General features: G+C 41.0%; 4 protein-coding genes and 1 non-coding gene across 9 annotated transcripts; 3 read left to right on the top strand and 2 right to left on the bottom strand.

The window, feature by feature from the left end:
- Nucleotides 1–17,994: 17,994 nt before the first annotated feature.
- Nucleotides 17,995–67,936, bottom strand: FNDC1 (fibronectin type III domain containing 1). The gene is made up of 20 exons (XM_054162510.1): nucleotides 67,882–67,936; nucleotides 67,188–67,397; nucleotides 65,279–65,377; nucleotides 61,341–61,455; nucleotides 59,953–60,140; nucleotides 59,529–59,636; nucleotides 54,781–54,969; nucleotides 51,643–53,988; nucleotides 49,769–49,890; nucleotides 47,915–48,026; nucleotides 46,629–47,003; nucleotides 42,019–42,084; nucleotides 40,089–40,265; nucleotides 37,942–38,172; nucleotides 35,901–36,009; nucleotides 28,144–28,223; nucleotides 25,957–25,986; nucleotides 21,455–21,616; nucleotides 20,246–20,368; nucleotides 17,995–18,885 (listed from the first exon to the last, which is right to left on the bottom strand). The coding sequence occupies exons 1-20, from the start codon at nucleotides 67,934–67,936 to the stop codon at nucleotides 18,770–18,772; spliced, it is 5,013 nt and encodes a 1,670-aa protein (XP_054018485.1). The 3' UTR covers nucleotides 17,995–18,769.
- Nucleotides 67,937–122,859: 54,923 nt separating this feature from the next.
- Nucleotides 122,860–123,585, bottom strand: SF3B5 (splicing factor 3b subunit 5). The gene has a single exon (XM_009908810.2). It carries the CDS (start codon nucleotides 123,510–123,512, stop codon nucleotides 123,252–123,254), a length of 261 nt encoding a protein of 86 aa, XP_009907112.1. The 5' UTR covers nucleotides 123,513–123,585; the 3' UTR covers nucleotides 122,860–123,251.
- Nucleotides 123,586–151,694: 28,109 nt separating this feature from the next.
- STX11 (syntaxin 11) lies at nucleotides 151,695–152,815 on the top strand. The gene has a single exon (XM_009908811.2). It carries the CDS (start codon nucleotides 151,695–151,697, stop codon nucleotides 152,559–152,561), a length of 867 nt encoding a protein of 288 aa, XP_009907113.1. The 3' UTR covers nucleotides 152,562–152,815.
- A 5,107-nt stretch (nucleotides 152,816–157,922) lies between these two features.
- Nucleotides 157,923–158,005, top strand: TRNAL-UAA (transfer RNA leucine (anticodon UAA)). The gene has a single exon. It is a non-coding gene; the product is annotated as a tRNA-Leu (tRNA).
- Nucleotides 158,006–184,509: 26,504 nt separating this feature from the next.
- Nucleotides 184,510–572,370, top strand: UTRN (utrophin). 5 transcript variants are annotated; one of them, XM_054162750.1, is made up of 76 exons: nucleotides 184,510–184,675; nucleotides 185,613–185,777; nucleotides 248,699–248,760; nucleotides 262,530–262,622; nucleotides 264,008–264,085; nucleotides 267,544–267,636; nucleotides 268,444–268,616; nucleotides 272,594–272,709; nucleotides 273,786–273,949; nucleotides 274,503–274,706; nucleotides 275,752–275,933; nucleotides 276,922–277,072; nucleotides 278,542–278,661; nucleotides 279,346–279,447; nucleotides 282,773–282,880; nucleotides 283,271–283,450; nucleotides 285,064–285,230; nucleotides 286,261–286,384; nucleotides 291,462–291,549; nucleotides 294,863–295,098; nucleotides 295,363–295,543; nucleotides 298,599–298,744; nucleotides 301,907–302,119; nucleotides 305,861–305,974; nucleotides 306,796–306,951; nucleotides 307,880–308,050; nucleotides 310,459–310,638; nucleotides 311,248–311,382; nucleotides 311,881–312,030; nucleotides 313,367–313,528; nucleotides 313,858–313,986; nucleotides 314,423–314,596; nucleotides 315,245–315,400; nucleotides 318,342–318,512; nucleotides 320,045–320,224; nucleotides 322,689–322,817; nucleotides 323,006–323,176; nucleotides 324,297–324,446; nucleotides 327,275–327,412; nucleotides 328,019–328,171; nucleotides 334,456–334,644; nucleotides 336,263–336,435; nucleotides 344,546–344,696; nucleotides 346,037–346,212; nucleotides 347,343–347,478; nucleotides 350,109–350,258; nucleotides 351,417–351,501; nucleotides 352,982–353,181; nucleotides 354,157–354,274; nucleotides 357,708–357,913; nucleotides 359,310–359,464; nucleotides 364,667–364,856; nucleotides 444,442–444,614; nucleotides 450,276–450,432; nucleotides 479,233–479,362; nucleotides 489,630–489,898; nucleotides 492,127–492,273; nucleotides 493,962–494,040; nucleotides 499,974–500,034; nucleotides 506,879–506,940; nucleotides 508,469–508,543; nucleotides 515,389–515,590; nucleotides 526,000–526,085; nucleotides 534,006–534,163; nucleotides 536,412–536,578; nucleotides 539,524–539,635; nucleotides 548,069–548,205; nucleotides 549,839–549,877; nucleotides 550,122–550,187; nucleotides 552,781–552,846; nucleotides 556,755–556,913; nucleotides 557,266–557,509; nucleotides 565,085–565,193; nucleotides 566,647–566,733; nucleotides 569,505–569,527; nucleotides 570,206–572,370. In XM_054162750.1, the coding sequence occupies exons 2-76, from the start codon at nucleotides 185,699–185,701 to the stop codon at nucleotides 570,212–570,214; spliced, it is 10,425 nt and encodes a 3,474-aa protein (XP_054018725.1). In that variant the 5' UTR covers nucleotides 184,510–184,675; nucleotides 185,613–185,698; the 3' UTR covers nucleotides 570,215–572,370. The 5 variants fall into 5 exon arrangements, 4 of the variants coding, with proteins under 4 accessions (XP_054018725.1, XP_054018721.1, XP_054018722.1 ...); XM_054162746.1 differs by lacking the exons at nucleotides 184,510–184,675; nucleotides 185,613–185,777; nucleotides 248,699–248,760; ... (41 more) ...; nucleotides 347,343–347,478; nucleotides 350,109–350,258 and adding an exon at nucleotides 453,450–453,494 and having other exon boundaries at nucleotides 351,421–351,501; XR_008462314.1 differs by lacking the exons at nucleotides 184,510–184,675; nucleotides 185,613–185,777; nucleotides 248,699–248,760; ... (42 more) ...; nucleotides 350,109–350,258; nucleotides 351,417–351,501 and adding exons at nucleotides 453,450–453,494; nucleotides 568,334–568,367 and having other exon boundaries at nucleotides 352,990–353,181.
- The last annotated feature ends 4,346 nt before the right edge of the window (nucleotides 572,371–576,716 follow it).

The raw sequence follows: 576,716 nt of genomic DNA, 5'->3' as shown, positions 1-576,716 counted from the left end.
TATAGAAATACTTTGACCCTGTCACTCCTCAAAAGGTACTCATCTCACAGAATCACAGAAACATTCAGGTTGGAAAAGATCCTCAGGATCACCAAGTCCAACTGATAACCCTACTCTACAAGATTCACCCTTAAACCATATTCCCAAGCACCATATCCAAATAACTTTTAAACACATCCAGGGTTGGTGACTCAACCACCTCCATGGGCAGCCCATTCCAATGCTTGGCCACTCTTTCCATGAAAAAACTTTCCTAATGGCCAGTCTAAACCTACCCAGTTGCAGCTTGAGGCTGCAATCTCATGTAACTTGAACCATCTGCTACACTGCTGCCTGAAAGTAATTATGCACAACATAACCTCCCTGAACAGGGCAATAAAAAACAGCAGAAAATGTTAAGAGTCTTCTGACCAATTTGGTCATCTGCAGTGGGATTTACCTCGAGATATGGGTGCCTAAATCTCATATATCCCTATATCCCATATATCCCTATATCCCATAGCTGGCAGCTACAACTGAAGACCTGTGGGTGACCCTTAGCCTGCCAGGGTCATGTCTATTGCACCTCAGGGAGATTGTATCTCAGGGAGATTTCATGATTGCACCTCAGGGAAAGACCTGTGTTTAGGGAACCAAGTCACACCTCTAGAAAGCACATAGGCACCAAAAGTCAGGTGTTTGTCTAGAGCTAGATATCTCCTCTTCTTCAGGATGAGCTGAGTCATTCCATGAAAATGCCTAATTGTCTTCTTTGGCTGTACAGAGAATCTGTTCAGCTGGGCAGGTGTTAGCAGCTGTGCATGCAGATGCTGAAGACCCTCTGTCTAGGGGCATGCCATGACCACCACCACAACAGGTAAGCATTGAGTGGCTTTTCATGTTTGTGTGAAAAAATCCTTTGGAAGTATTGACTTTTTTCCAATGAAATGTGTTAACCATTTGGGGTGGGGGGAATGGAGGAGCGAAATGGTTTTATTTGTTCTAAAATAAATATCAATTGGAGGGATTTCTTCAACACTGACTAACATGCATTTCTTGCCCATTTCAGGTTTGAAATCTACTGAAAACTTTGTGGCTGCGCATTGATCCCTCACGGTGATGCTGAAGGCAAGCAGCACTCTGGAATGAAATTTTGCCAGGCCAAAAATGATGGAAAGGCTCCTGTCAGCTTCTGTAAGGATTTTACCCTTACATTTTGTGGTCAAAGTACTTCCATGGGCTTTAGTTCTTCTTCAGCATATGATGCCTAGCTGGGGCAGATCAGACCACCGCAGGGAAAATTCAGACAAGTAAATCTGAGGTCTCAAAGTGGGGCAGAAATGCCACACAGTTGCATTGGAATGCTACAAGAGGATTTGTAAGCAGCAAAGCAATAAAAAGCCAGAGGAGGAAGCGGTTCCCAAGGAGGTTGGAAGAAGGTAAGGTGAAGGCTTTTCTCTGACTGCATGAAAGTACAGCTTGTAACTGGGTGAAAGTTCAGGGCTGTGCTGCCTTTATCCAAACCAGATTTCCTAGCTTCACTCTCTGTGTGCAGGATTATTTTTTAGTTATTATTTCCTACTTTTTCTGTTGCTGTATGTAATCACTCTGAGGAATGCTCAGATATTTTCAAAACTGTGCTTCATAACCAAGGTGGATTTTGGAAGAGACCATGGATTTGCCTGGGCCAACAAGCAGTGCAGCATAGTAGAAGCAGATCTGTGGAGTGGGAAAATGCTGAGGACGTGCTTCAAACTACTCAGTGCCTTGGGGTTTGCTTCAGCCCAAATCTAGCCTGAACTGGGTGCCCATGAGGAGGTGGCACACACAACAAGAACTCCCAGGCAGCTGCAATGTAGGAACAGGAGGATAGCTCCCTCCTTTGCCCCCATAGAGCAGATTGAACCAAAATGCTCCTAGCTATAACAATGTCATTCAGGCAGTGCCAATGTGTCACCAGATGGGAAATGAGCCTGCAAGGCTAGACATGGCTGCTAGCAGGACATTGACTGTAGACATCTGCAACTATTTTTCCCACAACCCAAAGCAAACCATGTTGACCCAACTCATCCACAGCACGTGGGAGATGAGTGTGTAGGAAGCGGTTAACAAGGAGTTAACTGACATTATTAAGAAAGGAAGATGGAGAAAGCTCCTTTCAGTCACTTCTCCCTAACTGGTGCTAACAAGCTGGGCTAAAATGCACCAGCTCAGCTTGTTCTCAGGTGCTGACAGCTGCCTGTTGGGATGTGAGTAACACCTGCTGGACTGCTCACAGCCTGTAAAAACAGCAAGCACATAATCTCTAGACTACACATGAAGTGAGTCACTAGTTCAGGCTCATTTTAACTGTTGTTTTTACAACTATTTCTGCTGGGATGAGCAGGAAGGAAAGAGGGAAAGCGCTGAAGGCCACTCCTGTATGTGACCACTGACCTACCTCTAGCCCTGCAAGGGTGACAAATGCTGTCAGCACAGCATAACACTGAGCTCTCTGCAAAAGCACAGTGTTGCCCAGGTGCAAATTTGCCCTTCAAGGACAGTTCTTGCAGCACTTGGTTTCCATTTGCCCTATAACTTCTCAAATCAGGGTAGCAAAAGTATACCAGGAATATTCTGTCTTGAGCTCAGCTTTTGCAACCTCAGAGAAAGCCCTGTGAGAGCAAAATGCTCCAGCTCAAGCATGGAAATAAAGTCCAAATTTGCTGTTTTAAAGAATACTTAATTGATGCAACGATCTTGGGAATGAGAAGTTGTGGTGGGCTGAAATTAACCCCAACATATAATTGCCAGACCAGCTCAGTCTCACACTTGGTGATCTTGTGTGAGCTGTGATAATTAAACAGCACCCTGTATGGCTAAGGGTTAGCTAAACTCTCCTCTCTTTCCAGCTTCTCTTCTAAATTAAGACAATATCTTCTATGTGATTGTTGCTTCCTTGTCCAGGAATGGATTCTCATCCCTGACAAGAGTTCAAAATAATCTTGAATGGCCTCGAACTTTTCCTGGACACATGGAAACATAACTCCTGGGTTTAAGTGAGAAATTTCTTGAATGTATACCAAACGTTTCACGATCTGATCCTGCAACTGCACAAAAATCAATACATCCATGGAAGCTGCTCATGCACATAAGTGACTACAGAACTGGATTCCCAAAAAGGATCTTTTTAGCAATGATCAGCAAAATCCCTAATGATTAGAGGTCCAGTGCTGAGATTTGGATGCTTATTATACTTACATCAACCTTCTGGATCAGCAACACTTGGCTGCAAATACAAGGAGTAAGACAGTGGAAAGATTCGGAACACTTCCACTATTAGTCAGACCCCCAAAGGGCAGAGACTATCACGGGGAGTTAAAAACACTGAAAATTAAATTAACCAGAATTTGCTGAAATGGCAATAAAAGCTTATTGCAGATGGAAAGAACATGATACATTGACAGAAACAGCTAACCTTTCCAGGTCCATTCCAATCAACCCTTCAGCAAATTTTTAACTTGAATCTTGTTTTCTGAAGAAGATGTCACCACTCTGGACCTCTGATCACAGTGATGCTGCAGTCAGTGCCCTGCTCACTGGTGGCATATGTCTTCCCAGGCTTCTGGGATGCTGTGGGCAGCTGACCTCAAGCCAGTACAGATGGTTCACAGGCAGTACCAGGACCATAACTGCAAAGTACATGAAGAAGGAATCACAGATCTAAACAGGCAGCTGAGCTTGATGAAGAGATGCACTTTCCTTTGGATGTCACTGACTTTGTATAGCCAGCATTTCACCACACCTCTGTACTTTCATGTCAGGTCATGTAGTAGATACAGCTCCAATACAACCAGAGAGTCTGTATAGTCATGTGTCTGGGTACATGACCCACTCATAACAGAGCACAGGGGCCCTGCTAGGCAGCGCTTTTGAGGAAAGCTAGGAGGTGGTGCAGGTCCCTTAAGCCTCAGCAAACTCATGGCTGGTGTTGTGTGCATTAGTCATATGGGTGTAGGAAAATGGATGAGCAATTAAAGATTCAGACCGAGAGCACTGTGGACTTTGGTCTGGTGTTAGGCAGGAAGAGGTGCCTGCCCAGCAACATCTCAGTGTGTGGCTAGGAATTTGGTTTAGCTTTGTGGATCAGATAAGCAGCAGCTTCTGCTTTCATCCCCTGAAATTTTAGTAGTTAACAGTTTCAATACTCATTGGGTTTTGTGGTTCAGTGTATTTTAGCTCTTTTTAAAATTGGTTTCTGCATCCCGCTGTTGCTCTCCTCCTCAGCTCAGGATGGGAGACAAAGATCAGTTACTGAGGCTATTTAGACTGGCCCAAATGCTGCTCTCAGGTCCACTAGGATAAAGTGTGAGCAGCGCTGTGACTGTTCTCTCTGCCCCTGCTGTCTAAAGGTAGTAGAGAAGGCTTGCAGCTACTTGGGCTGCATGAGCAGCATAGCCAACAGAACAAGGCAAGTGACTGCTCCTTCTACTCAGTGCTCAGTAGACCACGTCCAGAAGACTGTGTCCATTTTTGGGTGCCTCAGTACTAGGAATATAACAATAAACTGGAGGAATTTCATCAGAGGGTCACTAGTATAGTCAGGATACAAGCACTTGTCCTGTGAGGAGAGTCTGAGGCAGCTGGGCCTGCCCAGCCTGAGGAATAGAGAGTTTCAGCAAAACCTGGTACTTACAGGGATGGCACCATCAAGAGTGGAGCCAGGTTCTTCACAGTGGTTCACAGTGGGAGGTTGAGAGGCAGCATGAGTGAGTTGAAATAAAAAGCTCAGGAGAAACTTTTTCACAGAGGACAGTCTGGGAGGCAAACAGATAGATTGCCCAGAGATTCTGTGCAGCCCAAAATAGTCTGAGGGTAATGTTCCTTCAACTGACTGACATACCCACAGGCTGAAAGATCTGTATGGCAAAAGGCTTGCATGTGGGTGGAGTCCTTCAAACTATGCCTGTGCAGTGCCTGTACACTGAGGCAATGCCCATGTCAGGTAGAGCAGCAAAACCTTCATCACCACTGCTTTTGCTATTGCTGGGTTTTGGGGAGAGTAATTCTGAATTAGGGTGCATAATTAATTCATGATTATGGAAAGTCAGTTCCTTCATTGTTCCTCTAGTGAGCTGGGGACATGAGCAAACATTATTCAGTTCTTTCTACACCAATTTCATGTCTGTGCAACTTCACTAACTTCAGTGGAAGGGGAGAGTTTCATGAGCCATTTGCATCTGCCTGGCACATACATACATCCATCCCATGCATCAGTGGTTTTGTTGTTCCTTTTGCAGAGCAACACCCCTGCTCTGAGGGAAACATCACAAAGTTTTTCAGATAGCTCAGCATTTACCTTTCAGATGTAGATAGAATAGAATAGAATAGAATAGAATAGAATAGAATAGAATAGACCAGGTTGGAAGAGACCTTCAAGATCATCACATCCAACCCATCAACCAATCCAACCCACCTAAACAACTAAACCATGGCACCAAGTACCCCATCAAGTCTCCTCCTGAACACCTCCAATGATGGTGACTCCACCACCTCCCATTCCAATGGGCAATCACTCTCTCTGTATAGAACTTCTTCCTCACATCCAATCTAAATCTCCCCTGGCGCAGCCTGAGACCGTGTCCTCTTGTTCTGGTGCTGGCTGCCTGGGAGAAGAGACCATCATCCATCTGTCTACAACCTCCCTTCAGGTAGTTGTAGACAGCAATAAGGTCACCCCTGAGTCTCCTTCTCTCCAGGCTAAGCAACCCCAGCTCCCTCAGCCTCTCCTCATAGGGCTTGTGTTCCAAACCCCTCACCAACTTCATTGCCCTTCTCTGGACTCGTTCCAGCAAGTCAACCTCCTTCCTAAACTGAGGGGCCCAGAACTGGACACAGTACTCAAGGTGTGGCCTAACCAGTGCAGTGTGCAGGGGCAAAATGATCTCCCTGCTCCAGAAGTGGATTCATAGTGAGACTTAACAGAGACGGAGGTGCTGGGTTGTGCTGGCAATTACAGCTCTAAAGGACTTGTAATAGTACCTCACAGTATCAAACAGGATAGTTAATGTGGGTCTGTGTTTCAATGGCTTTCCATTTTTCTGTGCAAAATTCTATACTGTTGCAGAAATCACTGAGTCCAGAGAACATACCTGTGGCTTCCAGAAAGCAAGGGAGATGTGGACCTGGAATGGGATGTCTCAGTCAGAAAGAAAAATGATGGACTTGAAAAGCATAAGGTTAAAGCCAACCCATACCAGTCTGTATTGTATGGGCAGTACAGACCCAAATTCATCCTGGTCAGCCACGGACTGGATGCAACATGTGGGTGTCCACCTCAGAAATGTTCTACCTGTTAGGTCTTTGAGTTTTCCACCCTTGGCTCTTTCATAATTCTATTTCAAGCATTTGAGAAGACTCTTTAAAATATGGATGGGGGAGCAGTGTCCTGGCAGAGGCGTTAGCAGGAGGTATGTCTTTTGTAATGTCATGTCAGCACAGGCCAAACAGTGAAACCACTGAAACTCCAAACCAAGCTGATGACTTCTAGTTTCTTGAGAGATTTCTGTCACTGTCCCCAACATGCCAGGGCTTAGGGTTTTTTCCAGTTTAAGATTGCACTGGTCTTTAACAACAATAAAAAAATTGTTCTGACATTTCATTTCATTGCTTTGAAAGCTTTACTGGGGGGATGGTAGCCAATGTTGGCATATGAATAATGTATGGATTACAAAAAGGCTAAATCTAAATGGGGGTTAAGTATTTTTTTCTTATCTCCAGCTCACTGTATTTTTGTCTTCTTTCCAGCTCAGCAAAACTCATGTTTCCTCAGAGACACATAAAAGCTCTAAAGCCCAGAGCAAGCCCCATAAAATAAGTAAAACCTCCCAGTGTGAAGTTTTGCCTCCCTCCCACTCAGCAATTAACTCTTCTTCCTCCACTTACATACAAATTGGCTTCCCATGCACCGAGTGCCAAGTTTTCTGCTACTCTTCTTTCACACCAACCTTAAGAGGAGTGGAAGGTATTTTCAGTCATCCTGTCCTCAGGCTCTGCTGGGTTCTTCTCATTTCCAGGTGTCTCCTGCAGTCTGCTATGGACCTTTCTCAATTTTATTTGCCATCAAAGGACATTGCAATCTCCTTGCTTTCTGCCATTTCTCATATGCAAATGTGTCTTACCCATTCCTATACGTTTACATCCCTCTCATAACCATCTATGCTACTGACTTTGAAAGAAACACTGGCTCCTGAAAGCAAAGTTCTAGTGAGGATCTTGGTATTTAACATCTCTTTTACCTCATGCCAGGAGCATAGAGAGGATAACAGTAAAACAAAGCCCCATGGTCTCAGGTAACTCCCACATCTCTTTGTACACAACCCCAGCACTGTCCTAGCTCACATCCCTCCTCCTTTTTTGATGGCAGACCCACAGAAGGTTTCTTTGAACACATTAGCCTTCTTAATTATATTTTTCCCCCCTCTTTTATTTTCTCGAGGATGAGAAATAATTTCTACCCTTCATTTCCTTCTCCTGCAACTCTAGATTATAACTACCATCTCAGCCTGTTTACTCAGGAGCTCTGCAGTCTGTTTTAAAGACCATTTGGAGGAGTGAAATATCAAACGATAATGGTGCCAACATTTACTATATGGAGTTTCCCCTGTAGCTATTTTATATGAAGTATTCATCATATGACATTGCAAAAACCCCTTGTGACTGACTGTTTTCAGAAACAGCAATGTCTCCTCTATAGCTGGCTTCCAACCCCTCTACAGCTGGTTAGCTTCTGATAGTTTCACAGGGACAAATGGGATAAGCAAATACATGTGTCTGAACGTGGCTTATTTAAGCTCTCTATAAAAACTTGAAAGCTCTGGAAGACAGGTCTAAGCAAGCAAGACATGTTCAGATGTGGATGTGCCATTCCTTTAGATGCTTTCCAGACTTCAAGAGTTGGTTAAGCTCTCCATGTGGACGCAGCCAATAACTGGAGCAGCCGTACAGCAAGGGAGCCAAATGTAAATCTGGCACCACTCTGTTGGCTTCCTTATGGTTATTCCAGACATTAGGATCCTCATTTCCTACCTAAGTGGGAAAATTGCAATTCATCTGGCATTTGACTCCCTGTGTTGTACCATGTCAGACAGTTCTGCTGTGCATTATTTCCTGTCAGATCTACTTGGATCTTGGAGGCCAATCACTCCTAGTTCAGCATTATAAAACACAAAGCAAAATAGCAGTAGCCAAATAAACATCCACCATAAAACAGAGACACACAACAATAATTTGCATGTAAAGAAAGCTGCAGCTGCTGTGTGGCTAGAACAGACTTGCAGAATCAGTCAGAAATGTGGGAAATGGCAAACAAGCCCTTACAAGGCACTGATCATTCTTTCTAAAATACGGCATTAAAAGTAATGAGCCTAATAGGTGATGCACAAGAGACATCTCTGCTGACACAGCGTGGGTGTATTGTCACAGCTGCTATGCCCTCCTGGCAGCTCACAAAGGGAGAAACTGCACCATGAACCTAAGCACATCTACTTTACTGCAGTTAATTGTGCATTTTTACATACCAATTCAAATTCAGTATCACTAAATTCTCTTCTCCTGAGGCTGACAACTGAATTTCAATCATAATTTGTCCCAAAACCTGTAGTGAGTCAACCAATTACTGCTAATTAATACCTTTTTCAAAAAATAGGAAATCTGAACTTTCAGAAGGCAAAGTTTGCATTTTCAGTAAGTGAAAAGGTTTTATACTGCAGCCTAGGGAAGGCGGTGGGGATGAATCACTTGGTCTGGAGTTTCCATCTCCATGCTGTATCCTTGCATCTCTTAGCAGCTGACAAACCCACACCCTGGCTATTGAACTGGCTATTGAACTGGCTATTTAATTAGAATCCTGTGGTTCTGGCTGTTGGCTGAGGCCCTGAAAGAGGACTACAGACCCATGTGTGTGAATTGCATGGATCTTGTACCAATGTGACTTTTTAACAAAGTTTTTCAGGCTCACTGACAACAGAAACAAAAAGTGGCAGAAAAGACACAAAATGGAAAACAAGGCCCTATACTGAGCAGCCTTTCCTGTAATTGGGCTTCTCAAACAATGCTCAAGTCTCCCGGGAACAGTGAAACCTGAAGAAACCCATGGCCAGACTCTGACCCATGCTGAAACATCAGGAGTCAGCTGGGATTCCAAAATATGCTTTTTACACTTCTGTAATTGCATAAAGCAACATTAAGGCAAGGAGAGTATTTATCAGGGAAACCTCAGAGATGGCTCCGGTGGCACTCTTGCTATCTCCTTTCCCATTATTCTTTTATCAAGAAGACCAAAGCAGCCATCATTTGGTGTACTGCTACTGAATGAAATGCCAGGTGTTGAATGTAAGCTTCAGGTTTAGTTGCACATCAAAGATATATCACCATAAAAGGGGTGAAGTCAGTGGCAACATCAGCAAAATGCAGAAGACAGTTTGCTATCATATGCATTCTTGGGTTTGGGGGTTTTTTTTGGAGGGGGGGGATGTTTTGTGTGTGGTTTTTTCTCTGTATGGAAAATGAATCTGTTGTGTTTGATGTGGCTGACAGCAGGTGATAGCAATAAACACATGAACACATACGAAGCAGAAGCACACCCCCCTCCACAGTAACAGAACCTTGAATGCAGGTGAATTAAGCAGTCTTCTTGTTTTACACAACAGTTACAAAACCACAACAACCAAGAACAGAAAACTTCACCAGGATGATAAGAATGCCCCTCAGCACGGGGAAACTAGGCACTTGACTTCAGCGTATTGCTTCTGTTGATTACAGAGGAAAGATCCTTGAACTGAACGTGCTTGCATTTGCAGGCCATGCTCCGGCCTCCCTTTTTGCAACGGCGGCCAAGGCGTGGGAATCTCAGAAGTCTGAAGGACCACAAGAAGTGCATTACATTTTGATCACTCAGCTGAACAGACCCCAAGCTGTTTGGGATCACTGGCAGTAGCAAGGGACACTGTGCAGCCACTTGAGAGTGCCACAGCAGATGAATCGGTGAAGGATTTCAAAATGTTCTCAGAGTTTTCCAAGTTCTCACAAATTGCATGCAGGTTCCATGGGCACTAAGCCACGCTCCCACTGTTCAAACTAGCTTATCTTTCTCTTGTCTAAAGAGCATATTTCTCTTCCTGTTGCTGGGATTCTAAAGTAGGTCCAATAACCTTACAAAGTCTGCAGAAGTCCAGAGGAAGGCCATGAAGATGATCAGAGGGCTGGAGAACCTCCCTTAAGGGAACAGGCTGAGAGACTTGACATGGAGCAAACAAGGCTTCAGGGAGACATTATAGCAGCCTTCCAGTACCTGAAGGGGGCCTACAAGAAAGCTGGGGAGGGACGTTTTACAAGGGCTTGTAGTGATAGGATGAGGGGCAATGGCTTTAAGCTTGAGCAAGGCAGATTTAGACTAGATAGTAGGAAGAAATTCTTTACAGTGAGGGTGATGAGACACTGGAACAATGCCCAGGGAGGTTGTGAATGCCCCCTCCCTCAAGATGTTCAAGGCCAGGCTGGATGAGACCTTGAGCAACCTGGTCTAGTGGAAGGTGTCTCTACCTATGGTGAGGTGGTTGCAGCTATATGATTTTCAAGATCCCTTCCAACCTAAACCATTCTATGAATCTATAACATAAACCATTACTTTGCAAAAAGCAGCCACCATAGTTATATTTCCTATAACCTTGAAAGTCATGCCACTTCTGTGGTAAGATCAGATTCAAGCTTTTGCAGGCTGAGGACTAGTAGCGTACCCCTCAGCAGAGCCAATGGGCTGGAGCATGACCATGGATGCTCCGTGCAGGAGCCCAGGCTGATGCAATACAGTGGACAAGCTTATCAGTGTGCAGTTTTGAAAGGTAAATGTTCAGAGTAAGACAGTATTGCTGTCAAGTGCTACTTGAAACTAATGGCTGAGCCCTCATTCTGGTCAGTTACCTCTCAGTTTTGTTTAGGGTAGGCTGCCTAAAGCCCATGCTGACAATACTATTCATTTTGTAGGTCTTGTTTTTTTCTCACATTTGGGGAAAGGAAATGATAACATATTCACAGCTTTGAACCATTTTCTCTTGTTTATTCACTGCTGATTAGCAGCATAAACTAAACAGACCTCAGCTGACTTCTATTTAGATACTCCGTGGCTCTGGTAGAGAATACAAAACCACCTGGTGCCTCTGCTCCTGGCAGCCTCTCGGCTGTATGCTTACGCCATTAGGCAGCTCTGCCTGTACAAGTTGCCGTGGCACTCAGATTTGGGCTCTCACCCTGCCCTTCCCTGGGGGATGGGATTTCCAGCACCTGCCCAAGGAGGTCAGGATGGGGGCTGAAGCTCTCCAGATGGTCTTTTCCTTTGTCAAGGCTGTACCAGCCAAAAAGTAGGGCAGTTAGGCTGCTGAGGAAGTATTTATAGTAATCCCTTCCCTCCTTTCCATAGTGGATCTATGAACATAGACCTTCCAAGGCTGGCAAAAATGATCACCAAGGACTGTGACGTCACGTGTAGTCTGGGGGAATAAGGTGACTCACTAGTGCCTGAATCCAGCCCATGAGTCTGACATGAGCAAGAGACTTGATGTCAGCACGCCCACTTGGTAGAGATACTCACGGGCAGCATAAGAAGGGCTTATACAGGAGATTCGCAGGGGGCTACTCACAACAGGTGCCAACATGAAGACAGATGTTGAGTGAACCTGAGGGGTGGAGAAGATTAGATCTCAGGTCCTCTCCTGTCCTTTATTGTTTCCATTTCATTCCCTCATGAATAGAATAGAATAGAAAAGAATAGAATAAAATAAACCAGGTTGAAAGAAACCTTCAAGATCATCACGTCCAACCCATCAGCCCATCAAATCAAGCTATAAGGAAGTGGGAAACACTGCTACTGGGTGTTTTGGGGGAACTTACAGAGCTGTGACATTAACATCTCCCCTCTTTATGCAGGAGAGAAATGTGTGGGCAAGGCAGGTTACATGTGCTACAAGTCATCAAGCAGGACAAGACAGATCACGCCATGGGGTTCCAGGAAGGAACATCAACATCTGAGTGCTCCATTGGGAAACATTTTTTGACATACTTTAGACCATACTTTGAGGAAACAGTAAGTGCTTCTCTCAGCTCCTGGAAGGAATTTCCAGTTACAGAAGGGAGGTCAATGAAAGGAAAAAAAGGAAGTTAATGACAGAGAATCAGCGAAATTTGATGAGGATTTCAGCAGCAGCTTAAGTAAACACAGCCATATTTTTATGGATGAAGAGGATCTACAGGTCACAGAACAAAGACCTCCAGAAGGAGGAAGTGTTGAAAGCAAGTAGGTGGCCAGGAACACTATTGCAATTACATTCAAGAAAAGTTTGAAAACCTCCTAGAAAAAGTCTGTAATGCTCTTACTCCTGCTGCAAGATAAACTGGTTCTTGCTGCCCACAGTACTCTGGGGAAAATCACAGTGCTTGCAATTTTAGAAGTATCTCCTGAGAAAGCACAGCAGGAGCACATTGTGTATTTGCACTTTGTCTGTTTCCACTTATAACCTCCCAAAGCTTTAGACATTACAGATCGCAAGTTTTGCTTTGTGATGGATGGACTACTCCTTAGAAATTTTCTCTAAGACCCAGGAATGGATTTTACTGCTGCTGAAACAAAACTGTGCTCTCATTAAAACAATTTTCTCGCTATGTATGCACAATGCTGAATGTACATGCCATCTGCTCTCCTCTCACTCATCCCTTGCTATAAGGGCCGGCTGCAAGGCCTGGCCAAATAGCATCTCCTGCCATCTAGAGGCTTTTTGCATGAACAAGAGGGTGTCATCTACACTCACATGTGTCCTGATCCCAGGACACAGCTGAGAGCTTGCACAAGTCACATTTGGAAGGCATGTGCTGTACTCACAGCAAGAAATCAAGGTCACAAATTCTTCACAGGAGTCTAGGATATGCTGCTTTCCTCTTGGCCTCAGCCTCCCTCAGTTCCTCACAAATAGTCATGCTTTCATCTGGGAGCCAGCTTGAAACTTCCATTTGGGGGGCAGGGGGCAGAGGAAAGGGGTGTGTGGAAAGCAGCTGCTTTTTTGTTTTTAAATGAAAAAAAGTGATCCTTCCCTTTATTCAGGGCTGTTGAAGCCACACCTGGAGTATTCTATGTTCAGTTCTGGGCTCTCCAGTACAAGAGAGATACAGACATTATGAACACGGTCAAACAAAGCGGGACAAAGATAATGAAGTAACAGGAGCATCTTTGATACAAGGAAAGGCTGAGAGAGCTGGGACTTCTCAGCCTGAAGAAGAGAAAGCTCAGTGAGATCTTATCCCTGATGCAGGGAGTAAAGAAGATGGAGCCAGGCTCTTCTTGTTGATGTTCAGTCACAGGATAGAAGTCAATGGGAACAAACTGAAACAAAGGAAATTTCATTTAAATGACAGAAAAATATTTTTTATTATGGGATGTGGCCCAGGTTGTTGGGAAACACTGTGTAGTTGCCACCCTCAGAGATATTTAAAATGCAAGAGGACAGAGTAACTGCTGTACCTGACCCTGATTTCAGCAGAAGGGACTGGATTAGATGGTCCTCAGAGATCTCTTTCCACCTCAGCCATTCTGTGAGTCTATAATATTTTTTTGTCCAATAAATAAATACGCTGTGAAAATTTCCTGGAGTTTGGTCTTTCCTTCTGTGAGAGTTTCATTCTGCTTTTGTCTGGCTGAATGATGCAATGGTTGATGTTATTCATAGACTTGTACACTTTCCCATGCTGCAGTTTGGGTCCATTGCCCTTCGTCCTTTCACCGTGTGTCTCTCTGTGTCTCTCAGAATAGTGTGGTTCCATCTTCCTTACCATTCCCTTAGACCATTGAAGGTATCAGATCCACCATTGACAGCCAAACCTTTTCTCCCCAAGGTTCAACAAACCCAGGACTTGGAACTTCCTTGTAGGTTTTATGCACCAGTCCCCTAATCACTGTGGTCACCCTATCCTTGATCTACTCCAGTTTGCCTTGTACTGGAGGACCAACGTTATACCACATGCAGGCTCACCTATGCTGAAGAGAGAAGTATGTCACCGGGCCCACTACTGTGTCCTTGCTAACACAGATTGGTCTGTGGCTTACCTTCATTTCTAGCAACTCTGTGCTTTCTTGGCTTGTGTACTGTGGAGATTTCTCCAGCTATTCTTCTGCTGCTCAGGTTGTGTTTGGAGCTCTGTGACATGACTGGCATTGAGGAACAATACAGTTGGCAGAGACAAGTAATAGTAACTGTTAGCACCCAAGGATCTGGCCCCCAGACTGCTGCCTTTTTCACTTGACCTCCTGGTTGACACCATGACTATCACTCAGCTACAATTCTGAGTTATTCCATTCCAGGTGCTCATTCCCAGCAGGTCTGTACTTTACAGTCTGCTGTGGTGCAGCTGGCACAGCAATGTGGCAAAAGTCCTGCAGAAGTGCTTCCTGCTTTATGAGGCACAGAAACACAATGAAAAGGGGACTAGCAGTATAAGGCATGGCTTTGTTTTCAAATGTTACCAGCTAAGGGCCCTCAGGCAGACTGGCAGCTCTCCAGGGGTGGGATTTTTTAGACATCCATGGATGCTAGCTTTGCCTTGTGAAGTAGATTTGGGCTGCTGCAGTGCTGACCTCATTCACTTCTGCATTTACCTCATTCTCTTCTGCCAGAGGAAGGCAGCTCTTCACATACAAAACATCTATCTGCCTGGTGAGAAAAAAGGACATGAATTTGGGACAGAAAACTGTATAGTTTGTTGTAGGGAGGAACCACAAGGAACATTTTACATTGTTCCATGGGTTGGGTTACCCCCTGCAAAGGCCTTCAATTATCTTTCCAAGCAACACCCAATGCTTCCTTCATCACCAAAGAGCTCTTCTGTTCTCATCCTAGGTCTGCATGCTGGGCTTTGGCCCCTGAAAGCCCTTGGCATTCCTCACATGCTGGTGATTGTTCCTGCTGTCTTTGAGGCAGAAATCCCAGTTCTCACAAAAATATGGTACAGTGATCAGAGATTAGCATCTGGAATTGAACAGGGCTAGACAATGCAGTGACTTCTTCGTCTGTCTTTTCTCCCCCACCCCTTATCCCTTGTGTTTTTTCTTTTCTTTTCCTGCTCTGTATAGTTTCCCACAGGGCAGGGCCCTGGTGTCCCTCCACCCTAAAGAGACTTCAACTCGAGGCACAGTTGTGATGTAGGCACAAGCTGTGTGGATTTTCTTTGTGGGGATCCTCCCTCTCCTCCATCATGTTCTCTCAAGGATTACTCAGACAAGAAGACAGGGTTGGTGCAACGCCCCTCAGAGCCCCTGAAGGGACACAGCATTCTCCAAGCTGGTGCCAAGGGCTTGGAGACCAGATGCAGATGTGGCTTTGCTAGCAAGGGCAAGGGGGACATAAGAAGAGAGCTGGCTGCGGGAAGGAGCCATCTCTCTCCCATTAGCACCATCTGGAGCCATACGATGTCTCCTGGTATGCAGCACAGCTACAAAGTTGTACAGTGAACTTGATGGAGAAGAGGGCTACCTCCGAGCAGGCATGCTGGTTTTCCTGTGGTGGAACAGCAGGACCAGTGTGTCATGGGCACAGCAGAAAAGTTGGAGAGGAAAGTTGAGGGTGGCCCATTGATCGGGGAACTGCCAAGGCCTTGGAGGGAGGACTTGGATAGGAAGTGGCTGTCTCTTTAAATCCCAGCAGCTCTTAGATAAACAAAGCGCAAAAATATTATCATCTATTCAGGAAACTACCTACTGCCATTACAACCTCTTTATGCATGGGGCAAAGGATGCAAATGTGCCAATCAGATCACCTCATACAGCACAGAGGACCTACCCAGATCACAAAGTGAATAGACTGCTCACTATTGCATTTCATGTGTTTCCCTGTTGTATTCTACTGCCGGTTCTGCTCTGGCTAGTGCAGCTTCAGAGATTTAGACTGGAGGAGAACAATATGCAGTGCCATCCCACATGTGGGACTTCTCACTTCTCTGTGCTAAACTGCATGAGGTTCCTGATAACTCATAAAATCCCTCCATTTCCCCAGACCATAAAAATCTCTCTGATTAGCAGCTCTGACCTCTGGCACACCAGCCACTCCCCAGTCCCAGTTCTGTATCAGCTGCAAGCTTGCTGATGGTGCACTCCATCCATGCACTCCATTCCATCATCCAGGTCATTAGACAATACTGGCCTCAGTACCAGCCCCTGGCAGTGGCACTCGCAACCAGCTGTCATTTGGACTTTGAACTAGTTTTATCATGACCTTTTCAGTCTCACAATGCAGCTAATTTTACATTCACCTTAAAAGTCCAACTATCCAAGTCATATCCCACCATTCTGGATACAAGCACACAATGGGAGACCACGTCAATCACCTTACAAAAAACAAACTAAATGACATTCTCTTTTCTTCTCTTCCTACACAGAGCCAGTCATCTCAACAAAGAATATGATCAGGCAGGTCAGGCATGATTTGCCCTTGGTAACTCAAAACTAGCTGCTAACCACCTTCAAAAGGGAGCAAACCCACTCACGTTTCTAGCCCCTTAGAAAAAGTTGATAGCTACTTCTCTTCCAAGGAATCCTTTTTTAAAGCTAATGACTTGTCACTATTTCAGATTACTTGATGCAGATGACCAGAAAGGATGAAATAGAAATGAAACCACATATCTATCATAGGTTTATTAGGGGGAAAAAAAAGTTATACCTCATGACCATATATTTAGCACTGTACTGAAGCACAAATATGTGAGAACAATTAAAACATTAAAACCTAAATCCCCATTAAAAAAAAATAAAGTTCTTTTAATCACTTTAGCTCCTTCTTTGTCCCCATACAATTTGTAACTACAGGAAGCAACTGAAGAAGTGTTAGATCTACACTACATGTGAGCTGGCATGAGAGTTAAAGACAGAACAGATACTGGATGCATCCCCCAGGTACACACCGGTATACTGCTGCTCTCCCAGGCTGTCAGAATAGGGTAGTCTTACTAAAATGGGCAAGGACTACTGAGATGCTATCATAAACCAGTCAGACCATGGAATTTATAGAGAAAACCATTAATGTTAGGTTGCCCAGAAGAACTACTAAAATGCCATGCTATTGCAAGCTTCCAAATACCTGCAAAAAAGAAATAATTTTTTTAAAAAGAGTTAATCTACCTTTCATCCATGTCAGATCTTGCTTTCTGCTATGGATGGAAGAGGAATCCAGGAATTGTATCCCAATTTGTCCCCAGGATGGAGCAAAGTCAAATAGGTTTCCTGCTAGTTGACCCTTTTGATGGTGATTGGGCTTCGTTTTGGGGGGCGAGTAACTTAAAAGCAGTTTCTAATTTTATTCATCCCATGCCACTGCACAGTGAAGAGTAGAATAGAATAGAATAGAATAGAATAGAATAGAATAGACCAGACCAGGCTGGAAAAGACCTTCAAAATCATCACGTCCAACCTATCAACCAATCCAACCCACCTAATCAATTAAACCATGGCACCGAGCACTCCATCAAGTCTCCTCCTGAACATCTCCAATGATGGTGACTCCACCACCTCCCTGGGCAGCACATTCCAGCAGACAATCACTCTCTCTGTATAGAACTTTATCCTAACATCCAGCCTAAACCTCCCCTGGCGCAGCCTGAGACTGTGTCCTCTTGTTCTGGTACTGGCTGTCTGGGAGAAGAGACCAACATCCGCCCGTCTACAACCTCCCTTCAGGCAGTTGTAGAGAGCAATAAGGTCACCCCTGAGTCTCCTCTTCTCCAGGCTAAGCAACCCCAGCTCCCTCACAACAGCATGTAAGATGAGAAAGAGTTGAAGAAAACTGGCACTGAAACTTCAAAATAGTAAAGGGTGGAATGTTTAACTGATGCTGACAAACTGATGAATATGTGGTTTTGCTTGACTTGAGTGCCCCTCTAAACATGGAAAGCGGGCTAGAATCCCACTGAACATTCAGTACAAATGCTGCCAAGGAAGAGGGACACAGGACTTTAATCGGTAATTCAAATGTGAAACCAACAGTACTCGCAGGAAGAATACAGCTCTTTCCTTGGTTAATATACTGTGCATAGCAGTATCTCAAAGAATTAACAGCACCTTTTACATAAAAATTCCAAACATTTACCTAGTGAACAAGAAAATCTCAGCATCTCTAAGCAGTACTTCTGCAGATGTACAGTACTGTATTTATATAGATATAGATATACATACATCTCAAAGTGAATTTACACTGTGACCTAGTGATTAGTCCAGCTGTGGGTGAACCCACAGGGAAGTCTTCAGAAGAATATACTGCCTTTGGTGCATGGCCAGTTACATGGCACAATTGTATAGGAGAGCCCCAGCCGGCAGCAAAGGAGTTTTGCATCCCACTGAGCAAGCACAGCATGCTTAGGTCATTCCTGTAAAATATAAGAAAATTCCACATTTTCAAGGCTAAGGCAGTTTTAGTTTTGACAGGCTGCACACATTGCAACCACCTCTCTGTGCCCTAAAGACCCAGAGGAGGAAGGTAGGATGCCAAACTTAATTCCTTTCCTGCTTCCAAGCAGAAATTAAGCAGCACCACAGATTTAGGCTGGTAAAGGCAGGGAGCATACTTGGCTTCATGAGGGTTTCTTGAGCAGCTGATCTTCACTGGCTTGCCTCAATTCTCCCCCTTTTGTGTTTTTGTGTGTGTGTTTTCTAAATCTGTTGCTCACAGTCCACTGGTAGAAGTTATTTCAAAGCATGGTCTGCCTAAACCAGGAGAGCACACTGCTACCATTTCCCTGGGATGGGGACGCCACACTCGTACCAGCCCACATAGTAGTAGGGCGTTGTGTGTCCAATGCGTCCAAATGACACAGGCTCCTGGCGGTACTGCCGGTAATACCCTGTTGGGAGAAAATCAAAGACACAGTACCTTAACAAAAGGAACAGATGCAGTGAGAGTCAATCCCACACTCAAATGAAAACTTAGAAGCTGTCTGGTAGGGAGTTTTGTCACAAGGGTATTTGCTAGCTCTTTCTTGGTCCTTTATACTTCTTGTAGTTTTGTTTGGGTTTACTCTGCAAAATCTCTTGAACTATTGTGCAATGCTGTGGTCTGCCAAAGAGCTGCTGCTTTTGACTCCAAAAGGTGGCTATATTTCAGTTATGTTTATGAAATTTCTAAGTCAGTTTAAATATACAAAGAACTCTGGGGCAAAAAAATACCATCGGATTGTATTATCTCATAGGGCTCCAGAGACCTCCAGCAAACATCAGCTTTGCACAAAACAAAAAGGTATAATTTAATGCAGTAAATACGGAGTTAAGCCCTTTCTCCCCCTTTTTCTTCATCTGCAGAAAGAATGTGACTGCTTAAAGCATTAGGAAAGGTGCAGCATTCTTCTCCACATAGCTCGTGTGCTGGAACATCTGAAACACTCGTATCCTGTGCCAATAATACAATTTCTGTTTGTTCTCTATCTCCTAGACCTAGCAACACACATCTGGATTAATCATCCCTCTTTTTAACTGAGAAATGCAGTACTTCCCAGTGATATATAAGTATCAGAGACTGTTTCAGTTTCTTCCTGGTAATACCACCATGAAAATAATATCAACAACTAATTTAATATGTAAACCACTGAAGTTAACTGAATAATTTGAATAATTTGAATAATAGACTGGCTGACTTTCATGACTGGGTTAATTTTGTGAAGCAAGCCATCACAATCTTAGCTACATAAGCTGAGCAGTTTACTCAGGAACTTCTTCAATGTGGGAATTTTCACTCAGAGGAGGGTATCTGCAGTCCAGCCTGCAGTCACCAGACACACTCCTATGTGTTCTGCATTGAATGGACTGGTCAGAAACCATTTGCAGAAGCCATATTTGCAAAGATGTAGCTGGTCCTTTGTGATACTCAATGAGGCAGGTCTTATAGTTAGGAAAAGGGTTTCATAGACCTATACAAAACTTTTCTTTCTGGTATTACATTTTGTTCATGTAAATAATTTGCATTACAGGCCATTCTCTTTCTGTCTCTCTCAGCATCCACAAGTCCTTCTGGGACTTTGATAACCTGCTTAACTAGGTCTTCAATAACCTTTTAAGCACAGTATCACCTCCTGCATACCATACCAGCTGGACTCCTCAGAGAGCTGCCAGTACCCATGGCCAAGGACTTTGTGTTGTCCTCTCTACCCCTTTATCCTATGGATGGGACGACAGGCACCCAGCCAGCATCCCACTCACCCATTGCCATACCTTGGATGGTGGGCAGGGCTTCAACGTATGACTGAGGTCCCGTTCTTCCATCTAAGTGTGAATCCACAAACTGGCAGTGGTCCTCGCCCCTTCCCCAGCTATCCCCAATGCTGTAGAAGGTGTCTGAAGGATGATACAGATTATTTGACTCAGCATTACTTTCATTTGGGATGCTCTTTATCAACAGGAAAATAGATGTGGGAGAAAGCAGGAGATACAGTATTGCAGTGACAAATACCAATGAACAGAGGCTGGAAAGAGGGAGAATATTACCTTCACAGTATGGAAGGAGAAATTACAGAAAAGAGAAACGGGTTAAAGCTCAGTAAGGAATAGTCCCCATTTGGAAGTCCATAGACACTGCACCACAGGTGACAGGTGGACAGAATTTCAATACATCATGAGAAAGTAAAAAAATGTTTTATATGTCAATACCATTAGTCTAATTACAGTCTCAAATGAAAACTAAAAACCAGGGAGCTCTGCTTCTCTGACAGATGGGGTGGGCCACTTTGTTTCTTATTGATCATTTAAACACAGCCTTCATACTACACAAATACATTGCAATTAGAATAATACAGTAGCATAATCTCAAAAATCACTGAGTACCCCAGATCAATAGTTAGGAAAATTTTCTTCATCTCTCAGCAATTACAGCTCTGTAAGAGCTACTGTTAACTCAGGAATACTGCTCATCCAGTCACTGTAACACCAGCCTTTTCTTCACTATTTCCCACTTCGATTTGCCTTGAGGATCTCTAGGGTTTATTGCTCCCTCACAGTGTGCAGCTGGGACTCACTTACCCATGAAGCAAGCATGAGTCTTCCTGGGAGATGTGTAGGGAGTGGCACTTCACTTTCACAATACAAAACACATTGCTTTCTCAGGTACAAACATACATGGGCTTTTCAAGGGAAACTTCTGTGTGAAGAGGTTTGAACCCTAACACCTAGGACATGAGCATAACTCAAAACCAGGGCCAGGTCAGCTATCACAATCAGACCTTACTAAAACAACCTGAATGCGTTATTGCGTGGCCTGCCCTAGGTGATCCTGTTTTGGCAAGGAAGTTGGACTAGACAATCTCCAGAGGTCCCTTCCCATCTCTACCATTCCCTGATTCTACAGAAAAGGACTCCCAGATTAAGAAAGTGAGGCGATGGAAATGACAAGTAATGAAACATCAAGAAATTAATCCTGATGCCTACCTTTCAGGTCATCACTCAGGTAAATCTTGTACCTTAAAGAGTTGCAAAGAACCACTCCTACAAACTTGCGGTACCAAGTTCGTTTCACATACTGCTTGCCACTGCAGTCTGAGTAAGAGGAGTCATATTTAAAAGTGAAAGGGATCCAGATAGGCTCACCACCTTGGAGAAAGAAAGAAAGAATAAATCAAGATTAAGGATTAACATTTGCATTTCAGTCTGAGTTTTGCCAAGGTTAACATCTGAAAGTATGTTTTACAAGAGATGCTGCAGCAGTGTAATGAATGACTTTTCCACATACAGAAATAGTACTTCAAGAACAATAATTTTAAAAATTAAAATACAAGGGACTTGATTAAATTCCTTTGAGGCAACAGACAACTGTTAATGTTAATTGTACTGAATCACAGTTCTAAGTAAACAGCCTCACTGTTTTTTAGTAAAACATCTCTATCTACAGATAGTTTCTTTTCTCAAGAGAATTTGATCTTAGGTCTGGCAGTGACACTGTCTAAATACAGTAAATACACTAAGTACAAAACTTAACCTGCCTGCTAAAGAACAAATGTTAAGAATTCTGCAGTGAGTAACAGCCTCTGACAAGAAGTCTATTTTTGCTATTTGTTTAAACAGATGAAATCAGAAATGTACTTTTCTGTTTTGGTTTCCCACATTATAGCAAAACAGATGAGTTTCCAGTAACAGATGAGACCTTTCCTGCGGAACTCTGTTCAGAGCACTGCTTAATTGTATATCAAAAGACTAAATACTCCTACTGGATTACCAAATGTTTGCTTTATACTAACCAAGACAATACCATTTCTTTTGGAACTGCTGTTGTAGTAATGCATATAGAATTACCGAAAAAGCTTCCCATGTGTTAACTAGTATTTTATTTCCAGCTATAGCACAAAGCCCTGATTTTACTGTGCATTTTTGAGGTGGTTTGCAAATGAGATCAAAAGTTTGTTCTGTTAGTTACTCTTCCTTCCTCTCACTAGGCACATAGACCAAATCCTGCAAACTTTGCATGTGAATACAGGAGTCCTCAAAACTCCACTGGTATGGACACAAACACAACTGTATAGACTGTGTCCTCTTGTTCTGGTGCTGGTTGCCTGGGAGAAGAGACCAACATCTGCCTGTCTACAACCTCCCTTCAGGCAGTTGCATATAGCAATAAGGTCACCCCTGAGTCTCCTCTCCAGGCTAAGCAACCCCAGCTCCCTCAGCCTCTCCTCATAGGGCTTGTGTTCCAAACCCCTCACCAACTTCGTTGCCCTTCTCTGGACTCGTTCCAGCAAGTCAACATCCTTCCTAAACTGAGGGGGCCAGAACTGGACACAGTACTCGAGGTGTGGCCTAACCAGTGCAGTGTATAGGGGCAGAATGACCTCCCTGCTCCTGCTGGCCACACTGTTCCTGATGCAGGCCAGGATGCCATTGGCCCTCTTGGCTGCCTGGGCACACTGCATTTGTCCAGCTGAAGCAGAAACTACAAGTGCAAAAGCCATCACCTTCCAACACCTCCCTTCCACAGCAAGACCCACAAAAATAACTGACAGCAAAAAACCTGAAGGCAACTGAGGACACAGGAAGGCCACTGCTCTCAGAGGCCTCTCACACTGACTGCCAGAGACATAGGGTGTTCTGCTATATCTGTGCATCATCAAAGACATCTGAGAGGACACCGGAAAACCAGACTAACGAGCGTAATGAAACACAGAAGGGATGGAGACACTGGACATTGTTTTCATGAACAATACAGTAAAAAAAATAAAAAAATAAATCCACCAAACCCCAGAACTAGCCATTTGAAGTGCTTAGGAAAGCTGACAGAGAATAATAACCATGAGGTCTTTTGTGGCTTTTTTTTTTTTGCATCTCTTCCGATAGCACCAGGAAATCAGCTCTTCTGGTTAGCAGCTGAAATGGCTTAGTGCAAGTTTGGAAATAAATGCAAGCTTGTAAAGTATACATAGAGGACATATCTTCACAAGATTTCTTTTCAAAGACTAGAATAAGAGGTCCTAAGACAGAATCATAGAATCATAGGATTGTTAGGGTTGGAAGGGACCCCATGGATCATCTAGTTCCAACCCCCCTGCCATGGGCAGGGACTCCTCGCTAGATCAGGGTTGTCCCAACCCAGATGCAGGACCTTGAACTTGGTCTTGTTGAACCTCATGAGGTTGTCATGGGTCCCACCTCTCCAATCTGTCAAGGTCCCTTTGGATGGACTCCCTTCCCTCCAGAGTGTCTGCTGCACCACACAGCTTGGTGTCATCAGAAAACCTGCTGAGGGTGCACTCAATGCCACTGTCCATGTCACCGACAAAGACGTTAAGCAAGACTGGTCCCAGGACTGATCCCTGAGGGACTCCGCTTGTCACTGGCCTCCACTTGGACATGGACCCATTGACAGCCACTCTTTGGGTGCAGCCATCAAGCCAGTTCTTTATCCACTAAATGGTCCATCCCTCAAACCCATACTGCACCAGCTTGGAGACCAGGATGTGGTGCAGGACAGTGTTGAAGGCTTTGCTCAGGTCCAGGTAAATGACGTCAGTTGCTCAGCCTTCATCTGTTAATGTTGTGACCTTGTCATAGAGGGCCACCACGTTTGTCAGGCAGGATTTGCCCTTGGTGAAGCTGTGCTTCTGCCTCAGCAGTGCCTCCAGGAGGACCTGCTCCATGATATGACTGGGCACAGAGGTGAGACTGACTGGCCTGTAGTTCCCTCTTTCACTTCTTGAAAATGGGATTTATGTTTCCCCTTTTCCAGTCAGTGGGGACCTCCCTGGACTGCCATGACTTTTGCCATGGACTTGAACACTGATCTTGAACCTGATCTTCACTCACAACGGGCAGTTCCTTCTTCCAGTCCCTACCATTATCTTCCATTATTCTGGGAGTGTGGCTGCAACCCTTGCCAGTGAAGACTGAGGTGAAGAAGTCATTGCCAATCTCATCCACTCATCACCAGTTCACCTGTTTCCTTTCTGAGGGGGGCCACACCTTCCCTAGTCTTCTTTTTACCATTAATATACCTATAGAAATGTTTACTGTTCCCTTTGATCTCCCTGGCTAGATTTAATTCTAACTGAGCTTTAGCTTTTCTAACCAGGTCTCTTGCTGCTCAGGCAGCTTCCTTATATGCCCTTCATTCCAGCTGTCCTTTCTTCCACTCCTTGTAGAGTTTCTTTTTGTGTGCCAGTGTGTCCAGGAGCTCCTTGTTCATCCAGGCAGGTCTCCTAGCATTCTCTCCTGCTTTCCTCTTTGTGGGTATACTTTGTTCCTGGGCACGAAGAAGGTGATCCTTGGACACTGAGCAGCTGTCCTGGGCCCCTCTTTGCTCTAGGGCTTTGTTCCACCATACTTTGGCCAGCAGATCCCTGAAGCGATCAAAGTCTGCATGCCTAAAATCCAGGGTTGCAGGCTTGGGATACATCCTCCTAGTTGCCCTGAGGATCTTAAATTCTATTGCTTCATGGTCACTGAAGCCCAGGTTATCCCTGAACTTCACATTGGTCACCAGCCCTTCCCTATTGGTGAGAACAAAGTCCAGCATAGTACCTTTTCTTGTTGGTTCCTCTGCCATTTGGAGGAGGAAATTGTCATCTATGCATTCCAGGAACATCCTGGATTGCTGGTACCTAGCTGTGCTGTCTCTCCAGCAGATGTCAGGACCAGGGCTTGTGAATGTGAAGCCAATTCTCTTTGCCTGCGGAGTGCCTCATCTGCATGGGTCTGCTGGTCAGGTGGCCTGTAGCAGACCCCTACAGTAACATCACCTTCCCCTGTCTTCCCTTTAATCTTCACCTATATGGTCTCAACCAGCTCATCATCCTTGCCCAGGTGGAGCTCCACTGATTCCAGCTGGTCACTGATATAGAAAGCAACACCTCCTCCCCTTCCACCCTGCCTGTCCTTCCTACAGAGCTTGTACCCATCTATCCCTACATTCCAGTTGTGGGAATCATCCCACCAAGTTCCAGTAATAGCCACTATGTCATAGCATTCCAGCAGCACAGTGGCCATTAATTCATCCTGTTTGTTGCCCAAGATGTGTGCATTTGCATAGAGGCACTTCAGCTGGGCTGGCCGTGCCACCCTCTTAGGTGAATCCCCCTTGATTCCCTTGGGGTGCCCCTGTGCTTCAGCCTTGGCTTGCCTCAGGGCAAGAAGTTGAGAGCCCTTCCTAGCACTCCATCCCTCTGCCTCTGGTGAGCTGCCCCAATGTTTGTCACAGGTAAACATGAGATTAACAACCCCTTCTCCCTTCAAATCCAGTTTAAAGCCCTATCAATGAGCTCTGCCAACTTCTGCCCTAGAATCCTTTTGCCCCTTTGGGACAGGTGCATCCCATTGGTTGCCTGCACTTAGTATCTGTTCCTGCTTAAAACGGTAAGCTAAACTGTATATATATATAACATGCTTCTAACACCTATATTGCACAGGTTTTATGCACTTCATGTAAGAAACAGCAGAATAAGACTTACCAGGTGGTCTGACAACAAGGAGAGGATTGTCTAGAAGAATGAAAATAAAAATGAAAGTCAGTATTTAGTTCCAAACCTTGTTTTATAATATGAAACACGCCATGTCACCCAAGAGAATGTCAGTTGCAGAGTAACTGCTTTTAGCTACATTATGATTGCGGGATTTACATGTCTTACCAATTTCCAGAGTTAATAAGCATGTGTTATTCCACTGTTTTTCTCAGCTGATGAAATTTATGACAGGATTGTAAAAAAAGCTACTGATATTAGAACCAAAGTTCAAAACCATCTTTGAAACATTTTTATTTCTCAGAGGGTCCTCAAAGCAGAACAGTTTCACCATACTTCTGAATATACAGTGCAAGTGTCCTGGTTTGAGTCACAACAGAACTAATTCTGTTCAGTTATTTTACTTTTCAGCTCAGCCTCTTCTAAGTAATAGCACTTTCTGAAGTTAATGACATATTTTGCAGACAGTGCCTGCTTCTAGGAGTGATAATGCTTGGCTTTCCTAGCTAACACCAAGGATTGGTATGCAGACTAAGGTCCATTGCTAAATCTTGTGCACCACATTGAGGATGCAAGTAAAAAAGGCTGCATCTGCAGGGAGGAGTAGACAGAACAGGTGACCCTACACTGACCAGCAAGGTATTTCATTACATATATGTCACATTTAGTACAAAGCTGAGGGTTAAGCTCTCTTCTTCAATGACCACCATCTGAGAAGAACTCTGTCCATTCTGTCGGCAGTGTGCAGTAATAAGAAAAGGAGCAATGGATACAAAGTTGACCATAGAAGGTTTCACCTCAACATGAGGAGAAACTTCTTTGCAGTAAGGGTGGCAGAACACTTAAATGGGTTGTGGAGTCTCCTTCTCTGGAGACTTTCAAATCCCACCTGGATGCACTCCTGAGTGGATTACCCTAGGAGATCCTGATTTTGACAGAGAGGTTCGACTTGATGATCTCTGGAGGCCCCTTCCAACCTCTAACATTCTGTGATTCTGCCTTCAATCCCAACCCATGTGGTCCTGAATCCAGTTCTCATCTGCTGCTGAGTCCAGCCTGGGACTTCCCCAGTGCCTGCCACAGCATCAGTGGTGATGGTGACATAACTGCCATCAAGGTGGTTGGGTTCTATATTGGTTTTGTATATATTTGTATTTATTTTTCATTTTATTGTTATTATTAAAGCTGCTTTACTTTCCTTTTCCCATTCAAATGTCTCTCCCTTATTCTTTTTCTCTTCCCCTTCTGGGATCGAAGAGGGGTTAACAGAGAGTTTGTGTCAATCATTCCGTGGCCAGGCCAGCCCTAACCCTTGACAGTGAGTTACATCTATAGGCCTACCTTTCAAAGGGAAATGCAACTTACCACTTATACGCAAATCTCAGTCTCAAACATCCATCATGATTAGCACACGTTTTAGTGCTATTCATAAACACATGTATCATTTTAATTCTGTCACTGAATGCCAAATCTATAGATCTTTTAAATACCTCCAGGGATGGTAACTCTGCCACTTGAGCGCTACAGGGTGAAGTCAAAGAGCAAATCCTGTATCATCAAATCATCAGACCTTTCACTCAAGAATGAAAAATTTGTCCTTTATTATTCAGTGGAGTCATCTGACTCTGGCTCAGTGGAAGAAGAAAAAGAAATGGGCAAATATAGCTAATTTAACTGACTCTTTGTAGAAGGGGGTGTTGCTCTCGAATGCACTATTAGCCCTGTGAAAAAGCAGCATGTCTTGTCAAAAAAAGAACAGAGAGCTTTGCCAGTCTGATGGAACAATTTTTTCCTATATGTTTTCCAGAAGCAACCACTTCCAGCTGTTCAGCTGTTCACAATTAGAAAGCTAATTTCCAAATGTTTGGTCAATCTATCAAAGACATTAAACTTCCTATGGATTCTGTATGGTTGAACATTAGTATTCTTGTATTTTAAATTCAACTTCCTGCTCCCATGAAGTTCACTTTAATGTCACTTATATTTTCATTGTGGCATTAGAAATGGATATTGTTTTCCTAGCTTTACTGAAAACAAATAATTTAGCTAAAAAAATAATAAATCTCAAATTAGCAAGTTCAGGATAATCACCATTATTACTGCCCTGGTTTGTCATTGTCCTGCCACATCTGTTATTAGGAATTCAGGTTTTAGATGAAAATATAAAGCAAAACATACCAGATTCTGTGATAAATGAGACTGATGAGCTAACAGGTCCATAACCAAAGGGATTTTTTGCTTGGACTTTAAAATAATACCTGAAACAAAAAGAGAGGGAAAAATAAGAGATTCCACTGGAATGGCTCAGTTCTGAATAATATTAAAACAGACAGACTTAAACCAGTAGAATTCCACTGAGTTCAGGTGTCTTTGGCATTAAATGGAGTTTGACATTGAACCAGGATATGAGCTGGCTGTTACAGACAAATTTCTCATTCCTTTTTTCAATTGCTCTTCTGCATATTTTGGTATAATTTATTTATATCATACCCCTTTCAAAAACCACACACAACTACATCCACTTTACCTGAAACAACCAGTAGCAATAGACTAAAAGTTGCAAGGAAGCAAAATTCTGATCTCAGAAACAGTTCTAAACCAGACTAACTTCTACAAAAACAGTGGTGTAAACTGCAAACTAAAGCTGTATCAGATTTATATGAGATCAGAAGCTAAGCTTTTGACCTTTCTGTAAAAACTCTAGCAGCATTAAAATCATAATACTTGAGTAATATGAGAAAGCTTCACATGTTGCCTTATTGATTCCCCCAAAGTATTTAAATCATGAATCACATTCTTAATTCAAAGCACATGACTTACCACTAGAACTCCTCACTCTTAGAGGAGAGTATGTGTGAGCATATTTTAAATTCATTTCCAAAGACAATGATTTTTAGTTGATACCTATCCTGGCATTTTTTTCCTCAGATTAGTATTTTCTTCTTTCCCTTTTATCTTTGTATCCAACCCACCAGAAACCAATTAGAATGGACGATTATTGGAAAATTTTCCAGTGCATTTTTTAAATGCCCGAGTTTAGGTTTTCTTTTCTTGTCTGTTTGCTCAGTTTTATTCTTGTAATACCCACACAGCATTTAGATCTTGATTTAACTACTCACCCAAAAGCAGACATTTCCAAAAGTTCTCTACAAGACTCACATAACAGGGCAAGTGCTTACACATGGGGATAGTTGGGCAATGTCCTATCCAAGTTGCAGGCCTGATGCCCCTCTGCTGGTAAAAGTGAGCCTGCCCCATGAAAAGCTCCAGGCTGCTCTTGCTGTCAAAGCTCTCCCCATCCTGCACTACAACTTGCTGGTGCTGCTCCACCTGCATGGCCAATGCTGGGCTGAGGCAGAACTGTTTCACAGCAAAGGAGGTTCCTGGAATCTATTTGCCACCTGGCGCAGTTCATGCACTAAGTATGAACACCATCCACAATAAAAACTTTAAATCCCTTTCTTTGCTTTTGTCAATGAGAGGTGACACTAGCCACTGAAACACAAGAGTGTAATGTGGTTTAATGACATGTAAGATGCTCAGCCTACCAGACAGCAGGAAAATTCAACACAATCCTGCTGCAGGAACTTTGTTGTTTTCAGTCTGCCACTGAATGTTCATCACGTGCACTTTCCTCTACCATCAGATGTATGTGTTCCTCAAGGACTTAAATCACAGAGCTGGAGGTTGCTCCTGAAAGGACCCTCTCTGGCCTAAGCACCAGCTAAGCATGCACAAACTATTCACAAGATTGTGAAACAGACCTTTGGCAAAGATTAGCATCTTTTTTTCAAAGTGAACTGCTTTGCCTCAAAATCAAAGCAATATCGATGAAAAGGCTGAGAAGATGTGTAAATAACATCCAGTTCTTCAGCAAAAGGGTGGCAGTCACAGGAACAATGAATCCCGCCATGAAGTGAGCTGGTTATCTCCAGGGTGCCAGTCAGGGCATATTCCTGCTCTGTAAAAATTACAGGCAGGTCTCTCTAGGTAAGATCAGTGTGCAAGATACAGGAATTGAAAAACTCTGGGCTTCATCTGTGGCATGATCCTCACCTCATGTCTGTGCCAGACCTGGAGTACATGCATGGTCAGACCCTGCGCAGTACATGTTCACACCCCTGCATGGGGGACATACCCCATGTGAGCTGGGTCCCACAGCTCACACCAGAATCATAGAATCATAGAAACTGTCTCAGCTTCTACCTATAATTAATTAATTAATGACTATGTGACTCATAACTTTCTTTTAAAAGCCACACACACTGCAGCAAAAAGAAACCACGTTAAACAGTGAAATTTAGCAAGGCTGTGTGTTTTGCTTATGCCTAGCACAATCCTCTTGCTAGAAGAAATATTTGCCTGTGGTTGTAACTGTTGACCTTGATTTCTTGGACACAGCAATTGAGCATTTAGCATGGCTGGAGAAAGATGAGAAGGCAGGCAAAAAGCCTTCCGTGTGCCACTCTACCACTGACCACCTGAGAAGAGCTTTGGTTTAAGCCCCTGAGGTGCAAATGCTCTCAGGGGACAGTTGCATCCATCCACACCCCTTTCACCCACTCATACCTTCTTGATCCAGATTGGGGCAGGGATTGACAGCATCAAGTTGACCACAGGGACACATGGGACATAATTCCTCATGCTGGCTCCCAAAACAGATGCAGCACAGCACCAAGCTGTATTGGCTTAGCCCAGCACTTGGTGTAACTATTTCAGAAGAGCATGAGAAAAATGTTTTCCAGATCATGCCTTTTCTGTAATGCTTCAAAGCATAGTGAAAACATCTGTATGGATGCTTGACTTACCACTGCTTCCACAGAGGTATAATTAGATACCACCTTTACAACACAGTGGAACCTTCTGAGCAACCCTTTCAATGCACTCTTAATATGTGTGTATTAATAATGGTTTCAAAATGTTCCCCTGAGATACATGTGAGATGATTCACATATGAAATAGGAAGAAGCAGTCCAAGTACCTCATGTACACATTTAAGTGGGGAAAAACGTGCAGTCTTCTAACTAACACATTACACAGGAACTGATTATCTATGCAATCAGGGCAACCGTGCCCTCAGGTGTTCTGTTAAATACTTAGATGCCTGTCTGGGACATGTGATTGTTCAAGCTGCTTGCCTGTTTGGAAAATACAGCAATGAAGTTATGAGTACATTTCCCTTTGCTAAACTGGAAAATCAGTTTCTAAGCTTTTATATACACAAGAAGCCTCTAGTCATACCAGAAAGAGAGCCAGGTCTCATGACTTACTGACCTGTGATTTAAACATAGATGATGCTATGATTGCTGTATTAAGAATGTCAATAAAATAATGCAGTCAGGATTTCTTTCTTTCCCAAACATGACAAACAAAGAAATTGCCAAAGCCTTTCTAGTTCCAGGCATCTGATGTTTTCATTAGTTTGAATTCTTCAGCGGCTGAATTTGCCAGGAAGTCTCAGACCAGTATAATTTGACCGTTCTTCATCGTATAAATATATGAACAGAATTGGCAAAATAGAAATTGACTGTGCTTTCAATACACTTTGCTTAGGCAGCATTGCAATGAATTGCTACCCATGGGCACAGAAGAATCACAACTGTAAAGGGCGGAATGCGGCTTGTTGTTCACTTTCAGTACAGACAAGAAAGAAGATTTTCCTCCTAAGACTAAACCTCCTTTGAGATCTTATATACCAATTCTACTAACATGTCATGAAAGGACATAGTGAACTGCAATGGGGCAGTGGTTATGCAATGCTTTTATTCATTTAGACTAATCCTATCACCATACCTGTCACTTGGAGCAAAATGATTTTATGACTTAATTCAAGGTGTTTCTCTTTGGTTGAAATTAAATAGTTGGCACTCAAAGCCACAAAGTGAGATAATCACTCACCATGATAATTAGGAAAGCAGCTGTTTTACAAGAAACAACTGTAAAATCCTTTTTTCAGCCTCTCCAAAGGCATGACTGCATGGAACCCCAGCCCAGCACCCCACCCAGGGACAGGCTGAGATGGTGGGATGCCAGCCAGCCATAGAACGCACAGTGACTGTCCACAAGTGCTGCAGACGGCAGTGTGGAAGCCATAGCACCACGACAGTGTGCCAGCCACAGGGACAGTGGGATGGCTGCCACTGGCTGCCAACACTGGGTGAAAGCTAGGGTGGATGTCCAGAGGGCTTTGTTTTAACAAAGATACAGCAAGGAAACAGAAATTTTTGGTGCACTTGGCCTCCAGAAGATTCAGGCTCCATTTGCAGTTGTGAGCCCTTGAATAAATGTTCAAGAGCCTCCTGTGAAATGCTCTATACAACACTGGAATTGGTAGCATGCAAACGTTCCAGGAGGGAACAAAAAGCAAGTGAGTAGGTAAGAAGAGTTGATGAGATGTGGAGATATGGTGGTGAAGGATGGCGGTTTATATCATGAAGCTATCTAGCCACTCCCATCAGGCACTGACACAGCTTTCCTGCAAAAAGGCAGGAAAAAGCCTAACCATGCTCAAAAAGGAGACTTAAATGTTTGTGATGAGGATTATGTTTGTGACTGCAGGAGACTGGATTTAGTGGTTGAGGAGATGCTGTCCAGCCCTTTGCATTAGTCTTCCGCGATGGCTACGGATTAAGGTTAGGGAAGGGGTATTGTCAAGACTGCTGCTTTTAAGATTTACTAAGTTTTAAAATAATTTTAGCATTTATATTCATGTCACAAAGAAGCATCTCCTGTGCCCACTGAGGGTGACCAGAGTTTTGCCAACAGAAAAACTTTCACTTCTAAAATGGAGGTTAGGCCAGGCCTCGGAAGAACATTTATGACATAGACTTCCGTTTCGTTTGTAAAACCTGAACACCATGCAGATGTTTTCCAGAGTATGTTGACAGCTTCAAACCTTCTCTGGGGCTGACTTCTGCCAAGATGCCAACCTGTTTTTGATATGCTTGCACATGCTGCAAGACTGCACCAGCAACAGCCCCTCATTGGATGCTCGGCAGTCATCTGCATACAGTAAATCCAACTTAATCAGAGATTTCTCACAGAATGCACTAAGAATGCAAACACAACATTTTCAGACTAATTTCACACTGTATTTTCTTAGTTAGGCATGGAGTCTTTTCTCGGTGGTTAGGCAGTTATTTTTAGGACCAAAAATATGCAATCAATTCAGTCTGTGGGTCTGGAGAATCTGAATTAGATTGGCCAATACACACTTCTCTGTGGTAAAGAAGCTGTCTTCTCCACCCTAGACCCCACATGAAGCCATTAGTGCTTCCACAGAGTGTACAATAGATGCCAATGGATTATACCATTCTTCAGTAAGATGCCGAGGAAATAAGCTTGAAACAAATAGTACTGGCTTGAGCCTCCCTATTTTGAAATAGAATTTTAATATTTAACATAAGAGTTACCTAGGTTCATGGTGATGTGTGAACTTAAAACTTTACTCTTCCATTCAAATAAAGACAAATTGTGACCTTCTGAAGCCTGGAGTTAATGTACATCTCAGCAGATCTCAGTATCACAGGTTGGCAGCTCAGCTCCCACCAGTTCCTTTGCACTGAGTACGGCCAGAACACCAGCCACAGCATTCCTAGGTGCCTTCACTGCAACAGCTTTTTCTGATGACATAGAGTCCTTGAGGTGACAGGCATGAGAAGCAAAGAGCTACCACTGTATTTGAACACTGTCCTTGGAGCAGCGGGAAAAGGAGACTTGACTGAAAGACAGTGAAGAGGTGAGGAGCTGCAGCTGGAAGGTGGAAACAACAGAGGAGCAAGAGACAAGAGAGCCTGGTTAGGGGAGAGCAGGACATTCAAGCAGTGCCTCCTGGCCAGTGGGGGTGCAGTGTGAGGAGTGGAGGAGCGAAAACTGGTGAAAAGGAAAAGGGCAGGGGATGTACTGGAGTCTGGGATGCTAAAGCAGGAACTGCAACTAGCAACAGGAAGAGAGAGGTTTACGGAAAGAGCATCCACAAGTCACAAGGACATGGACGTACAAAGGCAGAAGGGTATGCATCCATTTTCCTCACTATCTGAGAGTTCAGGAGATCTCAGACCTCTGCCTTCTTGTTATAACAGCTAAAACCCACAGAAAAAAATGCCACACACCTCCCTCCATACAGTTGTAACAATGATGTTTTATAAGAAGGATACCAGCAGATGCAGAGCATACAATTATAGCTCTCTACTGTGCAAGCAATATTGCTTTAATGCATCATGAAATTGCATTAAAGAACTCACCTTGGGGTCTAAATTATTAACCTTCAGAATTGTTTGTCTTTTTTAAAACTCTTGATTATGTAAGGAAAAGCCTCATGAAGTGTGTGACTTACAGCACTGCAGACAGAACTGGTAAGGATAAGATGGCAAAATTTTTTTCCTGTGACATCTTATTTCTGCTTTTTTGTCTCTTTGGGTGTCCTGTGTGTGCTGCTTCTGCCTTTCCACACACCTTGTTAATCCCACGGCTCTTTAACACTGCATCTGACGGATGTACTCCTGGTGCAACTGCCTGAGGAACTGCTGCTGAAGTTGCTCTGGTGTTGGCTCTCCCAAAGAGCTGTCATGTTGTCAGAGCTCTTTGGTTGGAGACAAATCTCTGGGGACAAGGCAGGGGAGCAACACCTGCATCTTAGCACATACTGTGATTTCGTTCCGCTTGGATGTTTCAGGATCAGCTGCAGGCACAAGGACTTTGTGAGTCTACGCTAAAGTCAGTCCTGTGTGGCAAAGCACGGTAATGTGGTCAGAAAAAATATTCTGGGTCATATTAAAGACCCAAATGCTGCACTGCACTGATTTTTCCCACCCAATTTCCATAAATTATTCAAATACCACACAAGGCACGTGTTCTTGTTCTGCCATTTCAGTGAGAATTTTTGCAAGACCCTAAAGCTCCTGCAAAACCAACTTTTGAACAACTGCCACAGCAACATTATGTATGACAAAGCCTTCTCTTCCAGTATGATTTGTGTGAACAGACAGTGAAAACATACCAGAAAGTGGCACTTCTCCCCTCCACCCCTTAGGTATAAAATCTTGGCCATGCAAGTATGTGGGAAAGGCCACATCATATCACGGCAAGGATATATAGAATAGAATAGAACAGAGTAGAGTAGAGTAGAATAGAATAGAATAGAATAGAATAGAATAGAATAGAATAGAATAGAATAGACCAGGTTGGAAGAGACCTTCGAGATCAACCCATTCAACCCATCATCCAACACCATCTAATCAACTAAACCACAGCACCAAGCACCCCATCAAGTCTCCTCCTAAACACCTCCAGTGATTGCGACTCCACCACCTCCCTGGGCAGCCCACTCCAATGGGCAAACACTCTCTCTATGAAGAATTTCTTCCTAACATCCAGTCTAAACCTCCCCTGGCACAGCTTGAGACTGTGTCCTCTTGTTCTGCTGTTTGCCTGGGAGAAGAGACCAGCCCCCACCTGTCTACAGCCTCCCTTCAGGTAGTTGTAGAGAGCAATAAGGTCTCCCCTGATCCTCATCTTCTCCAGATTAAGTAACCCCAGCTCCCTCAGCCTCTCCTCATAGGGCTTGTGCTCCAAACCCCTCCCCAGCTTTGTTGCCCTTAATATCTTAGTATACTCTTCCTCTCAATATTTGATTCAATCATGCATAAGACTAAAAACCACATGTTAAAAATAAGACTTTCTCTGTTACCCAAATGCGTTTTTGTATGCATAATCATATATGCATGTACACACAGTCATCTGCTCCATGATTAATACTGTGAAGATATCATGTGAGTAGCTGTTCAGTTTTTAAAACAATTTACTGTCAAACAGGATGAGTAAAAATCTAGAAGAGAGGTAAACATTTATACAAAGGCCAAGAAAACTGATTGACAATTCTCAACATTTGTTTTATGCCCCTCGCAGAACAGAAAAAGCATGGATAAAATCCTTACCTTGTGTTTGGCTTCAGGTTCTCAACTGGCAGATGAGTAGTCCCTGCAGTTCTGGTTGACCACTTATTCTTTAAGAAGTCATCATAGGATGCACTGTAAACCAAATAGCCTGTACAAAGAAAAGACAAAGAGCTGTGAGGATTCTACATTAGTTTCAAATAACTGATATCCCTGAAGGTTGTGGTACATCTTGCAGGTCAAAAGGAGTGGAAGTATTTCTGAATGTGAAAGTGATTGAATACCTAACTCTCCTGCAAAACACCAGGCTACAAGAATTTTCTGTCATTAATAATGGTGGAACATGACATCAGAGGATGGTACCCAGACATGAATTGTTATTCAAAACACATCAAAGGCAAGAAGACAGAGTCAACCCATTCACTGTTTTAAATGATACACTGACTGTGCAGAAACTGATATAGATAGAAATACCAGAGTTTATTTTGGGGAAAAAAGGAAAATATAATGTAAACTGCACTCAGTAAGCTACTGTATTAACAGCCTTGAAGGGTGAAATACATACACAGAATACATAGAGTACATAGAACAAACCAGGTTGGAAGAGACCTTCAAGATCATCGCATCCAACCCATCAACCAATCCAACACCACCCAAACAACTAACCCATGGCACCAAGCACCCCATCAAGTCTTCTCCTGAAAACCTCCAATGACGGTGACTCTAACACCTCCCCAGGCAGCCCATTCCAATGGGCAATCACTCCCTCTGTATAGAACTTTTTCCTAACATCCAACCTGAACCTCCCCTGGTGCAGCCTGAGACTGTGTCCTCTTGTTCTGGTGCTGGCTGCCTGGGAGAAGAGACCAACCCCCACCTGGCTACAACCTCCCTTCAGGTAGTTGTAGAGAGCAATAAGGTCACCCCTGAGTCTCCTCTTCTCCAGGCTAAGCAACCCCAGCTCCCTCAGCCTCTCCTCATAGGCTTGTGTTCCAAACCCTTTACCAACTTTGTTGCCCTTCTCTGGACTCGTTCCAGCAAGTCAACATCCTTCCTAAACTGAGGGGCCCAGAACTGGACACAGTACTCAAGGTGCGGCCTAACCAGTGCAGTGTACAGGGGCAGAATGACCTCCCTGCTCCTGCTGGCCACACTGTTCCTGATGCAGGCTGTGGGACAGGCACCACATAGCCTGTGCAAGTTGTCACTGTCTACCTTTGCAACCCCACTGCTTCAGCTCCCACCTCTCTGCCATGGCTGTCACCCACACTTACTTCAGATCTTTGGGGTCCACTGACAAACAGGGGTTTATTAATTCCTGAAATATTTTGATTATTTACTTGTTTTGCCAATAATTTTTGAGATTCATTCTTGAAGTGAGTTAGGCTTCTCTCTGGCTCTCAAAAAGTCTAAAGACATTAAAGGATGCTAACATGTTTGTTTAACATATTCTCCATTTCTGAACCTCACTTATCAGACTGATAGTTGAGCAAAATTTCAGTTAAAGAAGATAAGCATAGCCTGGGCCACAGACTCCACCTGAGATAATTAACTCTGAAAGCCTTCCTACAAGAAGTGCAGAGTTGAGAGCTGCCAAATGAGAAGCCCCTCTACAGGCATACAGACTGCTCCAGTACCCACACTGACAGCCAAGCAGGACTCAGATTGGCTCCAGTCATGCAGTCACCTTTGCTCAGAGTGGACTAAAGCCAAGTGTGAAATGCACCAAAGGTAGGCTTGGGAGGTGCCTGTAGTGGAGTTGAGGGCACTACCTGGGGGTAGAAGGGCTCAGTCGAGCAAAGTGCTATCATAGCTACCATCCAGGCAAGTAGCCATGCCTTCTGAACCACTGGCATATTCAGTGCCAAAATCATAAGACAGCTGGACCAATATGGGCAGGTTAGTCTGGCACTGAGAGATAACAGAGCAAGCTTCTCACTCCTCAGAAAGTAGCTCACCTCCTTCAGAAAATTGCAGTGAGAACTTCACAGGCTGTTGGCTCAGTTTAAGATAAAAATGGCCATTTAAGAAAACCTTCCCTCTCCCCACTACCCAATCAGAACAGCAGCTCTCAGGTGTGTACCTGTTACCATGTCTCCTCGAGAAGGTTTGGCCCAGTCCACAATGACAAAGGAGTGACAGCCTTCAACAGCCACAATAGTGATGTTGTGAGGGGCTTTCAGTGGACGCATTTCTTTTTCTCTGAGGTCATTAGGGATGATTTCATCAAGGCTCTCCACTTGGAAGTGCTCCAGGGCCTCTGTCAAGGAGCAGGGGGCTGCTGGATCTTTATTGAGATAGGTCACATAAGGAGCTGGAAGAGACAGGGGAGGAGGGGCATTTAGTTAGCAGTTTTGTAGGTACCACAGGTACAGACGTTTGTAGGTAGCACACAGACTGTAAAATTCTGGAAAAGAAGAGAGTCAAGTTTTGTGAAGCATTTTAAAAGTTCTCCCCTTCCAGCCCAGAGACAGTTCACTGCTGCCAATAAAGTCTGGCTCACACTCAATTCGCCTGATGAGCCAGGGGAATGGGATCCCATTTATGCAAAGACAGAATGATCATCTTTGCTATGAGAGGCATAAGAGAGTGGTCTGACTGCAGGACTTCCAGCTGCTCTGGAAGGTGGAATGAAGAAGTCACCCAAACTTTCTGCCTTTCCACACATGGGAACAGATCTCTGCCAGGGCCTTAGGTCATCTTAAGACTTTACAAGTCAAAGCACTTTGTTTTTAAATAAACATCCTGAAGCTGAACTGAAACAACAGAGGGAATGAGAAGACTAATTCCAAGGTGAAGTCTGACCAGGTTAAATGAAGGGATTATTGCTGTGGTCCCCAGGGTACTAAGGGGCCAGGAGTCATAAGACCTTACCTTCCAGGCATGAGTTCCCAACCTGTAACTTCTATTTTTAAAAGCTTTACACTGACTGGAATTGCACTTCAGTTCAGGAAAAGATTAAACAGTCTTTTTATTGCCTTAAAAGTCACTGTAACATTCAAAGTAAGTACTATAAAACTTGCTTTGGAAATGTTTATTCAGTTGCAATAATACAATTCATTGAAATGGTAATATTATTTCCCTAGTGCCTTCAAATGTTCATAAACCAACAGTTCTTGGTTTATCTTATTGGATTTCATGCCCTAAAGGGATTTTTTCCAGATCTTGCAATGAAGTTAATTTTAGCCTCTCCAGCTAAATGAATCAAGAAGCACTGTCAGTGAGAGAGTTGAATAGAAACCTCATGGAATTGTTTGAACGGGGAAACTGAAGATGCACTGAAAAAAGTCTTGGTATATAGAAAAACAAATCATATATTCCAGCAGCAAAGCCCCATTATAAGCCATGTGAAGCTTGGGGATATTTCAAGAGAAGGTAAAACATGAGTAAAAACTGACTGTCCATCCCCTGAACTCCCATCTGAAATGCCAGGTGAGCCAGCAGCTCATGTTCAAATGCCAGAGACTCATAAAGGGCTGGGGTGAAGGCTGGATTACAGTGTTCTACCACCTCCAAAACCCTCCAGTCTGGCCCCCAGCTGCTTCTCTGACAAAGAAGCAGAGTTGCTCTTAAGTCAGATCTGCAACATCTACCTACACACTTGAGTGACTCACATACAGAAGCCAGTCTCATGGCTCATGGCAATGTACTGGGGGCTTCTTCAGTAAGTTTCTTCTACTCAGCAATGATATAAACAGCAAAGTGAAATTTATCTCTATTGCTTTTACTTTTTGTAAAGTTTCTATCCAAAATTACATTAATTCCGTGACTTTGAAGCACACCATTGACACGTGCCTGTGCAAGGTTGGCGAAGTCACTGGGGTTGCATGGGTCAGTGGAAAAAAATCAGGTTTCCCAGAAGATACTTGCACTAATTACTAATGTGAACTTAAAATGATGCAGTTGAGCCAAACTGAGCACCAGAACCAATGCTCTTGCTCTCAATTTCAGCTAAACCAAAAGCAATGCAGAGTATCAAGCAGAGCGCTTACTCTGAAAGAATACAAAGAGGCTTGCACTGCTTCAGCAAAATCAGCATAGGTCCACATGTAAACACAGAAGCATCAAAGCACTACTGTTTGGGTTTCCCAAATGGCAGTTCTTACAAGGATCACACAGTAGTCTGTTGGAGGTGTTTGCACATGGTCTCAGATTAAGGGATGACCTTGCTAAAACAAAAATTCTTCACAGCACAAGTAGTAAGCTACACAAACCAAAGCACATCCTTACCAGTGAATCGTTTCTTCCCAGCAATATCATATTCTGACAAAGGGCCAGTGCCAACAACACTAGTCTCTGGATAGACAACTTCAGATTCTGTCATTGTAGAAGCAGTGGTGGTGGTGACAGTGGTGCTGGTCACAGTGGTGGTGGTTGGTGGCAAAGTGCTCTCAAAAAACTCATAGTCTTCAGAGGAAACATAAAACAAAAGTGTTAGCTTTCTTCATGTTATTTTGGTTTAACATTTCTGTAACCAGCCACGGCCCCAGGGGAGCGGCATGCACCCTGTCCTAGCCGCCACAAATTCCTTATAAGCTTCTAAGTCAGGATTCATCACACCTCAGCTTTGCAAGTGTTTCTATCAAGCACAGGAATAGTGAGCACAAAGTCTTTGACTTAGAATACTACTGTCATTACTGATTTAGACCCCACTCACACAGGTAAAAGGATGACAATAAACTAATGCATTCATACCACAATATCCTGAATGTGCTTAGTCTTCCACCTCCTCTCACAAGCCCCAAGAGAAGATGGAACAGTAATTGAATACCTGGCCACAGCCCTCAGATGCCAAAGGAATGAAAAAAAAAAAAGGGGGTTAACACAACTCTGTTATTATCCTAATGTACTAGAGCTGGTTCATACTGCTCTTAAACTTTCCTGCAACTTAAGAGGTGTAGAGTCTTGTACTTGCCATTTGTAGTCCCATTATGGCCACAAGGGAAAGAAAACTGGCCTACACAAATCTGCTGATATTTAATCCTCCCTGACACTCAATCCTGTTAAAACCAGAGCCCTTTGAAATACAGATGATCTGCACCTAAGGGGAGGCCTGGGAAAAGACCTGAGTTTTAATGATATCCCATTTTCACAGGGATGTAAGGAACATGTGAAGTAGGACTTGTACAATTTTAGTCCATACTGTACTCCCTAAACTGTAAGTGTTGGCATCAGTATGAAGTGATATGAATAAAAAGCACAAAAGTCTATGATATCTTCCTCTCAGATCTGCACTCTCTTTCTAAAATCCTTGTCTGCTTTTGTTGATGGTACTTTGGCTTAAGATGTCAGCACTGCATTCACAAAGAGGAAATTTTTATTATTCTGGAGCCATAAATTCTAACAAAAAAGCTTTAACTTTGAGTGTGTTTATCCATTTTAATATGCAAGAGCAGGAGCAAGACTCTGAGGATTAAAAGAAGTAGAACATCAGAAGTGAATGCTAGTTCCAGTAATTGGGAATTTGCATTCCCTATGCAATCTTATAATTAAATGCTGAAAGTTGAGGCTTCCTCTTCAGCTAAGTTTTGTGTCTTGGATTATAATACCAAGACAGCATTCATACAATGACACAAAAATCTTTCTCTTGCCTCCTTTTATCTGATTTCAAATCTCTTTCATTTAAATTCCACACAAATTCATCAGAATAATGATTTTATATGTAGATGATCTCATTCTGTATGTTTTATACTCTAAACACAGACTACACATTTAAAAATTAAAAAATCACAGCGCTGTAGAGTGCTAACAACTCACTAAGGTATTTCAAGTTTCCATGGCTCAGATGTTATTTGCATTTTCTGTTTTAGAAGAGTTCACTGACTTTGACTGGGCTGGAGTCAGAAGTTGTACTGGAGAAAGTGTACGTAGGGTTGAAGCAGTGATGGTATGACCCAGCTCTGAATGCAACTTATTTCCACAATAGGTTCCTGTTACATTGTAGGACTGACAGAAAGGGACTTTCTCATCCTGAAAGTGCTTTTGCACTTTTGCTCTTCACATATGATGCAGGACTCTGGAAAGCTTTTTCAGCTCACCACCACTTGATTAAGCTGCCATTCACCAGCGTGCCCCCTCAAACCCAATTCTGAAGAAAGAAGACAGAGGAAAAACCAGCCCCAAACATGCCACTTGCAATAGACTTTCAGTTAATGAGTACCATCATCATATATCACGTATGCCTCCGTAGTTGCTGTCACATCTGAATCCAGTCCTGAGAATATATCTATTGAAGGAGAAGGGAAAAAAAGTGTTATAAGATTGAATGGTCTCACCCCTACCCTCCCAGTAAAATAAAAAATCTTTAGCAAGTTGATATGTAAAGAAATAAGGTAACTGCCTAGTTTCTGTATAAGAGCCAGAGACAGTTAATTCTGCATACTGCAGTAACAAATGACCAGCTAACAGATGTGTGTGAGGTGCACATAAAAAACAGCCTCCCAACCCACCCCAATACCACTGGAAATGTAGCCACAACTTCTCAGATACTTATCCCTAAATATTATCTCAATATCTTTGCAGATCATGTATCCAGCACCAGATATACCAACCATCAAGTGCCTTATCTTGTGAACCCAGAAGGCTTCCCTGCAGTCTTGGAGAAATTAATTTCTCCACATCATGCAGAGAATCCATAGAGTATACAGGGGTAGTATTAGCCATGAAAAGCAATGCAAACAAAGGAACAGTATTGTGCTGGAACCCACTTCAGGTACAATCAGAAGTCTTCAACGAAATGCTAGGGCTGAGGAGATGCCAGTTCATGAGCAAAGACATGAGAGACAGCTTTGACCTCTGGATACTACACAGAAACTATGTTCCTTTAACACTTTATATGAAAGCAATGATGTTATTTTTACCAAGCCAGAAATACAAACAAAGTAAAATCTCATATGCTAAGGTCAAACAGTTCATAAATATTCATTTTGCAGGTTTTTTTTCACTTAGAACCAACAGTTACTGTACAAGACTTACTTGCTTTTTTTCCTAATACAATAAGCAAGTGGTGTTGATACCAACATAAGCTTCAAAAACACAGGAAATAGATTAATTCTTGTCAGAGTTTGTGGTGGTTTGAAAGGAAAGGCTCTGCTTTCCCTCCCCCACTGAGAAAGAGACCACGGCTAAACCCAGTCGGAGAAATGAGATTATATTTTACAAGGAAACAGATTATATGTAACACAACAAATACAGGTATTTTACAGTATATACAGGAATATACAGCAAATGAACTCAACCAGAAACCAGACCCCCCACAGAGGGGGCTTCCCCCTGTGCCCCCTTCAACCCCCTACCTCCCTTCTCCCCCAAAGGAGGTAGAAGAAGAGACGAGGACGGTTAACAGGGCAGGAAAGGAATAAAGGCCTTGCACAGGGAGTTAGTATCTTATCTTTTGGCAAGAAGCCCAGAAGCAGATCCAGCCGAGAGGGACAGTGAAGGAAGGAAGACTGAGAGAAAGTTCCCAACTCCCCTGGGTCCAATCTCTCCTCCCACAATCCTACCAATGAAATTCGTTTAGAATACCAAAATATTTTACAAACATTTAGCCAGTGTGCCCCTTCCTTAAAGGCACAGCGTCAAACGGCCACAGAGTTTCATACAGCAAAACCTGACATTTTCTCATGGTAGATTTCTGCAGCCACTGTTCAGGAGATGATCTACTTGGAAGTCACTTGACTTCCCTTGGGGTAGGCAGTGACAAGTAGATCCTTTGCTGAATTCTGCAGATGCTCTTACCATAACCAACATCTATAATATATGCACTTAACCTTTGACTACACCAAATTAAACAAAAGGCTCAGATATGCAGAAATTTGAAGTCCTTCATGAGCACATTTCAACTCATTCACATCTATTTGCTAGTCAGGCTTTGGCCTATGTACAACCCAGGAAAACAAATATTATTCTCTATTTTTGTACTTGTTCTGTCTCTTCTACCTCACTGTCTGTGCTTCTTTAGTTATCTGTGGCATGGTCATGATAGGGGTAAAATATCTCTCATTGTATAATTTTCTGTACATGCACCAACTTGTTCTCCAGCAGTTCTCCAGCTTGCTTCATTACCCTTTGGTGCAGCTCTTCAGTGAACCCTGCCTGCACCAAACGAGACTAAATCATGTTATGACCGTTTGCCAGTCTTTGGCATCTGTGAGAACAGCAGACTGAACACCCACCACTTGATTTTATCACACATGTATAAGACTCCAACATTGATTTCCTTGCCAGTTCATGAAAAAATTTTACCTGATTTCATTGACAAATCATGTGTGTATGGTGAAACTCCTTCTTGAAAGATAAAGACTGCCGAATCTAGTAAAATGCTGACAATAAATTCTACTGGATCAAGCAAAAATCCTGGCAGAAAGCAAGTGAATTTGTGAAAGATTAAGTAGAACATTTGGCAGTGGGTTTTGGCACTTGCAGCCCCCAGATGTTTGTTAGTAAAGGACTTAGCAACAAATACCAAGCTTTGGCAGAAAAACTATTTCATTAAATGGCTGAGAGTAATTTCCAGACTCAGAAGAAAGGGAAAGGCAGCATAGAAACATGATTTGGAAATGGTCTAGGAAAACCTGCATTAAATGTTTTGATAGTGCAAATAGTAGTTGCTTATCCCTCTTGAAATAGACACTGCACTAGTTAAACAAATACAGCCATCAATGAATAAATATCACAAAGATGCTTTCTTAAGCAAGTTCTTCCATGGAGGAGGTAATTTTGCAGGTCATTTTGCTCTATTTATCCAATGCTGAGGCAGGTTAACAGGATGAAAAGGAAAAATAAAGGAAAAAAAAAGAAGATAAAAAAAATCCTAATAATTGTTCTTCTGATAAACTTTCCTAATTGTCAGGTAGGTACAAATATAGCTCAAGCTACACAACAGATAAGAAATCTGGCACTATCTTGTCCTTTCAGTCTGTGATTCATTTGCACACTGTCAAAATGCCAGGCAGTTCAGGAGTGACTTCAGGGCAATTCTCATTCAAGACAGCCTGTGTAAAACACTAGTTTTCATTCACACCTCTAACAAAGTTCCAGTTTGCTGAAACCCATGTGGTAGAAAGCAAAGTAAAATTCAAGGAGAACATAAAAATCACATGAAAATTCCCCAACCACAACTCAGCTAAGAATAATACTGCAAAGCTTTTTATTGTTCAGCTTCTGGAGTTTATGGTCAGCCATATTTAATAAACTATTACTGTTGTTATCTACGCTCAGAAGAGGTCCTTCAGGTATCAAATGGCACAGTCCAAAGAGCGGAAATATTACATGATATAAGCAACATTTAAGACAAGTGAAAGGAGCTGGTGGGAATGGCAGGGACTCTACCAAAAATCATGGTCCCCTTTACGCAACTTTTAACATACCACAGTGACCATATATAATAATATTTGCAACACTTTAATAGATACAATTAAGAACTATGAAAACACCAAGGGGAAAACCTAAAATCTTCAAAGAAATATCTAACAATGATGGTCACATCTATTTGTGTGTGTACACATCCACGCATGTGTACATACGCAAGCATACTTCTATAAATAATCCTCTGTCAAATATGGGGCTGCTAGGTAAATGTTAACACTATCAGTCACTGTAATTCCACTTGTACAAAGCACTAACATCTTTGACTCATTACTTGCCCAGAGGAGATGGCAAGGGAGTTTTCAGTCTTAGGCTTCTGAGATCCTTTCCAAAGATGCCATCCTGAGATTCACTGAGAGTTGCTGAGGATACGTCTGTGCATATCTCTACACTCCTCAAAGCACTAGTTCAGCTTCCTAGACCATTTACTCAACCACTAGTAAATCTACTTTGGCTTCAAAGATACAGATGTATGGGGGAAATGTGAGGAGAGTTTCATTTACCCACTAAAACTGTCTATGCAGCTGGCAGATGCCAACCTGATGTTTGGGTTATGGCCATGCGCTGCTGCCCATTTGTAGACTGAATTGGGGATTACCTACAAGAGGAAAGGATAAGGACTGCTATGGTGCCCCCTGATCTGGTTTTGCAAAGTCACCAGCTAACTGGTTTGCAATGCAACATTCAGGTGATGAAAGGGTAAAGCATGGTAGGAACAGGCTCAATGCCCAATGTCTCCAGTATGTTTGTATTTGTTCACTTTGGATTTCAGTTTGGCACCATCTCCTAAGCTTGTGTAACTGCAACAGGTAAATCATGACACACACCATTTTATTTTTTCTAATGAGAAGAAATTAATGTATAACCCTTTGCCTTATTTGTGCAGAGCCAGGGCTGTCTTTCCTCAGCTTCATCTGTGTTGTGCTACATTTCTGCCAATCTCTATTGCAAGAGAACAAGAATCTCATTTCACAAAAGCTGATTCCACCATGGCTCAAAAGAGACTTTTCAGAATTTATCATGGGAAATGAATATGAAATAAAATGTTCAATGCATTCAGATGTTTCCCTGGCCTCAACTGGAGTGACAACTTCCTTATATGTGAGTGCTCATGTGTGTGAGCCTACATGATAGGACAGGATCCAATACAAGGCAACATTTTTACTGGAATCAACATATTTCTATGAAAACCTTCAGATTTGGGGAAAGTCAACATTTCCCAGTCAAAAACCCCAAAACATTTAACACCCAAACCCTTGTTCAGCTGCGCTAGTCTCATCTCCTTATCACATGGACCAAAGTCTTCAGAGGCAGATTCCTTCCCACTTCACATTTGTGTAACTGCACTGTACAAACAAGAAACAAGACAACCAAAGAATTTCAAAAAGCACAAAAGGAAGTTACCTTCTGCACTGCACTCTGGTAGGCCATCAACTCCCAACAGCAAGTTGCCCTCATCATCATACTGCCCATAGGTGCCTGGGGGACAGGTTGGGGGTGGTTTCTCAGTTGGTGGTTCAGTGGTGGTTGGTTCAGGAGTGGTGGTGGTAGTTGTAGCAACAGTTGTAGTGGTTGTAGTAGTTGTTGTGGTAGTTGTTGGGGGTATTGTAGTAGTAGTTGGGGGAGTGGTTGTTTTCTTAATCATTTCAAGGCCAATCAGAGGTTTCCCTCCAAGGCTTATTACTGGTTTATCTTGTGCACTTGCTACAGGTTTACTAAATCTGCCATGTCCAAACAGAGGTAATCCATCAGGACTCACCATTGGGGCACCCATTTCATCTAGAAGAGGGGAAAAAATCAAACAAATAACCCACATTTTATCTGTCTCAAGCTCAAAGCTGTATTGTCATTACATCTTCCTGTAACTAAGCTGACAGAGGAGAAGGTTGCTATCTAGGAAACAGCCATGGCTAAGGAAGCTGGAAAATGGTTCTAAAGAACATCAGATAAACCACAGTAGGTTTCACTTTTATCAGCTGTTTGATAAACACTTCCTGGGAAAAACAGGGAGGTTTCATTCCAGAATCTCAACATGACAATAGTGTCTGCATTTAGCCTAAGTCAGTCTTGTGACCGTTGACAAAAAGTATGATGAATCCATATTCTGCTCCCTAATGTCAACTACCAACAATATGTGCTGAGATGCTGTCACTAGAGACAAACGGTTACACCAAATTCTAGATACAGAAAATATTCATGGTAACAACTTTATCAGCAGGCACTGAATTTAAATTCAAAAGATCTATACAAGTGGACCAATATGCAAACAGCAGTGTTTTTACAGATGTTACTATTTGTGGTTAGTTCTAGTAGAAAAAGCAAATTAATCTCATAAATATGGCTGGTACAGTGCCAGTGGCGGGCAATAATCATCTCTATGTATACAAAGATACAAACAAGCATCAATCCTTATTCTGGCTAAGTTCTGCAGTCTTTTCTAATGCTGACCTAAGTCAGATGGACTCAGATGATTCTTGCTGCCGTGTACTCTACTGCCCCACAGGATGCCCCAAAACTTCCCCAAATCCTGCAGTGTGCTGACTGCTCAATGGAGACCTGAGGTCCAAGCAGCTCTGAATAGCTTCTGTGGGACCTGGGGATGCCTGAAGCACTCAATATATCAAAGACTTGCACCACATGCACAAAAACTGTAGCTTTTTGTTTTCTGTAAGAAGGAAGCTGTCACTTACCAACAATTGTACGTCCATCCCCTCCTAATTTAACTCGGAGAGGGTTTCCTTGGGAATCTTGGAGGTATTTTCCTTCAACATTTAACACCAGCCCTCGGTCAAGATCTACAATCTAAAAGCAACAGATGAACTGAAGTTTAGCTCACACAAGATGAGGTAAAAAGAAATTTCACAACAGGAATCTTGGAGAAATTCAGATGCCAAGCCTAATTATTGAGGAATAGCTACAACACCCAGAGACTTTTAAAAGTGAGTCACTAATTATACAGTAATCACTAAAAAATCACTGCTGGAGAAAGCAAACCACCAGGAGCTGGGCTCCAGAGCTGTACAACTATACTGATACCACCTACTCTAGATCCCATGTGCAAAGGAGCAACTCCTTTGATTTTCTTGGGCTACACAACTCCCAAGGAGGATTCCTGTAATATTGGAGTATGACCCTGAGTTCTTTTGAAGACAGAATTTAAAACTATGTCTCCTGATCAAGGAATAAGGAAAAGCTAAACTATTTAGATTGAAATGGCAGTGAAAACAAAGTAGCTAAGATTTTAATTGCAGTAGGAGACTGAAGAAAAGTCTGTGTCTCATAAAACAAATCTGTCTGAGAGCTTGGATTGAATTAAAGAGAGAATTTCAGACAAAATCCAGTCCACACTGCTGTTTCAGCCCAAAATAGCTGAATGTCATGCAGTTCAACCTAGGTAACAGACACTGAGCCACAGAACACAAAAATGCAAAAGGTGTTAAATGCTGGGAGGAAACTGGGAAGAGGACATGAGTAGCAGTTCTGGGTTAACATGACAAACTTACAACTGATGCTGTGGAAAAGACTGTAGCAGGAGGGACTGAAGATCAAGAGATCAGTCCCTGAAGTTCTGCTTACAGCAATGCTTTCCTCTCATAGACTAGGGAGGGATGTCCCATGCCCTCTCAAGGACCTTTGTATCCCACTTTCTGGTGCTTTTGGCATGTTTTTCAAAATCCTCCCCCAAATGACATACCTGGTACACTTTTTCATGTACCTCTAATGCAGGACTGAAAAGGCCACAAAACTAATGTCTTTATTTGTCATACGGTGTGCAAGCAGCAGGACTGAAGAGGTCACAAAACTAATGTCTTTATTTGTCATATGGTGTGCAAGCAGCAGTACTGATGCCAGGGAAGCTGGTCACAGTCTCATCCTGCTCACTATTTGTGCAAATACAAAGGAAACACCAGTTCCTTCCCTGTGCCAATTTGTTATAAACTCATCAGAAAGGATTTTAGAAGACAAGGTCTGGGCATGTGGGCAGATAGTGAGGCTTTCCTATCAATGGCACCTGAGCTCTTTTAAACACCACTGGAAACAGTCATCTGTACAAATGGCAAAATGCTTGAAGATGCCTATGCATGTATATTTAAAACACTGCAGCACTTACAGAGTAACTTTACATTTTGATAGTCCTGCTCATGAGCTTCTCCCTGGAGTGTGCATTTGCAAGAAGCATTGCTAAACACACCCTTCAAAGCAGCTGTCCTGGTCAGTCCCCACTCACACTGCATGGGAGACAAGCCATGCATCACTAGGGACTGTTAAGTCCCACTGACTTAGAGGAAAAAAAGTCTCACTAAATTTATGGGAGTAATGCTGCAGTTAAAAATTCAAGCCACTAGGCTTTAAATCAGACATTTAAAATTTAAAATGCTCAAATAGCAAAATGCAGGATGTGTTACTAGATTTTGATGGAACAGCGTATAGCCTCACTTTACAGACTCACTGACTGAAGGCACTGCAGTCCTTTCTTTTCATGTTGAAAATGTAAGTACATAAAAGGTAAAAGCATCTTGAATTTGGCGAGAAGGTCACCCTACCCACTTTGTTCCTTGAGGGCCATTGATTACTCTCTGCCCACTTGGTTTTCCACTATTACCAGGTATTATTTTTCCATTTCCATTTTCACTTTTTGTTGTAAGATTAGGTCTGCCATTGTAACCTGAAACAGAGAAGAAAACATAAGATTCTGAAGAAAGTTGTGCAATCTACAAAAACACATTTTAGAATGCACAGAAATGCATTTTCTGACTGACCTGGATGTAAACAAGTGCAGAAAAAGCTCTCACCACACACAGCCAACCAGGCTCATTTCTGCTCGGAGCAACTGCTGTGACACTGTCAAATCCCTGCAGCTGACACAAACATCTGAAATGGTTTCTTCTGAAGAGGTTAAACACTCATGGTTTGTTTCTACCATGTTTAATTGGTCTCTTTATTCCCTCAAGTCTTTTGAAGAAATCAGGGCAACACTAGACAGCACTAGAGTCATTAAAATGTTTGTGATCTTCATAAACATTTGAGGAGTGGGTTGAGTGGTTGTGTTTAGTAACACTTGTTCAGTCCCATCCTTATACAAAGCTGTGGTAATGAATTGACAGGAGAGGATATGGGAAATGCCTCCATTCAAATATTTTTCAACTTGAAAAAAGTTTCCCCTCCAGCTGAAAAAAACACTGCTACAGAGGCAGATAGACATAGCTCAGAAGTGGAGAAGTAGTGGCACGGGCTGCAGGCCCTCCAGCTCAGACAAGGCAGCAATTACCACATTGTAGCTCGGAGACTTGGCTCCAGAAAAAAAAAAAAGAAAGAAAATATATACATGTATTAACTGAAGAAAAAATGTATTAACTGAACACTCCTCAGCTATTAACTTCCCAATGGCATGGCTACCTGTAAGCTGGTATACAACCTGCATAGAAAAATCTGTTATTCTTTCCTTCCACACATCTCATCATCTATGGTAATATTTAAGGTCCACTCCCATCTTAAGGCTATGCAAGCTGGTGGATCTCTGCACAGCACTGAGTCTGACTACAGCCCAGAAATACAAGAGCCCAGCTGCACAGTCCTCACTGTGAGGCTACATCAGAAAAAGCATTGTTATCTACATATAGCATAAGGTATTTACTAAAACCACTCAGGTAACTTAATACCATTTGGATGTCGGTGTTGGAGGCAGAAAAATATTTCCACTTGGCAAAGTCACTGAGATGATCTGGAATTCTCCATAGGTGACATGGGGAATCAGTAGGTGACACACCTTGGTGTATAATGGACGTCTGTTCCACTACTTAGCATCAGAACATACTCTGCCAGAAGGCAACCCTCTAACATTTGGGGTAAACCACAGCCATACAGTATTAAAGGGCCTGACTGTTATGTGAGCAGTCCCCAACAGGGATGTGCAGCCCTGAGCTGTCACTTAGAAAAAAAGAGGAAAATGTCTTAACAAATAATTAAAGAAAGCATAGAATGCCAGGACAGCATGAGGAAACACCTTACTGCCTAGGCACAGGCAAGGTAGCACTATACAACTGACAAAAGCCTTTTAGTAATCCATAGGATGAAGAGCAAGCAATATACCTGAGAGGTTATTATATTCTGAGTACAAATGTGCTTTCAGTGAGCACCCAGTGAAGTCACTGCTCAATAGCAGCATAGCCCTTTTCCCAATTTTTCACCTCCCCTGTGGATCATGGGATCCTGTGCAGAATAGACTGCAGAACCATAGGTCTGGGGCACCAATTAGGCAGCATCCTCAAAAACTAGGCTGCCAGAGAACCACAAAAAATAAAAAGTAATATATTATACTAAAGAAATGAACCTGCATTCTGATGGAGAACTTTTCATCTAACTGCTAATCTTAGGGAAAACACAATTCAGCAAGATTACTACAACAGAAACAAGATACCTTGTCTATAAGCAGGTCTAGTAAACTGTCGTTGGGAAGAGCTCCGTAGCCTGGAGTTCAGCAGTCGCTGGCGAGGGGACAAAGTGGTAGAAGAAACTGTTGGAGAAACAGTGTGTGTGGTGGTAGATGTAGAAGAACGTGGCCAGACAAAGCTTGGTTTAGATGGGATGTGCTTGTTAGAGGACTGAATAATCCGTGATGCTATGGCAGAGCTTTCTGGTGATTCAGAAGAATGTATTTTTAATGGAGTTTTTTCTTTCTCTTCTTCTTCAGACCCTACTTGGTGAAGTAGAACAGTGTCAAAAGATTTCCTTTTATTAGTACTGTCACCGTGTAAGTTTTTGTTACCTCTAGAAACAGAAGGGGACCATTTTGCTGCCAAAGACGTAGGTTTCTCTTCCACTTCTTTCTCATCATTTTCACTGTAATAATCATCCTCATTGTTAGAAACTGACTGATGAGATTTAGATAAAGAGGAGGAAGGCACATTTCGAGGAAGTTCAGCTTGGGATGTTTTTGAGGGCAACAGGCCGTACCTTTTATCTGTTTGGGACACTGTTCTTGTAGCAGCCTTTGAGCGAGTAGGTAATGAAGGGTGAGATTGTCTTGAAGAAGTGGATGACAACCTTGGATTGTTCTGATTATTTTTTGCTGCATCACTGGCAGAACTGGAGTCTGGATGAGGAATTTTTGGTACCTGAGAAGCTGGCTGCTGTCGCTTTGATAGAGATGAACTTGAGCTTCCCTGAGAGAAAGATGCAGGTAATCCCCTAGAAGGGGACACCTCTTTTGGAAAGACAGTGCGGCTGCTTGCTCTGTCACTGCTTTCTATTACATCCTCATCATCATATTCCTGCAATTCTTCATTACTCTGGGATGAGACATGAGATGGGAGGCGCCGGCCCCTTGAATGCAGTAAGGACGGACTGGTTTGTGCCCTCTGTGGAGCCTCTGAGTGAGAGGTCTTCTCCAACGGAAGATGAGAGTGGAATATCTTTTTAGGCAAAGATAAACCTGGTTTTGATCGAGCAAGCATTTCTTTTACCTCTTGTATGTCCTGCTCTTCAGGCTTATGTTTAGAAAGAGAAGACTGCAAAAGAGAATGCTTCTCCAGAGCAGCTGCTCTACTCTGTTGTTCTGAGGCAGTGTGGGGTGACTTTTCACTGTGTGTCTCTCTGAGATGAGAATCAGTATCAACCTGAGGATTTCTTGTCTTGGGATAGATTGCTGAAGAAGACTGCCTGGAAGAGGGTGGAGAAGAAAATAAGGAGCTTGAATCTTGTGAGTTCTCCATATAATTCTTATCAACATTCTTTCCATCAGATTTGGCACTGGTGGAAGAGCGAGAGTGAGGTAAAACATGACTAGAAACAGCAGATCTTGATGACACTGCCACTGCAGCTAATTTTGAATCCTTCCACGTGCGAGAACTGGAGCCTGAGGGAAGCCTTGTTTGCTGTGATCTAGAACTGGGCTGTCCTGCTCTGTCCTCTGTTTCTTCACTGTCAAACTCATTACGGCTATCACGAGCATAGGAATCTGCTGATTTGGAAGAGTGCTGATGTGAATGACTTAGAGAGCCAGACCCTCTGGGATGGCTTGGGACAACATCACGAGAGACGGCAGACTGTCGATTTGATGGCAAAGCCAAGTGGCCAGGATCTGAAGTTTTAGATGACACTTTCACCACCATGGGTTCTGTCTTTCCTTCCACATTAGCTGCAACATCATTTTTTTTGGCAGGCAGACCATGGGAAGCAGTTTTCAAAGGTACATTACTTTGCCTCAGTTGCTTTGTTTCATTGTCTGTGTATTTAGGAACAGACGAGGCAGAAGAGTGTTGTGCTGATGATGGTACCAGTGCTGGTGGCTCACGTTTCTCTGTTTTTGTCTGCTGTGACACCTCTGATGTGTGGGTTTGAACAGAGGTCCTCCCTGAGGCAAGGACAGGATGGACTGGCCGACTAGGAGATAGGGGTCTAACATTTCTCCTCTGATCCTGGGCTTTTGGCAGTGTCGTTGGAGCTTCTTGAGAGGAATCACGATCATCTGTCACCTCAGTGGACTGGAGATCAGGTTCCAGTTCTCCTGCTTTCCTAGAGGGTAACTGAGATTTACTTAGGACTCCTCGAGTCAAGATTTTATTCTTATACTCAGAAAGAGGATTCTTTTTATCGCTAACACTAGGTGAACGAACAGATGACTGCTTAGAGGAAAGTAATGGCTGGACTTTTGAAGAACCTGAAGAAGTTTGAGAAGAAGATGAGCCAGTATGCCCAATTTTTTTAGCCCCTGAATTATCTCCAGTATTTGTTTGTTGCTGAGCAACTGAATCCTCATGAGCAGCTGGGGGGGGAAAAAAGTGTTTATTTAGAACAACAGAAGAGGCATAAATAGCTGAGCAAGAGAAGAAACCAGCCAGGTAACAAAATCAAAACAACTTCTGGGAATAGGAGACAATAATTACTTCCACATTAATCAGCCTGTGGAGTTGGGCTGAGTAAGTCTTGGGTTTTAGGAAGGTAGTTACATGGAACTATTGTGGCTTAGGTAAAACTTAGAGGAATTAAAATGCAATTAAAATCAAGTATCTAAAAGCAGCAACAAAAACATCAGTGGAACCAAATCTTCAGCAGAGCTTAGTCATATTGACGGCATGGTGCTGCATTATCCCATCTGAATCTGTGGCCCACATTTTTAGTTAACTCGGAATATCTTCTGCCCCCACAACAGCATCTGTTTGTCAAGAAGCCAGCACGAGTGGTATTTGAGTAAGTCACTAAATGGATGTCAAGTGGAGGAGTTGTCAGGAATAGTGCAAACAAAGACGCAAAGTATTGGTATTCTTTGGTCTTTGAATAACAGAAGCACACATTGTTTTCATTCAGGAAAGGGGGTATTTCTTTATGATATTAAAAGGTCCAGAAAATATCCTTTTACATAGTGCAGAGTGACAAATGTTTACCCACCTCTTTGGGTAATATAGTGATGAAAAGAGCTACCAGAAACAATATTAAGGAAGTAAAATCCCACAGGTTAAATGGAGTGCAGAGGAAGCTAAGTTAGTAAGAATTAACATAACTGGCACCAAGGTAAGAACGGGCAGACCATGAAACTGGTGCACAGCTTAGTGCTTACCTGCTGGGATGGCAACAGTGAAGGCTTTAGACTGAGGACCTGGTCCCCTCCTGTTTGCTGCACGAATTTTGAAAATGTAGCGCTCGCCAGCCTGCAGACCGTCTATTATGGCTGATGTTGTAGCTCCAGAGTAGGTGATGGACTTGGCTCCAAAGGGCTTGAGAGCCGGGGCGTATGAAAGAATGTATTCTGAAATGATTTGGCAGACGGTTGGAAGGAGGAAACTGAAAACAGTCCTGTTTCCAGCGGACAGACTGTATGGGTAGGATGAATTAGAACGTGCATTACTAAAATTAATACACTAGCAATGCACACTGAGTCAACAGCTGGAGTATAAAGACATGAGAGAGAGAGAGAGAGATACTTATACACCGTAGGTTAAGTTGAACATGTTCATCTTAAACAAAACTAAATCACATCAATGAGCCAATGATAGAAGATGTTAGCTATATCTTTGTAAAAATACATAAGCAACGATGCCCATCAGAGTGAAGTGTCATCAAGAGCAGCTGGACAACAGTCATGCACATGTCCAGGGAAGGTGGGGGGAACATGAGAAAGCTACAGCAACAATTACTGTACGGTTTAGTGTGCTGCACCAGGACACTCTTCTAGTTTCTGGATATCAGCTAATAAGAGGGGAAAAATGAGTCCTCTGAAAAAATTAACTGCCCTTAATTAGAAATAACAGAGGAAAGTAAAAACCTACAAAGTAAAAATGTACTGGAGGCAGAAAGCATGCACAAACATTTAGAGTAAAATATGCATTGTCCTACTGGTTGTGAAAATCTAGTCTGAAAGACTGTGCAAATGTTTTGTAGTACATAGCCATATTGTCATAGTTGATGAACCACAAGTGGCTTTTAGACTTCCTAAGAAAAAGAAATTTTGAATTTCTTGCTCAGCTAACATGGTATTTGCCATTGACAACACATGATCCAGAGAATATTCTTCCAAAACATAAGTTGCTGGCAATGCTGGACAACACACAGCTGTGTTGCTGATTGGAGATACATCCACAGCACATAAGAATGTTAAAGTTTTTTCTCTCCCACTGAAAGTACTTGGAAGGTGAACAAAATGGTCTATTCACATAATTATCACTCAAGAGATCAGTATTAACATCAAGTGATATTATTAATTGCTATTTATTACTTTCTTGTCCTACGTTTCCAACAGTCTTTATACAGCTATCACTGCACTGTACTTAAGAGCCTAGTGGTGTAAAAGCAGCTCTGCCAGCTCCAAAGACCTTAACAGTGCAGAAGTCTGAGGTAGGGGATCATCATGAAAACACCAAAGCCCTTGGAAACAATATTACTGCAAGTGTTTCCAGATGAGTTTTTGCTTAGAGGGGTTTTTGCTGTAAGGCCAGAAGGTAAAAATTCATGCCTGGATGACTGAGGTTCGTATTCACAAAAGATACTTCTACCAGGCTATTATTATATTATATTATATTATATTATATTATATTATATTATATTATATTATATTATATTATATTATATTATATTATATTATATTATATTATATTATATTATAGAATCATAGAATTGTTTCTGTTGGAAAAGAACTTTAAGATCAACCAATCCAATCATTATCTAACTCTACCTCAGTACCACATCTATGTGTCTTTTAAATCTCCAGGGATGGGGATTCAGCTCCTGGGGAGCCTATTCCAGGGTTTGATAATCATTTCAGTGAAAAAGTTTCTTCTAACATCCAATCAAAACCTCCCCTGGTGCAGCCTAAGGCCATTTCTTCTCATCCTATCACTTGTTACTAGGGAAACAAGACCAGCACCCAACTTGCTACAACCTTCTTTTAGGTAGCTGTAGAGAACAACAAGGTCTCCCCTCATCCTCCTTTTCCCCAGACTAAATAACCCCACTTCCCTCAGCCACTCCTCACAAGGCCTGTTCTCCAGACCATTCACCACCTTCACCGCCCTTCTCTGGACATGCTCCAGCAACTCAATGTCTTTCTTGTTGCAAGGGCGTCAAAACTGAATGCAGTACTCAAGGTGCAGCCTCATCAGTGCTGAGTAAAGGGTGCAAAATCACTTTCCTGGTCCTGCTAGTTGCACTGTTCCTGGTACAGGACAAGATGTTGTTGGCCTCTTTGGATGCCTGAGCACACTGCTGGCTCACATTCAGCCAGATGTTGATCAGCACACCCAGGTCACTTTTCCCCAAGCCTGCATGGGGTTGCTGTGACCCAAGTGCATGACCTGGTACTTGGTCTTGTAAAAACTCATACAACTGACCTCAGCCCATTGATCCAGCCCAACCAGATCCTTCTGCAGAGCCTTCCTACTGTCAAGCAGATCAACACTTCCTCCCACCTTAGTGTCATCCACAAACTTACTGGGGAAGCATTCTACTGCCTCATCCAGATCATTGATAAAGATATTAAAGAGAACTGGCCCCAAAGCTGAGCCCTGGGGAACACTACTTCTGACTGGCTACCAACTGGATTTAATGTCATTCACCACCACTTTGGGCTTGGCCATCTACCCAGTTTTTAACCCAGAGAAGTATCCACCCATCCAAGCCATGAGCAGCCAGTTCCTCAAAGTGGATGTTGTGGGAGACAGTGTCCAATGCTTTACTAAAGTCCAGGTAAACAACATCCACAGACTTTCCCTCATCCACTGAGCAGGTCACCCTGTCATAGAAGGAGATCGGGTTTGTTGAGCAGAACCTGCCCTTCATGAACCCATGACAGCTGGACCCGATCACCTGGTTGTCCCACACATGCTGCATAATGGCACTCATTTGCTACCATTCACATATTGCCAAATGGCAACAACAGCACATTTGTCCAACAAAATCAAAATCCAACACTCAGTGCTTAACTATAGCCAGGGCCAGGCAACACTGCAGAGAGCAAAGCAAGGCCTTGTTGCCACTTCAGAAACCCTACTCCTGCTCTCACAGTTCAGTTTAGGATTAGTGTTGTAATTGAATGTACTAGAAGACATGGTAAACTTTGGATTGGTTTTTGATATGAGTTGCTTTAATTGCAGAGACACTGGTGTAACTTCTGGTAATTCTCAAATTGCTACTGGAGGGCATTTTCTCCAATTACTTTAATATGTGGTATACACATATAAAAAGACAAGGTTGAAAACCAGAAAGACCAAAAGACAAAGTTTGGTGATTTCATTTAGCTGGTATAAATACCACTTTGGTAATTAATTTAGTTTTAAATTAAGACCTCGCCTTGTAATATTTCATACTCAAGAAAAACAATTATATATTTGACACATATAAGTGTTCAGCTCTTGAATATGGGCTATCTTTAAAATTATTAACTTGGACCAATTATCTAGGAAACAGCAGATAAAAATGGACATAGAGCTACAGACTACTCAAAGTTTGGAGATCTGAAATTTTATCTAATGTCCCTGCATGACCCTACTTTAAGAAACAATTCTTTAGAATAGAATAGAATAAACCAGGTTGGAAGAGACCTTCGAGATCATCGTGTCCAACCTATCATCCAACACTACCCAATCAACTAAACTAAACCATGCAACCAAGTATCCTGTCAAGCCTCGCCCTGAACACCCCCAGCGACGGCGACCCCACCACCTCCTCAGGCAGCCCATTCCAGTGGGCAATCACTCTCTCTGTGTAAAACTTCCTCCTCACATCCAGCCTAAACCTCCCCTGATGCAGTCTGAGACTGTGCCCTCTTGTTCTGGTACTGGTTGCCTGGGAGAAGAGACCAACCTCCACCTCACTACAACTCCCCTTCAGGTAGTTGTAGAGAGCAATAAGGTCACCCCTGAGTCTCCTCCTCTCCAGACTAAGCAACCCCAGCTCCCTCAATCTCTCCTCATAGGGCTTGTGCTCCAAGCCCCTCACCAACCTTGTTGCCCTTTTCTGGACACGCTCCAGTAAGTCAACATCCTTTGACACAACTGCAGCTCCACTGAAGCAATTGGCAAGACTTTTACTGACTTCAAAGAGGAAAGAATTCCACCACTGCCCTGAAGAACACATGAAGTAGACCTTGTATATTGACACAGTATATTTCCCTCAAGGCCAAATGTTTCTTTAAATCCTGAGATACTACAGTGCTGATAAGGGTCCTCCAAAAACTTGTGTAACTTGAGAATACAATCCCATCAACTACTGGAGAACAGAAGAGGTCAAAAAAATCAGCCTTTCATTTTTGAAGGAGGGGGGGAGGGGCAGAAATCCAGCAAAGCTTTATTTTAAAAATCTTAAGCAAGTAAATAGCCACTGACAGATGAGCTTCATGATCATGCACAATAACACTACAGTATAGAAAGTTTGTGTGTGAGATCTGTTGAAATCACTATTTGCACTTGCTTCTTAAGCTGAGGCTTTCCTTCCATGATGAACTAGAAACAGAAAGCAACATAAACCCACTCACTTTCTTGGCAAATATTCAAACTTTCTTTACCTAACTGTTACAAATCCTTTGGGAAACATCTTTCTCAAGTTTCATTTTGACCTGCTTATCAAAAGAAGAGGTAGGCATGCATGTGTGACACCCCAGGAAGCTCTGACATCCCAGGCACATGTTGATGATGGATTCCCAGTGGCAGTGCAGAGACATTGGACTGGAAACAAGAAAATCTTGCTCAGATATAAGCTGTTAGTAAGTGAAAAAATCCTAGGCCAGTCAGCAGTTCCAGTTTGCTGCAGAGTGGCAGCCTGGCTTTAAGACAACCAGCTCCTTGAGGAGGTTAAAAAACAAGACTGATAACTTACCTTTGACCTTTCCTTCACTCTCTGGGAGAACATCCCAGGATGCTGCTACAGAGGTTGGTTTCCCCTTTAGTGGCCAGACATCCAAATTTTCAGGTGCGCTGGCAGGAGCTGTGAAACAACCACACACAGAAGATGCGAGTAGGTGACCTACATTGCATACACCTGCCTGGAGAGCAAAAATTTTGCCTTAGGAAGAAAAAGGCGATTTTAAAATTTGATTTCATTTTGTGGGGCAATAAAACCACAAGAGCAGCCCAACGTCCTTGCCAGGGCACTGCTGCAGGAATGCAGGCAGCAGCCCCAAGGCTTTTCCTATGTTCCCAAGACTGCGCTGTTGCAGGCAATCACTTATTCTGGCTTTCCCTCAAGCCAGCCCTATTTCACGGCTCAAACCCTATTACCCCAAGGGTCTTTGAATACACACCTGCTTCTGGGGTCCGCTGGTAAACAGATGCGCTCCATTTGCCTTCCTTATATCCCTCCACGATTTGGACAGCAAACTCATACATGGTGTCTGGCACCAGATTCTCCACCAGTGCCCGCCGGTTGGAGACCTGCTTGTAATCCCACCGTGCCGATTCCCCCTTTTCCCGATAGCGAACACTGTATTGCCTGGTGTCAAAAACACAGGAAAATAAAAATTCACACGTCGAAGCCTAGCGTTAGCAGCAGCAGAGAGGGACGGGGATGCTTCCCCTTCAGCCAGCCAGCTGGGGCTTACTGGGAAATCTACCAAAATGCAAACAACAAAGTGCCACCACCACCGAGAGTCAGTATCCTTTAAGGAAACATTTGCTTGCTCTAGTGGTGTCTGTTTGCCTTCACCCTAAGGGATGGACTGCTCTTTCCAGCCTCTTAATCAAAACACCATTTGCCCCTGAGGGTAGTCACAAGACTTTTCAAACCAAGTTTGGCATTCCAGAGGGCTCTACACCACCATCTTGCTTTTCCATGGCCATAAGCATGGCCAGATGGCTGGGACCTCCTTGCTCCCAGAACAGTGTCAACAGCTTGATTCCCACGTGTCTACCCAGATAACCACTTCCACAAAGAAAATGAGAATATCTAAAATTACAGCTTCTCCTGCTGTGCCACTCAGTGTGTTTCAGTGCTGGGCTGCACAGCCTTTTGGTGTTCCCAGACTGAGAAACACAATTGAGCACTTTCAGACTTTCGGTCATTTCCAGCCCATTTCTCTGTTTATTTTGGTCACAGACTGCTGCAGCATGTGCTGCAAGCCAAGCAGTTGCACTCATAGGAGCCTCTGACCTGTTCAGCCTCGGTTGCACAGGGCTTCTGGAGGATCAGTGGATGCAGAGAGCACTGACAGGCATCTTTCCTATTGCAGCGATGTTTCCTTCACCTGCTGTATGGCTGCCTTGAAGCTGCAGCCTGTTATGACAATCCAACTTAACCCCTCAGCTCTGTGGCCTACACACGTGAGAATTTGCTGACTGTGGTGACACACCAGCACTGGAATACCAAAATGTCCCTATTTGGTGATGATAACATTTCAGAAGACTGACAGCTACTCCTATAGTCCAGAATTTACACCAACCTCTAAATACTAGAGAGAAGGGCACAGGGAGGCCAGGAAGCTACATCACTTCATATTCACTCACACAGATTTCTAATAGCTCCTCTGAAGCATCACCTACCAGCCAATGCCACAGTTAGAGATATGCAAATTCTTATGCTTTAAGAGAAATTATGCTCATAACCAGTTGTAACTCAATAAATGCAAACGCAATCATCAGCGCACTGGCCGCTGTTCACCTTTAATATGCATTCAGAACACACAGGGCTAACTACCTGTTTGCTGCAGCTTTCTGTTTTTCATACAGAGGGTCTGTCCAAACAACGAGTACAGAGTGAGAGGACATAACTCGAACAGTTATGTCTTGTGCCACCTCCACCTCTTCCTCCTCTGAAACAGCAAAACAAAATAGCGTATCAATAGCAACACCGGAGCTGCAGTAACTGCCTTCAGCTGACATGATAATACATACACAGGACAGATGAATAACAAATACAGTGGCAGTGGAAAATTAAGTGAATTGGTACCCCATGGAAATATAATTTCTTCTGTTACTTGTATGCTCACATGACCAGAGTCTTTTATACTTTACAGCCCTTCAATATTCTAGGAGTCTGCAAACTGTTACTTGCAGCAAATGTCTTATTAAGATATTGACACTTGTTATCTCTAGCAAATTCACTACTAGAGCTGCCTGGAGAGCAGAAATTTTGCCTTGCCAAAAAAAGTTATTTTAAAACCTGATTTAATTTTGTAGGGCAATAAAACCAAGGACTGTCAAAAAGTCTTCATGAAGGAGAATTATTTTTATTTTTGAGTGATTCAAAGAGGTTGTCTGAATTCTGTTTTTCATTTTTAATGGTATACAAGGCATATCGGACTACCTTTGGCAAATCACAGAATCACAGAATGTTAATGGTTGGAAGGGACCTTGAAAGATCATCTAGTCCAATCCCCTGCCGGAGCAGGATCACCTAGAGCAGATTACACTGGAATGCATCCAGGCATGATTTGAGTATCTCCAGAAAGGGAAATTCCACAACCCCGCTGGGCAGCTTGTTTCAGTGTTCTGTCACTCTCACAGTGAACAAATTTTTCTTCATATTTACATGGAACTTCCCATGCCTAAACTTCCACCCACTGCCCCTTGTCCTGTCATTGGGCATCATCCAGAAGAGCCTGACTCCATCCTCTTGGCACTCACCCTTTACATATTTATAAACATTAATGAGGTCACCTCTCAGTCTCCTCTTCTGCAAGCTAAAGAACCCTAGCTCACTCAGTCTCTCCCCATAAGGAAGATATTCCACTGTCTTAATCATTTTTGTGGCTCTGTGCTGGACCCCCTCAAGCAGTTCCCTGTCCTTCTTGATCTGAGGAGCCCAGAACTGGACACAACATTCCAGATGTGGCCTCATCAGGGCAGAACAGAGCAGGATGATAGGTTGGACACGATGATTTTGAGGGTCTCTTCCAACCTGGTTTATTCTATTCTATTCTATTCCATTCTATTCTCTCTCAACCTACTAACCCCAGCCCTTCTAATACACCCCAGAATGGCATTGTCCTTCTTGGCGACAGGAGCACACTACTGGCTCATGGTCAACCTCCTATCCACTAGGACCCTCAGGTCATTTTCCCCTTTACTGCTCTCCAACAGGTCAGTCTGCAACCTATACTGATCCATGGGGTTGTTCTTTCCCAGGTGCAGGACTTCCCACTTGCCCTTTTGGAACTTCTTTAAATTTCTTCCTGCCCAGCTCTCCAGCCTAAGTCTCACTGAAAGGCAGCACAACCCTCTGGTATGTCAGCCACTCCACCCAGTTTGGTGTCATCAGCAAACTTGCTGACAGTGCTCTGTGCCCTCATCCAGGTCATTGATGAATTTATTGAACAGCACTGGTTCCAGTACTGACCCCTGAGGGACTCCACTAAATATAGGCCTCCAACTAGACTTTGCCTCATTCATCACAACTCTCTGACTTCTTTTCTTCAACCAGTTCTCAATCCACCTCACTACCTGATCATCCAGACCACACTGCTTCAGTTTAGCTGCAAGGATGCTGTGGGAGACAGTGTCAAATGCTTTACTGAAATCGAGACAAACCACATCCACTGCTCTGCCATCATCTATCTACCTGGTTATGTCCTCATACAAGACTATCAGGTTGGTCAGACATGACTTCTTGGTAAAACCATGCTGACTGCTCCTAATGACCCTCTTGTCCTCGGCATGTGTAAGGACAGTGCTCCATTACCTTTCCAGAGATGGAGGTGAGGCTGATAGATCAATAGTTACCTGGATCCTCCTTCTTACCCTTTTTGAAGTCTAGAGTGACATTTGCCTTCCTCCAGTCCCCAGGCACCTATCCTGTCCACCATGACTTACCAAAGATGGTGGAGAGTGGTCTGGCAATGACCTCCACCAGCTCCCTCAGCACCCACAGGTGCATGCCATCAGGACCCATGGATTTATGGATGTCCAGATTGCTTAACTGTCCCCTAACCCAGTCCTCATCAACCAAGGAAAACTCCTTTGTCATGTCTTCCTCTGGTGCCTCAGGATACTGGGGCTCCTGAGGACAGTCTCTAGCAGTATAGATGGAGACAAAGAAGGCATTTAGTAACTCTGCCCTCTTTGTATCCTCTGTCACAAAGGCACCCACCTCATTCGGCAGGGGGCTTACATTGCCTCTAGTGTTACTTTTTCCAGCAATGTATTTGAAGAAGCCCTTTCTGTTGTCCTTGACCTGCCTTGCAAGGTTGAATTCCAAGGAGGTCTTAGCTTTCCTAGATGCCTCCCTACATCCTCTGACAACAGCCTTATAATCCTCCCAATTAGAAAATTTATTAAAGTCTAAAATTAAGTGAAGCTAATTTGATTTTTTGGGGAGATTTTCAATGTTTATGAGGCTTCTTTTTCTATCTATCCATCAGTTTTCCCAGTTTAGTCTAACTACTACCCCATGAAAATGTATACATTTTCCTACTAGTGTCACAGCATTTATTCCCAAGTCTCCCAGAGACACAAAAGAATAATACTTGTTTCAGAGCACTGGAACAGGCTACCCAGAAAGCTCTTTGGAGTTTCCTTCCTGTGCAGACTGCCCTAGGTCTTTGGAAGGGAGGGTGGACTTGATGATCTCCTAAGGTTCCTTCCAACCCCTACCATTCTGCAATTCTATAACTGGAAAAAAATATTGATGTCTCAAGAAAGAAAAAGGGCCAGTAAAGTCTAGAGTACAATGACATTCTCTAGCTAACATACTCATGCACAAACGAAATCCAGGGAACATTTGCTCTTCTCTTCAGTGGGTGACATGTTATCCTGAAACTCAGCACTACCCCCACAGAAGGCCAGAAGCAGGGAAGCACATTTCACTTCTTCCAGTCAAATTTTTAATGCAGAGGGTTCTCAAACAATTCCACATTTTCCAAACGAAATGGGTAATACACAGAAGTGGTCTAGGAGACCCTGCCTACAACACACAGGGGCTTAGGAGATCTATTCACAAAGTTTTCCAATAGAAACACCTGAAGAGAGAAAGTGAGCATAAGTGGATGGCATCACCTGCCCAGAAAAAGTGAGAGGCAGAGTTTCAATACACCATGGGTTTCAATTCTGACAAAGGTGTTCTCAATCACCATCAAAACACTTCAACACTCTGCCAACCCCACAGCATTCTCATTCCATTGGAAGAGTAGGACTCAGTATCTCGCTCTGCCTTTTTAACGCTGGTAGCAGTATGCAATGTCTTCTTTCCAAAAGAAAGTAAAAACTTTTGCTGAACAGCTTTAGGCTTCTGGAAGTCAACCTTTCAGAAAAGGGGGCAGAGATCTGATGAGAGGGTATGCCATCAGGAGCATTCTGGCTTTGATTTAATGAAGCCTTCTCATGAGATCACTGCAGTGCATAACATTTGTGAACTGCTACAGAAGAGACGATTTTAAAGAATAAATAAATGACAAGAACAAAAAAAAATCAAAAAATATCAAACAACAGAGACCAAACCAATCATGTTGCAAAGTTCTATGATTTTATTAATCCTGCTTGAATTAGAGAAGCATTTGGAGACATTCATCAAGGTCTTTAATGCACAGAGAAAAGCTTAGCAGCTCCAGCACCAAAAGACTTGCAGTCTAAAAATCACAAGACTATTTCATGGCATTCAAACATTTTCATGAATTGACAGTAAACATGAAAAAAACATACCTGTGACTTTTCTTTTCGTTAAAGATGACCTATAGACAGGTTGGCTTCGCCTTTGGGAGCTCCTTGATGGCAGTGAAACCACATGAACTGACTCAGAGGCTGTACATGTAGGGAAAAAATTGGAGCTTTCCTGTAAACTTTTTCATTAAAAAAATGTTGTAGTTTTTTCAGGCAGAACTCTGTTTTATTCCTTAATGAGATACAGATGATTCCTTAATGAGATGACAGAAGCAGCTTACTTGAAAGTTACTTTATTTAGAATCACAGCATTTATATTGGAGGGTTCAAAATACATACAGTAAGAACAGTAAAGTTGGTACTTTAGAAGCAGGAAAGCAAATTATTAACATGAAAATATCATCACAAGTCCTCTATCCTAGGATTGTGCTCTTCTCCCGATAATTTGATTATTTAAACAACACTGATTCTCTGTCTTTAAAAAAGCACAGTATAAAAGTAATGAAAACAAGAAGTTATACAGTATTTCTCATCAAGAGTAAGTGAACTCCCACTAAATCTGTGACAAGATTTTTCATTGTTTTCTATACAGCCTGGACAGGCTCTCAACCTGTACAGCTGTGGTATGTGCGTGCATCAAACAGGAGAGTGTCTGCCACAACTATGTGTCTCAGCCCTTTCACCTCAAGAGAGATGCCGGCATGCTCCCTCCACAAGTAATGCATAAAATTAATCACAGAATCACATAAAACATCCAGTTGGAAAAGACCTCAAAGATCATCCATTCCAACATTCAACCCAGCACTGAAAGGCCAACACTAAAGAACGTCCCCAAGCACCAGGTCCACACACTGCTTAAACACCTTCAGGGCCAGTGATTCCATCACTGCCCTGGGCAGATCATTCCCATGTTTGATAACCCTCTCTGTGAAGGAGTATTTCCTAACACCCAGCCTAAACCTGCCCTGGTGCAGGTTGTAATCATTTCCTCTAGTCCTGTCACTTGCCACTAAGGAGAAGAGGCAGGCCCCCTCCTCACTTCAACATCCTTTCAGGTAGTTGCAGAGAGTGATGAGGTGTGATGAGAGTGATCCATTTTGTAACCCAAGGCAAGACTATCTGTGGGATGGGCTTCCACCCTACTGGAGAGATTTTGAGAGAAAGAAGCCCAAACTTGAACAAACATACCTGGACAGCACAGGACCAAAGTAAGACTTGTGAGTACAGACCTAGTGCCCACTCTGGAGAGAGGTACTCATGCAGCAGCACAGAGATAGGTCAGCCACAACACTGTCAAGTCTCACAAACGGTGCAAACGGATTTGCAAATCCCATTGATACTGTTAGATGGGAAATCCTTTAAATGAAGGACAGGTGATCCAGAGCACAAATGTAAACCCCCACTGCACATCAGGGAGCACAGAAGAGGCCAACCTGAGTGTCTCAAGAGCTCTTAGTGACCAGGACTTGTGAAAGAACTGTAGAGAACATACACACATGCATGCAACACCCTAGTACAGAGCCTATGAAACAGTTTTAATACTAAGAGTGGATACATTTAACTAAAGCATTAAGTTTTCTCTCCACTTGCATGAAATTATATCAGGATACAAAGTGTAAGAAGAGGACAAGTAAGTACAGATTTAAGAGTGGTCCCACCACATTTAAGGAGAGTCTGGGCTATAGCTCTTCTCCCCAGCCCTTCCCTCTGCTATTAATAGTGGTAACTCACATACAGCATCTCTTTAACACAGAATCAAGCTTTGCTACACTTTCTACCCTGGTCATTGTATTTTTGTGTTAACAGTATGCTACAGAATGCAAATATAGTGAGCATTTTCATTTAAAGGAAGAAGTTATTTTGATGGCTACAACTACATGTGATCTGCGAACACAGGGGATTACAGAAATCTGCTAGCTCAGCTAGATGCTATCAGGGAAATCCCACTCACCTAGTTTTCTCACTTCCTGGTTTTGTCGCTCTTGTGGCAGTGGCGCATAACTCATCCTTCGGCTGCTCTCTCCGTACCCACGGAGGTACCCTTGGGATCTGCTGCGCGGACCTCTGAAGCCTGCTCCATAAGGTGGCTTCCAACGAAGAGGTAGCTTGCCATCTGGAGACTGGTCACGCACTCTCAGAGGTCTACTTGGCACGTCCTTCTCTTAAAAAATAAGCACACACACAAAATTCATCACAGTCATTACGAAGCGCACGAGGCGTATAGCAGCCCGCTTCTGTGGCGAGCACTTCTATTAAACACTGTAAGAACCAAAGGCACAATTTTGCAGTTTTTAGATTTTGCTATAAAATCCAACTGCAGTAACAAGAAGTTTTCCAAGAGGGATGTACAATACTCGGCTACACCTGTTCTCAGGCTCTGCAGACAGAGTGGTGCAAGACATCAGAAATGAAAACATATCCTCATACAAGGACTCCACCAGAAACTGGGGATGCCATGCAGCTTTTCTCTTTAATATTTGCCTTTTTTTTTTTTAATTCCCTTTCCCTAGTTCAGGCACAATAATATTTTTTTGGGGGGGTGAGCTAAAGATCAGAGTAAAATGTACAGAACCATTTCACTATTTTTAAACTTTCTGTTAGAAAGCAATCCACATTAAAAGCAGGTTCTTGTCTCCTAAACCTACCAATAATGGGTCTGTCCTCTGAATGCCTCATACTTAACAGGTCTATTTTGCACATGCTTCAACTCTTGACTTCCCAAATTCCCATTATACAATCCCTTGAGCACCCAGTACTGTAACAGGTACCTTATGCAAGATGTTTATGTTTACATTTGCTGTCCAGTTGGCATCATTCTTTTAAGAAGTGCCAACCAGTTTGATTGCTCCAAGTGTCATCTCCAGTTTTTGTGGCACTCTCCACTGCACATGACCTGCACCGTGCTACTGTGTAGGTTACCAGCTGAGCAACCAGAAGGAAAAAAAGTGTTGGCAGCACCATCCAGGACTGAGATCCCCACATGTGTTTTGTCTCATATCTTTTACATTTTGCATTTAAAGCAGGTCTCTCTCAATCTCTTCTAGCAATGCTATTCCAGCAAGCACTAGGTTAAGCAATTCTGACAGCACAGAGGTTACATGGTATATTCAAACCCTTTTACTCACTAGCGAAGCCTGACACAGCAATCACAGCAGTGTCAAGAGAACAAGAGACTGGGACAGAAAAAACTGCCAGAGACCTGGACAAACAAGGGGCAATGTACCAAAGTCCTCTCCATCAGAGCAATAGTGAGATTCTCTTTCCAGCACCAGTTCAGGAGCTCATATTTATTCATGATATCACTTAAACACATTAAGTATGTATGCATTGATGTCTGCATGTCCCTATATACATCAAAAGCATATCTTTTTCCATTATTTCTTTGCAGACTCCAATTAAGAACCAGTTGCCTGCCATAGGATGTCATCCTATCTTCTTGTTTGTCAGGCTGGTCCAGCTCTGCTCCAGCAGCCCCTCCTTGTAGTCCCTTTGTGGTAGGTAGTCATTACTACACAACTCTCCACAACTATCTTGAGCAGTGCAGCCCCGGCATGAGAGGGGTAACACCTCCCTTCAACCAGACACACTTTCCCAGACCCCTACAGCTTGCCTAGTTGTGGTGCAAGCACACCATTCAGGTTTCCTCTTGGTGGTCTCAAAGCACCAAAAGCCCACTGGCCTAGCCAGGCTGTGAGGATGCTGCAGTCCATCAGCTCTGCTGCCCTAGTCAAAGCCACAGCTTCCAACTGGAATTAAAATAGAGAGTTGTAAGGGACAAAGGATACAAAAGGAACTACCCCAGCCAGAGAACCATATGGAAAGTATTCAATTTAGAACAGATGTGGCTTTACACAAAGAGAAGTTTATGGACCCTAATGCTGAATGCGAGGAATCAGCTGAGATTTCAAAACCAGGGCTTTCTAAGGCTTAGATTACTTTCCTTATGGTAGCATCACACTTTACTGGCCATTGTATTTCACTAGTTATCTCCAATTTCTATTTACCCTTCCTTGTCACAGTTCAACTAGCAGAAATCTGAAGGCATCCAGGGTACAGCTATCAGAGAATGGTTCAAATTCCTCTGCTGGTAACTTCTGATCCATCAAACCCAGTATTTTTGTGTGAGGTCTGTGCCAAGCTTGAAAGGGATTTCCTGTTAAAACCAAAAAGCAGAAGGAAATTCACCACCTCACTGCTGCCCACATCCTGTGAGCCATTAGCCAGAAACAAGGTAAGGCTGAATGCCCTAACTTCAGCCACAAAGAAGAAAGTGATGTTGGAGTCACACCACCCTGTAGGAGCACCTGCAGGACTGCTGTCCCACCAAGCTCAGCAGCACTGTAAAGTCATCACTCCCAGTCAGGAAATTTCCCACTCCTTTAGTCTCCCATAGGACAGCAAGTAACTTCCTCCTGCTGTCACAGCCTCTGCACCTGAGCACTCTCCTACCCTGGTCTCCTCCTCTAGTCTTGGGTTGAGGAAACATCCTAAATTTCGACAGGAAGGATAACCCTGGGAGTATGAAGGCTGAGCAAAAAGAAAAGCTCACCGTGCCCTTAGGAACTAGAGTTTGGTCCTGCTGTCCAGGATCATTCATCATAAAAAAATGCAAAATAAGAATAATAATTAAGATTTTTTAAAATAATAACAAAACCATTGTCCTAAACAAGCTACATTCATCAGGGAAGGGGTGGGAGGAAGAAGAAACAAATCTCATACATCATCTAAGTAATTCAGTTCCCAAAGTAGTCCCTTGCTGTGGGGACACTGAACTCCCAAGGAACAAGAGTCTTGAACAGCTCACAGATAATGAAAAAAGAATGAGGTGATGTTGTCACAGATTAAGCAGTATGAAGACACATCCCATCACCCTCCTGCATCACTAGGATCCCATTCATTGCACATCTAGGTGCTGGAAGTGAACCTGGAGATGACAAGATTTGAACCTGCTCAAGAGACCACAGACTCAATTTTTTTGCCACGCTGGGCTAAAGAAAGAATAACTTCTTAAAAAATCAAGGCATCATTTCAATCCTAGACCAAGGCAGACAAGAACAGGTCCAAGAAAAGGGGCATGGAAAGGAGGAGTTGAAACAGAAGATCAAAATCAGTGGAAGAACTACTAAAATAATATTAAAGGTGACATGAAAATAGGAACACACATGGAAACCTGATAAAAACAAGGAATAAACATAGTGCTGAGACTGAGAAAAGGCTGAGAACAAAGTAGCATGGGTGGAAATGAGAGAAGCACTAGGCAGAGCTGTGGCCACTGGGTGATGGGTTTCATGCATCTTTTTTCATCCATCTTTAACAGAACCTTGCACAAATCCTCCAGGCTCCTCCAAACAGATTAATGTGATACTAAAAAATGCCTCATTTAAGCACAAATAACCACCACATACAGAGACTCAGAGATCAGTAAATAAAACTTCATTCTCCCAGAGGAAAGAAAGTCACCTCATATTACATATGGCAGTTTGCACTCTCAGTGAAGCAGGCTGGGGTATATTTACTAACAGAAGAACCAACTGAAAACAGAAGCCACAGTATTTTGCTCACTACCAGGCATAACATATCCCCACATCACACAATGGGAACATTGCACTGCTGTTTGTTCAATACCACAGCTCCTTCTAAGCCAGCTGAGTCCATTCCGGAAAAATGGGCATTCAGAAAAGGCCAAAGACATTAATCACTTTTAGGGGGAATGTTTCCACCACTTCTCTGGGCTTCAGTCTAATCCTCCTGAACTTGGGAAGGTTGCCTGAATCCTTAGCAGAAGTCTCAAGACAAGATTTTGGATCAACATGAAGGCTTCACAGCTGTCAGCTATTACAGTGCCTGTGATTTCTCCTATCAGAGGCAGTGGATACGACCTTTATGAAAGCATACAGGATTGCAGCTCTCTGTTCCTCATCTAACGTATACTCTGGCACACCAGGAACTCAGATGGATTTCAGTGAACTCTGGAGGATGTTCTAAATCTGTAGCAATGAAAAAGATACATCTTCAGATGCATTCACTCCTAACCTTTTTTTTTTCCCCCTAACCAATTTTGGGGACAGCTACCAAGCACTTGACTGAACGGAAGGCTGATTCTTCCCCATCTCCCCACTATTTGACCCTGTAAATATCACTAAGTATTTTTTTCAATTTTGATTCCAAAACTGACTTAAAGAGTTTTCTGGACCTCTGCTCTGGCCAAACTGAACCAACTAGCAAACAACTTCAGACTTCATTTAAAGAGCTACCTACATTTGAAATAAAATCAAATCTTTTTCTGTGTTGTGGAAATTGAAAAAGAGTCAATCCTTTGCATCCTCTTCAGTGTAGACATACACATTTCCTACAGCTGCAGGAATTTGTTTATAGTCTCTTGGCTCCAAAAATGCAGGGCTGATTAAAGCTTCAATATTGACTTTTAGCAGTATAGCCAAAGTTTCTCTGTGTGTCAGGACTGTGAGAGAACTTTTTACAAATGATGTAAGCCCAGACCATGATGTCTAAGCTGAAAGTAAAACATCCAAACATCCTCTAAACAACCACACAAGGAGGCAGCTTGCCCTTGCCAAATCACACAGATTCTTCAGAGAGTCTCATCAGTCATCTAGCAAAGGAAAATAAAAGATAGCTCAAGAAAAAAAGGAAAGTACTGACCCTTAGTAGTCACCCTATTACTGTGGGGACAAATATACCAAACTCAAACCTATTAAGATACAAGTGCAAAGAAGTTGAAATACAAGGTCACAAAAAATCAGGCACTTCTATTTACCACCACAAATCTAGGTTAAAAAAGTTTGGTTTTGCCTTCCCTAGTCAGCATTTTCTTTCTATGTGGCATTGCTTCAAGACTGGAAAACTATACCTGTACAATGTGTTCTGCTGCAGAGAGGACACATATTTGGCACAGACATAAACAGCACTGTCTCTAAACATCTACTAACCTCTTTCTTTTTTCACTTCAAGCAGAAGTTTGGGAAGCTAAGCACAATAACCCAGCCATGAGCAAAGTAACAGCTTGAAGAGAGAAGCTGTAGCTGATTAGAGATAAAGAACTCATGAGAAAGTGATCACCTGCCTTTATGAAAAAAGGCCAAAAATACTAGCTGGCACATAATGGGCAATCTGACCAAAAATCCTCACACCGCAACAGCAAAGTGGTCCAATTTTTTGCTTATTTTATTCTGGTTTGTTGATGGGGCTTGAGCAGGACGTTGGGTGTTTTTTTTTTTGGTTTTGTTTTAATTATAAATGTTATTTTAAAATTTGTTCTAAGCATCAAATGAGACTGAATGACTCTGTACCCTGGACTTAACACTATTGCTTTAACAGACAAAACAGTATGGAAGACTGACTAAAATGTGCCAAACTTCCTAGCTCAGTCATCCTCCTCAAAGAGCAGATCCCTGTCTTAAAGAGTCCTTAACTGCACCGTAAGTACAATCAGTCGTCCTTTGGAGTAATAACCTTGCACTACTGCAAACTGCAAGAGCAAGCAGCCTATGAATACCCAGAAGTATCCTTCCCAAAACTCACTACCAGGGCTAGAAAAATACCTCAGCATGCTATGGTTCCCAGATGTCTGAGCTACTTCTTTGGGATACAACACACTCCGTTCACTCTCATAAGTGACGCATGCACTCTCTTAAGTGTCCAAGCCCTACTACCATGAGAATATCAACTGTATTAGTGGCAAAACATGACAGTGAGTAAATTAACAGAAAAAAAGAAGCAGTACATTTTGATTCTTCAGCTGGCAACCATAAAATTAATTCTATTTGTGAAGTAAGACCCTTTATAAAATACTACACTCCTGAAAGGTATTGTATTGCCTCAGTCTCTCCTAAATGCATTGCTTGAGTGGTGATGCTCAAGCTCATACCTGAGCATGTAAGTGGCAAACACATGCCAGTGCACCTCTGTAACTGCCTTTGTTTGGCAACTTATGAAACCAAGACAAACATCTGTCCAGAAGATGCAAAAAGACTGAGGGATGCAAGCCCTGCAGGAGGGACCAGGAAAGCCAGGACAGGGTGGAAAACCCTGCACTCAGGTGGCAGTGTTCATGTACCAAGGGCTGTCCCCTTTGTCATGAAAAGATACTTTGCAATATGATCCCATATCCCTTCCTCATGCCCACAATGGGCATCATTTTCCATAGGTGCTTTACCATCTCCAAGCAGGTAGATCACTTTATGCATTGGCTTTAAGAGTTAGGACAATTCCAATATACCATTTCATTTTTTCACCTCATTTGAAATAGATATGAAACAGAGTGTGTCTGAATAAGGGAATAGCAGAACTTTAACAGCAGACGCAGCTGTCTGTCCTTTGTGCAACTCAAGGTTTTCATGTTTGTTATTCATGAGCAGGAAAAGAAAAGGGAGCATTTTACCATGACTGAGAGGTAAAAGAGAAAGAAAACTTCACCTTTCTCATCCAGCAGTCCACACAGGTGCAGCTGCTTTGCTCCTCACCTCCACATACTCTCTCTGTTACTTAACTCCATGCAGCTATTCCAAAGCCACATCAGAAGAAAAGTAAAGAAGAAAGAGAACAGACAAAATAACAAAAGAAGATACTCGTTTTCCACCCAAAAATGAATGCACTGTGTCACTTTGGCAAAGTATTACTGGATTTTTTTTTTTTTTTTCCTAAAATTGACAGTTTGATCCAAGTGCTGTTGAGAAAATGGGAGCAATTCCACCAGCTTCTATAAGGGCTGGATGGGGGCCATTCCAAGAAGAGCTCACTCTCCAAAGATATTTCCTGCAGTTGGTAAGCCAGCTCAAACAGTGCTGATGTGGCCCTCTGAACTGAGATATGCCAACTACTCTCTCTCTAGAAGACTTTGGGCTCAGTTATTTACTTCAGATCAGCTATGGCACAGAGCATAGCACCAGGGCTAGTGGGGATATTCATGGCATTGCAGCAGTTAACATACGTAAAAGTCTAAGTTTAGTATTAGAGAGAGTAAGACTGAAATGGGAGAACAAACACAGCCTCAGGCTCCAGGGTTGGTACATCTCCTAGCTTTTAAAAGCACACTGTCAAACGTGCCCCTGTGGGGGCCGATCAACTTTTTTAATGCCACTAATTTATATGCTCAGCATCAGATCTCCTGCTGGAAATAAGTCTCTCACTTAGAGAGGTAGAGGCAAGCAACACATAAATCCTTTGTTTCTCACAGACAAAAAATAATCACTCAGCACATTTCCACACACTGCTGATTGGCACAGAAAGCAAGCACTGGAAGCTTTAGTTCCTGTAAAGCACAACAGAAAGTGTGCCATAATTCACCAGGCTACAGCCAGAAGCTTTGGGCAGAGGACCAATGGACCATTGGATACTTCCAGTGGTAATGTCTGTTTTAAGCAAAGTGATTCATTACACATCTGTAAAGGAGTTGCCTGGCATCCGGAGGACATTCTTTAAATTGACAGCATCACAGAAGTTTCCAGTGATGCCTTTGTAGAGCACTCTGAATGCTAAGCACAGTAGGACCAGTGCATTTTCCAAACTCAACAACATATTTCTATGTGATTAATACATATTGTGAATCAAGAGCAACCAACAGTGAGTTACTGAAGGTTTCATTTTCTCAGGATGACATCCACACACAGGTTTCCTTCTGCACCCTTTGAAGATCAGACATCAAGCCTGAGCTACCCTCCTGTCTCAGCACCCTCTGCCTTTGAATGCCATCCATCCAGGCTTCCCCAGTGACCAAACCACTGTGGTGTTAAAAACGCCCCAGCAACACTGAAGGGGATGTGAGAGCACAGTGCGGCCACTGCCACAGTCTGCCAGCATCTACCCAGAGCACTGTCCAACAGCTGTCCCTTCACTGAGTTAGAGGAAAGATAGTATTGGAGTGATATCACTTTTGGGGACACCTTGCAGATGAAAACAAGTAGCAAAGGTGCAGGGATACCCTGACTGTGGCCAAACTGGGGCATTAAGAAGCACTTCAGCTATAGGAGCAGGAGGGAAAAGGGGGTGAAACCAGGTGATTGCCAGTGAAAGCTCACTACTGGAAGAGCTGTGTCCTGCAGACAATCACCATGTTTTCAGAAAGATAAAGGCCCACTAGGTAAGTCAAGAGCAGAGTTATAAATAGAGGAAGAGATCTAGAAAACATGATCTCAGAGCTAGAAGAAAGAAGAAACATCACAACACCCACAACTGAGGACTGTGGTCTGCCTCTGAAAACATGCCGAATGGGTACCAGAGTTTCCATGAGGAGCACTGGCAAAATCTTTGCAAAGAGTACTTCCTACTGAATTCATATACTTTCTGAGGAGTTTCAGCAGGATTCTACACACCCTATCCCTTAGATCCCCCAGGCAATGCAAAATATTCAGAAAGTTACAAATTTATCTTTGCTTTTCAACTGTTCATGTTTTGATTCCATATTATCTACCAACAATAACTTCCACAGATACCTTATACGTTGTAAGAAAATCCTAAATCTTCTTACAGGTTCCAAAAGTTTTCCACTTCAAAGAATTGGTCCTCTCCTTCATATTGTACAGCAGTACTAGTAACTCTAGACTCTTTGGGTTTTTTTCTCCCTTGATTTTTGGGGAGATTTATGCTTTTTCTTCTAGAAATTCTCTGCTTAAATACTGTAACTTTCCAGGTTCATCAAAATGAACATGTTTATCCCATGATTAACAATTAGAGCCTGTATGAGCTAGCAGAACCAAGCTAGATTTCAAAGGACAAGCACAGAAAGTGCTTGCTTGCTAACAGATTGCTTTTCCATACTCTTCCCTGCAAGGACCTGGAACTCTTCTGTGGTGACAGACATGTTACTCCTTTCTATTGATTTATTTGGTTTTAATTGTCTGTCTGTTCTTCCTGAAGACTGTGCCCTTAGTATCTTGCTCTCACTCATTACGTTGCCCAGGGAGGTGGTGGAGTCACCATCACTGGAAGTGTTTAAGAAGAGACTGGATGAGGCACTTGGTGCCATGGTTTAGTTGATTAGATGGTATTGGGTGATAAGTTGGACTTGATGATCTCAAAGGTCTTTTCCAACCTGGTCTATTCTATTCTATTCTATTCTATTCTATTCTATTCTATTCTATTCTATTCTATTCTATTCTATTCTATGCCAGTGTATTTATAAGAAAAAAAAAATAAACTGCAAGAAAAATCAGTGACAGTGTTGCTTATCAGGCAGGTACAAGCACTATAAAGAATGCCAGCATCAAAACAACAGAGTGCCCAGTTACTGCAACCTCACCTGAGGGAGAGATGGGAGGTATCTATCTGGTTTGCACATTGTGGTAATTTTGGGGGGAATTTTCAACCCACCACATACATTCCATGGTAGGATGTCCTTCTCTTGTCAGTGGTCATGAGGACATAGCTGCCCTCTAAATCTGCTGCCTTGAAAGTATGACTGGTTGGTTCAAACTGTCATCGGAGGAGATAAGAAGGCTTCATTTTTATCAGTGTGGCCATCTGGAGCATATCCGCTGGGAAGGGCTTGTCAGCCAAGACCCCCAGACAAAAACAATGATGTACAAAGCCCACCTCCAGTTATCTGCAGAATGACAACTTCAGAAGGCCTTGATAATGACCCACAGACAGTGTGACAGAAAGATAAAGACATGACAGTTGGCAGGGGAGAACTGAGACAGTAACTTGTATTTTGCTGCATGCATAAACTGAACAACAAACAATCCATGGAAACTGCTCCTCCAGCTAGGCCCAGACCAGTACCAGCAAAAGCTGTCTGTTCCAAGCCACACAGTTCCCAGATTCACCATTGTTACAATGTTTAAAACTTGTATTTTTCACATTTTCCTTTCCACACTCTTACGAAGAGATGCTGTGGAGAGCTATGCCTTCAGAAAAGCTTTTTTGCTTTATTTTATGTAATTGTGTCACTACAACATGTATTTTTCACTTATGATCATCACTCAGAGATTGCCATTTGTGTCATAAGCACTTAAAAATATCCCTCACAACATGCAGTTGAGTTCTTTGATTCAAGACTTCATTCAAAGCTCTTTGGCACACTCCCAGCTGAAATCTCAGCAGTGTCCTCGGTCTCCAACTCATTTTGAAATCTGCTCTCACTCCAGAGACAAAGGCATCAAGTTGTTGTTTCCTAAGGTCCATCAAGACAACAAAAAAACATACCCCAAACAATCTAGAAGAAACAAGCAGGAGGGTTGTGAGCTCTCTTGGCTGCATGGCTCCAGCCCCTGAGGCTCCCTGCTGCCACCCACACAAAGCGCATGGCCCAAGCTCCAAAATACATAGTTTACATCAGGCCACTGTTTCAGTACCTGGAAAATTACAGCCCACTGTTCAACTCAGCAGCCACTTCTGGGAGAACAAGACATGAAACCTATTCCATCACCAGGCCTCCAGAAAAATGTCAAGCTTAAGGCAGTGAGATGGATGGATATACCACAGACAGTAAAATCAAGTACAGTACATAGAGCTGTAACCCTTCTACAATAAAACTGAGCACATTTAGTGAAGAATGCGTTTTCTACATCAGAAAAATTTTAACCATTCTTCAATTCTTCACTTCCCAGTAAATAAAAAAATAGGAAAAAATGAACATTTGGCAGACACACTTCAAAAGTGTTTTTAAAATCAGTTATTCCAAAAGCATATTTGAAAGTGGCTTTTAGACCTGCCACTCAAGCTATGCCTTTGTATAATATGTCCTCTACATGGCTATCTAATACTAACTCAAGCTGGTATTACTCTTTTTCTTGCTAGAATGTCTCTAATTTCCTTTGGAATTCTCTTTGATGCATCTTTCCAGGTCTATTGATATTACTAGCTTGCTTCCATTTGACATAAAGTTCACCTGGAGAATTTTCTTTCTGGTGTATTGCTCTCTTTAACATAACTCAGTCCTATAGGCCAGAGGTACTGCCAAAACAAATGACAACTTAAGGATTTGTATTTCCATGCAGAACCGAGCCAGAACTCCGATTCCAACTATATCCTGAGCTCCCAGCAGTCACAGCATGAGAGCACAGCTGCATTAGGTAGCACCATTAGTAGAATCAGTTCTACAGATTTCAAGCTTTTGATAACTGTCGTGGTTTGGCAAAGAAAGACTCAGACAAACAGATTGCAAAAAATGGTGGAAGGTTTAAATGGAAAAACAAAAAAACCAACAATGAAAGTTTTACAGAGAACCACAAACACCGTGACAAAAGAGAGAGATCCCAGAACATACCCAACAAACATCCCATCCCCACCTGAGGGTACACCCAAGACCCCCAGGGCTCCTTCTCCCTGCCCCCCACTGCTAGGCTCGTCTCAACTGGCCAGATCTGAGACTGCCCATCCCCCTGTGGCCTTGGGCCTAGCCAGGCCCATGGCCGGGAGACATCTCCCCCAGTTACCGGGTGACAGCGAGAGAAGAAAGAGAAAGTGCCAGACCCAGCGCTGGATCTTACAGTGGCGCAGAGAATTATGGTATGAAATACCTAGCTTCCTGTGTCCACCCCTCTGGGCTGCACTTCTGGACACAGGAAGCACCCCCTGCAGCAGAGGGCACCCAGCCCAAACTACTGCAATAACAAAGAAATGTTTAACCTATAGTATTTAAGTGAGTTTCATCTGTATATGCAGGTATCCTTTTAATCTTTGCTTACTAACTGTAAGTTGAACCTTTTCTAGGCTTAAAAATGGAAGGGCATAAGGAGGTATTAGACCTCTGTAGTATTCCAGGTTTGACCCAAATCTCCCTGGCTTCAGGGCCTTTCTCATACCTGCCAATGAAAAGTTATTTTCAAAGAATGGGGAACTCACTGATATAACAGAAAAACAAGTTTATAGCAAAGCTAACTTATTTCTGTTATACATTTGACACACCAAAGAATAGCATGAAGCCATTGATTCCAACCAATTGCTTCATGCACATCCCTCCAGTCCCTCCTCCTTGGGATGAAGGGAATATTAGTGCTTCTCCCTCAAAAAGCACCCGAGGTTTCCCAGTGCTGACACTTGCACCACCCCACAAGACTCCTGGCTGTCTCAGAGGGCGGCTTCCATTATACTCCATTCCTTCCTAGTGGGCAAAAGCCTCACATTCCTTGGCTTCAGTGGATGCTCAATTGCATAAATAGCACAAATATCAACTTACAACATCTTGAGCTCTGGTTTTGTGATAATCCAGAGCCTAAGGGTACTTTAAGGGGTGCAGTACGAATTTAATATGACTGCAATCACAGACATGACAAAAACCCAGGACAAGGTTAACTGAGCTTCTTTTCCTCTAGAAAATCTTTGTATAGGCTGTTCTCTAGCCCTAGTCAGAAGTTCAGTGATGAGAAGGAAACCTCCATGAGAAAATCAGAATGTGAATCTACACCAAGCAACTCATGCCAGGGCAAGACATTGTCTAGAGCGAAATCACAGAATAATAAAACCATAGAATGCATTGGGTTGGAAGAGACCTTTAAAGGTCATCTAGTCCAAAGTAAGCAGCAATATCCCTAACTAGAGCAGGTTGCTCATAGTCCTATCAAGCATGACCTTGAATATCTCCAGGGATGGGACTTCCACCATTGCCCTGGACAATCTATTCCAGTGTTCCACCACCCTCATAGCAAAGAACTTCTTCCAAATGTCCAATAAAAGTCTACCCTTCACAGAAAGGGACCTCTGGAGATCATCGAGTCCAACCCCCCTGCCAGAGCCGGACCATAGAATCTAGCACAGGTCATACAGGAATACACCCAGATGGGTCTTGAACATCTCCAGAGAAGGACACTCCACAACCTCTCTGTGGAGCCTCTTCCAGTGCTCTGTGACTCTTACAGTAAAGAAGCTCTTCCTCATGTTGAGGTGGAAATTCCTGTGCTGTAGTTTACATCCATTGTCCCTTGTCCTATCACAGAGCACAAGTAAGAAGAGGCTGTCCCTTCCTTCCTGACATCCATACCCTTCTCTAGTTTAAAAACACAGTCCCTTGTCCTATCACCCCAGGCTCTTATAAATAGTCACTTCTCCAGCTTTTGGGTACTGGAAAGCTGCTATAAGGTCTCCCCAGAGCCTTCTCTTTTCCAGGTTGAACAACTCTCTCAGCCTGTCTACATAGGAGAGGTGCTCCAACCCTCTGATCATTTTTGTGGCCCGATGCACCCTTTCAAAGCTTGTGTCTTTTAATACCGTGTTCATGACTGCAGTTTCCACATTATTTTCACCTCCAGTTTGTTCTTGTTTTGACATTCCTTATTTATTTAAGCTAAAGATGAAGCTGGTACTTCTCCACTGCCACCTGATGCTCATACAGATATAGCTAAATGGGAAGGGTGACACAACTGCACAGGATCACAAGCCTACATATGTCCTCCTCTTCAGCACTGACACCAACATGGAAAGAACGATGGAGCTCTGTCCAATCCAGATACGGGACCTGAGTCTGAAGTCACTGCACTGCAGTCTACTCACATTTATTCTCACCTTCATATGGGTAGAATGCAGACGAACCAAGTCTACTCCCCTCCAGGCAGGCCTCAAAGCGTGCCCACAGGTGAGGTAGTTGAAAGAGAGGGAGTATTGTTTCTAGGCTGTCATGCGTCCCCTCTACCACTGCTCCCCTCTCTGCATCCCTGAGGTCTGAGCTAGCTTTGAAGTGGGTTGGCAGCGGATACAAGTCAGAGCCTGAGCATGCACTCCTGTGAGCTAATCTCTGTCCTGCTTCCTCCAGGTATGGTTGTTTATCTCCAGGGAGGAAAATACATCTACCAAAATTGCATGCTCATTAAGAGGCTAACTAAACCATGACAGCATCTTTATGCTATGCATGTGGATTACTTCTAAACATAAATCTTCATTGCTCTGCTTTCATGTTACTTCAATGTCATTAAAACTGATGGCATGTTACACAGGTAGTCAAGTAAGGCCCTTTTCATTAAAGACTGAAGAAAATACTGTACATAAGTATCCTGATGGGAGATACTGTCTAGGCTTATGGAAAGTCACAGCAAGCAGAACAGTTCTCTTCCTGCACCAGCTTTCACTTCAAACTCATCAGGTCTTGGTTACCCACATCCTTAAAGCACAAAGCCTTACATGACTAAGTGATACTATTCACTTTATATGTGAATTGCATTTTAAATTAAATCACAGTATCACAGTGTCACCAAGGTTGGAAGAGACCTCGAGGATCATCAAGTCCAACCTGTCACCACAAACCTCATGACTAGACCATGGCACCAAGTGCCACGTCCAATCTCCTCTTGAAGACCTCGAGGGATGGTGACTCCACCACCTCCCCGGGCAGCCCATTCCAATGGCTAATGACTCTCTTGGTGAAGAACTTTCTCCTCACCTCGAGCCTAAACTTCCCCTGGCGCAGCTTGAGACTGTGTCCCCTAAATACTCCAACTCAAACATCCAATTTTTGTTCCAAACCTCACTCAGCTCCTGGCTGCAAGAGATAAATGCTAACCTTCCCTATATTGGTATGGGGTGTTGGGTTGTGGAGGCAGAACTGACAGTTCTCAGCCACTTGAACCATTACACCCCCACTCTAAAGAGTCTCTGAAAAAACAGCAAATGGATTATATCAGCAAATGGATTATATTAGTCATTTGTAGAAACTGCATCAAGCATTAACGAAGGCACAATTAGCCAAAAATTCATAGCTTCAACTGTTCTTTAGATACCTATGTTTCTGGAAATCCAAGAAAACTGTGATTTTTCACACAGAATCACAGAATGTCAATGTCAATGGTTGGAAGGGGCCGAGAAAGATCATCTAGTCCAATCCCCTGCCAGAGTAGGATCACCTAGAGCAGATCACACAGGAATGCATCCAGACAGGTCTTGAATATCTCCAGAGAGGGACACTCCACAACCCCCCTGGGCAGCTTGTTTCAGCGTTCTGTAACTCTCAGACTGAAAAAAAATTCCTAATGTTTACATGGAACTTCCCATGCCTCAATTTCCACCCATTGCCCCTTGTCCTGTCATTGGGCATCATCCAGAAGAGCCTGACTCCATCCTCTTGGCTCTCACCCTTCACATATTTATAAACATTAATGAGGTCACCTCTCAGTCTCCTTCAAGCTAAAGAGCCCCAGCTCCCTCAGTCTGTCCTCGTAAGGAAGATGTTCCACTCTGTTAATCATTTTTGTGGCTCTGTGCTGGATTCTTTCAAGCAGCTCCCTGTCCTTCTTGACCTGAGGGGCCCAGAACTGGACACAATATTCCAAATGAGGCCTCACCAGGGCAGAGTAGAGGGGGAGGAGGATCTCTCTCAACCTACTAACCACAGCCCTTCCAATACACCCCAGGATGCCACTGGCCTTCATGAGCACACAGCTGACTCATGGTCAACCTCCCATCCACTAGGACCCCCAGGTCCTTTTCCCCTTCACTGCTCTCCAACAGGTCAGTCCCCAACCTATACTGGTACATGGGGTTGTTCTTTCCCAGGTGCAAGACTCCCCACTTCCCCTTGTTGAATTTCATTAAATTTCTCCCTGCCAAACTCTCCAGCCAGTCCAAAGCAGGGGGGAGGGGTGGGGGGGTGGGGAAAGAGGGTCTGTGAGACATTTCCAAAGGAAAGATTAGCTTTGAATCAAAAGTGCTGGCGATCTGAATGGTGTGTGGTGTGGTCCTGCTTTCAGCTCGTTCCGCTATGCATATCACAGACTTCACCAAATCTTCCTCCCTAAGGGCTCTGGATTACTTGCACGTGGGGGAGTTGGTTCACACCTCTCTCCAAAACCACCACAATGTATCTATACTTGATCCCTTACCCTTTAAAGTAGCACAGATTTTTTAATCTACTGGATATTCAAATGTTTATGTAAAGTCTCTCCATTCCATCTCCAGTTGAAGTGCACGTTCAACTTTCCACTAGGAACTGCCAAAAATGCCTCAGACTCTCAGAGAGTAGGAATTCCAAGTTTCACTAGGCATTGAAGAAATTTTTTTTTTTTTTAATTTTAAAGCTATTTTTTATTTCACATTGCAAACCTTTCATAAATAAGCAAATTTTGAGAGTTTCCCAAAGTACAGGTTTGCTAAGAACAAAACACTGGCTCAATCTTAGTCTTTGCTCTTTCATTAGTAGCTCTCAGAGACTAGAAAAAGTCCATCCTAAAATAACAGTCTTTGCTTCTTCCTCTTCATGAAAATTGCAAACAAAAAACCACTAAAACTGTAATATTAAACTTTTTGCAATTACTGTCTTCAAATAACACCATCCCTGATTCTCCTCAATAACTCTATTCCACATTATTTATTGTTAAAAGATGTTTTGAAATGTGCATACATAGCTTTGTACCCTGGAAAGAGAAGCTGGCAGCACACTCCCCAAATCCCCTGAGGTGCACAACTCAGATACCAGATAAAACACATGCCAAGGAAATGGCCAGAGCAGTATTATCACTGTTCCTATTATGAGCTCCATACGAGGCTGGGCTCAGATAAGAAATTGATAGGCATTGGTCTTTATTACTAAAAAAACTTTCTTCTTCTCTAATTTCACATTCAAAAAGCAAACTTTTGCAGTCAAATTCAAAGCAATGTCTTCAGGCAAAGCCCTGGGATGTATTACACATTATAACTAATCCTATCACAGCTGAGCAGACATGACTGAGGCAAATGATGGTATCCACCTGCAGTCTCCACATGAATTTACATATTATGGTCTGACAGCTACTAGCTGGAATGATCAGCAAAGATTTTACCCAATACTATAGAAAGGCAGGTAAACATATCAAAAAGAATCACTCATAGTTCCACATGTTTGTAGAAGAAAGTCTGTGCCACCTTCCTTGGCTTTGCCCAGGGATATCTCGAACTGAAAATACAAATATCTGCAAAGCAACTGGTTTTACTCCAATGATGAGATGCAAAAGGACTTCTCCTCAGGCAGCACAGAGCATACCTAACCAGCAGGATATAGCAAGAAGGACCATGGTAAACTTAAGAGAGAAAATGCCATAGCTAGCAGCCTGCCAGAGCCACACCAATGTGCATAAGCTACCAATGTGCATGGACTCCTGTTTTGTGTTATGTATCATTGTTTGAACACCCAAAGTGGGAGATTTGGGAGGAGTAGTGAAGTGAAAGGGTGCACGTATAGAGTACACTCCAACACTGGGCTGGCACTGGTATGATTCAGAGGAATGAAGCTTTCAAACACCAAAAATGTTATGTTTCCCCTTTTCAAGTCCCCACTGACTGGAAATGGGGAAACATAACTCCCATTTTCTAAAGGGGAAAGAAGGAAGAAATGGGGAACTATAGGCCAGTCAGCCCCCATCCCTGGAAGTTTTCAAGGCCAGGCTGGATGGGGCTCTGAGTGACCTGATCTAGTGTGAGGTGTCCCTGCCCACGGCAGAGGCAGCGGGGTTGGAACTAGATGATCCTTGACGTCCCTTCCAACCCTGACAATTCTAAAAACACCCATTCATCACTGCCCACTGTCCTTTAGCTCTGAGCATCCTGTCACCAATGTTGGCCAGTCCCTACAATGAGCTCCGGCTGAAAAATCAATCCTTACTTCTATGACAGTAACATCTACTGTCACAGAGCTGCTGTCCTGAAGGGTCAAACCCCCAAACATGCCCTAGCCCAGACAACAGGCTATGCACCTGCAAATGTCCTAACCTGGGCAGTTCCTGGGGTCCAGATGGCCACGGTAAATGTATAGCATGTGTGATTAACATTGTAAGCACCTGTGAATGTGCAAATCCGACACTTCCTGGGGTCCAGAGAAACGTGTGGCATGTGTAATTAACTTTGTGACACATCTGTGAACTGAGTGTCCCCCTCGCCACGTTTGGATATGCCCCACACCATAGGTCCAGTTATCAGGTTTGTGTTACCAAAGGGCATTAATTGTCTTTAAACCAGCCAAGAAGTCAGGCAACTTGCCTTGTTCTCACCCAGCAAGCAACTAGAGCCAAATGCTGCCAGAGTAGCAGCTGAGGGCCTCCTTACCGCAGAGACAAGAGCCAAGCACTACCCAAGCAGCAGCTGAAGAACTTGTTCTAGCAGAACAACAACATCACCCAGGCCTTGCACCTGGACCGAGGCATAAAGGGGAAAAGCTCCAAGGGAACTGAACCCCAGAGGAGGGTACGGCCTGGAAACAGAGCACACACAAGAGAGGCCCCCTAGCCCTCTCTGCTCCAAGGACTGCTCGAGTTATAGCCACAGCATCTGGGAAGATACCAGACAGAGAAGCAAGTTGTGAGTACCTGGCTAATCTGCCACAGAATCCCATTTGTGGGAAAACCACAGATCATAGCACCTGTACATCCAATTTGAATTGCTGTATTGGAAATGTTAGAGCTGTGCTTAAATAATTTAACTGTCTTTATATGTGGAGTGTAAAACCCACAACCGAATAAATGAACCTGTGAATACATTTTGTAAATAAGTTATGGCAGTGATGGATGATACCACTGCCCAAGTTATTAAATTATAAAATATATTAAAATACACATTTTTGTTACAGCTACACAACAGAATTATGGACAGCCTGGGTATAGGTGTTCTGCATGGCCAGTTCTGGGGAAGCAGCTTTGCAGTGACAGCAGAAACAAAGTCCTAGCTTTGATCCTTCAAACCAAGGTTGGTTGCTCCTAGTAAGGCAAAGGCATTTGCACCACTTTACAACTAGCTTTAGCAACTTGCTACTGTCTTCTGGGTTGGCCACCTGCTACTGTTCAGTAGCACATTTTGTTGAAGCAACAAAGCTTCCTGAAACAGTGATTTCCTTCCATAAAGAGGGGCCCCAGGTTATTCAAAAGTTCTTAAAGACATTTCAAAGTTTTTAAAGGGTTGCTTGTAACCATAACAAAAGGAGGGGTTATTTTAAAAATGTGTATTTATACAGCACAAGCAGCTTAAAAATATAGATTTGCCAGAGGCCACTCTTGCTGAAAAAACACTGCCAAAAATGATGCGAAGTCTATGGCTAATTTTACAGAGGCTCTTATGTTTGGGTCTGTTTCTGTCACCCTAACTGTAATTATTAGTAGCTTGTTCTAAAGATCTTTGATCTGAAGTAAAAAACTTGCTTCTTCCCAAGGAAAGCAACAAGCAGAATGGGGGGAACATGCTAAAATTAATCTCCCCTCTATTCAGGCACACCAACTTCTTTCAGAAACATCCATACCAACTCATGAGCTGCTCTGATGCTTACCCCAATCAGCTGCTGAGGTCCATCATTTATCAGAGCTCGCTTCAGCTCTTTCCACTGGGCTGACAACTTTTCCCTCTCCCTCCTGGTGCTAGAAAAAAACAACTTGTTTTATCTTGTACTTCTTTCTTTTGTATTCTCCCTCGCCTCTGCCATGGATGGTTCCTTCCCTCCATTCCCAACAGCAAGTATGGAAACCAATCCTCTCCCTGACATGTTCCCACTCTACTGCTGGGCAAGTACAGCTGTGCGCATGCCAGCCTTCTTGTACAGCTTCAACTGCCCTGTGTTAGCACAAAGTGGGACAGCTGATTTGTCACCACCACAAGGAAAGACTTAAGGAAATATAAAGCCATTTCTCTTTTAACTTCACTGAAGTGGTGGTCTGAAATCTATGTCAAGGTTTCACATTCATTTCAATGTCACATTATCAGCTGCAGGTTTCCATCCTGCCCTGAACGGTGCCGTACCAAGCACAACCATAACCCCACAATGTCTCATATCACTCATCATCCCTCCCTGAGGGTAATCTAAACAGCTGTTTTTGCAGAGGAAAGGGAATGTGTCTGCAAAGGTGTCAGACCCTCAGCAATCACTGCTTCCAAGGTCATGGCACATCCTACACTGGGGACTGAACTGCTGGGCAGGCAGCTGAGGAGTACATATGGTCTGAGACATCTCGTGGCAATAAACAGGTATTACCTTGCACTCAGCAACTGAAACTCAGCAGTTTTGATCCTGACTGAGAAGGACTCTCATGAAGATTGCACATGGTGCCCACTGAGTAGTTGGGCCCCTGACAGAAAATTTTAGCATGCACTCACATTTTCAGAGGAACAGCTTGACTTTCAGTAGCCATGAAAAGTGAGGAACAGGAACTCATCACTCTGGCACAGCAATCATCACATTGAAACCAAAAAGTGTATTACTATGCACACCTAACAAGAAAATTTGGCTTGCTAATATTGCTGTTTAAGGTTTACACTTTCTATGTTTTCGTTACTGTTGCTGTGCCTTCACAGAGCTTATTCTTCTGTTGAATTTAATTTTTCTGTTGGATTTGTTCCTTTGGGAAGAGAGCAATTTCTTCTGTCTTGCAAGTACCAGACATTTAAAGGGACAGATACCATTCAGAACATTCTTGATAAATCGTCATGGTAGGGAAAGATATTCAAGTCTTCACAGCCACAGAGTTTGAGTGCAGCTCTTCTCCTCTCCTCTGCTGTATGTATACAGCTTTGACCTGAGGCTCAGAAGTAGGGCTCCAGCATCACCAAAGCTGCCCTAAGATTCTACAACATAGCAAGTATCAAGACTGATAGCAATCACCTGAATCACAAAACAAGCAAGTTAAGGAACACAGAAGAATTAAAAATCATTTTCAATCCAAAGTAGACTCATAAATGAGATAGATACACTACATTTTCAGACTCTCCAAGCCTGAGCGTACAGTCTCTTTCACCAGAGAAATGTAATCTGATCACCAAAGTGAATTTATCCTCAAGCACCTCTCTGTGGTGCAGCTGCATTATCACTCCCAGACTGGAGAGGGAGACACCAAGCCACATCAGTTTGTGAGTTCAATCCAGCAAATTACACAAGTACTTCCTTCAGCCATGTCCACTGATTTCCAGGAGTGCCACCACACACAACAGATAAGCATCTGAATTAAGGGTATCACAAATCACAGCCTGATGTACAATAGATGAGAGGGAGTATACAGCAGAGGGAGTATACAGCAGGGACAACATCAAAACCTGCATCCCAAGTCATGGAGACAGTCAACTGACTGCTTTGCAGGGATACTATGCCCAACAGCAGTACAAAACCAGCACTCCCTTCCTGATGTTTGATAAAATCCTGAGGAGGTACTACTGAACACCTCACAAAATATTTCAGTCATTACTCCTTGTTCAGAAAAGTTTCAAGTAGAAGAGAACAATGGCTACAGTTGGACAGTTCTCCAGCACCACAGCACGGGAAAAACATTCAACTCATTTTTAAAACAGGACCAGTGGAGATGTGGAAAAACAAGATATCACTCTCAAAATTTGTTTCAGACCTATGAATGAAACCAGGTCTTGTGATCTCCGGCTCACCTCCTCAGTAATAGGACCTCAGACATTTACCAAATCTGTATATTAAAAATTAATGCAACCTGGAATCAGACTTAAGTCTCAGCCCAGCCAACCCATATGGAACCTTTCCACCACTACCACTCACTCTTAGATTGTTTATTATTAATTTAGTTTGGAAGAGCAGGAATGTCAAACTGGTAACACAGAGAGGAGAGAAGACAAAGTGAAGCAAAGCTGACACAGATGGTAAGGCTGGAAAGACATAACCCAGAGCACCCACTACTGCAAGGTGCAGCAAGCCTTCTGGCAAGTCCCCAGACTGCTGTCAGCTTCGTATTGCTACAGCCTCTCCATGCATGAGCTGTGGGGCTATCTACAAAGCATCTGATGCTAAACACCTTGCAATTATGTCATCAAACTTGGCATGACTTCGAAAGCTAATGTAAAGGAAAGGCATTCAGACTATGTGAAAGTGCAGCTCAAGTGTTCAAGCAGGGCCAGATTCTGACACTATTGGATATTTCAGCAGGGCTACCACATGAAGCAAGACACTACCCTGTAGGAATAACATCTAAATTCAGTACTCCACCTATCTGGCCATAGCCTGCATCATGTGATGCGCTGGCCCAAGGACCTCAGCAGCGTAAGCAAAACTAGATGCTGGCCTCCTGAAGCTGAAAACACAAGACCCAACTATTTCTGTTGCAGGAGAGCTGGGACCAGAGGGCAAACCCTCAGGGCCCACTATTTCTGATGCTGTGGGAGTCACGGCACAGGTTGGCACAGTGTGCTGCTCCCACGCTCACCTCCCTTGACAGCAGGTGCATCTAGGGGCTCTGTGAGGGCTGCCCAGGTGCATGACAGGGCTCAGGCTGTGTGGTGGGCATTGAGAGCCACCAGACATGGCAGCATGTTTTGCCCGTCACATCTACTTTCTCTCGCAGGTATTTTAAGGTAAACTGAGTTGTTGATGCCTGTTACCAACTAAACTCATCTCATGTAACTAATATTCCCTTTCTTTAGGAAAAACTCTTTGTTTAGAGCACACAATTTCTACATTACTTCACTCTTTATTCCACATTTCCTTATGTCTCCACTCTTGGGGGCCAAATGCAAGCACCTTCACCAAAATGGAGCCACACACAGAGAGACTTCAGAGGCACTGAAGCGTGGTCAGTTCTGCATGTCTTAGGAGGGCAGGACATAGGATGAGAGGTCTGGAGAGAGGTGGATACTGAGATGCCCTCCAGGACAAAGGAGGCAGAGTGAGCTCAGCAACCTGCACAGATCTTGCTGGGGACCAGAGGAACATGAACTGACAGCACAACCTCCTGTCTCCCCAGGCAAGACAAGACTACGTGATGCAGGAGCCACCATGTAAATGCTGTTTGGTGTCACTCTTGTTAACTCTGCTGCCAGTATAGTAGTTAAGTGATCAACCATGTGGTGTGCTGTAGAAAAATTTCTTTTTCATTACAAGCTTGTCTAAAGTTTAAAGAGGAATCAGGGAAACCTGACACTTTCCAGGTGCTCGTATGTCCCCAAAGGAAATGAATCCAACTAAGGAGGTGCTGCAGGCAAGTGCTACTGGTGTCTGCAGGTAAGAATAAATGTGAGAGCTGGATCAGAGCATCAGGAGCCCACCCAGCCAAGTACAGTGTCATTGCAAAATCCCCTTGCTGGTATAAATGCCTCTTTGATAAGAGGCAGGTAGTGGAGATGCAGACTAAACCCTACTACCCCTCTAAATCCCTAGACATCCAGGGTGTGAAGGAAAACTTAGAAACATGTGTCCCGAGATTCAGAAAACACACAGCAAAGTGAAAGATCTCAGCAGTTCTTGTTACTTAAAACTTGTGCTTTTTAAGCCACTGTCTTGATCTTGGCAGTGCTTATTTTGGCACTGCAGCTTGTGAACATTCAACACAGACTGCAGGTTTTGCAGCCAGCAACAGAGTGGAATAAGCAGCAGTATAGCAAACACACATAAGAAAATGGAAATGTAACTTCAAAGCCTTGATACTAGTGAAGACTCCTCCAGACAACCTCTCATTTCTTCAAGAGACCTACCACTCCTTTATCGCCCTGAAAATGCAAGCTGTACTCACAGCCTACAGTGTCAGTGCAAATGTAAGCAAAATAAAAGTTCCCAGCCCACATGGAAACAAAACATTTTGGCTCCTCATGAGGCAGAGGGAAAGAATTGCCCCAGCTTCAAGATCTGCTGCTTCCCTCTGGATTTCACCGACTCACAACCTCTCTGCTGTGCTGGGCAGGGGCACGGGCTGAAGAGGTGAAGCTATCTCTCATCATGAGTAATAATGAAAACATTCAGAATTCCAAACAAGTGAAATTTCAGCTGCACTCAAAGGGGTGAAAGTAATCCTGTAGTGAAACCATTGCTGCTCTACAGGGCTGGGCTGTAAAACAGAAAAGACAACTGACAATTTGGAGAGGTGAAAAGCACAACAGGGAGCACTGATATTTGCCTGAGGGACCAGTGCAGTGTCTGCAGGGCTGCACAAGGATACACAAGAGCACAATACAGCTGGAGATTCGGGGGGTAAAGAACAGCACTTCATGGTGGCACGTCATGGGTTAAGGAATTCTAATTTATGAAGACAGACAACTCAATTAAATAAGTGAATCTTGGCATTTCAAAACTTTAAAAAAAGTGGTGGTTTGGCTGCAAGTTTCTCAGTATTTGGGATCACACTCAGACTACTAAACACAGGCTCACTCCAGAAGACTTTAGTCAGGAGAAGGTTCCAGTACTAGTTATAGATGAGCTGGAGCGCTGTAAATTTTAGAGATGCAATGCCTGATGCCAGCACATCCCAATGCCAACTTAGCCACACTCCTGGACACTTCCTGCAAAAGCTCTGTGACACAGCTGACAGCTGGAGAAACCACGGGTCCTAGACATGCACCAGAAATGGAGTCTGGTGAAAACACTGCTTTGCTTCATCGATCTGAAGCCAACAAACCTCCTGCAGACTGCCACACACAACTTGCAGTAGACATGAAGTCCAACCTCAGTTATCTTGACTCAGAAGCCACATTTAGCACTTCAGTGTCCTGCATGACATATATCAATGCCAGTTGAGCACTGAATGTGTCTGAGGAAAGCGTTACGTACTAATGCTTACTTAATGCACTGGATTACAGACAAGATCCCATTCCCTCTACAAACATGCTTTGCTTCGCTGCACGATCTACTCAGTCCCCCTCTACTTTCTTTCTGTATAATTCAGCTTCTGAAAGCACATGTCCAGCCAACCTCAGTTCATGTGCAGTCTGAAGAGCTGGAATTACAGTCTTGGATAGCACCAGGGCTTTCATACCTCTGACACAAACAGAGCTATACAGTTCAGACCATTACAGCATTGTCCTAAATAACTGAGAAGATACATTCCTTAGAGCTAAATGAAGTGGAAAATTCCCTTGGACACCCTTCTGCTTTCCCAATTTATGTCACACAGTCTAGACAAGGAAGGAAAATCAGTTAGTGCTGCTGTCAGAAAGCCTCATGCTCTATGCAGACTTTTCTTAACGTTCCTCCAAATTTCTTGCACTGGCCACAGGTGGTACTTGAATATTGTTTATATGAAAGCAACTGAGAAGGGTTTATATTGAAAGACTGCTTTTCACCACTAGTATCCAACCTTCCACACAAGGGATGTGGCAGCAAGCAACAGAAGTCTCTCTTGGCAACACACGAATGGGATCTGCCCCCTAAGCTGGCTCCAGCACAACACTCCTCTCTTACGCTTCCTTGGCCTGACAGACTGCCCACAGCAATTCCAAGCATAGGCTCCACGTCAACTTTCCATTTTGATAAATGGAAGCATAGTCAATGACAGCACCAGCCTGATGCCAGACCCTCACTGGGGAAAAATCTTTTCTTTCTTTCCACATACAAAATGAAGGGCTCTTTCATTTCCTTTGTCAGTGCCCCTCCACTGAGCCAAGGCAGCCTCCGCATTTCACAGACACAGCACTTGAGCAAAGGCTCCAAAGTGCAGGGTGAGTTTGTGACAGTTCACCTAGACAGAGCACATGCTGGAAAGGCAAAGAAAGGAGGACAAGAGGGACAGTTTCAAACACAGCTGGAAGATAAGAAAGCAGAGCCGAGGGCAGCAAAGGCACTCAGCAATAGTTTTTATTTGAAAAAAAAAGAACTCCAGCCACTCACCAGCCCTCCTGCCTGAGATTGCACTTGTCCAGGGCACAATCTGGATTTAGTGGGCTTATAAACTACACTCTAGACAAGAGAAGGAAAGTGGTACCCAGTCAGCATGGCCAGCACACCACTGGGACAAGGAGCATATGTGCAGGTCACACATAGTCCTGCACAGCTGCTCTGAGGTTAACAGCACAGTGCTCCCACTCCAGCAGGTTCTGCTGTGCTCCAGAGGTCCATTGCTGGGAAGCACGCAGAGCTCTGTGCAGTGCTACGCCAGGACATTTGGGTTTGTTCAGAAATTGGCTTGGTTTTATAACGCATTGGTGTAGGACTGCAAACAAAGACTGCACGGATGTTACAACCAAAATTTTCAGTGAAGTTTCAGAGTCCACTAAAATCACTTCAAACATTACACTGTCACAGACGCAAAAGTCTGCCTGTGCTCAACAGTTAACACTTTCCCTCAGAGCTCCAATTCCCATGGATCTGCTATCAGCACACAAACTCCCCTGCTTCCTTCCCTCCTCTCTCATCTTGCTTGCCAGAAGGCAGTCCCAGGAACAGGACATCCAGCTCTCCCTCCATTTCCCACTGCCATAGTGCAGTGACTCCACAAACCCACTTCCAGGAGAGTGATTCCAGACTTTACTTGGATAGGCACAGCAAGTCTTGGAAAGAGAGACAGTAGTAGATACATGGTACCTGCCAACAAAGCTGTGCTGCACTCAGCCTCCTGCAAATGCACTCTGCTGGACCCTGGGATCCACACACTTTCATCAGCCCATGATGCAAAGGGTCTATAAACTGGGCTTAAAGATCTTTCCCTTCTTCCAGGTTAAGTACATCTTTCCAGTTTGTTTAGTTGCACACTAACACCCACCAGGAGCTGTGGGTAACATTAGGTCCAAGTTCTCCTTTCCAGCCCAGAAATGCTAGATCATCGGATGCTTTAGTCGTTGGCTGCCTCCTCTGCAACTACAGCACAGGGATGGCGATGAGACAGTCACCACATCCAGAGTCAGCGAGCAGGTGTCTCCCTATAGCCCTGGTTACTGTAACCCCAGCAGTCAAAAGCTGGTGCTGAAATGTCTCCCTCTATACCGTGCCTCTAGCCCGTGCTCTGGCACAAGCTGAGGCAGCTACGGGGCTCTGTATTGCCTGCAGTGCAAAAAGTGCCTCGGGGCTGCAGCTGACGCACACTACTGCCACGCGGGTCAGGACGGGGTAGATCTACCATCGCACCCCACCACCCCATCTACAAACCAGTTTAAACTAGAGAGGCAGTAGAGTCCCTTACAGCAGCAGCCGCCTCGCCCGGACTGACTCAGGGCTCCGGCGGCGGGAGTGAAAAGGGAAAGAAAAAAAGAGGGATCTCGCCTGAGCAGCCAGAGAGCTGTTCGCGGGGCTCCAGCTGTCAACGCCGTTAACCGGCGAGTGGAACTCTTGCGCAGAGACGGATGGGACGAAGGGATCATGGAAATAAGGCATCCACAGACTAAAGGCAAGAGGGAGTGAGCCCTTCGTTGCTCTCAGCTCAGGTTTAGCCGGGAGCGTCCCTGCGGGCTGTAGCCCCGCGCCCGGCTGCTGACCCCAGCGGGGCCGAGCCAAAGAAGCTGACCCGTGGAGGATCCCTACCTCCAAGAACCGCAGAGGTCCCCTAGACCGGCAGTGCTGGGGCTCGCCCGCCTTTGCACAGACCCCTCCGCGCTCGGTCTCCCACCCCAGCCTGCGAGAGACCGGCGCTGCAGCGCTCGGGCCGCCGGCCCCGGCAGCAGCGGAGGAACCAGCAGAAACACGGGGGGCGGCAGGTGTTCCTGCCGCGGCGCCGGAACACGAGAGGTGTCCCGGCCCGGCTCGGGAAGAGTGTCCCCCGCGGTGCCGCCGTGCTGCCTGGCTTAGGTCGGGAGAGGACAAGGAGCGGTGCTACCCCACCCCACGGCGTCCCAGAAGACCCAGACGGTCCCCCGTCACCGCAGCGCCCCGACACAGCCCCTGAGCCTCGCGGCACACCTCTACGCCACGCAGCCCACGGAGGCAAGCCGGGCACGCCGGGCGTAGGGGCCAAGAGACGCTCACCACGGACAGCGGAGTCATCCCCGGGCGGGCGCCCGGGGCGGCTGCCTACCTGGTGCGGCGGCGGGCAGCAAGGCGGCGAGAAGCAGCAGGGTGGCCCAGGGCCGTGGTGGGACTCGGGGGGTGGCGGGCGCCGACATGGGGCCGGAGGTCACGGGGCGCGAACGGAGGGGCGCGGAGCTGCCGCCCGCCTGACGTCCGTCTCCGCGGGGCTACCCCGCTGCTGCCTGCGCGCCCCGCCGTCTCCTCCTCCCGGGCTGCCGGGAGACTGCAGCGGGGCGGCCCCGCGGAGGCGTGAGCCGGCCCTCCGCCCCTCGCGGCGCCCCACCGCCCCGACCCTGGCCCCCGCTGCCCGCCCAGGCCCTGCCCGCACCCCTGCACGCCCGCTCGGCTCCGCTCCGTCCCCGCCCCGCCGCAGCTCGGCCGTCGGTCCTCGCAGCATCCTCTGCCCCCGTGTGCGGTCACCTGGCTCCTGCTGAAAAACTTCTCCCTCAGAAGATCGTGAGAGATGTGCCAGACCCTCGGCACCCAAGAGAATTTCAGCAGGCTCCCCACCTGCTTCTGCCCAGACACTTGTCCTGATGTGCTGCTGCACAGCCCCATGGCCGAGCACGTGAGAGGATGGCACAGAGCTGGGTCCAAAATCTCAGGCTACACCTCTGCTGCTTGAACATACCTGTTCTCAGGACTCTGGTCCTGTCTACTGTTCCATCCCTCCTGGCCAAGTTGATCAGTTCCCAGGAGCACACTGTGGTGTCGTTACTGTAGGCACACTGTCTTCTTTGAGCTCTGGGTGTTACATATGTGTGTTTTGATCAGTTTACAAGGTCCAAAGTGAGGTAAAGACAGTATTAACTGTTGAGCTGAGTGCTTCCATAGCAAAATGCTGTAGGCTGCACACCTCTGAGATGTTACAGTGTGGATGGTGTTGGAAAGCTCTGTGAGGCGTGGTGAGCCAAACCTGGCACCCAATCATCCATACTAGGTATGGAGCAGCTCCCTGCAGAACTGCACCTGGGTTTTGTTTCAGGGCAAGGTAATCACTGCAGCCAGTCAGGAGCCTGGGAGTGGGTTGAGATTTAAACAGCCATGGGCAAGTTGTGGACCATAGCTCAATTGAAGCAAAAAGCCAAACTGCGATGGCATAGGCATGTCATGATAAGTCAGTGGAGATGGTCCCAGCCATTAGCTGTGGGGGTCTCCAGAAAACTATCTTTCAGTTCCCCTAGAGCAGTTTCTCCTAGAACCTAACTGCTACAGCCTGGAAGAGACTTTTCAAAGCAAAGCAGCATATTAAAAGAAGTACCCTCAAAATGACAGGGTTTCAGAAAGCTCAAGACAAGGTACACATAGAATACCACACCTTCAATATATTGCTGTCTGTTGCAGCCTGCAGGCTCTGCACTGAAATGTGCAAAGCTGGCAACCTTCTCTCTTTTCACCATTCCCTTCATCACTGAATGCTGCTTCTGCATCACCATTTTGTTACCCTCCTTTGCCTTTGGTCCTCCCCTTCCTGTGGCAGCCATGAAGTGAGGCAGCCTCGTACATTAAACACCATTTGCACCCTCAGTGAAAATGTGAAAGGCCTTTTCTGGTTTATGAGTCAAGGATTGACTTGAACACTTAACTAGTTAGTGACACAGGAAATTCTCATGTGGGGCGCCAACTATTCCTGAGCAAAGGTAAACTCCACTAGCAAGGCATGGCAACGGGGCGGGGGGGGGGGGGGGGGGAACCAAAACAAAGCAAAACAAAAAGCAATCAAACTGAGAGAACTCAATATTTGGATCAAAACTTTTAGCATAAATGAATAAATTTTTAAAAATAAAGTAAATATCTATTAGAGTGAGGGATTTCAGCATCGCAGAAATCCAAATCCTACCTAACATCTGTAGCAAGAGCCTTTCTGTATAAGGAAGGCACCACTGGATGTGGTGTCATTGGGGAATTCCCATGGGTGTGGGCACTGGACAATGTGGTTGTGCCATTACTCCCTGACAGGGATGTCTGAGCCTGTCTTCAGAAACAAATAGTACCTGACAAGACAAGAGGCACAGAGTCAGGATGCCCCTCGAACATCCAGATGCTCCCCCTCACTCTCCAGCTGATCATGGGTGTGACCGTTTGATGCTGTGCCTTTAAGGAAGGGACACACTGGCTAAATGTTTATAAAATATTTTGGTATTCTAAATGAATTTCATTGGCCAAGTAAGGTGGGAGGTGAGATTGTTAGACCCAGGGGAGCTGGGACTTTCTCTCAGTTTCTCTTCCTTCGCTGTTCCTTTCGGCTGGATCTGCTTCTGGGCTTCTGGCCAACTAAGATAAGAAACTAACTCCCTGTGCATAGGCCTCTGTCTGCTGTGCTAACCCCTCTTTTTTCTCTTCTTCTACCTCCTTGGGGGAGAAGGGAGGTAGGGGGGTGAAGGGGGCACAGGGGGAAGCCCCTCTGTGGGGGGTCTGGTTTCTGACTGTGCTTATTTGCTGTATATTCCTGTATATATTGTAAGATACCTGTATTTGTTGTTCTACATATAATCTGTTTCCTTGTAAAATATACTCTCATTTCTCTGACTGAGTTTTAGCCGCGGTTTCTTTCTTAGTGGGGGAGGGAAAGCAGAGCCTTTCCTCTCAACCCACCACAATGGGTAGCAGAGGCAAGGCAGGGGACCTTCTGAGAGAGCTAACATGGCTCAGCAGGTCCAGGGTCACTTGTTGCTTTTTAAATAACAGCTCTGAAACAGGAAAGCCACTGCACTTTCCAGGTGGAGCCAAAATGGTATATAGATGTATTGGGAAAAGTGAATCTTTGAAGAGCTCAAAAATCCGTAAAGGTTTATATTTCCTCAGTTGTTTCTTCACTGCTCATTCAGTGCAAGAGCATCCAGAGGAGACAGCAGATTGACTATACAGGGGTGCAGCCATCTGCCTGGATGAAACTATCCATGCTGTTCAGCTGTATGGTGAGGCTGTGCAGCCTTGAAAGGCAGAATGCAACTAACTGAGGAATCAACTAAGAGACTGTGTTTTGATGACTATGGACTTCTTCCCAGGGTAATGCAGAATTTGGGGGTTTTGCAGAGAAGGCATTTTATGTAATTAGCCCTATTGATATTAGTATAACATCAAAGATTAACTTATAGCCCAAATCAAGGCAAGGGATATTTGGGGTTGCTGATACTTTCTCCCTATGCAAATGTTTGTCTTTCAAGTTACATGAAGCCAGGCAATCATTGTATGCTAGAGAATCCCAAAGCAGAGAAGATGCAGCACACCAAAAGCTTGCTTTCTGGATTTCTAAAGAACTCAGTGGAGCAGGCTCTCAGTTGGCACAATCTAGCACAGCTTCTTGCCTCATCTCATTTCATTCTCTTTTGAGCTCTGCTAGTTATACCAGCTAATAAAACAGCTTCTTGCATTTGGCAAACAAGTTTATTCACTCTTAACTTACAGAATGTTTTTAGAGGCAGGATCATAAATAGTACTGACAGACAAAGGCATGTAAAAGAAGAATTTTAGTAAGTCAAATTGCCTAGGTATTTATAGACAACCTCAAGGGTTCTGTACAGAGAGTGTCTCTGCGATCTGGAGCCCTAGCTGCAGCTCACTCAGACATAAGCAAGCAAAGTTTGACCTGAGCATTGGTATAGATATGGATGTGCTAGCATGGGCTACAGCATTCAGTATGAAGCAGCTAAAGCCACACCTGCTGTGAGGAATGCCTCCAAGAGCTATCTTACATAGAAGTTCCCAGCTCAGCTTTGGCTCCAAGTGAAAACATAGCAGCCTAAATTCCAGTGATACTTGCTTTATCCATGCACAGGAAAGTGAGAATGCTGCATTAAACACTGCTAGGGGACTTTCTGAACACTTAGTCTAGTGGCGATCATAGCTTAGTACAACTTTAAATGATCTGAGACCTTTGACCTGTAAAGGTTTTGCATCTGTTTAACATCAAACCTGCACATAGTGCAAGGATTATTTATATGCATAAACCTAAGCCTCTATTTTACTTCATGATAATCAGAAGTAGTTTTAAGCAGGTTAATCATGTAATGCCTTTGAGTTGAAGTGTACAGTTCTGTTGAAGGCCACTACCAGAGAGAAAAGAGACTGAAAAAGAGCCAGGAAAAGCCTTCCAGTCATGTAAAACTACTACAAGCACCTTGCAACCACCTCCTTTCCTTGCAGGTTGTCCTTTTTCACTGCAAGCATATGCAGAGGTTGGTAGAAGCACAGATAGCTACATCACAATAAGAAAATTCTCAATTGTTAAAGACAAAGCAGAAAAAATACTTGTGATGGGAAATCACTAGTAGGCAGTAATTGGTTGAATTTTGCCTCTTCTGGCAATCACTTGACTGAAAACAGCTTCTTTATTATATTTGTTAATTCTATTTATATGCTTTGATAAGCTTCAGCTCTAGAGTTGATTAATATTTCATTTTGAGTGTTTATGGATATGGAGATAGCACTGTGTCACTCTACGATGTGATTTTCTCGGAACAGTGACTGTAAGAATACAATGGTACGATTCCCCATTCCTCATCTCTTGGTGAGATTGAATTGGTGTAATTCAGCCACACAGAGCCTTTGCTGCTTCACCAGACACCTTCCAATACTGCAACTAGGCAGCAATAAAACTGCAGAATAAAAGTGCTGCTTACAAAACTCTTTGCAAGATTTGCATTTAAAGTCCCAAGAACAAGTTCCCTGTGCTCTGGCATGGTGTCACAAAATCTGAGCCCAGCTCTGGAATGACAATACAGTGAAAAGCCAGGTGGGTAAATGAAGCAAGCCCTGAAGTTTGTCAAACTTGGATGGTGTTGACTGTCTGAAGCACAGTCCCCAGAGGTACAGGACCTCTGCCAGTGTATTGTCTGGACATCAACGTTCACACCCTGGGAATTGTCAAAAGAAAGACTAAATGACATGGGCTTTGATGATGGGCATCATGAGAGAAGCAACACTGTCTGATCTGGTTCAAGATCATTTCAACTGCTGAAGCTCACAGTCAGCTCAAAGAAATATTACAGAGTCCTGAAAGCTTTGTCTTGGCAAGCAGCAGTCTAGCAAAAGATGTGTCAGCTCAGCCACTATTACCATGAGTTCTTCCAAAGTAAACACAACTGAGGCTGCTGCTAGAACAGGGGGAGGGGATAAAAAAAATAAAGCTTCATCCTTCTGCACTGATTCCCCCTCCCCCCGGTGGAAGATCTCTGAACTGGAAAGGCATGTAAAGTTTCAAAGCTGCAGTTTGTCCATGGCTGCTGTATCCCCACATGGCAGCTGGTAGTAATGTCAAGATACAGCACTGGAGAAAACCTCAAGCAAAAGTAGTTGGGACTCTACACAAAACCCTGGTCTATGCCACTTTGCCAAAATAAATGGATTTTCATCACATCTCCAAGGGGTAGAGGGCATCTGAATTGCATGTACAGGCCCTGCAGCACAGTCTGGCTATATGATAGAGAGTTTAGGACTCCTAGATTCCTATTTTCACCCTCCTCCACTTAACTCCTACAGCAGGAGCTAGTGTGGCCAGAAATCAGGAAATTGAAGACACAGGAGGGGCTGTCCTTACTTACTGCTCCTCTTTACCTGGTGACACCATAGCCAGCAACTCAGAGCAGCAATTGCAGGGAAGCTTCTGTGCTGCCTGCCCCATGGACAGTGACCAGGATGGGAGCAGGTACAGGGATGGAGACATGGAGCTCTGGTCCTGTGAGGAAAGGGCTCTTCCAGACTCAGCACTTGCAGGGATTGTAAGAGGATAAGGCATGCTCCATGAAAATGAGAATCTCAGAAGATTCATCTCCCAAATCTAATAAATGTCTTCTGGACCCATATAAACTCTGATGGTTTAGAGATTGATCCAAGCTGACTTGTCCTAACGATTCTTCTTGCTCCCTCACCAGGGACTAAGTGACATCATGCTCCAAATAGGCACCTCCAAGATAAGCTCAGGAGTGAGAAAACAGCTCCATTTTTTACAGCAATAGAGCATATTCCTTCTCTAAGGTCCTTTGGTTTAAAGAGCAAGCTATTGTTATGTCTCTATTTGGCAAGATAAAAACTAAGATTGATCAATGGCTTGGGATTGCTTTTTCCTTAATGACTGCAGCTGCTTTGCTTTCACAGTATTTTTAGGAATATTGTTTACTCCAGCTTCACCTCTGCTCAGAACACTTGGAATTCAAATAAACTGCATTGCATTGCATTTTCTGGCAGGCACCCAGTGCAATGAATTTGAGTAGTGTTTGATTTTGTCGGCTACAAGGCAGAGATGCATCTCACTAGTCAAGACTAATTCTTCCAGTTGCTACACAGCATGACCCCTTGAATTTGCTGCCAGTCAGAGTGATAAGGTCATGTAACAGCACCCCAAAAGCATGGTAAAGCACAGATAGTGATTTACAGTTAGGAGACTTTGAACGTGTAGTATTTAATACCTGGAATTAACTGTGGGTTTATCTACTGATAGTTGGAAGAAAGATAAAAGGTTTTCAACCCTTAAAGTGATTCTCAAATACTTAAAATATTTGGAGTTATTCATGGTTGAAGATCATGAACAGGTAATTGAAAAATTGTTGGCCAGATGTGACTTTTTGTTATTTAGACAAGAAGAACAAATGAATTTTTCTGAAGTCAAGAGATCTTCCCAGAAATATCATTAACACCCACCCCCCTTACAAATTAATTAATTAAATAATAAAATTGGATGTTATATGTATTTCCAAGTTGAGGTTTCCCAAAGAGTAGAATATGCTAGATGATGAAAATTAAGAGAAAGTATTACTCAAATCTGTTAAACACTCTGTATCACAGTAGTAATCACAGTATCACCAAGGTTGGAAGAGACCTCAAAGGTCATCGCCTCCAACCTGTCACTACAGACCTCATGACTAGACCATGGCACCAAGTGCCACATCCAATCCCTCTTGAACACCTTTGTGTGTATGTGTGTGTGTGTATGTGAGTATGTGTGTGTGTATGTGTGTTTGTGTGTATGTGTGTTTGTGTGTGTGCATGTGTGTGTTTATACACATACTCTGACCCATACACAGCGCAGACTATTCATCACCAGCTTTAAATTAGGGTCGTGGCCTCCTCCCTCCCATTCATTTTGCATACACAAACTAGCCAGAGCCCCCCTGGCTCCCCACACACTTTAAGCAAGCCTTCTGCAGCCCTGAGATATCTGCATTTCTCCTCCTCTTCAGGAAGGACCCTCCTGCCAAGCAGCCCAATTGCCCAAATCTTTATGTCAGCCTGGAGACTGGAAACAATACTGCTGTTGCAGAAGCCAAGCCTTAAAACATTGAAGGCTTGTGCCTAATTTTTTCCTGAATGGTCTTCCTGTCACCAGAGCCTTGAAGAAGGTCAGATCCCTACCCAAAGCCCTGGTTGTCATCCTACCAGATCTGGGTATCTTTTTTTTGTTACAATGGACATTGCTGACATTGCTTTTTCGAATGATCACCTGAATAAAGTTTCCTTGAACATGCAGTTACCATCTCCATTTGTGGTGGGTTGAAAATACACCCCAACATAAAATTGCCAGACCAGCTCAACTGAAAGCAAATGAAGCTATATTTACAAGCAAAACTACAATCTAAAATATGGAATGCAATGAATATGTACAAAATATACAATACTTACCTATATGTACAATTTATAAGTAACACAGCAATGCCCCTGGACAAAACCAGGGGGTTACCAACAGCTTCTTCCTCTTTCCCCCACCTTCTCCCCTGTACATGGGACAAGAGAAGAAAGGAGAAAAGTAGAGAGTAAGCTGGTAGCACTTAACCACAACAAAGAACACAGCCAAGGTCAGCAAAGCCAGCAGAAGCAGCAGCTAGAGTGAAGAAGCCAGAAAGAGAGCAAGTTAGTGTACAGATCTAACTTTATGTTAGATTTGAGACCAGTGGGATTATTTAGACCTTGTCATTATTTTCCTTTTTGCATCCAGTGGTAATCCATTATTTCTACTATTTTCTGTTCAAGATTTGTGGAAAATTTCCTTGGCAGAGCCTAAAACTACCACACCATTGGACCCATAGGCTCAGATGGATGGCCCCAGAGTGGCACAATGTTATTTGGCTGATATCACAGTGGACAGCTTGGTGGGCAGCATGCATCTCAGGCACAGCTGGGTCTGTGGATGGGACTGGAGGATGTTGCTGACATGCTTCAGCTCTGCCCACAATGCAGGAACAGACTTCAATGAACATGAGACTCTGAGCTGTGAGGAACACAGCTCTGATGCTACTGCCTTAGGGAGAAAGATTTTTCCAGTGCATAATGGCTCTGCATGCTTGAAGCACCAGTTTGCAAACACAGCATAGGACCACCCTGGCAAAGCTCTTCTGCAGTATTTGTATCATTCAGGGTGTTTTATACTTCCACTTTTCACTGAAGAAATTCCTTCTCTACTTCATGTAGAAAGTACTTTCATCTGAGACACATGGCCTGGGAATGTGACACCTGTCAGGACCTAGGTGCCATAAAGGGAACTGGAGTTCAGCCTGGCAGAGAGGAGACATCAATGGCTTGACTGTGCTGTGGCTGCTGGAGGTACCTGTGGGCCTCAGGGACCTGTGCTTCCCTTCCTTTCTGTGAGGAATTGCAAACAACCTTGAGTCCAAGTAGCACTTTCATAGAATCAATAAGGTTGGAAAAGATCTCAAAGATCATCAAGTCCAACCTGTCACCCAAGACCTCATGACTACTAAACCATGGCTTCAAGTGCCAGATCCAATCCCTTTTTGAACACCTAAAGGTCTTCTCCAACTGCACCCATCTCCCTGTCCTCTCCAGTACTTTTTGTCCTCCTTCATTTCTCCTTTGCTTAATTACATTTCCTCCCCTTTCACCTTTCATTCCTCATCCTCAGATACCATCTCACTATTTCTTGAACCTATGGTCCTTTCTTAGCAACCAGGTCCAGTCTCCTATTCCAGGGAGAGGGAAGTGGAGGGAAGCTTCTGGGCTTTTCTTCTCATTATTTCCAAATCCAGCACTTCCCTGTTATCACTCAACATCATCATCACTTCATCCATCTCTTCTTGCTGCCCCATCATGGAATTGCTGTTCCATAATAGCTCTTTGATGACCTCTTGGACTTAGACTTTCCATTGCATCTGTATCTTCCAATCATGCCCTCACCAACTTTCTCCTCCACACCAACAATTATCTGATTATCAGGTCTCTCAACTCTTTTCCCTTGATTTACTCTGTAGCTGTGGTCTGTTTCAAACCTGCTAAAATGAATCCCACCTCTGCCATGGACTGCCCCCTCACTGAATTGCTTGACTGCAACGATGGTATCTGCTTTAGCACTGCTCTCTGTGTCTGACAGATCAATACTGCTTCTAATAGGTCCCATCAGTCCTTTTCCTGGATATCATCTTTCACTTGCTTTGTTTTTTTCTGCATAAGGCTGTTTCTGTGTATTTGTTTTATCTTCTTCTGTCTTTCTAAAACCTGTCATTTCTTCTCCATTTCATAGCCCCATCTTCTTCCCAGTTTTGTCTGCTCTTGCACCCACTCCCTTCAGAGTACCACTCTAAATAGTTTTCCTAACTCTCTGCTTTTGCCCTCTTGCTTCCTAGCATCCACTGCCTCCCCCTCATCAAATGCTGCGTCTCTTTGTGCCTTTCACACCTTTCAAGGTGGCTATTCTCAGCCTCTACCATCCTTCAGCCTTTGTCATTGCCTTGCCTTCCCCCATATAGAACTTCCTCATGTGACAAATTGCTGAGAAGGACTGGTCTCTGCTCAGGCCTCATCTCTTTAACAAAGCACTCAACTCTATCATTTCTGACCCTGTTTAAGCAAAATGACTCCCCTTCCTTCCATCCTTCCTTCATCAAGCCCCAGTCTGGAAAACTGAGTGGTATAATGGCCTGTCTATATTGGGACACTCAGAAAATTCACTGGAATTCACAATAATTGTGAATTGAAACTGCTTTAGTAAAATCAATGAGTCATCATCACTTTGGATGAGAACATGCAGATAGATGGGGATAGGATTTATCTAATTCCCTGCACATTTATACTTCCAAGCAGATTACCTCTGCAGGCATCCATCTTTGAAAAACTCTCACCACATTATGGTCATTATGGTCAGTTTAAGAAGGACATTGAGACACTTGAGTGTGTCCAGAGAAGGGCAACGAGGCTGGTGAGAGGCCTTGCACACAAGCCCTATGAGAAGTGGCTGAGGGAGCTGGGATTGTTTAGCCTGGAGAAGAGGAGGCTCAGGGAAGACCTCATTGCTGTCTACAACTACCTGGAGGGTGGTTGTAGCCAGGTGGGGGTTGGTCTCTTCTCTCAAGCAACCAGCACCAGAACAAGAGGACACAGTCTCAAGCTGCACCAGGGGAAGTTTAGGCTTGAAGTGAGGAGAAAGTTCTTCACTGAGAGAGTCTTTCGCCATTGGAATGTGCTGCCCAGGGAGGTGGTGGAGTCACTGTCCCTGGAGGTGTTCAAGAGGGGATTGGACGTGGCACTTGGTGCCATGGTCTAGTCATGAGGTCTGTGGTGACAGGTTGGACTCGATGATCTTTGAGGTCTCTTCCAACCTTGGTGATTCTGTCATCCTGTGATTCTGTCATTTCTCAGCAGCCTCCCATGCCTGCTTTGTGTCTTTCTGTTTTCTGCTTGCAGGCACTTCTTGGCAAGGTTCATTGTTTTTCTCTTTCTGTATAACAGTCAGAAGAATGAGACTTCAGTCTTCATTAGGTTCTGGAGGCACCAGAAATAACAAGGTCTGTAGTTGCGGTGCCTCAGAGTCAGGGCTGTGCTGGGTGGCAATGCCCCCATTCAATACATACTGTAAGGAGAACTGGCATCCATTTTCTGGCAGGAGAAGAGGCTGCCTGAAGGGAAACCACTGCTGCAAGTAGGATGCAGAACTCAGTATTTCCTCATACTTGGGATATTTGGCACAGAGGTTATGAAAATAGAGGACAATCAACTCTTTTCTATGGAAGTGGGTACAAAGATAATTTTGATGTAAATTCTTTTCAGAAACAAAGTTTCCCCATGAGAATTCTAGCATTTAAATGTATTTTAAGAGCTAAGAAAAATGCTTAGTTTGTTCTCTGCTGCCAGACACGAACACTGTGTTTCAGATTTGTCTCAAGAACTTCCTGAGCAAGAGTGTTTGCCATGTTAACAACACTCTGAGTTATGGTTAACTTCTGCTAAGTGCCAATATTACTATGAGTCTATTGATTGCTTTTCAGGATGCAAAAGAGAAGAGTGTTTTGAACAGGCAGTGGGACTTACATTCACTGCTAATAAACCACACAGCAATTGAAATGGAGAATACTGTTGTTTTGGGAAAAAAATTGCAGAAAATTATTTCTCATTTCTTTTTCACAAGAGGACACTGAGCTACTCATTCTGATTACAGGATCACAGGATGTTAGAGGTTGGAAGGGACCTCCAGAGATCATTGAGTCCAACCCCCGCTGCCAGAGCAGGACCATAGAATCCAGCACAGGTCACACAGCAATGCATCCAGATGGGTCTTGAAAGTCTCCAGAGAAGAAGACTCCACAACATCTCTGGGGAGCCTGTTCCAGTGTTCTGTGACCCTCACAATGAAGAAGTTCCTCCTTATGTCGAGGTGGAACTTCCTGTGCTGTAGTTTGTATCCATCACCCCTTGTCCTATCACAGGGTGCAACTGAGAAGAGCCTTTTGACACCCTCTTGATGCCCAGCCCTCAGATATTTATAAACATTTATTAAATCCCCTCTCAGTCTTCTCTTCTCCAGACCAAACAGCCCCAGAGCTCTCAGCCACTCTTCATAGGGCACATTCTCCAGTCCCTTAATCATCCTGATAGCTCTCTGTTGGACTTTCTCCAACAGATCCCTGTCCCTGTTGAACTGGGGAGCCCAAAACTGGATGCAATATTCCAGGTGAGGTCTCACCAGGGCAGAGTAGAAGGCAGGGAGAAGCTCCCTCCATCTGCTGGACACATTCCTCTTAATGCACCCCAGGATACCATTGTCCTTCTTGGCCACAAGGGCACATTGCTGTCCCATGGAGAACTTGTTGTCCACCAGGACTCCCAGGTCCTTCTCCACAGGGCTGCTCTCCAGCAGATCACTTCCTAAACTGTACTGGAGCACTTCATCACTCCCTCCCAGATGAAGGACTCTGCACTTATCTTTGTTGAACCTCATTAGGTTCCTCTTTGCCCAGGTCTCCACTCTGTCCAAGTCTCCATGAGTGGCTGCTTCAGGTGTATCAGCCAAGCCTCCCAGTTTGGTATCATCACCAAACCTGCTGAGCAGACACTCTGTCTGTCCCCTCATCAAGGTCATTGATGAAGCTGTTGAACAGGACCAGACCCAGCACCGATTCCTGGGGGACTCCACTACTTAGAGCTCTCCAGCTGCACTTGGCACCATTGACCACCACTCTTTAGACTCTATTTTGTAACCAGTTCCTAATCCATCTTACTATCTGCTCTTCTATCCCATACTCCTGAGCTTGCTCACAAAGATGTTATGATTCAATAGGTTGATTTCTTTTGACCACCTGTTTTGGGTTTTGATGTCTTGAGCAAATGGTTGATGAATGGTGTAAAACTGAAAGAACTAATCTTCACTAATCAGTGTTGCCGGATGGCTAACAAAAGGAATCTGTTCTCTTCAACACTGAAGTGATTATCAATGGGTCCATTGGAACAACAATTTTCAAAGGTTCTCTAACCTGAGAGGTCAAGAAATTACCTATAGGACAAACAGGAGCCAAGAAAATTGACCACTAACACTAGCCAAAGTCTCAGGGCTATCAAAACTAGAGGTACCACCTGTAGTTCAATGGATCCTTCAGCTAGAAATCACTCCTGGTCAAATGAGTACAGAGGGAACAATCACTATCCCTTTGTGCTGTTTTTAACCTCTTCCATTTTCCTGCCAAAGACAGGACAACAATCTAGGTGAAACTCTGGTGTGACTGAAAGCAGACATTTCTGTGCATGTGATGTGAATTGCCACTATGGAGACAAGGTGTTCTGCTCACATAATTTCAGTAGAAAGTTAAACAATTAGGGAGGTGTTGGCACCTCATCTCACCTACATTCTCCACAAGAAGGATATAAATGAACATGCATCAAAGATATCTGAACCCAAACTACATCTTTCTAGCCTGTAAAAGAGGTCCATAAGCAAGAGCTGTTCTGAGTCAAACAGTCCCTGCATTGTGCAGTAAAGGAAGTTGTCCTTCCTCCCAAACTGCAGCTGAGGAAAGTTGTGGGATATGCTATGGCTTTAGGCAAGTACTGTTCAGTATGAAGTTTTTGCACACCCATAAAGCAGTTAGCCAAAGCTAGTCAGCTTCCAGTTACCTACCTAAACATGACGTAGTATGACCCAGAATGGACACTGTGGATCTAAGCAAAAAGCACCTTCTCATGCAGCTCACTGCAGTGCAGCATCCTAGTAAGACGACAGACATACTCATTCGCTCTATGTTGCTCTGTCATAGCCTCACAGAAGTTCATTCAGGAGCCCTAAGGTGCTGTGGTGTTTGGGTCCATGTTATCCAACGAGCTTCCTGCTACTGCACTGTTTACCACTGACAACCTTGGTACAGAAGCATTCTCCACTGCCAGGATGCAGTAGTTGGGGTGCTAGACAGAGCCTTCTTCATGACCCACCACACAGGAATCAAGCTGACTGACTTCTGGCCTGAAAGTATGCAGGGACTGCACTTGGTGCCTGCCAGGACTGACGCAGAAATGTGAGGTGAATAATCCTCTCTTTCCCATTCATCTGTTTCCCATAAACCTGAAGAAATTCAGTAGCATATTCAGGGAAACAATGATTCTCACTCTTGGTACAAGGATTCTGGATTTTGATACGTCTCAGATGATGATATTTTGGCTTAATTAGATTATGCTGAGATCCAACAAACTGGGACTATTTAAGACTTCCAAGTTTGAAGGATTTGGGGCTGGGGAGCTGTCATGCTGATCCAGAAGGATTTCCTCAGCAAAACAAGGAGGAGGGAAGACACATTTCAAGCCCTGGAAGCCAAAGGACTGTAAAAAGTCTTTCAATGCCAAATAATTTACAATACATTAAGCTCCACCTTCTGGCGAATGGCTAAACTGCAGGAAGAAGCAACGCTCTGCGCGGAGCGACATTTTTTTCAAGACAGTAGCATCCAAATAGAAAAATGCCTTAACTACACTTGAGATATTACAGAAGACACTGAGCTTCATAAAAGTATCAACAAAATAGTTTTTTTAAGCTTCACAATGTTTTGTTTCAAGTGGGTTTATTATGTTGGATTCCATTTTCTTTACTTGGTGTAAACTGTCATACTACAAAATAAACTATGCTTCAACTATCCCTAACCACAAACCAGTTTGGAATACCTTGTTGCACTAAACCCTTTAGTATTTTGTTCTTTTTGTTTGGTTGAGGTGAACATCATTGAAATGTTAAAATTCCTCTAAGGACATGGGGTGGTTCCCAGACAACAACCCAGAGCCCTGAAATTTTGTGTTGCTCTTGGACAACCACTTCTCTTTTCTGGACACTGGAACAGGTGCATAAACCAACAGATATTGCTGATTTGGAGTGCCCAGCTCATTGGCAAAGTCTGCATCATTGACTTCTTCCCTTAGATTTAGCAAAGATGTAGGGAATTGAAGTGTGGAGGCCAAACCAGAACACCAGGCATGGCTGGTGCAAAGATATGGGCAGCAGTGCTCAAATAGGCATCTGGACATCCTGACCTGGACAATCAGGCTGGGACTCTCCTCTCTTGTGCTTCTCCCCACACTTTCTCTGGCCACTTGGTCCAGCCCAGGCTAATGTCAGCACCTGGACTAGTCTAAACCCATCCTGCAGCTAGGGAGCCCTCTACCTCAGGAGATAGCTTCCCCATCAAAGTGTGTGTCAGCAGCCAGGAGGTACCAGGAGAAGGTAAAGGGTCAGCAGGGGAAACCCTCCTGCACTGCACTCACATGAGAGGGGCATGGGGGAGAGGACATGCTGCTGCTCATCACAGCTTCCCCTTGCCACTTTTCTCACACAAAACTGGACTTCTGGCTTGGAGATCTGTATGGGGCTGTTTTCAGGGCAGAGGGCTGGAAACACCAATGAGTTAACGTTACTGCGCAGGTCTCAGAAAGGAGTTGTGTACGTGTACAGGGAAAAAAGGTGGGGCAGCCCTCTTTTCAGGTGGCAGATGTAGCAGATCTTGGTGTAGAGAACATATCTGTGGCTACAGGACTGCTGGCTGTATGAGGGCATGTGTCAGCTACCTGCAGCAGAGGAGTGGCAGCAATGGTGGTGAGAGTCCAGGTATGAAGGGGGCAAAGGAGACTTCCTTCACATGAACATCACAGAATGTTATGACAATTGTTAGTGTCAATGATATTAAAAAAGTAGGATGAAGAGCAGTAAAAGGATGAGGGGAGAAGAAGAAAGAGCAGGAAAAAAGAAAAAAGAAGGGGAAGGAGAAAAGAAGGAAGATGATGAAAATTGTAAGAAGGAGGAAGGAAGGAAAGGAGAGGAGGGAGGATGAAAAGAAGGAGAAAGAAGAAAACAAGAAATCTCTTTTGCTGCTGCCCTTGTGTGAAACACAGTAAGTAACAAATTGTTTTCCACGTGACAAGAAAGGTGTCTTATGACACTCAGGTATTACATTGGTAGACGCCCAGAAGACTTGTTACAAGACATCACATTTTGCCAGGGCCATATCACTGACACCTTTCTATGCTCAGCCATGGTGCCAGCTTTCCATTAATAACACAGTGCCTGAATTCAGCCATGGTGTGTACATGGGCAGGTGGCAGCGAATGGAGGGCCAGAGAACAGGTTTCTTGTCTCTCCCCCTGGAGAGGACAAAAATGGGAACAGGGTAGGAGAGAGGGATTTGAGTGATAGTTTTGTGCTACCCATCCAGGGCACATTAGAAGGCAGCAGATACAGAAGCACAAAATGCTCAGAAGATGATGGAGTCTAGCTCAGGCCCACTGCTGGCAGGGTGGACACTGACATGCTAGGGGCACTGTGCAGGGCTCTGGCAGTGGGGACTGGAGCTTCCAGCTGCCATGGTGTTGCAATTCATTTGGTAATGCCACTGCAACTGTTGGCAGCTGAGCTTATCATGCCTCTGTGCATTGAATCTTGCCCCAACAGTAAATGAGTTCCTGAGCAACTGGGTGATATGAAGGAGAAACCACTTGAGTGAGGAGAGATACAGATAATACTGTTGAACCAATAGCTCAAAGCTCATCTAACCAACTACCCAAATAACTTAATCTTGCTATTTAAGCAGGTTTTTTTCTCTATTTTCAGTAGTATCAGTGTGCACACACAAAACAAAACCACACACCACCAAAGGTCTAACCACAGGCTGGGGAATGGACTAACTCTAGGAAGATACGGAAAAGTATGAAGAAATAGGGAGACAGCCCAAAAGGTATCCTTCTCACTCAGGTTATAACTGTTTTCAAGTCTTTTGGAAGTACTATAACTAAGGAGAGATTTAAAGATTAAAATAAGCAGATTTGGGTCCTCATCCAGGCTCACAGCAACAAAGGAGAAACCACTATGGTGAGTAGCCTTCCCAGTAGGTACAACAATGTCATTATGTTAAATTAACTGGTTTGAAAATCAGGGTAAAAACAGAAAACCAAGAACTGCTGATACTTCAAAATACTCCAGCTCTTGCATTGTCTGTGGTGCCAGCTCCTGTCCTTGAATTTTCTTCTAGCACATACGTGTATCTAACACATCTGACAAGCAGTTGCAGTGCTCTTACAAGAAATGAGGGGTTTGTTTGTAGGGTCTGCATATGCACAACACATCTCTGCAACATGAAATCACAAACACAGAAGCAGCCTTTGGAAGAGTGTGCTTTCATAAGCCACAACTTCATATAGTCCAGAAGACAGATTTTCAAGATGAATCAGTCTTCCTTTGGTTTAAAAGTGAAAGATATCTATCTGGAGTGTGCCAAGATAATACCTGGCAAGAGTAGCACCTAAAAATACACTATCCAACTTCTCCTCTCCTTCTCATAGTGCTCCCTCTCCCTGCCACAGAAAATCCATGCTGAGGTAAAAACCTTCTTTCCAGATGATCAGCCTCAGTCAGATACTTTCTGACTGATCCCCAGAAACAGGCCATCTTTCCCATGCTGCACCCCACCTGCCAGCAGTGTGTGGGGAAGGAGGTGATGCTGAAATTCCCGTGTTGGAGAAGCTGGAAGATGCAGGAAAATTAGTCAGGGCAGTTTAGGAAGCTGGAGAATGTTTCTGTGGTCCAGGAAATGGAACGGCCCAGCAGGACTGGTTGACATCCAAACAGTTGCTGCATGATGTGACAGATACTGAGCTTGGTATGGAGTAGGAACCACACTCTTAGGGACCTGACTTCAGGACTTGGAATGATCTCCAGGGGTACCATAAGTACAAAAAGCAATTAGGGCTGTACTCTTTTCATCCAGTTAAGTCCCCCAAAATGAGCCAGCCATTGCATCCCAGCTTGGGCACCCTCAGATGTCAAAGCACTTTGCTTTCATCCCCTTGCAGCCATGCTCCCCACTGGTGAGGCAGCCACCAGCTACCCAGTGAGGCGAGGGAGAGAGATCCGTGCAGAAAGCACCACATCAGCAGGTGACTACAAGCCACAGTGCATCACACCAGCGTCCAAACTTGGAACGGGCATATGAGCTTAACACCACCTAGACCCTGGCACCACGGAAAAGCTGTTTGGAGTTACTGCTCCATGTCTAGACTGCTCGTATAAACTCCATGGATGGCATTTCACTATTTACTCTAGCCACAGAAACTGTGGCAGGGAATTCAGTTCTGGAAGGTCTCCAGACAGGGTCTGTGGTTCTTTTGCATGTGTATCTAATAACATGTATATATAGAATTATTTTGTAGCAATAGTCTTCCCTAGATTACTCCTCTGGGCAGCTAACACAAACCAGTTTCTCACTGGCAGTCCAAAATAGAGGAATTATTCATGGGCTAATGGGATTTGCCAGAGTAAGATTGATTTTTAGTCTTCAAACATAATTAAAAGGAAACTGAAGTCTTAGGACCAGGAGGAAGTGGCTGGGATGGGATGGCTGGCATGGCCAGATGTCAAGCAGTAGCAAAATAGTGCTATTGCTGTGAGTGGTGTCCCCCAGCATAACCAGATGCTTACAGGAGAAACAGGGGGTGTAAAGGACAGAAAGAAGATGAAGAAACAGGAGGCAGTCATCTGCACTGATACTACACCAATGCCAGCTGTCAAGCTCAGTACTGATCTCTTGATTGGACATCTGTTGACATCAGCAATACAGTAATTAAAAGTGATATGTGAAGGAACTCACATAGAGGCCTGGAATTCCTTAGTTACCCAGCCTGGGCAAAAACTGTTGCACTTTGGCTCTGCTCCCTGGAATTCACCACAGTGCTGTCTCCTTTACTGCAGTAGCAACAGCTCCTTTTCTTTAATCACCCTGTGCACTAACACAGAAGGGACACAACTATGTCTGATGAAACCCTGCCAGGCAAGAAGAAACAAATCAACCAACTGACAAACAGAACAACTAAAACCAACCTTGCAATCAGCGACACAGGATTACATGAGGATAGTCTCCAAATCAAGCAGAAAAACTGGAGAAAACCCAGATACTTTGATTCACCCCATACACCCTGTGGTAGTGGGAGGCAAGGGCTCAACTGGTAGAGAAATGCAACAAGTTACCACAGACTCTAGCTGCCCTGCCAGTTCTGAATCCCTCATAGGATTTACAGGGTAGGCCATGGGCTTTCAGGTGTCTCAAGTGAGTGCCTACAGCTTGGTGGGGTAAACTAAGCACTGGTGGGGTAGGTGGGTGCAGTTGGGATGTGTGTGCCCTTGGAAATGCCCCATGGCACCCCTGTCCTATGCTGCAGAGGCAAAGGCAGCCCAGAGATCCACCTCACGTGGCAAAAACCAAAACCAGAACATTCTGGTTGTGACTGGCAGTAACTGCTTTCCTAATAAAAACGTTTTATATGACCTACTAAACATTTCCAAAACCAGCCTGAAGAAGCTGAGACATATATGAAGGGAACTATTATTTTGTGGGTGAGTAGCCCTGGGTCCCTTAAACCATCTTCTCACCTGCCCACCTGGGAGAAACAGGAGTTTCCTGTAAGTAAAGACTGCCCTGCGGTCTTGGCTGCCATCCTCTATATCTTCAGGGCTCAGTCACAGGGCTTTGGTAAATTTTCTGCAACCCTTTGCTCCCCAGTTTGCTCACACCCTTCAGCAGGAGAGACTTATACTGAATTACTGCTGTTGGTTGCCTAAATGGCTCACACCAAAGACAAGGGAAATCAGAGTTTGAACTTGCAGCATGCTGTAGTTAACTACTTTGTGGTAGCTGCCTGAGGGAGGGTTTCTTCTTCCTTGTTTGTGTTCTTTGTCTGTTGGTTTTGTTTTCTTGTAGTACCCTAGAGATGAAAGGAAAGTACCTCCAAGGAAAGAGGCAGAAGACCTTGCATTTGACTCTAAAATAAGGACATGCAACAGGCACTAGCTACAGAGCAGCTGATGTGTCCTCACAGTTAATTTATCACAAGTAACTTGTTCCTGAGTCCTTATCTTCAGTTTCAGATATGTTTATTGTAGAAAAAGAGCATCTCCACAGAGTGATAGCCAGGAACAGGCATTTTACTTTGCATTCACATCTTTCCTTGTTTTCTTTGTGTGGATAAGGCCTAAAATTCTCTGCTTGGATTTGCCAAGAAAAATGTTCTGTTCCTAGGTCAGGACATCAGCTTTTCTTGGAGAAATGTAGTGGGAAGGAGGGAGGCTGGAGATAAGCTTTCATCAAAAGCCTCATAGCTAACTGCCATAAGGGCAAGAATGAGGGATGAAATCTCTTCCTCAAAGAATTATTAAGCACTGTAATCCCTCAAGCCTAGTGCCTCTCCCCTTCTCATTTCCTAGTAAACATAGATTATGTCCAAAAGACAGTCGCTTAATGCAGTCCTCATACATTGGTGACTCCAATCCACTTTCTCTTTGCCAGTGCTGGCAGTCTCACTGGTGAGGTTCATGTGTTGAGGAGTGATGTTTCAATTCATTTTCAGAGTTTTAAGACTGGCTTTTCATTATCTCATCTGCACCATGCTTCTTATCTAATAAGGAAACAGCAGCTCAAAATTATATCTTTGGCAAGATGAGGCCCATGTTCTAGAGCTCTCATGCACAAGATTTTGGTATGAAATTCATGCAGCTGGAAAGAGACATCCCTGATCATTATTCTATCAGCTTTACTAGGGAATCTTCTTTTCCACCCAGTTGCACATATGCATTTCTTCTCAGTAGATTCCAGGCCCTGCTGGGGCTTCTCCCCTGCTTGCAAAGCACCTAGCAGGTGCTCATGAGCACAGATGAGAAGTCAGCTAAAGGCCTGATCCAGAGAAATGCTGAGTACTTGAAACTGTCTCTGTGATTCTATAGAAAGCTTCAGGTAAACCAGGTAAGATCTACGTCAGGATGACTAATAGAATGAATATCCAAGTGCCCTGCTTGGGCTGGCAAATCCTAGCCTGCAAGTGAGCAAAACTTTGTAGAGCTAACTGCACCAAGTCTTGACTTTCCACCATTACATGCTGCTTTCCACCAAGACATTACGCTGCTGCTGAGATCCCATAGGTCTAGTTGTTTTCTGTGGCTTGCTTGATGAGCATATGGATCGTGTCTTTCCCTTAAAGCTTCATCATAAACAATCAGTTAAAACACTGGGAATAAAATCACAAAACAGAGTATTGTGGGAGCCATCTGCCAAAACACTCACTCACTTCAGCTTCCCAGGGTCATCCCAGGACAGCTGCTGCTAGCTCCACAGTGCAACAAGTTAAATTGCTCACAGATTTTTCTGCAAATAGCTGCTTCAGAACTGATCTCTTAGAAGGAAAACATTTTAACAAATGAAGAAAAGCAGCATAACAACACTTGTGTGAAGGCCTTTTGCAGCTCCTTATCAAAGTCCCAAAGCTCTGGCATGGGTGCAAACCATTTTCCCACACTGTTCATAGGTCTGTCACACTCTCAGGAAAGCCTGTAGAGGTCCTGCTCAACCAAGTCTGACCCAGTGATAGCTTGCAGAGTCCATTCCCACTACTAAACATTCCTTTTTAAGATCATAAAACTACCATGCTTGAGAGAGTACGTAGAGATAGTAGCACCCCTCCATCACATTCCTGAAAGCTTCATCTCACAAAAATTTATCAGCTTGAAGCACCCAATATACATAGAAGCTTAGCACAAAGTCTACCACCTGCATTTCAGACAATATTCATCATCTTATGAGGGCAAAGTATCAACTACAAAATAAAAGATACTGCCTTTTATATGGTGCAGTTATGATCAATCCAACCCATTAATGCACTTACTTTCATTAATACAAACCCAATCAAATTACTAGTACCCTCGTGCAGTAAATATAGAGGCTATAATTTCACTGAATGTTTTTATATGAAAGTAAAATACCAGGATGAAGTCTTCTCCCACAGTCCTCAACTGCCATCAGAGATTTCAACATCAATACCTGATAGTGAGTATGAGAGATGGGTGCATAAATCTCACTTATTTCTCAGAACAAATAACTATATCCTGTGCTAGGCATCATCTCATGGGACTACACAAAAGAAGATGTACTCCTCTGACATCTAAAAATAAGTCCTTCAGTTTCAACTCTTAAATAACTTCCTCCGTATCTGTTTCAGACTTAATCATTCTTGAAGACTGTACAATGACATCTCATTAAAATAAGTTTCTTTCAGATGGAATTACATCAGCCTTCCATAAACAGAATGATTTGGTTTCCTTTTCTGAATTTATTTTATCTGACTTAAAACAATTGCCCTTTTCATAGCCATGTGTTGTTCATAGTGAACAGCTACTCCATAAGCAGTTAATTAAACAAGTCTAATTCCTATTCAGCTGCTTACATGCTGTGAGTTCCAACCCTGCATAAAAATGTCTGTTTATTAAATGCTATGTATTTTATATGTATAAAAAATACTCAGGTTTTGGTTGGTCGGTTGTTTTCTTTTCCCAAAGAATAACACTGGGATATGTCAAAGTCTATCTTTGACAGTTCTGGTTGCATTTGATCTAATTTCTAATCTAGGTCTATACTTATGTCTCTTTTCAGTTCCTGGGGTTAGCAACAGGGCATCTCCCAGCTTGTTCTCACTCAGATCAAAACTTCTGTGTGGTTCTGGAAGTAAGTCAAGCTCCTAGATTGTAACACAGAACAGAATCTTCAGCTTCCAATTTTCACCTACCCCAGGCCTCTCAGATTAATCATACTACAAATGTAATTGCTTTCCTATGCCCAAGAAACTGGAAACTGTAGTTTTATTGGTGAAAAATCTGAGACAAAACCATGGTGGCTTGTATGTGTACACCACATGGATACCAATAAAAAAATCAAGCTCAATCAAATTTTTAAAAAGCAGAAGAGAGGTGGAAATTAAGAAGCAATTATTTGCCAGTGGGACATTTTGTCCCATAGACAGTTTGAACTGAGTAGCCTCAGTGGGAAATACTTCGGTCATCTTTTTCCTAGTAGGCAAATCTACTAACTGAAAAAAATCTCTGGATTTGTGCCTTTATAGCAAGAGCTGAGGAAGCATATTTGGTGACGATCGTGTGCTGTAATTCCACACTGTGCACTGTAAATCTAGACTGTGATTAACTAAATTAATCAGATATGATTCATAATGTCATACAAGATGAAAAAGTGACTGAAATTGTGTAATAACACTGTTTTTAAAAGTTAAAGAACATACTGAAACAAATATGAACATGGAAGTCACTTGTTTGTTTGTTTCAGGCAAAACACTGCTTTCATGAAAATCAGATCCAGTTAGTTTTGGTTGATGGAAAATGATTACTTTTTTTTTTTTTCCTTTACAGAAAGGGTCACATAGAGCTCGTTTTGTGTTTATTAGCAATTTTTCCAACCTGGAAATACTGAAAATGAATAGAAAATACAAAATGCCTTCCCACCAAGACAATAATTGCCTCTCTCCTGTGAATATGTTTAGAAGCTCTGCCTTTTGTAAGGATTATAAACCCAAAAGGTTTTTTTTATTGAAACCCACTCATTGCAAATCTGCTCATTGACATCTACCAAGTCACTTGAACACTCCACGTCACTTTGAATGCTACAAGCTAAAACCTTCAGTCACAGAATAAGGAACACAAAACAAAAATACAGACAACATTTGGGAAGCTTATTGTCTTTCTTCTGTTCTTATCCTCCATTTTCTTTCTTTAAAAAAAAAACAAAACACCTTTAACATGGACCCTGACAAAATTATTGGCACTTAATCCTTAATTTTCAAATCTCTATTCACATGTATTGTTTTCTTTTGGTTCCTTTCTACCTCAAAGAAATTACACCCATTTATGGAAGAATCGTTATAGCTTTTCTTTGCAACTGATTATACTTCTGTTTCCTCTGTTTTGTCATAGCCCTAGAAGTTATTCATAGTTCTTCTCATTTCAAGTAGGCTTTGTTATTATATAAAAGACATTTTAAAAATATTTATTTTTGATCCCAGAGTCATTCTGTCTTCCATCTTTTTTTTCAAACTGGCAGATCACTTAATGAACGATATCACAGTATCACAGTATCACAAAGGTTGGAAGAGACCTCAAAGATCATCGAGTCCAACCTGTCACCACAGACCCCACGACCAGACCATGGCACCAAGTGCCACATCCAATCCCCTCTTGAAGACCTCCAGGGACGGTGACTCCACCACCTCCCTGGGCAACACATTCCAATGGCGAACAACTCTCTCAGTGAAGAACTTTCTCCTCACCTCGAGCCTAAGCTTCCCCTGGTGCAGCTTGAGACTGTGTCCTCTTGTTCTGGTGCTGGTTGCTAGAGAGAAGAGACAAACCCCTTCCTGGCTACAACCACCTTTCAGGTAGTTGTAGACAGCAATGAGGTCTTCCCTGAGCCTGCTCTTCTCCAAGCTAAACAATCCCAGCTCCCTCAGCCTCTCCTCATAAGGCTTGTGCTCAAGGCCTCTCCCCAGCCTCATTGCCCTTCTCTGGACACGTTCAAGTGCCTCGATTTCTCCCACATTAGGCAATCTGCTGTCTGTAAGTGCACAGACGGAGGTTGTTAGGACTTGAAAGAGAGCAAAGCCCATCTATCTGAGAAAAAGTTGCTAAGAGAGCTGGCCTTATCAGGAGAGCATGGAGGACTAAGGATTTAGTCCAATGAAACAGACTGAGAGGATATATAATTGTTTTCTATAAATACATTAGTATGGGTAAATAGCAGAGAGGGAGAAAAGCTATTCCAGATGAAGAACAATGCTGGCAGAAGAGCAAATGCACATTCAGTGGCCAGAAATATACTTAGGCTGAACTATCAGAGAAATGAGAGGCTGGAAAGCTTTCCCTGGGGAAGTTTTGATGACAGAAGTAAGCTCATTTCACATGAAGTTTGCAGAGTTTATGAAAAATACTATGATATAAAAGCCTTCAAATATAGGAGACTGGGCTAGATGATCCCTCAAATTCCTTTCAGTCTCTATGCCTATGTACATTAAACAGAGTAATAGTTTGGGATTACAAAAAATAAACATTATACTGTGACAATTTCACAACTTCCTGTAGAAAATGATTTTGAGCAAACTGAATAAGCAAACTGAGTAATCTAAAGCAAAACCTTTTCTTTTTTTCCTCTGTCAATTATGTCAAATTAAAAGTCTGAAGTGCTTCAAGATTTTACCATTTGCATGTTGCTCTGATGGAAACTTCTTAGGTTGTATTATTTTCTAAAGTGCATTTTGATCTCAGTGGAAAATGCTTAATTTGCATTAAAAATTTGAATCCTCACTTACCTTTGCTTTTCAGTTGTTAGTTTTGTGGGATACCTAGTGTGCCATGTCATGAAAATAAGTAGCTCATTAATACAAAATACAGGTAAATGTGAAATGTAAGTGATCTTAAACATAAGACAAAACAACCCCCATGGTCAGTTACAGGCTTGTGGATGTATGGTTGGAAAGCTGCAACTTGGAGAGGGACCTGGGGGTATTGGTTGATTGTCAACTGAATTTGAGTCAGCAGCGTGCCCAGGTGGCCAAGAAAACCAGTGGCATGCTGGCTTGTCTTAGAAACACTGTGGCCATCAGGAGCAGGAAAGTGATCAGCACTGGTGAGGGCACAGTTCTGGGCCCCTCACTACCAGAAAGACCATAAGGTGCTGGAGCATGTTCAGTGAAGGGAACAGTCTGGAGCACATGACCTATGAATAGCATCTGAGGGAGCTGGGATTGTTCAGTCTAGAGAAGAGGAGGCTGTGAGGGGAGATGTTACTGCTCTCTACAACTACCTGAAGAGAGGCTGGAGCTGGGAGGAGGCCAGCCTACTCTCCCTGTGACAAGCAACAGGCCAAGAGGAAATGGTGTCAAGCAGCACCAGGGGAGGTTTAGGCTGGATGTTAGGAAATATTTCTTCATTGAAAGGGTTATCAAACATTGCAATGGTCTGCCCAGGGCAGTAGTGGAGTCACCGTCCCTGCAGGTGTTTAAGCAGTGCGTGGACCTGGCACTTACGGACATAGTTTAGTGTTGAACTTTCAGTACTGAGTTGAAGATTGGACTGGATGATCTTCAAGGTCTCTTTCAACTAGATAAATTCTGTGATATTCTGTGAAATTACCTATTCCAGTTCTGATTCTGTATTTGTGATTAATGTAGTGCATCTCGAAGGCAGGATGGCTGATGTTTGTTCCCTGGCAGCTTTAATCATAATCAAGAGTCAAGGTTAAAATGGATTGTCTCCTCTGTTGCATATAAACAGTTCACAGCAAACACCTCCACAGACTACTAGAGAGTAAGCTGTATTAAAATAGCTGTAGAAATAGCAGTATTTTCCAGAGAGATTCTTGATGCACTCTTCTAAATAAAGGTCAAGCAGAACAGATGATGCAAAAGACTGAAAATGTATGAATGTGTCACTTTCATTTAAAAACTAGAAGTGATAGATCTATTAGCTTCATAAAATACTAGAGTGTGCTATGTTTACTGTGAAGAGTAAATTAAGAGTATTTTGTAATTACTTAGTAATCATTTTCCCATTAACTCTGTTAATAAATTGGGAGGCTTTATAAGTAAGCACTGTAGGATGCTGAATACCAATAAACTACATCAGGAATGGGTAAGATGAAGGGCAAACAATCAAACCAGAAACCACAATGATGATTTTGAAGGTTTCATTACTGAAGCACATTGCAAGGTTGACAGCCATTAGGCTAAACTAGCAATGTATTCTTGAACAGGAGGAAAATTACTTCCATACTACCTATGGCAAGGAAGCTGCTGTCCTGTTTGCAACACTTCAGAATCAACCCCAGAAAAAAGGCCACTGTGATGAACATTTTTCAAGGTTCAGCGTAGTGATCAGAGGCCAAGTGGATAAAATATGTAGTGTTTCACATTACGGCTTTAGCTATCAAGCATATCTGAAACTTTGTATTTAAAGAAAATGTAGCACTCCTAAAAGGAGGCAACCATTTAGCAACAACAGACAATTTAGAGGATCCCTACAGCAGTTAGACGCGCTCAGATCCCCACAGGTTGGATGAGATTCATGTAAGGTTGGTTGAAGATCACCCAAATCAGAACTTGCAGATCCTGTAACAGCAATACAGAAGTTCTTCTTGTAAAGAATGGTTAGACTAACCCAGAAGTTCATTTTAGGTGAAATATCTTATCCTCTTTTGTCAGAATTTGGGTTTTCACTCTTTTGAAATATCAGTGTTTATAGAGAATATATCCAAGTAGTTCGGTGTCATCAGACTAAGACTGTGGATCAACCACAACAAAAGTCCTCCAGAATTCCTAGTCTCCACAACAGTAACAGAAGCTACAGAAGTCCTCATAGCAGCCAAGTTTACTTTCAGTTCTCAGAAATCCATCCTTTTCTTACAGGCAGTAATGAAGAAACCTCCCCCCAAACCAGCTTTCCCATACTACTCTAGTATTAATTAGCTCCACCACTGCAACCTTGTTCCAGATTGCATTTGCCTCAATTAAGAATGTGAGAAGTTAATCGCTCCAAAGTTTTGAGAACATCAGTTTAAGAAAATGGTCATTGGTAAGCCTGCATATAGTCTCAATAGGATCAGAAAACATTGAACTTTCCTCTCCATTGTAAAAAGAAAAACAAACAACCCAATTAAAACAACTCTTCCCTCCACCACACAAGCAAGACACTCAAACAAGCCCTAATGACAGCTACAACGCTCCATGTGAGAAATGAAAGCACTCATTTCTCCAAGCAACATATTTCTAAGGTTCAGTCTAAGCTCTCCCATTTCTTTGTAAGTAGGGGTTCATTTTTTACAATGACAAATGAAGAGAAAGCTTATTTTAAGTGACAAATCAGCATTGAAACCAGATTGCAGCCCAAGATTGAAGTACCCTATGGAATGTGCTGCCCAGGGAGGTGGTGGAGTCGCCATCCCTGGAGGTGTTCAAGAGGGGACTGGACGTGGCACTTGGTGCCATGGTTTAGTCATGAGGTCTTGGGTGACAGGTTGGACTTTATGATCTTTGAGGTCTTTTCAACCTTATTGATTCTATGATTCTAAAATGTCTTGATGTGACAAAAACTAGTAGCAAGTAACATTTATATTCCTATTCCATTATAAGAATGTCTTACTCCACATTCATGTACTTCAGTGTAATGTAGAAAAAATTAATCACTAGATGACTACAAACTATTAGTGAAAAAGAAGCGAAGCTGTTGGATCACAGCGAGTCAAGGTGCGGAAAACTCAAAGTACAGGAAAGAGGATGATGAGGTAAAGAAATTGAGTTTTAAAGCACTAAAGCAACTGACTTGCACTGTACCACAATTACCCCCATGCAATAAATGCCAACAATAAATCAAAACCACTGTGAGTCAACAAGATTCCTCTCCTCAAAACATAGTTTTGGTAACTGTGTACCAATGAGCCTGGCTGGGAAAAAGCTATCTGTACGGTACCTGAGACTTGCACCACAGATGGCTGTACTGAAACGCTCCACACTGAGCAATCAGCACTCGTTTTAAAACAAAAAGCTCTTATTAGCAGATTACCAAACAAAACATTATAAATGCCCACTAAGTTTTATTAATTTTCATTGTAAAAAAAACGAAGGGTTGTACAGCAAATGAATCAAAGCCGTTCAGGAGGTGTTTTACATGACTCCTTGTAAACAGTCTTTGGAGGGAACAATACACGAGAGCAGATGGACCACAAGGGCGGAGGGCCGCGGACGCCGAAGTTCCCCGTGCTCACTGGGACAGTTCCTCAGGCTCTCCTGCGGGTGTAGGGGCAGTCCAGTGGTGCCAGGCTCGGCTTCGGCTGGCAGACAGGCGACCTCGACGGAGCTCCAGCCAACCCGTCCCTACGGCACACTGCCCCAGGGCCGGGACCCGGGCGGGGCGGACTAGGACTCGTCGGGTTTGTCGGCGGGAGGCCCGCAGGGCTGCAGCATCTTCTCCATGAGGTTGAAGCGGACGCGCGCCTTGCTCTCGTTCTCGGCGATGGCGAAGTAGTTGAGCAGGTCGAAGTGGCCCATGTAGGAGCAGTATGAGTCCCTGTGCTGGTTCACCAACCACTCCCACTTGGTGGTGTCGGCGTGGCCCGTCCCGATGTACTTGGACTGCAGGTGCTCCAGCTGGCTGTGGATGGTGTAGCGATCCGTCATGATGGCGGCGGCGCGAGCAGCTCAGGCCCTGGGGAGAGACGCTGCACGAAATGGCGAGCGGAAGCGACGTAACCTCACACTAGAGACCCTTTCCGGCCAAGGCACCTCAACTACTTGGCCGCAGGGCCGGCACCAGCTACTTCCGGCTCCGCAGCCCGCTCTGAACGGAAAGTAACCAACGAAACTCCAGGACGCCGGAGCTTTCGTGCCGCAGTGCACGATGGGAACACCGCAGGACGGCGCGGGGATTGGCGGGACATGCGCGCCGAGAAGGGCGTGACGGGAGTTGTAGTCCTTGCCCCGCTCCCGGCGAGACGCCTCCCGGCGAGACACCTCCCGGCGGGCGCTGGAGCGCGCGGTGTGCTGAGGGGCTGTCCGTCCCGGGCCCTGCGGCCTGGCAGGGTGCGGGGCTGGCCTGCCGTGGGAGCAGTACCTGCCCGGGCACCCTGGGGCTGTGGGCCTGGGCCTGGCATGCTTCAACATTAATATGATCTGCAATAAAATAATTTACTACTGGCTTAATTACTTTAGTTGACTAATGCAATAGTGGTCAGTCACAGCTCCAGGCCAGCCTCTGTAAAGCATCGTTATTTCAAAGCACATACTTAAGATTTAGCAACACGTTCAGGATCTGTTATTCTCAATACAAGGCTGAGCCTCAAGTTAAGCCTGATGCTTAACTGAGACTTGAGCCTCAAGTTAATTTGCAAAGCAAAGATACAGCTTTGATAGCTGTAGCTACTGCTTAATTCTCCTGAGAATTGGTGGAGTGTGCACTGTTGGATCTGGCTACAAAATAATGGCTCAGTAGTAATGGCTCAAGAGGAACAACATCAGAAAGTCTCTGCCAGGAGACTTCAGGAAACACAAAAGCAAAACTCCGAAGCACATGCTTCAGGGTACAGCTTATCCCAGCTCCTGACACTGCCTTTGTATAACCTGCATCTCAGTTTTGCTTCCTAAACAAGTTGCACAAGGACGTATAGCTCTGAAGAAAGAAAAAGATACCAGAAAAATAGCTAGGAGGTGCTAAGAGTAACCCAAGACTCCCTTTTCAGTAGCACTTTGCTTGGTTACAGGGCTGTCTGTGCATCAGAGAAAGGCTGCAGAAGTGCACAGCATTTGCAGGGCTTCCCAAATTTCATTGCCTATCTCCTTTGGTTAAAGTGGAGCTTGAAATAAATTTTATAATTTAGAAAATAAATAGTCTTTTTTCTCTAGCTCTCTTCAAGAGCTTACATAATGTTATGTTTAAAACCATAGAATCATAGGTTAAGGTTGGAAGGGACCTTAGAAATCATCTCCTTCAACCTTCCCACCATGGGCAGGGATGCCTCTGAAGTAGCTGCTCAAGGTCTCATCCAACCTAGCCTTAAACACTCCCAGGGATAAGGCATATGCAACTACCCTGGGCAACCCAGTCCACAGTCTCACCACCCTCGTACTGAAGAACTTCTTCCTAAGATCCTGTTTAAACCTCTCCCTCAGCTTAAGGGTGTCCCTCAGCTAGACACCCTTATGAAAAGTTCCTCTCCAGCCTTTCTGTAGGATCCTTTCAGGTATTGGAAGGCACCTGTAAGGTCCCTCTGCAGTCTTCTCTACGCTGATCAACCGAAGCTCCCTCAGCCTATTGTCACAGCAGAGGTGTTCTAGCCTTTGTATCATCTTTGTGGCCCTCCTCTGGCCTTACTCCAACGTTTTGTGATCCATGTCCTTAGGATGGGGACATCAGAACTGCATGCAGTATTCAAGGTGGGGGCTCACAAGAACATAGTAATGGGGAAGAATCACCTCTCTTGACCTACTGGCCACGCTCCTCGTCATGCAGCCTAGGATACGATTTGCCTTCTGGCCTACGTGAGGGCATTGCCAGCTCATGCTGAGCTTATCACTCAACACCCCCAAGTCTCTTTCTTCAGAGCTACTCTCAATCCACTCTGTACTCATCCTGTGTTTGTGCCTGGGATGCAGTAAATGCATTACATGACTCATATGATAGTACTGTTTTTAATTACTCATTTTGAAATAAGAAAGGCCCTTTGCCAGAAATTGTCCAGTAGGACACTGAACTATTTCTTGCTGTCCTTGTAAATGCCCTGTAGTCAAAGAAAATCCCAGAAACATTCTGTAAGAACTGGATGATTTTAAGCCCTGTGTTTAAAAGAGGGCATCTTAGCAAACGAAGGCCACAGAAAGCAATGTCAATGGCTGCACTTGGGCTCTTTGATTTCAAATTTAGGACACTTGTAATGTAATGCAGTGGGGAGAGAGAGGATGTATGTAAGTATGCATGTGTGCACAGATGCAGATTTATATTGAGAAAATTATCACTCAATAGTAAAATGCTTGTGTGACAAATATTCCCAAATAATATAGCATGTTAGGATATTTCAAGGTTTTTGTACTGAGTAGCATTAAATACAATTTTCAGAATATTTTGTATTTGCCTTGGTCTCTGAAGTCCTGTTAATAAATAATTAGTGTCTGAAAGAATAGATGCTTACTTATGGAAATCACATAAATGTCTTGTTTTAAGTGCTGAAACAATCCATTTGGAGATTAAATCCCTATCACATCGAGTTTCAAATGGCACTGGGAGCATGCCATGAACCATACTGGCCACTGGATGTCAGGGTTGGACCTGCGTAAGTTATTCTTGCATAAAGCTGGAGTAGTCAAGCTGCAAAGAGGGTAGAGGGGATCCTAAGACCAGCAAAGACAGAGTGGCATTGGCTGTGCACTGCAAGAAATAACCCAGTTTTTAAATTTCCTACTGACTCTTTGGGTAGAGGAGTGAAGACATAAATACCCCACAAACAAGGGGATGCAACGATTTTAATAGAGAAATCCAACAGGCACCCAGAAAGATGTTTACTATGTCGATTTGCCCTACAAATACAAATTCCAAATTAAAAAAAAAAAAAGTTTGAGATTGCATTTGGCTGGAAAGAATGGTGCTGGAAATTATGAGAAGTAAATGTCTTTATGTGGGAAACTACCTGTTTTGTTAAAAGTATGCATTTATTTAAAATGGTGCTTCTGCTGTAACAGGGTTCTTAAATATTATTTGCAGAGGTCACATTACAACTTAGCAATTTCAGGCTGCAAAGTTTATCTGTCTTTAATTGCATGGTCTTTTTTCCCCCCCCTCAGTTTTCCCATGTCATCACATGCACTGCAAAATCCTTTTTGTAATGTATGCTGTTTCTCCAATGCTGTGACAGCCTGCCAACATTAATAGCCTCCAGAAGCTTTTAGTTTTGCTTTGTAACAGGTGGAAGATCTTTTTACTGCTTTTCTCAGAGATCCTGTGAAAAACTTTTGTCATAAGCATTTTGTTTTGTGTAAGCTTTTCTAATTTCTTTTCCTTGCAGTCAGAATTGTGATTCTGTTCCAGGGTAAGAAAATACCTTCACATTGCAACTGCCTGCTGCCTTTGGGGCTGCTTCTGAGATGGTAGAAATGTCATTGCTGCAAGCATCACGTTTTAAACTTTCTTCTCCTACTAGAAACTATGTTTTGCTGTTGCTTTGAATTTATAGTGTGTAAACACTTAAACATCTGAAAAATTCTTTTAGGACTGTGTGGCTGATTCCTTGCCAAAGCGATCAGACAAGAATAACTGGAATATAAAATAGGAAAAGAAACAATACTATCTATTGTACAATTGAAAGCATACCCTTCAAGCTGCTGTGTATCCATGTTCCTATCTGGAGAAGTGATTTGTAATACCTTAAATCAGAGTGAAACTGGAGAAACTCACTGCTGAAAAATTATCTTGGTATCACACACAGTAGGGGCCTCATTAGTATTGAGCAGTGGTGTGCTTAGGCTTTAACACTTTGTGGTGTATCAAAACTTGGGACAGGAAGGCTGTTGTGCTGAGTGATTTGCAGCTTGTGGGAAATGAAATGGTGGGTTGAAATCAACTCTTTTCACTGTCAGTTTCAGCGTTTTTAGGATATTTTTTGTTTGGTGTTGTTATATTATGTGTCACCAGAGCTATGCACTCAGCTTTATTAAAACTCCCTAAGGCATTTCCAAAATAATGTCTTCTGTAGCATGCTATTGTTACACTCTGACACAGTGAAAATGTAAAGATTAACTGACCCTGTGTTAGACCCTTCTCTTTCAAACTATATAGATCTGTGACCTGCCCCTTGCCTAAGAGGAGCTTATGGGGCACAAAGATTTGGTCTAGTAGCTTCACACCCCATTACTTGCTTGTGAATATCATCATGATGCACGACACCTTCTTTTGTATACCTTTAAATAATAGCTGTGTGCCTTAGGTGTGCACCACATTCAGCTTGGTCTATATGCTACTGTGAATGTCCTAATGTGATATGGGAGCACCATAAAAGTAGAGCCACACTAGAGGTCACTAGCACAGTGCTTACAGAGGAGAGTGAAATAATGTAGTGATATGCAAAAGTGGTACTGAGAGAAGATGGAGCACCTCTACCAAGAGGACACCAGAGGTCTGGGAGAGGCAAGTCTCCCTTGCTGTTCAGAGGGAAGTTCTCTATTGCAAAGCCATCTCGTTAAAAATAAAAGCCCCTCCATTAATTGATTAGTTACTGCTTCAGGCTAAAAATAGAGCCTGCCAGGTGAATAGTCTGCCAGGTGAATTGAAATTGCTTGTGCCCACATACGGTTTTGTAATGGGAAAGGTTTGCTCTTGTCATGCACTTTGGAATAAAATGAAGTAATAATAATAAATGCAATGAAACTAGGGACAGCTATAGAAACATCCAAGATGCAGGTGTACTCTGCCCATACTTCTCTGAGAGTGCTGTTCCTTCATTCACCCCAGATAAACTGTTGCAGCTAACATAGCTATTAATTTTGTTCAATAAGCTATATAAAAGTAGCAGTGATGAAATATACATCTTTAAATAGGTCTGAGAGAACATATGAGAAATGTACACAGCCTTAAAATAGAAGAAATTGATTTGTCCATTGAGTAGCTCTGTGTATCACATTGCATCTTCTTTCTATGTGCAGCAAAGAGTAAGGACAGAGGAGGTGACTTTCCTTTTTTTAAAGTCTGATTCTTGAAGCTGCTTAATGCAGCTGATTCTCTTTTTATTGTTTGTGATGTAATTATCATGTCTTCAAAATACTGATTTCTTCAGAAAGGTACTTAAAAATGTTCTGTACAAGGAAGCCTATCTGTAACCAGACTTTTCACCCTTCAGCTTCCCCCTACAAACATTTGCACAAATATTCATCATTTCACCTCCCACACTGCAGTAAGCATGGAGGACATTGGTGTCATCATACTTACCTCAATAAGAATCTATTCTGCACAAAGGCAAAACTCATCTGTTAATGCACAGCAAGTCAGATCATAAAAGTGAAAAATAGTAGCATGGAGTCACTGATATCAAGGAGTTGTCAGCTCATCTGTTTGATGTGTGTTGTATTAATTGATGTTATGACGTTTCAGGCTGTGGATTGTTCATGGACATACAGCGCAGGAAAGGGTAGCAACAATGGATATTTAGGAAATTTGCACCATTACAGAAGAAAGAATCCAATTGTTCCTTCTGTTCATCTCTAGAAAAAGGCAAACCAGTAACTGCCAGTTAACTGCTTGTTTCTCAATTTGGGTTTGGAACTTCCTCATGTAAAATAAGGTGTGAAAGTATCCTGCATTACTGTAAAAGTAAAGATTTAACTAATAAAGCTATGCAATGTTTCTCACTTTCAGCTTTATCAAAGTATTGTTGTTTTTTACCCTTACAGCAGATAGAACATAATTTTCCACAAGCACTAGGGAGAAATTTATGTTCAAAGCATAACTCAAGATAAATGTCTTCTTGCTTACTGGCTTCATTCTCAAGAATGTCTTGTCTGTCAGAAGCTGAAAACTGTGATTCACCGGATCCTCAAAGTAAAAAAGTAAACCTGGAGTGCTGAGACTTGGCAAGGCATAAGCCACTGGAAGCAAATATTGTAGTCAGGACTGGACAATGTTAGTAATTGATGATGATAGGATTTTCATCTGTGCGTTTTGCCTTGTGATTTGAGAGCTTGAAAGAGAATTGGTGATTTTAGAAAGCAAAGATGCAAGGAGCACAGTTTAGACTGTAATATTTCTCCTCATCTCCTCAGCACCATGCAAAGTGAGAAACCTTGAGCTGGACAAAATAAAAAAAAAACCCTGTTGGACAAAATGTTGTCAAATTCAGGCACTCAGAAATCACCTGAACCTGAACATTTCAAAGTAAGCTTTTAAAATGGTGATTTGGGGGGTTGGTGGGTTGTTTTGGTTGGTGGTGGTTTGGTTTGTTGTGAGGTTTTTTTGTTTGGTTGTTGTTTGGGTTTGTTTTTCTTTGGGGGGTGGAGGGTTGGGGGTTGTTGTTGTTTTGGTTGTCATGTGGGTTTTTGTTGTTGTGGCTATTACTTTGTTGTTGGGTTTTTCCCTCTTGTTTTTAAATAACATACATTGTTTGCTTTCTTATTTCTTCTCCTTTTTTTAATTTTGATATTCTCTATTTCACTTAGTTTGTATTCACTTTTCTCCATAAATGTTTGAAATTATTTATTTGTGTGATGTTTGAAGGCATTCAGTTTTAGAAAATTAAAGCTGAAATGTTCACATGCTCATATGGTTGCAGGGACAGAAAAGCCCTGGTTCTTGTGAAAACGGCCAGCACCAGGGTTATGATCTGGAACCCAAACAGGGTATGTGTAGGTCGTGTAGTAAATGTCTGCTGTGTCTCTCAGAATAGCTGTTATGAAGAACAGACAATTCAGTATTCACATACAGTTGTGTAATAAAACCAGGTTTTCACATTTTGGAAAAGACTTCAGTATGAAATTAAAACATTTGCAAGCTAGAACTCTGTGTTCTCTTTTCCCTATCTTTTTCAGCTTCATGTAACTTAATGACAAGCTCCTCTTGGCTAGGTCGTTCTACAGTTTGTAGCTGCAGTTCACACAGTAGGGCTTCATCCATGGCCCCACAGTGGAATTATTATAATACCAAATATCATAGCTATTGGTGAGGTTCATCTCTGGGCATGGGTGTGAAGGTACTTGGTTTTGACAGGACTAATGGGATGTTTCTTACAGATAAAAAGAATGAAGTGCAGTCTACCCAGTGGGCTCATCACTTTCAACTCCAAATGCAGCTTTGAGGTTCTGTCAGTAGATGTTAAGGGTTATGTATTTCAAGTGTTAAGACTATTGAGAACAGTCATTCATACCTAGCACCTAAAAAAGATCAAGCCTGAAGGATAAGGCAAGATTATTCCAGGAACAGGCTGGGACAGAGATTCCAATGCCAGCATGCCCATGTGTCTGTGACTTCCTGTAGCTGGCATGACACCTCTACATTTGTCACACTCCAAAATGTAGGAAATTACTCACAGCCTTTGAAAGAAGAGTCAAAAACAGTTAAAGAAATTAATTCTCAGCTGCCTTTGCAATTCCAGCAACTTGCCAGAAGATCTTTATAAGCAAGGGATGAACATCCAGCAGTAGGAACAGAAAACAATGAGATTAGAAAACCTAATCTCTTTTAGTTAAAAGACCATGGACACTGATCAGTGTAATCCCATGACAGCTTTTCTCTCTCCCATTTAATTAGTTCCTTGTGTAAAAATGAGCTGAAGATTATTCTCCTCCAAAACGTATTTACTCTGTCTCACATAGGTAACTGCACACGGAATAAAGGCTTCACAATCTTTTCCATACCATGGCTGCCTGCTGAATTTATCACTATGAAAAGGGCTGCTCTGACTGATTCAACTGCAGAACTGATATGTCAGTGGAGAACAGACATGTAGATGCTGAGTCACAAACTTACTTGCATAATTGGAAGGATAAAACAGCTTGTTGAGTGACTTGCTTTGAGATTTGATACTCATTCTGAAATGTACATACACTTGTATTTCAGAATAGGAGGAATAGTTAATTAGACTTTGGATCATTTCAGTGGTATCCATGGAATGTCTCTTTCTGACACACTCAGCTGTTCTGTTCCCTTTCTCATTAACACCTGAGATCTGGTCAAGTGTTTCTTCTTTCAACAGAGGCAAAAAAAAAAAAAAATCTATGCTTTCCTTCATTGCTAAAAACAGTCACTATTACTGTCCTAACAGATCCTCACAAGCATCACTGATTTTCACCTTTTTTAAAGGACTGAACATGAGCCAGCAGTGTGCCCAGGTGGCCAAGAAGGCCAATGGCATCCTGGCCTGCATCAGAAATAGTGCAGCCAGCAGGAGCAGGGAAGTCATTCTGCCCCTATACTCAGCACTTGTTAGGCTACACCTTGAGTACTGTGTCAAGTTCTGGGCTCCTCAATTTAAGAAGGACATTGAGACACTGAGATACTTGAACATGTCCAGAGAAGGGCAACGAGGCTGGTGAGAGGTCTGGAGCACAAGCCCTATAAGGAGAGGCTGAGAAAGCTAGGGTTGTTTAGCCTGGAGAAGAGTAGGCTTGGGGGACATCTTATTGCCCTCGACAACTACCTGAAAGGAGGTTGTAGACAGGTGGAGGTTGGTCTTTTCTCCCAGGCAACCAGTGATGGAACAAGAGGATACAGTCTCAAGCTGCACCACGGGAAGTTTATGCTCGAGGTGAGGAGAAAGTTCTTCACAGAAAGAGTATTTGGCCAGTGGAATGAGCTGCCCAGGAAGGTGGTGGAGTCTCCCTCCCCGGAGGTGTTAAAAAAGAGATTGGATGTGGCACTTGGAGCCACTTGGAGCCATGGTTGAGTTGTTAGGAGGTGTTAGGTATTAGGTAATAGGTTGGACTCGATAATCTCTGAGGTCCTTTCCAACCTGGTTGATTCTGTGATTCTGTGACTACTATTACTCTATTTAAAGGACTTATCAATAAACTATTTTAAATGATATGGTAAGGTTAGGGAAAAAACGTGGATCTTTTGTGTATATGTAGAATTCACAAACAGTGGCATAGAAATCCTAAGCTAAAATTTTCCTGCAGATGGAGGCATACCATTTTGGCTGCTGTATGTGGGAGAAAAAAAATGGCATTTTATGTCAGAAGATATGATGCCAAGAGGAATTAGAAAAAGCTTTGCACTGAGAGTAGTTTGTCCAATGCTCTATCAGACAAAGAAAGGGAAACTGTGAAACATCTAACTGTGCTTTAAGAAAAAACAAGCCATAAATCTAGAGGGGGAAAATAGCATTGAGGGTTGTCATCTACTTATGAATATCATTATTTTCTTTATATCAGGAAGTGCAGTAGTCTTTCTTCTGAGAACTGTATAGTATCCTAAAAGCACTAACTATTGATGGCTGTACTAAGAAAAGAAAATATTAGCCTAATGGAATAGCCAAGGACATTGACACAAGCAGCAATTAAATCCCTTGCCAGAGCCCCACGCGGAACTGATGGCAGAGCAGGCTCCTTGCAGGAGGTGCAGCTGTGCCCCAAGCTGTCCCTGAAGATTTTTCACTGACTCAGCTCAGCACATCATCTCTAGGTGAAACTTGTTTATGACTGTAATTGTTTGGGTAAATTATTCCCCTGAAAATTTTTATTGTCAGTTAAGTTTCTGTCTTCCTACATCCTTGAGCAGAGCTTGAGCTGAGACCACATTCACACAGAATCACACAGAATTACAGAATGTTAGGGGTTGGAAGTGACCTCAAAAGATCATTTAGTCCAACCTCCACACTTCTCACCTTTCTCACACTGTACACTGTGAAGCTGCTCTGAGAGCTACATTTTGATTTGTATGCAGAGATAGTTGTATGTTTAACTCCAACAAGTTCTCCCTCTTTTATTGCAAATCTGAACATTTTCACTTTTCTTACCCAAACAAAAATGAAACTCTGTTTGCTCTGGTTGAGCCAGGGTGGGAGAGGGCCAGGGCTGGGCAGGATGTGTGTGTGTGTATCTGAATACACTTTTAAAATATTTCTACCACTGTGTTCCATAGTTGTACACTGTCTCTTACCATGTCTTTTCAGCTGCTTAAATGCTTGAATGCAACCTCCATCTCAGAAATCCCACGGCTATTAGTTAGTAGGGGATTATCTCAAGACAAAGGTTGCCTTCAACCTCTTTTTTTACACTTTGCTTCTTGAATGTTACTAAGGGCGTGTGAAAGAAACAAACTTCGGTCTCAGACAGACCTTAGGTAGCAGGTTTTTCTAAGAAAGGCACTCCAATCAAGGTGTGCTAGTGCAAAACATGACTTACAGATATGAATACTCTGTTTGCATTGCTATGACTGTATCTAGGTGTTAGCCCCTCCTTCCCCTACATTTGGGGTGTCTGAGCTGGGATTTTTGGATGACCTCATTATGACACTGGAACAATCAGGGGTCTGGTTGTGATTTGCAGTTATGTAAATATCTGAATTTTAGGGGCTATTTTGGTCTTTTCTCTAGGATGTGGGAAGTGTTTAATCAAAATTACATGTTACAACTGCCAAAGTCAGATGCCAGAGCCTTTGTATAATTAATTTAATTTTGCTTTCTGGGTTTTGTCTTAAAGACATAGGCTAGAGGACACACATGGTCTATTTGCTCACTTGGACATATGATCATTATGTTTTGATTCTTCCCTACACCAGCATCAAAACAGCCCACTGCCTATCATCAATATCTCATGTTTCCTGTATTTTTTGACATTGGGCCTGTCTCACTTGCTATGGTCAAACTTCCACTTACTTCACTGAAAGGAGAATTTGGCAATTAATTTTAACTGGCAGAGACTTTTAATTAAGTAGCAGACAATACTTTCTATGCTGTTCACATCTAAGAAGTGAAGGAAAAGAAGTTGAAAGATGGCTGTATAGAGGCATGAGCCTTAAGAGGAACATAGTATCTGTAAGAAAAAGGCAGAGATACAAAAAGACATCTTTTCATGAAAGGAGAGGACTAGCACTCAGGGGATTTGGATGCAGCTTGTAGATAGATCAAGGATTCCTGTACACCTGTAGGCATTTTGACACTTTCTGTGATTTATTTCCCATCCATAATACATGGGTAGCAACACACAGAGCAGTATTTTATAAGTAATTGCTTGAAAATTGGTTTAGAGAGCCTGACGTGGAACACAGTTTATAAATGCAATGCAATATTGTAATTGTTGTCACATAAATTGAAAACCTACCTTAGTCCATCAACTTAATTTGTCACCAAAGCCACTTGAAAATTTGTCTTGCAAATGAAATGCTGTTCTTCAACAACTGACATGTTTTCAGGGAATAAGACTCAGAATTTCCATGTAGTCCTGATTTGGGGGCTGATGATCATATTACTGGGCATGTAAGAGCATTTGGAGAGTGCTTGTCTGCATCTAATCAATATGTCTTATAACTTGTAATATACTGCAAACACTTGTTAAATTGCCAAAATGCCTGCTAAAAACCTCTGACCAACTCACAGACAGCCTGGATACACTGCAGGACTTACTAAATGACTATCAGTGTAGCAGTGTACACTTTCAGACCACCAGCTGGTGCCAGGCAAGACTGTTTTATGTCTTGCACTGACAGACAGAAGGTAGGTGGATTGCTCTACCAGGACAGCTGAACAGAGTTGTTTTCAAAGAAAGCTAACAGTTGGTCTGCAGATATGTATCATTAGAAACAACAAATATCTGCAAAATAAACCTAGTAGATTGGTAACCAGGATTAAAATTAAATGTAGATGTGCTGCAGTGACAGTCTTGACTGATGAAGAGCTGGCTTTGCTGTAGCAGCTAATGAGCCTATCACAGACACGGTTCATGCAGTCACTAACACTGGATGGTAAGTCTGGCTGCTCTTGCACTGCAGCTACCAGGTTTGCAGTAAAAGCTATGATTCAAAGCCATGTAGTGTAAGGGTGTTTAACATTGTTTTCTGTATTGTGTCCCATCCATGTAGTATGAGGGACCTCGACCGACTGGACAGATGGGCAGAGTCTAATGGCATAGCATTTAATAAGTCCAAGTGCCAGGTGCTGCACTTTGGCCACGGCAACCCCATGCAGAGCTACAGGCTGGGGTCAGAGTGGCTGGAGAGCTGCCAAACAGAGAGGGACCTGGGGGTGCTGATTGACAGCTGCCTAAACATGAGCCAGCAGTGTGGCCAGGTGGCAAAGAAGGCCAATGGCATCCTGGCCTGCATGAGGAATAGTGTGGCCAGCAGGAGCAGGGAGGTCATTATGCCCCTGTACTCTGCATTGGTTAGGCCACACCTTGAGTACTGTGTCCAGTTCTGGGCCCCTTAGTTTAAGAAGGACATTGAGACATTTGAATGGGTCCAGAGAAGGGCAACAAGGCTGGGGAGAGGTCTTGAGCACAAGTCCTATGAGAAGAGGCTGAGGGAGCTGGGATTGTTTAGCCTAGAGAAGAGGAGGCTCAGGGGTGACCTCATTGCCCTCTACAACTACCTGAAAGGTGGTTGTGGCCAGGAAGGGGTTGGTCTCTTCTCCCAGGCAACCAGCACCAGAACAAGGGGACACAGTCTCAAGCTGCGCCAGGGGAGGTTTAGACTCGAGGTGAGGAGAAAGTCCTTCACTGAGCGAGTCATTCGTCATTGGGATGGGCTGCCCAGGGAGGTGGTGGAGTCACTGTCCCTGGAGGTGTTCAAGAGGAGACTGGATGTGGCACTTGGTGCCATGGTCTAGTCATGAGGTCTGTGGAGACAGATTGGACTCGATGATTCTCGAGGTCTCGTCCAACCTTAGTTATACTGTGATTCCATGACTGTGATGATTCTCAAGGGATACTCTGCTGGCCTGGAATAGGTTGCCCAGGGAGGTGGTTAGGCCTCCATCCCTGGAGATATTCAGGGTGAGTCTCGGCAGGGTTCTGAGCAACCTGATCTAGTTGAGAATGCCCCTGCTTACCACAGAGAGGGTTGGACTGCATGACCTTTGGAGGTCCCTTCCAACCCAGACCATTCTGTCATTCTGTGACTTTGGCCAAGAAGTAAGGCTTAAAGCCTTCAGGGTACAAATATATACTAGATGACATACCTTTCCAGAAACAATTTTTTTTCAGTGAAAACATGTGTGAATTAATTTCTTGGGATTAGAAGTACAGCTACCTGGGTTACCTTACAATGTTTAAAAACATATTATATTAATAATAGATTTTCTGTTATCTTTTAAATGCTACTTGTAAAGTGTGTGTCACCCTGAACCCTGTCCCTCAGCACCATGTTATTACATTACTTGTTGAAATGCACAGGCAGCATGAAGAAGGCAATCCATCAACATGTCTGTGTAAAATTCATGTTCATATAATTCTAGGATAGAAAGTTTCCATGTCACTGAACTTGGTGGGTTTTAGAAAAGAAGACCTTTTCTCTGATGAGAAATGATTCTAAAAGGATGCTTCAAAAAGCTATGGAGATGTCCACATTTTCCAGTATCTCTCTTTGTGAAAGTCTGTTTACTCTTTACCACACCCTTCTAGGCCTTCTAAGGCTCTTAACCCCTGAATGTTCTTACCACCACCAGGTACTTCTCCCTTCACACCTGACAGACAGTGACTATTTTCTGCTCAGAGAGTAGTGATGAGGGAAAAACAGGGCATGTAGTTTTTGTCAATGTGAACTTGCCCACAGAATCTGCTGTTACTGGCACTATACCCAAGTCTGAGTACCTGCTGTGTGTCTTCCTCCAATGGCTTTTTGATCCCTCTTGACTGTCATAAAGATGTCCTTGTCCCTGCTCTGGCAGGTTACAAAGGGCTTCCTACAGTGTAGAAACTAACTGTTCTTAATACATGGGTGTGCAAATGTATAGATGAAATACCTCACTCTTGTCTGATAACAGAAGTTAGAATACACATCTTCATTAAGTGCAGGAATAGGGTTAGGTAATACTTTCCATTAGGCCAGCTGATGTGACAGGATCCTTGTCCTATTATACATAGGAGCTGCACTCTTGCATTCAAAAGCTGTGACAGCAGCAGAGAAATCCAGTGGTTTATTTAATAATTAACCAAGCTTCCTGCTCCTTGAAATCAGTATTGTTCCATTGGCAACAGTTAGCTATGCTTGTTGACATTTGTTATAAGAAAATATTTTTAATTTGTTCATTTATTGGTTACTAGCTTAATAAAAGATGCTGGCACCTGCCATCATCTCCTGAATCAACAGAAGTCCCAGGGCTATTTCCCATCCATCCAGGCTGGCATTTAATACAACCATAACTAGATTTGCAGGTCTTTTAAGAACTCATGTATGGGTAATGAACTTCCACAGGCACGTATGGGTGCCAAATTGTGGTTTGCAAGGAATTCAAGGGCATCACACCCAGGGCTGGCTTTGCATGCCTTTCAGGCATAATTGGAGAAGAATGTTAAATCCTTTCCTAAATAACCAAGAGAGAGGGCCTTAGCACAGTGCATCCTCTGACTGTGCAGCAATTACATCTTAGCAGCTTTCAGCACTCCACCCTTTTCCAACAGCCTTCTTCCTTCCTAATGAAGGAAAGAAAGGAAAGCAAGAAGAAAAACATCTGCAGGGCTCAATATGTAGAGCATTGTGTTATCCCTTGTAAATCCAATTAACTCCATGGGCTTCAGCAAAGAATTAAGGTGGATTTAGCTAGCTGTGGAGAGACTTGGCTTCTGAATTCTTTTCTACAGCCTGTTTCTCATGCAACCAATGAGGATCTCTTTATATCAATAGCATTTAATGAAGAAGCTGTTTTCTAATGTTAGTAGCTTTTGACAGAGGGTACAAGGAAATGTAAAAGACTCAAGAATGTTAGATGGACCTTACTCAAGATGGAAGTACTGCATCTGAAGACTCCGGTTCCCTGGTAGATGAATATAGTGAAAGAATTTATAGCGTCAGTCTCTTATTGTCTCCCTCCACTCACCTTGGCAATTGATAAACATTTAATTTCAGGAATGCTTAATGATCCATGAAGTTAAAATTGAAAAAGGATATTAATATAAAGTTATCTGTCCAGGTCCATGAAACGGTAATTTCCTTTAACTAGTGTACACTAGATGACACCAGACCTGATTTTACCTTAAAAGAGTCTTGTTTGTACTGCACATCCTGAAAAGTGTACGTGGATTTTATGTGTCTGAGAGCTGTCTGTGCTACAGAACTGAACTGGGAGCAATTTGCTCTATTTTTAACTAAAAGTTTCACAAGTGTCAGTTATCATGGACCAACGCTATAACTCTATATTTGAAATCAGTACCAGTGCAAACTGTTCTGTACACATGGGTTAACTTGTGGCCCAAAACTGAGAACTCCCAAATGCCCTGGGATGTTGGTAAGTGGTAACAAAGAGAAATCTGTATCCACATAATTTCTAATTTCTAGAGCATTGTAAAAAATTCAATCAGGATATTCCATGATTATCTTTGTAGGCAACTTGCTTAGAAGCATTAGGCACCAAAGAGAGCTCTACCTAGTCTAGACAGTCCCTCTTCTCTATAAATTGTCCTTAAAGTACTAGACATGCTCGATGTATTTTAATGTACATGAGATTCCAAATTGTTTATATATTACTTTTTACTACACACTTATGAGCACTGAAGTTAATTACACCTTTCCTGTTACTCAAGATGAGGAATCTGGAAGTAAAATAGTGCTCATCCAAAGCCATTGTTTGGACCAGGACGACACTATGGGATGTGCCGGGGATTTGCCCCTGCAGCGCTCCCGGCGGCTCTTGGCCCTCGCTCTCTCATCAAGCGCCCGTACGCTCCGTCGGGTTTGGCTCCCTGCCCGTCCTGGGACTCACCGCAGCCCCAAAGCATCCCTCACACCGCTTCCAGACAGGCGGCCGGGGATCGGGAAGGCTGCTGCAAGGAATGGCTAGGACTGCCCTAGGAACGGCGGCACATCGACGGGCACCATACCGCCCTCGTTTCCCGGCACCTGCCTGCGGACGCTCCCCGCGGGGAAGGTGGTGCGATCGGGGGAGAAGGGGAGGGCCGCTGGGCGGTGCTATACAAATGAAGCCCGTCTCGCAGCCAATAGGCGGGTGAGCTGGGCGGCAGGGGTGGGGTGCTGCACGGGGACTGGAGCTCGCCCCGACGGCGCGGGAGCTGTGCGGGGACGGCGCGGGGGCGGTAAGCCGTGAACAGCGAGCAGCCGGGCCGGGCAGAGCCAGGCTGTTCTGCCGGCGGTGAGTACCAGCCAGGGGGGGAACGTCGGGTCGTCAGGGGCTAGGCTCGGCTGGGCTTTTTCACCCCGGGCATATCGCCGTCGGCTCCCGGGACGCAGGAAGCCCTGCCGTACCCCCAAGCCTCCGCTTAGCAGCAGCCGGGGTGCCCAGGCTGCTTCGAGACAGCGAGAAGCTCCCGGCCGGCCGAGGCCTGGACTCCGGCGGTGGCGGTCAGACCCCAACTTCGCCTGCTGTCGGGGTGAGTCCCGGTGCGTGCCTGGTGCTCGGCAGCAAACTCATCCGGCAAGTCGGAAGGAGCCGGGGGCTTTCGGAGCGCTTTGCACATCGGTTTTTGCGTAAGAGTAAACGAAACTGCCCCGTTTGAGTCTAAAGGGAAAGTCCAGAGCAAAAGGGGTGGCAGGGGATGGAGGCCGGGCTTTTGAGTACGGAGGAACCTTATCTGCCTTTATGTAGGGTCTGGTCCTTCAAAAAGGGGAAAAAGGAATGGCTGGGGTTTTCACAGGATGAGGGAAAAACAGAGGCACTTCGAAATGTGAATCTTGTCGCCCGGACCCAGTGGGTGCCTGCATTTCTAGCTGCCTTGTTTGTCTGGCCTAACAAGTATTAACATTTCATTCATAGTGCTCATACGTGGTTATGAATATGCTCATATGTGGTTATGAATAGCTCCAGAGCAGCTTTTGTAGGAAATTTGGGGTTATATTCAAAATACAGTATCTTTTATGCCTTTTTTTGGGCATCATCAGGCCAGACCAGTGAGTGGGTGCAAAAGTTATGGTCTTTGATTGCTTCCTATAAATTGACACTAATTTCCTTTCCTACCAAGAATTAGTTAGTACTCATGTATGTCTGAGATAACTGAATGTAACTGTGTGATACCACAAAAGGAAATGACTAGAAAAATAACAGTGGCCTAAAACGGACATTCACACTTCTTGTTCCTGTTCTTTAGATGGTATTTTAGGAAACGTTTTTTTAAGGCTGTCAGGGATCAAAATGGCAATATCTGGCTCTTTAAGATGCAAATGTAAATTGAAGGATGCTGCTTTCTTATGAGTGGGGTTTCTCACTCATTAAGTAGTTTTATGTGGAAGTGGTGAGACTACAAATGTAACTTTATTATTATTATTCAAAACACACCAAAGGTGTAACAGATGAACAGATGGTCATCCTTAAGAAAGGATGGTTTAGATGCCCAACACCACTGATGAGCTTTTTCTCACTCTTTCTTTAATTTGTCACTTTTTTTTTCCCCTCCACTGACTGCCTTGCATGCCACTTCTCTAAAACTTAAATTGCATGTCAAGTTATATGGCAAATGTATCTGGTGTTTGACTGAAACTAAAACTGCAAATTACCCTCTGTTGTCATAAGAGATCTTCATGAAGAAACTAAGCCTAATACATATGGATAATGTCATAGCAGTATCCTATGGGCACTGCAGATAAATATGGTGCTATGAAGCACAACTGCTTATTATATTACAGTCTTGGAGATTTTGGTACTGTGGGGTTAGACTCCATATCTGATACTTTCTATTCTATTGTAACAGTAACCAAGATCTCCTCCAAAAGGAGAAATGGTAGTTGCCACTGATGCAAAAATAATAAAGAAGAGAATGCACTGGGTGAAAAGCATGACTCAAATTGCTCACCAGCATGGGCTGTGGACCTGTGCTTCCCTATGCAAGCCTGTGCTGTGGAGACAGTGAGACTGGGAACAAGGGCACTGATCAAATCATGGGAATGCAGGGCCATGGGGAGACTGTAAGACATTGCCAAATCTGAGTTGCTAATGGAAATTATGGATAACCACTGAGTGTGACAGAAACCCATCATAAAGTTGGCATATTCAAAACCAGTTCTGGTGAGAAAACCCCCGCTCTGCCAAGTACAAAAGCGCTGAGCCACTTTCCATGACCTTTTATCTGGCCTATCAATTTTTTCTGACTGTGGTTATCCCTGTAGGGCAGGGATGACAAAGCCCAGTGCAGAAATTACTAAGGCAATGCTAATTTGATGCAGTAAGCTCATTTCAGCACCAAACGTGGGCTTACCACTTTATGCAGTTTTGCAGAGAAGCAAGTTTTGGTTGCATGTACCTTTTGGGCTGCCCCCCAACATGTGGCTCCCATGCCATTTCTGGTAAGGAACATCAATCCCAGGAAGTGGCAACACCGCTCCTGCCTAGCACTGGATCCTGGGAACCTTCTCCTGGGGGAATGAGTGATCTCCACTGGAGGGGAGGAATACAGTTCAGTTTCTACATCTATATTAATAGCTTTTGCTGTTGCTGATTGTATCAAGTGTCTTCCTATCTCATCTAGTCTAACACATGAAGTGTTTGACACTCATCTAGATGACACTTCTGCAGTTTATCACAGAGGGAACAGTGTCACATTTCTTGATTTCAGACAGCTTATCATGTGCAGCTTTTGCTTTCTCTGTTATGATTATTCTTGACAAACTCATGTTCACAAAAGCCAAAAAAGAATGGAACACTCCAGGTTTTCCTGCTGCGCTGCATTTATGTTAGTGACAAATCACTTATTTTGAAAGCTTTTTTGCATGAGCTTTGGATGTGTCCAGTCAGGAAGAGATTCTGCAAGTATCACTTGCCAGTGTGTCCCTAATTACATCTATACCTTGTCTCACCCTCATTGGTACTTTGAATAGGCCTGCAAACACCCATGGACTGCTATGTTGTGTAGAGTGGTTGCCATAAAGCCGGCCAGCACTTGACATGTCCTGGGGTTGAGGCAGTAGGTATACATGTGTGCTGCTGGGGATTATTTCCTGACCAAAACTATTTTGGCCCAGTTACAGTTGGGTAGGTTTTGAAAAACCTACCAGAACTGAGCCCCATGTGTACTGGCCCACATGAACAAATACCAACAAAACATTACATATTTAACCTTAAAGGGATTTTTAAGGTAAAGAGTACTTACAGAATGCTTTAGGCTGAAAGAGACCTTTAAAGGTCATGTAGTCCAACCTCCCTGCAGTGAGCAGGGACATCTTTACTTTGATCAGGCTGCTTAGAGACCTATTCAACCTGACCTCGAATGTTTCCAGTGATGGGGCTTCTACCACCTGTGAGCAACTTTGTTCCTATGTTTCACCACCCTCATGGTAAAAAAAAAAATGCTTCCTCCGTATTTAGTCTAAATCTGCCTTCTTTTAGTTCAAAACATCACCCCATGTCCTGTCTCAACAGGCCTTGCAGCAGCAATAGGAACTTGATCTCAGACTGTAACACTGTATTACAAGCTTTAAATATATGTGTATTTTAAAAAGTAATGCTGTTACACTAATTAAAAAACGTCTCTAGAATGTGTTGCTTCTGACGGATGATCACATGCAACCTCCTATTTCTATTTGGATGCCAACATAATGTCTCAATCACTTACAAATACCACTGTGTGGTAGCAATAGTAGTTATGTAAATGTGGCATGTACATAGCTATTTTGCTGAGCCAATGTGTTTCAGGGAAGCTGAGGTGATTAATTAGATAATGTATATACTCATGGCTCTGTAGCAACAGCACTGCCTGTGAGTCCAGCTTCCTTGCGTAGTGACTCATAACAGCATGGAGCTGTAGTAATTACCAAGAAATGCATGGAAGGCTGTCTCACTGTTTATGCTAGTGGTATGGTTCTGTCTTAACTATTTGCCAAGCCCATGGAGGTACAGTTCATGCTCCTCTTGGCTCCATCCAGGCCAGTTTTACCTGAAGACCTTAGTGGTGCCAATGGCAGGAAGAATGGGCATGCTGCAGTAGTCAGCCTGTGGCGTGCTGTGTATACTGAAAGGACTGGAGAGCAATGGTGGAATTTTTTCTCTCCTTTGGGAAAAATACAACCATGTGCATATTCATCTACTCTTTGTATTGGTGCTCTGCTTTTAGCAAGCTGCGCATGTTAAAATGACCAGAGTCAGCTTGCAAGTCTCAAGGATTTTGAAAGTTTTTCAGTATCTGCAGTTGCTCACTATGTATTCTGTTTCTAGCGTCCTTAGGAAAAGGAAGTGGCTACATTTGGGGTGTACGTTAGCCTTTCCTGTCCTTAATTTCCATTTATATACAGAAGCATGACAGTTGCTGGAGAGAGTTCCTAACTGTGGGAGGGGGGTTCAAGCTATGCACATGAAGACTTAACACTTTTCAAAGATTAACTTTTTTTACCTTTGAGCCCCCTCTCAAAGAAAACTAAATCTAGTTACAATTGCTCATTAGTGTGACTCGTGAAAAAAATGTCAAGAGGAGGTACTGACAAAGTTGTCAGTGGTGGTCCACAACTGGTGAAAGTTTAGACAACCCAGTAAATATCAGCAGTCAACCTATGTATAAGATGTCCTCTCCAGTGCAAGAATAATGTTTACTTAGCGTGTGCTACTGTGCAGACACAAGTTAAAACTTCTTTTTTTTTGGCCATTCTAGTCATAAATACATGAAAAATGCAAAGCACATTATGTGTGCATTTAGTACACCACAGGGAATAAGAGACTTAAGAATTGGAAGAGAAAATTAATGCTACGTGAAATAATCACAACAAAATGAAATATATTCAAACCCAATTATCAAACCCAGCCCCTTGATGGGAATTATGTTGTGGTCACCACTGATGCTGTGGCAGAAGTCCTGGACAGGACTCAGCAGCAGATGGGAACCAGATTTAGGAGCTGGATTTTGGAAATGGATTCAGGAACTGGATTCAGGATTGGGATTGAAGGCAGAATTGACAGAGTCCTCCTGGGGCACCACTCACTGAAGAAGAGTGCTTGACTCTTGTGATCCTTCAGCTTTATATGGAGTATGACGTATATGGAATGGAATACCTCACTAGTCAGTTTAGGGTCACTTGAACTGTGCACTTGTCCCTGCAGATGCAGCCTTTTAGCCTGCACCTCCAAAATAGTATGCAAGATTTAGCAGTGATCTTAGTCTGAGTACAAATCCTTGGTACTAAGTAGAAACATGGAGCATTATCACTATGAGAAGCAGACACTGTCTGCAAAACCATGCTGTTAACTTCAGAATGTGCCATTACTTAGAAAAGACTGTGCTGAAACCTAAAAACTCTAAACAGAATTAGTTCTGTTCTAACTCAAACCAGGACACCTTATTATGAGTTAGAGGCAACAAACTATTTGGTAAGGTGGTGTGTTTTTTTTTTTCCCCCCCTAGGCCTTTCTTAGCATTTGTAGTAGAAAAGGAACCAATGGAGACTTGGAGATTCCAAAAGCTGCAGAAGTAGACTGCAAAGAATGGAGCCAACTCTACCTCTCTGTATATATTGGCTTGTAATAAATAACTTATTCTGGTACAAAAGGAGAAGTTGCCACTTCATGCAAGGGTTTTTTTGGGAAAAAAAGTCCCAAGATTTATATTTTTATTTATTTGGGTGACTGAAAGTATAAAGGTGTTCTGTGGTACAAAGGATCTTAAAACAGCTCCAGAAGGCAAGCTGTCCTAATTATTAGATTATGATTTTTGGTGCTTCCTGGAGCCTTTCTAGATGAGAAGCAAGAAAAAAGAGGACTCATTTGAGAAATTTAACCTGATGTTCCACCAGTGATGGACATGTTTGGAGAGACAGGGTTTTTGATCTGAAAAGATGGCTAGCACTGAATTAGAAGCTCTTTGGGAAAAAGGAAAAGCTATTGTAAACAATTATCTGTTTTCCAAGTTAAAATTAGTATTGTAAAATCTATTATTGGACAACAGATACCAGGCAAAATGATTGAATCTGATCTAAGACAGTCAATTCCAAAAGAGAAAGATACTAGAAAATTATGATTAAACGTGAGACTCCAACTCTTAAGTGAAAGGCTTTAGCATCATTTAACATTTCTTTTACCTCTTCATGACTTGTATTTTTGTGCAACAGCAGGAGACTGTTTGCCTCATAATGGAATGTCTTCCACTCAGCAAGTCCATCTGACTGGATTTCCATCAGTGCTGCATCCTTTACAATCAATATGGGAAGTTACTGAACAGGCATACTTGGCTATAGAGTAATTCTGCCTAGAAGCACATTATTTCCTAATTGTTTAACTACTGTTTCTTGGGTCACATCTATTGCATGTCATGCAACCAAAAGCACATGACATTAAGAAACAGGATGAGCCACGTGGGTTTGTAGTGGAGCACAGAAAGACTTGTACCTTCTGAGAGAACAAAGGCCTGCCGATAGAAATTATTTTAACAGACTTATCTTGAAATATCTGTTGTTCCTCAAATAGGCCACTTCACCTGAAGTAAAAGCTTCATCATGTAAGGCCCTACTCAAGGCTGAGAAGATTACTGACTAGACTTTTGGTAATCCACAAGCTGGTATCAGCTGCCTTTTATGAATGCTGTAAAAAAAAAAAAGTACACTGGCTTCCTTCTCAGCAGCTGGTGATGAAATACAGATGCTGTGCTGAAACTGCTTTATTTCACCATTTGTCCCCAAACTAAGCAATGTGTATATACAAATGTTAGATCTGAAATGCAGATGTGCAACTCTTTTGTTTCTATAGAAATAAATTTTCATCCTTATTTCTATGTGGATAACAGCCTGCAAAATACTAGCACAGCAATGGAAATACACTGTACAGGACTCCTATATGTGAGCATATGGGGTTAAAAGAAAGGGGGGTTATGTGTATGCAGAGTTTTTTATTTTCAGAGTGGATTTGCTTTCCTGTCTGAAATCTTCTGTCATGCTGAGTTGTCTGGGGCTGCAGGCTTACTGCGCTAGGACTTGTGGCTTTCTTGTGCACCATAGGAAAGCTAGTCATTGTGGTGATTAATACCAAGACACAGCACGCTAACGTGAAGAGATGAGTACTGAACATGTCCTCAGCTGACTGTACTTGGTGGGTGTCTGACTTCAAAGCTGAAACCTCTGCAGTCATTAGCTGGCTGTATTTAGTGTGTGTGTGTAAGTTGATGGACTGCAGAAGGAACTTCATTTTTACAGAGACAGATTTATCTAGCCCAAAAATGTGAACATAGAAGTACGTCTTCCAGTTTGAATATACACAGTATTTTAAAAGAAAATCAAAACAGACAGATAATCTATTAAACACAGTCTTAGAGTTAAGGTATTCATACTCTTGGGTCTTTTACTCTGGAGTACAGATAGTTATGTCTTGATATTCTAATGTGTTAGATGTATCTTAAATACATCTGTGCAAGTAGTTTAATATCAATCATGTTCAAAATAGCAATCTTTTGACTAGAACAATTTAGATTGGTCCTTTGAAGGTCACCTAATCCAGATCCATTGAAAACACACACAGGTAGTTCAGGTTGTGAAGGGCCATGTCCAAGAGACTTTCTAATATCTTCAAGGATGCAAGATTCCAAAACTTCTCCGGGCACATTTTACAGTGTTTCTGATAGATGGGGGTGGGGGGTGGTGTTCCCTTTTTTCCCCTCTACTATCTGTCTGGCTTTCCCCATGTTTCCACTTGTCTCTGTTGCCTCTTGTCCTGTTGCTGTACATCTCTTGAGCTTCCTGTTTTCTCCCAACTCTATGTCAGGTATTCCAGCATTGCTGACCGTCTTGGTGGCCTACCCTTAACTCATCTCAGTGTGTCCATGTCTCTTGTGCTGGGGCACTCCCTCAGCAGCATGTTATGGAATGAATAGGGAGTGAGGCAGAGAATTAATCAAATATAAATTATTTATGAATCCAAAACCCTGCCCCCACAAACTATATACAAAAGTCAGGAAAAATTTACAGATTCGGGTATTCGGTCGGAAAAATACTTTCGAGAGTGTTTGTGTGTGTATAAAACCAATAACAAAAAGTTTAAGGAAAACAGTAATTGGGAAAAGGTAAGTCCACAAGCCAAGACTTGTCCCTTACTACCAAGAGAGGCAGGCAATCCCCTGAGACTCTAGGAAAATACCCAATTCTACTCACGAGGCGGCGTTTTGCTTGTGAGGGTGCCTCCTGTTGTCTCCTGCTTTTCGAAAGCCTTCCAGAACTGTAGTTTATAACCCAGAATGGGCGATGAAAACACCCAAACGGAGCCAGCGAGGCCGCTAGGGCTCTTTGGTGCAAGGGAAGCGCTTTCCAGAGCCAGGGAGCTTTGCAGCGGCAGGGAGCTCCCCGCAGCCGCAGGGGGGAAGCGCTTTGCCGCTGGAAGCTTGCAGCGGGAAGCAGAGGCAGCATGCGCGCGCTGTTCGGCTCACCCCCTTTTCACTGTCTGAGAGTAACGGTGTAAAAAGGCATCAAAAGCAGCAGGAAAACTCAACCTATTACATCCCAGGCTTGCCAAAGCGCGGGGTTTCTTACGCATGGCGTGGGGAAGGGTCCCTGTGCACCGACCCCAGCGCTAGGCGGGAAAGGCACCTTCTCCTGCCACTTTCACACTTCTTTCCCCCATCCCGACTCCGCAAGGGTGAGGGGGAAAGGGGAGTTCGGAGCGCACTACTACACAGCAACACAGCATTCCAGAAGTGGACACTCAAGTGTCAGATGGAAAGGATCGCTTCCCTCGACCACTTTTGCTACGCCAGCACAGGATGCCGTTGGCCTCCTCTGCCACAAGGGCACATTGCTAACTCATGTTCACCTTGATGTCCACCAGCACACGAGGTCCTTTTCTGCAGAGCTGCTTTCTAGCCAAGGAGCTCAACTTCTACTGCTACAAGTAGGCCCTACATTAAGGCGGAGAACACTGCTCATTTTAAAGAACGAGTACTGGGACTATGCAAAACAGCTAGTAATGTACTATGTATTAATCTATTGCAGTTTTAATTGCAAACAATGCTATCAACATGGAAGTAGATGCAAACTTCCCTGAGCAACAATCATATCTAATAAAGGAGGTCAACATTTCTAAATACTGATCTGCTAAACAGAATTTTTTTCAAACGGCTGTTCTCTCTGCTCTCCCGTGCTTGTTTGTTCATTTGTTTCAGCTAATTAGTGTCAGTTCTGTCTCTGACACTCAAAAGGAATTACTGGAAGTTACTGTCCTCCCTTGGGAAAGATTTAGTTCCTCTTTGTTTGAAATGGGGAAAGACCTCTGTGGTGGTGTTGTATTTGAGCCTGTTGTTTTCTTTAGGTAAAACTCTTTCAATTTTGCCAAACTGGCAGGCTTGAAGAGATGCATCCATTTGTTAGGGCAGAAGTGTGATAACTTTAGTTGTGGAGCCATTATTCTGACTGGTACAGGTCCTCAGTGTAGAGTTAAAACATCATAGTGTTGACTAACTTGACTGTAGGTTTTGGCAGTTTCAAATAATCTAGGCTTTTAGAGCTAAGCACTTGGAAACTAGGAAACCCCAGGATGAAGATTGTCAGTGAAACTGTAATTTGGTCTTTCTTTTCATATTTAGACTTGGATTCTACTGGATATACTGGACCACAGAGATTGTGGATGATGCTGTACTTATCACTGGAGATGAGCTTCTCAGAAGTGGCCTTGATCCATGTGTTCATTCACTGATGTCCATCTTGTTACTTTGTGATCTTACTCATCAGAGTATTCGAGGCTTGCAGCAGTTACTCAAGTCAGAAGGAGCTGACTTCTGAATGTACCAGGTACAAAGAACCATGCTTTGGGTGTCTCACGTGGGCATCATGACTCATGAAGAGTGATAATGCCCTTAATCACTCCAGGCTGCCACCTGTGGCTGTGGATGGGGCTTGTTAGATCTTCCCTCCCCCAAAAGACTGTTATGAGTTTATGGAGCTTTCTAGGGAGAACTCCCTGAGCAAATGAATACTACTAGCAGAATAAATGAGATATATGTCCATGAAATGAATGATGTATATTAAATTTTTTGTTGGACAACTTTTATTCAGCATACAGACTGCAGGCAGAGACTTGGTGGAAGTGATAGGACAGGCCAGTGTTTAATTACATGATCTTCCTGTGTACAGGCAACATCGTGGTGTTATCTGAGGCCACAATTGACAAGTCCTTACTCTTCTTCTAATGCTTGACCTTTTAAACAGTCATGTTGTATTAAAAAGTCATATTTTTATACAAAGATGCTGCAGAATTAGTATATACGGGAACTTATTACAGCATTAGTATTATGTTGTGAATTGCCATGTATTTGTTCCTCTATATGTCTTCCTATTTTTATTTTATCTGACACCTTAAAATATTTATGGGTGACAAATTGCAGATTACACTTTCAAGGGAAAGGAAGAGTAGACTTATTCCTACAAAAATATGATTTGATCATGCATGAGGTGTCTCAGTGCTTCCAGGCAAACTTGGCCATAGAGGTTTAAAGCCAAATAGGCCTGACTTTTAAGCTGCACTACACATTTTTTTCCCGTTTATATGAGGGTTTTTCATCTTGATGTAGTGTGAGGTGAAACTCTTGATTTTATTATTGCTGAGGGAGGAGGTGGAAAACCATTGATTTCCCACACCTTCCTCTAGATGATTGAGTTGAATGTATGTGGCTTCTGTTTTAAATTCAAACAAAGGAAAAGTCACACACACAAATAAAGCAAAGCAAGGAATTAATTCACTACTTCCCAGGTGTTTGGCTGTCTCCTGGAAAACCTGGCTCCATCATGTGTAACAGCTACTTTGGAAGACAAAAGCTATCACGCTAAACATCTCTGCCTCCTTTATTGCTGAGCATGACATCATATGGTATGGAATATCCCTTTGATCAGTTGGGGTCAGCTGTCCCGGCACTCCCAACCTACTTGCTGGTGGTGTGGTGTGAGAAGCAGAAAAAGGCCTTGACACTGTGCAATAACAAAAATATCTCTGTGATATAACACCATTTTCAGCAGAAATCCAAAATAGCCCCATACCAGCTACTGTAAAGGAAATTAACTCTCTGCCAGCCAAAACCAATACATGTACACGTGACTCTTCTTAACCTGGGAATAACTCCTGGTCCTCTGAAAGGATGTGTCATTCACATATTTGTAAATGCTATAAAGATACTTTAATTCCTGGGAAAACAAAAAACGAGTCCTTCAGACACAGAGATTGGGAAATATCCTACTTGGTGCTGCTTCTTAACTTGGTTCTCTTTCTTATTAATAAATAATTAATGACCTTCAAATGAGGTTATGGGATGTACAGGTTTTGTCATAGCAGATTTTCAGCTTTCTGCTTGCTGTAACACTTGGCAGAGGTTTCTTGCTAAAGCTTTCAGATTTTACTTTCTGCAAAGACTTCAGATCTAGAGTTTCAACTAGACAGCACAGTTAAAGCAGACCTATGTTTTATTACCATATAAATGGTTTGTAGAGATTGCTCATTCTGAAGTTTGTAGTTAAGTACATCTGAGGCAAACACATAGAAAACAGATCCTCATCTGTAACAAGGGTGTTACTGTATTCCTTCAGTAGGATGGTTTCCATCAAACATAAAAAAAGGGTTGGATGGATGCCTTTACTTACAAAATGCTGCTATCATTGTATTGGGTTTTTGATGCCTGGTACACTATGCTCAGTGATAGGATCTGGAGCCCCTAAACTTGCCTTTTGTTTTGGTTTTTTGTTCATTATGTCATGATATTTTCCACGGGATTTCTCAAAATTTGTATTTCCCAGCCCTATTGGTAAATGCATTGCTGTTTCTGAGATGCTTCCTACTCTTATTCCAAGAAATGCTGCTTAGAATGACAGAGGATCGGTGACAACTGAGGCAGCTGATACACTACTGAAGGGTCAAGATCTAGGAGATTTCTCTGGTGAGCAGTGGTGAGAGGCGTTCAGTGTTAATATGTCTAACATACCAATAGCTGAAGGCTTCCTATCATTTGCTCAAGAGTTTTGGTTTTTTTTCTGCAAGTTAAAGGATGGCATTATGGGGGGTTGGGGACTGTAATTTTATTCATTTGCACTCATCTTCAGGATTTGTTGTCTTCTCTCCTGCACTTTTGTAGTTCCTAAGCTTTGTACTTCCTAGAAGAGTGTTCTAGCATCAGAGCTTTGGATATGAGATCCACCACTGTATAGAATATTGTAAACAAATTTAAAATCTGGTTATCTTTGATGTAGTTACAACCATGATGTAGTGAACTAATTATGAATGTTCAACCCTTGTAAACCAGTATTTTATTTACTTTAAACGTCTTTCCTTCTGTTGCTGTTTTACAGGCAGGATGAAAGACCGGCTAAATGAGCTGCGTGAATTTGCCAGGTTACACAACCAACAGTTTTCTGATAGTGAGGATGATGAAAATTCACCCCATGACATTCTCCTTTATGAGACTGATTATGCCCTGGAAATTCTTCATAAAGACATACAGAATATCCGGACAGAAAATGACCACCTAAAAGAGGATGTCAGGCGGCTGAGAAAGCAAAACACCCGCTTCCTTACTTCCATGCGTCGTCTTAGTAGCATCAAACGGGATACTAATTGCATCGCCAGAGATATCAAGGCCCGTGGAGAAAGCATACATAGGAAACTCCAGATAATGAGAGATTTCAGTGAAGATGCAATAACAAAATATGGGGCTATGTCTGTCATCGCCAGGGTAGCAAAGAACCACTATGTTGACCTCATGCATGCATTTCAGGAAGCTATGTTTGAATACAATGAAACAGAGATGAAGCAACGTGAAAACTGCAAGATTCGAATTCAGCGGCAGCTAGAGATCATGGGCAAAGATGTTTCTGGCAACCAGATTGAGGAGATGATTGAGCAAGGCAAATGGGATGTCTTCTCTGAGAATCTCTTGTCAGATGTTAAGGGGGCTCGCTCAGCCTTGAATGAGTTGGAGACACGCCATAAGGAGCTGGTGAAGTTAGAAGGTCGCATTAAGGAAATTCATGAGCTTTTTCTGCAGGTGGCCCTGTTAGTGGAAGAACAGGCAGACACCTTTGATGTCATTGAGATAAATATGCAAAATGTTGAGGACTATGTAGGAGAAGCTAAAGAACAAGTGAAAAAAGCTTTGGAATACAGAAGAAAACACCCCCTCAGAACAATCCTCTGCTGCTGCTTATCCTGTTGCAGAAGGTGACTCCCACTGAAGCTATCACAGATCAATTCAAACGTGTTAAAAATCAGACATTCTTTCCAGTGACTTTCCTGTAATGACAACATTTAGAAATGGAGAACTGTTTTGTACTTATTTTTTTATCTTTGCCATTTTCATAAATGTGCTGAAAGCTGTCCTGTGTGAGAGCTCCTAGAAATGTTGATAAAACTATTTTTTAATTGAAATGCACTCTATTGCTGTAACTAGAGGTGAATGATCTCTCTGGTGATGCTGGTTTCAGAAAGGCAAAAAAGAGGAATGAATGAGGCTGAGAGCTCAGCCTAGAGAGGATGAGAAATTTCAAGAAGTAACTTTATTCTTATTTGTCAAAGTGAGTCTGTAGGTGGTGCAGCCTTACCTCCTGGAGTGACACAATACACCACTGAATCAGGAGGTTTCAGTTTTAATTAGTTTGGAGCCTGCTTGTGCAAATGCTTGAACAGACATTTGTGCTGATTTGGCAAAATACTAAGTCTCTTATCTGCCTCAGGACACAGAACTAGTTTCTATTTCAACTTGATTTCCACCTGTCATGAATCTTAACATCACCGCCCCTTAAATAACAATATGCACGGTTTACTCCATTTGTGTGCAAGTGATTGCCTTTCTCCATTTGGAGTACCCACAGCTTTTTCAAGGTGGCTAGAAGCACTGCAACAGTGAGGCATCTTCTTGTCTTTTCAACTTGAGCTGTTATCTGTACTCTCAATTTCAAAACTGCCACGTTTCTTTGCTTCTAAAACATTGTTCTGCCAATGAACACTTCAGCCAGAAGGGATGCATGCAGTGGCCTTCTGCAGAAGCCCCCCTACGATGATAGCAGTTGGGTTGGGAAAGCATTTCAGTCTCCTGTGCTGGCACCTACAGCCAAGCAATTTTAGTGCAAGAATTATCCTGTCAAGAGACTTTTATTTTTTATAAGCATTGGCTGAGTATGGATATATTTTTTTTAATATCTGTTTTAAATAACATGAAGGATTAAATTTATTAACATGCTGTTTTACTGATGTACAAAAACTACAACTTTTCTTACATTATTAGGAAATCTCCACTTGGGGGCAGGGGGAAAGACTTTTCTTCAGAAAGAAAACATTTTAATGTCATTTCAGTGCTTTTCTCAAACTTTAAAGTAATCTTTTGTGTATATGGAATCTGCTTGCAGTAGGTTTGGAACACGAGGAGGGCACAGGAAATTTGCAGCCCTGTAAACCACTAAGTGTTGTCAATGAAACATATTAATAATGTCCAGTAAGTGATTATAACTCCTGCTTCTGGAGGTTTTCCAACTACAGTATTTCTAGGTGGCTTCCTGATACACCGTGATCTGGTGCTATCCTTGGAATTAATGCAGGACATTTTTTCAGAAGTTACTGACTTTTTTTAAGCACTGATCTTATTTGTACCCAGTTTAATAAATGTACTTAAACATTTCAAATATTTTGTATTTGGGAAGTTCTCCTCAGGAGATGTGCATTGCCATGCTTCCTGCACTGGAATCACAACAAAACTTTTCCCATCTGGTCTCTGCACACTCATTTTGTATGTGAAAAAATGCCCAAACATTTCTAACTACTTATACTGATATAATAAAACAGCAAAATAAATTCAACTTCCAAGCTTTCACGTCCTAGTGGGAAATGCTTCTTAGCCAGGCAGGCTTTTTTTTTTACACAAATAGAAGCTAAATGGATAACTCCTCTCAGAAACTGAAAGTCTGTTTTGCTAAAGCACCTGTCTGTGAGGAACACCAATCTTCTAAACTAGAAGATACTTTGATATTCAGTGATTTACTGATAATATCAGTATTATGCTTGTCTGAGGACCTCTCCAACAACCCAGTGTTCAAACTTGAGGTGGGAGAAAGGAGGGTGTTGAGCAGGTACAGTTACCAGTGGCTTTGGTGCCAGTGAGGAAGATGAAGTCCTTAACTCCATAGGCACTGTCATTCAAGCTAATGGGACTGTATTTGTAGAGAAATACCCTAAACCTCTGCAGGACAGCATGTGTGCATAAATCAATAAAAATAAAAGATGTATTTAATTGCTTTCATATTAGCACTCAGCAATGCTTTTGATAAAAATCTGTACATGGGTTTTTTTGTTTGTTTCTTTTTGTGCATATATGTGTCTACAAATGGAATAAAAGATTTAATAAGAAAAACTGAAAGCATAGAGTGTTGCACATTGAATCTGCAGCTCTGAATAGTTTCTTGAAATGTTGAAGTTTAGTTTAAGAGCTGCTGAAATAAACTGAGTTGGTGAAAGATTAAGCAATGCCGTAAAAAACCCTCCTAATACTGGTTACCACAATAAATCAAATGTGTGGTATATTGAGATAGAATTCATCTTTTTTTCCTACAAAAACCATGAAAAATGAGTTTCGTGTGTTCTAAGATGATTCTTTAATGCAAGAAATCACAAATTTACTCTGGCAGATCTGAGAGTTCTTGATGATTTCATTTGCAGAAATGCAAAGCTTATGTTCCAAGTCTTTAATCTGAATTGAGGCACAAGGGAAAGAGAGCAAAAGCATGAAGAATAAGGTGATTAGGAACCTTGTCTCTTGACTTAAGACAGTTGCTGAAGGATAGAAACTGCGAATCATTGAAACAACAGCTTGGGACCCTTTATGTATAAGTTGTATTGAGGCACTTCAAAAATAACTTCCAGTAACTAAAGAAATCATTATTTTTGTTGCATATGTGTTTGTTGCTTAATACTATGGGTTTTTTTCTATCCTTCAGTTGTTGAAGAACTTAAATTTTGCCAGCTCATGAACTTGCCTACTCATAGTTAAACGGACTTTTGAAAAAAACTCAGCAAGCTATGGTTGCAAAGACTCATGACACAAGGATGTGTGGAAAAAGACAAAAGCAGCTTGATAGTATGCTAGCATGCTTTATAGCATGCTAGGATGTTCTGCATGCACAACTTCAGTTGTATTTTGTACTTTCTTCAAAATAAGTTCTCTGCATTTTTGAATCAATTTGAAAAAGAGCTACTCATGGTTGTGTTTGTAGCTCAAGAAAAATATCACAGGTATGATGAAAGCAGGAAGCAGTATAATTTAATAGATACTCTATGGAGTGATTACAGTTAATCAGCTTCTGAAGCAATGTGACTTTTCACATGGAACCCTGGTATTTGTTTCTCCAGTATGTGAGAGGGCCGCAGCAGATATTCCACATGTCTAGAATATTATATAGTGTCTTCATAATAGCTGAGCTGAAGCCAGTAACAGCCAATGTAAGGCAGCTCTGTTTTCACACTTTACCTTACAGTGCATAAATATTAGGGCACAGAGTCTTCACAGGAAAAAGTAACATTTTACTGTGTTTCTTAGAAACAATGTCAGATAGACAATGAGATAACTTACCTGATAGTATTTTTCTACTCAATACTTTGCTGAAAGACATGACCCTACTGAATGGGGAGCGGTGCCAGCTATGGTATGATGGTCATTTCAAGCAAACGATACATCATGGTATGAAATCAGCCAAATAGCTGTTCTTTAATTAATGGGCTCCAGTATGAGTATAAAAGTAAAGGAGGGGAGGAGGGTGCAAGTTTGTTTACTTTTGGCCCATATCTGGGGCAAAACTATAGCAGCTGATCTATCACCTAATGACACACACCCCCTGTGCCCCAGAAGAGGAGGGAGATCAAGAAAAGGAGAAGAAACCACATGTTGAAATGGAAACAGATTTCAAGAAACCACAAATCCAGTACCAATGCCAATATAAAATATACTAAGTTATACTCAACCCAGCAAACGTACAGTGGACACAATAAACAGGAAAGCAGTCCTCAAGAGCAAGACCTGAGCCCAAGCAAGAAGTCATCCTATCTTCATAAAACTTTGCCCTTTATACTGAGGGTGACATTTATGGTATGGGGATACACCTGTAAGACAGCTTGGGTCAGTTGCCCTGGGTGACTGTAAACTGCTATTGACTGCAGACCATGGCTGGCCTATGATTGTCCCAGCAGAACCATGACAGTTTCACATCTGTTCTTCACATTGTTAAAATGTTAACGTTCCTTGTATGTGAGAAATGTTTGCCTTCACAAGCACAGCTAGTGTACCAGGAATCTCTGAGCACTATCCTCTGAAGAGATTAGGCACTACCTGCAGCTTGCAAATTTAAGGCCCTGACAACCTTTAAGTAGGGTCACCTACAACCAGGATGTCTTAGCAACCAAACAGCGTATGTTTTGCTTATGGAAAAGGAGATGGCCTGTGTGTGCCTCCTCCAGTTTGCTGGAGGCTGTAATAGTCCAGCATCCCCAGCCTGTGCTGTACAAAGCATTTGTCTCTCAACCCTTGGGAGCAAGCGCAATGGTGGCAAAGCTTGATGGAATGGAGGATGTTCATTTTCTCCTCTGGAAAATGGATAGAAAAGGTGGAAGGAGTGGGAGGCAGTGGGGGGAAGGCCGGCAATAAGGCATTTTTTTTTTTGCTTTCTGATGTGCCTGAGAAGGGAAGATCCCAGTGCAGGAACTAACTGGGGATATTGCTTCCATTGACCGGGCATGCAATGGTGATTGGCAAGGAATCTTTCCTCTGCAATATGTTTCTCCTAATTAAGCATAATTGATCACTATGTAATTCCTTTGTTTTTCTTTCTATTGGCAATGGAAGATAGATTTTAGGTAACGACTGGAGTAAGTAAAACGTCAGAACACAACACAGGTTTTTCCAAGAGCTCCTGTCAATTGATATTCCACCAGGCAGCATCGCGGCGGTGGGGGGGTGGGGGAGGGGAGTGTGGGAGGTTAATAAAAAGTTACGCTCCTTTTTTATGATCTGAGCCCTACCACGACAGCTTTCTCACACCCTCGATGAACCACAGCGGCACCGCCGCCCTCCCCTGCGCTCCTGCTCTAAACCCGCACTTGCCTGATCGCGCCGCAGCAGCCCGCACCCCGCCGTCCCCAGTCCAGAGGCCGGCTGGTCTGTCCCGAAGCCCCTGACACCACGCGCCCCGTCCTCTCAGGGGCGGGCGCGCTCTGGTCCCGCGCTCTGGTCCCGCGCTCTGGTCCCGCCACTCCGATCCTTTCCACTCCGGCCCTGGCTCCCGCCAGAGGCGGGACGTCGGGGTTATGCCGCGTCCCCGTGCCTCAGGGCAGCACTTCCCGCCGAGCCTTGCCCGCCTCTCGCTGCCACCGAGAGAGGCCGCCCGCGCGCGCCACCCTGTACGCTCCGTGCCCGCCCGCGCTGGGAATAAAGCCGTGGTGCGCGGGGTGGCGAAGGAGGGGGTATCCCGGGCTGGCCTAAAGGTCGCGGGCGGGCGGGAGCGCGACCTCGTATGTAGGAGTGGCTGACAGCGGCTTCTGTATCTGCACCAGGATGGCCGAGTGGTTAAGGCGTTGGACTTAAGATCCAATGGACGTATGTCCGCGTGGGTTCGAACCCCACTCCTGGTAATTGCTGTTTTTTGGTTTTTTTTTTTTTTTTTCTTTTTCCAGAGCCTTGTTATCTTGCCGGGGAGGGTGCGGTGCCCGGGCTGAGCCCGACCGCAGGGAGCCAGGACCCGCCGGGCCGCGACGGAAGACTACGAGGGGCGGGATCAGCGCAGGGGCGGCGGCCGCAGCCGGGCAGCGCCTTGGCTGTCGCGGGTCTTGGCGCCGTGTCGGTGGCGACCGGCGCTGGGCAGCGCCTTGGGTCTCGCGGGGCTTGACAGCGTGTCGGTGGCGGCCGGCGGGAGCCGGTTGCGGCTGAAGCGGGTCTGGTCACGTATGCCTGGTCGAGTCTGCTGGGCTGACCAGTCCTACTTCAGCACCGTAACTTCAGCTTAAAGTTGGTTTCACTATTTTCAAGGGGTTTTCAAATGTATTTAATTTTGGGTTTTTTTCTGTGCGTTTCGCAGGATGCTCGGCCTGGGCCTCGGCGGCGACCGCGGGCCCAGCGTGTGCTGTTATCGGCTGCGTGGCGGAGTCGAGGCCAGGGGGTGACTGGCATCTCCGGGCACAGGGCCTTGGGCCCGATCCCGCTGCACTATGAAGGCCCCCGGGCGCTCGGCCGGAGCCGGAACTGGCGCAGCCCTGTGTTGCCGCTCCCCTCGGCGGGACAAGGTGCCGCCCATCGTTTCTGTAACTCACACGAGTTTTCTACAGAAGTGCCTTCCCAGGGAACTGTATTTGGGCTAACGGTACCTAAAAATGACGTGGCAAACAGTCCTCTAAAACCGTGCCCACCCCGTTTGGTAGGAGGTGGTAGACCGTGGTGGCCCTGCCTGGAGGCTTGCCCTCCCGCGTCGTCCACCCCACGTGGTGACATTTTCGCTATAAAGCATAATTTAGGTAATTTTTATGTCTTTTTTCCCCTCCAGTTCCAAGACCTTTGAATACTTTGAAGGCTCCATGACAACTGTCACAGTGCTCTTAGGACGTGAAAGTACCTCGTGGGCTGGGGTTTTGGTTCCTAGTGCTAGCTGTGCCGTAAACTCTGCTAGGGGTTCAGCTAAAAGTTATGTGGAATGAGCAAGCAAGATTTTCAGACTAGCCTTCTTGGCTTTGTTTTGCTTAGCAGTGTCGCAGTTGCTGTACATGTGATGTTTAACTTGCTATAGCATTATTTTGGTGTTTGGGTTTGTTTATTTGGGTTTTTGGGGGGGTGTTGACAGGTCAGTATCATTGTATTGCAGTGTATTGAGAGTATGGGAAATGCAAATAAAGCACAAACAGACGTATTAAAAATATTAGTGTTTGCCAAAGCATCCTAGTTGAACCCTAATAGAGGTAAATATAGTTCTTAGCCACGTTGTTCCTGATAATTTGAGCTGAGAAGTTATTCTGAGGGTTCAGTCCAAATATATTGTGTTTTGATACAGACTAAATAAAGGGAAGAGTCTCAGGAGAGAGATGACAACTCATGGGTCTTCAATGCACTAGGAAGAGGGTGGTGAAGTATTTCAGGATATTTTATTACATGCTATATAAAATGATCAGGCATCACAAAAGTGCATGTGATATAAACATGGAAATATGATAGTTAGAAGGGAATTATGTAGAGAAGTGTGGTCTAGTGGTGAATTTGTCAGAAATGCAGGTACATACGCTGCCTTCTTTGGCTGTTACCACAATTGTAAACTCAAAACACACTACACTTTCTAGAACTGTTCATTAAAAAGCAGTACTGTCAGGTTCAAATATTCTGTTAAGTAAGCATTTATTCCTATTCTTTATTAACATACAAATGAGTAAAAAATGGTACGTGTTTGAATGCACCTTTTGCCTCTAATGTTGTCCTTGGAAACCCTCATCTTTGCATACAAATTGCATAGTTCTGCTTCCGTGCTTATTTACAAGCGTATTTGTACATACAATAAGTGCTCATGTAGGTTTTATTGATGCAGTGCTGGTCTTTGTGAAAAGTTTGGCTCAGCTCTGTCAGTTACAGAATGAATTAGTGGCAGCTATTCAGCATTGTGAGAATCATAGAATAAATCATAGCATGCTAGGGGTTGAAAGGGACCTCCAGAGATTAAGTTCAACCCTTCTGCAAAGCAGGGCCACTTAGGGCAGGTCACACAGGAATGCATCCAGGCGAGTTGTGAAGATCTCTAGAGAAGGAAACCACACACTCTGTCCAGGCAGCATGTTCCAGTGCTCTGTCACTCTCGCAGTACTTTTTTTTTTTCTCATGTTGAGATGGAATTTCCTGTGATTGAGTGTACATCCATTACCCCTCATCATATCACTGGGAAGAGGCTGTCTTCATCCTCCTGACAGCCACTCTTCAGCTACTTGCAGACATTGATAAGGTTCCCTCTCAGCCTTTGATTTCTCCAGACTAAACAGTCCCAGGTATCTCAGTCTTTCCTTGTAACAGAGATCCTCTAGTCCCTAATCTCTCTGTTGAACTCTTTCTGCTAGTTCCCTGTCCCTCTTAAACTGGGGAACCCAGTATTTCTGATGGGGGGGGGAGGAGAATGGTTGAAAAAAAGTAAAACTAAACAGAGTTTTTACAGAAACGGTAATCAAATACTCCTCCCATCCCCCTAGAAAAACTCCAAAGCATTTTTATGACAAAGCAATATATAAAACTGGAATTATTTGTTAGAAATTACTCTCTTACAGGTACAGCCTTTTCCTCAAAAGATTTGTTTTGCAGGGAACTTTCCTCAGTCCTTTGATAGAACTGTGTTCCCTGGCTTTTATATTGGCTTACTAGAGCACATGCAGATCTTAAATGGAACAGAAGATCTATGAGCCTGTATTGCTGTCAAGAAATAGCCATAAAATCTGGTAGCAGCAGATACGTCCTGACCCCTTCCTACATTTTTCCATAAGGAAAAGGATAGTCTGCTGTTGTTAGTGGTTTCTGTTTTGAATGAAGTGGCAGGGTGGAATAATGTGTTTCAGCTTTGGAGCTGACCGTGATTTTGGTTTAAGATTCTTGCTTTATTAAGCAAGTCTTTTTTGCTGTGGTGTTTTTGTTTGGGTTTTTTTTAATAGCTTTCTTGTTAAACCCTCACGAATTATTTGTGGTCGCCTTTGTAATTTGACATTCTTACATGCACTTACTATGCTCTGGCGTTTAGTTCAAACAATATTGCTTTCCTTTGGAATCCATTCTGTGGATCAGTTGCTCTTCTAAAAGAGTCATTATCTGTAGGATCCTTAGCTCATTTTTTGAAGAAATTGGAAAATATAGTGACTAATGCTGCAATTAAAAAAAGAAGAAAAAAGGCTTTGTGTACAGATAGTTGAATGCTGCCCCAGATGAACCAGAGGTGTTTCTTCTGCCGCTGCTTATTTTTTGTCTGATAAGGAGCCAGTTGATTAAATTAGACTTTTCATAAGAAAAAGAAATCACTCATTTTAGCATTCTGTATGTTGTGGTATCTGTCTTGAGAAATTCAGTCTCATTTCCAGAAATGCAGAGCTTTTGCAAACACTGGTGAAATCAATGTATCACCTGCATTTTAAGCAGTTTCTGGAAAAAAACCTCCATATGATATGTTCAGTTATTGGACACATTTGACATTAATCTTTCCATACCTTCATTTCCTATCATGTAAAGCAGGGGTAACAGAAGTATACCACCTGCAAAATGGGTTGCTGTGAAGTAAATTCATTCTTGTTTATGAAGAATTCAGATAGACACTTGTGTAATCTGTCTGTATCAGATAACCCTATGAGTAGAATATCAACAAATTGGGAAAATAACATGAAATAAAATAGGGACAGAGCCACTCTTTGAGCTCTGAAAACCTTACAAAGTATTGAACAACAGGTTAGGAAACAGGCACTGCATGATCTGTGCTGAGCAAGATGGGAGTCTCATAGGAAAACAGTGAGCCATAGTTTAACTCAAAATTGCATCTCGCTTCATGAGCAGGAGATCAAATCAAGAAGAAGGCAGCCTGTTGGTGAGCTGTTAGGTGATATGTCAGTATAGTTTTAATACTTTTTAAAAACTTTGAGCAGCTCTTTTTTAAAATTATTATTTATATTTTATTGTGCAATAATATGTGACTTCAGTTAAACTGGTTTTACATGGTTCCCAGTGACTAGTATCTTATATTGAGGAAAAACACTGTGAAGTTCTTGATTACTTCTGTAGTGCTGTATGTAGGATAATCATTAAACTCTCTGATTCTTAGAGTAGACTAATTTTAAAGTCTATAGAGTCTATAGACTAAGACCAGACTCCTGTGTTAGTGTGAGTAACTGTGTGTAAAGTCCTTGGTAATTCTTGAATTGCTCTCATTTTGGAGCCTGTGTCATAAAAACGAGGGGTAGCCTGATTTTTGTCATTCTTGGTACACTTGTTCCAAGGTGATTGCTATATATAGTATAGTGTCAATGAGAACAAGAGGACACAGCCTCAAGCTGCACCAGGGGAGGTTTAGGCTCAAGGTGAGGAGAAAGTTCTTCACAGAAAGAGTAATTGACCACTGGAATGCGCTGCCCAGGGAGGTAGTGGAGTCACCCTCCCTGGAGGTCTTCAAAAAAAGATTGGATATGGCACTTGAAGCCATGCTTTAGTTAGTCATGAGGTATTGGGTGATAGGTTAGACTTGATGATCTCTCAGATCTTTTCTAACCTTATTGATTCTATGATTTACAGATGGCTTTATATAGGTTAATTTTCAGTAGCTGCTGGGCTGTTCATCTGCTTACTGTCTGATCTTACCTGAAGTTTCTTAGAATCATTTAGGTTGGACTGAATAGTCACAGCAACTAAGTGGCATTGGTAATGTTGGCTAATTCTGCCTTGTTCTCTAGGGCATTACAACACTTACTCCCAAATAGATCCTTGCAACATTTTATTGCCTAACTATTTTTCTTGATTTTGATGAAGAAAAATAAAAAAAAAATTTGCTAGGTTAGTTTATTCTGAGCAGTAAGCTCTGGGGAATTGCAGGAATTGCACTGTGGAACTACAAGGAACTTGTGTGCCTTGACCACTGAAAGAACAGAACAGCAATTTGCATGTCATTTATTGTTGTGTAAAGCCCTGCAATTTGTTTAAAGTGCAGATGGACATAGATTTACTGATAGATTTACTGACAGATTAGCCCTGCAAGTCTTGTCATAGTCACTTCAGCATTACCTGAGTGGTGTGCTCCCAGAGTAAGGATGGCACATCATGGCCATCAGAAGAGACCAGCTTCAGCTGTTCCAGTTAGTATCTGTCATTTTAGCTCAAAGTCACCTTCACTGGCAGAGCAAAGGGCAGTAGCTTTGTACTGAGTAAAGGGCTGTGGGCACTTGTTCCCTTTTTGCCAGCTCTCATCAGGAGGAATATATGCAGGTGGTAACACTTCACACCAGCACAGCATTATTGCTAAAGGATATTTTTCAAAGTGGTGTAAGACTAGGCTGTGTACTAGACCACCTCCAGTTTGGGAACATTTTCCCTCATGCTGGCATTGCTATGGTGGCAGTAGTCTCTGGAAGAAGGACAAAGCAGAAAATCATAATTTATAGTATAGCAGCAAGTTTCACCTGAGCACCTTCTAAGTGAAGGGCCCTGAATACCCTAAACTGAAGGCAGCATAATGCAGAATGCTGCAGCTAGGATTTCTGGGATCTTAGGGCATGGGCCTAACATGTTTTTTTCTGGGATTGTTTTGGTTGTGTTAAACTTACATCAATGAATTGGTCTTGATTCTTTCTTTCTGCCAGGCATGAGCTTTTGTCTGAAGACCACAGAAAAGTACACACTCTTCTGGATATGGTTGTCTTAAATATGCAATTACAAAAATGCCTACTTTCCCTAATAATTTTAGGAGAAGAATGCACGTTCCAGATTCCTTCATTTTACTTGATTGCTGCTTCTCCTTCACCATCTGTCCAACAGTGACCCTCTTTCTAGGTTGGAAGTACTGCAGGTTCTTCATCTGCCTCTTCTGTGTGGCTGAAGTGGTTCATGCAGTTCTTGGCAAGCGATCATTCCCTGAATATGTGACTTGGTGCATTTGTGACACCTGTCTCTTGCTATTTCATCATGTGTTGCAAACTTTTTCATATGAGAGTGGAACCACTGGTGGGAAGTATAGACTGAATTAATGAGTTCTGTTTTGCAGCAAATCTGTGTTTAATGATTGACGTGCATCTATATGTTTCAGCTTCACTCGTCCTGTCTTATATCTCTGTTGCTATTTTCTGTCACAGTCCCACCTTCTGATTTTTATGTGCATACCAAGAAACAGATCCAGCTGGTCTCACAGTTAGCTGCTGCTGAAAGAAGCAGAAGCACTGTCCTTTCTCTGCCCTGTCTGTACTGTATGTTCCCACTGCCTTCCTCTGGCATCGCCCAGTCTTTGATTATCAAGTAATATGTAACAAACCAACCAATTAATTTCATTACTTAGATCTAAAATTAATCTCTGAGGTTATCACATTATAAGAATTTTTCTGTGAATAAATGAGGGATAGGAGACAATGTCGTAGGTATGCTGGGCTCCTTAACATAGACAATACAGATCCACTAACAGGTTTTATTCATCACAGAATGGCTGAGGATGGAAGAGTCCTCTGGACATTGCTTAGTCCACCTCCCAGCTCAGAGGAGGGTGAGCATGGGCAGACGGGTTTTGAGTATTTTCAAGGATGAAGACTCCATAACCTCTCTGGGTAACTCGTGCCAATATTTGAGCGCCCTTAGAGTTTTTTCTAATGTCTTGAAAATAAGTGGTTTGTTGTGTTTAAAGCATTTTCTTTGTTTACACTTACCTCAAATGTATAGATCAGTCCTATTGTAAATCTTAAATTGTTTTCTCTGCAATCAGATTTTTGTTCCTAAACATCCCAAGACAAAATGAAGGAGCTGCAAATGCCACAACATGTGAGGACACCCACTGTATACACAGGTTTGCTGCCATGCACATTTTACTGAAGGTTCTATTGCAATAAAAACAAAATCCTCTGCAAAGATCAAAGCAGATGCTTAATTTTAGATACTGAAAGCAATTCTTTTTTGTCCAAATAAATATGAAGTTGTGCAATATTTTGTTTATGATATGTACAATAAGTTTCCTGTTGAACACATGTATCTGTCCTTGTTGAAAGACAGAGTCCTGTTAGAGCATTACTCATTCTGGTATCACCATTAAAGCTCATGACTTGCAGGTTGAGACTACTGTAATTTGATCCCAGCTTTCCTTTAAAATGGTCTAGGAGCTATAGCGTTAACAACTGGCATTGGTCTATTGAGTTGAGAGAAGCACTTGCCTTTATCCAGTGCTATTTTCTGGCAGCCCAGTAACTACAGGTAAAAATTATTTTTCCTGTGTTTACATAAGTGTTACCAGTCTTCTTCCCGAGCAATCCTTGCTTACTTGCAGTGGCTAATTATTCCTTGTACTAAAGAGGCTGCCTTTGAATGAGGAATTTGAAAGGTCCATCTAGTTCAGTGTGGTGGTGAGAGAAAGTTCAGTTCTCACACACACACAAAGAAACCACAGCTAACTCAGTCAGAGAAGCAGAGATGAATTAAAGCTATATTTACAAGCAGGACGAAATGCAGATGGATATATACACAATATACAGTATTTACAATATATACAGAAATACACAGCAAAGAACGTAATACAGAACAAAACTCTCTCCTCCAGCGAGGAGGGTTCCCCCCTGCTCTGTACCACCCCTCTCTCCCCCTACCTCCCTTTTTTCCCAAAAAGGGTTAGAGAGAAAAGGTAATTATTAAGGAGGAAATTCTGTTAGCTCAAACCGTATGCAAGAATTATTCTTATCTGTTCAAGGTTAACTCCATCCCGCACAGCTGTTGCTCAGGGAGAGACAGAAGCCGACAGGCTGAAAAGACAGAAGTGAACTGACTGAGATGCAACCAGAACTAAAATTGAAAGTTGCATTCCACCAATCTACCAATGAAATTCGTTTAGAATATCTTGTTTTCATTATTATTTCCAAAACATTCAGCCAGGGTGTTCCAGCAACTGTCCCTTTCTTAAAGGCACAGCCTAAAACGGTCACATTCAGAAATACCCTTTATGGAATGCTTTCGAAATCCTTTTGTTACTGTATTCAAACCAGAAATAATTTATTTCTTTAATTACTGTGACTTTTAGCTTTTATCATAATATTGTGGAATGCCTTTTTGTTACTGTTTTGCAGAATGTTTTGCTGTGACAGTAACTGATTTCTTGGTCAAGTGTAATTTTAATTTTTATGTACCTAGCTTAATAGCCATGGTTTCTGCAATCCCTGTGCAGGTTGACAGTGCAGGTTGTATCTGTGCTAGTTAAGAAATCCTTTAGTGTTCTGTGACTGAAAACAGAGTGAGACATGCCCAACTTGTTGTACTGCATTCATTTGGATGACCTGCCCCAAAACTTATTTGACACATCAGTAAAGAAGAAATACTGAAGAAACCGGATCCCAGGTTTGTGATGCCTCTGCCTGCCCAGCCCTACTAAACAAAACATTTTTCTACAAAAGTGAATAAATGGATAGGTTACTAATTGTGTGGTATGAATACAAGAGTCAAATCTCATTAAGAGGAGAAAGCAGGTAATGCCCTCCAATAGTGTAGAGAGCTGTCATGGATAAGGTAAGATTTCTTCTTTATATGAAGTAGTTAGGGAAAGAACTCGGCTATCAACACAAGAAAAAAGACCTGGATGACAAAGAAGGTAGGATAACTGTCCAGCTGAAATATTAACTACCTTGAGAGTGTTGAGACATAGGAATGGAGTGAGACTGGGCATCTTGAAACCATCATTAAACTGCTCTAAAATCAGAAGTCATGTTGGAGATTCTTTTGCTGTGCCTGTTCCTATTGCTTTTCTTGGTAATTCATCTCAAAGAGGGGATTTAAATAGAGTTTCAGAGTGTGCCTGGTTTACATTGAGCTCTGCAGAGAGTGCAGAGATGTTAATGTGTATGGTGGTAGTCAGCCCTCAAAAGGAGCCTCTATGGGTCCTTCAGGGCCGGGGTTCATAACAAAGCCTCGTATTCATCTGGAAGCCCGTAAGAGTTCTGTCCCCATAGCCAGGCGTGGGTTAACTATCTCATAATGTTGTATTTTTTTAACATTTTGTACTAAGATACTCTTAACTCTATACTTTGCGTTGTGCATTGTTTCTTTTTAGGTACTGTTTGTCATTAACAGTTTTGGTGTGACTGCTTTCTGGGTAGTAAATAGATGCCATAATGAAAGTCATTATACTTCCTTTGCAGGCAAAACCTCGGAGAAATTTCTGCAGGGAGGTGTTGGCACTGACCAACCAAGTTGCCTGCTACTAATTGCCTGTTAGCCAGTATGCCAGGTACCATCTTTTTGAATTGCTGTCCCTGACAACCTCTGTATTGATGTTTGCAGTGGCCTGCTCCGGTTAGCTTTGGCAGTTGTATAAATAGAGTTACACAAAAAGTGATTGTATTTTTTCACTTATTACATATGTTCATCTCTAAGAAAGGGGTCAGAGAAAGTAATTTGACTTGTTTCATGTATGTGAAAATTCATGTAAAACAATCTAATGTAGGTAATTCTTAACAAGGTATCTGACTTCCGTTAGCAGGGTGTCTGTAGGGGATGCTGTCCTGAAGGTATACCCAATTAGCTCTGCTGCTGCAGCAGTGAATGTTTATGGATATAAATTCATGGATCCTGTTCCTGTTGCTCCCACTGTGTAAGCAGGTTGTGTATCACTGCAGTTTTGGTCAAGTGCAGAAGGCTGCTTGTATAAAGTTGCAGCATCTGTGCAGTAGTTACACACCTTAAATTATTGTGCCTGAGCATCTCCCTTTATTTACTGATCTTCAAACCAGCACAACATGAAATCAAAAATACAAGCAGTTCAAGCAAAAATTCCATTAAGGCCTGTACAGGATAGTCTGGGATTTCTAGTGCAAGGGCGGAATTACAGTATGTTTCCTACTTCACAGGAATGTTGAAGAGGCATCTTTAGGTGATGGGAAGGCACATAAACCTATATGGATAAAATACGAATAAGCAGTTAGCTTCTGCAGAAGAAAGAGTGTAGGTTGTAAACTCTTTGGAAAGCCATTCTCCCATGCCACCAAATCATTTAAATCATGGAGTATTCTTTATGGGGTCTTAGAGCCACAAAAATTAGCCCAGCCTTAAATTCATGTAAAGGGTAAATTAAATGCAAGTAACAACTCTTGGCTTTTTGGAAATTGAAGGCCCAGTTTGCATTAACAAGGTTCAACTGGACAGTTTCTTTTGGAAAAACATTTGGATACATTTTTCTGCATTTTACACACACACACAAAAGTAACATTTCTGGTGACTGATGCATTCTATGTTTAAGCCTTTATTTGGGGAGTGGGGGGGGAAGGTGGTGTGTGTGTGTGGATAACATTCTAGTACAAATATTTAGGGACTACCTCAATACCTTGTTTATTTCCAGGACAAATGTTGCTAAACAGATTTGAAAGAGAGCCATCCAAAGATGAATTCAGCAGTAACAAAAAGTTTCTTAAAAGGAATGCCTCTCAACAAACACAATCATACTGCCTAAACAGGTGCTATTTAGTGAGATGACTGATCGTAAATCTAGCCGTAATATGAGATCGTATTCCTCAGTTACTTAGACTGTAGATTTAATGAGACTTACTTTGGTCAAGAGAAATTTTAGGACTGCAATGGTTTTCTGTGTTGGTTTCTTCTCATGTGCTTTTGCAAAATGGCAGTGTCATTTTCTGAGTGGCTGTTGCAAACAAAATGAGCCTGGAAACATGACTGATCTGCTACCAGCCTCCCAGTTGGGGCTGTCTGTGGCAATGCTGCATTGTCCCGGGGAAGAATTTTTGTGGGTTACAGCTTTGTGGGGGCAGTGAAACATCACTGCTGCCATAGCCTGGTGGAAGGAGAAACCAGGGCCACTTCCTGGAGCAACAGGGCCTGAGGTGGCCCCACTGGGCTGTGGAGTCTGGGTGGTATCTATGCAGACCACAGAGCCTGGGCCAAGTCCTTCAAAATAGCATCACATCAGTTTTCAACACCTCTTCTGTACAGCAGGGAGTTTAGTTCTGTAAGCACAATACAGGAGGAAGAAAAATGAGTGGTTTGGAGAAAAAGGTTGGTTGTGCCAAGGTGGTATCATGATACACAGGGGTATCTGCTGCAGCAGAGCCCAGCCCACTTTGGAAGTAGGAGGTGGGTGGGCAAATGATACTCAGCCCCCCAGCAAGGGCAAGGTTCCCCACTGCTCTCCTGGGGCTGAGTGGAGCTCAGCGCAGGCTGGCAAATGGTGGAAGAGGTTAGGCTGTGAATGGGCAAATATCCATGTCCTGCACCACTTCTGAGAGGAGGTACTTCTCCATTGCTTTCTTTGTCTTGAAGGGATTAATGTATTCTTTCTCCTACCTTGTACTAAGCCCCAGGCGCAGAGACAACTTTGAAGGAATGAAGTGGCTTAGAGTCAGCAATGTTACCCTCTCCACAGGCACAGGCAATTCCTATATAAGAAGAGGGGCAGAACTGAGCAAGGAGTGGAGCTGAGCAAGGATGGGCAGGCTGGATGATGTAACTGCATACTTTAGGAGTTACACCTCAGTGTGGTTCAATTACTGAATCACACCATTGACTATCTGTTAGGTGGCAGAAATATATTTTTGTCAGGGATTTTCATCAGGAAACAAATACTGTGGTTTAGCTGCCATGTCTGTGGAAAGCTTTCCAGACAGGCTAGTGAGAAAGGTATGATTAAAACCCTAGTGTGCTTTCTATCAGTTCCTCATTTTTTGTGGGATCCTTCTCAGTGAAGTCAGTGGGATAGTTTACCCAATTAAATAGTGCTTTCGTTGGCATGGCTTGCATTCAGTTTTGTTGTGTTGATCTGCCCTTTTTTGCCCAGCTGCCACATGGCTGTTGGTTGTTGGATATCCTTAGGTGCAAGAAACAAACAGCACAGGAGTTTAAAGAAGCTTCTGTCAGTCCAGAAGTTTCATGGTCAGTCTGGATGGCCCCAGAAAGCCTTCCTGGAGAGCAAGGACAAGCAGGGTCTGGTCATAAGCAGAAAGCACTGTCAAGCTTCCAGGCTTCCTGAACAGCTTTACAGTTGGGTTTTTTTAGTTACTTCACAAAATAAAGGAGCAGAGTGTGGGAAGGTGGGAAGGTGATACTGGCAACATCACCTGTAATTTAGGGTTGCGTGGACACACGACGGGGGGTCTGAAGGCTGCCTGTATGAAAACTGTTGGCACAAAGTCTGGGAATTGTGCAGAGCTTCAGGCATGTCTTGTCTTATGCAGAGCCAGAGAGCAGCCCGAGGGCTACAGCAAACCAGTCAGACGCAACTAAATGTGGAACTATTTATGTGAGGTTGTTTTCTCTTGTGACTTGTTGATGTTGTCTCTTGTTCACCCTATCAGTTTGCAGCTTTCCAAAGCTTTCATATCTGCCGTGTTCCCAGAGGAATGTCTGTTCCTGACATGTAGTCCTCCTTCTCTTTTATCATACTGAAAATCATCTCATTGAGTGTTGGTGGTTTCTGGTTGATGACCTGCAGTTTAAGGATTGATAAATACAAATGTACCGTGACTAAGAACTAAAGACTAATTTAGCTGTTACCTCTTCACTTCTGTTACTGTCACCTCAGGTTGGAGGGGTCAAAGGTCTGGTATTTTAAGGGATTTGGCATTTCTAGATAAAAATATTTTGCATTCCATGCATGTTCAATCTTCAAAGATAAGTAGGGAGGAATATGATAAAACCCTGATATCTCTTTGGAAAAGATAGTTTGAATGTAATTTGTATAATTACCTTGCATGGTAGTTGTTTGCATTTGTCAGCCTACCTTTAGTTTTGTTTTCTACTTGTTCTAAAGCCTTTTGCAATTACTTTATGTACTGACTGTATGAACATTTGATGCCTGCTGCTGTGAAGATTCTGTCATTGATACAATTGCTTCCTGAGCGCTTCAGTTCGTCAGGCAAAGTTCTGTCAATGATTTGAGTTTTGGGGGCTTTAAACTGGAGTTATTTTAACATACAGTAATGCTGCTTGAGAGTTTCCTCTAGGAATCCCACCCACTGTGTTTGTTGCAAACAGCTACATGAAGAGTGCTCATAGCTCAAACGCTTGTAATGCTGTTCCACCCAAACTAACCTCAATGTGAGAATAACTTCTAATCCACAAATGGGATAAGCAATGGAACTATGTTTCTGTGCCTGTGATTGAATGGTGTTTCTTCCAACCAAGTTAGTATTTAACTTTATTTTACTCATAACAGAAATACAATCATATAGGGATAAAAGAGACAGGTGTTCAGTCTGTTGTTGTACAAAAGAAATTAATTGCTGATTGGCTCTGAGTGGGTGGCATAAAATTCTATTAGTACAATCAAGTGGAATATGGAGTGTGAAAGGATACGTCTTCCTAGGCAAGGAGGAAAACTGGATGACATTAGGTCCCTAAAATCAAATCTTTTTAGTGCTATGGTTCTTTCTAGTTGCACTGTAATTTTAAGCTAGAAACCATCCTAGAAATTCATCCTATCATGATAGCAGAATTGTTTTTAAACAGTATCAATTTCATCATGTGTGTGCATGGATCACAAAATTCTGGAAGTGCCCCAAGTTATCATGATGAAGCAGGAATTTTAATGAGATGGGAATCTTTGGTTAATTTCTTCCCTAATGTTTTCCCCTCTCCATACTGCAGCTGCAAGTGTTTTGTACCAGATGTTCTATCAACTGCCCCTGCTTGCTTGTTTTTGTGCCTGAAAAATTGTCTACCTTTCCTAAGTGTATTTATTGGTCTAATGAAATCTAATTTATGTCTCTTCAAAGTTTGCTCCTTTTCTATCATTAGACCATTCCACCAACATTACTACTATGGATGTCTTTGTAAGCTCTGTGCTCCAAATACTCCATTATTGTTTGTCCTTATGTGTGCCAGATGTAGTTAAAGGAAACATGTGGCATGAATTCAGTGTCATCTTATGAATTTGATATCTCCATCTCTTGGTAGTCTGACTGCATTTATATTCCTGTGGAAACTCTGTAAAAGTGGGGTCAAATAATATTGCTTCTGGTAGCTGGCCCTATTGCATACACATACATAAGCAGAGAGTGAGAGAAGGCCTGTTTCAGCATCAGCTGATAATAGTGCTGTTTCTCTCACCTTGTATACAGAGCAATCAGATGGATGGGGGCAGTGGCGCTTCCCCTATTTGCAAGAGAATTTTGCTGTATTCTGGGTGATCCAGGTGTTTGACTGCTCTAGGTTGGTATCTACAGCTTCAGGCGGGATACTTCTGCTTAAATGTAGCCTTGGGATACCTATGGGCATCTGAAGACTCAGATGGCACCACATCAGACCCGTATGTCACCTCTTCTTGGGTAGATAAGTAGGAATACCAATATTGAAGAAACAGACTCAGTAGGAACATGGAAGTAAGAAATGAAAGTGTCTGTTCAGCTGGCAGCTAACCTCAATATCAGCCCTGTCACAGAGCTGCCTGGTTAGATACTTGCTTGGCCCTGTGAGTTGTCTTGTCTTTGGGTCTTGTGGTGGTTTGGCCCTGGCTAGGGACCAGATGCCCACCAAAGCCATTCTATCATCCCCCTTCTTAGGTGGAGAGGGAAAACACAACAAGAGGCCCATGGGTCAAGATAAGAGCAGTATAATAAAGTGAAAGCAAAGGCTGCATGCAGTAGTGAGAGCAAAGAAAGATGTTACTCTCTACTTTCCATCAGCAGTCAATGTCTGGCTGCTCCCTGGAAGGCAGAGCTTCAATATGTGTAGTAGTTGCTCTGGAGGACAGACACCATCAACAGCCCCCCCCACTTCCTTCTTTCACTTAGCTTTTGTATCTGAGCTGATGTCATATGGCATGGAATACCCCTTTGGTCATTTTGGGTCAGCTGGCCCAGCCATGTCCCATCCCAAGATCTTGCTCACCCCTCAGCCTGTTGTTGGTGGGGAGGATGTTGGAAAAGCACAGTCTCAGTGCTGAGTGAGCACTGTTCAGGAGCAGCTGAAGCAATGGTGTGTTATCAGCACCTTTCCAGCTACTACTGCAGAACATAGCATTATGAAAGATGCTATGGGGAGAATTAACTCCATCTCCACCAAACCCGATGCAGCTCTATAAATCCAAAGTAACTGAGCTGTTCAAGAGCAAAGTGGATCACAAAGGCTGTTAAACGCAAATATTGTCTGAAGATAAATCATGCACGGTCAAAGGAGCTGGGGCTGTGAAGTGTTATTTTCCGGGAAAGATTTCATAAATCAGAAAGCAGACCCTTTTGAGGATGCATTGCAACATAGGTTCTTTGATAAAATTCTCCTAGAGCCCCCTAGCAATTTGCAGCCCTCCCCTTACTAAATCAAGAGCCTTCCTGCAAATAAAGAAGGGACAGGCTCTCGAGGCAATCTGGACCTCTGTGAAAAGCCTCTTTGTGCAGGTCTGTGAGGGTTGGAAACTTCTTAGGCAGGAAAACTTCTCCAGCTGGTTTGGCTCTCTGATGGGAGACTGGCTGGCTCTGCTGGTGTGTTTAAGGCCGCATACCCAGCAGCTGAAGGAAACTGGCAAAGTTACCGGGGCATCTGGCAAATGTAAAGCCTTACGTAGTGTTTGGGGCTCTCTCTCCCTAACTGCTTTCTGCCTTTCCTGGTGCAGGAAAGTGGATGGTTTCCAGCTCAAGTGCTTATTGGAAAATTCCTGCTAAGAAAGAAAAAGTAGAAGCTTAACTCTCATAAAAGCTCTGGTGATGAGCTGGGACCGTGTCTAGAAAGGCCAGGACATGGGTTAGTGCCATCCCACTGTGCTTGTTATCTGTGAGGAATGCAGAGATGTTCTGCTGCTGTCAGGCCAGTGGGTAGTGAACCAGGAATCCTCACTGCTTTCCTTGGTTGTTCACTTCCCACTGTACCCAGTAAAGCTCAAAGTAAAATCAGAGCTCAGTACCAAAGCCATGTGAGCATGGTTAGTGTTAAGAGAGGAGGCCCTGTAAAGAGAATGCAGAAAGCATGTGAATCACTGCACCACTCATGGAAATACTCTGCTGATAAAGTTGTTCAGATATACATTTCATGCTGGAATGGTGTAATTTTGAATAAGGGGAGAGCACCCCCTAATTACTGGTGCACCCCTCATTAATTACTAGTGACAGCTTTGGCTGAATTTAAAAGTGAATCGTCAAGGTGAAAAGCAGTACTTGGATTAACAACCTTTTCTGGATCAGCTCTAAGAGTTGTAGGCTTCCTCAGGCATTGTTGAAAAGGTTTTGTTTCCCTTCATTTCTTGCATTTGAATTTGGTAATGTTTCTTTCCCGTTGCTGGTGTTACTGTGCCTCTGTTTATTGGTTGCTGTTCCTAAGGCTTAGATTTTCGTGGGAAAAAGACTTGGAATGGGGAAACAGAAGAAGGCCCTTTGGAAGATTTGTGGCATTTGATAATGTTACAAATGAGGCCAACAGCTCCTTTAAAAAGAGCTATTCAAGTGGTTTATTTCTGGCAGAAGTCAAGGAGTCCAAAGAAACCTTTACCCACTTTGTTCTAAGGCTTAGGATGTTCTGCCTGTTCCGTTTGTCTCTCTGCTGCATACTTTATCTTCTGCTGGTGCCAGTGGAGGGTTTTGTCATGCACTGCTTATGTCCCTCTCTCCTTCTGAGGTCTGGGTGTTGCATCTTTGTAAATAAAACATCAGTTTTCACAAATGAATCATGTATTGTTTGAGGTGGTCAGATTGTTTAAATAGCATCTAAGTTAAAACCTGTGATCTTTAAATGTTTCATTTGTATTTTTGTCTTGCTGTAGTTACAATTTATGGCTAAGGAGGTACAGAAGAAGAAATAGGACAAAAAGCCTCACTTGACCAGCAGTTGTAACAGAGGCACACACACATTCTCATTGTTACTATTTGTGAGTCTTTGCGTAACTACAGGACGGGGGAGTCACATTTTTTGGCTGCCGAGATCTGGGCACTGCTGAAATGCAGAACTCAAACAACCCAAAAACTTTTAAGAAATGACAGAGATAGGTCGTGAAGCACAGGGAAACAGCAGAATGGTAGGTTGTTAATTGCCCAGAACTCACCTGGTTTTCTGACTGCACTGGCTGGTCATCTCAAAGCTGTTCTTGCTCCCTGCAGACCTTGCCACAAACACTCCTGAAGGCATCTACTGTGATATTTGTTAGTGTGGTAGGCCATGGACATCTGATAACATACATCTCAGAGCCTGCAGTAATACTCTTACCTATAATATTTTAATAGTTGTCCTTGTGTTAAGAGCAGGTAATAGAGGCTTTGCTGATCCTTTTTGGCAAAGGTCACCCCTTTGGGCTCAGCACTGCACTGGTAGACATCCAAGGTTTTGCTTTACTGTCTTTCTTGGAGAGAGACCTCCTGGAGCAGTCACACACCTCATTCCACACTCAAAATAGCAAAGCTCTCCCTATGGAAAAGTAAACTCTCCTAGTTCCCAAGAGAAGAAATGCTACTGAATAGTGGTGTATGGGCTTCAGTATCATGCCTATGACAGAGAGGACACACTAAAATACAAAAGAAAGGATTTAAAGATTGTTTAAGAAAAAGTTAACAAATGTGATAGGTTAAACAAGAGTAAAAGCACCTCCTGATCAGCACCACCAGTTTGGCTGACGGTGGGTTGAGAGGCAGGATTGGCTGCATTGAGAGAGCAGAAACACAGAGAGACACAGGCTATAGAGATGCCTGGGATTGCAGGGTCCATGTCTCAAATGTGATGTCTTATGTCCTTGTTGAATCCCACCCAGAGAGTCCGTGGAATGTGTCTCAGAGAGTTTAATACAAATGCTTTAAAGAAACTCAGTGATGAAGGGAGAAGGGTGAGCCTGCAGGGGTCTTTACTAGGGACTGCACTCTTGCATTTAGTAACTCCAGCAAAAATTGCTGTGAGCATTTTCTTGCCTGGTGTGTTGTATATTTGCTGAAACTAGTTTTCTACTGCACTCCTTCACATTCCTTGTCAGAGCTGTTTCTGGTCTGATGCTGATAAAATGCTACTAACTGGTGACTGCTATTTAAAGGCAGAGGCAGATGATTTTATATTTCATAACAAAAGTTTCCCATGATTTGCTAAAACTAAGTTTCATTCCCAGCCAGCTTTCCCAATCACACAATTTGGTTTGCTGTTCTCTTTTTTTTTTTTTTCCTCCCTGATGGCAGCATTGTATTACAGACTAGATTTAAACTCTGAATTTGCCGGAGCTGGAATGCATTTGTATTTTAAATAGACATCGGTCCTTTTAACAGCAGTTCCTGCATTTGTCAGGTTTTATTCACACAGTTCTAAAACATACCTTCTGTCCTGGGCCAGACACAAGCTGTATGGGTGAAGGCCTGTTGCTCTGTGTTCATATACCATCAAGCTCAATGGCACCAGATCCTGACAAAGTGAGCCCTTTGGTACTTCTGTGATATAAATAATACCATGGTTCTGTACCTGGTAACTGTTTTTAAGATGAATCTGTAAGATCTTGAAGCTAGGTACTCAGATATTATGTTGCATTTGTATTATAATGGCATAGTATGGTGAATACTCAAGATTATTGCCCTCACATGGTTGGAAATGTCTCTGGATATGCTAGTAAGGCTTTATTTTCTGAAGTGGAAAGTCCATCTACAAATTCTTTCTCAGGAAGGACAAGCTCCCGCATTGCTTTCTTTTCAAATGCTTGGTGTTTGCAAGTCACCTCCAGTTAGATACATCAGTGATGTATTAAGGGTTTTTGTTGCTCCCTCATTTTCTCTGGCAGTAACTCCATAAAAGGCTTTTTCTGAGTAGTAAAATGGTTTCAATCATCTTTCCATTCAGTTTTGTGGTCACTTTCTTCATTTCAGTGATTAAGGACTTGGCAGGGCTAGACTTCTTTTTTGGTTTGGAAGATAGCTTGGTTTGGAACATCCCAAAATAAATGATGTCCAAAATTTTCCTCTTTGTCTGTTGTGATTTCAAAGCAATTTTCATGGCTCAGTTCAGGACTGCCTAATAGAAGAAAATGGAGCAATAATTACTGCCTGCAGAGCTTCTAGCACAGCAGTTACTTAACTAGCTGCAAAATAATTTAAGGAACTGGCTAACGTCTCTTAGAAAATTCCTGTGCATTTTGAGCCAAACACTTACCTTGAACTTAATTCCTGTGGCAGTCAGGCAGTTGCCATGGCCTTATCATGCCAGGCATAGGATAAGGAAGGACATTGTTTGCAGTCTTACCTGTCTGAGGTGTGAAGCTTATGCCTGTCAGTTTTGCTTAGTGCGTCATGGCTCCCCATCACTTCTGGAAATCTTATCCGTGTGCTCCTTTCAGTACTAAAAAAAATACCAGAGTACACATTCCTCTGAGAAACCCACAAAGCTCACTAGATTCAGACATCACTCTTGGCCCTGGCTGTGCAAAGCAGACAGAAGGCTACCCTAACAAAGCAATCGAGATGTCCCTCTCACACAGGCAAAACTTCAACAGAGGCACCCCAGCACATTGCTGGCCAGCTGGCAGCACAGGGAGTGGGGCAGCTGGGAAAATCATAGAAATCATAAATCATAGAATCAATAAGGTTGGAAAAGATCTGAGAGATCATCAAGTCCAACCTATCACCCAATACCTCATGACTAACTAAAGTATGGCTTCAAGTGCCATGTCCAATCCTTTTTTGAAGACCTCCAGGGAGGGTGACTCCACTACCTCCCTGGGCAGCGCATTCCAGTGGTCAATTTCTCTTTCTGTGAAGAACTTTCTCCTCACCTCGAGCCTAAACCTCCAAAAGCAGCTGATCTCTGCCCTGTGCCTCACTGGGTTCAACCTTGCTTGTGCCTGCTGCAGGAGGAACTCGGGAGGCGGCTGAGAGGCTTGAGTCAAGATGATTTAAACCATTAGCTGAAATATCTTTGACTGTGTCTTGTGATAACTGTCCTCAATCAGTCTGAATTTTTGTAAAATAAGAAAATGTGAAGCAGGGCAGAGTGAGATTACCTAGGGAGCATGGACACCTACAAACAGGGTTTGTCAGATGCCACAGCCTGCAGAACACCTCCTTCTCTTTTACAGGTGTAGCCACAGAAAATCAGACATTGCAAAACAAACTCATAACTACAGTCTTTGGTGAATATAAAACTTTGAGGATTTTATTCTGTTGACTAATTTAAAAAAGGCTCTTAATTTGCTTAGAATTAAAAATGTATAATGTTCAGATCTAATGTTATCATCATGACTTTATTTACTTTGGTTAAAAGACAAAATTCTTGTCATTTCAAGGAAAGACAAACCCACTTAGTGGTAGTCATTAAAAGGTACTTAGGCTTTCAGCACGTTAACAAAACTCTGCATCTTTTGGAAAGAGGAGGTTAATGGTAGCCTTGTAAGCCCAAATAGAGTTAGTTAAGAGTGGGGCTTCCTGGAGGGTCTGAGTGCACACTCGGTTGGCAGATAGGTCAAAAACTGGTCAAGCCTTCTGGCTGTAGCCTGTCCATGTGTGGAAGACAAACATGGAGGGCTTTGCTCAGGACAGTGAGAGCTCTGCTATGCAGCTTCTGAACTGCAGATGTCTTGCACCTGGAGGGATCAATGCTGAAGTGTTTCAAGCCTGGCTCCTGTCTTACTCTTTGTAACCACCCATGTCCTCATGTGATTTAGGGAGGCAAAAGTCACAGGCTGCCAAGTCTAGTCTATGGGGGAATTTGATTGGATGGGTAGTGTTTAGTAGGTAAGAAAATGGAATACACCACATATAGCACAGTTTTTTCTGGTGCTTTTGCTGTCCTAGGAGGTGCTGTTATACCAATAAAGATGTTAATAGTGTTTTCCAGCACAGAGAGCTTTTATTACACTTGTGCAGTCTTGTAGATAAAACCTTAAATTCTGCTTCTAATTAGGGAATTAGGTCCAGTATAAAATGTCCATGTTGATCATTTCTCATGGAACAGCAAAGAAATGGTGACATGTACTGAATTGTTTGGACTAGAGTGAGGCAAATAAATGTAAAAAAAAAATTTGTGAAAAGGACTGTGGAAAAGGACTTGGGGATGCTCATGGGCAATAAGCTGCACATGAGCAGGAAGTGTGTTCTTGCAGCCCAGAAGGCAAATCACATTCTGAATTGCATCAAAAGTTGTGTGGCCAGCAGATCCAGAGAGGTGATTCTGCCACTTTGCTCTGGTGAGACCTCACCTGGAGTACTGCATCCAGGTCTGGAGCCCTCAATATAGGAAGGACATGGACCTGATGGAGCAGGACCAGAGGAGGGCCACAAGAATGTTCAGTGGGTTGGAGCACCTCTGCTATGAGGATAGGCTGAGGGAGCTGGGGTTGTTCAGCCTGGAGAGGAGGCGGCTCTGGGGACATCTAATAGCCTTTCAGTACATGAAGGGGGCCTACAAGGAGGATGGAAAGGACTGTTTACAAAAGCCTGTGGTAATAGGACGAGGCGCAATGGCTTCAAACTAGAGAAAAGCAGGTTTAGACTGGATGTTGGGAACAGGTTCTTTACCATGAGGGAACACTGGAACAGCTTGCCTGGGGAGGTGGTTGGGGCCCCATCCCTGGAGGTATCCCAAGTGGGGCTTGACTGGGCTCTGGGCAACCTGATCTAGTTGAGGATGCCCCTGCTTACTGCAGGGGGGGTTGGATTAAATGAATTTTGGAAGTCTGTTCCAACCCAGTCCATTCTGTGATTCTGTATTTATGTGTGTAGCCACAAAACAAACCTATGCCATTATATAGCATAGGCCACTCAAATGAGAACAGAACAGCACTAAAAAAATAGCCATGAGCAAAAGAAACGGAAGGACTAGATAAAAAAAGTACAGAAAACAACTTGTGTTAGGAGTAACTTTGACTGGCAACTCATGCCTGCCCTTGCAGTGGATTGCCTTATAATGTTGGCCAAAAGTTCCTGTCTTGCACAAGCAATTTTGTGGTTCATGGTTTTCTTTTTTTCCAATCCCCTGATGCAGTAAAGTGTGTTATGTTGGGAGGGTAAATTGATTAGTATAATTGTTCATTAATGGACCCTTATTTAATGTACTTTTAGAGGTTATATTCTTCAGATGATGATAAATTACAGTAGCTTCAATTAGTGTCACTACAGCAAAAGGGATGTCAGCATTTCTATTAATACAGTGCAATGTTCTGGGGTTTATAGTGAAATTGTAAAAAAAAAAAGTGCTGCAACTTAAAAGACAAGGTTTCAGTCTATTTTATGCATGCAATATTCCAGCTTACTCTGATCAAATTGATAGATATATTGAATCTAATGAGACAAAATTAAGAATGGGGAGAGCCTTTTGAAGGTATGGGTCCCAGCTTACAGAAATGGAAGTATGCTAAGGTTAAACAGAAAAAGAAGTACAGAGAACAGTGATGCAGAGACAGGTGGACCTGACAGCAGTGCAGGCTATGGGCATTTTGCTCAGAGAGCCTCTTGCTCACTGGGCTTGTCCATTTATCATGTACAAACAAGGCCTGCCGCCCTCTGCTTCAGTCCGTCCCTCCTGTTTTCTGGTGGACTCTGATGTATGGTTTACACTGTGTAGCAAAACAGTCTTGATTTTCTTAAGATATGTTACAGTGCCACCACAACAGGTCTCTAGTTCTTGGAGATGCTCAGAAGGAGCTTACACACAGAGGCAGGTGAGCTTGGAATAAAAGTAAGCAATCTAATATTAGATCCCCACCTAAGGAGTTGAGGGTAGAAAATGCTGTCCCAGCTTTAAAACTAGTGCTAGGGCTAAACTTGAATTTTAGTATCAGATAATTAGTAGAACTAAAGCACTTAGATTACAGCAAAAGAAAGGGAACAAGCTGACTATGTCTGCCTGGCATACTGCAGTATTTATTTCAAAGGTACCGCCAAAGAATGTGTAGATAAAACCAGCCCAAGCTTTTAGAAAACTTGGTCATTTTCCTTACAGGAGAAACATGCAGAGGGAGATGATTATTTAATGTGTTTTCTTACCTTTTTTTTTTTTCTCCTCAGATCAGAGATAATGAAAATAGCAAGGGACTTGTACTAATTGGTTAGTGCAGTACATTGTCAGTACTGAAGCATGAAGGGACTGTTACTTGAATTCAGATGCAAGTTCGGCAGGAAAAAAAATAGTCTGCTGAGTAACAGTCTGCCTGATCTGTTAACTGAGAGTGGCAACATGATGGGCTGTGCAGAAAGGGACAATAAAGATACTCAGTACTTACAAAGCAATCCATTTGGTGTCTCATGTCTTGCTGAATTTGGAATGGTGTTCTGAAATAATGACAAAACATTGACGAATGGGCACATGCATTATTATAGCAGTCAATCTCAAAGTAATGAGATACATGAAATTCTTAGTTATATTGTAACCCTATCAATTATGAGTGTATTCTAAAAATAGAAATGCTAGGCACATAGAAAAGACAAGGACACAAGGTAAGATGAGCTCAGGGTCTCACAACAACATTGTTTTCATGCAGTAAAGAATAAAGTATCTACTTTGGTCAAAGTTCAAGGGCTTCCTATCTCAACTTATTTCTTCACAGTTTCTTTTTCTGTATTCCCTTTGTCCTTCTTCCTTAATGTTGTCTAAGGGCTTCATGGACTTTTTGCTTTCTCTTTGAAAATCTATTCTACATTATACAGAAAGGTAAACTGTGCCACACAATCCACATGATATTAATAGTCTGAAGCAACCAAGATAATTGTAGAAGTTTATTAGAAGTACAGCCAGATGGAGACTTTGTTGTTTGACATTAAAATTGTGCCAGTCATTATTTTCTCATTCTGCCAATCACAGGAATACAAGATTAGAGAGACCTAAACCATACACATGTACAGAATACTAAATATTAGAGTGGTGGGTTTTTTTGTTTTGTTTTGTTTTGTTTTGTTTCCTATGCAGATATAAAAATTATAGCCCTTGCATTGAGAAGCCTACTGTCTAAATAATTAGCTTGGAAAATTCAAGCTTTGATCAGCAGCTGAGTGAAGATGACTCTGGAGAGAGGTATGTTTGAAGCACACCAGGAAAAAAAAATCTCCTGCTTCTCTGAGATAGTGTGCAGTCTTGTTATTGTATTACCCTTCTGCTGACGCTCTGCAGTTCAAAGAAGGTAATGATGCTACTTCTGTATAAAACAGAAAAAATATAGGAAAAAAGGAAATGCTATCAGGTTAACCTGAAATATGTTTCTTTTTGAGAAGTAATTTGTAGGTGCTTTCAGAGCAAGATTATAAAAATCAGGACCTTGAGTTTACACATGGAGATTGGAGATGGGATATATACCAGCTCTTTGCTCCTGCTTATCAGCTTGACTGCAGCTTTTAGCAACCAAAGGTATTGCTACCAGATAACGGTCTTGGGTAACCTCTGTGAAATGACTAATCCCCTCACTGCAGCCTGTGAAAGAAAGACCTTTCTTCCACTTAGTATTTCCTTGCATTAGGCAAGACAGTTCAGTGCTTTGGAATCCTCACGCTCTGAAGTGCTACTAGATACCCAGCAATGGGAAATCTCAGTTTTAACCCATGCTGACTCTTGAGTGGGCACTGTCATACACAGGTCAGTACATGTTTTGTCCTGTTCATGGAAGACCTGTAACCCTAATCTGGGTTTCCAGATATGGGTGGGATTTTCTTTGAAAATCCAGCATGCAGAGGGAATGGGGCAGGGAAGTCATCTGTTCAGTCGAGAGCAGCAAGGCAGAAAGCATGAAACACTTGTCTTCTAGACACAAATATTATGTGGGTTGTATAGTTTTATCAATTAAATGTAAACAGGCTATTGCTGAGCACTACCTTAGACACTGACAGCTGTCATTATCAGTGGGTTTATGGTGTTTGCCATCTAAGAGCTGCAATTCTCAACAGACTTATAACTTGACTCAGCACAACTGTATCTCTTTATAAATAATAACCATTAATGACTTCCTGCAGTGGTTTGGGGTAAGCAGATCAAGGATGATGTAACTAATTTGTACTGATTCACCCAGGAAATCTATTGAATGATCAGAAGTAGGCATCTTCACCTTTGGGCCTTCTTCAAAGTGCAAAAATACATCACACTCTCTGGGAGGCCCTCCATCCTGGAAGGCAGAACAGTATGTCCCAGTCCCTGTTACACATGTACTGCACAGGTCAAAGGTTGAGGAAAAGAGTGTTAAGTTCAGTTAGAATTACGATAATAATGTGCAGGTAGATTTAATTTCCTTCTTTTTTTTCTTTTTTTCTTTTTTTTTTTTTTTGTTTGATTGGGGGTGGGGGAATAGTAGAGTATGGATAAATATCACAGCCCATTGAAGTTACCTTAGGCTGAAATACACATACTCATTATTTATTACTGTTATTATACTGCCTAGGTATACTCATGAGCTGTATGCTGGTAAGAAAAAAAAACACTTTGAAAGAGAGATCTTCCTTGTGCCATTGCTATCAATTTCTGTTCACCTGGAGACACAGTGGCATGGTGCCAAACCTGGACTCCCTCCTTTCTCCTAACGAACACTGCACCTCCTTTCAGGCAGACTGCTGGCTGGTACTGGGTTTTGTAACAAAGGCAGTGAGGTACTCGATATTGGAAACACATCTAACCTTGAAAACATTTGGGGCTGGATGGCTGAGGCCTGGCAGGTATTGTTCAGCTACAGCATCTCTCTGATATCCTGGAAACCAGACTTACCAAGATAAATGTGTTCAGCAGCTTTACAGTACAGGTGAGTTAAGATTACTTTGGGCAAATAGGAGTATAGTCACTCCCAGACTGCAAATGTGGCAATAAATTAATTAGCATGAGCTAAATATTTTAATAACATACCTAAAAATGTTCATACATAAAAAATGACCGCACACACCCAGTGTTCAGCACAGCACACTTTTACCGATTCTTTATATCGTGCATTTCTTGTCCAGATAAAAACCACCCCGGACTTCCAGCTGCCAAGTGACTCCCTGAGATGTGCCTCGGAGACAGGGCCAAAGCAGGAGACTTTCGGGAGAGCTATTTCCTGCTCTTAAATATTTAAATGCCCTAAACGCCCCTCCAATGTCGTCACGCTCCCGTGCCGTGTGATTTCGGTGTTAACGGGAGCGACGGACAGGACGAGCAGCGGTGCCCACTCTGCCCTGCCCCGCCCCGCTCCGCCCTGCTGTGCCCTCCCGGCCGTGCGCTTGGTTTCCGAAGCACTGGGAGCCTCACTTAGTTGTGGGGGGAAAGGGAAAATAAAGGTGAGGTGCGAGCGCACAGGTAAGGCCGGGAAGGCCCCGAGGGGAGGAAGGGAGCGCCTCGACGGCCCCATCGCCGGAGCCACAGGACTCGCTGGAGTGCATGGCCACACCGGCGGCCGCCCGCCGGCGAGGCGCGGGGCGTGGCTGGGCTTCGCTCCTCCCCGTCCCGCCCGGGGCCCGCGGAGGGCGCTGCCCCTCCCCTCCCGCCCCCTCGGAGAAGGGGCCGCGCGGCCGTGGCGACTCTCCCGCAACCGCGGCGCTGGGGCGGCTAACAAAGGGGGGCGCCGGGGCCGAGGGTGGGGCCGTCTCAGGGCAGGGGCGGAGGAGGTGGCTGGCAACCGCTCGCACAGAAAAGTTGTGGCTCTGCCAGCGCACCGCCGCGGGAATCGCCGCCGCCGGGGGACGGGGCGCGGGGAGGAGCCGGGCCTGGCCCTGAGGAAGCGGACCGCCTCCCGCTGCCGTGGCCGAAGGGTGAGTGGCGGCGGTGGGTTGCTGTCGGTGGGCGCACCTCTGGGAGCGGAGCTGCCCCGCAGGGAGGCGGCGGGTGCCGCGGCTCCGGGAAGGGCATGGGAAGGAAAGTTTGTTCCCCCAACTCTAAGCCGGTAAAGAGGGGAGGAGGGCACGAGGGCGTAACACCCGTGGCTGAGGGCACCTGCGGGCGAGGCGGCGGGAGAGCGGGCCGGACGGGACACCTACGGGGAGCCGAGGCAAGGGGCGGCCCCGCCGCGGGGGTGCTCGAGGGCCGGCGGCACCGCTGCGGCCGTGCACCCGGCGGGCAAGAGTTGCCAGCACGCCTAGTCGCTCGCCGGGGGAGCGGGGAAGACGGCGGCTTTGCAGGGCGGGGAACTGCCCGGGGCCGTGTGACGGACCCGTCCCGCGGGGCCGCATTCCCCCTGCCCGGGAGAGGAGCTTCGTGATTTCTCCCACGCGTGGCTCTCACGACCTCTGGCCGGTCGGAGGAGCACGCCTGCCCTTAGTCAGCTCCCAGCTGGAGCATGCCCCAGCCAGGCAGAAGTGGGGCTCTGGGGCTTTGTCACCTCCACCTCAAGTTGGGATGTCCCATTTGGTGCCAGCTGGGTGACGGGTGGTGACGGTACTCCTACAAGTGCTGTGTTCTGCTCCTCTGGAGTGCTCCAGTGAGCATGAGGCACCCTCACGTCCCAGGATGGCTAAAGCTTTGCTTTCGTGGGTGGCGATTAAAGTGTCTAGCAGCACTCTTTTGTGCTATATCACTTGTAAAATCCTCTAAGACATCCCTCAACAGGGTCACAGTGAGTGGCTGATCAGCTGCCCTGTCACTCGTGGCTGTGGCTGGCAAGACTCTGTCTTGGCCTGCGCTTTCCATGTGGAGTCACATCTGTGCAGCCCGTGGTTTTGGTGCCTCCCTCATCGTGGTCCTGTGCTGTAGGTACTGGTGCTGACCTGGGGCCTTCCATGGGAGCCTTCTCCTGACGGATTTAGGCTGCATCCTTGGTGTACCCCCAGCCCGTGACCATGGCCTGGGTCTCTGACCAGAAGGATGGACCTGGTGGAGGACACAGCGAGTTCAGTGACATCATTAAGTCCAGATCAGGTAAGCTGTTGAGACAAACTGTGCTCTTCTTGTGTTTTGTTTTCCTTCCATCCTTCCTTCCGTCCTTTTTCCTTTGTGTAATGTCTGACATCAACTTGTATTTTCAAAAAGCATGTTTTTCCAACTTTTTTGGGGCTGTGTATTGGTAGTACAGTGAGTGGCTGAGACTACTCATGCAGCTGTCCTACAATTAAGTAATAGTAAGTGTAGATTTTTGGTTTGGTAGGTTTTTTTTTGACAGTGTTAGGCAAGTCTGTTTGTTTGGGATCCACCTTCTGCATTATAATTACCTCTGCTTTTGTAAATAACCATATGCTTAATGCTCTCTTATGCAACTTTGCGTTGGAAGCTTTTGTGTTTATTCTCAGATGCTTAAAATGGCAACTATAGCTGCAATACTGTACCTCCTAAAAGTGCATCATGGTACTATTTGTGCAGTAAATTTATGTGCTTCTGTCTTAACGTAAACCAGTTGTCTAAGGCTACTTGCTCAGGCATTTCCTCTGGCAAAACATTCATGTAACAGATCTGAGTGTTATTGGAAAAATATGTGGGCTTTTTTTGTTTATTTTATGTTTGAGTTTTCTGAGGCGCTGATGGATGCTGGGATGGGTAAGCAGGTACCCTGATTTTAGCAGAGGCAGAGTAGAGGCTTTGGAGGCACAGGAACAAGTTATTTAAACCCTGACAGCAATTCCTGAAATCCAGAGCCTGGATGCTTTCTTCTTTAGCCTCAAAGACTCTCTTTTCTCTCTTAAATGCAAAATGCTCTTGTTGTCAAAAGGTTTCCTTCAATATCTGAAACCTAAATGTGTTTTGAAAGTGTTCCATACAATAAAAGCTGTAGCTCTTTGGTTGGTGGTGAAATGTCAGACAACATAGGATGCTGGATCCCATTGGTATTTGAATAATTTGTTTCTCAGATTTCCTCTTTCTGAGGAATGACACCTTTGCTGGAGGCCAAGCTTCCTCTTAACTTCTGGAAGTGTGGTTGATGAAACAGAAGTGCTTGTGGCTTTCCATCTCGGATTCTGGAGTGCTGGTTTACATTTTCTGCTGTTATTTTGAAACCTCTGGACGTAACTTCATTTGATTCTAAGTGTGTAGTAAGTGTGTAGTCAGTTTGGAGACGGCTTGCAGACAGTTTCTGTGCATATCTGTGTGCAAGCACTGCAGTTTTGTAGGATGTCTGAGGAAACATGACTGTATTTCAGATTTTCCTTGGATGAGCACGTTGTCAAGTAAGTTCTGTTGCTGTGGTTAGGACAGACAATTATAAATATCCTTTTACAACTGCTTTAACTGTCTTCTCTGGTAACAAGAAAATGAGGTATGTTCTAATATAAGGCTAAAAGACTTGTGTGTCAAATTCAATAGTGACTGAAGATAGATCTGAACTAATTGATCTTTTCTAAATGATACGCTGGTTTGAATCCAGATGTGCAATTTCTTCAAGTTAATTACTGTACTATAGAGTCAGATCTGAACCATTCCCTACAAGTGAACCTGTCAGAGGGACTTCCTAATGAAAGTACTGCAAGCTGTACTTCCATTTTTCCTAATTGTCTGGAAAAGCAAATGTTAATTTTGATACTTAGACCATGGAGTTGTTTCCTGCTGTGAACATTTCTCCAGTGTGGGATGTTCTTCACAGTACAAGTGACTGGGGTACATGATGAGTACTAATATTTGGAGTGCCTAGGGGTCTTTGGGTTTTGAGGCTACAGAGAGCAGAACCAGACAAAGCTAAGGATCTCCACTTTGTTATAAAAATGGGCTGTCATTCTGTTTTTTGATATGTTGTAAATTCATCACCTGTGATGTGGGAAGTGTCTAACACTTTGATTACAGCATGTGAATTTTAATTTTTAAGAATGAAATATTAAATGCAACTACAAGCTCTACTTAAAGTGGGTGAAAATTTTGAAGTGACATGTCATAATATTTTTAGTGCATATTATTCCTGTGTATTTTTAAATAAGAAGAGTGAAAACAGTTGACTTTCTACTTGCAAATAAAAGATGGATGATGTCCTCCTGTATAAAGATTGCTTTCTGTCTATGGTCTCATGGGGAATTGTCTGTCTATCTTTTTGGTTTTTTTTGGAACAGATCACCAAGCTCTCAGAATATTGTGGCTATTTAAAAACAGTTAAGATACACGGCTAAATCTTCTACTTTGTTGTAACTTAGAAGAAACTGACAATTTGGCATGCTAGAATCTTCAAGAGGTCAGACCTTTACAAAGAGTGGTACTAGTAAAAGTGTTTCTAAATATTTCAGTACAAGTGTAAACTTTAGTCTTTATCAGCCTGTCAAACTCAATATATTGTCTTTTTTTTTTGGTAGTCATTTCTGCTTCAGTTATCTTTCTCTGCAAAACTGGGAAGCAGATAGGAAGCTGTAGAAGTGGTACTGTTAATACATTGGTTATTTAAATCTTGAGATTAGATCTAAAATTCCTCTTATGAGGCTGTAGTAAGACACACAAATCTACAGCTGCTCAAAGCTGTGTGGTGTCCTTCTGTGCCTGGTTTTATGAGCAGAACAAGCTATGTAATTTTTTTTTCTTAATGGCTTGTAGTTGGTAAGCTACCAGCATACCATGTGAAGGGTGTAAGAGAACTGCAGAAAATCATACATTTTATATAAAGCAATCAACATTAACTGCAGATTGTATTTTATTTGTTGTTTGTGTAAAAATTTGCAGGATTTCATAGACAGGAAAAAGTGATTTTCCCATGTATCTAATTCATCCTTTGGGGAGTTCAAACTGAGAGGCTGACGGATAAAACACTGAACAAGGTCCCTGTCTGTTGTTGATTATTGGAAATACTTTTTTTCCTTTGGTGGTCAGCAAGAAAACTGCCTATGAATGTGCTTTATACCATACCTGTAAGTGATATATGCTTGATTTTTCTGAAGCAGAAGAGTAGTTGTGCTTTTTATTGTGGTTCCCTCATCCTGTTCCTCAATAATATCACTTCTGTCACTTGGGATACTAAAAAAGAAAGCAGGACTCTTTCTGTTATCCAATTTCTGATTATTTTTTTTTCCTGCTTTGGATGTGGCTCTTTGATTAGATAGTTTGTTAGTACAGATCTACATGTAGCTACAAGTTATTTTTGAAGATACATCTTCTGTACTTAGAATAGAATATGGTGGTGACCAAAACTGCCTTTAAAATAACTTTTGGCTATGGTAATTATAAAGGAGCCTGCCTTGTATTTGCAGAGGAGCCAAGTGTTGTCTTGCTTCTGTTCCACTTGCACCAGTGGTAGATGCTTGTGGCTCTGTCTGACATTTAAGGGATAGGATGCTTGTTCCTGCATGGTTATGTTTGGTTTATGTATTTATAATCGGTGTTAATTCAGCATGATTAGTCTGTGCTGTGTGTCTGTGTGGTTGCTTGCTATGGAAAAGCAGTTTTCTCTTTTTTTACTTCCCTGTAGTATGAAGTAATGTATATGGAGCTGATTTATATCTTTGAAAGGCATCTTGTGCAGATAGGTGAGCTGTTCTCCTTGCAGTAGCTCTCAGGAAGGAATGCTGTGGGATGATTGCCTTACAGTGGTGAAAACAGTGCTGTCATCACCAGGCTTGAAGAACAGATGAGTCTTTGCTATGATTAATTATGGAAAAAAAGACAAACTCACTTAAAATCTGTCATGATCGCTTGGAATGGTAATATATAATTAAACAGTAAGACATGACAGGAAAAACATTTCTGGAAGATTACTCTATGCCTCTGGTGCATTTTAAGATATGAGTTCCTGTCTAAATTGAGGGGAACTTAATTCTCCTCATCTACCTTTCATTTTTAATTACATTAAATATATTTGACTAAAAGACTGCTTTGAGAAATAGTAACTTATTTTTGGAGTTCATGGGCAGAGCTTGTTCTGAGAATGGCTGACATCTGTCTGTCCCTGTGAAGCGATGCTTACTTGGCTGGCAGCCCCTTTGCTCCAGGATCTTTCTGCCCTGCAGTGCCACATGTTGCCTTTGGAACCGGTTTCTTTGGTCATGCCTCTCACCACCAGATTGCTGTGGGCCAAACATGCTGCTTCTCGCTTGTCATTTGGCTCTGTTGGTGTAAAATGGCCAGGAGTTTGTTAGAGTTGCAGGCAGACCATTAAGATTCTGTCAAGTGGGTGTGGAGCTGACGTCGCTGGTTCTGCATTGTGGCAACTCTTGAGGGACTTTTGTGCAGAGTGTTTGTAGATACAGTGTTAAAGACAAGTGACAAATTTTCTGCTTCTTATTTCTAGTCACTAAAATGACTGCTGGTGTGGTTTTTTTTTTTCCTAATAGACTTTCAGTTTGCTGTAGCCTGGTTTCTTTCTGTTTGTATCACTTTATTTTCTTGCTCTGTCTACTAGGGACAGATTGGATGCTGCAATGAAGACAGTTCTAGGGTATTGCCTAGCAGTTTATGAAATGGCAGATATATAAGTACCAGGCTGGTTTCTTCTAGTCTGTTGATTGGTAAGTGAAGAAAGACCATATGTTGCTCTGTGTTTGAAGCACGATTTTGCCTTGGAATAGAAATCGGGGCTCTTTGGTAGGGGAAAAAAAGAAAACAACCCAAAAAAATCCTCAAACCCAACAAAAAAACCTAAACCATTAAAGCAGCCCATTGATATGTGTGTGTGTGCTCTGTCAGGAAGTGACCCTGGTCAAGAGCTGCTATGTGAGGCACTGTGTGCTGTGTGTTAAGAGTTTCCAAAAAGGTCTAAAAGTCAGGGTAGAGAAAAGCAGTGTATGACACCCCACCAATGGGGATCCTGTGGAGAAGGTGCCTAGGGGAAGGGCAGACCAGAAGCAATGTGAAGATCCTGGCTCACCCCCAGCAGTAATGTGAGGCTTTATCCACCCTTGTCCTGTCAGGTCTCAGGGAAAAAGGACTCTCATACAATATAATGAAATTATGTTTATGTGCAGAGAAATTGTCAAAGTTCATTGCATTGGGCGTCTTGGCAAAAAGCTAACTGCTAACGTTTAAGTAAGTGCTCTTGATTTTCTTCCTCATCTTGAGTCCTAGCAGAATCACTTGTTTTTGGTGTGTTGAGGTTGACTTGTGAGCCAGGAAGAGCAGCATTGTGATTAATGTCTTTTGAATGTGAGTTCGTGGGGAGATGGACTGGAATATCAGTGTAGGTGTGGAAGGGCAAGGGGAAGAGCATGGGGACTTGAGCTGAGCTCATGTTGCTTCAGGACAGTATAGCTGCTCTGCTGCCAGGTAGCAGCATGGATAGCTGTGCTTGGAGCCTGCATGATCTGCTTTTCATGTGTTGTATGGTATCCTTCCTTCAAAGGAAAAGGCACAATTAGAAGAGTGCAGCTGTTCTCACCCATCCTGGGAGCTGAGATGCTTCTGGCATGAAGCTGGGGAGAACTGCATTTGTTTGGCTGCCTTAATAATAGTCTGAAGAATGAATAACAGGGTTTAAACAGCACAAGGTGGGAGGGAGGAGCTGCATTGTCTGACTTTTTATTGTCTTGGTGAAAGAATAAGTTCTCGTGCTCTGTACTTTGTCAGAAGTCTATTTTATGTTTTCCTTCACTCCCTCAGTGTGTTTCTGGAATGAAACGAGGAAGCAACCTGAGCTGTAATTTCGGAAAGTAACAGTGTATTCTCAGAAGAAAGCTGGGAGTTTTAAAGGTAGCAACAAAATAACAGGCTAAGGAAACAGAAGAGCCTTTTGGCACCCGTGTGTTTGACAGAAGACTGATTTGGCTCTGATGCAAGCCATAGTATTGGGAGTGAAGGAAGAAACTACTGACTTGTAAATATACACAGCTGCAAAGTCAGCAAAACGTCTGACATTAAGAAGGAGGAGGCAGAGACTGCCATTTATTTATTTATAAGGCTATGACATCTTTGGGACTTTTCTTTGAAAGGACATCCATACTGCCTGACACTGCCTTTGGAGAAAGTAAAAAAAGAAAACTTTGATTATTTGACCTGAGTTGGACTCAGTCCTGAGTAGGGCCAAAAAATATAATCAAACTGAATGAAGACTGCTTGCAGTTATACTTCATAGCCATTTATCTGTGGGACCAGCATTCTGCTGCTGGTACAGAGTCACTGGTGCCTGCTGGGGCTGGGCTCAGCTCAGGTGGTCAGTGGGGAGGCTGCTGGAAGATGGTCAACTGTAACAGGTAGGGTGCAGGCAGTCACAGTTCCTTCTGTGGAGGGAAGGGTTGAGTCTGTCTGGGTACGTTATGGGGCTATGTCTTCCCTGTGACTGTCTGGCCAGCTCTGGATGTGAATCACTACTAAGCAGGAGAGGCTGGTTGTTAATGGAGACCCATCTACAGATCTTCTTGTGAATCACAGAGTATATCTGGTTGGAAGAGACCTCAAATATCACCCAGTGCAACCTTTGACCCAGTACTGAAGGGTCAACACTAAACCATGTTCCCTAAGTGCCGGGTGCACGCGCTGCTTGAACGCCTGCAGGGATGGTGACTCCATCACTGCCCTGGGCAGACCATGTTTGATAACCCTCTCTGTGAAGAAGTATTTCCTAATAGCCAGCCTAAACCTGCCCTGGCACAGCTTGTATCCATTTCTTCTAGTCCTGTCACTTGTCATGAAGGAGAAGAGGCCAGCCCCCTCCTTGCTCTAACCTCCCTTCAGGTTGTTGCAGAGAGCAATAAGGTCTCCCCTCAGCCTTTTCTCTAGACTGAACCACCCCAGCTCCCTCAGATGCTACTTGTAGACCACGAGCCTCACTGCTCTTCTCTGGACATGCTCCAACATCTCAATATCCTTCCTATAGTGAGGGGCCCAGAACTGAACACAGTACTTGAGGTGTGGCCTCCCCAGTGCTCAGTACAGGGGGATGATGTGTTCACTTTTAAATGCGTATCTAAAAATGCAAATTATTAATCTTTTGAGTGCATGGGACAGATGCCTTAAACATGTTGATGTTGCCTACCTTCCTTGGTATTTTCTCTTGTAATGAGGCAGCTCCTGTGCCAGGGAAGCATTCTCTAGCAGGCTAGCCCCTTCTTAGGTGTGGGGATCTCCTGCTGGGTGTGGAAGAAGTGGTGAAGAGCTGCCAGGTCTTTAGCTGGTGAAGATAGGGTGGCTGTGTGTTTTTGCAGAAGACCAAGGTCTATATCAAAACCAGTGGATTTATGCTGGTAGGAGAGGATATGGCTATGTGACAGAGATTAGGTAAGTATTCTTGAGGTTATTTTGCTGATATGTATAAGGACTGGTAATGAAGGTCCTTTCTGGACTTCAATGCCTTTTGCCCTCACCTTGTGGAAAATCAGGAAGACCCACTATCTAAAAACTCACGAGATATTTTGTAGAGGAATTAGACAAACACACAAGGACAGTTGCTGGTTTATGCATTTAGCTGTGGAGAAACATGCTCTTAAGCCATGAAAGAACATGCTTTGATGGGTCTGTTTAATTCATTTAATAAATAACTTTAGTTCCTTTGTACTCTGCTTTTATTGCCTTACCATCAAATGTGGTTTTTGCTCCCCTCCTAATTTAGATCATGGCAGAGGACCAAAGGTGGAACGTGCTTCTAAAATGTTATGTTAGGATTTATTGATCAGAGAAAATTGGTCTGATGGCTAAGTTTGCTAGCTTTTTTGTTGTTATTTATTTACCACACTATCCTGGATGAACAAGGAAGAGTAGTCTGAGCATGGCTAACCAATGGAGGAGATTTACTTGAACATTCTACAGGACTGTGCTGGGAATAGAGTAAAGCCTTTTGGTTATTTTAATTTTATTTTGTTTTAATGCTTACAAAATATGATTGTATTAAAAGAAGAGAATAAATAAAGTAATATTTAAAGGACAACAGCCCAATACTTTTCTATTCTCTGTTTCTAGCCTTTTATTTCTGTTACAGCTTAACAATGATCAACAGCTACGGTCAGCATAAATCATTTCCAGAGAGAGTTCGTTGCTCGCTCTGTCTGGTTTCTACGTGTACATCTTGTTCTTGGATGAGGCTTCTCGTGGAAACTCACAGGAACACATTGTGTTAATGCCATGCCCCTTTCTTGAGAAAAGACTTTGTGGAAGCTGAAAGTTTGGTAGTGTCCTTCTGAATATAATTTTGCTTTCTCTGGGACAGTGATGCATAATCTTTCTGTTCTGAATGCCTTTCCTCTGTACTCAGGAATTTCTCTCTTGGACCTGAGTGTAGTGTCTAATTTTTAGCTTTCTGGTTTGATTTACTGAACTTTAAAAATATTAATAACAAATAATTTTTAAATCTAATGTAACACATTTCTTTTACTCAAAAGTACATTTACATACTTTATGATCTATGCAGAGGAATAGTCTTGTTTGGCAGGGTGTCAGACTCCTGCAGTGCCCAGGTACTTTCAGGGGAGGCTGTTTTTTCTCCCTGGCACATTAAGGATGTGAGCAAATGCTTCAGGCTGCTGCAGGTTCCTAGCTGGCTGTGGCCCATGAACGCCGTTGCATCCTTTGGACTCTGTGCTCTTACTTCTTGACTGTTGCCTGGATGCCTCAAGAGACTTCCCTTCTTCCCCCCAGTACCCTCTGCAAATTGAGCATTATTGTTTGAATGTTGAGATAATTTGGGGCAAAAAGACACTGAAATGCTCAAAATGCCACCCCAACCCCTCCAAAACCATTGCTCTGGTTTCATTGGACATTGAGAATTTATTAAAGCCATGTCTTGCTGTTTTGATAGGATGAGTCAAAGATTCACTGTTGTATTAATGGTTTGTTCTGAAGTGAAGAACCAGAATGTCCAAAGCTGAACAAAAGCAAAATGAAGGAAGAGTGCAAATGGGATTGTAAACAGGGTTGTGCTCATTCTCACAAATGTCACCCCAATCTGTGGGTGGTGCTTGTGTGTGGTTGCTTGTGGGTTTTTTGTTTTTGTTGTGGGATTTTTAAGGCTATTGAAAGTTTGTGGTTTGCTCTCTGAATGTTAACAGAAAGTTCTTTCTTGATTACATGGAAAACACTATGAAAGGAAAGGAGACTGAAAGCTGCCTCTGGTATCTGTAATTTTAATTAGGTCTTTCACAGCATCTCTAGATGCTGGGCTTCTCACCTGATGTTCTGCACTATTGCCTCTCCAGATACTTATTTCCTTCTTCGTTTCTTCCAACTGAAAAGTGATGTTTCAAAACAAACCACCTTGAGTAGAGATGCAGTTTGAACAAATATACTGCAGCTCTAGCAAGGAGCTTTGAATGCTCAGGTGCATTATACCGCTAGTGGGAAAACTTTTTCATCTATTTACGGGTATTGGGAAACTGATAGCATCAGTTTGCAGTGTGTTTGCACATAGATGCTGTTCTTGATCCCTTCTGATCTGACAAAGACTAGATCAGTCAAGACAGAAGTGTTTGCCGCATCACCTGCAGGAGTATCTGTTATTTCTCAATCCTCCAGCAGAGTCTCTCTTTGAATGATACCTCCTGAGAGTTTGGAAAAATGCCTTTTAATGACAAGAGGACTAGCATGCTGTTTTGCATCTTTCTTGCACAACCGTGTATGCATGACAGAAGAGAGCATGAGGACCTGGTGCAAGGTCTCAGGACTGACTTCTTGGGGTCTTTATGTACACTCTTTAGGGAAGTGAGGCATGGAGCTGAGAACAACCAAGTTGTTTTGGTGTTTTTTTGGTGGTGTGTTGTTTTTTTGTTTTGTGTCTGCCCCCCCCCCCCCCCCCCAAAATCTGAAGCAGCTGTTTAGAAAGGTTTTCATTTAGCCTGTAATGAAGTGGTTCCTAAAACATGGGAAACTTGAAATTAACAAATTCCACATGAATTGTCTCATTGTTCATGTTTGTTTTTAAAAGGGGAAATTTCTGTTCTAGTTAATGAAGGATCGCTGTCTTTCCAAATCTTTCCAAATGTCCTGAGTTCTTTGAGGCCATCTCCTCTACATGTAATCTGCTGAAGTGGGTTTTCTGTCTCTATATGGTAAATAACCTCCTCCTCTCAGCAGCCAGTGTTAAATATTTCATCATCGTTTAAGGATAGTACTTACTTTGCATACATAATGACTAACAGTATTGGGTGTGTTCATCTCCATGAAGAAAATGCAGGGAGAGAATCACCTGTTTTGATAGTTAAAAATAATCCCAGATGACACAAAAATATCCCAACCCTCCTCCCCCCACCAAACAGCTTCTAAATTGAAGATCTCCAGATTTTCTCTGGGTTTAAAAGAACAGTTAATTTTGAGTGAGGCATGTGACATGGTTGCAGTATAACAGAGCTCTTTGCATGTTGTTCTAAAGAAAAGAAATTGCATTCACTTACACCTTTTTTGTGTCTCTAAAGGGAAGGGTGCAATCTGAGGAAAGAACAGTAGCTTGTCTCACAAAACAGGTTGCTTTTGGGGGCTGATTAGCCCTTGGTTGCTAGTTTGAGAGTCATTTGCTCTCAGAGAAGCAGTGAAGTTAATGCCTAGAGTGCAGTGGGACAGGTGGGGTCCTGTAGTCTGGCCTGTCTGAGGCACCAAGTATGACAGTCTTGGTGATAACTTGCTGTTTTCATGTGGCATGCAGTATAAACTAAACAGCCCTTAGAGCAGAAGGACCAAACTGGAAGACCACATGCTGGACAGAAGCAAACTCTCTGTTTGTTCATCTCCTGTTAGCACTAATTCTGGTCTACTATCAGTTGTGAGACTGGGATATTTATACTAATCAATTTGAGCCTCCATGTCATAAGCATAAAATACGGTAACAGAGTCTTTACCTGAGTGTATCAACATTTTTTGCTATATACACCTGGTTGGGAGGGCAAAATTTGGGATTGAAAGAAGATGCTTTGATGTACCCGGAGTGAAAATGTGTGATCTTGAGTCTAATGAGATGTAGTCTATTTGACAGAGGAAAGATGTTGTGGCACATGCAAACCACAGATCCATATAAAACATAATGCCAACGTGGAATGGATAAGTAGGCTAATTTACAACCAGGACAACTTTGTTTGTGGCATTGATTTATTATAATTTGTCTTGTCTCTGGGGATAACTTGTGACTCAATTAATGATATTTAAAAATAGATGTCCTGTTCAATTCCAAGTATAATAATTTCTAAACATGTTAGGCAGTTACTACCCAAAATAATCTAAAAACCTCTAAAATTTGTTCTTTGAAAAACATATTTCTGTTTTTCCCAGCCATTGCTGGCTCCTTTTTTTTTTTTTTTTTCTCCCCTCCCCCCTGCCCTGTTTTTGGTATGTGCACACTCTGTTCTTCCTCTATCTTGTTCAGATTCATGGCTTTTCTTTCAGTTGGAGGAAGACTGCAGTGACTGCCTCAGTGTGCTGCACAACATTTTGGGGAATAAGCAAAAGAGCTGGAGAGGATTTTTTCCTTCTTGCTGTTATCCTGGTATGAGGGAAGGGTGGAATGATGAATGTGGCGGGTCTGTCCCCTGCCCTGGGGTGTGTCCCAGTGTGTGGTGGGGCTGTGTGCTGATAGCTGGGGACCCCCCTACTCCTGTTTTTCATGCAGCATCTCCACTGTGCTGTGAACAGAAGACAGTTTGGTGAGACGGTCTAGAAACTTCACAAAACTGTCGGAAAATGTCATAATACTTTTTTTCCTGATGAACTGTGTTGCCTCCCTGGCTTCACCTCCTTGGCCTGGAAGGGGTATAGAGGGAGGGAGGAAAAGTATTCCTCAAGGATTTGGCTGCTGTTCTAGATCATCTTCACAGAAGCAAACTGGTTAAGACAAGGCTGTTTACAGAGATACCTGTATGGATATTTGTAGAGAGAAGACTTAGTGGAAAATTAGCTGAAGGTGGTAACTACTGATGAGAAACTCAAAGGCCTAATGCTACCAGAGTAGCTGAGCAGGGGAAGTGGTAGTAGCTATCCACAAAGGGCATAGACATTTTAAGGCATCTTCCTCAAAGCTTAGGCGAACAACTACAGTTTGCCACTGAAGCTGCCAAGCTGTTTACAGGGATGATGCTGGAGAAATAGAGCATGTCTGGAGGAAGATGCTGGTCCTCTCTGCCAGCTGAAGCCTGCACAGCACTGTTCCCCTGCCATGCCCAGGTCCACATCTGTCCAGCACAGTGAACAACTTCCAGAGTTCATTTCTTCCAAAACACAGCTGTAACTGGAGAGGGATTTGGGGTGGTGCCGATCTTTCCTGCAATTACTTTGTAATTGGAGCCAATTTGTCACTCTAGAAATGCCATTTCTGATTTTCAAAGGATTCAAAGCACTGAGCATTAACTTAAGCACCAAGCAGCAGCATAGAGCAAGATGTGGCCCATTCTTGACATGTCACACAGAGAGAACATGTGCTGGGAAGAGCATGAGGGAACCAGAGAGCGCTGAGGGCATTTTTAGTACTAAGTCAGTCAAACTCCAACACACCTTGGGGGAGAGAGTGCTTGAATGCATTTCTGCACTAGAGATGCCCTGCTTGATGATCATGTCTACAGCTGAAGACCCAAAAAAAAAAAAAAGGAATTTGGAAACTTGTCCATCTGCTGAAGCTGATGCTGAGACATCAGTATCAAAACTTGGTGCTGAAAGATGATTCTCTAAGCTGAAGAGCAGATTTCCAGTGAACCTCAATATTTTTCCCATGAAGAAAGACATTGTAAGGTCATTAATCAAGAAAAGAGAAGAGAATCCTTGCTCTCCTTTTCCCAAAAATATAACCAAAGCAAACCCTTCTGTTGTTGGTTTTGAAAACCATCTGGCCACCACCACTCTCGATGGTTGGAAGAAAGGTAATGTTATGCTCTCTACCTGGGGCGCAGGTAAGGGACATTGCAAGGGGAATCCCCAAGCTCATCAGTCCCTCTGACTATTACCCTCTGCTGGTAATACAGGCTGGGAGTGATGAGATCGACAGGAAGGGCACCAGGGCAATTAAGAAGGAGTTCAGGGCCCTTGGACAATTGATTGATGGGGCAGGCGCACAAGTGGTGTTCTGCTCAGTTCCCTCAGTGGCAGGGGAGTACACTGAGAGGAACGGGAGAACCCACACCATCAACAAGTGGCTCAGGGAATGGTGCCAGCGGAAGAACTTTGGTTTCTTTGATCATGGGGCTACTTTTACGGCACCCGACCTCCTGGGTCCTGATGGGGTGCATTTATCTAGAAGGGGCAAGAGAGTCCTAGCACTAGAGTTGGCAGGACTCATTAGGAGGGCTTTAAACTAGGTCTGAAGGGGGTGGGTGAAGACATCGGTCCCTCTGCAGAGGTAAGAGTAGAGCACAAGGTAGGGTCAATTGAGAGCTCAGGAGCCCAGCTGCAGTGCATGTACACCAATGCACGCAGCCTAGGCAATAAGCAAGATGAGCTGGAGGTCCTAATCCACCAGGGCAACTATGATATAGTTGCCATCTCAGAAACATGGTGGGACAACAGGCACAATTGGAGTGCTACACTGGGGGGCTACAGGCTCTTTAGGAAGGATAGGCGAGGGAGGAGAGGAGGAGGGGTGGCTTTGTATATTAGGGAGACACTTTCTGCCTCAGAACTCGAGGTGGAAGATGAGGGAATTGAGAGCCTGTGGGTTAAAATCAGAGGGCAACCCAACAAATCTGACATCCTGGTTGGAGTCTGTTATAGACCACCCAACCAGAATGAGGAGGCTGATGAATTATTCTATAAACAACTGGAAGCTGTTTCAAGATCATCAGATCTTGTCCTCGTGGGGGACTTCAACCTGCCGGATATCTGCTGGGAACTTAATTCAGCAGAGAGAAGGCAGTCCAGAAGATTCCTTGAGCGGATAGAGGATTGCTTCCTGACGCAGCTGTTAAGTGAGCCTACCAGGGGACAGGCTCTGCTTGACTTGCTGCTCTCCAATAGGGAAGGGCTAGTGGGAGATGTGACCGTGGGAGGCTGCCTAGGGTGCAGTGACCACGAGATAGTGAAGTTTTCAATATGCAGGGAGATAGGGAGGAGTACCAACAGAACCTTCACCTTGGACTTCCGGAGGGCAAACTTCAGCCTCTTTAAGAAACTTATTTGTAAAGTTCCCTGGGTACCAACCCTCATGAACCGAGGGGTCCAGGAGGGTTGGACCTACTTCAAACAGGAGCTCTTGAAGGCACAGGAACTGGCGGTCCCCATGTGCCGAAAGATGAGCCGGCGGGGAAGGCGACCGGCCTGGATGGACAAGCAGCTCCTGAAGGATTTAAGGGAAAAAAAGAGGCTGTATCACCTTTGGAAGGAGGGGAAGGCTTCTCGAGGTATGTTTAAGGAAGTGGTTAGACTATGTAGGAATAAAATTAGAGAGGCAAAGGCCCAGTTGGAACTGAAGCTGGCCACCTCTGTGAAAGATAATAAAAAGCAATTTTACAAATATATCAATGCTAAAAAGAAGGGCAAGAAGAACCTCCACTCATTACTGGACCTGGAGGGGAACATGGTGACCAAAGACGAGGAAAAGGCTGAGGTCCTGAACGCCTTCTTTGCCTCAATGTTTAACAGCAAGGTAGGAGTCCAGGATGAGTGGCCTCCTGAGCTGGGTAATAGGGTCGGGGAGCAGTGTAATGCCCCAGAAATCCATGAGGAATTAGTCCGGGACCTGCTGAGCCACTTGGACACCCATAAGTCCATGGGACCGGATGGGATCCATCCTAGGGTGCTGAGAGAGCTGGCAGATGAGCTGGCCAAGCCGCTCTCCATCATTTTCCTCCAGTCCTGGCTCACTGGGGAGGTCCCAGGTGACTGGAAACTGGCCAATGTGGTCCCCATCCACAAGAAGGGACGGATGGAGGAACCTGGAAACTACAGACCAGTCAGCCTGACCTCAGTGCCAGGGAAAGTGATGGAGCAGGTTATCCTGGCGGCAATAACTGCGCACCTGAAGGATGGCCAAGGGCTCAGGTCCAGCCAACATGGATTTAGGAAGGGCAGGTCCTGCCTCTCCAACCTGATCTCCTTCTATGATCAGGTGACCCGTCTGGTGGATGTGGGGAGGCCTGTGGATGTAGTCTATCTGGACTTCAGCAAGGCCTTTGACACCGTCCCCCACAGTAAACTGCTGGCTAAGCTGTCAGCTCGTGGTTTGGACCACAACACTCTGTGCTGGGTTAGGAACTGGCTGGAGGGCCGAGCCCAGAGAGTGGTGGTGAATGGTGCCACATCCGGCTGGCGGCCAGTCACCAGTGGCGTCCCCCAGGGATCAGTGCTGGGCCCCATCCTCTTTAACATCTTCATTGATGATCTGGATGAGGGGGTTGAGTCAGTCATCAGCAAGTTTGCAGATGACACCAAGTTGGGAACAGATGTTAGTCAGTTAGAGGGTAGAAAGGCTCTGCAGAGGGACCTTGACCGACTGGACAGATGGGCAGAGTCCAATGGGATGGCATTTAATAAGTCTAAGTGCCGGGTGCTGCACTTTGGCCACGGCAACCCCATGCAGAGCTACAGGCTGGGGTCAGAGTGGCTGGAGAGCTGCCAAACGGAGAGGGACCTGGGGGTGCTGATTGACACCCGCCTAAACATGAGCCAGCAGTGTGCCCAGGTGGCCAAGAAGGCCAATGGCATCCTGGCCTGTATTAGGAATAGTGTGGCCAGCAGGAGCAGGGAGGTCATTGTGCCCCTGTACTCTGCATTGGTTAGGCCACACCTTGAGTACTGTGTCCAGTTCTGGGCCCCTCAGTTTAGGAAGGACATCGAGACACTTGAACGTGTCCAGAGAAGGGCAACAAGGCTGGTGAGAGGCCTTGAGCACAAGCCCTATGAGGAGAGGCTGAGGGAGCTGGGATTGTTTAGCCTGGAGAAGAGAAGGATCAGAGGCGACCTCATTGCCCTCTACAACTACCTGAAGGGTGGTTGTAGCCAGGTGGGGGTTGGTCTCTTCTCCCAGGCAACCAGCACCAGAACAAGGGGACACGGTCTCAAGTTGTGTCAGGGGAGGTTTAGACTCGAGGTGAGGAAAAAGTTCTTCACTGAGCGAGTCATTCGTCATTGGAATGGGCTGCCCAGGGAGGTGGTGGAGTCGCCGTCCCTGGAGGTGTTCAAGGGGAGATTGGACGTGGCGCTTGGTGCTATGATCTAGTTGTGAGGTCTGTTGGAACAGGTTGGACTTGATGATCCTTGGGGTCTCTTCCAACCTTAGTTACTGTGATACTGTGATACTGTGATATGTTAAAAGAGACATTGTGTTACTGTGCTGCAGAGGTGGCTGGCCTGTCACAGGAAGAGTTCTGATAGTTGGTTTTGGTGGTGGGTTGTGTGTGTGTTTGTTTTGTGGTTGTGTTTTGTTTTGTTTTCTTTTTTTTTTTTCACCAAAGCACTGCAGGAGTAAGATTGCATTACTGTAGTTGTTTAACTGAGATGAGAGAATGATCTTGAATTTTGTTGACATCAGAGTCCAAATAATTGAGATGGTTAGAAGGAAGAGGAGCTTAGAGGGGAATATAGAGAGGAATTATGTCACCACATAGATAAGGAAGGATCCTTTTGACAAGAAATTGAGTTTGTTTGCCTGGACAAAACACGGAGGATAGATTTGGAGAGCTATTCCTCAATTTGTCTGATGCTGTCAGAGGGCACTTAGCTGTGATAGAACAGAATTAACCAGGTTGGAAAAGGTCTTTGAGATTGAGTCCAACTTGTCATCCAACACTAAACCATGGCACCAAGTGCCCCATCCAGTCTCTTCCTAAACACCTCCAGTGATGGTGACTGCACCACCTCCCTGGGCAGCCTATTCCAATGGTCAATCACTCTTTCTGTGAAGAACTTCTTTCTAACATCCAGCCTAAACCTCCCCTGGCACAGCTTGAGACTGTCCTCTTGTTCTGATGCTGGCTGCCTGGGAGAAAAGACCAACCCCCACCTGGCTACAACCTCCCTTCAGGTAGTTGTAGACAGCAATAAGGTCTCCCCTGAGCCTCCTCTTCTCCAGGCTAAGCAGCCCCAGCTCCCTCAGCCTCTCCTCATAGTGCTTGTGCTCCAAACCCCTCACCAACTTTGTTGCCCTTCTCTGGACATGTTCCAGCAAGTCAACATTTTTCTTGAATTGAGGGGCCCAGAACTGGACACAGTACTCAAGGTGTGCCCTGACCAGTGCTGAGTACAGGGGCAGAAGACTTACCTGCTTCTGCTGGCCACACTATTCCTGATATGGTCCAGGATGCCATTGGCCTTCTTGGCCACCTGGGCACACTGCTGGCTCATGTTCAGCCTACTATCAACCAGTACCCCCAGGTCCCTTTCTGCCTGGCCACTCTCCAGCCACTCTGACCCCAGCCTGTAGCACTGCATGGGGTTGTTGTGGCCAATGTGTAGAACCCAGCACTTAGATGTGTAAATGTGTGATGCTACAGAGTGTGTTAGCTTGGGCATGGTAGTGTTCTGGCACTGAGGTGGCAGGGTTATCTTGGTCAAATGCCTCCTAGCTTTATGATCTCTGCTTTGCATTCAAGTGATTGACTTCACCATATAAATGAATGTGAGGCATGCTGTGGTTGGTGTGGTTAAGGTCTGACTCTTGGTGACTTCCTGAGTGAGGTTGCTGTAATTTGGGGCTCCTGAATTCCCTAGGAATCATGTGTGTCATGTCAGTGAGTGCGGCTGAGGAAGGTACCTGCCGTGCAGAGGAATGTAGGTGTGGTAAAGGACACTTTCACATTGCAGTACTCCTTCTTCTTGCAGCTACTTTAGTGTTGCTCTTGAAGCTGTCACTGGTTCATTTGATACTACACCTAGGTTAGGGGTTACTAGGTTAGGTCAGGGATCACTCTAGCATGTAATGCCCACTTCTGAGGCAGAATAAACTTTCTTCAACAGGAACTGAAGTAGAAGAGGAAGAGTACAATGTAATACCTGGTGGATCACATAGTTTATGGCTTTATAAAGAGCATAATTCAGTGCATATGTATTTGTGGTGTTCTGGGTAAAACATCACATGGTGTAGTGGTTTCTTTGTATATTAACTGGACAAGGTGCCTTTAGCCCTGAGAAGACTGCTATCAAAGCACTGAAGGGTTGCAGAAACTCTGACCTGTTGTAGGCATGTGAGGTTTGCTTTTACTCTTGTCTCTTTCCAATATGATATTGAAGAGGTCTTGGGGTGTTGTATTCATTCTTAAAGGATTCAGTAGCCTTATTTTAGGGGGTTAAATTTAGTTTAAGGATTAAATTTGTGGTTGACAGTGAAGTCCTCTTTGAACTAGTCCAAATCTGTTGAACAGCCTGTAGGGGAAGATGGGATCCACTGCAAATCTTGCCACTGGAGCTGGCTAGGAAAGAATAATCCATGCTGGGTGGTTAATTGCATGCTTGCATAGTGACTTTGGATCTAGTGTGATTTGGGCAGGGAAAAAAATAAAATAAAGAAAGCTTTGAATTTGTTGCCTTGGAAGGCCTGATATTTTGTTTCCTCTACATCATTGCCCTGCTGCTATTACAGTATCACAGTATAACTATTGGGAAGGGGGAGCTGGGTTAGAGGAGAAATCATTAGCCAGGAGGTAAAAATGCACTATGGCTATATTAATGTCCAGTTAAATGGTCTGAGAGAAATGAAGACTGCTTAGAAATGTCTTGCTGATTTGTTTTCCACACTAGATTTCACCACCTTTTATCACAGGCTCTAGCTTGTACTGGGGACCTATACTTGTGTTCCCATATAATAAAAATACATGAAAATGAAATGTGCATTTTTGTTGCCTGGGGAAAGAAGGACAAGGTTGAAGACTGAGTTCTCCTGATGTACTGCTCTATTGAAAGATAATGTGCCATAGTGGTCATCTGAAACAAATTTATGTGGCCTAGGACTAGTGCAACTTAGTTATGGAACTATTCTGTGTAATTTTTGTGGGTATGGGAGGATAGAAATTGTGAAATGAATTGTAGCCTTTTATATTTGTTCCTTAGAGTCTGAAAAATCTATCTTACAGATTTGGGTTCTTATGGGCACTAAACTGACATTTTTCTCATTTATAACAAAATTCTCACAATTGTTTTGGGTTTTTTTGAGGGAGGAAGGCAGAAAAAGGGGATTTGTTCCTCATAAGATAGAACGTCTGCCTGGTATTCTCACTTGCAATAAGGCTTCTTTCATACTATTGTAGTGCTCAAAAAGGACTTTAACTTGCTCTCCTAATAAGAACCTCTTGTGCTGCCAAAAAAATGTGAAGAGGCTGTAGGCATTTGGGGCTCAACTCTCATCTACAGTACAATAAAGAAAAGGAAGTAATACATTCTTGGCTCTACAGAATTTAGAGAGCCAGAAGGTTATCAGCTGACAGAGTAGATGAATTGTAATTATGATAACTAATGTTTCTGGAAGTCTTTTAAAAAGCAATTGAATTAATTGTGTTTGATCTTAGTGAGAAGCTGTAGTGGCTGGAGTGAATTTTGATCTGGATCTGGGATGCAGTGTGGTGTAAGTGGGGGGAAAAAATGATGTATTTGAATTGTGTGGGACTTGTCTTTTGGTCTGCTATGTATCTGTATTGTGACCTACTTAATAGAGAATATTAATCCCCCCCCCCCCGCTTTTATTTTATTCCTTTTTGGATTAATAAACTGAACTCTGTTAGAGTTTGGAATGTGCAAGGTATCACAAAAGCCTTGATCAAAAGTCTGGCAAACATTGAAATCTAACTGAGAGTGAGAATTAGCTTAGTAGAGTTTAAGAAGGACATCGAGACACTTGAACGTGTCCAGAGAAGGGCAACAAGGCTGGGGAGAGGCCTTGAGCACAAGCCCTATGAGGAGAGGCTGAGGGAGCTGGGATTGTTTAGCCGGGAGAAGAGGAGGCTCAGAGGTGACCTCATTGCTCTCTACAGCTACGTGAAAGGTGGTTGTGGCCAGAAAGGGGTTGGTCTCTTCTCCCAGGCAACCAGCACCAGGACAAGGGGACACAGTCTGATGCTGTGCCAGGGGAAGTTTAGGCTCGAGGTGAGGAGAAAGTTCTTCACTGAGAGAGTCATTCGCCATTGGAATGTGCTGCCCAGGGAGGTGGTGGAGTCACCATCCCTGGAGGTACTCGAGAGGGGGATTGGACGTGGCACCTGGTGCCATGGTCTAGTCATGAGGTCTGTGGTGACAGGTTGGACTCGATGATCTTTGAGGTCTCTTCCAACCTTGGTGATACTGTGATACTGTGAGTTTGCCCCTTCTGTGTAAGGTGGACAGAGGTTTTATAACTCTTAACTATTTTTTTTTTTGACATAAGTGTTCATTTAATGCAATAAACAGAAACAATAGCTGCTTTATGGTTAAGTTTTTTGAATAAGGGATCCTTTGAGTATCTTAATTAAGGAAGACAAGATCAAGTTTTTGTTGTATGTAGAGTTCTTCCCTTACTAGTCTTCAGATTTCCTCCCCCTCCACCCACTCTCTTCTGCAGGATGTGGAGTGACAAGAGTACAGCTGGGGTGGGTCAGCCAGCTCACCTCCTCTAGAATCACCCAGCTCATTGCAAATAATAATTTATTTAAATGGTGGTAGCATAAATAGGTAACCTGCTGCTCTACTGCTGTTCCAGTGCAAAGTAAGAGTGAGCAGGTTTAATTATATCTCGGTACTGAGGGGTGGTGTATTAATACAAGTTGAGGTGTTTTGGGGTGTTGGTTTTTATGCTACAAACTTATGAAGAGCTGGTCCAATGATTATAATTTGTCTTTTTTCATAATAAGCAAAACTAGTTAATCAAGTCCTGTCAGCTTTAAGTAAAAAAAAAAGCTTAAAGTCCTATTTCAAATTGCCTTCTGTAAAATAAACTAACCACATACTTAATTTTGAAAAGGATGAATGTAGATTCCTATTCAAGTAAGAATGTGTATGTAAGAAAAAAGCATTTAAAATGACATCCTCAAGGAAAATGTTTATCTAATGTAAATCTAGGTGAAGTAATGGTGCAAAGTATCACCTTGGCCTTGAGTTCTTTGTTTTTTAATTTCTAAAATGACAAGATGTGCCTCTTGACAACAGATGAAAAATGTAAACAAAATGGCATCTGATCTTTTTTTTTTTTCCTTCCCCCACGCCTCCCCTTGATGCCCACTCCTGTCTCCCAGACTCTGATGTTCAACAAGCCTATCCATTCACAGACTAACTTTGGCTGATGCGTGCGTAGCGCTTGACCTGGTCATCGGCTGTGGAAGATGGGGATGGCTATGTGTAGCCTTGCTTAACTTTCCTGCTTGGTTGGAATGTTGCTTCTTAAACTCTCATGATGATCTTTTGGTGTTCTTGTCAGTGTGAGGGATTCTTGGAAGTACAGGGTGTGTGCCTTTCTGTCTGTTTCCTTGCAACTATTCATATAGAAATTCATCCTCGTATAAATTTTTCAGGCCTGTCATTAGATTGTTGGAAATGTTGAAGCAGCAGTCAAAGGGAACTTTATGCTCTGTCAGCAAGCAAAATTTTGTGGTTCCTGCTTTATTCTAGGCAGCTAAATAACAAGGGATAAAAGTCACCTGGGGTGGCCAGCATCACTTCCTGCTGCATCTTAGTGGAACACTGTTGATTTTTCAGAAGAAATTTTTGCATTTAAAATTGCAGGGCAGAGTGTTAGTGCAATGAACTAAGCATGGATGTGCTTGTGTAGCTACAGAAGGGCGTTCTCTTTATGACAGTTACTCAAGAATATTTTGGAGTATTTTAAAGGCAAATTAACACCATAGTTATAGGAGGCTTGGCAGAAAAATCTTTCAGGGTCTTGCTAACTGCTTCATGCAAAGTTAGTGGTTTCTTTGTAAAAAGCATGTTAAAAAAACCCAAAGCCAAACCAACCAACCAACCCCCCCAAAAAAAAACCAACCAACAAACAAAACCACAAACCCCACCAAAGAAACAAAGTCAAGCCCCAAAAAAACCCAAACCAAACAACCCCCCTCAAAACACACAAGAAAACCCCAAATAAAAAACACACATAAAATTTGCTGAACTAGGAAGTCAGGTGTTGAATCTGGTTATGTGTGATTCTGCAAAGGCATCCCGTGTTATGGATCATCATTTATTTGATCAGACCTTTGTTTTAAAAACTGCTTATACAGGGAAGAGCTCTGTGCCTACTGCAGTGGCTATTGATGTTTTACTGAAATTCAAGTAGTTGTATTTTATAGACCTTATTAAAGATTTTTTTATAAATTGCAAGTTGACCTCAGCTTTAATAAGTCTGTTGGTCTGTTCTGGGTTATTGGAATTAATGTGCTGTAGAAAGAAATTTCCTTGCTTTCCACTTGAAGTGGAATTTGTTGTTCCATGGATACATTTGAAGAGTGTTCGCTTTCTTTTCCTTGATTTTTCTGACCTGACTTGCCTATTAGAATGACCTTGTTCTCCTGTGATAACCTGCCAGGGTGTAGGGGGTGAAGAATAATTCACTTTGAAGAACAAAGTTTGACAAATGTGGAAGAGCGGTTGAGATCGTAAAAGTCAGAACAACAGAGGCTGGCTGTTAGAAATTACTTGATTTACAGTAGCTGTGGCATTGCCAGGTCGAATTCTTGAATTGTGGAAGGGCAGAATAATTTCAGCTTAGCACTCACCTTGGCTGCCCTGTGTGTTTCACACCTGACACACTGCTCCACATCACCTATTGCAGGATGCATGGCAAGTAACTAGTGGGCATCACAATGGGCTCAATAAAACATCAGCTGTGTTAGGTAAGGTTGAGGGAGAAATTAACCATGCACATCTTTTCAAGTGGAAAGGTAAGGCTAAGCTTAACCATCTGTAGGCAATTAAAATTCATGACAGAAGGTCAGGATATTGTACCCACTGTCAGTCATTTCTTCATTAACCAGACCTATGCAAATATAACCTGGTCTGTTAAAATTTAACTCCAAGAGATGACTTTGTGGCAGCCCATGAGGATCAGTGTTGATGCATAAATATGGGGAGTGGGTGGAAATGCTTCAAATGCCTTAGAAGCCTCTTTTGACTTAGTATAAAAACACAATGGCTGAAAAAACAAATCGGGCAACATAACATACGAAGTGTTTAGTAAGCAATTGTCTAGCAGGTGATGGAACAGGCTGGTAGAAGCTGTGTGCTTGTAGTGCATTTAAAATATCTGCTAATGAATTTGTATCCACTTTATTACTTAAGAATCATCTTGATTTGTTTTGTAGTTAAATCTAGGTACTGGATTTTAGTATGGCTATTCCCCCCCCCCGCCCTTGAGTGTAGTGTTCTTCCATCCTGCTACTGCTTTGTTGTCCACCCCCTCACCTCCTTGTGATTTCTTCAGTTATTTCTGCTGAGAGATGGTAAGAGTAAAGAAGCAGCTGTAACTTTCCATTTGTTTAGTTTTCCTGAGCTTGGTTGCAGTTGGTGGAATTTCTGGGACCATTGAATCGCCTCAAAAACATCCCTATTTCACTTGGGTGCAATCTATCAGTAGAGCCAACTGCTTGCAGTAGTTCATTTTTCCTGTTACCAGTCTTGAGTCCTGTGTCTTGGGTTCCTTCAGTGAATGACCCTCTATATTTCAAAGGTTTAATATTTTTCTTATTTTGTTTTTCAGTCAGTGCATCCTAACAGCTGAAATATGAAGTGCCAAAGACCTCTTTGTGCTATAGTTACAATTTAGGGTCACCAAATCACAATGGTAGCTTATAAATTTATTGATTTGTTAAGGATGAAGCCTGCTTACACTGCAGAATAGTGACTTGGTTTTCCTCTTTTCTTGTAAAAAAAATTTCCTCTCAATCAGAAGGGAAAACTGCCTTTGGCTCTCTTTTGCACTATTGATTGTCACAGATGATTGGGCTTGACAAATGCCTGTAACATTCAGGTTATCCATAAATCAAATCTGTGACTTTATCAGGGGAAATACCGAGACCATCCAGGAAGGTCAGCCTTGATCTTTAGCGCTATAGCTTAGTCTTCTTTAAGAAAACAAACAAATCATAAATGAACCCAAACAAAAAGCTTACCCTGACTTCCTGCTCCTTTCTCTGTTTTCTCACTGCAGTTGTGGACTAATGCCTTCAACACTGAAAGAAGGTAGAGCTTTCAAAGATTAATACATTCCTATAACTTGTTTTTTGTTATAACTAGTAACTGGGTAGATAGCTGTTACCTCTGTGACTAGCTGAGAGAGAGGTAGCAAGATTTCTGCTAAGTGGCAGAAATGGCTCAAATAAAATACCAAATACTAAGTATGTTAGTCCAGGATAAGCAAGGTTATGGGTTGTACTCACACTGAAATTACTGTAGGAGTTGGGGAATGGTGCTGAGAGATATCCAGGGCAGAAAAGACTGGCTTTAAAAAAAGTGTTTCATGAGTTTCAGCCTTCAAGGAACAGCATTGAAAAAAATGCTCCTGTTCCTACTGCTTCCCCTCATAAAATAAATGGTAAAGTAAATAGAAATGTAATTGCACATCGTTAGCTTGGATATTTCTTCCTGATGTACAAAAGCACACCCACAAAACAAGGCAGTGTATTTTGGTCTTTTAAGAGATGGAGTAAGATGCAATGGAGTTATGTTTTCTTTGTTGTGTATGCTTAAAGATAAGAGAGACAGAGGTATATGTTAGATGTGTATGCTTGTGTACATACAGTTCTATGTATGTATCTATATTCTTTCTGGGACTTTCATTTGGAAATGGTGACATTCCTGAGAAATAAAACAGCCCTTTGAAGGTCAGAATAATTAGACAGTAGTATATCTAAGATGGTGGAAACGATCTTCAGTGAGGTGTTCCAGTTGGTTGTTTGGGATAGTGACTCCTCAGCTGGTACTAAAGCATGTGTCTGTGCATCTTCCTTCACGTGCTGGAGTGGCAATTCTTGCAGCCGGTCCTGAACCACTGCCCTATGTACCAGTTGGTGGCAAAGTTAACTTTTCCACCTACAGCCTCAGTTGTGTCCAGCTGGCAAGAGTGACTGGGAGGCAACTGCCAACAAGCGTATGTGTTGCTTGATTAAAGCTCTTGGGAGTGCATCAGTAATGCAGCTAGACCACTTGTAGGGTACGGGTTTGCCTCCTTGTCACATCCAGACTGTGTGGAGAGCTCCTAGGTACTGGGGGTATAGGAGATGTGCATTGGAAACCTTGAATGATAACAATTAATAGAAATGTAGCCATTTGTAATTTTTTTTTGTTTGTTGTTGTTAAACCATCTGAAATTTGGAGTAAGAATTGCTGTATGCTGCCTTAAAATCCTTTGATTTTTCTCCCCTCCAAGCTTACCTTAGACATGAAAGGTAGATTTCTAGCTTGTAACTGGAATATTTCCCTCCAAAATGAAAGTGTCATGTGGAGGCTATGTATTCTTGCTTACTCACTTTAAAAAGACAATACCACAGTTGATCTAAAGGTAAATCTTCAGAGTCATCTAGAATATAGCTCATAAGGGGTGCGAGAGATTCAGAACAAAAGTGGCAGACAAAGGATGTTCTTGCTCCTGAATGCTAGTTTCATGTGGTCAGAGACTTCACATAGTAGGTACAGGCAAGAAAGTGCATCACAAACAAACCCCCATGGGATAATATTTATTGCCACGTCTTTTCTGCTTACCCTTCACCCCCAGTCCACTTCCTGCTCCTCGCTGGCTTTGATATCTCAAATGGAAAGCAATCTCAAACACTTCCCACTAACTGTATATGGGTCTTGAGTTCAGCAGCTCTGCATGCTTGGTAAGGTTAATTTCCAAGGTTTCTTACGAGTCTCTGCATTTTCTGATATCCTTTAATTTCTCTATTATATATGCCATGCCTGGACATTGGCATCTGGACTCTGGAGGCATGTATAGATTCACTGCTTCCTTCCAATTCTGTGAGAGAAAAGCTGGTAATTATCTATTTGGTCCAAGATACACTGTCTTTTCTGATGGTCAGAGTCTGAACTTGGAAATGGTTAGCTATATTTTCCTGCTCTTCTGTAAGTTTGTCTCCTCCTTTGTCTGTTTACTTTCTTACTTGTATATATGACTGTGTCATTTGAAGTGCTCAACTGAATGAGCACACAGTGATGATTTCATGAAGTTGATGGAAAATCTTAGTTTTGCTCTCAGCAAGAGCTCCCCGCCCAGTTGAGGAGGGTTCTGCAGTTCTCTGCTGGGTTTGCTGCTCTGAGCATGGCTTTGTTAAATCAGAATGCCATCTATGTGATGCTTAAAGGCTTCCTTGTGGTTTCTGCTTTCACTGCATTCACCACTTGCCCAGCTTTTTAGATGATATAATTGTTTTAGGATTTTCCTTCTTCCATTTCCTGTATGCATTTTCATAAATCCTAGTCAGAGGTCTGGCAACAAATTAATACAAGCATGAAACTCACTGTTTTCCTAGTCTGCCTAGCTTCCATTTTGGTAATGGATTTTGTGTTTAGACACAAGGGTTGTATTTGTGTGGTGATTGCTCCCTCTCCCTTCTTCCTTGGCTACCCTTTGCTGCTGTTTGTGAAGTTTGTTCTTTCCAGTGCCAGAGAGGGAGGAGACACCAACTTGAGAGGGCTGAACTCTCTGCAGAGCTTAGTTGGAAGATGCTTGGATATTACAGTGATGCTGTCCAGAAAATCTTTTGATGAAGAGGGTCTTGGCAATGCATGTTTTCTAACCTGGGTTATGTTAAAACACTTGGCTTATTGCAGAAGAACTTTGGAGAACGAGAATGCTGTTTTGTACTTGCAATGTTTACTAAGCCTTTCTAACATTATCCTAGTATGTATGTTAAGGTTTTTTTTTTTTTTTTTTTCCTTCCCCTAGCATGATAGAGCAGTCCTTAGAGTGGAATTAAATATCTATTAAATGTTCTACAGATAATGAAGAATGCCTGTTGTAGCTGGCTATGCTTACAGAATATTGCCAGCATGCTGGAACAGGAAATTCTCCAGTAGAGCTGTTGAAGGAAATGAAATGAAAACTTTCTTATTTTTATAGTAGTATTAGCCATGAAGCCTAAGTATGAAGTTTGCCTTTTTTTTTTCCCTTCAGAAAAAAAGCCTGACTGAGGCTGTGAAACTTCTGATTCCCACAGGAGCACTGAACTAAATTATAAGTGCTCACCTCTTCCTTAATTTTCACCTTCCAAGCCAAGCATGGGATTGATGATCCCTGTCCGAATCTTCTTTTTCCCCAGCAGTGGCAGAACTTGACCATGCCTTGTATCCTCCCAAATTATAAATATCTGTGCTCTTCTATTCTGTACAGAAGGTTGGATTTAGGGGAGGGAAAGACATACAAGTAAGCTCTGTGATCTGCTTGCTTCCTGGTTGGAGCAATGGTTTTAGTTTGGAAGTAGGCCGTTATTGAAGCTGGTTTTCTGAAACAGTGGCAAAGCAACTACATTATTAGTGTCCTTGGTGGTTTTGGCTGGAACTGTTGAGGGTGTGGGGAGTTGAATGAAGTATCACAATAGTAACTGAGAAGAGCACTGACAGTTCCTGTAGTAGTCAGAAAGCTCTTGTTGCCTGCAGCTGGACAAATACCCTTGTACTGTCCTATTTCTTCTCTATCAAATAAAAAAAATAGTTTGAAATATGCTGAAGCAATTCCACCCAGTAGTTGGGAGAGGCAGTGAGGGCTGTGACTGGGCCTGGGCACTTCTCTGGGCTTGTTTGTCAGATGGAGCCAGCAAAGTTCTCTGTGGCTGAGCTGGATTTAGCCAGAAACCTTGTGTCAGGGATGGCTATGAGTCATAGTCTGGTTGGCTGCTGAAATGACATTATAGGGTCATATACAAGCTAGGTTTATTGTGACAACATTCCTCTCCTTCATGTTTGCCTATACCTGCTTTGGTGTGCTGGTGGAAGGAGGTCACATGTGGCCCTGACTCTGGGCATGTCCTGTTCTCTGCTGATTCAGCATCCCAGGTGCCTGATTTTTCCATGCAAGAGGCACAGCGGGGAACACACAGCATTTATATTCAGTGTCAGTAGCAATTTGTGCTTACTTCACTGAGACTGTACTGGGATGCAGTGAACTGCTCTGCCTTGCTGATTTATTTATTTTATTATTATTATTTTAATCCTACTAAGGGAGGGTCAAAAATCTGATTAAGACCTGTATATCTTGGGGGTAGAACAAGGCAAGGAACTTAGTTAATTATGGTGGAATAGGAGATACAAGACTATTGGTATGATAGCACCTGATGGTCATGGGGGGAGTGAGAAGACTGAATGAACTGTCTTGTGACTTGACTTTGAGAGTTGATTTTTTTTTGTTCCTTAACAATAGTGAAATTCTTGTTTACAGGAGGAGTAATCGAGTACATGGAGGCAAGTGGGGAGATAGTGGTGGAAAGCAGCAGAGTTGAGAGCAGTTAATTGGATGTGAAGTATTTAGGGTCAAAGTAGATTTCTAAAATCTCAGTAAGGCAGCTTCTTGACTCCTTGTGGTGTTTTTGGCTGCATCTGCACTGGAGTTACTTGTCAATGACCCAGGACGTTGCATGCACTCAGTAGCAGAAGTTTTCCCAATGGTAAAAAATGTTACTGGTTTTTATGTTAAGTAACATCACACATAATTTAATTGCATCTGTATGAAGTTCTGTTTCTGAACTTTGCTACTCTTCTCCTAAGCTGCCTTGCTTATTTTGCAGTCTAAGCTGTAAAGGTCTTTATCATGAGGTTCTCTTTTTCACTCCTAACGTAGTTATGAAGATATGTAGTTATGTAGTGGGATCTTGACTTCTTTCTGTGGCTGATTTGAGGTATGTTTGGGATTATAAAGTGATTGGTTTTGAGACAGACTTTGTTATGGGGAGTGGAATGTGTAATAGCTGAGTGGTCTTAAAAATCAAACAAAAGTACCTATAAGCAGACTAAAGAAAACAAACAAAAAGGATTAACTGTAACATGATGGAAGGTAAAAACCAAAACAAACCAACCACTAAACCCCCAAACAAACAAAAAAATAAAACAGCAGTGAGCTTTGTATTATGTCATTCATACAAACATTTACGTGACAGTCTAACTGTGGGAATACTACAGTTAGATAATAAATTACTGCTAGTGAATACAATCTGATGGCTGAGTATAGATGTTGCAGAGAGCTGTTTAAATCTAGGGCAAGCTGAGGGAAGAGTAACAGAGCCTGGAGGCATCCACGCTTGTATTTGAGTGAATTTACAGTTGCTGTACAACTTGTTTCTGTGTTTTATTGTTGTTCTTCTCCCACATTATTTTTATTGGAGTTTTACCAACCTATAAAGACTTTTTAAAAAGTATACCTCTAAACAAGCTTACTATAACTTGACACAGTATTAGCTTTGTGAGTTAAGTGGCTTTTGCCTGTATGTGTTGGCAGGCTTGCAGAGAAAAATGAGGCATGCTTCTCGGTAGCACCATGTTGCTGCTCAAGAATAAAGTTAACCTAGTATGAAAATAACTCTATGAGAAAATTTAGTTAGTGCTTGGTAGCAGCAGCAAAAGCACGCAGAGCAGTAGGAATAGTGAAACAGAGTAAGGAACAGACTGGCAAACTTTGTGCAGTTGGGAATGCTTTGGTTTGTGTGCTGGGGAGGTTGTGGAATTATAAAAGTCCATCTGCTGAATGAAGCTAGGGCCCTAAACACACAGGGTATAGCATGGTGTTCCAGAATATCAGTCTATCCACTTTGGTGTAAAAACTTTGAAGAAAAGTTCCTTACACTACATACACATGTACTAGCTATACATATATGTTTAAAATACATCAGAACAGTCATTTTTAGTCAACCAGGGGAAGGATAAGATGCTTAAGAATTTGCCTTTTTGCCCTTGAATATAAAAGCTTCAGCTTTTAAAAGGTTGTTGTATAAGTAATGTGATTGACCCTTTTTTTTTTTTTTTTGAGCCTGTTGTAAGATTGTTATGGTAAATGTCAGATGGCTTGATAATTGATCATACAAAATGAGGCTGTGATGAATAGCAGAGAGGCTGCTGCTCAGACTGGATGAGACTGTCCACCCGCTCCCACTTCAGGTTTAAGTTGTGATGCTTCAGTAAGGCGACCAACAATGTTGTTAGTATAGTGTTTGCATCTGTTTTTAACCCTCAGATGGCTTTAAAATAATCTAGTAAACATATGCTGCTGGCATTAAATCTTTGTGGCAATGGTGCGCTGCGTGTGTTGCATTGCAGTTAGTGTGAAGCAGAAATGTTCGTTTTTCTGTCTCGTCGACGTGCGATTTGCCAGTCAGCCTCGCACAGGAAGACTTCTTGGAACTTCCTACGGCCTGTATCTCTACTGTCATATGATTTAAGATTTAAATTCAACTAACACTCAGTTATGTTGGTGACAAAAGCCGTACTGGTTGGGGCAGCAATGTTGGAGTTCATCAGTGTACTTTGAGACGTGTAATGCAGCTGGAGGGATGGGTACTGTGTGATTGTAGGCCAACTTCTGTACTGTGCGAGCTGGCTTTGCTTGGAAGTTTTCTGGGAGTTTTATTATGGTATCTTAGTGGGTGGTGGCATTTGAAGAATAAAAGAATGCAATCCTTCTGTCCAGTGGAGCTTTGGTAATTACTCCTCTGCACGCTTGAGCTTAATTAACTGAGCCCAGTGTTTTCGATTTGACCGGACAGAAGCCTGCAAAAAATATCCATAGAAAGCTTGCTGAAAAAAATATTGAAAACAAGTTAAGATGTAAACATGTAACCTTGTGCTGGTTTGCAAAATTGAATCAGTTACTGCCTCATAGCTGTTTGCTGCTTCCTAGTCCTGTTTCTACCAGGTTTCAACTGATGGTACACAGTGGTGGCTTTTGTGAGGTTTGCTTAGCTAGTGTGGAGCTGAGTGAGGTACCTGCTGATCCAGCTATTATGTAACCTTTTCAGCTGATGTGTGGACCGGGCTGGTCCCTAGCCTCTGCTTAAGTACTTGGCCGTTTTGGTCCCTAGCCACCTGCTTAGGGTAGGTGGCTTGAGATAAGGTGCTTTATTTGGGAAAGGATGTGCACCCGTCTTTTCACTGTTCTCAGATATTGGCTTATGACTGTGTGTGTACAGTTACTTTTAGGTGGGTTTGGGATTTATGGGGTTCATCTCTGTGGATCTCTTCTCTCTCTATGTAACAATTCTGTTGAGCCATGTGCTTTGTCTCTTTTCCACACTCTTATTCCCTAGTCATTTTGATACACAGAAATGCTGTACTAAATTGAAGAGCCCTTCCTCTGAGACATTTAATTCTGTTCCTGTGGCCCTAAGCAAGCAGGTTGCTGCTGTTTGTTGGTTTGCTTTTTGTTCTTATCTGGCTCCTATTGCTAGCAGGCAGTGTGGTGTGGAGGCATTGTGTTGCTGTAGCTGATGTTCGATGGATCTCTGAACTGAGCTCTATTTCAAACTAGTTTAATAATCAGTTATTTTGCAGGTAGATTCAGTATTTAGCAAAGGGCATTGTTTTACCTCACTTTTTCTTCTGTGAGGGAGGGGGAAAAGGCCATCAATTTTAACAATAGTTTTAATGATGTACTACTTTAGTAAATTGCCTCTTCTTTCAGTTTTTATTTATTTATTTAGTCTCTGTATTACAGTCTTTGTGGAGTGTTACACCTACCAAAATGTCTGATATTGGATTATCTATTGAAATACACTCTCTGGCCTTGTTGCATTCCTGGCAACTTTAAGCGGACTCACAATGGTTTGTAGCTGTTAAAAGGAGATCAGTGGCTAAAGGCTCTGAATTAGTGTGTCAGCTTAACACTGAATGCAATTTCATTGTTAGGACAAAATAGCAAGAGGTATAGTAAGTGTGCAGTTGGAGGCTTTAAAGAGCACTGTGCTTTTTTATTTCTTTTGGTAGTGGGGTCTTTCATGGAAGTAAAACCTTGTACTGTGGCAGCAGAGTGGGTAATTTTAAGATGGGTTTTCTGCAATTTCAAAAACATTGAGGCTGCCTCTGGCATACTGCAGGAGGAGGAGTGATGCAGCACCTGCTCTCATCAGGCCAGGCAGTGCTTGGTCCCCAAAGGCTGTGGTGCAGCACCAGGAGCCTAGGCTGGGTGCATCACTCAGGCTCTGTACTGGGTCCTGCATTTCCAGCAGAGCCTTCCTGTGCTGGGCTGTGTAGGCATGTTGCATGTGTTGGTTGGTTGATTGTTGTTGGTGGTGTTTGGTGTGGGGTTTTTTATTTTTTTTTTAATTCCCATAATAGCACTGCTAGTTTGGAAAGGGGGTGCTTGTCTTGGGTCCTTGGCAGGAGACAGTTTTATCGTTTGGGGAATGGAGAGTTTAACTGGAGATGCACTGTGCTGGACATGTAACTCTGTCCTTTCTCTCCAATTGCTGTATTTAGTCTTAAAAGACTTGACTCCAGTCAGCACAAATGAGTCAAACTTCTCACCTGTATTTGTCAAAATGTGCTGGTGGACAGGAAGCTGCTTGCAGGAAGGCACTCCTGAAGCTGCCTGCAGCCAGCTAGATAAACATGAGGAACAGAATTTCTGTTTTTACTTATTTATTTATTGACTTTTAGGATATCTCTGGCAGTTTCTAACTGACCTCTAGCTTTCTGGACTAGATTATAAGAGATTACTTAGCTTAAGTGGCTCTCTACACTATTCTTGCTGTTCAAGAAAGGAATGGAGAGAATTTCAGGCTTTCTGCAGATCCCTCTTTTCCTGGTGAGCAAAACTCCACATCCCCAGCATGGTGACTATTGGAAGCCCAAAGGACTTTATTAACAGCTCCTGCAGAAGGTAGAGGAGATCTGCACAATGCTATCTCTCCCTTTGTCCTCTGTGCCTTTTTGTTTTGAAAAAGGATGAATAAACTACATGGCAAGAGAAGTAGACTGGGTGGGAGAAATGTGATGCTAATTTAAAATATGCATAGTTGTGCAGCTCAGTGGCAGTACTCAAAGAGTGTGTTCTAAATAGTAGAGCTGAAGATTTAATGTCTTAGAGGGTGCTGTCTGATCATCCATGTATCATTGCTGGCCATTGAATAAGAAAGCAAACTTCTAGGTGTTTGAAGCTGCAGTTGTTGGCACTTTGCTAGCTACTAATGCCTCGGTCATTGCTGACTGCACCACTGCTGATGTGCCAGTGATAAGTTTAATTGTGATTATTTCCCCTCCTTCTCCTCCAGTGGTAGCAGGTGAGGGTTTTAGCTTTCAGGATGAAGGTCATGGTTGCAGCACTAGGTGTGATGCAGGCATTCTCAGTGAAGACCTGAGTCTTTGGCAAGTGGAGGGCCATGGACTAGAGCTGCTCTCCAGGCTTTGTGCGCTGTCCATCCCCTCTGCCCAGCCTGAGGCCAACCCTTGTGCCTCTCTGTGACCCTGCTTGGTCTGCATGAGGAGAGATGGGAGGATTGGCTGCTCCTGTCAGCTTAGTAAGATCTGTGAGTGTGTGTATATATAGCATGTGTGTATACATGTATATAGGGAGTGGCTAGGTACCATTTTGTGGTACCTAAAATTAGAAGGTGGTTAGTACTTTGCTTCTGTAGCTGATGGGCTGGGAGGAGGAGGAAGAGAGTCCTTCCTTGCAGATGTCTCCTGTAGGGCTCTGAGTATTTGATGTATTGACATATAATGTCTTTGGAGTGTTCTGCATTGTTCTGTGGTGTACCTCACCCGAGTTTGTTAGAAGAAGTACACTAGTTGACATAAGCTAGAATGGATACCTATAGATGTGTGCTCAAAATTAAATTGACCTAGATAGATGCAGTTGAGAATGAAATCCTGTATGTTTCTCATTCCTCCCACCTACATCTTCTGGTTTGAGAAGAATGTGCCAGAAGATACTTTCTAAGGAAAAAAATCCCTGGGCAATTCAGAAGGAAGCTTTCAGATATTTCTTTTCTTGGAGGCACAAACTGATTTTTTTACAAGATGAGTGGCAGGAAAAGGTACAAGTAAGTTGTTATGCATGTGCTTGCCTAAGTCATTGCTCCCCAAGCTTTGGATTCAAGCCTGGTACATGGAGGGCACTGGAGATGTGTTTTGAAGGCAGAGTTGTGGTGGTGTGTTTTTCTTTCTTTTTTTTTTTCTTCTTCTTCCCCAGCAGTTCCTGATGATGCAGAGTATGCTGAGGGCAGTGCTCTGTCCTGGGTGGGGTTGCCTACCAGCAGCGGTCAAGCCACTTGGCTGCGAGGCTGAGCCCCGGCTCCCCTGTCTGCCTCACTGCAGCAGGGCAATGACTGTTTCTAGGGCAAGTGATTTTTTTGAGAAGTGTAAACCACCAGGATGGAAGCTTGGGAGGGGTCAGGGTGGCAGAAGAGATTGTTTCTCTCCTGTGCTTGGGCTTGCATGCTGCTGCTTGGGGCCCAGAGTATGGTTCCTGCTGGAAAAGGCATTATACCTCAGCACAGAAGCATGGGACTGTGAAGCCATTGATGCGTGTGCATCTACCCTAGATTGATTTGGGTTTGTTTTATAAACGTCCCCATTCATGGGCATGAACCTTGTTTCAGATGATGGGCTCAGGCTCTTAAATGAGAAATAAAATGCAGAAGACTCCTACATCTCCTATGGATCTGCTGTCACTCTTCTGGCCTGCTAGAAACAGGTGGCCTAGGGCATTTTTTTGAAAGGAGGCTGCTGGTCGTGTCATTTGGGTTTCATAGGTACAATCATAATGTAAACAACACTTCTGGAAGAATACCAGAATAGTGTGCTCCACACAGTCTTCTCTCTACTCAATACCCCTCACCATCCTCCCCAGGAGAGACTTTGAAAAAGTGTAATTAAAATTGTGGCGGCTTGAAAGATGTCACAATTTGTTCTCTGCAGTTGCTGATGTTATTTCTTTTGCAGGATGAGTCAGTTGGTTATTTAGAGCAGCCACAGATATGCTGTTTTACCAGAATGATATGTGTCAAGTGCATCATGACTGAAGTGTTGCTGCATACTGGAAGGGTTTGGAGTTGGAACTGCCTGTGTGAGCACTGAGAGTGTGTCTGGGTGTTATCTGTACTGTAGTGCTCCAACATCTGCCATACTCAAAACTGTTCTTTTTCTGCAGTACCAGGGCAGTTACTGTACTGCTAATGCCCTTTTCAGGAGAATGCTTTATGCTGATGGAGGTTTCAATGGAAATTCTAAAAACTGAAGTTGCTGTTGGTTTCCTGGAGGTAGGGGTTAAATTAATGACCAGTTTCCATCAAAATGCAACAGGCACTTGGGACATTACTTTCTGCTGAAGTTGCTGTTGTTGCCCTTTCAGCATCCTTGTACTTAACATTGCCCTTGAATTATAGAATTGTTAGGGTCAGAAGGGACCTCAAGGATCATCTAGTTCCAAACCCCTGTGCCATGGGCAGGGACCCCTCACACTAGATCAGGTTGCTCAGAGCCACATCCAGCCTGGCCTTAAAAACCTCCAAGGATGGGGCTTCTACCACCTGTTCCAGTGTCTCACCAGCCTCCTGGTGAAGAACTTCTTCCTAACATCCAATCTGAATCTACCCACTTCTATTTTTTTTCCCATTCCCCCTAGTCCTATCACTACCTGACACCCTAGAAAGTCCCTCCCCAGCTTTCTTATAGGCCCCCTTCAGATACTGGAAGGCCAAAATTAGGTCTCCTCAGAACCTTCTCTTCTCCAGACTGAATAGCCCCAACTCCCTCAGTCTGTCTGCACAGGAGAGGTGCTCCAGCCCTCTGATCATCCTCATGGCCCTTCTGTGGACATATTCCAGTACCACTTGTGTGATGTGTTGGTTCAAAACATGTCTGTCAGGCCAGCAAAGAAAAAAAAAACAACAAAAAACCACAAACCACCAAAATGTTCTTTGCGTGTGTGTGATGGAAAAAGGTGACAGAAGAACTCTATCCCCTTGTTCTGCTCCCATAAGAAATCCTGAGGGTTGGTGGTTTTTATCTCCTCTATAAAACAAGTAATTTTCCACGTACTTGTTTGGAAGATTGGAAGTTCAGAACAGGGTTAACTCGGGGCTACTTGAAACTAAGCTGGAAGAAGGAGGCTGTGAAAAAGAAGCCAGTTTCCTCTTCTCAGAGTCAAAGCATTCAAGGCTCTTGGAAAGTTCCCAGACGGCAAAGAAGAAATGGAAACCAATCTCATTCTAGACTACCCTGTGTACAGAGGATTTTTATAATTAAAGGATGTTGCCCTCCACTCCCATTGTTGTTTGCTTCTGTGAACTTTAATTTTACTTCAAACCCAGTGCTGACTTCATACATGTTGGGGCTGCGATAGAGAAGTGTTCCAAAGTATTTATGAGCTCACCTCCAAATGAACGGATGTAGTTCTCTGGTTTTTGTTTGTTTTTTCCCCACCACTTTTTGCCTTTTCCCTCACCTCTATGTTGTGTTCCCCCCTCCTCCCCCACTTTCCTGTTCAATGATGTGGGCTGAGCTATTGATGAGTAGTGTTTCATGTATAAGGTGTGGCATTCAGACCTTCCCTCCTATAATGACTGAGTTGCCATCTAAGTTCCAGTCCTTCCAAAAACTGTTAATTTTTCCTGCATTGAGCCTAGCCTCATTCTTTTCTGTGCTTTGTAATATGTGCACAAGCATAAACCCCCGTCATGTCTACTGACTAGACTTCTACTTAGGCTTCACTCCACTTCTGTCTTCCCACTGTAGTTTCAGCTGGTCTGTTTGCCTGGTCTTTTTTATCTTACATGAGGATAAGAAGACTAGGCAGCCAGCCAGCTGCTGTTGAACTATAATAGGGGCAGTGGTATGTACAAAATTTGATTACTGCTGTCAACACCAGAGTGAATAAAAGAGAACACATGCTCCAGTCAGCTGCTAAATAAATGGCCTGTTGAATTCAGTAGTAGTAGGAATAGGAACATCATCTAATGAATGAAGTGGTTTATGGGTAGAGTGCTAATATATTGAACTCTTATTTTTAATTTTAAAAACAAACTCAATCTTCTTTTGTCTTCTTCAAAGATTACTTTCCCCCAAAGGTTCTGTTTCTCACTTGAATATCAGCTCTTGTGATAATACACAGATTTCACACCCAGCACTTCACACTTTGGCAGAGACCGTAGCTTCACTTAAAAAATTTAGCTTAAATAAATATTCCTTCTTTCCTAAAGCTGACTTCTTTGCAGACAGATTCTGACATGAAACTAATGTTAACAATTCTAGATCCATTTAGACAAGAGATGCACTATGTTTAAATTAAAAACAAACAACCTCCTCCTTTAAGTTATTAAATATTGTTAGTGGATAATCTTAATGAATTGTTGGGTTTTGTAAGTAAAGCTTCCCGGTAGGTAAAAGTGGTTTCTCTCATGTACATGATGTAGTTGCTGATGGTAGAGCTTAGGAGCTGAGGTTCCCCAGAAGCTCTCTTGTGAATGAGTGATTTCCCTCAGCCTAGTGTGTTCATGTTGAAGACTGATGGAGGCTCATGGAAACTGGTGTTTCTCTAACTGCTCTCCATGACTACCAATCCTTTTTTTATTGAGGACTTGGAAACACAGATGTGGTGTTATAAAGTAGCTAACTTCTGAAATTTGTATGTGTCCTTCAGTCTTGGCAAGTGTCTGATGAAGAGAGTCTAAATTCATTTGTGCATGGGCCTTACTTTGGAGTGTCAGGGACCAATGTGAGGTATTGAATCAATAGGAAAGCTCTTATGGACTCTAAATCAATCTTGTCAAGACCTGAGAAAAGGAGGTTCAGGTGCTGTTGGTATGACTTCTGGTGTCTGTGCATGGCTGCCTGCAAGTTGTCATCATATGCTCGGTAGAATTTGCAATATCTTTTTAGTTTGTGCTTGTGAAGTGTTTGGTGCAATAAGGTTTGTATTTGTATTTGCTATGCCAAAATACATCATGATTGTTTATTTCCAAAATAGGAATTCTAGCTTTAAAACTTTATTACTATTCACCCTTGCACTTGTTTGGGTAGCCCACAGAAATATTTGGATACAAATGTCTGATTTAGTCCTCTGGATGTATGGTCTTTTTTATTCACAGAAACAAAACTCCTTTTGTGTTTGAATTTCAGGCTCTAACTTAGAGGAATCCTTAAATCTGGGAAAAAACCCAACCCACAAAGTAACCAAATCCTGCCTCCAGTAAAATTAAAAAAAAAGAGAGAGAAAAGTTATCTTGATCTTTCCCCACCCCCAGTAGTGGCTGTCTGGTGACTCAGTAAATTGTCCCAACAAAATACTAATGAAAAGATACGAGCTGTATTAGAAAAGTTCTCTGGTAGCATAATACAATGACATGGACAAATCAAGTGACATCTGTTTTTCTCTTTTTGAAACCAGTTCTCCTGTCTACAGCTCCTCTGTGGTCTCAATGCCTTTACTTCTGTGTTGCAGTTTGACTCCTCATGCATTGCTTTTTCATGATGGTTGAAATTTGGAACAGTTTGGTATCTTAAAGCTTGTAATCTAGAATTGCACATCTTCCATAACTACAGAATTCTGAGCCCTCTCAATTCAATTATAAAGTTGGCAACAGGATGTGAAGGCTGAGGGACTGAATTTACTTTCTGTATCGGTGGTAAATATTGTTTAAAGGCCTACTTGAAAAATAACTCTGATGCTGTCATAGTCTTGCATTAACCCTCTGCTTTGCTGGCTGTGGTTGGTCTTGTTTGCAATTAGTGCACAGTGGAAAAGACATGCCTAACGAGAGTTTGTGATTTTTGCCATGGAGGTGTATTTGTAGAATTTCCTTTTCTGCTGAAATCTTGTGTTAAAGGTTTTGTTGTGTTCTTTGTAAAAGCCATTAAAAGATGTAGGGCCACCTTGCAGAGTTGTTCTGGTTTCATATTCTATGGAATGGTTGGAAAAAAGTGCTATGGCAATACTGTAAGCTTTCTGCAGAGTACATGATAAAAATATTTATGATTTTAAATGTATGTTGTTTAAACAGCTGACTTGAACAGAAAAGGAGAATTGTCACTTTTTCCTGTTTTCTGTACAGAGATTTTTAACTTGCTGATGCTTTGGGAGCTGGAGCGTCCTGTTTTCATAAGGAGTAGCAACTCAGTGTATCTGTGTGTGGGGTGTGGGTTTTTTTTTTTAAACAAAACAAAAAAACCCCACCCACACCAGAAAACAAACCAGCCCAAATCTCAATTAGCTTGACCTCTGTTATATTTTAACATGCAGTGTTTTAAAAGGTTTGTTTCCTGAATGGCTTTATCAGTCCTCCTGTGGCTAAATGTATCAAACCTTCTGAGGAAAACCAGTGCTTCCCTCCCCCTTGAATCCCAGCATGCAGTTCTTGTGTGGGTACTAGCGTGTACTTCCTCTACATCTTCACTTTCCTGTTTTTCAAAGAGTGAGCTTGATCATGAGCATTCAAACAGCCAAAAAAGTCATGTGGAAAAAGTACAAGGTTGCTGTGCCTCAGGACACTGACAGGCAGACCTGTTACTCTCTGCTGGGTGAGTGCATGCTTATCTATGTTTTTGAGACTGTGGTGGATGCCAAGAGTCAGCCATGTGTGTCTGTTTTTATCTTCCACACCTGATGCAAGCTGCTTTACTTAACTTTGTTCAAATGTACTAACTCTAACAGGAGTAGGTTGTGGAAAGCATGGCAGGAAACCCTTCAGGGAAAGGCTGTTTTCTGTGGCGTTGCTCCATTTCAAGTGCTGTGCTAGCCCTGGCTGCGTCGCACCTGCAGCCAAAGGCTCATCTTGGTAATGCTTGTGTCGGAGGCTTCCTTTTTACCTGTAACTTGTTAATTTTGTCATGGTGCAACTTTAATTGCTATTCTGTCTGAAAGTTTTAATGCCCCCAGTTTTATTAAACTAGGCATTAAATTATGATGATACCAGTATTGAGTTGTCTTTTGGTTCTCTACAGTTCTGCTTACTGTGTGTTCTGGGTCTTCTGAATGTCCATATTTGTAGCAGTGCCTTCACCCCTCACATTTTCTCCCTAATCACAACTTTGGTGGTATCTCCAGGGAGCAAGATTTTTTGTAATTTAGACAAAGTGTTTTGAGGAAGGGTGATTTGCAGAATAAACTGGGAATATTTCTTTCCTTTTCTTGCTGCCATGCTTTCCTACCCATTTCAATTGAAATACCATGGGTCAACTGTTCTGTTTTGTGACCAGGGCCAAAGAGTGAAAATTGACATGGAAAATGCATTTTGAGGATTTCTAGTACCTGTGAATATGCTGCTTAGATGCGGGAACTGACAGATAGGCGCTTGATGTCAGAACTTCATCAGTGTGGAACCTGCTGATCAATAGAGAAATGGGTCCATTTGAATGGGCTTTCTATATGATTTTTTGGGTACAAAGCTAGAGTCTGAGTATGGGTTTTTAGAAAGACAACTCCTCTTAAGATGCAGCAGTGTAATGGCTAACTTTAGAATAAAAGGATGGGCTGGGACTCTGATCTCACGTATGTTTGCTTCTAGAACAATGAAGTGGATTTGGATACATGCCAATTTAGCAGAGAGTAGAAACTTTTCCTTTCTGGCTCAGTCCAAACTCTGCTAAAACTGACAAAAATGTTAAGAAGACTCAGTAATGTGAGTGGAGTTGCTTTTGAGTGATTATGGAGAGCTTACTAAGTTACAGGTCAGAGTTCTTTAAAATCTGCATATATTCAATCTGCCAGTGAGATACAGCTGCAGTGCATCACCCTTGGAAAGTTAGGAGTTTTTAGCCTGGACCTTTGTTTAGGGTAAATGTTTGTTCTGGCTCTGTTTGTATTGTTGTGTAAGCTTTTTAGAACTATTTCTTGGATTTTTTCCTTTCTTCTTTTATCATTGAATGTTTAGGAGAGGCATAAACTTGAGACAAGTGTTACAACCAGTCCTACAATTAACTGGTGAACACAACAGTTGTGAAACTTTTGAAATATTAATGTAAGGGATAATGGGGGGTGGGGTGAGTGTGAATGTAAGTGATTTAGTTTGGGCGAAGCCAAGATGGCTAAGACTCTTCTGTCATCTGAATACTAAGCAACGTGAGCATGTATAAGTCAGAGATTGGTTTATGGTTTGAAACATATTAAAGAATAGTGGGATATCCTCCTTCAGAAATGTCTAATCTCTTTTAACAGCCTTTCAAGCTCTCAAGGTAGGTGCTGGGAGCATGGTGACACTGGTAGGCTGTCTGGTGCCAAACTGGAACCAAAGCTGGCTCTTTATCTGGGAGGGAGGGGGAAAAAAGAAGAGATCTTATACTTTACCTTTTCAAACAAATGGGTGTATTGCTGTTTCATGTCCTATGAGATAATTTATTTTTTTCCATGGAAAACTTATGAAACTCTTCAGGGCAACCTTTTTGGGCTATTTTGTATTTATGTATACACACATACACTCTACTAGTGTAGCAGTATTTGATGTGATGATTTTTTTCCCCCCTGCTTCATTACCCAGATGGATGTCATCCTGACATTTGAGGGTAGGTTTGTTTTTCCAGTATTAAGGAGGTAGAAAAAAGATACCAGCTCTGTGAGACCTTGGTGTTGCCCCATGCCATTGTTTCTGTAAAATGTCAATTCTTGAAGCCAGTAAAGCACTCTGCAGTAACTGAATAATCTCTGTTAGCATCTTGATAATGTGCCATTACATTTTTTTCTTAGTGCAGTTCTCACCAGAGGCAAGAGAGATCAATTTAAATTTTACTGCTTGAAAGAACTTCTGTTAGTGCCTAACCCTGTGATCCTGTGATTAAAAGGAATGTTTTGGTGTTGGGCCTTTTTTTTTCCTCTCTCTCTTTTTTTTTTTTCCCCTCCTTAATTCTGCAAACGGATAGTTTGAGAGTATTTGAAATTCTGGAAGCTTATAAAACTGCACTTGTCTTCTGTTACCACTTGGATCTCCGTTCTTGCTCTCATAGCTTCCCTTTGGAAATCCCAGGAGCACTATCCTACAAATGAAAAGCTTCCTTTCAGGTGGGAAGGAATTATCTGTGTTCCCACAAGATATATGCACTGATAGCAGCTTGAAATTACTTAATCGTGAGACCACACGCTGTTACAATTGTGAAGATACTTACTAAATTATTCATCTTGCTCTAAGCCTTAGGTTGGTTAGCTTGCTTAGGAGAGCTGTGCTGGACCTCAAATCTGTTTGATTTGAAACAACTCCAACATTTAAACACATGAAAATAGTATATTTCCTTTTTGGAAGCAGGTGATAAAGGATATGTTATGAAGTATAGCATAGGTGTAGGTGATATGCATAAGAATAGATTACATAGTAAGGACATTGTATAAGAACAGATTACATAGTAAGGACATAATTGCTGTTTGGGTCTTCACGTGAACTGATTTTCAGGCTCTGAAGGGCTGTTGGGTTGGTTTTATTTTATTTGTTTAATTTTTCAACTCTTCCTATATATATATATATAAAACTATTAAAGGCACATACCTACTGAGAAGCTGGAAAGTATTTTTCTGTTGTCTTATAGTAAAAGCCCCTTTTGTAAACTGTAAGGTAGTGTTTTGGTGCTGGGTGCAGTCCTTGCCCCTCTGTATTGTGTTGGACAGAGTGGTGCCCGTGACTCACTTCTGCTGTATGGAGAAACTCTGTTCCCCCTGGGCGATGAATAATCTGCTGCTGGTTCACTTTTGTTTTCACTAAAATGTTCTGACCCTTAACTGGAGAGTTCCATATGCTTCCTACCCTGTTCCCTGATGAATAGAGCAGGAATTGGCAGCAGTATGGTCTGCTATGTGACCTAATTTGTGTGGCGTCTGGGTGGAGCGTGCTCTAATCTTCACTTAGCAAGTAGCCGAGAGTGAATTGCAGTAACTCCTCCGCTGATCCTTCCACCGGGTGGAGGAGGGCACTTGGGCCACAGGGGAAGGAGACGCCTTGTACTCTGACACTTGTACATGCTGAGGTAAATTTCTGTCCCAGTGTTCAGGAAAGCACTGAACAAACGGTTCAAGAATTCTTCCCAGAAATTTGGAAATGTGGTAGGTAACTCCTGTGCTGCGCAGGGTGACTGTCAACAGCTTTCCCCTGTGTCTGCCCAGATCAAACCTGGCATACAGCAATGTGTGCCGGAAGCTTTCTGTAATGTTTGACAGCTAAAGGAGCGTTTAGTATCGCTTGTGCAGAAGGAAGCAGGGTGGCTGTATCTGTCTGGCTGAATATCCATACAGTGTGGATTTTGTACTGCAGTTACGGAATAGCTCCCTCAATTGAGAAAAAACATTGTTCAGGCTTGCTTAACTATCCTGGGTCTGATAAACTTGAAATGAGGGCTTGAGATACACTAACTTACAGCTGTGTAGAAATGCAGTGTTCAGTTGTATGCTTGGTATGTAAAAGAAGGCTGGGCAGGTAAGTGAACTGTGACCAAGTTAAAGATCACGTATTTCACATTGTTCTGGTAAACTGGCTAAAAGGAGGAATGCATCAAGTTGTTTAGCTAAAAGGCTAACTTTTAAAAGAAATAGTGTGTGATGTCCAGGCACATCTTGTCCCTGCCTGTCCCCATCTAGTACTGGTTACTGTTTCCAGCCCAGCGCATCTATGGGGTTGTGGGGTGTCCCACAACAGCAAGGCTTTAGGACTGCCTCCTTTGGGTTGAAAGAGGGCATCTTCCTGGGCTTCCTGAGCTGGTAATGTGGAGCCAGCAGATTCAGTGGGCTAAATCCATTACATTATCACTTCTTTTTCTCTCAGTTACGCTTTTTGCCTGCTTGAATTGCACAACTCAGTCGTTTTAAGCTTCAGATTATTTTAAAAGGTTCTTAGCTGATTTAATACCTTGTAATGCAAAACACTTTAAAAGCAATTCACTCTGTGCATATCATTGAAATTAACTTTTGCTCCCTGCTCAGCTATAGTAAATTCAATATTTTCTTGGCCTGCGTGACCTAAGTATTCTCATATATAAGGAAAAACATTTTTTTTGACCACTTCTTTTAAGGTAGCAGAGAGTTATTCTGAAAGCAGAATAACAGATCCCCTCTGAAATTATGCTTTTTTTCTCTCATATGTATAGTCTCTACTCAGATTTTTGTCAAATTTCTTTCAGGCACATACCATTTTCAAGATTATGTTCATTTTAGTTGCTGAAATAAATGTAAACTTGGAATTGAGTAGTTGGAAACTAATTTGTATAACCAAATAGCATCTTTGTCCTTTTATTTTCTGTAATTTAAATCTTGCATTTATAATTTTTTAACAAATAATTTGTTACTAATTCTTTAAATTTCAAGTAGCTGATGATAATTTGAGATTCTTAGTGCTGTGTAAAAGAAAGGCAGAAAATGCTGTCACCTGATGTCTCACCCTTGTTCTTTTATCTGTTGCCATGAAACCTCATGGGGACATTCCTTATCTAATCTACAAGCAGTAACTCCAGTAGCTTTAAAAAAGAGATTCCAAGTGTGGGTTACACAAATAACTTTCTTGTGGGGACATGCCTCAACTTTTTGTCTTGAATATATGTGGTTTCCCACAATGACCAAGCTCATTTCTCAGTTTAATAAAAATGAGAGAAAATATTCCTGATTAACTAAAATATCAAATTATGATTTGCTGATAGTGTATTTTGCTATAGTAAGCTAGGAGTAAATGTACTGGCAAATCAAATGGAAGCAAGTGTTTTATCCTTTTTGGTCTTAACCTGTGGACAGAACTGATTATACAAGTTAATGTTAGCAGCCAGAACTGCAAGTGCTAATGCTTAGACAGGATTAAATCAATTGCAGTATACCTTCTTGTGTGTTTAGTTAATCTTGATGTAGTTTAATTCTTGTCTTTAATATAGTCAAATGTTCTTGAAAAGAATCGGTCAGTTTGGTGTTCCAGCTTTAATGCATAGAGCTAGATGCTTTTGATTCTGAGTAATGTATCAGTGGCTAAAGGGGAAAAAGTGCTTGTTTTAACCAAGTAACTATTGATTTTGCTATTGAAAGAGAAAACAAAATACTGCTGACAATGCAAGATATGTTTTCCTTCTGAGATACTTCGTTTTGGCAATGGATTGATACAAGAAAAAATGTCATTTACTTCATTGTTAGAATCAAATGATTTATGAGTGATGGTGTGAAGTACTGTAATGCATTTTTATTGTGTGTAGAGCATTCTGTTTTAAAGTGTATTTTCGATGGTTTGTTGTGGGTGTTTAATTTTTTTTTTTTTAACAGCAATAAAAAACAGCTTCAAGAGTTTGCCCTCAGGAGCTGAGCTGGAATTGCTTTATGGTCAAGTAAACTAGTTTGCTATCTTATCTTATTCCTCCCCAAGCTAAGGGGAAAAAAATTTCTGTATACATTGCAGTGTACTTTACTGCAATTAATATTGTCCTTACTGACTACAGAGCAGCTTTGCTGTTCAGCCCCTGTGGTGGGTTGACAGTGGTAGCTGCCAGATGCCCACCCAACTGCTACTTCACTGTCTTTAACTGGATAATGGGAGAAATTATGATGAAAAAGCTCGTAGGTACAGGTGGGGGTATTGCTCACCAGTTTCAATCATGGTCAGTGCAGATCTGAGTGGGGGAAAAAAAAAATTAATTTATTGATAATTAGCATGGGTGAAAAACAAAGAAACTAAAACACCTCCTTAACTCTTTCCTCCTTCCCAGGCTCAACTTCACTCATTTATTGCCAAGTCCTTGCTGTCTTCACCCATTTGGAATGAAGAAGCATGCTTATTTAAATTATATCTTTGTATAAAGTGGGGTTTTGTTTGAGAGAAGCTAGCTTGTCGTGGCAGACATGTGCAATCAACCCTAAGCAAGAGCATGAGCTCAAAACCCTATGGTTTAGAAATTTCCAGATGGTAAAAGTGGACTCTTGGTTTTAAGCAAAAATATTCAAAATATGATTTAGCAAATAAACGAATGCATGTGGGAGCAAGGTTTGGCTGACAGTGTTTCCTTCTACCTTCCATTTTGATGTGTGACTCTAAAACCCACACTGATGAAACCTGTGTTGAGATGAGCAGACTTACATTAAATATTTGCAGCATCTTGGAAACAATCCTGATCAGCTGCTTAGCAAGTGTGATGTTTTGCTGCTCTGTTTGTAAACACTGCTCTTGTACTGCTCCTGGAGGCTACTTCATCTGATGCCATTAAAAACAACTGGTTTACAGCCAGCATAAGCAGTGGTCGTGAATGCTTTCTAGCCCCTTTTTGATCAAGTCTTGGCATAGTGTTCCTTACTTCTGGATGCTGCTCTGTCACTTGACCCTCTGCTGCAGCAGGCATGAAACAGCATGCCTTGAATGGGTCGCTTTCCAGAGTAAATGAGGGTGAGCCAGTTCTAATAGCGGTTCTAGTGAATATCCTTGAACATTATACACAGCAGAGTCACCACAGGTAAATAATTAGCTATTGTTTTGACAATGTTAAGGTACTTTATCTGTAAGATAGGAGACTATTTGGCTAGCCTATAAATAATCAATCTAGCCATTTGGAAAACAAAACACAACCCAATGCCAAAACCAAACAGCAGAACCCAACCTACCTGAGTGGGTACACAAATTATCAGTGTCTGGAGGAACTACACAGGGAGTGTTCTACACAGAGAGAGTGATTGCCCATTGGAATGGGCTGCCCCGGGGAGGTGGTGGAGTCACCATCATTGGAGGTGTTCAGGAGGAGACTTGATAGGGTGCTTGGTTGCATGGTTTAGTTGATTAGGTGGATTGGATAATAGGTTGGACGTGATGATCTTGAAGGTCTCTTCCAACCTGGTTTATTCTATTCTAACTAGGAAAATAAGTATTCATCAGTTTGTTAGTTTAGCAAGCTGTTGTTCCACAGCCACTGCTTCCAGTTCAATTAAAAATCAAATGTGGCACTATGAATAAATGAATAAATCTATAGCAATCTTATTTTTTTATAGTGTGGGCTATGGGAGTAAAGACAAAATTGATGGTAGATTTGGTGGAATTTCCTGTAAAATGTCTCAGCCTGCAAAGCCACAGGTGTGGGAAAAACTTTACTGGCTTAATAGCAGCTCTTGAAGATTTTTGAGACAACTGGATTGTCTTTTATGACTTGTTCTATTATTGACTGATTTGCCGTGGAGTAGTGCTCTCATATCTAATGAATCACAGAAAATGTTATTCTTGTTTATCTGTATATTTATTTTCCTGTCATGTGCTTCACTTACACTGGTATGAGAGTTATTGGGCCTTTGCCTTTGAATGAAGAAACCCAAATGTGCCGCAGAGAAAGAGGTAAAATTCCAAAATGGTAACTTATGTTGTCAAAGGTTTATTTTTTAAAAAGCTCCTTAGCACATGTGAGCCACGTGGTGTGTGTTTAAATTTGCATAAGTACACTATTGCTACTAGTGTGGTGGCTCCTGTGTGACCCTCAGCTTTCCTCCTCTTCTGTTATGCTTAAATACCTCTTTGAAGTTCCTTGATGAGGAGAGATTGAGGGAGCTGGGGTTGCTTAGCCTGGAGAGGAGGAGACTCAGGGGTGACCTTATTGCTCTCTACAACTACCTGAAGGGGGGTTGTAGTGAGGTGGAGGTTGGCCTCTTCTCCCAGGCAACCAGTACCAGAACAAGAGGGCACAGTCTCAGGCTGCATCAGGGGAGGTTTAGGCTGGAGGTTAGGAGGAAATTTTACACAGAGAGTGATTGCCCATTGGAATGGGCTGCCCGAGGAGGTGGTGGGGTCGCCGTCGCTGGGGGTGTTCAGGGCGAGGCTTGACAGGATGCTTGGTTGCATGGTTTAGTTGATTGGGTAGTGTTGGATGATAGGTTGGACACGATGATCTTGAAGGTCTCTTCCAACCTGGTTTATTCTATTCTATAAATATCTGCTATTCCACAGGCTCTTTGTTTCATCCACTCTTTCTTGATGTTGCTATAAGATGACACTTTTGTTTTTCTCTTAAATCTAATATTTTGTCTTAGCTGATACTTGTTTTGTCTTCATCTTTCCCCTTCCCAAATTCCTTGCTGTTATGTAGTGGTTTGCCGGCTGACATGGTCCAGATGATGAACTTGCGTTACAGGGTTGGCGATGATACGATAAATACCACGATCCATGTTTCATCCTTGCTTACTCTTAATTTTTTGTAGTTGTTCCTTTCCTAAGAATGAGTGTCCTCACATACTGTTCTCTTGCATGGCTTTTTCTGCTCTGCTAAAGGTAAGAGAATAAAAAGTAGAAATAAGTTTTCTGGAAGACAGGCAGAATTCTTCTGTAATGTTCCTGTTCAGGAGGTGCAGGTGGTACAGCTTGGCAGCTAGAATTCTGGGTCGTCTTCTAGTTCTCCCATACTGAGCCCAAATGACACTCTGCATTTGAACGGAGAGTAGGCTGGCAACCACCCTTCATGCCTGTTCTTTTTTTGCAGCTGTGTAAAGACTTGAGGGACAGTAGTGAAGTGCTGTGATACAAATAGAAAGACTGGAACAATGTGACTCTTATAGACAAGACTAAAGCTTTTGAACTTGTGTAGTTTTTGGCAGGTTGTTGTTTGGTTTTCATTGTGTGCTTATCTGTGCAGGGTTGGAGACAAGCCCCTTGCATATAGAAGGTTGCAATTAAATGTTCCAAAATTGAAACTAGCACAATAGGTTGTGAAGCCAGCTCTTAGTCATGCTAATTCTTTTGAGAGCAAAAATCTTCACATGTTCCTTTTTCTAGACTCCTTAGAAGTCCTTTCTTTGACACTGGTGATTCTTTCTTTGTGCCCCTTTCACTCAGTTTTTGCTTACCTACAAGTTTGGATGTTCCATTTTCTGAATAAATAGCACTAACAGAGCCCTTGTTAGCTGGACTCTTCAAATTTGAGGGGAGTGAAGCAATATTTAGTTGTTTTGGCTGATTTAAGATACCCTTCAAAGGTGAATTTTTATTTCCAAACCTATTGAACAGTGGTAACATTTATTGTGCTGTGTAAGCAAGTAGCAGGTAGGTTAGTGACTGTGACATTCAAAATGGGCTGCAAGTGCACACTGCTGGCTCATGTCGAGCTTCTCATCCCCCAGCACCCCCAAGTCCTTTTCTTCAGGGCTGCTCTCAAGCCAGCTGCTGCCCAGCCTATATTGGTGCTTGGGATTGTCCCAACCCGCATGCAGGTCCTTGCACTTGGTCTTTTTGAACCTCATGAGATTGTCATGGGCCCACTTCTCCAGCCTGTCAAGGTCCCTCTGGATGGACTCCCTTCCCTCCAGCATGTCTGCTGCACCACACAGCTTGGTGTCATCAGTGGACCTGCTGAGGGTACACTTAATGCTACTGTCTGTGTCACTAACAAAGATGTTAAACAAGACTGGTCCCAGTACTGATCCCTGAGGGACTCCCCTTGTCACTGGCCTCCACTTGGACATGGACCCATTGACAACCACCCTTTGGGTGCAGCTGTCAAGCTAGTTCGTTATCCACTGAATGTTCCATCCAGCAAACCCATACTGCACCAGCTTGGAGACCAGGATGTGGTGCGGGACAGTGTTGAAGGCTTTGCTCAAGTCCAGGCAAATGACGTCAGTTGCTCAGCCTTCATCTATTAATGTTGTGACCTTGTCATAGAAGGCCACCAGGTTTGTCAGGCAGGATTTGCCATTGGTGAAGCTGTGCTGATTGCACCAAGTCACCTCTTCATTATTCTTCTGCCTCAGCAGTGCCTCCAGGAGGATCTGCTCCATAATCCTACTGGGCACAGAGATGAGACTGACTGGCCTGTAGTTCCCTGGGTCATCCCTCTTTCCCTTCTTGAAAATGGGAGTTATGTTTCCCCTTTTCCAGTCAGTGGGGACCTCCCCAGACTGCAATTACTTTTGGACTATAATACAGAATGGTTTAGCAACCTCATCTGCCAGTTCCCTCAGCACCCATGGGTGTTTCCCATGGGACCTGAACACTTTCATGTTCTTCAGATGGTCATGAACCTGATCTTCACTCACAGTGGGCAGTTCCTTCTTCTATTCCCTGTCCTTATCTTCCATTATTCTGGGAGTGTGGCTGGAAACCTTGCCAGTGAAGACTGAGGTAAAGAAGTCATTGACAACCTCAGCCTTTTCCATGTCACTTGTCACCAGCTCACCTGTTTACTTTCTGAGGGAGCCCACACCTTCCCTAGTTGTCTTTTTACCATTAGTGTACCTATAGAAATGTTTACTGTTCCCTTTGATCTCCCTGGCTAGATTTAATTGTAACTGATCTTCAGCTTTTCTAACCAGGTCTCTTGCTGCTCAGGCAGCTTCCTTATATGCCCTTCATTCCAGCTGTCCTTTCTTCCACTCCTTGTAGAGTTTCTTTTTGTGTGACACTGTGTTCAGGAGCTCCTTGCTCATCCAGGCAGGTCTCCTAGCATGCTTTCCTCTTTGTGCATATACTTTGTTCCTGGGCACGGAGAAGGTGATCCCTGGACACTGAGCAGCTGTCCTGGGCCCCTCTTTGCTCTAGGGCTTTGTTCCACCATACTTTGGCCAGCAGATCCCTGAAGCGATCAAAGTCTGCATGCCTAAAATCCAGGGTTGCAGGCTTGGGATACATCCTCCTAGTTGCCCTGAGGATCTTAAATTCTATTGCTTCATGGTCACTGCAGCCCAGGTTATCCCTGAGCCTCACATTGGTCACCAGCCCTTCCCTATTGGTGAGAACAAGGTCCATCATAGCACCTTTTCTTGTTGGTTCCTCTACCATTTGGAGGAGGAAGTTGCCATTCCAGGAACATCCTGGATTGCTGGTACCTGGCTGTGTTCTCCCTCCAGCAGATGTCAGGGTGGTTGAAATCCCCCACAAGGACCAGGGCCTGTGAACATGAAGCCACTTCTGTTTGCCTGTGGAGGGCCTCATCTGCATGGGTCTGCTGGTCAGGTGGCCTGTAGCAGACCCCTACAGTAACATCACCTTCCCCTGTCTTCCCTTTAATCTTCACCCATATGGTCTCAACCAGCTCATCATCCTTGCCCAGGTGAAGCTCCACTGATTCCAGCTGGTCACTGATAAAGAGAGCAGCACCTCTTCCCCTGCTACCCTGCTTGTCCTTCCTAAAGAGCTTGTCATATCATGTGAGACTACAATGTCTTTAAGATACTACCCATTATTTCTGTTTTATAGTTATTTTATTCTGTTCCTACCATTTGTTCTTTCTCTGGTGGTAATATTATTTTAATAATCTTCCTGCTATTAATTCTATTAAGGTGTTACTTAGGTTTGATGTGAAATGGGCTATTGGTTTATTTTGTTGTTGTGGCTTTATTTAGTTACCCTTTTTCTCTTACTGCTGAGCTTTGTAGTTTGCCGTAAGTTAAGTGCATTATTTTGAGACTTTGGAATTTCCTATAAACGTGTATGAAGTGCAAATGTTCCTGTAGCTTTCTCATCCAGGGAAGTGCAAATGCACATTAAATACAACACTCTATAAAAGAGGTTTATTTTTCTTTTATAAAGAGCCAATTTTGTTGCACGCTTCTGGAATTGCATCTCTGCCTTATCCCCATACTTTTTCTTTCCTTCTTTTGACCCTTGACCTCTGAGCAATTATACATCCTGACCCTTGCAGTGTTCTGGAGCAGTTTGGCTTTGCTATAGCAGAGCTGGCAGGTAACTGGGATAATTTACATGAGCGGATCTGGAAAAACTGGGTGGCTGGCTCTTGAAAGATCTGGAGGTGTGCAGATAAGATGCTAACATCCAACCTCATACTCGATTCTCATACTGGACCCTGCCAGCTCTTGTTCTAGCTGTGCTTACATCATATATTTATTTTGAGAGATGTATTTCTATTTTTATACAGTTTATAGTAAGAAATACTATTTGCTACTACTTGCAAATGATTTTTCTTTCTGGGGTAGTGTGAGAATGTGAGTGTTAAAGCCTTTGCAGAAATTGCTGTGTGTTGTGACCCAGCAATAGCGATCTTGTACTGGCTTTTCCTGGGGTGAGGTTTAAGTTCTAATATTGCTTTTAATCCATTATGATACTGGAAACAGGTGAGTATTTTTATTGATTAAAATATCTCAGGACAAATGCTCTCAGTTTCCAAGATAAACCTTGGTATTGAGGAAATGGTTGTCAGCTACCAATGTTGTACTTTGTAATTTACCTTAGCTCTGCTGGATAGCCTTCCTTTCCTACTGGTGGAAAGAGTATACTCTTTTCCTTGAAATAAGTGAATTAAGCCATCAAAAGCTCATCGTTGACACAGCTGTGGTCATGCCAGTGTGGGTTGTTATTAATCATGTCCCTGCACATTTTTCATCTGCCAAACCAAGCAGTTGTGCCAGCAATACTCAATAGTTTGTCTGTGTTTAGATGCTGGCTTTTTTTTCAGGCTAAGCCTCACAGTGTTTCTTTACTGTGTTACAAGATACAAGGCCCTTCTGTATGAGAGGACATTCCTAAGCATATGAGTTGAAAAACATTGCCATCTAGTTAGGTCAAAGTTGCATCACAGGTCTGATTTTAAAAGCTCTTGAACATGATAACCAAAATAGTCTCTTAATAATCTTCTATGTTGAAGTTGTTCAAGAGGGGATTCGATGTGGCACTTGGTGCCATGGTTCAGTAGTTATGAGGTCTTGGGTGACAGGTTGGACTTGTTGATCTTTGAGGTCTCTTCCAACCTTATTGATTCTATGATTCTATTCTGTGACTGTTTCAGCATTGAAATTGGTCTGATGCTGGTCTGTGCTACTTGTCTCTTCAACATGGGTGCCTGGGTTTGCAATTCCTGTTGGATTTAGTGGTTGTTGCTCAGGGGAGTGGGTTACTATGGTAATATGGCTGATCTTGGTTTGGCCTCGAGTGGTAGCTGCTGTGGTGCCCACAGCTAGATGCCATGTGCTTGTACTTCATTCATTAGCACATCTTCAGTGGTGCTTCCCAGTGGTTTGCGTTTTTGAGATTTCTTCAGCCACAGATTCTATGTATGGACTCTTAATTCCACATTTTTATCTCTGATTTTTTTAGCCCATTTGTACTAGTAGCTTCATTTGTCTTGCTTTCACTGGTGTTTGTCATAATTAATTTTGCCACTCAGGCTGCAAACCCCGCCCTCACTGAGGCACAGACACCGCCTGTCTGCTACAAGGACACTAACCTTTGGCAGAGAGTGAAGCAGAAAGTTGGGGACTTAAAGCGCTTCAGCTGGGCAGCTGCCTGCTGGGCAAGGACTTTGAATCTTGAGTCTGCATGGTGCCTGCCTCCTTAGCACCTGGAAGGCATAAAAAACCTTTTCTGAAAATGCACCTGCGTCAGGATCATTCCTGTGAGTATGAGTGATCTACCAGCGTTTTTGCTAGAGGCAGCAGTAATAAGCTGACTTCCAATTATCTGCTTTCATTAAGTGTTCTTTGTTTTAGTACAGCCAGTTTCTAGAAAGGCAAATGTGTCTAGGATTTTACCTGTCTTCACAAAGCCATTTGATGTGTTAGGATGACAGTACTCAGTCTCCACATTTGTACAGGTTCCATCCTCCTAAATGCTAGTCATTAAATAATAAAAGCACAGGGATTGGGATGTGTATGTGTAATCCTTTGCTGCTAAGGGCTTGACAGGCTTTGAACTTGGATTGCTTTTTCACTGCTCTCTTCCTGTATCTTCTCCAGTTCTGGTCAGGCTGTTTGTATTGGTATCTCTTGAAGGACTTTTCTGTACTGAAGTGGGAAATCTTTTGTGGTCTCACACTGACAGTGATCAGTGCCTTGCTTAATTGCATAAATACCTATTTTAACAAATCCCAGATATTTATCTGGCAGTTGTCAAACATAATTTATGTGCTTTCAGAGATGTTAAGCTGGGAAGGGGCTCCACTTTGGGGCATAATTAATGACTAAGCCAGGGAAGGACATGTGAGTTTAATGAGGATATAGGATTAGCAATGCTTCGACATACTGCTGTTCTAATCAAATGACAAAAGAAAGTTCTTATTCTTGCCAGGAGCAATAAGAAATGAACATTCACAATACATTGCTCAATTTCTTTTTTGTTCTTTCCTCATTAAGGTGTCTCACTAGATAACCTGAATTAGATAAGGCTCCTTTATGACTGTGTTTCCTCCTACCTCTATAGAAAAATCGTCATTTATTCATGCACAGAGTGCTTTGCTTAGCATTGCATGTTTTCCACACAAAGGTTCCCGCTTCCCCAAAGGTGTACTATTTCTCTTCCTTAGACAGTAAAGGAACATGCATGGGGAATGGAATATTAAATTTATCTAAAGAAGTGGCGTTACCTTTCTCAGCAGGGCTGTACAAAACACTTAGCATGCTTTAGGTGAGTCATGTAAATGCTAAGAGCAGGTTAATGTACAGTGATAGTTTCTATAGTGGACTTAGTGGAGTATTTTTAAGTATGGAATTGAGAATATTTGGTATGATTTGTGATAACAAGTATTTGGAATTTAAATTCTTTCATCATCCTATTGAATCTGTTAGTGTATGGTTATAACTCCACCAGAGGAGTGTGTTATATAGTCTGTTAATTGAAATTATTCTCAAACTGGTCACATCAAGTCATGTTACACTTAAAATCTCTGGGTAGGCAACTTCTGAAAGACAGAAGAGGGGAAGCAAGCCCAAAGAAAAAGTATTCCTCAACTCAAACTGTTGTGCACTGATGTCAGCAGCAAAAGTTGAGCCCAGTGCTTACAGAAATTGTGTTAGTGAGCAGCTTTCCATCGAGTGACTTGAGCTTCAGATGCTGGCAAGTTTGTAAAACAGGAGCTTGCTTCCTTTCTCTTTCATTCCTTTTATTTGCAATGAGCATGCTGCATGTATGTGGACAGTGCTGCTGAGGCTGTATCTGGAATACTTACTTCAGTTCTGGGCTTCCCAGTACAAAAGACATATGGACATACTGGAGTGAGGGCCAGCAGAGGACCATTAAAATGATGCAGGTGCTGGAGTGTTCCTCCTGTGAGGTAAGTCTGAGAGAGCTGTCACTGTTCAGCCTGGAGAAGGCTCAGGATCAGGGGGATGCTACTGAGCAGTGCCCAGAGGAAGGACAAGAGACAATGGGAGCAAACTGAAACACAGGAAATTCTCTTTATAATGCCGGCATGAATTGCCCAGAGAGATTGTGGAGTCAAAATTTGACTGGACCACAGTCCTAGGCAACCTTCTCTGACCTGGAGCGTTGAGCTAGACAAGCAACCTCGATTGGTGCCTTCTGACCTCTGCCACACTGTAATTTCTGTGAAAACACTTCAATGCAAAGTTCTGCTAAACTTCTTGGAAGCAATGCAAAGACTGATGGATTCACATAGGTACTGAAACTTGCTTAATGCTGGTAAGCTAGTTTGAGGCATTCATGTGAAATTGCTGTAAGACTTTTATTTATACTGCAGCAAATATGACCATTAAGAAACTGCAACAGCTATATAACCTGTATATGTTCATTAGGGTTTTTTAGGGTCTAGAAATATTGTTCCAAGTGACAAAGGTTAATTGATACTGGAAAGTTTAATAAAAACAAACAAAGAAACAAAAACCCCCACAAAACCAAACAACCAAAAAAAACCTTCCAAGGATGAAATACAATTGTATGCATGCTACTTTTTGGTCTTATGATTAGGTCTCTAAGTACCATTAGCAATTTCAGGCAATCGAATCTGGAAAACCTTGACTCAGCAGCTGAAGTTGTAATGTTATATATGTCTTAAGTCTTTCCTAGCAGTCCAGTATATAAATTCTGTGAAGTTAGAAATTTCATTTGCTTTTAAATAACTCTGGTTTGCATGCTGCTGGTCTGTGTTAGGAGGTATTTAGTTACCTTGGCTGCAGAAGCATTTAAATAGCTTTTATGTATTTTTAAAGCATTAGCAGCATAGAGTTTTTGAAATCTGATTAATCTGTTTTAAAGAGGAAAGTAGGATACTCTGATTATCCTTATAATCATATAATGCACTGGATTGGAAGGGACCTCCTCTAGACATCACCTAGTCCAGCCACCCTGCAGTAAGCTGAGATGTCCTCAACTGAATGAGGTTACTCAGAGCCCAATTGAGCCTGACCTTGAATGTCTCCCAGGGTTGGGCCTTCATCACCTTCCTGAGCAATCTGTTCCAGTGTTCCACCACCCTCATAGTAAATAATGTCTTTCTAATGTCCAATCTATATCTACCCTTCTCAAGCTTAAAACCATTGCCTCCTGTCATATTGCTACATGCTTTTGTAAAATGTCCATCCCCAGTTTTCTTCTAAGAGCCTTTCAAGTATTGGAAGGCTGCTATAACGTCTTGTGTTTCAGTGTTTTTTTTATTTACCCTGCAAAACTGATCCAATTTAGATGAACTGGTGGAAAATATAATGAAATTTTCTTGTCATAAAGCTAACTAAATAGCTACAGGTTGTGTGAAAATCAATGGCTGGAAGAAGAAGAGGCCCTAAATACAGGGCCTAAAGAATAGGTTAAGTTTTTTTAGAAAATCAAATAGATATATTCCTTGTTGCCTGATGGATTGCCAGTCAGCATTTGCACGTAAAATACAATTTGGTCCATACCCAACTACCTATGGCCTGTATGTTGTCTGCTGGGTTGGGGTGGGAATTTTCAGTGAGAGGCCAGAGAAATTGTGGAGAGGAGCTGGCACTGGTGGGGCATATTATGAATAACAGTAAAGCTGTCATTAGGAATTGGGGACTGCAGCCTTTGGGTTTTTGGAAAAAGAGATAGAGAAACCTGGCTGAACAGAGTTGGGATAAAAGGCTGGAATATGAGGGACAGAAGTGCAGTGTTGTGAATAAGAACTTGGCAGAGTGCAAGTGTCTTTACTTGCATGTTGCAGAGCAAAACAATATTATGTCTTTTGTACTGTAAACATTAGTTCCTGAAAATGTTCAGATGAGGTTGGTTGTGATGTCTTCCTGATCTGAAATTTTGACATAACTAGAAGAAAGATTCTTGCAGATATACTGTTTATGACTTCGTTCCCTTCCTTGCCCAAGACCATATGCTTGGGCCTGCACAGGCTCTTTTGTGTCCCTGTTTCTGGTATGCAGATGGGCTTTTTGTGGGGACATCTCCTGTGTTATGCAGGAGGTTACACTAGATGATCACAGAGATCTCTTTGACCTTATCCTAGTGAATCACCTCCACAAATACAAGTGAGCTTAATAATAGTTCTAATTTGGGTAGAGGAAAAAGAGCAGATCGTTAACACCAGCTTGTGGAAAGCAATTCTATTTTCTTTACCACTCTCTTTACAACCTCAAAAAAGACCTAATTTATATTCATTTAAAAAATGAGCTGTAGTAATCTGTTTCCTACCTTTTTAATCTGTCTGTAAATTTACTCTCTTCTATTTGTGTGCTTAGAAACATTTTAACAGCCAGATTCTGGGTGGGAGTTCTTATCTTTCTGTGGGCCAGTCATACTGATTGGGACCTTAGGGAGATGGCATAGGCATCTTCCTCTCCCTGTGAGTGAAGTTTGACCTTAGATTTCCACAGGACACATATAATCCAAGCCACTCTTGATCATTGTAGAGATATTTATGAGACTGTAATTTCAGGTTATTATTTTTTTCTTTTCCCACAGTGCACTTGCAAATAGCTGAAACCTTTTATTGTAACCAAAGACTTTGGCAGAAACTTTTCCAACCTCAGACCTTGTTGTGTGAACACTGACAGCTTCTAAGTTCCCAAATGTATTTGTACTGGACATGAAGTCTTCCCAGGGCTATCTTGCACTGAGAGCTGATATTGCTTGGTTTGACTGAAGTTTAGAGAGCCATTGCAGGCTGTTGGAGTGAAACGCAATGTTGCTGGGCCCTGGCCCCACTCCGGAGCAGCCTGGAGTAGGTGTTGGGACACTGTGTGGGCTGTCAGGCCCAGTGTGTTATGCCACAGAATTATTTCTGTCTCCCAAGAGCTTGCTGTTCTCTCTGTCTTCCTTCTGAATATCATTCCAATGTGCTGAGCCTGGCAGTGTGGCGTGTTAGATTTGCTTTTGCTGGGAGGTATGAAAGCGGCTATTTTAGTATTGGTTCAGCTGTGAGGATGCCTTCTTCAAAGCTATCAGTGGCTGGGAGATTTTAAAAAAATAATTATTTAATGTATTGTGAAAGAAGTATAATTTATCTTAGACTTGCAGGATGCTTCAGTGAGAACCAGGGGGGTGGTTCTCATTGTCTGTGTTGTCTTGTTTTTCATGGTGTGTGCTGTTGGGAAACCAGAGAGTGAAGTGCAGGTTGGTAGTGGTGGTGGTGTTTTGGGTTGTTTTTCTTCTTTAAGTTTTGTTTTGTTTGTGTGGCAGTTGCTGTAGGCTGGCATCATTGCTTCTTTTTGGTAAAAGACACTATTAATGTAATTCTGTTTTTACCCAAATGTTGAAGTTTGGAGAGAGAAGGAGGAGGAATGAAGGAAGACTTTGTACTCATGACTGATTTGCCGAATTGCAGTGCAGAAGTGAAAGTTTCTAAGCTAATTACTTTTTACTGGAGCCGTTTATTCTACAGTGGTGTTGCAACACAGAAGGGAATCTGCAGAGTAGTTTTAACTTTTGCTTTCTGTCATTAAAAAAATGAAACACCCTCTCCCATTAGAAAGCCAACCCCGAAACTTCGGGGCTTCTGATAAAGATTATTCTGTGTTAATGACATCAGGATGCTGTAGTCCCAGTTAGCATCAGAGGTTCTTCTGTGAGCTCTGTGGTCCCAAACTCTCGAGCTTTGTGGCTTGCTTGGCTTTTTGCCTCCTGATAGCAGTTATTAAAAACTATGCTGGTTTCCATCCTTAAATTTCAGTTACTTATTTTGTGTCTTTTTGTACATGAATTAGTCTGAGTTTGATCAAAAAGAAAATGCTGCACCCAAGAATATGAAACTTCTGTTTTTTTTGGTTACTGTTGTCAGTTTCAGATGGTGCTAGTCCTGGGTGGGGCAGTGTCTGTGGTAGACACTCTTGCTTGCCTCAAGGCTTAAGCAAAGGGATGTTTCTAACTTTGTTACATTCCAAGTGTCTTAATTGAAACCCACAGGCTAATTCCTCCTTCTGTTTCTGAATTCCTTTGCTGAGAACTTAAATAATGAGGTGGGGAAGGCAAATATGTGTCTTAAAATGTGTGATGACCTTTGGTAACTTCTGCTGGAATGGTTGGGCAATTTTAACTTCTTTTTGCCAATCTAGGCTATGTGCTTCTCTGGGACACTTTCATTATAGTGCTGCTCTTCCAGCTGTTTTGGGTGTAATAACCTTTGTCTTTCAAAAACTAAATCACTCAGTTCTGTCATGCAAGCATGTAATGCGTTTTGGGGAATAAGAAAGCTAGCTCTCAGTGTGAGGCAGAGGTTGAGCAAAGGACAAACTCCAATCTGCTGAAGCTTTTGTTTTTACTCTATTTTTAGATTATATAGATATCTTTTTTTGCTCCTGAATACAATATTCACAAAATAATAGACTGGACTCAAACTGTGGTTCCAAGGTGCCCGAATAAAGTTAAGGGACAGTGTTGAAGATGGAGGAGGTACAGAAGCCTATAAAAGTGGTTGCTGGGAGCGACTGAATGCTGGGGCACAGATTGGGCATCTGATTACATGATCTAGTTGTTTTGAGCACACTCCAAGTGCATGGATATGCATCATGTTGTATAATAGAAAAAGTCTTTGGCAAACAAGCATCCGGGATAGGAAGCTTTTCTTCTCTTTGTCATCACAAGAGTTTAATTTTGTGTGTGTTTAGCTTTCTTTTTATTTCCTCTTCAAGGAACAAACTGTTCTGACATAGGCCATTACAAGTCCTTTAACTGACTGGAGGGCAGGCAGAGCCATGATGGCCAGAGGAAACAGTTGGTGGGTGATGAAGCAGTATTTGGCCCTGAGTCAGTCCTTGGCTTATATTGTCAGGCTGTGGCCGTGTGAAAGGAAACATAAATGTTTTAGTTACTTGGTAAAACATTTGTTTCCCACTAGGCTGTGACTTGCTGACATTTTTAATGTCTTGTGTAAAGAGATGATTGGCTGGAGCACCATGTGCTTTGCTAAATGGTAGTGTTGGGGTGGATTGTTTGGGGGTGTGTGTTTTTTTTTTTTTTTTTCTTTCTAACTGGATGTGGCTAATTTGTTATCTGAATCACAATGTCAGTCTCTGGGGGTTGGCTTTGCAGACTCATAGGACTCTGAAGACAATTAATTTGAGGGATAAAATAATTTGTCACTGTTATTAGCAAAGCACCAGCATTTCAGTTACAAATTTATTTCCAAAGATTCATAGCAGAAAGCTTGACACAGCCTTAGCTGTAATGGCCAGTTTCAGAGGCTCTTACAAAGCAAAGATGAAGGCACAGCATGACTAGGAAAGTATCATCTGTGGATTTTATAAGTGAGCAGGGTGTTTTGGGAAGGTGGGAATTGTGGGAGTTCTAATTCCTTGCTTAACTGAAATAAAAAGGAGGATGGTCTGATACTGAAGAGATAGCAGGGATATACACTTTCTTATTTTTTGGTGTGTGTTTGTGTTTTTCCCTACCCCTGGAAACCCTCTTTTTGAAAAAGGGAATATATTTTGATTTTTAGAGGACGCTACGTTTGCTACTGTGGCACACTTAGCACAAGCACTTACACAAACTGGATCTGAGGTCTTGGGGAAAGTGCTGGAGGAACAAGGTCTGCTGACAGAGTCCTGGAAGGATGAAGTCGGTGTAATGCTGAGAAGAGCTGTCACTTCCTGCCATGTGTGTGCCTGTGAAGGGACCGAGCCCCCAAGTGTGGGGTGTGTAGACCTCCTAGCCCACAGGATTTGTAAATCCATGACATTTTTCACAACTGTTGTTACACTTTTACACAATTGATACAACAGTTTTTGGCCTCTTGTCATACTTTAGCATCTTAAGGAGTAAGAAGCTATGGAAGGAAAAAGCAGACCAAGCCTTAGTGAAATGTTGTTCTACATCAGTATGTACTTCAGGATGTTGGCAGAAAAGGCATAAAGGTTACTGAATGGTATTTAAATAGAGAGAGGGGTGTTTAAATATCAATATACTCAATGCAGTTAGTATTTGCAATTAATGTAAATGCAAAACATTATCAAGACTTGGACAGAGTCTGGGACTGAGTTATGTACACACATAGCCTTTGAGTCCAAGAGTGTCAGTTAATAATCTAGTCTGTTCCAGTCACCTAAAAAACCCCCACAACTTGAAGGACAAAAATGGTGTAAATATATGTAGTATATTGCAGTTTAAATCTTGACCTCATCAGTCTCTTGTGAGATGGCATCAACTATCCTGCTGATAGATCCTACCTATCTTTGATGGCAAGGTGCTCTGTTTCATTGAGGGAAGAGAGAAGGGTTAATGAGGTCTTAAGTATTCATATTTGCCCAGATCAGCATGAATTTCAACGAGCTGTTTTATGCACAGCCTGCCATGCATACACTGTGGGTATCTTAGTTCTTTTTCTGCAGTGGGCTATCTTTTGATTTCTGTTTGAGCTCTAAGTGCAACTAAGAAGCAGGCTGTGTTGGATCAGCTTTAGATGTCGAAGAGGAGGGGCAGTGGCTGCTGGCTGTCACACTGCAGCAGATGCACATTCTTTGGCGTGCCCTGAGCGGGTTTTTCAGCTGCAGCCTAAAAGGAGGCCGGAACTCAGCTTTTATTTTTAAATTCATAGGAATGGTTTCATAAAGCTTAAGCCTCTTAACAGTCATGTTATCTCATTTCTTACCAGTGTGACTTCTTCCCTTGTCTTCACTGAGCCACAGTCTCTATTTCTTATTCACATCTGTTAGGTAAAAAACACCTGGCCCTGTGGTCCACTGCTCCAGTAGCCTGTGTTTAATAGCTTTATGGCTAGGTATAGTGGAGATGAGTGAGATCTTGTTTCTGGCCCAACATGCATCTGAAATGGAAGTTTTGAGGTGACCTACCAAAGCAATCTTCCAGTAGCATTCTGTGATTTTAATTTGCTTTTCTACTTTTAAGAAACATCTGGGGTTTGTGGGTAAAACTTAATTGGATAAGTCTCAATTGCTGCTGTCTGAGGCTTATGAGCTTTTAAGGGGTGCCCTTTAATCATATTTTATCTCTTCAGACTGTATAGTTTTTCCTTATCACAATTTCAAGAAGCAGAATGATAATTTGTCTTTTTTTTTTTCTTTCTTTTTTTTTTAAGGGATTAAACCTAGTTGAAGGGACAGATGGTCTGAGCACCATGGTGGTATGCTTGTGCTCTGGTAAAATGCATGGAAAAAATGATGCCAGCTGCCACCAGGAGGTTCTGCAAGAGAGAGTCCCAGGCAACAGTGTGCTGTGGGTGGTTCAAGCATGTCTTGGGTCTGGTCTATCAAGCAGCTGTTGGAGTCCTGAAGGCCTCTTGTAGGCCTTTTCTTCTTGGCTGCAGCAAGCAGCCATTGAAAATTCATGGTGAATCAACTTCCTTTCCTTGGTCTGTTGTCAGCAGGCAATTCATTGACATTTAAGTGCAGGTGATGAGAGACAGTCTCACTCAATACTACTCAGTGCAATTTACCAAAGAGGTGTCCTGTGATACAGGCAGAGCTGTGCTAGGGGTGGGATAGTCTCTACAAAATTGGTGACTCCCAAATGGCTTCCTTAACCTGTAAAGATCTCTTATCTGCATACAGCTGAGTGCTATTGCTCCTCCCCCTGGTTTGACCAGCAGGTGCTTGCCTGTGCTTCCTGCTTGTCCTGCTGAGTTCTTCTGGCTGTCTTCTGAATGCTAGGGTGGTGGTGATTTAGTGCCACACCAGCAGGGGTATCTGAAAGGAATGGCTGCTGAGCTCTTCCCACACTGCAACTGAACTCAACTATGTCTTGATTGCTAATGTGGTTCCTAACCCAGGCCCAGGTGTGAAATCAAGCCGAGAGTGGGTAAGGATGCAAATGCAAGGGTTATTCCTGCGTTTTTGCTCCTGAGTTGCTTTGCCATCTGCATCAGAAGGTTGAATAAGGACCTCAGCATATTTTGGCGTCATGCATACAAGCAAAAAGGTGTTGATGAAATCTTTTGAATAAAAGCCCGTGGTTTCATAGACTGCTTTTCAACAGAAGGGAAGCCTATTATCCTGCACAAGAGGTGATGTGAGGCTGAGTATAGCGTAAAAGAGCTGCTGTGCTTGCTAGTACGTTTAAAGCATGTGTGTGACTCTGCACACAGTCTTGTAGAGGTTCACACAGCTTTACAGATAGATTTGGCAAAAAATTCTCCTGCTGAGTTAGGGCAGCGTTTAATATGCCCTGTTTTGAGCAGTCTAGGATGAGCAAGAACACAATTTCACTCGCTGTTTTCTTCTTGTTTTCTTTTTTCAGATGAACACAATGACGTACAGAAAAAGACCTTTACAAAATGGATAAATGCTCGCTTTGCCAAGGTAATGTTGGGTTGAAACTACAACTTTGCTGGTTTTGAGCAATATTGGTTTAATATTATCGGTGGATGAGGAACTGGCTACCTGGTCACACTCAGAGTTGTTACCGATCGCTTGATATCCAGGTGGTAAACCAGTGGAGTTCCTCAGGGAACTGAATCCAGTCCTGGATCCAGTGCTGTTTCCACCTTTGTCAGCAACATGGACAGTAACATTGAGTGCACCTTCAGCAAGTTTGCTGATGACACCAAGCTGTGTGGTGCAGTGGACTCACTTGAAGCAAGGGATGCCATCAAGAGTGATCTTGACAGGCTTGAGAAGTGGGCCAGTGACAGTTGTGTGAGGTTAAAACAAGCCAAAGTGAAAAGTCCTGCATCTGGGTTTGGCCAGCCTGAGGCACAAATCCAGACTTGGTGTAGAGTGGTTTGAGAGTAGCCCTGAAGAAAAAGACTTATGGGGTGTTGATTTATGAGAAACTCAATGTGAGCTTACAGTGCCCTCATGCAGCTCAGAAGGCAAACTGTATCCTAGGTTGCATCTAGAAGAGTATGGGCAGCAGGTCAAGAGAGGTGATCTTCCCCTTTACTCTGCTCCTGTGAGATACCATCTTGCTTACTGCTTCCAGTTCTGGTGTCCCTGTCATGAGAAGGACATAGGACTACTGGAGAGAGTCCCAAGGAGGGCCACCAGGATGATCAAAGGGCTGGAGCACCTGTGCTCCAGGAGGATAGGCTGAGGCAACTGGGCTTGTTCAGCCTGTAGAAGAGAAGTCTCCAGGGGTACTTTGTAACTGCCTTCCAATACATGAAGGGAGCTTGCAAGAAGGCTAGAGAGGGACTTTTCATAAAGATATCTAGTGACAGGGCTGCAGAGAATGGTTTTAAGTTGAGCGATAGTAGGTTTAGACTGGATCTTAGGAAGATGAACTTCAGCATGAGGGGGATAAGACTCTGGAATTGGTTTCTCAGAATGGTTGTGGATGCCCCCCTCCTTGAGGTGCTTAAGGCTGGATTGGATGAGGTCTTGGGCAACCAAATACGTTTAAGAGGCATCCCTGCCAGTGGAGTAGATGATCTCTGAGGTTCCTTCCAACCTAAACCATTCTATGAAATATGCTTTACTTTTAGTCTTGTAGAATACTCTTAGCAAAATGTGTCAAAATGTGTAATGAAAACAGGTAAAACACCATATTTGTTCTTTTTCCCCCTATAACATTTGATACTGCATGTCTTATTTAAGAAAAATTCAAAGATGCCATTTGTGAATATATTAAAATACAATTATTTGCATGAAGGGGTTTGTTTGGGTTTTGGTCTTTCTTGCTTTGTACAGTTTATGCAGTTTTCTGCATGTATTACAGTAGGTGTTGAACTTTGTGTGTTCACTCTCAGTGGTGCTGGGTTGGCTTTGCTTACTCACAATGCTCTGCAAGCTTCCAGTTGAAGCCACCTCGTGTTGCTACTTGAGTCTTGACTGTGGCATTTTGTAGAATTACTTGCTCATTTTGGATCTTCCTTGGCTCTCATGCAGTGCATTTCTTGTTTTAATTCTCCACTGACTTGAGACTTACTGAGGATCTTGTTTTGGGATGAGAAAGGAAGTGGTGGTTGATTTGGGATGCTATTTAAAGCCTGCTTTTTATGCTTTTCTGCTAATAGTAAAACTAGACCCAGGAATATGGTGGCTGTGGGAAATTTCTTTGTAGTTTGAACATGTGAGGAACGTGGGCCATCGTCAGAGAACACTCATGTTTTTTGTAGCCAGTATAGTCCAACAAGTGGGATAACTACTAGTTTGCACCCTGTTAATGAAAAGGGGAGTGCATGTGAAATCCTTAAATTAGAAATGTAGGAAGAAGGGGTTGTGTGTGTGTTGGGTTTCTTTTTAAATAAAGCAATGACAGTGCTATAGCAATGAATGGTTGCCTCTGGAGTGCTACCATTCCAAAGTCCTTGGTCAGCAACCTAAGAAATTTTTACCTTCCTTCCTTCCTTCCCTGTGCAGCAGGACAGTGGGCAATGAAGGACTTACAGGCTTGGCTGAGTCTCTTTGGCCTATGATTATTTTGGTGGAGAGCTGGTATCTTGCACCCAATGCATTCTTGGCTAGTTTTGTCTTTAGGGGAGAATTATGTATGCCTAACTGGTTGTTTTACACTCTGCTTCTGACTGCTGCCAAGAGGAAAGACAGTCCTGTGGGAGGAGGGTTAGGCAGGGCAGGATCATGTAAGGAGTGAAATGTGGTGAGAAAGGAAGGTCTGTTTGTAAAGATTTGCCTTGGCATAAAGACGGCATGAACACAGCAGTGACAGTGATACTGAGGATGTGCCTTGTTTGTCCATGTCATGGATATGGTATTACATATGTAAAAATGATTTAAGCTTTTGTACTTGTACACCCATGGATATAAAGTGTCTCTTTGTTTTATACTCTTGTCTTCAGACAGACCCTGCTTAGCTCCTGGATTTCCCTGCTGCAGGAAATGGTTAGATACTTAGTGGATTTGAAGTAATTCTGTAATTTTATGGCCCATTAAACCACCTGAAGCTGTGAAAGCCATATTAATTATTAGATTTGTATGAAAGGATGTACCCCCATCTACTGTGCATCCAATTCAAACTTGAGCATGGCTACTTTGCCATGACAAGGTACAGATTTATGAAGACTGGCATGTTCAAATTGCTGGTGAAGTTTTAATATTTCCCAAATAATTTGGGTTGTTTAAAATTCCTTTTCTGTGAACTAGACTGATTCAGCTGCTTAGCAGGGTAGACAGATCTTTGGAGGCTAGGTAAATGTAATCTGATTTATACAGCAGAAAGCAAAACGGTAACTGAGGAATTCTGTATGGAATTGCAAAGTTCCCTTCAAGAATTTTACTTATCCTTCCACATTAATTATATTGTAGTTGCCCATCATGTAAGCAGAGAAGTAAAAAGCAGCTGAGCCTCTTATAAACTAGTTTGCCATACAAAAATCCTAAAATTACAATTACATAATGTACTCAAAATCAGTGAACTTCCTCCTAACCTCCAGCCTAAACCTCTCCTGCCTTTCCTTAGTCTCATCAGAGAATAGGTAGATGAGTGAAACAGTGAGTATCTAGGGTATGCTGTGAGGTATCCATATCTGTTCCAGGCACCTGTTCAGTGAATTACACATTCTTGCTCTTGTCCACAGTCCAGTAACTTGTTTATGCTCTTCATCTGAACTGTGCTAGAACAAAATGCGTCTTACGTGTACATATCTTTTGAAAGGAGGGCACATGCACATTTAAAATTCTTAAGGTCAATAAGGGTGCTCAGGCAAGCCTGAGTGCTCACTGTAGAGCTCTTTAGTTTAGCAGTGATACGTCTATGATGGTTTGTATACTAAGGATATTCTGTGAAAATTATAGAGAATAAAAACTCTGAGAGGATTTCAGCATATGCCCACCAATTAAGGCACCTCTATATATGGATAGCTAAAGTATGATCTTTAAAACCTATGCAATTGGTTTATTTTAATCCTTTTCCCTATAGTTTTGTCCCTTTCTCTCCTTTTTCATTAATACTTAACAGTTTGCAAGTATCAATGTATGCATTTTCAGAACACCTATCTGCAATGCAAGAGTACTACTTTCTGTATTTGCAACCACTGCAAATAAAGGCAAATATCTTAAGTAGGTACTCATTTTGAGTGTCCAGCCTGAGATTTTCGATTGTCCAGAGGATTTAACATGTCTGTAATAGCTTCATGTAAAGAAGAGCTTCTCTTGAGTTTTATGACAAAGCTCAGAGAGTTCATCTCTCCTAAAAACTCAAGCAAACCATCAAAAACTGAAGTAATGATCTTAAATAGAGTAGATTTAAGCTAGATATAAGAAAGAAATTTTTTTTTTACAAAGAGAGTGGTGAAACTCTGGAACAGGTTGCTCAGAGAGGTGGTAGATGCCCCATTCCTCAAAATGTTCAAGGCCATGTTGGACTGGGCTCTGAGCAACCTGCTCTAGTTAAAGATGTCCCTGACCATGGTGGGAGGTTGAACTAGATGAACTTTAAAGGTTCCTTCCAACCCAAATTGTTTTTCATAATTATATAAAATAACTATTGGGGTTTCAGATGGAGCTTGATCAGTAGAGAGAAGGGACTTGAAGGTGTGCTCCTGTGTCAGCAGGGACTGAGCTCAATGACATAAGGAAGTTTCTTAAACTGGCACACAGGTAGTGATTACCTGTAAAACTGTGCTTTATATTATTCTGATTAGTCACAGGGGAACTCTTGGCTAAAAGTTGAATTCAGGTCCACAGGATACCTTACTGCTCCATTAACCATATATTATTTGTGACACACATGAACAAAGGATTTTGCAATATATCCTAGTTTTGTTGTTTTCCAAGCTTTTATATAGCTTCAATCTGTATCTATTTGCATGACTTACCAGTAGGCCTGGAACTTCAAAATCTCTTATACAGACCTGTGATGCTTCAGCTGTGCAGTGTAGAGGCTGGATACTCCTGCCTGCAACTCTAGAAGGTTTCTAGAAAACTTGATAGGATGTTGAAGGATTCAAGAGTCTTGTGTCCCACTTCAGACCTGGCAAGTACACTTTGGGTTTTTAATCTGCAGTGTTTTCTTTACTTTTCCTTAATTGTACTTGCTGACCCTGTTTCCTCATCACCCCCCTCCCCCCTGCCTTGCTATTACACCCTCCAATTTCAGAAAGTTGTGTTCCCCTTTTCCAAGGTGGCACATTTCCAAGTTTGCTTTCAGATTGGTTACTCTCCTCTTCTGCTATTCTTGAACTTGACTGTAGGACCTAGAGTCAGTGCAAGAAACATGATGCCCTAACTCTTAATTTAAACCCATGGAGTCAGATCTGTCATGGCCTGTCAGGGCTTAGTGATGTTATTCTAAAGGGAGCTCACAGATCCAGCATGGGCAAACCAAGGCTTTTCCCCAAAGAGAATAGTGTTTTAATTACCTCCCCACAGGGCTGGCAAAAACGCTTTATTGCTAGGAAGGTTGTGCTCTGCAAAAAGAACATAAACTCGTTGTGGTGTTTAGTAAAAAATTACCCTGAATTTCCTCATCCCTCCAGTCCTAAGTCTTGCATACAGATGGCTGTTAAGTGGAGCCAGCTGGGGGCATTGTTACAAGGTGTCATGAAATGAATTCAGAGCCCTTGCATGCCTGCAAGCGGTGCCTCCCTTCCGTTTTTGTCATGTACACCTAGTTCTTCCCAATTCAAATTCTTTATTTCATTCTTCTTACGTACAAAAGACTTTTACAGTCGTATTTCTGCATTTGCATCATTCTTGTTGCATGTATTTCCATGATCCTCATCCTCCAGGTCCTGATGCCCTGATATCTACACTGATCATCCTCAGCAGCAGCAGCACTGGCAGAACCTGGAGCTAGGAGCTGACAGTGTGGGTAAAACCAGGCCTCCCATGTTTTCGCAGCATCTCCTGCTCTTTGGTTTTCTGAAATGAGGAGGCTTGATGAGCAAAGAGACTGAGGAGACTGAGGTGCAGCTTGGGAGTGGACTGCATCTGTCAGGGCTGAGCTACATGTTAGCCTGTGGGAAAGCAAATGCTCAGTGCTGGGTCTCCTGTGTGTTTCCTCTCTTGGGCTCTGACAAGTCCCCTCCCTTGGAAGGGCACCAAATAAAGTAAAGATGAGAGAAGACAGGGCAGGAGGCAAAGTGGTGAGCTGCACTTGGAGCGCTCTGTGGTGTGATGGCTTTTTATGCATTTTAAAATTAAACCAGTCCTTCCCTCATTATGCCAGGCATTAGTAGTTTTGCTAACTGCAAACTCTTACCCAAATTTTTGGGTGGTGTGCTAGAACTTTTCCACTAGTTTTACTCTGTAATTTTCTCCTTTTCTCTGAGGTTTATTTTACCATAATAGTAAATGTCAGACCTTGTACCTCTTAGGACATCTTGCTGTTTCACTGCTGATGCTTTGCAAATGTGATAAATCTTTCTAAAGCATACCTTACATTCAGTATAATTAATTTCATATGACCCTGGATACCTGAGGCCAAAGACATTTCAGATGGGACTTTTGGGAAAGAAGAATTATGAACTTCAATGTATTAGTCTTGCAAGAAGAAAGATCAAAAAAGAGTGACTAATCCATTGTGTCTGTCTAAGGAGGTATCACCTAAGATAATCTGTAGTTGTTTTTGTAGTTCATTTTTTGTGGCACGAGCGAGGAAATAATTGAATGCTGGTAAAATGTTCTCAAGTTTAATTTATCATGCTGTTTTCCACTGCTAAATTAAACTGTAAAATGTAACTTCACTCAAAGATAGCCAAAGCTCATAAAATAACTTGGCCCTAACCTGAGGAACACCCTGAGTGGAAAAGAATTAATGTTTGTATGAACTGGTCTTAAATGATGAAATTTTCAGTCTTTTCCCTACCTGGATTACTTATTCTCTCCTTCTCAGAAGAGATCAAAAGAACATGAATTAACCAAGGTGCAGGAAACTAAATATTTTCTTTTACAATAGCTTATGTGATATGTCTGATTTATAGCATAAAATCAATAATACATAGCAGTTCACGATCTCCCCCAGATTTGGCCACAATGTAAGAATTGACAGCTGCTGCTGTTTTCTGACTTAAGAATAGGATGTGAGCAGTGTCTCCCTTGCTGGAGATGACCAATCTGAACAATAAACTAAAAACAAATAATAAAATGTACAAAATCCTCCCAACAAACCTGGAAAAGGTAACACTCCATTCTTACAGGAGTAGTAGTTGGCAGTAATGGGAGGTATGGTCCCAACTGCCCCTGCTGGTAATGACGCATAATTGAGCTTAATTGCCAGCTGAGGTTAGTACTGTTACATTAAACAAATTATAACACAAGCTTATGTAAATACATTAATAGATGCACTGGGGAGAAGACCCGTAGAGAGTTGCTGATGCCTTGTGTGTATTCTGCTGCTTTGCTACGTCTAATATTTGCTTTTACGTTTTTCCTTTCTGTTGTGTTGTTAGTCAAGTATGTCAGGTATTCTGTGGATTGAGCTATCTTTGGCTTTTCAGCTTTGCTGCTCCTTAAACTTATATCTGTCATCTAGTAGAATCAGACTTTCCAGCATATCTTGGTTGTGAGTCTTACTTTTCCCCCCTGTTAGCCTGGAGTTTTAAATAGCTATGTATTTGTTTGTAGTTATTTTATTTTTAAACACTAGTAGTGATATTTACTTCAGTCTGCAAGTATTTTTCATCCTGTGGTTGTGACTTTTAATTTGGTTTTTTACTTATCAGCATTGAGTAGAGCATACTCAAATAAAATGCATCTGTCACAGTACAGGTAGTGTTTATGTATTCTGTCCTGTTCCTGCTGCATGTCAATGGGAAGGAGAATGGAAAAAAGTATCATGTTTTAATAAAAATACTTCTGTAAACAATGATTATGGTCTTAAACTGGAAATTGGCAAGATTATTTGTTGACATAGTTGTTTACTTTTTTCAGTGACCTTTTTGCTTTCTGAATTGTTTCCCACATTGAGTTCCCATGTACTGGCTTCATGATGGAGCAGCACTTGACATGCTTTTTGCTCTGTGTTTGTCATGACAAAGTGTCATTCTTGCTCCTTGTGTTGTTTGTAATTGAGTTTAGATTAAGTAGATGGTTACCATGAGTTCCCTAGGAATGTACTCAAACATTATGAATTGCTCAAGTGCCCAACCTGTTAAATATTTCCCCATTCCCAAGAAAAAGGCAAAGGAGATTTTGCAGCTGTACTGGCCTGTTTACTGAGCATCTTATTAGACGGTAAAAATAGTAACCTGTTGGTTAGAAAAGAAATTTAAGAAAGCAGCTCTGACCTCTGTATAAGTGACACTGGAAGATAAGAAAAATCTGATGGAAAATCAAGATGTACTGCTTCCTATGTCCTTTTTGGGGGGGTTGGGTGTTTTTAGGTGGCATACGATCTAAGTGGCAGCTTAGCTTTTCCCAGCACTGCTCTGAGCAGCCAGAAACTTGTCTGCAGCATTCCCTTGGTGGCTGGTGAAGGTCATAGGAATGCTTTTACAATACGTGTTACTTCCCCGGTGACAGCCAGCGTGCTTTACTGTGAAACTGAGAGGACCTTTCATCCTGCTTTTTATGTCGTCACTAGGAGGTCTGAATCATTATTACTGAGGTGGATGTGAAATAGAGGTGGCTTATCTCTTTCTCTCAAATATCTTTGGCATTCATGTATTGGAAAAGCTAGATCTAATAATGTAACTTCAATAATTACTCATTTAATGAACATGTACATTCTCTGCTGCTGGTAACTATGATGACATAAGAGAAAATGGCATGTTTCTTGATAAACATGTAGCTATTCAAACTGCTTTAATGTTTAATTGTACATGTCATGTCGTGTTCAAGAACAACATGCAAAGAGCATAAATAGCTGTGTAAAATGATACTAGATTGTGTTTAAAAAATGAGACTGACCTACTAAGAATTTGTGATTCCCCATAATTCTGTGTAACTTGGCTCAGTTTAAAACAGTTCCCCATTAGTAATGAAGGGATAGTTAGTGTTCTACTGTAAAATAATATCAAGGAAAATTGCTGCCCTGTATGTGGTTTCAGTAGAACTAGCTAAATATTGGTGGCTGGTCTTTATACTGTCAGTAGTATTGGATGACTTAAAAAATCTGGTCTGGATTTTGTTTATATTTTCCTCTATTTGCTGGGAACGCTTTCTGGCAAAGAATGATTTCTGCACAGTCATATTGACTGGCCTGGATGACCCTTCTTCACAAGTAATCCTAGATGCACACAAGGAAGTGTGAGTCACCCTCTTAAACCTGATCCAGGTAGAAGGGCTGAAAGACAGCCAACAGGGATGTAAGGGTGGCTGCTGCTGCAAGATCACTGTGCATGGGCTTTCCTTCCAAATGCTGCTGGTATCTTGCTGGACGATACAAAGGTCATGCCCACAGTGGTTGATCCTGCCACATACAGCTAGCAGCTGGTCTCTAGCTCAAGGATCATTTGAAAACTGCTGCTGTTCTGAGAGAGATGAATTGTCAGGAAAGGCTGTTTCTGCTGTTGCTAACTAGCAGAAGTTCTTTATTTCTTCCTTTCCCTGGTCATGTTGGCACAAAGGCTGACACCAAAACGCTTGTGGGAATAAATGTAATGTTCTGGATTAGATCTGGTTCTGATCCGTGTGCATAAGTCCTGTGGTGGATAGCAAATGCAAAGTTTGCAGGAGCACAAGCAGACTAAGCCCATCTTACGTACTCTCTAGCTTTCATTTCTCTACTTTCCTTTATCTTGCTCGCTTTCCTTTCCCTTTCCTCTTCTCTCTTCCTCTCTCTTTTATACTAGTCCCTGTTGAAGTGTGTCAGCTCCTTTCCAGTTGCCAGTTGCAGCACTGAGGAACCGACATCGTCTCTTTAAGACTTAATTATGTGCTTTCATCTGTTTTAGCAAGCCCTTGTCTCTACTACAGCAAATCTGTGTGCAGCTCTGCTGGCAGAGCCTTCCTGGGCAGGCTGAGGGCAAAAAGGTTTCTGCCTGTGGTGGTTGGGGTGTGGTGTGTTGGTTGTTTGGGGGTTTTTTTTGTTGCCTGCCCCTCTTCCCCTCTCCCCCGTCACAGCAAGCGTCAGTGAAGCTGAGAAAAACTACCTTCTGTTAGCTTATAAAAGTGTTCAGTGAGTGGGATGTGAATATTTTACACCTTGAACTGGCACAGTTCTGGTATGTGGTGTGTCCCTGCCTGTCCTTTATACTATCTTTATAGTATAAACCAGGCCCTGTTTTGTCCTTGAGAAAGAACCCATTATCTGCCTTGCACTTGTACAGTGCTTAGCACAATGTAGGGTACTCCCTAAGTATTTACCAACATAACTGTGACTAGCCAATTGCCCTTGTTGAAGGGCTCAATATGGTTTGTCATTGTTATAAGGCAAATATATATATTTTTTTTAATCCATTATGCTCAGTGATAAACTTTTCCTCACAGAGTGCTGGCAGAGGCAGAACTGCTTTGTACTTATGTGGTCTTTGAATGTGTACAAAGTGAGTAAAATATTATCTGCTCCAAAAAGGAAAAATTAAGATTGTGCTTGGCATACTGTGTACTAGGCAAGACTCTACAGAGCTTGAGGTACCGCTTTCTATATACTGCAGATGTGTTGTGTGTGTAGATCTGTAGACTTTTTTCAGAAGGCTAGATTGCTTTCTGGATGTTGGGACTGGGCAGTATGGGTGTGGCAGGGATGGTTTGGGGTGCAGTCTGCTGAGCCCTATGCCTTACACTGTAGGGTGTGAGTGGGACATCTGCCCTTCCCCAGAGCCCTGGCTCTTGCTGCAGTACACCAGCCTGTCTCAGCACAGAGCTGGTCCCAGGGCTGCCTGCTTCACCCTGGTGTGACTCAGAGCAGTGCTGTCTCCATGCACCTGTCAGGTGCCCTGTGGTGGAAGGTGGGGTGATGGGTCAGAGCCAGAGCTCAGAGTGTTCCTGGCCACACTGGAACTTGGTTTGGGTCAGGCTTCTTAACTAGAAGTACAGTTCCAGCCTTAGTGGTCATGTATTGTGGTTTCCAGATTGCCTCTGTACTGGCACAGCAGCCTCCCACAGTAGGCTCAGTGATGCAAAGAGATGGGGTTCTGCAACTGTTTTCACATAAGGTAATGGTGGTGTTTGTCCAAGTTTTCCTTGTCTTCTCTTGGGAAATGTCTGTGTGGGACCATCCCTTGGGCTGCCATTTTATAAAATTGTTTTCCAGGCCCTTCCTAAGCTTAATAAACTTTACAAGTCATAAAGTTGTCAGAATTTGGGATGTGCAACTGTTTTGTTTGGAAAAGGAAAGTAAAAGACTTTCTGAAGTACAACAGGTTGTTACCTAGGAAAACTGAGCAGCATCCAGTTGCACTGTGGACAGAGCAGTGACATTCCTGATTGCAGATTGTGTGGCTTGAGTATCAAATCCTACATGGAAATATATATCTAGGTGTGAGGAAAAGGCATGGCGGGAGGAGGCAGTGTGTGCAGAGGAGGGTGCAGCGCATGCACAATCTCTGCTCCTGTTGTAACAGCAGTGCTGTGGGGCTGGCTCTGTGCCCTGATGGGACAGCTGGGGCTGCCTGGGTGGCTGCTGCCACCAGGTAGGTGCCTGCATGTCCCTCAAGTGGGCGTGGGAAGCTGGAGGAGCAGGCTTCTAGCCAGCCTAATAGATGTGCTGCAATGGAGTAAGTCATGGGCTTGGCAGGATGGATGCTGCAGCCTTTTCTTAGCCAACTTCAGTTATCTGGCAGTTGGAGAAGTGGTTCCTGTGAAATGACTTCCTTCCCATAGACAGCATTCTGCTAGACTTCACTACAGGCAGAGGCTTTGCTATGTCGCTGTTTTGAGGATACTGGATATTTTAATAAACCAGAGAGGAATATCTTAGATTGCAGAAATAACCTAGGACTCTTCTGCTGACTCTCTAAACTGACAGTAAGATGTGGTGCTCTGGTGGCCAGTGAAAGAGAAGCAAAACATTCTCCTGAGAAAGTGAACCTGAATTATTTTCCACGATCACAGCAGGACACATTGCATGTAGCTGGAACTTACCATGACCTGTCAAATGACTGAAAGCAGGAAGTCATTCTACTTGTTTTCACTTACATGAAGTGAGGGGATGGGAAAAGAAGATAGGAGGCTGTATGCTCTTGACACTTTTGTTTTACTGTATTAAACGAGGCACCTTTCTGCTTTCTCAGCAGATCCAAATCTTTCTTTGTTGTTGTGTTTTTTTCTTCTAAACCACGGGCAACAAATCTATTGAGAATATATAGATATAGCATTCATAGCATTAGTTTTATCTGTTTGTGTTACCTATGTATGCATTGTTTCTGTAAGGGCATTGACACTGTCTCCTGCAGCACCCTTGTCACTACAGGAAAAGTACAAGTTTGATGAATGCACTGTTAGATGGGTAGGGAATTGGCTGGATGGCTGCATCCAAAAAGTTGCAGGCAACTGCTCAATGTCCAAATGAAGACTAGTGGTCTCCCTCAGGGGTATGTATTGTCACCTACAGTGTTCAGTATCTTCATCAATTATATGCAGTGGTCTTGAGTGTGCCCTCAGCGAGTTTGCAGATGACACCATACTGGGCAGTGCAGCTCATTTGCAAGAGGCAAAGGATGCCATCCAGAAAGACCTTGACAGGCTTGAGGAGTGGTCCCATGCAAATCCTGTGAAGTTCAGCAAGTCCTGGATTGTCTCCTCCTGTTATGCACCATAAAATGTGCAAGATGCTTTCCTGCATCTGCTCTTGGGTATTCCTGTTGTTCTGTTCCAGCATGGTTTTAAAATTTGGTTAAGTTGCTATGCAGCAGCAAAGCATCTGAATCACCTGTGAAGAGCATGACTTCTGAAAGTAATTGGAGAATAAATTTGTCAGAAAAATTAACTGCAAAACTGATTTAGTATCAGACACTGGAGCTAGCATCTGTGCTTTAAGAAGTGACCTTACTTACACGACTGTTGCTGCTGTTAGTTTAACTGGTTGATACTGGTGAGTTACAATTAGGTAGGTTTCTGTACAGGAGATAATGGCTCTGCAGCTGTTGAACTCTGGTTTCTTGTGAATAGTTTCAGTAATATCAAATCTAATTAAAGTGGATTTTAAAGAAAAAATCATGAATGTTGGGGGAAAACCAGATATTTACCAGAGAATAAAGTTCAGTGGGCATTTCAGCTCTCTTATTTGTTACCCAGCATTTGGCCATTACTAACAGCTATCAGGGCAGGAGGAGGTAAGTGAAGGCAGAGGAAATCTATGTCAGCTAATTCATGCCATGTAAGATGGGCCTTTGACAGCTTTCTGTCTGAGGAACCACATTATAAAGCCAAGGTGATAGCAAAAGACAGTATTAGAGTTTTATGTGCATTTTAGAAAACATTCTTCTTCTTAAATCAGCATTTCAGAGGGACACTGAAAGCAGTACCTTAATTGATCCCCTGGCAGCCAGCAGATGAGTATTACAAAGCAAATACACTTATGTAGCTGCTGGCTGGCTGTGCCTTCTCCTGCTGCCCTGTAACACTTTCCCATATTTATGGTTCAGGAAGAAATAAGAGTAAAAGGGATGTGAAGAAGTTGTAACATCTTCTACTGTTCCATCATGCACCACCATTTTTGTAAAGGGTTCCTCTGCTCACAAAGGAAATGAATATTGGAACTCTATAATTTAGAGCAGCTCTTAGTTTCACATTTTGCTTCTTTTTCCAGGCTAGGGAAAATGATTAATTTGTTTCAATGTGTATTACACTTTTTTATCTACAAATCAGCATAGAGGAGTGGCAGCTTCTTATGCAGGGCTCAGTTCCAAGCTCTGTTGGCTTTTTTGTTTGTTTGCTTTTTAAATGTGAGAGAATGTGTTCCAATGGCTTTCTGAAAAGCCCCAGTTTATTCCTCTTATAGGTGCACCCAGACAAAGCGTTTTATCTCAAATGACTCCTCGAACTTGCCAATTTTTGTTCTTTGCTCTCTTTTCGTGTTAACATATCTACCATAATGTGAGCTAGGATATACTTATTTGGTTTCTTGGTGCTATACTGCTGGTACACAGAGGTGCAGAGATGGGAAGGAAAGAAACCAAATGCTGAAGAAGGGAAAGATGCCTTCCTGACCACCGTCAACTTCCTTAGCTTCTATTTGTTAGTTTAGTACAAATAAGAGATAAAAAGGAAAAAAAGTCTCTTTTTCAGGGAGATTTTACTTAAACACTGTTTTATTATTACACTTTCTTTTTTTTTTTTTTTTCCAGAGTGGGAAGCCCCCAGTTAAGGACATGTTCACAGATCTGAAAGATGGAAGAAAGCTTTTGGATCTTTTGGAAGGTCTGACAGGGAAACCTCTGGTAAGGGGAATGTGTATGAGTCATGTTTCCATTTATTAGAAACAACTCAATCAAAAAATCCCAAACACACAAAACCCAAACTGTGACATGTGATTTCTGGTTTTAATTTATTTTAAATCCTATTTTGCTTATAATATGAACTTGCTCTCTACAGTTCCAGTGAAATTCCCATGAACTCCACTCATGATATATAGGGTCAAGCCAGTGGTGTTACTCTTGTGGCATCTATCATTCATAGAGATGTTTTAAAGGTCTGCTTCTGGATGATCTGGAAGAGCAGCATTTAGCTGGATGCCTGTGGACTTCTGCAAATAAGCTTATGAAAGATACTTTAAAAAACAAAGATAAAATGATAACAGCTAGTTAACAATACAAAATTCTAATTCTCCATTGAAAAATCCTTTTTGATATACTACTAGGAGAGGGCTGACAACTGAAGCCTTGTTTGTGAAAGTGTGTGTTAGCTGAAAACCCCACTAACATCAATGCTTCTTCAGAAAGATGCATTGAGGTGTGGTGAAACCTGTGCCCTTCCTCGGGATTAAATTCTTAATTTCAGTGTTTATAATAATCTCAAACTTGTTTATTGACCTTATGGGAAACCTTCAGCTGTTTGTAATTTCTGCTTACAAGTTTGCCTTGTTATTCAGACAGATGAATTTAATTAGTGCTTCTAATGAGCTGCACTCCAGTTTGAAGTGTATTAAAGACAATGTAAGCTTTTTGGTTTCTGATTTTGTCGATTACTCTGTTCCAAGTTCATAAAAAGAGCTCCATGCTCTTGCAGTATGATTGTATTCTGCTACACCACAGGAGTTAAAAGCAAATGGTGCCGCAGGTATTGTCAAGAATTGCCACAGGATGTTTGTCCCTGTGTCTGGTCAGTTCCCCCTGCCACCACTCTCCCATGTCATCCTGTCCCATCTGTGCTCTCATCTCCCACCCCCTGATATTAAAAGGTGGGAAAAGTCAGCCTTTCAGCTCCAGAAAAACAAATTGTTGCTTGTTCCCCTCTTGGGAGCAAAACAATTTCATCTGCTCTGGCAAACGTTCAAAGCCCTCAGATTTTCCCCAGGAACTCCCTCTTTGCTGTTGTGTTGCCAGCTTTTATTTCTGCAGCTGCTGTGAAAAGAATTCTGGACTTACTGAGGATGAACTGAAACACATTTTGAATCTAAGGCTGTCCTGTGCCTTGAATCAAGGAATATGGCTCTGACCATTTTCATTTGGTCTTTATTTTGAAATTGTTGTAGATGAGCTTGTTCAGTTTTTATTTCTATTAAAAAAAATATAAACATATGGAGGAAATGAAGACATTTCTGTTATTTGCTTGATCTGTCAAGTTAATTCTGATATGTACACGTTGTATCTTTTTGTTTTGTCAGCCTAAAGAACGAGGGTCCACACGAGTACATGCCTTAAATAATGTCAACCGAGTGCTGCAAGTCTTGCATCAGAACAATGTGAGCATGTTTTTCCCACAACTTTTTGATAGATTCTTTAAGTTATTCCTGTGTGTAAAGTAGTTAAAAATGCAGAGAATAAAGATTTTGGGTATTAAAAATGAGCAGTCAATGAGATGGGTAAATTGTTCTCAGTTTTCCTTATCTGATGTAGAATTTCACTGCCTGGCAATATTGTAAAATCTTAAAATATTAACTTAGTAATGGTAAGCACTAAAATGTTTTGTTGAAGTTTTCAGCTTCAAAAGCAAAGTTGGTTTAAAACTGCTACACATCACTCAAGAACCTGTCAGGACAAAAAGATAACTTCCAGTGAAGACATAACTTGTGCAAAACTTTGTAAGCGAGCGATGGGTTTTGTATCTCAATGTTTTGCATGTCCTGTTCTCATAATCAAGAAGGATGTTTCCATTGACATCTGTAAGCTCCCTATCAGATCTTTGCTGACCATTCCTAATTTGGAGCTTTGGTTAACTCATCAGAAGGACAAACAAGCCAACCCCAGTTTTCTTTAAGAAAAAAAAATAGACTAATTACTGTTTGTTTGATTTTATGTTTTTACTGTCTGGAACCCAGTAGTGTTGTAGTAAAGTGATTTTATCTTCCCCTCTGAGGAACAATTTGTGATAAGCATACTCTCTACAGCTAGAATTTCTATTTGTGACTGTGAGAATGCTAAAAAAAACCTCACTAAGAACATTTTGGCAGTAAAATACATCTAACCAAAAAGACACTGACATATTTATGTAAACTGCTGAATGAAAAGCAACGTGAACATGCTGTATAAAACCACAATTCCCCTCTCTGTGTTGGTGGGCAAATATCATATTTCTAGGAAAATTACCCAGTTAGTGTGGTGTGTTTTTTTTTCCCTTTTTTCCCTTCCCTTCCTCCTTCCTCCCCCCCCCCCCCCCTTTTTTTTTTTTTCCTTTTCTTTCTTTTTCTTCTTTGTGGTACTGTAAATACTCCTTCCCCCTCCGCCCCTCCCCCCCAAGGATAAGTAATGACTTTTTCAAACTTGTTTTTTAATTTTTAAGATAATAAATTAAATAATATTGAATTACAATAATTAATTAGTTCTTCCTTAGGCTGGCAGTATCTGGATTTCTGGAACTAAACAGGTGGTATTGGTTAGCTGAAGGTTGTTAAGGTCATGTACATGATTTATACCTACTGTTAGGAAGAGTGTGTATGTATGTGTTAAGATGAAGGGAAAAGGCATCCACTGAGAAGTAGTTGTGTCCTGCTGCATGGGAGTTTATGGGCTAAACAATATTCAAAACTTGCGAAATAGTTTATAAAAACTATAAAACATATGTTGCAAGCACCAGACAAGCCAAAAGTGCAGATGCTCAAGTGATCTGTAAACATCATCCATCTGATGAGCCGTATGATTCCACGTAGTGAATGTCAACTTCAAGTAGACCAAGTTTTAAAAGATAATTAAAAAATATCCCCTAGAAATCATTCCCCATATAGCCAACATCAATCTGTTGTCAATAGTACTGGCTGTCTGCTGTCAGATTTCTTTTATGATTCTCTTTTTGTCTTAGAAGTCCACTCACCAGCCTAGTGGGCTGCTGGCTGCGCTGTGCAAAGCATTGGTTTAATTCAGAATCACAAAAGTGGGCATGTGGAGTGTGTGTGTATCTATCTATCTATATGTATGTATTTATTTATGATATAGATAAGAGGAATGCATTATTCATAATTATTTTTAAAATGTGAGGTGTTTTTCTGTTGCTCATTTTTAGGAATGTTTCTCTTCTATTACAGGTGAACAAAAAAAATGCTCTTGCATTGTAATTGTTTTATTATTGTGCTCTTGATCTTTAGTCTTGCCTTCTGCTCCTTGTGTTCTAGAGAGCTTTCTTTCTACAGAGTTACTTAGTGGGCCTCACTGGTGATTCTTTTGGCTTGTATTTGCCCGTTCAATTTAAAGTACATGCCTGGTCTTTGCAGAGTACTGCAGTAAGATTCTGTTTCAGCTGCTGTGAAAACTGAAAGAGGACAATGCACAAATCCACAAGCTTCCTTAGTTTTTTGAAGTATAACTTGTGGTTGTGTGTTAAACCTTACGACATAGCTTTGATTTGATTCTCCTAACCAGGAGACCTGTGGGGCACTGAAAATTGCCAAGATGATATCTGAAAGCAGTGAAATTAGAAGTACATTTGTTAAAACTGACTGTGATTCCATGATACGAGGAAACATAATAATGGAATACCATTATATTCTTATATATATTAGCAATATCCTCTGAAATAAAGGGAAACTTTCTTTGGTCTTGCCTATTCTGTCGTTCTAGGCTACATCCACTGAAAGCCAGAGCAGGAGCCTGGCTTCTATGTTTGTCCGTATTGTTTAAGGCTTCTATGTTGTCCATATTGTTTAACTGCTAGTCAGCTTCTTGGTGCAGGTTTTGTCTAGGACTAGTTCCAATCCCAAGAAATGCCCAGATACAGTTTAATGGGGTTAGTGTAAGCTGGGAGCTGTTTCTGGTAGTCATGATGCATATCACTACTTTGTTTTGGAGCAGGAGTGAGAGGGAGAAAAAGCTTCACCATGGAAGTGAAATGCACTGTGCCATTTGCCCCTGGGGCTTGGAGGATGCTCCTTGCTCAAGTTGTTCACAAGAATGAAGCTATCTGCCCTGTGTGGGAGTGTGTTGTGGTATCTGCTGCATGTGTACATATGCACAGGGAGGTGTCTGCCTCATCTGCCATTGGCTAGGCAGCTGTTCCTAGTTTAATTACCATAGTGGTGACCAAGGCAGTGTGGTTCACTCCAAAAGATGGTTCAGAACACTGAATGGAGACTCAATGCACCAAATCAGTTCAGGCTCTGAAGTAGCACCAGTGAGTAATGTGCTCTAAGCTTTGCTTCTGAGGGCTGAATACTTGATGCAGGAGTAGGTAGCCTCTCCTGCCCTCTTGTTTGCTAAAATAATCTCCTTGTTTCTGTGATTCTGTCTCTTTAATGATCTCAATTAGAGTGTCACCAAGTCTATGTACATTGTCCTATACATATTGGAAACTTGAAAATGTTATTTTCCTTTGAATTTTTCATCTTCTTGTACAAACTTGTCCCAAAGGACAAACCTGCAGAGTTTTTATGATTCTGTAGTATCTCAGAGTGTGTCTAGAAGCAAAATTGCTTAACTTATTTTTGTATGAAATACTTCATGTTTGCATTTGTTTTGGTCAGTTCTGATGCTGGTATTGCATTTGTATATTAGAGGAGAGGATAATACTCTTCCAGTGGAGTATCTTCAGTACTGTCTTTTCTCATGTTTAAGCAGTTGCCATGACAAAATGGGATAGTGCAGTGTCATCTTTTTTCCTCTCCAACTACTCTGTTTTGGAGCACTTGATAGTATGTGGCTGGGCAGCCAGGAAAATGGGGTGGGGTTGCAACTTGAAACTGTGTGTGATACAGAATTGATTTTACTTCTCCAGGTGGAGCTGGTGAATATTGGAGGAACTGACATTGTTGATGGAAACCCCAAGCTGACGTTGGGGCTGCTGTGGAGCATTATCTTGCACTGGCAGGTGAGAGACTGCCACAAGATCTCTTCATTTCCAGGAATCATGTGCATCAGTTTGCTGGGATTCTCAACAAACCTTCCCAGGGCTTTGGTGGTGGAAAATATCGCTTCTATTTTGGGCTGGTAAATAAAGGCAGGCCAATATTTGGTTTCTAATTTCTGTCTATTGGCTGCCTCCTGTGATATGTGTATTCATGTGTGCTCAGTTGTACTCAGCCTCTGAGTTCAGTTCCTGATGGTATTAATTGCAGAGAGGATTTCCAAGTGGCTTTTTGCCGAGGTAGCTGTGTTAGGCTTGCATCTTATATACTGCTTTGGAGATTTGTTTCTCAGTCTCATAGATTGGATTGCTCTTGGTTTATCCAGGTAAGGATCTTAAATTCACTGGGAGGGACTTCTGCAGATGCTTATGCATGGTACCCAAACAGCAAACTACTTTTGTTGGCTAAGAAAATATCCTGTTGCAGAAACCCTCTGAAACCTGTGATTTTGGGATTAGCTTACTGGTGGAACTGCAGCACGAGGCACTGAGAAATATGATAACTCTTGCAGCACTGAGAAGAGGAAGAGGATATTAATCTTGCATTACAGCGTCATTATTATATGAATCATTACTGGCTCTGTTAATCAGTAGATTGCAGAGATACCCTAAAGACTCCTGCTCCCAAATTTCATGTGCAGAGTTAGTTTGATTTGCAGCTTTTAATTGGAAATACCCTTTCATGATTTGTCAAATAGTTTTGCTTGAAGATTCTGTAAGTAGGAAAAGTATAGAACGTGTCTCTAAGGTGTAGTTGCTGCTGTCTTACAGGTGAAAGATGTCATGAAAAACATCATGTCAGATTTGCAGCAGACTAACAGTGAGAAGATCCTGCTGAGTTGGGTTCGGCAGTCCACGAGACCTTATAGTCAGGTCAATGTTCTGAACTTCACCACAAGCTGGGCGGATGGACTCGCCTTTAATGCTGTTATCCACAGACACAAGTAAGTAGGAAACACCTTCTCTTTAGACGAACTGAAGTAAGCAGCATTTTCCCCACGTCTTCATGCTTAATTGTTTGACAATTTCTAGCCTGCTTTGGTGATTCATTGGTTGTTGGTTTTTTTTTTTTTTTAATTTTTAAAAATTACTATTTCCTTGTTTGTAGTATTGTTATGGTAACAATAACAGTGGAGGGATATTGCCAGATGCTTGCTAAGGATGGAGGAAAGGCAGCAATGTAACTGTGACCGTTTGAGGCTGTGCCTTTAAGAAAGGGACAGTGCTGGGACACTCTGAATATTTTGTAAACATCTCTTGGCTTCTGCACATGCATGCACACTAATTGAAGTGGATTCACACCCCACTTAGTGTGCACTATACAGAGAGTATGCAGAACATGTCTCTGCAGAGGGGGTTGACCACTCCTTCCTGTGTACTTCCTTCCTCCTGCCCTCTTTCTGCAAAGGGAATAATTTCTTCATCTGGAGCCTGCTAGGTCATTTGAGTAGGAAGACACAGCAGCTTCAAAATAAAGGAATAAGAAAGTCAGACTCTGTAGCTTTTGTTGGCTTTTGAAAATATCTTGCTTCAAAGACAATGTACACAGGAGAACTACTGAGTGTGAAAATCAAAGGGTAATAGAATACTTCAGGTAGAGTATTTGTTAGTTTGTTCGTGGTGCTTTATAAGGAATGGCATTAAAGTGTCCTTGCGCAGGTCTTTCAGGTTTATGAGTTTTGGAGAAATCTTTGATGGTCTAAATCATCACTTTTCTACTTGAAAATAAAGATGTTTTCTGAGGTCTGTTTCTGGACAATCATTTCTATTTCACTATAGCTTAAATTAAGTCAGCTCATTGCTTTGCAAGGGCCAACTGTTCTTAACCATAAATACTGTTTTAATGTGTGACCATTTTAGGCTGTGCCTTTAAGAAAGGAACAGTGCTGGAACACTCTGGCTGAATGTTTTGGTGTAGAATGAAAACATTCAGACATTCTAAACGAATTTCATTGGTAGATTGGTAGAATGCAACTTTAAGTTTTAGTTCAGTTGGAATCTTTCGCAGTTCCACTCTGTTCTGCCTTTCCAGCCTGTCTGCTTCTGAGCAACTAGCTGGAGTTGACCTTGAATACCAGATAAGAACTAATCCTTGCATGCACTTGGAGCCTAACAGAATTTATTCCTTAATAGTTGCCTTCTCTCTCTCTCTAATCCTTTTTGGGAAAAAAGGGAGGTAGGGGGAGAGAGGGGGTACACGGGGTGGGGGGAACCCTCCTCTGTCCAGAGGAGGGAGTTTTGTTCTGTATTACTTTCTTTGCTGTGTATTTCTGTATATATTGTAAATACTGTATCTTGTGTATATATCAACCTGCATTTCATCTTGCTTGTAAATATAGCATATCCTTTGCTTCTCTGACTGAGCTAGCTGTGGTTTCTTTCTTTGTGGGGGAGGGAGAGCTGGGCCTTCTCTCACCACCACATAATGTAGTAATGGTATGGTGATTTTTATAATTTAACCAGACCTCCCGGCCGCCAGGTTTCTGACCCTGCAAATGTTGTACAAACATCCAGAATATTTGTACCCAGCAGATGCACAGTGCTCACATAAGTGTATGTTAACTTTGAGCCTGTTGTTCTCTGCTCTGAAGTACCCATTTTGGCCTGTGCTGACTGAAATAACAGCCTCTGTCACAGGCTTGGTGGTAGACCAGAGCTGATTTGTGTTCATCCTGCATGGATGTGTGAGGTAGACCTGCATCACACTGAGGGCTCCTGAAAGTTTGGAAGGACTGCTCTGGAAAGGCAGAGCAGTGGTAGCGAAAGTCTCTCTGAACTTTCTATATTACCAGGTCCCTGGATGATGTGAGATGTACTAGTACATAGTGGTGTTATGGCCTGTAGTGGTATTGCTCTGCTGATGAATGTGTGAAGCTTTGTGATAAAGTTAATTGCAGCTTGCGATGTAACTGAGACCTAGGTGACGTGAAAGAAGCAAAGGGGGCAGAGGTAGCTAAATTTGCCTCGGGCTGTTTGTTGGTCCTTACATGTTGTGACTGTGCTTGGTCTTTGTGGGATTTGAAGTCTGTGAGCTCTGCCCTTTTGAGAGCACTATTAAGCAGCAAAAGCACTTGATGAAAGCTGAGTAACTGCCTTTCTCTGGCTTCCTAAAATTTTTCATTTACCTGGCTCTGCTGATGTCTGAGCCTTTTATTCCCTCTTCCTGGGGCTCTGGCAGCTGCTACTGTCAGAATTTAGTTTTTCTGTCCCTGGGCACCTATCCTGTAGCCATTTCCCTATGCTTCTGAGAACTTTTGAGCTGAGTTTAAATTTAGGTCAGCCTTAAAAAGCAGTTATAAAAAGCAAGGAGTTTGGGGCAGGTTGCAGAAGTGTTAAGACAAAAAAGCTGTTTTAACTTACCCAGACAGTAGTGCTTTCCTGCCTGAGGGTTATTTTCAATATTGCTTTTTAAATTTAGCTTAAGATGACACACTACAGATCTCTTCAGCATCCTGGTTGTTTTTCTTTCTGTGCCTTTATCAACAATTTTTAGTAGTGCTACCTCTTGGCTATATTATCTAATACCTTTGTAACACTTGGAGTACATAATAAAATTATATCAGGTAATAGAACATTGAACATTTTGCTGTGCTGGTATGCTTTGTTTCCTAATATTATCCCAGTTCCTCTTTGAATTGAGTTATACCCTTTGGCACAATTTTCTTTCTCATGCATAAATACCTAGATTGAATTTTATTAAAACATGTCATTGTGGCCGTGTGCAAGTTGTGCATATACAACAGACCTATGAAATGTGCTTTTCAAGTAAGAATTTCTGCTAAAGCATTTTGTAGGAATCTGTTTGGTTATCCTTGTTGTTTCTTGCATGGAGACACAGTGTTCTGCTAGCTTCTCTTAGGATCTTTGCGTACCCTGCCTTCCTCTGGCTTTCTGCTTCTCAGGCCATGATGACTTACGCCTTTCTGATTCAGAAAGTATCATGACTCCACAGCTGTTAAAAGGAAAGTCTCATGACAATTTATAACAGAATTAAGTATTAAAAGAATGAAAGTCCATCTCTTCCTCCATCCTCTATAAAACACAGAACCAATAGCAGTCTTTCAATGAGAATCCACTATTACAGAAGAATGAAAAGCACTTTTATGGCTCTCTAGCCTTGCAGCTGTGCTGCTGCAGTACTAGGCTGCTGGTGCACTGTCCAGTGTGGGTACCACTAGGAGAGAGCGGTGTTTCCTTTCCTCTTGAGACCTGCTGGTATGTTTTGGGTACTCAGCTGGACTGGAAAGTTGGTTTGGTTAACCAAATGAGAGATGAAGACTGCAGGCACTGTAAATGGATCAGCTCCTTGTTCTGATTTGCATCATGACTCTCATGAACACTTCGAATGGGATTACTTTGGGATGCTTTTTCTGTGTGGGAGTGGTTGTTTTCTTAAAGTTCTCTGAAGTGGGGAAAATGACCCCGGGCCAGGTTGAGTGAGTAGGGCTGGGGACTGCTGCTGCTTCTGGCTCTGATCATGTGGAAGTGGTCACTGAGCCACGGCAGAAGTTTGGAATTACACACTCTGGGAACAGAGTGACTCTTGATTACCCAGCAGAGCCTGATATAGAAAGCAGGTAATAACATTAATGTTATGAAAGAAACAGTTCAAGGAAGCTGGTTCTGGATGCATTTTAAACACAGAGTTTATTTTCTTCTTAGTAGTATTTAATCTCCTATTGAAGTCAATGGATAAATATGTAGAGAATATGTAGAATCGAAAGTGGATGTTGCTGTGGACATGCAGTCAACGGAATTGATTTGTGACTGTCAGATTCTCACTAATAAAACACATATTTGCATTTATGTATATGCACTTGTTTATATTTTGTATGTGTAAGGTAGCTATCTTCATATCCGTAACTTCATATTTTTATTCAGGTGAAGATTACTTCTTTTCCTGTTTTGTCTTTATCTTTAGACCTGAGCTGTTCAGCTGGGATAAAGTTCTAAAGATGTCCCCAGTTGAGAGACTGGAACATGCTTTCAGCACAGCCAAGAACCACTTGGGAATTGAGAAACTTTTGGATCCCGAAGGTGGGATATATATATTTTTATTTTTTATTTTTACTTGACTAGAAGCTTTTTTTGAGCTTTCATAAAAGAAATATCTTCTGTTGACATTTACTATGCATAATAATTCCAGCAGTTTTGTGTGATGGTATTTTGTTTCAAATCCTTAAACTTAGGTTAAAAGAATGTAGTTTGTAGGATAAGGGTATGTCTGTACATGCATATGCTTCAACTTTTGAATGTTGCTCAGATGGATGTACCATTCAGAGACAGTATACTGAAATTGGTATCATGACTTTGTTCTATTTTAGGTAGGAATTCTGTGGCAGAGGTCTGTGCTTTTCAGATGATGTAGAGCATTATGTAGAACGGGTTAGCTTAAGAGCTCATCATCTTTTGTTCTTTACTATACACTGAGTAGCATTAGCTGTAAGTGCTGATTAGGAATGCTTTCCAGGAAACTTTTATGGCTCCTTTTTAAAATCCTGAGCTGTTGCTCTACTTTGAAGTGAACCTCCAAAGATTTAGTCTGCTTTCAAACTTTATAGATTCAAGCACCACCTTCTTTTTCAAAAACCCAAATAAACCAAAATAGAACCCCAAAACACAAATTAACTGAAGGAACAACACTCATAAACTGAGACATAAGGGAACCTGAGTTAATGAAATGCTCTTCCATATAAAAAGTGAGAAAATGAGCTGACCAATACTGTGAGTGGGGATAGAGCCTAAGTGGAAATGTTTATTTGGAATACGTCCCTGAACTGCATTTCTGCTTGGGAGATGCTCCAGAATAATTTCCGCTAAACAGTTTTTATCTCCTAGTAACTTCAGATTTGGGCTCTTACTTACAAATGTCATCATACCTTTTAATGTGAATTCTCTGCTGAATGTAGAAAAAAATAACGTGTTTTTTTTTTCCTTAACTTCATGCTGCTTTCAACTTACGTTGAACCTAGCCTCTTAAATTAAAGTCTACTAAAGACTAATTAACAGGAGAGCCTGTCATTTACACTATTTGTAAACTCTCAACTGCATTCTGTATTTAGAAAAGCAGCTTCCTCATTTGTTTTCCCCCATATTTTGTATTTTCAATGCAGATGTTGCTGTACAGCTTCCAGACAAAAAGTCTATTATTATGTATTTAACGTCTTTGTTTGAGGTCCTTCCTAAGCAAGTCACTATGGAAGATATCCGGGAAGTGGAGACCCTTCCAAGGAGATACAAGCAGGAATGTGAGGATGGAGATTTCAGTATGCAGCAGGTGTGTTTGTCATCAATGTCTGCTTTTCTTGAGCTGTAATTTTAGCTGATCTTCAAGCTCGTCTGTTACCTCTGAAACATGCTTTCCATCTTGTGCAACACATTGGAATACAGGGAAAATCACAGTGTCTTTTTTTGGACTGTCTTTAATTTAATCTTCCTTTTTCTTCTCTACTGATTCAAGTATGAAATGTTGTGTTTTGAAGTAGAAAGTTCCATGTTAACGCTTCTTTCTCATTTGTCTTATCAAGCTGGAGGTGGGGGGCACAAATTCTGGAAGTTTTCCACAGGACTTGTTTTGTTAGTGATGAGTTTTTGTTGGGTGTAAGATTCATTGTTAAAAAGGCAAGATTAAAGTTGTCTTTTCTATTTGGGTTCTTTATTTCCAAATGAAAGTTCCTTACTAATGACTGTGGTCCTTCTCATTAACATGTATGGAATTTTTATATGAAGGATTAAAAGGGATCTTTGTTGTTCTGTTTTTGTATCATTTGGGAAGGCATCTTCTGTGCAATTCTAAGGCATCACTTTTCTCTTTTCTCTTGGCTGCCTAGGCTGTAGCACTTGAAGAGGAACAGGGCAGTTCAAGAGCAGAGACTCCCAGTACAGTGACAGAGGTGGATATGGACTTGGATAGCTACCAAGTTGCCCTGGAAGAAGTTCTTACGTGGTTGCTGTCAGCTGAAGATACATTTCGGGAACAGGAGGAAATATCTGGTGATGTTGAGGAAGTCAAAGAGCAATTTTCCACCCATGAAGTAAGCTTTGCTTGAAAATTAATTTGTTGGGTTTGTGTGTGTGCTGCAAAACTTAAATTTCCTAATCCTTTTCTAAATCCTGCAATTCCATTTGTTTAGTCTTGCTTATTTCTGAACTAAAAGCACCTCTAACTGAATGTGATGAAGATTTGTTTGTCTTGTTTTCCTTTTGCTGAACTAATAGCTTCTTGAAGGTGAGGCTACATACTTTTAGGAGAACTTATGGGAACATGCTTTTGAAACTTTTTTGGGGTGTGGTGTTTTGTGTGTGTGGTTTTTTTGGTTTTGTTTTTGTTTTGTTTTAAAATCAGTTTTCAGTGTCTGGCTCGCTGGTGGCTATAATACAAAGAAAGTCTGGTCCAGGCTGATTTGGGCTTATCTGATGCCAACTACTAAACACCCTGTTCATCTGTGTGTCACCTGCTGTGAGGACAATGATGAAATTAATAATCATGTCAATTCTCCCTGTCATGATTAGCATAGTTTATTTCAGAAACACATTGTTGTTGTTTCCAAATTACTTTGTTTTGGTTCTGTTCTAAGCCTGACCAAATGTTCTAATGTCAGTGTATACAAGTGGATTTTAAATCAATATAAAGATATTTTTTTTTCTTTTCCACCGTGCTTGCTATAGTTTTAAAGCCAGGAACCGTAGGAAGAGGTGTTCTGATATTGTAGCAAATATGTGATTTTTTTGTTATTAATTCATAGGGTTCTGTGTGCTTTCGTACAGCACATTTCAGGTCCTGGTTTATGCTTTGTTGACCATGGTTTCTGTTTTATTTTCTTGGTACATCTTCTTACAAAGAGTTGTTTCTCTGAGGTGGTCAGCTTTTTTTCTGCAATTAGCTCTATTTTACTGGCTTCAGAATTTTTGTAGCTCATGGAGAGTCTTCTATCATAGATAGCAACAGCCATGCTTGTGTATTTGAAGGTGCCAGCTTATTCTGCAGCACTATTTCAAATATGACAATTTAGCAGGAGTTTACTAATTCATGAACTGTATCAGAGATCAGAGTGTCATGGCTAGGTGTACCATTTCTAGGGTTTTATGATGGAACTGACTGCACATCAGAGCAGCGTGGGCAGTGTTCTGCAGGCTGGAAACCAACTAGTGGCCCAGGGAAATCTGTCACCTGAAGAGGAGTTTGAGATCCAGGAGCAAATGTTGCTGCTGAACTCTCGCTGGGAGGAGCTCAGGGTGGAGAGCATGGACAGGCAGTCCCGGTGAGTACTGTGGTGCAAGCTCTCCTACAGCTCGCTGCAGGACCAACTTCTGGTGCTTACTGCATCCTGGAGAAGGTGGTTTGCATCCAGCTGTAAGGGTTTTTTTAGAATTATATTTTTCAGTTTGTGACATGAAATTCATCTTGCTCATACTTTCCATGATAAAACAAAAGTGCATATATAATTGAGTGGGTTTAAATGATTTGGGTTTTTTTAGTCTTATATGAAAGTACTTTGTTATGTTTTGTAAATGTGCTGGACTAGATATGTGGTATTTAGATGCAATAGTTAAATGTGTTCTTTATGCTATTTCAGCCTCAATAAAGTATACAGTAGAAGTAGAATTCTGTGCATTCATACAACTAAAAAGTGCTCAGAAGTAGTTTTTCCTGCCTGTGGGTTATCCAGCTGAGTACCACACATCAAGGGAACTGCATTTTGTTGCAACTCTCTGGAGAGGCTTTATTCACAAATTCAGAAATTGCATTGTGTTGGAAGGAAGCCTCAAAGGTCATCTTGTCCAAGCCCCCTACAGTGAGTAGGGACACTTCCAACTACAGCAGGCAGCCCAGGGCCACGTCAAGTCTAATCTTAACGGGGCCTCAACCTGTTCCAGTATTTTACCACTCTTGTTGTAAAGAGCTTCCTCCTTACATCTAACCTAAATCTACCCTGCTCCAGTTTAAAACAGTTTCCCCTCATCCTTTCACTACAAACCCTTCTAAACAGTCCCCTTCTCTATTAGTGGCAAATCCCTGATGCAAGAAACAATTTCTGATATAAATTGTGCCTAATTCAGTAGCTTTTTTTTTTTTCTTGAGAAAGAAATAAGGATATTTAACTGTTCCTTAGCTTAATAGTAAAAATCTTTTTTGATGATAGCTAACTGCTTTATGAATAGCATTACTTCTTTCCTACAGGAAGTAGAACTTAGTTTCTTTCCTTGGGAAATTGTTTCTGAGAACTCTACTCCTGCTTCTCCCTGCAGCCTGCATGACATGCTGATGGAGCTCCAGAAGCAGCAGTTGCAGCAGCTGTCTGACTGGCTGACGGTCACAGAAGAACGCATTCAGAAGATGGAATCTCAGCTTTTAGCGGAAGATTTGGAGTCCCTTCAAAAACAGCTGGAAGAACATAAAGTAAACTTTTTTGTCTCATGTAATACCTTATGGAAGAAATGTTTGAAAGATGTGTATGCTGGTGAGAAACTTGACTGTATCAGAAGCCATATATGGCTGTATGTTGAAGGGCTGCATTTGATACTTGGAAAAGGATGATGATGGGGTAGAAAGGAATTGGAAGTTTCTGGAAGTAAAGACTTAAGCACTGATGACTACAGAAGGAAGCAAAACCTGTAGGGGAAATTGTGTTCCACTCACTTTGTGCAGAAAATGAGGCCTCTCCAGGTAAACTGTTGGTGTGAGAGACAGCATAGAAAGTAATGTGGATGAACATGCCTTTAATGACTTGCAGGCATTGCTAAAGCATGCTTGAGACCTGAAGATTTAAATAAGTGGGAGCTAAAACTATCAGGAAGGGCCTCTCAAGTCACTGATTTCTGCCTCTGCTTTTATAGGGGTTGCATCCTAAGGGGGTACATAGAGACTACATTCTGATGTGCACAGTGTTTTGGAAGTGGTTTGTCTTTTAATTAAGTTTCCAGATGGGAGTCCAGCCTTTCTAGCCTGCAGTGTTTTGTGGGGTTTTTTGAAGTGAGTGATAGCCATTTGATACTTGTTGTGGTTGTACCTTTGGTTTTCATATTCAGTGCTGAGGTTTGACCACCTTTGCAGCATGGGGCACACCTCACAGGGCAAGAATTGTGGAATGCTTTCAGTCTGTGTAATTCTAAGTCCCACATTTACATTATTTCCTCTGTCTTCAACGTCTGGGGAGTTGGAGGTGTGTGGTTCACAGAGTAGCTTAGAATATTCTGGGATGAAAAGTGATATTTACACTACTGTAAAGGCATATTGATCTTGCAGAGGTATTTTGGAGATATGCTTTAACCGTGAACTCTGTTCTGTTAGAAGTTGTCTGAATATTTAAATCTCCAGATTATATCAAACTGATCAGACGTGTATGTTTCCTGCAGTTTTCTACTATTGTCTTTCAACACCATGTTCAATTTGTAGCACTGTTGAAACTTTTGATAACTATACTGTTAACTGTTAAAAGACAAATGTTCTTAGTGATTTTTTTTTTTTACCCCCCCCCCCCCCCCCCGTTTGGCATGCCCTAAGGTACTTGCTTGTTAATAATAATAGTGTTTTAGAGAAGCACTTGAGCTCTGTTACCTGTAACAACAGACATACCAGAAAGTCGGTGCAGTTACCATGCAGTTCTAGCCTGGTATGGTGCGTACAGCTTTAAGCACTCCATGTTCTCTAGCATTTTAACAGAAGGGTTTGGAGTTCATTTTGAGCAATTTATTGTGTTGAACACTTATTACATTTATTTCAACTGTGCAGTGATTCCCAATGGAAAAATGTGTGCTTAATTGTTGAATCTGAGGTACTTTGCCACAGCGGTTGTTAGACACTGTGACTTAAATAGCAGATTAGCACAAATGTATTGGAAATTGGTAACCTCTGATTTGCTGTTCTAGTGCCTGCAAAGTGACCTAGAGACAGAACAGGTGAAGGTAAACTCCCTAACGCACATGGTCGTCATTGTTGATGAAAGCAGCGGGGAAAGTGCAACAGCTCTTCTGGAGGAACAGTTGCAGGTAGAATGTTAGAGCTCTTGTTAACTCTCCAGGCACTTACAACCTCCACATATAATTGCTAATCATCATCTTTGTGTTTAAAGACAATTTGTTCTAGGAGGTAAAGTACAGTGTGTGTGTGTTTTAGAAGTAATATTAATATAAAGAGTTATTAAATTTGCTCTGCAAAAGTACTTTGGTGACTTTCAAACTCAATTCCTGATCAGTGCAGCTATTCACATTCGCAGTTACCGAGGCACTTTTGTAGTATATCCTTCCAGCAGTTGAATTTAAATGGGAAGATGTACAGTACAACACGTATTTTCACATAAATAATTTTCATTAGGAAGTTGATACCCAATGGGGGAAAATATTTGAAGGCGTGGGTACAAATTATCTAGGGAACATAGTGCAAAGTATTTTTTTTGGTCTTGTCATAAGTTAGACTGTAACTTCAAGTATAGAGAGTGTGAAACAGTTCATTGAAATGGAATTCCTGCTACTTTGTTCACTGCTTTTGAAGTCAATCAAATAGCTCCCTGACTTCAGCAAAGCCATACGTGAATGCTCTTGAAGGTTTTAACTTCCAGCTTTGAGTGATACATCAGTGGCAATTACTGGCAAGGAAGTAGCTATGGTGTAGAAAGAGGTTACTGTGAGTTTCCTTTTGAGGCTTGTGAATGTTTGCGTGTCTTGCCTTTGTAGAGGCTTGGCGAGCGGTGGACAGCAGTTTGTCGTTGGACCGAGGAGCGACGGGTCAAGTTGCAAGAAATTCAGCTTTTATGGCAGGAGCTGCTGGAAGAACAGGTTAGTACCCCTTCAGATACCCAAAGTGACTGGTTGATCTGAAGGGCAGAAAAATCAGCCAAACAAAAACCCCACAAGCCTCTTCAAAAGGTTTAACAACACTCAGGAAAAAAGCCCTGGAAAACTAGATTTTATATTCTTGTTTAGATTCTCAGTGTTTCTTGAGGAGCAAAGTGGCTTTGCAGTAAAAAAGTATTTTCCGTAAGTAAGAAAGTTAATAACTCCTTATAAAATAACTTTCAAGGAGGCTTACAAAGTGGCCAAGAATTGGGAATATCCATGATAACAAAAGTAACAATGCATCACTAGGTATTTGGTAGTTTAATTACAGACATTTTACTAATTAAGGTATATGTACTTCCAGCATGGAAACATGAACATGTTTATGTGATCAACTAATCAATATATAGTGTTTTCAAAATCCTAAACCATGGTCAATATAGTGAAGCTTGTCTCATTTTGCTGAGTTTAGGCAAACAGTTGAATTGTGAAGGTGATGGCATTGTGAGTTTTTTCTTGCTATGATATCACACACTTTACATCTGTATTAAATACAATGCTCAAACACAAATTAGTGATGGCACTGAAAATGTGGTAAGATAACTGCCTGTGTTACATTGGCATGTCTAGTCCTAGAGTTTATTTTTGTCTCTCAGTTTAAAATACTTGATGGCTTTTCCTTTGAAGGTTTTACCTAAATCATTTGGTTTTCTTAAATGATGGTGTTTATTTCTGTAAGCTATTGTTAAAACTCTGCAGTACACACAAATTTATATTGTTTTTTAGACACTTAAAAGGAGTGGAGCAGTGCTGATATAGCTGTTGCTATCTGTCACAGCCTGTTTTCTTTGACAAGGATGTTGTGTCTGCATTTTTGGGGGTTGCATGTGTGTTTCTCCCTGACCTCTTCTGTGTCTGCTGTATATCAATAAGCTGAATTTGCAGCTGTTACAACCTTGCTGTTAATAGAGTACCAAGGCTCAGATTCTGTTTTATCCAGTGCCAAGTATCTATTTAAGTACATTTCCTTTAATTAGCATGTGGGCATACATGTGCATGTACATATGTAAGTTCTGTGTAAGGATTTTCTGGCAGCTCTTGGGCGAGATAAATTTCTGAGTTGAAAAGTAAAGATTGGGGAATGGAATGAAGCTGGAGGTGGAGAGATTCAGACTGGACATGAGGAGGAAGTTCTTTACCATGAGAGTGGTGAAGCCCTGGAATAGGTTGTCCAGGGAGGTGGTTGAGGCCCCATCCCTGGATGTGTTTAAGACTGGGCTGGATGAGGCTCTGGCCAGCCTGATCTAGTGTGGGGTGTCCCTGCCCATGGCAGGGGGTTTGGAACTAGATGATCCTTGTGGTCCCTTCCAACCCTGACTGATACTATGATACTGTGATTTGTCAGAAATCCTCATTCTGTAAGTCGGGGTGCAGGCTTCAAATGCTCTGTTTTGATGACCCTATGTGAACATGTTTCTCTCTTCTTCCACCGTTACATTTGTCTAGGGGAAAGTGACCCCTCATTGACTACTGCAATGCTGTTAAGAAAGTAGTGGAGTTGCTTTGCATTCCTTCTTTTTTTTAATTAGTATGTAATTATTTTGCTCTGTAAAGCTGAAAAAATTTAATTTGTTGTCTATTTCATGTAGAATTTCAGATGGGCAGTAATGAGGAAGTAGAAATTTATTTTAGGTGGTTGTTCAAATCTGAACAATGCATTTATTGCCAACAGGTTTGAATTACAATTCTCTGTCCTCAAGAATTGTCAAGAGACCTATGAAAACTGCAATTTGAAACTAATTGAAAACTTTTGTGTTAATGAACTGTTTGTATGAAAGTAACTAAAGCATTTAGTTACTGTAGCTTTCCATTTTGCCCAGCCAGATGGAGAGATTGAGCACCGTGATGCATCAGCCTTTTTGTGGCTGCCTGGAAAATGTTTGGAAACTGCATTGCCAAGTCAACACAAACCTTACCATTCAGGAAACAAATTCTTCAATCAGTGCCAGATATTTTCTAGCACTGTGATAATCATGTTTCAGTTTTCCATGGAGACTGATCATTGACTGCTGATTAAGCAGAAATTAATTGAATACATTGAAGGGTTTTTAAGCTTCCTTTGTTGGCTGGGATGCCAGCATGATTTTTCCAGAGTGTGGTATTATAATTTTGTTTCTCACAGCCTTATGACATCTCACCACTGTTGTATTTGCTATCTTTGTTTTGTTTATTGATATACACTGGCAATGTAAACTGCCTTAATCCTATGGCCTGAAAGTTGATGTAGTTAGTTCTGGGACAATGCCAAAACAATACCACTAGACTGTGGTGCCCACTGGCTGTACTGAAGTGTGTTGTTCAGAGGAGAAAAGAATCTGCATTGCTGTATCGTTGCTACTAGAGGAGTAGCAGTGGCCACTGAGCTTCAGAGAGAGCCCAGTATAATCTAGCAACCTGTTACAACATATTATGTATAAAATCCTTCCTAACACTTGGTGCCAGTTATTCTGAAGTTTCCATAGGAGTGCTGTGACTGAAGAAAAGCAAGAAAGCAACACCCAGGACAGTTTTCCTCAAAAAAAAAACCAAACCCCAACCAAACGAAAAAAAACCCACACCAAAAAAACAACCCACACAAAAAAAACAACCCACCAAACCCAACAACAACAAGCCAAAAAACCCAAACAAACAAATGATACCACCACCAGACAAAACCCCACAAAACAGAAAAAGCTCAAGACCCCTGAGTTATTGCTTATCAGGGCAGACTGCTTCAGCATTCAGTAGTTAATGAGATAGTATTTGCTGAAGATATTTTGCAATTGGAAGTAGGTACAGTAAACAGGGAGGTAACTGATTAGTATCATGTCTTTGGCTGCCTGGACTAAAAAAAGCTCTGAATTATGAGTGGCATAGCTTCTGTGGGAAGATGTTTATAATGGCTGGTTTTGAATCACAGAGTAAGAAGGGTGGAGAACGAAAGAAAAACGACATGCCATTTTCATGTATTTAATCCTAAAATAATTTCTAAGTCCCACATCATCTTTATGGTGGATCTCTTGTTGCTATAACTAACTATGTGGGAAGTGCAATGATATATTGAGGAATGGTTTTATTGAAATTGTTTTGTTACTTAGTTTTCTGATCTGTTTTTTTTCTTTTAATACCTTTCTTTATTAATGCCAACTGAAATTCCTGCATATAAGACTGAGAAATGTGCTTTGAATGCAAAGATCCTAAAGAAGGAATTGTCAATAGCTATTTGATAAGCTTGCTATTTTCTTGTAACCTTTCTATTTTTTATTTTTTTTTGTATGATCTGCAGTGCTTATTGAAAGCTTGGTTGACTGAGAAAGAGGAGGCTTTGAGTAAGGTCCAGACAAGCAACTTTAAAGATCAAACAGACCTGAGTGTAAATGTTCGAAAGCTAGCAGTGAGTATCACTATCCTGCTCTGTCCTGTCAAATCTCATAGGCTAAATAAATGGCAAATTACAGTTTAGAACCCAGTAGGAGCTGTGAATGCATGGTACTTTGGAAGCCAGGCAAATATCCTATCCTTGCCAAATTCTTGATTTTAAAAATACTTGATTTTAAAAAAATGTGTGCAGCCTACTCCATAGCTTTTCCAAGGTGGTGAGCCCTGTTTCAGGGCTGTGCTCTTTTTAAGCATGTTTGTTGGTGCTTTGTTACACAGTAGACTGTTTTGAAACCTATGATGCATCTGGCTAAGCTAGCATGTTTTCCCTCCATGCTATGGTATTAAAAGCTTGAAGTTGGTGAAATTCTTGATGTCATCTTTTAATGTTTTCTTTTAACTTCAGATTTTGAAGGAAGACATGGGTATGAAAAGGCAAACACTAGACCAGCTAAACGAGCTAGGTCAGGATGTGGCCCAAATAATTGGAAATGACAGAGCATGCAGTAAAATTGATCAAGATCAAGAAGATCTAACTCAGAGATGGGACAGTTTGGTTCAGAAGCTAGAAGATTACTCTAACCAGGTAGTTAACAAGACAATATTACTTTTAAGCTCTTTAGGTGTCTGTATATGTGCAAACCTTGGTGATACTGTGAGCAAAATTGCCCAAGCAAATTCTTGGCATCATGCTAAAGAGGTAGGTGAGTGCTCTTTCAAGACTTTATCTGCTGACAAAGTTGCTTTCACTTTTTGCTCTTCAGAACCCCGAGTTGTTAACCTGACTATTGGTATCGCAGAATCAGCCACACTGGAAAAGACCTCAGAGATCAAGTCCAGCCTATTACTTAATACCTAATACCATTCTCACACAGATTAAGCTTCGTTTTTCTGATAAAGTTGGCTTGCTGTTTATTATCAATCAATACAAAAGTATTTAAACATTTTAAGAGTGCTGGAACTGGATAGAATCTGATACTAAATGAAAACAAAGGCAAAACCTAAACCCCAGAATAGATAGATAAATGGGAGTCACTCACAGAGCGTAAATGCTTGTATATGATCTCTCATCTGTTGAAATGGAGTAGTTGTTTGTTTTAAATAGTGATGAATAGTCAAGCTGGTTTGTTAGATGTTTACTTTGAGTACTCTTTAATGTTTTTATTTAGATAGAACTCCCATTGGCTCCTTTGAGAATTTTGTTTGATAGTTTTGTGACTCATGTCCTCTTTTACAGTAATAAAATACTATGATGAAGGCTGCAGCACTGATTCACAACCAGTTTGGTGTGTAGTGACTGATTTGTGTAGTCTGAGTAGGTGTCCATTTCAGCCATGTGGCTCTAATTTGTTCTTATATTTAATTCAAGGCAGTGGGGAGTGCCAAATCCTATCTTCATCTTTTCACTTTCCCTCCTCTAAATATGGAACACATAGTTAGAATGTACGGGTTGATTCCCATGAGACTTACTTTGTATTTTGTTCAAGTGTGGAAGGTTTCTATTGACTTCAGTCAGTGTTTGAGTCAAATCCACTGTTTATCAGCTCTTTTTGAGATCTAGGCTTGGTTTTATGGTATATGAGTATAAAATACAGAATGGTATATTAATAAACCTAAGGACCTTAGTTCTTTCTGTGCAACAAGCAATAAAGAGAAAAAGTGTTGTATACATTTTTATTTTTGTTTTTTTAGAATAGAATTAACCAGGTTGGAAAAGACCTTTGAGATCATCAAGTCCAGCCTATCATCCAACACTAATTGACTAAACCATCGCACTAAGTGCCCCATCCAGTCTCTTCCTAAACACCTCCAGTGATGGTGACTCCACCACCTCCCTGGGCAGCACATTCCAATAGCCAATCACTCTTTCTATGAAGAACTTCTTCCTAACATGCAGCCTAAACGTCCCCTGGTGCAGCTTGAGACTGTGTCCTCTTTATTTTTAGTTCACTTGAACTGGCATGAAATTCTAGCTGAACTGAGTATTTTGATGCTTGGTTCCCATCTGTAAAATGAGAATAAGGATTTTTTTCTCTGCAGTGCATCTGTGTTAAAGATACTTCATGACAGCTAGACATGGTCATTTGTAGGAGTCAATAGATGGGCTTTTGTGATTAGTGAATAAAAGTAACTAAACAAAAGCAATTCAGCTTCTGTTAAAAATGACATTTACCCCTTTTGTTAAATTATTTTCTATAGGTAACTCAAGCTGTAGGAAGCATAGGGATGTCACAGGTCTCACAAAAGACTGCTGCAGAAACATTATTGAAGGAAGAGGTAGTGGTTAAACAGCTTCGACAGGAGTTGCCTCCACCACCACCCCCAAAGAAAAGGCAAATCCCAGGGGACAGTGAAACAAAGAAAAAGTAAGTATGTCTCTGCCATTTTTCCCTTGCTCGCTAGGTGCTAGGTAGGCTCATATCTCTTGGTCATGGCTTTGATTCCTCTTTTGTGTAAGTGAGGGATACTTAAGTTTTGACTGTAAAGTTGGGTTTGAGGAATGTGAAGAAAATGTTATGTACAACCTTGTTAACAGAGCGGGAGAAGACCTGCAGCTTCCTTAACTTTCAAAGGGCAATGGGGATGTTTTGTTTCTCACCAAACTGTGTCTTTAGACCTTTGTATTTCAGCTCCTTTGCTGAAGGACAAATAGTTTTGGGGTTTTTTTTTTTGAAAGACATCTCATCTGTGGTTGAAAAAGTCAAAGTGCCATGCAAACCTGTAACTAACAGAGACTTCTGCATTTGTTGGTAGGCTGCTATCTTCCATATTAGAATTTAGATTATGTTAAGTTGTATAATTGTAATATGTCCTGACATGTGCTCTGTGTAGTGTATCTGTTCTTTTCTCCAGCTCTGTAGAACATCCACCCTAGCCAAAAATATTAAGCTGTAAGGTCATGTTTAGTCAGCTAGTATTCAAAAATGTCCACTGTCACTGCCACGAGTTCTTAAGCTGCTAGCTTTTTCAAATTAAATAACACTGCAGGCTTCTAGGAAATTTAGAACTGTAATTCTTATTTGTCTTGTTCCTGAGGTGTAGTTTACTTGTAAAATATTAATCATTGAGAGATATGTTTTGTGCCATATTAAAAGCAATAGCAATACTTTGCATGAAGGTATGTATAAAAAATAAATGAATTTAAAAAAATGCACTCTTCACCTGCAGTTTGCCCTCAAAGTTTAACACCATGGACATAATTTTGGACATGGTAGATTTTTGAAAGTCTGTTTCTGTCCTGTTGCCTATGAGTAGTAATACAAGAAACATGAATCTCGTTTGCAGCCTTGCTTTTTTGGGGATTGAGGAATGTGCTGACCTTTAAGACTTCTGATTTTTTAAGACAGTGTGACCGAACAGGATAAAATGACAAAATTGTTTGGCCTTTTAAACCAGGTTTGATGCTGAAAGTGCTGAGCTCTTGAGCTGGATTTCAAAATCAAAATCTGCAATTCAGACCACAGACATCAAAGAGTACAAGAAGATGAGAGAGACTTCAAACATGAAAGAAAAGTTGAAGGTAAAATGTGGAGATAACGTTCCCCATAACTGTATATTTTGCCTCCAAACTGGCTGTCAGCTGAAGGTGTGGACTGATGTGCATGCTTTGTGGGGATTAAATTAGGCTCGAAGGGGGAGGGGGTTAAAACCAGATGCACTAGAGATGAGCCTGACGACAACTTTCAGTCTACCATCTCACTTGAGGTGGTAGATGGTGACAATATCAAATTTGTCTGTGACAAGTGGTAGGAAGACACCCCAGGGTTTGGTTGGGTGAGGTGATAGTTAGGGCCTCCAGCCTGTTGCCCTGAAGCATGCTGTGAACACCGCAGCAAAGGCAAGGTCTTACAGAACTGAGCCAGGGTCCTCTGAGGTCATGAGAGACAGGAGGGTACCTCCCATGAAACGCCTTGGGGGAACAGTGGGATGCCCCTCTAAGTAGGTGACATGGCCCAGCTGAAGTGCCTCTACACCAATGCACACAGCATGAGCAGCAAACAGGAGTTGTAAGCTACCCTGCTAGGTGAAAGCTATGACATGGTGGCAATTACAGAAACTTGGTGGGATGAATCCTACAACTGGAGTGTAACTGTCGATGGCTACAAGCTGTTCAGAAGGGACAGGAGAGGAAGAAGGGGTGGAGGTGTTGCCCACTATGCAAAGAAGTCGATAGAGTGCGAATAGTTGTTAGTATCATAGTATCAGTCAGGGTTGGAAGGGATCACAAGGATCACCCAGTTCCAACCTCCCTGCCATGGGCAGGGACACCCCACACTAGATCAGGCTGGCCAGAGCCTCGTCCAGCCTGGTCTTAAACACTTCCAGGGACGGGGCCCTAACCACCTCCCTGGACAACCCATTCCAGGGCTTCACCACTCTCATGGTGAAGAACTTCCTCCTCATGTCCAGCCTGAATCTCCCCACCTCCAGCTTCATTCCATTCCCCCTAGTCCTATCACTACCTGATATCCTGAGAAGTCCCTCCCCAGCCTTCTTGTAGGCCCCCTTCAGATACTGGAAGGCCACAATTAGGTCACCTCGGAGCCTTCTCTTCTCTAGACTGAACAGCCCCAACTCCTTCAGTCTGTCCTCATAGGAGAGGTGCTCCAGCCCTCTGATCATCCTCGTGGCCCTTCTCTGGACACACTCCACCACGTCCATATTCCTCTTGTAATAGGGGCTCCAGAACTGGATGCAGTACTCCAGGTGGGGTCTCACCAGAGCTGAGTAGAGGGGGACAATCACCTCCCTTGACCTGCTGGCCACACTTGTCTTGATGCAGCCCAGGATCTGATTGGCTTTCCGAGCTGCAAGTGCACACTGAGAGCTCATGTTGAGCTTCTCATCCACCAGCACCCCCAAGTCTCTCTCCTCAGGGCTGCTTTCCAGCCAGTCACTGCCCAGCCTGTATTTGTGCCTGGGATTGCCTCAAGCCAGATGCAGGATCCTGCACTTGGTCTTGTTGAACCTCATGAGGTTGGCTTGTGCCCACCTCTCCAGCCTGTCAAGGTCCCTCTGGATGGCATCCCTTCCCTCCAGCCTGTCTGCTGCACCACACAGCTTGGTGTCATCAGCAAACTTGCTGAGGGTGCACTCAATGCCACTGTCCATGTCACCGACAAAGATGTTGAACAAGCCTGGTGCCAGGACTGATCCCTGAGGGACTCTGCTTGTCACTGGCCTCCACTGGGATATGGACCCATTGACAGCCACTCTTCGGGTGCAGCCATCAAGCCAGTTCTTTATCCATCTAGTGGTCCAGCCATCAAACCCATGTGTCACCAGTTTGGAGACCAAGATCTTGTTGCTAAAGAATAACTACGAGATAGAAATTAGGGATTGGGACAACAAGGGGAGCCTTGTGGTAGGAGTCTACTCTAGGCTGCCTGATCAGGCTGGCCTGCAATGGTCATGCACTTGTGCACTTCACCATCCTGAGGAATATGAAGCCCACAAGAAGCATAGTTAGGACTCCAAATTTTAGGAAAGCAAAATTCCAGCTCTTCAAGGAGTTAGTAAATAGGACTCTAAAGGAAACAGCCCTCAGGGACAAGGGAGTGGAACATTGCTGGCAGATCTTTAAGGATGCTTTCTGTAGAGCACAAGAGATCTCAATCCCCACATACAAGAAATTGAGCAAGGAAGTCAAGAGACCACCACTGGTTGAGCTGCTGGTCAAACTAAAGGGCAAGTTAGGACTACACAGGAAGTGGAAGAAGGGGCAGGCATCCTGGGAAGAGTATAGGGATGTTGCTTGGTTGTGTAGGGATGAGGTCAGGAAGGCCAAGGCACAGCTGGAACTGAACTTGGCAAGGGAGGTCAAGAAAAACAAGAAAGTCTTACAGGTACATTAATCAGAAAAGGTAGGTTAAGGAAAGTGTACCCCCTTGATGAGCAGTAGTGGGGAGCTTGTATCAACAGATGAGAAGGCTGAGATTCTCAACAACTTTTTTGCCTTAGTCTTCACTGGCAGCCCCTTGCCTCATGGCTCTCATGTTGATGGCCCACAAGATGGAGACAAAGTACCTCCCACTGTAAGTGAAGACAAGGTGCATGATCATCTGAGGAAACTGAAGATATACAAGTCCATGGGACCTGATGAAATGCATCCCAGAGTCTTGAGGGAATTAGCTGATGTAGTTGCCAAGCCACTCTCTATGTTATTTGAAAAGTCCTGGCACTTAGGTGAAGTCCCTGGTGCTGTCAATATGCCAGAGGGACAGAATGTCATCCAGAGGGACCTGGACAAGCTGCAGAGGTGGGCACAAGTGAACCTCATGACATTCAACAACAGCAAATGCAGGGTTCTGCACCTGGGCTGGAACAACTCTTGTGATCAATACAGACTAGGGGATGAGGTGTTAGAAGGCAGCCCTGTGGAAAACGACTTGGGGGCTCCGATGGATGAGATGCTGGACATGAGCAGACAGTGTGTGCTTGCTGCCCAGAAGACCAATCACATTCTGGGCTACATTGAAAGATGTGTGGCCAGCAGATCCAGAGAGGTGATTCTGCCATTTTACTCTGCTCTGGTAAGGCCTCACCTAGAGTACTATGTCCAGGTCTGGAGCCCTCAATACAGGAAGGATGTGGACCTGATGGAGACGGTCCAGAGAAGGGCCGTGAAAATCATCAGGGGGTTGGAGCACCTCTGCTACAAAGACAGGCTGAGGGAGCTGGGGTTGTTTAGGCTGGAAAAGAGGAGACTCCAGGGACACCTAATAGCAGCCTTCTAGTACCCAAAGGGAACCTACAAGGAGGATGGAGCAAGACTGTTTACAAAGGCCTGTGGTGATAGGACGAGGGGCAATGACTTCAAACTAGAGAAGAGGGGATGAGAGAGATGAGGGGATTGAGATAGTCATCAGAAGATTTGCAGATGACACCAAGTTGGGAGCAGATGGTGGCCTGCCCTCTAACTGATCACCATCTGCTCCCAACTTGGTGTCATCTGCAAATCTTCTGAAGGGCTCTGCAGAGGGACCTCGACTGACTGGACAGATGGGCAGAGTCCAACAGGGTGGCATTCGACAAATCCAGGTGCTGGGTGCTGCACTTTGGCCACGGCAACCCCATGCAGAGCTACAGGCTGGGGTCAGAGTGGCTGAAGAGCTGCCAAACAGAAAGGGACCTGGGGGTGCTGATTGACAGCTGCCTAAACATGAGCCAGCAGTGTGCCCAGGTGGCCAAGCAGGCCAATGGCATCCTGGCCTGCATTAGGAATAGTGTGGCCAGCAGGAGCAGGGAAGTCATTGTGCCCTGTGCTCAGCACTGGTTAGGCCACACCTTGAGTACTGTGTCCAGTTCTGGGCCACTCAGTTTAAGAAGGACATTGAGACACTTGAACGTGTCCAGAGAAGGGCAACAAGGCTGGTGAGAGGCCTTGAGCACAAGCCTTACGAGGAGAGGCTGAGGGAGCTGGGATTGTTTAGCCTGGAGAAGAGGAGGCTTAGGGGAGACCTCATTGCCCTCTACAACTACCTGAAAGGTGGTTGCAGCCAGGAAGGGGTTGGTCTCTTCTCTCTAGCAACCAGCACCAGAACAAGGGGACACAGTCTCAAGCTGCACCAGGGGAAGTTTAGGCTCAAGGTGAGGAGAAAGTTCTTCACTGAGAGAGTCATTCGTCATTGGGATGGGCTGCCCAGGGAGGTGGTGGAGTCACCGTCCCTGGAGGGGTTCAAGAGGGGATTGGATGTGGCATTTGGTGCCGTGATCTAGTCGTGGGGTTTGTGGTGACAGGTTGGACTTTGAGGTCTCTTCCAACCTTGGTGATACTGTGATACTGTGAAGAGCAGATTTAGATTGGATGTTAGGAACAGGTTCTTTACCATGAGGGTAGTAGAACACTGGAACAGGTTGCCTGGGGAGGTGGGGCCCTGTCCAAGTGAGGCTCTGGGCAACCTGGTCTAGTTGAGGATGCCCCTGCTTACTGCAGAGGAAGTTGGACTAGATGACCTTTGGAGGTCTTTTCCAACCCAGACCATTCTATAATCCTAAATCCTTTCAGTTAAATAGTTTCAGAACTGGACATAGATGGATTTCTGACAAGCTTAACGCACATTTTTGCTGATGTTGGGTTGCACAATCCACAGGAAATTTGAAAAACGGCAGATGTCTCCTCTGCAGTTCGATGATGTGTGTGTTCAGGATTGGTATCTTTTTCACTAAGCAGCATATTTTGATTTAATATTTCACAGCTGGAGATGGATTTGAGTGGTATTACTTCTATAATTTTGGCAGACGTGGGACAGTGGCCTGCTCAGGGACACTTTGAATCGTGCTGTGACGTTCTGCACACACTGTACTTGTGTTTTACCTGGTGTCCCAATATCTGATTTTATGTAACAAGATCAACACTCTTTCAACAATATTTTGTTCCTGGTGCTTGCCTGGTACTGGTACTTGTGAGAGCTAACTCCTTTGACATTTATTTTCTGAACAAACTGAGCTAATGTGTATCTTAGAAGGTGCTGGATCCAAGAAAACTGGAATATGTTTTGCTAGTAGTGGGAAAATACATGTTATGGAGGGTTGGGGGTAAGCCAAGAAAAACATTACTCTCTGCAAACTGTAGTCTTTTGCCATTTACTTTGTAGGTTATTGAAAAAGAGAGAACTGAAAAGATCCAAAAATTAGATGACCTGAAACAAAGTGGACATATTATTTTGGATCAAATGGGAACGGGTAAGCAAATTAAAGGTTTTTCTGGTTTTTAATTTAATCAGATGAGTTACTGGAAAAGTGATACTGAAAGACTCTAGCTCCAATTAAGCATCACAATATATTCTTTCCCTCTCCCTCCATTTTCTTTCCTTCAGAGACACTGGTTATTACTGCTGTTGCTAGTTACTGATATGTATGTGTGTGTGTGTGTGTTTATTAAAGCTTGTAGAAAAGCAATATTGATATTCTTTCTTTAATGTGTGTATGTTCATTTAAAACCTTTTAACAATTATTTTTGTTGAAATTGAAATAATTTTTTGAAAGGGTGGCAACTTTCTTTGGGGGAAAGGACTTGGTTTAATTTTAAATTATGTGGCGATAGGTTGGACTTCATGATCTCAAAGGTCTTTTCCAGCCTGGTTTATTCTATTCTGTTCTACACAACTTTGAATTATAACTTCCTCAAGTGGAAATTCGAAACCAAATTTAATCTTAATAAATGTGTGTGTATTTCTTTTTATTCCTAGTTTTCTTTTTTTTTTTTTTGTAAAATCTGTCACTATGTTTTGTTGATGCAATCATCATTTATGGCTGAAAGGCAAGAGGGAAGCCTACATGCTTGAGAAAATGATTGATTGTCAATTAAAACATTTATCCCTGGAAACATACAATCATTATCAGTGAAAGTCGAATCTTTTAGGTCTTGCCAGAATCTTGTTTCATAATGTGACAGAACTGCATCAGTAAAATGTCAGCTTCTCCATAAAAGAGCTGTTCATATCATCCAGGGACAGTCTTTTAGATCTGCTATAGACTTGGGATTCTGGTGAAATTGCCATGATTAGCAGCATTCAGACAGGTGAAGGGATGGTGTCAGTGCCCTGCATACTGACCAATATCCCTTTTGGAAAGTGCTAATTTGTACTGAATTTTGCAACTGTAGCTTTTTTTTGTTTTCTTTTCTATCCAGCCCCTTTGCCTGTATGCCCCTATTTGCTTAGTATCTCCAGTCCTTACCTCTTTATCTACTACAGCTGAAGCTTTTCAGTGTGGGTGCCATTGCCCTGAAGCTGATTTAACTTGAAGTTTGGGTTATAAAAATCTGTAGCTGTTCCCTCCCTTCCTCTCTCTTTTTATAATCACTTCCACCTGTGATAGGTCACGGCTATGAAGCTCGTATCTGTCTATCATCATTAGAAATGCACAGCTGAAAAACTGCTTTGTGTTAGCAAAAAACAAGATGCAGAAATTGCTACCTAATTGTTTGCCATCTTAAAGTTTGGGTTCTACAGAAAATAACCAATCTATAGCCCCTGGTAGTATGCTTTGTCCAGCTCAGAATGACAGTCCTTCTCTCCAAAAATTGGACTGGGCTACACCTGTGTGCACAGCACTGGCACGTGTGTATGCATCCATTTGTATCTTTGGGGTATGAACAGGATGTGTTGTGACCGACCATTGCGTGCATACTTCTCTTACGTGGCTCAGTCCAGCTGCAGTGCTTCTGTATTGTAGATGTGCCAAGTGTATGGCCAATGTGTGAAGCACAGGGAGGATCTATAGGGTAGAGCCTTCAAGTGCACTTGTAGAAGCTAACTGTTTACCTACTCTGACCAAAGCACTGGGCTCCACTACACTGAAGTGGTGCAGCAGAAACCCCACTCCATCTTACTTTCCTCATACTTGGATCTAAGTGACAGAACTGTTAAGTCCAAATGACCCTATATAAAAAAGGTGATACTTTGAAGGCAAATCTGTGTTATAAAGCTGCAATGGCAAGAATGCACTCTTGAATGCACATATCACCAGAATTTCCTATGTAGCAAAATTGTCAGTTACTTCTTGCATTTGAGGAAATCAAGTAATGAGGAATGGGTTGGGAGGTCTGTTCACTTATGCTACACAGGTAATGCATTGATTTGTCAGATGGTGTAGCAAGTGCTTCATGTTGTCACTGTCAATGGCAAATAACCTCATGTTTTGTCATGTTGCTGTTGTTGCTGTTCATATTACCTAGTTATTAATCTTGTTTGCATGCAAGGACAGATTCACAGAATGGTAGGAGTTTGAGTGACTTCCAGAGATCATCTAGTCCAACCCCTCTGCTAAAGCAGGTTTGCCTAGATTAGGTTACACAAGAACTTGTCCAAGTGGGTTTTGAAAGCCTTCAGAGAAGGTGACTCCACAGCCTTTCTGGGCAGCCTGTTCCAGAGTTCTGTCATTCTCAAAGTAAAGAAGCTTTTCCTTAAGTGAAACCACCTCTGTTTCAGTTTGTGCCTGTTGCCCCTTATTGGGGCAACAGACTGGGCACCATTGAGAAGAGACAGAACCCATACTCTTGTCACCTGTCCTTTAGATATTGATAAGATCCCCTCTGTCTTTTCTTCCCTAGGCTGAACAACCCAGGTATCTCAGCCTTTCCTTGTAAGAGCGATGCTGTAGTCCCCTAATCATCTTCATGGTCCTCTTTTGAACTCTCTCCAATTGAACTGGTGTGCCCAGAACTGGACACGGTCCTCTCTAGGGCAGAGTAGAGGAGGAGAACCTCCCTTGATCTGCTGGTCACACCAGGGTAACATTGGCCTTCTTGACCACAAGAGCACACTGCTGACTCCTGGTTAACTTGTCCACCAGGACTTCCAGGTCCTTCTCTGTAGAGCTGCTTTCCAGCAGGTCAGACCCTAACCTGTATTGGTGCATGAGGTTATTGCTCCCCAGGTGCAGGACTCTGCACTTGGACTTCATGAGGTTCTGCTCTGCCCAACTCTCCAGCGTGAACAGGTCTTGCCAAATGGCTGTACAGCCTTCTGGTGTGTCAGCCATTCCTCCCAGTTTTGTATCATGGTGACACTATTAGCCATTGTTCCCTTTCTTTCCCAGGCCAACAGAATTTCCATCCACCTTTTCATTGACTTCACTGCTACCTTCCAACTTGGTGCCTCCCTTTTCTTTGTAGAATATAGAATATATTTTAAAAAATAACTTCACTGGAAGCTTATTTAAATAAAGCTTAAGTGTGTTTGTATCAATGTTGAGACAGGAATCATGATTAAGGGAATGATGGTGGTCAAGAGTTGGCTCATTGATATAAGTTCAAAAGTTATCAATAGGAAAGAAAGGAATTGGAATACCTTGTTTGTTTTACTGTTAATGTAGAAATAAAAAGGTGAAGCACTGTTAGTATTAAGTACAGTTATATGGATAGGGGAGTTGGAATTATAATTTTGCATGTTAATGCAAATGCACACCTGTAGTTGAAGAGAGGAGAGGTTATATGTCTATTAATAAAAATACATTGCAGTTAATATAACAATAATTTATATAATCTTTTTAGAAGGACTTTCTACAGTGGATATAAAAACAGTGATGGAGAAAATATTGTCAGAGTGGAAAGATGTGGTTCAATATCTGGAAGAAGTGACTAGAAAGATAAAGTACCAGGAAGAGATAAATGCTTATTTTAAGGAAATGAATGAGCTTGAGAAGACTGTAATTGAGAAGGATGCCTGGCTTAGGAATGATGCTGCTTCAGCATCCCAACCCTCAGCAGTCCTGAAAGACTTATGTCAGGTAAGTCTGGCAAAAGCTGTTAATTTTGACTGGAAGCTGTTAGGAGCACAGAATATGCCAGAGGAGCTTGGCTTAGTCAGTAATGTAGCTCAAAATGTCTGAGGCATCCAGGAAACCTGGTTTGACTGGAAGATACTGGTAATTATGTCACAGGAGTAATTCAGCATTGTTGTACTTGTAATGTGGAGATGCTGTGCTGCAGTAGCTTGCTAAAATCTTTTTAGGAGGCAAGTGTGAAATTTGGGTTTGTTTTGAATCTTTCAGAAAGAGTTAACTCATCTTGTAAGCCTGACTCCATGGTTGGAACATCTGAAAGCCACCTGCAAGACACTCACCTCTCAGCCCATGGCTCCAAACTTCATTCAAGAGAGCCTGAATGGCTTTCTCGATCACTTCAGATTGACTCGTCAGAAATTAGAGGAACGTCACCAGCAGCTGAAGAAAGGTAAATATATGTATGCACACAAGCATTTTATTTTAACATGAGGTACCTGTGTTGTTTTGAGGTGTATAGAACTCTCAGAATTGTGGTAGAGTTTTCCTACTTATTCTGGGAGTCTTTGGGTCAGGCTGACTAAATCTTTTTACCCACCTAACACTAGAAAATTTATTGCCCTGTGGTGTTAGAAGTGATTATGCAAGTATGTAACATTCCTGAAATGACATTTAAAGAATTAGGAAAACATATGTAAGGTGTCTAATGTGTTTTGAAAAGCTGTGTCTCTCTCACATAGAAAAAAATAATACTAGAAATGAAAACTGGAAGATTAGGCGAACCTTGTAGAATTGAAGTGCACATATGAAATTTATTCTTTTTCACAGCTTTGAGCACATTAGTCATACATGATTCCTTTTGGAAATTTTGTCTTTGAAGTGAGTTGGAATCTGGCTTTCTTCTCTGGCACTTCCTACTTGGGTTTTTGTTGCATTAAAATTTTGATTATGAGTCTTCAAACTGGTCATGCTGGCTTCTAAGGGATTCTAAATGTAGTACACAAAATATGTAGCTCTATTAATATTTAAGAGCTGAATATCAAGAGCACAGACCTAGATGGAGATTTTCTTTCCTTAGTTTTCATCTTGTTTCTGTGGAATTCAAGGAAGGTTTTTGTTAACAGCCCCAAGTGGAAGAGCATTAACACTGTCTATGCCTAATAAAAATTGGCTTAATTATGAAATCGTTAGGCCGTATATATATATATCTACTGTGTTGCATCATGCCTGCATGTTTCAATTATCTTCATGTAGAAAGCTGTATGGATAACATGTTTGTCTGCCATGCTCAAATGACAAGGTATGCTTTCATTCTTACTGTAAGGAATGATTATTTTGTGATTGTTCTGAATTCATGGATTTTAGAATGGTTTTATTGGTATTGGTGTATTTTTTAATTCTTGCTTGATGTGACAAGTATTAACGTTTTTCTTATGCCACACATCACTTGAGGCCTTGTTAGTATACTTGAACCAGTTACTACTTGGTAAAAACACCTTCCATAATTATAATATATTAATTTCCTATTTGTGTGTGGTTTTGGTGGTGGGTTTTTTTTAATGATAATTTATCTGCACATTGTGTATTAAAGAACAGATGGAAATCTCAGTTCCCAGTTTAATTTGTTTATTTACAGCATAGTTTGAATTGCTGTAAGTTAAACGAACTTCCAGAGCCGTATAACTGGGAGGAACAAACTGGTAGTCACATTTATGAACTTGGCAGACTTTGACTGATGAAATCCAGCTCCTTCTGGACTGATGAAGTCCATGGTTCTTCTTTGAGCTTCTGAAAATTCCCTCAGAGATGGGATTGAGTAGTACTCCATGGGCATTTTTTTGCAAGAGTCTTACTTTTTTTCTTCTTTTTTTGTGTGTGTCTCTTTGTCAATGGGACTTAACTTGAACTATTTTCTTCCCCTTCAGGATTTGCTGTAGTTTAGTGAAAGTACATCTATTTGCTTTTTAGTGAATTCCTCTTTTTTTTTTTTCCTTCCCTCTAAATTTATCCTGTCTTTTTGAAAAGAGGAAGCTAGATAACTGATTCTTTCTAGAAATGTTGACTCATTCCTTAGTTATAAATGGTATGGCAGTTCTGACAGTAAGCTGTTGAAAAGCTACCTGGTGAATCAGAACAAGGCTTAGATTAATTTTCACTTGTGGCAGTAACAGAATTGCTTTGAAATCCAAGGCCTAAGAATGTGCATACCACAGTATGGCTCTTACAGCCATAATCCTGTTCACTGCTGTTTTCAAAATCTGACATTTTCATTCTGAAATGCCAAAGTGAGTTGCTGCCTCCTGCCTGGGATTCCACAGAGAGCTGGCTCAAACAACATCTGAGATGCAGACAAAAATTGCAAGGCAATATTCCACCCAAACTTTCATTCTCTTTTCAGTTACCCGGATAGTTCCTCTTTTCTGCAACAGGCTGAAAGCTGCTATTTTTTATATATTCTTATGTGTATATACATATAAAAAGGGATCTCCCATCCCCCAAACCCTAATGCTATGCTAATACATATTTTATGTATGTGTGTTGAGATATAAGCTTGTGTGTGTGTATATAGTAACTAAATGTGGCATGTATATTTGACTTCATATGTAATATATATCTACTATATATGCTGTACTTTATGTATAGTAGAGATCTGTGAGTGTATTTGCATATACATAGATAAAAAACCCTTTAAAAAAGAAAAATATTAAATTGTGGGTATTTAGGCATGCAAAAGCTGAAGTACTGGTAATTCCACCACCCCACCCATCCCAAGAGATAGGTGCTTCAGTGTAAAAATGGGATTGAATTTTGGTTGTGGTTTGGTTGGGTTTTTTTTAAGAGGTGGTATTGTTTGTCATCATATATTTGTTATATTCCATATAATACATATGAATAGCCTATCTATATATATTTCATTGTTTTAAGGAAAAAAATATTGCCATTGGCAGATTCGGGTTTTCTTTAATTCTTGGAAGGTCTTAGCAGGGTTTCTCACAAAGCTAAGGGTGCAAAAGAGTGGCTGAGGGGAACTGGGGTGGAAATGGGTTTATGTATTGTTTCCAGTGAGAGTAATGCTGGTCACAACTGGGTTTAAAGCCCAGGCTGGTTTTAAGGGTAGCTCTTGAGAAGCATGTGTGTTCCTGAAGGTACAGCTGGAGACTTTTTAAAGAGTGCAGAAAGCTCCTTGAGGGTAGCAGAGGACTGCAGCAGGCTGCCCTGTGAGGTTGTGGAGTCTGCATCTCTAGAGACATACGCAACCTGTCTAGCCACATTCCTATTATATTTACTCTGTGACTCTGCTCTAGTGTGCAGGCTGGACTAGATCACCTTCAGACGTCTCTTCCAGCCCCTACCATTCTGTATGATTCAATGTACAAGTATATGTAATGTCACTTCTCATTTCTAAACGATTCTGATAACTTCATGTTCACATTTCTTGTAACTCAGGTCTGTTGTCTATTTCTTTTCTTTGTATTTTGTTCCATTACCTTTTTTAATGATACAAGAGACAGAAAGCCAGCCGAGCCAGGATTATGTGGACTCCCTGCTGCAGTTGAAAGAGATGCTGAGTGAGCTGGAGTGCAAGCATCAATCCATTGTCAGTGAGCTGAGTGAACCCAGTAAGGCTGAGATGGCCCTGCAGCAGGTGAAGGTAAATCTCATCCTTTGTGATGAAGCAAGAAAGTTGCTTATTCACCTACTGTTGTCCTCCTTTCTCCTGCCTTGTTTTCAGTGATGTAACTAAAATGTTATTCAAGTTGTGCAGAGTGGTCTGTGGAAGTGGTCTCTATGGGAGTTGCTTGCTGAAGGATGTCTGAGCAAGGGTTGGGTATCTCTGAGCCTGCAGACTTCACAACTGCTGTGAAGAGACAAGACTGAGAGCTAAGACTGATTGGAAAGAGGCATCTCTGAGGGATCATCTCTGAAGCTCAGCAGCTCAGACCACCTTGGTGGCATCCCTAGTCATTCTTGTGCTGAGGAGCTCTAAAATGGATGTCAGGGCCTTGAGAGCATCCTACTCCCAGCAGTTTGGATCAGGTTGGTAACCTGATCCAAGGTTGTCTGCTTCACTGCTGAGTGCAGTTGTGAGGAAAACCAGGAGGCAGGGCCTGCCCTTCCCTGCCTTGGGATCTATCTGTCAGCTCTTCCCAGCTGCGTGCATTGCAGCTACCTGATAGCCATACCTGGTGGTGCAAGCTCCTTGACCCTGTCTCCACCCTCCCACTGAAGCTGTGGTGGCTTGTAATCCTCTTTCAAGCCCTGGCTATAGTGTACCCAGACATGGGGTGTATGGATTCTTAATCTATCTGAGATTCATATAGTTAACAAATCCATCAGATTTCATCCTATGTTGTTGTTATGGGAGAGTAACTTCTCTGGTCTCCAGATTGCCTTTCTGTTGTGGGTTTAAGACTGGATCTCTCAACTAAAAGAGTACAGCTCTCCAGAGGGACTAGATAGTCTAGGGGTGGACACTGGAAAGTGTAATCTTTTGTTACTTCATCCCATCATGCCTGCATATCCCTTATAAAAACAGACTGGTCACACAGTTCTGCTCCTTTTCCCTGCTCTCTCTTCTCCCAGCATGCCTAGCTGCTATTTATGGGGGAGATGAGGCTTTTTGCCTTGAGCAGCCTGGTTAATTTTTACTGCATCATTTGGGCCTGGGTAGGAAGGTATGAAGGGCATTGATGCCTGGGGCCTCGTTGTGGGGGGATGTTTTATACAATGTTGGCCTGGTGAAGGCCAGGTTGGAGAGAAGTGGGCCAAAGCTGCATATGATTTTGTGTATTTTTATATGTTTTTGTACTGTTGTATATAGTTGTGAATAGTACTTCCATTTAAATTTCCAATTATTTTCAATCCTGTGTGGAGTGTTTTTCTTTTACTCCTTTGGGGAGGGGTAAAGGAGCTTCTGTCTGCTCAAAAACTACAACGCTTTCAATGGGAAATAGTGCTTGCAAGCCATAATGGTATTTCATGTGCAAATCCCATCCAGTGGAAATGATATAAGGGAAAAAAAAATCTGTGGATGATAATGATTTTGTATAAATCAGTTACTGAGCTGGGGCTGGAATAGAAGAGAGAGAATCTTACATCTCCAATACCTTTTTTCTGCTTTCTTTCCCCCCTCCCCCCCCTTAAAAAAATCCTATAGGTATTTTTCTGTCCCTCCACTGGCCTTCACTGCTTTTGTGGAATCATTCTTAATTCAGGCATGCTCATTCTCTCTTGTGTGATGATGTAAGAGGGCTCTGGGTGGTTTCGGAGGAGCTCTTGAACTCTACTTCTGTGTGGGGAGAGGCTTTGTCTGTCCTTAAAGCTTTCTCTGTTCAGCAGAGAGTGATCAGATAGTTATTTTTAAAAGCTCAGTGAGCATGGATGGGTTTCATTGAATGAGCAGATTTTTAAAAGTTCAGTTCTTTGATTTTCTCTTTTAATGTTGCTTCTGTATTGTTTAAAGTTAGCAGAGATGGTCTAGTACATATAGCGACTGAATTACAATAGCGTTTTAGTCTTTGGAGGCTTGTCTTTCCCTACTTCATCCCAAATCCTTCCTGCCCCTTCAGAGACTAATTAACCTGGAAGGACATATGCCAGTGTGGGAGCTTTAAAGAGTGTGATGGGACGTGGGAACAAACTGCACATAATAAGCTGCTTCTGAACCTGTGATTGTCCAGCTTCTCCTCCTGCACCGTAGTAGGCACTAATAAGTGTTTTGGGCATAAACATAACCCAGGAATTTGACTCAGTCTGTGAACCCCCTACACAGGAAGCTTGCTTGCAGAAACATCCCTCTTCCCAGTCTCGTTGCTACCTCACTACCTATCTTAGAAGAAGAGGTTACTCTTGATCCTGTGTCTTTTCTTGAGGTAGTAAAATTTTTATGCTCTCAATTTTAGTTTCTCAGTTGAATACAATATGTGCACACACATCCCACATGTACACATTAAATGCATATAGTAGCAAAGCTGTATTTATGAAATTACCGCTGGTTTCATGTGTTCATTCCAAAGTTCTCTCTTAAATTGTAAGCAGGATAACAAAATTGGTCAGTTTAATGAAGTGTCACTGTGTTTCATGTTCTGGCTTATACCTTCAGTTCTTATTTTTTCTGAATATTAGGAAATCAGCTCTTTCACATCAAGTAACTCCTCATATGAGCAATATCAGAGTGAATTGTATGGTCCTTGTATTCCATCTGGAACAGTAGCTTTCAAAACTTAGGTATCCAGAGCTTTCATTGCAGCTAGATGTTATGATAGTTTTATTTTATGAAACTTGGAAGGGCACGCTCAGCCTGTTTGTGTAGGCTTTATTTGGTTTCTTAAAAACAAATGACCCCCTGTCCAAAATAAACCCCCAACTACCTTCCCCCCTGCCCCCCCTTTCAAACCCACAAACAAAACCCAAAAAAACCAACAAAAACTTAACACTAAACTGAAACTATAGAGGGAATTAAAAAATTTAGGCCCTAGGATGTCTACATTGTACTTCAGTCATGCCTGCAGTTGCTTTGCTAACTGGAGTGCTAATGCAGCACAGCACAGGAGAGATGTAGGTGCTGGGGTGTGTTTAGCTATATGGCCAAGCTTTATGGCCCGTTTGGTAATCTCTGCTACTGCACCAGTAGAGCAGCTGAAGATTTTGCTGCTGGAAAGGCTGTTTGGATAGTTCTGCTGAAGTAACTGGGTTCTTCACCAAATCTGTGCTCTGCACAACAAACCCACTCATCTCCTTGCACTTGCATCTAAGTGTGTACCTACTGTATGGCTAATACTGGAAGCAGACTTTTTACTTTTTCTTCTTGTAGACTGTTTGTGAGAAACTGGAAGCCCAGAAGCCCAGGTTAGATCAACTTGCTGAAGAAACAAAGGCTTTGGAGAAACGTGTTTCTTGCGATATAAAAAAGATCTACACTCAAGAGTTCAAGCACATACAGGGACACTGGGACAAGTTAAAGCTCAAGATTTCCAAAGATGTTAAACTACTGGAGGAAATTACATCCAAGATGAGAATATTTGAGGTAAAATGGAAGAATATTTTTTTTTGTTATATAACTCAGTTGTTTTAAAACCTTTTCTTAGTGGTCTTGTAGGTGTAGATAATACTGATTGAAGAGTGAAGTACTGATGGTCCACTAGTCTGGCACAGACTGCATGGTGTATTTGTAGTAGTGTAACAGAGGAATTTATAACCATGCCCAGAATATTATTTTATCTTCTAATAGAATTACTTTTCACTTAAAATTAGTATTCTTCTTCTTTCAATGCCAGAAGCAATAGTTACACTAAAGTAGAGGGTATGTCAGCTGTGGTACTGAAGGCTTGATCCCACCAGGGGCTAAATGCCCTCTGTTGTGTTCGGTGTCAGACACCTGCTGCCTTACTAGTTTGACATCTAAAATTAGAATTCCATACCTGCTACAGAAAACCTGCTCCTTCAAGTGAGTTTTCTGTTAATATTAATAAAGAATTTTTGTTATGTATATATGCACACACATGTGAAACAGAAGTTGTGCTGTGAGGTTTGTTCAGCTTTTTTTAACCATAAACATGGAAGAAGTTATATGGGTAACATATTGCAACTGAATGATGAAAAGGTGAAAGATGAGGGGTTTGTGTCTATGAGAGTTTTGAAGAGCAATGGAGGGTGTGTCGTAGAAGCTGTGCTCTGTCATAGAGATCTGAGAAGAGAATTTTGTCCTGAGTGAGATGTTAAACCCTTTCCTGTTAATTTAAAAAGAAGTCCAGAGGCTGAAAAAGAAATTAAAGCAGAAGGAACAATGGAAGTAATTATTAAATAATTGAAAATGGAAGAAATACATAACGGTGCTATCTGTGGAAGTGTGGGGCTTATAGTGGGGGGAAATTTTAAGTACACAGTTCTGTGTTTACTAAATCATAGCATCATAAAATGGCTTAGGTTGGAATGGACCTTCTATCTACTCCAACCTCCCTGCCATGGGCAGGGACACCTCACAACTAGACTTGGCTGCTCAAGGCCTTATCCAATGTGGCCTTGAAATGTTTCATGACAGTCAGAGTGGATGGACAGACAGGTATATATGGTCCTGATGCAGACACTGAATGTGGGGTAAGTACTGGAAATGTGATGCCAGAGGCACAAGTTTGAAGAATAGCTGGACAGTATCTTCCTGCTGAATAGAGGAAATGAAGTGTCAGGCTGTTGACGGGAATAAAGCAAAAAATGACAAACCAAGCAATCTGAAACTGTTGGAGGAAAGGAGAAAAAAGAGTTAGTGAATGATAACCCTTGGAGGACAGATGGCCATGTGCAACTGCAGAGTGTTGGCTTATTTAAATGTTTCTTTTTTTCCTAAATCATCTTTTAAAAACTGGTATTTCCCAAAACAGCACTCTTCACATTTAGATTTTTTGAAAAGAAACAATGTAAGCATTCTCATTTTAACAGTGAGCAGACAGGTGAATGGTGCTTAAAATGTCCTTGTTAGTCTGATGAGCAAGTTAATGGTAGATCTGCCTGTGGGTTCTGCTCTTCAGGTGGCCTATTTGTGATGTGACAGAGGCTCCCCCAAGCTGACAACATATGCATCAGTGATATAATCTCTTTTACTGTGAGACTCTAATACTTATATAGCAGGAAAAGTAGACAAGGCTCATTTTATCAGTTTTCCATCTTGTATTTTATGGAAGAAAATTAATGTATCCTGTAGTCTGTTGTTATGCCTTCAGTAATGAATGCATGACTTGCTGTATCTTTGATTATGTGGTGCTTTCAGTTCTTTTAAAGCTTCTGCATGGCTGTATGTAATGGGTTTTTTTTCAGGAGTGAACAAGTTAAAATTCAGCATACTTAATCTGTCTTCCTGCCTGTAATAAATTTTAGAAACTGACCCAGTGTTTTAGTCTAAAAATTGTGAGCTCTTGTACATCAACAACCTACAGCAAGTATTTGACCATTGGTAATTATTTACCTGCACGCTGCAGGAGCTTGACTTTTTTATACTTCTGTAGATTTGGCTTGTGATTCAGCAAGTTATTTAAATGTCTACTTACCTTTGTGAGTGATCCATTTAGTCCACTTCAGCCACTTATGTAAGTAACCTACTGTAAGCAAGCTAAATTGGGTATATGCTAAAATGCCTTGTTGAATGGCAGCCTTTATAAATATGTATTTTTTTACATTAAGGCATGGTTCAGAGTTAAGCCTCCTGGGGTCTGTTTTTTTGAAAATAATTTCCAGGCTAATCAGCTGCAGGAAATTCCTTCAAAATGTAGAAGGAATTAAGAAAATGTCATGACTTTGACCTCTAATGGTAGCATTGGCCTAAAAATAAACATGATCTTAGTCTAATGGGTTTTCATTAGTGGAAAATTTGCGTTGTGTTTTTTTTTTGTGGGTGGTTTTTTTGGGTTTGTTTTTGAGAAGCACATGATCTTGAGGGAAGCTTGCAAAGTGTTAAATGGAATAAAATGTATGCTTTCCTCTTCGGTGACATGGGGAATAGAAGCTGAAGCTGATGAGCTTTGACTTGGCTCCTCAGTAACAGTGGTCTCTGATGACAATTGTGTCAGAATAAAATGATGTCATATATTAAACCTAACCGAACAGTCCAAAAATGCTGCTTTAAGAACTCCGACTAGATTATTAAAAAAAAATAAATCCATCATTCAAAAAACATCACATAATTCAGCTGAATCAGGACAAGGGAAAACACTCTCTCTGTTCAAAGTTATTTTGTGATTTTCACCCCACCCCATAAGAGTAATTGAGAACATCCACAATGGCATGGGAAGCAAATGTCAACCCTCCCTGTCTCCCTTCCCTCTTACCTCATTACAGGATGGAAAGCAACTGCCATATATTAGGGCAGATAACTCTGTTTATGTATTTACATTTTTTTTCTGCTGTACATTCATCTAGTGTGTACAATAGCTGCCATTAGCCTCACAGAGCCAGATTTTTTTTCAGTGGTTAGTGTAATCCTCTGTGGTATTTTCATTTTATGTCTGTGTTTCTCTAAAGGTGAATGACTTTCCCAGCATAGCTTCTTACCTGTCAAGTATATTTAGCATTACTCCCTCCTCTTCTTCCCAAATAACTCTAACCTCTTTTCCTGGGAGTGCACTGTGTCTTCTGTATGATTGGGGTGGAAGCAGTTATGTATGGTTTCTGGTGTGAGGAAAATGGTGTTCCCTTCCTGTACTCCTTGAAGCCATTCTTGCCTCCTTACTTGATCCCGTGTTTGTGTGATAGCCTGGAGCAGCACAGTGTCACTTAAACCACGCTACAGCATAGGTGGGAGAATATCACTGCTTGCCGCAATTAAGAGACGGGACTCAGCCTGATTCAGGCCAGGTGTCCACTTTATTATGCAAAATCCTTCTTTATAAAAGCTAATACAATACAGAAGCAGTTTACGACTAGAACCAGGGACTCTGTTATATCAATCTGTTATATGTGAAGTCTTACACTCTCAGGTCATAATAACCATTCGTAATCAGGTATCTGCCCTCCTCCAACTACACTGCTGCACCGTGTTCCCATAGTTTACAAGCCATCAAGGCCAACACTGTCTCCTCTTTTTCTAATGAATTTGGAAATGGAGAAATTGGGCGGACGACCCCCACCAAACAACCAAACCCAAAAATTAAACCAAAGGTCCGATTCAAAACCAAGGCAATGCTAGCAGCCTGTAGACTTAATGCTGCTACAAGCCGAGATGCAACAGCGATGCGTTCTTCATCGTGCCATTTAACAACTCTTCATTACTTTGGTTTAGACGGATTCAAAAGTTGTTCAGAAGTGGATGGATGGTGTGAAAGACTTCTTAATGACAGAAAAAAATGTTCAAGGAGATACTGAAGCACTTCAAAGACAACTTGACCAATGCACAGTGAGTTTTGCTCTTTTAAAGAACTTTTTAAAATAAAGAATGACTAACATCTCTTCTTCATTATTATGTTTGCATTATTAAATGTTATCCATGGCATATGTTATAAAGCTTGCCACAAGAAATTGGTTTACCTTTTTTTGGGGGCACAGTTTAATTGGTTGCTTGTCTGTAGCTGTAATGCTTTGTACTTTTCAAAGGTCTTCACCATATTTGCAAATACTCATCTACATAGCTGACATGATTTTCTCTGAAAGATATGCATATGTTTTTCTCAATTTTGTGATTAGGGAATTGAGTGAAAAGTGCTTTCTGCATTGAAGTCCCAAGGGCAATAAAAATAATGAGCAAATAACTGAGAAACTCATAGGGATTAGGAATTATATATGCCTTACAAGATTCCTTCCTAGCTAGTGACACACAATGATCACAAATAGGTATAAATAATCTTGGAGTAAGTAATTACAGTGTGCCTTCAGATGTTTGTTTCTGGGAGAGGAATACGAGTCTGAGATAATGCCATAAACATCAGGGTGTTTAGTGCACATAATCTTCAAACTTGCCGAACTTGCATTGTGCTGATGCTGAAATCTGACACATGTGAATCTTTGTGCTGTGTATAGCAAGCTGTATTTTGGTTTTTAGTTGCACACTTTTGATGTTTTGGACAACTGAAGGATTGTTTTAAAGAGAGCTGTAATAAACACAGCATCAATCTGCTTTTATTTTAAAGTTTCTCTGAAATAATTACAAATTATGAAATTATTGGTGTTGTATGAATTTGTCATGTTAAAGAACAATGTTAATTTTCTCTTTGTCCTCAGATATTTGTCAATGAAATGGAGACAATTGAGCCATCGTTGAAAGAGATGAAAGAAATAGAGTCTGTTTTAAGAGCTCAGCCTATTGCAAGTGTGAATACTTGGGCAAAATCTAGGCTAGTAGACTGCCAGACCCAGTGGGAGAAACTGAGCAAGCAGGTGAGTTCTGCATACATTGTTAGAGCTTGCTTGTTACTGCAGCTGTGTGGTTCTGTGGCATTGGTAGGATGATGAAGAGGTGAATCAGTGGGATGAGAATGCTTTACTTGTTCCACTGTCACAGTGGCTGAAATCTAACTTGGCCCAGCGAAGCCTTCAGAACTGCAAATATATTGGGGGGAATAGCTGTGCAGCAGAAGTTTTGTTTGAATGCATGCACTTCTTGGTACCTACCTAGAACAAGCACAGTGAGCTCTAATTGGTAACTAAAAATTACTTTGTTCAGTTTGCTTGATGCTGCTCTTTCTCAGCTGTGTGGAAGGGAGGGAAGTCTGACCTTTTTGTTCTGTTGTTCTTGAAATCTGGAATATCATTCCATCCCTGTGTAATTTTTGCCTGTTTCCAAGCAGCTTTATAAAAATAAATGGCTATAAATAGACTACCACTTAAGTCAGATGTATTTGGTTCGTTCTTTTGGGTGAAGCTTTCTGCAGTTTGTAGAAACTGTAGTTGCAATGCCTGGCAGAGACCTGTGTTGCAGAATCTTGTTGTTGATACAGAATCGTGATTGCCTGGGCTGTGTGAAGAAGTGAAGCCTGAAGGGTGTTTTGGTGCTCTGTGTGAAGATATATCTACTGTGTGAAAGTTGTGATCAGACCATTTCTTTTTTCCCATCTGACTTTTTCCAGGGATTGTTACCAATTTATATGCAATGAGGTGATAAAAGGTTATTTTCTTTCTTCCCTCACCCCAAAATTTTGTTAATCTGCTGAAACGTTCATGTGTGTAAAAGTAAAAGCTTTTTGTTAACTGAAGACCTGAAGATGTTGTGTTAGTACAATATTTAAATGAAGACTTGCGTGATTTCATGTATACGAGGACATTTAAGTAACAAAACTCCTGTTTTGTTCTCTATCTTGGATTCTAGATCATTAGTCAGAAAAATCGCCTGTCTGAAAGTCAGGAAAAAGCTGTAAATCTGAAGAAGGATTTGGCAGAGATGCAAGAATGGATGACCCAAGCTGAAGAAGAATATTTGGAGAAAGATTTTGAATACAAGTCACCTGAAGAGCTAGAGAATGCAGTAGAAGAAATGAAGGTCAGGAATACTGGGTCACAGTAGAGTTCTGATTAAAGAGAAACAAAACTTAATGGCTTTGGAGAGTGACCTTTTGTGGAATTATTATCTATGTGGAAAGGAGTTCAAGTCATGATAAGATTAGTGATATTTTTTAGCTTTGCTTTGTGGAATTTTTGTTTTTAAAGCACAAACTCTAAAAGCAGATGTTCTGTTTGGCCATAAAGGGTAGGGCGTTCATCTTGCCCAGCTGTTGAGTGAGGCTTACTATGTATAGTGTATTAAACACTAAGAATATGGAAACTTATTTCAGGAGATGAAAATGAGAAAAATGATGATATATGGTTTAGGGCTGCACTTTGTAGAGTAGGGTTAATGGTTGGACTTGATGATCCCAAGAGTCTTTTCCAACCTGAATGATTCTGTAAAATAAGCAGTTACAAAAACATGTTCTGCTTCTAGCTCTTGGGATACAGTTTCTTGTCCCCTAGATACAGTAACTCTGTATTTAGAAAAGCAGTCTAAAATAGTGCTGTTGTAAGGTTATCTTGTGTTCCTCATCTGTTGCAAACACTGATTCTGGTTCCTGCTTCTCTAAATTTGGGACTGGTGGACAAAAAAATGGAGGGGAAGGGAGCTGGTTTTGTCTAATTTATAAATTACCATTCCCTTGGATGTAGAATAGAATAGTATAGAATAAACTGGGTCAGAAGAGACCTTCAAGATCATCATGTCCAATCCCTCAACCAATCCAACCCACCTAAACAACTAAACCATGGCACCAAGCACCCCCTCCTCCTGAACACCTCCAATGACAGCGACTCCACCACCTCCCCAGGCAGCCCATTCCAATGAGCAATCACTCTCTCTGTATAGAACTTCTTCCTAACATCCAACAGAGTAAACAATAATTCTTTCTGCTTTTAAATCTGGGAGTACAGGCATATCTTAGCAAATGTTTTAACTTGTATGCACATTATTAAATGAAGATCCACTCCACTCTTTTCAATAGAACACAAAATAATTTTTTCTTCCTTAGGAGTGCTTTGACAAATCTATCTGAAGTTTTGAATTGTTCTTTTGGAAGGGACTTTCTGAAGCATTCTTTAATAAGTACTTTAATATGTTCATGTCCAATGAGATCATTTGGGATCACACAGTCTGACAGCCTGCAGAACAGAAGCCAAGAAAAGAGAGAACCCTCTTTTCACTGACAAACCTGAGAGACTTTGAGCACATTTACCTTTGTCAAATCTGTACTTCTAAATTTGGCAGATATGTCCATGAGCCAGTAAGCTTACTGGAACACTTGCATATCCTCTTTTCGCTTGCAGTAAGAATATTATGCGGGGGCTACTTTTAGGATTGGGAAAGAACATTTCTGTATATTTGACCAGGGGTGTTTTTGCATAAGGTTTTGAAAAACTTGTGAGCTTTCCTATTCCTACTCTCGTTTGAACAGAGTGAAACTCCAGCTGATAGTTGAAGGAGTTTGTTTAGGATGAGGCTAGGTTCCACATATATTCCATTCTTTGCCTTTCCTTTAACTGCCACTGTTTTGGATTGTCTGAAGTTTAGAAGACATGCATGCAACAGTGTTCCTATGTACTAAATTCTGCCATAAAGTGCAATGTCTTATCAGTTACTTCAGCTTCCTAAAACTGTCCTTGAAACCTGAAAAGAAAGATTATATGTGACAGTCTTTATTTCTGGAGCCTTCTAGTTATCTTAACAGTGACAGGCTCGAACTGCTCTTTGTGATTTGTCTTCCAGCTATTCTGCTTCCTGTATTTTGTTTAGGGCAAAATTCAACAACTGATCAGTTTTCTCAAGGCCTGTTTTTTGGGGCTTACATTGTACTTATCTAGTATATTTATTACCAAGCTCCAAGTAGGTTGATGGGTTGAAAGAAAACTTTTGGCTGGTTTTTTGCACATACTTCTAGTACATCCAACAGCTGTGGGAGAGGTCTGAACTTTGTAGTTGTGTGTTTCCTGGGTAATTGTCATCTTCTCTGCATAACTTTGGGAGATACTTACTGAGTTCTGAGACTCTTCTGTAAATTCACTGTACCTTTTCCTCTCCAGTGTGCTGGTTTCTTAGTAAACCTCATTTCTTTTTTTCCTATCTATATACTAGCTTACAAATAGCACTGAATTTATTATTTTTTTGCTTTGAGTCATAGATGTTTTTTAATGAACAAGCTATAAATGATATATTTGTCTGTATGTTTAATAAAATTGGATTTTTTAACGCTTACTAATGTAATTTGAATTTCATGCAAGTGACTGCCATATCCTGCGCTCAGAAACCAAGAATACTTTGGTAACAATACTTGCCAGGTTAAACTGCTTATCTTTGGTTTGAGCGGTGAAGAGCTGGCCGTACAGCAGTTGCGAGCTGATATTGTGCTATATTTGTTTGGGCAGCGAGCGAAGGAGGATGTGTTGCAGAAAGAGGTGCGGGTGAAGATTCTGAAAGACAACATCAAGATGTTGGCTGCCAAGGTGCCGTCTAGTGGGCAGGACCTGGTGACTGAGTTGAATGTTGTGCTGGAGAACTACCAGCTACTGTGCAATCGGATCCGGGGGAAATGCCACACTTTGGAGGTAAGAGTGGTTGCTCTCAACTTAGTAAAGTGGAGGCAGGTGATGTGAGGAATGGAGGACACTGAAAGTGTTCAATATCGTCGCTGAATCCAGTAGCTTCAGCATAAACGCGTGTTGCTATGGCTTCTTTTCAAGGACATTACCTAAAGGGAAATAATCTTGTTGGGGTGACACCACCTAACTTTGCTTTTATAAGCTGTATTGTAAACAACATTTGTGCAAATAAGTGACCTTGTCTCACAGCTCCTTTTATCCATCCGTCCATGCATCTTCCAAAATGACAAAGAAACTTCCCAGAGATTAAAGGTTGAAACAGAATGATAATTAGAATATATCAGTTATAGTTTGGGGTGGGTTCTGTATGTCTTGTCTTTCAACAGGAGTGGATGCATTTTGTTATATTCTTAAATCACTGGAAGAATCTGGTTGTCAGTGATAATTTTATCGTAGGTTTAGAGACTTCTGTATGTACTTTGCATCTTTCTTTTTATCTTGCTGCTATAGTTGCAGACTTTTGTGCCTGGAGTTTAATGTGCCATGGCATGTTCATAGATTATGTGAATATGCTGGACATTCTAGGCTAGTCTATGCTTTTTCTCTTACTCCTAGGAGGTGTGGTCTTGTTGGATTGAGCTGCTTCAGTATCTTGATCTAGAAACAGCTTGGTTAAACAACCTGGAAGAAAGGGTGCAACTGACAGAAAATCTACCTGATAAATTGGATGCTGTCAATGATGCTCTTGAGGTATTGTAGTTGTTTGATCAGATTGATAACTTTTCAGATGGCTCATTTTGAAAGCCATAAATTCTACACTTAAGTAGAATCCTGGAACATGTTGAATATTCTGATTCTTTAGGTTAAATGAACACATTACTCTGAACCTGTAGCTGATATTTGTGAAGTCTTCCACCAAAAAAATCAATTTTGCTGTACGTGATTGTGCCATACTTGGTATTGTGATGAAATTGTATGCTCTGTCCTGTCCTCTTTAAATGGATTAATTCCTTCCAGCACTATAGTGTAAAACGACGTGAATAGATGAGAAATGCTGTGAAGTTCAATGCAAAATGATCACTCCATTTGCCTTGTGCCACCATGGATTAAGGCATAACTAATTCATGCTTTTAGAGTGCTCTCCAAGACATTCAAAGTATAAAACTTCTGTGCATGCAGACAGATTTCTATCTCTGAAAATGTGTAATATTTGGTGTATTGACCTTTGAAACTTTCTGTTCTAATTAGTCCCTGGAATCAGTCCTGCGTCATCCAGCTGATAATCGAACCCAGATTCGAGAACTTGGGCAGACACTGATTGATGGAGGGATTCTTGATGATATCATCAGTGAAAAATTGGAGGCTTTTAACACTCGCTATGAGGAATTGAGTCACTTGGTAAGAATTTGAGGGCAGCATTTTTCAGCTCAGTGGTCTGCAATGATTCCTCTTGGATAGCTGAATTCATAGATGTGGGACTATGGTACAGAAAAAGAGAAAGGGTTTCCACAATGTTTCCAGCTGGTTTTAGTTTGGAATAAGTCCTAAAAGCAAGTGTGTATTTTTTTTTCTGACTTGAGACAGGTGTTGGTTTGTGTATTTTTGTTGTGTTTGGTTGTTGGTTTGGGTGTTTTGTTTCAGTTTGGGTTTTTTTGTGAACTTCTACACCTTTGCACTGCAAGAATCCCCTGCTATTTGACAAAAAGGCAATCCCAATATCAGAGAGGACAGTGCCATGAATACTGGTGAGCTGCTCACTAACTGTAATAATGAGGAACAGAAGAAATAGCTGTGAAGAAGTCACACCAAAATAAGGAACATAAGGAAAACATTCTTCTCTCATTTCCCATCTGTTAAGTTGTTGTTCCCCCCCGGCCCCTTCTCATACTTCAGTCTAATTTTTCCTAGTACAGGGTGAATAGCTGAGTTGCATACATTTGTAATTTGTATTCTGTATCCTGCTAATACAGACTTCTGCCAAATTGTAGGATAGGAGATTTTTCTCTCACTGCCAAAGTGTAGTCATAGAGGGAATTTCAGTTCAGCCTCATTACAGTGAGCAACATGAATGCAGTGCCCTCAGCTGGGGGACACATGCTCTCATTTAAGTTAGTGTTCACTGTTGTGTTTCCTGTTACCACAGCATATAATTGCCATATAAAAAACTGTCTGCTTTGGCAGTTGCAGCGTTGTCATACTGGCCTGTTAGACAGCTTTGCACATCATTGTGTGTGTATGTATGTAGTCATTGGTCTGTGCATGTGTTGATAGTGGGGAAGTTATGTTCTCATGCAAGTAGTGATTTTTCAGCTGGACTTAGAAGTTTGCTGGAAGGAACTGTGAACCTTTGTTTTCACACTGTAACAGAGACTTTATTGTTTTGAAAGAAAATGCACAAGTTACTTGTCGAAGAGTATTGATGTGTAGTGTAATACAAAGTCTGTTATTCTCATTGAATAGCTAGTTTTTTTAAATGGCATGTTTTTAATAGAATACTTTCTTTCTTAGGTGATAGGAGAGACCTGCATTATTCACTGTACATCTAGTTGCAGAATTCTCCTTCTATATCAGTGTTTGTCAGTTAATGGTATAAATCACATCAGGCTTCAAAAATTGTTGCCTTTCTAGGTCAGTCATCTGCTCTTTTCAGATGGTCCTCTGGCATACTTTAACTTTGATTAAAATTTGTATTAAATTAGCGATCCATCTTGTCTTTCCTTTCTGTCCCACTCAGGCAGTGAGCCGACAGATCGCCTTGGAACAGCAGCTTCAGACCATGAGGGAAACTGACCACATGTTGCAGGTCTTGCAGGAAAACCTAGTGGATCTTGATAGACAGTTGACATCTTATCTCACTGATAGAGTAGATGCTTTTCAGATGCCCCAGGAGGCCCAGGTATTCCAGTATAAATTTTCACTACAAACCATTTTGAAATATCTTATGAAAGTGTTCAGCCTGGACTTAGTATTTCTTGAAGGTTTTATTTCAATCCTGTTGTTTTCCTGTTTTAAGAAGGTTGTATTGAATAACAGTCTTAGTGTATTTCAATTTTGCAAGCTGTCACCATAGACAGAATATTTAAAATAAACCTCTTAGTGTTTAACTTCAGTGGAGTGGATTTACTTCTGGTGGGTACTATGTGGCAAGCAAGTTTTTATTCCCCTCTCTGCAAATAATCTTGTAACTTTGTTTTTATTTTTTTTCTTGTTTCTGTGACATGGCAGAAAATTCAAGCTGAAATTGCAGCTCATGAATCCACCTTAGAGGAGCTCAAAAAAAGTGCTCGCTCTTTCCCTTCTGCTTCTCCTGAATGCAGGTCTCCCCGTGGTGGAACTCAGCTGGATGCTTTGCAGGTAAAAATGAGTTGCGCTAAGAATTTAGAAGTGAAGACTTTCTGCTGTTGTCAGCCTATAAATTGCCTGGTGCAGACAGCTGAACCTTAGAAGCAAATACTATAGGCTTTTATGTGCTTTCATTAGGAACAAGCAGCTCTAGATGAATCAAAGAAGTTTAAATTTCAGCACTAAATGCTGAAAATCAGAAAGTCTTTGTATTTCGGTAGAATGGGTATTTTGAAAGTGTATGAAAATTGCAGCTCTCTTGCACCTCAGGTGAAGGTTAGGAATATGTGGTAGAACTTGGTTTGGCAAGTAGTGTTGCTGTAGCTTTGTGAGTTGTAATGGCTTGAAAGGTGAGTTAGAATCTAGATGGGAAAAATGCTGTAAGTGTTATTTTGCGACATGTGATACTGATTTAAAACAAATTTTAACCCAATTTTCATTAAAACAGAGAAAACTCCGTGAAGTATCTACAAAGTATCAGCTTTTCCAGAAACCAGCCAATTTTGAGCAGCGCATGTTGGACTGTAAACGAGTGTTGGATGGTGTAAAAGCAGAACTTCATGTCTTGGATGTGAAGGATACTGACCCAGATGTAATTCAAGCTCATCTGGACAGCTGCATGGTACATATGCAATGTTCCTAACTCTTGCTTGACAGTTTTTCATGTGTGGTGGTTCTTGCTTAAGCTCTCTTCTGAGGAAATTTTGATTCATGTCCTGGTGGAACTGGTAAAACTCTTTGCAAAATGTGGGGAGAACAATTGATAACTAATACTCTCTAATTATTCTGTGTAAGAATGTGGACATCAGAGTGGTGGACTATTGATCATAGATGTGGTGGAATATCCAAGTTCTTATAAACTCCCTTTCTTGGCTTATTCTTGTGTTATCTAGAAGCAACACTCTGAGGTCTGCTTAGTTCTTAGTATTTGATCACCACCAATACTATACATAAGGTCATACCTTAGATCAAGTACAGATCACAATGCTAACCTTGGCATGTGGCAATATTATGGATTAACCACTGATAAACTATTGGGATAGTTCTTTGAACTAAGTGAAAATGAAATAGTGAAAATTAAATGATAGTTCTTTGAACTAAGTGAAAATGAAATTAATACTACAATAAAATATGGAACATCAGGAGTTGGAGGTCTTGACAGATACTGTTCTTAGTTTAAATGCAGTCTGATGGTCAAGTCCACAAATGAAGCAAAATCTGAAAATCTGCACTTCTGACTGTTTACCATTATACATATTTGTGATTTTAGAAACTCTATAAGACCCTCAGTGAGGTGAAATTGGAAGTTGAAACTGTCATCAAGACAGGAAGGCAAATTGTACAGAAACAACAGACAGATAATCCCAAGGGGATGGATGAACAACTGACAGCATTGAAATTTCTTTACAATGACTTGGGGGCGCAGGTAAGAAAAACAAATATGAAACATGTCTGCATAGAAATTCCCTTTCTTTTCATGTGAGATGCTGTTTTAACTTTGATTCTGAAGCCAATACTGCATAGGTTGGTTGCTAGGTCCAGGAGCAGTCAACTGAGACATTAGAGATTACAGATAAAAATCTTGTGGTTGTGCAAGACCCCTGTGCTCACAAAGTGTTCCTGAAGAGGCAGTTAGCTGGGCCTCATGCTCTTTAATATTTTATTAATGATCTGGATGAGGGTATTGAGGCCATCATCAGTAAGTCTGCAGATGATACCAAGTTGGGGGCAGGTGTTGAGGTCCTTTGCAGAGGGACCTTGACAGGCTGGACAGATGGGTGGAGTCCAATGGCATGAGATTTAACACATCTAAGTGCCAGGTTCTACACATTGGCCACAACAACCCCATGCAGACCTAAATTAAGAGAGAAGGCCAAGCACATTCGTGCCTGTTCAGTGCTCTGTGTGTGTAGCCGGACTGCATTGTTGGAATAAGAAATATTTTATTGTTGTAAAGTGGAGAACATTCATGAAGGTGTGGATTGTAGTGGAACCTGTACATCTATAACTTGGAAAGGATGTCGACAAAAAAATTAGGGAAGGATAGAAAGGTAGATTTAGTTGCAGTATGTTATGATATTTTTTGTGCCTGATGATTTAAAAATACTTGAGGAGTGCATCAGTTTGAATAAATACATGCAAACACTAGATTGAGGCAGAGGGTAGCTTCTTGAAATGTCAGTTGATTCTGACTTGCTATGCTTGGATTTAGTCTCATGTTTGTGTTAAAGTTTGACCAGACTAATTGTGTAGTCAGTGGGAAATAAAATTGATTATACTGCAGCAAACATCAGATTTCATATTCACAGTACTGAGATGTTTTCAAGGGTAGACTAGATTTTCGGTGAAATTTTTCTGAACAGCTTTCTTCATGCAGATCTGTCAAAATATGAAAAAGAACTGAGTTTTACCTGTGCGACTGGCTGTAATGAATTTATGCATTTATAATTAATAATATTAATATAAAATTTATAATTATGAATATTAATAAACCCATTAACGTTTATTAATATGAACATTTGCCAAAAACATATTAAATAGGTTCGATGTATAGTTAGAATATACATTTACAATGGGAATGTACAATATTTAAGCTAATACAACAGTTTTAAGCAAACCAGGAGGAGCAACAGGGAAAGAGAGATTTCCCTGGTGCAAAATGTCTCTCTACCATGGTGGGGGGGAAATTTGACAAGAACTGTAAATACAGGAGGCCAGTGAATTAATTACTCATGAAAGGTTCTACCCCAAATGGGGGCGTGCCCCTGCTGTACATTAGCCAGGCTCAGCTGTTTGCCGTCAGGAATGCCTTGCGTCTTGGGGCTGGTCAGGCTTCAGCAGTGTGGTGGGAGGTTTATGATGCTTCTTATCTAGGGGTATGGCTTTCCTGGGTAAACTGAGACATAGCAAAACTCTAGTTGCAAGGGGAAGAGAGGCTTGGCTCTGGCTCCTAAGGTTCATGGCTTCTCTAGCTTGCAGTGAGTAGGCTCCTGGCTTCCATCCCTGGCTCTGGACCAGGCAACTTTAGGCAAGGCGGCTTCAAGCAAGGCAAGTCCAAGCAGGCAAGGCAAAGGTGACTACAAATCAGCCTGCTTATATATCTTGCCCTAGATTCAATTGGGCCAATAGGGCAACTGAAGCCAGCAAACAGTTACCCAATGAAAAGGGGTTCTCTCAGGCTCTGGCCGTGAAGGCACAGAAACATAGACCTGGTCGGTGAGAAGCAGTGGCCAGTACAGATGCTCTTACCCCAAAAGGAGACTTGTTTATCCAGACACATTAGGTTCTGTCCCTTTGTTCCTTTTCCCGCATTACCCCGACTTCTACAGGAAGGATGGGGGAAGAGGGGGACCATGTCTAGACACATCAGGGCTTGTCTGGGTTTGTGCTGGGCCTGTTTGGCCCTACCATCACATTGGCTGGATTTTGTACCCACTTGAGTTTTGGTTGAGGAATGTGGTGGTTTAAGCCTTAACTGGGAGTTAAGAGCTCAGATGGGAGCAAGGCTGAGAATCTCTCCCCCCACCCCCTCCCAACAGAGAGGGGAAAAAAGGAAGGAGTAAATCCACCAAACAATAATTTTGAGTTGGCTTGGAAGTAGAGAGGTAAAGAGTTTTCTTTAAACAAAAATATGTGTGTGTGTGTGTGTGTGTGTGTGTGTATATATATGTGTGTGTGTGTGTGTGTGTATAACAATAACAAGAAAGGTTCACAAGGGCAAGGAACAAGGATGGATGGGAGGGGGACAAAGAAGAACAACACAAAATCAGTCTCTCTCTGAAGAGGTGCAGAGGCAGCAGGGAGAAGGATCAGGCCTGACAACGTGGCAGAGGAGCAGAAAAGCAGCCGCAGTAGCTTTCATCCAGGAGAGGCAGGAGCCAAAAGGAGCACTAACAGCTGCAATGTCCTGTTTTTTATACCCTAGCTGAGCAGGGAGGGGGGAGTGGAACAGACTCAGTGTCCCAGGGGGAGAAATGCTCTGCAGGGAGGGCAAAGTACCTGTAAGCCCTCCACCCTGTTTTATTTTTGTTTTCAGAATGGGTGTTAACCCACCACAAAGGATAAGCAAAGTTTAAACATCAATTTGGTGATTTCTAGCTATAAATAAATTGGTATGCAGTTTTCTTAGTCTTCTTTAAGTGTATCTTAATGTAATAGTATTCTAGTTTTATATATCTGCTTTCTATTGTACAATGCAGATGTTCACAAAGGATTTTTCTTTTCAGAGTCTTTCCCTAACACAAGACGGTATTAAGATGCAAGGATGTTATATATTTGGGTGAATATTTTGGCACTTTGGGATTTTTCTGTCTTTTTAAAATCTAATTTTGTTTTCTTTTTTTTTGTTTGTTTTTATATCTTTGTAGGTGACTGAAGGCAAACAAGACCTTGAAAGAGCATTGCAGCTGGCACGCAAAATGAGGAAAGAAGCTGCCTCTTTGTCAGAATGGCTAACTAGCACTGAGGCTGAGCTTGTGCAAAAGTCCACTTCAGAGAGCTTGCTTTCTGATCTAGATTCAGAAATTGGCTGGGCCAAAGTAAGCATGCTTCAAACACCCATAGAAGAAGTTTTTCACAGTATGGCAATGCTGTGTAGAATTAGCTGTGAATACAAATTCTGCTAACTTGTTCCTGAATCTCTTAGGTCACAAAATTTTGGCAGATTCAGTAGATAATATTCAGTACCTTACTGAGTCTGATCTATTTCATCTCTGGCATCTTGCCTCAAAATTAAATGGCTAATGAAATATTAATGATATAGCTTCATATTAGGTATTAATAGGCATTTAAGTGACTTACTGTGTCTCTAACGCAGTTTGTAAGTATAATATTCTGAATTATCAACAATATAATTTTGGGTTGGGTCAAATATTTCACTGGTAGAGGAAACTGAACGTTGGTTGACATTTTTAACGAGAAACATGATTTGTAACTTTTCACTGAAAGATCTTTGTCTTCAAAATGGTGACTCTGCAAAATGAAAAAACTCCTGTAATTCCTTATTTTCTTTCATCTCTAAATTGTAACTCTTGATGAAAGAAGACAAATGTGTTATAATTGTTCTGAAGCAAAGCATCAATTTTTTTCAGTGTAGAAACTTGTATATATAATTAGCAACAACTGTCATTTGATAGTGTTCAGCAATACTGATCTTCCAGTCATCATTTTCTGTCACCTTTTTCTTTTGGAATAGGTGTGTATACTCTTCTAAAACTTGAGAGCTCATGAAATTACAAAAACCATCTAATTATAACCTGTTCTCAGCCATTTTGCTCAGGATTAGCAATTAATACCATTACAGTTTGCTAGGGAAGTATCCCTAAGATTTCTTTCCAAAGAAGCTTGTAAATAGTCATTGAAATATACTTATTACAAACATGCAAGCAATTGTTCATGATTTCTTATGCTGAACGACCAGGAGGACAAGCCTTTGTGTTGCATGCCGACTTGTCCTTTGTCTCTCAAGATTTTTCTAGAGGCAAAAAATATTAGAGCTAAAGGTAGGCAGATATGTAAATATATGTACAGGTAGATGTATGACAACAAGGCTTCTGTAATATGTAGCAAGTTAATTGAACATATGCAGTGAGTAGTGGTGGTTCTCAAAATACCATTCAGCCTTTATCTACCACGTTTCTCATTGTTGCCTACTGTAGAAGTACTTCAATAGGAAAAGATATAGAGGAATCCAAAGTGTCTCTGCATTCTCTGTGATAGGTGACAGGGCAGAAAAGAACCTCTTAAAATTGTACCTGTAATGTGATGTGATGCATTTGGTTTACCTACATGGTGAAAAGGACCTTTAAAATTGTAAAACTAGAAAAAGATTACAAGTTAAGTTATTCAGGACACTTAGATACATTGTGCTCCCTTTCAAAAAAGGGAACCATTCAGAGTAGAATGTAAGTATAATATAATGCATATATATAGTAGGTGATTCTACTTGGTTTAAGTATTTTAGAGTGAAGATGACCTATGATACTATTTATTTCTTGTGGAGGTAAAAATCTGGTTTCCTTGCCCTTACGATTTGGAGCACTGCAGTGTTAATAATGGCCCTTCCTTTCAGAGTGTCCTGAGAGAGTTGGAGAGAAGGAAAGCTGATCTGAAGAGCATCACAGAAAGCTGCACTGCACTCCAGGCCTTGGTGGAAGGGAGTGAGACTTACCTGGAAGAGAAGTTATGTATTCTTAACGCTGGCTGGAGCCGAGTTCGAACCTGGACTGAGGACTGGTGTGACACTTTATTGGTAAGTTGCACATGTGAGAAATAGGGTGGTTCTTCCTCCCCATTTTTCCAGCTGGTGAAGTTTTCACTTGTGTCACTTGGCTGTGATGCAAAGCTTCAATGATGCCTCATGGACTTACTGAAATGTAGAGCAGGTATCTAATTATGTGGATGGAGAGGTGACTCATGAGGTATGATACTGAATACTGAATACTGAATATACAACAAGGAAGGTGGGGAACTGTTTTGCAGGTGTTTTAGATGTGTTGTCAGGCATTGGTTCCGTGCACTTGGTAGTAGTAATAGCTATTGTTCAGTGAGTAGGAGATGAAAATAAAATGCAGAATCTGAAAGTGATGAAAATATGTAAATACACTAGGCAGAGAGTTAACTTGATCTAGTGGGAATAACCTGATTATCTGTAGAGAGTAATTCTAAGTTTAAGATTTGTTTGTGGGTTTGTTTTGTGGTTTTGGGCTTTTTTGGTGTTGTTTTTTTCTTCTTTTGCCTGTCTCTTCCTTCTGGCTCCAGTGCTAGGACTCTGTTCTAGGTTTTTTTCTCCCTAGACTTTTTCATGTGGTTCTTCTTTTCAATATAAAAACCACCATATGCTTTCTCATATCTGTTGTTTTAATATCTTTCTCTTTTATCCCCCCTTCCTCCCATTATATGCTATTACATTTTATTTTTTTGTCTTTATTTGCAAATTTATGTTGCTTTACCTCTTCCCTGTTAATGTTTTAACACTTTTTCTTCTGCTACATGAATAATGCTAGCCTTTTGTGTCTGCTTATTATTTAATTCTCAATAAGATTCTTGTTAGAATTTTTTATGCTGGTGCATTGAAATAGCTTTCTAAACTATCCTTAAAGGGGGCAGTTACCAATACAGATTGGGTCATGGGGCATGCAAGTATTTGTAAAATTGATAGTGAGTTTTCCATTAATTAGTACTACCTAATTCTGCCACATTAAAATGAGAGGCAAAACCCCACCAAGTTATGGAAGTGTTGTTTCTTTCATAAGTTAATTACAACCCAGGAGTTGGATCTTGTGCTTTCTGTGTAATCTTATATAATCTCATGAATTTCTTAATGTAAGTAGAAAATGGAAGGAACTAGCCCCAAAAGATTGATATCTGTGAGGCTCCTTTGCTCTTTATTCAGCCTGAAAGAAACCTCTGTACCAGGTCTAGTATGAATAGGGTGCTTTTGTGTCAATAGATATTCTTGAGATCCAGATGCATTGACAGTTTATTGGATAATTTTCTAGAGGTGTTCAACAAAGCATTCAGGACCCTCTGTCAGCTATTGCTTATTCAAGATAGCCCATAACTGCAAATGTTTAAGCCTATGCCAGCTGAGCCAACAGCATGCGTTTGTGTGGCTGAGTGAATGGAAGACTACACATTTTATACAGCTTAAAGCTGCAAGTTTTGTGAAAAGACAATTCACCTTTAGCAGTCTCTGATGTGGGCTGAAATTGTGGAAACTGATGAATACCTAGATGGTGAGCCTTGTGCATCCTGCCTAATGCCTGTTGTTGGTTGTGCTGTTTCATAATCCAATGATAATCACGGTAAGGGTTTAGCTACCTCACTACTCCTATTTTGCAAGTGCTGTCAGAATGATCCACAACTAAAATCTTTCTAAATTATTGTCTTGTCTGGTGATGAGTGTTGTCTTTGTGCTATTAGGTTACATTGTACTTTCACTAGGTGAAGACAGAAGTTTCTTCATGTTGATGCACTGAGCAACCGTTTTTACTCTTTTTTCCTCTCCCTTTGTTCTGTAGGTCTAAAAAAATCAAAGCTTTTTCATTATTTGTGTTAGGCTTTGGTTTGGTTTTGGGATAAGAAGCTCTGTGCTCAAGCAGGATGGTGCTTCTGAATCTGATAACTTTGTTTTGTCACACAGAATAATGTGTTGTTTCTATCTGTGGCACATAATGTTGTAACTTCTGACTGCATGGAAGCAGATGTAATTAACATGTCTATGATGTGGTGATTTTTCTTAAGAGGAAGAAATATTTTAATGTAATCAGTAAAATATCAAAATTTGACTATCATAGTTTTTAGGTTTTGGTGTAATCCCCTTGCTTGTAAAACAACAGAAATAACTATCACATATAATATGAACTTCTGTATCTGCTAGTGACAATTCAAAAAAGTGGGGCTTTTTTCCTTACTGAGGTGCTGTGGTCTGGCCATATCTTGTCTGTCTGTTCTTTGGAGAAACCCTCACAGCTATGTGTTTCCTTTTCTATGAATTGGGAAGGGTCATATCAAAGGACCTGGAATGAAAACTGAATTCTTGTAAATATTTATTGAAGGTGAAAGGTACAATCAAATCCTAAATGTGTGTTTTCCAGTGTAGTTCCCTTTGGTGCAGAGTGTTTTGGGGGGGGTGTTTCTGGATTTTTTATTTATTTTTTCTCCTTTAAAGTTTCTCACAGTGGTATTTTTTTTTTTTTGTCATCTTTTTCCAGAATCATCAGAGCCAGCTGGAAATTTTTGATGAAAATGTTGCCCACATAAGTACTTGGTTATATCAGGCTGAAGCCTTGCTGGATGAGATTGAGAAGAAGTCAGCAAGCAAAAAGGAGGAAACTGTGAAGGTAGGAAAAGTTGCTGTCTAGTAACTGCTGCTGCATTCTAAATGAAGTCAAGGCAGGCAGGTTTGCTGCCTGTTTTGTCATGATTTTCCACCTCCGCCCAGTGATTTTTATTTGTAATTTTTTAATGTGTGTTTTTTTTTTTTTTTACTTTCCTGGGATAACCATTTGCAATTTCTTATACCTTCTAGCGCTTAATATCTGAGTTAGATGATGTTAGTCTTCGCGTGGACAACGTGCGTGACCAGGCTCTCATCCTAATGAATGGTCGGGGAGTTTCGTGCCGTGAACTTGTTGAACCCAAACTGGCAGAACTAAACCGTAACTTTGATAAGGTTTCTCAGCACATCAAAAGTGCCAAGGTGAGGATGTGTGAGCCCCAAAACATGCTTGGGGAGGTTTATGACAAAATGCTGGCAAATAGCTTTAAGGGGATACGTCTTTATCTTAGAACAGCACTTCACGGAATCACAGACATATTCAGGTTGGAAAAGACCCTCAGGATCACCAAGTCCAACCAATAACCCTACTCTACAAGGTTCACCCCTAAATCATTTCAACAAGCACAACATCCAAACAACTCTTAAACACATCCTGGGTTGGTGACTCAACCTCCTCCCTGGGCAGCCTGTTCCAATGCCTGACCACTCTTTCTGTGAAAAACGTTTTCCTAATGTCCAGTCTAAACCTACCTAGTTGCAGCTTGAGGCTGTTCCCTCTTGTTCTATCACTAATTACCTGTGGGAAGAGACCAGTGCCAGCCTCTCCACAAGGTCCTTTCAGGTAGTTGTTGACAGCAATGAGGTCTCCCCACAGCCTCCTCTTTTTCAAACTAAACAGCTCCTTCAATTGCTCTTCATAAGATTTATTCTCCAGGCTCTTCACCAGTTTTGTTGCCCTCCTCTGCACTTGCTTCAGCACCTCAACATCTCTTCTGTATTGAGGTGCCCAAAACTGAACATGATACTTGAAGTGTAGCCTCACCAGAGATTAATACAAAGGGACAGTGACCTCCCAACATTGCTGCTTTTGGTGCTCTTTTAAGTGTACATATTTACATGTGAAAAATGGTCAGACTGATTTTATAAGAGCTGCTTTTTGTGGCTGAGTAACAGGTGATGCCTTGAGTTTCAAGGAAAAATTTGCAAATAATTGTGTGTTATAAAGATGCAGAAAAATGTATATATTGCAGTACATAGACATGCTATAGAACAACACCATAAGGTAATGGAACTGGAAGGTTTTTGTTTGAGACCAAAATGCTCAGACTGAAGTTTGAAGATAGAGGCTTGATGATACCTATTGACAGTGTGCAAGCTGACTGTCAGTGGTAAATCAAACAACTCTTGCAAATTTTTTTTATACTGCTATTTGATGGTCATACAAACTGATACCCCTGGAGAATTGGTGTAAATCATTAAATTATGTATGATAGCTCAGACAAAAATTTCAGCTCGAACACAGTTACATTTTTCTTCGCAGATGCTTGTTGGACAAGAACGACTTCCTGTCATGTCGGAGTCCCATGAACTCAGAGGAGCATTTCCAGACCTGGAAAAGTTTGAGAGTGACATACAGAGTATGTTAAAAATCGTGGAAAAGCATCTGGAGCTGAGTGGGGAAGATGAAAAGGTTTGTGAGCAATGGAAGAATTAAATAACTGATTAACTCTCTTTCTGTGTTGTCCTCATGTTACATTCTGTGACACTGGGGGAATTCTGAGAAACTCTTTTAAAGATGGGAGTAGACGATGAAGAGAATTTTGAGGTTGTTGTGCAGTTTCCCCATACTTTTCCCCCAGCTCTTGCTTCTTGGCTGATGCGTTGAAAGTAAGTAGTCATACATCAGCCTATATTTTCATCATGGGTTTTAGATAATTCAGGTAGTGACCTTTGACTTCTAATTTCTTTTTCTGCTAAGAGTAGCTGATTATAAAGAAACCTTCCTGTAAAATTGATATAGTACAGAACTTTTTTTCTTTCTTTGTATCTGTCTGAATTGACATTGAAATGGTTACTTAATGTAGCTGAGACTCTTAGTATGTATTCAGCAATTTGGAGCCACTGTTCCATTCAGTGTGTGTGTGGTTTTTTTTGCTCTTCAAATTTAAAATGATGTGATATATTGAATCACTGTGCATAGAATCGTAGAATCATGGAATGGTCTGGGTTGGATGGGACCTCTGAAGGTCACCTAGTCCAACCCCCTCTGAGTAAACAGGGGCATTCTCAATTAGATCAAGTTGCCCAGAGTACTGTTGAGCCTCACTTTCAATATCTCCAGGGACAGGGTGCACACCACTCCCCAGGCAACCTGCTCCAGTGTTCCACTACCCTCATGGTAAAGAACCTGTTCCTAACATCCAACCTAAATCTGTTCTTCTCTAGTTTGAAGCCATTGCCTCTTGTCATAGAATCATAGAATCAATAAGGTTGGAAGAGACCTCAAAGATCCTATCTCTCCAGGCCTTTGTAAACAGTCTCTCTCTCTATCCTTCTTGTAAACCCCCTTTAGGTACTGAAAGGCCCCTATTAGGTCTCCCCAGAGCCTCCTCTTTTCCAGCCTGAACAACCCCAGCTCCCTCAGCCTGTCTTTGTAGCAGAGGTGCTCCAACCCCTGATCATTTTTGTGGCCCTCCTCTGGACCCACTCCATCAGGTCCGTGTCCTTCCTGTATTGAGGGCTCCAGACCTGGACATAGTACTCCAAGTGAGGTCTCACCAGAGCAGAGTAAAGTGGCAGAATCACCTCTCTGGATCTGCTGGCTACACATCTTTTGATGCAGCCCAGGATGTGATTGGTCTTCTGGGCAGCAAGCACACACTGTCTGCTCATGTCCAGCTTCTCGTCCATCAGCACCCCCAAGTTGTTTTCCACAGGGCTGCCTTCTAACACATCATCCCCCAGTCTGTATTGATCACAAGGGTTGTTCCAGCCCAGGTGCAGAACCCTGCATTTGCTGTTGTTGAACCTCATGAAGTTCACTTGTGCCCACCTCTGCAGCTTGTCCAGGTCCCTCTGGATGACATTCTGTCCCTTTGGCATATTGACAACACCACTCAGCCTGGTGTCATCTGCAAACCTGCTGATGGTGCACCAGATCCCACTGTCTATATTGTTGATAAGAATGTTAAACAGTACAGGTCCCTGTATGGACCTCTGAGGGATACCACTTGGCACTGCTGTCCATCTGGACATCAAGCCATTGAGGGGAGGTAGCTGGAGATGAGGTGCAAATAAAAGTGTTGCAATATGGCAACAAGTCCAAAGAAGAATGTGGAACAAAATTATATTTTTCTAAATTCTTGTTTAGGGGTCTGCAGTTCACCTGTATAAAGCTATCATACGCTGTATGCTGCACTGGTTAGGCTGCACCTCGAGTACTGTGTCCAGTTCTGGGCCCCTCAGTTTAGGAAGGATGTTGACTTGCTGGAGCGTGTCCAGAGAAGGGCAACAAAGTTGGTGAGGGGTTTGGAACACAAGCCCTATGAGGAGAGACTGAGGGAGCTGGAGTTGCTTAGCCTGGAGAAGAGGAGACTCGGGGTGACCTTATTGCTCTCTACAACTACCTGAAGGGTGGTTGTAGACAGGCAGAGGTTGGTCTCTTCTCCCCGGCAGTCAGCACCAGAACAAGAGGACACAGTCTCAGGCTGCACCAGGGGAAGTTTAGGCTGGATGTTAGGAAGAAGTTCTATACAGAGAGAGAGTGATTGCCCATTGGAATGGGCTGCCCAAGGAGGTGGTGGAGTCACCATCATTGGAGGTGTTCAGGAGGAGACTTGATGGGGTGCTTGGTGCCATGGGTTAGTTGTTTAGGTGGTATTGGATTGGTTGATGGGTTGGATGTGATGATCTTGAAGGTCTCTTCCAACCTGATCTGGTCTATTCTATTCTATTCTATAATTTCTCTGTACCTTGTTCTTTATAGCTTTGTAGGATACAAATGTGGGTAAAGAACTGTCAGGCTACCTCATCTGCCTTCTGTTTAAGCATGTGAAATGCTAAAAACTGAGCTGGAAAGTTGAATACTGTGTGTTATTTTCTATAGATGTACACTACAGAAAACAATATTAAAAGGCCTCTATGGAAGGACCTATTGTTCTAGAACACTTTGTTCCCTTTCTGCTTTTGAATATTTATTTTTCTTTTTGTTTTCTTGTAAGCTTGCTTGTTATTGTCGAGGAATGTTTAGAATAGAAACAGAGCTGATGTCCTAACGTCCTCTTGCTGTGGCTGCCTACAGTTGGCTTCATTGAGTGAGCTTCCTGCAGGGCATCTCATTATGAAGTTTTTGGAATGACTAAGTTGGATTTTAGGATTTAGTAGTTGTGGAGAAGAATTTCAGCTTGAGTGTCTTGTAATAGTTTGGTACCATTACTGTTAATATGTGAACAGTAATAAATTCATTTTGGAAACCACAGCTGAGCTTTCTATAGATAATACAGACTTGTGTAATTTTAGATGGATCAAGAAAGAGATCAGATTGAAGAAGTTTTACAGAGAGGAGGACAGATGCTACAGCAGCCTATGGAAGACCATAAGAGAGAGAAGATCCGCATACAACTGTTGCTTCTGCAGAAAAAGTACAACAGTGTGCAGGTATGATCATGATAGTTACTGCAGTTAAAGGTCATTTATACAATCCTCTCTTCAGTATTCCACTTACAACCTGGTTATGACTTTTAAATTTTTAGTGTACAAGATTCTCTGGGGAAGAGTTAAATGTGATACGTGCAATATGACTCCAAATCTTTGCAACTCCAAAGCACAAATTTTGTCATTCCAAGGTTTTGGGGGAGTAATTTTGATTTTTGATTTTTAATTTTTTTTTAAAAGTCCTATTGTGAGCTTCCCAGGGGGTCACCCTATATGAATCTACACAGGTGGATGCAGATAGTGGGGTGTTTGCTTCACTTGTCTTTGATATTCTACCACCACAGTGTATGGAGTGACTTCATAGACATATGTACACAAGCACATTCACAGAGTCCTCAGCTGAAGAAATTTGTGTGAATATGAGTCTGCTCTTGGATTCCTGTTCTTCCTCTAGAGAGTACCTTCAGCAATTGTGGACTCTAGCACACTGTGTATTTTGGAATTGGCTTCTTCAAAAAAATCCCTCAAGTATTTTTGTTTTTCAAGTACGATCTGTTCTGTTCACTATTTACCTCTTACACCATTTTTTCCTAATACACTGGATTGTAGGAGTGCAGGTCATTTCAAAGGAGGCAGGTGGTGGAGCTATCTCCGGTGTTTTCCCGGTATAAGAAGGAACATGACAGTCTGATGAAGTGGTTGGATGAGGCTGAGCACCGTTTGCCAGGACAACAAGGTGTAGAAGGTGAACAAAAGTTACAGGTAAATGAGCCTTTTTTTCTTACAGCAGTGAATACTGAATGGGCTTTAGAGATGATACTCAGTTTTTATGGCTGTTCTTTTAACACCACCTTGGAAACAAATGTTTTCAAATGGCAGCATTCATTTTTCTTTCAGAAATTATCTTCATACACTAGTTAGGTATTAGTCTGGACCCATGATGACAACCTCGCTATCAGGCACAGAGGAGTGGGCTCTGGGCAGTGTGGTTGAATCAGGACAATTTCTCTTGTCAGCCTTGCTTATGTGGGTATTATGTTTAGCTCATTTTGATGCCCTGGCTCAAATAGCCTGATTCTGTGTCTGGTTGCTGCAGGTACGATAAAATCTTCATCTGGGGGTCAAACTCTGTGCCTCTGCCTCCTGTGATTGGGATGTTGTAACCACTCTGACACTGCCTTTTGCTGATTCAAGTGGTTAGGGAGTGATAATTACCATTGTGATTGATACCACTGTACACAATGAAGATTAATAAAAATTACAAAGGTTGACATATATCTGATGAGAAGAGCTATGTGTTGTGTGTGTGTGAGGATCTTGATAACTGATGTCAAGATCTGAGAAAAATACTGCCCAGAAAGCTGTATGTCTTAGCTGTTGAGAGCAGAGAAACTTGCAGTGTTTGTTTTGGTTTTTATTGTGGTTTTATTGTGGTTTTGTGGTGTGTTGTTGTGTGTGCTTGCTTGTTGTTTGTTTTGTGGTTGGTTGGTTTTTTGTGTGTGTTGGTTTATTAAAAAAAATAATTAAAATTTCTCATTTTCACATTTCAAAACACTTTGGCTGCATGGTAATTCTATTAATATTTTAGTCAATAACAGTAAGGAACCTTGTAAAGCACCAAGTAATTTCTTGGACAAGCTTGGGAGCCAGGCAGTCTGTTAAGTACTTCTTAGTTTCTGCATTTGAAGCTTCATAATTAAACCAAATCAATCTCCTTTTGACTGCTCTGTAGCTTTTTAACCCAGCACCAAGTAACTTGGAGGCAGGGGTAAAATGTGCTGGATCTTTGAGACCCCACAAAATCACAATGTGGTGTTCTTTATCCACAGCTGTAGTGCTGTCTGTCTTCAGCTCCCTGTGATAGTTGCAGGCTTATAGCAGACAGTCTGCTCTCCTTAGTCATGCAGCCTATTCAATATCAGTGCACCTTTTAAAGCTGTCTCTTCTTAGACAGACTTCTCAAGTTATAGATCTTCCACACAGAGCTGGGCAGCAAAGATGGCTCCACGGTCTGTTTAACTGCCCGATATCTAACTTCTCTGCTGGGTCCTCAGTAGTTGCTCCTGGTGTACTGTGTGCCTTGCACATGAGCTCCCTGGGACCTGATTGATGCTGGGGAATTAGAAAGAAATGGGAACCCATACGTAGTTAAAACCCATCAGTTACCAGATTGGAAATAGAAAAGGGTGCCCCGTCTTTGCTAATGGAAGGAGACCAGTTGTGCCACAGATGGTCTTCCTTGTCACTGTTGGTTTCGTACAGGTTGACAGGACATTTTGTCTACTGTAAAGCCCTTTTCCTTAAGGATATACTGCAGCTAATCCCCGGTACTACCGAATCGTTTTCTGGATTACTGCCTCTTGCTATCCGGGTGCTGAATGTAGAATTTAATGTAAATATGGAATACCATAGCAATTACAATAGACTGTTGATGGAAAAAATTATCTTTGCTCAGAATTAGTGAAACTGTGTAAAATATCCTTATACATCCAGATGTAGTTTTATAGTCTGGCTGGGTCAAGTAGGCTTTCAGAAAGGGATGATAGCAGTTTTCATTACTGCTGTGAAACTCGGAAACTGCTGCTTTCACTTCTTGTGTCTGTGCCTGTAGCTTTCTGATGTTTAAGTGGTAAGGTAGCCTGTCTCAAGTGATGTTATTTTCCTGTTCTTTCTCCCACTTTACTAATTGAACATTAAAAATGGTATGGGATCATGCAGATTCTAAAAGAAGGAACAGATGAACACAGTTGCTCCAGTATTTTCTTGGAGCCGCTATACTTGACCTAGCTTCAGCACCAGGGAGATCTCCTAATGATAAAATTCTGCAACAGAAACTGCTGCCACCTCTGTATTTATTACCTGTTCTGTGCCTGAACACCCTTCTCCTCTCTTCTTTAATCATCAGAGAGTGTCTGTTGAAGGTGAGGAAAGGGAAACCCTGGTGTATCCATAGAGCCCACATACTACTTAAGAGCAAATTGCAGTACTCTTTGCTTAGCTCAGGACTGAGGAGTAAATGAGTTCTGGACCCACTGGTGCACAACTGGCTCAAACCCTCACCTTAATGTAAGGAAGGTGAAGTGAGCAGAGGAGGAGAAACTAGTGTTTGAAATGTTTCTTTTGCTTCCCATTTGTTCATTTCAGACATCAAGCTGGAGAGTAAACTTCAATTAATGTTTTACGTATTCTTTGTTTTTGTAAGTGTGTGGAGGAGAGCACTTATTTATGGTGCTTGAAGGTCATACATATCTATATATGTAAGTATGTATGTATATATCTGTCTGTAAGTAGCTGGATCATAACTGTTCCTCCTCATGTATACTGATAGGGATTATGGAGTAAAGTGTCTGAAATATTAGTAACCTTTCTGCATAGCAGGTAGTTCTGAATAACTCTTGCTTTGCTATACATCTGTTTGCTAGAAGAGCCTGCATCAGAAGTTTGTATTTCCTTGAGTTCCTTTTTTCTAACCTTGCTTTACTATTTATTTAAATTGCTCTATTCTGACTTGGCTCAAAATGAGGGAAAGGAAATACTAAACCTCTAATTGCAGGTTCCTGAGAGATTTTTGCAGGTTTTAGAAAACTGTTTTGAAGTGAAAATGATAATTTTGCAGATGGTAAGTGAATTTGCTGTTCTGGGCACAGTGCAGTTTTTCCTATTAACTGAAACACAGGCACCATCTTAAAGACTCTTGAAGTGTTATTCCAGTAATAAAAAAAACATGTTTATTTGCCTCTTGTACTTTTTATAGAGAAGGTTCGTGATTACTTAAATATGAACCATTAGGTATGTTGCCAGCAAATACATTGCTTACTGTCTTCATTAGTTAACTTTAAAGAGCAAGTAAAACGGACAGGAGATTTTAGATTTGGAAAACATTTTTCTAGAAAATGGACTGAAATATTTTGAGTGTGAGAGAAGGGGCAAGGAATGGTTACAAAATGAGCATCCCTAATCAAAAGGGTATTTATTTGTGGAGGCAGCAAATAATGTGTGGTAATCTGAGATTAGACTATGCAAGCACTTCAGGTTAAAATATTTATGTAGTTAGACATACAAGGAAATTTTTTTTAATTATATCAATTTCCTGAGGATCTTTTCCAAAATCAACTTGGAAGCAAGTCAGAGTATCTCCCAGAGTTGAATCTTCAGTAGGTTTTGTTTCAAAACATATTGAAGTGGGGAAAAAAAAAAAGGGAAAGGAAAGCTGGAATCAAATACTGGATTGCAAGTCAAACTAGATGCTAAGCATAGGAGGAAAACAGTGAATTAAATTAATTTTTAGCAGCTCCCATTGAGATGCCTTTTTAATCGAATATACATTGCTGACTATTCTGCTTTTCGTCCCAATCCTACATTTTCCCTACTATTTAAAGATACTCTGTCACTGAAATGATAGTAGAAAATTGCTATTGTCATGAAGTCAGATTTTCTTCTAAGTAATCCTTGATTAACTTTTTATTGTTATGTAAGAAGAGAGTGTAGTTGTCTATTTCTTTTTTGTTCTTATGGTTGTTTTCTTTTTTGTTGAAAACAACCAAAACCAGACACAAAGCAAACAAAAAATACCCAACATACCAAAATAATAAAACCCAGCTTCTGCAACATTTAGGTGTTTGATTTGTGAGACAGTCAAACTTCTGCTCTTCTGTTTTAAATTTTTATTTGTAGTACATTATGCTGCATTGTAGAAGCTGCTGGTCTGCAGTATGAGATAGAGAACAGCTGAACAATTAAAATTCAACTGTGGTAAACCAGTAGTGTGGTTTTTAACACTTGCATATGTTCACCTTTATAAAAGAGGGTTATGAAAAGGGGAAACATCATCTCGGTTCATAGGAGGCACCTGGAGATTAGTAATAAGGTTTGCTCTGCGGAAGTGGCACCAGGAGTAATTCACTGCTTTGCAGAAGAGCAATAACCTGGTCCAGGATGGTTCTACAGGGGAAGCAGAAAGTTTCAGTATATGTCAGTGTTGGCAACATGTGGAGAACAAGTTTGCTGCATGCTAACAGTTGTCAGCTTAAATCCTGAACGAGTTTTTTCCAATAGGAAATAAAGCAATGGGTGTGAAATAGAAAGATACAAAGGCCAGTGGCCTATTCATTTGGGTGAAGTCTAGATTCTGGACTGTAGCCTGTGTGAAGATAGGACTTGAGGGATGATAGAAAGTTAGTGAAAACACCTTCTGAAGGTGTTGCAGGTGGCTGTGCTGCATCAGGCATTCTGGTGTATGTTCAAACCCTGGTTTATTCCACATTACTGGGGGAAAGCTACTTAAACAATCTTTGATTTCTCAGGAGCTGGGGTTTCTACTTCCACAGGAAATCACATCAGTGTCTAAGCCTTGGGATTTTGTTCCAAACTTCAGTGATCAAAGCTGACAAAATATATACAGTGCTTCAAGAAAACATGTTTAGGGACCAAAATGCTGGATTTGTAGCTAAAGCATATGGAGGAATTGATAGGTTTTACTGCGATGTTTGCTTGCTGTATTGTTAGTGAATCAAATGCAATGCTGAGTATTTTATGGTGCTTCTCAGGAACATTTTTGTTCAGAGGGTTCAATGTATGCTTAAGTACCTTTCAGGTGCAATGAGTGACTCCAAATGTTCCATGTTTAATGGGAAAGGTCTTGAGGAAATACAACTCTCCCCCAACTTTCAGTAGAGGGATGACTGTCTACTTTAAAAACAAACAAAAATGCCCCAAACTAGTACAAACCAAATAAAACCCTTAGGAGCATTTAGTACATGAGAAGAAATCCTGAATAGCAAATATATGAACGTACCCTTTCTGCTGCAGTTCTCATTTTTTGCCTTCTTGCACTACACATGCTGCATATGCTAGGTTCCAGTTAATTTGACATATTTGAAATCCTCAGATATAGGTGGATGTGTTTTGCAACAGCCTTGTTAGTGGTGGGGCTTAATATTTTACTGTTGGTCAGTTGTGCTTTGCAGACTAACTGCAAAATAAAATTCACTGGCTGAAATCACTGAAAATGTGGATTTATTCTTCATGCCCTTAAAGTTATTCTCAGCTGTTAGTAAATTTTACAGTTGAGTGTGTCTGTCTTGTTTGACTCAAATTCACTGAGTACAGGATGGTGGCTTAAAAGTTGTTTGAATTCTTGAGTATTTGGTGGCAGCTTTATTTTTCAGTTGCTGAGTTTAAGGAACTGGGCTGTTTTCAGAGATGGTAACAGAATCCTGTTGCACAAGATGCCTTTTTTGTAAGCAGAAAGCTGCTATTGATTTTTGATGTATTTGTTTCACCTGCATCTACTATCTTTGCCATGCAGAGCAGAGTTTAGCTTCTTGCAGCTGGTTTCCTAAATGATGTCCTGGATCTAAATCATTGTGATTAAGAAAAAGAGCCATTAAATTACTTTTCTTGCCTTTTTTTTTTTTTTTTTTTATCTGCTAACATGGTATTTGGCTAGATAGTGCAGTCTCACAGCCACAGTTAGATAAGAATTGCTGAGCTCTTGAGGAGTTAAGTGTCTCTTATTGTTGCAAAAAGCATATTGTGGTACTGGTGGAGCACTAATTTAAAAAATGCTTGGGAGTGGGGATGCTTATTGAAAGAGTGTGGAGAGGAGAGGGAAAAAAAACAAACCAAGAAAGAAAAAGCTGCTTCAGTAGATTAACTTCTGGGAGACCTGATAATGAAGGAAGGAGGCAGTGGGTTGTAATTATAACTAGCTACAGGCTCAATCAAGAAGTGTAAGTTCCAGAAATGCTGCTTCTCTTAACTTAATCCTCACCAGTGTCCTTCCCACTACCCAGAGTTCTAATGAGGAATGATACAGGGTCATTATGATGCATCTACAATTTTCTCTTTTTAAAATAAATACAGAAAGAGTTTTCTGCAGGACTTTCAGCTTTATGCAATTTTGATGGAAAGGCCTTTGTTTTGTCTTTTAACGTAGAAAAGTGTTCTATTCTGGAGACACCTTGCTGAAGTAGTTTTGTCTTAGGTGGGTTGTTTTTTTTCATTACTTGTTCTTTGAAATGTAAAATGAGCTTTCATGGTTTTAGGCAACGCCTGTCCAGCAGAGGTTAAAAAGCCACTTTGCAGAAGTTAGGACCTTACCTTTTTCGGCTGAATACTTGGTTGAAATCAACAAAGTCTTGCTGGCCATGGCTGATGTTGAACTGCTGCTGAATGCACCTGAGCTAAATATTGGCATCTATGAAGATTTTTCAACTCAGGAAGATGCACTGAAGGTACTGAATGTCTAAGCATTGTATGCTGAGGGAAGAAAAAGGGATGGGAATAGCAGAAGAAAAAAAGGCCATTGTAGCAACTGTGTAGCTGTATTTGTATTTTTACCTCAGTATATGCTGGATCAATATGCATTGAAAATTTAGCTACAAAATTCTTGTTTAAATTTCTTTCTATGCAGAGTCTGGATACAAAGTGGAACAGTGTGGAAACTGGGTGGGAGGTTGATGGAAAAGAATGTAACATCTCTTGTTAGAGAAATTGTGGTTTTTATCACGTACTCTACATGATATATAGAGAAAAGACAAAGCCAATCTCCTATGGTCCTGCTTGATCTCCTTAACACTGCTGCTAATCTGTCCCATGTGAGAAAGAATTTAATTAAGAATAGGGAGAAAGGGAGATTCTTGACTTCTGTATGAAGCTATATATCAGGGCATAAGATGGTACCTGTGCTGATTAGCAAAGCATCAATATATACTCAATTTTCATCTCCCATTTCTCATTGTCAGCCAGTGGATTTACTTGTGTGAATAATAATGAGGTAGTACTTAAGGATTTGCCCTTCTTCAAAAGGGGATGAAGAAAGCATGTTTGAAAATACTGTATCCTCCTGTCGAATGTGAGTTAAGTATGAGTCCTGGTTAAGGAATACAGTACAGAGATTCCCACAAAAAAACCCTTGTGTTTGAAAATTCCACATGGCGTGGTGCAATGTAGTTGGACCTCTATATTAAGGTGTGTTTAAAAAATGCCATTTTGGTGTGGAGACCTCATCTGATTTTGAAATTTTGGTATATTCTGAGGAAGCAAATAGCAAAGCATAGAACTTTCAGAAATGGTACTGTTTTAAATTAAAAAAGGTAAGTAAATTCTACTGCTAGCATAGAATACTTGTCCTACATGGAATGTTTGTCTTACAACAGCATCTAGTTTAAAGATATTTTCATATATCACTCATATTTGAGAAATACTGCTTTAACTTTGTCATTTAAATCTGAAGCTTTATAGCTTACGCTTTTGCACTTCTGTGTGTAGGGGAGATTACATGAATCATAAAGAAGTGACATTTTTTGGTTAATTTTTTACATAAGAAGGAACGTGCACATTGTCTTCATGACACAGGCAGATGGGTTTAATAATGAAGATAATGTTTTGAGAAGGAGGTCATGCCTATTTACCTCAAAAACAGATTAGATATATAAAGTTGTTTTATCCTTTTTGTGAAAAAAATGAAAAGGACACATGCTTAAAATGGACTATTCAGTCCATTTGTAAAACTGAATTAATCTGATGCTGATGGTCAGGATCTTACTGTAGGTACTGATTTTTGGAAACAGGAGGAGAAACTTCTTTACAGTGAGGGTGATGGAGCACTGGAGCAGGCTGCCCAGAGAGGTTGTAGAGCCTCCTTCTCTAGAGACATTCAAAACCCACCTGGAAGTGTTCTTGTGCAACCTGCCCTAGGTGATCCTGCTTTGGCAGAGGCTCTATGATCTCTGGAGGTCCCTTCTGATCCCTATTGCTCTGTAATTTTGAGGAAATGACTTTATGATTGTTTTTTTATTACTATTATTTCCTTCGGGTGTTCAATGGTTTTTGTAATCACTCTGCTTGCAGAACATAAAAGATATTTTGGATAAACTTGGGGATCAAATTGCAGTTATACATGAGAAACAGCCTGATGTTATATTAGAAGCATCTGGACCTGAGGCAATACAAATAGGAGATGCATTGACCCAGCTGAACGCGGAATGGGACAGAGTTAATAGAATGTACAATGATCGTAAGTGGTAAGTCAAAGATGTTTGGTTTCTGTGACCATGTGGTAAATATTCTATGTATTTGAAAATAAGTTTTTACAAAGGAGCCTTAATGATGATAATGAAGAGTTTGGGAGTTATCAGCTTTAATATGTTAGTATTGCACAATAATTGCCAGAATTACTGTATGACAAAACAGTGAATATGCAAATCATAGTTTGGGTCCTTATATGAAGCTGATTTCTTCTACAGCAGAAAATGGAATAGTTTGTATACAAAATAATAATTTAAAAAAGTGTTTGCAAAGGTATTGCAAAGCAAAGTTTCAGAAGAAAAATGTTGAGTATGGTATCTTTTATCAAATAATTCACAGCCGTTTTTGAATGAAAGTAGAAGTTTGAAAGGATGGGGGTTTTAAAGTATAGGACATATGATAGTTGCCAGTAATCTTTGTAGGTAATCGAAGATGAGAGATGGTCATATTATAAAATGCTGTGGTTGAGAGAACAAGAGAATAGTGAAATAGGCACTTAAGAAAAATGCATCTCTCATTTTCTTTCCACAAACATCAAATAGTTGTAATTTTATGTATGCCAAAAAAGCAGGAAAAAGGAAAGTAAACTCAGCTTTGATATTTCCTCATCCATTGCACAAGATGCTCTAAACTGATAATACATATCTGAATCAACTTTAAATGTTTAAAACCAAGCTCAATACCACTTAGTCAGACATGGAAAAGTGTGTCAGGCATTTTAAGTTAGAAATGGTTAATGGCTGCCCAGGGGGTTGTGGAATCTCCCTCTCTGGAAATACTCAAAACCCACCTGGATGCATTCCAGCGTGATGTGGTATAGATGATCCTGCTTTGGCAGCGGGAGTTAGACTAGATGATCTTTCGAGGTCCCTTACAACCCCTAACATTCTGTGGTTGTGTGATTCTGTGAAAGTACATGTTCAGCAAGTTACTCAGCAGCATTCTCTGTTGCTACAGAATACACCAGGTTGGAAAAGACCTCAGAGATCAAGTCCAACCTATCACCCAGCACCATCTAATCAACTAAACCATGGCACCAAATGCCTAATCCAGGCTCTTCCTAAACACCTCCAGGGATGGTGACTCCCACCTCCCTGGGTAGCCCATTCCAATCACCAATCTCTCTTGCTGGGAAGAACTTCTTCCTAACATCCAACCTAAACCTCCCCTGGCGCAGCCTGAGACTCTGTCCTTTTGTTCTGGTGCTGGGTGCCTAGAAGAAGAGACCTGGCTACAACCTCCCTTCAGGTAGTTGTAGATGGTAACAAGGTCTCCCCTGAGCCTCCTCTTCTCCAGGCTAAGCAACCCCAGCTCCCTCAGCCTCTCCTCACAGGGCTGTGCTCCAGACCCCTCCCCAGCTTTGTTGCCCTTGACACCTTCCAGCATCTCAACATCATTGTTATTTATGCTTAATTTAGAATATATTATGCAACTAAACCACTAAGCTGAAGGTGCTCACACTGCAAGCAGCATTGGACACTGAGATTGCCACTAAGCAAAACAACCTTACTGACTGAAAATTATTTTATAGAAAGACTTGTACTCTAGTTAATTTGCTTTTACAGTATTTACATTTTAATAGTGGTATAACGTGATGGTTAATGCAGAAGTTCTGTAGAGCACAAAGTAGTTTCTAGCCATGTTCACTCACTTTGTAGCGCCAAAAATCTGATGATACACACATTTGCTATGTATTTTGAAGGGCTGTTTTTTAGGAAGATTATATATTACACAAACTTATGTATGTGTAGGAACATAAAAATCGGTTGGTTTTATTGACTAAGCATAGACTTAACAGAAATTCTGGGCCACTGAGTCGGCAAAGAATCAATGTAACAAATCAGCAGGCACTGTTATTTCCCTGTGTTAATCTGGAAACAAATACAAATACTGGTGCCAGTTGGTACCACTTTCTGTGCTCTTTCTGGCTGCCTGTGGACACCTGCCATATTTGGTAACAATGACTCCTGAATCTGGTGTCCATCTATTTATGTGCCTGCAGCTATCTTGTTGTCTTCATAGATATGACACACACTAAGTTTTAGTTCTGCATTCATCCCCCATAATGTAATTGGAAAGCTTTTACTAGTATTATCCTTCTATGAGTACAATTTCATTTACTATTCAAATTTTATTTAATTAAGTAGCCAGATTTAACCAGAAACCTTCTCTTTCCACTGAAAAAGGTAAGTGTATTGAAGGAGTAATAAGTTCAATGTTTATGCAACAAATTACATTCTCACTGAATACATTTACTGAATACAAATTAATCATGAACTTAATAAAGTTTGTAAAGCTCTGCATTGTAATGAGAATAACATTTAGTGCAATCTTCATATGAAAGGGCCTGCTGGACTGGCAGTTTAAGCTAAATGGTGTGTAGCTTAATTAGTATATTAAGTGTTGCATTAATGATAGAAGGATGTACTTGGATTAATGAAGACAATATTTGTTTAATATTATAATGCTGTGTTTTGGCATTAGTATTTTTATACTCTTCCTGTTAATAAGAACAACTTCCAGCCAAGTATATCCTTGCCTTTCTTAGTGTTGCCCTAAGTGTAAGCAAGAAAGCTATAAGACTGTCTCTTTAATAAGTTTTGGCTTTTTTCTGTTTCTGGAGAGGGTGGAGATTTTGTCAATATTAGGAGATACAGCATCTGAAATCTGTAGCAAAAGATTGATTTAGCTTTCAGAGGCAGTAATGGTTTTGTGATAGGGTGCCAGCTAAGTAGTTGAAATTTTGACAAAAGCTCTGATGTACCCAAGCTTGAGTTGAATTAACCTACTTATCAAAGCTGCTAAATGCTCCACTATATCCAGCTGATGTTACTTTACACCTGTTCAAGCCAAAATAAGTGTGTGTGTGTGTGTGTGTGTGCGCGCGCTTTGTGTGTGTATGTTTGTAACAACGATTGTTTGCTAGTTGTGATTTCTGGCATGGACTTCTCCCCGGTGCTAAGAGTGTTGACTTGGGAATGAGTTGTGAATTGGAAGCAAGTGGATTCCTGCAGAGGAGGCAATTGGTAGCAAATTCTCAGCGCTGTAGTGGCAGCACTTTGGTACTTCTGTCCTTCAGTGCAGTCAGTCTGTAGTGAAATAGCAGCATGTGCATCTGGCTCAGAACCAGAGTGAAATTTTGTTTCATTGTTGACAGTACTGATGAAACTGTAGACTCTCAACAGAAACGGCAAGACTCGAAGCTTTATTTCTTAAGGTGCCCTTCTGTCAAGTTATTAAATGCTCAATTCTGAAAGTCACATGTTCAAAACTCCCCTAAAAACTCTATTTTTAAGGAAGGCAATAAAATGTTCTTTTAAATTAAGTACTTACAATGTCTTTATATTAAATGTGGAATGAGGTACTATTGTGAAATAATATATTCAATTAGACTAAAATGTACCAGAGAAATAAAAGGATCTTAAGATTTGGGATCAGTCTAGAGGTTGGTCTAGTGCATTGAGTTAAGATCTGCTGGAAACTGAAATGGTAGAACCAAGAGGTCATCACAAAAATATGGTGACTTTTAAGGTTTTCTTCTTTATTGGAATTGGTCCACATAAAGAATAATGAACAAAAAGACCTTGCATGTGCCAAGAGATACGAGTGTCTATAAAACCAAGATCTATTTTTGATGGAAAATAATCTTGCTAGGAATTCTGGGACTGATGAATTTAATTAGCGAAGAAAATAGATACAATGGTGTAGCTCTTTAAAGTTCGCTTTTGGATATCTTTGATCTTATGCTGCTAATTTCAGATTGCATCTGTATATATGCAGCAACCCTGGAGTCTTTGCTGCTGGAGTTAAGACAAAAATAATGGGCTGCAGATGAGATCTTTTCCTCTGTCACAGTTCCTCTGGACGCTGCTGCACAGTCAAAAGTCTTGTGGAGATGAGCCAGGTGCTTCCGAAGCAGTAAACATCAGTGAAACACCTTAATGAAATTAAGGAGCATTTCTCTAAGAAGGTGATACGGCTGAAAGCCCAGCTAAAGTGCCTCTACATAAATGCATGCAGCGCGGTTAGCAAACAGGAGGAGTTGAAAGCTGCTGTGCTGCCAGAAACCTGTGATACAGTGGCCATTACTGAAACCTGGTGGGGCAAATCCTGTGACTGGAGTGTGGCTATTGATGGCTGCAAACTCTTCAGAAGGGACAAGCGAGGAGGAGGTGTTGCCCTCTATGCTACAAAATGGATAGCATGTGAAGAGAGTAGCCAAGAGGAAGTTGAGAGGCCAAGTCAACAAGTGGAAACTTGTGGTTGGTGTCTTCTACAGGCCACCCAATCAAGGGAAGCTTACTGACAAAGCCTTCTTATTCCAGCTGCAGAAGGCGTTTTGCTAAACAGGCTTTTGTCTTGCTGGGGGATTTCAATCATGCTGACATCTACTGAAAAAGGAATATAGCAAGCTGTAGACAATCCAGTGGACTCCTGGAATGCCTCAATGGTAACTTCTTAAAACAGGAAATATGCAGCCCTGCCTGAGGGGATGGTCACCAAACAGGCAACCTCATCAGGGATGTCAAGATTGGAAGCAGTCTGGGTGCAGTGATCACACGCTGGTGGAGTTTATGGTCCTAAGGGATACAAGTCAAACAAGGAGCATAGTCAGGACCCTCCTGAAAGCAAACTTCCAGCTCTTCAAGGAGTTAGTCAATAGGACCTTCTGGGAGATGGTCCTCAGGGGTGAGGGAGCACAACAGAACTGGCAGATCTTCAAGGAGACTTTCAATGGAGCACAAGAGCTGTTGATCCTCAGGTAAAAGAAATCAGGCAAGGAAGAGAAGGGACCAGCGTGGCTGAGTCCAGACCTGCTGGTCAAACTAAAAGGCAAGAAGGCACAGGCAGTTCAAGCAGGGGCAGGTATCATGGATGGAGTATAGGGATGCTGCTTGGTAGTGTAGGGATGAGGTGAGGAAGTCCAGGGAGCAGCTGAAGCTGAATTTGGCAAGGGGTGTGAAGAATAACAAGAAGGTCATCTGCAGGTATGTCAACCAGAAAAGGAAAGTTAAATAAAGAAGAGAAAGAATGGTGAGCTAGTAACAACAGATGAGGAGAAGGCTGATGTTCTCAAGAACACCTTTTTTTACCTCGTTCTTCACTGGCAACCTATCTCCTCACACCTCCTGAGTTGAAGGACCACAAGATGAGGACCAGGGAGACAAAGTCCTTCCCACTGTAAATGAAAACAAGCTTGATGACCACCTGAGGAACCTGGACATATGTAAGTGTATGGGACCTGATGAGATGCATCCTTGAGTCCTGAAGGATTTGGCTAATGCAGTTGCAAGGCCACTCTATAACACTTGAAAAGTCCTGGCAGTCAGGTGAAGTCCCTGGTGACTGTGTGGTGGGTCGAAATTACCCTCCAACTAATTCGCAGAAACTACTCCCAAAATAAATTGCCAGACCAGCTCAGTTTGGGATGGATGCAAATGAAACTATATTTACAAGCAAACTAAAATCTAGAAACATGAAATGCAATGAGTATGTACAAAATATGCAATGTATGTAAAATATATATACATATTAACAATTTATAAACAGAAAACTCCTCAGACCCTCCTGGACAGATCAGGGAACTGTTCACCACTTACCCCACTCCCTCCCTACTTCCACTTACCTCACATAGTTGTCAAAACAGAGATACCCTGTCAAGGCCATGGAAGAGAGAGAGAAGTTACAAGCAGAAGCAACAGAAGATGAAAGAGAGAGAGAGAACTGTTTCTGCCATTGCTCTATATCCCCATTAGCAAGCCAATGAATTATTTTTCTTTTGTATCCACTGGTAATAATTTTAGTTTCAGGGACTAGGCTAAAGTTCCCCCTTAAACAGTAACAGACTGGAAGAAGGGAAACATTACACTCATTTTTAAAAAGGGGGACCATGGAAACTACTGACCTGTCAGCCTCACCTCTGTGGAACGTCATGGAGCAGATTCTCCTAGAAGCTCTGATTAGGTACATGGAGGATAGGGAGTTGCCCTCTGTAAAGCATGGCTTTACAGAGGGCGAGTCCTGCCTGACCAACCAAGTGAGTTTTCTACAATGGAGTGACTGCATCAGGGAAGGGCAATGGATGTCACTTATTTGGACTTCTAAGTTAGAGAAATATGGATTTGATGGGTGAACAGTTTGATGGATAAGGAATTGGATAGATGGTTGTATCCAGAGGGTAGCAGTCAATGGCTTGATTTCCAGATGGAGTGACAAGTGGTGCCTTTCAGGGCTGCTGAACCAGTACTGTTTAATATCTTCTTCAGTGATATTGACAGTGGGGTCAAATGCACCCCCAGCAAGTTTGCAGATGATACCAAGATGAATGGTGCAGTTGATATGCCAGAGGGATGGGATGTCATCCAGAGGGACCTGGACAAGGTGGAGAAGTAGACCCAGGTGAACCTCATGAGGTTCAACAAGGCCAAGTGCAAGGTCCTGTACCTAGGTCAGGATGATAAATATAGGCTGTGGGATGATGTGATATAGAGCAGCCTTGTGGAGAAAGAACTAAGGGTACTGGTGGATAAGCTGGATATGAGCCAATCATTGTGCACTTGCAGCTCAGAAGGCCAGTTACATCCTGGGCTGCATCAAAGAAGCATGGCCAGAAGATTGAGAGAGGCAGTTTTGCTACTTTGCTGTGCTCTGTGCTCTAGACCTTAACTGGAGTACTGCGTTCACTTCTGGAGCCTTCAACACAAGGACATGGACCTGATAGAACTGGCCCAGAGGAGGGCCACAAAAATTATCAGTTTGTTGGAGCATGTCTTCTATGAAGACAGGCTGAGAGAGCTGGGGTTGTTTAGCCTGGAGAAGAGAGGACTCTGGGGGCACCTTCCAGCGGCCTTCCTGTACATGAAGGGGGCCTACAAGAAAGCTAAGGAGGGACTGTTTACAAGGGCATGTAGCACTAGGACAAGGGGCAATGGTTTTAAACTAAACAAGGGTAGATTTAGATTGGACATTAGGAAGAAGTTCTTATGTGAGGGTGGTGGAACACTGGAAATGGTTGCCCAGGGAGGCAGTGGAGGCCTCATCCCTGGAGACATTCAAGGTCTGACTTGATGGGGTTGTGAACAACCTGCTCTGGTTGGAGATATCCCTGATTACTTTAGAGTGGTTGGACTAAATGACATCTTAGAGGTCCCTTCCAGCCCAATGTGTTCTATGATTAGAGCATCCTGTGTATAGCAAGATATCTGGCCTCTTAGGTCTTTAAGGAGGACTATTTCTATTAGTTTGGAATTGGATACTGCCCAGTCTGTTGGCATCAATGTAGATTTCATCTTTGTTTCAAGACCTGTGTCCTCAGAGATGTCTGTCCCATTTGCTTCCTGGTGCTAACGTAAGAGTTAGCAATCCACAAATAGAAAGCAAGCCATCCTCCCTAAGCCTTTTTGCCATGATTTTCTTATTTAACACTCATGGACTGTTTTTGTTAGTTTGGTGATGTAGCAGAATTCTCATTTTAGTTAAAAACAACCCTCTGATTCATAATTCAGCCTGTTCTGTGTTAGAAAATATTGCCCTATAAGGTAAGCTACACGTTAATTTGAGTCTGCAAAGATGATGATAATAATAATGATAACGAAAAGCCTGGTAAATTATTGTGTGATGAAATGGTATAAGACCTACTTATGCAGGCATAATCAGATTGCACATATAATCAGTGTCACTTTCACTTATTAAAGTCAGGCACCAGCAACTCACAGTTTATGAATTAAAATTTAAAAGAAGTCATAGCAATTAATCATATTTCATGTTCCACACTGTCTGATATGTGAACCATTGTATAATAAAGAAAAAAGAGTTCTGCAGACCAATTTGATACAGATAATCAATCTTATTTTTTTCAGTGATAGAAATAAAACTTTGCTTAGGACTGACCTTTCTTCCTTGATCTGGAAGTTAATGACAGACTGTGCTGTTGGCTTTTACCAGCTGCTACTATGTCAGGAAGTGTTCACTGCTGGGACTTGGTTAACCAGGCTGTGTACTAGCCTCTCTTTTTCACAAGGCAAGGTTTTACCTGCTGGAGTAGGAATTGCAACTGTTTTCCCCAAAACAGTTAAGCTATTTTTTCCGTTCATTGTTTTCAACCAGTTGCTTTGACAAGGCGGTTGAGGTGTGGAGGCAGTTCCACTGTGATCTCAATGACCTTTCTCACTGGGTAACAGAAGCTGAAGTGTTACTAGCCGATGCCCGTGGTCCAGATGGCAGCCTGGAGCTGCAGACAGCTGGGCTTCATCAGCAGGTATGTATGATTTGTGTGGAAAACAAGCAAGCTGGAAAAAGTCTAGATTTTTGCCTAAAATCCTATTTCTCTGTATAGACATAAGGATTTGAAATGAGGCTGTGCAACTGTACTTTATAAAGTGGTAATTCTTAAAATACTTTTGTTTTAATTGCAGTTTAAAATGATCCTAGGGGATGAGCTAAATTCCTGCTTATAATATGGGGGGTTTATGACGACTCAGTATAGATGGGTTTGAGATAATTTGATAATTGAAATGTTGGCATAATTTTTATTGTTTTCTATTTTGTTACAGCTTTAAAAATGCAGCTGAATTTTAAAGGCATAGTCTAAAACTACCACATCAGTTAAGAAATCACTTTTTTCTCAAAAGTAATGAACCCCAGCAATGATCAGTTATAACTTAGCAATTTTTAAGATTTATTTTTTTTGAACTAGTAAGTTTACAAGATCTTGCCTTGCATAAGCAGTATAGAAGAAGAAAATTTTTCAATTAGAAAGGTTTTAAGTTTTATTCTTTCAGACTTCAGTGCTGGAAATTTATTCCCAGATGTGTTTCTAACCCACCATTATGGGAGAGCAAAATTTTCTATTTAGCTGAGCTACATTACCTGCTTTTAAATGAGGAGAAGAAAACACATCTTTAAGAATCAGATTTATTTATTTTTCTAGTTCTTCTGGGAATATGGTTATCTAAGAGTTAGGTATGTGTTGTGAAAGAAATTTATGTTGTACCTAACACGCAGTATGTGTTTTATCCTTGTTGCTGCTTGGAGTTTTCTTCTAGGACATTACCCTTCTCTTTCTTAATTTATCTTATTCCTGATCCAGTTGCAGAGAAATTTATACTACCAGTGTAAGGGTTTTGTAGTGGTTAGGTGTATGTAAAGCTTTGATCCTGATGTCTTCTGACTTCCTTCTGTGATGCCTTGGGACCATGGCAGCACAGCCACAATTATGCTAGCTAAAATACTGTTATGTTACAGCAATAATCAGGGGAATAGATTACGAGAAGAACTGGTTAAAAAAGTCACACCATCTGTTAGCACTACTAGAAAGTGCTGTACAGTAAGAGGAAAGGAATCTAAAACTGATTTTCTAAATGAATTTTTGTGATCCTGTGTAGTATTTGGCAGCCTATTCTGTCCTTTTTTTATGATGCTCATTAGAAAATGAAACTAAATTCAACAACAGACTCTTAATAATCAGGAACGTGTAAGATGGCTTTAACTGCCTGTTTCAGTAAAGTAATATGCACCCAGGATTCATCCTGCATATTTTGAGCCACAGATCAAAGTCACTTAAGTAGTAAAACTGTGCTGCTTTTACGTTTCTGACAGGAACTTGAAGAGGGAATCAGCAGCCATCAGACTAGTGTTTCAGCATTGAACAGAACTGGGGAAGGGATCATACAGAAACTGTCTGCTACAGATGGGAACTTCCTACAGGAGAAGCTGGCGGGATTGAACAGACGCTGGAAAGCAATCACTGTGGAGGTCATGGAGAGAAAACAGAGGTAATAAGTTAATCGGGAATTGGGATGTCTGACCAGATCCGGTGAGGAGAATCTCATTTAGAAGACTCTAGGAGAGATATCACACTCTTATTACATACACGCTGTCGTTTATCTGACTTTTCCTGACATTTAGACCTCTGTGTTTTGAACTGTCTTCTGGAGCAAGTCTCTCATAAATGTGCTTGCAATTGACTGCTTAGTTGAGTCTGTATTTAATACAACCTACCAAATGACAACAGCAAAACTTCTTTCATTGCTATTTTCCTTTGTTTTAAAAAATAATTTCATTGCTAAGCCAGACTTTTTAATTCAGGAATACTCAGGTACTTCCTATGGCTGAAGCTAAACTAAGTACAGTACATTGGTACACTAATTGAAGCACTTGTGGTGTTCTTGAATTTCCACAATGCTATAGAATAAGATCTTTAGGTCTATGTTTGCAATGATTTAATCCATCTGTCTACGTATTTTCTGAGCAAAATGAAAATCTGTTTTGAAGTAGCCTTAAATTTACTGCATAAGATCAAAGAGAAAGGTTGTCTGAGATAAACACAGCAGTTTTCAGTGTATCTGGGAATGTAAGGTGCCCCTTCTGTTTACTGCTAAAAAATGTATAAGGATAAATCCCTGGAATTATTATTATTTTTGGAGGCTATGTACATAATTCTGTTTTTAACATCTCCTGATACATTTAGAAATATAATAAATTTTTTTAACTATTACATTTCAAAAGTTCTGTTAAAGCTTTGTGAGATTTAGGGGGTTTTTCCCTTGGAGGGTTTAGGGACATTTCCAATACTTTCACAATCAGTGGCCTTGTAGTGTCTTAAAATGGTTAGGCCTGAGGGTTTTGTCATTACTGTCACTTATATTTAATGCTTCCAGCAGACTTTTAAAAAGTGTATTGTGTGACCTTTTAACTGGAATTTACCAATTTTTAAGGTAGTTGTATTAATTTGTGAGTATCTTGTATTTTAATGATGAGAATAGAATCCTTTGAATGCCAAAATGAATCCTTTAAAATGCTCCAAGTGCTGAAAAGTATATGACGCTTGCATCTGAAGTAATGTGGGACTGGTGTGCTGTGTTCACTGCAGAGTTGCATGTGGGTTTTTGTTTCCCTTTTTAAGGCTAAAAGGAGAGAATCAGCAGCTGATAGAGTACAAAAAGAAGCTTGATGAGCTGCGTTGCTGGTTGGAAAGTGCAGAAAATGCTATGGACGCAAGATTTGCATTCAACCATGAGAAAAACTTGCAAGAATTACAGGCAAGATTGCTTAGCATGTATATGTGTACACACATACATCTTGTGAAACACATCAGGACATGGCTATTGGGGAGGGGAATTTCCACTTTGTAAATAGCCAAAGAAATATTATGGCTGTCTCCAACAATTTCATAAGATTGCTTTAACAGGAAAGGTGCATCTCATAATGAAGTTGAGTTGATAACTCTGTTTTCTAGCAAGAAGATGGTTTTAGAAAGTGAGAAATATATCTACCACTGATAACATTTAGTAAGGGGCATACCATTGGAGATGATGTGCCTGAGTCACTCTTATAATTGTCAAAATTTTAGCAAAAGGCCAATAAGCTTAAAATGGTAAGTAAGCAGCATTGTCCCATTTACTGGCCAGCTCTAATACATTGTTTAACCTGCTTTTTAATCTATAAAGTTTTGGGTCATTTAAAGTGAGTTGAATGCTTGTGTATGTGTTCATTTTTACTGTTTATTTTGTCTGGCTTTGACAGAATACCTTTGCTTTGTGGCAAGTGTGAAAGAGAATGTTTCTGGAATCTTAAAAGAATGGAAGGAGTAGTCACTCCAATGAAACTACTTGCTCATTATTTAAAAATTATAAATTAAAAAAACAAAAGAACACTCCCAAAAACAAATGTTAGATCAAATCAGGTCGAAAGGCTTCCAACAAATGCATAGGACTGATATAAAATAGTTGCAGTTTTGTTTTCCTCAACAAATGGGCTCATGCCAGTAGAATATTTGCTATCTGACTATCATGAAAATTTAGTTTTTGTCGTCTACCTTAACATAAACACCCAAAGTGAAAGGTATAACTGGAATAGAGGGGAAAAGAGTAGATTTTGTTAGAGAAATACTGGTAGGGAATTTGTAAGTACCAGTTTGGCCCTGTGAAAGCAGGAACACATGCACAATTATGGCATCATATTAAGCAAAGGTGAGTTTGCAGTAGAATGGTTACTAATTAAGATTGCTGGGTTGTTCAGGAGGGTGAAGAACTCATCTGCAAAGAAAGTTAGAGCTTACCTTGTTTTGTCCAGTCAAAGAACAATGAGAATAGAATAGAATAGACCAGGTTGGAAGAGACCTTCAAGATCATCATGTCCAACCTATCAACCAATTCAACCCACCTAATCAATTAAACCGTGGCACCAAGCAGCCCATCAAGTCTTCTCCTGTACACCTCCAATGATGGTGACTCCACCACCTCCCCGGGCAGCCCATTCCAATGGGCAATCACTCTTTCTGTGAAGAACTTCTTCCTAACATCCAGCCTAAAGCTCCCCTGGCACAGCCTGAGACTGTGTCCTCTTGTTGTGGTGCTGGCTGCCTGGGAGAAGAGACCAACCTCTGCCTGTCTACAACCTCCCTTCAGGAAGTCGTAGAGAGCAATAAGGTCACCCCTGAGTCTCCTCTTCTCCAGGCTAAGCAACCCCAGCTCCCTCAGTCTCTCCTCATAGGGCTTGTGTTCCAAACCCCTCACCAAGGGGTATGGTGAAAAGAATAAGAAAGACGAGCTATTATGAAAGGCTGATATTGGGGGAACGGGCATAACAGATGTTAACTGATCAATCGGCTATAAATACAGTTTGGGAATGAGAAGGAGTTTTCTAAGTAGAGCTTCTGGAGCAGCCTCCAATTAAAAAAGATATTGTATATTGAAAAAAAAAAGAGAGTATTTTGAGGCAGACTCCTGAATATTTAGGAAAAGCACTATTTGGTATAGTGCTTATTGTAGCCTGATACTATGTTGAGTGTAAACTCCATGTTTACAGTATTACTTTATTATGTGTAACAGAGATGTTGTTGAGGGATGGATAAATACAATGTGTACTTGCTATTGTAGGTTTTTTGATTCTAGTTCTCTAGAGGCAGATTTTGTGATTCCTACTCCACTGCTTGTGGACTGTGCTCAAATGATAGCACAGCTTATTTAGTCAGGCAGCATAAGCTTTTATTTTATTTTTTTTTTCTAATTTTATTTATTTGGCAGCATTTGACCTGCACTTTCATGTTTAAAGAGAAAGAAGGCTGTGGGAGGTTGATCAAAATGAAGTTGTAAGGTTATATTTAGTATTTAAATACTTTTTAGAGTACATTTCCTTAAGAGTAGTAGGTAGTAGTAGTAGTAAACTAGTAAACTACCATGTAGTGAACTACCATGTACTTGTCTAATGCATGTTAGGAATGGAGCCTTAGTTGTTTGTTTTGTTTTATTGGGTTTTTTTTGATAATAAAAGAATGCAGGCAGCAGTTTTAATTGCTAGTGTGTTGCCTTTTGTAAACACGTGACACATCCAGAGTTGATCAAACCAGCGTCTTGGGAGAAGAGAATCAGTGTGCATGATGTGAAGCTGTATGGATAACTTGATTATTTGCAGTGGTTTTTGTGGTGGTTATTTTTGTTGTTTTGTTGTTGTTGGGTTCTTTTTTTTCCCCATGAGCAATAAATGTTGATATCTGAATGTTTTATTGGTTTCTGGATAGAGCATAGAAAACAAAATACAAGCTTTTCTATTACATGTTTTCAGGGAAATTTCTAAACATTGCAGTTAAAGGAAACCTTCCCCTTCTCCCTCCTTTTGCTGAAGCATGTATGCATTGTATTTTACCCTAAAACTTTTCTGTACCTTTTAGGTCCTAAGTGACGAGATGGAGATACAGAGAGACAAACTGGAATGGCTGAACAGAGCAGAAACTGAAGTGCTTTTGGATAAAAATATTGATCTTCAGGAAAAAGAGAAACTTTCCAGTTGCTTGCAGTCCCTCAATATGAGGTTGAATAAGGTGTGTGTTTCTTCAGCACTGGTTACCTGAAGTTGAAAATATAGTGGTGTGCTTGGACTGGTTGTTTTCGTTTCCATATATCTGTGACATGTGCAAAAAATGTCCTGGACATTCCTGTGTGTTCAGGAAATGTACCCAAATCCATGTCTGCATGAAAACCCTGGTGGATGTTTTTTCCATCAGAGTGAGTTAGTTTAGCTTGGGCTTCATATTGATTTTCTTTTGTATTTGCTTTCTTTTAAACATCAAAAATATTTCACTTGAGGCAAACAGTAGTGTAGTAATTTGAAATTGATAAATCATTACTGTATATGAAAGCTGGATGTTTTCAGCAGTTAACAGAGACACACACAATTCTGTGGCAAAGCTTAATAGAGCTTCTCATCAAATTAGATTCTTCTTGGGTATAACTCCTGTAAATTAGAAACACTAGTGTTCAGTCTCTCTGAGTATACAAGAAGAAAAGAAGTTAATGGTTGGAGTAAACCCAAATTTTTTACCAGCAGAGCCTGAAGATCCAAATTAAAAACAGAATTATTTGGGATTATATTATGGATCAGGGAAGTAAGCATTTATTGATCTTTTGATAGTTCAGGGAAAGAAAAACAGTTATGTTTTTACCTACTCAGCCATGAAAATGGGAATTGCCCCCCTGCCATTTGTATATTACCTTTCCACCACTGCCCTTTAAAAAGCAAGGTAGGTAAGTTTGTCTTCACTACAGTAGCATTCACTGGTAGCATATTTTTTTTTTCTCTTTTCAAATTAGTTCCCTGTTTCTCTACTTTGCTATCACAGATGACTACAAGTCATGCTTTGTGTCATCTTTTCTTCAAAGTGTACTCAAATGATGAGTCATAGCTTTGATGCTTAGGCAGTAAAAACCATATAAACAACCTGTCTGCAACAGTTAATTAATTTTTTTTCCCAAGATTTAGGTAAGACACTGGGATGTACTACATTAACACTTAAGAGTATCTCTTGGTATTTTTATTGTTTTTAAATGATACCTTGAAAAATTTTGTTGACATATATATGTGGCATGCCATTGTAGCAAGCATAGTGTAGAATATTTTGTCTTCTAATACGCAATTACTTTTTTGCTGCTAATATAGGCTGTGTTACTGTTTTAATTTCTCCCTCTCTGTTGGGCTGTAGGTGTTCAGAGATGTACCTGACAGAGTGAGAGAACTGGAGGCATTTGTTGGGCAGTCTCATGTTGTTACACAGACAAAGCCTTCTGGTGAGTGATTAATCTTTCCGGTTTGCCTAATTGCATTGAATTTAATCCTGTTTGTGGTCAAAAAGGAAAGCCCTCCCTACAAACTTAGAAAAGTGGAAATAAGTAATGTCCATTGTTGCGCTTGAAATGGCTTTCATATTACCATGGGAGGGAATATTGGTTAGGGTAGAAGTCACTCTGCAGTTCAGGATTGGAGGAGTCCTTGAAAATTTCCTTAAGAGCTTTAAAATGGAGGAATGTTTTAGTAAGGCTTAGGCTTCCTCCTCAGGAGCCCATGTATTAGCTGTGTTTGTGACAGCCTGGTTTCCTGTGAATTGTGCCTTGTGGTCATGCCTTTTAGTAATTAAGATCCTTACAGTTAGTTAGTTGTTTCTCCTACATGCAGATTTTCTGCAATCCTGTAAATAAAGGTCATTCTGCATCTCAGTAGAGACACAGATAGGTCTTACCTTCTAGATGTTCATCTTCAGGAGTCTTGTAGGGGCTGCTGGCTAAACATGGCATGTTCTTATGTCAGACACCAACAGTAGCTCCCTTTTCCAGTTGTTCGAGGCAGATCAGCAGCTGCCCAGGTCTCTTTTTTAGAGAGCCATGTAGAAAAGATACCCTTTTCCCAAAAGAATTTGTAGCTTAAACTTTAGTGTATTAGCTGTTTGCATTTATTTATTTTCTCCCATTCAGCAGCAGTAAACAAATCTTAAAGGAAAACCAACTTCTGTTTAATGCATTCAGAACCTTGATTCAACTTCTTTCCTTTCATGCAGGGTGTTTAAATAAAGCTCCTGTATTTCATAGCTTGAGGCAAGTGTGTAATATTCATGTTCCAGCTTGATTTAACTTAGTGTTTTCTTGGAAACAGAGCACAATCAAACACAGCTTCTGGAGTGAATTTTGAACAGCTCATTCCTCACTTCTTTGTAATGCCAGGTTAAAAAGAAGGAAAGGATGGGATCTGAACTAGCAGGCATCTGTCCCTTCTTAGGATCATTGTGTATTGCCAAGTCAATGAAAGATCTATTGCAGTAGCTCAGCTTAATTGTGCTTAAGTGAATTATGAGCCAGGAGTAGGCAAAAACTTTTCTGGCACATAATACAAAGTGAGGAAGACAGTTTTATACCTTTTTCTTAAATGAAAGCATTGGTTTTTATGCTTAACAAGAGGCAATTCCCTTTCATTCCAATGTTTAGCTTTGCACTATTAGATTTCATGTCATTTTATCATTGCAAGTTTTCTGCGTTCTTGCTTTGTGTTGAGGATAAACCCTTTGGATGAGTTTTTGACATACAATGAAATAACAGCCCTTGACAAAAAAAAAGAAAAAAGAGCAAAGGGAATTTCTGATTATGATTCTCGTGTTTAAAATGCCTCAAATACAAATTTTACTTTGCTTTGTAATTTCACAGGAATTATTGTATTTATGGAAATTACAGAAACCCCCTATAATTTCCATTTGCACAAAACTCCCAAACTCTGTTTCAGATGTCCAAAAGGTGGTGCTAGTATCTTCTGCATTGGAAATTCCTGTTCAGCAGGCTTTGGAACTTTCTGCACCTGCTGATCTGGATAAAACTACAACTGAGCTGGCTGACTGGTTGGTATTGATTGACCAGATGCTCAAGTCAAACATTGTCACCGTGGGAAACAGTGAAGAGATCAATCGGACTATTGCACAAATGAAAGTATGTGTTGCTTTGAAGGCTAGTGGACTGAAAATTGACTTACACTTTAATAGTTTGTATAGTCAGTGAAGAAATGTGTTTAAACAAACCAATCACCCCAACCTGCCAACCCCTCACCTGCCTGACTGCATTAAATATGTAACTTGAAAGTTACACTTTCAGTTCTGTCATTATGACACTTCTCTCTCCTCTACCAGTTCCTGTGTCCCCATGTGAGCTAGGCACTGCTATTTTATTGTTTGTTTGATTGTTGGTTTTAAACAAAGCATGTAGAGAGGACTTGCCGGAAATGACATCTTTTTGGAAATGTGTAGATATCTTATGCTAAAGACTGGAGAAACTTCATATTTATTGGGAGCATGACCTTTATGATCCACTCTTTAGAGGGCTCTGATGAGTTTTGCAGTGGTATAGTTTGGCTAAACTGATTTCCAGAGACATGCTAAAACGACTAGAAGTTGTAACATAAATGCTTATGATGTAAATGTTTGTTTCTGTTGATAGCTCGTGCTGTGCTGAGCTGTGACTAGGGGCAGTATTTTGGGATGTATGCTGCGCATAAGGTTCATCTTACTTGATAGCAATTAACATGAGTAAATGTAGAGTAAAAGCTGCAGGCTAAAAAAAGTGCTAAACTGTTTCTGTATCTGTCTAATACAATCTGGAATTGGAAAGAATAATGTGATGTGTGAAAAATAGTTACTGGAAAATACTGTGCAATGACTGTGTTGTGGTTTAACCATGACACTGTGGTTTGTACAGGTTAACCTTCACCTACAGATTTTCAGTAGCTGTAATTCAGAATATTTTTGCTTTGTAAAGAAGTGCTACCATACAGTTACAATCCAAGGGCTACAATAATTATAACAACCATCTTCTTATGGTAACATGCTTTGTTTTATCTACAAATAATGCAGATGATGTTCACTAAATTCTGCTTTTTGGACTTAAAAATCATATACCAATTCTCAACAGATAACAAAGGCAGATTTGGACCAGCGGCACCCTCAGCTTGATTCTGTTTTTACATTGGCTCAGAATTTGAAAAATAAAACTTCCAGTTCAGACATTAGGACAGTGATCACAGAAAAATGTAAGTTTCTCCTTTCTGTATTTGCAAACTCAGTGTTTCCATGTCAATTAAAAAATCTCCCTCTTTTTCTTAAGCTCTTGATTTTGAGACTACCTGAAGTTGCCTTCCTTGAATAAACTAAAAACTTAGCAGTTAAGTGGCTTATAAGTCTAACAGCCTAATGAAAATTCATGGAACAAGAATTGCCTCTTGTTTTCTTGACTGGCCATTTTCTGAAGTGCAAAGGTATATATTTTTGCTGGAATTTCACAGAATGGTAGGGGTTTGAAGGGATGTCTGAAGATCATCTAGTCCCGGATCCTTTTCCACAGAGCTGCTCTCCAGCAGGTCAGCCTCCAGCCTGTACTAATACATGGGGTTGTTCTTCCCCAGATGGCATCATTTCAATTGGAAAAGACCTTTAAGATCCTTGAGCTTAATCATTATCTAACTCTGCTAAGTGTGGTGCTAAACTATGTCCCATAGCTCCACATCTGTGTCTTTTAAACACCTCCAGGGATGGGGATCCAACCACCTCCCTGAGTGGTTGATAACCCTTTCAGTCAAGAATTTTCCTCTTTTGTTTATTGCTGAAAGGAACTAATTGTCTCTTTGGGTTTTTTTCGAGCTATGATGCATTGGGCGGTTAGCAAAAAGTACAAATGTATTGACTTAGGACAATAACTTTGTACATATACTTTCAAAATTGTTGACTGAGAGTTAGAAGAGCTTTTAAGTCACCACTTTGTCCTTAAAAATTGAGTTTCTGGTTTAAAAGTCCCCACCACCTTTGAATTTGTTTTTTTTTTTAGTGGCATTTAATGGAAGAAAACATGTAACTGACACAACTGGGAACTAAGGGACAATGTAATCTTTGAAACATTAAGCTTTGACAGTTGTTAATATTAGAAAATTCACACAGCAGAAAATACCACACTTAGAAATAAAAATGGAAAAACTGTAGTTCCTTATGTTCCCTTCTGCAATGTAGTTTTCTTTTATTACCTCAAGATGTAGGTCTAGTAGGAGGTGTCCCTTCCCTTGGCAGGGTGTTGGAACTAGGTAACTTTAAGGTCGCTTCCAACCCAAACCGTTCAGTGATTCTGTACTATGTGCTGGAGAAAACGGGGTTGGACAGAAAGCCCACAGATATGTTGAAGTGTCTGATGAGATGGCGCCTGCCATCTAAGACAGACTATATGAAATAGAAATGTGTGAAGATATTGCAACCCATCATGAAACAGGAAAGAAGTGAAGGTTTTGTTGCTACTGGCGTCTGTAAAGTTTGCTCTTCAAAGAAAAGCACTCGGAACTGTTTTATGCACCTCCTTTAAATACTGAGGGGAGTATACTGATGCCCTACAAATTCCTGTGTGCCTGCTGTATGTTGTTAGATGAAACCTAATTACTCAAATAGCTAGGAGCGTGGAAACAAAGAAAACCTTCCTTCTCCAGAACTTCCCTCCCAATTACTCTATGGACATTGGGAATTAAAAACACAGGCTCATCAGGAATTCTTTCTAATCTTTCTGCCTTTGATATAGCAAACTGGTGCTCTTGACAACTTTTTCTAGCAAGCTACTTATTGAACGCTGAGGCTACCAAGAATTTTATTACTTTTCTGTCCTGTTTTGATGGAGACTGAAGGAAAGGGAAATGTGTCAACAGTGCAGAGAATAAGGTCAACCAAGCTACTAATAGGGAAAAATATATCAAGAAATATTATTCCCTTACTACTACAACTGCTATGTAAATGTGAAATATCTATCCATTTCAGTGAAGTTGCTCTTGTAGGCAGCTGTTTCTCAGAGATATTTTTTCCAGCTTTGTCAGGTGACCCTAAACACTTAAAAGGTTTTTCATTGCAATTAGTTAGCCAGCACATGGGGTTATAGCCTTTATTCACTTCTGGTTTTGTTTTTGCTGTTTTGGTGAAGCCACTGAGCTCTCCCAGCAGCTGCTGGTTTCCTTTTAAAGTTTTTTTTGGTAATAATTAAAAATGGATGTTATTATTTGCTGTTGGGTTAGTGAATCTTTCTTCTAAGTTCTCATTCAGTATGGCCTATGTTATGCCTGAAAATTAATCCAAAAGTTGCTTGTGGGTTGAGATTGATGAATCTATATTGCATAGATTATTGTGTTTGTCTGCCAGCAATACAGTTACTCAGACAAGTGGGCTTGCTGCCACAGTCTTTGAGAGCTTTGTGAAACTAAATGAAATATTGTTGTATGTACTAAAGGTTGAGAGATCTTCCCAAGAAGAGGAGGCATAATGCCTTTGAATTACTGTAAAAAGCTTAAAACAATAATAAAAACACAAGGGTTAAAGTTCACTTAGGTGTTTTCGGCTCAAGCACAACCTCTAGCAATTTTGCGTCATAAAGTATCAAGGTAACTCAAGTATCGAGTGTGTTCTCAAGTATCAAGTATTAGTTCTCTAATAAAATTGTATGCTTGCTGATAAACATATTGGATGAGTTACATGCTGCCTACCTGCTCTTGCTCAGAGTACAGATATTTCAAGAAATTCTTCTTAGGTTATTTGTTTGGTCGCTTTTTAACAGTTGCATTTTTGCTCTTCTAAGCAATATGTGTTTCTATCTGTAATAAAAAGTAACAGGGAAACTTGTTTCCATCTCTGTAGACTTTAAAGTAATATTCTCTTTTATGGTCTGCAAGTATTAAGAAAAAGTTTTGATGCTATTCATTTTTCTCTGAAAGCAGACTTACTCGTTTCCCTGACACACTACTTTTTCTCCCAGGCTTGTGTCATGTTGTCTTTTTCACCCTTTGTTTATTAAAGTTTAAAGCCTGTTTACTGATCATCTAATGTTAACTCGGTTTATTTGGAGAGGAATGGAATGCTTGAAGGAAATGGGGTGTGAGCAATAACTTCTCTGCTGTGTAATCTACCTGGGTTTATAAAAGCCTATGGTAGAATGAAAGTGCTGAAGTAGGTTGTTACTGAACTGCTTCTACCTTGGCGAAAATTGTAGCACAGATGCCACTAGACTGGCCTCAACGCACAGGGTTCTGGAAAACTTTGTTCAATTTTCTTTAAGCTATTCAGATACAACTATGTGTTTATACTAGTTTTAAGTTGTGGATGCACAAAGATGACTCGCTCCGTGGAGCCCTGCTGCTGGCGTATCTCTGTAGGGCAGCTGCAGCAGAATTGCCTCCCACATGTCTGTACTTTAGAGTAACACCTTTGAAATATTCCAGAAATAATAACTGTTAGATGTATGCTGACCTGCTTAAATGAGGTAACCAAACACTTGCATCATTTGCTTGCATGAATGTGTAAGCGACATGGGTGACTAAAGTACTGAATACAGGAACCACTGTATTTGAGAATTAAATTATTGCTTTTTTTATCCTGATAATTAATTGATAGTTCTGATTACTTGTTTGATTGCCTCAGGTTCTTGATGTTCTGTGTTGTCTTCCACAGTGGAGAAGGTGAAGAACCAGTGGGACAGTACCCAGCATGGTGTGGAGTTGCGGCAGCAGCAGCTGAAGTACATGCTGACAGACAGCGTGCAATGGGATGAGCAGAGGCAAGAAATGCAGCAGCTCATGGAGCAGTGTGAGATCCGTCTGCGTATGCTCCAGCAAGCCCCAAAAGTGATGCTTACCAAACAGATCTCAGACAATAAAGTAAGACCATCTACATAGCTTTTTTTGCCACACCAGACTCAGTCTATGCAACACTACTGGATTCAACGGTGTCTCTCTCTTTTTAAATTGGAATGTGTTAGACTTTCTGAGAATCATGTTCTGGGAGGGAAGCAGGTGGCATGTGCAAGTGTAGTTGAAATGAGCATAGCATCAAGTAAGTGATACTGTGCAAAAAGCTTGAACCTCAGACCACTAGAACTTTAGTCAAACCCATAGTATGTAACAGGTATTACTTCATAGAAACCTATTAACAATAGCTGAGTAAATCCAGGAATAGACCAAGTTAATTAAAATTACCCTGAATTTCACTTTGGATGGGTGCCAGGTGTACTCAACACTGCTCTTTATTTTTTCCCCCTCCAATCCCATTCAGACTTTGCTGCTTTTCATATCACAGCAAACCTGCTGGGACAAATCAGTAAGTCTGATGTCCTTTGCGATGGTGGCTGTCAGAAAAAAAGGCAAGCTGTAGGGGGCACAGGATGAGAACTGAAGAGACAAATCAGCAAGAAGGGAATGTTATCAGTCTAGTATTTACAACAGGGCTACAACAGTTTAAAACACTGTGCGACTATATATATACACACACATACATACAAGCACACTGATGTACATGAAGGGAAGATGTAGGGGTGCAGCTGAGTATAAGCAGTATGATTGTGAGAAATCTTCACTGATCTATAGAAAAACAGTTGTGTGCTTTTTATAATCTTTTGTTAGGGAAGCAGGGCATTAGAAACAGATTTTTGGGTCTGCCTTGCTTTCCTAAGTGAAAGTAGGCCTCTGCCCAAGTACTTAGTACAGAGATTGTGAGATACAGCTGGATAGATTATATGTGTACATATATATATATATATGCAAATTGTTTTCTTTTTTTTTCATTTAGAAATAGTCTTGAATTCAGGATTCTGTAAAGCTATGAATAGCCTGCACAATAAGCAAAGACATCAAATGCTTTTTCTTCATTTAAAACAAAAAAAACCATTCCACAAAACAGTGAAACCAAATTCTCTAGCTGAGTGCTTAATTTATGCAACTTCTAGCTGCTGCTTATATCCCAATTACATAATTTAAACTTGTTCATGCTACTAAAAATATGGGAGTGTTTTTACATCTGTTGTCAGTAAAACACACAAGAGGATTTCTCTAGCATTTGGCAGTTCTGACAAATAGAATTTTTCTTCACCTATTTGTGTTTTGTTTGGTTCATTGTCAGCACAGTGTCTGTAGATTTTCGTTTTCAGATTTTTCTTCTAGATGGTGAATGTGTAATTAAAAAAAAAAGAAGAAAAGGTTTAATGATATGATAAAGCAATTATATGAAAAATAATCTATTTTTAATTTTACTATATCTCACTCTGGAATTACTTTTTAGCTGTTAATACAGGATTTGCATAGAGGTGACATCACAGTTTCTGCATTCAATGATCTCTCTAATAAACTTCTTCGAGAATATCGTAATGACGACACAAGGAGAGTGAAGGAAACCACTGACCAAATGAATTCTTGTTGGATTAATCTGAACCAAAGGTAATGACAAGACTTCACTCCATGAAGCTATTTGTGCCTCATACCCATATCCTATGCATATATATACATTGTTGACTCTTCTCTGCTTTGGTGTAGCATGTAGGCCTACAGTAGATAATTAGCCAATTATAGTGAAGCCATTTTGAGTTTCAACAACTGAAATTCTGACAGTTCATGATTGAAGGCTTCCTAATTATGTGTTGGGTTTTTTTAAGGGAGAATCAGAATGTTTTGTCTCATGCTTGCCTGTGCTGTTATTTTCTCCTAACTGTCTTTGAACACTTTGTCTACTCTTCCTGGGTGCTGGTATGCTTTATGTATTTGTAGATAGTTGCTATACTTGCTTTTCATAAGATTCTAAGTTTTCACCTTAATCTTCCATCACTTTGATTCATTATGACCTTTTATCTATTGGAAACTGTGCTTTGGGTTTGAGTGCAATGCTTCTATCACTCCCATCTAGAAAATACTTGAGCTCTAGGAGCCAAGTCTTACTTGAAGCTTACTCTTTCTGTTTGTCCTCTATTAAGACACATTTGCAAATATGTCTCAATGAAAATATGGTGTTTCCTCATGTATAATATTTTTTTTCCTGTAAGGTAATCTAATCTCTGCAGAAATTATTTTTACTATTTGATAGACAGTTAACATTTAGAATAGTGTCTGACTCAGTGCCTGCTGCTTTAAAGATGGTATATGGCTTGTAGTTAGAGGGACAGAAGAGAAAACTGATCCTGTGTATATCAGACTGGGGATGATGACAACCAAAGTCTATATGTATGCATGCATATATGTGCACGTGAAAGGATCTACTGAAGTGACCCTTTCTGACCATTCATTTGGATGAAGACTGGGGTTTGCAGCGTTTTCACTGTCAGGTCATCCTTTCTTAAATTAAACTATGTTTTAACAAAAATTCCATTAACTTGCTTCAACTGAATTTCATCATGATATCTGGGGATGCAATTAAAGGGTGAGGGGAAACAGTTCCTTGTTGGCAGAGCTGTAACTGTAGACTACATCAGTCCTAATCGCATTCAAACTTTGCAGTGTTTTGCCTGGAACTGGCACAAAACTGCCCGTTGCTTGGAGCAGGTGACCAGGAAGAACAACTCCTGCACAGAAGCCTCTAATTTTTTAATCTGCTTCAAGTCTGGAATAATAATTAAAAATTGCATTCTATTATGTATAACTGAAGCTCCTCAGTGAGCACTGGGGCTGGTGTTTTGCAGTTTGCAGCCTTAGGAAGATGAGTATTTTGCTTTGGTTTTTTAAGTAGGGACAGAATGTAAAAGATGAATTTGAGAGCCAGTGAGTAGCAATATCATGGAACTGCTCAGTATAACCCCATGGAGCAGCAGAGTAGAATTGAAAGGCAAGAATGTTCCTTTTCAAGGGAATTAAGGGTTTTATGCTTGCTTTACATACAATAAATAGGAATATTGGTGAGCCCTAAGTGACATGACTTACTTCATGTAGCAGATCTTGGGACACTCAAGTGTCTCTGAGAGTGGCACTGACCCTGTAGTGGTTCCTTCTCCTGTTCAGACACCTGCTTCATGTCCTTCACCAGCTCCTTCTCCTATTCAGCCAGCCACTGAGCAAGTGGATGAGAAGGTGGTTGGAGTGATGGATGGGACAATTGATAAGCTTGAGACATTTGTCTAAACTAGAGGAGGAGGATTCTTCCCCTTCCTCTTCTGAATGGGTTTGTGTCTCAGCTATCAGAAATAAACATGTTCCCAGAAGGCTAGCGCAAGTGGGGCTGTATCAGTCATGGGAGGCAGTGTGGAACCCACTGTGTAATCATGGTAAGAACATGAACCAGTGGCATAGTAAGTCCACCTCTGATCATCAGGAGGAATAAATTAATTGTTTGACAGCAACACCAGGAGTTGGAGTCTATAAGCATAGAAGGTATTACTGGTGTGTCTCAAGGATACACAAGACAACTGTATGTGGAGCCCTTTGGTCTGTATTAATAGCATAATGCTTTCAAATACCAATTAGTTCCATAGTTGAAGGTTGTGGAAGGGGTCCTTGGTAATACTATCTGGGAGGATCACAGTTCTGTATAGCACAGGAACACTACCAAGAGCACTGTAGCCATGGCATATAAAGTTGAAGGAGCTTCTTTTAAATCTGTTGGCATCAAGACACTGAAGCTACCCAGCTTGATTGTGTCTAAGCTGGATACTCTGCCCAGTGGTTGTTTATGTTCTGGTTTTATGCTTTAAGCTGAAACTGTAGTAAATTCCATGTGTTTTTGCTGCCTCACTAAGGGATTGTAATTGCTGTGTCTACCATCTCAGGTGTTATTTTTTGACTTTCTTTTGATCATACCCTTGTATGCATTGTAGATTTTTTTATTTTTTTTTTAGTTAAAAAAATAAATTGGATGGAAAGGAAACCTGAAACAGTGCCATGAAAACTCAGAGTTAAATTTTTTGTTTTCTTGGGCATCTTTGCTAATAGAATCTGCTTAGACCTTCTCTGTGTCACTGTGTTAAGTGAAGTAAGGATTCTCAAGTTTTTCCTTATGTTTAGCTCTTACATTCTAGAAGGATCCTATCTTTTGAGACAATTCTAATTGTATTAGAATTATTTGAAAGTCTGAGTCATCCTTTTGTGGCATGGGACAGTGATTAATCTGCAGTACAAAATTCTCCATCATTTTATATTTTACATTTGTGGCCTTTGCTGGCAGCTCTGTGTTGCTCTCTCCTGCTATAAGGCCCTCTTCAAAAAAAAACCAATGTCAGTTTAGAACATTGGTTGTAAATCTGTTAATTTATGCTGCTGTACTACATATTTAGTGAAAGGGATGATTTTCAGCTTTAGTTCAAATACCATGGAGCAGTGGGACTGTAGTAGTATTTCATCCTTTCCTTTAATTTCAACCAAGTGGAAAGTTTGAGAATTTAAAACTTCAGGCTGAAGACAACATTCTTCAATAAGCATTACTAGCTACAAAGTTCAGGTTGTCTCAATTCCCATCTAGTATATCAGTACTTAGACTTAGAGATCTGGGTCACTTACAGTGTTTCATCCTTTGGGGCTTTTATTTTCCTTTGAAAGTCACCTTTGTTACCAGCTGATTCTTCCTGTTGTTAATCCTTTATTTCCACCTTTGGCCTTAACGCCCTGCTAGGGAAGAAAATCCCTGCAGAGGGAAAAGGTTTTGAAGCCAGAGCTCACAACTGCTTTTACTTCACATTTTTTTCACAGTTCCTTGATGTGCTCTAATTTTTGAGCTGATGCTTGTTATTTTTTCTAGGCAATAAAACCATTTATAATACCTGCAACGGTCTTTATTTTTTTCTCAAGAGTAGGTGAAGCATTTCAGTGCTTCTAGCAAGAAGCAAGAATGAATACTGCTTGCCCTGCTAGTCATTTACCAATAGCTGAAACCTGGGCAGGCACAAAGTCAAGAATGATTCACAGTCTTATTTTGGATAAAGCAATTGTTAGCAAGTGACATAAGTCTGAAGTCCCTAAAGTGAAGGTTGCAACGCTGTCTGGAAAATTTGGTTGTTTATGTGAGTACTTGGGAATTTAAGCCTTGTGGAATTGAGTTGCATGAGATTTTCTTGCAATCAAACAGCTTTTCCTTGCATCTGTTTTTTTCTTTTCTTGATGTGCTAGCAAACCAGAATACCTGCTTTGAAATGTCACCTGCAACTTGCTTCCTAAAAAACCCAAAAGCTTTAGTTGAGCAGTACTGTTGCCACAACCTGGCAAGGAGGAAAGAAATCTGAAGTAGAACAGGAGGCAGAAGATACTTAAGTTTTGTGGGCCTTCCTGGCAAAATGTGTTGAATTCCTGTGGAAATATCAAATGCTGAGCATTTTGGCTTTCTTGTGCTGGAAATCAAATACCACTTTGCTCTTGAAATATTACAATATGGTCAGTCCTTGATGTGAAAATAAGAGTGACCTTCCTTCTTAGCAGCAGTATTCTAGATAGTAGCCCTGTTAAAGATTTCTATACAGTGTACAAGTTTGGGACATCTTGTTTCGTATGTCCTGATTTTGAAAAAGGGGTTCTTCAGTGTAACAGCCTCAAATGGATTTAATTTAGCTTGTCATGCTTTAATTAACATTGTTAATCAGATCTTTTCAAACTGATGACTATAGAAGTTTCACATGTGATCTTCATTTCAATGAGAAGGAAACAGTTCTGTTATGCAGAAGTGAAATGTGATCTTTTTTCTAGGAAATATTTTGAAGTTTTAAATGAGTTCCTTACATCTTAAGAAGTACTCTTACAAACAAAAACTTGGGCTTGTACCAACCGGAGATCTTTTGGATTGAATGAAAATCTGGACTGTGCATGGAGTCTTTTTTGTTTCGATTTAAGCATGTTGAGTGTGGCTTGACTGTTATGATGGCAGTATATTATTCTGTCTGAGGAACAGTGTCAAAAGTCTTGTCTTTTAGCAAAAACCAGATGTTAAACTTTTCATCCCTCAAAAACTTTAAGGGTGTATTTCTGCTCATTGCAAAGGAGGAAGATCGCAAAAAAATCGCAAACTTTCAGTGCCTCTGCTCCATATAATTTTTGTTGATAAGTAAAAGTATTCACGTGTAGAACCCTAGAATCATGGAATTGTTTTGGTTGAAAAGACCTGTAAGATCAAGTCCAGCCATTATCTAACTGTACTATGTTTGATGCTGAACCATGCCCCGTAGCACCACATCTTTGTCTTTTAAACAGCACAAGGTATGGGGATTCAATCACCCTGCTGCGGAGCCTATTCCAATGTTTGATAACCCCTTCAGTCAAGAAGTTTCTTCTAATACACAATCTAAACCTTCTGTAGTGCAACTTGAGGTGCACTTTTCACGTGTGTTACTAGATGCGAAAAGTATGTTATGTTACCCAAAATGGTAACATAAATCCATGACAGTAATACTGAGAAAGGAAAAAAAAAAAGATAAATTTAATTAGTAATTACATTTCTTCTGCACACCTTTTTAAAACAGGACTATGACATTATATAACCACTTCAGATCATCTGTGGATAGCTGTAGATAAAATAACCAGAGAGATGGTGATAATAAATAATGATAAAACAAGCTGTGACAGATGTGCAGTTTCTTAATAGAGATAATTTCCAGATTTTCTATTAGAAAGTTTCATTGTGATGTATGTGATGTTTTATGTTATGGGAGAATATTCTAATATTTATCTTGTTTTCAGAGCTGTTGATAGGCAGAATTTCCTGGAGACAGAGTTGAAGACAGTACAGGCCTCGCACAAGGATCTGGAAAGCTTCCTTAAGTGGCTTCAAGAGGCTGAGACAACACTTAATGTTCTAGCAGATGCATCCCAGCGTGAGAACACTGCTCAGGACAGTGCCTGCATAAAGGAACTCAGAAAGCAGATGCAGGTGAGAAATAAATAATGCTGCTGCTATTCATACTTTCTCTCAGTAGCAAATGTTATAAAGGATAGCTATTTACTAGAGCAGAGAAACCTGCAGCCTATTGGAAGGTGTTTAAGATCCAGTGTTTTGGAATTGAAGGCTGTGAAGGAAGCAGAATTTTCTTCCTAAGGTTTAAAATGTATTCTGGGAACACCTGTGGCACTGAGTGCTCCTAAATGTCCTCAAAGGGTGATGGTATTCAAGAAGTGTATACTTGATTAAACCTAGTTGCATTGTATGATTGTCTAACCAAACAATTTCATCTACTTCTCTCCAAGTAAAGCCCTCCTGGTCTGTAATGTCTCCTGTCTCTGCATGCTGCCTTCTTCCTCCTGCTTTTCTAGCACTTCAAAAAATTGTCATACTTGGATCACCCTTTCCTGCTGCTCAGCAGCTCCCTAGCTGGTCTGCTTTTCTGTACACAGACTGGAAACCTAAGAAATAACTAATGCCACTTACAGTAATTTTTAATGTATGGACACCCTAGCTTGTCTAAAATCTAGAAAGGACATTCCTTCTCCCTGTCTTAAGAAGCACAGGCTAGGTGAGTAGTGGTCTGGTGGTTCCTGCCTTTGCATAGCCTATACATCTCCTTTGGGGGGAAAAGAGAAAGGGAGAGCAGCTGGTTTCAGTCTGCATTGAAGGTACATTGTATTGAGGGAAAACAGGAAAAAAGTGTGTGAAGACCTGACAGCTCTTCAAAAAATTTTATCTTTGGGTCTGTGGCAGCAAAAGGTTGAACATCACTATCTAAAAGGATTTTGTGTTTCTATGATGTAAGCATTTTCTTTGTCCTGTTAACCTGATGTGAACACCGTTTGTGTGTCATCTTTCTCTCATGTTTTAATACATCATTTCCTTCAAAGAGATTGCCTCATTCAGAACAATTATTTTTATATGCACAGAACTGAGGGGCTAGATTGATTATGTCCTGCACTCTGGGTTTGGAATAATGTTGTCTCTGGTCTAAGTAAAGGCTTTGAAGAGCTTATAATGAAAAAAAAAAAGATGCTACTTTCAGTAGTGCTGTTGATCTGAATTTATCTACAATGAATTTAAATGAAACAAAATAGTTTACATTATCTGATAGCAAGCTGCGTACTGTAATCACAATAAAGAGAATATATTTTGGAAGTTGGGGTCTGTTGAAGATAACATGTCAGCACCAGTATTTAGGTGATTCTGGTCAGTCAGTTAATTCATCTGCAGAGATGGAGCATTTTGTGAAATGCTGAGATGAGTCTGTAATAGCAACATCTAGCAGCATCTTGCTCATGACAGATTGTTTGCCCTCTTTCATTATTCTGTGAGCTGGTTAAAATTGCCACTGTTGAGCTGTATGAGCGGAGAACTGCTGGGTAAAATGGCCTGCTCTGTAGAGAAGATCTGTATTCAACTCCTGACTATGCCCAGTGTTCTGGCTGTATCCACTGAGAAGGCAGATGTAGGTGCTTGGGAATGATCTCCCATTGTTTATTACCTCATATTCTCCATCTTTTTCTGTGACTGTGTGCTGCTACGCACTGTGCACATGAAGCACAGTCATCTTTCCCATAACTTTGCCTGTGCTCACTTTGGTGTGGGGTTTTTTGTTTGTTTGGGTTTTTTTGTGTGTGTGTGTTTATTTTTTTATTTTTCCAACTGCTAAAGGGAATGAAGTAGACCATGTCAAAGACTGTCAGCATAATGGCTTCTGAAATGGACTGTGTCCCCTACTATCTTTAAATATAATTCAAGACACTAATACTATATCAAACAGGTCAAAATCAACATTTCTCTTTTCCAATATTTGTTGAACTGAACTACTGAAAACAAAATGAATCTCTGCCATCTTGATGTACCTCATATCAAGTTCCCTTTTGAAAATTCTGAAGTTCAAGATCTGATTAAACAAAGATTTTGTTCTTCCCCTGTTGAGTGGTATAAAATAACTATGTTCTTTTGTTGATTGGTAAGAATTATTTATTAGAAATGGTTTAGAAATGAACACAGATCTTGCGACCTTCTCCGCTCTCTGAAGATTCCTCTGCCCCTAAGGCAAGCGCATTGAGTAAAAATTTACTATGTGTTTAAGATGTGATAAATTCTTGGTGAAATATATGCTGAACATAGATAAAACATGATGAATTTTTTATTGTTGTTGTTATATGTCATGTGTTTTCAAACTAGGATCATGCCTTATGGTGGCATCTGTGTGCATGGGAAAACTAGCCTCCATTACCACTTTGGGGTTAACTTGTTTGGCCAAAGTTCAAGGTACTGTGCAGTGGGATCAGTGATATGGGCACTGCTGAAGCTTTGTTCTGCCCTCCATCTGAGGCTAGCAACAGTACTATGCAAATAATGCCAACTTTGAGTAAAATAATAATTTATTTTCAAAAAGAAGAAAATTCACAGTTATAAGCTTTTTTTAGTTCATTCTCTTAGTATCATAATTGTGCTGGGTTACACCCATCCTGGGCGGGGGGGGGGGAGGGGGGGTGTGTAGGAGGGTTGCAAGAGCCCTGCGTCCCCAAGGGGACAAAAGAAACCTGATCCAGGTGGACTTGGCTTCCCCCTCCCAGAATGAGGAGTCCCCCAGGTCTAAGTTGGTCTGTTCCTCTCCCTCTTCCTGTCCAGCAAGACTATAAAGGGGAGGGCATGGTGGCCACTTTTCTCTTTGCTCCTGCCTCACCTGTTTGAAAGTACCAACAGCTGCTGCTGGCCTCCTGGTTCTGCCACATGGTCGGGCTTGATCTTCTCCCTGCCCCATCCATGCTTCTCTAAAGGAGTGAAATCCACATACACTGAGGGAGATACAAGGCCATCCAAATTTGGTTTTGTATATTTTCCTATTCATCCTTATGCTTTACCCTTGAAAACCCTCCCTGTTATTGCTATATACATATATTTTGTTAAAAAATTTACTTCTCCTACTTCCACACCAACTCCAGGTTATTATTTTTTTTCTGGTAGATTGAACTTCAGTTAAGGTTTAAATCACCTCCACGTTGGAGTGCCAGAATATTGTGGTGGTTTGAGCCTTAACTGGAGTTTAATCTACCAGATAAAAATAATATTCTGGAGTTGGTTTGGAAGTAGGAGAAGTAATGCCAGGTCAATGTGTGTGGAATCCTATGGTGGTCAGATTTAAAGATGTTCAAAATAATTTAGAACTTTTTTGTTGTAAACTAAAATTAACGTAACCAGCAGTGGGCTGTTTTTCACACTGCTTGATTCCAACTTGAATATTAGCTGGGAAGGAAAAGAGCAGACTTGACAGAAAATGGCCGATGTAGACCATGGATTCTGTATTACACAGAAGAGGTTTGAGCTCTGAATGCCTCAGTGTTTTTGGAGCTGAGCTGTTTCATAAATTTCCTCAAAAGATGTTCGGTAACAGTATGTCAGCAAATGCTGGTAGGCTAGAGCCAGTAAAGAAACAGATTTCTGTTGCGAGAGTAGACAATAAGCCAGGAGCAATAGAGTGCTGGGAAATGGTTCAAGTGAGAGGTGGAGATGAGGAAATAAGGTGAGTCTAGCAAGGTGAAGAATATAGATGGTGAGGTTTCTATTACAGAGTTGAAGGAAAGCTCTGCTTCCTCAAAATTATGTTGCTCATGGTGCTGGACAGATCAGAAGCAAAACAGGGTAAAAGGAGTTTACCTGAAGATGGTAGAAAAATAAGGATGAAAGAGCTGTGTTAGCACAATTGGATGGGAAGAGGGTTTAAACGTCCTGTATGAACAACCTACACCTGGTATGCATGCCCTCAGATGCGTACCTGCAAGTACCTGAGAAGAGGCATAATGCACTGACATCTAAGCCATATGTTATCTAGCCTCACGTGAACTTGTCATGCTATGTGTAGTTGGTGTCGCTGTGCTGTGCTGGTTGATGTGCCTGAACTGTGTAGGTACCTGTTCATGTGGCAACATACAGATTAAATAATGTGATTACTCACAACGGTGTTGGTAGCAGCTTCCCTGGAGGTTTGCTATGGCAGCTGCTTGAATACAGTTTTAAGTAGACTGATTGTAGCACCCTTGGAAGTATTAAGAAATAGCTGTCTCTGGTTATACTGCAGTATCACCATATGTAGGGGTATGTTGGTTGGATTGCACTGGGACTCCCTTGCTGGTAGCAGTAGAACACGCAAATGTTTTGCTATCCTTTGATGGCTTAAATAGTTGTGCTTTGTCATGGGAAAAAAGGTCAAAATGGTGCTAGCTCTTTGGATTCAAGGATGGCTAGAAAAAGGGAGAGGGTGCAACTGTATACTTTCAATTTGCTGAAACCCTATTCTGTCTTGTCCTAAGAGGTCATTTGGGAAAAGATTTTAATTGGAAGTGGCTTCTGAAAAACACTGTTACTTTCTGGTGCAAGTCAGAATCCTTTGAGATCCCTTTAACTAAATGAGCTTTAAGAGAGTTTTCATAGTAGAGAGGTTTACCCCCTGTGGTTTTTCCTTTTATATTGGGTAATCTAGTTTTGAGAAGTGCCTGTGTGATTTATTAGCCTTTAACGTATGGCTGATATAATTAGGGCAGGTATCCCTCTGCTCCTCTCTCAAGATTTATAACACAGTCTGTTATTCACTCACTCTACAGCTCTGCCAGAGCTGCGTTCAGCCTGAGAGCAAGAGCATCCTTTCGCAGGGTGAGGGAGCAAATGCTCAGTCTGCCGATAGAAAGCAGCTACGAGGGGAGAGCAACTGTTGTGATATGCTGGAGTCGTCTCCCTGAAGGAATTCCTTTTTTTGTTCCTGCAGCTTTCAGGCTTAAATTAATAATCCTTCCTTCCTATTTAGTACACTCCTGAATGGTGGCAGATGCTTTGCTGCTCAACAACTTCATTTATCCTATGCAAAAGCAGAGCTGAGTAATACTGGTTAGAAGAATCTGTAAAGGCTCTTATTCTTTTTGCATCTATTCTGTGGGATTATTTTTGGAGAGAAACTTATGCTATATCAACCTCCTTTGCCTTTGAAACGTATAAAGCCTGTGGCTTGCAAAAGCAGTCCTGGAAGAGAGCATGCTCAGAATGCCGGCAAATCATTGTCCAGTGACCGGGAGGAAATGATAGTTGTTCTTCATTTATAATGCAAATTCTGAGGTGTCTTCAGAAGTGTGGCAAACTTAAAATGATGGCTGTGGTGAGAACGTCTCTGCAGAAAGTTGTGTTGTTGTTGCATCGTTTACAGAGGATGGCAGTTTCTTCTCCTCGTTACCAGAAGCTTTGTAAGGTAAGAATGTAAATCCTAAATCTTGAGAGTGTCTAATGCTAGCAGTTGTCTTTCTGAGATAGAAAAGAAAAGAAAAGAAAAAAAAATCAGGAATGGGAAGAGTGTCAAAAGTACCTAGACTATCTCGTGTGTGTTTAAAGTCTGCCATGCTCTCATGCGTGTGTTATGATAAAGAAAGCAGTACAAAAGCTCATGCTGCTTGTCAGTGGGGTTTTTTTGTTTTTGTTTTAAAGTGCTTTCTTGACAACCATTGAAGTGTCCAGGAGGAAACTGTTACTGTTAAGTGATCTTCTGTAAAATGCTACCACATCTCCTCTTTCAAAGGAGTTGGATGATTTTTGGTAATTGCAGTACTTTAACTCCTGGTTACCCATTATGTAGAGTAACTATTTTCAGTTTTGAGCTTCATGGAACTTAATTAGGAATGACTTCAGCAGACTAATATGCAGCCAAGAAATGTTGACTTCACTTGCCTGTATTTATAGAGTTCTGTCAGAGAAAGAAAATAAGGAAAAGTTGGAGGAAAATGTGCACGTTGACATTGGTGTTTGTGTTGCCTCTTCTGGTGGCTGACTATTTCTGTTTCTTCTTCACGGTTTCAGTAGTTTGGAACTTTAATACTGTGATAATGATCTAAGACATCTAGGAAAACCCTCGGGTTTCTTTTATTTATTTTTTAAAAAAAATTAGTCTGATCATTCAGGTTAAAATAAAACATAGTAAAATAATTCAAACTAATCTTTGTGGAATGATCATGCAGTGGTGTACTGTTGGTCTTTGAGATAAGGATCCTGCTTTGTAACTTTGGAAAAACGTAAAATTGGAGAGGTGTTCAGCTGTATCCTGACATAAACTTGCAGAAGTTCTAGTTGGCTGCCTTAGAACCTACTTCTCCTCCCCCCCCCTCCCCCCCCCCCCCCCCCCTTAAAATTCTTGCTGTTTGTGATACTTGAAAAATGCCTGTGTTTGTTCAAGCTGTGCCTGAGTTTTGCATACAAGACGTGTGAAAGCCAAAGCACATGACCACATCCTTGTTCTGATGATAAAGCAAAGCCATCATAACTCATGATAATTGATTCAATCTGAGATGATTTCTATTATGAAGCATACAAAAATGGTATCAAGTAAAGGAGATTGCATCTCTACAGTAGAATTTGGAAGTCAGAAAAGGGTGTAATGGGGCATCTGGCTCATAACAGTGAGGCTTGTAGAAGTAGTTCTGGCATGAGGGAAAATTACCTTGTTTTCAAATGGATGTTTCAAAGTGCTTCTGTTTACGAAGCTGTACGAAGAGGTGTATCTTCATTATGAAGAATGATAGCAGTTTGTGTATGTACAAGCTATTTTAACAAGCATGGTTCAGTTATTCTTGTCTTTATCAATTATATCATTAAACAGCTCTGGTTGCTTTTGTGAATAAGACAAGTCTCCATTAACGTAAAGATGTGGTTTTTAATTGTCTTTTCATAAACACCAGTAAATTAGAAGTGTTTCAAAACCTATTTAGTCACATTTTTGTATATGGGCTTATATGTGACAATGTTTGTCACAGAACTGTTTAGTGACTCTTGCAGTAATAATTATTTGCTAATTAGCCTGAGAGACTAGTAAATGGATGGATTCTCAATGTGTTGAGCTTGAATCTGCCCCAAAAGTAGTTAAAAGAAATTTCAAATAAAATTTTAAAGCACGTTGTCTGATAAAACATCTGTGCACCAATAGCCTTGGGAATTTTTTTGTGGCTTAAAATTTCACATTGTATCTTATAAAGTTTGTTTAAAATGTCCCACTACTTAGGGGTTTTTTGGATACCTGTACTTGCAGTAAAGGAAGTAGAAATATCAGGCTGCCTGTAGAGTTAAATCAGACACCGACTGAGGAAAAAAGGAATGCTTTACAATCCCAGTCACTTCCAGCAGATGTCAATGTAAGCCAATGATATATAGGGGTCTGGTGATGGAAATGTTAATACTTGGATGAGAAAACATTATGGAAATTACAAATTAAAAGCAACTATGTCAAGAAGAATTTCTTGTAGTGCTCTGTGTACTTCTGTCTTTTGAATTTCACAAGTTTGTGCATGTCTTGTGAGCTCTATGGATCCTATGAGTATAGTTACTATGAGTGTATGAATTACTGCATTGTATTACAGGGGATGTGCTTCATGAATTAGCATATAAATGTTTCATGTGAAGTGTCCTCTGAAGCATAACATCTTGCCAATAAAAGAAACAGTTTAAAAAGTGCCACTGAACATTTAAGACAAAGTTCTGAAGTTAGTGTTTGTCTGTTTGAAACTGCACTGTTTGTAAAAGAATAAACAAGGCTTCGGTATTGAACTGTTAGGGAAAGTCATAATTGTTCCTCTTGCTAGCAGTGTAGCAGCTTTGTGTAATAGTAGCATTCAGTAATCATAGTCTTCATTTTGCAAATTTCTTTAAAGCAGAAACATAAACATTTTGACACAGTACAGTATTGCTGAAAACCAGGAAACCCATGATTTAGGACTTTTCTTCTTTTGAAGCGTTTTCTTTCCTAATTTCTTCAATATCAAGGTGAGTTTGTGAGATGTAACTTTTCACTAGTATTGCTATTTGATTCTTTTACACTGAAATAAGTGACATACCAGGGTGAAATATGTACATTTAGCATGCATTATCAGGACAGTGTGTTTTAAGTTTTGCTTTGTTGTTGCTAGCAGCATGGTTTTGTAACTCTCTTGAACATTTTTGACACTCAAAATGAACAACTAGAAAAAAATGTTTCATAGGGGCCATCATCTGCGCTGTGTTCTTCCTAATACGTTGTTGTTCCTTAAAGAGTTTCATCTATTAGATAGAATAGAATAGAGTAAACCAGGTTGGGAGAGACCTTCAAGATCATCGTGTCCAACCTATCATCCATCACCACCTAATCAACTAAACCATGCAACCAAGCACTCTATCAAGTCTCCTCCTGAACACCTCCAGTGATGGTGACTCCACCACCTCCTCGGGCAGCCCATTCCAATGGACAATCACTCTCTCTGTGTAGAACTTCTTCCTAACATCCAGCCTAAACCTCCCCTGGCACAGCTTGAGACTGTGTCCTCTTGTTCTGGTGCCGGTTGCCTGATATAACCCGCAGCTCAAATTAGAATGAATTTAGAATTTGATTTGGAACAGAAAATATTAATGGTAAAGCTAGAAATGGATACATCTCTTCTGAGAGACCAGAGCTACAATGTTACTTATGAAAATGAAGTGGAAAATTGGGAAGCTTTCTCTAACGTCCCTGGGAGAGATGGAGGAGTAATGTGTGTCTGTCAGACAGGTAAATGAGTATCCTGCTTGTGGAAATTCTGTGGTATTTTTGAAAAGCAATGCTGGCATACAGAGACTGGAACATTCGTCCACTGGAGAACAGCCTGAGGAACATAGCTAGTACCCAAGAGAGTATTTTCTCTTTTCTTCTTGTGACAACTTCTTGAGACAAACCCTCTTTAAAAATAAATAATGAGCTCACTTCATTTAAGATACTTGAAATCTTGAACCTGATCCAACCTGAGCCTTCCCTCTTGAAATGATCAAGGAAGTGTTTAAAAAGAGACTGGATGAGGCACTTAGTGCCATGGTTCAGTTGATTAGATGGTGTTGGGTGATAGGTTGGACTCAATGATCTCAAAGGTCTTTTCCAACCTGGTTAATTCTGTATTCTGTAAGTACAGATAAAGAGGAGGCTTTATAGCAGCGACATAGTACATATTTATCGAATAGTAAAAGTGACAACAGAAGTTAATTTTGGAAGCATGTCTTGAAGCAGGCTACTGTATTAGGCTAATTGTTGTCTGGAAAATGAAGCAGTGCCTCTGTCATGGAAAGCATTGCTAAATTATGCAGAAAATTTCTTTTTGTAGGTGAGAAAGTTAAGTCTAAACTACTTGATAATGTACCGCTAGTACTAAGGGGCATTCTCATTAGGTGTAGAATTACATTCATTGTGAGGGTGACAGAACACTGGAACAGGCTGTCCATGGGGGTTGTGGAGTCTCCCTCTCTGGAGATACTCAAGACCCACCTGGATGTGTTCTTGTGTGATCTGGTATAGGTAATCCTCCTCTGGCAGGAGGGTTGGACTAGATAATCTTTCAAGGTCCCTTCCAGCCCCTAACTTTGAGGGGGGGAGGGAGGAGGAATACTATTTTGAAGCAGGAGATTTAGTAAATAATATCTGATGCTCAACATCTCTCGAGTTCAGGATTTACTGTTTTAAAAAACAACTCACATCCAGAAATGCCTATTTTGTGTTGAAGACCTGTGATTTTGTCATTATGTATGTGCAGGCGTGGGATGAAACCTGACTTTGAGGATGTTGTAAGCAGAACAGGGTTAACATACAGCTAATGAAGACAGAGTTTAAAGTGCAATAAGATGGCATCATGGTTTTAGTGGCTGAAAGGACAATAACATCTCATAATTTGGAGACATGTGAATAGGCTAAGAATGCACATAAATCAACAGTCACTTAAAATGAATGAGATGGGCATAATTTCTTTTGGGATATGGATTAAAAGTTGGAAATTTGAAAACTGGTGGGAGAATACTTGAAAGATAGGCATCAAAAAGTTTTGGGAGATGAATATTAATTTGTTTCCGTCTTTTGTTTAGAATAATCTCAGCAACTACATAAATAATGGAATGCTCACAGGAGAAAGTTTTTAATGGTATTAAAAAAAATGAGGTAGGTGAAGGCTGGAAATGACTATCCATAAAGTCAGAAGATATGAAAATTAGAATTATGGACACAAAAAATATTCAAATACAGTAACTATATTGGAAATAAAATAATTATAATGGAATTTAATCTTAATTGGTATCAGATTGTGCCCTGTTATGCAGTTTATCAGTAAAAGACAAGCATACTTAGGGGTTTGATAAGTAAGCAAGATGTCAATTATTAATCATTAGCATGCTATAGGTTAGTTCCCTTTCAAATTTTGGAAGGGCCTCTTTTTAAGAAAAGGAAGTCAGTGGCATCTTGGGAAGGATATTTTTGTCTTTTGATAAACTAGTGAGAAATAAGATCCTGAAAACTTCTGCTCTCTTCCTGTGGATGGGATAAGCTGGTTCATGAAGACAAGTGATTGCTATAGATGTGGAATCTGGTTGTGACTGAAGATGGAGCTCAGAAAAATGGGCAGAATTTCAAGAAACAACCTTGTAGATATAGTATTGGGAAGACCTTTTGATAGCATGATCGAAAAGCTCATCTTTTTTTTTTTCCCAAACCCCATATATCCGCAGTCCTTAAAATGTCTTAGTAAGTCCCCAGGCAATGGTTCCATTCAGTAAGCCATTTCCAAGCATAAAAGAACCAGAAGACTACTGTGAGGTGCCAGCATGGATTTTAAGAACATTGTCCAACCTGATTGCTTTCTGTGAGAAAGCTGACATTCTTTGGATGAATGGAAAGCAGAAGACATTTGATGCAGTCTCTGATAGTCCAAATTAGGGATATATGGACAGGATAGATTATCCAAAAGTTGGGAAGACAGCTGGCTAGACTGTTGGTGTTCATCAAGGGTTGGAACTGATACTGGTACTGTTCAGCATTGTTATGAATCTGAGCAGTGGAAACAAGCGCATCATCAGCAGTTTTGTGAATGATACCTGATTGTGGAGAAGCAGTCAAGATGTTCACATCCATTGGAGCCTCAGGTAGGGAGGGATGGGCTGACAAGAAGTCAGTAAAGATTTTTTCAAAATAACCAAAACACCTCAAAGTAAATTCTTACATCTGAGAAGGAATAAGTCAATGTATTGGTATCAGCTGTGTGAGAAAGATTGTATCTGTCAAATAGGAAGAAATGATTGTTCCTGTCTACTCTCTAGAATCCTGTGGTTGGTTCCAGGCCCCCAGTTTGAGATATAACTGAAAGACTGAGGAGAGTGCAGTGCCTGGGTAGGAGTAGAGTGTAGGAGTAGAGGTGGAGTGAGATGACTTCATTTAAGTTGGAGTGGAGAAGGTTCTAGGTGTTTCTGAATGCTGTCCCTGCATACCTGGTGGGTTATTACTATGGCAAATGGATGTGGACCCATGCTGTTTGCAGGAGCTTTATGAAGAAAGAGTCTGTTGGAATGAACTGCAGCAGGGGAACTGGGTGTAAGGGCAATTGTTCTGCACAGCAATTGTAGCACAGCACTGTAGTGAGCTGCCCCTAAAGGCTGTTGTGTTTAAAAATGTAGTGGATAAGGCCCTTAGCCGCCAGACATTCCTTTGAAATTGGCCTCTGAAATAGGCAGGAGATTTTGACTGTATGACCTCTAGAGGTCTTCCAGCTTGGGATTTTCCATGATTCTCTGTACTAGTGCTCTATTAGCTTATGAGTGAAGACTAAAATAGTCAAAAATAGAGTGCAGCCTTTTTCAGCTGTAACTGTGTCGCCTACTTCCTATCAAAAGGAATGTCCTGTTTTTAAATAGTGATTTTTTTTGGCTGAATTTTTGCTCATGTTCATTTGTGAATCCTTCTGCTGTAGCAGTGTGGTACAAGCAGACATTTGGTGCTTTTCTGATTTTTTTTTTTTTTGTGTGTGTGGCTGTGATAAAGCAGTTCAACACAGCATAGAATCATAGAATCAGAAAGGTTGGAAAAGACTTCAGAGATCATCAAGTCCAACTTATCACCCAACACCTCATGTCTAACTAAAGCATGGCTTCAAGTGCTATGTCTAATCCTTTTTTTAAACACCTCCAGGGATGGTGACTCCACCACCTCCCTGGGCAGCACATTCCAATGGCCAATCACTCTTTCTGTGAAGAACTTTCTCCTCACCTCGAGCCTAAACTTCCCCTGGTGCAGCTTGAGACTGTGTCCTCTTGTTCTGGTGCTGGTTGCTTGGGAGAAGAGACCAACCCCCACCTGGCTACAGCCACCCTTCAGGTAGTTGTAGACAGCAATAAGGTCTCCCCTGAGCTTCCTCTTCTCCAGGCTAAACAACCCCAGCTCCCTCAGCCTCTCCTCCTTAGCATAACACTTCCATCATCTAACCGCCCCCTGCCTTTTGCATTTTTAGATGATGTTTTCAAAACTCAGGGTGTGCCACTGTCTTCTCTCAGGGAAAGATTGTGCACATCTCAAATGATGAGGTTGACCTGAATGTAACCATTTTGTTTTCTATTTGTCTAATTATGATCAGTGCCAAATGCAGTAAATGAGTGGAGTTTTTCAATCCATTTTTACAGGACTCTGCTCTCTGGTGCTGTGTGTATCATATGTATCATATATGTCTTAGGCTTCTCTAGAAATAAAATTGTTTCCCTAGGGTGAGAGAACAAGGAGAAACAAAATGAGAGATGACATCAAGGTTCATTAATTTGACATTTTTAACTGCTGTACCAATCTTTCCTATTTGCAAGCAGAATGCAACTTAGCAGGAGAGAAAATGGGGTTTAGGATATTTTTATTTTTTAATAGCATTTCAGTGTTATTTTGGAGGGGAGGGAAGAAAGATAAAGGAGATGAGTGAAGTATTTCAGGATGTGCTTTTAGAATCCTCTTACATTTAAAGGCAAGTCTGATTTTTGAGTTGAAAATATTTTGCTGTTTCAGTGAGAATTAAAAAGAATATGAAATATGGGCTAGTTATATTAAGGCATGAATGTAGGATTAATGGGAAAATTGACTTCTATGAACTTCATGTGTTTACAGGAGCTGGATCAATATTTGATGTATGAGACCATCTTACTGTAGTATTTTACTACAGTGATTTTTGATTGCTGCCATTTTTCATGGAGCAATTTTTTTCCCTTTCTTTTAGAGCTCAACTACCATGCCCAAATTCATGAAGTCCTGAAGCATTAGGTTGCTAAAAGAACTATGCCTCAGCAATTCTCATCTAGAGAAATGGCTGTCTTCTGGCTCATACATATAATTTGAGATTATTTAAAAAAAACCCTGCACTCACTATGGGAAAATGATGCTGTTTGCTGTCCTGTCACTGCTAGTCCTCAGATACTCTTCCAGAGATCTGCCCTGCGTTTTACCTTCTCTTCTGGTTTAATCAGGACTAACTGCTATGAGACTTCACGTTACAAAGTTGCTTTACAAGCTTCCTGTTTCATATCCACTGATTGCAGCCCTGTGCATTTCTCTGGCTGCCCTGTGATATTTTCATGCTGGGCACTCTTGATGTACTTTGCTGCAAAGCTGGGTAATTGAATGTGGTGGAAGATGGCAATGGCATTCCTGATCATTGATGTCCTGTGTTGTGCTACAGAAAGCAATTCTTCATAGTAATAATAGAACTGTCTTTACTGATGTTTTCTGGTAAATACGGTAGGTGTTGCAAGTGAAGGAACACATCAAAATGCTGATGATGCTGATGAGCCCGGCATGTATGGGCCCAGGGTTGTGGTAACAGGGGAATTGCTGGCTTCTCCACACTGGTGTTAAAATTTTCTGACCTGAAGAAAGCATCCTTCTTGGGGAGAGCCAGAGACTTTGGTTTTCAATGCTTTCTCAATTCTTGGCATTTCTGAGACTGCTGACCAATTAGTGTTAATTGGGCTGGGTTTGGGATGTGGTCCTAGAACAGTCATCTGAGGTCGCTGCTTTTTGTCACCTGCTGTCTTTGGATTCATTTTGAACTATGCTCTTTTTTTTTTTTTTTTTTTTTTTCTTAAAGGAAGAATGCATTTTTAACTCCAGACTAATCAGTCTCCCTTCATGTTTAATTGTGAATCTTCCATGTCAAATACTATAACTCATGCTTAGTATTTTCTCGCTGCAAAAGTAGTATTCATCTATCCCAAGTTGCAACATTGCAAAACAGTTGAAATAAATGCCTGTCTTCTAACTTTTTCTTTTCTGAAAGCAAATTTTAAACTTGAGAATTTAAAGGAAATGTACCACTTCTTAAAGTTGGGGTTCCTCTGATTAGGATAGAGGCAAAAATGTTACAGATTACACCAAGTAGAATAGAATAGACCAGGTTGGAAGAGACCTTTGAGATCATTGCATCCAACCTATTATCCAACCCACCTAATCAACTAAACCATGCAGCCAAGCACCCTATCAAGTCTTCTCCTAAACACCTCCAATGATGGTGACTCCACCACCTCCCCAGGCAGCCCATTCCAATGGGCAATCACTCTCTCTGTGTAGAACTTCTTCCTAACCTTCAGCCTAAACCTCCCCTGGCGCAGCCTGAGACCGTGTCCTCTTGTTGTGGTGCTGGTTGCCTGGGAGAAGAGACCAACCTCTGTCTGTCTACAACCTCCCTTCAGGTAGTTGTAGAGAGCAATAAGGTCTCCCCTGAGCCTCCTCTTCTCCAAGCTAAGCAACCCCAGCTCCCCCAGTTTTTCCTCATAGGGCTTGTGTTCCAAACCCCTCACCAACCACACACCCCCACTCTCTCTGTTTAGTGTGTCTTTATTACCAAGCACAACACTTTCCTCTTTTGGAAGAGGCTGAAAATGGGGAAAGAAAGAAAGGAAAAAAATAAAAAGCCTCTCAGTGTAGTTTCTCTTCTTTGCTATGTGTTTTTATCAGGAGCTAACAGTGGTCCCTCAGCTGTTTTCACTGAGATAGATGTATAGCTATTTGTAGGCCATTATCTTTCACTTCATATGGCCCATATGGTGCAGTGAAAAATTAGCTCTGGAATTTCTTTCCATAGCCCTCAATAAGAATACAGTTGAAAACAATTTAGCTGTTATATGTAAGCAGATCATTTAGCCAAACAGCCAGATTGTGCAAGACTCATTACTTTATAATGCAGAACAAAGCATTGTTTCCTCTGTGCAATTGTACTTCTAAATAAAAATTAAGGAGGTAACCGAGAGGTGGTTTTGAATAATTTGGATGTGACCTTCTGAGCTATGTCTCTCATGAAGCTGATGTGGTAAGGCCTTCACACAGGTTTGGGTATAATTGTTTAGAGTAAGAAAAGAAGTTGATTATATGACTTTTGGACTTGGTTAGAGATTTTAAAAAATGTTAATTTTATCTGAACTCCCTTTTCTTGCTTATCTGATGTTGAAATGCTAAACTTCAAGATTTCAAGCCCCTTTGGTGCTATGGGATGGTACAGAGATGTGATAATGACCCTTTTCATAAGGAGAGGCTGGCACTCTTCCAGAAACACCTGAATACACATTTTGCAAGTGTTTCTTATGATACGTGACTGAAGTGGGGTGTGGAGGGGCAGGATGTATTTAGCAAACATCATTAAATTATGTGCCTGCTTTGAACTACACTGCCAAAAATTGTTTTAATTGGAGAAGAGTGGAAAATAAAACAAAGCAAACAAACCAAAACCCCAAACCAGCCATTGAATTTTGTGATTGTGGAGAAATTTTTGGAAGTTGTAATAGCGTTCCGAGGACTAGCAGGCTTTATCCTGTAGAAAAACACTCCTATTTAAACTTATTCAATAATACATTCAAGTGGAAAAGTCTAAAGTATAGACTAGCTTCAGGAGTCCTTTTCCTTTTCTAAAGCATCCTCTGAAATTGAAGGTACCAGCTAAAAGTATTTTCAGATATGTATTAGAGCCAATTCAGTAAAGGAGAAGTGTCAGAGGGAATGGCGTTGCTAGAACTTAAAGCATGGTTTTATTTAATATTGCTGGTAAGTGACTGCAATATGAGGGTTGGAACTGTAGCCTGCTTGTGTAATATGCCAGCTAATTGAGCTTGTCTGTGGCTACTAACCTGTTCCTGCGGCATAAAAGACTCTCTTCATTTGGCAACATGAGTAGTTGGAACACATGCCAAACTGCAGACAACAGCTATGACGTGTGGTATGTTCTGGTGGAATGGTCTTGTTGTGTGGCTGAAGAGCAGCTATTTTCCCTGCATTTCTAATGAGTCTCTGGCTTTAGATTAACACGTAATCTAAAAGAAATAGTTGTGTGGAGATTCCATTCAACAAGTAAGCAACAGAAAATGTGAAAACTTGTAAAAGTATGGATGTTCGGATTCACCTCAGAGCAATGCTTTCAGGACCAGATGTAAGCAAGCGAAGACATTTATTACGTTATACAGCAAAGTTTTATAGTCTATCATAAGGCACATGTGTCACATCTCAATTGGTCATTTTCTACTGGCATATGTGTAATTAAGGCCAGGTAGCTTTGGCTAATGTGTGCTTAATATCTTAAAAGTGATTGAACTGAAGAATAACTCAAGGTTATGCTTCAGTCTAAGAAGACTAAATCATGCATTGGGTTAAATATGTTAATCTTTAGGGTTTGAGGTTCCTAATCAAAATTTGGGAAGGCAATGAAGTTTTTGTTAGTGAGCAAACACAGGCTTTAACATCGAGGTCCAGTACATTGTTGAGAAAATATGTTACCTGGATGTTCAAGCTGGTTCTGCTGAAGCTTAATGAACATTATTGCAGGAAAAGAGAAGAATTATAGGCTGAGCAAAAAAGTAACAGCTGCAAAAGAAAATACAGGAAGCCCTCTAACTGTGTTACTTTCGCATATTTAATAAATTTGGTTGTCAGCATGCTCACAGTAAGTCTCTTGTTCCAGGCAAGAGCTGCTAGAAATTATACCAGTCTGTGTGCATACAACTTGTAGATGGTCCTTGAGGTGGCCATTAAGGGCCACTTTGAAAATAAAAGTGCTTGCATGTTACAGGCATTTTAAGGTCTGAAAGAAAAGGGGAAACATGATCACCAACAAGATGGAAACAAACAAAAAAAAAGGGCACAGCCCAAAATAAAGCTACTGAAAGTAGGATTTCTGCAGATGTGATAGGTGCCTCATATATGTATTTTTATATATATATAATATTATATATATTATATAATATATATAAACATATATGTAATATATATTTATTTATTTTTAAAAAAAGGACAAAGGTAGACCATGTGTGCATAGAACATATCTTTTTTTCTTCCTTTTTTTCTTGTATGAAAGGAAACTGAAGTAGTAGTTGTTATACTTTGAATGACAGATCTAGAACAGGATCTAGGGGAAGTATAGGAGGGTTCTAAAGCATATTTTTTTGGGCTTCAGTTCAATTACATAGGGACGTGAAAGGGATCTGTGATTTACATCATCATAGAGAGCCCAAGGCAAAAAGCCTAAGCATAATGATTTGTCTTGTTTAGCATTGTTTAATTTGATTATAAAGTATGTTTAGATTTTATGACTGTTTTGGTACTGTCCCAGCATCTTTAGAAGAGATAAGTCTTTGGCAATGACATTTGTGTAGTGACTTAGGGACAAATAAAATTAAATTAAAGACACTTCAGAAGGAAAAACAGCTTACTTAGTTTATAATGATGACATGAATTTCATGGTCTTGTTTCACCTAAAGGGATTGCTTTTAAAGTCAGTCAATACACTGTTAAGAGCTGGCAGTTGGTCATTACTATACTTGGAGTATTGAGGCTTGAGACCATAAGGGAGCCTGGAATTGTCACAGGCAAGGTGACCAGACTAAATGGACATGTTGGAAAGACAAAAAGGCACATAAAATATCATGACCAGGCACCGAGCTACAGAAGACTCTCACGTGCCCAATTGCTGTAGCATTGTCTGTTTTGTTCTTGTGATGCAACATTTTGGTAGGGGCTCTAAAGGTGAAAAACAAGTTTGCTTTTATTCTGAGCAAAAGTTGCTCTCTGCTGTAGAAATGCATTAGTGTCACTCCATGGGAAGAGAGATTGGTCTGCATGAGGTAACTGCTCTGACACTTGTGTTGGTTGATAAAAAAAAAATAAAAAAAATGAGTCCTTCCTCCCTCTTCTTTTCACTCCTCAAAATTCCACCAGCAGAAAATGAAAACCACTTCTTGCTTCTGATGCAATACTTTTCAGACTTTTTTAAAACTTTATTTCTGTGTTTTGACTGTTTCAAGCAGCAAAGCTGTCAGGGTTTGTACAAACTGCTAAGAGATAAAAGCTGCTACACCTCCTCTTTGTTCGCTTTTGTGCTGTAAGTCTGTGCAGATGCACAGGCCATCATTGCCTGTGGCTTTTTTGTAAAAGAAAGTATGCTTCAATTTCTCTCAGTGGAATAAAGTAGAACAAAGGAAGGTAAATAAAGTGCCATTCCATTTGATTTTCTCTGGCTAATTTTATTCTTTGTAATTTGATCACAGCCATAAGAATTTTGAATGCTGATTTCCCCTGTTACTGTAACTGGTTCCTGGCAACTTCTTTTGTGTGATCACTTGAAATTAATTTTCATACATGCTCCAAGGGAAAATGGTGACTCCTCCTTTCCTTTTCTCACCTTTTCCTTCCCTTGTCACCTTTAAAATTATTGCCTGCCAAACGTTCCAATTCCATATCTGCCATCCCCTGCTTTTAGGCCTACTGTCTGCATTGATTTTAGAGAGTTTTATTTATTTATTGGTGTAAAAAGGAAGGAGAGTGGCAAATGAATTTCAGTGGTCGCAGTGATGGTCTTTCAAAAGACCACTTATGGCATGATATTTGTCACATGAAGAAAAAAGCTAAAGTGATGCTGTAGTGCTTGCAGGATGCTCCCATTTTGGGGGAGGGGCATGGATACCTGCAAACATCTGTATTGCTCACAGCTGTTGAAGTGAGGAAGGTTCTCTACATGGCAGCTGTGAGATGAGGTGCTGATAGATTAATGGCAAAGTAAAGATCTTTACCTAGCAGTGGGCAAATCTGCAGGAAAAACTCCCGGTTTATCCATGAGCTTTTGCCTGAGAGAGAATTAAAAAGCAGATGTAAAAGTGTTTTGTTTGGTTTTGGTTTATATTTTTTTTTCTGCTGCTTTCTTTAAGTGAAAATGTTGGACGTGTATTCAAGGGCAAATTGGTTGTTCAAGTAAAAATGTTAAACGTATAATTCAAGGGCAAGCTAGAGTGTGAGCACCTGTTGCTGCAAAAATTTGAGTGCAGTTTTCACAGTGCTAATCTGCCTTCTGGCTTGCTTGTCTGAACCATTAGTGCAAGGGCTAAAGTGCCTGCTCCCCCAACCGAAGTGTGGGGAAGAGTAACGTGCAAAACTCGGGGTTGAGATAAAGAGACAGGAGTTTAATATAACATGAGATATCATGAGCAATAATTAATTAATCTAATAGTACAATGCATGAATGCATGATTACCTTAGCTTAGCCTATTTACAGAAGAAGCAGAGTAAAATATAGGAAAAAACCAGCATAAAACATAAACCCAAACCCATCAGCTACCTGACTCCCACATGCCTTGCCACCATCCAAGTGGAAAAGAGCTCATACCCGAGAACCCAGAAACAGCAACCAGAACAGGAAGCCTCCCATGTTGCGTCAAGCTGTATAATACCTTGCTCCAGTCAGCACTTTTATTTTTGAAGGTGGCATGTCTGCAGCACGGTATGAATAACAGCAGCAGGTTCAACTCAATCCATGACAAGCATGTACTGACTGCCTCAGCCTCTTGGGCCTCTAACTGGAGAAAAGCTCAATGGATTCAGTTAAAAATATGCCACATTTTTAACATGCAGGAGAGAAGGGATGTTACAAGACATGAAAGAGCATCGATTAAAGTAAAATGCTAGACTGTTAAGGTGCTCATGGTAACTGCTTGTAAATTGAGTTGGTTGAATTTTTTTGTGTAACCTAGAGGTTTGGGTCATGGAGCTGGAATTGTTTTATATAAAGACAAAGCTGAAAGTAAAAAATATTAGTTGTACTAGCCAGGCAGGTAGTCTGGTTGTTTCTGTAAAGACATCACTGTACCTAAGTTTTGTTCTGCCCTGGTGAGCAGAGGAAGGGAAGAGGCAAGAACATTATTTAACATATTTTACAGAAAAGAGATTTGGTGGTTTAAACTGCTACCTTTGGTGTCAGTGGTTATTGTTCCCTTTCCCCTCCCTGTGTGCCTTTAGCTGTAGTCTTTCCTTGTAATCCCCAGATCTCCTTCTTGTTAGTCACCAGACTGATAAATTTTCTTTCACATGAAGAAATTTACTTTCAATATTAAGATCAGCATTCACTTGCATCCTGGCTAAGCTTGTGTGATGCATTGGGAATTGCTGTTCCATAATCTCAGTCATTGACCCTTCTAAATGACAGGAGTAGGCTTCTGGGGCAGGGTTTTCTGAATGTTGTTCTTTGTGGTTGTTTCATCTATTAGTTTCCCTTATTTAAAAGACCAAGTTGTCAGTCAAGAAGCTTTGGGAAATTCTTCATCAGACTGCTGAAGTGTTCTCTATCACTCCTTCTAGCTCTATAGCATTTCTCATCCAGCATCTGAAGAAGAAACAAAACAAAAATATCCTTTTCCCAACAGAAATGAGCGATGCCTGCGGTGCAATACAAATGTCTCTGAAATTTGGAGTTCTTCCCAAATCTTTCCTTCAGCTTTTTCACTGCAACTGTGAATAGCTACAAAATGGTCATCTGACAGCTAACAGATATTGAAATACCACCTACCAACTATTGTGCAGGATGCAGTGCAATCACTTTTTAACTTTCTGAGGGAGAAGGAAGACCTGTTCTCTCTTCTCCAGCACTTTCACAGCTGATGCAATGGATGTGGAGATGTAAATGTAAACATATAAAGCAGAATGAAACTTTTTTTGTCACTGTGTTCTGGAGAAATCCATTCCTGATTCTTATAATTAAGAAGGCACCAGAGCTTCAGAGCTTCAATTGTATCCTGTATCTAGTCTGTTGTTACATTTGCTGCTATCATCTGATTTCAATAATAATTATTCTGAGACTCTTCCAAGTGAATATAGCCAAAGGTTTTCCTGTGGTACCACTGATGCAATCTAACCCTAAAAACTTTCTAAATGTAAAGTATTCAATTGTGCTGTGCATGTGTGGTTGCAATGGGCGGAGTCCAATGGGATGGCATTCAACAAGTCCAAGTGCTGGGTGCTGCACTTTGGCCACAACAACCCCATGCAGAGCCACAGGCTGGGGTCGGAGTGGCTGGAGAGCTGCCAAACACAGAGGGACCTGGGGGTGCTGATTGACAGCTGCCTAAACATGAGACAGCAGTGTGGCCAGGTGGCCAAGAAGGCCAATGGCATCCTGGCCTGCATTAGGAATAGTGTGGCCAGCAGGAGCAGGGAGGTCATTGTGCCCCTGCACTCTGCATTGGTTAGGCCACACCTTGAGTACTGTGTCCAGTTCTGGGCCCCTCAGTTTAAGAAGGACATTGAGACACTTGAACGTGTCCAGAGAAGGGCAGCGAGGCTGGTGAGAGGCCTTGAGCACAAGCCCTATGAGGAGAGGCTGAGGGAGCTGGGATTGTTTATCCTGGAAAAGAGGAGGCTCAGGGGAGACCTCATTGCTCTCTGCAACTACCTGAAAGGTGGTTGCAGCCAGGAAGGGGTTGGTCTCTTCTCCCAGGCAATTAGCACTAGAACCAGGGGACACAGTCTCAAGCGGCACCAGGGGAAGTTTAGGCTCGAGGTGAGGAGAAAGTTCTTCACCGAGCGAGTCATTCATCATTGGAATGGGCTGCCCAGGGAGGTGGTGGAGTCACCATCCTTGTAGGTGTTCAAGAGGGGATTGGATGTGGCACTTGGTGCATGGTCTAGTCATGAGGTCTGTGGAGACAGGTTGGACTCAATGATCTTTGAGGTCTCTTACAACCTTAGTGATACTGTGATACTGGTAATGAAGCTGTGCATGAAAACTGCTTCCTTATCCAGTTTTGTCTGTCATATTTTTATAGGTGTGTGAATGAGATAAGCTGTATATTTCAGTCTGAGTGATAACATGGACTTGAGATAAAATGAAACATAGTGCTCTGGAGATACATGATATGATTACACTCAAAATGGCCTTCAAGACTGCAAAAAAGAAAAAAAAACTTAAGGACATCTCCTCTTGATGATAAGCAAATAAGTACTAAATATACTCCTGCAGTTCAAAAAAAGGTGTAATAAGTTGTGTGCTTGTGATTTTTACTCCAGCATTTCTTTTTGACTTCTTAATATATGCCAAAGGTATTTTTTTGTTCTGATAGAACCTCCAATTTTGTGTCTTTCGTATCAAAAGATAAATGACCTATGTATATATTTAAGAGTCATGTGATGTTATAAATAGCATTGAAGATACACAAATTTAAGTTTGAAATGCAGTGAGTGGTTCTGGAAGATATTTCAGCCGTATTTGAAGATTCCACAGCTGTGCATACAAATTCACTACAGAGAAGTCAAGTGGACATTTGAGCTGATGACGCATCTTCACGTTTCTCTTATGTAAATTAATATGAATGGTAAGAAACAGTGCAGACAAAAGCACAAAGACTGTGTCACCTAGTCTTAGCACCGTGGTGAGATCATCTGTAGCTGTGTCATTTCTTAAGAATGTTTGTCTGGTCTGTTAAGGACAGTTTTTACAGCTGCTTTTAAGACAAATTTGATTCAGCTTTTTCAAGTCCTTGCTAAAAAGGTGTTTTGTTGGTGGTATCTAATTTTGATATGTAAATGAAATTGTCTTTATAATTAGGAGAAGTATATTGTAGCGTCCTTCTTCAAGTCACCACATACCTGAATTTACTGTTGTAGAGTGTATTCCCATGGTAGTTGACATGTATCTATTGGAAGACTGTTGTGACTTCTTCTTTCTCATTGCTTTTTGGACAAATTATCATTTACTCAGCTGCTCCCTGGATAATTTGCTGTTCTTCTAAATTTTTCATGAACCTCTGTGCTCAAAACTTGATGCAATTTGCTCAGACTTTGCTAGAGCTTAGCAGGAAGGGCCTGTTGCTCTTCAATAGGTTTCTCATTAGCCTTGTTGGTTCACATTCAGTTTGGAACCCAGTGATGCCACACTCATTTTTCTTTGCAAAGCCTCTTGACGAAAGTGTTTCAGATTGCATTTGCTGTGTTGATAGGTGTTACTCAGTTACAGAACAGAAGATTTGTCTTTGATACATTTGATACATGCCTTCTTTCATTCCTGGAATAGTCCTGGAAATTGTCAAGATGTCTCTAATTCCCAGCCTTTTAATTTTGCCATTTTCTTTTCCCCAGCATCTGTGCAGCTGCTTCCATCTTAGCTGTCCTTGTTAAAATCAGTAAGCTGACTTTTTTCTGTTACAATTTTGTTAATGAAAATGTTCAAAAGTACTGGATTTGAGACGATTTCCTGTGCATTCTGTCTTTACATGAACCTTAGTAGTGAAATGTTTACTACTTAATATATGGTTTTCCTCTAGGTATGCTTGCATTTGGGACAGTCTTGGAAGGCTCAACAAGTAGTAAAGTCAAGATAAATTACGCTTACTACCACTTTCATAATCCCAACGCTTGTTACCCTGTCACTGAAGGAAATTGAGTTAGTCTGACATAATGGATTACTGACAAAGCATGTTGGCCATTGCTAATTTTCTTCTTACAGTTAAGTTGTTTATGATGTGCTCATTATTTTTTCATAGGAATTGAAGTAAGCATATGGATAATGAATTCCTTAGATCTTAATTTTAATCTCAAATGTAAAGGGAAGATTTATTTGCATTTTCTGCCAACTTCGGCTGATGCTTAGAAAACTGCTAGTAGCTCTTAGACACTTACAACCTTTTATTTAAGTATTCTTTGCTAATTTTTGTAAGAACCATCCAATTTGAAGAAGTCAAAACTTATTGAATTACCCTTTGGCCTCTTCTTGCTTGTTGAAGCTCAGATTTTTGCTACTTCATCTCTGTGTATAAGTAATAATCTGAACCACAATATTCTTCATTAGTGATATTGGAAGCAAAGGAAAGTATTGAACATTCCTTCTCAGCATAACTTTTTAATAGCTTCTCTTTCCAGTCTTAATACTGATTTGAATGCAAAATTACCTTCTCCCTCCCCTCCCCCTTTCCAAAAAGTAACTTCATAGCTAAATACAGGAATTAAGATGTTGTTTATTGGCTTTGTCTCTATAGAGGAAATGAACCAATTCCATAGAGGGTTGTTTAATTAAAAAACACCTATAATGACTATAGCGTTTGTCAGGTAGCTGACAAATCAAGGATTGTCAGCAACCTTTTTATCTTGAGAACTGTTACAAGCAACAATACTTAGTTTCTGCAGTAAATTCAAGTGCTACAGAACTGCCATAGGATGCTCTTCAAAGAGTTCTGATCTCTCTGTGCAGTAGACACATGGAGGAAGCCATTACACTCATTGAGAAAATGTGAATGGGCTTGCAAAAACAAAAGGACTGTTTAAAATAATTCCTTACCTTTTAATTCAGATGTGTTTGTGGGCACATAGTTATTCCAAGCGTGGGGAAATGCCACCTCTCCATGAAGGGCAACAACTCTTACCTACTTAGCACACTGTCTTGATAGCAACTTCTCTTGGGTTTGAGCAGACTGAAATTCTTTTACCCTTCCCCAAAGAAGTAAAAGAAAAATGTTCCACACAGGATTGGAAAGAATTGGGAATTTAAATGGAAGTACTATTCATAGTTGTATACAACAGTACAAATCCATACCAAAATACACAAAATTCATATTCGGCCTCAGCCCAGCTCTCCATCCTGGCCTTACCAAAACCTCACTTAGGCCAACAGCTTCCAAAAGCTGAGGCTTCAATGCCCCCAAACAGGCTGACAACTGTTCTTGCCCCCCAACTAAATGCAGCAGGCCAAAATACCTCAAGTCCTCCCTCCTCCTCAGGCTGCATTGCGCAGCAAGAAATTCAGCTTCCCAGCTCAAAGCCCAACTCCCCTGTGAACCAGAGATAGGAACCACCACAATGCCTAGGGAGAGAAGGGCAGAATAGGTATAAATGTCCATTTATATAGGGGAGATGCAGGCATGATGGGATGAAATAACAAAAGATTTTCTACCTCCCAGCACCTCTCTGGTACTCCTGGAGGACTTGTGTGGTTAAGACATCCCAGTTCTTAAACCCATTAACACAACCTCTCTCTGTGCTGTACCATAGCTGCAGGAAGCTGTTTGTCTTGATAAATGCCTTGCAAAGCAGCTGTGCCTGGTCCATGGGTGGTAATGGTCAAGAAGACTCCAATTAGCAGTAAGCTGCCTGGGAGTAAGTGAATGCTACAGATTCTTGTATTAAGTCGTGATGTTTCTGGAGGGCACATTTTGTGCCACCCCAGCTAGGTGTCTGGTGTGACCTGATTCTGGAATTCTGCACTGAGATTCCAGAGGTCAGGTTAATGATGAGCTCTTAAATGACAGTAAGGTGTATAGGGTTGGGGTTTTTTTTTTTTTTTTTTTTTTTTTTTTCTTCTTACTGTGAAATATTGCAGAGGATATGATGGGCTTATTTTCCGGCAAATATGTTCTTTTAAGCCTTGGTGATGAATCAAATTAAATATACAATTACATTATCCTTCTGTATGTGCAGTTGTGTGCATTGTCTGTAAGACAAGGCATAAACCTAGAGCATGTGGTGGAACAAAGATAAACAAGGACAGGTGTCTCAAACACTGAAGAACTGGAAAATTTAGTCAGCAAGCTGTTCAGCTCATTATTAAAATCATCTTCTGCCAATTTATTCTTTGATACTTTGTTGTGGAATACCTCAAAAGTGTTCTGTACAAAGAGTGATAATTTTAAAGAAAAGTGAGTGGAGAAGGCTAGTGATTGCTATGAAATTTGCTGTAAGAGGTGTAATAAGCTGGCAACACAGCTAAATGTGAGTTGTGGGCTGCCTTCTGCTTGTGAATTTTAGTGCTGCTATTTTTTTGACATGTAGCAGAAGCCTTGTGATGTGCTTTAGTGCCTACCATGCTAATATTGGTGTGGGCTGGGACGCTATTCTTTGAACCTGAAGATGACCTCATTTAAAATTAGGTTAGAGGTGTTTTTTTACTACTATTGTTTGTTGGGTGGTTTTGTTTGTTTGTTTGTTGTTTGGTTTAATTAGTGTTTTAATGAAGCACTTGCAAAAAATATTTATCTACTTGAGAATGTTAATAGCATTATTGTATTTGCAGATACTTGTGAATAGTATATGCATGGGGATGTCACAGTGATGGGCAGCTGTATCAACAGATCCTTGTGTATTGTCACCATGCAGCTGTGGAAAGTGGCACAGATAGTGTGCTGTTTCCGAAGGTGTAATGCTTAATATTTTGGTAAATATAATCTGTCAAAAAATTGAGTCCGCATAAGTATTAAATTCTTTATAGAAAAGAACAAAGTGCTAAACTACAGGAGTTAATCTGTGGGATAAGGAGAAAACAAAACAAACTAATCTAGAAATACAGCAGGCATCCTAGATACTATTTTCCACCAGGTCAACAGACTGATGTTTAAAACAAATTAATCTACTTTAATCCAGTTGCACATTCTGTTGGCGGTAGATGAATAGCTTTAATTATCATTATGTAGCATTTATAGTGCATGATAAGCGTGGCACTTTGCAGAAGCAGATAGTAAAACTTGAAAAATTTGCAGTCTTAATCAAAGCAAGTGATAAATGTAGTAAAACATGATGAGAGAGAGTGGGCTTTAAACAAGCAGTGTAGGATTCTTACAAGTAGGTTGCAAATGCATTGTTGGCAGATTTTTTTAAATTATTGCTACTTTATTAGGAAGAGATCAGAAGCAGATCACAGTATCACAGTATAACTAAGGTTGGAAGAGACCTCGAGGACCATTGAGTCCAACCTCTCACCACAGACCTCACGACTAGACCATGGCACCAGCTGCCACGTCCAGTCTCCTCTTGAACATCTCCAGGGATGGTGACTCCACCACCTCCCTGGGCAGCCCATTCCAATGACGAACGACTCACTCAGTGAAGAACTTTCTCCTCACCTCAAGTCTAAACTTCCCCTGGTGCAGCTTGAGACTGTGTCCCCTGGTTCTGGTGCTGGTTGCCTGGGAGAAGAGACCAACCCCTTCCTGGCCACAACCACCTTTCAGGTAGTTGTAGAGGGCAATGAGGTCACCCCTGAGCCTCCTCTTCTCCAGGATAAACAATCCGAGCTCCCTCAGCCTCTCCTCATAGGGCTTGTGCTCAAGGCCTCTCCCCAGCCTTGTTGCCCTTCTCTGGACACGTTCAAGTGTCTCAATGTCCTTCTGAAATTGAGGGGCCCAGAACTGGACACAGGACTCAAGGTGCAGCCTAACCAATGCAGAGTGCAGGGGCACAATGACCTCCCCTGCTCCTGCTGGCCACACTATTCCTAATGCAGGCCAGATGATGCTAGAGGTAGCAACACAAGCTCTAAGTAGGAAATCTTAGTCTAGAAGAGGGATCTTATCCAGGTATCTATGTGGCAGGTAATGCTTAAGTTGGAGATAGAAAAGAACATCCAAACAGTATTTGAAAGTGCTTTAAAAGGAAATTTAAGACATTTGATGGTCATGTCAGTCTGAGCACTAGGAGAAAGACACTGTTTTCTCCAGACATATTGGTTAGATTGAGTTGAAATAGGATGGCCAGAAAAGAAGAGGTCTTGCAGCTAAGATAAGAAGGGAATATGATGTATGACTGTTTTCTAGCAGTACATGTATTTCATAAATAGATTTGAGGGATAGAAAAAATATTGATTTAAAATAAGGCTTGGTATATTCACAGATAACTGAGAGGATAATGACATGTTTTTATGGAACTACTGGGTGGAAGTAAAGTTGTCAGTGTTACAGAAGTACTTTAGCCACTGGTGACTAGAAAACATGAAAGAAATTACCATTTCAACTATACCATTTGTTAAGAGAATTGACATGGGTCTTAACAAGTACTGTTTGTTATGAAATACAGTTCTCAAGTCTTTTGTGATTGGACATAAAAATTCAACCTAGTGTTACCTGGCTTTCTTAATCCTGTTGTGTGTATCCTACATCTTGCTGCCTCATGTGGCACTGCTACTTTTCACTCGTGAAGAATAATAATTACAAGCTCTTAAACATTATCCAAATAGTTCCAAATGCTCTATGTACAAAGGAGTTATGGTGTGCTAAATTAATGCATTTCATTTATCTCCCTCAAAGCCTTTAGAAGTAATTACTTCCAGCCCTGGTCAGCTAACTGTTGAATTCGGAGCCACTCTAGGAGTAAACAACTTCTTAAAACCTAGGACAGTATAATTGCTGCAGGAGTGAAACCTTTGCCTTTAAAACGTACCTGTGAAGTTAAAATCTCTATTTTCATTGCATCACATTTTTTGGTTTAGTTCCTATCTGGTTTTGTAAGTAGACATAATTCTTTCAACAATATTTCAGTTTTTGTTTCTTCCCCTTTTTTTTAATTAGTAAAGTGCTATCTATTCAGCTGACAAAAAAAGTTAACCTGAGGATCGCATATTAGCATCCATGAAGAAACTTAGGATGTGGGCAGTTATAAAGATAGCAAGAACTATTGTTACTGTAATTCTATTAATTATTAACTCATTACTTTTTCCCCATATAAAAATGACTCTGGTATTCTGACATTCAGGTGGCTAATTTGACAAGTAATGCAAAACCCACATGAAAATTAATGACTTGTATATAATTGCTGCATATGCAAAGAATAATCATTGGGATGCAGGAGGGTTTTTTTCTATAGGTGATTGTACAACATTTTAATTCTGCAACAACAGTTTAATGAGATTCATCTTCTGTACAAAAATTTTTGTACTTCTCAAGGATTCTGCCTCTCTGCTGATAAAGCAGGTAAAGTTCCACTAAGGAAGGGAATGATCTTGAAAACTGCGAGAAGTTAGAGTGAGGCAAAGGGCTGGAGCTGAAACCCATCAGTCAGTGACAAATGGAATGTGACCATTGAATTTGGAATCCATAAAGGGGATCCTGTTCTGGTTAAAACTGAAATAGAAGATGAAATCCCCAGGCACATCTAGTGTGCTCCAGCTACTGGTAGGCATGCAGACTGTTGGGCCAGTTGGGAGCTAGCCCTGAGCACTGAAAGAGGACACATGATTCTTAGCTCAAATGTTTGGGTTCTACAGGTCTATTCATGGTACACTTCTGTGCTTCCTGATGTAGACATGCTCTGTATTTATCTCTGGCCTATCTGCTACGTTAATGTGTAAGAAGAATAATAGCCAGTAGTTATTAAAATATGGAAAGCACATGAAAAGCAGTGGTGTTGTGGCGCTCTTATCGGGATAACATCCCAGAATCCTGGACTTCTCCTAAGGCCATGCTGTGCAAACAGAATGAAAATATGTTTTCTGCTTTGGCTAATCTAAAGTTCAATGTAGGAGAATGGTTTTGCTATCTTTATACTCCTTCTTCTGGCTTAAATGAGTTGCTTAATGAACATCCATGCAGTGTTTTTAGTTCCTTTTGTTTGGCATGTGGCCTCATTCCTCTTTAAATCACATTATTTGAACTCTGTTCTGTGAGCAATATTATTTAAGACACTTTTTAAAATGCTGTAGAACTTTTTGTGTGGTACTATAGTTCCCAAGTGTTTCATATATACTAATGAATCTATATACTAAGCTGAGTGATGTGGCTTATCTCAATATTGCAGTTAGAAGCAGAAAAATAAATTATCCAAAAAGTCCAGAATGTTTGAAGTGTTCAGGATGCTTTTAAATGTCTTTATTTATTTGTTGTTGTTGTAGTTGCTTGTACTTATTAAGTATTTTGTTAGTTTGTGGAACAACTTTTATTGGCGTAATATGCAACTGCAGGGTCTTGGCAGTTTTCAGATTGGTATCTAGAAACTGAAGTCTGGCAAACATGGATTTGCTTCTCCTGTAAAAATGGGTGTAAGATGGTATTGAGAAACATTCTATAGGGTTTTTGTGACAAGAGGCAAAAATATATCTAGGTAAGGAATCTTATTATTAAGATTCAAGTCCAGGTGTTTTAGAGTAACCCACCTTTCTTTTGCTGATAAAGTGGCTGAGAGATGGGTGCCACTTACTGGTCTCTAGGTTGCCTACCCAGTTCCATTCTGTCCACATGCCTCTTTTGTGTGTGTGTGTGTGTTGTTTATTTTGTGGGTTTTGTTTTGTTGGTTTTTTGTTGGTTGGTTTGGTTTTATTTGTTGGGTTGGGTTTCTGGTTTTGTTTTGGCGTTCTTGTGACTCTTACCTCAGTACAAATCCATGTGGAAAGCCTGTGCCCAGGCTTGAAACGTGTGGAACAGAAATAATCTGGGGGAAATTTAGGCTAGTAAAGCTTTTTAGTTTCTCCTGGCCAGGAACAATTTATTTTCATATATAAACATTTATTTAAATCCTCAGATAATAAAATTTTAGTGTGTGTTAATGGTGATGGTGATTTGGTGGTGTCAAAATGGAGAGAAGAGAGAACCCATGCTTCTGAAGCATACTGCTGTAGTTATTTTAATGTACTGTTTTTAGAACAGGGTGAAAACTTTTATTAGAAGAAGGGAAAAAATACTTATAAGAATACATCATTTTATCTTTAATATTGAAAGTTTGGTGAAATGATGATCAAAAGTAAAAGGTTTATAGTTGCTGCAGGTAATGTTAAGGACTATTCTGGTTTTGTGCCCACCTCTCTTAAAATATTGCTGAATAACTCTTCAGGTAATATAATGATGCAAATCTAGAGTTAGCTGTGCTGTATTTTTTATTGGGGAGAAGGTAAAGTTATTTCATTAATAATTTCTATTGTACATTAATTTTGTCCCCTGCAATTTTAATTTGTGTATACAGTTTCCCTGATCTCATGTTTTCATTGAAATGGGGAAATAAAAGAGCTCTATAAAATACCCTTGTTCTTCAAAATAAGGTTTTCCAGTACTAAAATGTCATTTGGCAGGCCATATTACTTCCCTGATTTTTATTATTGCTTTCTACTTCATCAACTCATTTGGTCTGAACTCTAATGGACATTACCTTTTATTTGCAAGTAGCTGTGTGAAGGTAAATGACTGAATCAAGTGTATATTATGAAGACAGATATCACTCCACTATTAAAGTGTTTTTCTTTATTGTAGATTATAATGTGCTATTTCTGCATGCTTCGAGTGGGTGCATTCTATAAGGGGGATAAGAGAGCTTGAAGGTGACAACATACTACATTTCTGTTAGAATAACAAATACATTTTTCTCTATATGTGAAATGCTTGAGGGAAGTGTTTGATTACTAACATGGAATCTGTTTAAAGCTTAAAGAAAATGCTTGTTGAATTTTCTCCATCACAATCAGTCCCTTTTGTGTGGGTAATATACTGATGCTTTTGTTACTGTAATACTAATCTTGATTACTGACTTTTAGTTTTTATTTCTGTTGAAGCATGAAGCCTTTCTGTAGCCATATGCTGCTGGTGCAAACATAATTCTGCTTGCCCTGATTTTGCTAGATAAAACTTGCAGCAATTGTTCTAGGTATGTCTTTTTACAAATGTAATTTCAGCACACTGTAAAGAAAGTGTGCTCATCTGGCCTTTGACAGGAATGATGGGCGTGACTTGGGGAGGGAGATAATTTGGTATCTTTTGGCATCTCAGACCTGCTGTTTCCACTGCAAAATCCACCTGCACCAAAGATCCCATAATGTGCTCCTACCATAGCTCAATACTGAAGACCAAAAAAAAGTTTGCAGTAAAAAATGTGCTTAGGCTGTAACATAATAAAGTATCTTAATTAGTTTTATTATTTTGCTGTAAGGTTTTTGTTAAACCTTATAAGGCAAAACAAATGATAGTTTTTTGTTTAACTCAAATAGTCATACAGACATTGTTGGTCTCCTGTCAAGCATAGCTCCTCTTTTTTTATCCACTTAAGTACCATTCACTTAGCAGTAATTCGTATATCACTCACTCAAGTGGCAATTCACTGTCACAACTACTTCCAACAAGGAAATGCAAGAAAAGAATATGTGGGTTTGCCTTGCTTGCCCCCAGGGCTTTTTTCTACTGTAGCATACTATATAATCCTCTTAGTATGCTTGTGACCCAGGCATAGAGTAAGACTCTATGTTACAAAGTTTGAAGGAAAATGGATCCTGCCCTTGTGCACTTTTGATGTAATAGCAGATTTGGGGATTTTTAAATCATTAAATCTTTCATAAGTAAATCAGGCAAAAATAAGATGTCCAAGCAACACAAAAAAACAATAACAAAACAATCTATTTTGGTGTTTGAATTTGATTTTGGACCAAGTAAGTTTTGTGTAGGGAATGACACGTGTATGACCATGGTAGGTTATGTCACTGATGACACTTAAGTGTGAACAGTAATTAATCCCAGGGATGCTGTATTGATAATGATAACACACATGCTATGTAACTCACTCTCTATATATAAATATATAAAATACTGTATTTTTCCCCTCATATGACTGAAATATTATTGAAGATAGGAGGAAGTAATTAATGGGAATTGGTACCAGAGGTCTGAGCCTGGAATGAACACAACTAGAGCAAAATAATTTGGCCTGGACTCACTGAAAAGTTATCTAGAAGCTTCTTGATTCTGTTCTGAAGAAACACCCTGTGCAAGGAATTTGGAAAAGATTATTTAGTTTTTAAAGTTTTCTCTCTGGTTTTTTTTTTCTTTTTTTTTTTTAAGATTAATTTCTTCTGCAAGCACAGGAGGTAAAAATGTGAATATTGCTTCTCTTGACATAGATTCTTAAAAATCAACACTGCACTTACCTGATGGTCTGTATTTCAGAAACATAAATTGGTGTGCATTCAGTCTGACCTTATTATAAGTCACTAATTAAGAGATTAATTCTGGTACCTCTGACAGAGGGTATGTGGGCAAGACTGCTGGCTGGGAAGGCATCCAAGAATGCAATTGTTTCAGAAGGCTGGGGAGCAGCACTGCTGCAAATGAAGGAAGGACAGAGTCGTCCTTGATTGCTGACTATTGAAGGAGAGGGCTTAATCCTTGTGCTCCCTCAGCTTTATACTGAATATGTTGTATATGGAGTGACCTCGTTGGTCAATGTAGTGTTATCTGTCCTACCCAATTCTACCTGCAGGTGTGACCTCTTGCCTTGTTCACTCCAAAGTGGTAGACAAAATTTAGCAGTAATCTTGGTACCCATAGGAGCAAGTATAACCAATCAAGCATATCAATCCTTGGAAGAGATGATAAGCATCAAGTGTTATCACTTCTAGAAGCAGCCATTGTCTGTGAAAATATGCTGTTAACTTCAGAAAGTGCTGCTAATTAGAGGAGAACGAGTTGAAAAGTAAAATCATTCAATACAATTAGTTCTGTTCTAGTTCAAACCAGGACAAATACCACATGACAAAAAACAGAATTCTTTAGAGAATTAGAGGGCCACTATGTAGTTGCTCAGTCAACACACCAGATTGTGAGAGAGGGAGAGAAGGCTTCTGTGGCTGATGCTTTTAACTACAAAAAAAATGACAGCAAATTCCCAAAAGCTGTCATGGAATAGGAAGGAATCTTCTTTTGGATTAGGTATTTAGATGTACTTTTATGTTTCAATCTATTAGTAAATGATTTCTGAAAAGAGGATGAATAGTGAGACATTGAATTATGCTGCTGGCACACGTGTATTAAAGACAGCAAAACAAAAATGGACCGTGAAGACTTGTAATGCTTTTTAAGGTGATTAAAATGGTATATGAGCAACTTTCAGAAGAAACAGTTCTAATTATACATGAACAGTGTTTTTTAATTGGATACACTTGGAAAAAAACCCCACAAGATCTCCAGGATAATTCAGAGTTTGAATTTAATGTTGAAATTCAAGAATCCAGAGTAATTAATAGTGAACAAAAATGGAAAGCATTATTTATGCTCCTCCATGCTCTTGATAATCTTATTACTGGATACTGTGATTTTTATTTTCAGCTTATCCTCAGAAGGATATAGTTCAACTACAAAAGACACTGGGAAAGGCAAGCAGAGCAATGAGATGTCCTGGATGGCATTTGAACGGAATGAAAGTAAATTATGATTCTCAATATGGAAAACCACATGCCCTAACTCATCTCATTGAAGTCTGTAAAGCCTTTGAAGAGCAGGGAGAAGATGAAGAGGGAATTATTTGTTGCTTATGTTTCCTAACATGAGAATGAGGAGTTATCTAGTGAGACAGCAAGTCATTAAATAAAAGAATTTACTTAACCATACGACCTTCTTTCTGAAGGACAAGAGAGTAGCCTAATGTAAGAATGAACTTAAAGTGTTTGGACAAAATTGTGGGTAAAACAAAGTAGTCCGTCAGGGTTAAATGTAACATGTGGATAGTGCCTGATCCATGAAGTAATATTGGAGACAAGGAAAGTGTGTCAGAGGAAGGATTTCTCCTGTTGCATACTGTCTTTGCATTCTTCATCCTGACCTCTAAAGTTACGTTCTTAGCTGTATCTTGTACACAGCTTGTCTGTGACACAAGCATCCATTCACTTGTTCTGCATTTATTTAGAAGCGGAAGCAAAAAGCCGTTTCGTCCCCAGTAGAAAAGGTGAATATGTACTTCTAAAAGCATTTGGCTGAACTTTTCAGATTTCTCATTGTTTAATTACTTAGTATAGTACTACTGTCAGAATGTCCTGTTTTGCTTCTCACAAAATGCAAAATATGGTTTCTGCTCAAAACTACATAGTTTTGGAAATAGTAATTGGTAATTGGTGATTCAGAAATCTTTTTGATTCCACCTTTTTTTTTTTTGGCCATGCTCTAGACTTGCAAGCTGGATTTGTCCTCTGAAGATTGAAGGGGTTTTGGTTTATATCTGTGAGCTAAGCACCTGAAAAATAATTTGTGAATCAGAAGAGAAAGAGAAAAAGCTATTTGTGAATCTAGAAATGTGTTTAGATGTATAGAAGTATAAAATGCTTTCACAGGCAGACCCAAATAATGAATTGCTCACTTCCTAAGCTGCCCGTATTTTTCTTGTCCTGTATACACTGATCTGTACTCCTAAACAGAAAAATCATACAAAAGTTGTCTGAACATGCTCAGGTGTTTTCTGTAGCCGGGGTTTGTTGGTTGTATCTCTTTCTATCCCCTCTATACTGTATCAAGCAAAGACATAGCTAAACTCTCATTAACTGGCTTAGAAGTCAGCGTAGCCTCTGTAGATCTCAGAGGACTGTTTGGCGCAGAGGAGAATGTGTGGATGTGTGCATGTACACATATTTTCAGTTAATCCCTTTCTAACTGGGTTACTGCTGAGCTCAGTACTGCCAGCACCTTCGTGAGTTTTCATGATGTTTGGGCTTTTCTTCTGGGAGCATCTTGTTAGATGTAAAATGTTCACATCTTGTTAGGTGTAAAAGTGTTAATAAAATAAATAAAGGGAACAAACTGCATTGCAAAAGCCCTTGAAACAGAAGTCTATTAAACTTTTATGTTCAATTCCTGGATTTTGAATCTTTAGAGGTACTTGACATTTGCAACCCATTAGAACAACCCCCTTCATTGAATTGATGGAGATCAAAACCAAAATTGTGGCTGGTAAATGGGATATTTAAAATTAAGGTCTGTAAATTCCAGTGCTTCTTTAGGCATAACTTAGCTTTATGTGAATTCTATTCCCTATCTTCCATGTTTTCAATATGCTATCTCCTGTCTCCTGAGAAACCAAAACAGTGATTATTGATGTGAGACTTTTATAGATATTGTTTTCTTTGTCTCAGTAATTTAGGCCCAGGAACTAATTTTTAATGAACAAAAATACTTCTGATAATCCTTCTATTACAGTACATTGCACAGAGAATGTAGATTTTTAAACCCCTCATTTTTCTAAATGACAGCCGTTTATAATTTGGTTCAGACCATTTGTACTATTCCTTTCCTGTGCATTAACTAGTTAATCTAAATAGAAATTTTACCCTGGCAAGTGCTAGCATGTATATGAAAACACAGTCAATTTTGTTTGGCTTTATGATGAGACAACAACAGTTTTAATGTTGCCTCAACTGCAGACTCAAGTCAGAGGTTTGTATTTATAGAATCATAGAACCATTTTGGTTGGAAAAGACCTTTAAGACCTTTAAGATTGAGTCTAACCATTATCCAGTGCTTCCAAGCGCTAAACCATGTCCCCTAGCACCACAGGTTCTGCATCACAAAAAAAGAAGTTTCCCCCATTATGATATTTTCTTTAAATATTGCTGAGATTTGTGCATATGAGCTACTAAGAAAGTAAAAAGTACACTGGCATATTCCATGTAGTAGAGGATTCCTTTTGTCTTGTTTGAATAGCTTCTTGGTGAATCACTTTTTCTAACATAGCTTGCTCAGTGTTTATTCCTGTCAGAAGATTGTGCTAGAATCTCATTCCTCTAATGTTCAGAAACCTAAGTGATCTGTAAACCGTAATTTCTGTTAGGTAGTTAATAGAAAGGAGGAAGCACTAGAAGAGTGTAAATCATATCCAGTATTTAGGAGCCCAGTTTAATTGTTCTGGGTTTCCCTTTGAGTGATTATTTGCGTTTCCATTGATACCTGTGTTTCCATTCCTAATAAATAGGCAGCGGAATTGGTTTTCATTGTAAATGCTTTTGTTCTTGTCTAAATGTGTTCACAGCTGGTTTTGTGGCATTATAGAAAGCAGTGTGGTTTTATCAGATGGGATTTTTTATTTTTTTCTTTAAAGAAAAGGTGGAAAAATAGCAGGATTTTAACTTGGGAAATATGAGAGTTTTTCATCCACATAGACAAATAGAGCAGTGAAAATATTATAAGGCAGTGCTAATACCTATTCATTGTTTAAGATTAATAAAATGTCTTCAGGTAGCGAGGTATTAATTAAAAGTTAACAATGAGGAATTCTGACAAAGAGGAAATTACTTGGGTTGTTGATTGTAACTGGGGAGATTCATCCAGGACAGTGTTTGGACAGTATGAGAAAATATTTTAATTCAGAATGTGGCCTCAAAAGGTGTCCACTGATTAAGTCTGTTGATGAGACAATGTAAGAGATGTTAAGAATTCAAAGGTGAATTGGAAAATTATCCATGAAATACTAGATGAGTTGAAATCTGGAGCAGTGCATTCATTGGTGTTTACACACAGTGCAAGTTACACATAGCAAGTACTGGAGGGCCAGGAGTAACTTCCGCTATAAACTGTATAGTTAATCTGGAGACATCAAATGAAGGTGATCGCAATGTTTTAACTGATAGTGTGGTTGTATGCCACCAATGTGATGCAGCAAAGATGACTGCACTTTTGAGGTGAATCAATGAGTTAGGAATGTTTTAATGTTGCTATGCTAGGCACTGACGTGCCTTACTGTGTTGTTCTATAGATGATTTAATACAGGAGGTCAAAATTAAAATAGTCATACTAGCAGCAACAAAGAGCTACTGTGTAAAGAAAACTTTGCCTTACAATCTCAGTTTACAAAGAGGACAACATTGACATAAAAACATTAGCCATACGAATGGGAAGAAGTTAGGTTTTGTTTTTGTATATTTTTGTTAAAATAGTCAAATAAAATATTTTAACAAAAATTTGACCATATTGAATAAAGATGATCAATGCATATCAAGCTTGGAGTCTCACCTAAGCAACACGTGAGAAGCTGAAGCACTAATGGTTTTCTGGTGCAGGGTGGGCACTGATACCATGTGTGCTCTTCACCTGTTTAAGTCTGATTCTGACTTTGAATGTCAGCATGGACAAATGAGAGGCATGCTTACATTTAATTAGTTATTTATATCAGAATCTTATCCCTTCATTGCTGCCAGCTCTCTCAGGAACAGTGGTGGGATAACCATTATGAAAAAGGGTACCAAGATGTCAAACTATGAACAGTAAAGAGGTTGTGTACCAATAGGATTTGTATTAAATTGTAAATAATCTGCAAGTTAGTTTTAGACTAAAGTGTTTTAACAGAGTAAAATGTTGGCTCTTTAGATAAGGTCTTCTAAGGAAGCAGTATGTGAACTGCTTTGCTCACAGTTTGAAAGCAAAAAGACAGGAAAGAAAAAGGAAAAAACTCGGTGTTCCAAGTGACAGGACTAGAGGAAATGGTTACAAGCTACATCAGGTGGGGTTTAGGCTGGATGTTAGGAAATGCTTCTGCACTAGAAGGGTTATCAAACATTGCAATAGTCTGCTCAGGGCAGTAGTGGAGTCACCACCCCTGGGGGTGTGCAAGTGGTATGTGAACCTGGCACTTAGGGACATGGTTTAGTGTTGACTCCTCAGTGCTGGGTTGAAGGTTGGACTGGATGATCTTTGAGGTCCCTTTCAACCAGATATATTCTGTGATTTGGTAGTTGTGTAGATTCTGTGGTGATGCAAATCCAATTAAAAAACCATAAAATTCTGTTGCATTAACTCCAGGGAATCCTGGGTACATTTCATCTTGTGATATGCCATGAATGTGTGAAATGTATTAACACAAAATGTTCTAATTTAAGGTTAATGTAATATCCAGTTTCTGACAATGTGTATATATGAAAAAAGGTTGGGAAATCAAATAAAATATGGGAATTTGTTCATATCTTGATTACATATTTACTTGGGAACATATGTATGCAGCTCTTAATTATACATGCTCTTGTGTTCTATTTTCTGCCTTAAAGAGACATGGGTTTTATAAACTACAAATACCTCTGCTACAAGATTACTAGAAATTAGGTAGTGTTTTTTTTTTCTGGACTACTTACTGCTCTTGTCCGACTTCCAAAAATTCCTCTAATGCAATAGGTACTTAATACTGGTGGGACACAGAGTCCAGAAAAGATACTGCTGGAGGAATTAAGCACCTAAAACTCCAGCACAGCTCATTTGCTGTGTTTAGCAAGAAAAATATTAATGTTACAAGTCCAGGTACAGTAGTAATAGTACCTCCCTTTGGCAAGTGAAATGAAGTTTTGTTCTTCAGACTGTGCAAGGGAGTCACACAGACACAACAAAGAAGGAGCTGAATGCTTAATTACTTCTGTAAGAAATTGCATATCTTGCACTAAAGACTGCCAAATTATTAAATTACTTTAGCTGACATTAATCATCCCTGCTAGACTGTGGCAATCATTATAAGTAGACTTTTGGTCCCTCTAGGGGTTTTCTCTAATTTCATTGCTGATGGTATATGGGACCAGTGAGAAAATGGCTGTCTGCTTCAGTAGGAATAACAGAACCTTAATTTTCACATGTTGGCATGAATACTTAGTAAGTGTTGTAGGTCTGGGTGGAATATAGATGTATTTCTTTCATTCCATTTTTATTTTGAAAAATACTTTAAAATGTTTTGAATTCTAAATCTTAAGGAAATTGAGTGTTGACAACATTGAGTCACAGCAATATGTTGTTGGTTTTGTGTGATTTCAGTGAAGTCAACCTCTGCTAGGACTGGTTTAGGTATATTTAAAATAGGAGCTTTTATAAAAAGGTTCCTGTAATGCAGTGCTGTTGTGAAAGAATGTCAAGGGTTGTTGGTATATACGAAAGGATGCTTTAGTTGGCCGACTGGGTTTAAAAATAAAGAAAGCCTTAAAAGATTATTAATTTCTCTTCCTGTATTCCTTTCTGCAATCTTGTATGTAACAAAGCCCACCATCATCAGCCCTTGCTGCTATATTTGTGGAATACTTATTCCTTAGAAATACTTTAGCTACTGTCTTCTAGTCTGCTTCTTTAGTTTTGAGTTCTTCCACAGTTACATAGATCTTTGAAAGATTTGATAAACAGAATACATTTTTATTTATTACCAATAATGACTTTGAAAAATCTTGGCCTGGATAATTGATGATTTTATTATTTTTTTTGTGTGTGCGAAACCATAGATTGTAGAAAAGCAGTTATTGACTGCAAAGGGAAGATGATGCATGTTTTGTGATAAGTTACTCAATCAGAAAGCTAACAGGAAAAAACAATTATGCAGTTGTTATTTGAAAAAGAGGTATAGTTTCACCAGTTAAAACAGGGTTTTCTTATAATTACCATTTTTCTCTAGCAAAACTATGGCCTAAATCCTAACATTCTGAAAAGCAGACTGACTCAAAAGACTGTTGGAGAAGTGAATAAATCCAGGTGCAGGTAATGCAGGTGAAGTGCTGTTAACTCCAGTTCTTTGCTCTGGGAGTTGCATGTTCTGCTGTCTTGCATTTATTTAGAGTCAACTCAGCTGTTTGGGTGTTTTTCCACCAAGAAATATCTTTGAGCCTTCTTGTTTGAGGGAACAGTTGGCCTCACTAGTAATCAGATGTCTGCTAGGGAGTAGGCTCTCTTTATGCCCCAGATTAATGGGCTTCTTGGCACAGCTGTAAGCTTCTCTGGGAGACTGGGGACTGGGAGCGAACCCTGCATTGGTCACCATGTTCCCCACATAATTCTTTGTGGGCTAGAGAGGAAAGCAGCAGGTATGGTGTGCTTGCTCACAGAAAACTGTCTGTTGATCTATGCTGAGCCTTCTCCTGTGCTGCTTACTCAGGGTGCTCTCCTCTTCTAGAATGATGATTTATAAATACAAGCATGGGGCAGCTAACCTGATCAACAATTCTTGATGAGCCAGAAGCACTTAAGTTCTCTGAGTGAATAAGATGTTTTGACTACCTTGCCATATTCCCCCCCCCCCCCCTTTTTTTTTTTAATTAAATACAAATTAATTTCCCAGTGAAAGCAAAGGTAGCATTAGCTATCTGTGACTTGCTGTTGGTAGAATAATTTCGAAGAAATAACCACTCCTGTATTACTTTCTATGCATCTAATTGAAATAGGACCGAATAGGAAGTACCAAGGAATTTAAGTCATCAGTGATAGATTGGGATGTTTGTTTAAAGCTAAATCTTTTGCCAACTTGAATTTACTTTTATGTGATGGTAAAGGCCAAATGAATCACTGAGGTTTGCACTATGCATAGTGGTTTCATTACAGAAACTCATGTAAATGGCTCAGTCTGTGGACAGTTATTAATGCTGCTATAATCTAGAGGTCTGCATTGTGTAATGAAACAGATGCCTAATGGGTGGTGTATTAATTGAAACTCTCCAAGGACTAGTTTGGATCTTAGTCTCATTTGTTTTTATTTTCATTAGGAAGCTGATTGTGTGTCTGTGTGAGAGCATTGTGAAACAATGTTGTAAATCTCATGTGAGGGAGAAAGCAAATACATGTCTTTAGAAAAGTAATATGCAAAGATAGGAGTTTCCATGTTGTAGAGTAATTTTCCATCTCCTGGAAACTGATATTTTTTGGGGGGCGCCATTGGCCAGCCTAATTAAGATAAATATAACTCCTGACATGACAGGAGCGAGTTCATGTTTATGTAGACCTTCTTTGTAACTGAGCTAGTTCTGATATTTGATTTATAATTTTTTCTTTAATGCCTGAAGGAGATGAGAGGAAAGTTAAGATATCTGCTGATAAAATAGCCAATATATCTATTAATGCACTGAAGCAGACTGCCCATCTATTTTTTTTTAATTAAAATGTCTTCAATTCTTTATCTAAAGCACAAAATTAATAACTGGCAAAGAACATGAAGTTAATTCGTTTTGCCCTCTTAAGTGTATATCTCTTCTATATGAATAGAAAGAAAATAGGCAATTGGACAGCATTCCTTCTAATCAATTGATATGATATTTTACTTTAATATTTGTAATTTTCTTGTAATATTCTTGCAATTACTGGAGTCTGTAGCAGGTGGAAGCTGCTGTTGGACTGCCTGAGAGGTTCAAGTAGATACAAATGGTGAGTAAGTAAAGTGGATTGCGTTCTCTTCTTGCTTCCTATCAGTGAAACAGCTCTGTCTTGAATATGAACAGTGGTGGAAGCTGGCAGTCCCCCTCACTGCCATTTTGAAAGGAGGGCATGAATTTATACTTTTAGGAAGAAACTTTAAGTAGCCATCTTATCTTCTACGTGTCCATATTTTTGAGAGAATTGAGCACTTGCACAGCAGTGAAAGACACCAAAAATCCTCTCTGAAAGGAAAGGAGCTAATAAGAGACATAGCTTGGGACTTTCATGTTGAGGCCTCCTTCTAATCTTCTGTATATTCTTTAGCTTGTAATTTATTCAGGAACTCTTTTCTTGTACTATATTTATGATGCCTCATGTAAATTACTTTATACCTCAAAAGATTTTCTTATGCTGAAGGCTCTCATTCTAAGGTCTGTAGTTCTTAGTGTGATATAGAACCAGATCACAGTAATATTATCTTGCAGAGGAAATTAGATAATTTCATAGGAATAAATTTATGTTAAAAATCTTGAATTTCCTTACACAAATCTTCTAGAGGGAAAAACGGGAGCATTTTATACCAGAGTATTTGACTGTTTACTCTTCATATGTTTCTTAGTTATATGCCCAATATCAATATGTTAATTGCTGCTAGTTTTGATTTCTACTAGCATTGTCTTACCAACTAATTTTGAAAGGAACGTCATATAAAATAGTTCATGTTCACTGGAAGTATTTTTTAAGGGCCAAAATACTGTGTCTACATTCTCTGTTCTGTAGAAATGAGAATAGAATAGAATAAACCAGGTTGGGAAAGACCTTTTTGATCATCGAGTCGAGCCTATGACCCAACACCACCTAATCAACTAAACCATGGCAACAAGTGCCTTATCCAGTCTCTTCTTAAACACTACCAGCAATGGTGACTCTACCACTTCCCTGGGCAGTCCATTCTGTTGTAGTTTGAGCTGGGTGCCCCCCTGGTGCATTCACTTCCTGTGTCCAGAAGTCCAGCCCAGAGGGATGGACACAGGAAATTGTGTATTCCCTACCATAATTCTTTGCACCACTATAAGATCCAGTGCGGAGTCTGGCACTTCCTCTTTCCTTCCCTCTCCGAGACTTGGTAACTGGGGGAGAGATCTCCCGGCCATGGGCCTGATTGGGCCCAAGGCCACAGGGGGATGGGCAGTCTCAGGCCTGGCCAGCTGAGACTAGCCCAGCAGAGGGAGGGGGAAGAAGGAGCCCTGGGGGTTTTGCATGCACCCTCAGGTGGGGATGGGATCTTTCTTTGTCACTGCGCTTTGGGTTTTCTGTAACATTCACCGCTTTCTATTTAAACTTTCATCACCTTTGCAATCCGTTTGCCTGAGTCGTTATTTCTGCCTGTGGTGGGGAGGGGACCTGCCCCAACCCATTACATTTTGGCACGCCAACGTGGGGCCAACTGCAGCTCGGATTGCAAAAGATGGAGAGTTTAAATTTAGTTCTGGGCGTCGGTTTGGGTTTGGAAAGTTGGGGCTCAGGTTTTGTGTTACCGGGGCGACTGTGTGAACTCCTGTGGGCTGCAGAAGGATAGCTGGTGCGTAGCTGATGGCATGGAAGCCCCTACTGTTGCTTGGGAACAGCGAGGGGTGGTTCTTTCTGTGACTTTCTGCCCAGGGTAGCTTAAGAGTGCTCTAGTAGCCTAAGAAGGCGAGACCTGCCTTCTCCTCGTTCTCTGCGGAGCGGCAGGGAGCGGAGGAGGGGCAGCGGCAAGCAGAGCGTGGTCGGCCCGCGGCCGCTGCGGGGAGCGGACACCCGCGGCGAGCGGGCAAGCGACTGCTGGAGGTGACTCGGACTCTGCATCGCGGCGACAGAGACGGCGGGGGCCGGGCCGGGCCGCGTTCAAGCGGCGGCGGCGGCACCGCCCGAGCCGGGCTGCGTTCAGGCGGCGGCGGCAGCTGTAAATCTTTCCCTGGTGTTTTCGGACGTGTTCCGAAAATGGCGCCGAGCACCTGGCTCCGCCTCCCTGCTTCTTCAGCGGGCTGTGGCGCAGCTCCTCCCTCTTCCGGGGGTGGAGGTTGTGCAGCCGGATGCTGTCCTGCCTCGGTACGCGAGCGCCCAGCCGGGGGGTGCAGAGTGCCTCTGACATGCATCTGTGTAGCTTTGGTCCGCGTGAAAGCGGTTGGCTGCGGCACCCTGGATGGATTGAAAAAGGCAGTCGTGGAGCCGGATTGTTCCGACTGGCCTGCCCCAGGGGTGGAGAATTTGCCGCTGAATAGGAGAGTAAAGGCTTGGCTGAGAAGTTGTGAGGTATTTCCAGGTGACCAGGATGTCCCAAGGAGTCCACAAGGAATTCACACTGCAGGAGAAGGACTGCGTCGCTGGGAGGTTCCATCACATGAGGAAGAACAACTGGAATGGACTGATGCTTGAGCCTGAATGAGAGACTGTTTGAGTGGACGCCCAGATGAAGATATGGACTCTGCCGGACATGTCATCAGAAGTTTTCTGGTCTGATGATGTGTTTGGGTGCAAGGATTATGGTATGAAATACAGGGGTGGCATGTTGTAGTTTGAGCTGGGTGCCCCCCTGGTGCATTTACTTCCTGTGTCCAGAAGTCCAGCCCAGAGGGATGGACACAGGAAATTGTGTATTTCCTACCATAATTCTTTGCACCACTATAAGATCCAGTGCGGAGTCTGGCACTTCCTCTTTCCTTCCCTCTCCGAGACTTGGTAACTGGGGGAGAGATCTCCCGGCCATGGGCCTGATTGGGCCCAAGGCCACAGGGGGATGGGCAGTCTCAGGCCTGGCCAGCTGAGACTAGCCCAGCAGAGGGAGGGGGAAGAAGGAGCCCTGGGGGTTTTGCATGCACCCTCAGGTGGGGATGGGATCTTTCTTTGTCACTGCGCTTTGGGTTTTCTGTAACATTCACTGCTTTCTATTTAAACTTTCATCACTTTTGCAATCCGTTTGCCTGAGTCGTTATTTCTGCCTGTGATGGGGAGGGGACCTGCCCCAACCCATTACACATTCCAATGGCCAATCACTCTTTCTGTGAAGAACTTCTTCCTAACATCCAGCCTAAACCTCCCCTGGTGCAGCTTGAGACTGTGTCCTCTTGTTCTGGTGCTGGTTGCATGGGAGAAGAGATCAATCCCCACCTGGTTACAACCTCCCTTCAGGTAGCTATAGAGAGCAATAAGGTCTCCCCTGAGCCTCTTCTTCTCCAGGCTAAGCAACCCCAGCTCCCTCAGCCTCTCCTCATAGGGCTTGTGCTCCAAACCCCTCCCCATCTTTGTTGTCCTTCTCTGGACTCGTTCCAGCAACTCAACATCTTTCCTAAACTGAGGGGTCCAGAACTGGACACAGTACTCAAGGTGTGGCCTAACCAGTGCTGAGCACAGAGGCAGAATGACTTCCACTTAATTTAGAGTTGGTGAATTATTTTCTCCAAAATTAAACTGTAATTATGTGTTTGTATAGAGAACTGGCTCTTAATTCATTGGTAGTGCTAGATTTTTGCAAATACAAGTTATTTGCAAAATGAATGAAGTGGTGAGGCAACTAATTTACAGTCAAATAAGCTGCTACTCTATTTTTGCAAAGACAATTTTATGTAGCTTGAAATTTCATACATTCATATGCAACAGTGATTTCACAAAATGAACTGTTTCTCTTCATGTCTTCATCATCCAAAGAATGATGATCTTCATGCAGATTTGGCAAGATTTTGGTAATGTTCTGTTTAATTGCCTTATAGGATGCTACTTTGCAAAACTTCATATCTTTCAAATGGCATTTTCCATGGCATTTCATTTGTTAATTGCTTCCATGTGCATACTCATAATCTTTAAAGTAATAAACATTTCTACAGTAGTTAATATGAAGATATTGCAGGGAGGCGAAGATGATAGCAGATGTTGTGGAAACCATTACTGCCTTAATTTTTTTTTTTCCCCCCAATTATAAACTGCAAATTAAAAGTGGAGCATAGAGAAAAAATTCTGAACTCTGCATTGGATCTGTGCAGTGTAACTTAGCTTTGAAATCAGCCCTGACTTGAGCTGCTGACCTGCAGAGCTCTTCAAATGGTTGTGTTATTCTGTGAAAGCTGAATTTGTTTGTTTCTCTGAAACAATGTGACTGCTGTCTCTGTTGTAACTCTGTTAATGAAGCTGGTTGATAAAACTGCAGCTGACTGATTAGTATGTGAATAGTAATGCTCACCTGCCTAGGTTTTAGCACTGATTAACTGAATTCTTCAGAAGAAATTTATGTGGAAGGCAAGAGTTCTACAGGTGTTGTGCATGAGCAGTAAAGTCATGGCAGTCTGGGGAAGTCCTCACAGACTGGAAAAGGGGAAACATTGCTCCCATTTTCAAAAAAAGGGTAAGAAGGAGGAACCAGGGAACTACAGGCCAGTCAGTCTCACCTCTGTGCCTGGAAAGGTCATGGAGCAGATCCTTCTGGAGGCACTACTGACTCAGAAGAATAGTGAAGAGGTGAAGGTGGGAACAGCCAGCATGGCTTTGCCAAGGGCAAATCCTGCCTGACAAACCTGGTAGCCTTCTCTGAACAGGTGACAACATCAATAGATGAGGGGTGAGCAACTGATGTTGTTTACCTGGACCTGAGCAAAGCCTTCGACACTGTCCCGCACCACATCCTGGTCTCAAACTGGTGACACATGGGTTTGATGGCTGGAGCACTAGATGGATAAAGAACTGGCTTGATGGCTGCACCCAAAGAGTGGCTGTCAATGGGTCCATGTCCCAGTGGAGGCCAGTGACAAGCAGAGTCCCTCAGGGATCAGTCCTGGGACCAGGCTTGTGACATGGACAGTGGCATTGAGTGCACCCTCAGCAAGTTTGCTGATGACACCAAGCTGTGTGGTGCAGCAGACAGGCTGGAGGGAAGGGATGCCATCCAGAGGGACCTTGACAGGCTGGAGAGGTGGGCACAAGCCAACCTCATGAGGTTCAACAAGACCAAGTGCAGGATCCTGCATCTGGCTTGAGGCAATCCCAGGCACAAATCCAGGCTGGGCAGTGACTGGCTGGAAAGCAGCCCTGAGGAGAGAGACTTGGGGGTGCTGGTGGACGAGAAGCTCAACATGAGCTCTCAGTGTGCACTTGCAGCCCGGAAAGCCAATCAGATCCTGGGCTGCATCAAGACAAGTGTGGCCAGCAGGTCAAGGGAGGTGATTGTCCCCCTCTACTCAGCTCTGGTGAGACCCCACCTGGAGTACTGCATCCAGTTCTGGAGCCCCTATTACAAGAGGGATATGGATGTGCTGGAACAGGTCCAGAGAAGGGCCACGAGGATGAGCAGAGGGCTGGAGCACCTCTCCTGTGAGGACAGACTGAAAGAGTTGGGGCTGTTCAGGCTGGAGAAGAGAAGGCTCCGAGGTGACCTAATTGTGGCCTTCCAGTATCTGAAGGGGGCCTACAAGAAGGCTGGGGAGGGACTTCTCAGGATATCAAGTAGTGATAGGAGTAGGGGGAATGGAATGAAGCTGGAGGTGGGGAGATTCAGGCTGGATGTGAGGAGGAAGTTCTTCACCATGAGAGTGGTGAAGCCCTGGAACAGGTTGTCCAGGGAGGTTGTTGGGGCGCTGTCCCTGGAGATATTTAAGACCAGGCTGGACGAGGCTCTGGCCTGATCTAGTGTGGGGTGTCCCTGCCCGTGGCAGGGGGGTTGGAACTAGATGATCCTTGTGGTCCCTTCCAACCCAGACTGATACTATGATTCTATGAGGGGTATTTTTTTGTTTTGTTGGGTGTGGGGAGTTATTTTGGGGTTTCTGTTTATTTTTGTGTGGTTGGTTTTGGGTGGTGGTGGGTTTTTTTGGTTGCTGTTGGGTGTTTGCTGGGTTTTTTTTGTTTTCTTATTACACTACATTCCCCCTGCCCAGTGTACATGACACCATCACTTTGTCTCTTCAAATGTATTACAGGTAGCCTTACCAATGAGGATTTCTAAATTCTGTTGTAGAGACAAAAGTTGAGCTTCAGAATGGAGAAAACTGGATACTACTGTTATCTTTAAAAACTGACTTGGACAAGTTGACATTTTAAACTTTCGTTTCTAGTAAAAAGGCAAAATGAAATGTAATTGCCTCTTGCTGCCTATTAATGGGGAAAAAAAAAACATGATTGAGTTTCTTCAAAGCATTCTTCTTGCTAAATGGAAGGGAAACATAGCTATTTATGATGAGAAATGGTGATTTTTCAGCCATAATTCTCTTCTGCCTGTCATGTGAGTGCCTATCTGAGCTTGAGTTTTACACATAGTCACAATAAAACCAGTTTTGCTTAGTTTCTTGGGTAATGCCTCTTACCCTAGTAGACCACCACTTGCCACAGAATAGACTGTGTGCTGGTTTGATTGTACTTGCAATATGTGAAGACTTTTTTCCTAGCCTAGTGACTGACTTTTTTTTTTCAATGATAATTTGTCATTGCTTGTTTGCAAACAGTGCATGCACTGGTAGATAAGTTGTAGAGAAATACATAATCCAGGCAACAATTGAAGTATTTTAAAGATAAGTCAGTCATGATCAATTGAAAGTCTTCAGATCAAATGTCAACCTAAAGGTGATCAAAATAATAGTAAAAGAGAACATTGGCAAGTATAATAAATTGTAACATGATCAGACTTGATGCTCTATCTTACTATCTGTGGATGTAGATTTAAAAGTGAGTCTGTTCCCAAAAGTTGTCTTTCTAGCTTTATGAGAGTGTTAAATGAGGATGTTTCTTTCATCTCTTAAGCAGGAATAATTTTTACAGTAAGAGAGGAGGATCCTTGCTCTCAAAGGGCTAGTCTGGTGTACTGGCCCCCATTCCCCTCCTGTAGTCTGGGTGAAGGTGAGCACACAATGTGCTTTACAAGACCTGTAGAGTGCAAAGCTGGCAGATGAGCTTGATTTAACCATGGACCTTACTGCTGAAACCTGGTGTTGTTTCCAGCCTAGGGTGTGGTACAAATTGTGTTCATTCATGTTAGCAAGTGTAGTTACTTGAGCTTTGGTTATTCCACCCACTGTACCTTGCTACCTCATCTTTGCATACTCTTTGCTGGAGGTTGGACATTTTGAGAATACTGATTGCTAGATGCTATCTCAGAGAGACAATGCAGCCTGAAAGTCCAAGCTTATGGTACTCTGTTTTACGACCTATTAGCTGTGTAGTAGGGCAGCATAGGCTGCTCTAAATGTCTGCCTCTATCCTCCCCTCTCCTTAAAAGTGATTATTTTCTGAAGTGCTGGTAAAAAAGATGCTTGTAGACAGATGCTAAGAACAATGAAGAGTTGGACCAGCTAATAAAAACTACTTTGAAATTCAGTCTCTCTTGTAGAATTTTTGTCTGTCCAACAGAGCAGCAGTTTTCAAGTGGGATGATCAATGCTGCCACACAAGGCCTGACAGGGGAATTAATTTTATATCCTTCTGAAGGAAATAAAGGGCATGTAACTGATGCCCTGATTTGTCCTTTCCAAGATGGTTTGCTACTTGTGGGTGATTCATTTTGTAGATCATAAAACTTCCCCAAAAATCTGTGACCAGTAGCTTGCTTGCTTTTTTTTTTGGTTGTTTGGCGTGTGCTATATAACACAGAAGCAAGCCTTCCTTGAGAAGAACGGAGTAAGTCTCTGTAGCACTGGATGTAGGATTGTCCAGTGAAAACAACCTTTTCTCTGTGGGAACCAGCTCTTAGATGATACTGAATGCTCACAGAGAAAGTTTGAGCAAAAATCAGAGCAAATATATAACTTACTCTGAAGTTTATTCAACTTCCTTTTTGATAATTCACTAATTAATTCACTTCTCAGGCTGTGCCAGGGGAGGTTTAGGTTGGATGTTAGGAAGAAGTTCTATACAGAGAGAGTGATTGCCCATTGGAATGGGCTGCCCGGGAAGGTAGCGGAGTCGCCATCATTGGAGGTTTTCAGGAGGAGACTTGATGGGGTGCTTGGTGCCATGGGTTAGTTGTTTAGGTGGGTTGGATTGGTTGGTAGGTTGGACGCAATGATCTTGAAGGTCTCTTCCAACCTGGTTTATTCTATTCTATTCTATTCTAATATTTGTATTCACAGGCCAGAAAAAAGGAACAGCATTTTACTTATTCGGATGTCAGTAAGGCGATAGTAACAGAGGCATGAGATATCGAAGCTCCTTTTAAATTTTAAGAAGAGCAAAACACTGTAATTACTGGACATGTAGCTTCTGCTTTTTCTGCCTCTGCCCTGCTTGCAGGGAAGGTGTTAATCTAAAAATTTTAAAGCATGTGAAATACCAGCAAAAAAAAAAAAAAATCCTGTCTGGAACTGATGGCTCTAATGAAAGACAAAAGCTAGCTTGAGCCTAGGGATCTATGTACTAAGGAGTTTATTGTGGAACACAAACTGATTAGAATACATAGAATAGTACCTCATTTTGCCTTGCTGCAGTGAACCATCTTGTAGACCTGGTGTAAATTCATACATTTCTTGACAAATACTGATATATGATCATTTGAGTTGGCTGTGGGCCATGAGATTTAACACATCCAAGTTCTGGGTTCTACACATTGGCCGCAACAACCCCATGCAGTGCTACAGGCTGGGGTCAGAGTGGCTGGAGAACAGCCAGGCAGAGAGGCACCTGGGGGTACTGGTTGATAGTAGGCTGAACATGAACCAGCACTGTGCCCAGGTGGCCAAGAATGCCAATGGCATCCTGGCACCTTGAGTTGGCACAGGTGAGGTATAGGCACGCAAGTGGTGCCTGAACTGCAGCTTACTGTTCCAGGAGTAGACTGTCATGGATGCTTCCAATACAGAGAGAAGGGGAGCAGAGAAGCAGTCTGTTTGACACAAACTTCTGTGATAGCAGAGAAACAATTTGTGAGGAATAAACTTCTATGGGGACATAGTTCCCACAGTTTGTTTTAGGCATCTTTTCTGTTACTTGTGCAACGCTGGTTACTTCAGAAAATAGCTTACCAGTATGTGAAGAAGATGCTTCCCTTTGTGCATCTCTATTATATATGGAAGTTCCTTGAGGTGTCAATGCCCTGTATAGCTGAGTTTTCATGGCATTAGTTTGGTCATAGCACATAGCTGGCTAAATAATGAACTTAATTTGGTTTAAAACTTTTTAGGGTGTCAAGTAATGATAGGACTAGGGGGAATGGGGAAAACAAAAACAAACAAACAAAATAATAACCACCAAACTAGAAATGGGTAGATTCACATTGGGTATTAGGAAGAAGTTCTTCACCATGAGGGTGGTGAGACACTGGAACAGGTTGCCCAGGAAGGTGGTAGAAGCCCCATCCCAGGATGTTTTTAAGGCCAGGCTGGATGTCTCTGGGCAACCTGATCTAGTGTGAGGTGTCCCTGCCCATGGCAGGGGGATTGGAACTAGATGATCCTTGAGGTCCCTTCCAACCCTAACAATTCTGTGATTCTGTGAAAACAAAGATGTATGGATGACTTTTGAATTGGTTTTGAGTAATGCATATATATATATATGTGTGTGAATATATATGTATAAAAACGGGTGCTTAGACCAGTGGTTAAGACTGAAGAATCTGAACTGACACTGTTCTTGTAATCTTGTTTCATTTAAAACTTGCATTTTAGGGACTTTATTTGTAAAGAGCTGTACAAAATGAATATATATTTGTAGCAAAGATACTAAACATCATAGGTGGCTCTCCTTTTAATTGCTTTATTTGCTGATGCCCTCATGATGAGACTCAATTAGGTGAGGGGACTCATCCATAAAAGCAGCAACAGTATTTTCTGTAGTCCTTGTTTAACTGGAGAACTTTGAAGTTGCTGTTTTTGCTTTTGTCTGCAATCAGTTAAAAAGGAATTTTTTTTCTGAAAGGAATTTGCATCACAAGATTATGCACTGCTGCAAGATTGATAAGAAAACTCCCACAGGTTCTCACAATATTGTGAATGAATGTAGTACTGTAATAACTTGCAAAGTATGGAGACAGACTCTAGTTTTTTGCTCTTTTTAGCAGTAAATACAGACTTGGAATTTATATTAAAGAATAAAATGTTGAGACGTCACTGTATTGATCAATCTGAACAGAGACAATTACTGTACTGATGAGAACTATCAGGTGTAAATGCTTTCCTGTGAATTAACATCATCATGATCTTCTTTGCCTTTGTGTTCCCAAACTATAGTGCTGCCATCAGTGGGAAACACATTTCTTTACTGATGTCTGCTATATCTCAAATCTGCAGTAATTGGCTGGTCATGAGTGGGGTTCCCCAGGGCTCATTATTTGGGCCAGTTCTTTTGAATATCTTGATCAGCTGTGTGGACAAGGGGACTGAGTGCACTCTCAGTATGTTTGCAGGTGACACCAAGTTGGGTTCAAGTGTTGCTCTGCTTGAGGGTAGGAAGGTTCTGCAGAAGGATCTAAACAGCCTATCAGTGGGCAGAGGCCAGCTGTATCAAATGCAACGAGGCAAAGTGCAGGGTCCTGTGCTTGGGTCACAATATACTCATGCAATGCTACAGGCTTGGGGTAGAGTGGCTGGAAAGCTGCTAGGCAGAAAGGGGCCTGGGGGTGCTGATCAACAGCCATCAGAACATGAGTTAGCAGTGTGCTCAGGTGGCCAAGGCAGCCATCAGCATCCTGGCTTGTATCAGTGCGGCCAGCAGAGGTAGGGAAGTGATTACTGGGGAGGCCACATCTTGAGTACTGTGTTCAGTTTTGGACCCCTCACTACAAGAAAAGACATTGAGTCTGAGATGGGCAACAAAGCTGGTGAAGAGTCTAGAGAGCAAGTCTTAGGAGTGGCTGAGGGAACTTGGATTGCTGAGTCTGGAGAAGAGGAGGCTGAGGGGAGACCTCATTGTTCTCTACAACTATGTGAAAGGAGAATGTAGGGAGGTGTGGGGCAGCCTTTTCTGCCTATTATTGGGTGATAGGACAAGAGAAAATGGCCTGAAATTGTGACAGGGAAGGCTTAGAGTGGGTATTAGGAAAAATGTCTTCACTGAAAGAGTGATTGAGCTTTGGAACAGGCCACCCAGGGAAGTGATGGAATCACTGTTCCTGCAAGTGTTCAAAAAAAAGTGTAGATGTTGTTCTTGGAGACATGATTTTGTGGTAAACTGACTTGGGGGTTAGGTTAATGGTTGGGAATGCCCCTGTGTGTGTTCAGTTAATGTGTCAAGTTGGGAAGTAAATATTTGAAAAGGAAGACAAATGCAGCATCTGGCATGTTGGTTTTTTTTTTCCTCCCCCTAAATAATGTTGATAGACTAATAGTTACTTAAATGCAGTAGACACAACTATAATTTGAAAGGGTTTGTTGTTTGTTTTGCTTTGTTTTTGGTGTGTGTGTTAGTTTTTGAAATTACATTTAATGTTTCTCATACAATCCCAGTCATTCTTCTCTCTAGAGAGTTTCCACAGAGATTTTCAGTGAGAACTTCCCTTCCAGTGTGTCTAGCAGCTTCTCTTTTCTCAGAGAGGGATGCTTTCTGGAGGCTGCTTAAAGTGCTTGCTGTAAGAAAAGCATTTTTTCCATCTCTCATAGGATTAACCCATTATCTGTGCTTTCTGATAAGATGAGTCAGCCTTTGTCTCTTTCTCTCAGTATTGGAAACAATGGGAATAAGTGCCTGCTTCAGATGGGACATTTCTGCCTGATTATATGAATGGAATTGAATTGGATATGTTTTGGCAATTCAAATACTGAAAGGAAAGTTTTGCATATCTCAGAAAGTTTAGACTGTGTTAATAAAATATGGTTAAAACTTGATTTCAAACAGGTTGATTTCATCCAAATACACAGATAAGGGCATCTATGAAAGTGCAGTAACAGCTCTTGGAGAAGGAGGAGATTAAACATTTTTAAGTTATCACAGTATCACAGTATAACCAAGGTTGGAAGAGACCCCAAGGATCATCAAGTCCAACCTGTCCCAACGGACCCCACAACTAGACCATGGCACCAAGTGCCACGTCCAATCTCCCCTTGAACACCTCCAGGGACGGTGACTCCACCACCTCCCTGGGCAGCCCATTCCAATGATGAATGACTCACTCAGTGAAGAACTTTTTCCTCACCTCGAGTCTAAACCTCCCCTGGCACAGCTTGAGACTGTGTCCCCTTGTTCTGGTGCTGGTTGCCTGGGAGAAGAGACCAACCCCTTCCTGTCTACAACCACCTTTCAGGTAGTTGTAGAGGGCAATGAGGTCACCCCTGATCCTTCTCTTCTCCAGGCTAAACAATCCCAGCTCCCTCAGCCTCTCCTCATAGGGCTTGTGCTCAAGGCCTCTCCCCAGCCTTGTTGCCCTTCTCTGGACACGTTCAAGTGTCTCGATGTCCTTCTTAAACTGAGGGGCCCAGAACTGGACACAGACAGTTCAGGCATTAATAAAGAAGTGTTCTTGGTGTAATATGATATACTTTCTACATGTGCAATGCTTAATTTGGGCTGGTTTTAACATCCCTAGGGTATGCTTTATAGAGATTTTCAAGTAGATTTTTATCAATATTTTTGCTAAAAGAAAGATGAAATGGGGAGCTGCTGTTAATAAGACAACATAGAGCTACGATCTTCCAGAATCAAGCATATTACTGGCATTAGCCTCATAGGTGCAAATAGATCTGTGACTTACTAAAATTCTGGCTATTGCTGAAAATAGTCTTATTAATGGGGAGAGAGCTATGAACACAGTGATGTCTGCTACAAGTAATTTTGAAGGCACAATTTGTACTCTTTCACATCTCCTTTTTTCATTTATTGTGAAACCTTTATTGTATGCAGATGCATGTGCTACACTTGCCAAAAAATGAAAAACACAAAACAAATAAATTAAAAAAAATCTTTAAACAGATGGAAAAAACTTAAATGCACCCTTACTCATTGAAACTGTGATTTCAAGAGCAGTTCTGGAGGCTGCTGCTTCCTTATTGGTCTAAGATTGTAACACAAGTCAGTCATAATTCTAAACATGGACTAAATTATGAAGATGACATCAAGATGATGTAATTAACAAAAACTGTTTGGCATGATTATCTCAAATACAGTTTTTTGTATTTTGGATTGCACAGTTATTCAGTCTTTGTAGATAAGGAGCATCCTCAATATTTGAGGTTTATAAATTAAAATATCAAGCAACTTATAGTAATGAAGTATTCTATATTCAAAATAGGTCTTAGAATAGAATTAACCAGGTTGGAAGAGACCTTTGAGATCATTGAGTCCAACCTATCATCCAACACTATCTAATCAACTAAACCATAGCAACAAGCATCCCATCCAGTCTTTTCCTGAAGTTCTCCAGTGATGGTGACTCCACCACCTCCCTGGGCAGCCCATTCCAATGGGCAGTCACTCTTTCTATGAAGAACTTCTTCCTAACACCCAGCCTAAACCTCCCCTGGTGCAGCTTGAGACTGTGTCCTCTTGTTCTGGTGCTGGTTGCCTGGGAGAAGAGAACAACCCCCACCTGGTTACAACCTCCCTTCAGGTAGCTGTAGACAGCAATAAGGTCTCCCCTGAGACTCCCCCTCTCCAGGCTCCCTCAGCCTCTCCTCATAGGGCTTGTGCTCCAAACCCCTCCCCAGCTTTGTTACACTTCTCTGGACATGTTCCAGCAACTCAACATCCTTCTTAAACTGAGGGGCCCAGAACTGGACACAATTGTAATTAATGTTTAAACTGACTGATATATATCTGTTGTGACTATATGAAAGTGTGCACAAATGTGGTAATGATTATTTTGAAATAGAAGAAAATAATCTGGAAATGTTCAGAGAGAAAAACTAAGTCCTTAGACAAATGTACATTTCAGTGACCACTTCTGATGCTACTCAGTATATGCTGGTTCCTATTGATTGCTAGTGGGCCTTAAATGGTATTTTTCTTTTCATAGTAGTAGAATACAGTTATGGTGCAACTGATTGCAGACCATTTCTGCATCATGTATTCAATTATTCAATTTCCAGTGAGCAAAAGTACTTGATAGGGACATAGTAGTTTTAAAGGTCAGAAGTTCAACTCTTAGCTCCTGCAGCAAAATGCATTTATCGTTTTTCCTATTATCTGTCTGGAAAATTGCACTGTTTCAACTGGCAATTTTTAAGTAAGGTTAATTGAACAATGCATAATAAATAGGGTAAAAAAAAAAAAGTACTTCAACTAAGATTAATCTGGTTAGGCTGTTAATTATCAACAGGATTAAGTTCAGCTAAAATAAGGCACTTTTAAACGGTAACATGAATAATGAAACCAGTAATAGCAATGTCCCAGGAATGATTAGAAGAATTTTGTGTAAAGCTCAAGTGAGTTTTTTGGGATGCAGCATCCAAAATGGATAAAGCACTTTGTAAGAGCTATCCCTTTAATCCTCCTCAGAATCTATAGGTTGCTACAACAGATTTAAACCATGTGTTTCTTATTTTAAAATAGAAATAATTTCTTGGTATTTTGCGTATTCAAGAGTGTTACATGGAAGTGAATCCTCCCAACTTGGTGCTAGTCACGTTTCTGCCTTTGATTTACTGCAGGTGTTTGTTAGGGTGATGTACTTTTTTGCAATGCAGAAAGTCAGTCCATCAATTTAGCTCACAAATGATGTCCAACAGAGGTTGTTTTGTCACTTTTGTATGAAGAAGAGAAGGGAGGCAGTTTTGTATATAGGTAAAGGGTCTGCCAGCTGTTTTTTCTTGCTTTAGTATCTAACTGTTGGTGAATCTAATCTGCTTTTCTAGTCCTTGTGTTGCATACTCTGATACCTTAAAAACATTGGGTTCATTTGTACTGGAGTTCAATGTATGTACTTTTTAGTAATTAATTTACAGTCTCTCAGTTCCTTTAATGCAGTTTCTCATTGCAGGTGATTCAGCAGCTTTTTCCATATGGGATTCCCATTTCTGTGTTTAGGGTGAATTTGTTAAAGATGAAGCTTAGCTCAGGCCGATTTTTGGTGTTTCTTAGCATGCTTGTACCTTAGTCCTCATGGGCTTTCATTTAGAAGGCAATGCCAATTTTGCTTTTTTTTGGTGGATTTTTGGGTAATTATATTTTTTGGTGTTGCTGTTCTTGTTGTTCCCATAGATTATTTATTTATTTATTTCCCCCAAAGTGGGTATTTTGAGAGCCACTAAAAAAAAGAAAATTAAAAATGCTTATCCAGGCATCCATAACATCAGCAGAGGGTGACATGGGAAACATTGGGTTCATGAGATTTATGCAGCATGGGTTTGATGTTTGGATATTTTTCTTTCGTTGTGGCAGGACAGCTGCATATCAGCACAACCACCTTTTCCATCCTGTAAAAAAAGAAAGCAGCAGTCAAAAGGGTCATGTGCATTCAGTGGGTATTGACTTCAAGCAAATTAGCAGTCAGTACAATGTCGTTCAATACTTGTAAAAATACCAAGACGTAAATTGGATGCATGAGGAAATTTCAGAACATTCCCCAAAAATTCTGATTGTTTTAAGGGTCAGAGCACTAAATATTTTGAATTTCATGTTTGTTTGTGGGGTTTTTGTTGTTGTTCTTAGGGTTGGTTTTTTGGTTGTTTGGTTGGTTGGGTTTCTTTTCCCCCAGAATGTCATTCTTGAAAGGTATAAATCTTAATAAATGTTGCTGGTTAAGTTTTGAGATTAGAAAATATTTGGATCAATTTTGCTTTCTGTTGTAAGTTTTCTACCATAACAGCAGTCTCTTCAGGCATACTGGTGCCTACATTTTGGAGCATCTTATTCTCTCATCTTTTTCAACTAAAGTAGCAATATTAGTGATTATTACATCTGCAAATGATAAAGTACTTCATACATGGTAATTAACTGTGTAGCCAAATTGCCCTTGTTTGATATAGGTAATTTTTGTGGAGCTATCATATGATCTCACAACAAATTGATGTCAAGTATTGAAAAAGAATTAGGTATCATTCATACTTCTGTCTTCACTCCTTCATTTGTTTTCTGCATACTGTCATCTGGTGCCTTGTTTCATTCTCTACCAAACTGAAGCAGCTGTGTTTTTGGTGATGAGTTTTTTATGGAATAACAGAATGTTAAGGGTTGGAAGGGACCTCTAGAGATCATCTAGTCTGAGGTCCCTGCCAAAGCAGGATCACTCAGGAATGCATCCAGATGGGTTTTGAAAGTCTTCAGAGAAGGAGACTCCACAACCTGTCTGGGCAGCTTCTTGCGGTGCTTAGTCACTCTCACTGTAAAGAAGTTTCCTCATGTTTAGGTGGTGCCTCCTCTGTTCTAGCTTATATCTGTTGTTCCTTGTCCTATCACCTTCATCCTGTCACTCACCCTCCAGATATTTATAGACATTAATAAGATCCCCTCTCAGTCTTCTCAAGACTAACAACCCCAGTTCTCTTAGTCTTTATATTCATTGGCGAGATGTTCAAGTCCCCCAATCACCCTCATGGCTGTCTGTTGGACTTTGTCCAGCAGATCCCCTTTTCTCTTGAATTGGGGAGCCCAAAACTGAACACAGTATTCCAGATGTGGTCTCACCAGGGCAGAGCAGAGGGGGAGAAGAACCTCCCCTGACCTGCTTTTTTGATGCAGCCCAGGATACCATTGGCCCTCTTGGCCACAAGAGCATATTGCTGTCCCATGGATAACTTCTGTCCACTAGGATGCCAAGGTCTTTCTCCATGGGGCTGCTTTCCAGCAGAATGGCCCCTAGCCTTTACTGGTGCCTGGTGTTATTCCTCCCCACATGCAGGACCCTTTACTTGTCCTTACTGAACTTCGTAAGGTTTGTTTTCACCCAGCTCTCCAGCCTGTCCAGATCTTGTTGGATGGCTGCACAACCTTCTGTGTATCAACCACTCCTCCCAGTTTCATCAGCAAACTTGCTGAGGGTACACTCTATACTCAGGTCATTGACGAAGATACCAAACAAAATGAGACCCAGTACTGATCCCTGGGGAACACCACTAGCCACAGGCCTCCAATTGGACTGTACTCTGCTGGTCACAATTCTCTGAACTCTCTTGTTGAGCCAGTTACCAATCCACCTGGTGGTACAGTCATCCATCCCACTTTTCTTGAGTTTCCCTTCAAGGATTTCATGGGAGGAGTATCAAAAGCCTTGCTGAAGTCAAGGTAGACAATAACCACTGCTCTCCTTTCATATATCCTTTTGGTCATGTCTTCAGGGAAAACAGTTAGATTAGTCAAGCATGGTTTACCCTTAGTGAATCCATGCTGACTACTGATAACCTTCTTTCATGTGGAAGAGATAGAAATCTAAATTGTCAGATGAACTTGTCTGGTGGACTTTTATCCTGCTACCCTCATTGACCATTAGATTTCATTTGTAGTGATAGACTACAATGTTCCATAATTGGGTGTTTTTCAGACATTATTGCTTTCTAGCACAAAAGCTGGTACAAACACTGTTTTTCTTTTGCAGACAACTGGCAGTCCTTTTTTTTTATTATTACTATTTGGACTCACCTGAGATCAGTATAGCTTTCCTCCCTTTTTTTTTGTTTGTTTGTTTTGTTAAGAGACATTAAGAGCTAAAACAGGTCTGAAATCTTCTGAAATCACAGAGCATCCCTAAATACGCTTCGTAAAATAATGAGGATATTTTTTAGTTTCTTTTCTTCCAACAGTGATGCTGATTCTCCCTTCACTCCTTCTAGCACTTTCACCAATACAGTTATATTAGGTAACAACAATTACAAACTGATTTTACACATGTGAGTACTTGACTTTGCCATTTTCTTCACTATCAAAATGATGTACTTAATGAGGAAAATGTTCTGAACTTTCATTGAGATCACAAAAGCAATTACTTGAAATCAATAAACCCTTTTTTTTCTTCTTCTTTTTTCTTTTCTTCCCTTCTTTAATGAATGTAGCCATTTATGGGAGACTGACCTTTGTAGATTTACTAAGAATCCCCCTGTCTAAACTCAGCTGCAGGAAACTGTTTTAAAATCTATTTTATGTAAGCTTAAAGACTCGTTTATCATTGTTACAAAACTTGAGATATCAGATTTGGTTGAAGAACACAGTCACAGTCTCAGGTTGTGCCAGGGAAGGTTTAGGCTGGATGTTAGGAAGAAGTTCTATACAGAGTGATTGCCCATTGGAATGGGCTGCCTGGGGAGGTGGTGGAGTCACCATCATTGGAGGTTTTCAGGAGGAGACTTGATGGGGTGCTTGGTGCCATGGGTTAGTTGTTTAGGTAGGTTGAATTGGTTGGTGGGTTGGACGTGATGATCTTGAAGGCCTCTTCCAACCTGGTTTATTCTATTCTATTCTAAAAGGTAGCTGGGAGTCTGTAGGTGCTCAAAATAACAAAGGCAATTGTTGTACTCTTCGTATTTGAGATTTGTTTTCCTGATGCTTATTTGTATGAATTAGGAACCCACGCTTTGTGTAAGGCCACTTTGTCAACTTTCTAGAAAGTGGAACAAATTCATAGACAGGCAAGGGATTCTCTGCATGTTCTGAAGCCAAATGTAATTTCTGAGTGGTAGTAGTAAAATTCTCTGTGTGGAAAAGATGTATTTAGTTGCTACAACCTTCACTCATGGATGCAGATTTCATTATGAGTACTTTTGGTCTCGGGGGGTGCCTATGGTGTGTCGCTTAGGAGAAAGGGTTTGCTGCCTTAGCATGTAATAACTGTGTCATGATAAGGAGAACTCCTGCTGGCTTGCTTTAATATAGCTGGAGTACTAGCAGTCCAGGGTGAACTAGAGATGACTGATGGAAAAAATCTGTTGCCTACAGAATAGGTTAAAGAAAATTTGGTCTTTTGTCACTAACAGAGGCTGTGATGAAAACTCCCATCAGGGCTTGAGAGGAATTTATTTGGAGCCATGCATCACTGGGTCCACTGCTCACAGATCACCTTTGCTTTGAATGACCTCATCTGCAGATTAAACAAAACTTCATCAATTCCATTTTTTTTTTTTTTTTGGCAGAATTAAGAGCCCACTGACCCTGTCAGAATATGGTATTTCAAACTTACTGCTTAGACCACCTAACTCCTTTTCCCTGTCTCACTGAAAGATGATTGTATGGCTGCAGGTGACATTGTAAAATAGAGCTTAATGAAGGAGAACTGTCCAAGCTCGGCTTTCCTTTATCCTTTTACCTTTGCTCAAGGTGATTTTAAATGCCTTTTTGAGTACACTATGTAATGAACAAAGCAGCAATTATTCCTTGTCAAATTTATGGTTACTTGATTATTTACATCAGCTGAAAGAGGCCAAAATCAATGGGAGCCCTTTTGTACTAACAGTGAAACTTCATTTTATCCCTGTCAAAGACCTAATTTGCCTCAGCAACTGCTACTGTCAAAGCAGGGCAGAACCTCTTTCCCTGAAGATCTTAGACCTAAATTGCTAAGGCTGCACTCCTCTCTGCTGTCCTAAACAAAATGAAAACATACTGAGAAAACTAACTTCTAGAACTTTACAGCTCATGAATGATGTCTGTTATTTTCTGGTCCTCTGTATGTTTTTTAAAGCTTTCCCTTCTGAATCCCCCTTCTGACAAATGAGTATGTTTCATGCTCCCATCATTGATCTCTTTTTCCTGCTACACCGTAGACATTTACTGTACATATTAAGCATTACATACCAAAAGTCTATCTTAGAGATATTTTGTTATTCCTGAGGAAGCTGTTCAATGTTTTGTTTGGTGAATGTTGTATGGAAACACCATATTTAAGTAATTCTGGTGGGAGAGAATGTAGTTCTGAATTATAGTGTTTGCAAGTATGTCTGGCAATGTGGCCTGCATACTACTTGAAGTTATTTATATTGTAAAATGGCTGAGCCTGGTGCTAGTTATTTTGCCTGTGTAGCAGGGCTTGAACTACCCCATGCCATCGTGATTTCAGTAGAACTCTTGATATGAGCTCAGAATTTCATTCATTTTAAAATCCATGTGTTCCTTAATCTGTGATGGCCAGAGCCACTGCAGTGCGAAGTCTCAGGTGAGCTGTGAGGTCAGAAAACAGGGCTTTTGTCATGTACCAGAGAAAAATGCAGAACCCATCACAGGGAAGAGATTCCTTTAGCAGGCATTAGGTTGCAGTAATAACAGTGAAGGCTCCTTTGTTTTTGGAAGTGTCTAACAAAATAGAAAGAAGCATTTGTCATTTACGGTGACTTTTTTGAGCTATAGAATATGATTCTTTGATGGGCTTCATTGCCTTGCAAGCAGGCTTTCATTTGTTTGCTTTAGCTTTAGTTATATAAACATTAGACTTTGCTGAGACGCTTCTTGCCTTTAAGGTCCCTAGTCTCAAGGGGAGCTGCAACTACTCAGCACCCTTGACAGATGATCCAAGGTTGTATTTTTAATAAGTCTGCTCCTTTACAAATCTGTTTGCTCTTTGCATACCCTCTTTTTATGTATGGCTGAGAAGCACAGAGGGAAGATAAATCATTTATTGCACATAAACATGTGGATATTGTTTATTCCTTGGTAGTCATTGAGGAGTGTCACAGCAGTTTGGAATCGGTCTGTGACAAGTTGGCACTGAAAGGAAATGCCAACAACCTAAAGAGCTTGTTTAAGGCTGGTATGTTTGAATGTCCCTTGCTTGCTTTTCAAGGAAACAATGGCTTAACAAAAATGGCCATAATTTTCATCTCGTGCTAATAAGCATACCGTCAATTTCCAGAACAAGGGGACACAGTCTCAAGCTGCACCAGGGGAAGTTTAGGCTCGAGGTGAGGAGAAAGTTCTTCACAGAGAGAGTCATTTGCCATTGGAATGGGCTGCCTAGGGAGGTGGTGGAGTCACCATCCCTGGAGGTGTTCAAGAGGAGATTGGATGTGGCACTTGGTGCCATGGTCTAGTCATGAGGTCTGTGGTGACAGGTTGGACTCAATGACCTTTGAGGTCTCTTCCAACCTTGGTGCTACTGTGATACTGTAATTTGCCTCCCCCCGCCCCCCCCGTTGTTTTTCTTAAGGTAACCAGAGAATAGTAAATCAGCTTAATGTGTTCATAGAACCATAAAACTGTTTCAGCTGGAAATAAACTTATAACGTCATCAAGTCCAGTCTAATACCACCATGTTCTGAAAGTGCCATGCCTACACTTTTTTTTTAAAACCTTCAAAGATGGTGACTCCACTGCTTCCCTGGAAAACCTGTTCCAATCACTTGCATTAACAGAGGGTATTTTTATAGATTGTTGCAGTACAAGCAAAGTACAATGAAGAAGACGTTTAGAGAGAAACACAGATTTCACATTTGCTTCATACTTTCTGCCCTGAACGTTTTACATCTTGGTTTTACAAAATAAACCAAAGACACAAGGCTTGTTTTCAGCCGATTACAGTTTGGGGTTTTTTGCATGTTGTCCTTCTTGGTATTTTCTTCATTTTGCATATTTTATGCTGAGTTTCCTTTTGCCATTTTTAACCTTTTTCACTAACAATTGAATGGATGATTATGCATGAACTTGTTAAGCAGAAACTCCAGTACTAGAGGAGACCTGTTCTGGTAATATGTCCATCTCTGGACAATACAGTTCTCAACCTTCATCCAATTGTATGTCACAGGTCTGGAACATGAAAGCAGCCAGTTCCTCTGTCCTTCACAGCTGTTTGCATCAGTGTGCTTGAAATGTGTGTGCTTGAAATGTGTGTGCTCACCATGGATGCTGCCTGATGATCTTACTCTTGCTCTTCTGAGTTGTTCTGCTGTAGAAGGTTCATTTTGGTAGTTATTTATTCTACACAGAGATGAATATTCAGTGGGTTCTCCCACCCCAGAACTTACTAGAAATTCTGCTTGTGCTATGGTTTTGTTCTCTGTGCTACCTCTCTCCTTTCTCGCCTCTTTGGGACTTCAAAGGCCAACAGGATTTGATCCTACATGGATCAAACATCAGCACATGTATAATGGACTGCTATATGTTGTCTTTAATGACATGGCTGCAAGTGTATTTTTTTCTTACTTGTACCTACAGTTAAAGTTTTTACCTGAATCCTCCCTAAGTGCTAATCTTTCTCTGAGTTGTTTTGGTTTTTTTGTTTGTTTGCTGTTGTTTTGGTTTTTTTTAACACACAATGAATGAATGTAAAGCAGTGGATCATTCTAAAATTCTTTTTTCCTCAAATCATCCTGGTTTTTGACCAAAACTTTTTGCGCCATCTAGTTTTTTATGAAGCTCTGAAACCCAAAACTGCCTCAAGAAGTTACTACCTGATTAAAAGCCAAGGTGGGTTTGATTTGCTAATACTGTGAGGTGACCCAGGGCTTTTCTGTCCTTGCAAAGCTGACTAACCTGTATTCTACCCTTTTGTATGCAAATCTTTAGCTTTCTTTCTCCAGCCCAAACTCATGCTTCTGAAAAGTGAATGGAATCCTTGACTTTAGAGGACAGTGAAATGAAAATAAAAGCACACATCAATTCAGTGGAAATGGAGCTTCTGACTGATGTTAAACACTGAAAACAGTGCCTGAATAAATTTGGAAAATCTGTTTCTTGTAAAGTAATAAAAATGGGGCTAGAGAAGCCTTAGGCACATTGTATTTAAATAAGCTTCTTGTTCAAGCCAGAGCTAAAGACCTGCAGTTATGGATAATGTAGCTTACATTTTATTTCAAGAGTAAAGATTATATTATCATAATTTCAATTGTAAATGCTCTTTTCTTTTGCAACAGGCCACTGATAAGATCTCTATGTGAGCCTCTTAGTTGATAAAAAATGGCACAGTATGCACAAAGATAATAAGCCTTCTGTGAGGAAATTTGGTTTGGTGCTTGCTTACTTTAGTCAGGTGGGATCTTTCAAGAGAAAAGTGTGTTTGCAGCACTTAAACTGAGAAACCCAGTGGCAAGTTTCAAGTCCCTCTGTGTGAGCATGGTGAAAACCTCAGCAACCTCCCATCTTGAATCCATGTTCCACCTCCCTGAGCACCTTATTTTGACTTGGCTTACCTCAGTCTAAGGATTGGCAGTGCTGCCCGAGAGCAGGGCAGTAACATTCTCTGCGTTCATTGGCGTGTTGCACAGGGCAGGCACTGAGGCAGGCAGAGAAGATAGGCACAGCCCATTTTAGTCTTTGCTCTTTGTTTTGAACATATACAAGAGGATGATTAAAGCTTTTCCATTCCCTCTGTTCCATTTCTCTTCTCCTGAATTAAATAGATTTGCTCCAGATTTTAAGCCTTCTATGAGCATGTCCTTTGAAACGTTAATTGCTGCCAACGGTTTGCTGAACTGGGGAATACGTTGACAGTATTCAGGCTAGTGCTTCATCCTGCAGCAGGTTTGGGATTCCTGGAACACAGCTGATCTCCTACAGGTGGCCACTACACACCTAGAGGAGACTTAGCCAGAAAATGAGTCTGGTAAAGCAACCATGATTGTTGGAATAATTTGTCAAATAGAAAGCATGATTATAAACCAGGGATTAAGGCGGACTGGGTTTTCTGTCAAATTCATCTCACCCTATGGAGCACAGAGTCATCTCATGAGAATAACTAAGGGTTGAGTTTGGCCAAACACCCTCCTGTCTCTCTCTATGCCACCAAAAAAAAAGAAAAAAAATTAAACCAAAGGACTGCATGCTATACTGAAAGATGAAAACAAATGAACAGGAAAAATAAAAGTTATCAAAAAAGCATTTTTTGCAAGTTCGACACATATAAGGAAACATGAATTTGATGCTAGCAATCATATACAGCCATCATAAAATAAACTAGGTAGGAGCTGTACGGTATGGCTTTGGAAGGTGCATCTAAAGGGGTGGTTCCTACCGAGACTACCTTCATTTCTCACTGACTGAATTCTTGAACAATTCTTAAAAACCAAAGTGGAGAGCAAAATGACATGTTAAAGCAAAGATGATAGGCTAGACATTCAGGCATTGCAATGGAGAACACTTCTTGCTGTGGGAGATGCTGAAAGGTCAACAGCTTCACATGAAAAACTGATCTCAACTGTCCTGTTACTTAAGAGCATATGGTATCCCCTTGGAAGCCCTTAGGTAATGGTTGTTGGAAGCTTTAATGTGGAGATAAGATTTAAAATCTGCAACAAGAAAACAAGCAGTGACTGGTTCCCTTGATGCCTTCTGAAAAGTTAAGTCTCTTATTTGCTGTTCTTAAATTTTAAAGTTTGGGTGAGGATTTTCTCTGCTTTCTGTAGTGCTTTATAACTGCCTTGGGAGCTTATTTTCAGTCAGAAACAAAGGCATTGTTAACAGCGTGCAATTTGGACTTCAGCCTGAAACATTCCCCCCCCCCCCCCCCCCCCCATTTTTGCCTTACTGATTAAAGCAAGATTAATTAATTTCTGAATTTATATGTGCATAAAAAGGTATGAATAGCAGAAATATAACTTCTTCACATAGAGATCTCTCTCATATTCCTTCCATGTGTTTGCGTTCTGGGCATTGAGCATGAGAATGATGCTTCCCATTTTTGTCAGCTACAAAACAGAATAATTTAATCTCTTTACAGCATTGAGCATTTACTCTCCCTTAAGGTGTTGCTAAGCTATGACTTGGTGTCCCTGTCAGCTTCAGTGCTATCATTGCACACTGGATGTGGTATTCATTTAAATTACATAACTGCAGACTTGGCTCAGGGGATCATTACACAGTGAGAAGAATTAATACCCTTTCTGACCTACCATATTTAAACCCTAATCTTATGAGAAATTTTTAGTAATTAATACCATGGTTTGCAAATAATTTTGATGAAGACAAATTATTTTATGGTATTAGTCCTAATGCTTGAAAAGTAACCTCTACAACAAATACTACCTTTCTTTATCCACTCAGAACAGAAAGTATATTTCAGTTCAGTTGGTGAGGCATTGTGACCTCCCACTTTGATGCACTATCCACAGCATGAAAAGATTTAAATTGAATGTTAATGGAATATCCCTGTAGTCCATGGCCTTTGATCTTTTTCAGTGACATTTGAAAACAAGCAAAACCTCTACCTTTTATGAGTAAATCGGAATGGTGTACTTTTCTATTTCTTGCTAGATTAGGAGACCGACCCTCAGTGGTTTGATAGAACTATCTAGTAGTTATCCATTTGCTCTATTAACAGGAGTAGTTTTGATATGCCTATTCCATTATGATATATTAAAATTAATATAAAAGTACACTTATTTGTAAATGTTATAAGGATTCTGATTTCACAGATAAAAAGTAACTGCAAATAACACAAATTGTAGTCTTTTTGAATACAGAAGATCATCTTGCAAGTGGTTACGTTGCAAATTCAAAATGTGTTTGTTTTTGTGTAGTAAATGCTTAGCCAGTATTCAAGTACAGAATTAAAAGCTCATGGCTGAAAAGCTTACAGCTTAAGTAATTTTTTTATGGCTCATAGTAGAATTAATGTTGGATGGGGACAGTCCAGTTCCCAAAGGTGATTGAAAAACCCACAAACTCACAAAAAAACCAAAACCAGCTAGATCTAGGTAATAGTACTTCTTGCGCAATAAGGCCACTTAACTAAGAATATAAAACCAGGTGTAAAATAATAGAGCATAAACAGGCAGGCTAAGACAAAATGTTGTGCTTGGGTACTTACCCTTGGATTGTGGCAAAATTATGAATTATGCACTATAGCTGTAATAGTGCTTGTATCCCTGTTAGGTACTTGAGTCTCATGTGATTGCTTTAGAAGTAAAGCAGGAAGTGACTGCAATATGTTACTTGAACGAGGTTTTAATCCACAGATACTGAGTTAATGCTGCAGAATTTAAGATGTTCAATTATTTATGGTAAACTCTGAAATTAAAATGTTATTGTCATGGTCTTTCTACTAGTTGGATTGAGTACTTGTCTACAAACTACTAAATTAATCAGCTTTTCATTTGTCAGATTTAGTGGTCTTGAGGTTGGTGTCTTTCACCAAGTAATAAATACATAAATAAGCCTTTCCTCCTGTAGCAAATTATTTTAAAGATTTGTACTTAATTGTTCCATGTATTATGCATGAATTTAATGAGGCTTTTCTTGGACTGAGCTGTCGGAGAGCTCTAAAACTGTTCTTACTGCAGTCAAGAAAATCTTAAGGAAAAGCTCCATTTTCAGACTGGACTACAATACTGAGGGCCCTGTGTTTTAACTTTGGAAACCAGATGCCTACTTTGGGCATGGTTTAATGCAATCTCTAGAATCTTTTCTTTGAATGCCCTGCTTTGGCAGTCTGCCATATTACCACTAGGCTGTTGCTGTTTTCAGTTTTACCTTTTTTAATAAAAATGTTAATAAGTATATCAAAGGCAACTTGTTTCTTTTGTTCCTGTGCAAAAAGAACAGAGTTAATGATGCCATTAAAGACAGGAAAACTATGAGCTGCCTCGTGACTTACAGCTTTCCAATGCGATTATTGCAAGCAGTTGCCTACATCTCACACCTGAAGAGGGAAAACTCTGAGAAAAGGCAGCTAATAGTCTTAGAAGGAGGCTTCTTCAGTGAACTCGTTATAGACTGTCAATCAATAGGATCATTATATTTAGTCACCAGTAATAACTAGGAAAACAACCTGATGATGAAATTCTTGTCCAGCATCAAGGCCAGATTTAATTCATGCTCCCTGCTACTTCTCTCATTCTGTCAGAGTCAGGATTGAAATGTTCATGTTCTGGCCAGTCCTGTAAGTGGAATCAGTCAGTCTCTTGTACATTAACTTTCTTAATGGTTCCATGTCTGAAATGGATGTTATGAAGGTACTTGTCTGCATACTTCCATCTGACATCCACTTTTAGAGATCGAAATACTTCTTGGAGGGGGTGTGTGTGTGTGTGTGTTCTGAGTACATTTGAAGTGCAGTGATTTTACGGCTGGATGTTCTGGGAAGTTCAAAGAAATTAAAACACACAACTTATATTCAGAACCAAAACATTAGACAATCATGGTTGATTCATAAAGCTGAAAGTTGTGTTGTCCAAACAACTACGGGGGGGGGGGGGGGGGGGGGGGGGGGGGGGGGGGGGGGGGGGGAGGGGGGGGGAGGAATGACCACCAAACCATCCAGTCCTTTACAAATCTTTTGTTCCAGTGCAGTATTTGTTGCCAAGATTATATTCTCTCATCTCCTTTTGGGATATGACACAAAATGTTAAATCTCATTTTCTGAAATAGGCCACAGTATGTTTGTGCTTACCTAATGGAGAACTGTGTCAGTGAATTTGGCAGATATTGCATATGGCAGATCACTGACTTGCTGATCCATGTAAAAGTAGCTTTCCATGGCAAAATGACACCCTTTACTCTTAAAGAAAGAAAGTAAGACAAACTGAAACCAGAGCAGTGCCTTGGCTCTCTTCTAGGAACCCTGCAAGCCCTTATGTGTAATTCATAAGCTGCATTGCAATCATCGCTGTAATAGATACCTAGTTGTTAATCTGGGCAAACATATTTATGCACTTTTGTCTTGACCTGCTGCTTTTTTTACCTTTATTTTAAAAGCTTGATTTGTCCATCTGTTGTCTTGATGAATTTTTGGTCTTTGGGGTACTATGTTGCTTGAGTAGTTTGGCATCTGGCAGAGGTTATTAGCAAGGCTGTGCTGCAAGAGCTCTGCTTAGTGAAACCCTGGTGTTGAGTTCAGCTGATAGTGAGCCTCAGTGTAGGGCTGACCTTGCTGGAGCCATGTGTTAACTCTGTTTTCTAAATGCTGACATACTGCAGAAGGGAGGGCAGCTCTTCCTCCTAGTCTGACCAGACTGACACTAGGTATTTTGCAAGGCAGGAGAAAATACCACCATACTTTTGACTTAAATGCATTTTTTTGTGTTCCTGTCTAAAGCAACAGATCTTGAGTGAAACCAGGATGTATTGATTTGCTGTAACCACCTCTTGACCTTTGAGTCACATAAGGGAACACTATTCTTTTTTTCTCTTTGTTGTTACTCATTGTTGTGAGTCATGTAAGATATATGTATGCCCTGTGTATAAACAGCCCGGTTCATTTACTTTTAAGGCTCTTGCTGTTGTTTATTTTTCTTCTAGAAAAATAAACCTCTTATTTTCTCCTTTATTTTTTATTCCAAAGTCAAATTGTGCTTAGCATGACATATTTCTTGCACTTTTACACATCATCTCAAGTATGAAGCAAATTCTTTGTAGTGTCTTTGCACATACTTAGTCCCTTTGCAGATGGAAATCTGAAAGACTTTTATCTTTTCTGAAATGGAACTTTAGAGGTGTAAGATCATCTCTGAGCTGATCATGTATTTTTCCTTCCAGAGACAATAAATTAACCTTTCCTCCTACCTCCCCCCCCCCCCCCTTCCTTTTCTTTCTTTTAATTTTTTTTTCTGGAACATTGTCATGTCTACAAAATTCTTGTCTCTGTATGCACAAGCTATATTGAGTATATTTCTGTGTGGAGCTTATTTCAGTTTTTACATTATATTTTTCTTCTACAAATACAGAATTTCTCAAATACTGCACTATGTTTTCATTTGAAAGGACTACTGAAAAAAAGTTGGTTTTCACTACGATTTTCAAAGCTGTTTAGCTGGAAGCAGACATCCAACACTCTGTGTGTGTATATATATATGCCTGTGTTCGACTAGCTTTTACAGAAGTCTGCAAAATGGTACCTTTCCCCCTCAGAGGGCATTTACATCTACTAGTACTGAAAGGGTTAGAAGGCGTGATTTTTTTGGATAAGAAAAAATTGGGAAACAAGATATCTAAATATGAAGCCTGACAATAAACATAAAATTAATGTCTATTTCTTTACAGTCCTGGTGCTAGGAAGACTCATTATAATCCAGCCTCACCCTTTTTCATTTCATATGCACAAGCACCTCTGAAGTGGATTTCAATGCAGTTTTCTCTGTCTTTTGCAAAGTTTTTTCTGCAAGAGCAGCAGAAAGAAGACAATGTATATGGGAATGAGGATTCAAACTTCATGTCTTGCGGGAGAAAAAAAGACACATTCTCACATAGGGATTGTAGTTAAATCTCTTGCAGCATACATCTATTTTTTCAGTCTAATTGTGTTATATTCCTTCTGTGAATTGTTAATTTAGAAAAGAACAGGTTTTGAACATGATTTTAAATACCATTGCATTGATAATTGGGCTTTTCCCTTTGATAATCAGTGGAGTTAATTCAGTTTGTACTTACCTGTTGGTTATGCAGTGAAGCTGATCTAGTTCTGCCTTGTTTGGAAACTTTTCACAGTATCATAGTATCAGTCAGGCTTGGAAGGGACCACAGGGATCATCTAGTTCCAACCCCCCTGCCATGGGCAGGGACACCCCACACTAGATCAGGCTGGCCCAGAGCCTCATCCAGCCTGGTCTTAAACACCTCCAGGGATGGGGCCTCAGTGTGTTGTGCAGGCACGTCTACATTTTGTGTAATATGCCCTCATAAAACATACAGACACGTGGCAAAGCACAAATAAAATGAGCAAAAATTCTGCTACTCCAAATATTTATCTGTTTGTTTTCTCTAGAGTTTCTTCTTTAAATCCTGACCCATACTGTCTGTATTGGTACAAAGCACTAGCAGAAGATAATTTTTAAGATAGTTTTGTTATTGTTGATTTCGTTGGTGCTTCAAATGGCATTGGGTGAATTAAAAAGAAAGTAAAAGCAGGTGACTCCCAGTGTGGTCTCAGGGCTAATAGTTTTACTGGGTTGTTGGTTTGGTTTTAACTATATGTTTTTTAACTTGCTGGCAACTGTTACTGAAACTTTTTTTTTTGCCAGTCGAGTAATGTGTGGTTCTACGAAAAGCCTTAATAGTAGCTTAAATAGGCCTTCACGTGCACTCAGGGTTTTCAGTGGGAATGGTTTGGAATCGAGCGATTTCCTAGCAGCCACCCTTAGGGTGTCGGGTTTCCTGCGGGCGGGCAAAGGCTCGTACGAAAACAATCTGCCTGCGCTGACTCTGCTCCCATGAGCAGCAGCGGGCACATGTAGGCTTTGCAGAGCACTTTTATAGCTCTAGAACCTGTTCAGTAACTAAAGAGCCACCTTTCCTTTTGAGGGGGAGGAAAAGGACAGAGTGAGGGGTTCGGCTCCGGGGTTCCAGAAGCCTTAGCAATGGTGGTGGTTTTCCAGCGGGGAGCCCTCCAGGAAGGGGGAGTGTGCTTGGCGGCAGAGCAGCCCCAGGGCTGCTGAAAGGGAGGATGCTGATTACAATAATAAACAAATGCTGGGGATAGATTACCTCGACACTGTCAGAACTGACAGGACCAAACCAGGAGATCCCCAGCAAAGTCTTTGGAGGTTGCAGCAGGATTCTTTGCTGGACTTTTTTTTTTTTTTTTTAACTCTAACAAAGGAAATTACTTTTTAGATTCCTTTTAATGAACCTTGGCTGTTCTGTGGTGCAGCATCTCCTGGGTGAAGCTGGAAGTGTCTTGGTTGCTGATACAGCAACATCAGACCACTGGTGGCTGGCTTTGAGGTGCGCAGGGAGAGAAAAGGTGACCTCTTGTCTGGTCATGCTGCTGTGTTTCCCAGGCTGAAGTGTGCTGTATCCCACTTTGACTTCTCTGAAGAGCTGACTTTTGGTACTTTTTATAAATAGAAGTTTCTGTGGGGATTTTTATTTTTTTCTAAAAACCTTTGAATGAAGCAACATGGAAGGACATGTTCCTTCTCCTCACCCTCTGCATCCATCACATAGCAGTGGAGTATAGTTTCTCTTCTTTGGGATCTTTGAGACTAAACATTGACCTTGAGGCCTGCAAGAAGCACTTGGAGCCTGCAGGCTTTGCTGAGGTGAGCTGGAGGCAGTCCTGGCCAGTGTGGAAGAGGAGATTCCTACAGCACCTGTAGGAATGGGGCCTGGTTAACCCTACAAGGAGCATTGCCCGGCGTCAGCAGCGCACACCCAGGTACCCAGCCCATGGGAGTGAGGACAGGGAGGCTGCGACAATGGTGCTGCGTGAACTGCCTCTGGGGGAACACAGCTCAGGAAATGGGCACATGCAGGAGCTCACAGAGAGTTTTGGGACAGTATAGGTGCAAAAAGAGAGAAACCTTTCGAAGGTGATCAACCTGTCTTGGAGGACGTACCAGGAAAATGTAGGCTTCAAGGGATGCTTAATGATGATTGGCCTGAACTTCAGCTTACGTGAGGTGCTGACAAAATTTGAAAAGGTATGATAACACAGTTTCATGTACTTATGCCTTTGCAAAAGATGATACCTTTGAGAAATACACATTAAAAAGAGCAGGTTCCTGTTAAGGGGGTTTCTGTGTTACTTTTAGGGCCCTTATGTGATCCTCAATTGATTCTCGTGTAGGGAAATCTAATGAATTCTTCCCATCCACATTTCTGATCCACCAAGATTAGTTTCAGACTATTTGTTCACATTGTAGTCATATTTTTTTTTATAAAAATGACAGAAAAGTGTGGACTTTTTAAGTCAAAGAGTTTAAGGGAATTTTTCAGCATGGTTGTGACACAGCTTTACTATGAGCATAAAGAAAGTGCTCCATAGTTTACTGTTAAATTTAGAGGAATGTTTTCTTAGTCAAGTTGGAGGATCTCATGATGGCTTTTGAAGGTAAAATTACTTCCCATGAGCATGCCACTTTTCCCACTGTTTGATCCGTTGTTCTTGTATTCAAAGTAGTTTCTTTTTCTCTTACTAGAATATATGGTAACAGTAATGTGGAGAGGCCAGAGGCTTGGCTTTTCAGTGGTTGTGATGATTAGCATAGGACAGGAGACTGTTCTAAACCAGGTTGTTGTCATCTGGTCGTCACCACTTCCAATGAAACCTGAAACTTGTTTGTAGCCATCTTTAGCTTGACTTAACATAGTACTTTTTTGTTTGTTGTATATAATTTCTCTATACAAACTTCCTTTGCCTTGCAAGACCCAGGTGTGTAAGAAAGCATATAGTTTAATTACATTTTAATTAAAAAAGCCAGACACTGTGGTCACAAAACAGGAGAGCAGATTGTAAAGCCTAGTTGTGTGGTTTTCTATCCTCAGCCTCTAAACTTCAGTTGGTGGTTTCTTAATACAAATTAATATTGGTCACCTGAATGGTGGTATGATGGGTAGTACTAAGTTAACTAAAAATCTCATTAAAAGTAAGCTGTTTTGGTTTGTGTGTATAATGATTTTGGTTGATTTCAAAATCACAAGAAGTCCTCGGAAGGCTGTTGTGAATTGGGTTGAGTCTGTCAAATTTTTTCAGCTCCTATTTTTGCTTTCCTGCAGTAGCAGACTTGGGAGCTAATGAGACAGATACTGTTCAGTATCCCACCAGCATGAATTTCCAAAAGTAGCTAGTAGTAACAGATGAAAACATTTGTGACATGATTTCTTCGCTGTATAGATAACTTTCCCCTCTTGTGCTCCCAGTCTGTCAGCTAGGCTTCACTTTTCTCTTGTAATTGCTTCTAGTAGCCTGTAATTGCTTCAGTAGTACTGAAAGAGTAGGGTGCATGCTGGAGTCTTTGATATGCTTCATGATGAGGTTAAGGCACAATTTTTGCAGGTAGTGTTTCTAATATTTGTACTGTACAAAACCTGGAATTTGGAAATCTCTTTAGTGAGAAAGAGCTCACTCAGCTTTCCATACTCATCTCTAAGGCAAAAATTATGAATGATGTTATTGTGGTTGTAATGTAGAAGCCAGATGGCATTTCCAAAGCTTGCAGGGCATTCCCTTCATTTGTAGCAGTAGAGTCATATTACACTGGAGTTGGGAGGGCCATTTTGGCTTTGTTCAGTCACAATGATGTGACTGCTAGAATTAGTATTAATGGATTTATGATGCCACACAGATGTTGAGTCAGTATCATGTGATGGAGCCACAGAGGTTATTGAAGGCAGGCTGACATTCTCAGCCTTCCTAAGTGCATCATCATTCTTGTGATGAAATTAAATGAATCCTTACCCATGGCATATGTCACCTGTTAAGGCTATTAAGGTACTATGCATTATATGTAAGTGCAAATCAAGAATCAAGACAGCTGATTTTGATGGTGTGACATTTTGTGGTGTGTTTTTTGTGTGGGGGGTGTGTTTGCTTGTGGGGTTTTGGGGGTTTTGTTCAGGTTTTGGTTTTGTGTTAGGTTTTTTATGTGGTGGTGATGTTTGTTTATTTGTTTGGGTTTTTGAAACTTGAAGTGTCAATGTAAGACTCCTGGGAGTACAGGCATGTGAAGATTAAATGTGAATTTGCTTGATTAAATGTGCTTTTCCCCCCAAAATGTGGGATTTTGTCCTGAAATGTCTGAAAGGTTAGTAATCGGTTTTCCATGTTACCTAAAGCCAGCTGCTTTTATGAATTGCTTCGATCTTACACAGTAGTCACAATGGTTACAGTGATACCCAATGTGGTCTGCGTAAAACACTTTGCAGAGGTTTAATGTCTGTCTTTATGCATACTAATGCCACTTGTGGATTTATAATAGCAATTCTGCCCAAGTGTTTTGCATATGTACCACTCTTCTGAGTGGTACATTATAAACTGATTGCTTAACAGCAACTATAGTGCAGACCTCTGAAACAGCAGATGGGATGAGCCTTTCTAAAGTTAAGTGTCCTCTGACACCGGAGAGACTCCCTAGATGAGATGAGTGCCTGGATTCTCCAGAGACTCTTCTTTTTTCAAGAAAACCAAACAGTCTTTCTTTGCAATAGCATTCCTCTCCCTGCTGTCCCCAGCCTTTGGAAGGAAGAGAGCAGTAGAATTTCTAGTTCCCTTTCACAGTGGCCACTTCCGTATGCTTGCATCATGCCCTAATTCTTACTCCCTCAAGAGTCATCATAAAGTTAAAAGGTCTGAGTGAGGCAGAGGCAAAAGGGAACACCTGACGCAGCAGTGCTCCCAGAGGCAGTTGGCAGCAGCACGTAAAATGTATCTGGTTCAATACAGACTAAATAATCTGCTATTAAAAAAAAAAAAAAAAGTCCATTCCCTTGGTACTTGCTGTGAGACCTCAAAAAAGATATTCTGGCTGATGTCTGTGGCATGCAGTCATATCCTTTGTTTGGCTCTGACATTTTTGTTCCAGCTGTTCCAATTGCAAGGATTTTCTGCAGATACTTTGAGCAGTCATCACCTTTATTCTCAACTTCTAAAAGAGGCAAGTGCAGCATTTCTGTAACTGCATCTTTATTGACTTGAATACTGTCAGTGAAGGCAATGGGCAGTCATTTTTGTGGGCCTTGCAATTTCTCTGTACCTGAACCCAGCCTGCTGTCCTATTCCAGTCATAGATGTGATTTGTACTTCTTCTAGAAGCTGGCAAAATAGCTCTGGGGGTAACCTTTGCTGGGGAAAATGCAGTTTGTTAAGCTATTGCTCATTAATGAGGAGTCAATCTCAACTCCTTACTCATTCTAAGATCTTCATGTTGTTCAAAAGCCACAATAGTTTGCCTGTTCTGTGGTTTGTAACTGGGGTTTAAAACTACGTAGCCATCTGTGTTCTAACACAGAACACAGCCATGTCAGAGCATCAGCATTGGACCTGTACATCCATTTCTTGCAAGCCACATGTGGTTCGTGTGCCGTAACTGTGATCCCTGCTCTGTGGACAGGTGTTTATCAAAATCCAATGGAATTCTGTTTCCTAATAAACATGATAAAAATTGAGATTTAATAAATAATTTTGCTGTGTATAGTGGGTTTAAAAAACATTGGAGTAAAATATTAATGAGACCTACATGTTATTGTTCTTAACAACCTCCTGTAGGTATGATCTGGTATAGAATGCTAGTGACGTTTTCTCGTAAGAGGCAAAGTTGAATTTTGTGTCATGTTGTGTGGAGTGAAAGCTTGATTAAGGTGTCTTGATAATAGACCCTGTAATGTTACAGGAACATCTGTTTATTTATTTTACACAATAAAGCTCAAGTAAATTTGGACTCTTAATGGTAAAAAAGGAATAGAGTAACATACTCTGTGTTATAAAAGGCATTATTTCTTCTGCTTTAGCTCTGGCATGGAAATGTGGAGTTTTCTTCTTCCAGTCATGTTTTTACCTTCAACAAAACTGTTCAAACAGAAAAATGTTTTGCTTACGTTAATGGCAATGTACCAATGAAGACAGTATAAACAAATAAAAATCTGAGAAAGCATGAGTGGAGGTGATTATGCTAATGGTTTAGGAGATAGCAGAGTGAATTGGAGGCCTTCTGGAGTCAGCTTTCAGAAAAAGGTAGTAGAATGCCTGTTGTCATGGGAATGCTGTTGGTTTGGTTTGAGAGTTTTTCCTCTTTTTAAAGGCTTTATTTTTTGTCATTATAAAGGATTAATAGTTTCCAAAGAACAATTTTCTGCTCTTGTAACTGTTTAAAATATTCTTGCAGTCTGTAAGAAAGAAAAAAAAATTGATACCTAGTTGACTATGGAGTTGGAGTCACAAAGTTTGGTTCTGTTCAAATCTTTGTCATAGATATTCTTTTACCCTGGGCAAGTCACTGTAGTCCGCCTTTGAGCTGTTCCACTAGCGGCTCCAAGTGGAGTCAGATCAGCCTTTGGGCCCTATTCAGAATTGCCATCTGTAGCATTATTGTCACCATATTTACACATTATTTAAAGACATGTGCTGTTTGGTCGTCATTATATGATGATACAGTACTTCATTTGATTGAAATTAAAGCAAGGAAAGAGGCAAGGCATCTTATTAAGGAGACAAGCCTAAAAATAATTTCCAAGCATAAAATGAAGGCTTGAATCCGATAGATAGATCAGGCCTCATGAAAGGAGTAAAGAGGGAGAGAAGCAAAGAATGGTTCAGAATGGAGATAAGGGGTTTTTTGAAATCACCAGACCAAAGTGGAAAAGACAGGCAGCAGTTTGATCTTAATTCTTAAAAGGAATTTAAGGAAAGTGGCAATCTTCTATTAGCCTGGCTACGGTGAAGTAGATGTATAATGTCAACCTAATTAATTCTTTTTCTATCTTTCAAAACTTTAGAAACTTACACCTTGTTTTATATATAGGGTTAATTATTGCCTCTGAGAACTTTTAATTTAGGACCTTAATCCTGCAAGCACTTGAGCATGTAAATTTATGTATCAATAAATTATCAATCCAATTTAAGAGATATACACAGATAAATATTTGTAAAACTAGCAAAATATGGTATCTCTAAAGAAACACCTCTGAAATCTAGGTTAATAAGCTATGTAAGTACTGTGATTTTTTTTTTTCCTAACAAGAACTTCTCTATTTGCATTGTTGTGTTTTTTCCCCCCTTTCTTTTGCATGTACTGGGAGAATGGTTTGGTGCAGATTGCCTTTGTATTACCCTAAGAATGATGACGTTTCATGGTTGTCCCCCCCCTTCATATGATAAATGCACCAGACTACTTTTTCCATCTTTTCTGCATCCTCCCTATGCCTCTGGACATGGGAGTTTCTATGTGATAATAAGGAAATGTTTATAACTGCTTTTAAAGTACTCAAAAATTGAATAGGCCCCGAGCAGGAGAGTCAGTGACCAAGAAAGGCAGGAGGAAAAGAAAGACAGTATCAGGATGAGCATGAATTGGGATGTATGCACAATAGATAGAATTCTCTTTCCCACTTCAAAATAATAAATTGTATGGAAGGACAACTAGAACATGTTTAAAAATCATTTAAGACTTGAAAGATTGTGATGACACAGTGAGTGAAGGAGTTCACTACCGATTTCAGCAATCTGAGGGCAAGATGGGAGTCTAGTATCCTTGTTAGCCTTCCATCACTGGACAATACCTGAATAAAAATCCTAAAGATCGTTTTATGTTGTTCTTATCCCTAACTAAAGAAAGCTTTTATGGTGTCTCAGACACATAGCTACTTTTCCACTGTTTCCAACTATCAATTGTAGATGTGAAAGCAGCCATTCTCAGATGCAAGACTCGCATCTGGAGGATGAGGAGGTAAAAGATCCTCCTTCTTTTCCTGCTTCTGGTAGCAGATGGAGATTACTGAGGAGTTGTCTGGAAGGGAAAAAAAACCCAAGCCTTTAAGGGATTTTAGTTAGTGAATTTCTGCCTTTGCAAAAGAAGTTTGTTTACATCTGCACAAAGTTCCTGTCACAATCTTCACTGATTAATCCTATTGAGACAGCCGGTACACCTCTTGGCTCTCCACACATTTACATTGCTCTATTAGAATATACAGAGTGTACGGATGCTAGAAAAGCCTTGGCAATGATACAGGAAGTTTTGTTTGCTCGTAAGTCTCTTAAAAATGATACTGTGCTCATTTAGATGAAGACAACATCTGTAATGGATTTCTTGAGGCAGATGGTAGATCAGAGAATAAAATGCTTAATTTTTAAGTGGAGAAGAAATGAGTAAGATGAATTGAAATCACAACCACTTCTTTTTCTTTTCAGTATTTACTATGAAATTCAGATTATAATACATCCTGCTGTTTTATGTATACCTCTTCGTATATTACAGGCCACGGTATACAGTAGTGTAATTGTAAAAATGGGCTTGTGGTAGCTGTAGTCATTTAGCTGCAGTTTAAGGACATAAGTTTCAGTTTAAAGTTTTCATTGCATGTGACCTCAAGCATTACAGAGTTTGACTTTCACTGGGCTGTGTAGGGTTTCTGTAATGATTTATTTCAAAAGAGGAAAAAGACCACATAACTGAGGCTGTATCTGTGTAATTTTTGAGCAGGAAGTTCTTTCTAGTGCATTTGCAAATGCTGCACTGTGTGAAATAAGTGGGAGAAGGGTAGACAGTTACCTTCAGTACTACAAGAATGTATGGAGAGCTTAGTGTTATAACTCCTGTTTCACCATCAAGGATGACTTTTGAACTCTTTCTCATACTTAAAGACAGGCTTTTTATAATGATATCAGTAGAGTTGCAGGCTTTCTCCTCTGTATCTGTTTTCAGAGTCATACAGGGAAGTCAGACTCTGTGCTCTGCCCCTTTATGTGTAGAGCTAAGATGTTTGGACTCTCTTGCTGTTATTTCAGGACATCCAAGCTGAAATTGATGCCCACAATGACATCTTTAAAAGCATTGACGGGAACAGGCAGAAGATGGTGAGAGCCTTGGGAAACTCTGAGGAAGCTGCTCTGCTCCAGCATCGGCTTGATGACATGAACCAGCGCTGGAATGACCTGAAGGCAAAGTCAGCTAACATCAGGTAATTAATGAAAATGCCAGGACATAAATAGGGCACAGTTGCTGTTTTCTAAAAGGCTTGCGAAACAGGACCATGGCAATGAAGTGAACGCTCTCTTTTCTTCCGCAAAGGATCCCTGAGCACAAATACGTGAGGTTGGTACACTTGCTCACCAGGCAGGCTTAACTACTCATTCCTTCATGTTGAAAACTGTGCAGTAGTCACTTGCCAATCTGTAGTAAATTTTCAAAAAATAGTGTTGAATCTTTCCTTATTATAAACTAATAGCAATGTGAATGAAATAATTGGGTCTACACTTACTCTGAAGAGAAATAAGGAGTTTTTGGTTTTACCACTGAAATGAATAATTTGATAAGACTTGCATCTTGGGGGTCTTGATCCACATTGGCAGTATTTTTTTATTGCTGCTGTTCTACTAAAACATGATTTTAAACAAATATTAATCAAGGAATGTTTCACTATTGTTTTACCCTACAAGTGCCAAACTCACTGACTGTCCTAGTAATTGTTAAAATCTTTGTGATGCCATTTTAGATGTAGGTACTGCCATATTCATGAATGTGAATAAAATTGCATATTAAAATTAATTGCATAGAAAAGAATTTCCAGGGCTTTTAATTGCAACTGATTTTCTTGTTGATTAAAGGAAAATGTTCTTTTAGTGGAACAGAACAATGTTAAACATTCATACAAATTTTCCAAAGGCCAGAAAAATATGCTGAACTTGGAATTCAGGCTCAAGAATTTGAAACAGCGAGACAGGAGGGTAAATGTAACATTCACCTCTCATCTCTACGTACTGTATCACCAACTTGCTAAACACAGGCAGAGCTTGAATCAGAGGAACCAAGCAATTTGGGGTGAATGCTTTAATGCAAGAGCTAATAAACTTGGGACTGTTATGCACTCTACTCACAAATAAGTCAATGTGAGCGAAAGACACAAACATGCTCACAAGATTATAATTTAACAGCTGTGGAGTTGCCCCAGGAGGAGCAGCTAAGGGAACTGAGATTGTTTAGCCCGGAAAAAAGGAGGCTGAGGGGAGACCTTTTTGCTTTCTACAACTACCTGAAAGACAGTTGTAGTGGGGTAGGTATTAGTCTCTCATACCCAATATCGAGTGATGGGACAAGAGGAAACGGCCTCAAGTGGTGCAAAGGGAGGTTTAGATAGAATATTATGAACAAAAATATTTCTTGAATTGGTGTTTAAGTATTGGAACAGGCTGCCTAGGGAAAAGGTGGAGAAATTGATGGCAAAAAAAAAAGATGTTCTTTAAGCCATTTACCTGGGCCAGCTCTCAATTCCAGGTCAGTAATACAGAGACAGCAGTTGTGCAGTGAATGCTCAGAAAGGCATGAATGTCTCTCTTTTTGCAATGCTTGTGATACTCCGCTGGTACCCACAATACTGCAGGGCTGCATACAGATGAATATAAGAATACTGGAACAGATACAAGAGAACTAAGCTAACCTCAGTCACCATTGAAAAGAAAGCAGTATTTCTGTGTTCATGTGTTTTGCTCTGTTCTTTAATTGCTGTTCACTTTTCTAACTTGTGCAAGAGTGCTGAAATCCTTCGTAGCAAAATAACAAGGCTTTAGAGCTGACAGAAATCAGTGTGCTGATCTAGCTGTTTACCTTCAGGTCTTGTTTTTTAAGGATGAATTGGAAAGCAAAACTGGATGGATGAGTCTTGTGAGAATAGCATATAACTGTGTAGATGCTAGGACTGACTGACAGATCTTGTTGTTTTGTTATGGGTTTTAGCTTGGGATAATGCTTCTAAATAAAGAGTTCTCTTTATTATTTTCTTTTTTAGAATGTTTTCAGCTATGATTTTGCTGTTTTGATTGCTGAAAGTACTGCTCTCCTATAGGGATAATACAAGTTGCAATTCATCACTTGAGTCCTCAGAGCTGATGGTACTAGTCACGGCGTTGGCTGTATTTTTTTGCTACTGTAAATGAAGGGAATTCCAAACTGGAAAAGCAGCACTTTTGTGGCGTGTTTTTAAATGCATGGAAGCTTTTTAAACCTGAACTGGTAGTGACTGACACCACCTGAGAGGGAAATACATAGTCTCCTTGAAATTACTTACAGACTTATTCACACTTCTTTCTTTTTCTCTCCTGTTATTATCTTATTCCTGGGGAGAAAACAAAGCTGCAGATTTGTGTGGGCCTGCATTTTAAATCCAGATGCTTAGGAGAGATTCTTGTCTCCTGGCACAGGAGGTGCAAGCATGTTCGTGTTTGTGGGAGGGTAAAGGTAAAAGCATGGGAGAAACAGGGAAGAGTTCTCTGTATGTAGGCCACCCACTGATATTTTTATTCCATGTGTTCTCTTGACACTCAGCAGGGAAAGTGTTACCTCCATAGCAGAAACAAAAGCTGAGGAGGTCTCCAGCTGTGAAGAGAGCCTTTCAGGGTCAACAGAGGGTAGTTATGTCAGAGCTGCTGCTCCTCTTTGTGGTTTTATTCAGCCTGGGCAGATGAGAGTTACTCTGGTCAGCTGTGTGGGAGCATCTGTGTTTTTTCGGGCTCAGGATTCCTGCAGAAGTGCTTCTGTATACCAGGTGACTGATGCTGGGGAATATTGTTCCAACCGGTGAACAGATCTGAACAATCATTTGTAACTGACCTGTGTTTTTATTAGCGCAGACTTTTAAGCCGCCACTTGACTTGGCAAATCACTGGAGAGCACCAGTACATTTGTCATGTGAGCACAAACACCTGAAGCTTTATTTGTAGGTTGTGTAGCAGTAGCAGCAATTCCAAAACAAAGGCCAGAAATCTTGTCTTTGAAAGCAAAGAAACCCAAGAAACATTTCCAGAACTTTGACGTAGTTTATCAGCTCTCTTTGATAAAATCTGCATGACAAATATAAATGTGATACTAACACATCACACTGAAATGCAAATTGGAGCATATCTTTGTTCCTTTGCTCCTGTGCAGCACTTGTTTTGAAAGGGACTTACTGAATGCATGTCTCCCTGCTGCCTAGGAGAATATAATGCTTGTCTCAAGTCTTCAGCTGCTGCTGCATCTCACTTTTATTTTCAGTGTTGTTTCTGGTAAGATTAAAAGGATAGTATTTGGGAAAAATCCAGGCTGATGTGGTATGTTTTCCCCTCTATGTTTTCCCCCTTTACATGTTTCTGACCTTTCAAGAGAGGTTAGCTCACTCTGTGTTCAGAGTGTAGTCCATTTCCTTCCCACCCCTTAACTGCTCTACTTGCATAACTTTAGCTTGCACTCAACTTTGAAATCATGTTCTAGTGGTACTTGCCTCCTGTCACTATTTTGACATGCACGTGAGTACTCATTAGTGATGGATTACAATGCCTTTATTCTAGTATCACATCCCAGATCATTGACATTAATACCAGTATTATTTCTCCCTATTAATATTGTTGCACTGTATGTTAAATTAACAGAAAGCCATGCTTAAATTGTATTCAACTATCTGCAGGGTTGCCTCTGTGTCCCCTCCCCCACTCTTCCTTAGAAAACTCCATTTCATTTAGTATACAAGCATTCTTTGAAATAACTAGAGTGGAATATTGCAGCCTCAGAGTGCCAGTTTTAGAAAATAGAGCTGGTTTAATGTGCCAGATATAGCAATAAATCTCCATGAATAGAGACTTTACTATGTATGGAAAGCTAGAGAGTCAAGCATTCTAATTGTGGTTGCTTCTAGAAATTTATAAAGATGTTTAATTTTTGTAACAGTCTAACAGCAAAACTGTGAATTCAAGCATGGGCTGTCTTGGCTTTAGATGGAGAGGGCAATGTCTCTCCTCTACCTGATTACTAGGAAGTATAAAACTCTACTTTCACCTCCAGAAGGGAGGGCTGTTTCTGAGTACCTGGCACCTGATGGTAACATGTGCCATGTTTTTTTGATGGAGTCTCAAGCTAGTTGTGAAAAGGAGAAGGTAGAAATTGTGCATAGACTACCCTGTACTGCTGGGAGTGTGCATTTGTGCGTGGCTGCTGGCTTCAGGGGGCAGCTAAGGTGAATGCTCCAGCTGTGAAGCCAGTGCCTTATGCACTAACTTGTGTAGGGTTCATGGCATCCATACAGGAAGAAAAAGTTTGTTGCCTTGAAAGTAGTTCTTGTTAGTGAATATTAAAGAAATGAAAGTGAGCCAGAAGAGCTGAGACAGAACATTTCACTCAGGAGCTGCTGATCTGCAAACTAAGGCATGCAGAAAGCTCTTCTTCCATTCAGGTGTAACTGCAAGTGCAGCAGCTCACTTGTAATTCAATGTAGAGTAGGATGCTGTCTTAGCTGTTTAGGCCCAAGCTACGAGCATCTGGCTTGAATTCAGTGTTGAAAGGTATCAGTGAGAGCAATAAGGGATGATAGAAAGAGTGATGCACAAAACTATAGGCAGTAAAATGTCACTTCTAGCAAGTATTTAATTTTTTTTCCCCCCAAGTTGTTACCTAATTGCTTTCCTGAATGGAATAAAGAATAGTTCCCTCTGTTAGTTTATCCTTTTAAGAAGTGTGATTTTTTTGTTGTTGGTGGGGTGTGTTTGTTTGTTTTCTCTGTGGTTATTCTTTTTCCTTTGTATCTTTTTCTCTCCCATACACTCTTACTGAATATGTTTGTTTGGTTAATCTATCCTAGTATCCCAAACCTAAGTTGTCTTGAAATTAACCTTGCGGCATATAACCCTTTCAGTCCAACCATTGTGGTATCTGTTTGAGATGATAATACAAGTGAAGGAAGGTGAAAGTTTCAAGACGTGAGTTACAGTGAATCAGGAAAAAAGAAAAAAATCAGAAAACCATGCAAAAAAATGGGAAAAGAACAGGAAACATTAATAGAGTTCAGTTCACTCATGTGTCAGCAGCAGTGCAGGAAGGTCCAGAGCTAGTGTCAGAATACACTGAAAAGGACCTAGTTCTACTTCATCACCTGTGCAAAGAAAGAAATTGTTGTTTTCTGATACGAACTTAAGTATGTGATGGCCTCGAGTCCATAACATATTTAAAAGGATTGGCGTAAAGGAGGCTTAGGTGGTCCCTGTTGAAGATTTCTCTATGTATGTGTAGGCATTGCAGGGAGTAGCCATTTTTAAAAATTACAGAAAAAGATGTGGAACCTGGAGTTTCTGTCAGTTAAACTGAGGGACAGATTCAGTTGTTAATTCTCTAGTAGCTAGCCATAGACTAAAGATGATGTATTACATCATCTGTGTCACTGGTATGTTCAGCAGCACAGGCAGTTTGCTGTTGGTCATTGCTAGGAGAACTTGTTACTCTTGCTGCTGGAGAGTTAGGCTCTTGGCATGAAAGAGTTCAGTTTTGCTGTGCTCTGACTCACAAAATGATGCTTGTACTTTGTGTGCTGCAGTGGTGGAGTCACAACAAAACACAGCATTTCTTCATGTTGCTTAGACATGCAGCATTCAAGGTTTTAGTTAACAGACAAATCAGATTTTAAATTTTCCTCCATTTTTTTTCTGCTTATTTTGATTTGCTGGGCAAAATGTTTTGAAGTAGAGGTTTTTTAACACAAAGTTGCTTTGCAGTTAAACACTTGAAACATTCCTATCTTAATGATGATGCATTTATTTGTGTTGCTTTCTCATGATGATTTTGCCATTCAGGGCTTTAAAGTTACTTTAACATTATTTTGCAGGGCTCACTTAGAGGCCAATGCAGAGAAGTGGAACAGATTGCTGACATCCCTGGAAGAGTTAATTAAATGGCTGAATGTGAAAGATGAAGAACTGAAAAAGCAAATGCCCATTGGAGGGGATGTTCCAACGTTACAGCAACAGTATGACCACTGCAAAGTAAGATGCTGAAGTTCTATAGATAAGTGTATGTCTATGAATAATAGAATGAAGGAAATTTGAATACAGGAGAAGCCAGTATTTCACCACTCTCATTCTAAAGAACTTCCTACTTGTGTCTAACCTAAATCTACCCTGATCCTGTTTGAAGCCATTTCCCGTCATCCTATTGCTACAAGCCCTTCTAAACAGTCCTTCCCCAGCCTTCCTGTAGATCCCCTTCAGATACTGAAATGTAGTTAAGGTCTCACCACAGCTGTCTCTTCTGCAGCTGAACAGCACCAACCCCTTCAGCCTGTCCTCACAGGAGAGGTGCTCCAGCCCTCTGATCACCTTTGTGGCCCTGATGTCTTAAAACTGAGTTTGGGAAAATGCTAATACAGAAATACTCAGAATACTGTGAGGAACTACAGAAAAAGTAGCATTACATGAGCAGCACTTTTGAGACTTAACTCCACAATAGAAAATCTTAAGGAAATCTGCATGTTTCTTCTTAATTTACTCTGTTGAAATAAAATTATTAGCATATCTTCAGGATCTTTGCTTCTTGAGAGCTTGTGACTTTCTGGTTTTATGCACATAAATCATCACACTGTGTTTGGAGGCACATCTGCTGTGAATGTTCATAATGAGCAAATGGTGGATTACTAGTGCTGAAGAGCAATAAAAGACTGCAATAGATCCAAATGTGTTTTGAAGGAGGTCAGTGGAGGTGCTAGATCTCTGTAGGCCATTTTAAAGGGCTTGTTTGCATCATGCTAGTATATGCATGCTGAAACCAAGTAATACTGCTAGTGCCTCTCATTTGAAGACCTGGCTTTATAAAAATGCTAGCTTTTATACATAATTCCAAAGTAGAACAATCAAGAGCAATCATGCTGGCTGGCTCATTTTGGTCACTAGAGGACTTACAGTACTGTGATGTAGAGAATACTTCTGGGTTGTTTAATCCTTGCCTTTATCCTTAAAATATAAGAGATAATTTGGGTAGGAATAACAGCAGGCACCAGTACAGGTTAGGGGTTGCCTTACTGGAACACGGCTCTGTGGAGAAAGACCTTGGAGTCCTAGTAGACAGCAAGATCTCCATGGGACAGCAGCATGCCCTTGTGGGCAAGAGAGCCAGTGGTATCCTGGGGTGCATCAAGAAAAGTGTGTCCAGAAGGTCTAGCGACGTCCTTCTCCCCCTCTACTATGCCCTGGTAAGACCACGCCTGGAATACTGTGTCTGTTTTAGGCTCCCCAATTAAAGAGAGACAGGGACCTGTTGGAGAGTCCAATGGAGAGCCACAAGGATGATTAGGGGGCTTGAGCATTTCCCTATGAAGAGAGACTGAGAGATCTGGGGCTGTTTAGTCTTGAGAAGACTGAGAGGAGATCTCATCAATGTTTATAAATATTTGAGGGGGGCAATCTCTTCTCTGTGGTGCACAGTAATGAAACAAGGAACAATGGATACAAACTTGAACATAGAAGGTTTCACCTCAACATGAGGAGAAACTTCTTTACAGTGAGGGTGACAAAGCCCCGGAGCAGGCTGCTCAGAGAGGTTGTGGAGTCTCCTTCTCTGGAGAATTTCAAAACCCACCCGGATACATTCCTGTGCAGACTACCCTCAGCGATCCTGCTTTTGGCAGGGGGGTTGGACTCAATCTCTGGAGGTCCCTTCCAACCTCTAACATTCTGTGATTCTGTTCTATGTGGAGGTTAAGAATCTAATGTGTATTCAGGAGCTTTTACAGATTATTCTGTCGTTTTTCAAAAAAGCAATATTCTTGCAGTGCAACAGTAAGTGTTGGATATGGATGTCCTAGTCCAGTATTGATTATGAGCTGCGTTAATCCTCTGCAACAGCACAAAGTTAAAGCAATCCTGGGCATGGCAGTGGGTTTTTTCACCTTTGTAAGAATGAGCAGAATAGTCAACTGAAGCTATTTCTTGTATGACGACTTGAAGTTTATTTTCAAACGGTTATTTCGGTAGGGACCAAGAGATTCCCATGTATCATATGATGGTGCTGTGTTGTACCAAACATGAAATATTAACCCAGGGGTATTATTGGGTTTTGTTGAAGTGGTGCTTATTGGTTGTTGCCAGAGGATGGAAGCTGGACCACAGCTGTTGGTTGGTTTGATTCTTCACGGCACTGCTTCGCTACTGTTCCTCAGCAGGAACCGTTCATTCCTTGCTCAAGCTGCAGTCTATTAATAAACTGCATTCAGATGAAAAGTTTTGGGTTTTTTTCAGGTAGAAAGTGAAAGCTGGAAGGGGGAAAAAAAATCCCATAAAACTAACCCCAAAGTTCTTTGGAGGTCTTTGGACCAAGTGATTGGTCAGTGTGCTCAGTGTTGAAGACGAACTTGGTTGAGTTTTATGCCTGGGTTTGTTTGTTTGGGGTTGGTTTTTTTTGGTTGGTGGGGTTTTTTGCCTTTTTGTTTGTTTGTTTTGTGTATTTTCCTTTTCAAAGCCTCATACCATATCTGCTCTTTCAGTGCATTTTTTTGTAAAATAACTTTATGAGATTCCATGTTGTCAGTGACTGTGCCTTGTGGTGGTATCACTGACTGGTGACACTTGCCTTGCATTTAAGGTGCTCCTTAAATCCTATGTTAAGATGAAACTTTTTTGGTGGAGATTTGAGGTGCAGCTGTATCAGATAAATATTGCAGAGATATGACTTGATTTCTCTTATTCTCAAGAATGCTCCCTTTATTCCACCTCTTATTAGTGGCTTTTAAAATTATTTCTTTGTCCATACATTTTCAAATATAAACCTTCTAAGTATTTTGTATTATTTGAAAGGTTTGCTTCTAATGAATGCCTGTTGGGCACCATGTCGTCTGGCCTTGAAAAGATTCTCAGCAGGCCTCACTGAGCAAAGGTTGGGTGCCTCTGCTCTCCTCTTTCCTTTGGTTTCGCTTCTCAGGGTTGCTTTGAAGTTGTTCTCATGCAAATTGAGCAGTTCAATACCTCACTTTATCTCTTCTTCTCTGTGATCTCTCTGTTCTTATTTCCAGCTTGCTTACCTGATCTTGTCCTTGTTGGTGCTTCAAAATGAAGTGGTAAGATGTGCACCCATGATAGTCTCATCTCCTGCCCTTTATTTTTCTGGGTCCTCAATCCTTCTTGTATTAGCATTACTTTTTGCCTCTGTTATAATAATTCTTTCTCTTAACCTACTTTCCCTGCCTCAGAGGAAATTGTTTGCTTCAGCTCAGTGGCCCTAATTTTATTGGTCTTTCACTCTGTTTAGTATCTTCCTCACTCAGTGCTTGACTTGAGCAGTGCTAGATAAGTCAGTACAGTATTATGTGACAGTTCAAGTTAGCTCACATTGTTGACAGGAAGAAATAAGTAGTTTGCAATTTGATTTTCAAACTTCTCTTAAATAATCATTCTTCTGTCCTTTAAAAGCAATATTACTTACAGCAATCTGAGTCACCCAAATCAGGGCTCTAGATTAAGCCTATGTTTCCCAGATTAACAGAAATCTTTTAGCTATAGCAAATATTTATAAATTTTGGACAGATTTTTGTGTTGTTCAGCCAAACTTCCATCATCTGTATTCGTATTCTTATCACATACTAAATGCCAAGTACAATAAAGCAGTGAGCACATCCTGTCTGGGTGTTGAGTTATGCTCTGTCTTGCAGTGGGCAAGGCATGAGGAAGTTTATGGAAGCATGAATTTCCTATTTCCATTATTCTCAAAATTTGTCTCTGAGAGTGGGCTGTGCTGACAGTTGCAGGAATACTGCAAAATTCATAAATGCTTTGGCACGCTGAGCCAAAGTTTAGAAGTAACTGAGTTAAAGTCATCTATACAAAGCACACCTATTGCTAAGGCTACATTTGCACACCTGAAGTGTAGAAAACTCTGCAAAGGCAGAGATACAGATACAGAGAAAGTCAAGGCAGAGGCCTTTGCAGAATTTGTTGTCATTTTTTTGTGCGTCATTCCAGTTTCTCACTTGCTTGTCCTTACCAGCTCAGGTTTTCCCTTTCATTCTGTTCTTTCTCAGTCTTCCTTTTGAATATTAATTTAGGAATTTAAAGTGTAATGCAAATTTTGATCAGCTGCATGGACCATGAGAAAATCCCACAACCCTTAACAACAAAAAAACCATCACATCCCCCATCCCTCAAAGTAGATATTTCTTTGGGGGAGGCAGGGGGGAATCTACAAAAGTACCATGAGAAACTAATAGGCAGTTTTTATGTGTATGGAAATACCTAGAGTCACACTTGTGTGCAAGAGGAGGTGATGCAGATGCTGACACCTTGTTCTTTGGAGATGTGCTCAGAGTTGTATCTTACTTTTCTTGATGGAAGAGCTCCTGACTGTAGCTTTTTGAAAGCGTGCTTTTGCTAAAATACAAAGACTGCCTGAATGATATAAATCACAGTGGTTTAGCTTTCAGAGAGAGAACAGGACATTTCAAATTAAGCAGAAACGGGTACCCTCTCGCATAAATCCTGTTGGCATCTGTCTGCATAAGTGAACAAATGTCTAGCTAATGCTAAATAATGCATGTGTCTTGGATCACAGAGATGCTTAACTTAGCTTTGTTTGAGCTCAGCATGGATTGGCCAAAAACCTGTGAATGTTTGGTAATTTTATATCTATGAATGGGTCATTAATATTTCAGATGCTCTTAAAACTTTGTGAGGTTGTTTTACTTAGCTATTGCCTCTTTATCATAAGCATTAGCATAGCCAACAGGAAATTGCTTTCTACTTGTTGTTATCCCTTCAGGGTGCCTATAATTCCATTGTTTTCTCTACCAGCAGGAGAAGTCTGAGTTAAAAACCATTTTTCTAGCCTTAACTTCACTCTGTTCTTTCAGTGTGCTTGCCTGACTGCAGGCAATGGGCTTATTCTTAAATTAATTCTGGATTTGTTTCTTTCTTGAATATTTTCTGTATTAAATCTGCTTCCATGTTAGGAACTAGAAGAGTAAAAAGATGAATGTTACGGTATCAGTGCTGCCCTGCTCTATGTTTATATTTGCAATCTAGAAAGGGCTTTATTAATGTGTTATACATCTCATCACACAAGACGTGAAGCATGCAAGTAATCTGTACTGCACAAAGGTGGTCAGATGCTTTGCTGAAATGCTAATTATGACTGAAATGTGAGTTATTTGTTACACAGAGAATTAAAACAGTCTGTGTTTGGAAGAGGGGGATCAGTATAGCCCTTTGCTTAGAGGAATTGCTGCAACATGGTGAGATGGTGATAGGCTGGACATGAGGAGGAAGTTCTTCCCCATGAGAGTGGTGAAGCCCTGGAATGGGTTGTCCAGGGAGGTGGTTGAGGCCCCGTCCCTGGAGGTGTTTAAGACCAGGCTGGATGAAGCTCTGGCCAGCCTGACCTAGTGTGGGGTGTCCCTGCCCATGGCAGGGGGGTTGGAACTAGATGATCCTTGTGGTCCCTTCCAACCCTGACTGATACTATGATACTATGGACAAGGGTGAGATTGAAGCAGGAGCTTGAGCGATCTGTACCATGCTACTGTGAAATGGCTCTTCAAAATAAAGTGTTTCCAAAAACTGTATCCTCTATCAAGAGGAGAAATAGCCTTCCCACTAATCAGCATTACTGAATGATCTGAGAGCTCCTTAGTAGATTTGTAATGGATAGTTTTTGAGGACTATTGAAATTTTAAGTACTCTGCATATTTGAGAATCCTGAACATTGCTTTCTATTGAAAAAGAAACTGTACTGTACAAGGACAGTACAATTTTTGGTACAGTATAATATCTCTTGTTCATTGAGCTTTGAGTAAGACTCCTTTCTCCCAAGGTATGCTTAGGAGGAAGAGGTGCACATTGTAGGTGAGAATATTCTGTTACAGGAAAAGAAGGATATAGTTAATGCCTGAAGTTTAATGACAGTTCTCAAGTGGACCTATCTGACTTACTACTGTTGTTCACTAAGGATTTACTCAGTGATTTGTGTGTTACATGAATGACTCAGGGGTGTATCACTCTGCACTCCTGTGCTATTTCTCCCAAAGAATGATGTGTTAACAAAAGCATGGCATAAAGAATGAAGTGTCAGATTAGGATGTCAGTGCAGTACATTCTTAAGTGAGACAGAAAAAATGTTGCTTCTGGCTGTATTTGAGCTTGTTCCAAGAAGCGTGATGTGGTTGTCCTAATGCAAATCAGGAGATTTGCAATGGATCAGTACTTAATAAATAAAATGGATAGTACAAGAACAAAATATTTTGTCACTAATGCAGAGTAAAGCAAATTGTCACTTTTCAGCATAATAACATATTTCTGTGGGGTTGCCTTTTAATACTAATCATGTTGATATTAGTCCTTATCACTATATGCATTCCCCATTGCTCTTTTCTGAGGTCTTGATGTTTTAATCGAAGACCTCTGTGGATCTCTTTCAAACCACTGGATAAAGCCTATTCTTCTTGAAGGTTTATGTCTATCTTCAAATATCTAAGAGGAGGTTCTGGAACTGCTGTGGAGGGTAGTATGCGTGACAGAAATCTGTAGAATCAGCACAGCAATCAGCATTATTCTCTGTCCCTTAAAAGGCTGAGATAGGTTCAGTGCCTCTTTCTCTGGGTATCTTCTTGTCTCACATCCCAAAAGACCTCTCTGCTTCCATCATTATTAGCAGTAGCCCATCTACTACTGATGAAATCTCAGAACTCCTTAATGCACTAGGATATATGAGACCATCTGTTTCCACTCCTGTATCTTGAGCTGGAAGACCATGACTGGGTGTGGACTGACATTAAAGAGTGAGCCATTTACATAGCCAGTGAAGGTGGTGGAGCATATCAGTGACCCATTTTTAATCTCTTCCTATAAGACAGCTACTGTATTTCCTGAACTACCTCTGTTCATCTCTGTATTGTTCTGACTGCCATATCGCTATAGAGGTGTAGTGACTGGCATTGTGTGCAATACTTGGGATGAAGTTGCATAAGTATTTTATGCTGTAGTAAAACAAGGTCATTTTGTCTTGTCCTTTCTGATGACAATCAACATTTTATTATATTGTTGTCATTGCAGTCATCTATTAAGCAAATTAATTGAGACACCTGTATATGAAAACTCCTGACACTTGTTTGTTATTTCCCTAAGCTGTAACTTCCCAGAAAAGTGTTCATGGATTTCAATCTAGTGCATGCCTTTTTAAGATCAGATGGTATTTCAGCTGTATTAAAAAATGTTGGGTATTGTCTGCAACCTAAGGACAATACATCAGTAGATGAGTTCCCACACTGCATTACAGGGATGGACTGGTACAAGGAAACGAGATAGGACATTTCTCTGAATGAAAATATGTTTTTGCCGAGGTCTGTTTTTCCAAAGGCAAAGAGCCAGGGAAAAAAACCACCAACACAGTAGCAGTGGATCTGTTTTTCCAACTGCAGAGAACTGCTAGAGTGCCACAATAATACAGTGGTCATTGCCATGTTTGGTTTTTTCAGGAGCTTTCATATCCTGTATCAGGCAGAGGTGAAAAGTCTTTGCCCTGTTCTTACCTTTCTCATTCTGAAACTAGTTCAAGATCTTTTTTGTATAGTCACTGATTCTTCTCAAATCTCCTTTATTTTTCTGTTTTGATAAATTTTTGATACAGTGACATTCTGTATTTAGCAAAGCTGTTCACTTGTCATTCAAGGTGTGGAATAGAGCTGTCAGATATTACTCCAAATCTTTCAAGAACCTCTTTACATAACTGACACTTTTCCGCATGATTTTTGTGCAAGTGCTGGAGTTTTGTCCTCTTCCATCATGTGTTCTCAAAGGGCAGAGTTCCCTCTCTGTTATTGTTTTGGGGAAAACTGAACAGAAGCATTAGTTTATGATTTTTTCGTGGTATGTTTCATATTCTTAAATATACAGTAAGAGAAACTCAGCTGTCACTGTCCTTCTGAAACCTCCTCTGCATGTACAGGTATGAACTAGTGAAAAAATCCAGTCTGTTTTCTATTAGGGATACTTTAATCTGGATCCTGATTCTTTTTGCTACAGGCAGACTATTTAGGGCAGAAGAATATCTATTCCAGTTAACTCCTCAACTATTGGATCCCCAGTCCCTAGTTACTACAGCCAGTAATCCACACAAAGAACATCAGCAATAAATTGCAAAAAATATGTTGCTGTGGCAGCCACCCAATCCTGGTTTCATGCAGATTCTTTAGATTAAAAGCTGGACATTAAAATGTATGTTCAAAGTACAGGAGGGAAGGGGGTTCTGCTCTTCCTTATGTTTTTGTGAGTTCTGTCATTTCTGTTTTGTTGCTTTTTTTTTTTTTTTAATATGGAAGGGTAGGTGCTGGTTTAATGAACAAGTGGGTGTTTTGGTTTGGTTTGGTTTGGATCTTTCTTTGTTTACAAGAATTCCTGACCTCTGCTATTGGGTGTTCCTCAAAGTTACCCTACATCTGTATCTTCTGACCTGGGTTTCAGTGAATTTCTCTCATCCAAGGCAGTAAATCTGAGGGACTGGGAAACTGCGAGGAGCGTTATGGGCAGAGGCTTTGTTTTCTGAGGTTCTGTTCTTTCAGCTTTAGCAGCCAAATGGTGTCAAAACCTAAAGCAGTACTTAAAGAATTGGAGCTTTCTTTTTAGGAAAAAATGTGTTTGTGCTAAGACATGTTTCCTGCAAAGTGAGTTCAGGGTTGTGTTTAAGAAAGGTGTTGTACTGGATTTAGGATTCCCACTCCTACACTTTCAGCTGCTAGAGGTACTTACGTACTACTTAAAGAATTACCCCGACTGGTTTAGTTATGGGGAAAAGAATATGTGGATTGGTTTGTGGTGTGGGTGTTTTGTTTTGTTGGGTTTTTTGTTGGTTTGTTTTGGTTTTTATCATATTTGGAACCTGCACCCTTATCTTTTGAGCTATCACATAAAATAGTGTCAGTGTTTGTCCCCATCAGATGTTACAGGGTACTCTGAGCATTAAATATAAGGTACAAGTAAATTCCCCTGTATTGTGCAGTGCTTGATGCAGTGTCACCAGACTGTAATAGCTGTTTCAATCAAGAGTTTATGCAGTTCTGTTGATCAAGGTGTGATTTAGACAGAAAATATTTGCTTGTGTAAGATGTCTGTTACTTGCTTGTGGAGATTGAGGCTTTTTTTGGTTTCTGTTTTGATTTTGAGGGAGATTTTTAGGGATCTGTTTCTGGAAGAAGTGCCAACATTCACCTCACAATCACTTACTTATGACTAACAATCTGGGTTACATACTTGGTTATTCACATTCTAATTTACTCCCCTGTAATGCCCCCAAAAATTTCAAAAGCATCCTATACAGATCCAAAGTTTACTCGAAGGTCCTTTCCATCTTGTTTAGTGTTGATGTAACATCTTATGTCAGAAGTAGCAGTGAAGCAACTGTTTCCTAAAGTGATTGCAAGTGCTCTGTATTAACTGGATGTGAAGCTTCCTAGACTCCTCTGCCAAACAGAGAGTACAAGTGCAGTAACTTCTGTGACATGAGCAGCCTCTTCTGGTTCTGCAGTGAATGAAGGTCACTTAGTTCTGTTTTTTGATAGCAGCAGCATGAGATCTCTGACAAGTAAGTGATTCTGCCAGTGACAGCTGACTGTTCTTTGGGTATCCATATACCCTGTTTCTCTGCAGGACAGATTTCAGGGGCATATAGGAACCTGCACAGTTCTGCTGGACTTCCAGTCAAAATGGGCTGTTACTTAAATGAACAGGTATAACCTGTAGGGAGGGAACATCAAAAGTCCCACCAAAGCACATGGTAGCTGCTGATGCTTGTAATTTATTCATTTTGCATTACAATTTTCATCTTTTAGATCATTGCTGTTAAATGAAAGTGTAGATGGCAAGCAAAAAATTATTTGTGTTCATGTTAGATGGTATAATACAAAAACTCACATGATATTTCCCAGTTAATTTCATATTAATGTTGCTGGGGAATGTAGTTTTTGCAAAAAAAAAAATATAAGCTTTAGAGACAGTAATAAACTAAAGCCATAAATCAAGTAAATGTCCCGATACATTTCACTTTTGAGGCTGGAATGAGTTTTGTACATTCCTCCTGTTTTACTAAGGTTTTTTTAGTCAAGAATCCTAGTATAGATAGTACAGTAGATTTTTAAAAACCCACAGAAGACTTCCTCTCCATTGAAGCAGCTGGTTTGCAACTTAGAAGCTAAAGTAAAATCTCTTGACTAACAAAAGAACTATGCTTATGATAGTCCTAGCTTAAAAATGGTCACATGTAAAAGTTGTGCACAGTTAGAAATGTGTGATTCGCTTTAGTGCAAATTAAAATTGTCAGTACCAACAGAGACTTTGTGATTAAAGAGTGATTAAATCAAATCATTACTTTTAATGGTATATTTTTCATTAAATCAGTGAAACAGGTCAGGAGGAATATAGAATTAGCAGTAATTGAAGAGAGAATACTAAATGAGACGGTTTAAAAGAAATTACTTGAAAAATACATCCTTTTCATGTTAAATAGTACTTCAGGTCATCTTTAACAATTTTTTCCTATTTTTTCCATGCTCTGGGATTTATACTGCCTACATATATTCACCTTCAAATCAAGCTGGCATGCAGTCTGGGTTTTTTGTTTGGTGTGCTGCATTTAAGAGTTTTCCTTGTGCTGTTTTGAATTATTTGGCTTGGTTTAGTTTTTAATTTTTTGTTTTGTGGGGTTTGGAGGGAGTTGTGTTTCTTTCGATGGTTTTGGTTTGGTCTTGGGTTGGGGTTTTTTGTTTGTTTGGTTTGGGTTTCATTTTTTAAAATGTTACATTTTTGTTGTTGTTTGCTTTTGTTTGTTGTTTTCCTCTTAGTGTAATAGAGGTTTGTAAATTTTTCTGGTTTGCAATTCCACCTCATTTTTGAACAATGAACCTTCCTCAGAAGAGATAGCTTTTAATAAGCATTCACAGCCCTAGAGGGATCACATTCAAGTCAGGGACTGAAATCCATTAACTGAAGAAGATGCTAAAAATACAACATTTTGACTCTCTGAAGTAAAAGAAGGAAGACTGATGCGAAAATATTTCAGCATCAGATAAGTGCAAGGGATGGGGAGGGTGTCATTTTTAGATAATTATCAGTAGTGCCATGTACATTCTCTGTTAGGGATGATTTTCCATCTAGAGCTTTGAGGCAAAGAGACGCTGCAGTGCTTCATGCTGACATCAGCACTGGGGTTAGTGTATGATATCACACTGGGTATGGAACTCTGGATGCTGCCAGGAGCCTCAGTGCCCAATATAGAACTGAGTCCTCAGGCTCTGCCTAAAACATAGATTCCAATTAACCTTTTTTCACCTGTTCCGTTGAGAGATACACAAGCTTCTAAACTAGAAGTAAACAATAATACTGAACAGTTGTAACATAAATATGGTACCTAAGAAGTAGTATCTTCCCAAGTTTATTAGGCCTCTTCTAGAGCTAGGTGCTTAGTAATCCTGGCAGCTTTTTGGTATGAATAAAGATTAATGAGAACTTGGGATGATAGATAACTTCCTTTAGTTGTTGATGGATATTGTGTTTAACTGTTGATAGAAATTCTTTTAATTGTATGGACTTAGAAAGTTTCTAGGCTCGAGTCATTAAACAGGCAGTGCTTAAGACAGCTACCAATTTGTAGATTTATTTGCAACAGCACTTTTAATATATGTAGAAATCTACATGTTTGTCTAATTAAAGGCACAGAAAAGGGAGATGTATATTCATCACCGTTCCCCACAGCAAACTCCTGGCCAAGCTGTCAGCCCGTGGCTTGGACAGCAGCACTCTGTGCTGGGTTAGGAACTGGCTGGAGGGCCAAGCCCAGAGAGTGGTGGTGAATGGTGCCACATCCAGCTGGCAGCCAGTCACCAGTGGCGTCCCCCAGGGATCAGTGCTGGGCCCCATCCTGTTTAATATCTTTATTGATGATCTGGATGAGGGGGTTGAGTCAGTCATCAGTAAATTTGCAGATGACACCAAGTTGGGAGCAGGTGTTGATCAGTTAGAGGGTAGAAGGGCTCTCCAGAGGGACCTTGACCGGCTGGACAGATGGGCAGAGTCCAACTCCAACAGAGTTCAACAAGTCCAAGTGCTGCGTGCTACACTTTGGCCACAACAACCCCATGCAGTGCTACAGGCTGGGGTTGGAGTGGCTGGAGAGCTGCCAAACAGAAAGGGACCTGGGGGTACTGATTGATAGTCAGCTGAACATGAGCCAGCAGTGTGCCCAGGTGGCCAAGAAGGCCAATGGCATCCTGGCCTGCAGCAAGAATAGTGTGGACAGCAGGAGCAGTCATTGTGCCCCTGTACTCAGCACTGGTTAGGCCACACCTTGAGTACTGTGTCTAGTTCTGGGCCCCTCAATTTAAGAAGGACATTGAGACTCTTGAGCAGAAGGGCAACAAGGCTGGTGAGGGGTCTCGAGCACAACCCTGTGAGGAGAGGCTGAGGGAGCTGCAATTGTTTAGCCTGGAGAAGAGGAGGCTCAGGGGTAACCTCATTGCTCTCTACAACTATCTGAAGGGTGGTTGTAGCCAGGAGGGGTTTGGTCTCTTCTCCCAGGCAACCAGCACCAGAACAAGAGGACACAGTCTCAAGCTGCACCAGGAGAAGTTTAGGCTTGAGGTGAGGAGAAAGTTCTTCACAGAAAGATTGATTGGCCATTGGAATGTGCTGCCCAGGGAGGTGATGGAGTCACCGTCCCTGGAGGTGTTCAAGAGGGGATTGGACGTGGCACTTGGTGCCATGGTTTAGAAGTCATGAGGTCTGTGGTGACAGGTTGGACTTGATGATCTTTGAGGTCTTTTCCAACCTTGTTGATTCTACGATTCTCTGATCATAAGGATTGAAGAGTTCCATTTTTATACATTGATATTTAACTCCTATTCTTTTGCCAGAGATTTAGCTCTAAACTGCTAATTATTTCAAGGTTGGAACAAAAAATATAGCTAACAGAAGCACTGTTCGGTTACTTATCCAAAGTGCCTGGAGCTAATTTACTCCTGTGAAGCTGATAGAAAATACTAAAACATTGTAAAGCCTGGCAGTGCTCTTTTGAGCAGCTGGAATAAAAATAAAGCTAAAGGAGAATACTCCAGGTGCTAGAGGGGAAATTGAAAAACCTTGTGGGATTTGTGTGGGGTTTGGTTTTTGTGGGTTGTGGGGGTTTTGTTGTGGAGTTGGGTTTTTTTGTGGTGTGGGTTTTTTGTTGTTGTTGGTTGGTTGGTCAGGTTTTTGGGGTGGGTGGGTTGTTTGTTTTGTCCTTTGGTTGGTTAGTCTTTTTCCCCCAAGTCTTATCGGACTGGCACAAATTGAAATGTGTTAAAACTGTGCACTTTTTGTTTGTAAATATAAGGCTGTATTGACAACTTATAACAAAGTCCCTAATTAATATAAAGTGCATTTGTGATGCTCAGAGGTGACACAGCTCAGATCCAGTGAACAGGGCTGAGCAGAGAGGCAGTGATGCATATGGGTGAAGAGAAAAGAGCCAAGAAACTACAAGGCAGTCAAGCTTAGTTGAAATTATTAATTTCCAATAGGTCAGCCTCATTTGAGGTGATTTTCTGCTGGTTTTGTACTCTTCAGTATGAGCAAGCAAATAATGCCTTCTGCCATTTCTGGCTGCTAAGAGATTCTTAGCATTGAAGCTAGAGCACTCCATTACTAGATGCAGTATAAATGAACTAAATGAGTGAAATTCCTTTACTAGTTTTAAAATCTGTATTTATGGTGTCTGCTTTTTTCCAGTGGTTTCTGGGGTAAGGGACCAGAATATATGTGTCTTGCACTGTTTGTGTGCTTTCACTTTTTTTTAATGGCTTTAAGTGATAGTTATGTTTCTGGGAAATATTAGTATAGTTATGGCAGAATATTCTTTGTTAAGCCTTAAGGCATCCAGACACTAAAACTAATTCTAGTTTTTGGGTTTAAAATATCTCCAGTTTTGGTTCTCAGTATTTATTATTTATGCCTTCAGCATTTTACTTATTGCTTCTTTTTCTCTCCATACCTTTACTAGGTAAATTTTGCTGTGGCATACAGCTTGTTTCTAAGTACTGAAGACTAAAAATAACAATTCGATTGTGTGTGCTTTTTTGCTTCTTAATGAGAAATTGTTAATGGTTTCAAATTCTAAAGAATAAGAAATCCTGTTTAATAGATGCTGAGGTTTACTACATATAAGATGTCCTTACATATAAGATGTAAGCCTGAAGAGCTTAAAAACAGATGAAGTGAACATAAGTAGTAAGTCTTGTGACCTGTACAATGCAGCTACCTTTTGTATAGCTGAGTTAACTTTAATGTGTCTTGCTTCATGGAAGTGTGCTTTTTTGAGTACTAGTCTCTCTCATTAATTGACCCTGAAGTCGCATCAGTTATATTAAATGTCCTTTTTCCTCATAAACAGAAAACCACTTTGTAGTCCTACAAAAAGATGTTTAATGACAACATTTCTAGTAAGGTTCAGGTGCATTTCTTGTTGTTGTTGTTTGTTTGTTTGTTTTCAAAACTAACTATTAATCATTCTTACAGAACTATTTTTCAGCAAGTAATATGGTTTATATGAACAACTACTATGAGAGTTTACAAGGAAGGAAAATAAGCCAAAGATTTGTTTTGGTATTCATGGATATTTTGAAGAATGTTACCTAAATTATTTGAATGTCTTTGGTTGTTTGTTTTTTTTTTCTAGTGGGAAAAGAACTCAACAGATTAATTAAATTCAAATAACAAATGCAGTTCAATAGTAGGAGGGTACAACTTTGGATGATCTAACACAGTTTGTGACAATTTTCAAGCTGGTTGACCCTGTGGTTTTTATTAATATATCTATGCTGAATGCCCAGCAATATTTCAATCCTAGTTTGTTACTGGTAGAGTTGAATGAAAGCAGACATTTTTTTGCTTATCTGCTTAGTGCAATTTACACATCCAGATGGGGTTTCTGTGGCTATTATGAGACACTGTTAGAATAGAATAGAATAGAATAGGTTGGAAGAGACCTTCAAGATCATCACGTCCAACCCATCATCCAACGCCACCTAATCAACTAAACCATGCAACCAAGCACCCTATCAAGTCCCCTCCTAAACGTCTCCAGTGATGGTGACTCCACCACCTCCCTGGGCAGCACATTCCAATGGGCAATCACTCTCTCTGTGAAGAACTTCTTCCTAACATCCAGTCTGAACCTCCCCTGGCACAGCTTGAGACTGTGTCCTCTTGTTCTGTTTGTGGTTGCCTGGGAGAAGAGACCAGCCCCCACCTGTCTACAACCTTCCTTCAGGTAGTTGTAGAGAGCAATAAGGTCTCCCCTGATCCTCCTCTTCTCCAGGCTCCCTCATAGGGCTCGTGTTCCAAACCTCTCACCAACTTTGTTGCCCTTCTCTGGATAGATCACTATTTGAAAACGCAAAGACCTACTAAGGCTGTTGTATTGAACAAGTTTCACTTGCAGAGGCAGAAGTGGAACTAATAAAGCATTGTGACAAGTTTTCACAACTGACAAGTTTGGATGTTCCCTGTTTAATAAGAGGCTAAAAGTCTCATCTGAAGTTCTGTTTCTTGCTTCTTCCCAAACCCACCAAAAAAAATTCCCCCCAAACCCACTATCTTGTGATACCTGCTGCATTGCTGCTGTGCCATAGAATATAGGGCATATTACACTTGGGGATTGCTTTGTACTTTGCCTTTTTTTTTAGTGGTTTATGGGATTTTTAAATTTTTGGTTTGGTTTGATTATTAACACATTGCCTTGCAAAAACACAGCACAGTGTCAAGTTGTTTTCATGTTCCTGTAGCAGCTTATGGCAGAGAGAAACAGCTTAAAAAGGTGGCTAACCAGAGTGAAACAGTCTTGTTGCCCTTGAGGTATTCCTTCCTCATGTCTCTCCCAAATACACCTGGCGAATTGTCTGGAGTAGAGTATTTCCTATCTCAAACACTGCTTTTATTTTTCTGTCTTGGTTTTAGAGTAATTTTTCCATGCTGAGTTCTCTGTCATGCGTGCATACGTATAAACCACCGAACCCCAAAACCAGAATAGGAACACTTGCAGTATCTCAAAGTGCGACTGGTCTCTAGTATCTTGCTGCTTCAGTATTCAACTGTGCTATGGTGCCAGTGCTTCTTCCTGCAGAGGGAAATATGCCTCCCCTTACACAGTTGTCAGACAGGTGATGCTCCTCTGAGGCATTTTGCAGTGATCTCACTTTTCTGATTATTTGAAATTCACAGGTGATGTCATGAAGTACAGCCAATTTTTTAAATGATATTTCATCAGCATACACTTGCACTAAGGAAGCTGATGTTATAGGAAACCTTTCTCCTACATGAGACACAAGCATACTCACAAAGTGCATCCTATCTTTATAAACTGAATGAATATTCAATGTACTGCATACAGTATAGTTGCTCTTGAGTGTCTGGAGCTTGAACTGCAGTGACTGAAAATCTTTTTCAGGACCTCTGCAGTAGTATGATAAGGGACTGTTGAGCAGCAAGGTAGTTTGTGAAACCAGACATGTTAGACTTGTCCCATTGATGGGTTTATTTTTTTTTAAGAAATACAGAGGAAATTTTAATTCCCCAAAGTGAGCAAAAGGTAACCTGAGTTTAACTGCTCTTAATAACAAGAGCACAGCACCCAACTTGTTAATGGTCTTATCATCTATGAAGTAAGACTCTTATGGCCTATTAAAGATGGCAGTTCGTTACTGCTGTGTAATAATACAGGCTAAACAAAACCAAGCCTGTCTGCTTCTGGCAAGCCAGTACTTCTGGAATTTCTCTCTCATGTTGAAGGTGTGGACAGTTGCAGTTCCATGGTGCATGAAAATAGTACAAGACAAGGGAGATACATGAGATACATGTAGTTACTAGTGCTAATAGAATATTGGAGGGTTAAGTAGAATAATAGAATAAACCAGGTTGGAAGAGACCTTCAAGATCATCATGTCCAACCTATCGTCCAACCTATCATCCAACCTATCATCCAACACCACCTAATCAACTAAACCATGGCTCTTGCTGAATTAAGAAATAAGCAATTTGATATGCAATAGATGTTTCATGTCTTGTGTCAGACTGGAGGCATTGCATGTTTAGAATGTTCTTTATCCCTCCCCCACCTTTCCCTGTGAGTATTTCCTGATATAAAAAGAAGTTATGCTAGTTGCTACCCATAAAGAAGAAATGTGAATTTGACACTCTGACAGTGTCTCCACCATAACATCATTTGTTGGGGTTTAGTCATAGAATGGCTTGAGTTGGAAGGGACCTTACAGATAATCTAGTTCCAACCCCCATGCAATAGTTTGGCACTAAGATGACATTTAAGTAACTATGTAGTAAAACCTGTCCAAAGCTCTACTGTTACGTGCTGTGCACAGTTTTAGAGTTTGAAGCTAATTAAAGTTAGCATTGAGGACACACATTTCCTTTGCTTCTTCAAAGGAGATAAATCTTTCATGAAGACTGTGGAAGAAATGTAACTTCTGTTCTATAGATAGCTCTACAAAACAGTTTCATCTGAAATAGAAGGATCTATGTTTTGATGATATATGGCTTTGTCTTGAAAGCTGATTTTTAGAGAGTATAATCTCTCTAAATGCCTTTGAAAGAGACTGTAATGGTGTATTTGGCATTTTACAGTGATCATTTCCTAGGGGTTTGTTTGGGGGTTTTTAGCAGACATTCTAAAATGACATTGCATCTCTGTGGATTTCTTAGTGTCAGTTCCCTTTGTCTGGGCAGTTGTTCTTTTTATGTGTTAGAGCAAAGGTTCTGGTTTGTCCCTAAGCTGTTTTCCTGTTTCTGACAGGAGCCAGTAGCAGAGGTTGAGGGAAGAGGCAAGACAAAAAAGAAGCAAGAAGAGAGGGTTACTTCTCTTTCCATATTCTGTCAGAGATGTACAAAAATGCCCATGATTACTTCTGTTGGATGCCAGAATCCTCAGATACTGTGTCTTCAAGAACTTGAAGCTGGGAAAAAGCACGCCGTGGATTTTGCTGTAGTAGTTGATAGTGGAGTTTATTCTAATTCTGTATACTTAGAGAACGGAAAATTGGCTTAAAAATTACTGACAATTCATTTTCATAATTCCACAGACATGGTAATCAAATCACTTCTATTTTCTTTTATGTAGGAAGTTGTCTTTGGTTTCTATATGCTGGCAATATTAAGCGTTAAACAAAACTTTTTTGCCCATAGCAGCGGTAGATGTTTTTCACGTATTTCACATAAAATTTCATAAGGGCTCTCATTATTTATTTTGGCATACATAGCTGAAGCGTAATGGTTATTTGCTTGGTTGGTTTTTAACCAACAATTTAATTTAAAAAATAGTTAGTGCACTTGACAGATATTACAAGGTTGCTACTCCTGTGTTTGTATGGTTAAAGTTGTGGGAGCAATGGAAACAAACAAACAAAAAAAATTCCTTAAAAGTAATTAAGGGACTACTGTGAAGATGAAGGAATTGGGGTTTCCTGCATATATTGTTTTTATTTGTTTGTTTTATGTTTTTGTAGAGTCTTTTAAATGTAGTGCAGTTTCTAGATCACACAGTACCATTGAAAGTCTAATAGAATCATAGAATCAATAAGATTGGAAGAGACCTCAAAGATCATCAAGTCCAACCTGTCACCACAGACCTCATGACTACTAAACCATGGCACCAAGTGCCATGTCCAGTCACCTCTTGAACACCTCCAGGGACGGTGACTCCATCACCTCCCTGGGCAGCACATTTCAATGGTCAGTCACTCTTTCTGTGAAGAACTTTCTCCTCACCTCGAGCCTAAACTTCCCCTGGCACAGCTTGAGACTGTGTCCTCTTCTGGTGCTGGTTGCCTGGGAGAAGAGACCAACCCCTTCCTGGCTACAGCCACCCTTCAGGTAATTGTAGACAGCAATAAGGTCTCCCCTGATCCTTCTCTTCTCCAGGCTAAACAATTGCAGCTCCCTCAGTCTCTCCTCACAGGGCTTGTGCTCAAGACCTCTCCCCAGCCTTGTTGCCCTCCTCTGGACACGTTCAAGAGTCTCAATGTCTTCTTAAATTGAGGGGCCCAGAGCTGGACACAGTACTCAAGGTGTGGCCTAACCAGCGCTGAGTACAGGAGCACAGTGGCTTCCCTGCTCCTGCTGTCCACACTATTCTTGCTGCAGGCCAGGATGCCATTGGCCTTCTTGGCCACCTGGGCACACTGCTGTCTTGTGTTCACCATTCACCACCACTCTCTGGACACAGCCCTCCAGCCGGTTCCTAATCCAGCACAGAGTGCTCCTGTCCAAGCCACCAGCTGACAGCTTGGCCAGGAGTTATTAGAGATTGAGGTTTTTTTAAACCTTTTTCTCATGTTAGATTTTAAGATCACTTTCACCATTTAGTCACTTGTTAAGAAGCCCTTATTAAAGTAGATTGTATGTTCTGCTCAAGTTAATGGGACAGGAGAGGTGATACAAATCAATATTGCTCTACATCTGGTTCTCTCACCTAACTGTAAAAATACTTGAATCACAAAACAATTGTGAAGTGTCATCTTTGTAGTCTGCTGCTATTAGTTAAGGCCAAAGCATTGCCCGAATGCCTGGAAGGAATGACTAGAAATGCATTATTTGTTAAGCTATAGGAATTTGTTAAACTACAGGAATACTTATCATCATCACTTCTAAAACCATTACTGAAGTCAATAATAAGAGAGAAAGTGCCAAATTGCTGTTCAGTTTTCCTTATCTGTGTGTCAGTGCTCAGGTGTGCCAGGCTCCTGAAGGAGCCCTTCACTACTACATAACTTGATCATTCATCAGGGATGCAGAGCACTTGCTGACTGTCTGGCATGCAATGTGTTTGCAAAGTGGTAACTGTAGGACACCAGTGATTTCATTGACCATGTTAATGCTTTATAAATTACTGGGGCATGGTGAAATATTTCAGAGCTGTATGTTTGTCTGCTTCTGTTATGAAAAAGTCCTATGGACTGCATAGATGATACGCAGATGGCATTTTTTTCCTCAGCTTGTTTTGAACCTTGGCCTAATGTTCAAGTTTGTTTCACTTTTGAAGTGCTGTTGCTTAGCTCTGATATAAAATGGAGTTCAATCATCTGTAATTGTTAAACGCAGGCATACTTGCCAGTTAATCCTTTTAGTATGAACTGTGTAATCTTCTTGGGGAAAAAATCCAAAAGTTACGTGTTTACTTCTCTTTTCTGCCCTGCAAACCTCCTCATGATTTTCCTTAGGAGTAGTTTGGGGTTTTTTTTGTTTTTTAAATAACAACACACTCGTCTTTCAGTGTTGATGCAGGATGGTTGTTGCCAAAATCATATTGTAGCCCTTTGATTTAAAGCTGAATGTGTATTTACAAGCAAGTTGGCATTTGAAAATTGGTTCCACTGCTAGTAAAGTGATTACTACTCTCGTGTTAACATAAATACTTTTTTCCACACTTCAAGAGCTGGCACATGCAAATATTAATAAAAATAGTAATAACTCTTTATTAATATGAAAAATTACCCAAAACTGAATAAATAGGCTCGAGGTACAGTTGGAATATATCTTTACAGTGGGAATGTACAGTATTTAGGCAAATAAAACAATTTTAACAATTTTAAGCAAACCAGGAGGAATATCAGGGAAAGAGAGAATCCCTGAGAGTGAAATGGTGCTCAACCACGGGGGGAGACTTGACAAGATCCGTTAAGCCAAAGAGGCAATGAATTAATTACTCACAGCTGATTCCACCCAAGTGGGGAGTGCTGCTGCTGTGCATTAGCTATTGAGGCATTTGGAGCGCTCTCATGCGCCAAGCTCAGCTGGTTGTCGGCAGGGATGTCACACAGCCTCTGGGCTGGTCAGGCTTCAGCAGAACGGTGGGCAGTTTATGATGCTTCTCGCAAAGAGCTCTTAGCTTTCCTGGGTACACTGAGGCATGGGAAAATTCTAGTTGCAAGGGGAAGCAAGGCTTGGTTGTGGCTTCTCTAGCTTGCAGTGAGTAGGCTCCTGTCTGTTATCCCAAGTTCTGGACTGGGCAACTTGAGGAGAGACAACTCGAGGCAGCTTCAAGCAATGCAGGTCTAAGGCAAAGCAGATTCAAGCAAGGCAAGGCAACTAGAAATTGGCCTGTATATGTATCTTGCCTGAGATTCAATTGGGCCAATAGGGCAACTGAAGCCAGCATGTACTTACCCAATGAAAAAGGGTTCTGCTGGCCATAAAAGGCAGAAACATAGGGCTGGTCAGAAGGGGAAAAGGTCCAGCAAAGCAAGTTCACTGGGTGTGTGCTTAGGGTGTAGGAAACCCATCACAACAGGGTTCCACTTACCCTTTTGGAGAAAACCAGAATGGCTACAATTCTAAGGATTTCAGTAGTTCATTCAGTGGGAATTTGTCCTAAGAGTTTTGTTTTGGTTTTGGTGGGGCAACAGTTCAGGGATGCATAGTCTGTTAGGTTTTTTGCCAAAATAGTTCTATCTCATATATTAAAAAAAAAAAACAAAAAAAAGAAAAAAAACCAAACCAAAACCACTGCAAGCATTCCATGCTTTACATTGCCTTAAGACTATGCTCTGTCAAGCCTTCCAAGCTTCTCAGGGCAACTGAGGCTTAGTTATCATTGACCTAGAAACACAACGAAGTCTCATTTCAGTGGGCTAGGACATGCAAAATCCAGTTACGTAAGATTATTGGTGGCGGAAGATGTATTAATGAACATCATTATGCCTCAATTTTGTAACCTTTGCTCAATTAAGCCGTGTCTCTCTTCATCCCTCGTTCAATTGAGATCCTCTAGCATCTCTAGGGAATGCAGGACTTGCAGCAGTTCTTCCTTCAGAGAAGACTAGAGAGGTTGTTTCTTGGCAGATCATTAACTGTGGGAAAAACTATTTTAATCTCTAAGAAAAAGTGTAGCCTTGTACTTTTCAATTCAAGAATAGCTTTTGAATGTCTTTTTTGATACAATCTGTATGAAAATTAAGCTTACCTCTACTGCTACAGTAGTATTAGATTCTTTCTCAGTGTTGAAAGGAGTCCTTTCAAAGTCCCTGCAAAGTTATTTCAAGTGAAAATTTTCCAAATAGCCTTCAAATTGTCTTCTTATGATTTTTAAAATGCAGTTAGAAGAAAATAACCTTGCTGGTTTTTAAGTGCTTTAACAAGTTTAGAAGGAAGTAAATTATCCTATCCTAATTAAGGTGTCACCACATAAATACAGTTTGAGATTGTCAATTTATTAGTTTTTAAAATGTTAATAACTGCTTCATTTTAAATGTTTGTAAGTCCAAACAATAAATGATAAAGCATACTTTCCATTCTCTTATCTCATTGACTGTACTACTGTGAAGCACTTTGAGAATTGGTTACATATCAAGCCCTAGTACTTTCTGCCCTGTTTGGACACTCTTGTATTGCCACTACAGCTGTAGAGGCATCAAGTGGTAAGTGGTAAACTGAGATTATTTAGAAAAATGCAGCTTTTGCCACATACTTGTTTTTAGTCTTTTTTTTGAGAAGGCTTTTGCAGGTATCATGAGATAGACCTACAAAACTCAAACTTCTGTTTAGATGCTTCTGGTTTTAGAACATGAATCAGAAATACTCAGTATGTGTTTATTACAAAAGCAAACAACTTCCTCTTTTTTTCCCCCGTGCCTCTACCCACTTCTCCCTCCCCCCCACCTCCAGTCATGATCACTTTTTGTCACCAATTATCAAAATAGATAGCATTTGGTCTTCTCTTTGAAGTCTCACATGCTCTGTTGTGTATCTCTATGTACATCCAGGTATTAATGGTTGCATATAAGGCACCATTTTCCCCCATTATTTCTCTTCCCACATAGATTAAGTATGTAGTAATAAAAGGTAAATTGATGATGAGCTGCACCATCTCAAATTAAATGCCGCTCTTTATTTAAGTGTATTTTGTCATCTGGGGCAGATACATTGTGAAACTGACTGTCATGTCCAAAGACCAAAATGCTTTTGGAAATGTTATGTGAAGTAACAGCTGTCATGAAGGAGCAGCTTTGAAATGTGCTACACTTACATGCTACACTTATTTTCTTTATAGTTGATTCTTTAATGCTGCAGAGAGCTGGCAGAGGCAACCTTGATCTCTGTCTGATCTTCATATACAGTTCTTCTTTTCATTCTTCAGGTTTCCTCAATCATCCTGCTTATTCTCCAGGTCCTATTACCTGATTTTTTTCAGTTTCTTTTTAGTGTATAAAAGTAACAGGACTTTTTCAAGCATTGGGTGCAGAATAAAAATGGCTGAGTAATTAAATGCTACAGGAGTTGCTGATTGGCACATAAAACTGCAGTGTGATAAACTGATGAGAGTTACAATAATGTGCATCTTTACTTCCTTGAAAGAGTGCATAATGAGACCTGATTTAAATATGTTCTGTTTTTAAGGAACATCCCATGTGTTTTCTTTGAAATTAGCTTTTCCTTCATTTGTTGAAACTATTAAGCCAATCTGCTCCTTACATTTTTCCATACAATTCAAAAGAGAAAAAAGGAAGCTGTAAATTGACAGAGTGTAATTTTGGAAGCCCACTTTCTATCCTCATAAAACAATTCTAAGATGCAATTGAAGGCAATAGATGCTTACAGGATATACTAAACAGTGTAAAAATTCATGAATAGTGGAAGTTTTTCTACCTTTCTTATTTTTCAAGAGTGGAAAATGCTTCACCTACAAAGTATTCCCAACAGAAGTTTTGGAAGGCCTTCGTCTAGGTAAATTCCTTGTGTATAAATTCAGACAGTCAGTTACAAAATGTTAGCTTGTAAGAAGAGAAGCTTTTGCTTTAGAAATCATAAGCATCTCTAATGAATAGAGGGGAATGGCTTAGATGATTTCAGTACAAAAGATTAAGTGGTATATAACTTCCTAATCTATAAAGGGAAAAACATGTTTCACAGTTACTGAAAGAGGAACAGGTCAAAATGGAGAATAAATAGTTGGATAATGGTTCTAAATCAGGAGCAAATACGTTTTTGTTTCCTTCCCTGAGAAAAGGATTGTGTTAGTGGGGTCCTGGATTACTCTCCATAGTCAAGTAACTTGAAGGATGTCCCTCATACCTACAAAATAAATGCTGTGATGCTCTTTGTAGTTGTTTTGTGTAATACTGTGTTAGACATTTGAAAAGTGTAGTTTCTACTAGTGGAAGAATTCTTCTAGGCCTCAAAGGAGCAATTATTTAAATTATTCTTGGCCTAGTGTTTAAGGTCAGCTCTGAAAATTATGTTGACGCTGCATCAGCACACCAGATTTTAGGTTTCCAGGTGTTTTATCTCTTTTTAAGTAAGAATCAATAATGTCTAAAACTAGTGTTGGTTTCTCCAGGAATCTTTAAAAATCCATGTCCCAGATTGTGTAGGAAATGAGAATGAATTTGCAAATGCAATAAAACTGTTGGAAATGTAGGCATAGGATTTTGTAGTCAGATTACTGAGTGAAGTGAAGCTTGCGTTTTACAGCATTACCTAAAGTCCACAGTAATTGTACAGTTTAGAATTGTAGTGTGAAGTATGGTGGCATGAATTACTGCCGAAGTTGCCCACAGCCCCTTTTCCTATGACCATTTTAGCTTTAAAATATCATTGTACATTTTAAATATAAAGGGAGTATCGTGTGGGGAAAAAATAATTCTGCTATGTGCTCAGCATTCATAATTTCATTTTGTGTGCACATCTGCAAATCCAGCAGAACTCAAAAACTACATGCATCCATGTATTTACTTTACTAGTGACCAGTGTCAGTGACAGGTTTTGAGATACCTCTCAAGAATTTTGCCATACCGTCACTTACTATTTCATTTATACTAGAAGTCTAGCATTCATTTTCTCCTACCTTTTTTCTCTGAAAAGTATACCGGGCTATAGAGGAAAGAATTCTCCCTCTACTAAAATCTCTGTAACTTCCTTGTAGATGTGATCCCCTCCCCCCCAGTGAAATCTTTCTTCAGTCCACTCGTGACAGATGAGATTAGATTTATAAATAGGTTTCTCTTTTGTTCTGTTGCAGACAGATTTGCTTAGAAGCACAATAGGTTATTTTTGATTCATTTGGTTATTCTTTCATTATGTATTCTCATTGCTGTTCTTGTTTAGTGGCTGAAAAAGAGAGAAATATATTGAGCATTGCTGAGAAACAAGGAATAAAGTTATGCCACTCTGAGTAGCTGTTACCAAAAATTTCTGCATGTGGCATAAGTATAAATTATAATGTAAGAAGTCTATGGTCTTCTTTACTATTAAATTATCTCAATATTGTTATTTCATGTGTATAGTTTCCTTCATGCAAAAAGATTTCTCCATCAACATACGTTAATAAGGAATGCATCTCTCCAGTCCAGTTCTGGGCCCCTCAGTTTAAGAGATGCTCAAATGTGTCCAAAGAAGGACAACAAAGCTGGTGAGGGGTCTGAAGCACAAGCCCTGTGAGGAGCAGCTGAGGGAGCTGGGGTTGCTTAGCCTGAAGGCTCAGGGGAAACCTGATTGCTGTCTACCCCTGCCTGAAGTGTGGTTGTAGCCAGGTGAGGGTTGGTCTCTTCTCCCATGCAACCAGCAACAGAACAAGAGGACATGGTCTCAAGCTGTGCAGGGGGAAGTTTAGGCTTGATCTTAGAAAGAGGTTCTTCAAAGAAAAAGTGATTTACCATTGGAATGGGCTGCCCAGGGAGGTGATGGGGTCAACGTTCTTAAAGGTGTTTAAGAAGAGGCTGGATGGGGCGCTTAGTGCCATGGTCTGAGTGATTAGTTAGGATTGGGTAGTCGGTTGGACTTGATGATCTTGGAGGTGTTTTCCAACCTGGTTAGTTCTGTGATTCTATATGGGCCAAAGTCTTAAAAATCTTTCTGTTGCCAACCTCCATTTGTGCAGCTTTCAGTGGCAAGGATGGTGGACAGAGATGGAGAATTAAATCTGAAGGGCATCATGTTGAACTTTGTTGAAGTTTTATTGTAGGTGATGAAGAGCAATTGATGAATGCACTATGTGAAGGTAAACAGGAGAGAATGAGCAAGAGAGATCCATCTCTAGGTTATTTCTAACTGCTGAAATTTCTTAGCAGACTCAAAATCTGACATAGTGTCCTTATTTCTTTTGTGTTGTGGAAACAGAAAGATTTCCTGCTTCACACTGAATTAGAATAATTATCCCCATGTTTCTGACAGAATCTTTGGAAATTAAAAATACATTTTAATGATGCTTCTGTGCAGGCTTTTTAAGTGGGTAATTTTTAAGCTTTGCTTGTGCAGTAGTGATAATGGCTTCTTGTCCTTCTTTCCTGGATCAAATCCCTAGAGAGAGAATGCCTTCATAATTTGTAAAATATGGATTGTTTATATGTATTATGTGTGTTATGTGGAATTAAACTGTTGATACATACTGTGCTGATTTGAAGAGCTTCTTCAGGGATGTTGTTTTTACAATATTTCACTTCCTATAGCTTTTAATATTTTGGGGTTTATTGCAAAGTTTCAATTATAATTTTTGCTTCTTATTAAATGTGATATATGCTGAATCTAACCAAGTCTAAGGCTTATTATTAGTTAGTGGTTACTGAAGGTAGGACTGTATAATGCAAGTTCCTAAAATTAGCAGAGGTTAGTCTCTTTTAACTGATTAGTTCTTGTTGGATTTTGAATTTTTAATTAATTTGAGCAGAACCTGAGTGAGAATAGAAGGATTAGGAAGAATGAGGAGAATAAAATTAGAGGAGAAGGGAGGAGAATAACATCTCGCCTTCTACCAAGCTAAAGTCAAGAGATAGGGTAGTTTTATGTCTGAGGCATCAAGAGACTTAGTGATGAGTAAAGGATAAACCAACATTTGTGATACCTTCTGAGCAACTGGCTTTCACTGTTTTCTGTAGTGGAAAGCACTTGGTTTGCTATGTAATTTTGTGACTAACTGCTTTTCTTCAGCTGGAATTGGTTGTGAACAGCTTGTGTCAGCAAAAGCAGTCTTGATTTAGTAATTAGACCTAAAACATTTTAACAAAATTTAAAGTGTCTATTGGTAGAAAATAATACAAATGTCCAGTTCTGGGCCCCTCAGTTTAAGAAGGATATTGAGACACTTGAATGTGTCCAGAGAAGGGCAACAAGGCTGGTGAGAGGCCTTGAGCACAAGCCTTACGAGGAGAGGCTGAGGGAGCTGGGATTGTTTAGCCTGGAGAAGAGGAGGCTCAGGGGAGACCTCATTGCTGTCTACAACTACCTGAAAGGTGGTTGCAGCCAGAAGGGCGTTGGTCTCTTCTCTCAAGCAACCAGCACCAGAATAGGAGGACACAGTCTGAAGCTGTGCCAGGCTCGAGGTGAGGAGAAAGTTCTTCACTGAGAGAATCGTTAGCCATTGGAATGGGCTGCCCAGGGAGGTGGTGGAGTCACCATCCCTGGAGGTGTTCAAGAAGGGATTGGACGTGGCACTTGATGCCATGGTTTAGTCATGAGCTCTGTGGTGACAGGTTGGACTTGATCTTTGAGGTCTCTTCCAACCTTGGTGATTCTGTGAATAAAGCATGCAGAGCAGTTTCCTTCTAGGTGATACAGATGTATAGTTAAAAAATTAAAGGTAAGAAAATGCTTTATAACAGACACTTCAATTGACTATTTATGAATGCTTAAAAAAAAAAAAAAAGTGGTGGTTAAACATAACCCTTTAAAAAAGTTGTAATTACTGGAGAACAAAATACCCTGGAATTCACTTATGTTAGCATGAAAATGTCTTATAAAAAGAAAAATGGTGGTTTGGGTTTGTTTTTTTTTTTTTTTTTTCTTTTTTATAGAAACTATAGTTGCTCTCTACAACTACCTGAAGGGAGATTGTAGTCAGGCGGAGGTTGGTATCTTCTCCCAGGCAGCCAGTACCAGAACAAGAGGACACAGTCTCAGGCTGTGCCAGGGGAGGTTTAGGCTGGATGTCAGGAAGAAGTTCTATACAGAGAGAGAGATTGCCCATTGAAATGGGCTTCCTGGGGAGGTGGTGGAGTCACCATCATTGGAGGTTTTTAAGAGGAGACTTGATGGGGTGCTTGGTGCCATGGTTTAGTTGATTAGATGGGTTGGATTGGTTGATGGGTTGGACACGATGATCTTGAAGGTCTCTTCCAACCTGATCTGGTCTATTCTATTCGGCTCAATTGTTTCTGCCTGATAAGTCTCAAAATACTTCTGGCTAATTTGAAGGATGTTTTTTCAGACTGTATTCTCATCATGAAAGTTCTGATTACATATCTTCTAAGTTTTAAAAATACTAATACATGAGAGAGACAAAGAAGAGGTAATGTTTTCCAAGGAAATGTTTCCTAAGGAATGTGAAAAGTAGTTCTGCAGTTCCTCTTAGCAATTTTGAAATTATCTTCTGAAGTTTGGGTAGGTAAATGATTCTGTTATCCCAGCTAACACAAAAGGGAACAAAATAGTTGTAGTAATCTGCTATATCACATTCATAGCAGTCACATTCATAGCAATAAACCCCTTAATTTTACTTTTCTGTTTTAGAAGTTGAATGTAATAGTTTCTGTTAAGTGTTTGTAAAACCTACCAACATCATCTTTATTGTGTTAAATTCTACAAGTCAATTTTCTAAAAACTACGCTGCTAGCCTTAATTAATTTCTTGCCATTTCTGTTTTGTAAACTTTATCTTGTAGTCTGAAAACCACGCTGGCTATTACTCACTCACTAGACAGGTCTAGTCAGAGATGTGAAAACAAAAAATGGTATAATCTCTGTTGTTCAGAAGATGAAGTTACAAATGGCATTTCTTTTCCCTTTCCAAAAGGCACTGAGGCGTGAACTGAAGGACAAAGAGCAAACCATTCTCAATGCTGTTGACCAGGCACGTGTTTTTCTTGCTGACCAGCCAATTGAGGGGCCTGAGGAACCAAGAAGGAGCTTGCATTCAAAAACAGGTCAGAAAATATTGTCATCTGGGAAAGGTCAAAAAGAAAGAGTAAGAATTTCTATGTTTCCAGTGCATATTTTATTTCCCAGTTAGTTGGTTGGACTCCAGAATTTTCTAGACTACATCTTGATTGCTTTTCTTTCAGTGATTTACCCTCAAAATGTTACTACTCTTCTTTGTAAGCGCTCATATTTTAGTGGTAGAAGTATAAAAAACCAATTTCCTTTTCCAGTTTTTGATTCAAAGCATTGAGGTCATCAGTTCTGATTCTGGTTTTTGGTGGTGTTTTGTTGTTGTGGCTTTTTTTGGGGGTGTGTTGGGTTTTTTGTTGTTGTTGTTTTGGTTTGGGTTTTTTCGGTGGTGGGGGGGTATGGGGAAACTTGGTTGGTTAGCAGTTTTTGTTTTGAGCGATTGAATAGTTTTTGACAGTGTGTGCTTGCAGCCCAGAAGGCCAATTGCATCCTGGGCTGCATCAAATGTTGTGTGGCCATCAGAACAAGTGAGGTGATTCTGCCACTTTACTCTGCTCTGGTGAGACCTCAACTGGAATACTGTGTCCAGGTCTGGAGCCCTCAATATAGGAAGGACATGGACCTGATGGGGCAGGTCCATAGGAGGGCCATGAAAATGATCAGAGGGTTGGTGCACCTCTGCTGTTAGGACAGGCTGAGGGAGCTGGGGTTGTTCAGCCTGTGGAAGAGAAGGCTCCAGGGAGACGTAATAGAAGCCTTCCAGTACTTGGGGGTACAGAAGGATGGAGACTGTTTACAAAGGTTTGTGGTGATCAACAGGACTCTGGGCAACCTAATCTAGTTGAGGATGGCCCTGCTTACTGCAGAGGGGATTGGACTAAATGACCTTTGGAGGTCCCTTCCAACCCAGACCATTCTATGAATCAACTTAAGAAAGGTATTCATTACAAAATCAAACGATAGGTGAATTGTTACTAAGGAATGAATAACAGCTATGCTAGAAATGATGTTTGCATAGTATCTGTTGAGATACTTGTTTGTATCAGAGGCCAAAAAGGAGTTGTTAATTTTCTTCCACCTCACCCCCCGCCTCCCCAAACAGCAAAATAGACTACATCAGATACCTGTGTAATTAAGTTCTCGAGTTTTTTCCTGATATAATCCAGAACATTGTAATTTTTTTTTAAATTACTTAAGAGTTGGTTTTGGAAAAGGTAGTAATCTGCCTTTACAGAAATATCAATTGCTGTAAGGCATGAATAACTTCCTTTCCTGTAGAAGTTACAAAATTACAGTATAACTCTATCTAGCAGGATTTAGGTTTTTTTCTTCCAATATTTCCTCTCTATAGCAAACTTTTGAAGTTTGCTCAGTAGAAACACCTCCTATTTCCTGCATCCATATTTTGTGTTATTTCTGTGCAAATTTGTATGTGGTTTCATATTCCCTGGAATAATATTCAGCTTTATCATAAAGTTTGAATAGCTGGTGATTAAAGCCTGTGAACCACTTTTCCTTGTGATTAGTACTGGTAGCTTAGCTGCTGTAATGTGTCTTTCTACTTCCTTTTTGAAGTCCTGGAAACATTTCATTTGTCTTTACTCTCAAACTCATTCATATCCCTTCTGTAATGTTTTAGTTGATCTTAATCATAAGATTTTTGTATTTACTTACTTTTATTTACTTACTTGTTCACACAAAAGCTTGAAGTCAGATGCTTGTCTCTGAAGTCAGATTCATGTCTCTAAAGTCTTCAAACCACCCAGCACAAATGATGCTACTGCATAGAATGTTCATTCTCTAGTAGAGGTTAATATCAGTGAACTAGTTGGCACTGATAGAAAGTGAAAAATCCAGCTTTAGATTGTGAGCTGCACCATAAACTCTCATTATGCAGTCTCGTTGTTCTCATTTGTAGGAATGAATGTGCCGTACAGATGGCAGTGATAACAGAATAGTAGGGAATTTGATGACCATGGTAAACTGCATAACAACAATGGCCAGGGAGATGATGTAGCAATGCGTCTTGAGTGATGTAGCAATGCCTCTTGTCTAGTCATCATATTTGAAAAGGTATAAAATATACTAAGACTGGGAAGATTCAGAGATGTGTACTTAACTTTTCTTCACAGGCAGTAATTCTATAGACTCTCTTTGAGCATGTGGTGGGTTAATCTTTGCTACCAGCCAAGATCCCACCTATCTGCTCACTCACTTTTATCCTCTCAGTGGGATGAAGGCACAAGGTAGAAAGAACAGGAAAGTTCATGGGTCACCTTACAAACTGTTGTTATAGACCAAACAGATTTATCTTGGGGAGAATAAACTATTTATTGCTATTTCTAATAAAGATTTAATTACTGAGTCAGTAGTGGGTAATAAAAAGACAAACATTAAAATCACAGCTTTTTCTCCCTTTCCCAGGATCAGCTTGACTCCTTAATTCCTGTCAACTTCCCACCTTGTTGTGACTACAGGTCACACTCAGCATGTTCAACAGGGCAAGGGCAAGGAATGAGAGGTTTAGAAGAAAGTTGCTAAGAATCAGTTTTGATCTTGACCAACCAAGACCTGTTTGGAGGACCTGTGCCTGCATACATTGTTCCATCCAAAGAGACCATTTGTGTATAGGATGTCTTAGGATAACCCATTATTGTCTAAAATGTTATTAATTACAAACATATTACAAGCATGTAAAAGCAGGTTATGAGCAAGCCTTGCTTTCTTTCTCATTTTGACCTTATGCTTCTGAATGTGCAGTAACTGGCACATGCAAACACAGTTCTTCAGCTTCCAAGACACTTCCTTCTAAATTAATTTTATCCCCCATGTGTCTTTTCTTCTGATTTTGCTTGCCATGTTTCAGTAAGGAGGGTCTATCACAAAAAACAAGCTTCATGCTCTCCAGCCTTTGAACTGTTTCAGCATCTGAGTGGAGCCAACTGATAAACTGGCAGGCCAGCTGCTGTATTTTTTAAACAGAATAAGGAAATTGCAAATGCCACATTTATAACTTTGTTGTCCCTTGTCCACAGCATAGGGGAAAACTTAGATCTAAGAATATTAATTCTCAACAGCATAGTTATAGTTGGCTTCTCAGGTCTCTGTAGTGTTAGTAAGGTTACAGGCCATTGGAAACACAAAGGAAATCAGAAGCAGTATTTTCTGTCCTCAGGGTTTTAAAATCTGATGGTATGACTTTGATGAAATTGTATCCTTAAAATTTCCACTGGTGCAGTGAGGAAATGGAGATAATTCTTTTAGAAAATAATATAAACTAACATCCTAACAGATTAAAACATGCCACTGCAATGATTCTTATTAGAATAGAATACAATTAACCAGGTTCAAAAAGACCTTCGAGGTCATCAAGTCAAACCTATCACCCAACACCATCTAATCAACTAAACCATGGCACCAAGTGCCTCATCCAGTCTGTTTCCAGGAGTATGCAGTGTTGTTGCAATACTTCAATAGCTTCTAATTTTCCTAGCTTTGAAAGCTGCTGTTTAGTAGCCAAGGTTGCTGTGATAAACACATCATTTAAAATCTAACTACTTACCATCTGTTATCTCCTCTTAAATTTAAGTGCAGAAAACCCAATAAATCGCATGTGTTATAAATGAAATACAGATACCAGCGAATTACATGCATCTACTTGGTTTAAACTTGTAGACACACAACATAGTCACCTGATTCAGACATAAACTCAAACTTCTTTGTTTCTTACCACTGAACATGGTTCAGGTAAAGTCACTGCCATAATTTTTTCTCTTACCAAGGAAGATCTCACTTGAAATTGGAAATTTCTTCTTTCAAATGTGTATAGCAGGCAATGTCTCTGTTCCCAACCACTTGTGCCTGTCTACTAGCTATCATGCACCACTGGAATAGTTTTTTTCTGTTTGTTCTCTGCTATTCAGTATGGGCAGAGTATGAAGTCTTCAGAATGAAAAGTAGTAGTGCTTAGGTGAATAGCGTATGGCTCACTGGAGGACGGTGGAATCATGCCCTGAAACCATTTGGAACGTTGTTACCCCTGTTGTAGTTGGAACTCATTCACTTGTGACTTTTGAGAGTTTCTTCAAAAGGTTAGAGAAATGTACAGATACCCACAAAAGAATCTCCAACTAAGTATCTCTCTCCTTTTCAAATACATCTCACTCTACAAGTTTAGTCCACCTGGTAAAACCTTGAAATTCTCCCTGCAGGATCTACATGCTTGCAGTTGTATTAGTAAAGTTCAAGGAATTTGTTTCCGTGGGGAGTGCTAACTTAATGGAGCTTTAAGCCTGAAGTTTTAATAGATGAGTGATATAAATAGGCTGGCCTGAGGCCATAGTGGTTGATGAAAATATTGGGGGGTTTTAACTGTGAGAACCTTTGGAGATAAGCAGAGCTGTATTCATTCTTGACTTTTATGCTCTATTATAGCCCAATTTTAGCTGAAACAGGATGTTTTCCTAGTGGAAGCCATGTTCTTAAAGTTTAACTGTTGCCTATTTTAAAGACTGTAGAAACCAATAAAGCTTTGTCTGCAACAGAATTCTCAGTTATACTGCTAGCAACATGGATGACATGATGGATATTGAAGTTTAAGACCTTGTCAGAGGAAAAAAAAAAACAAAAATGTTCTCTTACACTCTAGGGCAAACATAGCTCAAAAACATGGTGAATGAACCTCAAGAAACAAGATTGGAAACTGCAGAATATTAGACAAAAGTAAAGTGCACAGAGGATAAAACAGGCTGAGGAAACTTGCTTTGAAGGTTTAAAATAGTTCAGAACATGGATGTTTTAAAGCCTGCGGTGTCACAGAATGCCCACAAGTCAAAGATCCCTGTCTTTTGTTCTGCCTGATGTGTCTTTATTTTCTGGTATTGTATTGGCTTGGAATAAAATAGATGCCTTTATTTTGTTTTGAAATGCTGTTAGGGAATGTATATTTGTCTCCTGCAGCATTGCTGAGGAGCTACTTGCTATATGTGCTGTGCCAAAAACCCCTGTAATTTATTGACTTTTTGAAGAAATAAAAGCCTTGTTACAATTTGCAGTTGCAGTGCTCCAGAAAGAAACATAGAATTCATTCCTTGCTTGTCTAGAGTAACAGGGATGCTGTGGATATAGCCTTTTCTCCATTGGTACTCTCCCTTCAGGAATTGGAAGAAGACATAGTACCTTGGTAATGCTATAACAGCCTTGTTGTGTTGGGTGTTTCTAGTTTTCTGGCAGGAGCAGACTAAAACTGAAATCATACCTGGTTTATGTTCTTGGAGTGACACAAACTGTGGGCTTCCACTGTGCAAAAGTATTGTGAACTTACTTTGGATCACACCATGTATTACAAAAAAGATGCTTTTAGCGAAGACTGTTGTATGTGTTTTGATTATACCATCGAATTACACAGGTTATTCTGGATAAATGTGTGGTTCTCAGGATTGTTGTAGTCTTTAATTTTATGGAAAGAGATGCTATGAGATGACTTAATTATCTTTTAACTACATGCTGTTTCATCCTTCAGTGTCTTCTCCATCAGCACCCCATGGGAAATGTCAACAAAAAATATAACAAAGAATATATGTTTGCTAGCACTATTCTCATTTGCCTTTGTTTGGAATTCATACTCCAGGCCCTTTGCAGAAGTATTCGTTATATATGAGGTTAACAGCTTTCATTTTCTCTGCTTTTGCAATTCTGTCCTATGCAGACCAAAGGTTACTTGTCTTTTATCCTGCAGAGACATTCCTCATTCACTCTATTTATTTCTATTTCTCTGATTTGAAGAGCTTTCAGGTTTGATAGAAGAAAACCTAAATAGACAAAGATTGAGTTGGGACTGTTCAGCCTGGAGAAAAGGCTCTGGTGAGATCTTACACCAGCCTTTCAGTATCTGAAAGGGGCCTACAAGAAAGCTAGGAAGGGAGTTTTTACAAGGGCTTGTAGTGATAGGATGAGAAGAAATGGATTGAAGTTTGAGGAGCGCAGATTTAGACTAAATATTAGGAAGAAATTCTTCACAGTGAGAGTGGTGAGGCACTGGAACAGGTTGTCCAGGAAGGTGTGGAGGTGTTCAAGGCCAGGCTGGATGAGGCCTTGAGCAGCCTGATAAAGTGGAGGGGATGTCCCCACCCATGGCAGGGGGATTGCAAGTAGATGATTTTTAAGGTCCCTTCCAACCCAAACCATTCTATAAATCTGTGAGTGATGAAACTGACTGTGGCATATTGAATTATGATTGCATGCTTGGGCACCTGGAGTCTGACTAATTGCCGTGTTTCCACATTAACCAGTTGCCATTTATTTTTTGAACTTCCTATGCCCATGCCATTCAGGTCTACATTTTCTGGACAAATTCATAGAAACCCAGAGAATACTTTCAGCAACGCTAAAGCAAAATTCAGCAATAACTGCTTTTGGTTCTTCTGCTTAGAGATCTGACAGTGTTCCACTCTTATCTGTTCAAATACTGTGTCACCCATTACTTTTTTTGCTGCAAAGACTGACTAAACCAAAGAAGAGAAAATGTTTGACATAATGGGGGAGGCATGAAATCAGCTTGAGTTCTTAGTATATTTTATTAAGAACATAGCAAAAGAGAGGAATGAGAAGGAAAGAGATCACTAGTTCAAGTCCAAATAATGAGGTTGAAGCACAGCTGCTCAGAATCAAATCTGCTAGATCCAGGGATAGTTTAAGAGATCTAAAATAAATTCTTAAGCAAGTTATCTTCACTGGTAACTTCCCATATATGTAAGCATATACAAAAGAGATGTGGTTTAAAGTTTAGGCATTGAAGTTTTCCTTCCACTGCACTCTGTGTATGCTAGATGCAGGAAAGCTGTTGGTGCTTTCATTACTTTTTCATTGTGACAAAAAATGCTTATTGAATCAAGTTGTTTTTTTCCACTGCAGAAGCATACCTTTTTTATCTGCACTTTCTCCCTGCCTGCAAGGTCAGTAAGTACCTTTCCTTTCTGGTAAGCAGAGCTGATGATTGAGAAAACTTTATATAAATGGGAACAAAAAGCCAGCAACCACTGTGTAGCGTTTTTTCCACAACAAAAGGGAACTCTGTCACCTAGTGTGTGTAATAACAGACTGGTGAAATGAATTGCAGTTCTGTGCTATGCAACCAGTAGCTTGGAGAATGTGTTACTATGCTTGAAAAAAAATGTGATGTCTTGCTCATTAATACATTGGGGTTTCATAATGGAAAACATGAAGTTACACAAGATGTATTTCTGCCTTAAGTGAATAGACTTAATGGTTTTATAGCTCATAAAAAATGTGTTTTGCTTTATTTCCCTAGTAGATGTCCTTTTACAGCAAGTTTACAAGCACTTCCAAGGCTTTTGTAAAATAAAGCAGTCTTGAAAGTAATTAATATTTTTCATATAAAATGTGCAGCAGATTCCCCTGCACAACGACACTTTTTCTGACAAATGTGTCAAAAGGTATTTCAGTTTTCTATCCAGTTGGGATATTTGTATCACACAGGTGAATCTGGAATCTTTTTTCCTCCCAAAATATGTGACAAGTCTCTCATGAATAAAGCTGCCTTGTTTTATCTTGCCAGATAAATAAAGCTAGACTGTTCCTCTCTTCCCATATATTGCTACAACCACTACACTTTCTTATTGATTGTGCTGGAATGAGAACAGCACTCATTGACTCTGTTGTCAGTACCTTTATGGACAAAGTTTTGCAAGATTTTTGTCTCTTAATAAAACTTACAGCGTGTTCCTTCTTAAGTTACTGATCATTTAAAATTACCTATTCATAATATAATCTAGAACTATTAAGCTCTTTTAACTTTCTGCTCTCTTATGCAGAATCATTGAGTCAGTCATCAGTAAATTTGCAGATGACACCAAGTTGGGAGCAGGTGTTGATCTGTTAGAGGGCAGAAGGGCTCTGCAGAGGGACCTCGACCAACTGGACAGATGGGCAGAGTCCAACAGGATGGCATTCAACAAGTCCAAGTGCTGGGTGCTGCACTTTGGCCACAACAACCCCATGCAGAACTACAGGCTGGGGTTGGAGTGGCTGGAGAGCTGCCAAATGGAAAGGGACCTGGGGGTGCTGATTGACAGCCACCTAAACATGAGCCAGCAGTGTGCCCAGATGGCCAAGAAGGCCAATGGCATCCTGGCCTGCATTAGGAATAGTGTGGCCAGCAGGAACAGGGAGGTCATTGTGCCCCTGTACTCTGCATTGGTTAGGCCACACCTTGAGTACTGTGTCCAGTTCTGGGCCCCTCAGTTTAAGAAGGACATTGAGACACTTGAACGTGTCCAGAGAAGGGCAGCGAGGCTGGTGAGAGGCCTTGAGCACAAGCCCTATGAGGAGAGGCTGAGGGAGCTGGGATTGTTTAGCCTGGAGAAGAAGAGGTTCAGGGGAGACCTTATTGCTGTCTACAACTACCTGAAGGCTGGTTGTAGCCAGGAAGGGGCTGGGCTCTTCTCTCAGGCAACCGGCACCAGAACAGGAGGACACAGTCTGACGCTGTGCCAGGGGAAGTTTAGGCTCGAGGTGAGGAGAAAGTTCTTCACTGAGAGAGCTGTTTGTCATTGGAATGTGCTGCCCAGGGAGGAGGTGGAGTCACCATCCCTGGAGGTGTTCAAGAGGGGATTGGACGTGGCACTTGGTGCCATGGTTTAGTCATGAGGTCAGTGGTGACAGGTTGGACTTGATCTTTGAGGTCTCTTCCAACCTTGGTGATTCTGTAATTTTGTGATCAGTATTGTTTGTCTCTGGTAGATACGAGTACATATTATTGGATAAAAATGGCAGATTGTAGCTTTGTATATATGTCAGTTCCACTGGTTATAATGTTCCTTGTGTTTACATGTTTAAGATGCCAGGAAAGGGGGCTCCCTCCACTGGCTCTGCAATTCATGGTGAATAATTCCATCATTACACCCAGTAATAACTTTGTTATTTTTATGTAAGCAATTTGTAGCTATTTTGTTTTGTTGTTTGTTTAAAACAAGAGTTTCTATCTGAAATAGGTTGTTGCTTAGAATGTAAGCTTTTCCATTTTGAAAAGTGTGCTGTGAAGTTTGAGGTGAAGATCATCCCAGAATTGTGTTGTCCTATGATTACTTTATTCTGCTGTGAATTGTTGGAATTCCAGAGACAATATACAATTTATCACAGCTTATCTTTGGTCTTCATCTTTTTTTTCTGATGTGTCAGTGTTAACCACTTGTGGATTGCTGTCATGTTTCTAAATCCCACAGCTACACACATAATTTATCTCTCTTCACATCTAGTTAAACATTGCAGGTTTTTGTCGCAGCTGTTCCACCGCGGATTCCTCTTCTGGAACACTCTCTTGCCATTGCATTTTCCCTAAGACTGGCAAGCCTCTGGTTTGCAGGGAAGGTGCACATGAGCAGTGCTCTCCTGAGATAGCTTATGACACCTAACAAATCACTGAAATACCTTGCTAAGCTCAAAATTTCTTTTGTCCGCCCCCCCCCCCCCGCCCCACATTTTCTTAAAATGACTGGTTTTGAGAAGATATTTTCAGATTGTACAGGTCAGAACATGCTCTGCATCCTACAGCCTCTAGGTATTTGTCTCTCTCCCTTTGGTGATTTTGGCTCTCTATGATTGTCCCTGCCTCTCATTCTCCTTTGGTTACTGTTGCTCATACTTTTTTCTTCCACAGAACTGCTTCTTAGAATAATGCCATATGCTTTTGGCTACATTCTGTCCCCACTACTCCACCAATTAAAATGCAAGACATGCATTGTGGGCTGGTTATCTGGGGTTTTTGTTTTGTTGGATGACATCTGGATTGTGTTACTGAATATTCTTCTAGTATTTGTAGTCTAGCATATGTTAAAATTAATAAGGGCTAACAAGAGTTGAAAAAACTTTGAAAAAACCAAACAAATGGAATTGGCGGGCTAAACCTCTTGGTTTTGATCCAAATAACTCCTTGTTACTTTTAGGTCTGGGAAAAATGTACCTTCCCTTCTTGGCAACAAATTTAACGTATTCTAATGATTTAATTACTTGCAGTGTGCTTTGCTATATTGGGTGCTATGAAACAATAGTTGCATCACTAGAAGCATTATAAGAGAACTTTTGTAACCATAGCAGTGCATTTACTTTGGCATCCATCTAGCCTTTTAAAAGCAAAAAAACTTCCTCCCTTATCCTTTCGTATGTTGCCCTCTTGTCTTCCATCCTCAATTGATGCTGGGCTTACTGTCTTGAGTGTAGTTCAGGAGCACTGAGTTGATAAATAAGAGAAGAAATAAACAATGTAATTTTACTTTCTCCCTGCAGAGTTGACCCCTGAGGAGAAGGCTTTGAGGATTGCCAAAGCTATGCGCAAGCAGTCATCAGAGCTAAAAGAGAGATGGGAAAACCTGAATGCCAGTGCCAGTATCTGGCAGAAGCAAGTGGACAAAGCATTGGAAAAACTGAAAGACCTGCAGTGTGCTATGGATGACCTTGATGCTGACTTGAAGGAGGCAGAGAATGTCAGAAATGGATGGAAACCTGTGGGAGACCTGCTCATAGATTCATTACCAGATCACATTGAGAAAACTACAGTAAGTGTGGAGCTCCTCTGTGAGAGTCATTCCCTTCCATTCTGCTACCCCTAGTCATGTTAGATATGTATACCTAAGCTCTCGTGCACATTTTATAGAGCTCTTTAAAGATAAATCTGAGTTCTCAAAGTCCAGTGCTTTACCATGCTTGTTGTGCCAGCTGTGATTGCATAAACATGTGATCAGCAAGCTACAGATGTGTACAGAATATAGCATTCATTAAATGGAAAAAAAATATTCTAGGATTTAAATACTTTCCTCCTACAAATATTGTCTAATGCATAGTTAGGCTACAGATGTGTTTGGAGCTTTGCCCAGGCACTGGAGTTATGAGTGAACTGAGTCAGTTTTCATCCTGGCATTTGACCGTAGGCTCTCCTTCCTTTTGGTTTGTGAGCTGTCAGATCTATTTGGCTATCAGATACAACTTTCTTCTTAGAAAAAACATTTAGAGCTCTTCCAGTCATATAGAAGTGTATATATAGTTTTAAATTCTGTTCCTTTCACATGCTTCAAAAATCTGTTACTTATTTTAGCTTGTGTGAAAGTTTGTATTTGCTTTTTTACTTCAGCCTGGCTTCTCTGTGATTCTGTGATGAAAGTCAAGAACAAATGCTACCATATAATGTTCTCATGGGCACATGAGTTCTTGCAGCCAGAGTTCTAGGCCAACCAAGCAGTGCCCAGCACCCCAAGGCATGGCTGTTCATGATGGGCAGTAGTCATCCCCTGCTTAAGCTGCATGGCTTGGGTGATGATCCAGTAACACAGAGTTTCCCAAAGAAGGAATACCTTCTAACAGCTAATGTTCTTCAGGAAGGCTGACTGAAAGTGCTTGAATAGCACTGATTCCAGGAGACCCTGTGAATGTGCATGTGTAGGTAGAGAAAATTGCTGTTTCAGGTGAATTCAGCAGTTACTACCACGCTTGTCTGACAAACACAGTTCAGGTTTTAAGTTCAAGAATAATATGGCAAAACATTAGGGGATGCTGGTGTCATGTGTCTGACCATCAGTGCCTTCAGCATAGGACACTGGTGTTAGAAGACTGAAAGGTCATTGGCCACAGCCAGTTTTGTGCAAATACTCTGTATACACACAGCCTGTGGGTTCATGAAACTAACACAGAGTTGCATTATTCCACATATGTCAATGTGAGCATCCTCATTCTCCATATTTTATTGTTACTTTCAGGTTTAATGGAATGGAGATCTTTAAAATAAAGGCAGTCAAAGCTGATTTATATCCAGAGTGATGTTGATTCTACTTCTTCCCTTTTTATATTTTGATTTAGATACTAAGGCAAGCAATGAGATGTTGATCTGAATAACTCTTTGTTCTCATGTTAAGAAATAATTTTTCATATCCTGATGGCTTTTTCAGTAAAGACAAATTTTTTTTTAGATTTTCATTGTTGTGAAAAAAAACTGAAACATCTGCTGAAGTAATAGAAGCCTGCTGGCTCTCCAGAGGCTAAACGCTTTGGTTTTTTGCCAGTAGGTTCCTCTGTTCCTGGGCCTAATGAGAGAGATTTTGAAGGGAGGCAAATAATTGAATTGTCCATAGAAGAATCTTTTTCTTTGCAGTTGTGTTTTTTTGGCTTGTTTCATCTTGTTTAGTCAAGCGGGTTTTAGGATTGAACAATTAACTGCTCACAGCAAGCAAGACATTTGATGCATCTTTTCAACTGTAACTAAAACTTGCGCCAGTTTTGTCTTAATACCATCTTTAGTTCCATTTGATTCAATAAACCTTTTTCCTTCTTTTTGTTCTTTGTAATAGTTTTACTCTCCAGTTCTAGTCAGGTAAAATGTTACACTTTTTCTTACAAATGCATCCCTTCATGCATTTCTAATTCAATAATAGTTTTTAAATTGAATTTTTGTCAGTTGCTTAATATTGGAAAACTGTAGTTACTGAAAGCATTTGTTTTTCTTAAGGGCACTTGACAGGCTGTATGCTGCTAAAGCTCCTGATAGAGCATTGCAAATTTGTTTTTTGAAAGAAAAAGCTCTATCGCCATATGGTACCAATAAAAATCTTACTTAAGGTGCTTTAAGGGCACAGGTTTGAAGAGTGTAAACTTCCTTTGCAGGAGAAGTGAGCTGCGTACAGTTGTTTAGCATAAGCTGCCATGTTGGGCAAGTCAGCAGTGCGTTGAGTTTACAGAGGCTTCTGTGTGACTCAGGTCTCCATTGAACATAAATGTATGCTTCTTACTTTTTTAGGCTTTTAGAGAAGAAATTGCTCCTATCAACTTGAAAGTTAAAGCAGTGAATGATTTGTCAAGTCAACTTTCTCCACTTGACCTTTATCCGTCATTAAAGATGTCTCGTCAACTGGATGATCTTAACATGCGGTGGAAACTTTTACAGGTATTCTTTTGAACGTATGCAGTAGGGGAGAAGGGTGCTTCATAATTTCTTTTGTTCTCAAAAGATGTATTATTATGATTTGTTCGTTATTTCTTAATTTAAGATGTTACTTTAGTGGTACCAAAGCAGCAGAAGGAGCTGTCTCTCCTTCTGTGACCTAAAAAGTCTCTTCTCCCAGGCAACCAGTACCAGAACAAGAGGATATAGTCTCAGGCTGCACCAGGGGAGGTTTAGGCTGGAGGTTAGGAGGAAGTTTTACACAGAGAGAGTGATTGCCCACTGGAATGGGCTGCCCGAGGAGGTGGTGGGATCGCCGTCACTGGGGGTGTTCAGGGCGAGGCTTGACAGGATGCTTGGTTGCATGGTTTAGTTGATTAGGTGGTGTTGGATGATGGGTTGGACACGATGATCTTGAAGATCTCTTCCAACCTGGTTTATTCTATTCTATTCTTAAAGTTTTTTTCTTCCAAGCTGTGTCTGCAATTTACTCACTCAGGAGACCACATTAACCTCTGGAGACTAGTGGGAACTATTGCTGCATACTTTTTTTGTGTGTCTTACAGCAGTATGCTTACTGCGTAAGTAGTTGTCACTGAAAACCAGTATGCACATTTCTGTTGTGTTTCCAACTCCTGTGAAAGCTGTTTTATTTTGATTTTGAATGTGCAGTTTTCTGCGTGGAATTTCACTTGAAGTGACTTAAGTATTCGTAGAACTGTAATAAGATGTGAGCAATAGCACATTTAGATTTATGAAACAGGAGAGAGATTCATATTGCTTGCTTAAGGTTATTGTGCTTAAATGGTCTGAGAAAGGTAAATCAGCTTGCCTGATTACAGTTTAAACTCATGGATAGTTTCACAGTGAATAGTTTAATGAAGTTTCTTACATCAGATAAAGTTTGTTTATAATTTTTTGCACTTTCTCACTCTTTAGTAGGAAATATTTGCTGTGAGTCAATGGCTATTTCTTTGACTGGCTTTTAAGAATTATAGTACGTGTTTGAAAGACTTGGGGAAGAATCAGAGGAACTGTTGCCTCTCTAGCTGGGGGTAGTGGAACTGAATTTTCAAAACCTGGTCTAGCCATTTGTGAGAAGAAAATTACATCAGTCCTTCCCTTTCCTAATGTAATTTGGTAGTGATTGTTTGGGTTTTGTTTGTTCGTTGCTTGGTTTGGGGTTGGGCTTTTCTGTTGTAGTTTGCCGGGGGTGTGTGTGTGTGTTTGTATACCCTCTCAACCAAGCAGCTAAAGTGCTGCTGGTTGTGCCTATGTAGTTTCAGTTAACAAACCATAGGAGAGTCATGTCAACCAGTGATATTTTCCAAAATTGTTCTCTGATAGAAAAGCAGCTGTGAGATCAATACAGTCAAAGTGAGACCTGCTGACTAGGGAACAACAGAAGGGTTGGGAGGAGGTTGGAAACATCAGTGGTTGGCTATAGTTGTTGTGAAACAGCTATTGTTTATTATTGATCTGCAGGACACACAGGAGAACACTGCAAGATATGAGCATGACTTTCATCAAGAATATTAAAGAAAAAACAGTAGCCTTGGGTATCTGGATGACAAATAAGTGTTATGACACAGACTAATTTATATAACTAAAAATGAATGCAAGCAAGTGTTTTTATTATCATGGCCCTGGTGTTACAAGATAAATGCAATATAAATCTTGTTTATGTGTAGGTGTCCGTAGAGGATCGCCTTAAACAGTTACAGGAGGCACACCGAGATTTTGGGCCTGCATCACAGCACTTTCTCTCCAGTAAGTTTTAATATATGCATATGAGATACAACAGCTTGTTGAAACAGTGACTGCTCTTTATTCCAGGCTTCCCTATGGCTTGAGTTTCAGGAAATTCCTCTTCCATGTTGTTATCTATCTCCCTCATCTTCATAACTCCACTGAGATTCTCACTGTCATTCTTCCTTTGGGAATCACTGCAATAACTTGCCAAGTTATGGTTGCCCTGCTGGTTGCTTTAATTTTTGTCCTCTCTTTGCTGCAAGGTCTGACCTGTTGCTGTTCCAGACTCTTTGTGTTTATAACTGCTGCTTCCCATTCCCTGCTACCTCTTTTCTCAGTTTCCTTTTACTTCTGTGCTCTCTGGGATAACACATAGGAAGAGCTGCTTGGGTTTTTAGTTTTTTTTTTATTAAAGACATCATGTCATACATTCCTGAACTTCAAATAAAGGAGGTGGGGAAAGCAAACCTGCATGGCTTTCTGTTGAGACCTATTCCTATATCTTCTATTCATGGAAATTTTGAGAGATGTAAGCCTACAGTCTTCTATATGCTGAGACAGATAAGGTGTTACAGACATAAGTTGTGATAACAAGATCCATGCTGATTTGCTGACATTCTAGCCTATCTGCCATCACCACAGCTCATGATACAAAGTGTTAGTTCAATTGGCTCTCTGTTCTTTAACTGAAGGTTTCAATAATGACGGTGAAATTATTGCAAGAGTTGAGACGTTAACACTAAAATGAGCAGCAGGTTCTCAAGTGCTCTATGTCCCTGTCCAGTTAAACAGCTAGTACAATTTAAAACAAGCCTTGATTTCTTCTTCAGTTCTGTGACAAGTGTGTTCGTTCTTTAAACTAACAACTAGTTTTGCAGTAAGCTTCATGTTAAACAAGATGCAGTATATTTAAATATTACAGCTGTTATGCAAAATAACAATTCCTGGAGCCACTTTGTCCTTTTTTTGTTTTACATTAACAGAGCAAGCAAGCTGCTTTCAAAGTATGATTTTTTGGGGGGTATTTTTTGAAGTTTGTTGGGTTTGATTTTTGTGTTTGGGTGGGGGATTTTGTATGGTTGGGCTTCTGTAAAACCATTTATAAGTATTATACAGTGTTACCACAGCGGTTTTGTAGCCCTTCCAATCTCAGTCTTGTAACCTTGACCCTGACAGTACATCTATATAATAATTTTCTAAAAAGAATATAAACAGAGTGGTAGCTTTGGCATTGTTGGAAAGCACAAGATGTACTGTTTGGGAGAGGAATAAGGCTAGTTTGTGTAATTAAAGCAGACTAGGAAGCAAAACAGAGAAGATGCAGATTTTCCTACACTAGCTGGTCTGAGAAGTTTACTTTACTCCTGTGTCATTTTTAAGGCTTTTTGCTGGACCAGTGCAAATGTTCAGATGAGTGATCTGGGGTTGGGGGGGGGTGGGGGAGAATCTTTGAAGAAGTCCACATATAAAACAAGGAAGCCTGCCAGGCAAGGGTGGCAGATTAGTTTGCCTTAAGCTGCATCATTTCCTTGATTTTGGTTATAGTATGCCATAACAAATAATTGCCTTCACAAGACTGAATGGAGAACTAGCTTGGTAATTGGACAAAACATCCATAGAATTGTAGAATGTGCTGAGTTGGAAGGGACCTCTAAAGGTCATCTAATCCAACCACCCTGCAATAAATAAGAACATCCCCTACTAGATGAGGTTGTTTAGAGCCCCATCACATCTGACCTTGAATGTCTCCAGGGATGTGGCCTCTACCTCCTCCCTGGGCCACCTGTGCCAGTGTGCCACCATTCTCATAGTAAAGAACTTCTTCCTAATGTCCAGTCTAAATCTACCCTTCACTAGTTTAGAACCATCACTCCCTGTCCATTGCTACATGTCTTTGTAAACAATTCCTTCCCAGCTTTCTTGTAGGCCTTCTTCAGTCCACAGAGACTGCACTGTGTCATCAGCATGCCTCACCCTTGCTTAGGGCATCTTCTACAGGCTTATTTGGAGCACTTGATTTACATTATATACAAAAGACAAGAAGGGAAAGTTTCCAGAAAGCGTGTTGGTAGATACCACAAACAGCTGTAGCCAAGTACCAGTTCTGAAAAACTAAATAGTATGCAGTTATCCATTTAAACTAATTGTTAAAGAACCTTCTTCCCTGGGCAAAAAAAACTTATTTAAAAACCAAACCAAACCAAACCAACCAACCAACCAAAACAAACCAAAAAAACCCCCTAACACTGAAACTCTTTTAAAAGCTTGAGCTGGACAGATTTACAGAACTTTATACCTACAACTTTATATAAGGTCTATTAAATGAAAGTCAGAGACAGTAACTTCAAAAGGAAAGTAATTAAAAAATGATTGAATCTGGAAAAATGAAGAGTTTGTCCTGACAGGTTGAAATAGTGCATATTCTAAATCCAATTTTTCAAACCTTCTTAGATCCTAAAATGACTTTTAACTGTGAGGAACAAGTAGAGCAGTAGTCTTGAAGGAAATAATCGCAAACTCCTAAAACTGAGATTATGATATATATGTCTCCTGCAAATCTTTCTCTCCACAGCTGCACTCCAGTATTAGAGGGGAGGTTTTCATCTGTTTTCATTTGACAGTGGCTATTTTAAATTTACCTCACCTACCTGTTACTTTTCCTCCAAATTGTAACAAGAGACCATAGCTTGCCATTACACCATTGTCAACTGACTAGCTCCCAGATGTCATTTCATCAGTAATTTGTGCAAGCAAAACAATTATTTCTACCTGTACATCAAATTCATACAATCATAGAGTAGTCTAGGTTTGAAGGGACTTCAAAGAAATGTCTGATCCAACCTTTCATGGGAAAGGGAACCTAGATGAGATTACCTACCACCCTGGATCCAGCTATCTATAAATGCAGTGATTTAATCTCTGCAGCTGTTAGTAACATTTCTCCACTTTAAAAAAGGAGAAGGGCACAGTGCAGCATTTAATACCTGCTGTTGTAGTTTTTGGAACACCAATTACATGTATTTGTCCAGATCATTGCTAAATGCTTCAGAATATTTTTGAGACAGTATGACATTTTGCATTCCTAATATGTTTTGCAATAGGAGGCTGAAGTAAGGCAGTGTTAGTAGGCCAGTACAATATGTGATCCCTCTCTTTGCAGACCTGTTTTTCCCCTCCCATCAGTGGTAAGCAGAATTTGATTGCTCTTTATTCAGTGCTTATGAAGTGGAAAGTAAGCTACTTGCAAATTAGTACTGATCAGTAGATCAGTAAATGTTACACAGATAATACAGATAAAGATGAAGAATCCTTTTTAATCTGTTATTCTTTGCGAAAAGATTGTTTTGCTGTCTCCTGCATTTAGAAACAATTAACTTGTTTTATCTGTAAGTCATTGATTTTTCTAAGGCCCACTGTCTACTACTTGATGTGTTTCCTGTATGCTTTCTTAGAAGAATCCATGAGCATCTGTAGAGCACTGACTGCATATGTTCCCTAACAACTAGTCAGTGGCTTGTTCAAAGCAGCTCTGAGTGGTGTCCAGCTTTATTAATACCTGCAGGCCAGCTAGTGATTGCCAGAATCAATAAATACTCTGTTCAGTTTTCATTGAGAAAATGTTGGGTTTTTTTTAAAAAGAGCATGAATTTCATTTTCTAGTTTCATGCAGCAGAGACCTGGCAGAGTTTTTAGAAGGTTGTTCCCAAGAAAATAAGGGTATTAGTTTGTCTGTAATAATTAACAATTGAATTTATTTTTGTTGCTTAGTCCATATCTGTGTCAGTGCAGAATATCTATAGTCTGTCCTAGCACATAAATCATACCTAAGCAAACTGTGGCCAGATTTTCCTTCTTAGTTAGCTGACATAATTAGGATAGTAATATTGGATCCAACATAGGTGCCAAATGGTAACACTAAAGTTTAGGAAGGATGTTGACTTGCTGGAGCGTGTCCAGAAAAGGGCAACAAGGTTGGTGAGGGGCTTGGAGCACAAGCCCTATGAGGAGAGATTGAGGGAGCTGGGGTTGCTTAGCCTGGAGAGGAGGAGACTCAGGGGTGACCTTATTGCTCTCTACAACTACCTGAAGGGGGGTTGTAGTGAGGCGGAGGTTGGTCTCTTCTCCCAGGCAACCAGTACCAGAACAAGAGGACACAGTCTCAGGCTGTGTCAGGGGAGGTTTAGGCTGGAGGTTAGGAGGAAGTTTTACACAGAGAGAGTGATTGCCCACTGGAATGGGCTGCCTGAGGAGGTGGTGGGGTTGCTGTCGCTGGGGGTGTTCAGGGCGAGGCTTGACAGGATGCTTGGTTGCATGGTTTAGTTGATTGGGTAGTGTTGGATGATAGGTTGGACATGATCTCGAAGGTCTCTTCCAACCTGGTTTATTCTATTCTATTCTATTCTATTCTGGTTTGTATAATTATTTTTTCCCTTTTTTCAGTTATGAATGCATGAGAATTATTTTTTTTAGTTAACTATTTGAATATTCAACCTTTACTATGTAGATTTTTTAGCAGCAGGTTTACTGACCTCTTTATTGCAAATGTCACTTTCTTGTTTTTAAATAGCGATACCAAATTTTCTGTATTTTTTCCAGTGAATAATGTGGTTTACTTGGTTCTTGTAGTTTCCCAAATGTTATTCCAAGTTAATCTGTCTTTCAGTACATGAATGTTTCTTAAATCATAAATAATGGAATTTTGTGTGGTCCAGGAAGAGATCACAGATGTTAAAACTCTTGTGGAACAGCTGATTTTGAGCAAAGTGAGACCTGTCTCTCTCTGCAGAAACAGCAGCAGCCTATGAGGCTGAGACAGCTGATAAGTCTTTGCTGCAGTCTTGAGAAGCTTTAGGGGAAGAGGAGAGAGTTAATTAATTATTAATTTTTTTTTCTGAAGGGATATGATCTCTAAAGTGGGCCTGGATATAAGTACATTAATTCAGAGTTTCATTTCTTGAGAAAAAATGTGGACCAAAGGTGTATCTCATTCTACCAAGTTTTTTAACAGGAGTGTTAGCACCTAAGAGCAGGCACTGTCATGGAAGTGTTGGAATGTGTATACAGTATAAATTCAGCTGTTGTGGTGATCAGTTATTCCTACCTGTTCTTTCAATGTCTGCTTCTACAGTGAACCTTAGTAAAGTGAGTTTCTTCTGGGATTCAACCCTAATTAACTGGGCATGAGTCTGGTAATTTGCAGTCGGACATTATATATGTCTATATATGCGTTTCTTCAGTAAACAGCTAATTTTAAGTTGTGCAACAGGAGTCCTGTTGGCCCTGAATGCTTTTTTGCCTTTGAGGTTTAAATCTTCAGATAAGCAGAGTTATAGTGTTATGTATGATTTCATGCCTTTTGCAGCTCAGTATGCAGAAGGCTTCTTGATATATCAGATGATGATATCTATTGATGTATCAGGCTTGCATAAATTCTGCAAGGATTACTGCTGTTCGTCAAGGAGTGCAAAGATGCCTTTTAATCCCTTTTCTGTTGGTCATACAGAGTAATACTAAGTTCATTCTGTTTGAGTCCCAAACAGAAGCTAAGATTGATATTTCTGTTTTACTATTGCAGAGTTGTAATTGTAACAGAAGCATTTATTCTCAAAGCTTAAACTGATAATAATTCTGCAGAAATAGGAAAACCAGTGTCTCCATTCTCCCAGTATGGTTAGCGTGGTCAGAATTTATTATCCTTTGCTGCAGTTGAATCACCACATTTGTTTTGTTTCCATTTTAGCACCAAAGAGATGCTTTGAATCATCCTGATAGATTGCCATTCTTTTCTCCAGCTGATTTTCTAATTACTGAAAGTTGTCTGGGAAGTTTGAATTGTTCCCATTTAATTTATTGTAACCATTTTGATTGTAAAATAAATGAAATATAGTTGGATTATGATAATTATTATTGACAAATGCTTTCCAATAATTGCCTTCTCTTTATTTCCTCAGCCTCAGTACAGTTTCCGTGGCAAAGATCTGTTTCACATAACAAAGTGCCCTATTATATCAAGTAAGTTTGCTTTGTTTAATTTTTTCCTTAAGCATAACTGCTATCACCATAAGCAGGCAGAAAAGCATAGGTACTAAGCAGTGACTGGAACAGTCATCAGTATTTCTCTGCATATTTTTATGCTGCATATCTATATATTTTCATGTTTATTGCTTTGCATACTGTATAATTTAGAAATGTGTAAAAAGAACTAAAGGAAAAAACCCTAAGCAAAAATTCCATTCAAACAGATAGGAGATGGCAAAGATGCTCCAGTGTAATACAATACTGGTATTCAAACTAAGCTTGTTCTTGTGTGTGGCTCATCCAGAGTATAAGCTGTAAAGAGAAAAAGGCAGTATAAATAATTTATTTTAAAATGCAAAGTTTATAACCTATAGCAGAACAGGTGGTGAGCAGTATCTATCTGCAGAGCCATTTCATCATCTAGCGCAGAAGTCCTTCAAAATAGATACGTGTTGACTATCCTGTCATTTTCTCTACTTTATGAAAGGTTTTATAGTGATTGATGTTATAGTAAGTTTAACATTAATGTAAATATTGATAAAATTGTACCAATACCTTGGTTGCCAAGAGGAATGGTCACTTTCTCATTGCATCAGCATTTATGTGTTATTTGCCAATGCTTTTTATAGGCAGAGATTTCAGCTTTGAAAGGATAGATTTTTAGCAGAGAGATAAAAAACTTTGAGAAAGTACAGTGTATCAAAAGCCAGACCCAGAGCAGTTCATGTTAGGCTGAAAGAAATATGTACTAAAACATTACTGGTTTGAGTTTGGGAAAGGAGGTAGAGTTTTTAAGTCTGTGTGATGACTGTGAATTGGACCTGCAGATAATTCATTCTGAAAGCACATCAGTGAGGACTTTGTATTGCCTATTTCTCTGTCAGAAATCTGAGAGCCACATTTTGTGCTTCAAACAATTCATGAGTTCTTGAGAGCTTTGAAAAGCAGGCGATGGTAAATCTATGTCAATCAAACCTCTTGTCATCATTCTTGAGGTGTGATGGTTGTTTTGAAACTCTGATGAGATTCTTGAATTCTCTATACAAACATTTGTGCCTCTAATGAAAAGTTTTGCAGGAGATAACAGAAAGCTGTGACACACTGGAAAAGGGGTTCCTCTGTCAGCCCCAAGTGGAAAAGGAGAGGGCAGAGGGCAGATGTGGGGGCACACTAACTGCCTAGACTCAGCAGTGCAATTAAAATGATCACACTTATAGCAGTAATTAAAAAACCAACAACTACTGAGCTATCAAACTACAAGAGTGCAAGAGGAAAACTACCCAGAGCAGGGTAGGTTTAGATTAGACATTAGGGAGAGGTTCTTTACTGTGAGGGTGGTGAGACACTGAAATAGGTTGCCCAGAGAAGTTGGGGATGATTCATCCCTTGAAACATTTAAGACCAGGCTAGATGAGCAACCTGGTCTCCTTGGAGGATAGAGATATGATGGATAGTCCTCCCACAACAGATTCAACAGACTAAGCAAATATTTTTCACACGGATATTTAATATGCATATCCTTTCTTCATAATACTTCTCTTTTTTTAGTTTCTGGACTTCTCCTTTGCCCCACTTCAGCCAGATTCAGGTTTTGAGAGATGTTTTTTATTGTGAAAATCCTTCCAGTGTATGCACTGGGTGCACATAACTCAATGACAAGGTACCTACTGATACTATGGGCTTACTCAAAGAGTAATGTGTTAGCTGCCCTGAAGCTAGACTGGGGTATTAAGCCAATCAGGGGTGCAAAAAAACCCCCATCATCTCTCAGAACCTGCTTTAATGGTCTTGCACAGGAAGTTTGATAAAGGAGCAGAACTGCAGAGCAAGTTGTCTGAGAGTCAAGGTCTTTATAGAAGTAGAGACTACTGGTTTATTTTGAGGATGCCTTTAATGACAGATTTAACTACTACATCACAAAGAACACTTTCCCAGTAATCTTTCCCTACTTTCAACATGATACATGCTGCTGAAGCAATGTCTTGAAAAAGAACTTACATGTAGGATATATTTATTTTAAAAAGCTTATGCAGGAATAGTGAATTTCAGTAGCTCCACAGTCTGACAAGCAGAATGACCTTGACAGTTTCCTTCATTTGTTTTAGCTTTCTGATGTAAATTCCAGTGTTGGTGGCAGCATCTAAATAAAACACAGGGCTGTGAAAAATAAAGCAGGAAAGAGCTGATTCTGAACTTCATTTGCTTTGCTATGATCAGGCTGGAAAGTACTCTTAGATTTAAATATTCTCTTAAATCTTCTCTATTCCCTAATTTCAGATGGGGTTTAATGAAGAGAGGAAAACAGTACTTTTCTTAATTTTCTTTTTTTTGTACTAACCTGCTTGAATGAGGTTTCTTTTAATGTAAATCACAATATGACTAGAAAGAACAGTTGTCGTGTGTCTCAATAATTCCTGTCATTTGATATATATGATATTTAATGTCTTAAGCAAGATTGTATGTTGAGAGAGAAGGTTTAAGTTGTTCATTTTATGGAATAAGGAAGAAAAACAGCAGAACAATAAAAGTATGGTTCAATGATTAGTGGCTGAACAATGAGGTATTTTTTTAAAACAATAACTCTGCAGGGGAAAGAAATGCTAATAGAGATCAGAATCTTAATTCAGAAAAACCCCATAAACTTCTCTTAAGCAACTGTAAATGCATACCTTCATTCTGATCGCTTTTTTGTGAGTGTTCTTGAATGAGAAATGTAAAATGTTCAGGAAGTGGCATAGCTGCAGATGATGATGTAGTTCTACCTCTGTTAAGATAAGTATTTTTTAAAAATTACTACACTGTGCAGTTTTATTGCACAACGAGAATGGAGTTTAATAGGGAGCTGCTGCTGTGAAGGCATGAGGGAACACTTTAGGTAGCAATGAATCTCTACGGAAAATGTCAAAATGATGCAAGAGTTCTGTATTTGCAGATGAACAGCATTTATCCTGGTTTTTTTCTGGATGCCAGAGGTAACTTATATTTACACACACAGTGAGCAGTGTCTCAGCAAAAGAGATCCTTAATGTGCCGGTACACCATGACGGCTTTGGAGCCCTTTATTTTTTCACTCCCCAGTCTATTTGCTATGATTGGCATGGCCACCCTTTCTGAGGATAAGAGAAGCATATTAAAGGTTAAGAAAACAGTGTACCAACTCCTCTTTTCTGTGAGCTCAGACAGAGGCAAACTGGATTTGGGTCATTTTTGGAAAGGAGTGACTGTTCTGCTTGGCTGGAAGAAAGATTATAATTCATTGAGCCTAGGTTTACCAAGGTGTGTGCGCCCTGGGCTAGCGGCAGATATTTGGTTGACTTGAACACGATTTAGCTTATCTCTTTTCTCCTGTTGAATTGTCTTACTATGTATATAAAAATTGTTAAGTGGTATTGACTCTGTAGGTGTGATTTTATTTAGTTCTTTTTGCCAGCTGTTTGATTTTATTTTTTTTCCTTGATGAAAATTGATAAGAGGTTTTCTGTTTCTGTAGTCTGAGTCTTCCCTCTCACAGTAGAATTCAGTCAGTGAAAACCTGAATCTGTAAAATCTCAATGCTGGCATTTCTCACTGTTGTTCTTTCAGATGTAATGTAAGTGCTCTTCAGCTGTGTACCTTTCAGTGCTATAAATTATTAGATATTTGTACTGTGCAGAAGAAACAAAAGGGTCACAGTGAGTTTAATGTCATGCAGGGCATTTCTTGGTGTAATCATTAAACTGATCAATATCAAACTCCATAGTCACCCTGGTTACTTTTCACAACACATTTATAAAGTGGAGATGTTGTTATGCCATTTGAAATTTGGCAAGGGCAGAAAAGTCAGAGTTCTGAGCGCTGTTGATTCATTAGTGATCAATAAATATCCTGATTTCAGGTAATGTTTTGTGCAAATGACTACAGGAGCAGAGTCAAATTTAGCATAATGCAGAGTACTGTTTCAGTGTCTGGCGTCCATGATAAGAAATTATTAAATAAAACCATGAAGCTATCTCTATTTTTTTCTTATCCCCACTACTCCATGGACAGCTTGAAACACCTGTAGATGTAGAAAGTAATTTATTTCACAGAAACACAGAATAATAGGGGTTGGAAGGGGCCTCTGGAGATCATCTAGTCCAGCTGTACTCTGTTAGAGCATTTCATTAATAGGTAGTTTTTTAAAAATCTAATATTTTATGGTTATAATATCTGGTTTTAGTGTAATTTACACAAATGCATTTAGACTTTTTGAATTACATTTTTTTCATGTAATCCAATACTGAATGCATATTTTGCTGCTTGCCTTACATCCTTTCAGGTAGTTGTAGTGAGTGATAAGGTCTCCCCTCAGCCTCCTTTTCTTTGTGCTAAACAAGCCCAGTTTCTTTAGCCAATCCTCATAAAATAGTAAATTTCCTTAGTTGCTCCTCCTAAGACTTGTTCTCTAGACCCTTCACCAGTTTTATTGTCCTTCCTTGGACATACTCTAGTACGTCAATGTCCTTCTTGTAGTGAGGGGCCCAAAATTGAACACAGTACTCAAGATGTGGCCTCACCAGTGCTGAGTACAGGGTGACAATCTCTTCCTGCTCCTGGCAACACAATTCCTGATACAGGCCAGGATGCTGTTGGCATTCTTGGCCATCTGTGCATGCTGCTGGCTCATATTCAGCCAGCTATCAATCAACACCCTCAGGTCATTCTCTACTAGGCATCTTTCCAGCCACTCCTCCCCAGGTCTGTAGTGCTGCCGGGGGTTGTTGTGGCTAAAGTGCAGAACCTGGCATTTAGCCTTATTGAAATGCATACAATTGGTCTTTGCCCATCAGTTAAGTCTCTAGATCCCTCTGCAGAGCCTCCCTAGTCTCAAGTAGAACAATACTTCCACCCAGCTTGATGTCATCAGGAAACCTAATGAGGAAGCACTCAATTCCATCATCCAGATCATTGATAAAGATATTAAACAGGACTAGCCCTAGTAGTGAGCCCTGGGGAATACCATCTGTGACCAGCTACCAACTGGATTTATCTTCATGCACCATCACTCTTTGGGCTCAGCCAGCCAGTTTTTTACCCAGCAATGTGTATGCCCATCCAGGCCATGAGGAGCCAGTTTCTCCAGGAAAATGCTGTGGGAAACTGTCAAAGACTTTATTGAAGTCCAGACAAATGACATCCACAGCTTTTTCCTCATCAACTAAGAAGGTGACTATGCTGTAGAAGGTAATCAGGTTCATCAAGCAGGACCTGCCTTTCATAAACCCATGCTGACTGCTGTACCTGATCATCTGGTTGTCCTGCATGTACTACATGGTGGTACGTGCAGGATGTTCTGCTCTGTCAGCTGCCCTAGCACTAAAGTCAAACTGACAGCCCTGTAGTTTTCCCAGATCCTCCTTCCAGCCATTCTTGTAAATGGGTGTCACACTGGCTAATTTCCAGTCTGCTGGCACCTCCCTGTTCCACCATGACTGAAAAATGATGGACAGAGCTCTCAGAACTCTGGTGGATTTCAACTAGTCCTGTAGACTCATGTACATCTCTGGAGTGCAGCAGGTCGTTGACCATCTCTTGATGGATTGTGGGGGAATCATTCTGCTCCCAGTCTCTGTCTTCTAGCTCAGGGAGCTGAATTCCTAGCGTTCAACAGGTCTTACTACTAAAGACTGAGGCAAAGGTGTCACTAAGCACCTCAGACTTTCATCCTTAGTCACCATGTTTCCTCCTGCATCTAACATAAAATGGAGACTCTCCCTGGCCCTTCTTTTGCTGCTAGTGTGTTTACTGAAAGATTTCTGGTTGTTGTTTACAGCAGAAGCCAGATGAATTTCTGGCTGGTCTTCAGACTTTGTGATTTTCTTCCTTATTTCACTAGTTTTGATAGAAGAGACCTAGGAGATTCTTACTCTGAATAACTCAGTCTTTTGTTAGTAACCAGAAAAATTATTTCTCTTGTGGCTCAGTCAGTGAAACACTTTTAATTCTACCCTGAATGAACCATGTGGGAAGACGTAACATGTTCACACCACTTGTGTTACTGCCCTGAAGACCAACACACTTTGATCCTAGCAGAAATCTCTTCTTACACTACTCATTGTGTACAACAAAAACTTGTAACCTGAGCTGCTGTAGATATTGAGAAGTTTTTATCCACTTCCTTCTACATACAAGATGAATAATGAGCCCAACTTGTTCACTTTCACTCAAAGTAAATATCCCCTGACTCTACAAGTAATTCTTCCTGAAGTTAGTAGAGTACTTGCAAGAGAAGCTGCTCCTTGGTGTGAGGGTCACTGACCTGAGACAGAATGGCCACAGTAGTTGTAAAGGGAAGATTGTGTACATTTGTCTATTCTTGGTTAAATGCTTTGTTTGAGTCTTTTCAGAAGTCCAATGAGATGATTAAAAATTACAGACTTACTGTGTATTTTCAGTTACCAAGTTTCATTAATTTTTAAAGAGAATACTGAGTTCTTTTAAACAAATTTGTTCTAATTAATTCTCTTATAAATCTAGTTCACATGTAAATACTTTTTGATGTGTAATCATTCCAGCTATTAATATTGATAAATACAAGTAAAGTCTGTCTTGCGGAAGGTTGCATGCTTGAAAGCTTGGTGAATTGAAACAGCAGTGCTAAGCAGTGGGTTAAGCAATGCTGCCTATTGACTCTGTTCTGTGAGCATTAGTAAGTATTGTTAAATATGTGTGGGCTGTTGACTTCTCTAATTTTGTTTTTTGAAGTGCTGAAGCATTTCTTGTCACTTGAACATAGAAAATCAGAGTATCTTTGGGGTTTTATTCTTTGGAAGTGTCTGGGAATGTGGCCTGAAACTTTGATTACCTCATTCCTTTGTAGTCATGAGACTCAGACAACCTGTTGGGATCATCCTAAGATGACTGATCTCTTCCAGTCCTTAGGTGAGTACATTTCCTAAAATAAACCATTATGTGATGCTCATTCCATGATTAAAAGCTGCATGTGTGTATGCTGACCCTGTCAGAGTTGCCATGAGCTGCAATAGAGCTGTAGCTCCTCAAGCTTTCCTGGAGCCCAAAAGCCCAACAGAACAGAATTTAGGTTGCCTCCCCTATCCTTTTCTTCCCATGTAGAAACAGGCAGGAGAGAAAAAAAAAGGTTAAAACAACCAAAGAACAGCCTTGCACCAATTTGGAAGTTAACAAGTAATTGAAAAAAAAAAAAAAAAAGGGTGTTTAAGTAAAAGGAAGGTTACAGAGATATAAGGGAAAGGGGTGGATACAGGTATGTACAGAACCAGATGCAGATGGAAATGGATTCTCTGGATGGCAGTAGATTCTCTTAGATGTAGGCCCAAACGTGTGGAGATAGGCCAGACCATGTGGTTAGCTGCTCATAGTAGCAGCAGGCAGCTCCTCCAGGTAGGGGGGCAAAAGAGAAAGAGAATGAGGCAGGAAGTGCCTCCCCCTTATATACAGGCAGGACAGGGGAGGGGATAAACATGATACACTACCTCCCAATTGGGGTTCAGGTGGCCACCCACCTGAGGTCAGAATACCTCCCCCAGGAGCAGGTGACCACCCATCGTGGATCAGGTAACACTCAACCCAGAACAAGACACACTTTGCATGAAACTACTGCCTTGATCAGGTGGTGTGTATTGCCTCTCAGTAATACTAAATCTGAACATGCTGTAATGCATTACATTGTGGATTTCTTTTAAAGGCACAAGGGATTGTCCAATATGCAGGGTGTCTGCATGTTTAAAGCAGGATGCCCCATCTACAGGGAACTAGTTTTTGTAGTAAATCAGAGGAACTATGCTTTCAGTAAAGGCTGGACCATATTATGGTACACTTAAGTTCAATATGACTTGCCTGCATCTACATTTACTGTGAAATCTCTCTTTTTCTAAGAAGTTTGAGGGTACATTACTGTTAAGTGAGGGAAAATATTGCTACTCCTGTCAGTTTCTGAAACAGTTTATGGCTGCCTGACCATCTCTTTCAAAGCGCTGTTTACAAAGTCATGGCATAGAAATCATAGGTTAAGAAGCCATTCTTTCTCTGTGGCCTTTGCTGCTGTTTCCTGTTTGTTATCTGATGGAATTATACATTATTTGAGAAACACACTGCATTTAAGCACTTGCCCAGAAAATAGTTAATGCTGCATAATACCTGTGTAAAACTATTGCGTGTTTATCGTATGTGTCAAGATAGCATCAGGATTTCCCTTGTGCTGGCCTGTGAACGCCCTGGACTGTCAAGAGTCAGGAGGCTTTCCCTGCAGATGGATTGGACTGGCGTCCAAACATCTCTTTCTTTTTTTTTTTATTTCCCCTAACAAAAACTTCTAATTCATCACAAAGAAAAGAAGGCATATCAGACTTCTTCCAAAGTGTCAAAATTGGTATGTAAAGGGTACTTACAAACTGTTGGTAGGGCTGCTCATGTTTCTCTTCTGTTTCAGCTGACTTGAACAACGTGCGCTTCTCTGCCTATCGAACGGCCATCAAAATCCGAAGACTGCAGAAAGCACTGTGCTGTGAGTTTCGCCTTTGAGACAAATTGTTTCGCTACAGTACTTGCAGAAGAAAGGGTCAGCTGAAGTCTAACACCAGTGTTTAACAAGGGACCACATATGTCCTTGACATATTGTCAGACAACAAAATGGCAGGAAGAATTGTAAATAGTAGGTCATTATTGCAAATAAATAAAATGAATTAGTGAAAAAAGAGGTGCAGCAGATAAAGAGAAATGATATACCTGTTAAAAATCTTTTCAGAAGTGATAGGAAAATAAAGATAGGACCTCTTGACTATTACATACTGTTTCTGATACAAGCTGCACCAGGGGAGGTTTAGGAAGAAGTTCTTCATAGAAAGAGTGATTGGCCATTGGAATGGGCTGGCCAGGGAGGTGGTGGAGTCACCATCACTGGAGGTGTTTAGGAAGAGACTGGATGGGGTGCTTGGTGCCATGGTTTAGTCGATTAGATAGTGTTGGATGATAGGTTGGACTTGATGATCTCAAAGGTCTTTTCCAAACTTTTAAATTCTATTCTAATCTATTCTGTTCTATGATGTCAGCTAAAATCTTGATCTTTGACATAAACTTGGGTATTTTATTATATTTTAGGGAATTCTAATCCATCTTTTGTAGGTGTTTATTGCTGCTAGATATCACTTAAAACATTCCTCCCTTTCAGAAGGCCTATTTTGCCATGTGAATTCCAGTTAAAATGGAGTTCAGACCACTCAGAGGGTGACAGGAAAGGACAGAGATCTGTGTAGTTGATAATGGATGGTATTTTAATCACAAAAAAACCCAAGTAAGACAAAACCTCCTACTAGTATTAGTAATATTAGTATGCATTTGTGTCTTGGAAATGTGGGTTAGAATCTTAAAATTTAGGTAGGAAATAACAACAGATTTAAAAATGACCACTGAATGTACTGTCCAGACCTGTGCTGGCATTTGGCAAAGCACATATATTGTGTTAGCAGAAAAGGACATGTATTGACTGAACAGACTTGGCTGCCTAAACTGCTTAATTTCCAAGGTTCATGTTTGTTTATCCAATTTTCTGTTCTATATTTCCTAGGTATTATTAAAAGTATTTCATATTGTATCCCAGTTATGATTTAATTAAGCAGCAAGTTGCAGGACTACCATATTAAAAGTTTTCCACCCTCAGAAGTGTTTTATTAAGTCAATTTATCCTGGCCTTCAGACTTCGGACTTCTCTGAGTCACAAAAGAAGCACCACAATGGGGTTCTGGGCTCTTGCTGGAGTCTCCTGTGCAAAGCAAACACAGAATACTTTTTAGAGTCATCCTGCCACTGATATTTCTACATTGTCTTTGAGAATGAGGATGAGAAAAAGAAAGATGGTACTTTCTCGGAGGGGCTGAGCTAGCTTGTAATTCCTCAATGTTCCCTTTAGAGAAATGAGATTGAACTAACAGTTTGATGTAATGCAGAAATAGTTTATGTTATAGAGAAACGCAAAACATGAAGACAAGGAAGATAACTGAAAAGGCAAAAAAGTGAGATTTCATGAGAAAGCAGAGAACAGAGGGTGTGTGGAAGAAAAGTAGCTAAAACATGAAACTGAGGAGATTGTGGTGTACACAAAGGAGTGCAAAAATTGCCTGGAAGAGATGATGCAAATACGAATTTTTAAAATTACTAGGACTATAAATGGAATAGAAATTGCTTAAAAACACACAGCAATCAGAAAGAAAATAGGGTAAAAGAGAAGAAAGAGAAAAAAAATGAAACTGGACTATTTTAACTCTCCAAGCAGTTAGTTTTCCTTCTGGCCTAGAAGACAGCAGTCAGATCTTGGCAGCAGCTTCTTGGCTGGGTATCAGATATACATTATATCAAACGAATCTGCGGCTGAGATGGTAGCTAGCTACTAGAAAGCTGGAGTGTGTCTGCACAAAAGCACAGATTGTCTCTTGCCACTTCTTCATATGCCATGCTGTCTTCTCACAAACTTTCTTGGTTCAAGAAGATCTTGGTTTCAAAGTTTTAAATTGGGGAAAAACCAGAACATGTGCTTTGAAATATTGCCTGAGGATATTGAAAGGAAAATGTATTTCTTTGGCATAGCCTGGAGTCTGGAGATGACTGTATCTCTTGTACAGAGACTATAGCCCCTTAAGGTTCTCTCCCAGCAAGACTAAAGAGCCTTATGAACTTCCCGCTTAAAAAGAAAAGCGAAGCAAGAAACTAGAAAGCGAAGTAAAATACACCTTTTGCATGCTGCTGCCCAGGGAAGGGTGAAAAAACAGATTGTACATGATGCATGTTGGTCATGCTGCCTATTTCTGACAGGCATACAAATTGCCTGGTGACCTGTATAGAATGAAGTTCACTTTCATAAGCTTTGAGGAGGACCATACTTCCAGTTCTTGCTTTTACTTTAAAAAGTATCAATTTCTGTAATAATGGCAAGGTTTAGCTCTCCTCATTTGCAGATTTCAGAATTGCCTTCCTATTGAAGTGAATATTAATATTGCCTCCAGTTTCAGAGGAGAGAAATGGAAGGAGGATGGAGGGAAGTAGTAAGAAGAGAATATTCCACTTTGAAAGAACCAGAAATAAAGCTATCATCTCTACAGATCCAATCTGCCTTGTTATTTATGAAGCTCTTTGCTTGATCTATCTCTCAGCCTCATGGGAGGAGGTGACAGCCAAAAAAAATACCTTTGTGTCTTTATTACATGCACATATTTGACCAGGGTATGGTCATAAGAAAGACAATGCTGATTTTCCACAAAGCTAAATGGTACAAGAATTTTCTGTCTCTGGAAAGGTTCATTATGATCTGGCACAATTTTAAGACCACCTTCAAAAATATAATCAGTGCTGTTCCTTTTGTTATTGTTTGCTCAGTTGATTATTTCTTGCCAGGGAACAGGTCAAATACACTTTGACTGTGATGATTCTTGGCCTGATTCTGTCCCCTGAATGGCTTCTGAGATAGCCAAAACACAGCATGTGCTAAAACCTCTTCTCTAAGGAAGGGGAGAGTGGTTAAGACCTATCTAGGATTCTTTACTTAACTTTTCTTTGTTCATGATTTTGTTTTAAGGTAGGGAAAGAGTCATCTTCTGTGCCTCTGCCACTCATTCTCTGGTCTGACTTATGTTACTCTGCCATTGTATTTCCTGTGATTTTAGCTGTGGATGGTTTTCGAAGGTGTTTGAGTACAGAATGCTTCAGAAAAGCTTATCTGCTAAGGCAAAGAAAATGTCAAAACAAATCACTAGAAAATGAGCTCGTTGTAAACTTTGAAATGTGACAAATTGCTGTCAGAGCCTCAGTGTGTGTATAACCGCAAAGGTCTTTTTGGTTAGAACTCCAAGGGCACAGCTAGAGCAGGATGCAATAGTCCCACGTGCACTTGATAGATCTTTTGACTTTGCAGTGAGGACTGGTAACACAGTAATAGTGCCATACAAGCAGATTTGGGAGTATGTAATTTTAGAACTATACTTCAGAAAGCATTACTGATGCCAAATCTCTCTTCTCAGTCTTGTCTCACTAAGTGTCAAAAATCCGTGGTTCTGGGAAAATTGTTCCTTTCCACTCCTCCACTGTTCTTCAGAAGCTGGAAAGTAGAGTTGTATTTCATGTCTTTTTGGAAAGTAGATTCCTGCTGAAACTATTATGTGTATGTACCTATGTGTATTTGTATTGCAGGAAGCTGAGAAAGGTTGCAGGCTGGAAAGAACAAATTCTTAGCTTCTCTGTTTGAGATTATGTGGGGCAGACATACGGAGAATACTTTCTAACTCTAGCAGAAGAATGGGGCCCGAGAGAGTATCCTGTGTTTCAGCTGTACTGGGCAGCTATGTAGTACCAAGCTTCATCTATAATATTTTATTCTTGTGCAGCGTAACGTAGCTCATTTTCAAGAAATGATATTGCCCCAGACACTAAAGGGTACTACTGGAAGGGAAAAAGGGAACAAACCCACCAGGTATATTCATAATTCTGTCACTGAGCCTCTCTAGGTGATGTGAAATTTAAGAATGCTGATAGGAGCATGAACTGCACAAGACCAAGGAACAAATACTAAGGCACGCCACACTGACAGTGAGACCTTTGTAGATTTCTCTCAGCCATGCAGTCTTTTGCAGGATTTGCTATCATTCACAAGGTCTTTCTAGTACATCAGCTCAATAGCAACGCCTTTCTATTTTCTGTGGGGTTATAGCAGCTTCAAATTTGCCATTAACAGCTGCATGTCATTACTTACTACTGAGTCAGTAACTCACATCTGCTTAAACTATGCTGAATGATGTTGCTTCTTTTTATAGTTTTCCTTTGGGAAAGTCTCCTTGCTGCTGAAAGGAGAGAAATGACCCTTGTGGTCCATTTGTTGGTTAACAGCACTAGAACAGTACTGCAAAAATGCACTGAAAGCTGTATAAAGTAGGCATCATGCCAGCAATGACACCTGAGTCTCAGGTTAGATAAAGAGTTTATTTTAAACACAATTTATTTTAAACTTTCTAAAATGAAAATGTAATGAGACAGCAATCCCTTTTTAAGTCAGCCCAAATAGGGCACTGCTAGTGGGTAGACTTTACCATGTCAAGATAACCGTCTGTACATAAAGTTCATTCAGCCAGGTGAGTGCTGAAGTAAGCAGAGACGGAAGTAATTTCTTCTGGTTATTTTCTATGAATGGTGTCATCCAAAAGCATAAGTTTTGCTTAATTTGCATTAGTACAGAAGCACAGAGTTTCCTTTTAGTGTGAAAATACTGAAAGTACATCTTCCAATTCCCTTTGGAGTCCTTTGGCAAGAATGTGAATATGAGATCTTAAAGCCAGCAGATTAAGATGTGAAGTTAGCAGGTTTACTCCTGAGACTGTTGAATTGCTGTTTTCAGTGCAAAGATAATTATGTTAAGCTTAACCCAAAGGCTACTGCTTTCTTGCACTGCTAAGTTTTCCAAGTTTTCACTCCTTTAAAAAGGGCAGATCCTGGTTTAGGAAGCTATTTGCCTGCCTTTAGCCAATTGTTAAGTACCTTACAAAAATGAATTGGAGGGAAAAAATGCGAAACACCAAACTGGTTGTAATCATTTTTACTTCCCATTTCCACCTGTAGGTCATGAAGGAAAAGCATGAAAAGTGGCCATCTCCTCTGAGTGCAATATTTTTGTAACTGGATAGCATGTTACAGTTTTGCATCTGGCTTCATTCACCTCCCTCCACCCCACAGAATAGTCTGTGCTGCATTGTGATGAAATGTAGGCTCTGTGTGTTGGTTTAGGTTTAAAATACGCCTATGCACCTTTTCCAGTACATTGCATATACACAACCAGTGCCAAGATGGTTTGCTGCAATTAGCAGTCTGCCTGTTTGAGAAATAAATGGCTGGCATTTATTTGCAGGCCCAAGAGATAGACTTTTAAAACAAAAATGTGAAAAAGAAACAAATGTAAAGCCCCTGCATGTCTGATGCTGTGAGGCTGGAATAGAATGTACCAATGTCAGTAAGAGAGAGGGGGAAAAAGGGCTGAGAGGTACTGTTTTCTCATTTTACAGTAATGTCAGGATCCTGCATATTCATGAAAAGGGACTGGGTATGCAACCAATTTTTGGCCCATAACCTTATCTTTTGGGAAATGATCATTGCATTCTTGACAGAATTGCTTATAGTGGCTTAGTGTTGTGTTGCTCCTGCTTTCTTCTGCTGTACTGATTTTCCAGCCCAAGCTGGACTTCCCTGGTTTTGCAGAGACTGCTCTTTTGGGGTCCTTATTTAATATTATCCATGCAGAGAAATTTACAACATGTCTGAGGTTGTCATGTTTCAATTGCTTTGAGAAATGACATTTATAACATAAATGTGTTGCCTGCTCTACAGACAGCTCTGTATGAGCTTGAAATATACTTCAACTTCCTATTGTGTACATTGTAGCAAGCATACTAATATATTCAACTATTTTGTTATATTTTTGCTGAAGTCCTTGCGTCTGTAAAAAAATGTCACTGAAGATTATACCACCCTTTGACCTACATTATTCTTCCTTCTTTTCCACCAAACTAAGTTTCCTCTTCTCCACTTTGCTTTGTGCAAGGAATTTAAAGAGCTCATTGACAGCTTTACATTTTCACCAAGCAAACCTCTGATTTTCAAAATCATGGTTTATGTGAGTCTTAAGAGCAAAACCCTTTTCACCTGTAGGATATCCACAGAATCATCAGCTGCTTATAGAAAGAATCCTGTAATCAAGGAGATCAAATTAGTTTAGTGAAAGCATAAAATTTAGTGTTCTGGAAAATTACAATAAATAATGTCCGTGTCCCTCTCCCTACTTCCTTTTCAGCCTTAATTTAGGAACTTCTCTTCAGTTAATCAGGCCTCAACACACTTCCAATGCATTTACTTAAGAGCACATTCTTACCTTAGAATTTGCTTTGCTTTACATTTAATCAAAAGCGATAGTCATTTAATGGGGTTCTGCTTTATGGTAAATGTGAAGAATCCTCTAAACCGAGTGAACTCCCAGTGTGCATACATCTGATGTTAGGATTGTCTAATTACACAGACCTTGTGAGCAGCTTTCTCAGCGTTCCAAGCTGTGCAGTGTTGTTATGGTCATCTTGGGTTTTTTCTGTTTGGCTTTTTTTTTTTTTAAATTATGTTATACTGAAATGCTTTCAACATCTCACAAAGAACAGTTTTATACTGCGTTGTTACTAAATGAAAGCTGCTTCTTGGCTGTCTGCAGTGTTTGCTACAGTAGACACACGGACAAGTATTGTGAATGCTACGCTTTGACCACCTTAATAGCACTTTGTTCATTTTTATTTCTTTCTTTTTTTGTTTTGTTTTGTTTTTTAAATCATCTATTAGTGGACCTGTTGGACTTGAACACAACAAGTGAAGTTTTCAAACAGCACAAGTTGGGTCAAAATGACCAGCTGATTGGTGTCCCGGATGTGATCAGCTGTCTCACCACCATCTACAGTGGACTTGAAGAGAAACACAAAGATATGGTGAATGTTCCTCTCTGTGTAGACATGTGTCTCAACTGGCTACTCAATGTTTATGATAGGTAAGTTGCAAGTCTTTTTAGTGCAGTACTAACAAATTCTGGAGACAATTGGCTGGTTTTGCACATGACATTAAAAAGTGCTAAACTTATAGGACTATTGTATACTTTGTCCAGATTTCTTTATTGAGGGAATATCCATAATAACATAAAAATTACAAAGCTGTAAGAAGTTCTTTAATAAAAACCTCTATATTTTGATATTTTTGACCGAGTAATGAAAACTCAGTTGCTTGTGGTTAGATGTTTCTTCTGCTTTCCTGCTCAGATATACTGAGCTAATGTTGCACTGATTTTATAGTACTTCCAAGGAAATGTTTATGCGAGTAGAGAACTGGATATATTGCGAGTAGAGAACTGGATATATTGCTTTAGCTATGTTTCTACTGTAAATGTTCCATATTGCCCAAATTGTTTACCATTGACACTAAATCCTAATTTGGCTACACGTGGGGACAATTTTGTTGTTTATTTTATGCTTGGTTACTTGTAAGCTATAATCCTGGCTGAGAACCCTGTACTGAATTCTTTGTCAAGTGGTTGTTTTGATCTCAGAACTAAAGCTTGTCTGATGCTGGAGGGTCATCTGTGTCCTGGGCCTGGATCACTTCCAGAAAGTGCAGTTTCTGGCTCGTATCAGTTCTAAGTGCTGGTGCTATGTGATCCACCATCTCTGGTCCTAGCAGCAAAGCTGCATTTTCAAGGTGAATTGTGAGTTTGCATCAAGAACATTTTTGGGATCCCTGTAGTAACAACTTGTGGGTTTATTTAAATGTACATCTGCTATTTCCAGCTGAGTCTCAGAGTTCATGAGGGTGCAGCCCCTTGTGGGACCAGTTCTTTCTGAGACCCTAGACGCTTCTTTCTTCCACTGAATGTTGAACTCTGATCTCTCTGCCCTGCATTATGTTAGCCTTCATCACCTACAATCTGTATGTTTTTATTCAGTTATGCTTTTGAGTTACATATTTGTTGCTCCTTTTTCTTAGTGGTGGTTGGTATTCTCATCTTCCTTCTGTAGCAAAAACTGGGAAAAGACCTGGTTTCAAGGAGCTAAATGTATCTTCTTACATCACTTGAGCAAAGGTGTTTCAGGATGCTACTGAAGCTGACTAAAGACACAATAGTGCAATAGATGGGGTGCTCACTTCAGTGTGTCCAGCTGAATATATGCTTTAGTTCAGAGTTATACACAGTATTACAAATCAGAATTTCTAATCTGCATAAGGTTGGCTACTAAATTTCTTTCATTTTTTCCCCATTTCATAAAGTCATAGAATTGTTTTGGTTGGAAGAGACTGCTAACATTGAGTCCAGCCATCAACCTAACATCACTGTGGCCATTAAACCATGTCCTGAATTGCCATGTCTACACATTTTTAACACCTCCAGGGATGGTGACTCCACCACCTTCCTGGGAAGCCTATTCCAATGCCTGACCACTCTTTCAGTAAATAAGTTTCTCCTAATATCCAATCTAAACCTCCCCTCATATAAATTGAGACCATTTGTTCTTGTCCTATCACTCGATACTAGGGAGGAGAGACCAAAATCCACCTCACTACAACCTTCTTTTGGCCTCCTCCAGACTAAACAATCCCAGTTACCTCCACTGTTGCTCCTAAAACTAGCTGTGCAGGCCCTTCACCAGCTTTGTTGCCCTTCTCTGGACACACTTCAAGCCACTCAATGTCTGTATTGTAGTGCAGGGTCCAAAACGGAACACAGTGTTTGAGGTGCAGCACCAGTGCTGAGTACAGGGGCATGATCACTTACTTCTGCTAGCCACACTGTTCCTGATACAGGCCAGGATCCTGTTGGCCACCTTGGTCACCTGAGCACAGAGCTGGCTCATTTTCAGTTGGCTGTCAATCAGCACCCCCAGGTCCTTTTCTGCCATGAAGCTTTCTATGTTTATATCTCAGGCTGCGTCAGGGGAGGTTTAGGCTGGAGGTTAGGAGGAAGTTTTACACAGAGAGAGTGATTGCCCACTGGAATGGGCTGCCTGAGGAGGCGGTGGGGTCGCCGTCGCTGGGGGTGTGCAGGGCAAGGCTTGACAGGATGCTTGGTTGTATGGTTTAGTTGATTGGGTAGTGTTGGATGACAGGTTGGACATGATGATCTCGAAGGTCTCTTCCAACCTGGTTAATTCTATTCTATTCTATTCTATTCTATTCTATTCTATTCTATTCTATTCTATTCTATTCTATTCTATTCTATATCTGCATATGTAATATGTATGTGTGTGTATATATATGTGCATTATCTTCACAGTGTTTACTCACTTAATCAATGCTGAATTCTAACAAAAGATTTTTGCTTTTTTACCCCCAGAGGATTACACACTGGTATTCCTATACTTATTTATTTTACTTTTATTTTGAATATTGTGGTAGAGGAAAGGGAAGGAGGGAACTGAGTACATATGATCATTTATCTTTTAGGCACCAACTACCTATTATGCTTTGGCATTTGAGCATTGCAGTTTAATATTTTGACATATCTGTTAGTCAGACTCCTCATCATTACTACTAGAAAATGAGAGAGCCCCTCAGCTGATAACTGGGAATTGTTCCTGCAGTTATTTTTATCTTGCAGAGCTCTGTATTGTGGGTGAATAATAAGTCACTTGCAAAAAGAGCAGTGAATTGTTTAATTTAAATGTTATTGGTTATTTAAAATAAGAGACTTAATAATATCAGAGAAATGTTTGTGGTTACTAGTTGGGTGGGTTTTTATCAAATTGATCACAAGTCCATTATATTTTTTTTCATCTTGTCTTTGCTTCTTCTCTTCAGTTCAGAGTCCGTTGTTAACCTGTTCATATTTAAAATCTATGTAGTAAGCAACAAATCTTTCTCTTGATAACTTTTTTTGTTGCTCCCATTTCACTTTGATTATGTTGAAAGCTTTAGTATAGATAATTCTTCCAGCTGATGAAAGACTTCAATCTTTAGTCAAACTTTGAAAAGTAGAGCATGAAGTTTTTCTGAGATAAAACTGCCTTTTACAGTGTATTTCCTTGATCCCCTTTCATATCTGTACCAAGAAGGGAAAAAAAAACCAAACCAAAAAAGCTGATAAACAGGCAGCCATTTTAAGCTGTTCTTTGGGGTTTGTTTTTTAAATTGACCTTTAGGAAAGAACTAATTTGTGCCTTGGCATTTCCATTGTTTATTGCATTGGTTTTATATATCTGCAGTGTTTCAAATTCTTAAGCTCCCTGGGAAAAGCATGTTAGTCACATGCTGTTAACCAGAGATGTAATTACTGATTCACAGATAGATGGCAAATTGAGTAGTTCTTCAGACTTACCTACAGATGTCTTTAGCCCTTAAAAAGAACAAATTCATTTTTAGATAAAGTTCTGGTATTTTCTGACACATCATGAATGAGTCATTCTTCAAGCTAAGGAGAGGAGAGAAACATTACATTTGCTCGGTGACTTTTACTACTTCAAAGTTGTTCTGGGGAGCAACATCTGGCCTTCAAACATTTTCCAAACTTCAGGTTCCTTGTTTTGATTAGGTCAGAGGTGGTGTGGGTGTTTTAATAAAATTAAAAATAAACACATTGCATTTTACAATGAGAGCTGTGAAGGAGCCTGTTTGCTCTATGAAATGATTTGGAGAAGCCTGTGTTTAAATCATCTAGTAGTAATGGGTGGTTACTGTTCTGGACTGTACAGTGTCATTTTTCTTAAAATCTCCAAGTGCCTCTCATATGAAATGGGCTGATAGCTTTCAGTTCTAATGGAATAGCTTAGCACCCATTGAAATGAGTTGTTTCAGATATTTTAAGTTCTGCCATACATAATACAGAATATGTGTACTGGTTGTGGGTGATGACTCATTATTTCAGTTAAATTACCCTTAAAGAAACTTCTAAAGGCATTGTTTTTAACGTTTCACAATGTTCATCTGACTTCTTGTGTTTCAACTTTTACATTTTCTTGGGTTTCTTTCGTGTCAGGATACTTTAGAAGAAGGCATCTTCAATTTCTTTGGTGGGTTAGTCTACGAAGAGTATATGTGGTATAGCACTTAGTTAGCATTTTCCATATGGCCAGAGATGTCTTTCATGATCATTCTCCATGGCTCAAATCTTCCCCTGAAGAATTATAGTTCTATACAGAACAGATTACCCAGAGAGATAGTAGAAGCCCCATCCCTGAAAACATTCAAGGTCAGTTTGGACTGGTCTGTGATTCTGTGATGTATTGTTTTACTCACAGCTGGCAAATTCTCACACCAGGCTAAGTTAATATCCCAGGTATTGTGAATGTGTTAATTTCAGTAAAATCTATATTTCTGATGAGTGGGAAGGATGAGAGAGCCAGTCAGCCATGGCTGACTTATTCAGTCAGCCTTAGCTCTATGCCCTGATTTTCACAGTAGCTGACAGAAGTTTTCTGCATGCGCTCCTGATGCCTTCCCAGTTTTGAGAGCTGGTTTGATTCCTAGAGGACTGTGTGGGAGCAGCTTAGCAGCCTCAGGTGGTGGTAAGAAGCATTCTGAGCCCTAGTCCTTTGCAAGGCAGGAAAATTACCTTCTTTGACTGCTTTGTGTTTGATCAGGGGGAGGTATCTGTGGGGACCTTCAGAGATCCAGACAGGCTGCCTTCTGCTGCTGGATTGTGTAGATGACTGATAGCTGTGGTCCGTGATAGTCTCTAGTCTCTATGTGTCAATGCTGACTAGGCTTGACAAGCCTGACTAGCTGACTAGCTCTTTGACAAGAGAAGTTTGAACTGAAGTGCACTAATCTTTTTTTCTCTCTAGTTTTCTTTGCTAGTGCCTGATGCTTTTACACTTTTCAGTCATCCTTACTGTGTGTTGTTGTTCACGATCTCTTATACTGGCTAACTCCTGTGTGCAGCTGTGCCCATCTGCATTTGCCCCTTTGACATTTACGTTGTTACATTATGTCTGGATGTGCCATCATAATGCTACAGAGTGCTTGCATACTGTCATTGGTAAACAATAATTTTGTATGCTTATCTTCACAATATAATATTAAATACATCCCAGTTAGCATATTTATAATTTACAGTTGGAACTGGCATCTGTTTTGGCTACGGTGTATGCAGCCAAAGAAGTTTTGGGTTGAGATGTTACTTAGAGAGTATATGGTGGCTTAGAGAGTATATGGTGGCTGCATTGTTATGAAAAGTTTTTGGAAAGTTTGCTAAACTCATTTTCTTGGAAAGACTTTCAGATAATTGTAAGCCTGCCTTAATGTCTGTCATAGAATTTCTTAGGTGTTTGAACAGAAATAGAAATGCTAGTTTGGGGTTTTAGCATGCCATTTTGCAGCTGAAAGATTCCTGTGGCAAAGTACTGCATGATTCCCACTTGCTCCACACAGCTTGTGCCTGATGTATTGAAGTTGGGATCATAACAGTTTGAATTGTTTGGAGTTCAGTTGATGTGGGATTAGTAAGGGAACTCAAGGCATGTATCTTCTCCTTGTTATCTGTGAGCTATCCATTCTTTACCACCCCATCCCACCCCATCTTCTGCATCCTGCAGTTCCAGTAGCTCCTGTAGTAAGATATAGCATAAAAGTATTTTTCTTTTCTCTTCTGATACTACAGCTGACTCTAGCTTAGACTTTTTTTTCCCTCATTTGCTTATGTTATTGTGCAGTATGACATTCATTAGCTTCTATATAAAGTGGCTTTTTTATATTCTCTGCAGCTGTGTTGGGTATCTGAAACAGCTGAATGGTTGCTCCCTGCTTGGATGGAGAGTCCAAACTGTGAAACAAAGTTATATGCGCTCCAGTCCAGCCTCTCTACCTATGCAATTTGGTACCCTCTCATACTCTTGATCAAATGGTCCCACTAAACTGGTCGTCTCTGTAGTATGCTGCAGAGCAGCCAGGCAGAAAGGGACCTGGGGGTACTGGTTGATAGGAGGCTGAACATGAGCCTGCAGTGTGCCCAGGTAGCCAAGAAGGCCAATGGCATCCTGGCCTGTATCAGGAACGGTATGGCCAGCAGGAGCAGGGAGGTCATTCTGCCCCTGTACTCAGCAGTGGTTGGGCCACACCTTGACTCCTGCGTCCAGTTCTGAGCCCCTCAGTTTAGGAAAGATGTTGAGTTGCTGGAACATGTCCAGAGAAAGGGCAACAAAGTTGGTGACGGGTTTGGAGCATGAGCCCTATAAGGAGAGGCTGAGGGAGCTGGGGTTGCTTAGCCTGGAGAAGAGGAGGCTCAGGGGAGACCTTACTGCTGTCTACAACTACCTGAACGGAGGTTGTAGCCAGGTGGGGTTGGTCTCTTCTCCTGGGTAGCCAGTACCAGAACAAGAGGACACAGTCTCAAGCTGTGCCAGGGGAGGTTTAGGCTGGATGTTAGGAAGAAGTTCTTCATAGAAAGAGTGATTGGCCATTGGAATGGGCTGCCCAGGGAAGTGGTGGAGTCACCGTCACTGGAGGTGTTTAGGAAGAGACTGGATGGGGCGCTTGCAGCCATAATTTTGTTGATTAGATAGTGTTGGATGATAGGTTGGATTTGATGATCTTAAAGGTCTTTTCAATCCTGGTTTATTCTATTCTATTCTATATGCTCTCCTGCCATGCCTGGAAATGATGTGTGCCTTTTTTTAATGCCTCCTCTGCAAGGTTTAAAAGTTTGATTCTGAGTTCTCTGGCACCTTCTGACTGACAGTGGATGAAGGTGCAACAGGGATCATATCTGAGGCATACAGGTACAAGCTTGCCTGGTTTGTATATAGAGACAACGGAATCACCTACAAACCCAAGGATTTCTTTATTTTCTCATTCCCTTCCATTCTCTTTTCTCTTCCCCTCTAAACAATAAAAATCCAGTTGTTTTGGGGAAGAAGAAGGTCAGCATCACTCTTTGAAGGGAAATGAATCCTTAGACTTTTTATTGCTGTATCCAGAGCGACAAATGGAGTTCGGTAAACAAGAAGAGTGCTTATGACAAGTAGCTATAATGATTTTGCTGTTTTTCACTTGAAGGTACCTCAGAGGTCAATCATATGCCATTTTTATACTATCTCTCACTGTTGGTGGAGAATGGACAGCATTTCTCTAAAACATTTAAGAGAGGTATAATGGTTCAGGCTTCCTTTCACCAGAGTCAGAGCAAAAAATATCTCAGCTGCCCCAGGTGGTCTTATCAATTGATTTTGCTATGACTGTGTGCTTATATTGCTATAACGAATAGTGTGTTGGCACTTAATTCTAAATACTTCACCCATAAATTTTGTGTGAATCCAAACATTAGAAAGTGTCCTTCTCACTAGGCATTCATTTTTAGATGCTCTCCTGCACAATTGGGTGATTATGAAGCCATTCAGAAACACCTTGACATGACGAATAAAGAGAACAAGAGGAATCTCAGGAAGTTCAATGAAAGGAATTACCAAGTCTTTTTCCTAACCCCATACAGGCTGGGAAATGACTATCTGGAAAGCAGGTTTTCAGGAAAGGCCCTGGGGGTACTAGAGGACCCCAAGTTGAACCAGCAGCAACATGTATTTGTGACAAAGTAGCACAGCAGTCTCCCAGGCTGCATTAGGAAAATCCTTCCCAGCAGGTTAAGGAAGGTGATCATTCCCCTCTACTTAGCACTGGTGAGACACATATTGCAGTCCTGGGTCCAGTTCTGGACTTCCCTGGACAAAAGAGATGTGGACAAACTGGAGTGGATTCAGTGAAGTACCGTGAAGATGATGAAGGACTTGGAGTACCTGATGTATCAGGAAAGAGTAAGAAAGCTGTGACTTTTCAACCTGCAGAAGAGAAGTTTCAGGGGGATCTTATCAATGTGCAATAGGGAAGATGGAGCCTTGCTCATGGGGAAAGAGGCAGTGGGCACAAATTGAAACACAGGAAATTCTGCTTCAGCATAAAAGGAAAAGGTTTTGGTTTGGTTTGGTTTTAATGTGAGGGTGATCAAACTGGCACATGTTGACCAGAGAATCTGTGCAGTCCCCATCCCTGAATATATTTAAAACCAGATTAGATCCAGCAAAACCTGCTCCACTTGACTGAGCAGGTCATTGGTCCAGCTGATCTCCAGAAGTCCCTCCCAACCTCAGTGGTTTTTGTCTCTAAGCTGGGCAAACTTAAGCCATTGACCTGGAAGTGTTAAAGTTGCAAAGTCTGTAGGTTTGAAGGGGAGTGTTTGTTTTGGTGTGGTTGTATTTAATGCATATATAATTTAAGTGATAATATTTTGCTGTTTCCAAGAAAAGGAGAAAAAAGGCTGGGGAAAATACATTGTTTTTTAGAAAATGTAATATTGCAGGCTTTGTAATGATTTTCATAATTTATTGTGAATTAATGCTTTTTTATGTCAAAGAAGTTTTTCAGAGTCCCTGTAGCAATCTGCTGAAATCTGGAGGTGTTTTAAGCCTCCACAGATATGTCCTGACCTTTTAGCTGCAATGTTTTTCTGAGTTTCTGCCTTTAATAAACAAATGTTGTAGTCAGTCCTGACTTAAATCAAACTCAAATGAATGTTCAGCTTTGTTTTTCAATTGAACACAAAGTTGAAACACAGACAACCCTAAGCTGGAAAGAATGGGCAAAGAACTTTATCAAGGTTACAAAATAAGCCATATACCGTTAAGATATGCCAGAATGATGCATTGTCTGTGACTGAAAGAAGTAATTTGAAGCTAAACTTGAATATATAAAATAGGTGGCACTTTTATAACATTCTGGAAAATTGGGTTCTGATTTTTCAAACTAGGCAGTAAAAATAATGAGTCTTTTGATTAATTTGGCAATAATTTCTCTGTACCTCTGTGCCAGCTTGTGAAATGAAGATCATGCTGTCTAGTCTCACTAGATGATGGCTGTGAAGACAAATGCATTAATATTGTTAAGGTGCCTGGCTAATTTAAGGAGATCCCAGGAGGAAATGAATAATTTTATTATTCTGCACAACACTGGTAAAGTAAACCAGACAGCAGACCATATGCTGAATGGATAGGACAGAAAGAGAGCTCTAATAACCACTCCAGAAGTAAATAAAGCATATATCACTTCAGTGTGACAGAAGGGACCAAAGTGATGTTTGGCTTGATATTAATTTTATTATTATCTTACTCATGGGTGAAGGACCCAGGTAACCTTAATTAGAATACATATACATAGAATAAACCAGGTTGGAAGAGACCTTCAAGATCATCGTGTCCAACCCATCAACCAATCCAATACCACCTAAACAACGAACCCATGGCACCAAGCACCCCATCAAGTCTTCTCCTGAAAACCTCCAATGACGGCGACTCCACCACCTCCCCAGGCAGCCCATTCCAATGGGCAATCACTCTCTCTGTATAGAACTTTTTCCTAACATCCAGCCTGAACCTCCCCTGGCACAGCCTGAGACTGTGTCCTCCTGTTCTGGTACTGGCTGCCTGGGAGAAGAGACCAACATCCATCTGTCTACAACCTCCCTTCAGGTTGTTGTAGAGAGCAATAAGGTCACCCCTGAGTCTCCTCCTCTCCAGGCTAAGCAACCCCAGCTCCCTCAGCCTCTCCTCATAGGGCTTGTGTTCCAAATCCCTCACCAACTTTGTTGCTCTTCTCTGGACTCGTTCCAGCAAGTCAACATCCTTCCTAAACTGAGGGGCCCAGAATTATAGAGGTTGTGTATAATCTACATAATTTAATTACTATTCTCATGTGCTATGTCTTCTCTAAAGTCAAATTGTACTATGTATTTTGGTCTTTGAAAGAAGAAATCATCAGATCTTGTAAGAATGTTTCTGCACTGATCTTTTGAATTCTGAAGTTGTCCTTTTCCATGTACCCTGACTTTATTGCTTTAGTATCTTTTTGAAGACTGCTTGTCGTGCAGATTTAAAATCCCTTGCTTTGATACTTGCTTATCTGTTGCTTAAGGTTTCTGGGGTTTGGGCATTTGTTAGTTTTTATTGCTGTCAGACAAGATAAGTTTGAAGTCATGTTGTTTTAAAGAAGTGACAACTGCACATCTTTTCATCACTGAATGTGGTTGGCTGTTTATGTGCTGGTACATCTCTCTCTGTGTGTATATATATGTATCAGAGCATATTAAACCTTATTTTTACTTCACAGTCCTTGTGTTTCACACTAAGCAATAGGCTTTCCTGCTGTGTGTTTGTATATTTTTCCCATGTACATCACAATAATAAGTCATCTTGAGAGCTTTACACAGCTAAATTTCTGCCCTTTTGGAATTGTGTAAACTGTTTTGACATGTAAGCCACTTATAAGGCAAGCTGAGCTTCTGTAAGGAAAGCATTCCTAATGAGATTTGTAGTGTTAATTTTATTTTGATATATGAAGTAGATCTCACCATTGCCTTTGCATTCTTTAAAAAGACTTTAGTTGGAATGAAATAAAATTAAGGTGCTTTAAATTATCTTATCTTTGTAATTTCAGTGGCCGAACTGGGAAAATTCGAGTGCAGTCCCTGAAAATTGGCTTGATGTCGCTTTCTAAGGGCCTTCTGGAGGAGAAGTACAGATGTAAGAAAGAATATATTTTATCAAATGCATACTTTATATAATTAAGACATGTACATCAACAGCACAGACTGTAGCAAATTTTACAGTAAAACATTTCTCATGCCTATAGCAAGACAATTCACTTGTGAGCAAGATAATAATAGTTATATTCATTATCATCTGATGGAGAAAGCAGGGCTCATATTCTTACTAGAAAGTATTGATGTCAATTATGCACTGCCTTAATGCACACTTTGCACTCCCCCAAAGCAAAGGAGAATCTAGGTGTGGGGAAGCTAGGTAAGTATTCTATTTGACTGATTCTGTTCTCTTTTGACTGTGTTTGTTTTGTTTAGGGAAAAATCAAGCAAGTCAGCATTGATTGGAACGGAGTGATATGTTTGATAATGCAAAGAAATAGATCAAATTCCAACAATTGTACTTTGTGGTCTAGGAGGAAGATGATCTGAACTCTGAAAATAGTTTTCCAGTATACAGTTTTCCAGTCCTTTCTGCCAGAACTGTACAAGGAAATTTTAAATTATGCTGGCTAAAGTAATCTCACAAGTTTAAGAAATACTTAGTAGAATAAAAATATTTCACAAAAATAATTGCAGGATTGAGTAATGTTGTGATAAAACAACACAGCAGAAGAGTTTGGCCACTCTATAAGAGCATCCCAGGTGATGGACAGTTATGCGTTATGAACTTGTATTTAAGGTGATGGACTTCAGGGTTGACATGAGAATGTAATTTTAATTTTTCAAAGTCCTAATTACTTTAGAAGAAAGACTGAATCCTCCATTAAGAATGACTGCTCTTGAAAAGTATTTTTCTTGTGCTTGTTCCTGAAGACCAAGCACATGTCTGGGTGTTCCTGTGAAAAAAAAATCGACCTGCAAATGTAACTGAGTTTCTGTGAGCTAGTTGCATCTGTGTTTCTTTTCTGTTGATGAGGCCAGGGAGTGGTCTGGCTGTACCCATATTATGCTCATTCACCTTTCTCCCTAGAACATGAATTTCACATGTGAGCTACTTACTGGAAATGATCATAGACCCTGCCTAACCCTCAAAAAATTGCTGTCTGTTTTGAGGGAAAGAGTTAGTTGATTTTGATCAAAATCATGACAAACACGCTTCCAGCAGCTTAATGGTACAGGTGAACACACTCCAGTGTCCCAGGCTTAGCCACTGGTGCTAGTACTTAGCTCACAGATATAGAAGTGACCCTAGAAAACAAAAATAAACACTCAAGGTGCACATGACAAAAGGTAATACTAGTTTAGTTCCAAAATACTCAGAGCACAATAAACAAAGCACTGTTTCTTTTTAACACCAGTTATTCATACATTGCTACTGGACTTCAGAATACTGTTGGAAAAGCATAACATTTTTCCATTGTAGTGCCCCTTACGTTCTAGGAAGGTAAACTTTAATGTCAGCTGAGTGTTTGTAACAGCAAAATATGTAATTTGATGTGTGATTATTCAAAAAATATATTATGCCTAGTCATGCAATAAGAAGACAAATGATATCTCAGTATGGTTTTCCTGAAGGCCAACAGGAGTTTTTCTTCCTTCCATTTTCTTTACTGTTAGAGGTAGAAAGAAGTCATAGAACCATATAATAAGTGGGACTACATTGGTATGCATTTCACTCTTACCTGGCCTCATTTTTAATACAGAAAGTCCAGACAGGCAGCAGAAATAGTTTTATTTACTATCCAACCACATAAAGTTTTATTTACTGTTTAGATTTGTAGATTTTATGTTATATCATTTAATGCATAAAGATTGTAGGATACGAGGTGGATAAGAAGGGCTACTTGAAAAATCTCAACTGTGAAGCTGAGATTTCAAGTGATATACAACATCCTTGGCTTGTGACCTTTGTTTTTTGGATTTTTATTCTTACTGTTACATTTGCATTGTTCATTTTCAAGCCATTTGGAACCAATACTGATAATTGAAAAACAAAAAAAGGGGAAAAATAATCAGCTTCATGTTTGTAACAATGCAGCATAAAATTTGTGTCATGTATGTCTTGCTCCTGACTATCTTGATACCATTTTGTTAGGAATTTAATCAACTTTTCAACATTTTCAACTGCCCCCTTCTATACCAGCTGATAAGTACTCTTTTTTTCACGTTGTCCATCGAAATTGCAGTTTGAGTCTCCATGGCTGTCATCATCGAAATACGAATTTCAGGATGTATTTAATTTAACTGGTTTGGGTTTTTTCCCCCTTGATTCTGCTTTTTGGGTTTTGGGGGAGGAGTTGGGGGGGGTTTCCTTTTTCTTTTTTTTCTTTTTCTTTTCCCTATGTCTTGGGTCTGAATAATCCTTCCTTCTGCCTCATCAGTCATTCTTGTCATTTTGTTAGTCGCTTATGTAGTTCAACCTTTATATCAATGTATTTTGTATGTAAATTTGTATAATATATATGTACTTCTTAAACTCCTTTTCTAAGGTTTGTGACTTCTGACAATGGTGACATGGGCTCCCTTTTCCCACTGGCATGAGTACTGTGTCCAAATGCTCCTTGTCAGAGCATCCTCCCATACATCCGTCGCTGCAGAGCTGCTCACACCATGCCTCCTTTGACAGGGAATAGTTTGTGGGTTACCTTAAGGAGGTAGGGCAGATAGCAGGACAATTTTGGCTTTCCATACCTTTAGTTTAGGAGCTTCTACTCCTGTATGTACCCTCAAAGACATTGAAAGTTATGGACTTCATCAAGGCCTTTGACACTGTCCCCCACAGCAAAATCCTGGCCAAGCTGTCAGCCCGTGGCTTGGACAGCAGCACTGTGCTGGGTTAGGAACTGGCTGGAGGGCCGAGCCCAGAGAGTGGTGGTGAATGGTGCCACATCCAGCTGGCAGCCAGTCACTAGTGGTGTCCCCCAGGGATCAGTGCTGGGCCCCATCCTGTTCAATATCTTGACTGATGATCTGGACGAGGGAATTGAGTCCATTATCAGTAAATTTGCAGATGACACCAAGCTAGGAGCAGATGTTGATCTGTTAGAGGGTAGGAGGGCTCTGCAGGGGGACCTCGACAGGCTGGACAGATGGGCAGAGTCCAGCGGCATGAGATTTAACGCATCTAAGTGCCGGGTTCATCACATTGGCCACAACAACCCCATGCAGTGCTACAGGCTGGGGTCAGAGTGGCTGGAGAGCGACCAGACAGAAAGGGACCTGGGGGTAGTGGTTGGTAGTAGGCTGAACATGAGCCTGCAGTGTGCCCAGGTGGCCAAGAAGGCCAATGGCATCCTGGCCTGTATCAGGAACAGTGTGGCCAGCAGGAACAGGGAGGTCATTCTGCCCCTGTACTCAGCAGTGGTTAGGCCACACCTTGAGTTCCGTGTCCAGTTCTGGGCCCCTCAATTTAGGAAGGATGTTGACTTGCTGGAGCGTGTCCAGAGAAGGGCAACAAAGTTGGTGAGGGGTCTGGAGCACAAGCCCTATGAGGAGAGGCTGAGGGAGCTGGGGCTGCTTAGCTTGGAGAAGAGGAGGCTCAGTGGCGACCTTATTGCTGTCTACAACTACCTGAAGGGAGGTTGTAGCCAGGTGGGGGTTGGTCTCTTCTCCCAGACAGCCAGCACCAGAACAAGAGGACACAGCCTCAAGCTGTGCCAGGGGAGGTTTAAGCTAGATGTTAGGATGAAATTCATCACAGAAAGAGTGATTTGCCATTGGAATGTGCTGCCCAGGGAAGTGGTGGAGTCACCATCACTGGAGGTGTTTAAGAAGAGACTGGATGGGGAACTTAGTGCCACGGTTTAGTTGATTAGATGGTGTTGGATGATAGGTTGGACTTGATGATCTCAAAGTTCTTTTCCAACCTGGTTTATTCTATTCCATTCCATTCCATTCCATTCCATTCCATTCCATTCCATTCCATTCCATTCCATCCCTCCCTTCCTCTTGAACACTCACTTGTTATGACATAGCTGTCACTGAAGTTTTACTTGTCTTGTAAGGGGAATGTTTTGCAGGCTTTTGAACTCTTCAAAGGTATTTGCTGATTTCCTATTTGGATCAGCTCTGGCTAATCACTCCTGCAACACTGTTTTTTCTCTCTTTACTATCTCCCAATCAACTGAAGTTTTAGGGTTTAGGAAAGAATAGTAAGGGGTTTGTATGCTGTCAGTTGTTTTTTTTAAACTGACTCTTAGAAACTGGAAGACTACCCCAACCACAGCTGAAGAAGCTAGTCAGGATCTGGGATTGCCTAGATAAGCCTGCAGCCATGCAGTACTCGTTCTGTCCCCACTGTTGTTTGTAGGGATCTTTTTCTCACCGCTGAGTGCTGAAGAGGTAGCATTTGTTTGACAAGGCAAGAAAGAGGTGAGAAAAGGAACTCTACAAATTCATTCAATCATCTGGATTTCCATTTTGTGAAATTGGGGATCTCATCAAGATGCATAAGTATCTGAGTGGTGTGTGTCAAGTGGATGGGGCCAAGCTCTTTTTGGTGGGGCACAGTAATATGACAAGAAACAACAGGTTGAAACTTGAACATAGAAGATTTCGCTTCAACATGAGGGGAAACTTCTTTACAGTGAGGATGATGGAGCACTGGAACAGGCTGCCCAGAGAGGTTGTGGAGTCTTCTTCTCTGAAGACTGTCAAAACCCAACTGAATGCATTCCTGTGCAGATTAACCTAAGTGATCCTGCTTTGGCAGTGGAGTTGGACCTGATGATCTCTGGAGGACCCTTCCAAGCTCCAATATACTGTGATACTGTGAAGTCTTTATTCCGCCTCAACCTCCTTTGCCAACAAAAAAGTACAAGACGACTTTCTGTTCTGTTTCTCAATCAAAAGTGCAGTCAGACCAAATTTTCAAATTTTATTTATTTCTAATCCATTAATGATTGATCTGGTAGGAAACATGAAAAGTAAGGGAATAGTATTAATGGATTTGGGGCTTTTTTTGTCTTTTAAGATTACTTGAAGCTTTAATTCCAGCTGTCCACTGACTGTAGAAAGAGAATGTAAAAGCCAACTGGAATGAACACAAAAAAGATTCACTTCCATTTCTTCTGTAATTTGTATCGGTCACAGAACTTCAAAGCATTTCTGAGATGATGTCAATGCTTAAGAGATTTTAAAAAGAGATTCATCTCGTTACTTAATGTACATGGGTACTAAGTTCATAAATCAAGGATTGTTGGCAGAAATGTTAAAAATTTTAGCTGAAAGTTTTAACACTTAAAAATCTCCAAAGAAATGTGTTATGAAAGATTATCTGTACTGCAGACAAGCCTATTAATTTAGTGCTTTCCTATAACTCTTAAGTAAGTGCAAGCAATATCTTTCTTCCCAGTGTCTGTATCTTGATTCCTTTCAGCCTCTGTTTTTTCCTGTTGTTAGTCATCCCAGAAGTCCACTTAGACTGCAGGGCGTGACACCTACCTTAGGAAAAGGGAATCAATCAAAGGAAAAATATATGGGTGCGGAGTTAGTTATCCAGGAAACAAGTGTGATTAATGTTAAGCTCAAGTTGTCTTTCTGGCTGCTTCTCTTGCTTTAAGCTATTTCACATGGCCAGCTGTGACTTGTGGTAATTTCTTGTCTTAGTTCAGAGCAATTGTGCTTCTGTCCCCAGCCAACCAAAGGATGGCATAGATTTTAGCACAAAGTACGGATTTCTGAAATACTGTTTCCTTCTTCATAAAATCATGGAGTATGTGTGGGAAGGGACGTTTAAAGATCATCTGGTCCAAGCCCCCTCTAATGTGCAGGGACATCTTTAACTAGATCAGATTGCTCAGAGCCCCTGAGCAATTCAACCTGACTGTAAATGTTTCTGGGGACGGGGCTTTTCCTACCTCTCTGGGAAACCTGTTCAAGTTTTTCATCAGCCTTGTTTTAAAAAATTCCTTATATCAGGTTTGAATCTACCCTCTTTTGGTTTTAAGCAATTACCCCTTGTTCTATTGCAACAAGCCCTGCTGAAAAGTTTGTTGCCAGCTTTATTTTAAGCCCCCTTTAAGTAATGAAAGGCCACAGTAAAGTCTCTCTGGTGCCACTGCCTTCTTCAGGCTGAACACCCCCAACTCTCCCAGCCTGTCTTCATAGGAGAGGTGCTTCAGCCTTTGATTATCTTTATGGCACTCCTCTAGACCTTCTCCATCAGGTCCATGTCCCCTTTGTGCTGAACACTCCAGAGCTGGATGCAGTACTCCAAATGGGTTTTCACCTGAGTGGAGTAGAGGGACAGAATTACCTCCCTTGACCTGCTGGGTATACTTCTCTTGTTTCAGCCCAGGATGCAGTTTGCCTTGTAGGCCATGAGTGCACAATGCTGGCTCATGTTCAGCTTTTCATCTACCAGTTGTTCTCCACAAGACTACTTTCAATCACATCATCCCCTACCCCGTAACAATACCAGGGATTGCCCCAACCCAGGTGCTGGTCCTTGCACTTGGCCACCTCAAACTTCGTGAGTTCCAGTATGGGCCCATTTCTCAAGCTTGTCCAGGTCAGCTTATCCTCTGAATCTAAGGCTCAGGTGTGTCAGCTGAACCACTGAACTTAATGTTATCAGCAAACTGGCTGAGGGTGCGTTCAATCCCATTGTCTGTGCTATTGATGAAAATGCTAAGCAGTGCTGGTCCCATTAAGGACACCTGAGAGACATCGGTTACTGTAGATCTCCATCTGGACATTGAACCATTGACCACTACCCTCTGAATGTGACAGCCTAACTCAATTTCTCATGCACCAAATAATCTATTGATCACATCTGTATCTTTCCACTTTAGAGAGAAGTATGTTGTGGGTGACTGAATCAAAGGCTTTACAGAAGTCCAGATAGACAACATCCATAGTTCTTTCCTTGTCCACTTATGCAGTCACTCCATCATAGAAGACCATTAGAACGGTCAGGCAGGACTTGCCTTGGTGAGGCCCAGTTTTAAAAATGGCTGTAATGTTTCCCTTTTTTTAGTCACTGGGGAGTTCACCTAACTGCCATGACTTTTCAAATATCATGGAAAGTAGTTTGGCAGCTACATCATCCAATTCCCTGAGGACTCTGGGATGCATCTTGTCAGGTTCCATAGACATACATATGTTGCAGTTCCTCAGATGGTCACGAACCTGATCTTCTCTTACAGTGGGAAGGTCTTTGCTCTCCCAATCTTCATGGTGCCATCCATGGCTCAGGAGGTGTGGCAAGAGAGATTGTGAGCAAAGACTGAGGCAAAAAAGTTTTGAATACCTCAGTCTTCTCCTTGTCTGTTGTTACCAGTTTATCAGTGTGCTCTTCAGAGTGGGTACATTTCCTCTGACCTTCCTTTTCTGGTTGACATACCTGTAGAAGGCCTTTTTATTATTCTTTACATCCCTTGCCAAATACAGCTCTAGTTGCACATCAGCCTTCCTGACGCCATCCCTGTACTCTTTCCAGGATAGCTATCCTTGCTTCTACTGCCTGTGTACTTCCCTCTTGCTCTTTAGTTTGCCTAGTGTGTCTTGATTGGTCCTCATCTGATTTCTTGCACCTCAGGATTGAGAACTTTTGCCCTCTATGGAAAGTCTCCTTCCACACTAACAACATAGAAAACATAGCAAATATTAGGGGAGCAGTGTGGATTAGAACAAAAAGGGGTTGGATTTTGTGTTGTCTCTCTTGTTTCATTATGCACCTGCTCATAAGTAAAACAGGAGTTGCCATGTACAGTTGTACCATGAGATGCCATGAGAAGCCAAGTAGTTTAATTAATCTGCCTTATTTTTCTCATTAGCGTGATTACACATCAGGAAAACACAAAGTAATCAAGATTAGGTGAGGGTAAATGTTGTAAAGGGGACAGTGGCCACCTGTAACCACGGTTACAAAAATTATAAAACTCAAGCTGCAGCGTTACTGAGTAAGAGGGAGTGTACATGGAAATGAAATGAGCTGGTGCCTCTTGATGTGTTGCAGATCTCTTCAAGGAGGTGGCAGGCCCCACAGAAATGTGTGACCAGAGGCAGCTGGGCCTGCTGCTTCATGATGCCATCCAGATCCCACGGCAGCTTGGGGAAGTGGCAGCCTTTGGTGGCAGCAACATTGAACCCAGTGTGCGTAGTTGCTTCCAACAGGTAGGATAACAAAGACCTTCATGTGAAAAAAAACCAACAACTCTGTGAAATCTTATGGTTCACTTTTACAGGGTGTAAAAAAAGGAGATGAATATAAACACATCCATTTTTTTGAACAGAAATGAATACACTTCTGCAACTGAATGTGGGAAGTTTTTGTGAAAATGCAGCTGTAAAAGATGGCTTACAGTTTAGGAGAGGATCAAACTGATTACATTTAGCAAAAAGAATCTATAGATCTTTGTGGGTTTGACAATATCGGATGCTTTAAAAGCTGTTAAATCTGTAGCAACCAATTTTACTTCTTTGCATTGTTCAAAGCAACCTGATACTGTGAAAACAATGTGCTCTTCCCTGCTGGAACAAGGTATGAGCTCAACAGAACAAGAGAACGATATTGATAGTAGTTTTTGACCTTGTGCATCGGGAAATTATTTTGCGTTATTTTACTGACAAAAGACTTCGGAGTTGCATGAAACTTCAAACATAGTCTCATGTATATATTGTGAGCCTTCGTGCAGCATATCAGAATGTGGAATAAAGCTGTGTTACAGCCTGCTGTCCTGTTCCAGAATGATGCAGGGGATTAATGAGGCTGTAAGGAGCATCTGTCTCTTTAAAGAAGATGAGATTTAGAAAGAGGATTTTGTAATGGAACAAAACCTAAGACATTGTCAATAATGTTTAAGGCTCTGACTGTTTGCTAGTGATAATTATACTGCTTCAGTGTGTTATTTCTGTCAAATTGGCTACTGTGAGCACTTTCAGAAATTATGTGTGGATTAAAAATTCACTATGGCATTTATAGAACTACTGACTTTAATTCTTATTTTAATGAATTGGACATTAAATATGGTGAACATTTAGAGTGTTTTTGTTTTGCCATTCTTTCATAGACATTTCCACAATTTCATCCAGTGCTTTGAAAAAATCTGATATGCTATCTTTTTTTTCCAGAACAATTAGATTCATTTCTGGATTCTGAGATGATCAGAGTTGGAAGAGTGTCCATATTATGAATAATTTCGTAGATCTTAATGGAAGTTGATTTGACCAATTAACCATGTAAAGGCTCCCCTGAGGTTTTAGCACTGCAGCTTTAGACACTAAGGAATGCTGCTTGACAAACCTGTCACTGGCCTCAAGTGGTTCAAGTCACACTGAAATAAATTATTCATTTGTTAGTGACAAGCTTTTTCTGTCACAGAGGAATTATCTTTATGCCTCTCAAGGATCTTCCCCATCTCCCACGTTGTTCAATTATGAATGAGCAGTACTAGAAAGGTAGTGTTTAAATACTTATGTGATATTTCCATTACACTGTTGATGAGATTGCATCCCTCTTCTCATATGAAGTACTCAAATTCAGTCCCTGGTCATTAAGAGAGCACAGAGAAGGTCTGCCAGTTTCTTCAGCCTAGTGAAAACAGGTATTTTACTGGTGGAGAAAGGACATTATTCTGTTTTGTTTCATGCTGCTCCATCCTACTGACAAAAATTGACTTGGATATGACCAGGTTAAGAAACCTTGTGTTACTTCCAATCATGCTTTACAATTTAGCTTCCATTTTAGGTGGTCTTCTGTTACTTCCAATGACCTCAGAAAGATGACCTCTGTCCTTATTGCTGACGAAGTTGATTAATATAATACTATTATAACTAAGTTTCTCTGGTTGCTGCAACTTAGAACGTGGAAGCATGTTTGTTCACTTCTTAAAACACTCATGTTAATACTTTATCTCTGCTGTCTTCTTGCAGTGACTGCTTGTAAATGACAAACTTCTTTCTTTCTATTTCTCTACCTCTTTGTTTGTTTTGCCTGTTCATTTAATGCACTAACTTGAAAGAATACCATGCAAGCACTGATGACTTCTAGCAAACTGATACTTATCATAACTCAAAAACTAGCCATGTCTTTAGTGTGTTTGAAGTGCAGAACACCCTTCTCTTTCATGCTCATGCTTCTTTCTCCAGTCCTTTCAGTTCAGAGATGGCTTTACTGTGGACTCCATTACTCCTTTACTATGTGCTTCCTCTTCATTGCTATCTATTACAGCTGTTTTTTCCACTGTATTCTTATTAAGTTATTCTCTTTATTTGAATTTAATCAAGGTTATTTCTTGTATCCTATAACTGGTTTTACAGTAACCTGGCATAGAAAGGATTTCTATGGAAAATCTTCTTGCGTGTGTGCTGTTTTTTTGGTTTTTAATTTGGATGTTGTAGGGGTTTTTTTCTCTCTCCACAGAACCATAATAAGCCAGAAATAACTGTAAAGCAGTTTATAGATTGGATGCGCTTAGAGCCACAGTCTATGGTATGGCTACCAGTTCTACACCGTGTGGCTGCAGCAGAAACAGCAAAACATCAGGCCAAGTGCAACATCTGTAAAGAATGTCCAATTGTTGGCTTTAGGTAAGAGGGTGAAACTTGGGTGCAAGGTTTCTCACACTTTTAAGTCTTCCAACAAGTACAATTCTTTGTTTCCCCTCTATTTCTCTTCCTTAAGATGGATTTTGCCACCCATGATGTGGCTACAGCGTGACTTGAGTTGTGTGTTGTTGGCTCCCACAGTACTGCTGTTAGACATCCAATGGTCTTGTGACTGACAAGTGTGCAGGGCAGGCTATTGTGAGGTGTTGTGGCATTGGTAGATCCAAGGGATAGGAAATTATGTGTAAGTGCAGTCTATGTGTTCTATAGGATAAGATGAAAAAGAGCTGATCAGTAATAAAAAAACATGGGCTTCCTGTCTCCTCTTTAAGGCCTGGAAACTTGTGCCAGGCAATATTAAACACATTTGAATAGCAATCTTCCCTTGCTTAGCAGTCATTGATATGTTACGGTGATAAGACTTGCACAGTTCCTACCTCAAGCATTGGATGCAATCTTAAGTCATCTGTTCAAAGGAAGCTGGGAATTCTAAGAGAAAAATCTGCACATGGGATATTCTCCATGTTATCCTTCTAAGATCTGTGATTTTACTGTGAAATCCTGGGGCATGAGATAGTTGGTACTGTTAGTGAGTACAACTAACATATCTGTGAATCGATTGCTCCAGTGTATAAAGTGATTCAAAATTTAAAAAATATTTTAAAAAATTAAAAGTAGAGACTGACATTTTCCTCTGCTAGCATGAAGCTGAGTGTGTTATTTAGGAATGGCATGAATCAGTCTTGTAAATGATTTTAAGACTTTTATTTAGGTATCTAGGCAGATGAGTAATTTTTGTTCCCCATGCTTCCTGTTTCTCCTTCTTTCTGTTGTCTTACCGGATAATAACATGAATTCTGTGGTCAGATTCATCATACCTAACTGTCATCATATGCTGGCTTTAGTCAGTGTTAGACAAATGAGCTAGCAATCTTGTTCTTTTAATATAGATATGCAAGTACTTCCAAAAGTAATGAAACTGATCCAACTTTGTTCCCTGCCTTAAAAGGAGATGAAAGTCCTCTAAATGTTCCTAGTTTTCTTCATTAATGCTGGAGGGAGCATAGGGTCACAAAGCTTCAGCTCAGATACCTTTGAGATGCTAGATTTGCACTGACGACTCTTGTCTGTACTGAAATACTCTGTGTAAAGAAGGAGTGTAGAAATAGAAAAGAAGAGAGAAGGAGACAAAGGAGTGTCTCATTCTAACTGATTTCTACAATGAAGGTAAAGATCTGCAACAACAAGCACCTAGCATCTTCACAGAAGGTAGATGTGGCCATTTAATAGACAAGCTTTCAGTAAAAATTATAAACAGTTGCATCAGCATTCTTAAAAGTGAACCTTTACATTTGTAGATACATTCTCTTGCAAAATAAAACATAAAACTCAGCAGGGGAATAATGTGGATTGGTGCTGAAAACTACTCTCAAGAAGCAATTTAATTTAAACTTTAACTACTCAGTAGCTATTCAATTTGATTCAGTTAGCTCATTTTAGTTTCATACAAATGATACAACCTCATCCAGTCAGAACAACCATACTATAAGAAAAAGTGGGCAGAATCTGGAATTGAATTCTTGCTTTAGTCAGATTTAGTTGAAAAACAAAAACAACTGAGTTCTTGATGGATAGATTTAATACAGAGGATAATGGATAAGTTTGTTACCTCTTGAAGTTTTAAATTTAATCTTATTTTTATAATACATGAATTTTCAAGGATTTTATTTATAAACATCTTTTCTGAGATATCACCTGACAACAAAAGAGAGGAAAAAGAAAGACTAAAGCAATATGGGTTTCAGTCAATTCAATATGGTTTAAAGTCATTTTGAACTTTAAAATGATGAGCTTTTTACATGCCACCTATGAAGCTGGTGCCTGCACGATTTTCTGCTTCAAAGCACTGTGGCAACAGATGATTGACATTGTCTCCCTCTGTGGCTAAAAGATGCAGGAATTTATTTACTCAGTGAGGTAGCCTGTGTAGTGTAGGAAGGTTATGTGAAGTGAACTGAGGGCTGTGGGTTTCCCAGTGGCACTGGTGCCCTTAGGGTTGCAGCCACGGTGAGTGATGGCCATGCCATATTCTGGACACATATGGCATCCTGGCCTGTATCAGGAACAGTGTGGCCAGCAGGAGCAGGGAGGTCATTCTGCCCCTGTACACTGCACTGGTTAGGCCACACCTTGAGTCCTGTGTCCAGTTCTGGCCCCCTCAGTTTAGGAAGGATGTTGACTTGCTGGAGCATGTCCAGAGAAGGGCAATAAAGCTGGTGAGGGGTTTGGAACACAAGCTCTATGAGGAGAGGCTGAGGGAGCTGGGGTTGTCTAGCCTGGAGATGAGGAGGCTCAGGGGTGACCTTATTGCTGTCTACAGCTACCTGAAGGGAGGTTGTAGACAGGCAGAGGTTGGTCTCCTTCTCCCAGGCAACTAGTACCAGAACAAGAGGACACAGTCTCAAGCTGCACCAGGGGAGGTTTAGGCTGGAGGTTAGGAAGAAGTTCTACACAGAGAGAGTGATTGCCCATTGGAATGGGCTGCCTGAGGAGGTGGTGGAGTCACCATCATTGGAGGTGCTCAGGAGGAGACTTGATAGGGTGCTTGGTTGCATGGTTTAGTTGATTAGGTGGTGTTGGATGATAGGTTGGACACGATGATCTTGAAGGTCTCTTCCAACCTGGTCTGGTCTGATCTGGTCTATTCTATTCTACTGTATTCTATTCTATTCATATACCTGCATACTTCAAGGTGTTTTCTAAGCTAATCTCGACAAAGTACTAATACCCTTGTGTTGCTGCTGGTGAAAAACATATGACAGCATTTCAGAAAATTATTTGCCTCATGAGGCTTAAGAACAGGAAAATATTAGGTTAAACTTCGGAAGCTCTAATCACTTTTTTCACTTTGTTTAATGTCTCCATAGGTACCGGAGCTTAAAACATTTCAACTACGATGTCTGTCAGAGCTGTTTCTTCTCTGGACGTACAGCAAAGGGGCATAAATTGCATTACCCAATGGTGGAATATTGTATTCCCGTGAGTACCAATTTACTGCCTGTTCCTAAGGGATTGCGTTTCCAATATTTGAGGTAAAAAAAATACTGTAGTTGTTTGTCACCCAGATATTTTGCCAGGATTTCTATTTCATATGTTTAGTAAGCTTGTCTTCTTGCTTCTCCCTTTGGAAATTATCAGGGACTTTGTTAGTGTCGTAGTTTGGGCTGGGTGCCCTCTGCTGCGGGGGTGTTTCCTGTGTCCAGAAGTCCAACCCAGTGGGTGGACACAGGAAATTATGTGTTTCTACCATAATCCCTTGCACCACTATAAATTTTACGGCGGGGTCTAGCACTTTCTCTTTTCCTTCCTCTCTGACACCCGGTAACTGGGGAGAGATCTCCTGGCCATGGGCCTGGCTAGGCCCAAGGCCACAGGGGGATGGGCAGTCTCAGTTCTGGCCAGCTGAGACTAGCCTAGCAGTGGGGGTGGGAAGGAGGAGCCCTGGGGGTTTTGGGTGCACCCTCAGGTGGGGATGGGATCTTTCTGGGTCTGTTTTGGGGTTCCTCTTGTCACTGTGTTTCTAGGTTCCTGCACGCACTCACTGTTTTCTATTTAAACTTTTCACCACTTTTGCAATCTGTTTGTCTGAGTCGTTATTTCTGCACGTGGTGGGGAGGGTGTCTGCCCCAACCCATTACAGTTAGTGCTGCTGATTTTATGTGAGCCATGCTTGCATTCTGTACAAATGAGTACAAGTCACTTTTGTAAAAATAAGTCTGGAGTATTAAGTATATTTGCAGTATTCATATACTTGCACCTGCACACCACACAAGGATGACAACATGTCAGAAGAAAGGGACTCATTTTACTATTGTTACACCATAATGCAGCATATTTAATATTTTAGTAATGCACTTCAGTATTTTTAAAGGTGCATGATATTTACTTTCCCATCTAGCATTTTGCTTCCTTTGTAAAATATGGTAGGAAATACATTATTTCCCTCTGCTGACTAATTACAGTTTACTGGGATATTTAAATTTTGGTGTGTAGCTGGAAAAAAAACACCAAAACAGAATTGACAATTTCTAACCAGTGAGTGTTTGAGAGGTTTACCTGCAATAACTAACAAAAACTAATTTTGCAAGACAATATTTTCGCAAGGAAATTTCAAACAGTTTTTTCTAAGTAAATTTCTGGGAGACTTTTAAGAGGAGGAGTGGGTAACTTCCTTCATCAGCATACTACTTCCATTTTTTCAAAATATCTGATAGTTGTTTACTTTCTTAAGAATTTTAACTCAATCACAAACATATTAATAGGAAAATTGGTATGTAATTTAAGCAACAGTGGTAAAAGGTGTGTAAGCTCAGGAACAAAATGAATCAGCGCAGAATGTAACAAGAGCTGATGGAACAGAGGTGGTTTCCAGTAATGTTACAAAGTTCCACAGGAACTTTTGTGAGGAACAAAAATAATTATTTCATATCTTTTGCTTTAGTAGTTGGACTTGCTACCTTGTTTTCCCATTTTTTTCCATTCAGAGTCTACCTTAACAGATGTAAAATTCTGTTGTGTAGTGTTTTCACTTCATTATGATCAGAAGAAACCATGACTTACGTTAATATATTTTTCACTCGTTTTGTAACCTGATGTTAGGATTTCATTGATAAACTGGCATGATAGGCTACGTTCTGAAGAATCTTTTGAAGTAAATTTGTTAGTTTTCGGTCAATTCCTAATGATTGTTAAAGATAACAAAATAACTATTACCAGTTTTCTCTTTCTGCCTCCTCTTAGAGTCATAGAATGGTAGGGGTTGGAAGGGACCTCTGTAGTGTCCAGCCTTCCTGCCAAAGCTGGAACACTAAGGACAGGTCACACAGAAATGCATCCAGGAGGGTTTTGAAAGTCTCTAAAGAAGGAGACTCCACAACCCTCCTAGGCAGCCTGTTCCAGTGCTCTGTCACACTCACAGTAAAGAGGATTTTCCTCATGTTGAGGTGCAACTTCCTGTGTTCCTGTGTTCCATGTCCAATGCACCTTGTCCTATCACAGAGCACCACTGGAAAGAGATTAGCACCTTCTTGAGAGGCACCCTTCAGGTGTTTATAAACATCAGTCCCCTCTTTCCATGAAATTATGGGAGAAATGAGGTTTAATTCACTATAGGATAATAAGGGAAATAAGATTGCATTCTTGATTAAAATGCGTGAAGGAAGTTAAGTGTATAGGAAATTGTCACTGTTTAAGGTTTCTGGGCAAAAGCCCCACAGGACAGAATTTGGGCTACCCCTCTCTTCCCCACCCTCTCCCCACTCAGGGAAAAGATAGGCAGGGAAAGTAAAGGGTAAACAAAAGGGTTAGCACAGACATGGAAGTTAAGAAAGTAATTTTAACAGATAATAAAATGTATTAAAAGAAAAGAGATGTACAGAGAGATTGAAGGAAGTGATACATATAAAAAGATACACAAAACCCAGTCTTGGATGGCTGTGGATTTCCCCGCAGCACGTGGATGCAGGCCCAACCATGCCAAGAGTTCCAGCAACCAGGAGCAGCTCCCAGCCAGGCAGGAAGGTCAAAGGGAAGAGAGACCAAAGGGACTTCCTGTCCTTTTAAATAGAGGATAGGCAGGAAAGGGGAGGGCATATTATGGTAAAGGTAGCCTGAATAGGAAGAGTGCATCTACTCTATCTTTTCCAACAAATTCAAAGGTTGATGATGTTAAAATGTACCTGCATGATTTCTTCTTAGGTTTTTTGGAATGGAAATTTTCTCAATAGTGGTACCTGAGTTGCATTAATGTGACTTCTATTGACACGTCCTTTGAATTTGAAATGGAAATAGTTACTGTGTGGGTTTTCTTTCTCCAAACTGTTTCCACTTCACAACTGTTGTATTTAAGTAAAACCTTGAAAGTAGCTTTTCTGAGGTAACAAATATCAGGTCAACAGTTGTGAAAATTTTCTTATTGCAAGTAGTCTTACTTCCTGAGCTCAATGAAAGCATAATGGATTTTTCTAGTTCTGTGCTACTACACTCACCTGGCACAGATCCATGTTTTGGGAACTGTTCTTTTTGTAGCCTTTCTATACAAAATAATGGTAGCAAAGCTTAGTCCTTTCATCTTCAAGATGACCAAAATTTTATATCCTTGAAGGAGCTCAGGATGTGATAGGCAAGATGTCAAAAATGATTGCTTGAATGATAGTTCACCCTAGACTGAATTTTTTTTCCGGGCACAATAAAGCTTATCTGCAATAGTGCCTGTGAAGACTACTCCTCTAGGTAAATAATCTGAAAATTTAATTGCTACTGACATCCAGAGAGGACAGATTCCTGAACATTAAGCAGCCTCAGTGTTCTTTAAGCAACAAACTGACATCAGTAAGTCAGTGGTTTCATCTTGACATGCTTATCAGTGCACCAAGCATTATGCTTCACTGTTATAAAACGGGATTGTTCTGTGGGAAATATGAAAGCAAGCAGCAAGAATGGTTGAAAATTTCTAATTCACATGCAGAACATAATTTCCAACTTTGAGTTTAAGAGATTACTCTCTGCCTTGAGAATAGCTATCTGGTCAGGGTAGTCTTTGATACCTAGCAGCTGGGCAATGGTGCTTTTCCCTAGGTCTCACTCTTACAGTTGCTCGGATAGCTGATTTATGTGATCTGCTACCCTTTTGCAACTTTATTGAATTCTGAGTTAAGTTAGTTGCTCTTGAAATTACAGCTTGATTTCATTGCAGTAAACTAAAATGCATACACAATTTATAATCAGTCTCTCCTTTTGAGGAGAAATTGCTGTGAAATGCCTCTATTTGAAAGTGGTCACAGAGGGTAATCTTCACAGTGTTACACAGTGTAAGCATCACTGATGTGGCAGTTATAAATAGAATTATTACACTTTTGATAACCTAATTTTTGTGGTATCCTATCTTGTGCTTTTATCTAGGGATGTGAGATGCTTTTTTAAAGTGTTTAAGTTACTGGTTAACTGCATTCTCAAGTGTCCATTTAAACAGTAGAGGAATTAAACACCTGCTTCTTTATCCCACATCCTATGCTGGGATGTTTCCCTGCCTCATTAATGGTACCTAGCTTGCAGCTACCATGCATAGGTCTAAGAATTTTGTTTTCCATCAAGAGCAGCCAGGCTCATGCATAGATTACACCAGTGTTGCCAGAGAAATAAAATGTCAAGAAACAAAAAATACAGACATGTAAAAAAGTTGTTTGTTTGGTTGGTTCTGTTATTGTTGATGGGTTTTGTTGTGGTGGTGGTTTTGTTTGTTTTAAATCCCAAACAACTACAAACCTTAATATTTTATAAGCACTTGAAGAGTATCAAATGGTATCCAAGTCAGGTATCTATTATTCTAATAAAGAATAAACTAAAATCCTCTTAAGTAACATAGTGTTCTTTAATACTGTAAATTTTGCCTCCCTGTGCATGTCTTCTACAAAATATATTTTCTTGGAACTTGTGTGATTACTGTGAGCATCAAGTCTCTGTATATTTTTCTCCATCTTCCTCATAACCCATCAATATCTGACTGGGGTTAATGACAGCATTCATGAGTGAGGCTCTCTTCTGGGAATCAGTTTCTGTTTGCATATTAGAGCAGCTCTTTGGTTTTGTGTTATGCATAGTATAGGAAAAGTAATTAATAGTAGGAAGACTTAGGAGCAGTTACACAGATATGCAGTGAAGGGAATGGGAAATTTGTTTGTCCTTCCATTGTCACTTTATTATATTTTCTTGTAAGAAGAGAATTGTGAGAAATAAGTATAAATAAATATATGTGTATATATAGTAAGTATTACATATTCATATGTTGTATATATTTATGTTTCTTTGTAATTTTAATATTTACTATTATTTAATTTGGAGCTCTCCAAATAGTTTATTACATTCTTGACAGTAATTTTTTCCCAGCAAAGGTTTAATTGTTAATACATTAAACTACATGCCAACTGTTGTTTTTTTCTTTTAACCTGCATATCACAGAATTACCTAGATTGGAAAAGACCTTTAAGATCAAGTCTAATCATTAGCCTAACACTGACAAGTCCTTGACTAAACCATCCCCCTGATCACTACATCTACCCAACTCTTAAATATCTCCAGGGATGGGGACTCCACCACCTCCCTGGGCAAGCCATTCCAATGCCTGATAACCCTTTCAGTGAAGAAACTCTCCTAATATCCAACCTAAATTTGTTACTTGTTTGAACAGACTGACCCCCACCATATGAAAACCATATCTCAGCATTTTGGGGTTTTGTACTGCTTTCTATGTAAATTCCAGTTTCTTAAATTTTTGTTGGTTTACAAGGAATTTTGTCTGCGTTTACTTTGTGACTTACGACTCCATTTGTTCCTGGCTGGTATATTGAAGAATGCTAATGCTTGTTTGTCAGTTACTACAGATTTTCTTCCTGAGACCTTCAGATATACACAGTTTTTATTTAGCTGTGTGTGCCAGCTGTGGATCTTAGTTAGTCATTCCTGAGCTTTGTCCTGTTTTAACAACTGATATTTTAAATTGAGTTTAACTTTTTGCCTGAAATTTTCAGCAAAGGAAAAGATTTTCTTCCTTTGCTTTTCAAGTAGCTCTGTGATTATGGTGATATTTGTGCTGTGGCTGTGTGGAAGTAGTCAAGATTTCATGAAGTGTACAAACTATCTGCTGTTTTTAATTTAGTTAATAGATTCTACACAATGATGGCTCGCTAGTCTGTTTGGAAAGTAAAATGTTATAATACATCTCTCTTGACATGGTTTTGGATTGGATTCTGTGATGTGGTTGTACGTAAAAAAAAAAACCAGAAGAAATATCTCTAAGAGTTGCATCTTAGTTGAATGCAAATTAAAATAGATCTTCCAAATCTGCTCAGATTTCACTGGCTAGTATTTACTGTCCTCATCAGGTATGCAGTCATATTAGTCTTTCCAAGGAGCTAGATCGGGCTGTCATATCAAATAAAGAATACAGCAGAGGAGAAGTCTAGCAGCTCAGCAGACATTTATTTCTGCATTGTGTAGGCCTTGGGATGGAGTTCCATCTGCTGAAGTTACTGTTGCATGAGAACAAGCAGTCCTTTGGGGTTCCTCACGTTTCTTCTTTAGATGATGCAGTTGCTGAAGCAGATGCTTTCTGAGAGTGATTTTGTGAGCTTTCCCTAAATTTATCTGTGTTAAAATTCAGGTGTTCAGACACCTCTTAATCTCTGATTTGCCCACTTTGTTGGTACTTGTTAAAGTCTTATGTGAAAAACTTAGCAATATCAGTTCAATTATCTACAATTTTTACTGCTCATCTGATGTGTGTTACAGAGTTTGTAGCTGCATGTATTATACATACATTAAAATACATAGGTGTGTAGGAAGTATTTTATGTTTTGACAATAGAGAATATAATCAGAGGATAGGTTGCCTACTTCTAGGGTTCTTTGTAGTACATAATGGAAAACAAAATTAAAAACTGAAGTCTTTCACTCTGTTTGCCTTAAGGATATCCATCCTCTTAGGCATCCTTTCTTGTTAGCAGGCTTCATCCAAAGCAGAAGGCAAAGAAACGCAGTTTGTGCTTTGTTACAGTGTTTGGGCTGGAAATCTGAAGAAGCCTTTGCAATTCTTCAGCAAATGCAGGAGTTGAATGGGCTGCCCAGGGAGGTGGTGGAGTCACTGTCCCTGGAGGTGTTCAAGAGGGGACTGGACATAGTAATTGGTGCCATGGTCTAGTCATGAGGTCGGTGGTGACAGGTTGGACTTGATGATCTTTGTGGTCTCTTCCAAGCTTGGTGATACTGTGATACTTTACTGCCCTTGCAGGAGTAACTTAATAGTAACTTAACAGTAACTGCTACACATCATGGGAACAGTTCTGAGTACTCAGTACAGTCTGTAAGCACATATGCAGTATGCCTTTAAAGTATACTATTGTTTCTTCTGGCAAATCTCTCTGTTTCCATTTTCACCTTGTATTTTATGCCTGCATGTTTTGCTTGTATCCCTGCTTTTGTAGCAGAAGTTAACTGAGTAGCGAGTTGGTTACTTCTTCCAAGTAACTAGTGATAGTTTGAGAGGAAATTTGCTGAAGTTGTGCCAGGGGAGGTATAGATTGGATGTTAGGAACAATTTATTTACTGAAAGAGCAGTCAGGCATTAGAACAGGCTGCCCAGGGAAGTGGTAGAGTTGCCATCCCTGGAGGTGTTCAGGAAGCTTCAGGATATAGTTTAGTGGTCACAGTAGTTGGGTTACAGTTAGATTCTATGATTCTATCTTAAAGGTCTTTTTCAACCTTAATGATTCTAAGATTCTGTGAATAGTATTACTATATCAATGCTGCCAACATTGCTGTGAGTATTCCAGCTGATTTTTCAAAAGCAGTTACATCCATTTTAATTCTATTCGAAAGAACAAAATTAATTTCATGTGACTGTTAGTAATGGGCCTAAGAAAGCTTTGAAAGAGGCTGCATCAGTGGATTCCAGTAAAACTGCTGCTGGAGTGGGTCTTGCCAGTTGTAACTTGTAAATTTTGGCTTGAAGAATCTTGTGGCTAATTTTTGTACTAGTCTTATCCTGTGGTAGTAAGGAAATGACTGAGTCAGTCTAACTGTGCATTTGAACAGTGCCTGTACGATGGCTGTCGCTTCATTGGTGGGTGGAGTAACACAGATAGTTGCAGAATTCTGTGGGAGGAGATGTGGTTACTTGAGAAAATGCACATGAGCAGCTTGGCAATTGCACTGAAGAATGCTTTAGCCTGTACTGCTCCCATCTCATGATAAAGTTGTCCAGTTTAGGTGTGACTGTTTGAGGTATAAAATGGGTGGCAGTGAATAATTTCTGGAACTTTGTAAATACAGACAGCTATGTTAGATACTTTCTAGTTGTTGTTGTTTTGCTGTTGTTTTGCTTTGTTAGGGGGTTTGCTTGGTTTATTTTTTTTAGCAAAGCAATTACTGTTGGCAGTATTTTTTTTCAGCAGAGATATTATAAGGTTTTTTTTCTGTCTGCGGGGTGAGGTCACAAGCTTCATGTGTATAAATGCGCTGTCAAGATTGCTTTCAGTGGCTAAGGGTATCCTCCTTGTATCTGGCAAACTTGTTTACTATAATTTCTTTTTCTGACTTTTTTTTTTGTATTTTGTATACTAATTATAAAAGTTCAGCTTAAGACTTGAACCTGTTTATTTTTTTTTTTCTGATTTATAAAGTAACTGATAAGTCTAATGCATTTGTTGCTGCAAATTTGAAGCCTTGCTGTTCTTTCCCTCAGAAGAGAATTTCTAGTGGCATTACTGTTATTGTACCATATTTCAGGACACTAAACCAGAAATTTCAACATCATTAACGTTTCAAAGCTCTTCCTTTTATCCTTTTCGAGGACAGTGGCAGCACTGTTATCTCAATGTTGTTATGCAATGTTCAATGTAATTTCTTTTAACTTTTTAAGACAACATCTGGGGAAGATGTTCGGGACTTCACAAAGGTGTTGAAGAATAAATTCCGGTCAAAGAAGTATTTTGCAAAGCACCCCCGACTTGGCTACCTACCTGTGCAAACAGTATTGGAGGGTGACAACCTGGAGACGTAAGCTTGATTATAGAGTAATTGCTCCTGGGATCACTGGCTTGTTCCTTTAAAAACAAAAATGTAAAACCCAAGAAATAATCAACAGCAGCTGTAGAGTCTCGTGCTGCATTCTTTTCTATAAATTGTTTTGTGCTATTTTCAGATTTTGCCTGGGCTTGAAAAAGTAACTTATTTTATACTTTGATTTTTTTGTAAGCATTTTGTCATAAAGCCATGGACTTTAGCAGGTAATGTTGGAGGGGGGTTAATAGCTCTTCTACAGAGAACACTTAGATAGATTTGGGAATACTGGACTTTGGGAACTGAAATGCTTATTTGGTTATTGCAGAGTCCCTGGAATTAGAAATCTCTGAGCTAATTATGTTCCTACAGGCTTCAGAAGTAATTGGTGGCCTGATGAAAGAGAGCACTTTGTGTCTCCAGTATTACTTGTGGTGCTAGCAGAAATACTCCCATTTACTTACTTGGTAGTTGTCAGCAAAGGACACTGTTGAAAGAGCAAAATTAAGATGTGTTGACAGGGTGCTAGAGGTAGTTTCATGGATGGACTCTCCTTGACATCCTGGAGTCTGCAGTACTTCTATATTGTCTGAACACAGCACCGCTTAGTTTGCAGCAGCAAATATGAACCTTCAGCACACATATTCCCCTCGCACGTAACAGCCCAGTTCCATTCTCGATGTTCTGTTTTGGTGACTGGAGGACTCTGCATTTTGTTTACAATAAGCAAACACAACCTGCTTGTTAGCAGTGTAAGAAACAGGAGGAAGTAACCTGAAAACTGGCATTGTTGATGGCTTAACTTCTATGAAGGCAAGGTGCACTCAAATGTTAAAATGTTACTCACCAGGGCACTCTTAGCTGCCACCAACGCAGGAAAGCAAAGCTGCTTTGATGTGATGAAAAGTTGTCAGCGGTGCCAGAAATTGGAATGTCAAAACTCTCATTATAGGTCAGGATAAAACTTTCTTTGTCCAGTCAAGTGGGAAATATACAGATAAACTGCCAGCATCATACTGAGGAAAATGTTAGTATTGGTTCTCTCCCCTGTGTGTGGCAAAACTCGGTCATACATTCTTTTAAATCAGAAAAAACAAAGAATATAAGAAATCCTAAAGATATTCAAGTGTCAGAATGCAATACAATATGTATTTACCTCTGATTTTATGCAGAAGGAAAATAAACATTGATAACTTTGACTTATGGTAGGGTTTTTGTTGTCAGTGGTGGGTTTTTTCCCCACAATTTATTTTGATAAATGTATTTTCTAGTTAGTTAAAAATGAAAGCTCCAGTATTTGAGTAGAATTAAAATGAACTGATTATGGTTTACAAACTACACTTCAATCAATAACACTCATTTGGCTTTTGGGTTTTTTTAATTGAGTTTTGCTTAACAAAATGACGCATGTAAGTCAGTCTCCAGTCTCTCCCTGATCCATGTCAGTGTCTGTTGCTGTCTCTTCTTTACATCAGTTATTACTGATTTAAATAATCTGTGAAGGTTGCTGATAAAAGTATTTTGTCTTTCTCCAGCTTTATCTTTTTTTTTAAATGGCAGCAAAGATTTTGTTTCATAGTTTCTTTCTCTCTCTTTTTTCCTTTTTTTTGTCTGTGTGTCTTCCTTGCAGTCCTATCACACTCATCAGTATGTGGCCAGAGCAATATGAGTAAGTATGGAGAATACCTTTGTCTGCAAAGCTCTGAATAGCAGTTGGTTTTGTTTCGCTCTGTTGTGACTAACATGATCTGCATGAACTACGGGGCATGGCTGACCCAAAGCAATAACTCCTTTGGCAATGTTGTGAATTTATTTATTTGTCATCAGTCTAACTTACTTTAAAAATCATGTTGTTGATATCATGAATTGCTTTAGACACCACTATTTTTTTGTTTGTTTTGTTTTTAAACTAGTCCTTCCCAGTCTCCACAGCTATTTCATGATGACACTCACTCCAGGATAGAGCAGTATGCTACTAGGTAAGAGAGGCACATTTTCTCACCAGTACACTACATTTTCTCATTGATTCCTGCAGATTTTAATATACTCTACTAGACCTTATTTATTACAAAGATATAATACTCTGTACTCAGATGTAAGTCAAATATTTTTAAATCATTAGCTTCTGATGATTACAGTCATACTGAATGTAAAATAGATGCATTAAATCTATTGTCTGTCATACAGAATGGGAGCTGTTGCAGAATTGCTGTCTTATTTCTAAAATGTGCTGATTTCCTTTTGTTTCTTCACTTATAACCTTTTAAATCAATGGAACTTTTGGGGTATGCAATTTTTCCCTGTAGGATTTCAGTTGCAGGATTCTGTTTTCTTCTGCAATAGATTAACACTGACTATTACCATTGACTTTTAGCAGAATATAATAATTACTGGTGGTTTATGTTCTGGCTTTTATGAGGTCACCCTAGTCCTTTCATGACAAAATGTCTGTTATGCCAGGTCCATCTCAATGCTTCTGTGTTTTGTCAAACTCTCTTCCATACATTCAGAACTAGTGATGATTAAGCACTCATCAAGAGTTACCCTCTCAAAACCAAGTAACACCAGCCATCTTTCATGCAGAAATTAATCCATATTATCATGAAAACTTACAAAGAGTTTTGCTTTGGATGTGTTTATTGCTGTATCTGATCACAACTAATGAACAGTGTTAACATTTTCAGCTCTTTGATAAAAATCCAGAGTTCGTGTTTAACTAAATTCTTGTCTATGGGCGTTACAAGAAAAGTTTAAAGCATATTATTAAATACCTAGGATATCCAGCATATGATCTTTGCAGCAATGGAAAAATGGAGCAGAAACAATGCTGAATGGCTATCTACCATCCATCTCAACTCTTTCCCTCCACCTGCCACTGTCAAAGGCAAAGTATTTGGAACATGTATTCATATAAATTACACAATTTCTTGGAATCTATGACTTAGACCAATGCTGTTATCAATTAAAAGTCACAGAACAAAGTAAACTGCTTTAGAAAGATGTGAGAGTTTTCTGTCTCCCTGTATTCCTTTTTTGCTGCCTGTGGTGCCACAACACTGTGGCTTTCTATGCCCATATAAAGCACAAACTCTGGACTTGTATCAAGGATCAGAAGAGATCCTAGCAATATATTTTCCCTCTCCTCCTGCTCTGGATTAGACTTGATAAAGGTGGATCACACTGCTTTCAGTTCATATCCTGCCTGGAAGGCTCTGTGCAACTGTAGTGTTCCCTTCCGGTCTTCCTGTGCACCCTTATCAAGGCTTTCTCCTGGTTCCACATGGTACTCCAAGCAAATCCTCACTAAATGGTGGACAATGTAAACATGGTAATAGTGATGGAATCTGCATTTGTGAGTTGGGATATTTGATCCCTCTGTTAGACATATGGGACAGGTGCTCCTGTTTGAAAATTAGCAGGGTTTATTCTACTTCCCTGTATGACAAAGGGACTATGAAGATCAATTTCCAAAACTGTGTTTCATCAAAGATTTAATGATGCTGAGCAGCATTACAAAGATGACTCGTAAGCATATTACTCACCATGACCTAGGTCTGTTTGAGATGCCCCAGAGCAGAGATGATCTGCATATCTCTAGTCACTTAGGAGCTTGCCCTTCCCTTCAGGGAAGGTGTTGGAGCATAGTGTTGCCCCCCAGCTGTGGTAGGACAAAGGAATCAAGACAACTTCATCCTGTGTGTACTTTTATTTATCCTACTTCAACCCTGAGGAATATTAACAAATATGCAGCTGGGCAATCTTGCTGCATGCTAAAAGACAACACCAGCGTTCCCATTTCTTTATGGCCTTGCACACTTCTTTCAAAAAGAACTTTTATGTCTATAATAATACATAACAGTTGCAAAATGACATGTGAAATTAGGGTAATTTTGTAGTAAAGATAGATACCATAATGTGTTTGGTGCAGTCCAATATATGTGCACAGCATTGAGTGTTTCTGAATTTTTATGTGTGTGTCTTAAAGACGTAAGGTTATCTTCCCTAGAAACTTGAATAGAAAATTTCTGCTGCAATTTTAAAAATCTGTGTTACCTTATCTAGAGAGTGTAATAATCCAGTCCTTGCAGATTGATTCCTTCCAAAACAAGGAGCAGTATGCAATGACTCCCTGTAATTACACTGGGTTTTGTGTTCTTTTCCACTACTTGTCTATTCACAGTGTGATGTTACTTGCCAACCATAATTTCAGATGTTCCATATGCTATATTTCAAAAGTATTTATTCTCTTTCATTAGGCTAGTTTTATAGAATTCAAAGAGAAAACTATCTGCAAAAATGTGTCTCTAATTTTACCATGAGAGTTGTGGAGATGCTAATGATAATTATACTAGAGATAGAAAATATACTTGGTCTTTGTTAATCATAGCACAAGTTTCTTATAAGCATCCTCAGGATTATAGTATTTTTGGTCACAAAATCTAGACGTATATTCCTCTTCATATATATTAAGATTGCCATATCTGATGTGTTTTTAAGTAGTATTTATCTTCACATTGCCTTTATACTGTGCAATGTGTTCTTTGAAAGTCATGATCCTTTTTTGCCTCCCAGGCTTGCACAGATGGAAAGGACCAATGGCTCCTTCCTCACAGATAGTAGCTCCACTACAGGAAGCGTGTAAGTAACTCATGCTCATTAAAGCTGCCAGGAACTTTTGTTATAGATATATGATCTTCATGAGTTGTAACACACGACTTAGTCCCAGTGAAAGTATCTATTAATTATCTATTATGCATGATACCAAGGATGTCTGCAAAAATTTGTTATTCCAAGCACCAGAAAATGTTGTAAGGGAATTCTGTGTTTGTCAGCTGTTCTGCTTCAAAAATGAGGATATTGCCTTGAGTATTGTGTCCAGTTCTGGGCCCCTCAGTTTAAGAAAGACACTGACACTCTTGAACATGTCCAGAGAAGGGCAACGAGGCTGGGGAGAGGCCTTGAGCACAAGCCCTATGAGGAGAGGCTGAGGGAGCTGGGATTGTTTAGCCTGGAGAAGAGGAGGCTCAGGGGAGACCTTAATGCTGTCTGCAACTACCTGAAGGGAGGTTGTAGCCAGGAGGGAGTTGGTCTCTTCTCTCAGGCAACCAGCACAGGAATGAGAGGACACAGTCTCAAGCTGCACCAGGGGAGGTTTAGGCTCGAGGTGAGGAGAAAGTTCTTCACTGAGAGAGTCTTTCGCCATTGGAATGTGCTGCCCAGGGAGGTGGTGGAATCACCGTCCCTGGAGGTGTTCAAGAGGGGATTGGACGTGGCACTTGGTGCCATGGTCTAGTCATGAGGTCTGTGGTGACAGGTTGGACTCGATGATCTTTGAGGTCTCTTCCAAACTTGGTGATACTGTGATATTTCATGCAACCAGAAAAGTGTTACTGCTCTGTAGGTTCTAGTTTGTAATTTTTTTTCTTCATTTATCATTGTATAAAAGAAAAGAAATCCTGTGTCAAAGTGGCCAGTGGACTGGTGAAAAGCTTGTGCTAACTCAGAGGACAATTTTGTCACTGAAAATAAAAAAACACCAAAAACTCAAAAACCCCGAAACAAACCCCAAACAACTCTATATTATGAAGGAACTGCAGAGCCAGAACAGTGTTACAGCTTTCTGTTTGTATTTCAGTTTGCTGGCTGCTGATCCATCTGTTTGTACTTGCAGATACAAACATAGTCCTACTCATTTTATTAATGCCTTTTTTTTTTTTTAATTGTGTGTCCCTTTTATTGTAAAAAAATCCTTCATTAAAATCCATTGATTAACCTGGAAGGTGTAGAACCCCTTGAATTACTGATGAATTACATATGATTGGGGGGGGGTGTCAGTGTAAAAATACAGGGAAGTTTTATCCTCGGTGTATCTTCAGGTCTGACATTAAGTCAATGTATTAAGACTGACCCAAGTTGTTAATGTCATCAACATTTTTACGAGGGGGCAGGGATTCTTGTTCAACTTTAGTTAGAAAATGCTATTTTTCTCAATACTACTTTCATCTACTGTTTTGAAACATCTAATCATGAAGTTATGAATGTGCTAATAATTTGAGATTTGAAATACTTTGCTTCAGAGAAGCACATGTGACTATTTTTTAATGTTCTGTCTTTCCTGCTTAGTTAACTCTGTTTACATAACTAAGACAACTTTTTTTGTGTCTGTTTTCATGTCTTTCTGCCACTGGTATGCTTACCAGTGAGAGAAATGCAGCCAAAATACTTCTTTTTGTTTTCCCTTGGGGGGAAGGAAAAAAAAAGGAGGAGGAGGACTGCACGTACTGTCATTTGTCAGGAAAGATGAAAACCTGGAGGCAGCTAAATGCTCATAAACTTGATTGAGTTGTTTGTTTTGCAATTAATGAGTCTACTCATATACAAAGGCCAACCAACCATCCATCCCAGTGGTGAGGGAGGGTGTATTTGCTTCATTTTTACTGGCAAATTAGCTGTTGATTTCAATGCCGTTTCCTTGCTCATCTACAAAAATAACCTTTATTTGAAGAAAAAGAATTAACATGGTGAATTCATGTAGTAACATGATAATAATACCTGAATCTGCATCTTAAGTCTGTTGTGAAATGTAGATTGTTACACAAGCAATATATGTAGAGATATAGAGGACAAGGAGGAGCAGAAAGTGACATTGTACCTGCTGGCACCTGCTGTTTTATTTGCAGGTAAATAATGCATGCTTTAACTAAGGTAAATACAAAAGCAGTCACACAGATCTGAACAACTGTTGTTTGGAGTTAAGCTTTATCTATAATCATTTAGGTTGGAAACAGACGTTTGGGATCATTGAGTCTAACCATAACACTGCCAAATCCACCACTAAACCATATCCTTGAATGCCATGTCTGCAACCACTTCCCTGGGCTTAATACTTTGAAGCAATTTCTCCAGGCATTTACAGAGCTAATTTTGGATCCCAGTTTGGGTCATAAGTTCCCTACAGCTGGGACACTAGGAATTTAGGATTATAGTTCAGCTTGATTCTTATTGTTTAAATGCAGTTTGGCATAGAGATTAACATGTTGTAATCATTCTATAGAGACTGAATTTAAAGGAGGAATTTGAAATTTGGATGTACATTTTATTTTCACTGCAATTGCCCCTGCTGTAAACCTATCTGAGAAAAGTCTCTTTTTCTTGTGGTATTCTTCTGAACATGCAGGAAATTATTACTGGTTTTGAAATCAGATTCTCTCCTTCTTATAATTGGAGTTCTGTTCTGTGATCTTATTTTTATCAGTCCTCAAGTGTCTTTCAGTCTACTGTGATCCTAGAACAGAGACATATTTGCACTCAATATTGGAAAGTTACTGCTTTGGTTATGTCAGGTTCACAAGTACATCAACAATACTTTTAGCACACTTCATATTTCAAAGAGTACATGAAGTCTTCTACATTGGAATGACAATAAAAGAACTTTTTCTGATAGTTGACATCATGAGGGGTTCTTTTTTGCAGACGTGTGAGCAATATGCCATTTGATTAAGAAAACACCAAAGAAATTTAATAGGTTTTAACTATCTGTTGCCTTGAATATGAACTATTACTCCTATTGCCCTAACTAAGCATTTTCTAACCTTCCATTAAATATGCCTCTTCCTCAATTGGAAAAATATTTGTAGGTAGCAAAAAACCCCTAACAAACCAAAACTAAAGAACACCATAGTCTGTAGTATACCCACCTTCTTGACAAACATTGTAATGCTCTCATGCTTGAGACTTCTGGTATAAATACATTGACTAAAAATGTTTTTCCTTCATGTCATCTTTAATTCATGCAAAAACATGTGTATCTTTAAAGAAGACCTCACAAGTGAAGATGAGCATAGGGGAAAAGTTAAGTCTGTGCAGGTACAAATGATAGTGTCCCTGAAAGAAAGCTGTGGCCATAACTTGACAAATAATCATACAGTAGAATAAAAAGGGGAAAAAATAGGTTGGTGTTGTTCTACATTAAGATTAGTCTTCAGTAAAAGGTTTTCTCAAGTGATTTGATGCATCACTTCGATGCATAATAGAAATACTTTTCCAAGAGGGAGACACAAGGAATCAGTATTTACTTCATCTGTAGTTATTTTGTCTTGCTCCTAACACTGGTGATGCTTTTAAGTGGAAGTCCTCCATTTACGGAGTGTTTGCAACTTTCTTTTGTTCCTGTCACACTCATTTCCTCCATTTACCCCAAGAGCCTGAATTTATTACTGAGAAAAACCCCAGTCCATGTGCATGGCCTGTAAAACACCAGATATATTTTTCTTGTGCATCTATATATTTATAGAGTATTTGTCCCCATAGAAATAACTTCTGTTTCTTCCAAGGTATAAATTTCTAAATAACTGGGTTTACTATTCATTCAGATGAGACTGTAGGTTTGTTTCTTTTGTGATGAAAGATGTTAAACTGACTGACAGGAAATTTCTAGAAGCCATTTGTAAAGCTTCATTGCACTTTTACTTGGAAAACAAATAATTTGCATATAACGAACTTCCTGGGTTTTGTCTTTCTCTGTGGTTTGTTTTTTTTTGCTCTAGAGAGGATGAGCATGCCCTCATCCAGCAGTATTGTCAGACACTGGGAGGAGAATCGCCTGTGAGCCAGCCACAGAGTCCTGCTCAGATACTCAAGTCAGTTGAAAAGGAAGAGCGAGGAGAGTTGGAGCGCATTATTGCTGACCTTGAGGAAGAGCAAAGGTTTCATAATCATCCTACTTGATGTCTGAATTCTAACTGCAGCATGTGCTGTGTATGAATGTTGGCGATGAGAAGAGATTGATCTCTGAGTCATGGTTTTAGCCAAAGAAAATCAATCAAGGCATATGGTCCTACATAGGCTGTTAGGTAGAAGAGGGTGGGTCTGTGATAAAATACCTTAGTTTCACCTCTACTTTAGTGTCTAGTATTTTTTCCCATAATCCACAAGTCAAGACATTGCATGAGTTACTTGTGTTCTTGGAGGTGATAATACCATTATTTGATCTAAGGAAGTGTTTTATTTTAATTTGCTTGATAAGTCATCATTCTTCTCCTCTTCTCAATATCCCAGGAGCCTGAAGATAGAATATGAACAACTAAAGGAGCAACACCTTCGGAGAGGAATAAACCCTCTTGCATCACCTCCTGACTCTATTGTGTCACCTCAGCATGCTTCTGAAGATGCAGAGCTCATTGCTGAAGCTAAACTCCTGAGACAACATAAAGGTCGCCTGGAAGCAAGGATGCAAATATTGGAAGACCACAATAAACAATTGGAGTCTCAGCTTCACCGTCTGCGTCAGCTACTTGACCAGGTATATGTACAGTGATGTCTTTCTCTTATGTTAGTTTTTTGTGATGGATTTCTACCATGAAGACATATTTTTCCTACTCTCTAGCATAAGCCATAGTGAAAGTCAAATGAACACAAGATGATAAAAAGAATCAGTTTGGCTGGAAAAGACCTTTAAGATCATTGAATCCAACTATTATCCAACTGCCAAGTTTGGTGCTAAACTACATCCCTTAGCACCACATCTATGCATCTTTTGAACACCTCCAGGGATGGGGATTCAACCACCTCACTCAGGAGCCTATTCCAGGGTTTGATAGCCCTTCCAGTGAAGTATTTTGTTTTAATATCCAATCTAAACCTTCTCTGGTGCAACTTGAGGGCATTTTCTCTTGTCCTATCACTTGGTACTAGGGAGAAGAGACCAACACCCACCTCGCTTCAGCCTCCTTTCAGGTAGTTGTAGAGAGTAATAAGATCTCCTCTCAGCCTCTTTTCTCCAGACTAAACAACTCCAGTTCCCTCAGCTGCTCCTCATTAGATCTGTTCTGCAGACTCTTCACCAACTTTGTTGCCCTTCTTTGGACATATTCCTCAATGTCTTTCTAGTTGTGAAGGTCCTAAAGCTGAACATAGTACTCAAGGTGTGGCCTTACTAGTGCTGAGTACAGGGTGACAGTTACGTGCTGGGCCTGCTTGTTACACTGTTCCTGATGCAGGCCAGGATATTTTGGTCCTCCTTGGCCACCTGGGCACACTGCTGGCTTATAATCAACCAGTTGTCAAACAGCACTGCCAAGTCTTTCTCTAGTAGACAGCTTTCCAGCCACTCTGCCCCAAGCCTCTAGTGTTACACGGGGTTGGTAACTTCTAAAACATTGACAATAGCACATTTTTTCATTAATTAAAAAGCAGGGATAAGAAAATACATACCCTATTCTAAATCGTGGTGCCACTCACCCTGTATTTGACTTCAATTTTCCAATCTTTCCTTAAGTAATTTGGGTTTGTTGCCACAGTTTGTCACTGAAACCTTTCTTAGCATGCCAAAGAAAATGCATTCTATGAATCCAGTTCCTCAAATAGTATATTTAAACCAGTGAGCTACAGGAAAATTATCTGCTCATAAATAAATGCTGAAGGCAAAAGCCTTTTAGCAAATGTCATTAGCTAGTGATTGTAGGGTTTCTTTTTTGGGGGAAAAGGTTGATTGTTTTTGAAGGCAGCATATGCACATCTAGATTATAAAAATAACAGCAGAAACAACTACAAAGTGTTGTTAGAGATGTCACTTTGAGGAAAATAAATCTATATGAACATTTTCTCCTAACTGGTCTTCACACTTGGGGCAGAGTACAATAAGTCAAGTGATTCTTGCCTTCTGTGACTCAGCTGTACATAGTGGAGGATTTCACTAAGCCAAGAAACAGGTTGCATAAACAAGGTATCACAATGACATCAGTTCCTGCTGTAGATGATGCTCTCATTACAATGATAAAAATATTTTTGTTTATTTGTTTCATTGGCTGACTTTGTCATTTTTCTAGGCTGACTAACTTTAATATGCATCTGTTCCAATGGCTTCTCTAGTCCTCTAGCAGTGTGGTTTTGTTGTCATTAGTGTTATTCTAGCATCTTTAATCAATATTTGAGTAGCTTAAAATGTAACAGGGAAGATAACAATTGGTGAAACTCTTAAAAGAATTTTTGAGTATCTTGAGCACTGTGGCCACTAGTGGGTGTTTCAGAGTGGGCTTTAAAATCTGCAAAGAAATAGCTGTAGAACAGAAACACAGAAGTTCTGCAAAACCAATGAAAGATTATAATTTTGTAATCTATTCAGTATTCTTATAACATTTTTAGTAAGACCTTTAGAGTATACATGTGTGTTGTGATTAAATGGGTGGGTGGAGGGGCAGAAGTTTCTCCTTCTCAGTTCTCCCTCTGTAGTTTTCTAGGCATTTTGCAGCTTGTGGTGTCTGGTAGGGTAAGGTAGAACAGAGCTGACCTTTTCCAGTATTTCTGATCATGTATACCTCATTTACTATATACTAGTGCTCTTTTGCTCCCTGTCCAAAATGTCCTGCCTCTGTGGGAGTCTTGCCAGGCTTGTGAATGTTTCAGGTGCCATTTCCTAAGGTGTTCCTGTTTCTCCTGTCTTAATGAAGTGGCTGGTATGAAGTCAAGTATATGAAAAGGTCTACTTTATTACTTTTATAATATCTGTGACTTCAATATTACTTTCTATATGCATCTTTTATTTATATATAGTAGAATTAGATAATGCTTGGACTCAATGATCTTAAAGGTCTTTTCCAAGTGAAAGGATGGTATGTTTCTGTGGTTCTGTTTAGTGGGGGGTTTTTTTGACCTCTTGCTAAGCAGATTCTTTTCAAGCAGTCTCCGAGGTCTCTGAACCTACTACCAAGATGGGGATTCAGATTTTGTAAATAATTCAAATTTTAGAATAGAATAGAATAAACCAGGTTGGAAGAGACCTTCAAGATCGTCATGTCCAACCTATCATCCAACACCACTCAACCAACTAAACCATGCAACCAAGCACCCTGTCAAGCCTCCTCCTGAACACGTCCAATGATGGTGACTCCACCACCTCCTCAGACAGCCCATTCCAATGGGCAGTCACACTCTCTGTATAGAACTTCCTCCTAACCTCCAGCCTAAACCTCCCCTGGTGCAGCCTGAGACTGTGTCCTCTTGTTCTGGTACTGGTTGCCTGGGAGAAGAGACCAACCTCTGCCTGTCTACAACCCCCCCTTCAGGTAGTTGTAGAGAGCAATAAGGTCACCCCTGAGTCTCCTCTTCTCCAGGCTAAGCAACCCCAGCTCCCTCAGCCTCTCCTCATAGGGCTTGTGTTCCAAGCCCCTCACCAACTTTGTTGCCCTTCTCTGGACATGCTCCAGCAAGTCAACATCCTTCCTAAACTGAGGGGCCCAGAACTGGACACAGGACTCAAGGTGTGGCCTAACCAGTGCAGTGTACAGGGGTAGAATGACCTCCCTGCTCCTGCTGGCCACACTGTTCCTGATGCAGACCAGGATGCCATGGGCCCTCCTGGCTGCCTGGGCACACTACAGGCTCATGTTCTGCCTACTATCAACCAGAACCCCCAGGTGCCTCTCTGCCTGGCCGCTCTCCAACCACTCTGACCCCAGCCTGTAGCAATGCTTGGGGTTGTTGTGGCCAATATGCAGAACCCGGCACTTGGCTGTGTTAAATCTCATGCCGTTGGATTCTTTTTTTTTTGAGTATATATTCTTTGAAACTTCTTTATATTGCCACTAATACAATTATGAAGCAGCACTGAATCTCATTACTGCCCCCTTAACTTTCTGAAAGAATGACTGCACTCCAGCATGTTTGTTTTTCAGTCCCCTAGGCCATTACTGTCTGTGAAAGTCTTTTTCACTGTCTCGGGAAGGACTTTATCAGAAACCAGAATCCTTTGTTTTTATTATCTGTCTCAAGTATTTTTCAGTGCATACAAGGCATACTTTTTCTCATTAATGAGATGGATGATTTGCATGAAAGATTTTCATGAGTCCCAATGTCAAAATATATAACAACTTAGTAATTGCTATAATAATAATTGCTACTATTGAAGGACACAACTTTCTTACAGCAGTTTATTTTCTGTGACAGGCATTTCATGTGAACTGTTTCTCTCTTCTGTCAAGAGCAAATCTTTTAATTTCTTTTCTGCCCTCAGCCTCCTGGCTGTTGTTTGGGTAACTAACTTGCCACTAAATCTAAAAGAGACTATTTTCTCCAGAAGAACTTTCCTGTTGTAACTGTTTACTCTAGATGAGAGCATTTTAGGATGTTCTTTAGAGAGCACCTTCAGCAGAAATACATGAGTGTCCTCACTGCACATTTGCCTGCTTCAGGTCACAATTCTAAGGTTACCATACTATTTATATTTTAGCAAGCCCAAAGGATTGGTAGCTGTCACACAGTTCTGTCATTTTTGTCTGCCTGATTGATTACAGTGCCAAAGAGGTAGGTGAAACAGAACCAGCATGTGACAAATTTGATACCAACATGTTTATCGTACAGGGGGAAAAAATAGAATCCATTTTCATCTCCTTCCTCAGCCATTTTAGATACTGCATGTGCAAAGCAGAATTATGAAGGACATTTAAAGCCTGTTTGAATTTTTCTCTGTTTGTCTGAGCTACATGAATAGAGGTTTCATACTGGATTTGATATTGAAGTTTATGGGAGCTAAAGTCATCTGGCTTCTAATGGCTATACAATCAGACTGTAAGACATTAATAAATAGGCACTGCATCGGTCCCTTCATCTGAAAACAGAAGAGCTTTATGAAAGGGGGAGAGGAAACTACTTCTTTTATAGCTGGGAAAGTAAGTCTGGAACACAAGTTATCAACAAACATGAAACATCTGTGATGGATAGGGTAAGGGAGTTAGCCTATTTGAGATTTCCTCAGATTCAGAGGTTAGAAAGGGGAACTTTTTGGTTTGTTTCATGTGTTTGGCTTTTTACCAAAAGCAACAGAAATCAAGGAAAGAGTAGGTATGGGTATGTCTTATCTGTCCATTAAGCCACAGAGCACTTCAGGCTTTTCTTTGGGAAAGACACCAGCAGGAGGAGACACAGTGAAATAAGGCAATGTAGATAAAAATTGGTTAAAATAAGTATCTCCTTTGAAATGTTTTTAAAACTGCTGTAATATATAAAAATACTTCAACTTCAGAGTTTTCTAGAGTAGAACTTATCTGCCTCTTTGCATTGTTATTTGGTTTTGCACAAAAGGAGTTTGAAAACTCCTAGCACCTGGAGTTTGAAACATCCTCCTCATCCCTAGAGAGCCATGCTTGGTATCCCTGCTTTTTTTTTATTATTCTTCAGGAAGAAGCAAGCTGACATATAGTAATATTTTGGGCTGTTTTGTTATGATTTCTGCTTAAGGAATGTCTGCTGGGTTGTTTTGGCTGAGAATACATAAACTTTGTGGAGCTTGGAGGGGGCTGATGTTGGAGGTGATCGGATTTTGTAGGTGTTGTGCAACTGTGCTCAAGTCAAGCATTATTTTTATCCACCACTGAAGTCCTCATGCACCCTGGGGCTGTTTTGTCATTTGCAATAGCACTCCTAAGTGGTACAAAGTAGCCTTCACTACTAACTCGTCATTTTGGTTTGTAGACATCTTCCTATCCTAATTAGTCTTGACTTTGTAATGCCTTGCTGCCCGTGTTGCTGAACTGCAGTTTTGTGTCAAATCCAGCAACAATTTTCCTTCTTCAGTCATCTCTGAACATCAAGTTTGCATTTTGGATGATGAAATTCTGTTTGTTTATTGGGTGGGTGAGCAACCTCTCTGCTGCTGGAGTTTACCTTGTTCTATGCTGAAGTAACTTTTAACCCTTGGAGAGTTTGCTTCATCTCTTTAGCATTAGAGCTCTAACTTCCTGAACAGAGGGTCCTGGCTATACAGAATTACCTGGGGTTAGTTGCCCCAGGCTTGGTCTATTTAAAATCACCACACTCCTGTTACCTAGTCTGTAGCTGAGTTGAAGCCTGATACTGAACGGAATGTTATGTAACTGCTTGCTAGGCATGCACTGTGCATAGCAGTGTCTTGAACATAAAATCCTTCACTTGCTTGAAAATATTTCTGGTTTTCTTTGTTTTCTATATGCAGAGCAATATTTATTGATTTATTCTTTTAGTCAAAACTTGAAGTTCATATTGTCATGCTGAGAGAGAGAGATTTGGAGATTTGCTCGCTACTTAAGTGAATTTTTCCTTCTATTTCTCAACAACATGTATTGAAGAAAAAGTATCTTTCATTGTTCCATAATTTTCAGTTTTATTAAAATTTTATGTATTTTAAACTGGAAATTGTCTAAAAATAAATAAATAAGGAATATGGCCCTTAAGGCTGTGAGCTTTAGGAGGAGCAAACTTGTGCACAAATTAACTGCCATTCTGTGTATTACCTCATACATCACGTCTCACAGCTGTTCTAGGTACTGGTTCAATCCCAGTTTCAAAAAGATCTGCAAAGCAGTGATTTTTTTTTTATTACTTCTGTATCTGCTTTTGACAGACTCACTTAAACAATCTACTCTTCAAGTGCTTGGGAAAAAAAATGATGATTTGCAATAAAAAGAATAAATGATAGGGGCAAACATTTCAGCTAAAGTTCTGTAACTACGTCATATGTAAGTACTAGTTCACATGCTTTGTTGGGTTTTTTTCAGAACAATCATTTCTGCAGCTCAGATACTGTAATACTACTCCCTTCCTCAAAGAATTACAAGGAAAAAGGAGAAGGCAGGGGGAAAAAGTGCCTGAACAAGATCCCTTACAATATTTCTGGGGTGTTATAGTGAAAAAGTGTTATGGTCCTTTCTTATTTTGTGTCCAGTCTGAAGCATATACATGGCTGTAACTAAATGTAATGTAGAACATAGGTGTTTGATTCTTTGGATTCATGTAAGAGTCCAGAAAAGCTTGCCTACAACACAATTTTCCAAGTAGATCAGTTCCTTCTCATAGGAGTTTACATGTTACTGGTTTTCTGCAAGTTAGGTGTCCTGCAGACTATTGAGAAGCAGAGTCAGCAGGAGTAATGGTATTTAGATTTAACAAAGTTCTGTTGAATCTGCTACTGTAAAGAGTTCAGAGGAGGGCCATGAAGCTAATTAGGGGACTGTAGCATTTCTTTTACGAGGAGAGGCTGAGACACCTGGGGCTCTTTAGCCTGGAAAAGAGAAGACTGAGAGGATCTTACTGATGCATGTAAATATCTAAAGGGTGAAGGTCAAGGGGATTTTGCTAGGCTTTTCTCTGTGATGCCCAGTGATAGGACAAGGGACAGTGGGTACAAGCTATAACACAGGAAGTTTCACTTAAGAAAAAACTTATACTTTGAGGGTGATGGAGCACTGAAACAGGCTGCCCAGAGACGTATGGAGTCTCCTTCTCTGAAGACTTTCAAAACCCACCTGGGTGCGATTCTTTGCAACCTAATTAGGTGAACCTTAGGTTTAATGGGGGGGTTGGACTAGGTGATCTCCAGAGGTCCCTTCCAAACCCTACCACTCTGTGATTCTGTGAACTTCAGCTGAATGTTCTTTGTGTGTATGTACATGTATGTATCCAGTAATACCATTGCCTTTATGTGTAGATGGACTAAGAACCTTGGCAGACTGTTTTAAGTTGTACATAACATTAGAATAGGACTGAATTAACCAGGTTGGAAAAGATCTTTGATATCGAGTCCAACCTATCACCCAACACTATCTAATCAAGTAAACCATGGCATTGTGTCTCTATAGCATGTACTTGCAGTAGAACATTGTTTTTAACAATACCGTCAGCTGGACTCTAAGCAGATTACACAAGTATAAATTTTCTTCGAAGAAGTTGTTGGTTTGGTCATTGTCCCCCACCCCACAACAGTAGCATGGACCTAAGCCAACTTTCAGGAGGAAAGGAGGAGGACCACATGGGAAAGGAAAGGATCAGGATGACTGCATAGAAGCCCACCCTTAAATTCTGTAGATACAATTTGTCTAAATTTGGGTATTACTGTCTTTTAATACAGCCTGAGTCAGACTCCCGGGTTAATGGCGCTTCACCCTGTGCCTCACCCCAGCATTCTGCCCTCGGTTACCCACTTGAGCAAGAGACAAGCTCACAGTTTCATCAGACAGGTAAGTGTTTCCATCAGATGATGTACTGTGTGGGTCTGTAGGTGACCACTGAAGAGATTTGTTGGCATCATTCTGAAAAGATTTGTAAATAAAAAGGAACTGATCTTTGTGATGCTGTTGAAAACAAGACTGCAGCTGGAGCTGTTGCTTCTCTACACTTGCAAACAGCTGTGGTATCACAAGAATCCATGTGACTGAATTAAGGATTTCTGTCAAAAGGCTCTTTGGTCCCATCTACTTGAGCAAGTGAATTTACTGGGCAGAGCCATCCTCATTGAAAAGGCAACAAGATTTCACTGAACTGAAATGGCCAACAGCTGTTTGTCCTACAGTACACACATGGCACCCAAGTAATCTGTCAGATACAGGAACAAATGTCCAAAACATGTAATTGAAGCTTTCTGATGGATGCTTTCAAAATTCTTGTGTATCCTCTGCTTATCCTGCTGTTTTGATGAGCTCACCCTTCAAAGACATAACATCCTTAGGAATAATTCAGTATTTAAGTCTATAGCCTCTGGACCTGAGGGTATTTCTTGAAAGGTTATTTTAAGTTTTCCAATATCAAAATTCATTAATTTCTCTGGGAATTAGCAGATATAACTACACACCAGGGAGTGGTCAAAACTGGGGGGAAAAGAAAATATTTCTCGCCAATTTTCTTAAGTGCAATTTTCTCCCTGGTTTTGTTTTCAAGCTCTTGTGTTCTAGACTAAGAAATCCTTTTATCTCTGTGGAAAATGGGACATACATTCTCTTGCATACTGAAGTTTTTTTTCATTCAGCACCGATGTGTGTTTTTAATCTGTTAGGGAAAACATGGAGCTTCTGATTTAATGCGATGATAGATTTATAAGACGTGCTGTCTGATAACACTGCCAGGAACAGAGCCAGTTGTATTCCTTAACTCTTCCCTTGGATAATTTTAAACAGTAGTGCAAAAAAAAAAAAAATTGCAAAGAGGATTTTAACACTAGTGAAATTGCTGGTGTATGTTGAGTAAAGACCATCTAAAAGATAAATGTTTCATTCAGAAAAAGAATAATGCATTTGCTCTGAAAGTTAGATGACAAATCATCTGAAAATGGAACAGAATTTTAACTGAGTAGCTACTGAGTATAAATCCCTTATCTTATAAACCTTTTATTTAACTGTAAATTCTTATATACTTCTTCCTGGCAATTTCTTAACCACTGCACCCAAGATTTAATGTTAAGCTTTAATAAAAGAAATTACTGCAAATCAATAATGTAACTTTCACCTTTCCCAGAACTGACATTCTCAATGACAGTTTCTGCACACTAGCTTACAAAGGCTTCACATAGTGGTTTCCCTTGAAATATAAGGAGGGTTGGATGAAAACACTTCTCAGAATGTTGTGGTGGTTTTTATTCTTTCTCATTCTTTCTTTCATTGCTAAATTAATTGATCTTTTTTGTTGTCATGTCTGCAGATGACTTGTTAGTTCCACCTCATGATACCAATACAGATCTAACAGATGTTATGGAGCAAATTAACAGCACATTTCCAGCTTGCTGCTGTAAGTGTAACAAATTATGCCTCTTATTATAATACTAAATTTGAGGTGACCTTTTGAAGGAAAAAAGTCATTCTTGTGTTATTGACTAGTAAAAAAACCTTCTCTCTGATGAGTTTTCTTGTCAAGATGTACAAGCTATGTAATTCTGTTCTTTAAAGTTCCACAGTTAGAGACACTGTTTGTGAAGGTAAATAAACAACTGTTTCCCTGTTTCAAGTGGAAGTGATTCACCTGAAACATGGAAAAGCATATAGCTCCATATGGATTTTCAGTTGTGCCCATGTAAGGAAAAAAGGCCTAGAATCTTGTTATCTACTAATGTAAATCTTATATAGAGCTTAAGTGAATTTAGGTTCAGATATTCTGGATGCTGGTTTTCTAATAAAACTTGGGGAAAAGGCCTTAGGCAATAGGAGGGACCATAGCCAAATCCTGACTGCTTGAACTAATTATTAAAGTAGTTATTAAACTAATTGACCATAGGAAGTAACACAGCACATAACACATGCATTGAAAGTTGATATTTTATTCAGTGTCTATTAAAAAGAGATCAAAAGGAAAACTAGTTAGTTTTCTATGCATAGCTTTTGTCAGCTGACATAAATTTTCACTGATCCTGTTTCTTCCAGCATGCCACTGCACTCAGAAGAGCAGCTATCTGTTTCCAGCAGTATTTCCTTCAGATTATTTGTTTTGGCAGAGGGAGTGAAGTGGCAACTTTGTTATTCAGTGTATTTCTTTTAAAATGCATACATAAATACTTACGTATTTACACCATCAGCTCTTTTGCCTGAGAAAAACAGTAGTGAAAATTCTGATATATTCTTAAACTTTCAACAGTTCTTTCAATTGAATGTAGTAATGGTAGTCAGTTTTAGAAGGCACTGGTGAGAGGGTGGGTGCTTATGCCCAGTTCCTGCAGAGGCATCAAGGCTGAAATCTGTTCTGTTTCATGAACTCTGTGAACCCTGTTAAAATATGCCTTTTGTCTCCTGTATGCACATTGCTTGGCTGTGAAGAACTGCATCACAGAAGATGCACTTTGTACATTTAGAGAAAGCAAATTAGCATCTAGCAAAAAAAAAAAAAGGTTGTCCTCTACATTTTCAGGCAGTTCAATAGCTCACAGCCCATCATCTTGCAAATTAAGGATTTGATTTTAAGGAGCATCTCTTCTTGAAGTCAGCAGCTACTGGAGATACTTGGCACAGCTCAAAGGCTGTGTGTGTCTGTACACATCAGTAGCAAACGCAACTCAAGTATCAATTCTTGGGTTTGTAAATCCTGTCTTGCATATATATGCGGAGTGTACAGCTACCTTCACATTTGGCCCGAATGACTTTAAAGCTCAGTCACACCCTGTGTCAGGGCAAGCTTGATAGTGAAGCCATTCTCTACAATCAGGAGAAACAGGAGTGAAAATGTACTATCTGTGAAACAATATACTGAATGAAGCAGGAGGAAATTCCAAGTGAAAACCATAGCTCCACATCCTTTCATACTGTGAAATGTATCTGAGCATTTAAGGTTAAAAGAAATCACAGTTCCAAATTTAATGTGTGGTGTTTTGTTTTGTTTTGTCATTGACATGCTGCTGCAGAAATCAACTCAAACCAGCATGCCTCAATTAGTAGGTACTGCTTATGTTTTCTATTCTTCAGTTATTTTATAACGTCACTTTCTTGAGATATTTACTAGCATTTTTTAACCACGTCAGATTCCTGTACTGTTTTAGAAGCCTAAAATGAGCATTCTGGCCTTCTCAATAGAGTGCATTAAACTCTATGTGTTTTGCTGGAGAAGACCATGGCAGACCATTTAGTCCATCATCTTTTCCTGTGGCTGTTGGATGACAGTTGTCTGACCTGTTCTTTAAAGCTGCCAATGATGCAAACTTCAGGGATTTCCCTGGGCAATCTATTTTAAGGGCATTGCTGTATTCCTAACCTTAAATAATATACTTTTCCTTTTATAATTATACACAAACTGCATTTTATTAAAGTGATCTTCATGTTGAACATATCATGTCCATTTTAGTAAAAAATTTTAAAAGATACATTTTCCCAATGTCATCACTGCTGGTCTCTAGCATCTTGGCTGCAGCTTTCACTAAGAAATGACTAGCATCTGAACCTCATGTGTCTTACTTTTACCCCATCTATATAATAGAGCTAGTCTTCTTTGCTGTATTTGTGTTATGGGTTTCGGGTTATAATTCATCCTGAAATCAGTAATTCTGCTTTGTCCAAATATCCCTTATAAGCAATAGTTAATATAGTACAGTCAGCACTTTTATTAAGGGTGGCAGTTTTGGTTTGTTGGTTGTTTGGGGTTTTTTTTCCCCTAGATCTTTTGATTATAGCTGTGTTGCCTCTTTTCCTTCCTTGTTTATGAGATTGGTCCTCAGAACTAGGCAGGTGTGAACACTGCAGCAGTCTTGCCTGTGTATCTGAGTGAGTTCCAGAAGAGAGCTTTTTGAACAGATATGTCATAATACATCACTCATAAGTCTGTATGGTCACAAGTGGTGAAAAAATGAAGAGTTCATGTCAACTATGCATTCATAATGCTATGAATCTGTTATAAGTAAATTTATATAAAGACAGTTATGCATAGGCTATTGCAGTACTCTTGTAGTTTAATTAATTTTGTTAAGATAAGGGTTATTCTGTTCTTCTGTAGTACTTACTTACCTGGCTTTGTTTTTAAACTGCCAAGATACAGTCATGTAAATTTCTAAACTGTTCCTGTTTGTTTTCTTCTGTTTTCAGCAAGTTTCACTGGCAGACCACAGGTATGACACATGTTTACATACTTGCATCTTTGAAAGCAAAGTAAAGCAAGTGGAAAAGTTCTGTTAAGCAAAGCGGTCAGGTTTTTTTCCTGTATTTTTAACTCACAAGGCTATTTGGATGCTGGACCCATGGAAGGCTCAATTCTGAAATATCCCAGTTAATAGAAAATTCTTGGTAGTTCAAGCATTACCAAAGGCAGAGGGTGATTCCCAGATGGTCTCACTGCAAACCTTCCCTTACAGAACCATTGGAGAAGGCACATTTGTCTGTTCAGAAACAGAATCATGAAACAGGAGCATGGAAATAGGCCTCATGTTTGAAGGAGCTGAGCCCAGATCCAGACTCTGTACTCTCCATTTTTACCATTTAGGCTTCAGATAGGAGAGTAGCTTGCTGAAACTTTTTTTGCTGGGTGTGCAGAACATGGAGAGTCTGTAAGTCATATTTACTGCTCTGGAGACTAACATCCTCTGGGCCTTACTCAACAAGAATTTTAAACACTGCAGTATAATAAAATGAGGTTTCTCTTAGCTGCGTGCCTCAGCGATTTGCTGAGTCTTGAGCCAATATCTCTAAACTTTTTAAAATACAGGGGGTTTGTAAAGTGGCATCAGAGCAGCTAGAGCTTTCTGTGCATGTTAATGGGGTACTGACGCGGTTACATCTCATCACGACAGGCAATGTGAAGTTCATTTGGTCATCGGCCAGTGCTTCCCGATGTGCAGTAGAGTCCTTTTCTACAAACCACCGATCATGAGTTCCGCTTCATCAGAAGGCTGCATGGGACCCTGGAACATGCTGTTCGCTCTGACTGCGTGTTCGACTTGAAATAGTAAAACACTGAATACCCAAAGACGAGGATGTTGTTTTTATAGTACCAGGTTTTCTTCTTCTTCCCTTTCTATGCAACTGTAAATTAATGAGCAGTGGAGTATTTGTCACTGATTTGTATAAATATACAGCCGGGGGAAAAGGGGCGGGGGCTTTCTACACCCTCTTTTTGATAATCGTCAGGAGAACTGCGTAAAGAGTTTGAAGCAAAACGTTACGTGGATACATTCCGTTCAGCTCTTTGCTTTTACCTTGTAAAGTACACTTAGTTATATTCTCACCCATTTAATATTCCATACTGATTATTTATATGCAAACCATCTGATCACACATATTTCAGAATATCCTTGGTTTGTTTCAGTATTGGCTTAGGAAGTTCCCATAATCTGCATTCTTGTTACTGGTTAACAAAAATTGCTGTTGGGTGCAAGTTACAGTGTTTTAACTCCATTAAACAAGGTAAACTATGATTTTTGACTCATAATCGTCATCCTCATACACAAAAATGAAATTTTAAACTCTGTTTTAGTTATTTCCAGCCAACACACTCCATTTGGAGGATTGTTTTTTTTAAGCCTTACTTTACTTTGAAATGGGAGATAGCTCAAAAGAGGACTTAGATGATAGCTTAAGTTGTTTTTAGTGAGGTCTAAGTTAGTGTAATCTTTCCCAACTTTGTTCAGAGACAAAGCTGTGCTGTTCCCCACTGTGCCAAACTTGCTTCAAGTTTCAGAATTTACAGTCTGTAAAGTAAAGCTAATTTCTGTGAGATCCCCTTCTTTCGTCTGCCTCTTAGAAATGAAGAGACAATTAGAAAGCCCTTTCCAATACTATGAGTGATGGAACATTTTCTTCAAAACTGCAATACATTTAGATACTATCATATGGCATTGTAATCTTGCAACTCATCTTTACCTTTGAAATGATTTATTTATGTACTTTAAGTAGATGTAATTACATGAATGTTATGTAACTGATCTGCTGATCTCTAGTTTTAAGGTGATCATAAGATATTTTACTGCCTTTACAGAATTTACAAGACTGCATGGACACTTGCTTTAATTTCAGCACATACCCTTAACTGGTACAACTGCATGCAATGTATTTCATGTATAGTGGAAAGACACTAAACTGTGTTGCTCTTAATTATTCCTGAAGAAAAAAAGAAAATAATTGCGAAATGGTATTGGAAGAGTTGTACATTCTCTACTGCTGCTGGAAAATACTAAAGGACATTAAGACAGCAGGCCAGGAATCTCTGGGTTTTGGGAAGTGGCACCAACTAGACTGTCCTGCACCCACAGTATTCACTCCTGGACTGCTGCTGCTCGAGAAGTGATTCAGGCACAGTGTTGACCACGTTCTAGTGTTGGCTGTGGTGCCAGTTCTTGCTAAACCCTTTGGCAAATTATTTAACCACTCTGCCTCTGTTTTCCCATCTGTAAAATGGGGATGATAGTACTTACCTCTCAAAGGTGTTGTAGGGCTTGCTTAGTGTCTGAAAAATTCTGTATAACTGCTACGTATTACTCCTGAGTGAGTGGAACAAAATTGTCAAAATGGGAAGAGAAGATGCTGGGTCCTATAAATGCTTTATCTATTAAAAAAAGTAGTGTAGATACTTTGAGAAGAAAAAAAAACAACCCACATTTTACAGAAGAGGAAAGCCATGACCACCTTTCTACCTCAGGCCTATCTTCATGAGTAGTATTGGAAATAGCTTTATATTCTGTTCTCTGCAAAATACTTTGCTGTTATCAAGCTACATCATTCTCTAGGCAAAGAATCCTTAAAAATACCCCCATACATAAGTAAAAAAAAGTCTCAATAGTGAATTTGGTGGCTTTTATTTTTGTTCTCAATATGAGGTTATGTATAAAGTTGTTTTTCTGCCTGTGTTTGTATGCAACCTTTGTCCTCTGCTGCCAAGTAAATGCTGCTTCAAACACTACATTGTAACATTCTTCCTCTGAGACAATAATAAATAAAAGGAATATATTGCATTAACATGAGAAAAAGTATGGTGTTTAAGTTTAAAGTTTGGTGCTCTTCAAGGATGGCACTTCTCATTGCTAAATGCTGAAAATTAATTTTCACACAGAAGTGCCGTGATAGTCCATTTCGGTGTGCTAGCATTTTTGGAGTGTGGTTTGCATCTATATAAATGGGATTAAGCAGTGGTTTCTCCTCATAAATCTGTGCATAATTTTTCCAGTTTTTCATCTGCAGTGACTTAGTCTGGAATCCTCAGTTTCATGACAGATACTAAATTTGGTCACTGAGATGCATACTGCTTTTCTTTCAAATATGTCATATGTACGCATTGCAAAACGGCAGTAATGCATGAATCCCTGCCCAGCGTTAGAACTGAAAATTAGTCTTCAGGTTTTGCTGGCATTCAGACCACAAGCTTAGCTGAAGCACAGCATCAGGTATTCAGTCAGGAAATGTAAGCTCTAGCCCTGCCATGTGCTGATTTTAGGTATTTGCATTAAGCTAATGTAAATTGCATTAATGACTGTGTTTAAAGAGGAAAAAAAGTCCACAGCCCTAAGAGTTCTGTTGCTTACAGCAATAGTTTTCATGTTCAGTATTTATTAAAATACTGCTTTTTAAAAAAATCTCTAACAAATGTAAAATGTGTCAGAGTAATACATTTTCCCTCACTTTGAAAGGCTGCTTAATAAAGAAGTTTTAGGGAAGAATCTGTTTTTTTCACATGGCATTGAAGTGATTCAGCAGTTAACAAGGAATTTAATCATAGAAATAGAAATATATTGAGCCAAATTAAGTTCTGCATTTAGAATAATAAATGTGTCAAAGAGGAGGAGAGTTGGAGATTAAAGAATTTATTAAACCACAACATCTGTCTTTTCAAGGAGTAAACATTTTAATTATGCTTGTAGAGTTGAAGGCAGCAGGAGAGAAACATGGATCAGTACCAGGGCCTGACTTTCAGTACAGTTTATGAAGTGCCCAGATGTACAACTTGCACGCTCCATCACTAAGGTGACAGATGCCAGACCTGTGGAATGCTGTCACCTGTGAGGAACGTACTCTCAGCTTAAAATCACACTTTTGCCCTGTGCCATGAAAGGTTCCTGGTTCTTGTCAGGAGGAACAAAGGGGCAACCACCACTCACAGAAAACCACTGTGGGGGGTTTCTCAAGTTGGGTAAGGCCATTGGCAGAGCATAGCAACTTCTGGTCCTCAATGAACAACACAATGGTAAGTACTCCTTCCCTTTTCTGCACAGCTTTTTCCTTTGAGCACTAACCAGCCTCTTACGCTGTTATTTTATTTGAAGCTTTTTAGGAGAAGAATTAGATGGCTGCATTGAAGAGCTCTCCGTCCAAAATTTGTATCTATCCATCTAATTGGGAGAGACAGCTTCCTCCACAGCCCAGTGTGGATAGAGTGGTTGATAACATACGTGTTTAATTTTTCATTACAAAACACCCTTCAGCTGGAACATTACTATCAGATCAGTTCATTTTCTCAGAGAAGATGCAAGATTGATGCATTTCATTAAAATCAGGGTGCAGAAGTTCCTCTACTATTGGGGCTTAATCTTCAGAACTTCCACTGTGAAACAGCTCTTCTTCAGTGATATTTGTTTTTGGACCAGATGTTCACATCCCAATATAAAGACAGTGGGGCCAGTGTCTTGTAATTCAGAGATATTGGACCCAGACACAAACTATCACTATAAGCACAGCAATTCCTGTCACCAGAGTGTCCTAAGTCAGTAGGCACAAGCCCTGTGAGGAGAGGCTGGGGGAGCTGGGATTGTTTAGCCTGGAGAAGAGGAGGCTCAAGGGGTGACCTTATTGCTGTCTGCAACTACCTGAAGGGTGATTGTAGCCAGGAGGGGTTTGGTCTCTTCTCTTAAGCAACCAGCACCAGAACAAGAGGACACAGTCTCAAGCTGCACCAGGGGAAGTTTTGGCTCTAGGTGAGGAGAAAGTTCTTCACTGAGAGAGTCGTTCGCCATTGGAATGGGCTGCCCAGGGAGGTGGTGGAGTCACCATCCCTGCAGGTGTTCAAGAGGGGATTGGATGTGGCACTTGGTGCCATGGTTTAGTCATGAGGTCAGTGGTGACAGGTTGGACTTGATGACCTTTGAGGTCTCTTCCAACCTTGGTGATTCTGTGATTCTATTAATTCCACAGCTGAAAAATTAGAAGGAAAAGGAAAAGCTGAAAGCAGGCAAATTAAAAGTGTATTACTGTAGTGGGCAGGCTTCAGATTTATGCAAAAGACTGGAATATCTTACAATACAAACTGCCTTTTGGAGGGAGCTTGCTCATGACACGTGCTTTTTGTTCTCTACTTGGGAATGCTTACCTTCTTAAAGGTAAGCATTTATACCACAGCCAAACTCAGTAATGAATCATGTGTACTGTCATGCAGATGTGATGTTGTGCCATATGGCTGAGAATTCTGCCATATTGTCCCACAAAATCAGTAGCAACATTAGTCTAACAAATCCAGCCAAGGTGTAAATTAGTAACAGTGGGGTATGAAAAAAAAATAATAAATAACCAAGCAACTTTTAGTGGAAAAAAATATTTGAGCAGGAAGGGATCTGTTCCATCTTATAAGCGAAAAAGCTCTCAGGAATCATGAACCATATGCTGTGTTCCTCAAAATGTTCCTGTGGCCAGCGAAGGTGAAGTCTTCCTTGGCTTGCCTGTCTTTGGGAGCCTATCTTCTTTCTTTAGTGCCACTTAAATGTTCATGACATGCCAGCAGAAAGTACACTGTTCTCAGCTTAAATCTATGCATTAGAACAGCTGCATGAAAGTGCAGCAGCTGGTTTCAGAAGAGGAAGGTAGTGGTTTCATCAACTGCAGTCCTATGTGCCTCTCTCTGAGACACTAGCAGAGGAGCTGCCAGAAATGGGATGATTTGGCTTATTCTCCCAGGTGTCCTAGTGCTGCAGCAAACTGTTGCAGCTAACACAAAGGGATATTTTAAATTGAAAACTGCTGTGTGTTAGTGTGCACATTGAAAGTGATAAACCAGGGAGATGAATAGCATTCCTAAGTGCCAGTCTTAAGCAGATTCCCTCAAAAGGGAAAAATAGCACCACCACAGCAAAACAGACACTATCTGTCCTATCTGATTGTCATCTCTGAAACATAAAGATGAACTATTCATACTCTCATTAGTCATTCTCTTTATAGAGCCAGATAAGCACTTTAAAAATGTCTAATTTTCTGCTCTCTAATAACCAGTATTTACCTTGGACAGTCGAGGTAAGTAGCTCATTGGAAGATGTCTTCTGCACAGAATGGAATTCTTTTTTGCCTCACAATAACTGAATGTATTTTTTGACTATGATTTAAGTTCTTTGGAAAATGAGCCAAAGGTAGAGAAAGGCACAGCATCCTATACCAAGTTTGTGTGTCTCATAAGCTAGACATAATGGAGTTAGAGAAAAGGCCACATAAATGAGGCAGTCTGAATTTTACATGGAGGTGGGCAGCCATTTGATTAAATACAATAACCTTTCTGAATCCTAGCCCAGGTGAAGTGGAAGTTGGTGGGTAGCTCATATGACTACATGCCAGATTATTTGGTGTGTAAACCTGGCCCTGCAAACACAGGTAGCAAACCCGTTCATTTTTCTTTGCCAAAGATGACATTTTGCATGTTGAAAGACTATTTTTATGATTAGCAGTTCATAGCAGCTGGGCTTCTCCATATGTGTTTGACAAATCGATGCTAACCCACAAATGAAATTTCATTTGTTAAAAAACTAAGGAGAATGGATAGAAGATACAATAGTAACTGGCATTGATAATCCACATTACTGATTTAAATGCAAACTTAAGTAGAGAAAGCTAAGGGTTACCCAGATCCTCCTTCTTGAATATTGGAATGAGATTTGGTGTCTTCCAGTCCTTGGGATCTTTCTTTGATTCCTATGACCTTTCCAAGATACAGAGAGTGGCTTTGCAATGATACCAACCGGTTCTGGCGGCATTCATAGATACACCCCATCAGATTCCACAGGCTTATATTTTATATATATATATAGTATATTATTATATATAATATAATATAATATTTCTTATAATTATATACATTATTTTATACATATATATTATTATTATTATATATATATCGTGTCCAGTTCTGGGCCCCTTAGTTTAGGAAGGACGTCGAGACACTTGAACGTGTCCAGAGAAGGGCAACAAGGCTGGGGAGAGGCCTTGAGCACAAGCCCTATGAGGAGAGGCTGAGGGAGATGGGATTGTTTAGCCTGGAGAAGAGGAGGCTCAGGGGTGACCTCATTGCCCTCTACAACTACCTGAAAGGTGGTTGTAGCCAGGAGGGAGTTGGTCTCT

The sequence above is a fragment of the Dryobates pubescens genome, chromosome 6 (assembly GCF_014839835.1).
Source record: "Dryobates pubescens isolate bDryPub1 chromosome 6, bDryPub1.pri, whole genome shotgun sequence".
NCBI classification, from domain to species: Eukaryota; Metazoa; Chordata; class Aves; order Piciformes; family Picidae; genus Dryobates; species Dryobates pubescens.
Note: the sequence above shows the minus strand (reverse complement) of the source record. Positions and strands in the feature narration are given on the sequence as shown.

Coding starts and splice junctions, on each gene's coding strand:
- FNDC1 (XM_054162510.1), bottom strand. CDS start 67,936: ATGTGCAAAATAGACCTGTTAAGTATGAGGCATTCAGAGGACAGACCC. Junction 67,398..67,881: donor AGAGGACAGACCCATTATTG/GTAGGTTTAGGA, acceptor TTATTTTTTAAG/AGAAGGACGTGCCAAGTAGA. Junction 40,266..42,018: donor ATACGTGATATATGATGATG/GTACTCATTAAC, acceptor TTTCCTCTGAAG/ACTATGAGTTTTTTGAGAGC.
- SF3B5 (XM_009908810.2), bottom strand. CDS start 123,512: ATGACGGATCGCTACACCATCCACAGCCAGCTGGAGCACCTGCAGTCC.
- STX11 (XM_009908811.2), top strand. CDS start 151,695: ATGAAAGACCGGCTAAATGAGCTGCGTGAATTTGCCAGGTTACACAAC.
- UTRN (XM_054162750.1), top strand. CDS start 185,699: ATGGCCTGGGTCTCTGACCAGAAGGATGGACCTGGTGGAGGACACAGC. Junction 311,383..311,880: donor CTGTCAATGATGCTCTTGAG/GTATTGTAGTTG, acceptor TGTTCTAATTAG/TCCCTGGAATCAGTCCTGCG. Junction 556,914..557,265: donor GACCTTGAGGAAGAGCAAAG/GTTTCATAATCA, acceptor TCAATATCCCAG/GAGCCTGAAGATAGAATATG.